General features: G+C 40.5%; 7 protein-coding genes and 1 long non-coding RNA gene across 20 annotated transcripts; 4 read left to right on the top strand and 4 right to left on the bottom strand.

Moving 5' to 3' along the window:
• Positions 1-181591: 181591 nt before the first annotated feature.
• Positions 181592-208027, bottom strand: C5H12orf75 (chromosome 5 C12orf75 homolog). The gene is made up of 6 exons (XM_054632405.2): positions 207871-208027; positions 200778-200802; positions 194504-194539; positions 193403-193482; positions 192585-192620; positions 181592-191222 (listed from the first exon to the last, which is right to left on the bottom strand). The coding sequence occupies exons 1-6, from the start codon at positions 207911-207913 to the stop codon at positions 191215-191217; spliced, it is 228 nt and encodes a 75-aa protein (XP_054488380.1). The 5' UTR covers positions 207914-208027; the 3' UTR covers positions 181592-191214.
• Positions 208028-217754: 9727 nt separating this feature from the next.
• On the top strand, positions 217755-222538 carry LOC143694104 (uncharacterized). The gene is made up of 3 exons (XR_013182334.1): positions 217755-217866; positions 221173-221312; positions 222482-222538. It is a non-coding gene; the product is annotated as an uncharacterized LOC143694104 (long non-coding RNA).
• Positions 222539-223287: 749 nt separating this feature from the next.
• APPL2 (adaptor protein, phosphotyrosine interacting with PH domain and leucine zipper 2) lies at positions 223288-257012 on the top strand. The gene is made up of 21 exons (XM_054631063.2): positions 223288-223519; positions 228250-228348; positions 238635-238694; positions 239185-239256; positions 241108-241195; positions 243296-243337; positions 243453-243511; positions 244471-244617; positions 246736-246818; positions 249347-249505; positions 250503-250691; positions 251009-251051; positions 251128-251184; positions 251296-251384; positions 251824-251976; positions 252101-252153; positions 252950-253124; positions 253765-253801; positions 253911-254051; positions 254714-254761; positions 255555-257012. Exons 1-21 carry the CDS (start codon positions 223466-223468, stop codon positions 255681-255683), a joined length of 1977 nt encoding a protein of 658 aa, XP_054487038.2. The 5' UTR covers positions 223288-223465; the 3' UTR covers positions 255684-257012.
• Positions 236268-295833, bottom strand: WASHC4 (WASH complex subunit 4). Of its 7 annotated transcripts, XR_013182333.1 has the most exons (37): positions 295685-295833; positions 291659-291798; positions 290524-290577; positions 290345-290410; positions 290131-290176; positions 287846-287913; positions 285711-285793; positions 284714-284756; positions 284105-284208; positions 283210-283330; positions 281535-281658; positions 281309-281436; positions 280545-280705; positions 278276-278402; positions 276847-276972; positions 275436-275543; positions 274013-274159; positions 273821-273900; positions 272842-272947; positions 272008-272124; positions 270766-270934; positions 270477-270631; positions 268875-268949; positions 267962-268066; positions 266481-266615; positions 265655-265763; positions 264905-264971; positions 264112-264198; positions 263462-263609; positions 263206-263302; positions 262538-262734; positions 261446-261545; positions 260010-260085; positions 250453-253369; positions 249279-249372; positions 244148-244371; positions 241188-242512 (listed from the first exon to the last, which is right to left on the bottom strand). XR_013182333.1 is itself a non-coding variant. In XM_077178467.1 (34 exons), exons 1-33 carry the CDS (start codon positions 295743-295745, stop codon positions 260018-260020), a joined length of 3522 nt encoding a protein of 1173 aa, XP_077034582.1. In that variant the 5' UTR covers positions 295746-295833; the 3' UTR covers positions 242820-244371; positions 260010-260017. The 7 variants fall into 7 exon arrangements, 3 of the variants coding, with proteins under 3 accessions (XP_077034582.1, XP_077034583.1, XP_077034581.1); XR_013182332.1 differs by lacking the exon at positions 249279-249372; XR_013182331.1 differs by lacking the exons at positions 241188-242512; positions 249279-249372; positions 250453-253369 and adding an exon at positions 236268-238862.
• A 7973-nt stretch (positions 295834-303806) lies between these two features.
• On the top strand, positions 303807-333736 carry ALDH1L2 (aldehyde dehydrogenase 1 family member L2). The gene is given in 25 exon segments (XM_054631421.2): positions 303807-303831; positions 303834-303896; positions 303899-303960; positions 309636-309777; positions 311611-311845; positions 315409-315574; positions 316385-316486; positions 317045-317134; positions 317896-318030; positions 318431-318556; positions 319941-320032; positions 320853-321000; positions 321296-321415; positions 323039-323166; positions 325574-325724; positions 326452-326522; positions 326627-326732; positions 327086-327173; positions 327612-327705; positions 327975-328071; positions 328573-328671; positions 329396-329561; positions 330120-330225; positions 331200-331399; positions 332302-333736. Coding segments are annotated over 25 exon segments (2868 nt in total). The 3' UTR covers positions 332358-333736.
• A 401-nt stretch (positions 333737-334137) lies between these two features.
• Positions 334138-337869, bottom strand: NOPCHAP1 (NOP protein chaperone 1). Of its 2 annotated transcripts, none has more exons than XM_054631423.2 (4): positions 337686-337869; positions 336944-337030; positions 335864-336000; positions 334138-334788 (listed from the first exon to the last, which is right to left on the bottom strand). In XM_054631423.2, the coding sequence occupies exons 1-4, from the start codon at positions 337852-337854 to the stop codon at positions 334603-334605; spliced, it is 579 nt and encodes a 192-aa protein (XP_054487398.2). In that variant the 5' UTR covers positions 337855-337869; the 3' UTR covers positions 334138-334602. The 2 variants fall into 2 exon arrangements, with proteins under 2 accessions (XP_054487398.2, XP_054487397.1); XM_054631422.2 differs by lacking the exon at positions 337686-337869 and adding an exon at positions 337252-337494.
• A 2960-nt stretch (positions 337870-340829) lies between these two features.
• Positions 340830-416713, top strand: SLC41A2 (solute carrier family 41 member 2). 5 transcript variants are annotated; one of them, XR_013182328.1, is made up of 13 exons: positions 340830-340979; positions 347135-347866; positions 349081-349188; positions 353918-353989; positions 354784-354928; positions 356800-356946; positions 361323-361470; positions 361805-361884; positions 371794-371925; positions 372793-372941; positions 404559-404704; positions 411845-412000; positions 415991-416713. XR_013182328.1 is itself a non-coding variant. In XM_054631633.2 (11 exons), the coding sequence occupies exons 2-11, from the start codon at positions 347312-347314 to the stop codon at positions 399096-399098; spliced, it is 1545 nt and encodes a 514-aa protein (XP_054487608.1). In that variant the 5' UTR covers positions 340830-340979; positions 347135-347311; the 3' UTR covers positions 399099-400890. The 5 variants fall into 5 exon arrangements, 3 of the variants coding, with proteins under 3 accessions (XP_054487608.1, XP_077034578.1, XP_077034577.1); XR_013182329.1 differs by lacking the exons at positions 404559-404704; positions 411845-412000; positions 415991-416713 and adding exons at positions 386170-386263; positions 399090-400890; XM_054631633.2 differs by lacking the exons at positions 404559-404704; positions 411845-412000; positions 415991-416713 and adding an exon at positions 399090-400890.
• CHST11 (carbohydrate sulfotransferase 11) lies at positions 390182-558991 on the bottom strand. 2 transcript variants are annotated; one of them, XM_077178464.1, is made up of 3 exons: positions 558709-558991; positions 493518-493603; positions 390182-394957 (listed from the first exon to the last, which is right to left on the bottom strand). In XM_077178464.1, exons 1-3 carry the CDS (start codon positions 558824-558826, stop codon positions 394109-394111), a joined length of 1053 nt encoding a protein of 350 aa, XP_077034579.1. In that variant the 5' UTR covers positions 558827-558991; the 3' UTR covers positions 390182-394108. The 2 variants fall into 2 exon arrangements, with proteins under 2 accessions (XP_077034579.1, XP_054487609.1); XM_054631634.2 differs by having other exon boundaries at positions 558724-558990.
• Positions 558992-571145: the final 12154 nt, after the last annotated feature.

Raw genomic sequence — 571145 nt, 5'->3', positions numbered from 1 at the left:
AGATGGCTTTGAACAGACGGAATAATCAGCTAGTGAGAGGGTAAAAAGGGGAGTCAGTTTTCATTTTTTGGAATCTCTGCGATCACTAGAAGGTTTTAGATTGTTTTTCTTGGAAAACAAGTGAACATCATAAGGGAAGCTGGGTATTAGGTATGCTGTGTGTGCTGGTGACTTGTTAAAATAAAGGAAATGGTTGGCAATGTCTTTGTATTGGCTCTGAGCAAGACACCATTAAGCTTCACCCTTGATGCAGCCAGCCAAGATACCTGTGGTGTATATTCTGCTTTTTTTTTAATTATAGGCAGTTTGGATTAGGATCCAAGGAATGGATATTATGAAAAAAGAAGATGGCTTTAATTGTTCTAATTCATTTTATCTCTCTTGAGCTTTTTAAAACAAGAAGCCATGGCTGTAGCTGCTAGATTACAACCACTTAAAACCCAGTGGGAATAAAGGGAAGAAGCCAATGATACAGAAGGGTAGGCAGATGTTAATAAGTTACAAAAGGAATTATTATCTGCTGTGTCCTAATTGAGTCAGGAATTATGAGGTGTATAGTCAAAGTCAGCCCGCCTGTTCTTGCACCTGAGATGAATAAGGTCTAATTGTGCTAGTGGTGGAAAATATACTGCAAGTCTCTTCTGTAACAGCAATTATGAAACAACTTCTTTTTTCTTTTTAACACACTAGTTAAAAAGTGAAGCTGAGGGCAAACTCTTTGTTTAATTTTAAAAATAATGACTTTTAGAAAGTTCTGGATGGCTGGGCATGATGCATATTTGTGGCAAGCTCTGAGGTGTAATTATGTACATGTTTGTACAGCTCTGAGTGCACAGCTCTAGGGTGGGGTGGGAACTCAGAGTTTTAATTTTCCTATTTATTACAGAAGATAAGTGCAGAGCGATATGCCGTAGCTGAAGTTACATAGTAAATCTGTAGACAGACTTGGTCTTCCTTTATGTTTACTGCATAGGCATTCCAGTGGTTCTCAGAAAATGTTGAGTTTTATGGTTTGGGCAAGGCAGGAGCAAGGAAGCAAGAGAGGAGCATTTTTAGTTACTGCAGACAAATGAATTTGCAGATGAATTTGTTATTGACTCCATAAGCATGTACAGTAAAACTTTGCAACAGCAGAGCCTCAGTTATAGCTACAGGGTAAGTTGTAACCAGCCTAATGAAGGGAGATGTCTGATACTCATGTAAATTTGGTATATATAAGAAGCTTATCAGTTTGATTCGAAATTTATCTCTGTGATTCACAGCTCAATTTTAATGAGCTGCTTCTGGAAATAAATCTGCAGGAATGCTTTTGTGGAAACAGAGTTATAGAAACTCTGATTTTTGCTAGCATCAGCCCAAGGTCTCTGGTACCTGTTCGAGGGTTACTCATTTCAGGGTTTCAACTGAAAGTTTTACCACAGCAGAGAACAAGCTGGGTTTCCATTGCCATTATTGGTATTTAGAATTGAACTGGAGCCTTTTTTTATTGTCTGGTGGAACTGTTTTTTCCTCCCTGTCAAACCAAGACATCTTTCTCATAAAGGACTGAGTAATTTGGCTGGAGAAGCAACTTTTTTGGATAGATGATCTGAGCATTTTTGTTTCTTGCTATCTCCATTCTTTACTCTCTGCCCTATATTTCCTGGAATTTCATCAGTGCAGAAAACCCTTTGATTTGTGTGTCATCTGGCCATACAAAGCCCTGAATTTTTAAGGAAATGATATTTATTTGTACTAATGCTTAACTGTTCCTTGGAAAAGCATTTTACAAGACAATTCTACGAATCTCCAGAAGACTCCTCATATCAGCTCAAGTTCACACTGAGTTTTGCACCAGGCCCAGGGCCACAAAGGAGTTATGTAGGTGACTGCTATCAAAATAAGGAAATCAGCTGTGGGTGCTGGCTATAGGTGCACTTCTGGGTCAGGATATCACCCGACTTTTTCATTCAGCAAAGCATCTTGACTGCTAGTGTGAACTCAGGTTTTTTTGACACTGAGCACCTCTGAAAATCAATACCCAATCTGTCACACAATAAGCGCCCTGCACTGAAGCCTTTACTGTCAGAGACCATGTGGGAATGTTGGCATTGACCTGCCTTGACATTTTCTTTTTTGCCTTTTCCCCTTTCACTTTATCCTATTTACTTAACACAAATAAAGCGTGTCTCTCTCTCACGTAGTCCAAATCCTGCTTGCTGTCCTGTTTAGCTTTGCTCCATAGGCTGCATAAATCTCCTGTCAGGACAATGGGTTGAACTTTGTTCCCAAGGTCTTTCTGCAGCTCTAACCCTAGCTGTGGCATCGTTTGGTCTCGAAGGCCATTGAGATCCATCTCTGCAGTGGTAGCTCCAGCACTGGTCCTTTGCAGCAGGCAGCTTTTCTTCCAGGATGCAGAAACTGTGCATGGAACCCTGACCTAGGAGCAGGAAGCTCTCTGAAACAGGCACCAAGCTGCAGGACAATTACAAAGCTGGGCTGCCAGAACAAACGGGTTAGACTGACCCAATATAAATCCCTGGAAGTTACTGGTGAGATTATACCCTTCCCAGCAGGAATCCACTAAGAAAACTGTTCTCCTTTCATAGGCTGGGGAGATGCTAATGCATTTAGAAATACAAGAAAAAAAACTGTAGAAGGACTGTCTGAAAAGCTGTGGAGGAGGGAGAATATTTCTTGTGGCTCTGCAGTACATATAGTTTATTAAGAAACCCTTCCAAATTTCAGCCTCAGAGATAACAGGACAAGACATACTTTAAATAGAACCTAAGGGAAAACAAATTCATAACAGATGTTAGGAAATATGTAAATATATATTTTTATTTACATATAAAGCCCTAGCCCTCGCTTGCCAGGCAAGAATGCTAGGACCAGAGTGTGTGTCATCATCCCAGCTGCCCTGGGAATTGTAAAAAATATTTCTTTAAATGTTCCTTCAAATTCTGTTGTTCTCTTTAGCTGCACGTCCCACAGTTTGATGATATAATCAGAAGATTTCTTGAGACAAGGGATCTGCTGCCTGAGAAGAGATCTTTACTAAATTCCCATACAACTGTTTGCCACAAGGAGTGTTCAGTTAGCTCCAGCCCTTAGAAACCCCAAGGTAGTTAAGACCCTTGCATTCGCAGGACAAAATTGTGTCAGGGTGGAAAGAGGCAATGGGTAACAATCAAGTATCCCCACATGGTGGAAACTGATGGTGACCCACCGTGGACTGTTGCAGTGTGATGTAATATCCTGTTTCAGCTATCCCAGTCCTTTCCCAGGTGTGCCAATACCCTCTCCCTTCCCCTCCCCTTGCCTCCTGCTGAGAGCTGTCCATCAGTCTCGGCATGCCAGCAAGGGCGTTGTGTGATTGGCACAAGTTCAAAAGATGCCCCTCAGCCCTGGGGTCATTGGGCCATCCAGGTGTCACTTGTCCCCTGAGCCTTCCCCCCCTCCTACTTGGTTGGTGGCACACCTACCCCTTCCCTCCCCCTCTCCCCAGGGTTCAAAGACACAGCAACCACACGGTCCAGTATTCTGTTGGAGCTGTTACAAGATTCAGAGACCTGTGACCCTAGAATAAAGCTCTGGATTAAACCCTCTGGAGAATCCGTCTTTTCTCCTTCACCATCGCCTAAAGCCTTTCCATCAGAGGTAAACTGAGTTCCTGCTTGCCTGGACTTATTCCAAGTGCTAGCTGCCACTTCCAGCCAGCCAGGGGTATCTCTGAGGTGAAATACCTCAGTTGCCACCTCTGGTCCAGCAGCAAGGGTCAGACGAGCCCGGGCATGTTCCACCCGATAATATTGAGATCATATTCCAATAGTGGACAAGCATCCAGCCTTAAAAACCAAATTCCAAGCATTGTGAAACTGTGACTGGATTGAGTGGGAATGGCTTCCAGCCACACGTGCTCATGATTTGATCTCTCCATATGAGGACTTGTACTTTGTACTTTCAAAAGTAGTGTTAGACATACCTGTTTCTGAGAAGCCAATTTCAGCTGCTTACACCTGAATTTTTGAAACTGATGGCCACCATCTACTCTCTGTGAATTCAGCCTGAGCTGTGGTCCCATGTGCTTACAAGGATAAGGCTTACTGGACCTCAGGCTGGACATTTCAAAACAGAGATACTCAGAAATCTTGAGTCTTTCCTTAGCTCTTCGGAGTCTTTCTAAATATTGACACCCCAGGGCATTGTAGACTTTTGGAGAAATTGTACAATTCCTCAGCTGAATAGGAATTTTATCATTAGTGTGATTTTTTTAGGAAATCAAAATGTTCTTAATTTCTCAGGAGTGTATGACTGTGAGTACTGCATAGAAGACAGGAAGCTTCAGCCCCTTGGAAAAACAAGACACTTGCAAAGTTTTCAATATCCCAGAACTTGAGTGTTACAGTTCAATAAACCTGTCCTTTCCTAAGGGAAATGATGCTTTGGTCAAGTTTCTAGTGTGGTCTTATCCCAGGGTATCCCACCAGACTAGTCTGAATGGGCATGGAAATTGTCCTATTTTGACATTAATAGAGAAGTCACAAAAAGCCCAGATGAGTAGCACATGAACAACATCACATGGCCTATGAAGAAGTAACTGCAGTTGCTTTTTACTAGAGCCAGAGTGTTGCTTTCTGAAAAGTTCCAAATTATTATCCTGATCTAGCAATGACTTAGGCAGGTAACTCTGGAACAAACAAAACTATTGACGATTACAGAAAACATGGCAGAGTAAGGGCAACATTTTTTCTTGGTGAGAGAAGAGAGGAACAATCTTCTCTTGCACTGGATACGAGTGAATAAATTAATTTCCTCCTAGTGTTCTAAGTTGAAATTGGGGCAGATTTACTAGACCCTCCTTTATTTCTTTTCCCAGGGCAAGTACAAGTAGTTAGGTTTGCTCACAAGAGATGCAGATTTGTCCCTTGTCACCATTTGCAGTGGGATCACAGTTGCACTGAGAATGGGATCCTGCTGGCTGACATGCTGAGGGAGAGCCCTTAGAGCCCCGCCCAGGAACCCTGGGACAAAGGCTACTTTAGCGTTAGAGAGGGATCAGAGCCCTCAATGCACTTTAATGGGGCTGGCAGGGACAGCTTTTGTTGAAGTTCTGCCATGCAAACAAAGGAAGATTTGCATATTTTCCCCTCTGACATCAACATGCTCCCGAACACCTGCAAAAGCACCCTAGCCACAGAGGGCATCTCTAAAAATATTTCAGAAAATACATGTGTTGAGAGCAGACCTGATTGCTTCAAACAGCACAAAAGCCTTTTTTTGTCAACACACTCAATAAACCTTAATTAAAGCTGTACTGTTCCACCACAAAGTTATTTGGCTTTTCTTCTGCCAAAGCTGGCACTACTGAGACAGGAATTCCTGCCTTCTCACTTCAAACCTTTTCTTCTCAAGAAGCCTTGGTCAAAAACTGAAGCAACATCCTCCAGTTATAGAAGCTAAGCTCAAGTCAGTTTGAGGAATGGAACAAAAGTGACATCAGTTTTGACCAGTCAAAGCTTGTCCACACTGCCTGCATGAACATTCTATGTCTAGTGCCAAATTCCCAAAAATACTGCGAGGCCATACTGACTAACTGCCCACTAAATGAAAGTGTGTTGGAAGCATCAGAAGGCTGTAAATTAATTTAGCCCCCTGCCCTGGTATATACAGTCCTCAGCACACACAAACACTTGGTTGGTTTTTGAGAGGACAGTAGAAAGCCTGCAAAGCTCAAAGGAGAGGTTTGGCTTTTCACTGCTAAACCATCCATACTCTCCTTCACATGCATGTGCATAGAAAGCCTTTGTTCAAATCAAGCCACAAAGAAACAAACTGTTGTTGAAAGGTCATTTCAGCTTGTTTCGAGGGGTGAGGAAGAACTAGAAAAAATAAACAAATGTAGGTCTTCTTACCAGTGATTACAAATATTGTCTTTCATGAGAACAGGCAAGGTTTTGTTAGAAATATCTCTTTTTGTGTTGGACTAATTCATTGTAGCTTCAGGCTAGAGGTTTTATAAAAGCTTTAGCTATCATGGTTCCTGAGTGTCCCACTTGAAGCATCCTGGGAAGGCTTGATTTTTAGAGAATGAGGACACAGCAAGTGTAGGCGCTCTTCTGCCTTGCAGGTCTTGGTGATTGCTTCTTTGAGTGGTGCCTGTCAGCATTCAGGAAACTATGAATTCAGCTAGGTGTTAGCAGAGGAAATAGCCATTAATCTGTTCTCTATTGATATCTCGAGGCTTTGCTTAGATTTCATACTCCATCATAACGTGAATCTACCACCGTGTTGGTAAGCAACCATGTTAAGTCTGTCTTCCCACAAAGTGCTACCACTTTTATTAGGAAGAGTTTTGCTGCAACTAATGAATTCATTTTAAAAGGAAGGTAGGGAGAGGGCCCATGTTACATTTCAAATGTAACTTTGCCAGGATTTCCTTTAGTTTAGCCTTTTTATTAAAATTTTCCCCCTTATCTCTCTCCTATGAACCCTGATTCACTAAATTACTCCTATAAATTAGTTTCACATGTTTAAAGGTAGGTCTGCCTGTACCTTGCTGACTCAGGACCATGGCTTTCTATCTGATAGTGAAATGCTACCCAGAAAAATCCCCAAAGGTTACTTTTCAGTATTATTTTTTAACATGAACTCAAAAAGATTGGCAAAAATGCTTCAGTAGGTTTTCCTGAAAAAACTGAGCAATATTATATATCTGTCTTTCTGCAAATATGAAGCTTTGGTACAAACCACAGCTTACCTGGCTGTGTCCTGTTTTCTTCTTCCATTTTGAGTATTTATTTCTGCAGATAAATGGCTTGCAGTACTCTTGACTTGCAGTCATACAAATGGTCATTAACAAATCAAAGCTGGAATTTTCAAAAACAGTCAGCATAAGCCTAGCTCTACTCTTGTTCAAGTTACTGGCAAAACCCCTAGAGAGGTTATTTTTCTTTTTCTACAGATAGCCTCTCATAAGCCTATCCTATACCCAGAAGAGTATTTCCCCATTTCTGGTAGAATCATTATAGGAGTTATTGCATAAGGAATGAACATTTTTGATCTTCTTTTATATAATTACTGATTCAGAAGGAATTAAATCAGCAAGTTTAGTAATGAAGACAAAAACTGAAGAGGCTGTTTCAGTACATCCAGAGTCACTGTTATATTTGATTTTGTAGCCCATAAAATCTTCCCTGCTGTAGTGGATGCCTAAAATGACTGGCTTTATGTGCTGATTTTTCTTTCCCAAATGGCACAGGTAGGCTCCTTAGGCTATGGTTTAAACTTCTTTAAAAACCCAAGAAAAATAATAAAGCTGACCTTTAACCTGCTTGATTTCTTTTTAAGTACCAGAACAAAGTGAACAGTCTTTGAAGGAAAGAAGATGCAAAGTCAAAGCTCAAAGCAAATGGATATTTTAAGGAGTCTTTCCCCACCTCTTTTTGTACTGGGTTTCCCTGACACCCCATGGGCTGTGTAGCACTTCTAGCACCGGCACAGGCTGGGTACATCAGCAGCAGCCTCCCTGCAAACTCACACTTTGCTCCAAAAGTGCCATCACACCCAGGAAACCTCCAGGATGTTGTGTTGTCCCTTGCAAATATCCTCTGGACCTGGACCACACACACCATGAGCTGAATTACTTCAGGGATCCCCTGAAGGGTGTTTTTGTACCCACTTCCACCACTGTTTTGGTTTTTTTCCCCTTGAAGCATAGCCTGCTGCTGCTCATTGCTACTCAAGGGCTAGGGTGCCTGTACCATGTGTTTCCCTCTAGTTTGTTCAAGCTAATTTGATTTGTGGATTTGCAGAGACAACATCAGAGACTGATTCTTAACTGGTCATCCCAACCCAAAGTTCCTTCCCCTTAGATAAGGCTAATTCACACCTCCTGCTGGCACAGACAATTTACTTTAAAAGTAAATAACCAAGCTCAGGAAGGAAAGATTGGCTGGGGAAACTGGAGCAGTTGGTTTCTGTGCTGGGAATCCCTGTCAGGCTGAACAAAATCTCTCCTGCTTGCTGAGAAAGAAGGGAGAGTCGCTTTGTGTGCCTCAGACCTTCACTAACCTTCAGAGTTTGTAGGTTCTGCCTTGACTACTGCATCCAGGTAGACTTCACCCAGTCGAGCGTCTGCTCCTTGCTGTTCATTCAGCTTTTTTCCAATAAGTAAAAACAAGTAATGTTATTTTTATTTTAAATAATATGAACTAAAAAAATCAAGCTGCAGGCTGCATCTCTCATGCTGTTTGATTGCTGCTGTGTGGGGCACACTGCAATAACTTGCGGGAGTACAACACATACACAGCTATGCCATTTTTATGTGCATGTATCCCACAGTCCTTCGCTGAGCACAACTCTGATCACTGATGTCATAATTACTCATGTCAGATGTCTCATGGTGGCTTTCAGGCCTTTTGTTCCACTTTCATGATGACTGTAGGGAGATCTTGCAAAAGTACCATCATCAGGAAACGAAATGAAAATCAGCAAGGATTTTGGCTTGTCAGTGAGCAAAATCTGCAGTTCAGGAAATTTTGAGCTATTGTTATAACAAAAGCAGCTCCCTGTCTTTTAATTTTCATTTGCTTGGACTTGGATCTTTCTCTCAGCTTTTCCACAATTGAATTCCTTATAAATTTACTGTAAGCTAAACCGGAGAAACTGGAGACCTACATAACACAATCACTGTCTCAGTGATTTTGGATACAGAAACATTTTCATAGGAAAAGTTGTGAAAACACTATAAGATACTGAAAAAAATAATTTTTTCCCCAGCTTCCCTTCAATTTATAATTAGAGCACTTAATATAAATTTCAAAATACCAAAAACTTCAAGCAGCCCTGTGGATCAGTCATTCTGCAATTGTATTTAGAGGAGACTTGAGAATTTGTACATAAGAGGCCTGAAGAACAAAGACATCTGCCTACAGGAAGGATATTAATATTGAAGGAGGCCTACATTTGAGCATGCTTCTATCCCTGCTTCAGGGGATTTTCTTCCAGCAGGAATTTTCCTGCTTCAGTTGCTAATTTCCCTGAAGGCGTTTTGACAAGTAGGATGCCTCTTTACACTTTTTGTCATAGCTATGGTATTTGAGGGAACCGAAGTGAAAATCTATAAATCTGCATGTATACAACAGAGGAAGGAGGTGTTAGTATATGCTTAAGGGCAGACAAAGGATTATATTCTAATCTGCTCATTTTGCTAAACACTTGTACAGATTTACCAGGTATTACCTGTGTCTGTTTAAATTACAACTTATCTTTTAAAAAATAACCAGCCTTGGTACAAGCATTCCAGTGGATGAAGAATTGATCGCATTCCTTGGGGAATTGTTTTAACCATTTATTACTAATACATGAAGTTGAGATTTTCAGAATCACCTTGAGAAGTGAGCAAAAGATCTGGCGGCAGTTCATCTTTAAACTTTCCATATGGTGGAATTTCTTCAGCATTTTGATAGTGTACCTCTGGAGCCTAGCTGAAATTAAAGTGCTATTAAGTCCCTGAAGAATTTTAATCTCAGTTCATATTTGCTGTGTGCATTTAATTCCGTCCCTTTCTTCCCAAAGGTTGCATATATACATACCTACATACCTATACGCATATCTATATGCATATATGCATACACACACACACACACACACACATATACATATAGATGTATAAATAATGACTGAATGAGTAAATAGAAACTGCCAGTGTCCAGAATCAGTAAGTGCAAAATAATGCTCTGGTTAGGCTTCCATAGAGTCCTGTGGTATGCATATGATGGGAAATGCTTCCCTGTTGTTTACATAGATCTGAAAAATGAGGTTTTGGCCTCCTGTAGCAAATGCTTAGGGAATGTGTGCTGGGATATTAGAACACTTGTTTCACTAGTGCCAAACAAACAAAAAACCCCCTCAAAATTCCTGCATATTTTCTAATTGTTTTTGGAAAAAAAAAATTAATTTTTTCCACATCAGTTAACACATTGTCATGACAATTAAATTTATTTTCCAGCAGTGTTCCAAGTCTACCCATAGAATGTGCACAAATTACCTAATTAATCTCTTACAGCAATTTGCTTTTAAAGTACTCTACAGTGTTTGGATTTTGTGAATATTGACTGATAGAAAAATTCAAAGGAAACCCTCAATTATTTGACAGTGGAGTGTGGCCTGTGTTACAAAAACCAAAATAATTGACCTGGACTAGAAACCATCCCTGACCTACTGTCTGATTTTCTGATGCCTCTTCCTTCTGGTATCAGTGATAGCATGTGAAAAGTAACCACAAAATATGTAGCTTCATCATACCAAAAAGACACGTAAGTAGGAGAAGGAGACTGGATTTCAAGAAAGCAAGCTAGATTTATGGAGGAAGATTAAAAAAGCTAATTATGTTTAACTTGGCTGACAGCTAAAAAAGGGGATATGATAACTGCCTACAAATATTTGAAAGATGCATAATACACCAAGGAAAGAGGGAAATAGTTTGAGACAAAATCTGGTAAAGCAAAGTTTAGGCTGGGTAGAATGCTAATGAGACCTGTCAGACTGCAGAAAAATTTCCCAAGGGAATTAGTCAACACCTCATTAAAAAAAAATACCTTGGACAACATGCACTGAGGGGGATTGCAGGGAATAATCCTTCAGCGAGAAAGTCAGGGACCAGGGAGCTTCACAGGCCACATTCTCTCCATTATTGCTACTGTTGTCAATGGCATATGATTGTAAAGATTTTCCCAACAACGTTTTTGAGCCACAAGACTTTTATTTCCTCCCAGCCAAACAGTAGATGGAGGGAAATTCTCTTTGAGGGAAATTACTCTTTTTATGGAAAAAATTGAAACATCAAGAGAAAAGTCACCGTATTTGGAATGGGAGCAGTGGAACACAGAGATGGTGTCGTGCCAACTTCCCTGTCCTCAGGAAAGTTTCAGTGCAGCTGACAGGAGTGCCCTCATTGGAGTACCATGGGATTGGAGACAATCTGGCTTTTGGATCATGTATGTAGCTCCTGTTCAAAATAAGCTCTGTGCTGGACTTGCAGTTTAGCAGCTATCCTGTGTCAAAAGCCAATCTGCCTTGAATCTGGTTTTTTTCTTCTAAATCAGCTAATTTGATTTTGTCTGCCCAGCTCCAGAGCACATTATTTTTTTTTGCAATCTATACCTGCCTTCACTATTAAGGGTTGCATTTCTATGCCAGAAATACCAGCCTATATTTTTCCCCAGGACTGGATCCCCTGCATGATCTACCACAGCTGAGACTTAACATAGCTGAAGTGGAGCAACTGTGAATCTACTTAGCATCAATGTTATGAAAGTCAGTGGAAACAGCTGATCCCTTAAAATGAGAAGGGAACCAGTGTTTCACTGCACATTTATGCCGATGTAACTCCTCTACCTTATACTAGGATAAGCTGAAGCTAGGCAGCAATGAGTCAGACCAAATATGTTTAGTACTTGTATAATAAATTTATGAGGCACCCAGTGACATTTGCCTTATGTATAATGGTAGCACTCCCAGCAGGATGATCTAATCATTCATGAGGAATTATGGTACAATGTTGGAATTTATTTAATGCTTAATGTTCACAACAACCTCCAGCGTTGATTTTAATCTGGTTACTGCTCACATTGTGGAACAGATCTCGGCGGAGCAGCAGCAGCAGTAGAGATCAACCACATCCTGTGCAGCATGGCATATATCAGCAATACAAGGCTGCACTGTTTTTCTGACAGGCAGAGGAAGCAGAGTTGATTCACACACCAGAACAATTCCTCTCACCAAGACACTTAGGAATGCATCAAAGGAAACATTTCTGCAGGCTTCCTGTGAGCAATGGTCTTACTGGAAATCAAAGGCTAAAAAAATAGCACTTTTAAAAAATGGTGCCCTTGACAAATGGAGCAGGAAAACCTGTGAAAATTTGGATGCAGCAGAATGACTTTTCAAGGAGTGCATGCCAAGGTGTTAATTTTGCAGTACTTTCTTGGAGTGGCACATTTTCCTGCTTCTAACATTGTATTCCCTCCAGGAGGAGACCGAGGCCAAGAAAGGTTTGCCACCTCCAGAAGATAGACTGTCCCTTAAAAAGAACCAATAATAGAGGAAAAAAGGAGGAAAGAGAACTTCCACCCAAGTTGGTTTCTCAATTTCTAAGGAAAATGTTCCAAAAAAGTGAATGAGCCTTTTATAACCAAAATCTCCTTCTGGAGTCCCCCCAGCTTGGTTCATGTTCCCTTCAAGTCATTTTAACAGCAAATATTTCCTGAGCAGGAAGGGCAAATTGTTCTGCTAGTGGAATTTAGTCAAAAGGTTTTAGGGAAATAAAATTAATATTCACAGCTGTTGTGTCAGTGCCACGGAGAAGAAGCAGATTCACGAGGATGGCTGGTTTGTATCCTGTCCAGCCTTCATCTAAGACTGGAGAGGTCATTTTGCTAATTTTCCCCTGGAGAGATCACTATTCTATCCCCCCAATGACTTCTTGAACTACTTGCTTAAGAGATGTATTTTAGTGGCATCTGTTTGCGTGATTGATTGTTCTTATGACTTGTTGCTTGTTAGCGGCTTAAATATTACATTAAAAAAAATAAAAAAAAGAAGCATAAAAAATGTCTTCCTAGTAAGTTAAAGTTACATCAAGGAGGTTGTCACATTTAACAGTCCTGCAACCACATGTGACAACATGGTGAGCAACTGAACCCATCCAACTTCTTTGCTTGGGCTGTCAGGGAAACAAATGACTGTGGACTTTTCTTAAAGAAGCTTATAGTAGCATTTTAAATGTCATGGGTCAACAGACAAGGATCTTGTATTCTCCAGAAAAAAACACACCACCTGTGAGTACTACCAACACAGATCCTGCTTTCTGGTTTGGAGGAAAAGCAACAACACCGCACCTCCCACAGCAACAGAAACATCTGGCAGTGCACAGCCTCATATGAATCTTCTTCCCATCTGCCCCACATTTGCAGCACAGTGTCCCTGCTGCCCCCTGCATGTTGCTTTGCTCAGTGAAATGACCCTCAGCATGACACTTCTAGGCAGGTCTCTGTGTGTGCCCAGCCCAAGGATGCTTTGAGGTAGGGGACATGAGCCCTCGGCCCAGCATAGGGTGCTAAATGCCCACCATGAACTCTGCTGAGCAAGAGTCCAGACTGCAGCTGTGTGCTGGGTTTTATCGTGGAGGAATAGGGACATCAGAATGAGACAGAGAACGTAATATGCCCGGTTACATTATAGACCCAGTTAACAAGAGGCGGGGGGGGAAATTCCTACATTGTGAAAAGGACTCTTTTCTCCCTCCCTGTTGTTTAGAACTTTGCCACTGTTTAAATTTAGGCAGATTTGCTATCCCAACATCTGCAGTTTGATTATTTGACTATTGCCTGGCTCAGGGTCAAACCACAGCAGAATACACTAGTCTGTGATTTACAGCCTGGGCTGTGATTATAATGGTTTTATTTTAGTTGGACCACTATTTACAAGCTCATTTGTATTAGTGCACAGTGTTGTAATAACAATGGTAGAATTATTAGGTCTCGAAGAAACAATCGCACATAGTAAATGGCTGCAGCTCAGGGGGTGCTGCTTAAGTGCTCCAGCAGCCTGGTGATGTCTGCAGCACAGAGGCTGCTATTTTAATAGCAAGGTGGGGAGGAGAGTGAGGAGAGGGCCGGAGAGGGGGAAGAAACCAGGGAGAAACATGGTTGTTATTCATTGTTTTCTAAGTAAATAGAAAGGACGTGTGTTTCCTGGATTAGCCACTGAAAGCAAATGCTGAGAGGGGAAAGAGCTGGTGTTTCCCTCAGCAGGGTTAAATAAGGTACCCCGCCTTGGCACTGACGGCCGACAGCTGCTAGGAGCCACTCTGCATGCCATGAGGGACCCCACAAGGCCCTGCCAAGGGGCACTTGTGGCAGTGGGAGGCCCGGGGGCCTTACCTGGCAGCAGGTGGGTGGGAAGACGAGGTGGGCCTGGGGGTTTCGTGGCACCTCTGAGGGGCCTGCTGAGGCTGGCCAAGAAGGACTGGGCTGAAATAGCGTGAGCCATTGTCAGGGCGATCTGTCACCACGCAGGGCTGGCGCTGCTACTCCACAGGCCTTTTCAGGGCTTGCCTTGGGACCCTATGTTGTCTCTTTTTTCTCCTTGTGAAAAGAGGAAGGCTACTCAGGGTTTTTCCTGGTACACCACAGTGCCAACCCAACAAGGCTGGAGCCAACCACTGCTGCAGGCCTCAAATTTGACCTGCCAGTGTGAGGAGCACTGGGAGCTCCTGCTGAAGACTGCAGGTGTCAGGCAGTTCTGAAAATTAGGTTTTTTATGTGATTGGTGGCCCTGGGGGGTCAGTGGCAGGGTGGACATCATGGAGAGGAAGCCAGGTTTCAGGCCCTGCCACTCTCCTGCTCTCCCTGAGGGGAGCAGGGAAAGGACAGCTTATCCATTCTCTGGCAGTGCTGTCCAAGGACTTCCATCTCCTGCCCCACCACTGGCTGAAAAGTAAATATAAAAAAAAGATGATTATCTAGTCTCAGGCAGGAAAAAAGCATCTTCAAAATCAAATAGAAAAAAAATCAAAGGAAGATTAGTATCAAGAGTTTATTATCATTCATTGTGAAGAATGTAAGACAAGGAAACAGCCCTGTCCCGATTCACAGGGCTTAAGTCCTTTCTCTGATGTGACTCCCTCGACCATCACCTGAGTCTGCACATGAAGAGCAGGTGAGCTGAATCACCCTCTCTCCTGACTATGAAAGGATCATAGGCCAAAAAAGCACTTCATATGGATGTTTCAGATAAATTACTCAAGATGCCTGAGATTAAATCAGATTTAAGATATCCTATTTACGATAATGGTTATAAAATTGTGTGTCCTTGAGGCCTGTCCTGTGCTTAGCTGCCCTTCCTCTTACAAATGTTGTTCGGTATTGCTGACCAGCTCTGTTCAAGGGTAAAATTCTTCAAAGCTAAGAGAAAAAGTAGTATTTCTTTCTCTGTCTGACCTCTGTGTGTATACCTCTCTCTGTTTAAAAGCTGCTGGTTTCCTGGGTATTTTGGCCTTTTAGAAAAGAACCTTCTGACTAGAATTCTGTATAGTGAGAATTTTTAGGGATTTCTGCAGTCCTTTTGTACTAATTGATTCCCCAGTGCATTAGCATCACCAAAGCTAGATTAATCTTCTTTTCATTTTGGTGCTGAGATCAGTGATAGTTTATTGAGCCTGGTACAGTTTTACTACTTGCATTTATCTCCTCTAAGATGGCTTTTCTCTTAAGTATGTCCTGAGAAAAGATCCCACTTAAAAACTCTCTCTGGCCAAGCTGCCAAGCAGAACTGGTCTCCTGTGGGGTACAATCCAGTGCCAAAATTCCTCCTGCTTCATCACAGATGCAGAATTTCCCAGCAGCTGGCATGTCATCCTGTAACTTTAGGAATTAAGCTGTATCTTTTTGTCAGAGAGAAATTAGGATGGACTCCTCTGCTAAAGGGAAGGACTAGTAGGAGATTGGTTGACACATAGGCTATGCTGCCTAGGCTCTTCTCATGGATGTAACACAACAGTTCTGCAGTACAAAACTTGCTTTCTGATGGAGTCAGATACCTTCCTTGTATTTTTCAGGAGCCACTGAAAAATCAGGCTGAGAGCTAATTCCCTTCAAACTGTGTTTGCACTGTTTTCTCTTCTCTTGGCTTAAATAAAGATCAGTCCTTGCAAGCTTTCTGTGCATCAACTGCTTCCACCAACTTCAAGGATATATTTGAGAGGATGAAGATTATTTCTTTATATGTGGCTTGCAAGATTAGAGTCAAAGATGCACAAATCTTGCCTAAGAGGGCTGAAACAGAGCTTAGCTTGCTCATCTGCTTCTGTCACATGCAGTGAACCTGACTTGTAGCTCTGCTCTGACTTCAGCATGGTGCTAAATACTTTGCAGCACAGTGCTTCCCAAAAAAGTTGGGAACCCTACATCTGCAGGGAAAATCAAACAGATTGGAGAAATTATTTGTAGAGTTCCCACACACAGCTCTGCATTTAAAGTGAGTGCAAACAAATAGGTCTGATAAGCTGGGCTACTTGAAAAAGAAGTGAGCAGTGCAAACCAGTGAAAAATACATTTGCATTGGTGATATTTTAATCACTTATACTTTCATTAAACAAAATACTTAAGTAGATCTTATGCTTCAATGAAGTTGAAGGGACTTGAGTATACTCTTTAAATCCTGTAAGTGCTTAAAAGTGCTGCCAAGCAAGGATGCAAGTCCTCAAAGTGCTTGGGCTGAGAGTATACTTAAGTGTTTTGCTGAATCAGATCCATGGTGTCACAGAGACTCAAAGTGAGCTCAGAGGTTTCAGCCAAGATGAAGGCTAAAGCCAAACAGCATAACAGGAAACTCTCAGGATTTTCCAGAGTCTAGTACATAATTAGATTAATTGCACAATCTCATTTTAGGATTATTAGTGGGTTTGGGGGTTTTTAGACCATTAAAAAGAGAAGGAGTCTTCCTTTGCAGACATGCACAAAATCTATCAGGTAACTTTTCCTATGCTTTCCTAGTATGTGGCATTTCAAAATTAAACAAATGTCAGTGACACTGCATTTAGTTCTGAGTAATTAAAAACATCCAGCTTGTGAAAACAATTTATTCTCCTGTGTTCAGCTAGGTAGCAATAAATTATTTCCCAAGTTTTCCCTGGGAAACTAAGTGGAATGTAATGGTATTGCAAGTAGAACATAACACTGCCATAGCAATTACATCTAAGCATTGCTAACCATACATTTTAGCAAGAAATTCTTAATTATATACTTTATGGCACACAAGCATGTTTAATATAAATATTTAATTTACAGATTTTAAATGTTTCCTCTACCTCTGATCTGCATTAGCCACTTCTATTGCCTGCAGAAATGCATTAAGCAAAGCAGATAGAACAGTTCTGTCCCACTGCTTCATGTCTTCATTTCCCTTAAAATTCTATCCTATTACTTGGCCACAGCCCGACCATGACCTTCAGCACTACTGAATTTCAAAGAGGTGATAACTGCTTTGAAATTGATGGAAAGAGCCATAAATGAGACTAAAGACATAAAAGGAGTCTGTTACCTTCATGCTGACTTTGTCTGCAACTGCTATGTGATTCCTTTCCATTGTTTGAATTTATTCAGTTATCCCAGAACAAGTCCCGAAACTGTACACTCTGTTGAGCAAAATTTAATTGGTTTCAACAGACAATGCACCTCTGAGGAGCACTGGACAATCTCTTGCACTTATCTATGCTAATCTTATGCTTCATTCATCCTGTTTGCTGATGTTCTGTAACCTCCCCAGTTCAGGGCCAGGGCCCTTGGGGCAGCAATGTCTGCCAACCCCTGTTGGCTGGGCTCGGATAGTCCCAAATGCTGGTAACCTGCCAGGAGCTGAGCTTGAATGACCCAGGCTGATTACTTGCAGTGACATTGGGGTGTCTGCACCACATGTCTTGGGTAGCAGATTTTCCCTTTTCTGGGATATCTCAGCAGTCCCCCATCACCTTCCTCCCTCCCAAGAGCTGGGTGGGGAGTAGTGCCCACCCCAGAACTTAATGTGCCCTGATGTCTAGAGTTGGGATCACAGACCAGACTTGACAGTGCTTTAGCAAAAATGAAAGCAACCCTAAACTGTAAAAACGGCTTCATTTCCCAGATGTTGTTGGCTTCCTTTGCCTTTCATACTCCCTGTATATCTGACTTTAAAGTGGGTTAGCAGCAAGGCTTAGCATCCAGAAGTTATGAAGATATGAGGTTTTGATTCCCCATGGGCTCTCCTTCTCCCACTATGGCTCCTCCAGGATGTCAGAGCAGATCTGTGCAATGTAGCCCAGCCTTAGATTGAGCCCCCTTTATCCAGCATGTGCAACCTGTGTCAAGGTCCCTCCTTGGGGGTTACAAGCTGGTGCTCTGTCCCAGCTCCTGTCTGCTCTGCACACAGTTGTGTAGATACCACACATGTCCTTTCTCTTAGGCTTCAGCTCCACAGTGCAGTAGCCAAGTGCAGAGAAAGCCAAAAGTTACTGTTTTCTCCCCTCAGCAAATTACTACAGAGATGAACCCAAAAGGAGGTGTGGAGGCAGGCACAGAACAGCACTTGCATGGTGCTTGGTTGCTGCTGACTGCTGCTCCAAAGGGGACAAAACCTAGGCATTGACTTCCCATATGTATCTTAAAAGGCTGACTATCATTACTTTTAAAAAATGCCATTATATCACAATGGATAATAATCTGCCACATCAGCTTTAAAATCTACTGAATGCAGGATCAGTCAAGATCTAGACCTCCTGTGAGTGATAGGGTCCTTAGTAATAAGGAAATGAATAGCTGGAGGATAAAGGTGCCAAGGAAAATGTACCAAACAGACTTTTCAAAAGCAGTTGAGAAAATATCATTGAGATTGCTCAATTAAATATGGATATTGTTTAAAATGAATGGGTGGAGGCAGCAACAGGCAAGGAACAGCTGTGCTTGTTGAATCCTATCCCTTTGTTTGAGCAACAGCACAAATCCCCACACATGTGGGATCTTTTTTATTATCTTTGCCCCCACCCCACATATACTTATCATTATTTATAGGATCTCTAACAGCATCTCAGATTGTAACCTTGATTTATAATACTGGAAATGATGGCACCACATTTTGTTTGTGTGGAAGTGAGCTAGGTGGACTGCATAGCTGTGCTGTAATGTTGCTGTGAAGAATAGCAGATATTTAGCTGTTTTCATTTCCACTCCTCAGTGGACAATCAACAAGGTCTGATAACTTTTCTTGCTTGCTTTGGGGTGGCCCAGAAATCTAAGTTGGGGTCTGGCCAGAGAATAACACACTGTTGGATCAGCAGAATACATCCATCAGCATTTACATAGGCAATGACAATAGATAGCTCAGTAACTGGGGCATTGTTTAGAGCTTTTCTTGTACCTCTGATTGCCCTGTGTCGCCAAGCTTTTTGGGGGTTGTTTTGCATATGTGATACTGTCCTCTTTTGGGACTTCCCGCAGGAGGTCAGGCACCTTTCTTATCTCTTTTCAGGAACTGAAAGTACAGATGAGAAACATTTTCCCCCAGTAAATATTTTCACTAAAACAGAGACACCTTTATATAACTGCATTTCCTGTAAACTCTTAATGAGAAACCTCCTGCTTTTTGGAGGAAAACAAACAGGCAAGCAAAATCCTCAGGCCACCCTTGTGCTCAGCAAGTTCCTCCAGGAAAGAATCTAGCCATGTCTGCATAAACTGTGTTGTGTAATGCCAAGGAAATGCAAGAAACCAACAAACACTCTCGTTCATCCCTCAGCCAAGCTTTCTTCCCACTCTTTTCCACTTGGTTTAAACTAATACCGTCTAGTGACTGCAGGGGAGCTTCTATCCAGGGAAGTCATAGACTGCATGATGCAGGGCCTGTGTCACCCAAGCAATGATTTGCACTTGTACAAATAAGCTCAGCTTCTCTCATTACTCTTGATTGATCAGATGCATTGGAGCCTCACTGAATTGTAAACCAGTTGAGTCAATCCAATATCAAAGCTGAATCATGATGAATGAGTGTAGATTGATCTAAAATGACCCAAGAAATGTGGCTACTTGAAAGGGTGTTAACCAATGTCAAGGGAGTTACTCTTGTTTTATGCCACTATAAACAAGAGCACTGCTAAGCTGTGAGTCATAACCCATTTCTCTTTTGCTGCTTCTATTTTCAGAGCAGATCTACTGGCTTTGCTGCTAGATGAGGTTGCAGAGATGCTTTTTGGATTTTCTTACTGGTTAAACAGGGGTACACTTTGTTCTCTGTGGGAGAGCAGAGAGAATCAGGATGTTATGACCTGGGAAAAACTGAAACCCAAAGGTTCACACAGTATTTTTAGTAGTATTATAAAATACCAGTGCCCCAAACCGTATGTTTTATCTCAGCTGGTAACAAGCATTTGAGGGCAGTCATTCTGTGGCCATACGGGGTTCCCAAAAAAAATGCTTGTCCCCAAGCAATTAAAATAGAGGTTCCAGGAGAAAATGATTATGATATTATTTGGACCTGAAGAAAGATGCCTGAGGGGTATAGTTGCTTTGAACCCCTGAACTGTCTTTGCATTGTCATATGATCAGAAGGTCTTTCTTGTAGGGATAGCTATTTTCAAACTCACTCTTCTGACACAGGCATGCACAGGCAGGATGCATCCATTTTCTAAGGCAGGTGATGTAGCAGTCTGTCAGCTGAGAAACATCTGAAAAAGGGTGGCTTTCCTCAAAAGGAAAATGGCTAAAGAAAGCATGTGCTTTCAGAGGAGAAATACTTTATTATTATTATTAAATAATCCAGTCCCCAAAACATTTTTAGTCTGACATTTAGCATTTGAACTGTACCATGTGGTCCAGCACTGTTGTTATTAAAATCACATGTTTGCACCTACCAGCCAGCAAGTAATTCTGTTGCCCAGGTGCTGTGTTCATATCTTCCTTTTCCACCTAAGCTGTCCTTAGCTGTCTGGTCTTGGCTTCCATAAACCACTCATTGCTTTCACCAGGACTGAAAAAAAGATGTGGTAGGAGCCATCATAAATTGACAGATCCTCTTTGCCAAGATGGATACCCTGACCACAGAAGCTAAAGAGAGTCATGTCTTCCATGTTCACATTGCTTTTGAGTACAGTTTGTCCTGAAGAATGCCATGCTGGCAAAGATCTGCAAGCTAGGATGAAACTCTCCCCTGTGTAGGCAGCTAGAATGGGGTACGTGCTTTACCCCAGTATCCTTTGAGCTTTATTTTGACAATGCAGTAATATATAGCCATTCTGTTGGTCCTCTGAAAACAAGTGAATTCCAGTCTCAGAACTTAACTGGTGTCATATTGTTATGAATCACCACTTAAACATTTCAGTGCTCCTTGGAAGAAATAGAAAACTCAAGCAAAAGCAGAAGAGCTAAATAGGAATTTAGTCCTTGCATCAGGAGCCATAAAAATTACTCCTGTTAGAGCCCTGTAAGTCTTGATATAGAATATTCTGACTAGAGTTACCTATTTTTTTCTTTCAGGCTACATTTTCCTTAAGTTTCAATCAAGCTGAGTTGGGCTGATTTGTGTTTCTGTGCTGCAGTCCAGCAATCTAACAAAAGAACATACCATGCTAGCAAATATAAAGAGAGCTTGTGGACTGCAAGCTCCACTCTGGCGTGTGTGCAGGCATCTGTAGATATTCTGCCTCAGAAGAAGCTGGAAGAGATCCTCCTACCACTAGGATGGGTTGTGCTGCTATTGTGCCCAGGCATTTTCTGTGCAAACCTGTTGACCTTGGTGGAGTTATTCCATCCACATGACAAGAATCCCTAAAACAGAACTTGGACTACGGGAAGTCAGTGGGAGCTATGCCACATCCATTGGCTTCAGGAGGAACAGGGATATTATTTGCTTAAAATTAAAATCAAAATCAGCTTTCAATTTTTATTTCTGGCTTAGGAGAGAAGTATCTAAAGAGGAAAATGGATAGAGAGAAACATTGATTTAAAACGTTTGAAAGCAACACCATTATGCTTTCTCAGAATAACAGGAACACAACACATCTCCAGAAAAAAGTAGGCTGAAGTCGAATTGCAGGATTTGTATATTTTTCCTTAGGAAAAATGCTGTAGTGAAAAATGTTAATGATTTTTAAATAATGCTCCATTTTGCAGAGAACAGTTTTCTAAGCAGTCTTTGTCTCCAAAGCAATTGCTGACCATTTCATGGCATAGTAAGTATCTAATACTGGAAGTAAGTCCATGTGGTAAGGACCATATAATCACAAAGTAAGTTCACCAGTATTTTTGCCTTAAAAACCAGCACAAGTGTTAAATGATATTTTTGGGTCTACTGAGTATAATTACCAAGCATTGTACACTTTGGGAATATGTAATTATATGCATACTCCTCACACAAGGAGTATACAATTACTCCCTGGGCATCTCTTGGATGCTATGACTATCCTGCCTGAAGGGCCAAGCATAAGCCCAAATATGGACTCTTAGTGACCTGGACTTTGAGGACTGTCACATAAATAGCCAAGTCAACATCTTACCCTGTTATGGTTTCCTCAAGAATACTTTGTGAGAGGCCAAGACCTGAAACAACTGCTGCAAAGAACTGCAGGCTTGGTTTAGTTACTTTAGCTTTATCACAAAGATGCTTCATTTGCCTGTGTCTTCCTCTTGCCACTGCATTACTGCACTGAACAATGCTGTGCCCACCATCAAAAGGAGCTAGAAAGTTTAAAAAGAGGTGCAGGAAGAAGAATGACACTGTGGCTGGAAAACATGCCTAACATGCAGACTTCAGGCATCAACAGGAAGTTCAAAGGCATGACTGGAGAAAACATTGAGTACAAAGTCAGCTAAAGGCACAACAAAATGGGCACAGGCACATTGTGGCAGGGCGACCCCCAGCCGGGGAATAAAGAGCCTTGACTCTATGATTTCAGAAGGCTGAACAAATGCTTTATTAAGCTATACTATATTATACTACATACTACACTAATACTATATTATACTAAAGAAAAACCGGTGACCCTTACAGACAGTCATGACACAACTTTGACCTAATTGGTGAATCAATCAAAACCACCATCACCAGTGTCCAGTTTAGGAAACTACCTTTTGGTAAACAATCTCCATAACACATTCCACATGTGCCAAACAGCAGATGCAGCAAGTGAAGATAAGAATTGTTTATCATTCCCTTCTCTGAGCTTTCTCACAGCTCCTCAGGAAAATCCTGGAAGAGAATTAAGTCTCTCTCTCTCTCTGTTCAATGGTAGGAGAATATGTTCAAAGAATATGTGAATACCACACAGGCAGATTGTCTTGATGTATCTGCTTGAGGTTTAATTCTCAGACCCTCAACCTGGGCAGATAATCCATTACCTGGAAGGAGAGTGGTAAAACCACCAGTCATGCAATCGCTGGAGTCTTAGAGGGAAGAGACTGAGAGCCAACTCCTGGGCTGAACAACTGAATGAATCCCTCAGGGATGCTGCTTGGTGCTGTGGATGTGATTGCCAGTGTCAGTATTTCACAAGAGAGAGAAAACCAGAGCTATAGCCAGACATGATATCACACCAGGTTTCCAGAGAACGCACAGAATAATTAACTAGAATAAAGTATTTTGCCAGAAAACTACCAGTTCTAGAAAGCAATTTTCTGTTGACTGCAAATCTCTAAAGACCAGTAAATCACCTTGGTGAGGAAGAAGAATCCCTTTTATTTGTAAGAGACAGAACTAGCTGATTTTCATTTGACATCTTTCAGTCCTGGGAGTGTTCACTGAACTTTTTTCCAGCCAAGTTCCCAAAGCACTGAGTGAAAATATTCTATTTTTCTTTCGGGTTCCCGCTTTGAAATGTTTTTCTTCCTGTGGTCAATAGTTGACAAGAGGCCACTTGTCATTTGAGGAAAGGAAGAATATCGCTTGAGCAGGTGAAAGTAACCATAGGACTATAAACCCAAGTCACTAACACTCTGCTATCCCTTCCTGTGACTCAAAGATCCTGGTACATCTGAGGCATGTCCTGGCGCCCTCTTTATCATTGTCTCAACAAGTACTTGATGCCTGAGTTTGAGAAACCTTTATTAGTCAGAGCTGTGTTGTATCGTTGGAGGTAGATAAGGGCTCCAGGTCACTGCAATTCAATGTATGCCAGGCTTGCTTAATCTGAAGCCTGTTATATGAAGGAACAATAATCCTGATTTTCTCTGTCTTCACATTTGTCCTCCCCAGTCTAGGGATCTCAAAGCAAATGCTAATTAGTAAATCTCTCAATTTAAATTTAAAATGTACTATGAGATTTTGAGAGAAAGGTTAAATCGTGCTTCCACAAGTACACTCTCCTTAGTCCTAACCAAATGTTCCCTGTTCATATTTTAAAAGTCTTCCGTATAAATATCACAAACACAAATTATTTTGCCATCAATTGCCAGTGGAAAGCTTCAGTGTAAAGCATTGTGCCATGCATCTAAGTAGGTGATTTAGCAAACCTCAGGTTAATGTCAAAGGTCCAGATGGCTCAAACACTTTCAAGGCTACTGCACTTTGCACTGTCTGACGTCTGCTGTGCCTCAGCTGCAGAGATTTGTTTGGGATAATGCTTGAAAGTATTTCCTTTGATGTTAGATAGCATTAAATGAGTACATGAAAAAGGAAAAAAAAAAAAAAAAAAAAAAAGAAGAAGAAAAGCCAACCCTGAACCTAGAATCCAATCTTTCTGAAATATTCAAGATAATAGTCTGTTTTCACAATCTGTCTTCAAAAGACTGTTAATATCATGTTAGTTTCTTATTCTGATTAGTACTCCAGCACCAACATATATTTTGTAATTTTTGTTTTGTATATATGTTTTGTGCAGAATGTAGGGTACAGTTTCCAACCTGTGCTGAGGCAAGTTTTCTCGTGTCATTCTCCTTGTCAGAGCCTTGAGTCAAGCCTGATGTGAGCAGGAGCAAACTGAAGTCTATAGTCTTTATTTGTGAAGAAATAAAAATAGCTGTGACACAGGAAATACTTGGAGGCAGTATGACAAATAGCCCTTGTCAATTTACAGCTACTCACTTTTGGTCCTATATCACAGCCACTTCGTTTCCTGATGTTTGCACAGATGTAAATGACTTAAGGAGACGCCTGGCAGTGGCAAGTTAAGCCCTACATGAATATTTCAGATCTTGTGAGTAGTGACAGGCAGGCAGTGTTGCCTGAGGTACATGGTGCAATACCCCTCAGTGCAGCTGGATGTTGAGGCATTAGGGAACAAACAGTGCAGGAAAAACTGGATCTGCCTGCAACTACACTGTGCAGGAACAGTGATGGGAGTGCCAGCAGCTGGATGGGAACCATGGATTAGGAAGAACAGAGAAACAGAGTTAAGAAAGACTGTGGGTGTTAGGAGAGCCTCAGAGACAGAGAAGTTGTATTGGCAGAGCAGACGCAGCAGGAGTCTGGACAGTGAATCCAGGTCTACAAGGTCTGGGGAGCAGTAGGAAGCATCCACATGCAATGCAGCCCTTTGCAGCTTTTTTTGCCAACTTTTGTTGTTTTTTCTTCTTTTCTCAAAATAGCTACTTGTTAGAACAAGCTACTTGCCAGAATGTCGCAATTGAGATGTTTGCTCTTGATCCTGGCTGCGATTCCTGTAGCACAGCTATGGTAAATCAACGTCCCCGAGAAGTGGCAGAAAACACAGTCCTGGCTGCACTGAAAATAACAAACTTTGACTCACTTCCTCTTCAGAAACTCTTCAAGCTGCCCCATGATGCAATTCTCTAGTCTCCTGGTACCAAGAGAAAACTAATATCCATGTAATCCTTGAAGAACAAGCTTCTAAAGGGCACTTTTTCCTGCATGGATCCTTAATTTGTTGTCATGTCAAAGTGGTGAAGCCCTGTGCTGACCAAGGAATGCTCTGCTACTATCACCAACTCTTTTGTGTGTTGTGTGTGTGTGTGTGTTTGTGTGTGCACGCATGAGATCCAGACGTCTCCTTGCTATTTATTTCACAGTAGACATGAGGTGCTTGGCATTTTAGTTAGAACACCCCAAACGCGTAGCTTAGACTCCAGCAGTTCAACCTTTCAGCTTTTCAGGGGTATTGCAGTCTCTAGGAATTATCCCAACTCTCTGTCAGCAAACCAGCATCTGACATTAAAAAAATGTAGGTTCTACTTCAGTGAATAGCATGCATTTCTTGGGTGACTACTGGGAGATGAGTTGGGAAAAAGAAATGGAAAATTGCTTGTATATGAAATATGCATGAAGAACATTTTCATGAGCCTAGACTACAATCTTGCTGGGTTTCACATCTGTCTTTAGGTCCTTCAGACTTCTGAGCTGCATCAGTGAATCCTTTTTAATTTTTTTTAATTAATGACATCAAGGCAGCATGGCAATTATTTAGGCAAAAATGTCCTTCACGCACACATAAAGACATATGCCCTTTTGGTGACTGGTAGTTGGAAGAAAAATATTCAATAGATCAAGGACAAATGTGCAAAAGTAAAAATATCTTCTTAGTCATTGATGTGAATGAAGTTTTACTAAATAAATGATGCAGGTGAAAAGAATTACCATGATTTCAGGGGCTGGCTCAGCAGCTCAGTTGTAACAGAACCATTCCTCTGCTGAAAACTCAGGCACATGCGTATGACCAGTACTGTATTGAGGGAAAAATGAGGGGAGTTACAGCATACTTTTTAGCAAAATCACCCCCATTTTACTGGCAATATCCCACTGAGTACAGCAAAATGCAGGACCTATCCCAAGCATGACGAAATGTAGCAACATATTGATTATTATCATGAGGATGAACACTCAATGCTCACCTCTGAATTCAATGCATTGTGTTGTGACATCTTCTGATGTATCGTTGTGGAGTTTTAGCAAAGCAGAAATACCTTTACTAGGGACGGAGGACAGCCCTTTTGTAAAAAACCCATATTTTCACTGACACCCAGAAAGATGCCACAAATCCACCTGTTCACAGGGATCTATTATTAACTCCTAGTAAAACACCTGATTGCTTTTGAAATCTGGACTTCTTTGTTTTATTAGTGCTACCACCACAGACAAAGCCCTATTGCCCCAAGCTCTGTTCACACACCTCTAATCCTCCAGAATTTATAATTTAAATAAGCATATGAGAGATATTAATCTAGATCATCTAAGAGTCTCTTTGGGGGTTTTATTTCAGATTCCAGTCAAAAACATAAAGAGTTGGGATCTGGCGTATTTTCTTCTGTAGTCAGGTGTTTCTTCTAAAACTGCGATAGCATTAGGAAGAATGCCTCTGGCTGACTCTGGGTGTCTGTATCCCCTCTCAGATCGTGTCAGCTCTGCTGCATGATGAATTCTTATTTAGAGGTCACACACAGTTGGGACTAATGAATCAGCTGGCAGTGAGGTGGGCAGCCTCTCCCTTGTGACTCCTCCAAGGTGCTGGTTGTTTGGATGCAGCCAAGCAAGCTGAGTGCTCATGTGGAGATGTGTACATGCATGCAGAAAATGAGCACAATGCTTGCCTTGCTGAAGAGGCCAGCTTGCTGGAAGCATGTGCTCGGTTGGCAGAAGCCTGCTCCTTCCAAATCTGGAGGCAGCTGTGGCCTGGCTGATGCTGTGATAGGCTGCCTACACGGGTTTCCGCTCAGCCTGCAGGGAAGGGCTAAAAAGGCAGGTGAACATGCAAAATGGCCCACCTGCCTGGGCTTGCCTGGAATGACACACCCAGTTCCTGTGCAAAAAACCTGCCTTCATTCTCTCAGAAAGGTAAAACCACCACAGTTGGTGGTTGCCTTTGGAGAACTTGCTTACTGGGCCTGTTCCCATGGAGAAAACACCAGACCTTTCAACATTTAGGAGGCTTCCCATAGATGGACACAACACAAGGTAGAGTGACTGAGCTACAGTGCTGTCCATCCTTCTGCCTCACTCTTTCACAGACCCAGGTGATCCATGAAGGTTCCAATTGAGATGCCCTCCAAGGTTCAGCCAACATCCAAAGCTGGGATCTGCACCATTTCTGGTGCCATCTCTCACTAGCTAGAGAAATGAGACTTTGAAGGGGCAGTTTGGTGGCACAGTCACTGCCAGGTGGAAGGATGCCCTGAAGGGGGAACAGCTGAGGCTGTCCTGACTCCAGCATAGCTCAGTGTCTTCAGCAGTGATGTTGAAGGTTGGTAGTAGTGATGTTGAAGGTTGGTAGTGTTGGTGTTTGCTTGATCTAAGACACAAATCTGGAAAATCTGCAGTGCATTAGGGTGAGAAATGGAATTTAAAATTAGCTCATCACCCTATGAAAACTGACTGGAGAAAGTAGGATGAAATTCAGTAGAGACATGTGCAGGATGTTGTAGTTAGGCTTGACAATACAATTCCTTAAATCTTTCATCTTGAAAGAGTGAAAAGGAGTCCTGTTCTGCTAAACCCTGGAAAAACTTCAGCTGGATTTTCATGCTAAGTTTCATGATCAGATCTCTACAGAGTTTCTTTATGACTTAGTGTAAAACAGAGACTTTGTAAATCAAAAGACAGTAGCTGTTTAAAGATCTGTCATCATTTCCCTCTGGCACAAGTATTTTTGCTCAGCTTCTGGTCTGAGAGCACCAGTATTAAACTTTTAATATCTCCTGGAAGGTGGTGATTAGAAAGTGTGTTGGAGACACCCTTTGAGTGGGAGAAACCATGATGATGTGGTTGTGCTAGGCAATATGTGGGGAATATGCCTTGCTTTCCTCTGGTACTGCTCCATGTCAAAATTGTTATTATTCCAATAACATCAAGCAAGTTAGGCTTGTATGAAACTGGAAATAATGCAGTACTTCATTAGATGGTTTTGATAAGAATAACCTAGGGTAACGTGTAGCTAGAAAAGATTAATTGCAGCTTCATTTTCCAAGGTAATTCCATGTAGGATTGCCTCTGGTCACAACACAGTTTCACTCTAATGGTCCTGCACATTGTTAAAAGTCAGCAGTCATTTATTTTGTGTGAAACAGACTACATTATGAAGGAGATAATCCAGTTTGCTGTCATTTTGGCAGCTTGCTAATGACAGAGGGCAGTGTAATATTGCATGGGTTCAGAATTCAGCTGCTAAGCTTCAAGATTTATGCTTAACACATACTGTCATTCTTCAGAATTAGTTTTTGCTTTATCCCAAAACTGCTTTAAATTTATTGTCACTTTCCGGCTAGAGTCTAAAGGGCAACCAAATGACATTTTTCTCCATGCCTGTTAAATGATCTATAATCGAGTGAGGGCAGGAGGAAAATTCTGGCAATTAACAAGGCCAGAGCCTTTGCAAGAAGCAGACAGAACAGAAAAGGGAACAGATTTGAGCTGACTCATTCACAAGAGGTTTTAATAAATCATTCATTGCTCTAAATCTATGACCTTCATCTAGAAGGAAAGAAAGTCTAGTGGTATGGGTATTAGCCTAGAACCTGTTTAGGGCTAAGAACTGAGTGGGCCATGTTCTTCCCTCCCCCCGTCCTTCCCCTACTCCCTCCCAATCTCCTCATTTCCATGTAATGTGAAGTCAGGCCTGTGGCCCAGCCAGGAGCCTGGCACACACAGCTGGCGGCACCATTGCCTCAGGTTTAAGGCCAGAGAGCAGGGGCAGATGAAGCTTTACAAAGGTGAACTTCCACAACATCCTATGGATATCCTGACCCTCTGCTCTTTGGCACTTGAAGGGGGTTGCCCAGCTCTGCCCTTTGAATATAGCCTGGTGTCCTTCCTAGGGCATGGGGCAGCATGGAGAGTTTGTGCTTGGGCATCTCCAGCTCTTGCTGGTGTGGTGTGGTGTTTGTGGGCACAGTAAAGCTTCTCTTCTGGTTCTGGTTTGCACAAGCTCGTATCTTCTGAATTTTGCTTTGATTTTCAGGAATAAAAAGGGAAAATCTGCTGAGAATGGATAGTTCACTGGCATTTCTGCCATACATCATCAAGATTGCTCCGCACTGTATTGAACTCACTTAGGCCAGTTTTGCCATAGGTTTAGTATTTCAGCGTATTTCATGCTTAGAAATAGTTCACAGGTTCACAGACAGCAATGAACCCTTATGGAAATCCTGCAGTTTGTTTGGTGACCTGTTGGGTTTGATGTTTGGTTTAGTTGGTTAGTTTGACTTGGTTCATTGTTCATTTGGAGGTCCCCAAAGACCAGAGGGCAATGGGTTCTTCTGCTTCCTTCTATTCATAAAGAGTGGGAACTCAAGCACCCTCTGACAGTGCAGGCTTTATAAGGGCAGGTAGGCAGAAAGATCAGCCTGTGGAGAGCTTTCAAACTGCATACAAAAAGCCTGACCTTCATGTCCTGAAGCCAAGGGAGTCTGAAGAGTGAATCAAAGAGGAGAGGAGGAACTGACAGTGGGCAATTGATAGGCAAAGAATATGATCTCAGCAACTGCATTTTAAAGGGAGGCCTTCAGGGAAAAAAAAAAAAAGGGGGGGGTGGGGGGGAAGAAGAAAGAAAATGAGATCAAGCATTAAAGTTTTACCAAAAGAGGTTGACCTTTACTGATGTTAACTGCTATGAATAATATCAATTTGTACCAGCAGAGGAATTGAGCCTGAATTTATTTTTCTTATTGTCATGGTTTGAGAGGAAGTGAGTTTTTTGGGATGCTGTGGTCAAACCAATAGGTGCTCAGATTTGAATATTGGCACCTGGTGTGGCCACTGGGGACATGGATACGCCTCTGAGAACACGGGGGTTAAAAGCAGAGAACTCCCAGGAAAACCTCTCGTGGATTCTGGTAGGGAAAGAACTCGGACCTCTCCCCTGCCCAGCTGCCGGCTGGGCGGGGGAGGAGAAGCCATGTGGCCAGGTGAGGTAGGCCTGGCCCTGAGGATGGAAGGGTGGAGGGGCACCAAGAGACATCGGGCAGCCACCCGACCCCCCCCCCCCCCCCCCGCCAGGAGAGTGAGTGAGAGAGAGACGGTGTCTGTGCTTGTGCCACCTTGAAATTTGATAGCACGGCCGGCTGAGAAGGAGAAGGGGGGGGGTTGCGGTGAGAAAGTGCCTGGCAGGGCAGCCGTGGGAGTTCTGGACAGGCAGAGCATGAGACTTTTAACCCTTTTCTTGGATGATGGAAACCTTAGAAATGCTAATCCTCCTGGAGCTGAATGAGAAGAGAGATAGAGATGAGATAAGATGAAATGGGCCACAAGGGAAGTGGAGAAGAATCTTAGGTGGGAGGAGGTGATGGAGTGGCTTTTGGCTAGACTTTTCTTGTATAGCCATGGACAGAACCATTTTTCCTGTGACACAGAGACTGCATTTGGGGGGAGGCAATGGCTCGGAGCCAAGAGAGTGCAGTGATGTTATGTGAAGGAGTGCGTGAAGAGAGGTGACGGGTGAGGAGGGTGGTTGGTGCCCTCGATGTTCAGTGGAGGAGAAGATCTCTGTTCTTGAGACCCCTCGGCCCCAGGGGGTGAAATCTGGGGGGGACAGGTGTCCCGAAAGTGAGAGACTGTGCTCTTTTTTGGAACTGGACAAAGCACCCTTAAAAGAAGCAGCTCTGGTCCATGCGCAGTGGTGAGAGCACTGTACATGGAAGGAAGAGGTCACGATGGCAGACGTTCTCTGGGTGGTGCCACGAGTGACATGGAAATACACGAGGTTTCAACTGTGTTTCCTGGGGAAGCCTATGGCACAAGAGGGACTCCTCTCCTCTTGATGAACTGAGAATTGATTATCTGAAGGGTGGTGATGGTCTGGGAGTTGGCAATCGGAGGGGTGGCAACTGAATTGAGAGTCCAAAGTTTTGTCTTATTGTGATGTATTGGGAACTTGGTTGGGGGGAGAAGGAATGTTTGGAAGGTTTTCATTCTTTCTGTGTGTTTCTTTTATATATTGTAAGTTAATAAAGGTTTTTTTTTCCTTCTATTCCTAAGCTGAAGCCTGCTTTGCTCTATTTCTGGTCCCATCTCACAGTAGACACCAGGGAGAAGGTATTTTCATGGGGGCATTGGCATTGTGCCAGTGTCAAACCATGACACTTATAGATTTCCCTACTAGGTTATTTCTCTGGTGAATGAGATAAAAGTAGGAGGAAGCTGAATGCTGATATTGCAAACAGCAGAGTTCACCTCTCAGGCCAGACTTTCACACAAAATAGCTGTGATCTCATAGTTTTGTGCCTTATGAAAAAGACTGAAATAAAGTAAAACCTGCTCTGTATTGCACTGAATGGTATTTATAGCAGTGGGAGGCATAGCAGGACCTTAATTCTGTCACCCTTCTCCCCTCTCCCCACCCAGTAAAACACAGCTAGTGGAAAATCTGTAGTATTGGCTGAGAGCTGGGCTAGGTTTTCGTGGACATAAGTGGGTTGCCATGCTGACTTCAAGGGGGTTTGTGGATGGTGTGAGGAGCAGAATCTGAAGTGTTCAAGGCCGGGTTGCATGGGGCTCTGAGCAACTTGATCTGGTGTCCCTGCCCATGGCAGGGGGCTGGAACTAGATGATCTTTAAGGTCCCTTCCAACCCCAACCATTCTATGATTCTGCAATGATTCTGTGATTACAAGGAAAATACTTGAGTGACACCATTAAATACAGCTCAGCAGAGCCAGGCACTCAGCTCAGGACAGATAGCCAACAAGTTAAATCCTGTTGTTTCAAACGTTGCAGTCAAAATGAAGACACCAACTGGTGGTCTTAAAATGGAGAGAGGGAAAGAGAGGAAAAAGGAAGCCTGTTTTTAATGATTGGAAGGTTCTTAGATACAAAGGGTATCCCTGGATAAGATAATACAGAGAAGGCAGAAACAGCAGCATTTCTGAATGGCTCAGGAACAAGGAAGGAAGGAAAGCTGAGCTGAAGATGACTCATTCCAAGGACCTGAATGAGAAAGAGGATGGGGTATTCAGCAGTTTCCTATTAAGAAGTACCTCTTAAAAGAAACCTACCTTTCAAAGAAAAAAACGTAAGGGAAAAAAACCCCAGAAGCCTTTCATTAGATTTTGCATAATTTATATATGTCCTTGAATTTTTCTCATCCTTAGAACATTCCTTAAGAAATCCGTAAATCATTATTGTAGGCAGGAGCTTTCATCACCATATTGAGTGAGCAAAAATGTTCATGTCAATCTCATGCCTTTGGATCACATAAAGGACCGTGTGTGTCATCACAATGGCTGCGTTTGCACAATAGCTCAAGATGCTGCTGATGCCTGTGGAAAATTCTAAGCAGTCCCCAGAGGGCACTGTGCCCCATTGTCCCATACGTCTTTTTTTTCACTTTTTATCAGCTGGTGATAGAGATAAATATTTGTCTTTCTCCTGACATTTTTGGTTCCAGATTTATATAGAGTGTGAGTGAGAAGTATCTCCATCAACACTCTTAGATTTACAAGGTTTTGAATTAATGTGCTGAGAGAGTGTAAGCATTCTGGATTCAGTTTCTATAATCCTTATTTTACAGAATTGTTTTGGTTTTTGTTTGGTTTGCTGCTATTGTTTTTCTTTGGTGTTTTATTTAATCTTTCTCTCTGGAAAAAGCAAATTAACAGTATGACACTGTATCTTTTTGAAAGATACATGCAGAATAAGGAAAGACCATCTTAATCCTTCACCCATTAAGACAAAAAAATCCCTGTTGTTTCATGCAATATGGGATGCATGGGCATATTTTCCTTTCTTTTGCTATCTTCTTAGTCTCCTCTGCCATCTACATATGGAAAGACCTTAAAACTCTACATACTCTGTAGGAAATAGACTCAAAGCATTTCCTATGCTTCTTCACATTACCCTTTCCCCTGCCTCTGTACACCAGCATGCTCTTAATTCTCTATTGCTATTCAAGAGAAAAATGAGGGCATTTCAGGTGAGCATGCAGGACATGGTCCCCCACAGTATATGGGAAAAACCCTGCAAGAGAGAATGCAGTGAGTCTCTGAGGTTTCCAGTGCTGTGGTTTTCCTGGGTGGTCTTTCTGATGAGACGTGATAGGTATATTGGGGAATTTTGAAGCTGCAACTGTTGTTCCCTCTTGAAACTCCTCTTCCTCACTAGGATGTGGTAAAATTTATCCTAATCAAGCCAAACACCATGTTCCAGGAGCAGCTCTTGTTTCTGGTGCCTGTTTTTGCTGAACAACATAGCTGTACATTCCACACTGGGGCACTGCTCTGTATCACATTTACAGGGCTACTTTATCATGCTCATCCTGTTGTTCCTAGATAAGTAATTCCACTCTCCACTAAGTGTTAAGCCCTTGCAAATATTTATGCACGTCTCTCTTCATACCATCACTCAGCCAGTGCCTTCAAACTTTCCTCTGAAGCCCTTCACATTTCTGGTAATTGCTGCTATTTTTTTCCTCTGCTCAGTACTCTTCAGGAAACAGCCTGACCACTATTTACATTTCTCTTAAAACTTCTTATAGACCTACCCCATAGGCTACCCATTTTTCCATAGGCAAAAGCTGTTGTGACCATGATGGTGATGTCCCTGCTCCTCTGTGACCAGAAAAGGTGCAGGTATTCCGAAACTGCACATCTGGGGGTCTTGAGTCCAGGGGTACTCAACTGCTATCGGTAAACCCATAGTCTCCTGCAGCGCTCCTCTGTGTGAAATGATTACCTCCCTGCATCTCCACCATGCATTAAGTTGTAATGAGGGAAAGCAAGTTGCTCACTGTTCTGGTTCATATAATTATGTATTTGGAGTTTTAATTAGAATGCCATGAAAATCAAAGAAGACAAATTAATCTAGCTCTAAGACATTATTTAATCAGATGTATTTTCAAATTAAGACAGAACTCTTGATAGCAGAGCCACTTCAAGCAACCCACATTGGTAATATTATTTACTAAGGGTCCATGCACATGCCACCACCTGTATCCATCAAAACTAAGGGTGCTCTAAGTCATCCAGTGCCAAAATTGATGCAAACAACCAGTAAAAAGATAAAATACAAAGCATATAATATGCCAGTCCTAGGGCTTTTCTCTCTAATCTTTGGAAGAGCCTTAGGGTAGACAGGTCAATTATTTTCCTTGTTCCTCCTTCTGTTCACTTTATGTTTGCATTTATGTTCTATACACTTAATGTTTGCATTACAATTTGGCATAATTATTTAAGAAACTTTGAATTGTGTTGGATGTGGGTGGTGGATTCATGGCCTGGAGACTGTGGTGGTGGTGTTGTTGTATATTACTGTCTAACTCTCAGGAGGCTGAGCTTACTGTACTTCATCTGCAATTAATTTATCACTTTGCATGTGTGTTTTTATACAGTGTACATATTATGTATAATACAGCTATTAAGCAATGCAATTCTATTTTTCCCTCTTATTGCTGTAGAACGTAAATGTCTGCCCAGCCTTGTCCATTTCTGATCACCTAAAACATGATAGAGTGAGTTTTGTGCCATGTGGTTGAGTGAACAGGAATGTCCATTTTCTTATCATGGTTACTGTTCTCAAGCTACAATGGCATAACTACAAAGAGATAGCAAGACACTGCAGGTACACAGCAAGATCTGCAGTTTATAGGTTTACTTGGGAATTCAGGCAGTTCATCCTAGTTTTCCACTGCTAAAGATTTGGTTCAAAAAGCTATCATCGAGAATCTGTGATGTTTCTTCTTAATGAACATGATAGGAGAGACACATTGAATCAATAAAATTGTGCTGGAATAACTAAAAGAAAGATATGATCCATATTAGCTGCAGGCTATACCATTGGCATATCATCCAAGAAAGCTGAAATAGTTGCATTCTTCTAAGATTCAAGTATGCTTTCAGGCAAAAATACCATTTAGCAAGCACATATATCGTTTTGTGTCCCTCTTCCTTGTTACCACAGACCGTAGGCCAAATTTGAGACTGATGTCTGCTCCCTGGCTTCAGTGGGCTTTCATCTGAGCTAACATTTGGTGTCTTCCACTTAAACCAGAACCAAGCTCCTGCAGCAAAAACATGCCAAATATTAAAGGCAATACTGGAATATATGTAGGTAGTGAAATTGCTACTGAGGAAACTTTATGCTCTAAGTGTAACTGGACACTAAACAGGAAGAGAAACTAATCATTGAAAGCATTGGTAATTCTCTCCTGAACTGCCAGGACAATTGATTTGGTAAACTGATCCTTTGGCAGCACAGGATGCAAGCACCGTCACTTTACAGAATAGGTATTGACTGGATTTAGTCTCACCTGTTAAGAAATGCTCTGAGCTGTGCAGCAAATAGAGCAAATGGTAGTTTTTTCAGTGTTGTCTGATTAATAAGGAAATTCTGGGAAAAGCAATTTGTCTGCCCTTCCTAAACTCTTGCACTGGTTTGGTTCTCCATCATAGTCTACTGAGTAGTTGCATGGAGGAGAGCAGAGCTGAACCCTCTCCACTAAACTCCTCAAAACCACAAAACATGGGTTACACAGAATCTGGGAGTCAAAGCAGCCACTCTCTTGGGGCCACCTTCTCCCTTGCAGATGCAGGGATTGATAATAACCTTGGCCTGGAGCAGGCTGCATGGAACGAAGGATCACATAATGCCCAGCTGCAGGAAAACCTGCACATAGTTTCTGCTACTTTGGGGCAGGTAGGGAATGAGTAGACAGCAGATGCCAGGCAAGTTGTGTCATGGTACTAAAGAAACATGAGAGAAAGCTCTGCTGCTTTAGTTTTATCTTCATCCTCTCTGCAAAGCAGATAGTTCTTAATCATACTTATTCCAGAAACTAGACAGAAGACCTACTGATAGAGAATAATGTATTTTATATGAGTTCTTCGATGTGGGAAAGCAAGAAGACTGTTCACAGCATGAGCTGTGAACATTTTCTGTGGTAGTGCTATGGTAATAACATGGTTTTTAAATTCAGAGGTGTAGAGTCAAGCCCTCAATGATGCAATAAAAAAGTAATGTGGCAGCACAATACTTCTAAGGATTATTGTTTGGCCATTTCTGCAGTGTAAGCAGAGCATACAATTCAGCCATGAATGAAATTGTATAAAAGTGTGAAAAGCAAATCCTCTTATTTACAATTAACTAGATAAGCTTAACTCTCACTGAAAATTTTGGGGTAATTTGATCATTATGTCCATGGGTCAAACCACCACACCTTTGCATTTTGTTTACAGGATCCTCTGTATGTTGATGTTTATAAGCATCCCTACACTGAGATGTTCATACTAATCTGGAGGAAAAGGATATTCACAAACTTAAACATCAGATCCATGAGCAATCTTGTTATGTCCATTACTGCATGGAGAAACATGAATCACCATGAATGAAGCTACTTGTCCCTGTGTTAACACTGTAACACTGTTCACACCCCAGGGATTCCTGCTTTGCTTACCTCTGACAGCTCAGATGAGGTCTGGGTGAGTTGGGTCTTAGTCAGGGAGGATGTGATTGCTCTGTTCTTGAGCATCTCTCCCACTGCTGCAGCCGCAGTTGTGCTTCCATTTTGTGTCATACTATCCACCCTTTCTTAGCCTATATTTTCCTTTCTGAAAAAATTCCCAGTCAAAAATATCTAGTCTATAGATTATAACAGAAGTTTCTCTAGTATTGCAAATGAGGATTGGTATCTATATGTGCTGGTTTCAGTGGGGGTTGAGCTGATTTTCTTCACAGTGGCTGTTGTGAGGCTATGTTTTTGAGCAAGTGGCTGTGTGGTGCCTGGTTGCTGGCTGGAGTTAAACCGCAGCTTCTCTTGGGTGATTGACTTCTTTTAAAGAGGCATTACTTTGAATTTCTGTGCTGCTAAAAATGCTCAGCACTTTTGCCATCCATAGCAGCAATGATGCTAAACTCCTAGCACGTGTAGTAGTATTAGAGAAATCTGACATTAAATTCTAATGGATTTTTGCCTTTTTCTTACTTCTCCAAATTTTCCTCTGACATTTCCAGGTCTCTTCTCTTCCCTATTCCTCTGAGATTTTTTCTCAGGGAAAAATGTCACAGGGAAAAATTTCCTCAGGGACTGATGTCATAGTGGATTCATTAGCTATGATACTCTGCTGTTAGCTCTGCTTGTGATTCTGGATTTGCTCAGAAGTTTCTGATTTTAAAGCTTGTAAATTCTTTTCTTCTGGCTTATAAGATCCACTACATGATATCATGGGAATAAAACCTGTAATGGGAGCCATGGGAAGGACAGACCTCTTCTGCCATGTCTCCAGTACTTACTACATCAGTCAGAGTTGGGCACAGGCTCAAATCTTTGTTGCAGTACAGCTCCCAGGAGATGTCAGAACCCACATAGTCAATATGTGTCAGTTATTGAGACAGGCTGTGAAAATTTGGTATTCCCAAACTGGGTAGAAATGCAGAGTCAGGTGAGGTTAATTTTTCAAAAGTCCTTAATAGCAACATTTATGTTTTTATGACTTCAACATGGAAGCCCACAAAAAAAAGTTCTGTCCTGCAGAGGATCCTAAATCTTTTAATGATGACAGTGATGAACATGAACAGATTATCCCTACCCCTAATGCTGAGTGATTTCACCAACCTAGTGGGAAAAATCCTTCTCTTAATTACACAGAACAAGTAAAGAATTGCTGTATTGATGTGAATGGAGTTATTTTGGATAGACACCAATACAGGAGAGAACACAATCTGGCGCCTTGAATGCTGCCAACAAAAGCTCAGTTGTATTATCCTGTGATTTGACTATGGCAGGCAGTCTCACTGAACTGATGTCTGACCTAGCTCCCACGGCAGTCAATGTGAGCCTTTGCACTGATTAAAATGCTTTTCAGGAGACCCTCTCAGCAGCCGGATTGGATTTCAGATCAAGGGCTCCCTCATCAACTTTGATTGAAGCTCACATCCTTGATGGTGCTGACCTAAATGTCATCTTATCTCAAGACTGGCCCAGCTTTGGCTGGGGGTGTTGGATCAGGAAACCTTCTGAAGGCTTCTCAGGTATGAAATATTCTCTGTGGCTTGGTAGTGAAATAGGGCTGTGGAAGACACAGCAGTGCTCTCGTCCATCAGCCCAACCTGCACTTTCAGTGGAAGAAAGACTCCCATGCAAGAGTCCTTGGGAATGTCAGGCATTATTTAACCACTGTATTAGCATACCTCTGCTTATTACCTTACAATGCTCTCATCGTGTTACAACATAGATGAGGACAAGTCACAAACCCTGGAGATTTAGCTTTCCTAGAGGAATGTTTCCAAAACTTTAGCCCAGTAAACACTAGAGTTCAGCTGGGATTTAGAAAGAATGTATTTTCCTATCTGATTTGCAAGGTTTTTGTTTCCTGCCTCACTACAAATTGCCAGAATTTTGAGTGATAGGGTTTCATTTAAATAATTCAAACTCCCAAGAAAAAAATCAGCATTTAATTTTTCACACAGAAAATATCTCAGATGGCACAGTTTTGGACCTATGTGCCAGTGCGACCAGACTGCTAAAAAATTAGTTTCTGCAGGATGCATCCGATCATCGAGGTTTGTGCCCAGAAAAATTTGCTTTAAATATTCACTTTTAGGCTACCTGGACTTTGCAATTTGTTTTCCTATTCCATTCTAATGTGAGTTTTTGCATATTGAAAAAGCTATTTTTTTCCCCTCTGGAACTTTGGACCAAGGAGAGGGATATGGTAGAAAGATTAAATAAGTGTGTGAAAATGCCTATCTATTAAAAATCAGAAGGGAAACAAAACCAGAGTCTCTGTCAGATTCAAACAGAATCTGACCTTTCAGCCAGATTCCTCTGTACATCTTGGATTATGGAAAGACTGATGATCTGACTGACTGACCAGTGAAACATATTCTTCTTCCTTACTGCTTTTTTACCTGAAGAACAACTTATGAATCACTGACAATGTTCCCTCCACTAGAGAGATCACACACTCATAAAAGGCAGGCTTGTCTCTACCCAATCCCTCTCCTTCCTCACAGGATTCAATGTCCCAGTCATAATCAGTTCTCTGATATTGAAGAGATCACATTAGGGTAATTAATCTTCTCCCTTTCCTCTTGAAACTCCAAGCCTGCAAGCTGCACATTTAGAAAGAAAAAAATGGTCCAGACCACTCCAAATTACCTATAGAGTTGACTAAATTAAAAAATGAAGGAGTCATAGCTGTTGTTACATAAGTGGAATGTGAGATATCCGTAATTAATGGTTAATTAGTCCAAAATTTACCATAATTGTCACGTTCTTATTAAAGATGATGTGTGGCCAAAACCACAAACATGTGGGAGCCAGTTTAGTACCACACTAAGAAAAGCATGTATTTTACAGGTCTGATAAGGCTTCATATGATTATGCTTTTAAACTGGCAGTGTTCTGCACCTTAGTCGTAGTAGAAGATCCAGGGTCTGAGATTACTATAATTTCATAGAGTAAAATCTTGGGCAAAGTTGTATTTAATCTGATAGGGCCCACTTCTGAAATACTTACATGGTGAAACAACTCATTGACATCACTGCAGTTTTGCCTGAGTAAGAACTTCAGACTAAGGCCTGGAGGGATTATCTGTGCTCTTCCCTACTTACTCATTGAGTAAATCCCATGTAGACTCTCATGAATGTAAAATGGCCTAAATGGAAACGTGGGTCTTACATAAAGTTAAAAAGGATTTACTGGATATCTTCAGATATTTTAATTTAGGTTACTTTTTTACTCTTTTTCCCTCAGAAGAGGACTCTATAGAAGAACAGAAGCAAAAACACCTGTAAATGGAATGTTACAGAAAATCTCTCAAGAACTGTGATTTTTCAACATTTTGTGGAGATATGGAGAACTCAAGACAACTTCCAAGGGAAGTGCACACCTCCTAAGGTACTGTCAAATGGAAAGATTTTTCTTCATTTTTTTTTAATGAATCTTTTGAAAGTAGCCTACCCACCGACCCTGGATTTAAAATCAGTGGTGTAAGAGGTTGACTTTTTCCAAAGAGGCAACAACTGCAGCTATTTGGGTTGGTCCCAATAAGCAGAGACAAAAACATTTGAGGGGAAAGCATTTGGATCCAGTGCAATCACAAGCCAACTCTGGTGCCTTGTGTGCAACCCTCTTGCTCCATAATTCTCCAGTAGATATTGTCCGGACAAGAATCAGATCTGGTCCTGTCACCTATCCTCCTTCCCAATTGATCTCAAACTGAAGAACATGGACAACAGAAGGAGAACACACTGCTGGGGAAGAGAACTCTCCTGCTTTCCCCTTCAGGACTACAAATAACCTTCCAATTTTCTAGCAGCCAGGAGAGAGTAAGATCTCTAACTTCCCAAGCATGATGGTTTTTTTCAGAGACAGTTTCCAGCCATCCTGAGGGAGATGATGAAAGTGTGAAGTCAAAGGATTACTTTATAGTCTGCACCATGGTATCTGCCCATGCTAGATTCTATCTGGGGTGCTTGACTTCATGAGGGAGTCTGGCCCCACTTGTCCCAGAAAATAGTCTTTTAGTTCCCTAGGTCATGTTCCTAAAATTCCTCTGAGCTGGTAGATGCTCTAGCATTCACCCTAACAGATGTCAGCAGCGCTGACATTGCTTGTCCCCTGACAGCTGTATGGCATTCTAACTTAACAAGACTTTTCTTCACCTTAAAACAGACAAACAAACAAACAAACAGCACCAAAAAGCCATGGAGATACCGGAAGCATAATGGCAACTCAAGCAGCATTAAATTCACTGTCTCTGTTTTCCAGTGCCACAGAACTTCCCATTCCACAGCAAGTCAATGCTGAGGGGCTGCTCGATGCTCCCAAGTGCCTTCACTGCACAGGACACACTCTGATCCTTCTGACTGGCTGTTTCTGCTGCATTCTGATGCACATTGGTCTGTGAAGGTGCTGATCACCTTCTCCTGTTGATGGAATCAAGGGGAACATCTTGGTTACCCAGTCTGGAGATTGGACAGACAGAAGTAGAAGGGACATGGACAATTATCAAACCTGCCCTTCCAAAATTAACACTTTGATGAATTACATTGACATTCAACTAAAAAGGGGATTAATGGGTGTTAGACCAGACCTGTAAAGTACTACACTTTGCTGCTGAATACTTTTTGTATTTCTCATCTTGCTTGGAACAATCCCTTTCCTCATCTTCTCAACCAAACCCATAAATGAGAGACTAATATGAAGTGTTATCCCAGTAAATGGCAAAGTAGGTTTTCACATTCTTCTCTAGTACTAAGGCTCTGTTTTTGAAGGCAGAGAACTTAGCTAACCTTGCTATGTCCCAGCAAATATAGACACTTTGTTTATTGTGTCATGAAAATGAACAACACATTTTCGATGTTAAATAAACATTTATCCAAAGGTTCAGCGTGACTGCTTAAAACTTAAGTAAATCAATCACTGTAAGTTAACCTTTTCTCGTGACACTGTTCTCTCTTTCTGAAAGGACTGTAACTATCAGATCTCACAGTTACATGTTTTTTCAATATGCCACAGTCAGGAGAAATACTTAGTGGAGAAATCTGGCACAGCAAATGCTTTTCCGCCCAGTGCTCTGTGGAGCTCAGCAAGTTTATGGGTTGCAGTGCTGTATCTTAAGGACATTAAAGATACAGTTTCAGCTACAATCCATCTGGAAAAATACCATGCATGTGAAACCATTGAGAGTTTAGAAGATGTTAATGTTCCCTGGTACATGCATATCAGTGCAGTTCAGTTACACATTTACAAGCATGCTTTCTGTCTAAATTGGCTCTGTGGAACAGATCCTTAAGTCACACTAAGGTGTTTGCTTTACAAAGGCTTATTGGGATGGAGTTTAGCTGAAGGAGATGAGAATATGAAGACACAAGAAAACATTTTCCAGGAATTGAGGCTGTGGCAAACACTGGCTGCTCTCTGCTCTGGCAGAGCAAATATTTTTGTACCTGTAGATCTTGGTAAGATGGGCAAGCAGAAAAGTGACCCAGCTTAACTCAAGACCAAAATGGAAATCTGAGAAGAGCAAGGTGTTCTGCTCACTGCAAGGGAGCATTTTTTGTTTGAGTTAATTCCCTCTGCCAGTCAGTACAAATGGCTGTTTCACTCTGCCTGCACATCTGACAGAGGTGACAGCACTGCACAAATTCAAGGCAGGAAAACCACATGGCTTGAGAACAGAAGTGGAGTTCTTTCATTGATGGAAGGCTATTTTTAGAGTAGGGTAGATGATACAGCAGAGGTGGACAAGCTAAGATGCTTTTCACCACATAAGGCTAAGACAGATAATGCTTGTTCCAGAGGGACTCTTAAAGAATCTTCTCACTTCCCTGGAAATTCCTTTTTTTCTCCTCCTGTAAAATGCTAGAGCACTTTTAGTTTGGATGAGAACCAACTGTGACAGGAGCTGGTACTGTGGGGAACATACCTTATGTATCCTGCCTACCTTTTGGAGGTAATTTTCTTTTGACTAAATGTCTCAGTTTTTCATTGTTCTACAGAGATTTTCAGCGTCAGGCAGACAAAATGTCAGCACTGTTTAAGCCATGTACGGCCATGGGATATGCTTTCTGTGTCTCTGCTGAACTGGACTGTAAGCATACTCTGTGGGCTTAAAGTGTCCTCCCTCCTCGATGGCCGAGGACCCAGTGAGCTCTTGCTGCTCTCCTTATATGGCAGCTGTTGTCTTTTCTTACTCTGCCAGACTCAAGAGTCTCTTTCAGAGGTGCTGTTCTCTAACACTGGAGGTTGACCTTCCTTCTGCATGCAGCAGGTATCTGCATCCTTTCTCTTGTGTGTGTCAGGGCTGCTGCAATGGTTTACTTCCTCCTTCAGATTTGCCCTTAAAGGTTTCTAGGGATGATCCAGCCATTTCCTTGCAATATGTAACTAGGCCTGACCAGGCTTAAATATATGTCCTGAAGATGGAGAGATACCTAAGGAATTTATAGGCTCACTAGTGTGTCTTACTCTGTGTTACCAATTGCATGAGGCCCTTCTTTCCACCCTCTGTGTAGAGGGCCAGCCATGTGTGTGAAAATTGTATGGACTCATAAAGGGAGAGGCCACTTTGTCACAGCCTCTCTAAAACACTATCATCAGGCATAAAAAGTGCCATAATCTACTTCCACATTATTTGCAAACCCTGTAATTGGTGGGTTTCCATCCAATGTGGAGCACAATCCATGTTTCCTCACAGATTTATCTGGAAGTTTATTTCCTTTGTGTCTGGAGGCCCTTTGATTTAGGCAACACTCAACTTTTTTTACTAAGTGAAAGCACAGTAAAACCTTTCAAATGCCAAGAAATTCCAGCCTGCTCCTGGAGAACATGCAAGAGGATACATGACGCATGTACAACCTGAAACTCAGGTGATACTAGGGATGTAAATAGGAGCCAGAAAACCCTGTGAAATTAGTTTCCTGAAGTTTAATGACGGAAAAAGGCACACTTTACAGGGAGGTTCAGAGTGAGCACCTAACTTAGCTGCTTTGCATCTCTCCACAGAGAAAACTGTCTCTCTGCTAACTAGAGGAGAAGTAAACTAAATGTGACTCACTGAGACAAAGACATCTGTGGTGAGTCCCATTTCTCCCTAACCTCACATTCCCAAAATCTGCAGTGTGGTGGTGGTCTGCCAGGACTGGTAGGCATCTGCTTATTGCCCAAGTGAGGCTCCCAAGGTGGGAAAAAGGGCAGAGTTTTTGATTTCTACCTGCTGTGTCCTGCAGCCCCTCCACCTTCTGTGAGGGTGTCCAGGGCAATCCTCAGAGCACCAAACCTGACTGATCTCATCCAAATTGCATCTTGGATGGCAGGAATTTTGGATGACAGACAGCTTCAGGCTATAAATAAAGCTGCTGAAAAAACATGTAGGTGGGTAAGATGCTGATTTCCTTGCAGTTGCTACTGGGATGCTCTGGTTGTGGATGTTGGCACCCCACAACCCAGCAACAATTGCTGCCCATGAGTTCTGCCACAGGACTTTCCCTTTTCTCCATCTCTAAGCAATATCCACCAAATCCATGCTGCTGCAAAACCGCTATGACTGTGGTAATCTTCTGGTTAAAGAGCTAAATTATTTCCTCCATTTTTTGAGGTAAACCACTAACCCAAGTCAATTGTGTACAGTGCTACTGGTTTGAGCCTCACCCTAGAAAAGCTTTATCCAGCAATCAGAGAGGTGTTACTATACATTGTGCCTTCCACAAGTAATGGCAAAATGGGCTGTGGTGGGTGACATGGGAGCGCCTGTCACTGCTCCCTGCTCCCTCTGTGGGCATGCAGCTGGCTGCAGCCTAGGGCACAGACACACTCCCTTCAGTGAGTGCCCTGCATGGACAAACCCAGCAATTCCTTTGAAAATTGTCACTGAAAGAAAGGGATTGACCTTGAAGGTACTACTTTGCTTCGGTCAGAGAGGAATATTTTAGACTCATCCCTTTCAAAGGAAAACTGCAAACAAATGATTATTTTCTCCAGCCATGAAGCAAAGTCCTGTTTGAAGCAATTTGCCCTTCTCCTTCTTCCCCCTCATCTGCCTCTCTCCTTGCCCATTTAGTGGTTTTATGCATCTCTGATTCCTCTTGCTTCAGCTGCTCAGATCAAGAATGGTAATATTTTCATTACAGCTAAATACATCTCACCTACTCATTGCCACAACATGCCTTTTAAGTAGCTGGAGCAACAACCCATTCCAACAGGTAAAATATTACTGTAGGCTCAAATGAGCCTTATAACAGTGCAATGCTCTATGAAATTGTATAGGACAGAGTAGATAGTGTCTGCAGCTGAATTAATTAGACTTCTATATAAAAGGTTGGAGGTGAGCCCGTAAAAAATACAAGCCCAGGTTCCACAGCTGCACACTTCTCTGACACCATCTCCCAGTAGTCCAGGGTGCTTCAGATCCCAAGGTGTTTAAAATCCAAACTCAATTTTTCCTGAAGTTCAATGTATCTAAATTCAATGACCAAATAGAGAAAAAACTCACTGGTGCTATTTCTGTTGCTTGGTCCCAAGCCCAGCATGTGGTTCAAAGATATATCTGTGAAAATTTGCTTTTGGTGTGAAAACCTCAGCTCCAGTCAGCAGCAATCCTTCACTCTGCAAGGCACGTTAGTCCTTCTCTCTGCTGCTCAAGTCTGGTTCAGGCCGTCTTCAATCTTAACACAGCGTAAAATATCAGCTAGAAGAGCTACGGAAAGAACAAGAGGAGGTGCAACACCCGGTTCAACAGAGCCTCTCAGAAATAAGCCTTTGACAGCATAATCTGACCATTCAGGTCTATAATCTAAATTGACAACATGGATTGCTGCTACAAAAGAGAAAACGGAAATGATGTTTTCCCAGATTGTGGAGCTTAATCTGGTTGGAGGAGATCCCATTTCCAGAGTGACAGTAGACAGCTCCCCACCTCCCCCCTGCAGCACCTCTCACTTACAGGTCATCAGCTGGGATTTGGGCAAGAGGGACTTGCTCAGCATACAGAGGCTTCCCAAAACTTGAAAGAGCAGTGACCTGAAAGTCAGCCCCCAGCCTGCAGGCTCAGAAGAGGATATGGGGGCAGGATCGCCACAACCTCATGCTGCCTTTGGCAGAGCATCATGTTTGGAGGGGAAAGCTGCAGGGCACAAACCTGTGTGAAGTTCAGGAGGTTCCCCATAACTCCAGCCCAGCCCTCATGCCCTCCTGAAAAGAGCCAGTCATGACAGGTGGCAAACAGTGGTTTCTAAGGACTTTTTGTGGCTGCTACTAACTGATTATTCTATTGTAAAAATGCTCCCTTTGGTTCAGAGCAAAGAACTGAGCCAAAGCAGAGAGACAATGCTCAAGTCTGGGAAGGAAGGATGGGGGAGGTAACCTAAATCCCCACATTTATCAGTAGAGCTGCTCTCAGGTGCTGTTCTCTGCAGTGCTGCTGGTGAGGAGCATCTTTATTTTGTGATCTGCCAGGCAGGCAGCCCTGGTGTCCAAGCTCCCCTGGGCTCGCCTGCACTTTCTGTCTGTTTCTCAGCTCATTGTTCATGCTATAGCTTTTCTGAGGTTCATGGGGAGACTCAGGCCAAGCAACACCAGATGGAATTTATTGTGAGGAAGTTTGTGACTGTCCATCTGATTAAAAATTGAGAGACTTGTGAGTTACTGATGTGAAAAATGTTTTTCCAGGAATGCTTGTGTTGATCCTGTTAATCACACATGTACAGTGATATGTTCAACATAATTGGGTCTCTGCTGTTTTTCCCGATAGCAAAAAGTGAGTATTTTGACACTGGACTATCACATTTTACTCATTAGCATTATAAAACGACAAAAAAAGGTTTGTGTGCCCTCACACTTAAAAGGAAAGAAACCACAACTGTGCCTCAGTTTCTCTTCAGAGTGGAATAAGAAACAATCACAAAGTGATATGGTGGCCAGCTAAAAGCTTCCCAAGTGGTCAATAGAAGATGGTAAACCAAGTCTAGATTTCTTGACTTTCATTCATTTGACTCATTGACCTTTCCATGGGATCTTATTATCTTCACTGACTATATTACTTTTTAAAAAATAACTTTCATATTTAAAGGATATGTGAATTGGATCTTGGTTATTTAAACTGAAAAAAACCTCCAAAAATGAAACCATAAAGGAGGCTAGATATGATAGTGAAATAGCAATGAAGTCAAAAGTAAATGCATGGTTCAAACCATCATATTAGGATGCAAAATGTAAGTGATTTTTTTCAGAAATAAAAAGGAGGGTTGATTAGCATATTCTAAATTATCAGAGGTTGAAAACAAGAAGCATGAATTCCTTTATTATATTTTCTCCTGAGACTGCAAAGAGGAATATTGATATAAATACATCAGTACAAATGAGCCCCAACAAAAGTGGATTGCTTTTTCAAGCAGTTTGTTATTAAACCATTCTGAAAAATTGAAAGGTAAATTGCATCAGTCATTGAACCATATGTTACATCTGAGCTTAAAAAAATGCACAGTGTCATGAAAGTATAAAAACTTTATGAAACTATAATAACTTTAGTTGCAGAGATGACTAATAGGGCCAATCAAATCTGATAGTGCAGGACACAGGAGGATTTAAATAGATAACTCTCAGCACTGGGAAGGTGTGGCAATTTACAAGCAAACAAGAAGAAATCAAACCTGCTCTAAGAGGATTTTGTTACTCTAATAAAATTAATATGCATATGAAGAATTTTGCAAACAGCTTTGCATAGCACTTAATATATGGTAAACACCACATAGATCTTTGTTATCAGGATTATAGGATGGTGTTAGCTCCTTCACAGGAAAAACAAGATCTCAAAAGAGTGACAGACAACCCGCAGCTTTAAATATCAACTCTGGAGAGCAGCTACTTCAGCAGAACAGATGCCTTTCTCCTGTGAAACTCCCTTGCACAGGAGATACTTGGGTCATGTATGCTTAACTGTTAAATCCTTCAGTGCTTCCTTTCCCCAGAGTGATGGAAAGTTGAGGAGGGCTCCACTTTCAGCAAGGATGTAAATGCTGTTTTGAATTACAAAGAGAAAACTGAAGGACTCTCCCTGGGCAGTCTGATGTGTTATAAATGCCTTTATTGTAGGTAAGTGTCTTGTGTCTTCCTCCAATGAATAAGTAAATGAGAAGGTTTAAAATGCTTTAGCAACTCAAAGAACTCAGTTTAACTCCCAAACTTTGTGCAATCTTTTCTTCCACCTCCACTAAAAAACCCCCACAAAAACAACAGTAGGCAACTGTCACTGTCGTATTTTCTGGAAAAATCCCTTCACCAGGATTTCTTCTCCTGGAAAGCTGAGAAGCCTCAGAGAAGAATGAAAACAATAATTATCTGATTGCTTCTCCCTGTTTTGCTGCTTTGGAATGTGGTCTGGAGATTGTTTATCCAACAGATGGTTGTTTGATTGGTTTCATATGAGTTGTTTTGACTTAATGACCAATCGCCATCCAGCTGTGTTGGGACTGAGGTGTCAATAATGAGTTTTAATTAGTATAATTCTTTGTAACCATCTGTCTGTATCCTTTCTCTATTCTTTAGTATAGTTTTAGTATAATTTTAGTATAATGTAATGTAATATAATATAATATATTATAATAGCCTTCTAAGAACATGGAGTCAGATTCTCAATTCCTCCTTTGTCCTGGGGACCCAGCAAATACCACAGGCAACAGCCTCCCAAATGTTTCTACTGTAGTTACACTTCAGTGTAGGAGAGCTCTGGCCACCAGTGGCTTACTTTTTTTAACAGATGAGAAGAAAGCATGAAGGTCTTCGGACAAACCACAACAAACTCAAGCTGAAAGCTGCTGGGAAAGCAGGATGAATTAAACAGAGAATATTTTCTCTGCACCAGCATTTCCAAGCATTTCCATTCTTCCTGATTTAGTCCCATTGCTGCACACAGATATAAGGTTGGCTGTAGGGCTTGGCTGACCCCAAACAGCTTTTTACTCTTTTACCAAGCCAGACTTATAAAAGTTAGAAAAACACCTTTGACATAGTCTACTGCAAGAAGGAAGATATTATCATGATTACTGTCCTTGCATTGTTGAAATATAGGTGGACACATGGAGGAAGATTGTGCCTCACAGTGTAATAATGTACAATGGCTAAGAAATAATAACGAATGCCAAAAAAAAGATGGAGAAAAAATTACAGGACCAAACAATCTTTCAAAACTGGTAGTTAAAGGTCAAGTAATATAGAACCAAAGGGAATTTGAACTGCCCTGCCCAACAACCAGGAATATAAGCCTGACCAGTAATACAGAAATAGCATCTCCTTATAAAATGAAAAATCTGTGCTAAGCCACAAAGCTGCAAAGCATAATTTGGTTTTTCTGTTAAAGTATCATCCCAGTCTGCCAGACACATTCCTGCTTCTGTCCTTTCAAATAGTAAAAGAGAGGGACAAAACTGCCCAAAGCTAATGAAAGAGACTGATTAAAAAATTACAGAACCTATAGCAATTACAGATGCAGATGTGGAAAGGGTTCTTAGAAGGGAGATTTGTAGGGACTTTGGCTCTGGGCTGCTCTTCATAGGAATCTAGTCTTCTTCCTCTTCATACATCAGCACCAGCCTTATATATCAGGCAAATAGAAACATGATGGCTGCAAAACACACTGGATTGTCTGAAGAGACCTTGGTATAATGAAATTTTGCATTAAAAATACGTTTTCACAGCTGTAAATTTTTCTGTGTTACTTATTTTTATAAAATCTGTAACAGATACTTAAAAATACACAGCAAGTCGACAAAAATATTTTGTCTGTATGACTCAGCATTTGGAAAGCCAACCAAAGTCTTGGGCCCAGCACTGAGCCACTAGCAGCTTAGTGCCTATCTTTCCCCCGCCTATTCTCACCCCTCTGCAGTCTCTCTGCACACAATTCATTACCACATCACTTCTAAATCCACTGGAACAGGGTTGTTGATGCTGTGTTTCCTCACAGACCTCAAACTCTCTAAGCATCTCTTGTGTTCTGTGAAGGTCTGTTAAAAGCTTTTTAAAAGTATGACTAGATTAGATCTACCACTTCATTCCTCTTGGCTCTTTGAATGTGCAATATAAGCATCGGAGCTTTGAGTTTGATGGAACTGTGGCAATAAGAAAAGCAATAAGTAAAATTAATGACTGGTCAGTGGTCTACCTAAAGGAATATATTTATTCCTCATGATCTTCATGCAAAACTCTAATACATTTTTTTTTCATTATAAGATCAGTTGATAGTTCAAACACACCAAAATTAGACCTCAGAGAGGAGTACTTCAGCTCCTTACTTCGTGTGACCTGTGAATACATACTTTTCTGAGTCCTAAAGCTACTGTAGTCCTAGCAACAATCTTCCTTGAGGCTTTTTTTCAAGTGCATTTGTGTGTGGAATAGAAAAGGAGACAGCAAAAGGAAAAGTTAAGTATACACCAAGAGAGGGAGAAGATAATAATCCATTAATACAGCTTATGCAATTTCCAGATGTTTATTAATGAAAAAAACACAGAAGGGATGAAATTAAGAGGAAAACTTAAATAAAAATATGAAAAAATCACATTCACATTTGTCTAAAGCTTGCTGCAGCTCAGAAACCCTTTGTGTGAACTTGGACTGATTTATGATTTCACATCAAAACCACTCCAGCCAGGGGATTTTGCATGGTTAGGTTGTGAGACCAGATGATTCTCACTACTTCCAGAGTTTATTCAATTCCCAGAACACAAAAGAAAAGCCAGAGGGTGCAAGCCTGCATGAGCTGACATAAAAGAGAAAACAGCAAATCTCTGAAAAGAACAAGGGCCAAGTTTTACATAGTTCCAGTTGTGAACTAGGAATTTCCACATATTCTTTCCACACTAGTGATTCCTTTGAAATTGCACTGTCTTCCCCTTCCATCCCAGAGAGCCTGAAGTTACATGTCTTGACTCTTTTCTAACTGCATAACTTGGCTCTCTATCCTCATCAGCCATTAAAGTTCCCAGACTTGGGATAGAGGAAGAACTCAGAGGTCTAGTGCATGCCCCAAGTCATGTAAGGCAGAAGTGATCCTGCAGCTGCACAGCTCCCTCCACACTCAGCAGGGCTGTCCTGGCTTGCGCCAGGCTATTTTTAAATCACAGTATACAATTTCCTCATGCTTTTCATTCTTCTATCCCTCTATTGCTTAGAAATGTTATTCTCATTTGTTTAAATGTCTGGAATCCCAAGCAGTTGTGATTTCCTTTCTCATCTCTTTTGACTGCAGACTGCTGTTTCTCAATCATGCTTCCCCTTTTCAACACAGGGAATTTACACTTCCCATAAGAAATATGCACTACCTTCTGACATTGGTTCATCTGCTTCTCAGTTCATTGAAACTGTGTCCAGGCAATGCCAAACTGTCCAGAGAATCCCACAGATACTCCTTCCCAACGTTACTTGGCACATATTTCCCTCATTGTAATTGTTTATTACAGCTTCAAATCTACACAGAGAGGACAGCAGTTACTAAGCTGGATGTACAACATCCTTGCATTTATCATTTCAGGATGTTTCAGGAGTCTGTTTCTGTCCTTTGTGGAAGAGATATAGAGGTTTTACTCAAAAAAGTAGTCCATTTGGGTATCAAATTGACTGACAGTGAAAATAAGAAACCGACAAGTGCCCCTCTGCAACTAAAAGTCCTTAAATAATTCTGATATATGGTCTCGTCTGTACATTTATTTCTCCTTGAGATCTGTACTTGTGTAGCTCATCTTGCAGTGATCTCTGGGAAATACTACAACTAGCACTCTGCCTAGAGGTTTGCAGACTGACACAGAAGCTGCCACTCAGTGGGATGGAAATGGCCAGCAAAAAGAAGGATGTATCCTCTAGTTGTTGCAAACAGCAAGGATCAGAGACCTGAAACTCTTGCTGCCATTGCCACTGTTCGTTTCCAAATCCTTGAGGAAGCTGTCTCCTAGGTGATTACTCCTACTCAGAAATCACCATTATTTGCAATTCTCTCTCAAAGACAGAGAGAAATGGTTCTTGTCTGAATTTGGTCATATAAGTGCCAACAGGAGATTTTTTTTTTGTCTTAGATAATATGCTGGTTAATTAATTCAATTTGATCTTTAAATTAGAAAGATGTGCTCACTTCCACATCTCAGCATTTCAAAGAGTTTGGCCAGTCCTGAGAGATATGTTTGAGCAGGTTTCAGGTTGTGACACTGGGTTTGTGGCCCCAGTGCTGGGATGGTCCCTGCTGATGCTGTAACCAATGAAGTGCAATACCATGCCCTCTGTCAATGGCTTTTGGACCTAGAGGGTCAAAATAATGAGGAGTCATTCTGCAGTGTTTCCCCCCATTTTAGATTTTAAAAACTTATATAATTATGTAAAATCTTCTGCATTTAAGAGTGGCTATTTTCAAAGCAGTCACCATTGTCAATAAAAGAACATGAGAAGGGTAGAAATGACATGACATTTCTTTCATAAGATGTTCTCAAAGCAATCTTTATCTCTGGTAGAAGGCTGAATGATGAATAATCCCCGCAGAACACTAAACATCCCCAGTTGTACACTAATCTATATTTTCAGGATATTAAGAAATCTATGCCAGCTCATCACTTTCTCATCTGGAATGATCTTTAGAATAACTTTTAAATAGCTATAACTCTAGTTATTCCATGTAAAATTGCTGTTGATTCTCTTTCTGAGCTTGCAGAAAACACCACTTTTAAAAGACATTGTGTATAACAAAATATGTATAGTAAAATACATCTGGCATTTCAAGGCCAACTTAATTCCTTTACCACTAACATCTTTAGGTTAAAGACTGCATCTTTTCAAAGTCCAGTGCTTTATCCAAGTGCTCTTGTAGATTATTAATATCTTGCTCATTAAGAGTGACCACCATCAGTACTTAAGAAAAAAAAGAAAATTAGGAGAAAATTAGGAGAAAAACCCAGATAGCTGAATGCCCCATCAAAAATTACACTCTGTCATTCTCAACTTCGTTCACTTTTTCTAAATCAGCAAATATGCCCTTGCAGTAATAACTCCTCCTTGAATGTGATACTAGCGCTAATATCAAACAGGACCAACTGATGACTTTGAGCAGTTGTGAAATACTATTTTGAACTGTTTGTTTTCCTTTCTCAGCTACAAGAAAGGATGTGACTGTTTTCCAGCAGAATATAATGGGTTTGGGTACTCCAAGTCAGAAACCTCACAGATATTGTCCACATCTAGGAAGCACTGAGCCTGGGTAACAGGCTCTCTGTGGGATTCCCAGTTGGCCACAGAGCTGTGCTTCAACAGCACAACACTGATTTCAGTGTAAAGCCTGTCTCTGAAGACCAGGCTGGTTTGCTGCCCTCTTTTCCATTCCCCTACTCTCTGATTCCACGCTGTCAGCTTGCTCAATCACTGAACTTTCACCTGTGTTTTTGCCAAGTTAATAATTTCCCTATAGACTGAAGAGATGGGCATTTCTTCCTTGCTGAGTTCCTTTTCCTTCTTGAGTTTCAGAAATGCACATGACTTTAAGCTACTCTCCAATTACAACTAAATAATTCCCTAAGGCAGTTGAGGTGAAACACTACTTCGGAAGATTTTGCTAATGTTTCGAATTAGCAGCAGCATTTGATACAGTTGTCAGTATTTTTCCATTAACAGCGCTAACCTCCCCACCCTCCCTGTAAACCCATTAAATTGATCTGATTCCCATGGAGCTGATGGAAGAATCCAGGATGCAGTTTCTCCCAGTGAAGCTGAACTAAAACATTTGCAAGTACAGGCGGATTCTCAGATCACCCTGCTTCACTTATTGATCTCTTTCATTCAGTGCATTACAACCCAAAAACTTCTCCCTCCCCCTCACCCTTTAATCAGTGTAGATCATGCTTCAGCAAGGCTTTAATGGACTCTTGAGGATAGTTATAGAGTGCTTTACCCTTATGACTTGGTGGCTGTGTAATCAGTCCACTGGCTTCAAATCCATCTGATTTTCTGGAATTCTTCTGAAGAGAACTGAAAGGAGGCTGACAGTGACAGAATTACACTGCAGGAGGTAAGTCTGCTCACACACATTATTTGCTACTGGTTACTCATTCCTCTCTCCATATGCCTACCAGTGACAATGCACGATATGCAGAGAGAGAACAGCAACGCTCATCCACAGCTTTTCAAAAAGGCCTGGTAATCCATGTCGGCAGAGCTTATTTCCAAGGCTTATTTCCAAGGTACACTGTTCAGTGCAGCATTCCCTTTGCACTATTTATACAGCCCTGAGCTCTCATTCCCTGTTGACAGAGGATAAGGATGATCATTGGGCAACCTAATTCTCTAAGATACAATCAAGGTCCATATGATCTATCATTGCTTGAGTAATGCTGGCACCGAGCTAAGCCCTAACTGAATGAAAAGGTCATTTTTGCTCAGCTAATGTATATTTTTTGAGAATAACTTCATGCATGGTTTTGCATGTAATTATTAACCTGCATATTTTTTTAAGATTTTTTGGTAGATTTTAAAGCATATAAACATTAGGACATTGTGCAATTTTAAGTGTTTTTGCATGAAATCTTTTGAGACAAATGAAGGTATGTGAAACTGTTCTCCATTGATCTGCTTGTGGAGAAGGATATATTAAAATGTCCAAGCTGGCCATTCAAGTACAGTGGCAGCTACTGTGCTTGGGATACTGGGCTCTAGAAGCGTCTGAGGTTGGAAACAACTTAGTCTCACAGCATTCCCCTGATAAAATTTGAAAAAAGCAACACTCTCTGGGTTTTGTATTTATACATAAAACTGTCACAAGCATTGTAAACATTCTGTATGAGGTCAGCAGGTATCCTAAATAAATAATTAGGCATAACAGGACAGCTAGTGCAAGGACAGCTCTGGTGTGCACAGTGGTGTTACCCTGAGCCTCTGGCCAGCACAGCATAGATATGCTGGTAGCTGCTGCTCCTGATGCACCTCACAGTGTGGTTCCTGTTCCTGTCACAGGAATCTGTCTTTAACAATAACTGGTGTCACAGGCAACCAGCACTGTTTGAAACAGGGCTTAATAACACCTGTTGAGAAGTTTTGAGCTAAGGCTACAGATTTTGATAATTTTGTGGCCAAGTTTGTATACCCAATTCAAAAGTCCCATGAGCCCAAATATTCCAAAATACTTGATCTTTTTTCCCTAGTCTTTTCTTCATATTATAGTAGAACTGTCCATGGCTGATAGCATTTTGGCACACAAGTAGCAAGCTCAGTTGTGAAGCACATTGCTACCACATTCTCAAGGAAAACAATCCAACATAGGGTTCTTCCATGTAAAGCACCTTTTGTTCTCCCCAGAAGTCTATGATCTGACCTCATAGCTCAGTTCAGAAGCCATGGAAAAAGATCCATAAGACTTTACACAAACAGACCAAGGCACAGGGCAAAGAACCCATAATAAACTGGGGAAATGAAAAGAGCTGATTGTCTTTCTCATGAAAAATGGAAATGGTTATGTGTACTACAGATAAAACCACTTTGAGGGAAACCATTCTCTGCAGATCTGCTTGTGATTAATTCTGCAGGAATTAATGTCCACATTACAAATATTTTTGTTACCAATAAACATCAAGAAAAATCTACAGACAGCAAAATTACTGCTGTGTATGGGTGCAGAACCTGTCACTGCCATGGCAACCTGCAGATCTAGCACTCCAGGACAAATGTGTCCTGCTGACTTGCCTTGGGCTTCCTGAGTGAAGGTAAGAAGTGCATGAAAGACATAAGAACCAATGCCATGTTGCTGTTTAATTCGAAGCTTGTTGTCTGTCCTGCCTGCTCTCAGCCATGGAATGCTGCTGTACTGCACTGAGGGCCTGATGCTGAATTCACACCAGGTGAAAGACATACAATTCTGCTCCAAATTGTTCTAAAAAACCACTTCTAGGCATGGAATTATAAAGAAATTCATTAGATTGGGTTCTAGGCTTTCTCTTAAAGGCTGTATGAGCTCTGAGAGAAGTCACACTTATGTTTAAAACTAAAATTTGATAGGTATTATTTTCAGTCATCTTTACTTTTTTTAAATAACCAGACAATAGTTGACCCTGCTTTGTGCAGGAGGCTCCTGCTCAGAGACCTCCTGAAGTCCTCTCTGACCTGAATCCTCATGTGATCCTGTAATTAAGAATTACTTGAGAACTGAGAGTTCCTAAATTCAGTTTAATTAGTTTGAATAAGTCTCATAAGTCTACTTTGAAAGCATTCAGGTCTGTCTGTCCTATTCAAAGTGCACAAATGAATCCTCAGCAGTAGGCTGCACCTGTAACAGCTACTGACATAGCAGCACTGAAATAGGTAGCACTCCTTCTTTTGCTGCTTTTGAAGCTGCTAGAGATGATGTTCCTAAATATTCAGATGTTTCATCCATTCTGCAGAACCTCCCTAAGCCCACCTGGTGGCAACATGAAATTCCTCTTGGCACACATTTCCCCTTTCATTTTTGAGCCTTTACGCAATCCTTGCAAATGGCCCTGCTGAATGCTTCCTGTGGACTTAGAGCCACGCAAAACTGCTCTCTCATTCCCCAGGAGAAAGAAAAGCAGAAGTAAAAACAAAACACGACAAAAGAAATGTCCTTCAGAAAATTACCTGTGTTCCTGAATCCGATACCTGGCTTTTAGATTAGTGACTGACATGAGTTTCAAAGATAAAAAACGTTAGGAAATGTAAGCTACTAATTCAAGAACAACCCCCAGCTCCTTGCCAAAGATTTTACTGTCTTGTTCAGAATCACTCTTCCACCAACATGAAGAAGTACAGAGTTCTGAGCAACATGATCTAGTTGAAGATATTCCTGCTCATTGCAGGGTGGAGTTGGACTAGATTACTTATAAAGGTCTCTTTCAATCCTAACAATTCTATGAAATAGACCTCTCCAACTATTAAAACACACCCCCTGAAAGATCATCTTCCTTCTGGTTACAAAGCAGTGAATTTAATAGTTCTCTTTGTTGATTTAGAGCACCCAAAGGAGCCAAGGAATCAGACCTGCAGCTCTACATGGTTGCACATGTGATCTGGGACTCTTCTCCTTCCTGCCTGGGCACCCTGTCAGACTCTTCCAGACAGGGTATCCAGATCAATAGGGCTGCAGTTTGAGGCTGAGCATCTGGGCCACATTGGTTTAACTTTATCAACTAGTTGGATCTGGCTAATATTAGAGACTAATAAAACTCATCTGTTTTGGAAATAAAGGTGAGCCAACAGTTAAATCTGCCATCAGTAAAATTAAAAAAAAATTATTAGAGGAAGCCTGAGAATGATTATTGCTGGGCCCAAACTAATCAGAAAACAAATACTCCTCAAAGTTACCATCAAGAAGAAGAGATCAGAGCCAACATTTTGACGCATGATGATGTAGAAATAAGTCTGACTGAGAAATATAACACTGAAATCAATTTTATCCTATAGTCCAAACAATAAAAATCACAAGCCAAAGTCTACCCTGGATGTACATATGGGTGTCCCACTGGTTTCAGTCCTAGCCACACACATGCATCTGAGGGTGCATTTTGGAACCTCAGGCCTTCAATCCACAACCTCTACTAAGCTCAAATATTTCGTGCACTAAGGATGAGGGTTGCACAGCTGAAACTGAGAACAGAATTTGGCCTGTTTAGTTAAGTACTGTGTCTGAAGTGGGTTTTTCTCCTACTAAAAAGCCTAACTTTTTAGGGTTATGAAAATTTGTAAGTGGCATATTGTAAAAATCTTCCAGTTTTCAATATAAATTACACCCTGGAAAACTACTTAAATGAATAGAATCCATCTTCCAGAGTCAGGAAATGATCCTTTGTAGAATAAAAATGAGGAAAAGCCCTTTCATTTTGACTCTGGACTGGACTTATGTCTCTTCTAGGTTTTTGACTTTCAAATCCTTCACTACCCTTCTATCCAACATGTACTGTCTCTGAAAACATCTGACCCTTTGTTCAAACATAATTTTACTGCATCTGTTTCTCCCCTCTTTGCTTTGGCTCGCAACACTACAAGGACAGATAAATAACCAACGATGTCAGAAACCTACATCATAAATCACTGGGAAATTGAAGTAACTTGAATAGTCTTGCTAAGTTCTGATACATATTAACTATATGTGCAGCTTTTGGGAAGGCTGCATGCAATTGCAAGTCATTAACCTGAAGTGCATCCCACATCTCACATGGAGCTCTGCAGAGCCTGACCCAATGCTGCCGACCTTCAGGGAGTGTTCTCCAGAGTTCATGGCTCACATACTCAATGCTTAAATCCACCTGGAAAATCAAGCAGATTGTGTTTTTCTTAAGAATTCTATGCCAGGATTTGGAAAACGTGAATTATCATGAAAATTGTTAGCAAAACAAAGAGAGGATTTCCAGGGGACCACATAAATGTAGGTCTTTGCACAAGTTCTCCCTTTGCTTAGGGTCATTGGGAAATTCTAGTTTTTATGAGCTGAATTATCCAAAGGAGCAGCTAGGACAAGTATTTCAATTAAAAATCATTGGAAACAAGGTGTCCAACCTCCAGTCCTGCTCTCTAGAATTTTCGTGAGGATTTAGAAATACTATTACTAATAACACTAAGGAGACCCAACTCCCTGGCTGCTGGGACTGTGAGTGCACACTCTTCAGGGGTCAGCTTCTGGTCAGGTCAGCAGGGAACTCTTCCAACCTGTGGTGGTCATGGAGGGTTCTCAGTAGTGTAGGAGAGAGATCACTTTCAGCCAAACCAGGCACTTTGACCCTGCCAGAGCTTCCACCATGCAACTCTACAAGTATCAGCGACTAGAAGTATCCAGAAGGATATAATTATCATAACCTTTTAACAGGCCTAATGACAGGCCAATAGAGAATCCCAAAGGCAAAGCACCCAACTTCTGAGAACATCCCTCCAGACCCCAGCTGGCTCCCATCTTTGCATCCTACATCTTGGCCATGAGTAGACTTGTAGACTTTAAGAAAATCCCACTGGGGCTGGGGGAAGCTTTGCATTTGTTTCAGCACAGTGGCATTTTAAAAAGGGGCCAATTTACTGTTCTGAGCAGTTTTGAATTTATGTGCAGAGAAAGAACAACTCTGGTGCCATAAGACACCATCCACCAAAAAACACAGGATCAATTCCCACCAGCAGTTTGGGAGAAGGCTTTTCCCAACAAATAACTTATCTGCCATGGATGCTGGCTCCACCTTTCTTCCAGATTCAGACACACAAATTTTAACACAAAAATAATATTTTTGATCAAAGGTGCACTTGCTTCAAAACACTGGATGTCTCAGTGACAATCACATCTGACTGTTGAAGCTGTAGCCAATTGTCTTGGAAAGCACTGGTAGATGTGTTGAAGAAAAGTCATGACAAATCTGTCAGCACATCCTGGATTTGCCCATTACAGTATTTCTTTCTTCTTAAAGAGTAAGAGAAAACTCATTTCCAAAGTAGACTGTAGTGAGCATCTGTTTATGGAAGAAGAAAACACATGTTGATAAATGACAGGTCAACTCTTGAGCTGGAAATGCGAGAAGTTTCAAATAATATAACCTTTGATCAAATGACCAGTGTTTGTAAAAGTAAGTATATATACACACTGTTCTTTCTGTCTGAATATCCTGAACTGGGCTGCAAGTGGAATGTCAACTTAGGCAACCGCATGAAACTTTCTGGGGTTAGGAAATCGAGAGACAAGAAATGTAGCAAGTAAAGCAAAGTTAAACACAGCTGAGTCTTTCACTCCTTTCATCCTTACATCCATGTCCATACAGAGGCACCAATTCACAGTAGACTGATTTTACACTGATGAAATTTCAAGCAAACCTGAATGAGGGAATCACCTCTTCTTTGCAAACCAAACCTTTCCATCATTTGACCCTGATGTGCTCCCAACCAAGCCTGAAAAAAATACACAGAGTGCACTAATTCCTTTGCTGAAGGCAAATATTCCTGATAAATTTATCTCACGCTACCCTGCGTAATGGATTGTTCAAGTACTTTGGTGAGGCTTCTGAAAGGACTGACTTTCATCAGTTGATACCACAGGCCTGTGTGCGTACAAGGTTGCCACAGAAGAGGCAAAAAGCTAAAATAGACACCACAGTATCTGATGAAAGATGGCTGTTTCTTATCAGACCCATTAAAATTCCATTCTTGAAGACAGAGTGGGCTCAATTGTCCCCTGGAATTTGCAGTCGTCACTCAGAGTAGTGTGGGATTCGATAAAGTGGTAAATACACTGGGAAGTGCCAGATACATTTTTTATTACAGTGCTGCATGGCTGACTATTCACTGGTTGATGCTGTATGACAACATTTCACTGATAAGAGCACTTGTGAGGGCTGACTTACCTTGGTCGGGTGGATTTGCCTCTGCTTCCTGGAAGAAGGATTTTGAATGGAAAACATGAGTTGCCTTGTTTGACTTACCTGAGTAAGCCGAGACTTGTAAACAGACTTAGGTGAGGCCTTCTGTGGAACGCTTTGTAAATCTTGTAAATCACAAGAGGCTGAAGAATATGCATTCCTGACTCTGATAGAAACTAATAAAAAAGAGAAAATTCACAGCTGGAACTTCAAACCTCTGTTACTTTCATTTTACTCTGTGCAAATTCATTGCACAAATGAGACATGAGCCTCTCTAATTATGTGAGTAGATTGTGGCAAGACAAAAAAAGAGCAGAGGCTGGACATCCAACTTTTTATTTCTTTGACATTGGGAAACTTTTCTCCAGAAGTACTAGAGCTAAATTTGACTCAGTCATATCAGTTGAAGGACCAACTTGGTCCTTATTTTGATTTTTATTTTTCAGACACTGACCAACATAATTTTGTTCAGCAGAACCTTCAACATTAATATACACACATGTGGAAAGGCTCTACTCTTTGGATACTTAGATAAAGACACCATATTTTCACTCCTGGAAAGGTGTTAAAATTTTTTCAAATGCACTTGTCAAATAAGCAGGATTTTAGAAAGAGATTCAAGTGTCTCTGCATACTGGTGAGTGTCAAAAACATACTGCCAAAGCCTTTTAAGATAGCTTTTATCCTTCCAAATCCATTGCCAGCACTATTGCATTAGCATCCAATAGTGTTCTCTGTTTTCTTCCTGCCTACTGTTTTTGTGACTGGACTCAGTTCATTCTGAACTTCTCACCCATTACCAGAAGTTCTCCTTACTATGCTGACCTTCTGGAAGACAGTTTTTCTTTATGAGTTACATTTCTGAAAGGTATGAGATATATCCTTTTGCTGCTCTGGAAATACGTGCCATTGATTTGGCACCAATGACTTGTGACTTGCATTGCTACATGATGAGGGAACGTGTTTTTCAGAATAGATCTTTTCCTGATCATGCTGAGTTTTTTAACATCCAAATTATCAGAACACAGCCAACATACTAAGAAGCAGAATAGTAATAAGAAAACTTTCCTATCTATGTGCTAATATAGTTAAATCAAAATCCTATGAAGGTTTGCCAACATTTCTTGCAGATTTCTACCAATTTTCCTACCAATATACAGCACCTTACCAAAAAATCAGCTATGCCTGTTGCTCTTTAAATGAACTTAGAGATCTTCTGTATGCAAGCTATATCAATATTTTATTTACTTCCATTGTTCTGTGGGACTTCTTCAATCTTAACATCAGGGCTGGTATTAGGCAGGTTTGAAGGAGCATCAACACTGAGCCTTCATATGGTTCCTGTTTACTGGAAGAGCCAGAAGATACATTACATAATGTGTCCCAGATGTCAAGAAGGAGATGCCCACAGATTCAATGCATGCTCTCTGTAAATGCACAGAGGGTTAAACACCAAACCTACTTTGATGTGCATGCGCCAGGTCACAGGTTTTAGAATGGCAATTAAGGTCTCAAATACCACTAACTGCAATACATGTTAGTCACAGTGGAAGAGGGAAAGACTTTCCAGCATAAGCCATATGCTTTGTAAGACACTGAAGGAAAATAGAAGATAGGTTTGGCCTAGGTTGAGGACAATATGCTGCTACTGTGTAGACACTCTTGTACATGGGTGATGTCACCTCTTTGAAATCTGATTTGAGTTGTTCTAAATGAATGACGACTTTAATCACTATGAGCTGGCAGCTAATTCAAACCAGTGGAATATGCATTTAGAGAGAGGCGGGGCAATTACATAGTACAAAGACCCTTGCATGGTACAACATAGTTTATGAACAGCTTGTAGATAATACTTTTTTTAAATAAACAGTCTAAATGCACAACCCAGATGCCATGCAGCTCTTTGAATCTCAGTGGCTGCTGTTTTATTTTCCCTGCCAGTTGCAGCTAGTGGCTCAGCAGGATGGCTACAAATTGACTGCTGGTCACAATTAGAGAAGCCCAGTGAGGCAGCATCTCCATTAGTAGATCACCTCTCTAGCTAGTTCGTTTGCTTTAAATATCTCAGCAGAAAGTGTGAAACCTCCCAGAACATTATCAGGGCTCAGAGAGGTAGGAGGGATTTTTCTCTATGAATTATCTTTCAGGTATGCTTCATCTAAGAGATTGTTGTTGTTGGCTGCAGGGTGATCTTTTGCTCATAAGCCCTGCGACTAAACTTTGTTTTGACATCCCCCCTCTAAGCATTGTTTCTCATAAGCCCTGTGACTAAACTTTGTTTTGACATCCCCCCTCTAAGCATTATTTATCTGAGATGAAGGAATCCATCAGTAGTACAGCTGGTCAGGTGGACTTCTTACATTTGGATGGATGAGAGTTAAGTATCTGAAGCTCAGCCTCTTCTGTAGGTGTCACCAGCTGAGCCCCATAACAGGACCAACATACAGGACCTCACTTTTTTCACTGCAGAGAAGCACAGGGAAGAGGAGAAAATATGCCACATTAAATAAAATGAAATCCCACACCATTCTAGCTGCACAAAATTCAGGCCCTCAAGTTTTTTTTCCAAGTACAGATATTAATAGTAAAGACCAGTATTTTTAATGCAACTCTTTTTATGTAGAACAATATAGAGTCTGCTCTCATAAACACAGTAGGACACAAACCACTGGAGGCAACTTTTCTTCTCACAGCAGCAGATCTTTCCCAGCCAGCTCTCCAGCCTCTCAGACTTCTCCCAGGACAGGCATCCACACAACTTGGCTGTGCTGCAGCTCCACATCACTGCCTGTTTCCCACATGCTCTCTCCTTCCTTCCCACCTGAACTGCCTCTCATCTACCCACACATACTTCTTTCCCAAAATAATACCCAGACAAAGCCAGTCTTCCCACAATATTCAAATTCCTGAGATGCCTTTGTTTTGGGTGGAAACATGTGCTCAGGAGTCTATAACAGTATCTTCAGTGAAGGACAGTTTCCTGCAAGACATAATCCAGCTCACAATACACCACTGGCTGAGATGCTGTATTCAAGCTTCTTCTGAGCTCTCTTATTAACCATACTGCACATATTTATGCAATACTGGAGCTACATGTCCTTAATGACTTATTAATACCAATGAAGTCTACCAAAGTCTTCTGCCATTTTTCTTCGAATTTGGCGTTCATTACATAACAGTTGTATTTGCAGAGATGCTGTTATGGTCCTGCACCTGTGACAAAGAAAAGCAGAAATGCTGCATGAGAAAGAGAAAATGGAAAATTTTCCTGTGAATCAGGGCTGCACACATGCTCTGCCACATGGCAAGTGATTTCTCCTTCACTACCTCCTCCCAGTTATGGCCCAGCATATAGCCACAGTAAAATCCTCTGCACCTCAGGGCAGAGAATGTGAATAAAACCCCTGTTGTTTTGTGTGAGTTTATGTCTATTGGACTCAAGACCAGGGGGCAATGGTCCTGTGCACCTCTGAAAGATAAACATGAATCACAAAGTCACAGCAGATCCCACCTATGTCTCAACAGTGGTAAGACAGCAAGGCCTTATAGCTTTGCTGCTTTGGCTCTGCAGCTGATGAAATCCGTGCTGGCAGTGGAATTGAGTCCTGTAATCCTTAGGCACTTTCTCCTGCCCTTTATAGGCCACCCATTACCCACACATGTCCTGTGAAGGTAAGCAACATATCTTTAAAAAAAAGCAGGGGGAGATGAAAGAGGAAATATTAAAGCAGTCTGCAAAGTTCACAGGTAAAATACTTTATCACAGCAGTTATCAGCAGGAGTGTGGTGGGTCATTTGCTTGGTGCCTGTGACTGCAATGTCCCTGGGGAATCCCACTTTAATGTTATCATCCTGCAGCAGGGCTTCTCCTCAGAGTCCCATAAAAAATGGCAGGAAATTCCTTGCATTCCAGGACCAGGAATGGTTAGGTCACAACAGAGCACTGATGTCCTGGCTAAAGGATATTGGGAACGGGACATGGGCAGAGATCCAGATACTGACTGTGTAGAACTTCACAGACTTCTATCCATTAGGGGACAGAAAAAGCAGTACAGGGATACAAGCTAGGCTTGTAGACTGAAGCCAAAAATTTTCTTGTCCCTTCATCACTGTCAGTGCTAAAGGATGTGGCTAGACAAGCTTACTTGCTCCATTTTCTGAGTGGTCTACCATGAAGTCCAAAACCACCCCTAAAAATGCAATTGAGCCTTAACTGATACTTCTTTATGCTGGGTCAGTCAGTCAGCATGGTTCCACTGCTCAGCTCCTTTCAAGGAGCAGTAGCATCCACAGACAACCTGTGAAAGCAGCCTCAGGAGTCTGGGAAGAGTCATATTTTTTCTGTGAGATATTTGAAATACTGTATTTCCCTGAAAAGTGGTTAGAAAATGCAGCCAAGAAGCGGAAGGAAAGGATAATTTTTTTTCTAAGACATCTGTATCTTTCAAGCTTGGCTGAACATGAAGACTTTGGAAAGGTAGGACTTTTGAAGTAACAATGAGAGCCATTATAGACGTTTAATATCAGTATTTTCTATACCTCAACTTGGGTATAAAGTGTAAGAGAAATGACAGGACAGCTAGGAGAGGCTGGCTTGGTCTCAGCACACTTCAAAGAGAGCACACAAACAGCTTGGGTCTACACATACATCTCTCTAATTCACTTGAGTACTGGAATTCTGCCCCACTCTGCTAAAATACTACTTCAGTGCTCAGGAGTAGACTCTGTACTGCATTTTGGAGCTATAAAAAGACATTAGGACTTGAATTTTGAGAAAGTGTCTCCTTATAAACTCAAGCAAAAGGGCAGAAATGATTTTATCAAGCTAAAGGCTGGGGATGTAAATCTGCTGTGAAAGAGAAAATGGAGAAAATCAAAGTTTTGTCTGAAAATGGGTCTCATTCCAACATAACCAATTCCATTCTGACCCAGCATCAAAAAGTGGTTTAATAAACCACAGCTGAAGTGGGAAGCAGAATTTTTCAGGTTTAAGGACATGCTGTCTCCATTCCATGAGGCTCAGGGAATTTGCATCAAGGTTTCAACCTTTCCCTCAGATCACTTGCTCCAGCCCAGCACAGTTCATGCTACAAGACTAACAGTTAAGAACAGATAACAAAATGTTAGTTGATGTTGCAAGTGAAATAAGTTACGGGGTTATGCTCTTAATTTTACAGTCTAGATCTGCATATATGTCTCTGCATGTTTCCAGAAATATCTATAAATACATAGATGCATCAGACTCCATTTTATTTAGCCTTTCTCTCTCCTTTGGGTAATTTCAGGGGAGGGCCAAAGAAATTTATCCTAAAAACCTAATTTCTATTTTGAGAAACTACACTTTTGATTTAGAAAGGATGTGTTTTGTTCTGGGGTAATCTCTCCTAATTCTGCTGTGACAAAGCAGCATTCTCAGACTCCAGGTCCCGTTGCAGTGTGGTACCTCCTGGCAGGTGTTGTGGATTTGAAAGACAGAAAGCTCTTGTTTACTCTGGATTCCTTTGCCCTTTCAGCCTCTCACAGACTGAGCAAATGGAGGAAAACACAACCTCTGCTGGAACAAAATGTCCTTGTAGAAACAACAGATCTTCGTAACCTTAAGCATTTGCTAATTAGGGCTATGCCAAGGAAACAAGGCCGGTTCTTTCTAATCTCCATAGAAACGCTCAGTCATGCTTCCTTCCTAACCCACTGCAAGCATGTCAGCATGCACCAGCAAGCCTTACTGGCTGGTCAGGCCTTTTTTAGCCAACACTATGTCTGGAATATGCAGGAAGGATTAAAAAAAAAAAAAAGAAAAAAAGTATTAGTTGTTTTATTTACAGGCACAGTTATCAAGAAATTCAATTGATTGTTTTACCTTTCCTGTTTATCACGTATTACAATGGGTAAACTGAGATGCTGAAAGCTCTCTGAAATTCCTGGCAATCCACAGATGTGTACATGCATTCCCAAAATATTTAACTAAAACTAGGACTAAAAGTTTCAAGCATGGAAATGCTCTTTATAGCAGATGTTAGTCTTCTTTTGTTAGAAAACTGGGTTATATAATTATTTGTCACACTGAGATTTTTTCGTCTCAGAGATTCCAGTTAGAAGCTAATTTGAAGTCTTAAATTACATTTGAGGTGCTGCTTGCAGTTTGATGGCTAGAAATATGATGACACCACAAAGTAACTGTAAAGGCTGCTCCATTATCTTTTTTTGGCTCAATCTGGGACCATCTGGGACCTCCCCACCTCTTGTCCCTGCAGCTGTTTGACAGTCTGTCATTTGCATGTGGCAGACTTCTGCAAGTCTCTTTGGATGCGTGTGGCAGGATAAGGAGATGTTGGGTGTGCTCACTCCTGAGACTGCCTGTCCTCCAGAGAGTGCCTTCCTGCAGTGCATCCATGGCAATGCTTGCTCTCAGTACACAGCTAACCTGGCTTTGAGGAGACCTTCAGGTGTGAGGCACACTTACCATTAGGTCCTTTCCTCATAGCCCAAGGAATACCATAGTGTTCAGGGTAGTCAATAATGCTTGGCACTGTGCCTTGGAGCTCCCTGGCTTCCATGTGCCATGGGATTCTATTTCTTTACCTACACCCACAAAGACTCCTGCATGTAGCTCTAGGAGTTATAGTGTGATCACCAGGAGGGAGAGAGATCTCTGCTGCCAGACAGGGCATGTCATTTGCCTTAAGCTCTAATGCAGAGGAGTTCTGCATACACTAGGGACTGCTCTGTGGCCAGTGTGTACTGGATTTTTCTTCCTCCATGCAAGTTCTTGGAAGAAAAACTTGTGTGCCCTCGTTCTGAGTTCATTCATTCCTTACCTCTTTTTTCGTTTTTGGGAATGGCTTTTTAGTTGGCCTGTCTTAAAGTAGCAGTTTACTTAGCATCTGGGAGAAGTTCTAAAGAAAAAAAAAAAACAAAACATTCCAGGAAGCAAGATTGCGTAAGGGATATGAGTTCCATATCTGCTCCTTGACTCGCATTTTAAATCCATCTTAATAACAAAGCAACTGCAGTCTATTTGCAATTTATAAAAACAAAATGGGAAATCCTAGCCTAATGCTTTGAAATCAAATCTAACAGCTCACAAATTCCATGTGTCATGCTAATCTGAATGCTCTGCCTACTATAAACATTTCTGAATCCACAAATGCATTTCATGTTGCCTCTGCCACACTTCGGTGGAAGAAGAGAGGGAGAGAGGAAAATCTCTGCAGCACTGAAAGTAATCAGCCTTACAGTAATCAGTCTTAATTGTAAACAAATCTTAATTGTAAAGATGTTTTTAAAAGGAAAAGGATAGACTAAAACTTTATGACATCAACAACAGGACTATGTGGCCATTAGATTTTTAAATTCTGTTGTCTACTTAAATTAGCCAGTTCTTTCCATCTTTCCAATGACAGATTTAGCCAATTAACACGTCCAATAAACTGTATGATGTGTAGATTAGTGTTTCCAAACTGATTAAACAATGTTTAGGAGGTAAGTGCATTTGGGCTACATCTCAGTCCTGACAGTATTTGTAATTAACTTGGAGCTTCAATTGAAGGACGTAAGTGCAATTAGGCTACATCTCAGTCCTGACGATATTTGTAATTAACTTGGAGCTTCAACCTGAAATACAGAAGGCCAGATGCTTAGTAAAGCACAGCCAGCAGTAAGATAATTAAGTTACATCACATGATGTTGGCTGCAACTTGGGTTTAATCCAGAACCTTAGCTTTATGCTAGGAGAATTACTTTAATTACCCACTGTGAAGGGAGAACACATCTCTCACTGGCTGTAGGTAAATCATGATATGCACCCTTAAGATCTAAATCAACAAAATCCATCCAAAGCAGAGAGAAAGAGCACTGATGCTGAGTCAGATCAGAAATCCAAGTCATCCCCTGCGGTGCCAGGAAAGCACTCAGCGGCCGATGTTTGGGGACATCCCTGCCAGCTGGTTTCAGTGGGACTTAGATTAAGGACAGGCTTTTTTATGTAGGGATCTAGACGCCAAGGAATTTAAGGGCCAGTGAGCTCATGGGCAGAACCAAACAAAAACAGGGAGACTTCTGCTGCTTTGCCCTTTGCCATTTCCTCCAAGGATTTCGGATTAATCTTAATTAAGAAGGTTATGATCTTAGCTTAAAAGGCCATGAAGCTGTAAGAGTGGGTTATTTCCCACTTCCAGAGGTCATTACCCTATGATTCTTGAATGCCTTAAAACCTGTGAGCAACTCTGAGGAGACTAGAAAACTTCATGCACATAGATAAGGCCCCAAACTGACATGAAAAATGGCCACTTATTTCCACAACAACAGAAGTTGTAGCGAATTGTCATTTTTAATGGTTACTTAACAAATCAGGTGCTTGGCTGTGAACTTCATTATTCTTTAGGAGACTATCAGCACTTCTTCCTGTCTCCCACAGGAGTTATTGAGCTGTACAACTTAAGCACCAAAGAGATGAGAAGCCAAGGAAAGGGCAGGAAATTACAGAAATGTATGTATAGCCCAACTGCAATTTTTTTTTTCACTTGATTGTATTAATATATCTGCTTACAAAGTTTGGGAGTAATCTTGTCCAGCTTTGTAAAATCAAGAATCATCCAAGTTTCCTTTATAAGCAGTAGGGAAAAATAAGTATCCCCAGAGGGCATTGTATCCCAGCTATCTCCAGTGGAATGGGGTGACTCACCCTGTACAGATGGATACATCTTTCTACTGAGAGATTTTAAACAGTCTGGGATGACCAAAATTCAGTTAGTGCAACAAACCCCACCCAAAGAGACCAAAAACATGAGTCCTAAGGAAACAGTTAGTGGTTAAAGTGAGTAGGAATCTGCAAAGGAGAACAGAGCCTTGTAGTAAGTGACAGCTTACTTGCATCTATCTTCCCATTCATTTGCTTGTTTGCAGCATTAAACTGCTGTTAAGACATGGTCTGGGTCCTTACCCTGTGTCAGCTGTCAGCTGAGCAAGCTTTTGAGGTGAATGGGAATTTTTTGGAATAAGGGTAAAGATAATACTAAGAATGCACATCTGGATTTCTTCCTGTGAGAAAAATAGGAACGGACAATCTTACTTATCTTTTGCTACAACAGATGAATGTCATTACCCACTAAAACCTACCTACAACAGGACAAGTAAAAAAAATTCACAGTCTTTGAGCCAAGCTTGGACTACTCTGCTTCTGGAAGGAAAAGTTGCTCCTTTTAAAGATTAAAAGTGCATTTTGCACCCTTCAGCTTAACACAGGAAATGGGAAAAAGGTTTTTGGAAAACAGCATCAGCCTTGGGCAATATGTGTGTTTGGAAGGTGCTCTAGCATGTGGCTTTGTGGAGACCCTGCTTCCTTCTTACCCTATTTACTCAAGAGCAGCTTCATGCCTTCCTCTTTATTTTTATCCCAACTCATTTTCACTTCTGCTTTCCCCTGCTGTATTCTTGCAGTGGGTTGTGTTGGAGGTCAGACAATAAAATTGTGATTCTTCCAGCCATGAAACTACTTGGTTATCTGTTCGTTGTATATTCCTTTTCTTCTTCCCTCCTTCTCATGATCTCATGCTCACATGTGACTTTCATCTCCAAATCTTTTTTGGCACCATGAGGTCTGCATTTACCCTTAATCATGCTCCTTATCATGTTGATTTATTTTGAACATGTAATGGTGATGCAAGCTTCCCTTCAGGTCTTTTGCAGAAAGCTCCCTTTGGCCATCCATTCTTGAAAATTACTTTTTTCATGATAGCTCAAATCCATCTGTGGCTCTAAAGAAGATGAAGCTATTCCTATGCAATAAAGCTGGTATTACAAAGCCCCAGTGCAACTTCGCTGATTTCACAGAATCACAGCAGGGAGGAATTTAGATCCCCTGGGTTTATGCTACCCCAGAGCACAGCTTCCTTCAATTTGTTTATTGATGTAATTCGTGAATCTGTACTTTATGTATTTATCTTGAAAGAGTTTGCCCTACCCCAATCTGAGGGTCTAGAAAAGCTCATTGTTTCAAAGGCAAAACTCACTAGTGACATTTTCATCAGAAAATGTCTTTCTAGACTAATTCAATTTTATCATTATCATTTGAATAAGCTGATAGCAACCAAAGCTGGTTTTGGGAAATCCTCTGTTTTAGAAAGCTGTGTGAATGTAGATGACAGATAGGCTGGCTTAATCTTTCTAAAGTATTCATTGCCTCCCTTACTTGTACAGCTAAATTATAGTGTGACTTTCTGCAATAGCAATGGCCTGGTGGTGAGCTCAGAAGCAACATATTACCTGTGTTCTCAGGAATTTCTGTTGTGGAATACTACTTTGTGTGACCACAGAACTATTCTACTACAATGAAATCCTAACGAGAAGTAAGCATGCAGCTAAGAAAAATTTCTTTCTCATACCTGTAGGTCTGAGTTATTTTGCCTGCAAACCTCAAGATTTACATCCATGCTTCTGCTGTTCCCATTTAGGCAGTGCCTAAATTGAAGCACGTGAGATGTAGAACAGCAACTTTCAGGCTGTTATCTATTGACAAGGATTAAGATGGATCCTTCATCTTAGAGTCCCGGATATGCTTAGCAAATATGTATGGATGGGCTCTGATAAGCAGGCAGTGACTAACCTGGGATTTCTCTGTGGTGTGATGGCAACACCACTGTTCAGGATGGAAGGATCCTACCATCCCTGCTCTCCTCAGTCTGCTCTGCTGTAAAGATCTGATGCAATCAGAACTAATGCAAGACAGCCTTTGCAGCAGATCCAAGGCAGAATGTTGTTGGCTCACATTTTGGATAAAAAGCATACAAAGCACAGAAATTTAGCAGACTGATGCTTGTAGAACTGGCCAAAGGTGTCATTGCTCAGAGATATTAAAGGAAAGGGGATTTTTTTGCTGTACTTTATGGATTGGTATGAACCTAACCCCAGGGTCCTGTCAGTGTTGCCCCTGTGGCTGAGAAAGGGGCTGCTGAGTGCAAAACCTCTACCCTGGTGGTCCCCATACCTAGAGCATCACCCACAGCTAAAGACCCAAATCCCAGGGACCTTCCTCAAGCAAAACTCTGACGTGCTGCAGTGGCCATGAAAGTTGGCAATGACTCCTTATTGTTAAATGCTTTGGGACACCTCAAATATGAATGGAGCTATATAAAATTCAATTCTATTGTAAAGAAAACAGCTGTCATGAATTAAGGCTATGTTCAGCTTTTGAGATGTGGACAACTGTCCAGTATGCAATGAACAGAAAACTTAACCCATTTAACTTCAAGACGGAGATTTGTCTTCTCTTTCCCAGAAAACAAAACCCCAGGGATTCTAAATCTATAAACCATGTATAGCATATCACCCAAACAATTTCTTTTGAGGTTTGAAAAACCCCTTGCTGCTAATTATTGGTTATAGATGGTTTGAAAGAAAAATGTAATTTTAATGCTGGGTTTAATTAAAATGCCTTTAATAACAGTCATGGATTTTGCAGCACAAGTGCTAAAAGGCCAAATTCTACTTTTGCAGTGAACTGAGTTCAGAAGAACCAGATGAGCAAGCAATCCCAGACAGATTTGGGTCAAACTTTGCAAAATGTTTTGCTTTTAATGTGACAAAAGTCTACTTTCCCAATAAGAACATTTTTCTGGAAAGGAACAGATTTACTGTTTGAACTTTATCATTTCCTCTTCTACAAAACAATAGGGTAGAAAAAGAAACCTTTCCAATTTTTCATCCCTTTAATTAATAAGACATTCTTTAGTGTATGACAGGAAAAATATGTGATGAATATACTTGATATGTTATGATTAATAGTGGTCTAGGGAGGTTTTAGAGACATGAGACGCCCCATAAACACAGAATTAATACCAAAGTGAACATTTTTATAATGTCCATTTTGGCACTCTCCCTGACCTAAGATGTTAGTAGCTTTATATATTATTTAATTAATGCTTTAAAAAAACAAAATACAAACAGCTCTTTTCAAACCATAACAATTCATTGTATGACCTATGTGGGTTTGAACTGGCACAGTTAGTCAAAACATTCCTAGTGCCACTTTATTTCCATAAACCATTTGTATTGTAAATTTTACTAGAAATTTCTGTGCTAGGTTTGAAGGGTTCAGGCAAAGGGTACTTTGAATATAGGGGCTGAATGTAGCTTGCTTATCAAAATTATTTAACAATGTAATTAGAAATAATTAGAGAAAGAGAGGAAAGCTACGCCAGAGCTATCTCTTACTTACAACTACAGTCTGAAATATCCCTATTCAGGTCCAAAAACAGTGGACCTGACTAACCTCTTACACTGGTGAAAATTACAAATAACTAGTGGTGTAAATAGTACAAAATAGTAGAAAAATAAAGGGATGTTTTGGTCCACTGGCCATCTCTTGCATTGAAGGTTATGTAGGTGGTATCTTCCATTTGGTTGTATCTGGAAAGGTCCTTGACTCAGGGCTGTTTTTGGTACTCTGTGGAGCTGATGGTAGATGCAGTCAACCATTGAAGGAAAGCCAGCTTTTTTCATGATAGCTCAATAAAAACCCAGAAGTATATAAACGTATATAAACCCAGAAGGATGGGATTATACATGGTCAGTGCCTGCCAGCAGAACACAGTAGCAGTGTATCAGTGCAGGATGAAGAGTAAGCCCAGAGGGAATCACTTGTTTGAAACCGTGAGCTGGCCACGGAGCTGAGCTGAGGAGTGCTGATAACAAGGACAAAATGCTGTATGTGCTACAGGCTTATTGTTTCTGAACACCCAAGCCTAAAGACTGTGGTTATAAAAATAGAAAGATACTTCCCCAGCAACCTTCCCCAGCCTCTGAAGGAAAGAATGGAAAGGAGGAAAATTGGGAAGTTCAATCTGAAAGTAATCAGTAACCAGTGCTGCCTGGGTTATACAGAAAGGACAGCTTTTAGCCTGCTTACTAGTCCAGGGAAAATTAAGAGATAACTCAAACATCCAGGTTGTCTCTGAAAAAAAGGAAAACAGAATATGTAGCTGAGAATCTTAAATCACCTTTCACCAAAAATCTAAGATGCTTTGTCAAGGATGAGAGAACAGGGATATTGAAGTGCTTGTGAGGAAAAAATTATATTTTAAGACAAACCTGAGATGGAGTAACATTATATGCTGTACTTTAAGAGACCATAAAGGAGTAATCAATCACTAAGTGTGGATAAAACCATTTCGAATATATGTACTGTCTGTTATGCTATGCCAAAATATAGGATGAAAAATAAATATTAATATTAAAGATAAGGTCCAGGTTTTCCTGAGCATGATAGGAGACAATTTTCTTTATCGACTAAGATAAAGTTCATTGAACAAGAGGGCACTCTTAATTCCACTTTGTTTTTATAAGTGATAAGAAATAAAAATTTGTTTCAAGTTTTTAATGGGTTGATTCTGTTTAAATACAATTTAACTGTAAACAAAGGCAGTTTTGTAGTTATAAGGTTTTATATTTCAAATGGATAAAGGCTCAGAAATAAAGATACCTAATTAGTGAGCTATCAAAAGAAATAAAGGACCTGAGAGCAGAAGAAACATAGTCAAAGGGATGAAGCCTATCTGGACTCTGTATCATAAGCAAAGGAAAAATCTTTGTAAACTTGTGGGGAAGCACTCTGGACAGAAAGTAGTAAATACCCACCTTGAAGAATATATTGAAGGGTTTTAAAAAGTCTACTCAGGATGGAAAATTGAATGATCAGCAAAATGACCTACATTAAATGTCAGGAAATACAAAGGTAAAGTGAGAATCAGTGGAATTCAATCTGAATTACACCTTGGTAAAAAAAAAACTTGAGACAACAAGCAAAAAGCTGTTTAACTATATGTATAATAGTGAAGAAAAAGTAAATCCCCACTGGAGTGAAGATGGTAAAGAAACCAATGGTAATTCGGGTAAAGTTTCAAAACTCTGCCTTTTAAAAAATAAAAACAGTGAAATAGAGTAGGGTGGGTAATGGAAGTGAGAGCCTCAAGCTGAAAATATGCAGAACTGAAGTTGAAGCACAAATCTCCAAACCAGAGAATATCTCTCCTGTAACTGTGAAAGAGCCAGCACAAGAAACTGAAGACTGAACATTAATTTTTGTATTGGTTACATTGAATTGGCATCGTGCATTATAATTGAGCATAGCTAATGCAATCCTCGTGAAAAGATGGAAATAGCCCACTAAAAACTAACCTGACTTCAGCAGAATACAAAATATAGGCAAAAATTTTGAAAGAAAGTGTAAATCGAGAGAAATGAGAATCAATACAAAATGGAGCATGGCTTTAACACAACTGAATCATGCAATAATAAGCGAGTATATTTCTTAGATGACAAAAATACTTAAGTAGACAAAGGAAATGCAGCATTTAATCTGAATTTCAGGTAAACCTTACATATGAAGACATAGGGAAAAAGGTTACAGTATGCGCAGAAGCTGAGAATTAGTATAATAACTATAACTATAAGGTCAACAGGGAACTGCCTAAAGGGTACCTCACAACAGCTTCTGTTGAAAGTGAGATTATTAGGTGGGAGGAAATCTCTTGTTTGATGGATTGACCTTAGGACCTATTCACTTAATAGTTTCATTAGCAACCTTGGCATGTAAAAAAGTAGCAAATGAGAGATATTTACTGATGACATAAAACTGGAAAGCTTTAAAAGAATTGGAAAGAAAGAAACAGATAACCTTGGGGACCGGTGCACTAGAAATGAGATTGTGTGTAACAGAACTGAAAGCAACGCCCTTGCACAGAGGGAGCAAAGACACAGGTCTGCCTCCATCTGTCTGGCTAGTTTGAGCCTTCGGAAAGAGAGAAAATTCTTTTCTTTCCTGCTCACCTATTACCAAGAAAGAAGCACTGAAACTGCAAATAATTAAATGAAGGGTTTCTCAAAGACTGGAGAGACTACTTCCTGAGCAAATGTAACAGGGCTCATATAGGTCATCAAGATGAAGCTTGAGAAGAGGTAGGATTGTTTCCCCTGAGTATGCTGTGGGTGTAGAGAGGAAATCAGAGAATAAGAGCTATTTGAGCTGACGGACAGTTCTGGCAAGAGAGCTGTGTATACTGCTTCCTACACAGAACTGTAAATTTTTGGAGCAGTTTCCCACTAGCTGTATTTGAAAGAAAAAATCTCACTAGCTTATTATGAATCAGTTTATGCAATGAACTCTACTTCCACCAGCTGCCTGATGTATCTGGGCTGAAGGCTCACAGCCTACAGTAGCTCTTCCACTCCTACTCTCTAGAGCTGCAGCCACACACATCTTCACAGCTGAGGTTCACTTGCAGTTTTTTTCTGACAAATTCAATGTAACTCATGAATTTTATGACCCATCACCATAAATATTTGGACACCTTGAAAATGCTGGCTTTGAAAGGAAGGTGGGAGACCTGCAGAGTGCTGTTTCCACACTTTTGACAGTATTAGCCTCACCATAGGGATTTTAAGAGTTAACCAAACTCAGAAACACTGAATTTCAAAAAGGCTCAGGGAGGGTATGGGGCTGGAGAGAGGAATTGTCAAAAGAAGGCAAGTTAGAGTAAGACCTTACTGAGCCCTGTCCTTTCAAATTTCCTGTGCTTGACACATCATCAGGATGATGTCAAAGTGACTTAACCAAGTATGACACTTCATTCCAATGATGTGTGGCCAAGCAGAGGAAATTTGAAAGGATGTGGCTTATGGTACTGAAAACAATCATTTAGAGAAATGCATGCTGGTTTTCAATTTAAATGAATTTTAAGCTCTTTCTCCCCTCTCCTAAACACAAATACTTGGAGTATTTGCATTGCTGCTGAGCTTGCCAAAGGCTGTTAAAATGGCTTTACTGTGATTAAAAAGGGAGCCCCTAGTTCTGAAGTGGGGACTTCATCATACTTGGTGTTATTAGTATAGTATCTATGGCACTGCATGGGCAACAGCTAAAAATACAAATTTGAATTCTTTTGTTATTGTTGTTAATAATTTTGATTCTATTACCTTGTAACAGTAACATCAAGCAAGCAAGCCTTGTGAGCCCAGAAGCCCCCCTTGTGTCCCTGCTCACTCTGCAACCCTCCTCCATGACCCTGGCCAAACATTTGGTGCTGGGGATGATGGGCAATCCCCAAATACTGTGTCAAGGACGTGGGACAGAGGGGACTGGCCCCAGGATGCCCTGGTTTTCTTCTGTGTGTAGGCAACTGAGTGGTGACCACACTCCTCAGCAGCAATTGTTGTGGCCACAGGGAGTGCCTGAAAGGGCAGCTCATCTGTTCTCAGCCTGCAGCAATCCCCACTAAACACAGTGGCTTTTTTGGGGGCACTAAAGGTTTCTTGTGGTGGAGAGATGGTCCTGTCTCCATCTCTCACAGATCCTCCTTGAGAACATTGCATTAAAGCTTCTTCTCTACTTTGAGGGGCAGCATGACAATATGACGCAACATTTCCAAAAGCACTGAATTTCCTCGTAAGCATCATTTTCAAAAGAAAGCTCATTTTCAAAAATGTTTTAGCCATGAATAGTCTTCAATAACATGAGTCACAGTTACAGCAGTGTCTCAGTTCCCAAGCATGTCTGAAAACTCTGGCTGTTCTTTGATGGGTAATAGGAGAGAGAAGTATATCTGCAATTTGGGGATACTTAGCTCAAATCTGGGTGCAGTAAAGGAATTTCTAGGAACAGAGGTACTGTTACATCCAAAAAAGCATCTCAAACAACACCTTATATATCATCAGAAAGAACTGATTAGATTTCATTTGCTTCCGAGAAAAAGGCCAGATAGATTTTAATATGTTAAGAGATAAATTAAAATAAAACAAAGACACTTATTTTTGAAGGTAGAGAAAAAGGAAGAAAGAAACACCCCAAAAAAATCAAATACTTACATGTCTCAGTCACTAAAATACACAGTAACTATAGTTGTTAAAGAGGCCTGAGGACAAACATAGCTTCAGTACCTACACTCTTCTTAGTTAGAAACACATAGTTTTTATTTAAAGAATGTGAGTCCTTTCTTTTCTTTGGCCAGTCTTTGTTACATGCTGGTTTGCAGTTTCAGCATACACTGCTGATTTAACCAAGCCAAACTTTATCCCAAATATGGTACATAATATTTTCTGGCAAGTCTTAAATCCTTGAATTCATCTTATCTCTATGGTGACAAGCCTACACTTGGCATAAAGTATCACGGCTTTTCAGAGTAGAGGCCATTTCAGATAAAAGCTGATGCTTCTGATTTATCACAATTCTCAGCTTCTGTGGTTTGAAAAAGAGGAATGCCTGATTATTGGTTACCAACTGCTTTTCCAGGAATAAGTTTTTTTGAGCAAAAAACCCCAAGTGTAACTCTAAGATCTGACTCAAAGCACTGCTAATTTACGTAAAAAGACAGGTCACTGCTAGAGGCAAATGGACACACACGTGCTGTCTGTGTTTGAAGTAAACCCCTTGTTGAGAGGAAGAGGAAGGAAACAACACAAACCGGTCTAGAACTATGACGAAAAAGATTATTTACATGTAATAACTTTTATAAATATAATTTGGAAATGTCTGCCTCGTGTATGCTCACTCCCACTTAACAATGGCCAAGAAATGTTGGCCCATTTATCTTTCTATCAAAAAAGGGGTGATGTTCAATTCCCATTAACTCTGTTAAAAGAACACAGAAAACCCAACTGCTTAACAGAATGATGTTTCCTTCTGAGAGCACAGCCCTGTTCTGGTGGCAAGACCATTCCATCTCTTCAGCAGCCAGATATCAACAGGCTTGCAATGGTTCCCTGCCATCAGCAAAGCATCACACTGAAATGTTGAAATTTAGATTTTTGCATTCAGGTAACAAGTGAAACTGGCTGCAGGAAGTCTTTGAGCAGGTCTGAGGTAAGGTCTGGGGCTTTGTAGGCACCAGGATGACAGTGACAGTAAGAAGAGTCTTGCTAACATGTTCAGTAGACAACATGAACTTTCTAGTGGAACATACAGTTCTCTTCTTTTTTAGTGAGTGTAATGACATTATTTTGCAGTAATATTTTGCCAGGTAATTCTTTCAAAAACCCACCAACAATTCTTTCATAAAGATGCTATAAGAGATTGTGATGATGACACAATGTCTTTTAAAAAGAATCTATGGGGGCAGATATTAACAGTTTTCCAAGCTTTTTCACTTCTGAACTCAGCTGTGCTGCTAGTGCAGTCATAAAAACACAGTGGAAACTATGTACAACATGTTTGGTTTCAATTGTCTGTTGATTTCTCCCAATTTACACACCAGATCTTTGCCAGAGAGAGAGAGATTTTTTTTTCTTTACTACCAGTTGATGCCTTACTCTAACTCCTCCCGGTTTGTATCAAATTTTAACTCCTGTTGGTTTTAGCCTTGTTAAAAAGAGGAAGAAAAATGTTCCAAAATTAGGTCCCCTAGACCTCCTTGATCTTATCTGACATTTTCATAGTAGTGCCTCTCTAGGTCTCATGATCTCATTATTCATGAACAAAGATTTATAGCATCCAGTTTTTTTGCAAATATGTCAAAGTAGAAACTAGCATTTCAGGCCCCTTAAAACATTACAATGATGTTGGGAAAGAGCTGTAGGAGGAGAGGTAGTAACAGCAGTCATGTAATCCCCTGGTGGAAAACTGTTTCCTTCAAGAAGCAGTATCTTTTGTTTTTGTATGGAACTTGATGTTGAATGAGATACTTTAAAGGAATTCCAAAGTGGTACCTCAAAGGGAACTGACCAGACAGAAACATGTGATTTTGAAATGCTGCTGAGCTGGAAGGAAAGACAAGACCAGCACATCTGTGGATGCTATAGAGACCTTTGGGTGTCTGCCTGCACAGTATCTGCTGGGTAGTCTTGTTTTGTTACTTATTTCAGTCTGAAACAGCCAAGATCCATGGAAGGATGCATGTAGCTACTGGGTGACACAAAACTAAACTTCCAACATAAAACTGCTGCTCTCAATCTTACTTTTTTTAAAGAAACCCAGAAAATAACACTTTTCCACTGAAATAGATTTAGAAACAAACATGTAAAAAATTATTTCCATAGTTTGTCGAAAGTTATATGCCTAAAACTACAGAGCAGAGTGATTGTACTCACCTCAGATAACCCTCCGACCAAAAGGTGATATCCTGCTAAAATAAAGTTTCTTTTGCTGGATGCCTCCTCTAATTCCTCTGCTTTTAGTCTTTGCCCTTTGTTTACTTCCTACTTATCTCTAATCTGATCTCATTTCTAACCTCTAACCTTATTTATAACCTAAATACTGCTGTTATTCAAATGACTATTTTGAATGCTTTTTGGCCTTATTCCTCATGCACATTGGTGTCATAAACAGAGGGATTCTCATGTTTGCACTCAAAGCCACTTTTTGGGCTGCCACTGCATTTTTAAGCCATGAAAATCTTTTACAAACGCTGTGAGAACCATTCTTCATAAAAACACTTTATCAAACCAGAGTTTCTAACGTTGTCTTAGCTTTCCACAGCTGTCATGGGATACATAAATCACTCAGAAAACAGGTTGTAGCAAGATTCACAGTGCCTCCTTTCTTTTCTTTATTGATCTTTGTGCCTCTGGGCTCACCATTATATACTAACCTATTTCAATCCTCACATTTATATTTACAAACTACCCACCCTACAGAAAACAAAAGAAATAATAAACTATTAATAAATACAGTTTTCAGGCAGGGAAAGAAGTCATCAAAGATATACAATGGTTACACCCCTCATTAGAAGCCCAGTGAGGTCAGTAAAAACCTTTCCTTTTGATCCATTGGGGACTGAACAAAACCAGCACTCATGGAGGAATGCTCAAACGGGATTTAAAAACCTGCTTCTAAAACACGTCAATTCTCCATCTCTTTGTGGACCACGAGCTTGCATAGCTCTTCTGCTGCTTCTTCAGCCCCACTAAGCCTATCCCATTCCCTTTCAGACACTGAACTGAGCTGTGTGCCAAAGCTTTATAAATTGTCTCCCGTTCTTCCTGTGCGCAGCAGTTTCCACAAGATACAGTTTTGCTTAGTGTGTTGCATGACTGGGGATGGAACAAATGAGGAATTCTGTGAGCTTTTTTCTATTAAGCCCTAATCCACAAAGATATATCTATAAACTTTATATTATCAGTCTTCTCTTTTTGATAGTAACTTAATGATGATAGGTATTCTTTTTCTGCAGGTCAAATGGCCTAAGTAGTGCTTCAAATGATCTATCCACTAAAAAAGAACACGCTGACAAAAATCATTGCTGCAGGTGAATCATAGGTATAGCGAATTTAATCCAGTCGCTGCTGTATATAATTACTAAAGCAAGGATTTCAGATGCCATGCAGGAGTGCTGTGGTGGTGGTTGGATAGCCATTGTAATGAAGGTAGGAAATGAAATCAGAATAATCTGTTTCACATCAAAAAGTCATATTAGTCGATAGGAAACATCAAGATAATCCCTATTCTGTATGTAATGTCAGCCTTGACACTAGCTGCACAACAAGGAATACTTCAGCTTTTTAAACTCAAATTGTTCCCACGTGCAGAGGGGATGGACATCCTGCCTGGGAGGATGGGCAAAGCTGGACAGATAAACTTTCTACCCTTCTCTCCCTTCTTATCTCATTAAAAAAAGGCCTCAGAGAGTTGACCAGTCTAAATTTACTTGAGGTAGATAAGAGATAGATAAGGTAGAGCTCAGTAAAGACAAGGCAATCTGGTGGGATGCTGTGAGATGGGTGTCCAGTGTTCCATGTGGGAGAGGCACGCACTCAGGATGAAGAGCAGGATTTGGTTGTGCATATGTTTATTCAGAGAAATTTGAGCTGGAAGAGACTTTTTAGACATCATAACGGAGAAAAAGGGATTATGGCATGGTTTGTTATGTTCCCTTCATGCCATTGCCTCTCTTGGGTGAGCCAGTGGAAGAGTGTCTTACTCAGGAGGGTGTGGTGCCAGCAGCATAACTCAGCATGCAAACTTAAACTTGCTTCTCAAAAATCACTGTTTTCTCCCTAGGGTAATGTGGTGGTTTGACAGGAAATGTGTTTTTTGGGATGCTGTGTTTTGGGCCAATGGATATATATTTTGGGCTTTAATATTGGCATTTAACCTGGCCATTTAGGACATGGACACAGGGAGAACACCCTGAGAACACAGGGTTAAAAGCAGAGCTCTCCCCTGGGAGGGTCCTTTTGGGTTTCCGGCGGGAAAGAGTTCGGGTCTCTCCCCCGGCCCAGCTGCTGGCTGGGCAGGGGGAGGGGAAAAGCCATGTGGCCGGGAGAGGTAGGCCTGAGCCCGGGGGTGGAAGGGTGGAAGAGAGAAAGAGAGAGAGACACCGGGAGCCATCAGGCAGCCCCCCCTGAGAGACACAGAGAGAGAGAGAGAGAGAGAGAGAGAGAGAGAGCTGCTGCCTCAGACTGTAACCTTGAAACTGGATAAACATGGGCCTGTGCCGGCAGCACGGCTGGGACGGAGAAGAGGGGGGGGGGGGTTCAGCCGGCCGCTTGTAGGAGCTTTTAACCCCTTTTTGGAGAATGAGAACTTTACAGATCATTGACCTCTCCTGGAAGATAGAGTGGAAGATGAGGAAGGAAATGTGCAAGTGTGAGAGAGGTCTGGGCGAGCGAGAGATAGTGGAAGAGTAGAGAAGAATCCTAGTGGGAAGAGATGATGGAGTGGCTTTTGCTGGACTCTTTTTGTACAGCCATGGGCAGAACCATGTTCCTTGTGACACAGAGACTGCATTCTAGGGGGAGGCAATGGCCACAGAACCAAGAGGGTTCAGTGTTGGTGCCCCTCGGCCCCAGGGGGTGAAAAAATATGGAGGGGACAGGTGTCCCAAAGGAGAGACTGTGCCTTTTTTAGATCAGGACAGTGCATCCTTAAAAAGACAACCCTAGAAGCAGCTCTGGTCTGTGTTCAGTGGTGAGAGCACTGGGCATGAAAAGGAAGAGGTCACGACGGCAGATGTACTCTGGGCAGTGCCACGAGTGACACAGAAACACATGAGGCTTCGACTGTGTTTCCAGGGGAAGCCCATGGTACAAGAAGGACTCCTCTCCTCTTGATGAACTGAGGATTGATTGTTTGAAGAGTGGTGCTGGACTGAGAGTTGGTGATTTGAGGAATAGATGTATTGTGTTGGAAATTTGGTGGGGGGAGGAGGAAATGTATTTGTGAGGTTTTCATTTTCCCTGTGTGTGTTCCTTTTAGGTATAGTTGTAGTGTAGTTAATAAAGTTCTGCTTTCTTTTCTTTCCTAAGTAGGAGCCTGCTTTGCTTATTCCTGGTCACATCTCACAGCAGAAACCAGGGAGAAGGTATCTTCATGGAGTGAAGATGCCAGTGCCAAACCATGACAGGTAAATAGGCACATATACAGGGAAGAACTCTGCACCGAAGAAACCATAATCATCAACTCCATGAGATGCTCCGATAGTTACACTCCTATAGTGTTTTGTTGTGTTATTTGGTTTGTTCCTGATTCTCCCCCAGTTTGTGGTTGTAGCCTAAGTTATCTCCCTTTCCCCAATGTCAATCCTATCTCTGCTCTTCCCATTTCACTAGAAACTTCCCTGTCAGTCCTCAAATCCCCTCCCCAGTGCCTTGTCTGTCACTCAGTTCGCCCCTGTCTCTGGAAACTTCCATGAAGGGCATCGAGTGACTGGTCAAGGATCAAGGATCCCTCCTACTAAGTTTCCCGAAAGGTTGTTCTAGTTGTCGATTATCTCCCAGTTCACTCCCCCTTGATTCCCTATTGGTGGGTAGTTGAACCCCCTCCTTTGGTACCACCCCTGAATAAAAAATACTGCTCCTATTGTCTTGGGGCTTTTTGGAGCTGTAACCCCTGAGGCTAGAAGCTTCTAGTGGCTCCTAATAAAGTTTTGGACTAATTACGCTCGGAATTGCCTACTTCCTTCCTTCACCATCCTCGACCAACTGTCTCCTCCCGAGGAAAGAGCTAACACCCTTAGCCGCCCCTCTGCACTCCCGAGAGCAGAAGAGTGTCCCCTGCAGTCTGCAGCATGGGAGCTGGCAAGGAAGCACCAAGTGGCTGCTTGGTAGATGCTGCGACACTATAGTTATAGCGGAATTATATAGAAAGTGCAGAATTATGATGCCAAGCTCACTTGCCTGTGAGGAACAAAGACCTTGACAAGCAAGCCCTGCTGCCTGTGTTTGTCCAGCTTGAACCAAATCTCAGGGAAGTGCCCATCTTTGCTAATGATTTCTGACTTTGGATCTTTACTTTTAGAAACCACAGCTGCTTTTGTCTTTCAAAAAACAGGCAAAAATCCTGCTTGCTTTTTAACCTTGAGTCTCGCAGATACTTAATCTCTATTCGTGTAGGAAAGAGGTACCGTTCCAGCATCTGCCTGGGGACATAATTTTGCATCCTACCCACCTCCCTGGGTGAACACTCCCATTGTGCAACCATTGTATGTGAGGTTCTGGCCAACCCCTTTTCTCAGACCTGTCTTACTTAAGTATTTCAATGGTGGCTGGTCACAGAACGAGGCTCCCTATGTCCCCATGGTGTTACAGCTTCAGTAAATGAGGAGAAGAGGGATTTCCAATCCCCCACCCAAGTCAATTTGCCAAAAAACACCAAAGCTACATTAGAGAGGAGGAGAGGTTGCCCCTAATCTACTAAACCCTGAACTTCTCTACACAAAGTGGAACTTTATGTCCAACACTGGCTTATATCCATAAGGGACATCGTGATTGTTCCAGGTCAAATGCAGATTAGAGCCTCTGTCCTGGAGATGAGAGGTGCAGAGCCAAACACCATCTGGAAGGACTTGGGTGTACCTTGCAAGGACCTGGTATCTCCAAGCTGTTGATGAACATGGACAGAAATCTGCTTCTCTAAAAAAAGAAGTAAATGTTAGGGTAAGGAAAGCATGGTAAATTCTGTTTTACAACAGCCACAAACTACACTTTATAGCGTATTGGAAAGATAGGTTAATTGTTTTCTGGTATCTTCATGGCAAGATTGAGTGCTTGCATAAACATTCATAAGCATAATACGCCACTGCACAAACACATTTGGAAATTATACTTCCTTCTTGTGCCAAATTTTCCAGATTAACAATTTATACTACAGCAGGCTTCAGAGAGGCTGATAGCATTGATGCCTTGTGGCGAGGACAGCCATCAACTATCTTCTCAAAGCTTATTGGTAAAATATTAACAACATCACATACTGTGTCTATCAAAAGAAAATTAAATTTGACAAATCTACTTAAAAATAAATAAAGGTTCCACTTTTACACATTGCCCCACATAGACTAGAAACTCTTACAGATGTTTGTGCAAGTATATATCAATTATTCAAGAAGATGAGCAAAGTGTGATATTCTCTGGTTCTTCTCTCAGGAAGCTTTAAATATGAAAATTCCTTTGCTTTCTCAGAGCTCAGAGACATTTTCTATCTGTTCTCTCTCTTTTTTTCTTTTTTTTTTTGTGTGTGTGTGTGTGTGAGCCACAGTTCTGGCAAAGAAAAATTATTGCAATGTGTAGGCAGTCTCCAAAATGAACAAGTAATATGAAATGTCTTTGTAGCCTGAAATATCACTACTGGGCAAGGGAGCTTTTTTCCATATGCCACTGCAAATAGCGATTAGTTTAAGTAGAAAAGATTGGACCAGGTGCAGGTTTTGAAGTGACTTTTGGTGGGCAGAGGGAAAGGTCTCTCTTTTGTCAATGGTCTGTGTTAATTCATCAGGCATCTGAGGAATTTAGGGATATTCAAAGTTTTGTGCTTAGCCAACACAATTGACCTTGCTGGCATCCATGGGCTGGACAGAGGTACAGGGCTTATTGATGGTTGTCAGTCCGCTGAAGTGAAAGAGCACATAAGCAAGAAGTACATGATATATTTGTCTTCCACAGCACAGCTATTTTGTAGGGGCTTTGTTGGAGAACTCATTAAAAAAAAAGGCATAATAAGCCCCTCCAGTGTGGAACCCATGGGCAAGCTCAGCTCGAGGGACTGAGGGAGGCAGCTGACAGTTGAGGTGGCTGCAACCGTTCCCCTCCAGCCTTGCAAAGCTAGAGGTGACCTTCAGAAAATGACAAAGGAAGGGGGCTAACACAACAGTGTGTGTCCCTGAGATAAAAGATACTCTCAAAACTTCAAAAACCTCCTTAAAAGATTGGACTAACTTCTTGTAACCCTCTGAATCATGGATAGATATGAGTTCAAAGGATTAATGTAATTTTATTATTACATGTAATCAAATGTTTAAGTTAAGAAATAGGAACTGAGCTAAGGGCAACCTCCCCTTATCAGCTTCCAAAGTCTGAAAGCAGGAATGAATTAATTAGGTAAATGTAACAAGCTTAGGGGTATAACACACAGCAGCAGCTGAGTCAGCTTGACCATCAGCCAGTTATTGGGGTGAGATGTGCAGCTCAAGTACTACCAGATGATTCAATTCACGTATCTTGGCAGAAGCAGATAAGCCTAAAGGGATGCCCAGAGGGAAATAGTGTCATAAATTGGCAAAGCAGCGAGTAATTCACCACCTTTAAACAAAATGTTGTCATCAAGGAAATTGTGCATTTAATTCATGCAGCAGTGGTCTGCCTTACCAGATAAAAGCACATTTTGCAGGTTGGCTTTTTATATAAGGAGAAATTAGTTTAGCCAGGTCTGGGCATATTTTATGCAACTGGCTTACATCAGGTCATGTACTCCAACCTTTCATTTTCAGGAGATTCACCCAAATATTGGTGTCAAATAGGATAACATTGGTCATGATGAGAGAGTTACAAGTACAGAGTGTGTATTCTTGCCCTTTTCCTTAGCTTCCCACAGGCAAGGACTCCTTCACAAGTGGAAAAATAAACTAAAATTCTTTTAAAGACTGAAGATTAGTTTGCATTGTGAATCAGAAACCTGTAATACATAATCAGCTCCACTATTGTAATGGATGTCTAAATGACATATGACTAAAGACTTCTATAAATTAACTATGGGTGAGATGTGACTAATTGCAATAGGTTTCATTTAAGCACAGTCAATTAAATCAGTGGAGTTTAACAAAGGAAATTGTGTTTTAACAGGGCAGGTTTCAGCACAAGCATTTTTCCTTAGATGACATAGAGTGCTTTTCAGAGAAGGACACTTGAGTGCATATAAAAATTATCTTAAAAAACAAGTACATTATTGAATATTTTCAATTGAGTGGGAACCTGAAGAAAGCTTGAAGAAGGGAAAAGTGCAATATAATTTGAATAAATCATTCTGAGGCTGGGGATTTTATCTGTTTGCTAGAAAATTAAGGACACAACATCTAGAGGAGAATAGACAAGAAGCCTTTTTCTGGGCCTAGTTCTGTTGCCTTTCAACTACCTGAATTTGGGAAAAGCACAGAAAAGTCAAACAATGGCAACCTCAAACCAAGACAACCACCAGCTTAATATCCGTGAATACAAGGCACTGGCAGTATGCTGGCTGGAAAAAGTCATGCTGCCCAGGTCCAGCACAAGACCAAGAGCTAGGAATTTAGGACACACACAAAGTAGAATTTTCCTCTGCTTCAAGCACACACCTTAAACACAAAACCCAGATAACTTCTGGATTTCCAGCTTTTGCTTTCTTCAACAGTTCTTTTTTTCTGCATAAATTCGTTTAAGTGCACAGCCCATGAGTGTTAATGCTCCTTCTAATTTCATCCTTTCACATACAAAGTTCCTGCAGAAAACCAGGCTGTTGGCTGCACAGCCCTCAGACATTGCAATGGCAATGGACCATGATGTCAGAGACATGGGATTAGGAGTTTCCTGAGCTGAGGGGGAACCCTGACTGGGAAGGAAAAACCTCCCATCTCAATAGCTTCAACAATAGAAGCAGCAATTTCAAAAGCATCTAGTGAAGAACACTCAATAGTAAACTATGCAGAAATGCCACTGCCTGCCAGAGCCCAGGCTAGCTCTTTGGTGTTCTGGAGCAGTAGTGAGTGTGGGGAACTGCCCTGGCTGGGGTAGTGCCAAGGGCAGAACCTTAGAGCTCACTGCTCTAGAGCAGTGCTCCGAGACACCACGACAGGGACTGGGTGAAGAAGCTGAGGAGACTCTCTTGCAGTGAAGCTCTAACCTGTTTATTGAGGTGGTAGGGATACAGGAAGAACCAAGGTTGAAGGGATCACAGAGAAAGCCCAGAGCACCTCTGTGCGGGGGATTATAGAGCCTCAGGAAACAGGCAGTAGATACAATGGAACCACCAATAAAGTGACACTCGGGGTGTTGTTTTGGAATAACATTGAATCAGGATAAGGGAAGGGGAGAAGGCTTAACAGGGGATGGGTCCATGGGATAACTGGCAGGGAACATTCTGGAACAAAGGGCAGGGTTGCCTTGACGGACAAGGCAGAAGGGGCAGGGTTGCCTTGATAGGCAAGGAAGAGTCTAGAACAAAGGGAGGAGACAACTTGAGGGACAGCTGGAAAGGCAGGCACAACTCAGGGAGGAATCAACTAGGGAAAACATGGGGGATAACAGAATATACCATTGAACATTCAGTTTAACCAAACCCAATGAAATAAACACAGACCGCAACACAGAAACAACCAGAAATTCAGTGTCAAAAATCTGTTGATTGAAGAGAATCGCAAAACAACTGGCATGGCAATAAATAAGTAAAATCAATGGAGTTAACCCAGAGTTGTTTCAGCAGTAACAGTGACACTAGAGTCAAGATAATTTTGCCATTTTACCAAGGAAAGCAAAATGCAATAGCAGAAAATACAGCATCTTTCACTTGATTATACAATTGGTATTTTCAGCTCCACAGGGAAAAAGCTGAGAGCAATTTTAGACAGATTATTCCCTTAGACTAAAAGTTCACAGTAAAAAAGACAATGTAGGACCTGCATGTGTGAATGCCCTTGAAAATAATCAGATACCTTAGCTTCTAAGTGTGGGAACATTACAAAACTGCAAGCAGCAACAGGGGACTTGACATCCAAAGACCACTCCCAGTGATTACTGCAGAAAAGGAACAGATGTCAAGAACTGAGCCAGCTCCCAGCCTTTGGAGGCTGAGGCGGGACCCTCCCCAGCCCTTCAGCACAGCTTACCACAGTGCTGGCAACAGGCACTGCTGCTCTCAGTCATCCCATAGACCTCCTTCTTGAGGTGGGTGTGCTGATGGCCTGGGGAAATCAGAAAATGAAATAAAAATAAAAATGGGGAAACAGCTACAGAGAACAAAAGATTGTAGAGGCCCAGAGCAAAAGTTGAAACTGGGTCATGCTTTATGTGAGGGTGGTTTGCAACAAAATGAGCTGGTCCCTTCTCTAACTTTGAAAAGAGGGAACTGGGAGCAAAATGTCCTGCTTCTCTCCTGCCTGGGTGGCCTTGCTCCTTCTTGGATCTGTTATTGCAATTGCTCACCTGTTTGTGTGCCTACCTGCAAGATCAGGATGCCTGTGAATCAGGAGAGCTCTGTTTGCTTCCTAGACAGGCAGCCTTGATGACTCATTTGTTGGACAGGGACAACGTGATCAGATGAAGGACCTCAAGCAATGTATTTAAATGGAAAATTAAATAAACTGAAGGATACATGTACACACACCCATCATGATTTCAAAGGTAACTTTAAAAAAACAGTGCAAGAGTCAGTGCCTTTTCAGTGCTGTGCTGTGATTTAAGACATGTCTATACCCAGCAGGGAGTATTGAGGCAAAGAGCCTTAAAACACGTATTTTCAGAGCTGAATGCTATATAATTACTAACTGGCCTTGCTTCAAAAAAGGATGAAGCCTTACACAAAGCCATCTATGTTGCAGCTGGGACAGGAGCCAGCATCCTCATGTGTCCCTATGTTGCTCTATGGAGACAGATCAGAGTTTCAGAAGTTGACCAGGTCTCTGTGCCCTGCTTTATCGGGGGGACCTGCCTGATGAAAGACTTCTGAAACCACTGTTAAAAATCTGTGCTTTTGGAATGAAAACTTGATGTTGCTGAACTCAATTCCAAGTAGACCAGCCCATATTATTTTTGGTACGGGTGTTGTAATGATCTCTAAGTGATTTGAATCGCTGCTAGAAATTTTGTGCCTGTTTTACAACCCATAAAGCTTGGGCTGTAAAACGGAAGCTGTGATTCTAGTCGACAATATTTTCCTCAGCATTTCTGCTGCTTCTTTCAGTATCAGTGAACTGTGAAGAAGCCACAGTACAGATTAACCATGAGCCCTCTGCCTTGTTTTCTGCATTGTCTCTTGTGGTAGTTTAAGCACCTGATGTATAGATGACAAATACCCATGTTCCTGGCATGCACCTATGTGTTGCTGCTGATTCTTTGAATTTTACTGCTGCTACTTTATGTTCCCCAGAAAGAGGGAAGGGCAGCCATAGAAAATAATTTCGACATTAGCCCATACTCTTCAACAGCCTGGCTCCTTCTCCATATTTGCTGGATTTTACTTCTGCCATTCCCAGCACAGCATTTTGTAGGAATGCAGTCAATGAAATGATCTGGCTGCACATCTAAATGAAAGCAACAGTGTGCAATGAGAATTAACCCCCAGATCAGTGGGGTGGGAAGGGGACTCTTCAGAAGGAACTTCTGGATTTACTTTCAAGAATGTTGTTCCCTGAAATAGCAGGATGCCTCTAATGCCTTCTGCCTGTAGTAAATGCTCCCACATGGCACAAGTTATGTCAAAATTGTTCTTGAAGTTGTGGTTGCAGAAAAGGCATCTACTCATAATCACAGACCTTTTCAAGTGGTTTTGACCTAGTCACTTATGTTTTTACTGGAGTTCCTTGAATAACTTAGTCTTGCATTGTAACAAATGTCCTCACTTACAAGTTACTGGAGAAAGGCTGTGCCCCTGAAACTTGCACAGAGAAGTGCACTTGACAATCACACTGTGTCTTTGCAGCTGAAATGAGGGAATTGCAGAGATTCTAGCACAGTAAAATTAAAAAAAAAAAAAAAACAAATGTTTAGCCAAAAAAGTAAAAAGTGAGAGAGAAGGAATTTTAATGGCATTGAAATACACATCAGTCAGAGGAAAACCAGTCCATTTTATCAGCAAGGATTTTGTTACTGACAGCTGCCTTCTCTAACACTTTGCCATACTGAGAGCAAAATGAGACATCAAGCAAAAGCAGTTTTAACCTAAAATACTTGCTTGTTTTGAGTCATATTTTCCTTGTGCCTAGTTCACTAAGTAAAATTATTCTGCTTTGGAAGTCATATGAAAAATGATGGGGAAACTACAAACACTCCAGTATCAAGTGCAGACTCATGTCTACATGTTCACACTTGTGCTCTCTTGTGCTTTTTCCTTTTAATTATGCTATTTTTCTAGCAAGTAACAGATTACCTGACATGGATGTCAATTAGTCATCATTTTCCCACTGCAAATCTTACCATCTGTTCAAGATTTCTTAGGATTCCATGGGAGTTTTTAACGACTGTTTACAGGGCCAGACCTTCAAATGTTCAAAACCTGGTATGATCATTCCAGAGTTTAAATTAATGTGGAGCTCCATAGAAGAAAGACAGTCTCATCCAGCTGGAGCTAAGCATTAGTTTCAACTAAATATGTTTGAGGATAGAGACCTGAATTCTCATTAACCCTGGATGCAATAGTTCAGTATCTTTAATTCTTCCTAATGTAGTCATTTTTCTCTTTCTACCTTTATAAGCAACAACAAAAATCAATTTCTTGCAGAGTGATTACCATTTATAAAACACCATGTACTGCACAAAGGTGAGTAATCACAACAACCTTGTGTAGGAAAGTAATCACAACAACCTTGTGTAGGAAAGCTGATGCCATGTGCAGCTGCTTGTTTTGCTCCTCGTCACCCCTGTTCAGGAAAAAGCAATAGGTGTTTTGAGTCCCAGATAATTTCCTGTAATGCTTCTAGGATGTAGTCATGTTCAAGAAACCCCAGAGTTTAATTAAAGTGCAATTAACTTCAAGGAAACCAAAGCAAAGAGATACAAGGTCTGATCATCAATAGTACTGATAAGCTTGTGGTGGTTTGACAGGAAATGTGTTTTTTGGGATGCTGTGTTTTGGGCCAATGGATATTCAGGCTTTAATACTGGCATTTAACCTGGCCATTTAGGACATGGACATGCCTCTGAGAACACAGGGTTAAAAGCAGAGCTCTCCCCTGGGAGGGTCCTTTTGGGTTTCCGGCGGGAAAGAGTTCGGGTCTGTCCTTCTGGCCCAGCTGCTGGCTGGGCAGGGGGAGGGGAAAAGCCATGTGGCCGGGAGAGGTAGGCCTGAGCCCCGGGGTGGAAGGGTGGAAGAGAGAAGGAGAGAGAGAGACACCGGGAGCCATCGGGCAGCCCCCCCTGAGAGACACACAGAGAGAGAGAGAGAGAGAGAGAGAGAGAGAGAGAGCTGCTGCCTCAGACTGTAACCTTGAAACTGGATAAACATGGGCCTGTGCCGGCAGCACGGCTGGGACGGAGAAGAAGGGGGGGGTTCAGCCGGCCGCTTGTAAGAGCTTTTAACCCCTTTTTGGAGAATGAGAACTTTACAGATCATTGACCTCTCCTGGAAGATAGAGTGGAAGATGAGGAAGGAAATGTGCAAGTGTGAGAGAGGTCTGGGCGAGCGAGAGATAGTGGAAGAGTAGAGAAGAATCCTAGTGGGAAGAGATGATGGAGTGGCTTTTGCTGGACTCTTTTTGTACAGCCATGGACAGAACCATGTTCCTTGTGATACAGAGACTGCATTCTAGGGGGAGGCAATGGCCACAGAACCAAGAGGGTTCAGTGTTGGTGCCCCTCGGCCCCAGGGGGTGAAAAAATATGGGGGGAACAGGTGTCCCAAAGGTGAGACTGTGCCTTTTTTAGATCAGGACAGTGCATCCTTAAAAAGACAACCCTAGAAGCAGCTCTGGTCTGTGTTCAGTGGTGAGAGCACTGGGCATGAAAAGGAAGAGGTCACGACGGCAGATGTACTCTGGGCAGTGCCACGAGTGACACAGAAACACATGAGGCTTCGACTGTGTTTCCAGGGGAAGCCCATGGTACAAGAAGGACTCCTCTCCTCTTGATGAACTGAGGGTTGATTGTTTGAAGAGTGGTGCTGGACTGAGAGTTGGTGATTTGAGGAATAGATGTATTGTGTTGGAAATTTGGTGGGGGAGGAGGAAATGCATTTGTGAGGTTTTCATTTTCCCTGTGTGTGTGTTCCTTTTTATTTGTAGTTGTAGAGTAGTTAATAAAGTTCTGTTTTCTTTTCTTTCCTAAGTAGGAGCCTGCTTTGCTTATTCCTGGTCACATCTCACAGCAGCTACCAGGTATCTTCATGGGGGCACTGGCATTGTGCCAGTGTCAAACCATGACAAAGCTCTAAACTTCATTAATTTCAATAATAGATGAAGTGTGCTCAGTCCCTTTAAAGATGTCAACTGTTGTGCAACTTTCTCAGTACTGTTTAAAAAAAGCCTCCTGCTTTGTGCTGTTGATTAGTCTGATTCTTGCAATATTCTACTGTAAAAACAACCAAAAAAAGCAACCAAACAAAAGCTGCGGGTGGTTTTCTTGGCTTTGGCAATTTAACATAATAAAAGTTAAAAATGAAAGTCCAACTTCACTAAATTATTTTAATAGATGAAATAAAATATTTCAAAAGGACTTCTTCCTTTTGAGTAAGATTCTGAAAATGCATCACAAACACCAGAAATTACTAATGCTGATAATCCTGCCACTGTTCCAGCTGACTGAAAATAGAGGTCTGTGACAGCCTAAGAATGAAAACATTCAGCCAGAAGTTTGTAACTGCTAGTCATGGTTTCATCCCTTAAATCAATCTTCAGTGCAAGGAATTATTAACGGTCCTGGAGGAGTAAAAGCTCATTCCCCTGACTGCCCAGGGGGAAGAAAAGGGCTGGCAGCCTGGCAGTGGGTGGTAGGGGGAGGATGTGCAGCTGCTACTACAGGGGCATGGGACACTACCAAAGGACCAGGAGCACAAAGGGAGCAGTGGGAGCTGCACTGAGAAGGGAGAGAGGGTCTTTTTGGGCAGCCCCACCCCACCTGTATCTCAGGGAAGCTGCCAAGGGCCTTGGGCCAGTCACAGCTGGCAGAAGCACAGATTGCTTGAGACTGCTTGTTCTCTTCCAGGGTAGCTGGGGTCAGAGGAGAGATTGTCCTGGCATATGGGACATCCTTCATCTGGAAAACACCACCTCCCTTCACTTTCTCTTCTCTTCTGCTACCTACTATACAATCATCTAAGACCAGCTGCAGCATTTTTATTTGCTAGGAATGGGTTGAAGATTTACTTCTCACAATTCAGGATCATATTCCTTTGGGGTTTGTTCCTCACTTCTTTTCCCAATTGCAACAACTTGCTTTCATTGGGAGTATGTTTTCATCCTGTCATACTTCACAGATCTCACAGTATGATGATGTTCAAGCTCTCTTGAACACAGTTAAAAATTAACCCCCTCTTCAACTTCATTCCTCTCTACGTTTTTTAAAGACAAGAAAGCTCTCTTTTTCTTTTCCTCCCCTAAAATAATTACTCTTTTAAAACCTGGGGTTAAAATTTCCAGGGGTGTAATCTTGTGCAACAGTCAAGGGTGGAGATATAAATATCATAAAGTCCAAATTCATCACTGAATCTGGAGCACATCCACAAATTTAAAGCCAATGGGACACTCAGAGTAGAGATAAACACAGATGGACAAAAACATTGCCAAAGAAAAGGATTAGACAGGACCCACAAATGACATGAGGAAATTATCAGATCAAGTGCATTTTACTCCCACAAACGACCTTGCTTCCCACCTCTTCCAGTAAGACGAGGCAAGAAATTTGTTATCCCCCACTAAGAATTCCTGCAGCAGAGAATCTTTTAAGGGTGCAGTCAATAAGTCTTGCCTGGCTTTGTGCTTCTGACTGACCACTCTGTGACCTTCTGGTGCTCCTTCCAGTTGCTGTCACTCAGCTATGGGCAATACCAGAACTTCCCCTCTGAACTGTGTCCTAATTCCCATGACTACTCTGGTCTGCTATGTGTCCTTTGCTAAAAAAACCTGGCTCATTGAGTTCATGTGCATGAACTCACTTTTTTGCAATAAATCGTTTCACTGCATACACATAGATGACATTCAAAAATTCTGTTTTTCCTCTAATGAAAAGGTTTCTGGTGGTGGGTCTACCTGGCCAGCATCATTTGGGAATTACAAAAAAAAAAAAGGAAGGAGCAGCATGATATTGTTCCCTCTTCTTTTTTACTTTTCCCTGAGGACTTTAACCCTCTGGGTATTGCAAAATATAAAAGGAAATATTTAAATTCTGAGACAGCTCATTCCCTAACCAATTCTCTTGCTTGATCTCAATATCTGCCTAGTTAGAAAGCTACTACCAGCATACCTACTACAAGTGTTCACTGCCCTGAGAGTAGGGAGTGATGCCTCCCAGAGTCAGCACCTAGCAACATGCTGGGTAATGTTCTGCAAAGCTGAAAAGTCTGAATTGGTTTAAGCAACTCTTGCTGCCATTTCTCTCTGGAGCAGGCACTTGCAATGAATGTAGTAACCTAAACAGTACATGTGTGAGTCACAGGAAAAGCTTCAGCAAAAGGTTCTTAATGTTGTGACACACTTTCCTATATTTAGACACAAGGAATAATGCTTCAAAAGTTAGAAAAACTCAAGTAAGCTTGAAAATGAAACCTCCAGTATGATTTTAAAAATTCTGCCTGACTTATCTGGGAAAAGCAGCCAGTGGTCCTTTTCCCAGGAGGTCAGCCATTAGCAAGTGGTGAGGTTAACACAGCAGTCTGCTCATATAGTTCAGATACTCACACCTGAGAGATACTTGTTACTCTGAGCCAGCCAGAGTCCCCAACTTCACCTACTCTTTTTTTTTTTTCTTTAGAGTTTTTAATTTCTGTGGGCTTTTTGGTTGATTTTTGTTTGTTTGCTTGCTTGCTTTTTTAATGTTTTGTATTTGCAGATGCAATGAAATGTTGCAGTTGCTGCTTCCCATTCATTTCTGGGCGTGGTTGATCCGTACTTGCTTGTTTGTCAAAAAGGTGGTTGCATTCCGAAATCCCAACCCTCATTTAAAGTGGGCCCTGCTTCCCTTTCATGCTCCTATAAAGCAGCAATTGAAAAAGACTTTATAGGAAAGCCTTGGCAGAAAGTAGATCTGGGCCCTAAATCAACTGAAAACAGCTATTTGTCAGGTAGCTAATCGAAGATTTTATAGCCATTTATAAAAACTTGTTATTTTTCTGCAGTCATCCAGGAATGTCATTAATAGCTCTTCACAATGGTGCCAAAAGACACTTCTTGAAGGGATTTAATGCCCAGAACATTGCAAATCTGGTCTTTGTTTTCACCTGTTCTCCATCCAGCAGCTATGAACAAAACAGACTTTGAAGCCTGCAGCATTATTAATCTGAGACTTATTACAGTAAGAGAGAGAGAAGGAAATAAATCCCTTTTTCTAGCACTCCTAACACAGTGTAATGGCCCAAGAATGACAAGCTAAACATTACTCTGAAGTTATCGGGCTTTATTTCTCATGACAGATAGCAAGCAGCAGATTGCACTTTATCTTTTTAAGCTAACCTGACTGCAAACCAGGAATGCACAGAATGCCAAGATCCTCCTTTCCCTCTGTGAAGACTCTCTCCCAGGAGAAACAGGGTATCATGGTGCAATATTTAGCACTTAGTTCTTGTAGTGCTTAGGACAAAGATATGTTCAGAGCAAGCTGATTCCTTGGAAAAAAAAAATCCAAAATAAAGCCATTTCCCTTTGCAGACCTGTGACGCATACGCACATATTGATTCTGGAGGCAAATGCAGGGTTTGGTTAGGGAGAAGCACTACAAAAAATCCAGACCATCAGCATGTCTCTGGAGCTGAGCTTTGATCAGTTTCCTTTACTGTCCAGTAAAACAGCTAGTAACCACGAAAACATTTGGAATGACGTCATGAGATACAACAAGGATCAGCCCTGAGTAAGATGTTCAAATGCCTTTACAATGAAGACACTCCTCTCCCTGTCAAAGGCATATCGGGTTAATGACAAGGCCACACTTTATGGGTTCCTGGTCAAAATCACCAGGGATAAAAGCGTATTTTAATTTCTGTCTAACTACTTTTATTTATCATCTTGCTCATAGCTGTATGATGATAAACTGTCAAATTTTTTGGTTTTCCCCCCCCCCCCCATCTATTTCTCTCCCAATAGAAAAGCTGCCTAAAAATAACACCTCTTGTATATTTTCTCATATTTTAATCAGTCTGATACTTCCATTTCTAGAGAAGGAAAACCAGCAGCAAACGGAATTTAACACTGAAATACTGGGGGTGGAATCCATCAATAAATCATAGCAGTCTGCTGTAGCCAGGAAAAGGTGCTTTTGTTCCCCATTGGTTTGGAAGTTGTGACGACTTTTACTCTCCTTCTAATTTTACCTAACCAGGAAGACAGGCTTGTCCTTAGTTAGACATTAATTGTTTCTGAAGAAGATGAGAAATTAATTCATGTGGCATCTGAATACTGTATTCCTTCATTACTGGTATTTTGCAGCAGGACTCAGGGTAAAGGTCCTATCATTTACCAACATTGTCATCATGTCCATCAAAATATGCAAACATCCACATGGCTACTTGCCTCCTGCCATGCTCTGGAATATTTTCTGCTGTTCCAAAGGGAGGCTGCAGGGACAGGGTTGAAGCATCCAAGCTCTGGGCTGGACAACTTCCTCATCATCCCACACTTTCACCTTTCTGCAAAGCTTCCTAGAGCCTAAGATACTTCTCTACAAGCAAAGCACATGCATTTTCTTAATTAATGCATTTAAAAGAACATTATGAACATTATGCAGAATTTAGATACCCATTTCATAACACTGACTCTCATTGTGCTGCAGAAAGAGCTTAATAGGATAGAGCAGAAACAGAGGGTAGAAAAATGGCCCTGCAGCCTTTACTCAGTATATCTGTAATGTTTTGTTATTACAAGAACACTTGGAGTTCATTTTTTCTGTGCTGGACTGATAGATCGTGTTTTAATCTTTTGTAAGATGTTGTTTAGATCCCATTTGGAAGGCTGTGGAGAAAATGCTCTTTTCATGATATAACAATCAATTTTTTCTGTAAATATCTGCTGTCCTATTTATCCTTTTGGAATTAAATTCAAATTTTTAAAAATTAAACTTGCTACCAGAGGAAGCAATAGTTGCAAAAACTGTTTAAATAGGTACCATTTGTGAATATAAACAAATTCTGGATTTCTTTTTTATCCAAAGGCTTAAATGGTTTCATAATTTCTGATGCTGTTTTTGAGTGTTTTACACAGAAATAGACCAAAGCATGTTGAAAATACATGCTCTGAACATAAGGAGTGGAGAAAAGGGGGGGAATGTTTTGAAATAAGGCTGGAGATCAGAATGGGAAGCTGTGAACACAAATTAATTACATGTATGTGAGTAGCAAAAAGGGGAGGGAGGTACTCACTCCACATTTGGTAATTTTAACAAATATCAGGCTGCCCTGTGATCTCACAGTCTGGAACTGTAAATGCAAGGAGAAAAAAAAGATCAGTAGGATCTTTTGGATCAGGATAAGAGCCTTCAAAGAACATGACAAGGTAGATGTCTACTGAGTTCTAGTGGTGGTTCATCAGGCACCATGTCATCTGCATGCCTGCAGATTCTGCTGCTAAAGAGAAACCACTTAAAGATCAATAACTCACAATGGGAAAAAAGGCAAAGAAAGAGGCAGAAACATGAGGAATACTGAAAAATGAGAGACAGCATGGTTGCTAAGTAATGGACTAGACCCTACCTTAAGGTAAAGCACTCCAGTTCTCCTCATTGCATTAAGCATGTGTTCCTGAGCTGAATCCCTCCCTGCCTGCTGCAGCCACAATATCACCTCTCTCATTTGTATCTCCCCCTGTGTCTTGGTAACTCTGCATCAGCAACACAAAACATGGCAAAGACAGGTAAAATAACCTCCATTTCCAGATCCATATGGGTGCTGCAGCTGAGGGTAACACCTGTGGGCACAGCCTGATCTGTCTCCTCTCTGCCCATGGTGCTCTTGCCAGCACAGATGGTTGGTCACCCTCACAACCAAGCAGTGGCATGTCACAGCCCTTCTGCAATGCGCTCTGACATGAAGGGTGATTTGCTCTTAAGGGTTTTGGAGCTGCTAGTGGGAAAATGTCTAAATTATCCCTTCAAACTGCATGAAAGGAAACCAAACCAAAACAGACCCTACTGAGGTTCCATAAGTTTGTGAAACTTCCCTCCAGCACCATTTTGGCTCTCTGCAAGTGTCCCGGTAACCCTGCGCAAACACACACAGGTAAGCTCCTCTATTTTGCACAACTTGTCTGAGCTAGGCTGTCAGGAGGCACCCAACCCACCCCCAGCTTTGAAAAACTGTCTGCAATGATATAACTGTGTCACAAGCCTGCTCCCCAGGGAATTTCCAGCATTTGCTCCCCTGCCTGCAAAACATTTCTTTGTCTTAGCTTAGTTGTCTGGCCCAGCATCATGTCCCCCTCCACCAAGTCCTTAAAAGCTGACTGCTGTTTGAAGAATGACTTCAGTCTCACGAGATCAGAAGCTGTGGGTAGTCACACACAGTTATGCAAAGCCTCTGAGGTAAACGACGACACAGTGGGCAGGGAAATGGGAAATCAGACCCATGTGGCTTTCCAGAGGGCTTTTTTTGTATTTGCTACTTCGTTATGTAGTCCCTCCCAAAAGTTACAAAGGGAAGTAAAAATGTGATCGTACTGCTTCTCAGTAATAAGCCCTGTTTTTATACACATTTCATTTTTGATTCACTCCAGATTTCATTTTTTTATGCCACACAGGATAGCAACTACCAATAAAAATCGTGAGTTTACTGTTTCATTGTTTAAGAAGCAGTGCCTGAGCTGGCCATTTACTGCTTAGCTCTATTGTCCCCAAGCTGATAACAAGTTCACAGGCAGGAGCTCTGGATGTTCATCTCCAGATTCCATTACTAGCATATTTTTTTAAAATTTGGTTGTTTAAACAGGGACATTTCATCTCTCCCTGTTAAACAGCCATAAATCTGCTTCTTCCACACTGCTAACTTATAAGCAACTTCTGATTCGGTCTGCAGTTCCTTTGAGCCAAAGGAACCAAACACTGTGGTTTAAAAAGATTAAAACCAGAGATGAAACCTAATTGTTGTTCCATGCATCTGCTTTAAATTGGTTGTTCTGTTTATTTTAGAGACTTCCACTGGTGAAATGAAAAAGCAAGCAGCCATTCTGCAGAATTAGTCTTGCTACATTGGGCTTTATGCTTGCCTTTTATTTACCCTTCTCTTTTAGGGCGTCAATGAAATGTTGCCTGTGTTGTAAAATCAACATGACTGGCAATTAGCACATGCCATTAATTTAAGTGCTACCTCTAAACTATGTTCTGTAGGTTATAATCAGTTGTGTTTTAGCTATGGATGACTAGTCCAGGGTCCTGCCCATTGAAGGACCATTAATCATCTTATAGTATACCTTTGTCAGAAGGTGCATGCACACAAATGCCATTCCAATACTAGCAGTCCTTTCTTGTCTTCCCAGGGCTCTCCCTGTGTGCCCAGCACCAGCAGAAACACTCTCCCATCCTTTACAGGGAAATAATAACATGATTCAGCTCCTCCAGGATTTAGAAAGAGAGAGCCCCAGAGGTGTTACCTAGTGAAGGAGGGGGACACCTCACTCCCTAGCTTAAGGTGGCACTCAAGGGATTAACTGCAAGGGAGAAATTCAAGTGTGGGCAAGGCAGTTAACATTGACAGGGACCCAGGAACAAATCTACCGTTTATGTCAGCCTCATTTCCTTACACATGCAACCCTTCCTCAAATCAGGGAAGTAAGATAAGCACTGCTGAGAAAGCCTTAGTGTCATTTAATTTCACTTGAATGGTCTTCAAGTCTTGACCAGACCCACAGCAGGTTGAGGTATCCCTGTCATATGTGACTTGGGGAGCTGAAATATTATCTTAGCAGCACAGCTTTTGTGGACCACATGAGCAACCCATAACTGCTACTAAAGAGTCTTAAGAAGACAGTTTAATGTTTTGAAGCTCTATTGAGCAAATCAATAAAATGTGCTTATAATCACCAGGGTGTGTCCCCGTGTCACTGCAAACTCTGTTCTAGGGTTGCGCCCATGCTTTGAAGGGCCAGGGAGCTGATGGGCTCTGGGGAAACTGGCAGGAGCAGAGCAGATGTCCCACAGACACTCTCATGATGCATTTGTGTACTGGGATGTTTGATTGTCAGCACAGAGTCCAGATAGCATGGCTCCTCTACAAGAACCTGAAAGAGGTTTTAGTGAGGTGGGGTTCAGTCTGTTCTGTCAAGTAACAGGCACTAGGACAGGAGAAAATGGCCTCAAGTCACACCATGGGAGATTTCGTTTTGGCATTAGGAGAAATTTCTTCACCAAAAGTTTTGTCAAGCACTGGAACAGGATGTCCAGGAAAGTGGTAAATGTCTCATCCCTAGAAGTGTTCAAGGCCTGGTTGAACGGGATTTTGAGCTACCTGATCTAATGGACAGTGTTCCTGTCCTTGACAGGGAGCTTGGAACTTGATCTTTAAGATCCCTTCCAACCCAGCTTGTTCTGTATTTCTGTTGTACGATTTGCATTGTAAGGGGTGTGGTAAGTTTCACAAAGCAAAGTCCTAGCTTTTCTTTTTAAAGTGAGTAGACAATCCAAGCTTGTGGCAAACTGCAGTAGTCTGCTCAAGTCTGTGTAATGTATGGGGATTTGACATCCAATTGCATCCCAGGCCATTCTAGGGACAGCAATAATGCTTCTGGTGCCAGGCCAGGTTAAATGCATCTGCACAATAGACCCTGCAGATGCTCAGTTGGACAGATGCAGAAATTTGATGTTATCCTATTTTCAGATGATAAACAAGAGCTCATTATGTTCTTACAAAACAAGGACATAAGAGCCATGACAAGGAAGTGGTTTGCTGCAACAATGGCATCCATGGCTTGTAATGCCCTTCCAATTACAAGGAGTAGGCAATTGTTCATCATGAACAATTAGCAAGAGAAAGCTGAAAGAAGAGAAAAAGCAGCCTGCCATGAGCAGGAATAAAAAGGCTGAGTGAAGCTGCACACTCTCATAAGCTGATGCACATCTGGCACGGCTCGGCTCTAATCAGTAGTTGGCCTGTACTTGCACCCGTCTACACAACAGCTGAATCCAGCCCTGAAAGTCTTCCTCTGCAAGTGTGGCAAATACCACTTCACCAAAACCTCCCTTTTGTTCTCCCCAAAACATTGGGCTTCCTTCCTTTCCAAACAAATCTCTGTTTAAAATTCAAAACAATAAAGTTTATGCCCTTTCCCTGCTCATCTGACACAGAGTCTATTTGCCCAGGAACTTCCTGGCAGGGTGGAGGGACCTGAGGATGGATTAAGCATAAATAAGGCCCAAACCCACCATCTCTTAAAGTTTCTTCAGCCAAATAGTATGTACCACTGGGAAAAAAGAAAACAAACACAAACCCCTGAGGTTTCAGTGAGCCTTTTAGGGTCTTCTTCTGAAAGTGATTTTCTACACATGTCCATGGGGTGACCAACAAGACTTGGTTTAAATGGTTGTTCAGTCAGCTTTGGTAGGTGAAACTGATATTCCTAATTTCTCATTTTGATGGTTTTGGCCAAGACATGTGGAGTATGTAAGGTTAGGGAATATACCGCCTTCAAAACACAAATAGAAAAACCTCAGAGAGCTTCCATCTGCCCCAGTCATGTGTGACCATAGCTGTATTACAAAATTGCAATAATAATACTTTTTCCCACATCCTTCCACAAAGCTCTGAGATTGCTGAAAAAAGCATGTGAGCAGTGATGGAGGTGCATCCAAAAGGGAGCAGTAAGTGGCTTGTCACCCAGAAACTGCAACTGCCTTATAGCAACCTTAATAAATAAATAGGTATGCCCCATTCCAAGGAAAAGAACCCATAATAATCACCAGCAACAATGAAAAACAGTTACTTTTAAACTTTTACTTTATGTAAAAATTATAATTTTAAAATAAAGCTATACTAGTGAAACCACTTCTTTTCATATTCTTAGGTTTTTCTGATGAGGAAACTTAGAAGATACATGGGAGACAACTTTCTCTTAGTGCACCACCTGGGGACAACCAAAGCAAAGGAACTGTTGTATTTACCCAGGATCCCAAATCTTCTCAGTAGTACTATATGGAAAAAAGGCAGAGTTGTGGGCACTCAAGGCACTCAATCTCTGCTAGGTACCCCTTCGTACAAGAGAGCAGCTGTAGTGCTGCACTAATCTGTGCAGGGCCTCAGAGAAATAAATCTCACTATTTAAACTCTCACCAGCCACAGGTGGTGTGTCCAGCAAGATGCAAACCAGTAAAGTATCAGTAAGGCACTGGCTGCTACTAAGACACATTCCTGATAAATGAAAATATGAAAATATTTCCTTCTTGAAAATATGGTCAAACCTTTCTAAAAAACTCAATGTTTCTTAGCTGGTTGATAAGAAAGTTGGTGGTTTCAGTCCAAGACAAACACATGAATCAGAAGCCATGAATCAAATGACTATCCACAAGAGATAACTTTGGTATGGTCTTCCCTAGCTCCTAGCTCAGCCATGCCAAAGAACTTCTTAGCTTAATAACACTGCTCGACACTGGCATTGGCCCAGTGGTTCCCAGCACTTCCTTATTAATGTGAATGCTTTTGACTCAGCACTTCCACAGTTCCATAAATATCGAGGCTGACATAATTTAAGCTGCAAAAACCATTTATATACATTAAAACTCAATGGCAAAGCTAACCTGCTGCTTGAACTAAGCTTTGATTTATGCACTGAAGGTTTCTACTAACCAGGCTTACATGATGCCTTCAGCACAAAACTGAAATTTTCATTTTCTTCTTCTTCTGTATTAAAACAATGCCTGGAACCAAGTCATCAACCTCCATGTTTGAGTTGTTTGGTTTGGGTTGATTTCCAGGCAACTTTCACAAGGCAACTCTTCTGTGTTGCTGCTGAAATAACAGTCTCTGAGCAAAGCCTGTTTCCACTCCTGTATGTTTAGGGATGTCAGACAGGACCAGACAAGATGGATTTCGCAGCTAACATCACTCCTGTCACCTAGGATCATGCACACCACCTACTGTGCCCAGAGCATTATACCAGCATTTATTTAAAAGCAATGCCAGATTTATGGCATTGCTGCAACAACTGTGAAGGAAGAGAGTCCCTCAAGATTAACAGTCTAGGTCACCCATGGCGACCTCCCTACTCCATGATCCTGAGTTACAGTGAGTTCACTGTAACCATCTTTCTCTAATGCAAACTGAAAACTCCATCTAGTTCTTCCAGTGAGTGAAAATGGCCCTGCAGTTAAGAAATGTGATATTACAGCTTTTCCTTTTTAAAGTAGCTTCTTCACTGAAGACTCAAAACTGTCCATTTAACTCATCTTACCCAGTGTGACTCAGCAATTTTATTTCTGTATCCTTAGCCATATAAAATAAAAGAACTATTTCTGTGAGAAAAATATCTTCTGACATATTTAAAATAAATGTTCAAAAGGTATGCGTGGTATTGAAAATTCAGTTAAATAGATCAGTATAAGTCATAAGCAAGGATAAGCAAGAAGAATGCATTTAGAAACAGAATAGAGGGAAGGAATAAAGTGGGCAGAAAAAAACCAAAATGAAAGAACTGATGCAGCTTCTATTGCAGATATTTGCTGGTGGACACCTCTGTATGATAAATTTTCCAGCACAGCACTTTTCAGTCTCTGCTATAGGCAAGGTAGAGCTGTGCTGTCAGCACTTTGAATGCCTTTGAACACCTTTGAACATCTTTGGTATTATTCAAAATACAGAGGGACAGGAATAGGCTTGCATCCTTAATGCGGTGTGAAACATGAAAGTTGTAACCTATAATGAAAAGTCCCAAAAGTCAGTGAAGCCGCTGCATAGGATGGTTTGTGTTACTTTGAGAAAGCCTCAAATATCCTGTTTCATCTTTCTGTCAATAAGCTCTCTTTCTTCACTGTGCTAATCCAATATCACTACCTTAAGAGCTGCAATCGTGATGTGAAAACTGCTGCACTGTTGGGTGCTTGCTCAGCATCCCAGTCAGTGGCTTTGAGGCTGGTGCCTCACCTTTGGACTGAGCTGACCTGCATCAGTGCATCAAAGCTGTGAATATGCACCACAGGCCTGGCCTGCCAACACCCATCAATGGGAAGGCTATGTTGCCCTCAAGCTGTTTCTCTTCCACATCTTGTGTCTCTTCCTGCAGCATTGTCCCCCACAATCTATGGAGAGATTCCTAAACCTAGGAGTTCAAAATAGAAAGTGCAGGTTTACCTGTGTCTGAACCAGGTGGTTGGTGCATAATGAAGATACAGAAGAGCTGGATTTGATTTGTGTTTCATTAAACAACCGTCTGTGACATATTCTGATCTATCCTTCAGCAAGAGACCTGGCACAAGGCTGGGAACTTGGAGGTGTGGGAAGTGGACTGGGCTGAAATAACAGGAGCTGTGTTTCCACAACATGACTAAAAGGGATGAATGAAAGAATATACCTCAACCTAAGTATGAGCATAGTCCAAAAAGTCTTTGTCTATTAGGGAGAAGAGCCTGCTGACAAATGGGAAAGGAATGCACAATCAGGTTTTGTCAGGTTTGACTCCATCGATCTTTCTGCTGCAAGTTCTGTCTCTTGGATTTGGTTCTCAGGGTGTGCCATGAAACAAGAATTTTTGTTTCACAATTCTGAGGGAGGAATAAGAAAGAGGGTTTTATTTTAAGATTTAAAATCTGTTTTCATTACATATCAGAACAAAACCACTGTATCTCCAAAACTCTCACATGTAAGGCCCAGAAAGGAAAGAGAATAGAGGCCAAACAACAAATAGGCCAGTGCCTCAGTGATTCCCCTCTGGAGGGGAAAACCTGGCTCCCAGCTCCCAAGCATTGCCAGACAGGAGAAGGATGGCAGCTTGGACTCCCCCATCAGAAGGCGAGGGATAGCCAGGTTTTCTCCCTACCCCCCATACTCTTTTAGTTAACTCTCTCTCTCTCTTCTGCCCCCATCTTGTTGGAACTCCTCCACTCCACGTAAATAATTACAGAGAATGAGAGTATGCAGTCCAGTGGTTAGGAAGCTCCTGGGAGATAAAAGGGAGCTGCAGATTCAAGTTCTTGCTCTGTCTGATTTGAAGCTGATTTCAATTAAGTATTCATTGGAAGAAAGAGGAATGGCCAGTGCAGCTTGGAGGCCAGGGACCCACTCCAAATCAGAGCAAGGACTCAAACCTAGGGATTCACTTGCCAGGGAAACCTCTTAACCACTGGCAGATCAATCAGCTCTCTCACATGATGCAGGCGTGGGAGGGAGGCTGAAGCACTCAGCCAGTTCTGTGGGAACTGCCTCTTCTGGGGCCTTTGCTCTGAAAGGAAACCTATTGGAACGCACATATCCAGCCAGTGTGCTAAAATAATCATGCGAAGTGATGTACAAGTGTGTCTGTTCCTCTCACCCCATCATGGAGGCCCCCACACAGACAGTCTCCCACCAGAATTGGAGAAAGCTGAGAAGTTGACATCAGGCATCTCCAGAGTCAGACTCGTTTTCTCCTTTTCTGCAATTCCTCTACCAAACTAGGAAGGTTTTTCTGCCAATGTTGCTGTTGAAACAGATACATTCTCTCAACAAGTTCCAGAGAAGCATCATTTTCAGGTGGAAAAGTTGATTTTGGATTGTATGGGATTGATCCAATACTAGTAAAGAATAGCAAAATTATCAATCATAATGTGGGAAATGGAGAAGTATTTGACAAATGTTTCTGGTTAGATTCAGAAGGAAGCAGGATGATATATTGAAAGTCTCACTTGATAGTTACTGTTCCACTGGCAATTAGTGATGACGTTAAACAGCAGTCATTAATAACAACATTTGTAAACCTGCAGGACTTGATTGCAGTCTTGGTGAAGATTGACAGCTTGGTTGACAGGAGTAGATGCAATAAGGAAAAATATTTAGATCTTATAAGGTGTTTAACTTGCTCCCGCATAACAATCCATTATTGTTAAATGGCTTAAAAGCTGTCTAATGAATGTATTTCTGGAAGTATTTTAAGCAGAATCACTCTCATTCAGCGAGGTGTTCCATCTGGAGTCTAGAGGGGGTTCTATTCTTCGTGTCAGCTACTCCTGTCACATACCAACAGTGTAGACAAAAACAACACAAATGCGGTAGAAGTTTGAGGCAACACCAAAGGGATGTAGGATGATAAAAGTGATGGGGGAACAACTTTGTTGTTAGGGTTAATTCCTTGTAATTTCTATTACTTGCATTTTCAGAACCAAATGTGAGTCATACATCTTGCAACAAAAGCTTTATGTCGCACTTAAAACTATAACCAGCGATTCAGATAAAATTTGCAAAAACTTCATGGTCACATTAGATAATCAGCTGAACATGATCCTCCAGAGCAATTCTGATCCTTAGATAAATAAGCAGGGGAGTTTGAAAAAGTCAGTGAATAGATCTAGTGAGAATATTGCTGAAATACCACATGCAGTTCTGGCATCCAGACTTTACAAAACACATTCAAAATTTGGAAGGGATTCAGAAAAGAGCTACAAGAATGATCTGTGGTCTGGAAATCAGACTGAGACTAAAGAAGTTTAATCTGATTTATCCCAGAAAAGTTTAAGCAGTAATATGATCACAGCTCACAGGCACCCAGATGGTAGAGTAACTATTACAACTATGAGAAAGATATTGTTAACTGTAGGTGTCATATCTAGTGTAAAAGGCGTAATAAAATCCATTACGTAGAAGGCAAAGCTGGACAAAATTCAGGGCAAGTTTAGAGCAAATATTTTTTCATAACTGTGAAGGGCATAAGGATTGAACACAATGAACTGAATTTTCTGCCTCACAGTCTTTATAGAAAGGCTAAAAGCAGTCCATTATTATGAACAGAAAAATTCATGAGGTGCTGCAGTAAAATTTGTAGGTATATCGTGCAGGAGGTCAGACTAGAGGATGACCATAACCTATCCTGGGTTTAAAAATCTCTGAATATGTGGCTATAATTGCCTCATTTTTCCCTTCTAATGGAAGATGCTCACTGGCTTTACTATATAATTTCCTATGTGTCAGCATCTGTCAGTGTTGGACAGCTTGGGGATATTATTATGTAGGAAGAACCTTGTTAAATATCCACAGCTAAAAATAATATTTAAGGAGCTTTAGTTCTATTACTGTAAGTTAAATAAGGATCCTGCAGCACACTGCAGACATTGCTTATCTTCTTCAAATGACATGGAAATTTTGGTTCTCCAGAATATTCTCTTGAATGGAATATGATGATTTTTGACTTTCTCCTCCAACTAATAAAGAGGTTCTGTGTTTTTCTTTAAACCAAAAGGAGACTACAAGAACTAGCACAGGAAATGACTGTTTTTTATAAAGACCAATATCCCTTCTGAACATTTTATATGGCAAACAGTTGCATCAATAAGTGAGATGAGATTCAAGGAAACTCACAGATACTGTTATTCATTGTTCATTTCATCACTCTTGTAGGTACCATCAAGTGCTGCCTTTACTGCTATCACTGCATGGTAGGAGGAGGTTCCATTTTCTATAGGAGATGGCTACAGAAAGGCTGACCAATAAGAACTTACTTAAATTGGATGTTGGTGCAAAATAACTTCCACAAAAAAAGCAACAAAAGAAAACTTACCTGGGCTCTGGTTTCTCTAGAAATTGTGTTCTGGTTCAGGAGTGCTCAGTTCACAAACACTTCAGGAAATTTTGAATGATTAATGGCTTTCCTTGGCTTCCAAGGAAGGAAGTCTTCCTTTGAGTTTTGGGATTCATTGAAGCCAGAAAAGTATCTAATACAGTAGGGGGGACAGGAGATTTTCTACTGATGTTGTGTGCAAGAACTTTCTCCCTCAGTTCCTCTCCCTATGGGTTAATAGTCAAAGCAGAAGCAAAGGTGTCAATGGTCTAATCCTCCTCTTACAGTAACTTCATGCTTTGATCTCATTAGCAAAAGTCTTCCCCTAACAACAAATGTTATGCTGGCACATCAGTCCCTGGACAGGACACTGACAGCTTGCATCTAGTGTGTCAGTAGCAACCAGCTGAGGCAGCATCTGCCAGTGATCATGGTGCTCCAAAAGGCACCAGTACAACTTATTCCTCTCTTAAACCCTCCTAGCCCCCATATCTAGACTAGGGAAAATCCCAGTATCTCTCACTGTATGATAACCACTACTAAATAGTGACTATTCTATGTAGACTTCTACCTTTCTTCTATATCATATAGGTAGCATATCCTTCTTCTCATGACACTGAAACTCAGGGGTGAGTCTTCAGCTTGCATTTCAGCTGATTTCCAAGGTTAAGCATATAGATCTTCATTTGGTTTCACACATATAAACACCTTCAAGTATGTTTTGCCAAGCTTAAGAACAGCACATTCATATTTTGTTCAGAATTTGTGCCTGGCACTTTCTACTAACACAAGATTATATTTGTCCACGTGCTCTATATAGGACTAAGGTGGACCCAACAGACCTAACTCTCTCTAGTCTAGCAGACTAGACCTCCCTAATATCGAGCAGCACAGCCCAAAGCAAGGAGAGACTGCTATACCATTGACTTAAAAGGCATTGCTCCTGAATGGAGAGAAATCTGGAATTGCTACTGTGTAAAGACTAATGCTATTTTTGCATTGCAGTGGTAATCACACAGAAATTAGTAATTCAGCATACTTGGCATTGTACAGTCTCACACTTGCATTAAGAGTTAAACTACATGATCCTCTTCCCCTCCTTCTACCTCTCAGTAATGATCCAACATAGTACTGTGAAGGGAAAAGATCCGACTTTTCTGTGAAATTTTGAAATACAAAATCATTCTCATGACATCGAATGAAGTGAAAGTTGAAGATTATGTAGGATAAATTCAATGAGCCATAGCAATATTACCTGTCCAGTAATTTTATTGCCTTTCCTTATCATGCTCTTCTGTTTCAGCATGCCCTATTTGCCCACTTGTTAAAAAAAAAAAAAGAAAAAGTAAAAAAAGTCTATGTCTTCTTTGCAGAGCTAAGCAGGGCAAAAGATCAACTGGGCGGGATCAACTTGGATGTTGAAGAGCCAAAATAATAAAACTAGCAGATGCTTAGACAGCAATATCTGTATGGATGTATTGCAAAGGGGGCATTTCTTGCTGTCCTGCCCCCTGGTGCTGCACTGACTTTCAGGGCACCAAGACTACATTGAACCAGCTGTGCAATCCCACCGTCACCAGCAATGGGTGTCAGCAGCTGGGCAAATGTTCTGGACACCTGGAACAGGCCTCCCAGGCAAGCTTGTCTGGAGACACAGTGCCACATGCAGCACAGTGCCATGGCTCTGCTCTAGCCTGGGGCTGCCCTGCAGCTGGCGGAGCCCCACCAGCTGGGAAGCCCACACCGCAGACGGAAGTGGGAGACAGGGTCTGGGAGCCGCCGCCTTGTCCTGACAGCCTTTGACTAGACAGGTCTGGTTACAGCAGATGAAGATCTGATCTGCAACACACAAATCCAATATGAACAATACAAAAATGGAAAGCATCCTGTACTAGGGGAACATCTGTTTAGGCGGTGAAAACCCCATGGAGTGCATCATTCTGGGTGAATCAGCACAGCTGAGACTGCTGTTTGGCTGCTGTTTGAGTGGTTGATTTAATTTTTTCCCAGCTTAGCTTTGTGCCATCACTGAGATTTATTATCTGTGGCACTGCTCAATCCTAGGAGGTGCGGTTATCAGGAGGTACTTGGCTCCCCAGCTCTGTTACTGGGCTTTGCACTGCATAAATTACAAGATGCACACTGCATAGGAGATGAGCAGACCGTCTGTTTTGCCTTGTGTTCTGAATTCCTTACTGCATCTCCATGTTGGTACTGATAGCACTGAACAAGATCAAGATTCTTCACTTGCGTAAATTGACATTGATCCGTCAAAATCTGTGATGCAATGTGGATTTGCCCTCGCTAAGCATCTGACCCATCTTCAGAACCCTCTGGGTGAAAACTGTTGGGTTTCAGGAAGCTGATGGTCTGATATTCTCTGTAATTAGGCTGACACTGTTAGTTTGGATTGTCTTGGCCCTTTTGCGGTCACTGTAAAAGAGAAGAACAAATCTTGTTCTTTAGATGCCTCCTCCAATGAAACAGAACTGTGGCCATTTGACATGAGTATTAACAGCTTTATCAAGCTTATGAAAATGAGTCCAGGAGAAAGAAAAGACCCAGTCCCGGCAGCCTTGAGGTGAGTTCTGGAGGACTCTATTGCACCTGCTGCTGTCCTGAGGCTATGCCATCCCAGGGCTGCTCAGGCGGATTATATAATCGTGATTATATTTTTTTTCTCTGTCTAGGCAAGGCAGTGGTTCCCAAATTAGTTTCTAATTAGTTCCCAAATTAGTTTCTAATTCCCAAATTAGTTTCCCTTCTGATACAAGGCAAACAATTGTGCCAGGTCCATGTACAGGTCACTTGGCTGATACTGCTCTTTGTTATGAATATAGAAAATTTATCAGCAAATTAAAGCAGAAATGGGCTCATAGAAAATAATTCAGAGGGGAAAAAACCCTGGTTTTTGATACAACTCAGAGCACCTGAACACTTCAGTGTATTATCTATGACTGAAAATGTCCATTTCCAGTTTATTTCTGAGCAAAAAAATATTAAAAATACTTCCATATACAGTAGACACTTCAGAGGTACTGAAATATTGCAGAAATTCCAATTTTTTGTCAAAGCTGAAAGTTATGAAGCAAAATTTTGATAAAATTTTGCTTCATAAATTCATTTTACCTGGGTAAACTGAAAAAAGAAACCTGTGCAATTGCTTTTTTACTCATACCTCAGCAGTAGCCATTTTATGACCATGGATACAGAACTCTGATATAAGCCAGGATTCAAAGAAGGCATGAATCTAGTCTAGCACATAAATCCCAACACCCTGAACGACAGTCATGAATAAACATTTTTCTCATTATGGCCTGTCCTGTAGTTATAACCCCAGCTCTTTTTAGAGCAGACTGCTATAAAAGATGGTCCTCGTCTTCTTCAGAAAATCCGACTTTCCAATTCTTTAACTTATTAATTCCAACTAGTACCAGTTTATTGGTGTCCTGAAACATAGAAAACATGGAAATGTGCTGCTCTTGAAGAGACTGGTCTTTGATTGAATAACACTGAATTCTCCAGAAAACAAAACAGTGCATTTTTTTAACAGTCAGGGGGTGATAAAGAAATCAGCTGACTCTAATCTTGACATCCTTTTTCAAGCAGAACTCACTTCTTGGTAATTTTATCTGACATAGTGTTAAACAAATGCTAAGTTTAAATTGATTAAAAAGATCAGGTTGTCAGCTCATAACAATGAGTTGCTAAGTCTTGGCATACAATAAAATCCAGATTAATGGAAAATTATAAAAAGTCCACCGGACAATAATCTATCAAACTGATGCACTGCATTGCAGAGTATAGTTTACGTTATCTGTGCTGCTTAACAGGGTTTGAGTAATGTGACTACTCAGCCTGAGGGACAGATCTACAGACGCTCACATCACCTCCCTCCTAGCACTTTGCTCTGCTATTCCTGATAGCAACATGTAGAAGATGAATACTTGCTTGCATCACTACCTTAAGCTCAGCACTTGAAGTGCAGAAATGGGACAAAGTTTACCACAGTGTTTATTTTCATCTTCTGTAAGGATCTTATCTTCCCCAAGTTTTGCATTGCTGGTCACCACAGCAAAGCAGGACATAACAAGTAACTCTGACAACAGTATGAATGTGTTACTGATACGCCACTCAATTGTTATCTTATTATGCCTTATTTCCAAAATAAAAACTGACTGACTAGTTACAAATCACAAAATCAGTAGAAGATAGCTGAATCATGGTGGGGAGAAATTATTTAGTCTCAGAACTGCAACTTCTAAATGTAACTTTATTAAATCTAGTGTTTAAATATTTTTCCCCTTGGTAAAGACCTTTTATCCATTAATGCTGGAAAACAGCCTTTCATGGGATTCATTCCAAATCAAATTTAGGAGAGAAGCAGGGATAGTGTGTTCACAGACACATATGTGCAATTAAACAAGTACATGCTCTCATAACAAAGAGCCAACTCAATTACCTCCCAAGTATAAAGCTTACAAAGAAGATGTGAACTTTATTCCAGAAACTTTACCCAGCAAACATAAGAGAAAGAATGTGAAAGAAATTTATGTGAAAGCAAATACTTCATACCTTATAAAATCCCCACTGGCTGGTTGCAAAAAACTCTTGGAAATGCCAATTAGTCAGGTGTCTCTTTGTCCTTTTTAATTTTCCTGCCCTTATTAAATCAATATCTCAGACAACTTAATGGCTCCCCAAAGTCTAGGTCAAACAGAGAGGCAAGAAGAGGTGGAATGAAAGGCTGTGCTTAATTTTGTGCCATGATCTAACTGTGGCTGAGGAGAGAAGAAATAATTTAGCTTGATTAAATGACTAAATATACAGTGCCTTGAAAGGAAAATTGGCCTTCACTCACAGAACTATGGAGATAATCCCTGACCAAAAACCATTACCACTGCTGGTTGCAAAGTTGAGACAAATTCCTTTCAGAAGCCTTTCATTTTCTTCTGTCCTGCACAAAGTGACTTTTATCTCCTCTCTGACAGCACCCTGTGAAGGAGAACATCAGGACCGTGTTTTAGCCCTAACTGCACCCAAAGAACCTCCCACCTTCATGGGCCAAACAAGACTCTGCTGCCCCTGAGTTTGGCTTGGCCCTTTACAGCAGGTGAGTGAAATCTAGTTGTGGCACATGGAGGAGAGAAGTCACTACTTTTGTCAGCTGACTTTTGTCAGTTTCAGGGACACTTGGGAATTTGAAATATCATAGTGTGGAATACCATACATGAGAGGGAAAATTGCTTTGGTAGAGCAAAAACACTATGACTGAGGAGAGTAAAAATGAGGAGGACCAATCTCATCCGTAGCAAAGTTTGCAAGGACAGAGCCTGAGTTGCAAAAGATGATAAAATTCCACCAATCTTGAGAGAGATACCCACCATTTGCATAAGCTGGAGACCTGGCTAAGGAGATGTATTCCAAGATACTACTTTTTGAAATGATGGCGTTGAGTCAAGGTAAGAAGTGAACTATCTGTTGAATGTTCTGTTTTCATGCCTCTTGATTTGATAGGACTTTAGAGCAACAAGTCGCTTAAATTAAACACTTCAGCTTGATACCTAAAGAGGGGATGAGATAATTACAACCTAATCCTACTAAATCTCTCTTCCCATCCCCTCAAGACTGCTTACATTCTTGCTAAGAAAGCAGGCCTTCCCAGCTCAAAGATTGGACTTGTAGGAAAGACTATTTCATAAAAATGAAGTGTAAATATGCAAAATTAACCCCATGCATTTCTGGGAACCCAGATTAGATTTAAATGCTTCTCAGTAACATCTCTATGATATGAAAATGTTAGAGGTTCCAGGGAGAACAAGAAGTGGGAGTATGCTAAATAATGAACTTTTAGCCTAACACTTGCTATTGACTGAAAGCATAGAGGGAAAGCAGAGGCTTTCACTGCTGTAAAATGGCAGAGAACAACACAGAGCGGGGCAAAAAATATGTAAAATGTTACCCTTGATTTTGGAGATTAGTCAATAGCTGAGCCAGAACACAGATCAGGGTAGGGCAGGAGGAGAATTAGGACTGCACATGTCTTTGCCTGGATAACAGGAGGGATGACACCACTAGAGACGAGAGAATGTTATTCTCATAATGCTCCTCTACTGCAAACAAGTAGAGTCATCTTCAGCTTGGAAATGAATAAAATAAGATGCAAAGTGATCCTAGCAGGGTTTTCAAAGGTTAATTAAGTTATTTAGAGTGCAATCCACAAAAAGCAGCATCAAGTTTTCAAAGAAGCCCAGGAGCTTTTGCTGTGTTGGTGTATTCACTTCACCTACTGGTAGTAGAAATTGTAAGTATTAAGAAAGAATACTTTAATTTCAAATTGATCAGAAACAGTTCTTCCTTCTCCCTAGCTGCTTCACTTTCACAATGAAAATGGATGTTGAGAAGAGGAATTATTTTATTAGGTTGTCTACAATGGTTTGTTCAGCAGTGGTTTGGACACCTAACTTCTTAAATTATTTAAGTGAAAAATTAGCACTGGAAATCAAACTGAAAAACCCAAATACTTCACTTAGAAAATGGTAAAAATGCAGTTGTTTGAATGACTAGAAATTGCTTTCATGGATTTATACAGTTACCAAAGCAGAGTACTCTGTAATGCAAATCCCGGTTTCTCATTAAGAACATTAAAAAATGGGGAATTTCTTCCATGTTTGAGTGAGCAATCACGTTTTGTTCAAAAGGGAGTACCAAAATAATTGTTGCTGCTGTTTTCATTGCTGTGCCTTAAGTCTGACTTGCTTGTTCTCTGAAAAGCAGTGTAGCAAATGAATTTGATCACCAGTTTTCAATGTCCATGGATGAACGTGGCTGGTTCCATGCACATTGGAATAATATAATTCTCTGACCTGTAGCACTAGATTTGGTCTGCACGCCTCTTGGTACTTCACATGCTGATCACATAGATCTAAGCAAGGTAACACAGATTTTAATGAGAAACCATTAAAAGTGTGTTTATTCCACATTTAGCCAAATCAATTAACATTTAAGATCTCATGAGAGAAACTTCTTTTCTAATATTTTTGCCTATCACAACTTTAATGCATGTGGCATGATGAAAATGATAGTTATTTCAGTGCTTAGGGAGTTTTGGCTGCCAAAATAAAAACCCACACCTGCATAATCCTAAGAACAGAAGGCTCCACACCTTGGGGGGATTCATGTCCATGGCAGAGTTTCCTGGATCAGGACCATTGTTTAATTTATACCCATGGACTGAAAATTCCTGGATTCTTCAGCTTTGCCTTCTATGAGTTGCAGGAGTGGATGAGTCATTTAACATCATACCTAACATGTCATTTCCCATCATCTATTGAGTATGCAACCACAAGAAGATGAAGCAAAACCCCAGCTATTTCTTATCTCACAACTGTGTTTATTTTGAGCTAATCAGTCATACTGACATCTGTTTGGCCCTAATTCTGATTTTGTTAATAAGCCATTTGTGTAAATCTGTTCTGTGCAAGACCATGCCTTAGTGCACCCTGAAGACTGATGAATGCATTCTGGAAGCCAGTAATATTTTAGGATAAGTCCACATAGAAACTGCACTAATCTTCCAATAAATGTTGTATGTGAATGAGCTCATGAACCTCCAGAAGACCAACTTTATCTCTGGGGTCTAAGTCATACAATGGGCAAGTTTCCAAATAGGAAAAAAGCAACCTCCTTACTCCCCACAATCTTCCCCCTCTTCCCCCAATCTCTGCTGTTGCTTAAAAAAATGGTCCACTCTTTTATATGTGCCCTTGAAAATACTGCAGTTATTTAATTATTCTGTTTCTTGTCTCATGGTAATTCTCCTAGATCCTTTCTACAACAATGGTTCATATTTCTGAAGGCCAGAGCCAGCCAGACCAATCGCCTGGTCTGGCCTCTTGCATAACATGCACCACAGCATTTCACTCTCCGATCTCTGAATCAAGCATTGTACCTTGCGGGAATTCCAGGGGATCTTTTTTTGACTCCAAGCTCTTGAGAATTTACCACATCCTTGGTTATTCATTCCAGACATATGTTGTCTTCATGGTTAGGACATTTGCAATTTGAATTTTTCTGATTTTCCACCTTTTAAGTCTTTTGTCCCACTGTGGTCAAGGCACAGTGAGGTCTCTTGAGTATCCTTCATGCCATGCAAAGCTTCAGGCTGAGACCCAGAAGGTCTCTCCATCTCCTACTCAGATAAACACACTACCTGGAGCTGCTCACATCCTCAGCAGTCAAAGTGGATTTAACACCAAATTCTCTCTGATAACTCTTCTCTGAAATCTCTTCAGGTTCTCAGCCTTTGGTCTGAGGGCATAAACCAGTGCAGCAGGCAGTAGAACTGGGCAGGGTGGGACACTTTTATTCCTGAGCAGTTCTTCTTGGACATAGCCCAGCCCTGTCTCACTGCACAGGCCCCACTGCCACATCAGGCCACTTTGATCACTCACCTGCCTAGTTGTACCTTGTCACTGCTGCCCAGAAAACACTGCTTCATCATCCAGTCTGCAGTGTTTATTTCTCATCTGCCTAATCTCTCATTCCTCCTCTTTCTTAAAAAACACGTTTTTTCACCACTGGGCTTCCTGGATAGCACTGGCAATGCCACTCTGACTTTGGCTATGTATTTCCCAGGAAATGACACTTCACCTGGAAGCTTAGCATATTCTCTGTTACAAAAGAAAGCTTATAGTAATGAATTCTTATTTCTATCTACTTCCTTATGTCCATATTTCTGTTAATTCCTTATCGCCCTTTAGTCACTCTAACTGGAAAATGGAGTCCCAAAACAGACTTCTCAAAAAGTCTGCATTTATTGGCTCCACAGGCTCCTGTTGTCTTTGGGATGTGAGATTCACAGCATGTTTCACAGGGGAGGCACAGGGGATGGCTGTGCCAAAGCTATAGCACTTCAGCAGTGACTGTATTCACATCCAGACATTTAATTTTCTTTCATGCTACAGTGTCGTATAACCTGTATTCATAGCAGACTCCTGTGAATGCACAAATAAGCATATTGGTGAAAACTGGGAGCATTAAAGTCTGGTGTTCTGCCATCATGCATGCCTACTGTGGACCCACAGTAATCCCACAAAATGTCACAGGGATTCAGATGGACCTGCACCCTCTCCTCCAGATGAGGAGCACTGGCAGAGTCTTTTGCTCCACAACAGATGTCTGCTTTCCAGATAATCCCAGGACCTTAGCAATGCTGAGGTCTTTATCCTTCAGCTACTTTGGCTGAAATAAGACAACCACTTCAAAAGTTTCTGAGGGGAGGAGGAATGACACACAGGCAGGCAGACACTCATGCAGATGGACAGTCACAGGCTAAAAAGGGAAGGAGATAATTTGTATTATGGGAGTTTGTCCTTAGTCACCTTACCAATCTTTTCTCCTCTACTTTACAATCTCTGCTGTGAAATTTTGGGCTGCTCACTCTTGATGCACACTGAGACAAATGCTACTAGCGTTTTTATCTTTCTGGTAGCCACTTTTCTAGAAAGATTTCTTTTCCTTGTAAATTCATATAACAGGAAACACCAAGAAAGGTGCAAAAAATGACTGCTTAATGTACCCAGGTTCCATCTGTTGCTGTCAACAAGTCCCAGGAAAGTACTTAATTTTGGCCACTTAAAAAAGACCACTGAAATCTGTGAGAGTCTTCTGAAGCAGCTCACAGCCTGTGAGTCTGCAAACCCAGAAAGCATATCAAGAGCTTTATTTGGGACCATGCTACATTAAGCACAGCATAATGAGTGGCTGCATCTGAAAGTCAGTACAGAAATCCCCAGGGTGCCACTGAGGGGACTCCACACAGTGGGAAGGGGACAGCTATATCAGTTTGGGAAGAACTTCACCTTGACTTGCCTGCTCACAGATGGGTGTCTGGACAATGCGTTTTCCAGAGTGTGGATCTGGCCAAACATCTCACAGTCACACCAGTCTGGGCTGGGATCACCCCATCTTTCTTTCTCCCTGTGGCAGAGGTGCTCTGGCAACACCAGGGTAGCCAGACCCTGTAGCAGGAGGCAGAGAAACAACCCCTGTCAGGTGCCAGGTTTGCTTTACAGGGACTGTTAGTACAGTTAAAACACACCAGCAAAAACCAGGCTGCACACCCAGAGTATCACACAAGGCCTCCTCTATCAGCCCAACCAATTTGCTGCTCTCATGGGAAAAATCAAAGGGCCCAGGGTAGCAGACAGTCTGTTAGCAAGCTACAGAAATAGTGAGTGGCTGATGTCTAGACTCAGGAAAGGAAATTCCTGTCCGTGTTCAGAAGAGCCACACACATACACACACAAATAAAAATAACAGGAAGGCATGTGCTGCTGAAGTCTTTGATAGTGGCCTGAGGGAAACATGGTAGTTTGGCAGAAGCAGCAAGCCAGGCACCTACTTAGAGATAACCTGTCAGGCCTACTGAGGATGGTGCCCTGACAGACAAGTCTTAGAGAAACCTGATCCAGTACAGTAGCACAACAAATGTAAGGGGCAAGGCCTGGGGCGAGACCGCAGACACATTGAACAGCTCAGGATCTTCTACAGGAGAAGGTTGCAGGTTGTCGCAATGGCTGAGAGAGAAAAATGTTTGGAGCTGTTACAGCTTCTATCTTTTGGCCTGGGAGCCCATCTGTGTTCAGATGCATTCATCTCTCTCTGAGGAGGGAACTGGATGATATGTGCATACCCATAGGACTCTAGAAAATTCCTGGCCCAAACATATTTATCCCATTATAATGACCTGTAGAAGTTCCCAGGTTTTGGTGAGAATTATGTAATGTGGTTCCAAACACAGACTTAATTTTTCTGCCATTATAATGACCACAATCTCTTACACAAAAAAAAAAAAAAAAAAAAGGAAAAAAGAGGCAGGTCAAGGGTCTGCAAATCATACTGACTTGGTTCTCTAATTAATAGCAATACAAAGAGAAGTTTTCTTTGCAGTTTTTTTTTGCCTTTTTCTTTTCCCCCTAAGATATTTTTCCCCCTAAGATATTTGCTACTGGACCGGAGAGCATCCTGCTCCATTTAGCAAAGACCAGAACAGATTCACAAAGACTAGCCAGGCCTCAGACATTATGTGATCTGAATGCAATTTCTCCACCCAGTCAACGAACACCCTATGTTTACTGATTTCATAAGAGGCTAATGGGGATGCAGGGAGTGAGGGAGGAAGGAAAGGAAGGAAGAAGGAGGGAGAGGAGGAAATGCTCTTTGACCATGCAGAATGCCAGAGTTCAGAGAATTCTTACTAGCACAGTATGCTGAAACTAGAGCTGGGCAGTCTCTTTACTTCACAGCAAAACTTGCCTTAGGACTGGAAAACAAGATTTCTGTTTCACTGGGCTGGCACACAGCATACAACACAGGCAGGAAGTGAAGAAGAATTTACCAATGAGAGGTCAGGGGAATGTAAACAAAAGTGGTTTTCTTTCACAAAATAAGAGAGTTGGGACTATAACTCTGCTCTTTCACATCACTAGGTCATTCTACTGGCAGACTCAAGCCCAGCAAACCCTTCTGGTTGCCTGGACCACTGTGGCAGGCCCCTCCCACAGACAAGCTCCTTTTAGGAGAAGGCAGCTCTGAGCAAAGCTGGTGTCCTGGACACACAAAGTATGGCCAGCATTCTCAGAATGCTATCTCAGCAGTGCCCACAGCTCTTGAGCAGAAGATAAAGACGGCAACCCTTACAGCAATTCATAGTCTCCACATTCTTTTTCTCTACTGGCCTCAAATAAAAGAGTGTTTGTGAGCAGACCAGAGGTTACTGAGCTTGAATCAATGTGTTCTGTGCATCCAAGCAGCATTGCTGTAGGGATTTCTCTTGTACCTGGTGTCTCACCCTCTTCCAAGATCCACAGCTGAGCCTCATTGCAAACTTTTGACAGAAGCTGTGATTCAATGTTTGCTCCTTAAATCTCCTTCCTTGGCCAAAGCATTGCTTATCACAGCTCTCTCTCCTTACCTTGTAGGCTGATTACTGCCTTCTTGGTCCACATTTGAAAACTCCCTAAGGAGCCAGCAGTGTTCCCACCTACACAGAAGAGCCTGTGAAAATGTGGATGCACTTCATCCATCTATACACATGTTAATGCAAGTTGTACTTAGTTCAATCTATCCCACATTTGCTCCCATATAAAAGAGGCTTTATGCTTTTGTTTGAGACAAGTATTTGGTTTAGAATGTGAGTTACTGAGTGAAAACATCATAGCCTACACTGCAGGAGAAGAGGATAATAGATCTATCTAATTCTCTCTTTTCACCTTACATTTGCTAGATCCTGCACATCTGGTTACATCTATGTGGGATAAAGGAGAGAGACTTCATGTAGCTCACCTAGCAAAAAATGCTCAGTAGCTTTTGTTGTGATAAAAACACCATCACATTATATGTTATCTTGGTTTGGAAAGACAGGTGTCTTCTAAGGAAGGCAGGAGCCTCCCCTGAAATGGAAAAATGTAAACCCCCTCCCTCCAAATTGCTATAAATTTTAAATTAAGGGGCTTTCAGGCAAAAATATGGGAGCAGGAATAACAGTTCTTTATTAGGGAAGAAAATAAAAAGATAAAATAAACAATGCAGTAAACCAAAACAACTGACAGAGTCAGAACACAACCTGACACCCTGTTGGTCAGGGTGTTGGTAGCAGTCCAATTGGAATTGTGGCTGCAGTCCTCCTTGAGTGTCAGGTGTGGTTCTGTTGGAGGAGGGATCCTGTAGAAGAGGTGTAGTCTTCCTCTGAAGATCCAGTGGAAGAGGCAGCTCTGGGAAATCCAGTGGAGAAGCCATGCTGGCGTTCCAGAATATCAGGATTATATCTGGGTAGAATGCTTGGTTCCTTCTCTCTGGGCAAAGCATCTCACAATGGGATGCTATCGTTCTTATCAGTCATACAGTGATAATCAATAGCTTATTATCAGCAGGTGTCTCCCCAGACAGAGGATTGGTTGTGGAAGAGATAAGGAAAAGTGCCCTCTTAACAGAAGACAACTGCCTACAGATGGCAAATAGAATACATCTTGCCTTGCAATCTGGGACATATGTGCATTACACAAAAGGTAATCAATTGTCTGTAAATGATAGTTGATACAGGACAGTGCTCCCCTCCAGGCTTTTTTTCAGTGAGATTCCAATTGGAAAGCTAATGCCATAGTTGCACTCTTCATTGATGAAGAGTTACACAAAAGAGACTTCAAATACCATGAACCATAAACCACCTCCTTGAAACCTATTCCTAGAAGCAGATGGCTTACGCTGTTTGCCGAAACTTTTGTCCAGTGTGGAGAGCATTCAGTGGATGCTATAAATTAATACGTGACTTTTTTTTTCTGCACCCAAGGAGTTTGGTATGAATTTATACACTGAATTTATACACTGAACAGCTTTCCTCTCAGTTGTAAGACAGATGAGGGCACCAGAATTACAGTAAATACTGAGCCCAGGAATACTGAATTTTGCATTGGTCCGTCATACTTTTTACTTGTCAATTCTGCTCATGTAGGTGGCAGTGACTATTGAACAATTTCAAGACTGAACAGTCACAGACTAATTAAAAGCTTATAGAAATCTGGCAGAAGCCTCTTCCTGACGCCTTGGGCCCCTATCACACCCTATTTATATGCACACTCTTTTGAAGATTCGAAGTCGGCTAGAAAGGATAAAGTGAGAATGCACCTGGATAAAGAAGCACATAATCTGTTTATTTTCTTCCTTCTGTCCTTCCATCATATTCATTTTTAATGGGTAAAATTTTTTTCAGTCCTTAAATTGCACACTCTGTTTCTTAACTTTTTTTAACTATATGGTGCAGCCAGGTGGTGAACCAATAATATTTTTCACCTCTGTTGACACAATTAAACACTATGATTTTCAACCACGAGGAAAAGTTGGCTGGTTGAGTAAGAGCAGTTTGACAACTGAGATATTTATGTACAGCCAAAATTAGATAGTGCCCTGTATTTTAAACAGTTCAAGTCAGAGGAGAAAAATGTAAAATTGGTTCCTAGATAATAATGCCTAATCTTTGTTTTTATGGCACATTGCTGTGCAATTAAGGTTGGCTCATGAAAGCTGTGCATGAGCACACTCAAATCACTGCATAACCTCATAGATGGCAGGAAGGAAAACAAATACTCTACTGTTTATACTTTCTGAAGTAAAGTCTTCAAGATAAACAGTGTGTCAGGCTGACAGGTGTGACTTCTTTAGCCTTTACCTGATGAATTTTTCATTCACAGCTGAGACTGATAGCCTGAAACTGCTGATGGAAAAACCCTTGTTCAGATTTTAATGGGAATATGAATATCTGGGTTTTAGCAGGGTCTGACTCCTGTGCAAGGCATAGGGGGAGGACATTGCTGCAGCTATGCAGGACTGGTGTCTCATTTAAGGTATGCAGTATAAGAGCATAGAATTGTCTAGTAAGATGATCAGATGCTTCTTCACCATGATACCTAGAAAGCTGAAAGGTTCTTCAGAGGTTTCTTCTTAATTCTTCATAAAAATCCCAAAGAGTCCTACTACCACACCATTCTTGATTTCGGCAGGTTCTTCACTTGCCAGTGTCCAGTTCTTTATGGAACTGTTGCTAGTAAGCACATGACAGGAGTATTAATAGCATCTTCCTGTGGATGGTTGTGCTTGTCCAGCCAATATTAATAGTATATTAATATTAATATACTTGTCCAGAGTATTAATAGCATCTTCCTTGTGGATGGTTGTTTAGCTAAGGTCAGCCTGGGTCCAAGGAGGACTGAAGCATGGATGGAGAGACATGTAATTGTATTGAACACAATTAGGAGAAAGAGATAAGCAGGGATCATCTGTACAAGCAATTTCATATTGTCAAAGAAAGACTACAATCTCCAGGCCAACCAAATACGAAAAAAAGGTTTGCTGAGCCCACGCCAGTACATGGAAATTCCAAGAACAACAAGCTAATCCAATAAGATCCAATAAGACATTGAGATTGAGAAGTAGAGAGACAAATTGTGTTCATACTCCATGAAAATACAGAACAATTGTAAGTCCTATAAACTCTCCAAGATTATTTTTCCTGTCCAAGAAAATCACTTCTGTCTCATATGGCTTGAATTTAAACCAACTAGCTCAAATTCTCACCCTTAACTCAATCACTGAGAAAATAAAGAGAAAGTAAGATCAAAGTTCAAAGAGAAGCGGAGGGGCAGCACATGGAGCTGGGCACAAGGATGGCGTGCCAGGTGGATCCAGACATCTGGCCCCAGCCCCACCACTCCCGCATGGGGCGGGGGCCAGATAGGGTTTGTTACCTTGAAAAGCTCTAACAGCAGGAACCAAAGGGGCACCCCCTTCCCTGCCTGAGATTTCCGAAGGGCTGTCACACTTCAGAGGACTTCTCAGTGGCCAGTGGCCCCATGTGGATGCACGACAGCTCCAAGATGTCACTTCTGTGTTGACAAGCACCTGCAAATGTTTGGGAAGAGGAGAAAAGATATGTGCAATCCTTCACTGCTTCTCTTACACAAAATATTCTACTGCATTAGCAGTCTTTCCAGCTGCTTCAGGCATAGATAATTTCAAGTTTTTCAGAGTAATTATCTGCACAGTCCCTTTCCCCCCCTCTGAAACAGCTGATTTATAAGGTGATGGCAAGACTGTACTCCATCAGGTCATCTAGAAGTGAAGGAGAGATGAAAACTGACTCTAAAATCTTTATTATTTTTTAGGTAGTAAGTTACAAATATTGCTGAGGAAAGGCAAAAAGATTGGAAAGCTCTGAGCATGCCTTAAATGTAGAACAATGGGAAAATCAAGGCTAGGCTATGACTGAATTGCACAGAAGTCTAGACCACACACACACAAAAATGTGTAAGTCAGTTCAGAGCTCAAGACCAAGCATGGTTTTTTTCATCCCCGCAGATGATAACTGGGATGATCAATTCTTCCCCAGAAGTTCATTTTCACTTATAAGAGTGACTTTGTAAAAAAATTTCTTTCCCTGAGTATTCAGTAGCCACCATGCTTACTCCAGCAACCATATGTGCATTAATTTTTGCTATTTTGTTGGCACTGAACAGCCAATGGAGTCACAACAGTAAATTCCAAAATGCAAAAAAAGGGGATTGCAAACAAGAAAAGACTGTGACCAGTAGACTCCTTCCTGTCAGTGGCAACACTCTGCCAACACGACTGGCAGTGACAACAGTGAGCATAGGGAATGAAACAGAAATCCTCTACCCTTCTCCATTTACCATATTTAATCCAGGCTTGGCAATGCCCTGTAAACAAAGAATTCCACATTGCTATTTTTTTTCCAAAAGACCTGCTGTTCTGTCCACAACACAGCACAACTGACATACAGCACTTCTAGAAGGGTAAACATTTTCTATTTTTCCTTTTTTTAAAGCTTTTTAAAGACTGAGCTCTCTGTTCTTCTTGCTACCTGAACTTTTCCTAAAGCTTAAACTGCACAGTATCTCCTTTGATGTGTTTGCTCATTTTCTTAAAAAAAAAAAAAAACAATTAAAATAACCAGGAGGAAAGAGATGGTGTGTCTCTACAAGGCTTGCGTATCAGATATCCTGTGTTATAAATGTACATGAGTGGAATAGTCAAATGAAAAGGCTGAAGTTCAGTTTAGAGGCCTAGTCAAAAGGAAACAGAATCACGGTGATAGTGATTAGGTATAAAGAGATGCAAAGGCAGGAGGAGCAGAACGACATCCTTGTTTTGCTTTGCAGAGCCAGGGAGCACCCAGCTGAGCAGGATGGTGGGAGATGAGCTCCCAGCTGGGTACAAGGCAGAGCAGAGCATGGCTGGCAGCCCTGCAGTTTCCTGCAGCTAGGAGGGTGTTCCTAGAATGTCTGAAAGGCAAACTTGGCAAGTAATATGGGAGCTGGATGAAAAGGGAGAAGGACTGGGGATTAAAAATGATCACTTTCCAGAAATAAAAATCAGCCACCAATTTCTCCCTTGCATAACAGAAGACATGGGGATACCAATATATACCAGCAGTATGATAAACTCACTCACTCACTTCCCCATTCCTGTTAGCTTGCACTGGCTTTTTCACTATTTATCAGAAGGAAATGGCAGGAGTTTTGTTCACAGAGTGATTGAAATAACAAAGCCTGAGGAGCTTGATGCCCCTGAACTGAGGAGCATGATGCCCTAGCTCTGCCCCAATGACAAAAGCAACCGGCTGTGAGGCACACTTCCCTATCCGCTGGCAGCACAGCACTCCAACACCAAGGCTGCAGCCACCCACTGCTGGTGCAGGCACAGAACACGACCTTTTCCTCCATAAATAACAGTACTCCATCCAAGTATCATTATTACATTCTTTCATGTGTGATGCAAGCCATTCCCAGGAATAAATAGTCTGGTGCATGATTATGCAGAGTGGTTTTATTGGGAGACAGTTAAAGAAAACACTGCCCACACCAGATTAGTCGTGGACAAATCAGAGAAAATGATGAAATAGCATACATATTTTTCAAGTGTTGCATTAAACACACTTCAAAACCCCAACATCTGACTATTTGTATTCTTTTATCTGTTGCTGCATAATCCCCAGCCTTAGGTTCCAGCAAATGAAAACACTTAAGACTCAGACAAAATGGTGTCAGTCTCCCCAAAATCCCACCAAGTGCCTAGTTGGAGCTGGTGGGTGAACATGTCCAGTCAATGCTGACTCTAATCTCATTAAGTACAGCCAAGGACTGCTGCCTCATAATACAGAAAAGCAGGAGTTTGCCAAAGAAGTGGTTTGCAATCCAAATCAATACTCAGACAAAAACAATCTCAAAATAGAAACAATGTCCTAATTATATCTCTGCTGAACACTAATAGAATATTACAGTCATTAAAAATAGAACGTTCAAAAAATGAAGGTCTTTCCAAGGGCTTCAGCCACCGGCCTCTCCCTCCCACACATTTGTAGCACTCATTGTCTTTACTCATCTGTTGTCATCCTCGAGCTGTGAGAGGTCACACATTGACCCTGCCAAACCAGAAGAGGTACAGGGAGGTCTCCACCCACACACAGGGATTGGAATGTCAGATTAGATCTCTTATTTGAAGGAGTGGAGGCAGTCAGAGCTTCCTCAGAAAGAGGCTCAAATCACATTGGGATGGCCACCTACGTTTTTCTGCTGAATTCCTGTGCTTTAGGGAAATTTAGGCAGCATTGAGCAACTCTGCTGCTCACCATATAAGGCATCATATGTATGTCACTCTCTCTTTTGTCCATACTGACTTTAGCTGTCGGGGCAGGGAAGGGAATTATTTGTTTACATCAAAAATATTTCAGGATCCTCTACATGTTATTCAAATAGTAAAACCAATTATAAAAATATTTCTGGTTTACCTTCATGTGATGACACTAAGGTAATTCAATTCTCCTTGCTGCCTGTACTAGCACAAAAGGGAAAGAAGAGTAGTATGAAAGAGCAGCCCCACGATAGGGGACAGTTTCCCTTTTACTTTGAGTCCTCTCACTTCCTTTGACACCTTCACTGAACCCATAAGTCTCTTATGGGAGGGAAGGAAAGAGACTAACACTGAGTAACCGATACTGCCACCATTACTGGAAGGTATTTGGATACAGTCACCTATAAAGTGTACACAGGAGAGAATAATGTTATAATTGGAGGGACAGTGGGGGTAAGAGCATACAGAATTCAGAGGCTTCAGACAGACATTCAAAAATCTGTTGCATGGTCTCTCTAGCTCATTGGTTCATAAACTCCAGTGGCCCAGGGGTTATTTTACAGCACTCCTGCCTTCTCCCTGATATGGCTTGAAAGCAGCACAATATTTTGATCTCTAAGCTGTGCCAGCACAAACATCTGCTGAAGAAAAATTAAGAAAAGACCAGCTGTGTGAAGGATAAACAACACAAACTTTATCATGTCTGTTTTTTCCTCTGCTAATATTTTGTTTATTCACAGAACTACTTTATTTTATTGGAAATTCTGGTGTTCAGCTGGTCTCAGTCTGTACAGAGAGTCTTCTCCCAATGGCATGATGCCAGTCTGAATCAGCTATGGATCAAGCCCTACATGTAGGAGACATACTGTATTTCCCGTTTTCCTCCCCTTGATCTCTGGGTTATTATCCATCCTAGGTTTGCCAGAGGTGTCTGCTTGCTGCAGAACAGCTTCAAAGCGAGGCTGGACAACTGCTTGATGGAGGATGCTCAACACATATGTTCCTCTCCCTTGTACTGGCTTTTGTGTGTGCCTTTCACCCTCTCAACCCATCATCACTGTGACCATAAATCTTGCCTAGGACATGCTGTGGAAGTCCACAGAGGCGTCTGAACTCGTTCATGCAGCAGCACAGTGCTGAGAGGGCAGTGGCTGACAAACAAGAAGCACTTCTCCCCTCAGGTGGCCTGCTCTTCCTTGTCAGTCACACTGTGGGGAGAAGTAGCTGAAAACCATCTGTCCTGCCAAAAAGGATAGAAGAGTTTCTTGTGGGCAATGTGACTTCTTTATTTATTTATTTTACTTATTTACCACACTCTAGTCACATGTAAGATTTTCCTAAATTTTACAAATCGCCTGCCAAGGACACGGAGCATCTGGCTTTCTTCAGCAAATAAATCGCTTGCCATGTGTCTGCTGTCCAAAAAGACATGCTGCCCCCAAGTTACAGTCCTGAAAAGGATTCTGTCAACATGTTTTATCAAATAATAATAATAATAATAAAAAATTCCTGTGTTTTTCTTGCAGCTATTTATAAAATGTCTCCAGAAGCCAGACTGTGAATCAACCTCCTTATCCAACTTTTGTTTCAACCCATGCAAATGCTCTTGGGTTTGTTCAAAGGGGGCTGTTCAAAACAAGCTGGGCTGCTTTTTCAAGCAGCCTTTATTTAAAGGGTTTTGTTCTGAGTACAAAGGCCCAGATTCAGAGAACATTCATGGACTTGAAGTCAAGCATATTCTTGATTACTTTGCTGCACTGAGGCCTAAAGCATTTGCATTGAAGCAATATACACACAAGCAGCTTTCCAAACAAGCATACACAAGCATCCATGACAGGCTGGATGCTGGCAGGCCTGGTGCTGTGGTAGCTGAAAAGTGGCTGTAAATTCGCCTCACCCTGTTAAGCTGGTAAGTGAGTCAAAGTAGCTAAATAAATTGGGACAAAGACTGTGTATGCACAGCTTTCACTTGGAAGGTGGCTGTGGCAGAATGTGGAGGGAATCCCGTCCTCAGAGATTTTCCACAGGAGCTGGCTGCACAGCTCACATTCAGGCAAAGAGCACAGGGAAGGAATTTTAGCCTAGTGTGGTTTTCAGCCATGCATGCTGCTCCTGGTGCTAAAAAGCCAGGAGCAAACCACCATGATCATTGTGGTCATCACCACCTGTCCTCTCACCCAGCAGGGCTGCATTGGCCTCATTGGTAAGAGCTCACTCACTCATAAGTGAAGGTCCCCATTGCATTTATCAGGACCATTGCAGGGAACTGCTCATGGGTTTGCTGTGAGCTAACTGGGTGTACTGGAGTGTAGCAAGAACTGTTGCTAAGTCACATTAAATATGAGGATCTGACTCAACCCACACTGAAATCAAGGCAAAGACTCCACAGATTTAAGTAGGTACTAGATCAAAGTCTCAGACTTGTAAAATCTTTGGGTCAGGGACCACAGCTTTGTTACAATCTATAGTGTGCACTTAATTTGCTCTCTAAATAATAAGAATTTGGAGGTAATTTGATGGGTGCTTGGGAAGAAGTTTCCAAAACCTTCCAAAGAGCCTTGTTATCCCAGCATACTAACGTATCCTACCAGAGCTGTGTTCATCTTTTAAAATATCTTTGTACAAAGACTGTAAAATCCTAGTTGGTTACGTGGGTTGCAATTGTTCTGCAAAAGCTATTCATATCAGATCAATAGCTCAACTTGGAAAGAAATAGTAAAATAAAAAGCCCATCTATCTGTTATTAATTCCTTTGCACGTAATCAATGGTTTGCTGCTAATCTCCACTGCACAAAATCTTTGAAATCTTTTCTGCTCCTCTTTGCATGCTTTTCCTCCAACATGAGATGCAACTCAAAAAGTTACCTTCAAGTTCAGAAGTCAGCTATGGATAGTCAAGCTATCCATCTCTTCCAGGGCTTTGCAGAGGAAAGCAAATAAATGCAGGAATGAAGGACAATGGAATCTCTAAAATACATACCATTTCCTTTGACTAACCAATGGATAGTACAGTTCACACTTGAGCAGGATTGTAAAAGCTTTTGACAGTTAAATTATGCAATAGATGAGTAATGTGATGATTGACTCTCACAATAATAGATAAATTATATATATATATGTATTTAAGAAAAGTTTTATAGGTTTATAGTTATGTTTTAACCCCTCACAGAGCTATCAAGAGACAGCCAGAGTTGGGACATCTGGGAGGGCTGGCTTGTCACTACGGCAACATTTGACCTCCAAGCAGGATTTGAGGAAGAGATCTCTGGACAGCGAAGAAGGGGTTGATGGACAGAACTTTGGGAGGGGATAAAGGGTTAAAAGGGGAAAACCTCCATTGTGAGGGAGCTGAGCACATGGCAGGGAAAATCTTTTGTTCCCAGTGTTGTAACCTTTTTTCTTTATTCAGGCTTCTGTTGTATTTTTGATAAGGTTTAATAAACCTTCCTAAACTATGAAAAGTGAGTAGCGATTTCTCACAATGAGGTGGGGTAGGGATTTTTTACATAAAGATACTGATTTAGGACTGTTTCTTCCCAGTGAGTGAGGCATTAGCTCTGCCAGCTTTGAGTGAGACATAGACTGGCTCCTTCAGTCTTACCTGGGAAATGCACAGGGAAGTCTGACTGCTTTGTGTTAGTGGCAGACTTCTCCTTTCCATCTCTGCAAGACCCTCAAATTGCAATTTACTGGCTCAAGAACAAAACCTAGAATTCACCCTGAAATCTTATGTGGCACTTGAGGAAACTAATGGGCAAACCCCTGGCCTGCCATATATCCATTGCTTGCCATCAAGGCGGGGATACATTTTACTGGAACTGCTTATCCCAGGATCTCTGCTGGGATACCACATCTCGTAAGTGCTTCCTCTGAGATACAATATCAGCTTTCCAAGCAGGCTCTTTGAGTGCTCTTATCAGTTGTTGGTACAGATAACTGAAAATTACAAGGAAGGCAAAGCACAACGGATTTTCAGTTGAATGCGAGATGCTGATCTCACTGACAGTCAAAAGAAGTCTGCAGTAACTCAGATGGTCTCTATTTGCCCTCCACAAACATCTATCGGATTTGCAAGGTGCTCCCAACATCTGGGAAGAATGATGTGCAGAACTCCATCATCAGAAGGCTAATTAATGACTTTATTATATTATATTATACTTGCTACAAAGAATCCTAAAAGATACTAAAGAAAACTCGTGGCTATCTGCTGACAGTGCCGAGACAGCTTGGACCTGATAGGCTAATTGACATAAACAATTCCACCAGAATCCAATCAAGTGATCACCTTGGGTGAAAAATCTCCAGAACACATTCCACTCAAGCACAACAACAGGAGCAGCATATGAGATAATTGTTTTGATCATTCTTTTCTCTGCTTCTCTCACAGGTTCTCTCTGTTCAGAGGGCATGTGAATACCACATCTCCCCATTTACTATAATAGAAAGAAAAGGAGTTGTGTTTGCAATTCTTCTGCTGGGCCCTTGCAGAAGAGAGAACAAACACATCTTGAGAGGTTTATCCATTGCCAATAAAAACCTCAATCAAGTGCTGACATGGAATGATCAAGAAGATTCTTTGCCTGTAGAACATCTACTACTATCAAATCACTAAAACAAGGTTTACAATATAAGAAACCCAAACAACAATGCACAGAATGCTCATTGTTTGAAGACCAAACAGCTGAGTTTCAGAAGGTCCATTGGCTGGAGATATTGATCTTTGGTATCCCTGAAGGTCCTTCTTGGTCCTAAAACAGAGAACTGCCAAATCCTGATACAGAGAACTTGCTAAAGAAAGTCACTAATAACTATTATAAATAAGGCCAGAAGCAACAGTGGGACCCTGGGGCAGCAAGTGGGGTGGAAGCCCTGGCCCCGGTGGACGAGCCAAAGCACCCAGACCCGGCCCAGACCCAGCTCGCGGGGCAGGGTCCTTTTTCTCACAGCCCGCCCCCACCATGCTGCCAACATCCCAGCAACTCCTCCGGCATCTCACCCCTCCCCTGCCAGAACGGGAGGAGAGGTTTTCCTGGGAATATGAATTTTCATCCTGAATTTGGGGTTCATGACACCACCCATGCCTGCCCAAGACAAACGGGTGATCCTCACCGTCTCATTTGCCTCCCTCCCCCACGATACAAGCGATTGTTGCCCAGCTCTCTGATTCACGGCGCCACCCCCTTTCTCCCCAAGCATGAGACCAGCGGCAGCGCTCTCGGAAACCACATCTCCCACTCCGCAGACGGGAGCGGGGGGAACGAGGCGCCCCAAGCCCCAGCGGGCACCCCACCAAGCTAGGGGTCGCCCCAGCCAAGCAAGTGTCCGCCCGAGAAAAATGCTGTTCCCCAGAGAACCATAGAGTTTCAGAATTCTCAGCCTGGAGGCACCGGGTATGAGCAATTGAGCCGCGCCTCCCCCCTGGGGGGACAGGCTGACATCTCCTGTCGGCGTCCCAGCCGCCGCCTCAGGAGAGCACGGCTCGGGACAGTCTGACGAACTCAGAGGTGGTGCTGGGTTGGTCACAGGCTCCGACGCAGACGCTAATACAGAGGACGGACCCTCTGAAGGCGACGGGACCGCCGCCGGGGGCGGCGAGGGCGGCATCCCCCGCCGGCGCTGCGGGCACCGATGTCATGAATTTAATTGCCGGCTGCGCGGCACTGGATGCACTCTCCAGTGCAGAGCTGCCAACCGCCGCCGTGGTAATGACGGGCGGCGCAGGAGGCGGGGCCGCCGGAGCGGCGAGGGGCTTCTCCCGGTACCGGGGAGGACAGAGGAGGAGGCAGCGGTCCCTCCTCTGCTGGCTCACACGCTTCACGGGGAAAGGAAGAGGGCGTGGAGATGGCCCCTTCTGCGCATGCTCCAGAGGAACAGAAAAAAGCTGCTTCTGAGCCGTGGGTAAAACCACCTGTGCAGTGCAGGGGGGATGGGAGCCAGCAGTTTCTGTCCTTGAACGGATTTTTCTCCTGCTGGCTGGGGGGGGGGTTGATGTCCACCTGCGCGGGGGGAGACGCCTCCAAGCCGGAGGTGCCAACCGAGTAGAAAACACTTTTCAAAGGGACGTCCTTCCCCCTCACAAATCTGAAAAGCACCACCCAGGTCGGTAGTTGCCGATGGATTTTCCCAGTCGAACTCAGTATCGTCGAACTCCCCCAAACGATAAACACCCAGGGGTCCCAGGCCCGTGGATCATGGGTAGAACCCATGCCCAGGGGGAAGCCATGACCTCTTGCCCATTCGAAAAAGTCATGGAGTGCTTCAGTGGACACAGAAACCCTGTGGTCACAAAGCAGAAGCCTCCACAGTTCCAAAGTGAGTCGTTCTCCCCAAGAAAATCGAGTGCTCAAATCTACAGACATCTCTTCCCAAAGTCAAGGCCACCTCAAGTCGGGGCAGCGCTACTGTCAGAAGAGCTTTCCCCACCCCAGCCTCTAAGGCTACAGGGCCAAAATATGGCCGGAAAATATAGGGTCTCCTCTCTAGGGAGACGTGGGAAAGGTCAGCTGTACCTTTCTGGGGAAAGCAGGCAGCAGTGTCCGGTTGCAAGCGGGCTGCTCGGGGCTCCGCAGGATCCTAGCAAGGGTCCCAGCGGCGTCTTCCGTCCCGCGACTCCACAAAGGGTCTCCGGACGTGCCTTCTGAGAGGATTCAGCAGATCCTCTCGTGTTCAGCCTTGGCTGCGAACTCCACCCAAATAATCAGGGTCCTCGTTCTTCAGCCTAGGGTACAGCCAACATCAGGGGTCACCACTTACTGGATTTGCAAGGTGCTCCCAATGTCTGGGAAGAATGATGTGAAGAACTCCATGATAGAGTCCTTATCAGAGGGCTAATTAATGACTTTATTATATTATATTGCACTTGCTACAAAGAATCCTAAAGAATACTAAAAGATACTAAAGAAAACTCGTGCTGACAGTCCCGAGACAGCTTGAACCTGATAGGTTAATAAACATAAACAATTCCACCAGAATCCAATCAAGTGATCACCTTGGGTGAACAATCTCCAGAACATATTCCACACGAGCACAACAGGACCAGCAAATGAGATAAGAATTGTTTTGATCATTCTTTTCTCTGCTAGACCTTCTCTCTCTTCAGAGGGCATGTGAATACCACAAACATCACCAAGTTCAGGCACCGTCCCGGGAAGAGACAGGGTGCTCGTTTTTGCAGCTTTGTAGGCTCAACTGTAGTTGGGCTGGTACTGTAGTTTCCACTGGTAGTTGTGAGCAAAAGTAGTCACAAGTCATTTTCTCTCTCAGCAGGCCTCTGAGAACCTTGCAGGATTAGAGGACAGGCTGCTGTGTGTAAGCTGTTCTGCTGGAGGAGGCACACAGCCACACTCAGAGGGATGACAGCAGCGTAAATCTGCTTAAAACATCAAAAATTGGGAAGACAGAATAATCTTTACTGAGGTCTCATATATGAGAGGTCCCTATCATAAGATTCATCTGAGTATAATCCTGTTAAGGTTTCAGTGCTTTTCAGACACTTTGTCACAAGGAAAATTTTGCTCAACTGCCTAATTGTTTTTCACTGGAGCAGTTGCTGTCATAAACTCATCTGAAGCTAAAACAAGCTTGTGTGCCCCCCAAATGCCCTCATTAAAGTTCTGCACTTGTCACTTCACCAGAGGCAACCAAAAGTTGTTGTTTTCAGTCCCCATTTCTCCATTTAGTTATTCTAAAAACAAAGATCTTTTGCTCAAATGGAAGGTTTTTAAGAATGTACTGAAAAGCTGTAATCTGACCTCCACTGTAAAACTTAAGTAATTCCACAGGTCACTTCTGCAGCCATCCCACCTCTAAAGCAGCCTCCCAGACAGAAAAGCTGCACCAAGGATGAAGCCCTGTCTGAGGGAATGTTAGAAGAGTTCCACACACTAAAATTGGACAACTCAGTCATGAAAGATCCACCTGAGTCTCTCACATGAATGAAGCACATTCAACCTCCAGTATCACATGAGATGTTCTGCTGGAATTAATTTTAAATACTTCCTGTCCTCATTCTTCTTTATGGACATTTTTCTTCATCCAGTCTAATTCTCCCTTGATCCATTAGGGTTTTCCAATATTTTTACCAAGTTTTCACTAGTAAGCCAATGACTTTGACCATCAAAGTCTCTAAGACTAGAAGAGATTTTTGTATGAGAAGAGATATCATCACACAGATGATTTCTCCTTATCTCCATTCTTATATCATTCCTATCTCAATGCTCAAGACATTACATTTCATCCTCACTGTCTCAACAGTTCATTACCCTGAACTGACAGATCTACTGATAGAGTTGTCCTGATCACTATACCAGAATAAGTTTCAGCTGATGGCTGCATCACCTCATTTTAAATTGTAACATCCTCCTACCCCTGATGGGAATTCTCCTAAATCTCTGCTCCGTTGACTAAGCTTCTGCCTCTCTGTCACCCCTTCAGACTGCAGTCTGCTTCTATCAGTGTCTCAGTTAGAGCTATCCTTTCATGTTTTAATCCCTGTAACATCCCTATTAAGGTCATCCCTGAGTAGCAGACTGTAGCAAGGACAGCAGAACTTTCCACTCTCCTCTCCAAGCAGGGCTGCATAATTGTCCTCAGTGCAACAGAAGACTGTTCTCTGCAAGGAATTCCATTATTTGAGGTTAGTTTGAAGGAGGCCTGTGTGAAGTTATCTGCAAATATTGCCCTTGTGATACCTGCAAGTAGGGTAGGAATCAAAATTTCTTCTCCATAAAATTAAGGACATACAAATGAGAATAGAACATGTTCTTTCTTCTGTCACACTGAGACCTTGAGTGGATGAGGCACTGGAGGTATTTGTGTAGATGTGGTGCTTAGGTTTAGTGGTGGACTTGGCCATCTTAAATTTATCATTGGATTCAATGATCTTAAAGGCCTTTTTCAACTTCAGTGATTCTAGGACTCTGTGAGTGTCTGCAGTCACCAAACGAGGAAGTGGAAGGAGCTTGCAGCACAACCACCTGCCTGTGCCTCCAGTCACATCTCCTCTTTGCCTAAAAACTGTTTTTAGAAGGATGAATGGTGTCAGCTTTATTCCCACAAGAGGTACAGGGGCCATTTGTGTTAAACAGGAGACAGAGCCCAGGAAAGTCCAAGCAAGAGGGAGGTGGATTGAGAAGGGTTGTGCTGGGGTGAAGTGACTTGTTTATTGCCCCATAGCAAGCTACTGCCAGGATGCAGAACAGAATCTCCTCACTTGAACCCCTCCTCACCTTCATTTTCAGTCTATTGCTAGTCACTCTGATATCTGGGGTATTTTCACAATGTGTATAGTTAGACTGAGCTGATTGTCCAGAGAAAAAAAACTTGCATTTGTAGAGCTGAGCTTGACTTTTATCCGCATGTAGAGAAGTTCTTTGCTATTCGTCATTCAGCTGGTTGTGAGAATGTTTCCTTAAAGAAAACAAATATTAACTGTCAGACAAAGATTTGCCCAGTTTGGAATGCTATAAATAACCCTTCCCAAAATGTAAAAGCACTGTGATGCTGAAGTGTTTGGATATGCTAAACAAAAGGTTAAGTACATGACTTTGGAATCAAGAATCTGTCTTTCCAAAGGTATAATGATGGGCCTGGGGGGACAATGTTAAGAGCTGACTCACAAGTAGAATACAGCACTCAGTGATTTATGAGCTTCCCAAAAGACTTCAGATATCCAGTGTTTGTCATGAGGTCCAGTGAGACACAGAAATCAATGTACTGTAATGAGCATATATTCACCAAAGCAAGTATTGTAGTTACCATCTGTATTTTTTAATGGCACCTTAGTGAGTGGGGTGCTGGTCACCAATTTTTTGTCTGCATCTCTCTGGTTTTGGTCCATTTCATATCTGTGTTTAAGATGGTGAACTAAAAAGATAATTTGCAACCAGTCTTCCAGAACCAAGGACAGTTATTACATCTTGAAATACCCTGCAGTTTCAATCGCATAGTCTCTTGTGTGTGCACAAGTTTGACAGAGTAATTGCAACTTTTTTTCTCATACATTGCTGTAACATTTTTCTTCTTAGAGGTTGCAACATAAATACCCGCCCTTGACAAAGCTGTCCAAGCTTGCTAGCAACTGTTGTTGCCAGTCCTTGTTCAGAAAGAGCACTACAAGTACACACAGTCTTGCAGAGCTCTGGTGGAAAAATCCCCTATTGAAAAAGGAGCCCCTGTATAGTAACGCAGGGCAACCCCAATGTCTGTGAATGATTGGCATCTGACTCTAAGGCTTCAGAATGCTGAACACTCGCTTTATAAAAACTATATTATATTACATTATAACTATACTACAAAGAATACTAAAGAATAATTGCTACTAACTACTAACTAACTAGAAAGCCCATGACTCTCTGCCTGACAGTCCTGACACACACACGTGAATCCAATTGGTCAATGAATCTAAACAACCATCACCAGAATCCAATCAAACAATCACCTTGGGTAAACAATTTCCAGAACATTCCTCATGGGCACAACAACAGGAGCAGCAAATGAGATAAGAATTGTTTTGATCATTCTTTTCTCAGCTTTTCTCTGTTCAGAGGGCATGTGAATACCGCACCCCTGTTTCCGTGCAGGATTGTTTATGCCCTGATATAAGAGACATGATACACACAAACAGCCTGGCAGATGGAAGTGCACTTCTTTATTCTGTTTATTAATATATTTTTGTGTACCCTTTTGTACCATGTAAATCAAGCAAGCTTTAAAGCATTTGTGTTTTGGGAGATGGCTTGAGTTTCTGGCCATGGCCCTGGATTTTCAATCAAGAAACTTTTAACAATATATAAAAACCAAAGAAATAGCCAACCTATAGCACCCCTATGATCTTGTAGGTGCTATGATCTTGTAGGTACAAGATCATAGCACCCCTGTGATCTTGTAGGTACACACTGCATCAGAATGACTCACAAAGGTCTCCACTCAGGCTGCAGACTGGTAATGACTCTTGAAAGAGCACAGCTCAGCAAATACAGCATTCCACTAATGGATATTTGGTGTGTATTTAACAGAGCTTTTCAAACATTATCTGAGAAAACAGGCATACCAATGAATGTTTTCCATTCCAGCCAGAACATGAGAGGGATGGTCCAGATAACCTCTCAGGCCTATTACATTTGGAGGTGGAATCACTGTGACCTTTAAGTGAGTCATCAGCAGGGGAGTAGCCAGGCTCCTTGTGCTGTCCCTTGCTGTGAAGAGCAGGGAGCTGCAGGGGTACTTTTCCTTAGGTGAATAATCTTGCAACAGAGAACAAGGCCCCACAGATGCTGACTTTCCTGCTTCTGGTCCATCTAAGCTTGATCTCTTCTTTAATCTGTTCTTTCTCTATCTCACCTCCTGTCCCCATATTGCCTCCACCTCCCTCCTTGCAATATCCCAGTACCCAACACCAGTCACACCCTCCCTTCTCTCTCTTTACCTCTCTAACTGATTTGCCTTTGCCTTCTCTTCCTACTCCTACTTCGTCTGCAAAGGTGAGTTGTTAACCCTCTCTGCAACTGTGTGAATTAACCTTCTTCCTTGATTTAGGCTCCATGAGGCTTTGACAGGGGTGAGACATTTCTGTTGTATCACACCTGTGTAGCCAGCAGCAACTGAGAAGAAGGGCCACTGATCCCAAACTGTGCACTTCTCACCAGCTCCCGAAACAACAGGACAGACTTCTGCATATTCATCCCTGCCCCATGCCTCTCACCTTCCCTCTTCAAGCATAAAAATCAAACTCTGTATGCAGCTGGCAGTGCTGACTGCAGGAGAACAACTCCTTGGCCTCTCCTATCATAAGATTCATCTGAGTATAATCCTGTCAAGGTTTTAGTGGTTTTCAGACATTTTGTCACACAGGCACAGCAGTGTAAGGCAGCCACTAGCATTATTAAGCACTCTCCTTTCTCTCTCTAGGGAACAGAGGCTTCAGACTGGGTCAAACACTGTTGCAGATGCAAAGATAGAGCCCTGCAAGCTCTCATCTTCATTTTTTAAGTCTAATGTAAACAACCCATGGCACCTGGAGGCTGGTGGGATGACCCAGGAGTCAAGAGGAATTTAGGTCAGTTTACAGCTCTTATTTTCTGTTTGTCTTCAAGCCACTGCTTTCAACTTGAATGACTACTGTTTTGTGTCAAACAATAACATGTAAAAGATACAGAAAACCCAACATTTGATTATGCCTGGAGAGTTGAATGTAAGCAAGTTGCTAAGACTCTCCCCTCCTGAAGGATCCCAAACTTGACAATTCAGATAATTAGAAGTAGTGAGGGAAGGGGAGCAAAACCACCACTAATTGAAACTTTCAGTTTTCCTTAAACTTTCAATCTTCCTTAAACTTGACAAAGAGACAGCACAAGAGTGCAAACTCAACTTTAAAATATCCTCTGAAGATTCTGCCACATGTGTGCAGGCTAAAGAAAATCGTGAAGAAGATAGTAAAGGAAACTACAAATCTGAGGAAATGATAGCATGCCTTTTTGCAGATAGCACTCTTGCCTCCACATCATTAATTTAACATCCGGGTAGAAGCTGCCTGGACTGTGTGTTAATGAGGTTTGTCCCTTTCAGACTACATGAAAAAATTACCATGGTCTGACCCCTGGAGGTCACCGATAATCCTGCAGCTCTTTTCAAAACAATACCACGTTAAACCCCATGTCATGGGCAAATTTGCTTTATCTACCAAAATTTAAAATATCAAACAGCAGCCAGCATTTTAAAAAGTTTGCCTCTCCCAGACCTTGATGGTCAGGGCCACTGTTAACAAGTGATCAATTAGCCTGCTTAAAAGCACTGATAACAACATTTTTGTGTCAGGGTGAGGGCTGACTGCCAGTACCTAATCTTCCCCTTCCTCACACAATAAATTCTGAAAACTAAACAGCTTGAAGGCTGTATAACAACAGTGTTAAAACCTCTTGCTGGGTTTCTTTTCAAGCTGCTCTTGGAGAAATTAAATTGAATTTTAAGACAAGTAAGACTGAGGACTGGGGTCAGATGCCCTTGGTGCTGCTGGCCTTGTTCATGAACCAAGTTCTTCCCACCTGTGGCACACATTCCCCTCAAAACTCTGCTGATCACCAACCTAAGTGGGGTTTGGGCTCAGAAAACACAAACCTCACCAACCTTAGTGAGGTTTGGGTTCAGAAAACACAAATGGAAATTAATTACCCTTTGATGCAAAAGACTGAATGAATGGCTAATACTGCTCTGGCAGCTGGGTGTGGTTTGTAGATCCCAGCCTCACTGTGATTACATTATTTATTCTTCCCATTGCTGATCTTCCTGCTCCTATCAGTCACTTCTTTTCTATAAGTCCCAGGGCTTCAATCAACACAGCTTGTGGGTTCACTTTCCTTTACATCATCTTCATCTTGGTCCTCATTTCTGTCTTCTTAAGGCAGAGAACTGAAGCCAAATTTTGTCCTGAGGCAGGTATCCACTCCCTGCCCAGAGCCGGGTCTGGAGCCATTGGGACTCTTGTGAGCTCACAGAGCCACGTGAGTGCTGGAACCCTAGCTACAAGGCTGGGACCTTAGTTTTGCCTTGTACTGTAAAATGCTTTGCACTATTCCTGTCCTTACAATGCAGCAGAAAATTTCTTATCACTCAGAAACATCTGGGACCTATTATTTAAGCTTTTATAGAAGAAAAACTGTTATTCTCTTTAAGCTTTTTTGCCTAAACATGCAAGTGCCATGCAGAAAGACAAAGCACCAGCAGATCTGTAGAAGATGTAGTCTGATATGATTCTTTACCTGTGTGAAGACCTCATGAAAACAAAGGGCAAACTAGCTGGCACAGCTGGGGCTACCATGTGGCTTTGTCTGAAGCCCTGGGCATTGCAGTGTCCAGGGAGAGACTGAGCAGCCAGCAGTGGAGCTGGGTCCCTGCTTTTGCTCTTTGCTTAGAGAGCAATAATCACAGTACCAGACCTGTGCCTGAAAGTGCAAGGGCCACATCTCCTACGGTGCTGCAACCCTCTTACAACACGGGAACAGAAAACAGTTATTTGTCTCTTCTCCATCCCTCTTCTGCCTCTAGCTACAGGAAACTTGGCACCCATGGATGCTGCTGCCTCCTTTTTGTGCATCCCTGCACCTGGAGCAGCTGATGCAGGCAGCAATTGTGCTTCTTGCATATACTCCACTTTGTGGAGTATTGCATATACTCCACAATTGTGCTTCTTGCATATACTTCTGGATTGTGTAGCCCGCCATCTGTCCTAAAAACAAACAAGGCCCTTGAAGTTTCTCAGAACCCTCACTTTTAACAGAAGTTCTTCACTGAAATCAACAAAACAGAATGCTGAGTCTCAGTTTTACTTTCCACTTTATGCCTCCCTTATGCCCTGGAGAAGGGCTGTACGAAATTCAACATATATAGTCTCACCCTCAGGATGTCAGCCTCAGAAACATTGTATTTTCTAATAAAATACAGTTAACCAGGCCAGTTCAGGCAGATACTTACCTGGGGGAGAGGCCTGAATCCATGATGTTGCTGCCAGCTAGAGTACTGGATGGTGCCTTAATGCATCAAAAAATCATTTTGATGAGTGTTTTGTTGCAGTACAGCTGCATCTGGTCTCCACATTTCCACTAATTTCCACCATTTCTGAGTAATTTAAAATAGCTCCTGTTACCTCACTTTCTCACCTCCTGCCCATTGCATTTTTTTAGTCACTGATGTCACCACAACTCTTTTCTTCAGTCACAGCAGAAACAGTCTCTCACTCCCACTTTGGCTTCTCAGTTTCCAGTCTTGTCACCTCATTCTTTCTCTGTTCCTGAAAATTTACACTAGCTTGGGCTAAGCAAGTTTCTTTTGCTCCTATTTCTTACCACCTCTGGTTTTGTAGGTCTGGATTCTACACTGTCCACCTCTCCTTGTCCTTCTTGGTGTGCCTCTGAGGAGGTGCTGTTGTCTTTCTCAAGGTATGGTTATTTATTCTTCAATTTTTATACAAGATATTACCTATTTTGTACTTCAGGAATGTTATTGTGTTATTGGATGCAAAATCAGCTCCTGAACTGTTGGCAAGATTATTTAAGTAATGTTCAGAAATACTTCTAATAGCCATTTCCTACCCCATGTAAATGCTGCCTTTGCCCTTACCTTGAAAGAAAATAGGTGTAAAGTTACAGATGTGTAAGAAACAATCAGGCCTGGAGCCACACAGCTCCAACTTCTGTCCTTTGTCAACTAAAGCTATTCCAGTGGGTGTTCATGGTCCCACTGTCCCGCCACCAAACAAAGGGCTGATGCTGGAGGCTGTTTCCTTTCCAGCCAGGTCTGACTTGTGGGTAGGATTCACAGCAGCCAGCTTCTCACCTGTCTGTGCCCAGGGAGAAGTCAGAGACTCCTCTTCCATGAGATGGGATGAGTCCAGCTCCAGACTGAAGGCCATGGTTTGCCATAGAGCTAAGTAGTAAGAGCTTCACTTCTCTGAGGCCTCAGCAAGACAGCTTGAAGGTGGACATAAGAGCCATCAGGTTGGAATTAGGTCACTGTGAAAGCAGGACTTTCCCATGGACAGCACATATAACTGCCAAACACAACATGAGTTCTGCCTTGATGATCTCATTGCTGAATAATTCAGTGAATCCTTTCAGTTAACATCAAAAGGCTTGAGGAATCTTCAAGGAGGGCACTGTCTCACCACAACCCTGTAATAGAGTTATCACAGGTGTGAGGGCTTGGGGAGCATGGGGAAGACTAAACTGACAATTCTTTCATGTGGGAACATTAGAAATTAATCTGCAGGTCCAAGGTCACCCAGTCATCTCTTTTGAGACCTTCCTCAGAATTGCTCTCCACACTCCATCAGAAAGCACTACAGACAGTTAAGCTGGCCTGTGCAGTCCCTCTGATAAATCACACCAGAAAGTTAGAAAACAAATGTTGGCTTCTCCTTTCTAAATTATTTTTCTCCGTTTTGTTTAAATCTTAGAAGTTATTTGATTGTTTCTTTTAGTTTCCTTTTTGGCAGCCCTTGACAGTCATACAAACAGCTGCACAGAAATTGCAAAATAAAACCTTCCCCTTCTCTTTTATTTTCTGGTAAGTTATGTTGGGAAAATAAATATGAATGGCACAGATGTTCCATTTTTCTCTCTTCATAAAACACTTTATGACATCTTGCAAATGCTGGAAAAATATTTCTTTTAGGAAAGAGATTTCTCCTTCTCAAGCACACTGTGCTTCAGAGAAATTTTAAGGACAGTTACAGAGCAAAGCCCATTTTTTGGATGTATTTTCCTTGTTTATTAATAACATCAGAGAAGTAAACTGAATGTCTTCAAATTAATTTTACTGGTACTTGTTTGGATTAGAAAAACAATTAAAGTTTTCAGTGTCATTGATCAGCTGCTATGAATTTGTACATATCTGTTGCCCCCAGCTAATAGCCTCAAGGAACAGAGTTTAAAAGTAAATGATACATCAGCTGCAGTGGAAGATGTTTAGCATGGAAAGTAAAACATCACCCCCAAACTTACAGAAAAAATAAAGAAGGTGACTTTTTGTTTCTAATTATGGAAACCAAAGAAAACTATGGTGGCTGAATAAAGCACTATAATCAAATGTATAATCATACTGTACCAAAATGCTTGGGAGCAGAGAAAGCAGTAAGGGAACAAGATAATGTACCATTCATCATGCATTTCCTCTGCTGTCAACTCACTCTGTCACTCTCATCACAAGTAATTGGACCTTTCTCTCAATCACAACCCCATGGGCTGGAAAGGACCTTGAGAGGTCAGCTAGCCCATCCCTCTGCCCCAAGGCAGCATCGGCTACGCTTACTGTCACTCCTGACAGAGGCTTGTCCAACAGCTCAAAAATCCTCCAAACAGGATCCCACAACACCCCCATGCAACCTATTCCCCTGTCATGGTCTCTTGGCCTTTGGAGAATTTTGTCTGGTGTCTAATCTGAGTCATGCCTGTCGTGATTAAAATTCTTGGCTGCAAGGGCACAGAGGAGACATGATTCCTGCTCTCTTTCCACCACCCACCAAAAAGTGCTCTTCCAAACAAACTGCGTCCCCAACCCACAAGTTTCCTTGGAAATTCTCTTTCCCCAGAATACTTCCCATCTTCTACAATTGGAAGTAGAATTTTGGCACAGTGAAAGTCAACATCCTGATGTCCACTGTTCTCTCCATAAGGTTATAAATTTAAAAAAGAAAATGAGAAAGCAAATGGATGGTCACTTTATCTCGGGGCAATTCCTGATTAACAGTAATTTCAGAGTGGCCCCCTCCTTTGCACCACAGCTGTGGTGCAACCAATATGCTCATTTTGCTTTTCAGACACACAGTAAACAAGAACTTACCCTCAGGTCGCAGAAAGACTATAAGGATGAAACAACACCTTGTTTGAATTGTGCTGATAATTAGTATTCCCGTAGACTAACTCCATGCTGTGGTTATGTTGTAATCAGGCTTACAATTTTCCATAAAAAAACATTTTGTGAAGGAAAAAAACTCTCTCCAGCTAAATTGTTGAGAAATGTTCCACACTGACCATTTTTTTTCTCTTTGCAATAAGTTCATAGGTTTTATAAAGTAAATAGACAGCCGCCCTTTTACCAAAGAAACCCACAGGATTTTGACAGCAAGAATTCAAGTATTCAAGAATTGAAGTATTCATAGTGTGAAGTATTCACAGTATGAGTATTCCACAGTGTGAGTTCCTATGAGCCTGTACTGCTCATAGGAAGTATTCATAGTGTGAGTTCGTGCCTGTGTGCTTCCATCTTGGTAGTGAGCATTGTTTCTTGTTTAGATCCAATCTGAATCAACTCTGATGCCATCCTGGTACTCACAGGTTATGAAAAACTATTTCTTACCTAGTAATTATATATCAGAGTAATTGTCATTAGTAGTGCTGAATCCATCAGACTGGAAGTTAGAATAGAGTTCACTGTTGCTACACCAATAGCTGAGGAAAAAAGAGACAAATCTTTAAAGGTGATTGTTAAGTGAATGATAATGATTTTAAGGTGAATTGGACAATTCAGTGTTAAAACATTATATGGGCAGAGGACAAGATGTCCATAATTCTGGTTTCCATATGAAAAACTGAGAAAGAAAACAAAGGCAGGAAGAATGATTATGGGGGGGAGGGGGGGGACACCCAAACAAAAAAACAAACAAACAAAATTTTTAAAAAAAACAACCCACTCCCAACTTCTAAAACCAGATTTTACTTTTAGCCAAGCTCAAATTGTAAAACTAGTAGATCCTGATACTCTACACAGAAGTTCCTTATTTTTCAGTTCAAACTCTGTAAAAAGATATTATGAGGTTGAAAAGAAAGGTTCACAAGATCAAGACTTCCATGAGATTTAAATGTTACCATCTGCAGTATGAATTGGGGTCACCCACTATCATGATTCACTAGCAAAGGAAAGAAGAAAAGGAAAATGTAATCAAGCAACCATAGCACAGGCTATGAAGCAGGTCTCATTATTTTGCTCTGCCAAAGGCTTCCTGTGGGAGCACTGCCATACCCCCAGCTTCTTCCATCTGCACAACAGGAGCAATACCTTATGCTATGAGTCTTGATATAAGACATTTGTGAAGCAGTAAGGCTCCCCAGTGCAGCACTGTAAATGGCCATTTACTAATCGTCAGTCCTATTCTAAAATAGAAATAATTAAACGTCTGCTGACATTTGTTCCACCTCCAAATAGATCTTGCCCAATCACAAGCTATATATCCAGAATAATTCTTGCCTTTTGAAAAATAAGCTTCTTTGTGACCCCTGGTATGTAGTACTGCAATTTGTAAGGAACCAAAGGCCTCTGATGAGCCCCATAAAATGAGCACAATAGGAGCAGCTAATTGATTTGCACCCGAATTCTGAGTCATCCACAAGATTATTCTGTTTCTCAGCCTAACTGTACAACCCACAAACTCACTTCTGACTCTTGCAGAACCACTGCTGTTCAAAATACTTATATCAGAAGACGAGATCAGATGAAATTAAACAAGTAAGTTGTTTTGGTAAAGTCTAGTGCTCAAACTAAAACCTAGATCAAAACAGATGAAAACAAAAGATAAGGTTTTCATCAACTCTGAGCAATTAAACCACCAAAGCAATCAGAGCACAAAGTAACTACAAACCTGTGTGAAAAACCCACCAAATTTTAGGTACACTGAAAACAATTTTTAATCAATTTATTTACTTTGACATAAAATTTTTATTACAACTCAATTGGCATTTACACGTAGCAACAAAGGAGGACTTAGGCATGTAAAATGCATCCCTAATACCACAAATCAATCACTGCCTACCAGGAAGGTGGCTAAACTTTAACAGCCCCACAGATTCTGAGCTAAGACTTTCCCAGGATTTCATACATGCACTTGGGTGTCACAATCTTGACAAGACTGAGTTCCACTCCATCTGCTGCACATCTAAAGATCCTGTTGTGTTCTTCTGTTTATTGAAAGAATGAGCTTGAGCTGTTTTGAAACTCCTAACATAAGCAAGATGTCTGAACTCCTCACAAAATGCAATAACAATTTTTTTTTAACAACCAGCGCAGTTTCTCATTCCATCTCACGTGTAAAATTCAATAAAAGCTACAATGTTCCTGAATTGAGGGTTACTTCATCAACACGTCCTGTGAACATTATGATGATATATGTTCCTGCCATTCTTCTTTCCCAAATTACCTACACTAGTCACCATCTGTGAAAGTATGGGCATTCAATTAAGGGACAGAAGAGAAGGGGAAAAGTAAAGAGAAGAGGCAAAGATATGAATCACACATTGCCATGAATGGAAGACTAGTATATACCACAAATTTCAACCCCCAATTCAAATTTTCAGTAGGGCAGTGGTTCTGCTCTTGAGGCTAAAAGCATGGTCTAATGTGGAAATAACTGAACTTCGTATCAAAACAACATTTTTATTGAAAATTCCACTTATGTTTTCACTTTTTAAGTGATATTACACAGGAAATGCCAGTAGCTGCATGGATCTCTGAAAGTGGGGTTAGATGAAACAGGTGAGAGCGTACATTTCAACAGACCAGACTTAAAATAACAGGTATTATGACTTTTATGAAAAGCATGATAATATGTACTTATTTTGCACTGATTTTTTTTTCCCCTTTCATTCTTGGGGCATGTAGTTTTGTCCTACTCTCTCTTTTTTCCCATCCCTCACTTGATGTTGCCAGGCTGGGTCCCACACTACTCCTTACAAGGAGTAAACAGAATGTCCTTTACCTTTTGGGGTGAATTAAACAATATTTACGAAATTATTTCTCATTTGTGTGAGGTTTAGTTTAAAATTCATTGGCTCCCATGTCCCCAAAATCATTGAGTAATTTGAAATTAAAAACTTCAAGTTATTTTTCATGAGTTAGAACAATAGCTTTTATATCTGTTGGCACATATAATTGACAGGGTACTGGCAACAGCCAATTTGCAGCATGAGTTGCCAATGCCTGTGTGCATATTTTTAAGAATAACTCAGTGTCCAAGAATTTGGCCTGTTATATCACAAGCCAGGACTAGCTGACAGCTGTTTTAAATTACAGTGGACTGAATGATATTAGCTTTATTGTAGTTGGACTGATGCTTTGCTTTCTCTTAATCATCCTAATGTTCTGATTTGTCCTTTAGCCAGCGGTTGAACAGCATTTATTTATAACACTCAAGGTTTAAGTCACAAATGACAGATTGGTTGGATTGTCTTGTACACATGGAACATGATCAAAGTAAAGGACTACACAGTCAGGGAAATTTAAGCTTCTTTGCAAGGAACAGCCTATAGATCCAAGGCTAGGATTTTCATTGCAAAGCAGAAAAGACTGGCTCTCAAACAGATCTATTCTAATTTTCCTAGAAGAAAGCCATTTATTCCAAGACCTGCTTTTGTGAGCTACATATTCACATCCCACTTCAAATTCTTCTTGGGGAATAAGACAAAAGGTTAGATATGAGCCTGCAAACTGCTTTGCACTTCAATTAATTACAGAGTTTGGTACTAATTTATTTTATCAAGCTCTAATGTCTACTTGGGGCCAAACCTTGTTCACATCATAGACAATAGTTAATTTTCTAAAGACTTTCTAGGAACAGAGTATGGCTATTAAATTTTCTTGCATGTGAACCCTTAACAGTTCATTAGAAGTTTCCTACTCTTTCAGGATAAAATAAACGGACACAGATTTTGTTTTGTTCAGTTGAAAAAAATAACAAAAGAAATAATTTACAAGCAACATCTAAAAGCTGAATATTCTGATTCAAAATGCAGAATAGAAATTGTCTACTCTGCTTGGCACTGGGAAACCTGAGAAGGGTTCCTATGTCCAGTTTTAGGCACTACCCTTGAAAATGCAGATGAATTTTGGAGTCCACAGGAAGGCCACAAAAGTCATTAGTCCAAATATAATTCATTCAAAAAAAATGAGAACTGTGGGAAGGGAATGGCAGAATAGAATACTGCATGTTAATAGCCTTCAACAATGTGAAAGAGTATGGTATGACAGGAAGGATAAGCCCATTCTCCATTTCCAACAATACTAAACCAAGATGCAGCAGGCTTAAACTGCAACAACAAAATCAGATCAGACTCTTGGCATCTCTCACAGAATGGTAGAAAAGCATTGAACTGCCTACCAGAAAATATGAGGAGTATTTTTCTGCACAGGTTTTTGAGAAGAGCATGGTCGTGCCAGAGGTGGAGAGATGAGTAAAGAGTCCCCCAAGGGCACTCACAACCCTATCTTCTAAGATCATGTGATCTGTATTTTTTATTACTCCTTTAATTTATTTGAATTTAATAGCCTGGATAATAGCCTTCACTATTTGTCATTAATATTTCTACTTGAATATACTTGGAGTCAATGCTGTATGATATTGAAAGTATGCTGTCCAAATGCTGTCTTAGTTCTGCTGAAGCAATGCCATATCCATGGGGTAAGACCCCACTGACATGCAGCAAAAATTTATAATAAGTAGAAAAAACAAAATACCACACTTACAGACTGATCCCAGAGAACTCCATTAACAGGAATTTGTGTCAGAACCTTCTACATCAACAGTTTGAAGGCTAAGACCTTTTTTTTGTTTTACTTTGTATTTCAGCCTACAAAAGAAAAATTAAAGGAAGCACAAGACAGAAACCAATGTCTTAAAATGACAATATCTGTCTCTTTATTTTAAGGATACTGCATTGGTCAAGCATTGGTACAGTGAAGGTAGACTTGAATCTTGCATTTAGCACTAGGGTCTACCCCTCTTGTTATATATAGAGAAGCCCATGTAACATTGTGCCCTATGAAGACTCTACTTATTATACATTCTCAATTTAATTTAGCAAGGTCAACTCTCAGCTAGTTGTAGAACAACTAATCTTTTCTCCTAATCAGCAAAATTGTGAAAGAAGAAGAGAAATGCTTTTTAAAAAAGAATCTGTGTCTCTTTAAGACTCTCTGGATCCTTCATGGTCTTTATGATAAATGTGCATGAGAGAAAGAAAATTTCCATGTTCATGTGATAAAGTTTCCTGAACATTGGTGGCTCTGTGGTCTCTTGCATTACAAACCTAACACTGCACAGAACATATCATATTTTGTAAAGAGCTAAGATATAGTCAGTAGAGCCTGCTAATTTTGTAAAAACAATAATAAATAATGAAAATAAGCAAAGCTGTCATATGCTCCAGTGATAAATAGTAGTGATAGCATCAGTGCTGCAGCTGTGGCCTCCTTCAAAATCACTCTATACACAGGTAAAACAGAAGAGAAACTCTTTCCACCAGAGTTCCTTCTTTCACACCCACACACACACCCCCACAAAACTTTTTTTAAAATTTACTTTTGTAAAAAAAAAATTCTCACTATCTGCTTTATTCTTTTGGCTGAACTCCCACATCCACACACTTAAGTCATTAACGTATTTATTCCTTTGTTCCACTGTCTCATTAGGATCCCCTCTAATTCAGTATGTAGAGATTCAAGGGATTAACAGAACAGACAGTAAAACATCCAAATCTCTCATGATTCCAGAAGTGGATAATTTCTCTTTATCTTTCCAGCTATTCCTCACAGAGTTATTCATTAAATTAACCACACTAAAACATTCTTCCTTCTAAAGTTTGGTAAGCTTTTGGAATGAATTATAGCAAGATAGATGACACCAAACAGCTCATGATCCAGATTTATTTTTAATCAGTGCTAACAATCTCTTATGGTCTATGGAGCATGCTCAGTATGAAAGGGATAAATCTTCAGAGTAAAGCATAAAAATCTGCTAAGCATTACATGAATTTTGAGGGTGTACCTCCAGCTTGCTACTTTGAACACTTGCCCCTTTGCCTGTCTTGAACTGGCTGAGGAATTTCCAGATCTGATGTATCACTAGAAAGAAAGTACTGGATTGCACACTAATGGAAACTGTATGAAATTTAAACATACTGGGCTTTCTCAAGATGAAAAAGGAAGTATTTCCAAGGAATGCTTGGAATGTATTCAGCCAGAAAATATATTTAATTATATTGAAACTGAATCCTAACCTTATTATAGATGACTACTCTTGCTGATAGCTAAGGACAAAGAAGGATTTAAGGAAGGAATTGCAAAAATATGGTCTAGGGGCATAAGCACTAAACAAGGTTAAGGGACAAAGGTGCTAAACTTACCATACTTTAGCCACATTAATCTTTCCATTAGTAAATTAAAAAAATCACAACTTTCCATCTCAAGTCATTATGTTGATGGGGTATCTTTGATCTGAAAAAACAGCAATGATCCCAATGGGAAGCAAGAAGTGTTTTTGATTTTTATCTGTAAAGTCTAAAATTCCTTAGGTGAAATTCAGCATGAAATGCATCCATGCAATGATGAAGGTGAGTGAATATGTCAACATCTGTGCTTTATTAAAGTTGGACTACTTTTACTAGGCACTGAACCAGAGAGACCAAATACCCTGATAAAACCAGAAACTCCAGGAAGGGTTCTTTGAAGGTATTTCTTGCTGTCATGTAACTGAAAAATACATCTTAATGTTATTTTCCTACATGTTTAATAGAACCAGTTTGGCCCACTGCACATGGTGATCTGAAACTGTTATCTTCTAAAAATGTACAGGGAATGAGACAGATTTCTCTTGCTCACCATGGGTATCAAATGCATCATGAAAATGTGTTTTCTGATTCCCTAAGTAATGGCACTTTTAATAAAATACAGCTAAGTGTGGCTAGTTCCAGAAACCTAAAATAAATAATCAGAAGCATATGTCATTGGGACTAATGGCTAGGATCTTGGGCTTCCAGAGATGCGATCTTTCTGATGAACGAATACTGTAAAGTGAATATTTTTAAGTTCAAAATTCAAAGGAACTATACTGATCCTGTCACTTGAGTTCCTGTTTAGCTCAATGTTCTGCCTAGTTAATGAGTTCTGGAGTTAAGCCGACCCAGCAGAAAGGCAATCAGTGCTGCTCTGGAGACACCAACGATGGTGATTTCACCAAGAGAAACTCCAGCATAAGATTAGGAAGGAAATGGAAAGTAGAGGGTGTGGAGATTGCTGGTTTAAACTCTGTGTTAGTGATGGAATCATTCACTAATCTAGGTGAGCTTCAAATTAGGTCACACTCTCACTGCAGATGCTCCATTTCAAGAAAGAATGACTCTAAATGCATCTCTGTGCACAGAGAGTAACCAGAGCTTTTCTTCATGGCTGGGGAAACATGAATAAATGTAAATTTGTGCATTTTTACCTCAGTTCAATTTCTATATATTCATATATGGAAAAATTCAACTTCCATTAAGTCAGCAAGAGGCCAAAAAATGAGGTGCCATACAAAATATAAAATATGATAAAAACTGCTGGAGACATCCTTTCTAAGTTATGCAAAGACGATCCATTGCAAAAAAAAATCATCTGTCTGGTTGACATTAATTCAATTACTATTCAGAGAATACTTCTGTGTATTTCCATAGAATTTCTCATGTCTCTTTGAAACTTGCTTGTTAGCTACGCCTATAACTATGGCAGACTTGCAAATTCTGTGAGACAGAAAATAATTTAAAACAAAGGCATTAGAAACCCAAAAGTAAATTACAAAGTAATTACAGAAGAACTTTAACACATAATTGGATATGGATGTTATTCCGTCAAGAGGTAAAGAGACAGAAGATTATTCAGTCTTTCACAGTTCAAAGAACTTTTGTCCTATTTCTAGCAAATCACTCTGATGATAATACAAAAATATAAGACCAAAACCACAAACTGGTATCAATGTCAGTATAATACTGACTCTGGATGTTCAAAGGAAATTTGTGACACATCAAGCCAGCTTAAGGCCACTGCATTTGATTGTAAGAACCAAAGTTTTCTTCAGCCAGCACAGAGAAAGTGTGATTATCTGTGGGTCTCTGATATGTTTTTCCCCTTGCTTCCCCATTTGAAATACACAGGAATGTAGAAGGTAAAACAAGAAATCGATCCATCATAGTCTTTAGTGCCAAACCTCAACCTCACAAAATTCTCTTCATGTGCTCAGGCTAATTGTTGCTTGGATATATATTCATCCTACAGAGGTTCCATGCAGATTCCAATCCTCCACATCAGTTCAACAAAGATCTGCTGCACTCTCCACTTTCAGCAGTAGGTGGACATGTTTTCACTGAAACCATTGGGTCCCTGCAATTGGAAATTCCCTTGGGCTGCAGAGTTCAAAGCTAGACACAGACAATACCAAAGTTCAGGATTACATATACAACTAAGTAATTGCCATTCTAGAAAACTCTCATGTCTAGTTTGCTATCAGTCCAATCACAGCAGACTTCCCCCCCCCCCCCCCCCCCCCCCCCAGTATTCAAACTGCAGAATATCATGTGTCCTAATATTCTTTCTCCTTGATCTCTGGGCATTCGTCTCCTTATCAAAGAACCTGTTCCAAAGCTCACTCAGGGCAACAGAATTCTTGAAGACAGATTCAAGAACCAAAAGCAGTTACAGTGCATGTAGGTGTCGTATTATCTCTTTTCAGTGTGTTTTCCAGTGTGAGATAATGCTTGCTTTCATTGCTGCCAACATGTAACTATCTTCTATCTCTTCTAACATGCCTACTAAGACCTTGGACATTCCAGCAATATTTTATGCCAGAAGCTCTTGAAGCACAGGTCATGCATGACACATTACCCAAGTGTCATAAGCCTATTCCCCTTCCCTGCCTCTGTTCTCCCTCTAAAACAGACTTGCTTTGTCACTTGCCAGTAGTCCTGGAATCGCAGCAGCACTCTATAAATCACTGTGCCCATTCCTGCATGTTTACTCTGATGCCCTGTGGGAATCAGCTTGGAGGGTTGTGGGACACATCCAAGAAGGTCATGTAGAACACAAGCAACTGTGGAGTGACCAGGGAGGATGGGGACACTTCATCACAGCGATTAGCAAGATAGATGACACCAAACAGCTCATGATCCAGTTCAGTTTTTAAGCGTCCAAGGATCTCTGAAGGACACAGATAGAGGGAGACATATCAAAACTCACTGGTAACAAGCTTCACAAAATCATTTTCTATTTGGATCTGCCCCTTAGTAGCACAAGAACACAAACTTCCTTGAAAGTCTCTAAGAACTGTACTCCCTGGTTATTTTTGTATGTTGTGGACAAAGGAGAACAAAAAGAGGTCTTTGGAAAACTCTGCCTTCCCTTTTGATCCTCAGATTGTCAAGTGACCTAATGATGAAATCCCTTGTATCTGCCTTAACCGTGCAGTTAGCAAGAAATTCCCCTTGCACCAGAGCTGTATGTGTCCAGTTCCTCTGGTGTGCTTAGCTGATGCACAAGCAACTCCTTGAGATGAATCATGGCATCTTAAAAAATGCTCTTGCATTGCACCACACAGGGCTGTGACATGTAGATGCCAACCAAGCAGTAACTTGGATGTCATACGAGTGAGAAATAAAAAGCCTGATTTCTGCTAAAATGAAATAATATGGATGGAGGAAACAAAGCATGTTTTGCTTGAAATTTTGCCCATTTGTGTGCCTGACACCAAAAATAGCTACTTTCACTGGGAAAGTCACTTTCACTTTTCCTTAGGGCTCTAGGTACTTGAATGCAACTTCCTTAATCTTTTGGTACAGACTTATAGCAGAAAAAAGCTAGTTTCAGATAATCCTTTTTAGGGTAGTGTGGAAGACAATATGGTTTAGGACAGAGGGATATTACTACAGTCTTCTGGCTGTGTCACCTAATAGCAGTACACACTTCTTTTTGGCAATGGGTTATGCTTGACGTGCTTATATGGAAACAACTCAGAATTTAAAGCCTTTCAACAGAGCAAAGTCCACAGAGAGAGGCAATAGTCTTATGTCCCTTCCTACAAACTTTACCTTATTTATACCTTTGGATCATCTTGGCTCAAACATTGTTGCTATAACAGCAAAATATTTAAATACTTCAAAATATAGCTGAAACACTGGTGTCCTGGTTTGAATTTTCCTGAAAATGCCTTTTTCTGGAGGTAAGCTTATCTAGCTCATATTTCAAGATATATTAAAGCTATTGAGGACAGTTATACAAAGCCAGATCCTACTTTATGAAATGTGTATCCAGAGCACAACTCCTCTTTTATGGCAAAATTTTCAGAAACATTTTAGATTTAATTCCAAGAAAATCGTGTAAACACTGTTCTAAGGTGATCACTTGGTGCTGCAAAATTATTGGATCTTTATTTAGCTGGATATGTAATTAAATCATAGGATCAATAGCAGGGGTGGATTCACTTGTTCTGGTTGTGAAATGAATGTTTGGAGAAATAATTTCTATTAAGAAAAATATGGTAAACCTGCTACTTTTAATGCCATTAGCAAAGTAGAAGTGGAGCTGGGGATGTGCTAAAAAGGAGGTAAATGTAATGTAATTGTGTTGACTGCCAAGTCGAGGCAAGTCTGATTGCTGACAACAACTCAGCAAGCCAGGAGTTATCTTTATGCCTTTTGGCTTGTCAGGAAAATTACATTTAAATTGTTTCTAGAGCTGAGAAATGTGTAAAAATAGTGTCCCTCTTCAGGAAATCATGCTAAAGAAGAGCAGATGACCTCAGTATACTAAAGAACTTAAAAACTAAGAAGGAGAATTATTTATTTTTCATTGATGATCCTGTATCTGATTGTAAATATGGCAGTCTTCCAGCTTCTATAAATACTAGGTTGTATTTATGTTGTTTTTAATTAGTTTGGACAATTGTTTGAAAAATTTATACAGGATTCATTATATATGTATGCAAAAGGCTTTTATCACTGGGATTTATTTACTGCACTCCATAGGCTTTGATAGATCAACAAAGCAAGAGTAGGGGTATTAAAACACTGGAGAAGAGAAGAGTTGGAGAGGGAAGCATCTTTTGTACAATGAGAAGCTGCCCATTGCTTTCTTATCTTCCCCAATCCCCTTGACTATTCAAGGCACTGTCTTTTCTAAACATCTGGAACATAAGTTAACCCATTATTTTTACCCAGGCAGAAGAGAGAGCTTTCCAAAGCTCACGGGGATTGCAGCTTCAGCTCAGTGTGTACTGGGTACAGCAGGGCATGGCTCACTCCAGGAGTGCTGACCAGAATCCAGCCACGATAACTTTTCCTCTCCCAAGGGATGCCTGGCCTCTGCAGCCCCCTACACCCGGCAGACCCTGCCCAGGAAAGAGCAAACAAAGGGCGGTCTGCAAAGCATGGGACCTGCTCCATGCACATTTACAGCCCATCTCCCCTAAATTCTCAAGTGGGCCGGGATTCCTACATCCCTTCACTGCACAGGCAGCCTGGGCACCAGGAGGCTGTGAGAAAACTGCTGGGGGATTACAGGAGCATCCCCTCAGCTCCAAGTGCCCTGGGCTACTCTGGCCAGTGCTAATGTGCATTGCAGCAGCCTCTCCTGGCCCTGGAGATGACTTTATCCTCCCTTCCTTCAGGATGGAGCCTTACATAAACATGGGCAAGAGAAGAGGACCTCAGAGAGTGAGGGAGGTAAAAACCACCTCAGCATGCCTTGTTTCCTCCTCAACATTCTGATTTTGCCTCAAACACTGTGCAATGAGTCCCAGGCTTTTCTTGTCCCCTTAGAAGGACCTGAGTGCTGGCAAGGGGACAGAGTGACAGCCCCGATACCATGGCAAGAGACACTCCCTGTTTCTGGGACAGGAAGAGAGGATATCCCTAGAATTTGAACACATGTGAAATTTTTACTACATACTAGTGCATGTCCATGGAATGTCCATGGAATCAAATTCCCTCATTTCTGCTGTAACTTCTTGACCTGCTCTCACTTTCCCAGTCCTCACTGGCAAGATAAAGGAGAGTGTTCTCTAAAGACCTGCTATATCAGCTTTCCGAGGCCCCTCATTATTACTGTTATATAAACAGCTGAAAATAGAAATTAATCTCTTTATAGCCACTTACAGTCACTCAGATTTTGACAGAAATGGGAAATCACAGCTAGAAAATCAAGATCCTGCCTTTCTTCCCTAAACTTGAAACTACAGATTAATTTGACAGATGTCTGAGCCTCATTAATATTCTGCTATTGTCTTTCTCTGAATAATGAGCCTGATGATCACTGTGCTCCTTTGGGACGGGCAGGCTTTAATAGTACCCTCATTACTATGAAAATATGAAGACCACAGTAACTGTGGGCTTTTTCACACAATCATGAAAAATGCATTTGAAAGGGAATTTTGCAGTCTTTCCAATTCTGTTAAAATACTGTAGGAAAAAAAAAAGGGAAATACTTAAAATCTGTTGCAAAGGGATTGACATAACTGGTAATGTTTTCAGCTTATTTTACAGGCTCTGTTCATGGCAAAGCTCATTCAACTAGCCAAGGACCCAGTGGCACTGTGCCTATGTCAGAGTAGCTGTAGCGGGAGGAATTCCTGGGGGAATGGGGCCACAGCCAGTGCTCTTCCATCCTCTGGTGGTTATCAGGTTCCTACAATGGCCTTGTAAAATCGGAACCTGCAGCATGTCTGGATCCAGTAGCTCTTTAATCTCCTTTGTACTACTGACACCAGATCATTTCTGCTTTAAAATCTCACAACTGAGGGAGCTCAGAAAATAATTACAAAATGGAGGTCTATCTTTAAGATCAGTTCAGGAATTTACTGAGGGAAATGAGACATGGCTGGGAGAGAAATAGGAGAATTAATGCAAGATCTGTTCAGGGAGTCCGTTTTGGTTTAGGAATAAGGCCAGTTCAATTAGCTCACTTGAAGTTCCCAGAAGATCTCAGGAAGACAAAGAAAAGATGGCTGATGTAAGATTTTCAGGGGTTTCTGGATGTCTAGATCATAAGGCACAGCTCCTGCTTTCCTGGCACTCCCTTCTTCACTTTTGAGTAAGGGGACAAGAATCATTTCAGGAACTGAATGAGCAAATCAGGGGGGAAAAATCGTCTCTCAGACCCAGTTAAATAGGTTTGTCTAATTTTTCATTCCAATCTAATCCCATGGGAATTACTAGGCTAAGATTGCCACTTTTACCACCCAAGTTACTGACTCCTGTTCCCTTTCCCAGATTTGCCAGAATTCTCCCTCTGACAAAGTTTACTCCATTTCTGTCCTGAAGAGGATTCTGTTAATATCTCCCGTCCTTTTGCTGGCAGCCTGTTCCAAAATGCACAATCCTGATTTCCTCAGCAGGGGTAGAATATCTTCTCTTATTAAAAATACCAAAACACAAGCCTAGCCAGAGGTGTGTTTTATTTGACGTGAAGAGATGCAGTAAAAATGCTTCCCTGGGACAGCTTGTGTTTCAGCCATTCTGCAAGGATTTGGCAAAGGTTTCCGATGTTCTGCTGGACTGTTGGCTTGAGACTTTGTTAACCCCTTTAAAAAATGCCAGTTTCCACTCTTTCCGTGTGGAAATGTAGCGCAGATAGATGGAAATTTCCAAGTCTTTTGTCTGGAGCTATGGCAGAGGCAAAGAGAAAGCCAGAGTTTCCTCTGATTAATCACAGGGGAACAGAGTGGAGAAGGATGATTAAAAGCTTCATTTCTAAAATTGGCTCCAGCAGCATTTTTCAAACACGCAGTGAATTTTGCCTCTGAACTAAGTGACCACCACAGTGTTCCTTCCCATCATCAGCTTGTAAGGCTGCAGAGCCTCACTGTGAAGGGGCAGGAGAAACCTGGACCCCCATCTATACAAGGTCAAGGGAACAAGACAGGCGCAGGGAAGGCACAAACGTTCAGTGGAGTGTTGTGAGATTACCCAATGCTCTGGGCTCATCAAGCACACTGTCATGTGCATGGAGGGAGAGAGGAGGAAGCAGATCTTCCACATGGTGTGTGTGATAGATGAGATCTCTGCACCATGGTATGGCTATCCCAAAGAAGACGTGTTAGTGACATGCCAGAGAAGTCTATCCCAAAGCCAAGGTTTTCTGCTGAGAGCTCCAAGCCATGTTTAAGTACTTCAGCCTCCTGCTGTGTCTCAGTGACAACCTTGTGAGTCTTTCCACTGACTTGAATGGAAACTGGGACGAACTGCTAGGCTCTTTCTCTCACTCCTAATTTAGATGTCTCTTCGATGTAGTTCAGCTGGTGTTGAACTTTTCTTCTGAGCAATTTTCCAAGCTAAGAAATTCTGCAAGTGTTGGTCAAAGTGGAGAGATCTTGCTGTGATTGCCTATAGTATGTACAACACAATCTCTGTTTTGCCAAACAGAAAACCTCATTAGAATGGGGATTTAAGCTCCTACCCAATGGCATAATCCCCCAACCCTCAACCATGGCACTTGACTCCTGACCCCAGGCCTGAGTTTTGGTTCTGACCGGTGACCCATGATCCCTGGTACAGACACCTGAGGTCAGGACCTCTGATGCTGACCCCTGGCCACTGATGCTGATTGGTGACTGCTGACCCCAAGCCCTGACCCTTAAACCTCAGTCTGACACCTGACCTCAAACTGTTACCATTGTCCCCAGCCAGCTAGCTTTGCACCTGCCCCCACCTTTGCCATTGATCTATAACCTTAGGCACCAAACCACAACCACTGCCACAGACCCATAATCCTTGACCCCTGACCTTTAACTCCTGACTAGTGAGCAGTGACCCCTCACCCAAACACCAGACCTTTGACCTGACATGTGATTTTGACCTCAATGCAGGGTATCTGTCCCCATAGCACCTGAACCCTGACTCAGCCTTGGCCCTGACCATAAATCCTGAGACCTCATCCTGACCTCTGCCAGTCCCCAGAAGAGAACGCACTCTTGCTATTGATTGGGAAGACAGAAGTGATACTTAAGTGAGAACACCATGAACAGGTGGTTTTTCACACCACTGCACCTGCCTGTTTGCACATGGCTTTCTTGAATTATTATGTTACTAAACCCACATTTATGCCTTGAAGACACCAGTTATTTAAAAGCTTTATAGTCAAAACAACTATTCGTCATAACATATCTCACCTAGGACTCTGCTTTTAGGTGATCAGAGACTTGATCCTGCTTGTGCTGGAAGCCAACAGGAGACAAAAGGCTCCGAGGACGAGTGAACAAAGCCCGCAAGGCAGGCAAGGAGGGTTGCAGTGTTTTTCTCCTGTGTGTGTGCAGATGTAAGAGAGGCAAAACCAGGAGCACACTGGAGCTTGTGAAAGGGTGACTATTTCTACATGGTGAAATCTGATTTTGCTCTCTTCCTGCAGTGGCTGGAAGGGGATTGTCCGTGTCCGTGTGTTTATATGAGTGCTGTGCCCGGTGCCGCTCAGACACAAGCGTTCCTTTGCATGGTAAGGACACCCAGGGTTCACCGCAGCCCGGGCACGCCGTTCTTTCCCCGAAAGCGCAGCAGGCGCAGCGCCGCTGCCCAGCCCCGGCTCCCCAGCAGAGAGCAGCGTTGCTCCACAGCGAGCGGTGCCGGCGCCATCCCGGCTGCTGGAAGCGGCTCCCGCAGCGCCGCGCAGGGCTTGGACACAGGGCCGGCTGCGGGGCAATGGGAGGGAGCAGCGATTTTCCCCGTGCGGCCCGGGAGGACAAGGGGCTACAAAATCACTGTATTGAGAGTATTTAATGGGGAAAAAAACAAACTTGAATGAAAAGCTTCTGGTCTGCGGAGGTCAGAGCTTCTTTTATTCTAGGGTGCTCCTAAGCATGAGAAAAATTTGAGTTCTTTAGATCAGATGCTTTCCATGAGAAGTTTTAAAACTTCTGGTCCTCAAGCTGTGAGAGCTGCCAGGGTCAGTGCCATCAGAGGTGAAGGTCACCTACAAATGGAACTGAGCCCAGCTGGGGTCTGGCCCACAGACACTGGCATTGTCTGCCATCTCCAGCTTGGTCTCTGCCGGCCTTTGGAAGCTTCTGAGACCATGTGGTTTGTCAGGAATGAGTCTGAGCTGGACCTACATGAAGCCAGCTGCTGATCCCACAGGCTGTGAGCTGGCAAAATTCCTTTTCCCAAGGGTCCAGTAGGTATGTTCCATGTACACTCAGTGTTTCCTCGGAGCCCATGATTCCCTCTCCTCCAGGGACTGAACTCCAGCAGAGTTTTGGTTTTGCTGCGGAGAGCAAAGCAAGAGCTGTGTGCTATGGCAGGGCTGGTCCTTTGGAGCAGCCCCCCAGCATCAGAGGGGGTCAGCCCCAAGGCCGTGTGCTTGGTGCTGGAGGTGCTTCTCCACCCTTAGCTACCTTGCAGTGCCAGTTCATTTCTCATGGACAACCACTTCAGGCTTAGTCTTCATTTGGGTTCGGTTAATTTTGCCAGCAGGAGGATTCCACAGTCCAACACAGAAAACGCATTAATGTAATTACTTTTTATTACTATTTTCATAGTAATAAAAAAAGAATTCCAGAGAAGGATTATTTCTACATCAGCACAAACTAAGTGCAGAGTATGTCACTTGTCTTGGTATATTTTACAGCTGTGGAGGGAAGTGGATGATCAGGCTTACAGAGATTCTCTGGGCTTGTTTCAGTGCAGGGAGAACTGTGTCACAGCAAAGCCTTCCCCAGCACTTTAGAGACATTTCTGGATCCTGTGCTGCCAGTCCTAGGCTCTGTTCCAGTTTCTCTTTGGAGTGATTTGTGTATAGTGAGTATGAGACATCCCAGGGCACTTTAGGCCCTTGTCATTACTCACTAACATTACTCCATCTGTCCTCATGTTGTGCAAAGCTTGACTTCAAGGGCTTTTTCAATGCACCAAGAAACCCAGAAGTACAACACAAACAGCCCTGCTAGAGGAAAATGCCATGGCCTTGGTTCTCCTACAGGGCTGAGACAAGGAGAGAAAAACAGGCTTTAGCTGTGCTGCCCAGTAGTGCATTACAAGATGTGTAGATACCTTTGGGGGTTTTTTTTTGTACCTGTGTAGGATGAATAAAATCAGGGAGATGAATAAACATGCCCTTGTTCTGAAGAAGAGACAATGAAATGTAGTAACACATGTCCAAGGCCAAACCTGAGAGAAAAATGAAATTTTCCCATGTGTTGAAATGTGGACACTGCAGAACTTGTTCCATGCAGAGCTACTGGGCTGGCTGGGAACACAGTGAGAGGTGAATTGGTCCTGCATTTGCTATGCACACAAGTGGCTGATTTCTCTGGGGACAGAGCACTGCAGGGAATTCCCAGTGTCCTCTGAGCTTGTGCTTCTGCTATTGTTTGCTGTCTAACCATATGTAAAACCTGCTTGGATGTTTTCCCAGTCATTGGTAATGGCTGTATCCCATGGAGAAGTCTACCTTCTCTTGGAGGAAGGGTTTCTACTATATCTTAATAGGGACAACAGGGAAGGAGGATTAAGAAAATCTTTCCCTCCCAGCTGACATAGGTATGATAGGATCCCCAATGACTCTTAGCCTTAAAAGTCACTTTCAGGGTTTTTTCGGTCAATAGTCATGTGTAAATGTGATTTATTTTTTCTACAGCAGCCTTGAGGGAAATAACAAAGACTGTGTGTGTAGTAACTGAGCCTGTACCATGCAAGCTACTGCACTCTTTAAAATCTTGTTAGATTTTAGAGATAATAGCTCTAGTGCCATGACAGTGATAATTTCTCTGCTGACAAGCTGAACACTCCAGCAGTAGCTCAGCTGTAACTCCTGGAATTAGGAATTCCTGCTGAGATCCAGTGGCCATACCCCAGGCTGTGTCCCTACATCTTCCTGCCATTTGGCTGATGTGCTGTCCTCCTCCTGCCAATGCTCTGACTGTAAGAATGGAGCACGATTACTCCTGAAATAGCTGAGGCCTGTTGCACAACCCAGTAAAGTTGCTGAAGTATTTATTTTGGATTTCAGTAGATTTGGCTCTAGGCATCAGCAGTATTGCTCTTGCTCAACATGAAACTGGAAGAAACCTTTGGTAAATCAGCCAAACTAATATTCTGCAGGGTAATCATAGCTGCTCAAAAACAAGCTAGGTATGAAACAGAAAGTGTGTAAAAGATTATCTACCATTATTTTTAAAAGCTTTATCTGAAATTATCCAAGCTACCTCAGCCTTGTTTTAACTTGGTGAAATAGACATCTCTGTCTTTCTATGTGTATATGGGCTTTATACTAAAATTCAAGAATCATAAAATTTCAGCTTTCATCTTGTGGCATCTCAGCTTGATGCACAGGCAAGGTAGCTGCCAAAAGCAGCTGCCAAAAGCCTTCCTTTGCTAATTTCAAATTCCTGGAGAGGTGAGCCTGATGCTCAGGCAGAGATGGAAGTGACCGTAGGGTAGCACTGCTTGCCTAAGACACAAACATCTTTCATAGCATTGCTCCTGTCAGTCCCTCTGTCTTTCCATGCTGCTGTTTCTTTGCTCCTTGCTGCATTCCTTGTTCCTTGTGTGCCACCTGCCTGGCCCCATCCTTGAGCTGATGGATTCTGTTGCTGCCTACTCTCCTGAAAGGTCCAAAGCTGCTGCACCTGGGCCCAGGCTCAACTTTGATGGCTTCATCAGTTCTGCCTGGCTGTGCTCTTCTCAGAGGTCACTGACACATAGACATCTAAATTAGCTTGAAACTTGTGCTGAATGTCCTTAAAAAAAAGCAAAGCCACTAGAAGCTGTATGCCATTACCTGAAAGCAGCTGGTCCTTGTTTCCTTCAGAGAAAGGATACTGAAGCAGAACTGAGACTTTGCATGGCCATTCATGCATTGGTGTTGTTCTGAAAAATAATATGAGCACATTAGAGTGGAGCTAACTTGCCAAAATCTTCATAAAGGGAGACCACCCTGCATTTCAATCATAACTTGGAATAAAATCTTGGCTTTCTAAAGGTTTCTTGACTGCTGTCTAATGTTGTGCTGTTCTTTCAGTAAAAAAAAATGCTCCTACAGTCTTTCACTCATCACATTTATGTGATATTTTGTACAAAGAGTTCTTTAAAAACCTGCAGTATACTAAATGGGGGAGATTGACAGTCAGGAAAGGCTATGTAGCATAAAACCTCGGGAAATTAATTAATTAGTATGCAAGTGAATAATGTAATTTTGCTGATATTAAATTAATTGATTAAAAGGCCCAGAACTTTTCTGAATCATTGCAATGTGATTTAGTTTAGGGATATTTTTATTTGGAGGGGGGTGATGGAATAATTCTCATGTTTGTGGAGGTCAGTCATGCTTGTAGCACTTACTGCCGGTTTTCCAAATTGGATTGGCTGTCTCTACGACTTTTGTCAATTAAACTACTGCAGTATTGTACAGCCTCAGATCCAGCCCTCATCAAATGAACTGATCCTTTACAGAAGGCAGCAGAGTTGTGCTGAGTCTGATGTTGCTTCTCTGTCCATAGAGGAAATTGTTTTGGAGCCTGTTGTGCTGCTGGGCCAGAGAAATGTAGAGAAACATTCCTTCTCCTCTGTACATGTACTAGATCTGGAGTAGTGGATTGGTAGGAGATCTGCTATAGGAGACACAGGTCTTGCATTTAACCTTTGAAAGGTAAAACATTCTGAAATGTAATAAAGAAAAATCTGATCATTGTCCCTCTCCTTGTGCTTGCAAGAAATTGAAGTCAGGGAAGCAGCTTTAAAAGAGGTGAGAGATGGAGGGAGAGACAGATGAGATATGAAAGACTGACACCAATGTGATCTAGCTGAATGTAGCTTAAGGGGGAAGTGTCTTTATTAGAAATTACTTCCTTTCTCTGGGACTTGATTAGACATTGGTATGTATTCTGTGTGTAAAAGAGCACTTGCTTGTCAGAACCATTCTACCTCTTGGGACCAAGATGTTCCATGCAAGCAAGGGCTGGAGAATCTCTCTCTCTGTCCATTAAATTAGAGTGCACATGAAATAGATGAGCAAACTCTCTAAAAGGCTGAACAGGACTCTTTTCTATAGCCCATGGAAGACAATCGTAGTGGTGTCATTGACTTTTCTGATCTTTGGCTCTTACTGCAAGTTCTAAAAGTACTAAAAGTGTAAACTCCAAGTTCTGTGCTAAAGCTGCTGTATTTTTTCTCTTATTTACTTGTGGTTTTGTTGTACTGTTTCTGTTGAAAGCCACAGTTAGATTTCTGAAAAAGACCACCTGAGCAATTGGAACAGGTGGACCTTTGCTGGGAATAAATTGCCGGTAGAAACAGTGCTTAAGGCACCCAGGAAATGTGGATTAGTAGGCAGTAATTAATGGGCCTAATTTGGTGCCACAAAGGGAACATCACAGCTCTTTGTGCTCTGGCACAAGCTGAATGTTAATGAGTCTCCCCAGAGGTGTTTGCATTTGGGTTTCAGTTACTGTAACCACATGCATGGCTCAGCTATGTGCATTTACCCAAGCAATGCCCAGGGTCTGTGAATCCTCCTGCCTTTCCATGTCTTTGTCTATTTTACCTCTCAAGCCTTTTCTGTTGGCACTTCTTCAGTCATGTTGGCAGGACCTTCTAAACTCCCTGAAGGTCTCTCCATTCAAGCACTGTGTCAACACCCGTGTTCCCCAAACTGACATGACTGACTGACTCCCACAATCTGGCCCAACTTGAAAGAATCCAGCTGTCTAGCGAAAACAAAGCACCCAAAATCTGGTAGATGGCATGGGTCTGTCCAAGCCACAAGAAATGGAACACCTCCTTGGTTCCTCTGCGGACATCAGGTATGTGAGATCTCAGACAAGCACATGTGGTGTGAAGTTTGGCATTGCAGATAGTCCAGTGGCAGCCAAATTTTCCTGCTGTAGTGTGATGTTTCCAGAGGTGGAGCTAAGGGGAAGGAAGAGAGAGCTGGAATAAAACCATACCTTAAAACCTTCTCTAAACTTTTGTTTGCAGGCACATAACTCAGCAATTGCCTCTTTCCTCCTTATAGATCCTCTTTACTTTGAGAGTGGCTGATCTGCTAATTCTTACTGGTAATCCTCTGCTAATCCTCTCTTGGTTTTGGAAAGGCAAATTCGAGCTATGGGGTACCTCAAATTAAGGGAAGGAGCACTGATAAGGCTCTGTTTTTCATCCGTGTTGTTCTGTGTTCACAGGTTTGAGGTTTGGGAATAGGCATAAACCTCAGTGATAGGCCCTAACCTCGAGGGGGGTCAAGATTAAGAAGACTTAAATATTTTTATATTTCCTCGAGATGTAGCTCAGTTAATCAGCCATAGTCATATTTGACTCTTTCCCTGTCTGAGTATTAGAAATACTATAGCCACAATAAAGTCATACCTTTTCTTTCAAATTTTCTTCACATTTTCCAGGCAAGGGTTTTCAAGCAGTAGCTTTTTAGCTGCACCTACAATGTAACTGTCGAACTTCTTTCTTCACTCTATTTTTGGGTTCATGTATGTTCCCTTGCTGGCAAGGCTTGAGAGGTAAAATAGCTCATAAAAAAAAAAAAATAGAAGAAAAAAAGCTTTCAAAATAATTGACCTGATGGGTCTTTCCTTTGTTTTTTTTGTTTTGAAATGGATCCCCTCAAGTTGCCAGACTGGAAGGCTGCCCAAAAGGCTGTTGGAATACCTGGAATTGATCTTTTAACTTTCAGTGCACGTAGCTTTGGAGTCTAGTGCATGATGACTGTGTCTTTCCTGAAGCTGGACACTGGGCAAGCAAATACGTGTCAGTACATTCAATTTGTTCAGATCTCTAGACTGGTCCTTTTGCAGAGAAACTGCAGGCAGGAATTACTGTGATGTTGCTCATCTGCAAGCACAACTGGAATGAAAGAAAATCTGAGAAGCCCTTTCAGAGGCATCATTGACATAGGAAGTGTTTGTTATTCATATGATTTTAATATACACCTTCAGCATTAAAATAAAGATTACTAGCTTACAGATTTTTGAAAATACCAACCTGCAGGACCTTCAATTTAAGAACTGCCTGCATTCATTTTTACTTTTCAGTAAGATGTAGTGAAAGCAGTGCCCTGGTTGGAGCAGGAGAAAGGTAGTTTGTGCATGTCCATGTGCTTATGTGTTTCTGAGATTGCATAACTTAAAACCCAAACCGAACATGAGACACAAGTAGAGTATTTTGAGTAAGGTGGTGACATTGTCATCACTGGAGATACTCATCTGTAGGGTCTGGTCTGAGTTTGACATGGATAAACTTGATTGTCCTGCAAGGGGCAGTTGGGCACTGCCCATGCATCTGCACGCAGGTGCTGCAGCCAGGCAGAGCCCTGGGCCATCTTCCTCATCCCTCCCTGCCTCCCCCAGGCAGTGCCACCCCACCCCTCCTCAGGCAGATGTGGCAGAGCTTGGACTCGGGTGTGCTGTGGCAGATCTCTTACGTGGAATCTAAGAACATTAAAATCCTCCCTGCAGACAGCCACTTATGTCTTTGGTCCTGTGATCTTGTGAATCTGAAGCCAAAAATTCACCCTTCCTCTCCTGGTGGAGCAGGCATGAGCTGCAGTGGGATCGTTGTTCTCGTTCTTTCAGTCTAGTGGGAGTTTGCTTGCTTTGGTACGACACAAGTGCTCTCTGACCTGCAGTGTGTTATGCCTGGCAGGAGTGCAAATGATGGAACTGAGGCTTGGAGCATCTTCTTTCTTCACTGTGGGGGCGATGAATTACTGATAAAAGGACAGCCTTTGTTCATGTAATAGTGAGTTTCTGTCAGCTGTAGCCAACCACAACCTGTTTTCTGAGAGACACTTCCCTTTGGAAATACTGTCTTCTAGATACACTTTCACATAACATGTGTGTAACCCTGCAAAGAGCTCATAACCCAAGGAGGAACTGACTCCTACCTGCCAGAGTGTCTTTAGAATGATATTTGCTGATGTCTGTTTTAATGTAATTTTCCCATTTTTCAAGAATTTTAAATAGAAAAATGATGTGTTCTAGCACTGATAAGCTCAAATTTTGCTCTTTATAATCACTGGGATTTGAGAGACATAACCTGCTTCAGCTGGTTTCTCCTCTGAGTTGAAAGAAATCCCTGGCTTCCAATTCTCTGTGTGTTTGCATTGCACATAATCACTTGGTGAAGGTTTTGATCCCACAGCATTTGAGAACAATTCTTATTTTTGAGTTGATTTACTTGGGAAAGGAAACTGTGCTCTTGCTACAGAAGCCATAAATAACCTATCTTTAATCATATTATCTAATTATTAAGTCTGCTGACTCAAAGTCCTGTGATATGCTCTGAAGGCTGCATGTAAACATGAGTGTAGTGTAAGGTAGCTCATGGCTGGCCCAACCGCTCTAGAAATGAGCAGCAAACTGACCATTATGGTGATGGATGAGTCCTGGGATCAATGTTCCTCACCTTCAGTGAAGACATCCCATTACCTCTACCAGCTGCTGTTTGTGTTTTACAACCCTCATGGTAAAAAACTTCTTCCCTGTTTCTAATCTAAATCTACCTTCATTTAGTTTAAAACTATTCAGCCTTGTCCATGCCAGGACCTGCAAAAAGGTCTATCCCATCTTTCTTACTGGCTCTCTTCAGGGACTGAAATGCCACAAAACGTTCTCTTATGTGGACTGACCAGTCCCAAATATCTCAGCCTGTCCTCATTGGAAAGGTGCTCCAGACCATGGATCATCTCAGTGGTCTTCTCCTGAACAGATCAAGCAGGTCAAACTCCTTCCCATGCATGATGATGGGAAGGAATACTCTGCTGGCCACTGTATTAGGTCACTGCGTGTTTGAAAAATGCTGCTGGAGCCAATTTTAGAAATGAAGCTTTTAATCATCCTTCTCCACTCTGTTCCCCTGTGATTAATCAGAGGAAACTCTGGCTTTCTCTTTGCCTCTGCCATAGCTCCAGACAAAAGACTTGGAAATTTCCATCTATCTGCGCTACATTTCCACACGGAAAGAGTGGAAACTGGCATTTTTTAAAGGGGTTAACAAAGTCTCAAGCCAACAGTCCAGCAGAACATCGGAAACCTTTGCCAAATCCTTGCAGAATGGCTGAAACACAAGCTGTCCCAGGGAAGCATTTTTACTGCATCTCTTCACGTCAAATAAAACACACCTCTGGCTAGGCTTGTGTTTTGGTATTTTTAATAAGAGAAGATATTCTACCCCTGCTGAGGAAATCAGGATTGTGCATTTTGGAACAGGCTGCCAGCAAAAGGACGGGAGATATTAACAGAATCCTCTTCAGGACAGAAATGGAGTAAACTTTGTCAGAGGGAGAATTCTGGCAAATCTGGGAAAGGGAACAGGAGTCAGTAACTTGGGTGGTAAAAGTGGCAATCTTAGCCTAGTAATTCCCATGGGATTAGATTGGAATGAAAAATTAGACAAACCTATTTAACTGGGTCTGAGAGACGATTTTTCCCCCCTGATTTGCTCATTCAGTTCCTGAAATGATTCTTGTCCCCTTACTCAAAAGTGAAGAAGGGAGTGCCAGGAAAGCAGGAGCTGTGCCTTATGATCTAGACATCCAGAAACCCCTGAAAATCTTACATCAGCCATCTTTTCTTTGTCTTCCTGAGATCTTCTGGGAACTTCAAGTGAGCTAATTGAACTGGCCTTATTCCTAAACCAAAACGGACTCCCTGAACAGATCTTGCATTAATTCTCCTATTTCTCTCCCAGCCATGTCTCATTTCCCTCAGTAAATTCCTGAACTGATCTTAAAGATAGACCTCCATTTTGTAATTATTTTCTGAGCTCCCTCAGTTGTGAGATTTTAAAGCAGAAATGATCTGGTGTCAGTAGTACAAAGGAGATTAAAGAGCTACTGGATCCAGACATGCTGCAGGTTCCGATTTTACAAGGCCATTGTAGGAACCTGATAACCACCAGAGGATGGAAGAGCACTGGCTGTGGCCCCATTCCCCCAGGAATTCCTCCCGCTACAGCTACTCTGACATAGGCACAGTGCCACTGGGTCCTTGGCTAGTTGAATGAGCTTTGCCATGAACAGAGCCTGTAAAATAAGCTGAAAACATTACCAGTTATGTCAATCCCTTTGCAACAGATTTTAAGTATTTCCCTTTTTTTTTTCCTACAGTATTTTAACAGAATTGGAAAGACTGCAAAATTCCCTTTCAAATGCATTTTTCATGATTGTGTGAAAAAGCCCACAGTTACTGTGGTCTTCATATTTTCATAGTAATGAGGGTACTATTAAAGCCTGCCCGTCCCAAAGGAGCACAGTGATCATCAGGCTCATTATTCAGAGAAAGACAATAGCAGAATATTAATGAGGCTCAGACATCTGTCAAATTAATCTGTAGTTTCAAGTTTAGGGAAGAAAGGCAGGATCTTGATTTTCTAGCTGTGATTTCCCATTTCTGTCAAAATCTGAGTGACTGTAAGTGGCTATAAAGAGATTAATTTCTATTTTCAGCTGTTTATATAACAGTAATAATGAGGGGCCTCGGAAAGCTGATATAGCAGGTCTTTAGAGAACACTCTCCTTTATCTTGCCAGTGAGGACTGGGAAAGTGAGAGCAGGTCAAGAAGTTACAGCAGAAATGAGGGAATTTGATTCCATGGACATTCCATGGACATGCACTAGTATGTAGTAAAAATTTCACATGTGTTCAAATTCTAGGGATATCCTCTCTTCCTGTCCCAGAAACAGGGAGTGTCTCTTGCCATGGTATCGGGGCTGTCACTCTGTCCCCTTGCCAGCACTCAGGTCCTTCTAAGGGGACAAGAAAAGCCTGGGACTCATTGCACAGTGTTTGAGGCAAAATCAGAATGTTGAGGAGGAAACAAGGCATGCTGAGGTGGTTTTTACCTCCCTCACTCTCTGAGGTCCTCTTCTCTTGCCCATGTTTATGTAAGGCTCCATCCTGAAGGAAGGGAGGATAAAGTCATCTCCAGGGCCAGGAGAGGCTGCTGCAATGCACATTAGCACTGGCCAGAGTAGCCCAGGGCACTGAGGGGATGCTCCTGTAATCCCCCAGCAGTTTTCTCACAGCCTCCTGGTGCCCAGGCTGCCTGTGCAGTGAAGGGATGTAGGAATCCCGGCCCACTTGAGAATTTAGGGGAGATGGGCTGTAAATGTGCATGGAGCAGGTCCCATGCTTTGCAGACCGCCCTTTGTTTGCTCTTTCCTGGGCAGGGTCTGCCGGGTGTAGGGGGCTGCAGAGGCCAGGCATCCCTTGGGAGAGGAAAAGTTATTGTGGCTGGATTCTGGTCAGCACTCCTGGAGTGAGCCATGCCCTGCTGTACCCAGTACACACTGAGCTGAAGCTGCAATCCCCGTGAGCTTTGGAAAGCTCTCTCTTCTGCCTGGGTAAAAATAATGGGTTAACTTATGTTCCAGATGTTTAGAAAAGACAGTGCCTTGAATAGTCAAGGGGATTGGGGAAGATAAGAAAGCAATGGGCAGCTTCTCATTGTACAAAAGATGCTTCCCTCTCCAACTCTTCTCTCCTCCAGTTCTGAGTACCTGAAACAGTAGTATGCAAAAAACCAATGAGCCTTTGAAAACTCTCCTTTTTCTGAGAGAAATCTTTCTGGCAGAGTAGCCACCTCATTTACCTCCACTGAAATGCTTTTGTTTGAGCTTTGCATCCTTTCAGTCTGTTCAATCTACTTACAGATATGGTTTCCTTCATGAAGAACTTTGTTTTGAAGAAATCAGGTTTGTAGTACTGCTCCTAGTTCTGATGTTCCAGCTTCTGGAAAGCAAGATAGTCCTGCTACTTCTCCTGGAATGGGAAAGCTTCTGTGATTGATGAAATTGGATAGAAGTACTCTCAGAGGTTCAGATCTTGCATCAAGTGATCGTGTGGTGTTACTTGATAGTCCTGGTAATGAGCATCTTATTCTGTCTGACATCACTTTAGTGGTGTGAGTTCAAAGAGTTCTGAGGTCCCCCTTAATCTTTATGCTGAACAGCAGTAAGAGAGCTGTCAGAAACGGGTGCTTTCTGCTGCCATCCTCAGCTCAACACTGGTCGCCCAGGGAGGGGATATCTGAGTTCCACTACTCATCAGTTCATTTTATTGGCCTCTTGTGGGGTTTTCAATCCTGTTGTGCAAGTGAAGGAATAATAAAAACTTTTGCCTAGCACTCACAATGCAGAAGTTGGCAGACAAGACTTCTTGAGCTCCAGTCCCTCCCCTCACACCAAGGTCATTTGTGGTTGAGCAAGTCAATCCCTTTCTTTGTGGAAGGATTTCCTCTTCTCTGCAGATCTGTGCACACACTTCCTATGAATGTTGGAGGATTAAAATAATTTAGAGAAAAAAAGGTGAGAAGGGGAAATTGCTTCCTACTGCTAAACTAGAGTAAAAAATTATTATTCTATACATTTTTTGCAATTAGATTTGTACATTAAAAAATAGATAAACTCTTCTTTCTCCAGTCTTTCTAAATTCTGCAGGGAACAGTGTGGTAAAAGCCCCTTTCCTTGCTAAGCTGAACAAGCAAGTGCATCTGCCACAGCACACCCGAGTCCAAGCCCTGCCACATCTGCCTGAGGAGGGGTGGGGTGGCACTGCCTGGGGGAGGCAGGGAGGGATGAGGAAGATGGCCGAGGGCTCTGTGTGCAGATGCACGGGCAGTGCTCTGTGCCCAGCTGCTCCCTGCAGCCTGCAGGAGCCAGCTGTGGCAGAGCACAGCATCCCAGAGGCCACAGGGCAGCTCACAATCTGCCACTGCATTGAAGAGACGTTTGCTGAGCTGCTGACAGAGAGTTGGAGACACCAAGTCTTTCCCTTGTCACAGGATAGATATTCCTTGATGGATGGACCCTCAAGAGCAACGACCAAACTCTGCACCAAGTCAACAGGATCTTTGCACAAGCCTGCAAGATACAGGGTTTGGTCCTACAAGGACTTTCCCCAAATCAGTTTGGAGAGTTACCAGGTGAGGAAAAGAAGAAGAAAAAGAAAAGAAGGAGGAGAAGAAAAAGAAGAACAATAGCAACAACAAGAGGAGAGGACTTAAGGCTACAGCACTGCAGTTATATCCAGGCACTGGGAGTAATGACACGAGCTAATGATGCTCCGCCCACTCCACCATTTTCAAGTTGGTTCTGCAAGGTGCTACACAAGTGAGCCCTGGGCCAACAGATACTTAAACATGTCCTTGGCTTTAAGCATGTGAGTAAATCCTCCTGAGTGCTGAATGTTCTTTCTGCTGTCCTGAACTGGGGCCAAGTGCTCCATCCCTTGCCAGCTCCTGAGGTTAGCATCCAACAGGCCCCCCCAAGAAATACTGAATACAGCCCTACATGCAAGTATGCAAATACTTGCACCAAGTAAATATATATTATCTTGTTTTCCTACATTGACATGAATGGACCAGTTCAGGAGTTTGTGTTTCAAGCTCCCTCTCCTTTATGCCTACATGTCATGACTTGGATCCAAGCCCTTTGTTTCACAGAGAAGAAAGGCATTCAAAATGAGCATCCTGGAGGATTCTTACCCCTGGTAATAGCATTAACCCTGTAGCTGTAGCATATTAACTTTTCCATGATCCCCATTGTGTTCCCTGACTGGCATTTTCTCTGGTATGTTTTATTTTTCAGCCCTCCACCAAGTTTCTCATCCAACTGGAACAGCTTCTCTCATCCAACTGGAAGAGATGCCAAAGTGACTTAGAAAACACAGTTCAGATTCCATGGAACAAAGCAAACCACAGGAATGGTCTATTAACATTCAAATTACAGAATCCTTGAAACACAGAAAGATAAACATGCCATCTTTGTGAGTACGCTCCATCCTCGTGACAGCCCAGGTTCATTCCCTACACAGAAACCTTGGGGTATGCACACCATCCAGCCTGCCACATTGTTATTTATTCAGTGCAGTTCCACTCTCTCTATTCACTTCTCTTGTAGCCCTAAGGATGCACAGCTCATTCCAGAGAGACAAAGCCACGGAAACCTCTAGTCACAGGCTACAAGGAGAAGACCCAGTATGTCTCTGCTGCCATCTACCAGAACAGGAGAGCATTTCATTTATCCTCCAGGCTGGCACCACTGTAATTTCACCAATTAACCAGCCCTGTCTTTTCTTTTAGAGGATGTTCATTTCTAAGTAGAGCAACTTTTATAAAGACATTTAATTCCTTGAGACCAAAGCCATAATTCCATCTTTTTGTAGGTTTCAAAGAGTGTCCAAAAGGAATTGACAACAATCCAGTTGCTGATATTTTCAAGTGCCTTTTATATATCCCAGTGCCATGTTCATGTGCCTAAGATCTGATGAACCCCACCCACTTCCTTTATGTCCTCAAACCAGTGATGTGCCCACAGGTCTAAAATCAGCTTGAGGGATCTATCTCAACAGTATTTCTGTTCACAGGAATAAGATATACTGCCCTAATGAAACTTTTTTTTCTTCATCTCAGTCCATACCAAATGGCCGAGGAAAACATGGCACACAAGACTGAAGGGAACTTCCTGTTTTTTCTCAAAGTGGATAGCTTTTCAAACCAAGAAGTCACAACCCATCTTACTCTTTTTAATAATAACATTTGAAATTTTGAATAATAATAATTCAATTTTAATAACTCACTTTATTTTGAGGATAATTATTCAGAACATCTTCCTAGATGTTTAAGTCCTTTTTCTGCACACAGCATTAGTCCAAGTTTTACCAGAGCCATAGGATTTGCACTTTATTTGACATCTGAGGAGACCAGTGTGGGTCAGGCACCACAGAGTTCCACCTTCTTTTACTGGTGAATGTTTATGGATAGAGAGTTTTATCTCCTGATGGGAGAGACAGCCAGTTAGTAGGTGTCAAATCAACAATGGTTTAAGGAACTTCTTTTTCAGATGAGACCTTACAGATGAGTATCTCCAATGATGGCAATGTCACCTTACTCAACAGAATCTACTCATGTCCAGTGTGGGGTTATGCAATCACAGAAACGTGTGCACAAAAGATGTGTACAAAACTGCTTCTCTCCTGCTCCAGCAGGGCACAGCTTTCACCACATCTTACTGAAATGTAAAAATAAATGCAGGCAATTCTTAAATTCAAGTTCCTTAAGGACAGTGTTTTCAAAAATCTGTATGCTAGTAAGATTTATTTTGATGCTGGAGGTGTATATTAAAATCATGAGTAACAAACACTACCTATGTCAGTGGCTCCTTTGAAAGGGTAGCAGGCAGTTCAGACAGGGCCACATAATTTCCAGGTTCCCCAGTCCTAGAAGATGAATTCAATGAACAGGAAAACACTGCTTAGAAGCCCACCTACATTCACAATATTTGCACTAGGCAGAATAGAAAAAAGCTGAGTATGCAGAGGCATCAGTGGCAATGGAGCCACTTTTTAGCACACGTCCAATTCCAAAAGCAAATCCAGCCTTCTCCTTTGGAAGCTGAATCCTTTGAAAGTTTGCAAAGCCCCCATGAAGAGCAACCTTCAATGCTGGCTGGCCAAGCTACTCCATCCCTTTTGTTTCCCCTCTGCGCTCCTGCGGTGACACACACAAGACCTGTGTGTGTAGGGAGCTACCAGAAAAGAGAGGGAAGCTGTGTGTTCATCACTTCTTTTTCAGTGAACATTGCCTCACTTTCAGCCCTCAGCTCTGTGCTTAGCAAACTGGTGGCTGTGTACCCTTAAGTAAGACGGGTTGCTCTGAGAGACTGACCCAGCACAGGAATTGGTCAGGAGCTTCAGCTCTCCCTATCTAGGGACCCCTTTGCCCCTAACTTTTAAGTTCACAGAGGGATGAGCTTACTTCCTTTATACTTACAGCCTTTTTTTTTCTCTTATTGTCATAACACAAAGTCTCAGGATGCCTCTGTTGCTGTGCATGTTGTTCACAATCAACCAAGTATTTTCAGAGGGATGATGGGACTCTTAGTCCTCTGCTGCACAGGCCTCTAACGCTAAAATGCTTGCACTGACACTTCAGAGCATCAACACTTTGTCACAACAGACAGGGAAAGGCAGGAGGATTCACAGACCCTGGGCATTACTTGGGTAAATGCACATAGCTGAGCCATGCATGTGGTTACAGTAACTGAAACCCAAATGCAAACACCTCTGGGGAGACTCATTAACATTCAGCTTGTGCCAGAGCACAAAGAGCTGTGATGTTCCCTTTGTGGCACCAAATTAGGCCCATTAATTACTGCCTACTAATCCACATTTCCTGGGTGCCTTAAGCACTGTTTCTACCGGCAATTTATTCCCAGCAAAGGTCCACCTGTTCCAATTGCTCAGGTGGTCTTTTTCAGAAATCTAACTGTGGCTTTCAACAGAAACAGTACAACAAAACCACAAGTAAATGAAAGAAAAATACAACAGCTTTAGCACAGAACTTGCAGTAAGAGCCAAAGGTCAGAGAAGTCAGTGACACCACTATGATTGTCTTTCATGCACTATGGAGCAGGCTCCTCAACACCAAATTTTTACTCCAGGTTCAGCCTTTTAGAGAGTTTGCTCAGAGATTTCATGTGCATTCTAATTTAATGGACAGAGACAGATCCATCCAGTTCCAAGAGACTCTCTCAGAGATTAAATTTGGTACTTACATTAAGTTTTACTGTAAAGCACACATACAGAAGATAGCTTGGATAATTTCAGATAAAGCTTTTAAAAATAATGGTTGTTGATTTTTTTACACGTTTTAGATGGATAATGAGATGATGGCTCTCGCAATTAAGGGATAACTATTGTGTGAATATTAGGAAAAGCTTTAGTGATGTATAGTTATGTTATTGTAGTTTGTAGATGTCCTCTGTTTTCCCCATAGTTCCCTTTCCCCCCCCTGTATTGCTGCCATCAGACAGCCTGAGTTGTCTAGGACAGGTACAAAGAAGGCTGCACATGTGTCCCTTGCTGCAGGCAGTTGGGATTGGAAAAGCTTGGTGCTTAGGGGGTGCGGCGTGGCAACACCTGACCTCCAACCAAGTTACAAGAAAGCAGTCTCCACCGATAAATGGCAAAGAAGAGCTGACTGACAGACTTTGGGAGGGGCCAGGGCCCCAGGGATATAAAAGACTGAGCATCCATCTTGAAGATGAACTGGCCATGTGGTATCCATGAGGGGCAGTTCCCAGTGCTGTGAATTTTTCCTTATATAGTCCTTTTGTTGTATTTTTGTCAAGGTTTAATAAACCTTTTTAAATTTTTAAAGTGAGCAGTTGTTTCTCACACACCCTTGCCATTTCCCATCTTATCTTGTTCTTTAGGCAGTTATGATAAGCAACAGAATACAAGATTTCTTCCAGTTTCATGTAGAGCCAAGCCTATTGAAATCCATGAAAATAGCTATAACAATTTCACTGGGTTATGCAACAGGTCTACAGGTCTCAGCTATTTCAGGAGTAATAATGCTCCATTCTTACAGTCAGAGCATTGACAAGAGGAGGACAGCACATCAGCCAAATGGCAGGAAGATGTAGGGACACAGCCTGGGGTATGGCCACTGGATCTCAGCAGGAATTCCTAATTCCAGGAGTTACAGCTGAGCTACTGCTGGAGTGTTCAGCTTGTCAGCAGAGAAATTATCACTGTCATGGCACTAGAGCTATTATCTCAATGAGACTTTAAAGAGTGCTGCAGCTTACATGCTACAGGCTCAGTCACTACACACATAGTCCTTGTTATTTCCCTCAAGGCTGCTGTGCAAAAAATTCATTTGATTTTCACACTTTTTTACTGCAGTGAAAATAAAAAGTGCCTTTTAAGGTTAAGAGTCATTAGGACCAGATCATATCTATGGCAGCTGAGAGGAAAAGATTTTCTTAATCCTCATTCCCTGCTTGTCCCTCTGAAGATGAAAAAATGAAAGGCCTCTGAAAAGGATTTATCACAACTTTGCAGCCAGTAGTGGTAATGGTTTTTGGTCAGGGCAAGAGGGTGTTTTTTTGGGGCTTCTGCAGCACTGCAAGGGCAGACAGTGCCAGGGTCCAGCCAGAAGCAGACAGGGCTGGAGACAGGCCCACCAGTACCCCATGGACAAACAGGCAGGGGCCCTGGGATGGCCTGAAATGAGCTCCCAAGCCCAAGATGTGGGTGGGGTGCCCAGGTGAAGTAAGGCATTGAGACCTCTCGGTGCCCTCAGGTGTTTCCCATTGCTGTTCCGGGTGGAAGTTGTTCCTGGGGCTGTAGTGCCTGTCCCACCACTGGGGACCCCAGGACAGCAGCCACACACACGGCCTTGGGGCTGACCCCCTCTGATGCTGGGGGGCTGCTCCAAAGGACCAGCCCTGCCATAGCACACAGCTCTTGCTTTGCTCTCCGCAGCAAAACCAAAACTCTGCTGGAGTTCAGTCCCTGGAGGAGAGGGAATCATGGGCTCCGAGGAAACACTGAGTGTACACGGAACATACCTACTGGACCCTTGGGAAAAGGAATTTTGCCAGCTCACAGCCTGTGGGATCAGCAGCTGGCTTCATGTAGGTCCAGCTCAGACTCATTCCTGACAAACCACATGGTCTCAGAAGCTTCCAAAGGCCGGCAGAGACCAAGCTGGAGATGGCAGACAATGCCAGTGTCTGTGGGCCAGACCCCAGCTGGGCTCAGTTCCATTTGTAGGTGACCTTCACCTCTGATGGCACTGACCCTGGCAGCTCTCACAGCTTGAGGACCAGAAGTTTTAAAACTTCTCATGGAAAGCATCTGATCTAAAGAACTCAAATTTTTCTCATGCTTAGGAGCACCCTAGAATAAAAGAAGCTCTGACCTCCGCAGACCAGAAGCTTTTCATTCAAGTTTGTTTTTTTCCCCATTAAATACTCTCAATACAGTGATTTTGTAGCCCCTTGTCCTCCCGGGCCGCACGGGGAAAATCGCTGCTCCCTCCCATTGCCCCGCAGCCGGCCCTGTGTCCAAGCCCTGCGCGGCGCTGCGGGAGCCGCTTCCAGCAGCCGGGATGGCGCCGGCACCGCTCGCTGTGGAGCAACGCTGCTCTCTGCTGGGGAGCCGGGGCTGGGCAGCGGCGCTGCGCCTGCTGCGCTTTCGGGGAAAGAACGGCGTGCCCGGGCTGCGGTGAACCCTGGGTGTCCTTACCATGCAAAGGAACGCTTGTGTCTGAGCGGCACCGGGCACAGCACTCATATAAACACACGGACACGGACAATCCCCTTCCAGCCACTGCAGGAAGAGAGCAAAATCAGATTTCACCATGTAGAAATAGTCACCCTTTCACAAGCTCCAGTGTGCTCCTGGTTTTGCCTCTCTTACATCTGCACACACACAGGAGAAAAACACTGCAACCCTTTGTCGCTATTGTGTAAGAAAGTGGCATGGACTCCAAGAAGGCTGATTTGCACAACAGCGCTTTAATGTGAAAAACTCTTCTCTTGTTATAGATAGGTTCGAAATATTCCACTTGATTGGCTAATTAATAAAAACACTTTTTTCACAAACAGTCCTTGAGAAGAACAGAAAAACAGAGTAGGAAAACACCACCTAGAGGTTGTTTATATTAACAAGTTATCATCGATTCTCTACAACTCCCTAAGAAGTCTCACAAGTCCACTCTGAGAAAACTAACCTCGTTTTCTCGCTCTCTGACCAGGCTGTCACATCCACAACCCTCCTTGCCTGCTTTGTGGGCTTTGTTCATTTATCCTCCGAGTATTTGTCTCCTCTTGGCTCCCAGCATGAGCTGACTTCCTCCCAGCTGGATTTCTGCTCCATTGAGCCCACCTCCTCCAACAGCCCCCACTACCTATTTGGGTTTCAATGTTTTAGTACTTCAGAAGTGTTCTGAGGCACGACAGGAGCCCCCAGACCTTTCTCACTGTGCTGATCATATGCCCAGAGCCTCAGGAGTGCTTTCAGGGGGATCAACCAGATACAGCGGAGTCTTGTCACTGAATTACAACTTGTTGCCCTTTCAGGCACCTCAGGCCTTTCATGATTTCTATACATCATGGAAAAACTCTTTAGTTCCCCACTAATTGCTGAGTTAAGGAGATACCCTTGGGATTTCAGTGTTTCTCATTGCTGCCAACCATTCCCTGGATGAGATACCACACAAGCCAAGTCCAGGAGAAGATAAGAATTCCATGTTGTCGTGGAAAGAGTCTTGTGAGTCTTGCTCTTACCCTCACCTCTACTGTTGCTGCACAGGGAACCTGCCTGCAGCCAGTCCCTGTCCACTGAGGGGCTTTGCAAGCACCAGGCCCTGTGTCTGGCTCCCTTTCGCTGGCCAAAAACTCAATTTGCCACTCTGTTCTCAATCAAGATGTCATTCCTTAAATCCCCTGCTCAATGCACCTGAAATGTGTCCCCTGCAGTGAAAGAGTCCAAGATTTTTCTGGAAGGGCAAGGAATGGCAGTGACGAATTTAACACTTGTGCCTGGAGTCAGAAAAGACTTGTGCTAAGGCACATGAATCACTGGGAAGAGCATCTAATATGGGGGGAATGACAGTTTCAAGTGAGACAAAACCCAGCTGTTTACTCAGTCAGATCTTCAGTGGATGAAAAGCTCACTTGGAGTCCTTGTAATGTTTGGATTTTTGCTAAAATCTGTACAAAAAAATTGCAAGCTGCTTCCAGGGCTTTCTGTACAGGTGCACTGGCAGCTGTTCATCCCCGAGAGTGGGCACTGTTAGAATTAATGATTAAAGAAGCACAGACACAAGCCAAAAAAGCATTGACCCACCACCTCAGCACCTCTGCATGTGCAGAGCTTGTGTCACATGGTTTGCTGAGCCTGCTGCTCCATCTCAAATGGAGCAGCAAACATGATTGAGAATTCACAAAAGGACCCATACTGCTTCATTTTAACAGGGAATGAAATCAGGGATTATTTGCTTTTCCTACTTTTTTTTTTTTTTTTAATTCTCATTTCCTGGAAACAGTAACAGGTTCTGAGATTTTAAAGAGAAAAAATGACAGAACAAAAAACTGTTTTGCTAACATGAGTAATGTTTTTTGGCATCTGTAATGAAGTCAAGCTACTCGTTGCTATTCCATCTAGAAAACAGTAATTTCCACTGAAGAAATGCAGGGACCAGCGTTTCAACAATAAGCAGCTCACCCACATCATTAATGTGAAAAATGTGTATTTTATGATTGGCTTTTCACAAATATTAAAATGAATATTATATGTGTTGTGTTACAAAGTTATGCTGTATTAATTCTCTTAAGTAGTGTGCTAAATATAGTTTTAGGTTATAACAAAATGTTAAAATAGAAACTATGCTATGTAGGATACCTTTTTAAAGAAAAGACTCACAGTGAGATAGCAGCCACAGGACACCTAAATATTTCAGAGAAAAAGGATTTATTGCTCTCTTATCAGAAGAAACAAACTTCTTCCCGCCTTGCTCAGGCTTGAAGGCACCGTTAGGATTATGAGGAAGAAGGTGATGATGACCAGACAGAATCCTGTGTTTGAATGGAATTTATGCATCATGTATGAGATGTATGAGTATGCAACAGGCTATTGTTTTTAAGGGTTAATCCTCTGTTAATGGGTGTCCTTTTTCGGGCTTATGCTGCCCAGAAAAAGGTACCCGGACATCCTTAACTCTTTGTTTCTATTGTCTCATATTGTCCTGATTCAAATTGTCCAAAATTTTTATTACTCTAATTATATTGCTATTTTTATAACCATTTCATTACTATTAAACTTTTAAAATTTCAAAACCAAATTATTGGCGTTTTTCACAATTAACACTCTCTTGCTTTTCTGCTCACCTCCAAACCCCCCTCCTTCACCTTTCTTTAGCACATACATTAGAGATGCTGAACTCAGAATAATATTCTCCAGCTGATGTAAAATACATTGGGACTGTGTTTTTCTGGCAGAGAAACTTCTTTGGGGCAGCAGAAAGGAGGGAGAGGGCAGAGAGGGAGACCCAGCCCTTTGCAAGCACTGGGAAAATCCACAAATTCCAGAGGTTTACGTCCAAAAAGGAGACAGGGGAGTCCTGCAACTTTACTTGAATAAAGGGAGAGAGTCCACCGGCGCACACACCCACGGGGTTTGTTTGCTCTCTCGAGGTTTTGGAGGGCGCAGCCTCCTTTTATCCTAAACTTCTGGCTGTGTGTTGCCCTCTTCCTCTCCCCGCTGGCTGAGGCACAGGGAAGGTACAGCCTTCCAGAACTGCCTACCACATATCCCTCCTTGAACCTACTATTTTACCCCAAAGTTCAGAAACTCAGGCTTGTGCAGACCCTTGTCTGTTCCAGGAGCCAAGCTGTCTGGGCTCAGCAGCAAACCTGCCCTAAGTCAGTAGGGACATTAAGCCCCATTTCAAAGATGTGAACACCCATCCCTTCACCCATCAACTTGTTTGTAAGGACATTAGCTTTCCTCTCCAATGCTGCCTGCTGGCCCTGTGTGAACTCCTAGCCTCGATGGTAGTCCCAAGAGCCTCATAGACAACATCATGGGTACAAACTCTGCTCCACTTTCCCTGGAGGAGTATTGAGACATTATTCAAACAAAAGTCCTTTGCTTGAGCATTCAAGTTTAAAAACTGTTTTCGAAGGATTTCACCTAAGTGGTTCAGCCAAGACTAACAAGCCTGTGGCATAAGGAAGGCTGGAGTTTCTGATTCCCAGCTCCTCATGTCTATTTTTAGCTCTAAAATCAGATAAACAATAAAAACCAAAACCAACCAGGCAACCAACGCAGAACCTGCTGGAAAATAGAGTTGTGCACTCTGGGCTTTCTTCCACAGGTAGCTACTTTTAAGTAATAATAGCAACAAAAGGAAAAATAAAATTAAAGACATGGAGAGAATAAATGAGTGATTAACTGTTTTTACAGGCTTGTCATCTGGGTGGTTAGGAAAACTTTACACTTCCACAGCATACTCCCAAAGAGTGACTGTCAACACAAAGGCAGGTGCTGGACTCTCTTTTCAATTCTTTCTTACCTTGCTGTACCTACACTAGTTTTCATGAAGCAGAAAGGGTACCATCCTTCTTTTTCTCCTCAAGTTTATTTTAACCCATTCAGCAGCATGATGGAAGCTTTTGAGTTCCCAGTAAGTTATAGTAATGGCAAAACAAAATAATTTGAGTTACAGCAATTTGAAGAATTGACATTTTCATTCTGCATTTTAGACAGCAACTGACAATTATTGGGAGATGTTGCCCTCATCAATTATCCATCTTTGGTTAATAAAGAACCAGCTTTCAGTAGTCCAAAAATAAGAAAGGACATAAACAATTGCATTTTTATTATCAAACTTGCACACAGGCAAAGAAAGCATAATCCCAGGCAACAAATTGGCCCAAAGCAAGGATAAAACAATTATAAAATGAATAAACAAGCATTTGCAAAATTTCAACAAAAAATATATTTTCCCATAGATTTCTAATTAGGTTAATCTATTGTAGCATAAAAATAATATTGATCACATTGTCAAAAAATGTGTCCTAATAGAAATATTTCAGGAAGCTTAATTTTGGTATTCTTCAAATTTTCTGAGCATGAGAGAGTGAATCTTTTGATCTTATTTATATCATATTTATAGTTTAGTTTTGCCCAAAGTGCATTGAGGGTCAAAAGAACACAGCAGGATACAAACATTTATTTTAAGCTATATTGCTTTCAAGACTTTACAGAGTGCCCAGAAATGGCTGGTTGTCTTTTTTCATTGCAGAATAATAGTAACATCTGTAGAGAGGCTAGACCAGAGCTCTAACGAATCACTGGACAACAGCAAGAATTTCTCTATAGAAAAAACCTCAGAGACATATTTTTTATAGAAAAACCTCAGAGACATATTTTTATGGCTTAGAGGACAATCTGAAGTAGCCCAGATGCATCATTTTTATATACTCTAATCTTTGAAACTTAACCCAAAAGCTTCTTTAGAGACAATTTGATTTTTAAGTTATGTCCACAAACAATAACTTCTTCACCAGCAGTGCCAAAGTGAAAAGTAGTACTGTTAGCATTCTCATTGCTAAATATTTTGTAAAATTTCATAACCCCTCATTTTAAAACCAGCACTTGAGTCTATCTATTAAAATGAAACCATAAAGTGAAAAATAAATGACCACAAGCTTTGAAATGATTGGTTAATTAATTTGGTAAATTTGGGAATCAGGATAGTAGACATAAAGCAACTTTTTCCAAAATTTGAAATAAGTGTTTTGAAAAAAATGTAAATTTTTAGCTGCTAAAATTACATGTATAGATATTATGGAAACAAAACTTCAGATATTGTCTGCTTTTAAGGAACGAGCAATTCAGTGTTACAGAAATGAGAATGCCAGATGTGTATCAAGGTTCATTACAAACAATTCCTTACACATTTTTCGGTGGTTTGTTGTTGTTGTTGTTGTTGTTGTTGTTGTTGTTGTTTTTGTTGTTTTTTTTTTTTTAATAGTAAATCCCCTGCTTTGGGATTCTCTCTCATCAGAACACCTTTTCTGTAAAGTACTGGCAGAGGACCCAAGCTTCAGGGAGCTGTCATTGCCATCTATGTAAAGCTCTTCCCCATTTGAAAGAAAAGTATCACTTTTGACGAAAATTCTTAAGAGCAATAGTGAGAAATATGCTGTCCCTGATTGAAGCTGTTGCTCGAGGCCAGGCATGGTTTGCTGACCTACTTTGGTCAAGGATTTTTTTTTTCAGCCTATGGCCTAGGATGAGACTCTGAGACTGCTGGGAGAGCCTGGCAATGTGCAACTGATGACAGATGATGATTAATTTGATTGTCACCAGCACAGCTCTGAACATGAGGCTTGTCCAGGAGGTACACAAAAGGAAACTCAGTGCAGTTTCTTGGGTTCTGCTGCTAAGAGAGCAAGAGGTTCAGAAAAACAAACACCAGAATTACTTAAGACTTTGGCCAGCCAAAGACCAGCCCAGCCTCTCCAGCACAGTAGTGTTTGTGCTGGCCTGCTGGCCTGGGTGGGGACAGCACCTGGCATGGGGACAATCACCAGCATGTGGTTGCTCCCTTGGTTGGTATGAAGCTACCATACCTCACTGAGAGCAACAAAGAGACAGTGGGATCAACAAAGGGAGTATGTCATGGATGTGTCCTTCTGCCTCAGCAGTCAACCAGCTCTTTCTCCAGGCCAATATGACTATTCACATGGGCAGACAGCATGGAGGTGCACTACAGAAGCGCGTGACAAAACTGGCAGGCTGCAGAGCAGGGGTTCCAGATTATGAAGAGCTACACCTTGTGTACATCAGCTGGACCCCATGACCTAGGCAAGAACACTGATCAGTCACTCTGAGGAATTAATTTTTAGGGTAAAAACTCTACCAGGAGTAATTTCCTTTACTATCTACAGGGGCATGGAAGTGAAATTTTCACAGGACAGGACACAAGATACTGCTAGCATTTGCAATGTTTAATACAGGTATTTGTGATACTGATTCCTTATGTTGCTCCTTTTGTCATCATTTCAAGGCACTCCAAAGAGACTGATGTGTGGCCAAGTCATCTATCCAACTAATTTACCAGTAATGCTTGCTCTTGGTTCTGCACATCACTGCACAAACTGAAATGTAGTGTAGACACTTTTCCACCATTTTGTGCCTTCCAACTTTGTAATACAAAATTTAAAGGAGCTTGCTGCTGTTGGCTGGGTTAAGAATTTATTTTCATCAGAGTAGCTCAGATGTGGCTGTGGTTTTGTGGATTTTTGCTGGAAACAGTGTTAGTAATTCAGGGATGTTTTCATTATTGCTGAGCAGAATCAAGGCCATCTCTGCCTCTCACCATCCCACCAGCAAGTCGACTGAGGGCACACAAGAAGCTGGGTGGGGACACAGCCAGGACAGCTGACCCCCAGTGATCCAAGGGACATTCCATACCTACATATAAAGCTGGGGGAAGAAGAATGAAGGGGAGGACTTTCAGAGTGATGGTGTTTGTCTTCCCAAGTCAGTGTTAGGCATGCCAGAGCCCTGCTTTCCTCAAGATTGCTGAACACCTGCCCGCCCATGGGAAGTGGTAAATGAATTCTTTATTTGCTTGTTTGTTGTGTGTGAAGCTTTTGCTTTATCTCAACCCATGAGTTATCTCACTTTTCCAGTTTTCTCTCCCATCCCACCTGGGAGGAGTGAGAGAGTGGCTGTGTGGGCTTTAATTGCTGGCTGGGGCTAAACCATGTCAAGTAGGTGTCATGCAGGAGCCAAGATGTGGTTTCAATATCCTCATGGTTAATGAAGACTCCTCAAACTGTACCAGTGCAAATCTCAAGATGACACAGTCATACATGCAGTAAATTCTCCTGCAGAACAATCAGGCAACATTGTCCCTGTTTCAACTGAAGCTGAGAAAGACAGCTGAGTAGTGAAGCATTCAGGATAAAATCTCCAGCAGCACCTACTTGGAATGCTCAGCTGAACACAGGTATGAGCATAGCCCTTTGGGAAAATGTAGCCTGTGGCAGAGGGTTTTTATGACAGAAGTTGAACTCTAGATAAAAATAAGAAGTAGTGCAAGAAGTGCTGCAAATTATTAAGAATTACACATTCTTGCAACAAACATGGAAGAAATATTTTTGCTGGGGATTATTTCAACCAACAAGAAAAAAAAAAAAAGAAGTATCATGTTTTAATGATAATACTTGAAAGGAAGAGCGTGAAATCTAATCTAATCTACACCAATTTCTTAAAGATTTGGATTCATTTCAAGTGTATGAACACATACATTACTACTACCAGTTATGTTTTTTCTTGTACCTCTGAATGAGAATTATCTGTGATTGTTTGCAGGCAAGGAGAAGTAGGCTGTTTACTCACTGGCTCCAATGAGAATTTGGCTTCCTTTTGAAATTCAAGGAGAAAAAATATAATGCTGCTCTTGAGAAAATATTATCATAAATCAAAACTTATTTTTCAAGTAGTGATTTTCAGCGTTCTTTTCAATGGAAGTCTTGGGTTTCTCAAGAAGCAATGCTTATATAAGCAATGATGTCTTAAAAAAAGGCTGTTTAACAGTGCTATGTAAATTCTCCAACTAGTATTCATCCTATTAAAATAATTTGGAATTTATAAGCCCTCCGTCTCTCCTGGCTGGCACAGTTTCCTTATTAGAAATTAATTCCCTCCCAGAAATGGTTTGTTTCTATCTGATGATCTGAAGCAGTTCCTTGTAAAGCCAAAAGAATTTATTTTTTTATTTATTTAGGAAACTCACTTTTTGGAAGAGGAAAAAGAAGCAGGCAGCTGATTTCATGTGAGACTTCAAATATGAAGTACATTGTTTTAATAACCAAATACTTGGAGTTTGATCAAGTTGATATTATTTATACATTATGATCTGATTAAATCTTTTAATTTTAGAGAAAGTCTATTGGTTGATTTCCCATAAGCATGTGAGGCTCCTACAAACAACCCAGGTAGTGGGAGTCCTTCCAAGGCTTCCTCACAGCAATATCCTTTGGGGAATGCAAACCTAGCTGTAGGTAAAGTAAATATTCACAGCTCCAGGTTACAGTCAGACTCCAGTAATACATAACCATAAACCTGATATTGGATATAAGCTTGAAAGTGTGTGTTACCTCCCTGATTTTGTTTATTTATGTGTGTGGTTTTATATTTGCATACTGACAAGTCAAGTTTGATAGTGATGCGGTATGGACTCTCCAAAGTTTGAATGCAATGAAGTCTTGCATTTTCTAGCAGTCTGGTATCCCCCACAAAACTATTATCAAATATGACTTGCTTCTAATTAACTGTCATTCTGAATCACAACCTCAGTTTTTATGGAGATGAAGCCATCCTGCAGACAACACTGAGATTCAGACAACACAAGAAGTGGACAACAAAGGTGAAGTGTGGAATTTAGTATTTCACATTACTGCCATCTCCTGTAACATAGGAATCAAAGATCAGAAACAAAATTCTGTGAGTGGACAGATAATTCTAGAGTACTAATAAGGTGCTGTGACCCAAATGAATCACTTGCACGGTGATTCATTAATTATATCAGAAATCTAAAATACATGGCATAACTAAACCAAAGTTTAGGTTTTATCTCTACACTGGTTTTCAGATTAAACATTGGCTTCCTTTTTGCATGTTATCTATTCTTGCAATGTAATCTATTCTTATATTAACCCTGTTAATTGTTTTTACATCTTTGTTTTTACGTCTTTTTCACAGACTGCCTATAGACATAAACTAAAGGAAACAGCAAAAGAAATTTTGAAACAGACAGCAGGATATTTATATATCCTGGTAACACCCAGAAGGACCATTAAGGTGCATGGGCTCATTACACTGGACTTTAAGCAAATAAAAATGAAACAAGTTATTTCCTTAAAGGTTTGCAGTCTCAGACATCTGAGGGTTGGAATGACCTGATAAGCCAACTCACATTTCTCTTCAGTCTTAAAACAATTGGCAGCTGTCTACTTCTTGCTCTAGAGATTAGAATCACAGAGAAACGCAGTGGATACTTAATTAAGGTATTTCCTTTTTTACATAATTTTCTGTTCCTAACCTCTTTCTACATCTCTCTTCACTGCACAATAATCCCCATTCTCCTGTTCTCCTATGTGTTTTCTCCTTTCTGGCACACAAAGCCCACTTTTACCCAGGCTTCAAACTGTGGTACTTTTCTCAGTACAGCTAAGCTAATGAGAGTTTCACTGCACTTCACAGAATGAGCTGGTTCATGAGCTGAGTCCTATCTTCAGCTATACGTATTTTAATAGTGACCAGTACACAGAAGATCCCACAACAAGGGTGACAGATTTCTGCTGTCTAGGAAATTCTTCTGTGTTTGAAAACCCCTAAGTTTCAGCAAAAATTGTTAGATCAGATAAAATGAAATAGCTCCTATTATGATAAACCTAAGTTCTGTGCTTGATTATCTTTAAAACAAGGGTTGAGTCATTTAGCCCAGCCTCAAAACATTTCCTGCAATACTGGACCACCATTGCTCTATGGAAAGTTTACAGAGTTGTTATTTTCTTCATCTTGTTCTAAATACATTGCAAAACAAAAATACTTCCCAAATCCCCCTCCTTCAGCCTGTTCTCTACAAAGCCAATTCACCTGAAGCATTTAAATTGCTGCCAGTAGGAAGCAATGATGATGCACTGCAAAACATCCAGGGACTATAACTAGGTAAGAGCTTCTTTTAGTGGGCACACACAACTGCTAATCTGTAGTAGTAGCCCGTAATAACTGTCACTTCTGATCACCATGGGAACCAAACAGAGGTCTACTTTGCAGAAAACAGATCAGCAGTGACTCACTGACTGCTTGGCAAGCATGATTATTGAGAACTGCTAGACTTGTGTGGGTGACAGGGAATAGTGATGCCACTTCAACCATAGTCCCATATAGCAGAGTCTCCTTTGCCAGACATGCAGGATGAAAACAAGTAAATTAGTACTTTGTGTTCATTAGAGACAAATTTCACCTCTATGATTTTCTTCAGCTTCAGCCTTGTGTGGACTTTGCTAGGAAAATATTTCATTTCTAGTGAATGAAGTCCTAACTCAGCTTACACTGGCCTTTACCAGGTCTTCTGCAACTCTCTTAGTGACAAGATTTAACCCTTGAGCAACATAGAGGCTTAGAGTTGTCACATCATCTGAACTACACCAGGATGTGTATGGCACATAAAAGACAAGCATTATTTCTGTCTGGAACACCCAGAAACAGAGAAGTTGGGCACTTACAACAAAGCACCTGCATTAAGTAGAAAGAAAAATAAATGCACTGTCTCATTAGCATAATTCAAAAGAGAAGCTTTGAGGTGATATAGTTTGTATGAGACCAAAATTTGCAATATAAGATATTTTGTGTTGTTTCAATCTTATGTTTTCCTACTCCGGAATTTTTCAAGATTCACGAATTCAAGCATAATATTTCTGGGCTACCAAAGAATTTTAGATCAGAGACTGTGAGATTATAGAGCCCAAAAACTTTTTTTGCTGAATTATTTCCACTGGCTCCTCAGCTCTGGCTGGAGAAACAGTAATCACTGCAAGGAAAATGGTATTACAGCCCCAACATTTAAATGTTTATTTTTCCCAAATGGTAATTCAAGATGTTTTGACAAAACCAAAGTATATTCCTTAATAATAACTCTGTCATTCAATGGCTCCTTGTGTTCTGTTCTCAGTTCTCCCATTGAATCATCTTTTGAGTGCCTAAATATTCTCCAAGGATGCCGTCACATGCACAGCTGGCAGCTGGCATATAGGGTTTATTTTTTGTTCGTCCTCCTAACAGAAATATCCATAGATTGTAAGTTTTGAAAGAGCAGATACACTCATTTCTCCATTAAATGACACGTGCTTTTCTAAACAAAGGCGGCTCACCATAGAGGACTTTTCATGAGCAGAAAATCAGTTCCCTAAGTGGAATTTGGCCAGGACAGAATACAGCATCCTGTAACACAGTTTCTAGATTCATGGATCTTTGGGAAAACAAAAGACAAGAATCTGCAAATTGAAGACAAGAGTATGGCCATAGCTCTTCAGTTTGATGGCACAGGCCTGCACAGCATAGATTAATGTATGTCTATTTTAGAGGTTCCAGTCTGTGATGCTGCACATTTGTCAGCTGGTCAGTAAACTTTTGAGATTAAACAACGCAGAGGAACAAAAATATTAAGAAACTACTGTACCTCCCACACATTAAGAGGATGAAACATTAAAAGACCAATTCTGCAAAGTGCTCCAAGCTTCTCTGTAGCTCTGCACAGGAAAAACAAGCAATGATGTGAACCAAGGAAAGTACCCCTTGCAACTGGTCCCACCACCAGTTGTGAGGAGCTGTTCATCAGCAATCACCTCTTTCCTCCCTCTGTCCACACATGGAGCTTCAGATGTCACTAGCAGAACAACTGATGTTCGAGTTTAGCCCTGTCCACTTTTTGATAATTCTTCCCAGCAACTGAAGGACAGAACTGGATAAACAACTGGGTTGATTACTGGCACCAGCTGTTGGCTTTTTGAGCACAAGCTGAATGCTGATGTATTCTAGGATGACTGATGCTTTTTCTGCTTTGGGAAGAAAAATCGTGATCAGGTCAGGCATTGCTCTGTACTAAATAAACTTGTGCAAACCATTTTGGTCATTTGTGGAACATGTGAAGTGGAAACTATACCCTCATGCTACGGTAAGCAGGTAGGAGAAAAGCCTGCATGTTTATCACCCAGGGCCACTTGAGTCCTCACCAGTCTGGCTTGCAAGAACAAGACACTGCAGTTACAATCTACAGACTTTCATTCATACTGAGAGATATTTTAACACCACATCTTCAAGCTTATTTCTCTCAAGCTTATTTCATCTCAGTTTGAGGTTGACAGTCAAGAATGAGATACAGGAGCTGGAAGCCTAAAATCATTGATAACCCAAGTAGCAGATTGCTAGAGAATAGCCATAAATAATGTCACAAATAATTAAAAGAGGACAAGCAAGGAATACTTTTAAATATCTCTTTTTGCAAGCCTCACATCAAACTACCACTATATAAAAGTGAAAGCTTCAAGTTCCTGGAAATCATAGTCAATGGTAGTTCACTGGTAGTAATGGGTATCAGTGAAAAGTGCAGGAATGTCACAGTTCACGGTGGCTTATTTCTTCATGCCCAAATTTTATGGTTTGTTGTTTTCTTTTAATTTTAAAAATGGTCATGAATGTACAGTAATATATTAATATGTTGCAGATTGGGTGGGTTTTTTTTGTTGTTTATTTGATTATTTAAAGTGTATGGTGTATCAAGTCCCATTAAAAAGAGTTTGACTAAAGAATAATGCAAAAGGTTTTAGTAGTTTAAATACTTATTCAGCCATCTGTAAATGTACAATCTGTTTTATGTTCTATGTGAAACTTACAATTGCTATTAAGTTAATGAATTTTAAAACCTGAACAATTTGCTAAAGTAGTAATAATGCTAATTCTGTTTCAATTTGCCATACTGGAGATGCTTTCAGATGGGACATGGATACAAAACTCTAATAATGATCAAAAATACTCTACAGGTCAAGAGGATGCAGCACTGGAGTTTAGTCCCACTAGCTCTGAAAATACTATCACTTCATCCTTATGCAAGGACATGTTATTATTATTACATGGAATGGAACACATAATAGTTTATTTTGTTAGTATTTTTTTGCATGTAATGCTTTATAAAAGAGATATAGCTAAAGTAAAATATAAACAGACATGTAAATAATACAATGAAGTATATCCTTCTTATTTGAATCAATTTCCTTGAGCAACATCTTTTTACAAGGTGAAAATTAAACACTAATATTTGTCACATGGTATAAAAGGGATAGAAATAATTATAAAGAACCTTAAGGTCTTAAGCTTGTTTCATCCTATTCCTAGTATTTCACAGCAAAAATATTAAAATTTGCAATATTCCCAAAAAGATGCAAACTTGTCAAATATATTACTCTGAAGTAAAATAACAATTAATTTACAGGAACCTACCATAGAAACTATTGAGTGGACAGTAGTGATGGTTTTCTATACAAAATCTATCAAACTTTTTTGAGGAAATATATGAAGCATAGCTGATAGCTGATGGAATCTGCAATATGGCCACAGAGAAATAAGTTGCAGATCATCAAAGTTAGCTCTTGTGCAGAAACATCCACCATGAGTTCACAAATTTCATCTTTCACTGGAGAACAGCAGGAGGTTTCCATAATGCAACTATCATTGGAAACGAATTCAACGCTGTACTTTAAGCTTTACCCGTTGCTGGAACTTGGAACAGTTTGGATTTTTTGGTGCTCTGATCTCTCCTGCTCTCTGGAAGGCTGTGTAAATATCAAAATCTTCAGCACAAAGACAGCTCTCTCCAAAGCACTGGCAACTGTTCTCAATAGACTGTTCCAAAAAAAAAAGAAAAAAGAAAAAAAAGAACAGATTTAGGATTTAGGTAGAGTGGTAAAACAATAGTGGAAAAGCAACACAGGAATGTTCTATACATAAACCAGAGAACTAGGTTGTGACTAGAAGCTGAGAGATTTGTAGTCCATGAACTTCAGACACACACGCACATAAACTCGTGGAGCTCAGAGGAACCTTTGCAGATTTGAAGCTGCTCTTCTGTGTAAGACTTGAGTCAGCAGCTAAGCTCTGATCTTGCATGAATGAAGGCAAAGCACACTTTCAGCTATTTTAAATAGCAAAAAAAAAAAGTCAAGAGATTGATTATATCCAGCCTCAAGCATTCAACTAAAGCACCTAGACAAAGACCTAAGCAATTCAGACTCTGTTCATAAACCACAGATGGAAAGCTGCAATTTCAAGATGCTGCTTGAGCCTTTACCTGGTCAAGGGTGATGGTGTTTCTAGCTTAGACATCTCAGCCAGGTTACTGAAATTAGCTGTGAAGACCACCTGAATCTCCCTGTTTAGGACTGCTCCTACAAAAGTTCTGGGGCTTTAATCACTCATATAATAAAGGCACTTATTATATGTGTTCTGCTCTACAAGGCCTGCATCCAGCACAGTCAAAACCATTTCTCTAGGAAAGAGCTCTACTTCTTATGGAAATTGTTGGCAGCTTAATAGTTTTCAGCTCCCCACTGGCTAAACATCAAAACAATTCCATATCAAAATTTGTCAATGTTTATTTAGTTCAAGTACTGAATGGAAACTTGCTTTGTTTTTATTTTTTCTGCAGATGTGAACTAATAAAGCTTTTTTTTTAAACTTAGTCGAAACTCTTCACTCAGGAATAGAGCCTATAAATCTTCAATGTTCTATTATAGCTGGTGGAAAATGAAGCCCCCACAGATACTCCCATAGCAAGGGGAAAGCTCCAATACATTACTTAGTGGATGACACACTATGGTCTTCAAGGTCCTTCCAAAAACGGAGATGTTTTCTAACTGCAAAATCCTCATTCCTGGAAAAATCTTCGTCTCTGCAAATGCTGATCTGATGTACCTCACCTCTTATGGGAGGTCTGAGTACCACTAAGGACATTTGATTTTTATTTGCTCCCAAATGAAGTTTCCTTGCTTCTCAATTTTCACCAAGAAGATGACTTTACTACTGTCTAGTTTATATCTTCACCCACTGAGAACTGGTCCCTAGTCCAGCCTTTAGAAGTTACTATGCAGCTGGAGATGTAATTTGGTGGTTCCCAGACCAACTTAGAGCATCAGAGGGAGCATTGCTGCCTTGTTCTGTTCAACAAATGCATGCCAAGCACATAATGTTAATCAAAACATACTGTACCTCGGGCTGTTTGCATCTTGATGTCTTTATTTCCTTCTAATCTTAATTAGAAAATGAAAGACAAAGATGGTTAAAATCTTTAAAAAAACAAAACAAAACACATGTTTTGTTTAGTTAGTACTGTTCCAAAACCAGCTACTTTTATTTTGGTTAAAAGTGTTACTGTTTTTCCTTTTCTTGTTTTGCAGTAAATTTTGAAAGCACCAGTCAGTGACTAAACTCTATGCTGTACATATGTGACAACAGCATTTTTTTGTGTTAAATCAAAAGAATATTAAATTATTTAATAATTACATGTTTATGACTTGTCAATTAAATAGCTATAAATCTAATGCTTTTTCCCACTGCTCAAAAATATAACATGGAAAAGAAACAGTTTCTGCTGGGTTTCATTTAAGAACAGAAATGAACCTGACAGCAAGCACTTACTAACTGTTATTACTGGAATTCACCACAATGCAAGTAAATACCTTCAAAACTAAAAATAGCGCCGGGGCTCTGCAAGTGCATCTATCACAGCCTCTTAGTCCTAACAGGGTTTTGTTTTCTTTTAATTCACAGTGCAGTCAGAGAGTGGAGAAGATGTTCAGAAGACCATGTACCTACACTGTCAGCATCTGCTCTAGGATCCTTCTGCAAAAGCGTGTCAAATTTTAAATAAAAGGGAACAATCCCTTTGACAAGTATAAATAGCCCCACAGCATTAAGAGGCTTCAAGGCTAGCCAGTCTGTCTGAAATAATAATTGATTTTTAAAGGACATATATCCTACTAGATAAAATGATCCCCAGAAAGCAAGAGAAAATAAATCTACAGTACCTTTGGGTGCAGCTTTCGTCTGACTGGGAGCCATGGCAGCCGCATCCGATGGCAGGCCCACGTACACCCCTCCATAGTTCCTGGTGGAGAAATAATTAGAGGCACATCAGAGCCCAGCTGGGACACTTCTCCTTGTGAAAGGAGCTACTTTTTCACACAAATTCCTGATGTTTATCACAGGATCCCAGCTGTCTTGTGAAAGGAGCTACTTTTTCACGCAAATTCCTGATGTTTATCACAGGATCCCAGCTGTCTTGTGACAATAATAAACCCCACCTGCCCAGCTTCTTCTGAGTATATCCAGCTGAGGACAGAACTAATCTGACACTGATGTTTGACACTGGGACCACCAAAGCACCACGCTTCAAACAATGCACACCAATTAAATAGCACTTTTACCTCATTAAGAAATGCAACCTGCCTGCCCCTGCTTAGGGTCACACTTAGAGAAAACTGCTAGTATAAAGGAGCACGAGTGTCTTAGGTACTTTCATGGCCCAACCCTCTCCCTCTCTTCATGGACTTGCAGAGGATTCTTTCTGGCTCCAAAGAGCCTGTATGAAAAGCAGGGACAGATAAACGGGGGGGTAAAAAAATGGGTTCTTAAAGCCTCTACTGTGCCTGGAGTTACCTGCAGAGACTCCCTTTACACTGCTCTGCCCTGTTAGGTGCTGAATTAACACCTCACACCTCCTCCAGGTCCTGGGAGTCTGAGCCAATTTCTAATTTGCTTGATGATAGACTCATACTTCCTTCAACTTCCAGCCCAGCAGAGATCTCCCACAAGCGCTAATGTCACCTTCTGTGGCAGTGATGGTGTGAAGGCAGAGGCCACCAGCCCTTATTGAGCACACCACCTACAGCTGCAAGATAATGTGCTCTTTTTACCACCAAGTTCCCACCTCCTCAGCTCAATAACAAGCTGGGTGGACTCATCAATATCTGACTCTGTGTGAGATTTCCTCCTCTCTTTTTGTTTCTCCTCTGCTTTGTTGGTGCTGCTGGGAGTTAGGAGGAGGGAAGGAAGGATGCAGAACCGGTGGCAGAACTCGCTGCAGCCTATTGCAAATAAAGCTAACCCTGGTTGAGCAGAGCACCTACCTCCTTTTGTCATCATCTGATATGGATTCTTCTGCTCTGCAACATCAAAAGATACAAAGCATGTTAGCAGATTGTTTCTTTCAGGTGCTCCATGTCCATCTGGGTACATTCAGAAGCAAGGGAAGAACTATTACTGACCCCAGTTTAAATTAGGGCATCCACCAATCAACAAAGTACTCATGCAGGTATAAAAAAGGGACAATTTTCCAGTATAAGGTACAGAAGAAATAAAGGATTGAGAAAAGATGTAGCTTACTTTATATGACCCCCACCAGTGAGATCTGAAAGTAGATTTGGGAGCAAAACACGTGAATTAACACTATTCCTGAGTGAGTCCCCACACTACTCCCCACATAAAAGGAACATTAAGACTCCGCATGTAACAGGAACAAGCCTGGACTGCTATTCCCCTAAAAGAGGAAAGAAAGGGACTGGGTGTCTGTGCTGGCATGTGAGTGAGGACGAGGAGAGAGAAATTTTCACAGCAGCTATTACAGAATCCAGAAACTGTTACAAGGCCTCTCTATAAAATGAGGCACTGCAATTCCTGTTGTTTGCAGACCAAATACTGTTAATAATCCCATATAAATGGGCAATTATGTCTCCTTTAACTTTAGGGCAAAATCACAGATCAGCCTGTAGATCAACAGAGTCACTGAGGTTTGATTCCTCCCAGTTATGTACTGTGTAGTACAGTGTAGCTGAATGGGAGCAGGAGTTAAAGTAACCAGCACTGATGTGAAGGCAAAGGTAATACAAAAAATAAAAATAATTTATTCTTACTCCTTCAGTGTGCAATGCCTGTGCTGCAGTCTCAGACTGTGTCCCAACATCAGTCATCACACAAATTACTCACCCACCTTTGATTAAATATTCAGATTCTGAGCTCTACTTCCATGACTGGGTATGGATGGGGCAGCAGCTGCACTTTAGCTGGGTCTCCGACCAATTTATTTACTCTAAAAGGTTGATGTGCCTGCTGTTTAGTTGCTGGGGCTCTATGCTCTTACAGGGCCCTGAAGTCAATGGGATTTTGGCCTGAAGAGCAGAGGGCTCATAGTAAGATGCAGTCTTAAGTGCAAGAAAATGCCCTTAAACCTCCTGGGAGGGGAGCAAATGCCTTAAAATACTGCTACAGCTTGGAAATTTTCTGACATCTACCTTCTTCCTAAGGGACATTACCTACTATCCTTTCTGCATCATCACAGTGAGTAAGGGTACACAGGTCCTTTAATAGTTGAGGCTCGGAGAAAATCTTATTATTCTTCAATTTTGCTAAATTATATTTATGCAGGACATAGCACTCTTCGTCTGCTGTCTTTGTCTATGTCTTACCACTCAAGAAAGACTGATCAATAAACTTCTCATTTCCTGTCCCTCCTGCCATCCCTTCCTGGAGGAACCAGAGACATGTCAGAAGGCATTTCCCATCTCCTGTAACCCTATGTAGTCACCTAAGTCATCTTACAGTCTTCACACACACTGACAGAGAATGCAGAGACATTTTTTCTTGAGGACTGTGAAGCTGCTCTGTCACAGTGTGGGCCAGTTTCTCCTGAAGAAAATGGAAAGTCTGTGTATATCAGTGGGTGGAAATGAGAATGTATTTTTAGGGGGAAAAAAATTCTACTTAAGGAAAGGGACTTTGGATCCCAAAAGATCACAAACAGTCATTTCTGTTGAACCAACCAAATGTGTCACAGGCTTGTTTTTCTCATACTATTTGGAACATTTTCTATAATCCGGATTAACCACTGTCCAGAGAAAAGAGTCATTTAAAGGCACCAAAAACTTCAGGCACAGCTTGAAGCCTCTGAAATGGAATTGTAAGAATAATAATCAATATTGTCCAACATGAAATTAATGTTGTTTTTGTTTTGGTTTTTTTTTTTATGTTTCCTGGTAGGAAACAGGGCCAATTTCTTCTGTTCCAGAAATGTTTTGTAATATGGCATCACAGACTATTACTGTGATTCTCTCACAAAACAAATTATCCAGGTCTATGATTGAGCAGACAAGAGGGTTTTTAAACATTTTGCTTTCTTCCTTTCCTCTTACTAGCTATAAATCAAACTAGTAATTTTGCAATACCTTTTTTCTTCAAATGCATGACAGCAAAACTAATCTGGGATTGTACAGACAACAGCTGTTGGGCTGGGCAATGATTGGGGGCAAACTGTTGTAGCCCTGCCAGAAAAGAGGAAATGAGCAGAGATAGAAGTAACATGGGAGTGTGAGAGGGAAAAGAAAGAAAATTTTAGATGATGGCACTTAAGGAATGAGCCATTTTACACACCTTTCTGGAGGCTCAGGAAGGAATGCTGCCCCTGTTTATTTACTACACATATTCACACACTTCTCACCTTCACAAATGATGGCTCAAGACCCCCTTTTGCAGGGTGCCCACTAATTTTGCATGTTTAGTGTCTGCTGAGCTACTGAGACAGGTGCTGCTTCTGTGCCCAGGCTGAGTGAACACGGGTGGCTCCACGGAGCAAAGCTCCCAGACTTAGCTACACACTGAGTACCACAGGGATTGCATTACTTTCTAGCATATCCTTTACTTCTTCTACAGCAATGCTCAACCATATTGAGTTGGCAGTGAGACTGGAGAGAAGCTCCTTTGGTTTTGGCACTGTTCCCATTGCCACATCTCCTGGGCTCACATGGACACGGGAGTCCAGCAGTCCTCCAGGGACAGCAAGCTAGGATAAGCTTTTCTGCACCAGGAATAGAAAGCAAAAGGAACTAAACAGTTCAAGGAACCTAGTGCTGACTGGCTGCTGTGTCACTGCCTCAGATGCTGTTGACATCAGCAGAGTAGCTGAGAGCATGGTTCTCAGCAGGTAGCATGGGCAGAGTCCTGGAGCCAATGGGCAGATTTAAGAGCAAATCCACAAAATGGCATTCTATTTACAGCTGAGTAAGTGTTTCTTTTGATAAGGTTTTGTCTGTCCCAAGAGTCTTCCTGTCACCGAAAATCTGAAAAACACACTTTGTTCATCTGTCAGCTTTTACATCCATTGTTGTGGTGTGTTTTATGCTTGTTCAGTTTTCCCCCCATTGTTCTCTCAGAAGGTCCTGCCCTGTTACCAGTTTGTGTCAATCCCCAAACCCCTCCCCAGTTGTCTTGGTTACCAAATGTATCTTTCTTGTTCCCCACCCCTGGCAGCCTGCCTGTCACTCGACACCCCTGCCTCTTTTTCTAGAGAGTTCGGGCCAGGGTGTCGAGTGATTGGGTTAGGGGCCAGGGTCCCTCCCGCAACTGTGTTTGATGGGTTCTCTGATTATGCCAATCCTTAATGTATCCCTCTCTGATTTGCTATCTTTCACCCCTCCCACCCTCTGTAAAACCGAGGCTTTCCCTGCCTCGGAGCCCTCAGCTCCTTCTACCTGAACCTGCACGTTTCCCTACCAATAAAACCGCCCCCCCGAAGAAACTGAGGGTCGCCTCTTCATTTCATCCTGCGACTTCGGAGCTCTCTACTGCGGCCACACGTCCGCAAGGCTTGACATCGCCTTAGGCACAAGGCCCTGACTTCGGGTTGGGGAAGTGCTTTACTGGCTGGAGGCTGGCTGGACACTTATCTAGCCTGGGCGTTTCACTTTTCACCGGCCACTGCTCATTGCTATGTCCATTTGATGGTAAAAGAAGCTGCCATTTCTCATATATTTTAAATGTCAGATGACAGGCATTCACACCAATTCTTTTCATCCACATTTTTCTTACCTCAGCTTTTATGGCTCCGTTCGTTTCGATCATTATAGAGACTCTTTCTAGATGGGCTCAGTAGTCCCACCAGTAATGATTCATTGAACTTTGAACAAGTGACAGACAACTACTCCACAGATTCTTGGTGTTTCTTGGGAACAAGTGCCTTTAATTTTTATTTGATGCATTTCTTCTCAATATTTTGAAATGGAATTGAACTGTTGTATCCTTTCCTTCCTACTGTAACTAATCCTCCCCCAGACTTAGCTACACACTGAATACCACAGGCATTGCATTACTTTCTAGCATATCCTTTACTTCTCCTACAGCTAGGCTTTCCCAATTAGCAGTGATGAATGTTTCTTTATTAGTGCGGCCGGAGTATGGGCTGAAGCTGGCTGGCAGATCCTGGGTTGGAGCACAGAGGGCAGACATGTTCTCGGAGCATGTGTCCTTGTCACCACACAGCCCTCAGAGAGGAAGAGCCCTTTCAGAGGAAGATCATATCATCACCCCTATCTAATTGATGGAGAAACTCCAGCCCCACAGGGCAAAGCAGCTTCCTCACAGTCACCTAGGAGGGCTCCGAGCAGGATCCAGCCCTCTTCGCTTCCATCTGGCTGCGCACTCCAGGAGTCATGATGCTTTGGCAATGAGTCACATTCAAGAAATGAGAAACCTCATGTTAGAATAACCAGATTTGGTATCCAAAAGCATGAAAGGATGGACACACCTAAATGTTTGTCTGGATCAAAACTGCTGTGACTGAAATTTGACAGCAAAAGAAAAAGATAAGGGTTATTTAAAGAGAAACTTTAGCTGATGAAAGTAAAAAGGTGTAAAAAAAGTTTTGTGGATCTGTAATATTAGTTAATACAAATCTGATTTTTTCATTTCTATGAAATGAAAATAATTTTTCTGATAGTTTACTTCCTTCATAAAAATCTTCTGTTAAGTATTAGAATGCCTGATCAGGGCTTTTGGGTCATCACTGCCATTCCTCTTTAGTAGGTGTGTGTTTCTAACATCCAATGAGAAGGTTCAACCATGCTATTACTCATATGGGTTGTTTGGCTGGCTCCACTGTCCCTAATCTGAATGAGTAATAGCTCCAGGATAGACCCTTTCACTTTGTTGAAGACTACACATTTTTTCAAAGTTATTTTGATACTATTTTGAAACATGACAGATGAACTCACACTAATAAGTAGGATGTTCCCATTTTAACTCCTGCAGCCAGGCTCTAAAAATGCTTACACACAGTTAAACACAGTTCTATATATACTCACAGTTCTACATATTCCATACCTTTAAGCACAGGAACATGCCTACAACATTCATAATTTAACAGTGCATGAGATTTTGAAATTTAAAACTACCGATGAGCAAAAAGAAAGATGCCGTTCTAAGTCAGTCCTTAAATCATCTAAATTGAACAACAAATAAGGTCCTGCTGTAAATTAAACCAGTGGGTTTGTAAATACAGGAGTACTGAGGGCAGTGATGCTGCAGGCTGCATCAAGAAGAGGTTCCTTATAAGATTCCCTTCTGTAATTTATTGTCTGGCACTGCAAGCCCAGAAAACAGACTACAGAGGTAAGACAGATCTCAAGAGTACCTGTGGCAACAGTGTTGATCAGCCAAGTGACACCTGTTGTTAGTTCTCTTGTCCTTGCTCTGTAATAGCAAGGACAAGCCTGTTGTTAAGCTCTTCCCTCCACTTGTTTATCTGACTTGACTGCCCTCATTTCTACACCAGGATTCCTCCATCTAATTAGAGGAGTTATTCTAAGCGAAGTAAATAAAACCGAAGGATGTTCCTATTGCATAACATAACAATCTTTCCCAGCTAGTGGCAAATACCAGTAACATGAAATAGGAGAAGGCAAGACCTCGGGAGGAGTTCTTTATGGTTTTCTTTGGTAGAAAAATACATTTATGGCTGAATAAAGCTGTTCCTGTGCATTCCTGTGTCAGCAAGTAAGTATAAAACTTGACCTTGCACATTTAGAGAAAAACGGGATGGGTAGGGCTACCTCTGCTACCCCGTGTCAAAAAAATAGATGCTATCTTTAATGCAGAGAATACCTAGAGAAGGTGGGTACTTTGAAAAGGAAGTTGGACAGGTTAGTGGGTCTCATGCAAAAGAGAGGGAATTTGTCTCAGTGGCTTTCTAAATCTCTCACTGGGCCTGGTGGAAATGTATGTGCTGGCTTCATACAATTAGATGGCCTTTGGAAAAAGGTGCACTGGCACATGATGGGGAAAAGCAGTCTGAATTAACATAACCAGCTCTGCTAGAAAACTGTCTCAACAGAAGCAGAGAAAAGAAATTTCTGTTAGAGAAATAACAAGCAAAGAAATCTGTAGAAAAGTAAACAAGACAAGGAGCTGTTTTGTGGAGATGAAAGCTGTCACTAAAGACAGTAAACATCTGGTTGTGTTGATTATATGTTAGAAGCCAGATTAATCATGTATGACTAAATCTAGTATAAGGGTAGTATGACTGAATATATGTCCAGGGTTATATATTTTAAAGAGTAGAGAAGAGTAAGTACTTACACATCTTTAGTAGTCCCTGTAGCACCTAGGACAAAAAAAAAACAAAACATGTTTACTAGATAATGGCATAATCCTCTAAACCAACCAACAGCGTAGTAACTGTTTTTCTGTCTTTCTGTCCTAAACCACACAGAAATAGCAACAAAAATTTCCTACTGTAAGAGAACACAATTCTCACGATTGCTACATTTATCCTTAATTACTATCCACACAATCCCTTAAATCTATCACATCTGGGCCAGACTCAGTGGCCCAGTGTGAAAATGATGCTGCTGTGGACCAGTGCCCAGGTGCAGCCACTCAAGATGGGAGCAACATAAGAAAAAAATACTCTTTCTGAATTTTATATGCTTCCATTTGCTCAGAACTCTGGTGGTTTTGTCTGCCACAAAGTTGGCACAACTAACCAGGCAATTACTCCCAAATGCCTGATTATTCTGCCACTTGATGCAGTTGTAGAGCTGGCACCACATGTGTAAAATGCTGCCTCATTCTTCCTGCCAGATAAACAAAGTTTTATAAAATGACTAGCAGAACTAATATAAACATTGGGACACAACCCTTCCAAAGCCCCAGACACCTAACGAGATCAACCACCCCTTAATTCATCTTGCTATTTAACAAAAAACCAAAGAGACAAAAGCTGCCACCTGGCTGCCTGGTATAAGTGACTGACTTTTTTGTTTTGGTGACTCAGATGTTTCTTGCTGGGAGATAAACATTTACCCAAGTACAAACTCTTTATTGCTCCTCCCAAGTTACTAATGTTATGTTGCTCTTGCTAGTATATAATTCAGCTGAGTAACCAGTAAATTATCCCTTCTATTAATTACAGAAGTTAGAGCAGACATTAGAAAAAACCTTTCACTTCTCCTTTCCTCTTAGTACTCAGCTGGAAAAGGTGATCTGAGCTCATTCTGAAGAAATGGAAGTAGCCAATCCCAGAGATTTTTTGAGTTTGGAGGTAGGTTGTGTTTTTTTCTCCCATGGTACTTCATTTTTTGGAAAACTTTTATTTCTTCTGCTGATTAAAAATATATATATAAAAATAGCAAATACCTCTCATCTCTCTTTGATGTGTAAGAATATGCCTTTTGCATTCTTATTTTTAACAAGAGGAAGTAATAGACCTGCAAGGCTTTCTGATACTGTCTACCTGAATGGATTGCTTGAACGGCAGAAAACATCACCCTTTACAGCTAATTCCTGAACACAATCTCATTCCTATTTCCTATGACGTGACTATCCCTCCTTTTCCCGGCAACAACACAGACTAGGCTCCTATGAAACTGTACACATTTTTTCTGTTAGTCTTGCTTCCAGAGTCAGCAAAATCTCAGTATGGCTACATGTATCAGCAGAAAGCCTTACGTAAGCTGGAGGGAGTAGCTCTAGCCACAATAAGCTTAGGCCCTTGCTTTAAAACCTTACTCCACCAGGCAGCCCTCTGATACTTTTCGGCTTTGCGGGCACATCTATGAAGCACTACCTGTACAATTAATTGTGTCCAGATGGAAGGCTGGCATTGCTGTGCAAGCTCAATCTCTGTCAATGTAGGGAGACATTTTCTGCTACCAAGGCCAGTTCATCCAGTCAGCTCAGCAATGAGCCTTCAGGGCACCCCCTTGTACCCCTAGACAGAGCCCAGACATCGGCAAAACTTCAGACAACATGTGTTTTGAAAAACCTAGCTGGACCTAGCAGGATTTTTAATTTTTTCCAGAAGAAACTATTCCTTTGCTGTGTCTATTCTGCACAAGGGCCATAACTTTCTTATGTTTTAGTCTAAACTCTCTGTGATCAAAATCAGTTTCTCTAAAAAGGTTCATGGCCCTTTCAGAGGCCTTTGCCAAGACTCTTCTGAGTCTAAGCACCTTGGATGCTGATCTGAAAAATTTGTCTTTCTTTCAGGAAGTACAGCAAAAGTACAGTGTTTAATACACAAACTGAAACCTCAAACCAAGGGAGAAAAATTGTGTGCCAACAGCACTGGTACACTCCCCAGAGGCAATAATCAAGTTCCAGTCAATCACTGGGCGCACTTCAGTGCCATGTCCATGTTCAGTGCCACGCCTGTCTTCAATGCATTATGGTACAAATACATCCTCATTCTGGAGTTGGGAGATGTCACTCAAACCCATCAGCCTGGGCTTTGATAAGAGCTATAAAATTCCATGTTTGGAAATATGCCACTAATGTTCACATATAGCAGCACTTGTTTTCTTGGAATATTAGCAAGGGTACACTGCTGAAAAATCACTGCAGTGTTTTGAAATGTATTTCACACAAAAACTTTGAGAACTGAATACGATCAAAACAGATTCACTTTTTAAGAAATCAGTTTTACTTTTACAATAAATTTAAAAATACATGTAAAAAGAAAAACATTGTTTTCTACTTTTTTATAAGCACAGCAAACCAGTCTATCCTCACTTTCATTTATGGAATTCCATTAATTTCAGTGGGGTTATTTCTCATTTTCACTAGCAAAGTGAAACAAGTCTTTGGTTCAAATTCACCCAAGTATCACTAAGGTACCTGACAATAGATCTGAGAGTGTTTCCAGTTACCAAAGGAGTTTTCTTCCTGCAAGAGTTCTGAGCTTGCAAATGAACATAATTTTAGCTAGGTGTACTATAAAAAAATCTCTATGTAAAAAATTTTAAGTTTTTGTTCATTAGGGAGCCTGAACATTTCTTACATATAGATATTATTTCTCAAGGAACCAAAAACATCTCAGTTCATACAGACATGTTTATTTGTGAAGTCCAATCCATTCACCCTCACCCTGTTACTTCACCGACATATTTGTCTAACTCTTGCACATTTAGTGAGCAACACAATTTTATTGCTGCCCAAGTTCCTTCTGCCAGAAGTTCAGCCAAAGAATCTTCTTTACTCCCAATCCACAAACACTCTACAGCTTGCTCCATAGCAGCAAGGCCTACTGCTCTCATAGATATGATGGTTTCCATAAATGACTTGAGAAAAGGCCCACATATATAAAGCTTGTCCATTTTTTCCCATTATAAGAGCCTGGCCTAAGAAAAGGCAGCACTTGACCCCATAAGCCTTGTCTTGATAGGCTCTTGCTTGCTTGGTTTTTCTAACCAAACCTCAGCAAGACATTGAAGAGTAGCTACAAAGCCACATCCATAAAAAATAGGCAATACTGAATTGTCCTGAATGACCTCTCTGCTCACACCATTTACACAGTAGGATCGCAACTGCATTTTGGTATTTTAGAGCTGCAGAAGGAGAAGAAAGAGTACAGCCTGCAAATAATCATGGCCCATTCAGCCACACATTGCTCTGAGCCCCAGTGATTACAGAAGAAAAACATTCTGTCTAGGAGCGTGGAGCTGTGATCCCTCAGAAAAACCCACAGCATTTAAACAGTAACAAGTCAAAAAGAAGATGAATTTATCCCAAAGCATCTTCCACTAGGTGAGTGGGGGTTTTGCTCTTTCAGAACAACAGCAGCTTCTCTTGGCGATACTGCAAGATTTTGGTAAATGCAGGCCTAATGCAAAAGATGGTTGACAGACATTTGTAGCCGCTGAGGATACTCTTCTGTGCTGAGAAATGCATCATGAGTGAAGGTGAGAGGCAAAAGCTTCAGAAAAATATAAAAAGCATGAGATGCAACCCCTCACATAAATAAAATGGATACAAAAAATGCCAGGACCTGACTTTTGAGCAGATTATGAAACATTTTTCTGATATTTTTTAATGAACAATGTCCTATGACATTTTCTTGCACATCAAATTGTTACAAAAAGCAAATAAAACCCCTCCAAATTACACACACATACATGCAATTGTTAAGAATGAGTTTTCTATTGCAGGCTTCTTTCTGATGTGCTCCAACAGTAAGCAGTAAGGAGGCGCATTCTAACATCCATGAATTTATTTTATTTATACCCCCATTATAACTGATGATAGAATATCATCAATTTGTTTCACATTGATTATTTCTTCAGCTCATCAGGTGGGAGTTCAGTGCACAGATTAGACCAAATCAATAGAATGGTACGATGACTTCCTGGGCATTGCACCAAACTTAAAGTTAATAAATCTGTTAAAACTTGGTGTGAAAGATCTCCTTCATCATAACTTGACTGTACTTGAAGCTTTCCACAGACTAAGAGCTTCTCTATATATTTAAATTAAGGCTAGACTGACAGCCTCCAAAGAGTACTATAATTTAAGGTGCTGTCATTGCTACTATACTAGATATGGAAAGGAGGAGGCAGTTAAAAATTTTTAGTGAAGAATCATTAGAATGAAGGGAAATGCCTAACTCAGGAAAAAAAAAAAGGAAATTAATGTATAAGAGCATATTTTTAAAAGACACACACAAAAAAAGAAGAGCTATTGTTGAGCTTCTAAAACTCTAGGAAATAACATGAAAGAAGGATATGTAAAATGAGACAACAAAACATAAGGAAAACAGCAAGTTGAGAAATACATAACTATAATCCATAGTTAATACATAAAATAGCTAGGTAATTTAAGAAGGATGTATATACATCAGTTTACTTGGATAACTGAAATTGTCTTTTCTCAATTGAAGAGATTTTGCCACTGTCTGATACTCTGGAAAGAACATTTGAATGCTGTGAGTTATATTGGTGTTCTGAAGTACTGCACCACAGACAGAAATGTTATTCTACATCATGTCTATTAGTTTAGATCTCACAGACCATAGAGCTGAAAGCTCTGATGTCATTCTAGCCATGCAACAGAAGATAATATCATTAGCTGAACTATCACTATATATACATCTGCTCAGGAAAAATCAAATTAGGTTACAATAGGAATTTTACCAGAGTAAGAAAATGGTGATTGGTGTAACACATTAAATGTGTTCTATGAAATATGCTACAATATACAATACAATAAACTCTTAGTCATATGATATGACAGAGAGTGTTACAGGTTAATTACATGTTATGTACCTGTAGCTTTGACATTATCAACTACAGAACAGTCATAACTTTAGCATTAAAAATGTAGTCATGCTGTGCATGCCACAAAATTTATTTGTATTTACACAGTCTTCACATCTTTTGGTGAAATTATGAATTGCATTTTCCTGAAAAGCTCAAGGATTCCAAACAAAAATGGTAAGTTTTCTCCTTCCCCTTTACAAAATAATTTTATTTTTATTAGACACACTTTGTAAGGAATGTTAAATTAAATAAATAAATAGTAGACATCCGAAATCTTGCTTTTATCACCACCTGTTTGTTATTTTAAGACCATAGACTGCACAGAGTAATTCCTGACTGACAATGGTGAAAGTGAGAAGTGAACTGGACCTTTCAGAGCTGCATTGGATTTGGAGAGGTCTATCAGTGCAACAGTAATAATTCCATTATACTAAAGATGGGGTAAACGTGGCATTGTTGGTTTTTACCTGCACTAAGCCCTTAGAGATCTGTGGAATATTTCTAAAGAGCATTTAAAAGTTTACAAAAAATGCAAGTTCAAATGTATATGTAAAACATATAAGTAAGTTTAACTATCAAAGGGGTCAGACCATCAGTGAAAATACTTAATGTATCTACAAGCCAAAACCTGTTCAAGACAACTACCTCTAATGCAAAGGGACACATTTAAACAAACTTTGAGTTCAAAAAAATACTGCTGCCAGAGTTAGTCTATTTGACATTTACCCATTTGTACCCTGGTACAAGTTCCACAGGGCAGTCAAATCAACATCAACTTAGAAACTACCACAAATGGACTAATAATTGACTCAACAGTCTCGTCTGAATTTCTCTGGTGCTTTTATCCAGCAAACAGAAATTGGATGTGAACAAGCATCACCTCAGTAGTATGAAGCTAGACTGGTCATATACAGAAGGAACGTCCAGTCACAGCAATGTGGGAATCAACTGAAGGGAGAGAATTCATGTATGCAAACAGGACAGCTCCAGTAAGAGCACTGAATGTTCAAGCAAATTCACAGTGTGTTCTTTATGGGTGAGAGAGGCCTCTGATGGACAGACATAGTACCTAAAACCTAAGTTATAATCATTTAACAGAAACTGAGTAAAGAATGGCAGAATCACATTCTCCTCCAAGTGTGGAGTGCAGAGTTGAACAGCATCACACCCACAAGCACACACACGTATGTACACCCTAGAGAAGACAGCGTCACTCACACTCACAGGCAGGACCAAGTTAGGACTAGCACCACCCAAAGCACCACTGAAACTCTGGTTAATTCAAATCAAATCAAAACAGTAAGAGATGGGGACCCAGTAATTCTAAGTTGTCCAACCATTATTTTGCATATTTTGAAGAGCTGAAAGCTCACAAGTGCATCTGAAAGATTTGATAAAGGTACTGGAACAGGTGGCAATGTTTGCCAAGTGCAGCTAGGATGAAAAGTGATTGGGAAATGCTCATATTATAATTACAGGGTGAAGGTCCACTTACCAGTTTCTATGTACTTTCCTATTTGCGGGGGCAGGGGAGAGGAAGAGCACAACAGCACCATCTTCCCAGATCTTATCTCTTTTGAAAATAGCAATGAACAAATAAGGGAGCCAGCTGGACTCACCAGCCAGCAGTAGACATTAACATGCATGAAACCTCAATCATGAAATATCCTCCAACTTCTCCAGCAAGCAAAAGACGAAGATGTCGCACAAATTCATTTCAGAAGTGGCATTCGTGGCCTTATAGGGAAGCGAAGAGGATGGAGCTGATACCCCTGGCGGGATCGCTACGTCCAGCTCCCGGCCTGGGTTCGCCGTGCCTTGGGCAGCTTCTGTCGGAGGTGGTGACTCTAGCGACAAAAGGGCACCAGAAAGCCGCCGGTGCTGCGGCAGGCCACATCACCCTCTCGCCCTGAGCAAGCGGATCAGCCTCGGGAAAGGAAGATGCTCTTGCAAGAGGGCGGGCAGCGATTCCCGCGGCTCGGACGGGCACCCCCCGCGCCGGGGGCTGTATCCCCGCCGCGTGCGGGTGCGTGCCCGCCGCCGCCCCCCGCAGTCCCGCAGAGCTGCCCAGCACGGTGGGAATGCTCGCTCCGCCGCTCGCCCAGCCCGGCCCGGCCCGGCCCGCCCCGCCGCCCTACCTCGCCCGCCCGCGCCGCCGGCCGTGGAGTTGCCGCAGCCCATGGGCGCTGCCCTGGCCGGCGCTGCGCCCGCCGGTGCGCTGCGGTCACGGGAGACAGCCAACGGCGGGCGGAGCCGGGTGGGAGATAAAGCCGCGGGGACCCCTCCTCCTCCTCCTCTTCCTCCTCCTCCTCCTCCTCCTCTCCCTCCTCTCCCCACCCATCGCCCAGGAAACCGGCGGCCCCGAGCGTCGCCGCCCGGCCTCAGCCCCGGCCTCTCGCCTCAACCCCTGTTCCTCCCCAGGGAGAGCCACACCCCGGGCTGTCCCCTCGCCCGGACGGGCTGGAGCTGCTAAGGCGGAGATATGGCTCAGTCCAGGCTCAAGCCTGCAGGACTACGAACGACCCCCACTCTCAGGCAACAAGCCCAGAGCCTCCCCGGGCAGTGGAGATGCTCCTTGGCTCACGCTCCTTGGTTTCACGGGAGCTTTGGGACACCCCTCATTCGCCAAGGGGAACATCGGCGTAACCACAGGAACAGGCTGCAAACTCTGTATCTGCTATCAGTAACATCCTGTTCACTATTTTAAGCAAATCTTTATGATTGGTTTGGGTATTTCTCTACTTATAAGAAACATGATGGTGAAACTGAAGACCCATTGAGTTGAGAAGAGCTTCAGATTCACTTTCCCCAACTAATATCAGCAGCACTGAGAAACGTGAAAGATAAGTTTACAAATTCTTCAAGCAATCATTTTCATTCAACATTTGTGTCATTTACCAAAAGGAATTGACTTTCTGTTAACCCAAACCTGTCTTCCACACAAAGGAGTAAAATACTCTAAAATCTTGATGGCTTGGTTTCTCCTCCTCCATCCTCAAATGAGCAGGAAGCTGAAATCCAATGGATACATCTAGATACAACTGCAAATACTCTAGATAGATGGATAGATAGATAGATAGATAGATAGATAGATAGATAGATAGATAGATACTACTGCTACAACAAATTTGTTTAAGGGCTCAGAAAGATGTTTTAGGGGTGTCACAGATACACCAGTATGATATCACATATGCATCTGACTGATAATTGTCTTCTACAAAAGGACCAGATATAAAGTGCTGCTGCCTGATCTTGCAGTGTGTTCTGAGAAGGGGGAAAAAAAGAAATCACAATTCTCTTACCAGTTTCCCAAGAAGTACACATTAAAACAAAGCAGCTCCATAAGTAGTAGAGGCAATAACATCCAGTCTCCTATGGATTTTTGCCCTAGGGAGAAACACCTACCTGGGCTCACTGATGTCCACCTCATGACAAGGGTGTAAGATCTCCCTCCTCTGACTGGCCACCTATTTTCATGTCAATTGCAGAAAGTCAGTATTTCCAGGGTCTTTGTCTATACCTTCCCAACAAATTGTCTGAACTTGAACAACCAGCTCAAAATTTAATAGGACAGGGCTAATGGGCACATAGGTTTGACCGCACAATTTCTTCACCATCACTGGTCCTACAGCAGACAGACAGTGCAAATGTGTTCATTTTTCTTCAGAAAAAAAAAATCTCACAAAGGTTCAAAACCACCTCTTTTTGATAGTCAGTTTTCTGAAATTCACACATTGAAAAATGAACCCTCAGGCCAAGCTTTCAGCACCAAGCATCAATTCAAAGAGAATTTTTAGTGGCAGAGTTAATAAGGAAGAAAGGGTGCTCTGAAAGCAATGCTGAAAAACATCCTCCTTAAGGCCCCATGGTTTTCTAATGTAAAAACAAACAAAAAAAAACCTCCCAGTAACCCACACTGACCATAGGCTTGGCACATTTTGAAGTATCTATGAGCGTATTTTTAATATGCAGTTTACCTTGGAGGAAGCAGTTGTGGTGAGCACAGAAACCCAGTCATGTCCTCATATATTAGAAAAGGCAGCTGGGAGGCAAAATTCCCCTGGAGATGCCTTGACACTGAGCCACTGCCCTGGCCACAAGGAGAAGACATGAGGCTGTGGTAACCTGCAGTGGTATTAAGGATGACAGAAAAGTGATGTAACTTCTAAATGTTCATACTCCTCTACAAGTTCAGTGTATTGCACACAAGCCAAGCACCCTGTGTGCACGAACTAAGGGCTGCACTATTGTCTACACAATAAGACAAGAAACTTCCAGCACACCCATCCAAAGCTGGAGTTAGTAGCACTTTCAGGGGACTTATGACAGGAAATGTGATGTATTCCTCTATACAGTGTCTGGGATTGTAATGAGTCAGCCCCTATCTTGGCAGCTCTATTGTACTTGCCTCCTACTACAAATGGAAAGACACATTTTAGTTTCAACTTTACTTGTGTTTTACACTAACAGAGCATTTCAGTTCATTACTGAAAATAACTGGTAGCAAAATACAGTCACCTAAGCAAGTTAATTAAATGAACACTTGACATTAAGGGAAAGGAGCGATGTGTTACTTGCATCAGCAAACTCATGCCATCACACACCCTGTGTACATCATCTCCTCTGAGGAAGACTGGGAGATGTATGGATGTAAACTTCTGTAAGTATTTCAGAAGATGTAGTGAAAAAGGATTTTGTTATTCCTTCCCTAAATTAACAGAAAATTTACCCAGCTGAGGAAACAGATTAATTGATGGGATTATCTAAATCTGAAATTCCAGTGATTTTCCCCTTTTGGACATTTTTGCTGGTCTGAGTGGTTAAAATCCAAACAATCTGTCTGTCAAGCTGGTATGCAAGTCTATGGAAAGGATCGATAAAACCCATTACTTCTGGGTCCTAGGGAACATCCCTTATTTGCGCAATAATATATACTTTCCAAAATCCTTTTTTTATTTAAGTATCCACACAGAAACATTATGCATCCATTATTTCTTTCTAACAAAACATTTGCTTACAAAAGGTTAGATCTCAGTTTATGCAAGTATAAGAGCAAGACTTTGATGATCCTTGTGTGTCTCTTCCAACTCAGGATATTCTACGATTTTATATAAAAAAATATAGTGCTAATTAGCATCTTCTGAGTATTTTTTGAACCGTGTCTCATAGACATGGATGTTCTCAAAATTGCAAATAGCCTGAAAAAATTGTCAGTTCTTCATCAGTAGTTAGCACCATGAGATAAATTTTTTCCTAATCAAATCTACAACAGGAATTCAATTTAGACCAAACTTGCCCTGTTTAAGAAGCACAAGTTGCATTGCAAATATGTGGTCAGAGTCTGCCAGTGCAACCACCTTGTTTATGGTTGATTCTCAATTCCATTGCTTTCAAGTTCTACTTCCCATGTTTTCAGGCTACCTTGTATTATGTTTCTCCCTGTTCAGCTTTACAATCTTGCTAGAGCACTGTTATTTTATAGCTGGCAACCTGGGCTTGTAGATTTCACTGACTTCTTCAAATATTATGATACAGGATAGATGGTGCTTGTGAACACTTAGCCAGTAAACGACAGAAAGTTATGACCCAATTTCCCAGTAAGCCTGAAAGGATGATTCTTCTTAAAAAATTCTGTAGTCCAAGCCCCAGTCTAACCAAAAAAAAACCAAACAAACAAACAAACAAAAAAACCTCCAAAACCCCCCCAAACCATCCCCAAAAATAAACCAAACAAAAATCCCACCAAATTATTTACATTAATAGAAAGGGGGGAAAATCAAGAACTCAAGAACTTCTTAGTAAAAGGTATCATGATTCCACAGCCCTTGAAGTTGCTTACTACATTGCAAAGGGAGACATTGAGAAGATCTCTACATTGCTGGGAACATTTCATTCTTAACAAAAAGGGTTGACTAATTTGATTTGGGTTACAGAAGCCAAATGACAGTCATAACAAAACACAGAGGGCAACAAAAGGAAAAAAACCTACAATCCTCCATGTTTTTATACTATTTCCTAATAATGGCTATATTGTGGAAGCACTTGCTCGCACCAAGTGACCCCAACAGTGCAAGGTACTATATGGACACATCAAGAATGTTCATCTGTGCTGGCAGTCAGAAAGACAAGAAATAGTTGATGGATGAGATAATAGAGGAGCCAAAGTAGGAAGCAGTGAGACAGCATTACTATTTATAAAATGGATGTGCCTAACAAGAACAAAAAAAAAAAACTATATCAGGTCAAAGGAAAGATCCACCTTATTCAGGATTCTGTCTCTGACAGCAGCTGAAGAGAACACAGGAAACTCATGTGGTATGTGTTCCCCAAAGTCTCCCATCATCCAGCATTTACAGGTCACCGTCTGCCTGAGGCAGATGTATTTAGCAACCCTTAACACATTCTCTTCTATAAGCTTGTTCCACCAACCCTTGAACACATGTAAGTCCCTGGCACTCACAGCATCCTCTGTTCCACCTCCCAGCCACATTGAATTGAATTGAAGAACCTACTTTTGTGTGCTTTGAGCCTGGTCCCTGCCCACTTCAGCTGTTGGTGGTTTGTTCCTTGTATCAGGATAAACATTGAAGAATCAATTCCCCACCTCACACATTTCTGATATTTTGTTCTTCATAGTAGAATAAACAAAGAATCAATATGCCATATCCCCTACCTTCACCTTTAGTTAGCAGCAGTGATAGCAAGTTGTCATTTTCTGGCAGTTGATCAATAGGTAGTTAAAACACTTTGAAAGAGATTTTCTGTGAAAAGGTTTAGAAACCCCATTCTAGAGACTAGGTTCTGCTAGTAATACCAAATTTATACAACTTGTGCAGGGGAGGGACCCTGCATGGAGGGACCAGCCACATTTCTTTGCCTCTCATAGACTTACTGTAATCTGCAGCGTGTGCCCCCTTGCATTCCTTGTCAACAATGAGAAAATGTGGTAGAGGGCTTTTTACATGCCACTCAGTCCCTTTCCTGGCTGCCTGGCAGCCCTGCACTCACCATGGGAGTTTTTCAGCACCCACCCTACACTCCTCTGAGCTATAAGCTGGTCTTGCTAACCTTCAGCTCACACCACAGTGAGTAGCCCACAGATGGGCCGGCTACCATCTAACCTTAAATGATCCACATGGCATTATTTATCATGCCAGCACAGTGAGGAACAGAATCAAACTGCAAGAATGTAAGAGGAAAAGCAATTTGTCTTTCTCCTTGCAGGGACTGTGGAAAGTTTGTCTTGAATATGTCTTTTAAATTAAAATTATGACTCCTTCTATTAAAAAAACCCTCATAAAATGGTACAACATGGATGTTTATAAGGGTCTGTGGAAGCAGACTTAAAAAATATTATTTAAATATCTCACTTTAAAGCAAAAATAGAGTATATGCCACTACCAAGGATTTTCTTTCCTCTTAAGTCAATATTTTAATTTGTCTATCTGTTCCTGCTCTCATGAAAGTCACTAATAAAATTCTCACTATTGGGCCAAATCAGACATGAATTGAGACAAAATCGATGATTTCACCTAAAAAATCTAGTATGCAATGAACAAGGAAGCCATCGGCCAATCAGTAAGTGCCAAAGAAATGTGAAAATTCTGTTAGTGGATATGCCAGCTTTACTGAAATTTCTGCACCCCCCTCCTCCCCAGTATCTGACAGAATAAATATCAATTAATTTTGCAATAATTCTTTCTGAATATGATTATTGTCCATAGTCATGAAACCCCCTTTGTTTTTAAAAGCTTATGGGGCATATGATTCTTAGCTGATTTACAAGGTAGAAATGGAGCTCAAGACTAAAACATTCAAAGGTATGTTCAGGGAAGAAATAATTCATAATTCAATGCTACTCTGTTCACATCAGTGTTATATCTGTTCCTAAAAAGTCTGGATTTTAGTACACAGACCTGAAGAATTGAGCTCAGCTATTACCCCCTCCCTGCAAAGATTTCTTTTTCAGAGTTATTTTCAGGTGCCCTTGAAAATAAAAAATGGCCAAACACTTAAATCAGATACTAAGAAACAGTTTGGAATCCTTTCTGTGCCCAAAAAGTTGATATATATGATGTATCAGATTCTTCTATTAAAGGTTTCAGAAAAATACAGGTGATAAGTAAGGTTGCTCCTTACCTCTGAGATGCCTCAAGCTTCATTGTACTATCTCAACAAAAAGCCTCCCAAAGCTCTATTCCAGAGGAGAAAAGCATCTTACTCTCTTATTTTAATATACTATGCAGACAGATTAATTTCTTTCCCTGTCTCTCGCTTCATAAATTAATTTGCAAGATGCAGCTAAATCAGCTTTTCCAACGACAGCATTACAAAATAAAAATATGAAAAACTGACAAATGCTAGAGAAAGGACCTTTATACTGCGCTGTCTTGAAGATGTCAGTGCAGCACTGCATCTTCTTGAAACAAAGTGTGTGCATCACTTCAGGCACACGTGTACCTCAAACACACTTGTTCCATTTGAAAAGCCTAAATTAGTACTCGAGTAGTGCAAGACAACTGCATTTGGATCCATGAGAGGAAACTCTCTCTGCCTCAGAACTGTGTATGAGAAAGGCACGTCTCCTGTTTTCGAGTCCCACACTTTTATTTCAAGAGGCCCCTCTCCCCTCTGTACCCACAGCTTTTATTTGTGCAGTTCTGTGGGAAGATGATATCCCTGCTTTATTATGTTTTATTTTCCTGCACTTTTTCAGATGCCAATTCTTCCTCTGTTGTTGATATAAATTTCCATTGCAGTTTTTTACACATAATAATTGCTTTTGCCCTGTATTGGTAATGATGCAAACCAGCACAGTCTCTGCCTTGTTTTTGTATGCAGTGTGCCTGAAGACTATAGAAGCAGCAGACACATCCTCACAACAAAAAATGTCTTCATCAAAGCTGTATCTTTATCTATCTCTGCTTAATTAACACCTTAGCTTTTGAAAACCTAGAGAAAATTTGCTAGTCTTTTTAGAGTAGCTATATATAATTCACATGGACTGTGACTTTCATAACTTGCATGGGCCATTTTATTGAAATAATAGAATTCTGCTCCAGCAAATACCAGCCAGACTAAGAAAAGATAAATGTACATCAAAACAGCACCTCTCTATATAAATATGGGTTTAACACAAGAAGATGCTAACAATTTTGATTAATCAAAACTTCTGTCATACTCAGCATACAGTAAACAGGAGTTCTTACCATTAGCAATATGGAAGCAGTGTGCGTTAGGTCATTATAAAGAAAAAGGCACCCACAAATACCAAGTACATATTGTGCTTTGGTGACTTTTAACACACAGAATGTAGTTCTTGACAGATAAAGTACTAGCAATTTTTAAGCATTTAAGGACGGCTCTTGTATGCATAATTTCAAATATTTGTAAGAGCAGAATATTTGTACCCATGAAATAAAACCAACTGTAAGCAATCAATATGAGGTCCTCACATGATCTTCTCATAGGAGGCATCCTTTCAGTACCTATATAAGGGTGACAAACTCCTCTCATTTATATTAATAAAGATTAAGAAATTCACCCTTGTTAAACACAGACTCAGCTTTTGGATCCACAAATAGAGGCAAATGGTAGAGACAAACAAAGAAATTGACAGTTTGGGAATTTCTGCATTAAATACTTTATCTAGTTTCATTTATTCCAGGTTTAATAGCAAAGTGAAGGCAGCACACCCAAACCATCTGTTCCTTAATATACACCTGGAATTACTCCCAAAATACTAGTATTTTGTTTATTAGTATTTGCACGGCATTTCAAAATACATTACTTGGGGCTCCTAAAATGCACGGAATTGTGTGAAAACAATGAACATAGAATAAAATAATTCCTGTGGAGATTTAATTCTTTGATTTCTGACAGTGAGCACTTAGGATTCAAGGACTTGCTTTTCTCTTTCCTCCAGAATGAGAAAGGCCAGTCACTTTCCAACCAATCCCAAGTCCCTTCCATCTCATAATAAGAAGCACATGTCACTTGGGGAAGGTCTGATGGGGAGCTGACAGCCTGGTAGCCCCTCACAGCAAACCTGCCCTAGAGGGCTGAGATATGGTAAAACCACAAGTGCTGGCAGCAACAGTCCAGATGTACAACAGCAAAAACAAGAAGAGATCTGGACTCAAACCTAACAATGACCAGAGCACTTATTTGAAACAAAGCCACTCTTTTTTCATTTAGTTTCCAAAGTACTGAACATTGCTCCATTTGGCAACACTACAACGCAATGTAAATCAAATCTAATAAAACCTCTGAAATTCTGTATGCACAAGCAGTTCTGGTCAGGGCAGCAATGAAAAACTCTGGCAACTTCTCTTCTGTCACAGATTTCTTTCAAAGCTTTTAAGTTAGTTTAAACACTGATGAGAACATTTTCCATTGCATTATTATTCATGTTCTCCCAGTAACAGATATGATACTGCTCTTTTTGGGGGGCTTTTTTCTTTTTGCTATTTCATAGAAGTGTGATTTGAGAGCGTGAAAAACTAATTAGAAACCACTGGTCCCTTCTAAGAAAAAACTATGCACATTACTAGGTGCTGTTGACTCTAACAGCAGTACATGCTGTCTGCATGCTTCATGCTTCAACTGAGAGATACTCGCTGACCTAGGATCTTGGAAGCACTTACGTTTCAGAGTATTTAAAGATAATGACTGTATGTGACTCTTGAACTAAATGTTCTGGTTTTAAAATGTGAAAGAAAAACAAGGAAAAGCAATATGTTATCATAAATGAACTTGAAAGAACTGGGAAACTATTTACTGATCCAGCCAACATTTATATGCCTGATTAATTTCCAGGAATCTGACAGGCTAAACACAAGTTTCTAAGTTTGCAGGACTGGAGCTGGGCTGTCAAGTGGGCAGGTAACATATGGCATTGCTGCAGGGTTACAAACCGCCTGCCTGCATGGCAAATCACATGATGGAAAGCAAAAGGGTGGGGTAGCTTCTCAGCTGCAAGGCAAATTCTGCACAAGTTCAGGTGTTTGAGTAGTCACATATGGTGGGCAGGTTATAGCCCAAAAAGCAGCCCATAGCCTGGTGAGATTCACCTTGCTTGTACCTTGCTCACAGTGACCTTTATCCTAGGAAAATACTGAGAGAGCTTTGCCAACTGAAGACTTATTTTGCTAACAGCTCTGCTGTCAGCCTCCTAGGGGCTGTGCTCTGTCACCCATGCTGTAAGGGCAACACACCTCTGAAAAGACACTCCAAGAGCTACAAAGCTACAAAAGGCAATGAAAATGTGTGGCTTGCAACCTCTCCTATAATGAGGTTGCAACAACTCTGCTCCCCTCACACTCCTCACTGACCCTGCCTAAAGCAAGTCACCAGCTCGCCACAGCAACAACCCTGCCTCCAGCAGCAATGCTGGATGGAGTGCTCAGTGCACATGCTGCAGAATTCCAGCTGTCTGGCAAGCCCCTCATTTGCAGCTGCAGGTCCAGTCATATGACAGGAAAGGGTTCCCAGTATTTGGCTTTCTCCAGACAGCAGAAGAATTTCTAAGTAGCCGCCACAGGAAGAAAAATTGGAAACATTTGATCTTGTGACAGTGGAAGCATCTGAGCACTGTGGAGGAACACAGAGCTCGGGGGTGAGAGGGTTCCTGCTGAGCTGCACTGGGGGTGCACAGACCTGCTGCCTGGCAGCAATGCAGCGCTGCATTTTCCCTGTACAACTGTACTTGGCTGTGTACTTGTGCTCCTGACATTGTCTCAGCAGCCTGCTGGGAGGAGTCACTGCCCAGCAGGAAACAAACAGATTGTGGTATCTGTGCTATTTGGGTGCTGCCTAGAGTTTCCTTAATGCTTTCTGTATCATCCTCTGGGGTTTTTTGCTGTTTCTCTAAAAATACAAAATGACATCCTATTGCACCACCACATCCTGCTCTGCCTTTTCCCTGGGCAGCACAGACAGGCTCTGCTCGAGGGGGAAGCAGGCAGGAGAGCTGTTTGGGGCTTCTGTGGTCTCCAGCAGCCTCAGTTATGTACCCAGACCCCGTTGTGCTACATGGTGTATGGAGAACAAAAAGAGTCCAAACAGAAAACAGGAAGACCAAAAAGGATATAATTATGCTGGCAAACTTTTGTGGACTTCTAATAGGCCTTAAGGTATGTTCTGCTATATATAAATGTTAAGACATTATCATTCAGCTTTTTTTAGCCTAACCAGCCATAGAAAGATGAACAAAAGTGAATCAAAGGGAGTGATCAGAGTTAAGGCCACATGAATTTTTCAGTTGTGTTCAGAAAGAAACACAAAAGTACAGGGCTTGATTGGTTCATGTGATCTCATGATAAAAAAATTAGACCAGGAGCTGGCTTTAGACACAGTAACATTAAGTGCATTTGCTTCTGATAATTGTATTAATGTTGCAAAGACTAAAAAAGCAGGTTCCCTCTGACACTGAACTGACAGTCTTTTCTGCAGATCCAGCCTGCACTTGAATGTGGTTTTCTGACTTTTGGTAACCTTTATGTCTAACACGCTATTTATTGGCACTTCATAATCATATGTCAGGCATTAGAGGTCTCACATTAATGTACAGAATCATATTGGACATGCATTTCTTTGATGAAGTACCTGTATTATTCTTTCTGTCACTTCTTGTATTTCACCCAAAGATTTTTCACCACTCCTCACACAGCCCTGAACTCTATTGGACCATCACCTGAAGCAGGTTAGGGGAGCAACATATACCACAAAAAGCGCAGCTAGAAGGAGGAAGGAGCCTGTGCATTGAATTTGCACTGCAAAAACATAAAACTTCTAGCTAAAATCTTCCACTAATTCTCCAACGAACTACCCGCTATCTCATGCTCCTGTTTCTTGCAAAGCAAATGCAAATCATTAAATCAGACGCCCTCCATCAGACAGGCCCCCAGACAAAAAGTCGTGGCAACACTATCTGAGGCCACATAGCGCAGGGCAGAGGCAGGTGTGGAGGAAGTGGTGGCAACACCTCTGGCTGGTATTGCCATCAGTGACTCCAGCATTTGAAACCATATTTTTATTCTGGATCTGTGTGGAGTACCTGCTGCTGTGCCTGGTTACAGGAGGGCACTTAATTGTCCTTAAATTACATGAAATTAAAGATGGTAGTTATACCCTTCACCTTCAATGAGGTTTTAATTAGATTCATCCCACCAGCCAGTCTATCTGTGCATGTCCATTTTGGCATATTACTGACATGTTTAATGGAAATAAACAAAACCATGTGTTTTATGTTAAAACAAAGAACACGACCTCTTGGTCACAAAGCAATTCATAATTTCAGTGGAATTTTATTTCAGTCCAGTATTATGTTATGGGTCATACACAAAATCACAAGATACTCGTTTCCTATGTGTCCAAGAGATGTCCAGTACATCAGATGTCCTAGTATTAATTTAACCAGTAATTTATTCAGATACTATTAAAAAAAATGTTTTGGGATGCTTCTAGTAGTGAAAGTACTAAGAGTCCTTTTCACATCTTTCACTTATATTCATTTGAAGCAATTTATTGCTACTATCATATAACATATCCTCTATATTTACATATACATTTATATAAAGTTGCACAACTTATGGTAAATTATTACATGTCTAAAAGTCATCTGTAGTTCAAAGATCTGTTACTGAGCACAAAGAAGAATATGAGCCACTTTGTTAAAAGCATAAATATACTCAGCTGACTTAGCAAATATGTGACTACCACACCACTGATTGGAAATTTCTTGTAAAGTATAAGGTATGAAGCCAAAAAGGAAGCATAATGCAGTAAGTTCTTCAAAGATATAATGGAACATATGAGAAAGAGAGCACAATGCACTATGACTTACTCTGTAACTAGTCTAACCAGAAAAATATAATTACAGTCAGCTCTCCATTAATACTGGGTGGATTATCAAATTTGGAAATAAATTAGGCTAAGGATGCACAATGGCTGCCTTGCTTCCAAACAGTCCAATTAAAGCTGGCAGGGCTTATTAACTCAGGCACAGCACCATCCAGGCTTGGCATTGCTGCTTCCAGCCCTGAGCTGGTGCTGGGCAGTTAGGGGGAAAGCACTTGGGCAAACTGGAAGCATGGCACTGACACCTTCAGTCCTGCAGAAGGCACAGTCCCAGCTGCCACCTCACACTGTGGTCCTTCCTGTCCTGTAACATGGCTAGACTTGACTGGCTGATTACTAAGGGATGTTCCTGACCATCCTCAAACAGGAACAAGACTGTCCTGTGTAAAACCCCAGTTTCAGGTTTGAAGATTCACCAGTTTCTGTGGACCTACAGTAATACTGGAAGATTTTGTATCATTTTGTGAAGAGATTTGTTAAGAAGACAAATCTTGAAATTCCAGATGGATTCAAACTTTCTTCTTCTTTCCTTTAAAATTGATCATTCTCCCAACTATGAGATTTTTTGGCTACTGTCAGGCTTTTGCTGGAAGGAAGCATCATCTTTTCTTAGAAGTAGGATAATTAGTTTATGTAATAAATTACTTCATACTCAACTCTCAATTATTTATTGATTTTGATACTACGATCTCTTGATACTATGATCTCTTGCTAGTTCTGTAAGCAGTATGGATCACTTTAATTGTAGTTTTTCTGAGGTTTTTCCCCTAGTTTTCCCACTCTAGGAGCCATTTTCCTTAACATGATTGAGTCATCTGTAGGTTATGGAATACACACATACAGATTAATTGAGCTGCTTCCTGAAGTGATCTCAAGCTCACTTCACACTTCCATGGCAGGTCTTTTGAGCAGTCAGGTGGCTGATTCTGGGTACTGTGCCTACTGTTTCCCTGTTCTCTTTCCTTATGTTCAATGTTCCCAGAATGGCTGTAAGAGTGCTTTTCAGTCAGCATGACTTTTTGTAGTAGGTGAGTATATTGCATTCAGTACCTGGATACTGAACATGGAAACTCAGGAAAGCCAGAAACTGTGTTTTCTTGTGTCAAAGAATGAAACACCTCTACCCAAAGGACTGCCCGTGGACAAAGTACCTAAATTCTTTTTATAATACTGCTAATGCTGCATAAATGAATTGTTGAAATGTTTGGTGGTAGTACTGTGGGTTATTTTAATTCTTTTAGAAACATTATTTGGAGTTACCAAAACTGAAGAATTTTTTGATTTTTCTTAGACCCAAAAAAAACAAGTGACTGGGAAATTAATTTCAATTACTTATAGGCAACTTTTGAAATTCAAAACCACCTGGACTGAATTGGTAAAGTTCAATACAAACATTTTGTTCACTATAAATAAGCAATCTGCCAAGTTTATAGCTGTGTAGGAAATGATACAACAAAGAATGGCAACTAGTGAAAAACATCACCCTTCAGTAAGTTAATGAAGTGCTTTTTGTTTTATTTAAATAAAACTAGTAGAACCTGTTCTGGAAATAACTATTCTGAACTTTGGAATGACAACAGGTTTCCACTGCTGAACCTCAGACTAAACAAAGACATCAAAAAGAAGAACACAAAACCTTTCAGGTTATTGCAGTGATGTGAAATAATACCACAAACCACCTCAATGCTTTCCTGGTGAAGGAAATACTTCAACTCAATGGGTAAGAGCTGTTGCTGAACTATTTCAAGACAAGAAGGGGAAAGAAAGAGGCAAGAGTTGTAACTAAAACGAAGTATTTGGGAAATATTAAAAAATGCCCTGAAGCTACTTTAACAGACACAGAAAATCTGATGCAGCATGGTTTTCTTGTTCTCCATTAATGTCAAGTAATGCTTTCAAAATCTCTAGTGAAAGAAAAATAAGACTTAACACAGACTAACAAAATTGGCTCAAATGTGATCACAGATTCTTAAGCCTAATGCCTAACTGGTGTCCTATTTCATATTCTGTAGAAAAAAAAATCTCTGGCCTCTTTTCACCACTCTAAAATTCTCTGAAACATTATTATGATAAATATGTATCTATTTTTATTTTCTCTTTGTGTAAATACATACTGTCATCCATGGTATTTTTGGTCTTAGCTAGAGATTTTTATTATGGTTCAGTGTCTTTATTCAGGCAGGAAAAAGAACTGAATGTGAGACCTCTGTTCTTACTCAAAGGCCTGGAACAGGGAGTCCAGCTTCAGGACTGGTGGAGCAGTCCCACTGTAATGGCTTGGCACATTGGGTTAAAGGTCCCATCTCAAGCTTCAGAAGCAATACCAATCAAAGTCAGACACACAGAAATACTGTAGCCGAAATTGCAGGGTTCAATGGTCTTTCTCATACATAATTAAGCAAATAATCATCTAGCCAGTCTGCAAAAAGTCTTTTAATTAGGAAAAAAACCCCTCAATCTTTATTAGTAATCACCTTGTCATATAAAATGTTTCCTATTGCTTAAGAACAGAAGTGGAAAAATCCACTGGGACTTAGATGCAAAAAGCTGGCCAATATTAATGTTTGGAGTTCTTTTACAACACAAGCTGCATTTTTTAGAATTTTCTTCTTTTAATAGAGGCCAGCAATACGAGTTATCTGAAGATTGTGAAATTTCTTCGAAGATGGTATCATCTTATGGTTGTTTGCGTATTGTTTAATTGGCAGGATTCTTCCTGAAGTCTTCAGAAGTGGGTTTTTGTTGTTTGGGTTTTGTTTTGTTTTTTTTTGTTTTTGATGTTGTTGTTGTTATTTTGGGGGTTTTGTATTTTGTTTGTTGGTTGGTTTTTGGGTTTTTTTTCCCCTTAAATGAGATTCTGGATTTGAGTATCTCCATTTTTATCTAAAGGCATACTGGAGCAACAAAAGCTACAGCTGACAAGAATGGAGCAACTTCCCTGCAAGGTCCGTAACCCTGGACTTTTGGAGAAGCTAAGGCACCTAACAGCAATGGACACCCTTCAAAGGCATGTCTATAATCAAATAAATATCAAGCTGTGGTAACTTTGCAAATATTAATTTTGTTTAACAGGCATCCAAACTAATGTCCAAATGCTGAAGTTATCCAACACAATTAAGACAGCATCAAGACTCATAAAAACATAGCTCAGTACATGAAGGACTAGTAACTCAAAATGCATCCCTTCCAACCCCCCAAGTGTTATGGGGTTATGGTGTTATGGGCTATGGCTGTGCTGGAATTTGCCTGTCTCGAGCACAAGGTCCCACAGTTTCACTTGCAGAGCTGTCCATGGACAAGAACAAACGCAGATGCCACAAAGGAGGGTCACTGATAAGCAAGCGGCGGTGCTGATGCCAGAAGTGTCCCTGCCGCGCACCTGAGGAGAGCACAGCAAAGGGCTCACCCACAGCTGGAGGTCCCCAAGCCCCACGAGCTCAGGCTGGAGGAGCTGATCTTCGCCTGGTTTTTATCACACCCACGCGCCCTCACAGCCTCTCTCAGCTGAGGGGGCATCCAGGGCCGCGGCTGCGTCCCTCCTCTCGCCACCCTGCTCTCCCGGAGCGGAGCTGCGGGAAGCCGCCACGAGCCGCCCTCCATCTGCGCCCTCCGTCCCGCTGCCCGTCAAGCTAATGGCGGCAGGAAGCCTCCCCCCACCGGCCCTCCCCGTGACTCGCTTCCTCCGCCGGACGGGAACTGGGCGGAGTGCGCGGCCCTGGCCCCGCCAGCGGAGTCGTCCAGCCGTGCTCGGTGCCTGCAGAGCGCCGCGGCTACCCCGCGGGGACGGACGGACGCAGCTGAGCCCCGCCGCCGGGGCGTGCCTGCGCTGCGCAGCCCTCTCCTGCCAGGGCTTCGCCGCGCCGCCGCGCCAACATGCCCGTCGTCGACAAGCTCCTCCTGGAAGAGGCTCTGCAGGACAGCCCGCAGGTAGCGGCCGCTGCCGGGACAACCCGTCCGTCCGTCCGTGTGACGCACCCGAGTGCTCGGTGCCGGCGGGTCTGGCCGGGCCGGAGTGGGCTGAGAGCGGGCGAGAGCCGGGGAGCGGCGTCCCGTGGCGGAGAGAGGGGTGCCGGGGCCGGTGCGGGGGGATGGCACGGTGGGCGAGGAATTGGTCGGGGCGAGCTGAAGTGGTCGGGGCGAGCTCGGCGGTCGGAGCCGTCGGGGAGCGGGGATGCGCTGAGACGGGCGGACGGCGGCCGTGCGGCTGCGGGGGAAGTCTGGTGTCCTGTGGGGCGTTCGTCGGGGGAAAAGCAGGCAGAGTCTGCTCCTCGGCGTCCTCCAGCGCAGGGGAGGACGTTCTCCTCACCGCCCTTAGTGAAACTGCTGTGGCTTTTTCCTCGTACCGTCCCGTCTGGGTGTGCGCTTGATGGCTATAAAGGTTACCTGGAACAGCCGAGATGTGTCGGGGAAGGACAGGTGGGCAGGGCTCGGTGCGCTGGCTTCCCCCGAAGGGAAAAGGACACCCGAGCGCAGTGAGTCACCTTGCCCCGGTGGCAGAATAGGCTGGAGGAGTGTCACCACCAGCGTGCCTGATCCTTAAGGGCCGCAGTTCCCATACGGGAGCTTCCAGGAGGATAAGTGAGGCGGATACCACCGAAGATGATCTCCTTTGAAGGGCTGTGAGGAACGAAGAGAGGCGGTCGCTGCCCTTCCCTTTCCTTCCCGAGTGCGGGCAGGGGAGGATGTTCCTCCTTTCGCCCCAGTGCAGCGTCCCGTGCCCCGCCGCCGGGAGCCGCGATATGCCGCAGCTGCACAGGGAACCCCCCTGGCACTGTGGAAGCCCCACAGAGAAGAACATGCCGTGTCTTGATGTGTTCAGGGGCTGGTTGAGTGGAAGAGAGAAGTAACAGGAAGGGGAAAGAATGGAAATTCCACTGGGGGATGCGGAAGGTGTTTTGGGGACAAAGCATGGTGTGGAACGAGATACAAAAGTAGTTGGTGAAGCAGGGAATAAACAAATGAGGGCAGGGTGGATCAGTATGGGTGCAGCTCCCAAGTAACCCTGTGTTGTAATCCTAAGTCGTGTGCTGATGGATCAGGAGGAGGAATGACTAGGTAAGCTGTAGAGCAGATTGCTGCAAGGTGTTACAGTCTGTCATGAGACATTTTGGAGGAAAGATTGGAAATGCACTTGTCAGGACTTAGTGAGCCTTAGGTCTTATCTTAATTGCTTTATTTTATCCTGTTTTTTTTGTAATTTCATGAAATCTCATTCTAGTAAGAAGGATTTCATCATCTGTTTGATGTGACGTAATCATCATTAGGAATTTTAAACTCTGGGCTGGAAGAAGTGTTGAGTAATGTGATGTTACACCAAAGTCAGCCCTGCTCGGAGCAGAGCTTTGGATAAGGTGACCTACAGAGTTCCTTACCAGCCTGAGCTTTTCCATGTTCCACAGTTTACCAGAATGTACCAGATTCATTATGGGTAGTTAGTAACATTTTTAGTGTTAAACTACCCACTGTGTCCTAAAGCTGAAGAAATTTATGTGCAGGAGAAATGAACTAATTTACCTCTTCAGTCAACACTTCCCTCAATGATAAAAAATGTAACGCTGACTGAAAGCAGCTGAACAATGCAATGAACGGAATTTGGAGGTCATCATCTTTCCTGTGTCCTGAAATGAAGGATGTCAATGTCTCCTTTGCAATCACTGGAATACCAGGCAATGCATAAACCTGAGTATTGCCAGGTTGTTTTACCCTGATTTGGTCATTGGTTTTTCTTCAAGCTCTACAGCTTTCAGAGGGAGTGACATTTAATTTTTATAATGGCCCAGTGTTGCTAAAAGATATTATTTTTATGCAAGGAAGTAGGAGTGGGTTTTTCAGTCTTTTATATTTTTATTACTTTTTTCACTGGGGAGAGCTTTAGATTCACAAAATCAAGGCAAAAAGTTAGTCTCTGTTCCACAGAAATAAGCAGCATAGCATTTTATAGGATCAGTTACTTCTGCAAGAAGGAGCCTGATTCTCTCCTGCTCTCTGCAGTTACAGGAGTGCAAAGGGATGGCGAAATGAGGATATAACCTCACTTAGCATAATCTGTGGGAAGTATGTGATTTACATGCTAGAGCGAGGAGTATTAGCCAAAGTTATTTCTTCATCAGGTTTCTGGAACTTGATTTATCTCTCCCCATCAGTACAGTACTTTTGTCTTGATTTGTCTCCAGACACTGGCTGAAACAAGCCATAAGAAGTGTCTTAATTTTGATGTGTTTGGCTACAAAATACAGAAAAATTTATGTCAGCAGTCATGCTAAAATCAAGGGAAGTACTTACATGAAACTAGAATTTTTTTTCCTGTCCTTCCAGAAGTTGAGGCAATGTTGTGAATAATGGGGCCTCCTAAATGTTAGTTTAATATTTGGATTACTGGTTTATTTCAGCAGAATTAGCTTCTATTCCAACATTTGTCAAAACAGCAAGAAAGAAAATACATACATGCTGGTATTTTGTTACAGTGATTTCATGTGGTATTCTTAAATGTAAAAGTTTCCAAGAATAACTTCTAAACTGACAGAATAATTTATTGTTTTTATTATTTTTGAACAATGTGGTAATAACAGAGGCCAAGACTTTCAGAAGTTGGTTCCTGGAGCTGTTCTACCTCAAACCATATTTAGACAAATGAAAAATCTGAATCTGCAAAAATTCAGTAAAATTTTACAAATGCAGCTGACATTCCTGTATTTGGGAACCTTTTCCAGCAGGCAGAAGTGTGTGATTTGTGGCCTACTTCAGGCAATTTCTTTATAACCTTTGAATTTTAGCTTGAGATTTGGCTTGGTAAACATTGTGTCAAGTTTTATAATTTTTGCTTTTCCCAGATTTATTTTTTAACCATCTTTGTACCCTGTACTTTTCATGTGCCATTGTAACACAAACCAGGTGCCACTATAACACAAATTGAGTACTGCATAGATACAAAATAGTTTGTTGACATTATTTTGCTTTACATCGTTGAAGATAAAACATTTGAAACCAGATATTTTTAAAAATCAATATGTTTGCAGTTACTGAAATAATATGTTAATGTGGAAAACTCTCAAAATCGTGCCACTGTCCTTACAGGGAAGTTCTGTACAAAGGTGCTTTAAACATTTGGGTTCCTGGTATCAATTTCATTGACTTGGACTTCTCTCCATTCTCTGGTTTTTATGTTCACCTTATTTGAGAACAATACTTCGTAATGAATATTCCCTTACATGCTAGGATCTCAAACTAGCTTCCCAAACTGCCAGCATCTCTCAGGTAGGAGGTGTTGTAGCAGCTCAGCACATCAGCCAAGTGAACTGTTGAGAGCTTTGAAAGCTACTCATAGGAAGAAGGTTCTGAAAAGAACCTAAAGAGTGACTCTCAGGTCATGTATTTTAACCACTGACCAGCACTAGTTTCTGACTTGGATACTTCTCGGCAGAGATGAAATGATAGTTAATCATAGACCAGGATTCTTGAAGGATGCTGATGTTGAGTTTTCCAGGATGAAGAAAGTCTGGGCAGAGAGTTTTGCAGAGAAGAAAAAATGCCTTGGAAAATGCACGTGCCTTCAGTCAAAATAGTGAATTATCTTAAAACTTTGAAAACAAATTTCCCAAATTTGAATCTGGATACTTCAGGTACATTAGAGATTCCTGTAAGAGGGGGATAAATAAAGGCCTTGCTCTTTTACAGGACTGACATGTTTAAGAAAGTATTGGAGTTTATGTGTGCCCCTCATGTAAACAGATGAAGCTCATTAATATCATAGGGGTTAGCTGTACAGATGGAGGGACATTTCCAGTTAGCCTCAAGCAGATTGGATTTATCAAAGGTAAAACTAAGTATGGATTATGAGTTTGTTAAAGGGACAATCTTTTCTGTTTAATTATTGTAAAGATCTAGCAAATTTTAGAGACCAGCATTATTCTGAAATATCTTTTTTATCCTATCTTGGGAGCTGTGTCAGCAACATAATTCTTTATTCCTGACAATTCTACCTGAACAAACCAAGGGAATTTGTGTCTTTTAAGATAACACAAGTTCTTCCTTCCCCTTCCTGCTTGCTGGCTAGGATGAATTAGCAGAGTGAAGAAAGTACAGGGTATCTCTGAGTGGGTATATCCTTGTGTGCCTCTTGGAGATGAACACTCAGTTGTTTGGTCCAGCTTGCTTTGGCCAGGGCCCCTTTAAGAGTTTGCTCAGGACAGTGGGGAGTGAATAACAGAGTGTAAATTATCTATCTCAGTGGAAAGGGGTGCTTTCAATGCAGTCTGACACTGGAGAAGTAAAGTGAGCAAGCAGTGGTGTTTGACCCCCCAGTCCCTAAGAGGGTTTGAATTACTGTAGTCAGCAGGAAGATATTCAGGATTTTTTACATCCCTAATTATGGACTATTGGAAGGACTGTTAGTAGGAGCAAGAGCCTGGGAGTTGGGATGTGGCTGTAGCATTTTATTAGTTTGCATCCTTGTGCCTCAGTTTACCGTCCATAATAAAAGAACCTATTTCCACATGTTTAGAGATTAGAGATTCTGAATAAACAGAATCATGCAAGTCAAGGGCATATTATTTCTGATTGCTTTTTACTTTTTACTACCATCTCTTTGTAGTTGTTTGATTCTTTTTAATATTTCCGCTTAGGACTGAAAGCTTTGTTTTTTTTTTCTTTTGTTGAAGACTCGTTCTTTGCTCAGTGTCTTTGAAGAAGATGCAGGAACCCTTACAGAATACACAAACCAGTTGCTTCAGGCAATGCAACGAGTCTATGGTGCCCAGGTAATTTTTCATTTGTATTTTTTTTGTTCTATCTGGAGTAGAAGATAAATTGCTATTATGATGCTGTTATTTACATTAGAGTTGCTAAGTACATGTTTCTTATGTGGTTTAAGAGGAGTTGTGGGTGTTTTTCATCTGATAGCTCAACCTCTTCCTGCCTTGATGTTCAGAAAAGTAGTATTCATTTAAAAAAAAAAAAAAAGTTGTTTATTTTGTCTGCAAACAATTAATCAGAGTGAAACTGTGCTGTGTCCTTATCTTATGGTACATTGGGAGGCCAGCCTTGGCAAAATTGCTTGCCAAAATGCAGACACGATTCCCAGGTCTGCACACTGACTTTAGGCACCTAACTTAGATGCTGTGACTCACCTCATGGAGGGAACTGCCCATGTCAATTGATTGCAGAGCAGATGTGCACTTTGGGTCATACTAAAGTCAAGTGCCTAGAGTAGTTGTGAAAGAAATGAGCAGGAGCAGAAAAAATAACATTTTCTAGAATGTTTACATGACCTAGATGACTAAATCCCTTTGAAAGTAAAACCTGTAAGAGAAATTGCATGCAGTGCTTTGGAAAATGTAAATCTGAGTGATTTTCAGTGAAGCTGATTCCCATGTGCATAAAATTAGGTGTTTCAAAATTCCATATCTGCATCTTTAAAGACATACCCAGTGTCTCCTGGAAGTTTTGCAAGTATTTACGTAGGTTAAATTCCTGAGTTCACTAGAAACAACTTTTCTATTCTTAAACCAGTAAATCGGAGCCCACAGAGAGATTAAGAGCTATGGGGTATTTTGAATTTCCCTGAAGAGTGCCTGATCTCTACATTATTAGAAATCAGCTCAGCTGTAAGTCTTGCTATAAGCAAGTATATGTCCATTTGATGGGATTGCTCTTTGGATGACTGATAGTTTGACATGGAAGAACAATTTGTTCAGGATCTGGCTGCCTACACCTGGAAGATCCAGCTTTGGAGAGCTTCACAGTCTCCACATCTTGGATGTTGTGCAAATGCAGAGCAGCCAGAGGTTTGCAGCACAGCTTAGGTACATAGGAAATCATGCAGGGTATGGCCAAGGGCTTGAGAGGTGGTGTGATATCAGCACTAAAAGTCAGGGATAGGCGTTTTGGTAGAGTCACTGTGCTTTAAGAGTAACAAAGAGTGTGGGCATGTTGTGTGGTAGGAATCTGACAGCAAAGACTGGGTAGGATTGAAATGGATGAAGAAGGGAATCAGGAGATAAATCTGATTCTTAATGTCCGCCCTGAGGACTTCATGTCCCTTTCCACTGCTGATGACATTTTAGGATGGCATTTCAGGAAGTGATTGCTCTATGTGATTCAAGAAAAAAAGCGCTTTTTCTGCTTTTCTTTGCCTCTTCCTTTTCATCTTGGTTTTTAGCCTTCTCCATTTCTGTTTCACCACAATTACATTTCCTTTCTCTTCTCATTGTCTCAGTACATTTACCCATCACTATTTTGCAGTACTACTGAGTCTACTTCATTTTTCCAGCACTTTTTTGCCACTTCTTTCCTGAACACTACTTTAGTTTGATGTAAGTATTCAGTCGCTTGTAACTATTTGATATAAAATTTGATTCTTTAAAAGAGGTCTTTGGAGTTTGGTGCAGTTTTGAGATGTAGAAATAGAAGGGTAATGCTGAATTGCCTACTAAACATAAAGTTAGTTATTGACAGTTAAGAAAAATGTATGTGGTATTTCTTGGCTGCCTAATCACAACTTGAGAGAAAAAGCAGTTTTGTTGATATGTTATCTGGGCCTCAATACCAGCATATTAGGAGGTGTTACCAACCCTGTAAAAGCTGAGTATTGAGAAGCCACTTTCTGAATTTGCCTTTTTATTTTTGTGACATAAATTTTGACTCTGCAAAGTCAAATTTTCTCTTTGCAAAGTCATTGTCATCTCCTGCTCTGATTTCTGTGTCTGTAAGGTAGGAATTACAGTTACTGACCTACTTTAAAGCAATGGCCATAAAATGACTGGGATCACAGTCAAGGTAGTCAGACAAAGCATCAGTGGGTTATACTAGTCTCCAGTACTGAAAATTCAGGGTTTATGCCTCCTCAAAACACTTATGACAGTTTAAAAAAATGTTAATTTTGTTTTCTTCCATAGTTTTTTCTGAACTTTAACATTTCCCAGATGTTTTAACCGTGTTTTCAACATTTTTTTGGGCTAGCTTACTAGAAATTTGGTGTTTCTTCTGATGAAAACTCAGATTTTCATGTTATTCAAACCACCGTAGCTTGTGATCAAATAACAATAGTTAATGGTTCTGAAGAGATTCAGTGCAGAGTCTCAGGGGAGTAGCAGTTAGTACCAACTGAATGCTGTCTATAGCTGTGTCAAAACACTTCTCTGTGTGGAGAGCCACACTAAATTTGTAAAGTGACAGCTCAAACTGCTTCAAGCACTTTGATCAGTGCATTTGAAAGGAGTGTGAAAAAGAAATACTTGCCCATATTGTAAAAAAAAAAAAAAATAGGAAAATAGGAATCCTTTTAAACATCTTTTCAGACTTACATGTGTTTCAGCAGGACTTTAAAAGTAAGGAGGGATGGGCAGCATCCTGTGCAGCAGTGGCTCTGCTGCCTGGGCTGCAGCTGGGTGATGCATGGATAGCAGATTGCCTTGGCTGCAAGGCCCTCAGTGCTTTACAAGCCTCTGGTTGCCCTGCAGGATGAGGACAGTGTTCTCACCTCCCTGGGCGCCCACACCACATGGGATCAGGTGGTAACTTTTTAGTGCAAAAGAAGCTGTGATGCTACAAGGTAGATGCAGTGTGTGATGCCCTGATTAAGAAGTCACAGGACCCAAAAGTGGCACTAGAGGAGTGAGGTTGCACTGGTGCCCTGATTAAGGAGAAGTCACAGAACCCAAAACTAGCACTGGAGGAGTAAGGCTTGTTGATCTGGCAAACCGATGTGATTAAATACAGTGAAGCATTTTTATATTCATCAAATAAACCACACCCGTGTGAGTACATACTTCCTTCTGTAGATCTCCCAGCTGTGCTGTAGTACTCTGGAATAGTTACCACAGTAGTGGTCTTATACAGGAGATCTTCCTTACAGAATTTATTCTTGTAGTGCTTCCTTCTTGTGTGCAAGCCCTGATGTTGCATCTGGCATTACTGCTGATTTCTGTGAATGTTGTGTTTGTCAGTCTGGATGTTTTATTACCTGAGCAATATTAGAATGCAGCAGCAAGCAAGGACTGTTAGAAAATTTAATTTGCTGAATTTACAATGCTGAGGTTCTTGCAATAGTGTAGGTGCAAAGTGTGCCCAGTTTACCTTCCTGACCACTGTCATAGTAATTGTTTTCAGAGCTATCATTTCCAGTTCTCCATCATGCTCTAGAAATGGCTGAGCAGGGAATCTTCACTTGAAGAAAAATGCCTTTAGGAAACTTAGGAAACTCTTGTGTCTCTGCTGACTATTAGAAGAGATAAATAGTTGAGCAGGTAAGAGGAGAGTAAGATGCAGTATTTTGTCATTGTAAAGATATTTAATCTCACAAATCCTGACAAACCTGTCTAGGGCAGTGATGTCAGAAGAGGAGTAGAAAGAAACAAATGTTGTATTTATCAATATATCTGGAGAGGGAACCGCATGGGAATTGTGAAGCATGATCTTGTTCAGCATCTCTGTCTCTGTGAGCAGTTGTCTTGTGATTCCAGAGGCACACGGGCAAAGCAGCAACAACTGCTGTGGCTCACTGCCTTTTTACATCCAGACTCTTACAGAAACTTTTGACAATTATGGAATAGTCTTGGTTTATAGGTACCACATTATGGGTGCCAGGACAGCTTGAATCTGTCAAGCTATTTTTAAAGTAGTGCTTTATAAATGTTACTTCTCTCTGCAAATTCATGATTCCTCATGTCTGCATTTTTCAACAGTGCTGCTTGTTTGATTTTCCTGTGTATTGCCTTCAGGAGGCTGTAATTCAGTAGTCGAGTGTCAGGCTCTTTAGACTTTGCATGGACTTTCATATTGATTATGTTGCATAGCTAACCCCAAGTGCTGAGAGTTCTTGCTTATTTAGCAAGTAAGCATTGATACAGCTTTTCTTTTAATTGTTTTCTTTTCATGTCTAAGGGAACAATTGTGTTGGCTTTTCAAATTATAAGACCTTTTTTTTCCTAAAACATTTTGATGGAATAAAAATTAAGTTAGCATTTTATAAACTTCTAATTTAACATAGAGAAGCTTCAACAGAGTGTTAGAATGGGACAAACATTTGCAATAAACGACAATTGTCATCGCTGACTTCTGTGAAATACTGTGTGTGTTATTATTCCATACTTGTAAGTTTGCATCATACCTCTTACCTTCCTGAGGCTTATTCACCATATATTGCTGACAGAGATAAGCAGAAGATTACTACATGAGAACTAACGTATTTAATAATATTACAATTATTTGTAATGCCATTACAAAGGCATGGGAGTTGGGTTTAGTGCTGCCTATAAAGTCAGAGTTGTCACCGTGCCTGGAAGCAGGTTAACATTGTGCTAAGGAGGATCTGGGGATCTGAGGCGGCATGAATGTATAGATACCCTGCTGATAGTAATTGTTTTGACAGAAGAGGTTCTTTCTGTACTGGACTAACCATCCTGTAGCTGCTTTTGGTGTTTTTCAGCAGAGCTTTGACTGGTTGCTTCTATTCCTTGGAGCTACTGGATGATTCTTTGCTGAACTGTTCCCATTTGTTAGGATAGGATGCCATGCTGTGAATCACCACAAGGGCAAGCCATATGTTAGCCTGATCTTGTAAAATGCTGTGCAGCCTGAGCACCCTGGTGATGCTTAGCTTCTGCAGCCCTGGATTCATGTTTCCAAGCCATTTAATTTGCAAACCTAAGCCTGTAGGTCTGTGCCATTTACTAGATTGCTGGATAATTCTGTTTTGTAGGAAGATAAGCATATGTAAAGGGAGCTGCATAAAACTGTTGTATCAAGACCCAGTTCTTTCTGTGCTGTGCCTGATTTTGAAGGTAAATGTGTTGCCTTGTTCCGAAGGGGTGGACAGGCTGGAACTACCTCCTGGGTCTTCCACTTAAATCACATACTTGGGTCTTTTTTCTCTTTGATGAGGCATTCAGTTTTTCCAGATGTAAGCCAAAATTTATTATGTGTTATTCTGGACATACAGAGTGCATGGATAAATATGTTTGTTTATATGAAGCAGCCTTTGGCAGTTCTGTGTTATAGTTACTTGTAGTTTAAAAAATGCCAACTGTAGCTGGAATAGGAAAGTTGCTTTGCAGGAAGCTTCTTGGAACTGGGTGTGCTGGAATAGTTCTGTGTCTTTAGAAGTTAATTTATAGCTCGACTTAATCCTTTACATGCCTTCAAATCTGTAGTCTGTTAGACAACTGTCTAGAGAAATATCTTTGGATTTCAGCAGATTAGTCCTCAGAGTTTATTTTGGAAAAATACAGAGATCCTAAAAATGGATGGACTGCCTCACTGGGAAATTGTAAATGGCATGGATATTTTATTACAGAGGTTAGAGAAAAATCAGTCTCTTCTGATGATATGAACAGCTTAGTGAATACAAGTGATAATGAAGAAGGTGGAATCAACCAGATGTCTTTACTCTGGGCACTAGCTAGAAAGTAAGACAGACTTTTTTTCCCACTGGCTTATTTGAAGGCTGGGTCAGGTATTGAAGTAACTTGAAAATTAAACAATATTTTTTAAACCAGCTGTTTTTCGTTTCTGGTAGATTAATGCTAGAATCAAGACCTGCTTCCATTACCTTATCCATTTAAACTGGACTTACAGAAATTTATTCCTAGGGCTATCATGCAAGCCAGGTTTAGAGAAAAGGGGGAAAAAAAGTCAGCACATCTGTAATCACTACTGATTTAATTATACTTACTTATGTATGTTTTTTTATTCCTTCTGCTACACTTTTTTTACATTAATGCTGCAGAGATGTCTTACCTGTTAAGCAAAACCATCTAGCGCAAATGAATTTATTTGCAAGGCCCAGTACTGGTTACGTTTGCCTTCATTTTAGAAGGCTTCAATTTCTGTTCAGGATTTTTTTTTTTTGAGTTTTTGCGTGATATATCATCTCATTGATAGCTGTCCTACTCCATAAATATGGGATGAATTCTGAAAAGTCAAGATAATATGGAAGAGATGTGGAATCAGGAATGTATTGTAGTTTTTCTTTTGCAGGGTGTATTGCATTGCAGTCACTTCAGGACAAAGGAAATCAATGTTGCTGTATCCATGGGAAAATGCCTTGGAAATAGATTAAGACCTGTTAAAATAATTTGCCTGGATTTAGTGGATCTATCAACAGAAGCAATGCAAATAACTTCTAAGTCTTGAAACTGAATGGCAGCAGGGTAGGGGGAGGGGAAAAGGCTGATTAGGAAGAAATGGGAGGAGGATTAAACTTTCCCAGATTAGTGTGCTTAGCAATGCAGTATTACCACTAGGTCAGCAGAGCATTTTGCTTGCTTCTTGTTCCTTATGCAATGGAGTGTGTTTCAGCTTGCTAGCTTAATTTGATTTGTTTACAGTTTTTGGGCATGTGCCTGTTTTGTTTTGATTTTTGTTTGGGTTTTTTTCCCCAAATGATACAATGAGTGATTTTGTACCTCTAATGGGAACTAAGTCTGGCAGGTGTTAGGAGGGAGGATGAAGGACCCAGGATTAATTTTTCCACATGGGTAGGGATTGAGTAACAAGTTTGTGGTCCTCTGACACAAAGAACTGAGCCAATAAATGAAGAATGTGACCAGCTGGCAGCAGTGAGTTGTGAGTAATACATGGAACTGTTTTCCCCAGATCAGCCTAAAATCCCAAAGTAAGTTTTGTGTCAGGCACGCCTCTCAATTTGTTCTGTATCTGGAGTAGTAGGCTATGAATATCTGCATGGGGTCTGCAATTAACTGTTGTCACCTGGTTGTGTACTTGGTAAGGTGTTGTTTATTTACACCCCTTTGAGATCCTCAGAGTTTCTGTGTTCTCCCATTATCCTGTCACATACTGGAGATCACTCCTTGGGAGTGGTGATCCCTGGAAGATGCTTACTCCACACACCTCTTTACACTGCCCATCTTCAAACTGCCCCACACAGATGAGTAGTGATGCCCTTTGAATATTAAGTGAGGAAATTGAGGATTGAGTCTAAAAACCAAACTGGTAGAAGCTTTGTGAATGGTGAACACAAAAGAACAGGATGTCTTTGGCCAGGGTTTTTTGGGGTTGGGGATTTTATTTGTTTGTATCAGCCCATTATTCTGAAGTTTCTGTTAATGTTAGCAAATTTAGGCCAGAAGCATGTCTTTTCCAGATTCAGAGCAGATCACAAAACTGCAGACTTTGCAGGAATAAGTAAATTGAAAGAAATGGCAAAAAGAGGTATGTTTCTGATACTTGGTTTATTTCAAAAGATTTCTCTCACCCTGATCCAGTTGTACAACTTACAGGTGGCATCACAGTTGCCGTGTGAGGACTTAGAGCTGGGTAGGAACTGCAAGAAGACTGTCATTGAGATTATGTTTATGAAAAAGATGCCAGGTCTGCGAACTTCTGATTGTTTTTTGTAATGTGAATTTCCTCCCACATGCACACAAACAAACCCTTTTAATGGCTTCTGTATACTTGCAGGGAGTCCTGTCCTCCCTGTCATAAATTCATTGCTTGCTAGCTCCTACTTGGAAGGTGGCAAAGTCTCTCTGGTATTCTTACTGCTTGGGGACAGATAATTAAGGCTCATTCCTATCCAGGTCTGAGCCCTTAACAGGGTTTGTTTTTTATTATAAGGCAGAACATCCTTTTCCATCCTCTAGCTTGGGAAATACTTAAATACCAAGTGTTTGTATAAAGCTTTTTCATTGTAAAAACTATGTAATCTGTAAAAACTCCCGCAAATCTTAGAGGAACCATTGGCATTATTGTTGTCTGAAAGTGTGCTTATTACTAATTGGGCTGAAAAAAGAAATAAGACTAATCCATCACTGTGAAGTGAGAATAGTCATGGGATGTGCATGACCTGAGCATGGGCCCACATTATCTCTTTGAACTACTGTTGATGTAGGGGGATAGAATATAAGAAAATAAAGATAATGAAGAAAGTAATCTTACCCCTAAGGAGTTGCAGCTGGGCCAATTATCAAAGATTAGGAACAGGCCTGACTTTAACAGGCCACAGCTGTAACCAATGAGAAGAAGAGTGCTATAAAAGAGTGGGGTGGCTGGTTGAGAAGGGAACTAGAGTCAGTTGGCTGCTTTGTGAGGAAGAGTCCCTACTCTGAGGAGCTGTTCACGAGAAACACCAAGAAGGTGTGAAACTTTTGCAATAAGGAGACAGCTGTATGGAACCTCTGCAATAAGATGACAACATGTTGATACCTTGGAAGTCTCTGCTGTGCCATCTTCTCCTGCCTGGGAGTGTTATCACCATGCTGTTTTAAGATGGTCAAAATTACCTCGTTCAGCTTTTCCTGTCCTGTGTTCATATGCAGCTGCTTACCTAGGCTGTGGCTGGTTTGGTTTTGCTTTTTTTATTTTTCCAATGAGCACTTGAGCACACTTTAAGACTGACTGAATGTTGGGCCCTGCTGCCCCGTGAACCCCTGTTCCTGGTGTGCTGAGGTGGAGCAGAAGTACTAGGCTATAATGCAGTATGTCATAGGTGGCAGCAGGCCAAAGCAAAGGGTGTTTCAGGGTCTCTGGCCCAGATAGTTCACTGTGCTGGGCTCTGCTTGCTCAGGATGATAAGGTACAATAAGAGAGCACACAAGTTCTGTCCCAGTTTTAATGGTTTTCTGTATCAGCCCTAGTCAAAAGGGCTCTATTAAAGCAGTTCAGGGATCTGTTCCTAGTTTTACAAACTCTCTATGGCCTTATATATTTCGAGACAGGAATAGTTTGTTAAGGTTTAAAATTAAATTTAGAGTTACTAGTTCTCTGCCTTTCTGAGGACGAGAAGGATCTGATAGGGATTAAGATGGGTGTCAGTTACCCCCTTCCCTTTTTTCTTTTATTCTTGTTTGTAAGTCCTTGTTAACAAATCAGGGACAGAGCACTTGATACGCTAGTGTTAGGAATACATTGATTAAAGATTGACAAATCCAGGTGCTTGTCTGGTTTTTCCAGCTGTCAAGTAAAATTATACAACTTCCCTACAAATCTTACCTGATGTAAGCACATCTTAAGTGTGTGTGTATTTTCAGGAAAAGACATATGTGCTGGTTTGTGCTCTTGTAGCCTCTTAAAGTGCTGTAATTACATTGGTACGTTCCCTGAGTGTGAATGCACTGTGAGGCACACCTTTTGTTTCACTTTATTGATGTAGGTTTTGGGGAGAGATGATTAACCAGTAGGAAACATTCTTATGCTGGTAATGGCAGCCTACGTCTTTGATGTTGTTCTAGTTTTGATATATTCTTGTGATGGGGGAAACCCAAGCCTGAAACCAAACCCCCAAACATTAGCTCTATTCAAAGTAGTTAAACTGTAGATCTGAAGTATGTCCCTCTTACTGCTGGTTCTCTGCTGTCAGGGTTTAAGCCCAGCTGGAAATTCTACCAGTCCATTTGTGGGGCTTGCTCAACCCCATTTCTGTTTGCCTCACCCCAGTGGAATATGGAGGAGAATCAAAGTAAAACTTGTATTTTGAGATAAAGGAAGTTTAATAATTGAAAATAAAGTAAAATACAATAATGATGGTTAATAATAATGATAATAAAAAGGGAAAAAAAAATCATGATGCACATTGCAGCTGTTCACCTCCCACTAACTGATGCCAGAGCTCCCTTCCTGAACCCAGACTGACCTCCCTTTAGGGTACTTGCCCCAGTTTATTTACTGAGCATGATGTTCCATGGTGTGGACTATCCCTTTGGTCCTTTTGGGTTGTCTTGCCCAGCTGTACTTCCTCCCAGTTTCTTTTGCATGCCCTCTCACTGGCCAAGTGTGGGACAAGGAAAAAAAATCCTTTACTTAGGATGAACACAACTTCACAAAAATCCAAAACACCAAGTGTGTTTTCTGCACTATTCTTAATCTGAATCCAAAACACAGCACTGTAACTGCTGCTGACAAGAAATTAACTCTATCCTAACTGAAAGCAGGACATCTGTGCAGGTATTTTGGGACTAGCTGTTTGCACACAGCTGAATGATGGTGTAAGTAGTTTCAGATTCAGTCAAGAAACTCCTAACAAAGTAGTGGTAACAGCAGCACTGGGGACCTTTCATTATTTCTATTAACATGTCATTTTTGTTTGTAGAATGAAATGTGTCTTGCCACACAACAGCTTTCGAAGCAGCTCCTTGCTTATGAAAAGCAGGTATGTTCAGCACATGACTTTGATTTCTTTTCTGCCTCGGCACTTGTGAAGAAGTCTGTAAACTGTGTTTTCTGGAAGCGCTCAGGGCATTTGCTTTACTTGGTATCATGTGAAGGCAGTTGTGAATTTCCCCAGGATGTTCAAGGGAGTTGGGTCGTTTCTGAGAATCTTAAGAAAAGAACTGGATTAGAAAAAACCCAAAAAGGTACAAAATCCAAGTTAATAAATTTATGAAGATACAAGTCAGTTTGTTCCAGTTCTATGAGTTTAAAATGGGTATAATAAGAACTAAGTGTTGTCCAAAATTCATTCATTTAACACAAGAAGAGCAGGGTAAAATGATGTATATTAATGAGCTTCTGTTTTTACATTTATTTTTAGTATTTGTTGCATTTTGTAGAAATATTCATTAGATTTGCAGTAAAACAAGTGGTGTATTTTATATTCATCTTTATTAAGTTATGGACCAAATGTGTTTTTCTATTTCCAGCATTTTGCCTTAGGTAAAGGAGATGAAGAAGTGATATCCACCCTCCATTATTTTTCAAAAGTTGTGGATGAGGTAATTTGATTTGCTAATATTCTCTTTATACAATACAGAATATTAGTGGTTTTTCTTTGGGTCTCTCCTTTTGATTCAGAGCCTTCCCACTGAAGGCTAGATTTAGAGTAGTTTAATTTTGGATAAAGATGTTTGATACTACCCTTCCATAATGGTTAGAGCTGTTTCTGTGGCTTCTTCCCATATTCTATCCTCAGAGCAAGGCTGAATTTCCTAGGGGAACTTAAAGAGAGACTAAAACAGGATGTGCCATATAGGTTAGGGCAATCTTTTATATAATTCCATATTAAAATGACACATTTCTAAGCTTTAAACACTGCAGTTTGAACCAAAACTTGCTAGGTATGGATGCAGGGCAGCTGTGAATTGGTAAAGTTGCAGTTTAGTTGCTATGAGATCATGCAGAATCCAGAGATGTCTGGGGAAGGCTGCAGTACTGTGAGGTGAAGACAGTGAATCTGTGTGCAGTGAATACTCCCATGCCATGGAGGTTTCTGTTAAGTACTGGAAGTGTTTGTAAATGCTTTTGTTAGACCTGCCCATGTAACATTTCAATATGGTCTTGGTATCTAGGTCCTTCTTGCTTTGGTATCTAGGTCCTTCTTGCTTAGGTTTCGTCAAATCACTCTCTCTGCTGTGAGCAGTGCTGTGCCATCAGAAAAGTCTGTTCTTGTTGGTCTACTTCCAACTTTGATTAAGAAGGCAAAAGGCTGTACTGAGGTCTGCTGTTTGGGAGAGGAGAGAAGTTTGTGGGACAAAAAGTAAGTTAAAAATTTTAGAGCCCATGAATAACTGGGGATGTATTGAGAGAAATCCCAAAGGTTTATTTTTTTTAGGCTTTTCTTGTTGCATGTGTGTTCTCAGGATGCTTGAAAGGAGCATTTGTTATCACAAGTCTTGGAATTGCTTATGTGCCTCCAAATAGTTAAAAACAAGAAGTTTCTCCTTCCCAGGTTCAAGAGAATGGTGCCATTTGGGGGCAGAAAGCTGAAAGTTGCTGCTCAGTTCTGTCAGTCACATTTTCCCTCATGAGAACTTGTTCCATTCCTTGGCCTCCTTTTCTGTGTGTTAGCTTCCCCTTGTGCCTGTTTTAGTTGTCTGTTCTATCAGCATTGAATTGTATTGTCTCATGGGAGATCCTCAGTTCATCCTTACCTGCATGAGGCTGCCTGGAGGTATCCAGGACACTGAGCAAACAAGCAGGATGTCACCGCAATGTGCGGTACCCTCCTGGTGCTCCAGCAGCGTGATTGATAGCTGTCCTACCTGCTCCCATCTCATATTCTTAGCAGGCCAGTATTGACATGAGAGCCTTGCTTGCCTTCATCCTAAATGGTGCCACATGGGTGCTTTAAAACAGTTGTTTGCTGAAGTTTAGAAACACAAAAACAGCAATGGGGAACTGCTATGAAGGTAAAATACTTGAATGGGATCTTTCATTGCAGTTGCCCCCTGTTGTGATTGTGTCCTTGTTAGTCCTTGTTCCTGGAAAGACACTGTAGTTGTGGTGGTGGGACTGTAACTCCATGGCATTGAGACTTAACTAAAACAGGTTAATAAAGGATAATTATAGTTTAAATCCTGTTGGGTTAAGCATTAGAATTAATTGTCAAGTGAATTGCCCTAATCCATTACGTGGGAACTGAGAAGTTCTTGGATCCTTGGGAAATACCAGGCAGGAATGAAGCATTTAGGGAGAGCATCCCCATCTGTCTTAGATACCATGAGAAGTGTATTTCAAGCACTGAAGTACATTATATCCACTGGACACAAATGGCTGGTGTGTTTTGATGTTCTCTGTGGTTTGGGTTTTTTATGTACATTGTGTCTCAGAACAAGTCTCTGTTTCAGCTCAATATTCTTCATTCTGAACTGGCAAAACAGCTTGCAGATACAATGGTTCTCCCAATAATACAATTTCGAGAAAAAGATCTCACAGGTAAATTTTATTCTAAGTTTCAATTTCCCTTATATGCTCCTTCTTGTTTATTTCATCACAAACTGAGACATAATGCCATGTATTAATTTGTTTTTTGACTCACAGAAAAGTTTGAGTTTTTTTTCCTGTTGCAGAATTTCATTGGCAGGTGCATGCTTTTACTCAGACAAAACCAGTTCAAGTTCACCACGTAACATTTTATGTACCATATGGTGCAAGTTTAAAAATACACAGCTTTGTTCTTTGTTGGGTCACTGTGTTTTTATACTAGTGTAATTTTACTGAAGTCACTGATGTTGTAATTGCCAGAAGGGAAATTTAGCAGTGAATTGGGCTTGCAAACAGTATTTATTCCACTTCAGAAGTTTGGGGCTGTTTGACAAGCACAAGCAAGAATGTTATTTTAACTTCAGAGGATAGTATATTCCCTCCTTTTTAAGGAATCTGTCCTCTTTAAATTCTTGCCATGCAAGGGTAGTTCCATGCAAGTTACCTGATTTCACAAATTTGGGATTTCATTACTTAAACAGCAAGGCAGTAACACAAACATTTTATGTAATTACAGAAGAAAAAAACTCATATTCAAGGTCAGGGACAGTCTTACTTATGTAACAGAAATGTGACTTTTTGCAGCAGCATGTCGGTTTTTGGGTCAGTCTTTCTGTCCTTAAAGCCACTGCTCATTTCACTTTTGCAGTCCCACTTATGTCCTTCTTGTAGACATCATTTTGGTGTGAGATAAAATGACTACAGCACAACATTGACTGATTTAAGTTCCTTATAGGATCTGATTGGAAATTGTGAGGACATCTAGGTGTCTATGTTAACAATACATTGTTTATCATATACTGTCAAATATAAAGGAGAATTTGGATGGTAAGATGTTGATGGGATAAACACTTCCTCACCTCTTTCATGTGGCCTCAGAGATAGTAATTTTTTTTCCATATTTATGAATTCTTCTCTCTTGTTCATTAAAAAATATATGAAAACACATATGAAGCCTGCAACCACAGCTTCAGCTGCTGCATGACAAAAACCAAAAGTTTCTTCAACTTCTTGGATGTCAATTTTTTTTTTTAATTCTATCCACTTTTTGTGATGCAGTCTGTAGAACAGCATTTTTAGTAGAGACCTGACCGCATTGGAATTTCTTAGAGGGATTAAACAAGGAAGCAAGGAAGAATAACTGTGTTATTGTTTTTACTCTTCATCTTGTTACATCTATATTGAATATTGTAGAAACCTCTAAATACAAGTTAGTTACAAGTGGAGAAATCTTCTGTCTTTTCTTCATCTGAGTCATAATGAAGCATTCTGGGAAAAAAGGTGGAGTGAAACGGATTAATGAGTAGGATGTTAAAAATAAAGGTCAGAGACCATGATGACATCCTACAATTTCCCCTTGGTATTTTCACAGTTGCATAATGTGTGTTCTTGTAAATGTGCTTTCTTTGTAGCTTTTTGAGAGAGTTTTTGCCAGTTGCAGCATATGTTGGTGAGGATACTAAGAGTAGCTTGTGCCTGACACTTGTGAAGTTACATTGCCTGTTCAGTCTGTCTTCTCTCTACCTGTATCAGAATCTTATGGCCAGTATTTGTAATGCAGGCATCACACCAGCAGTCAGGTGTGTTGGATACAGATTTACTTTCACAGAGCAGCTTAGCAAAAATGTTCCACACTGAGGGAGATTCATGTACAGGAAAAAGGCTTTAGTTCATACATCTGTAGGTCTTAAATTTCTCAGTATCGCATAAGCACTGTCAAGTTGTTCAGAACTGCTGATCTTGCGTGATAGTGGTGGGCCTATAGTCAGAATAAACATACTGAAATGGTGCTTCTTTGGACAAAAGACACTGGCAGATAAGGCAGCTTTCTTGGAGTGACAACTTGCTCAATAAAATAAACTTACTCCACCCTTAATTATTCATTTCTCTAGCAGCTGATCTGGTTTAGCATTTTCAAGACGGGCACAATGTATACATCTCTGCTGTGGAAGGGCTGGAGTGACTTGGGCAGTAAATATGGCATAAATGGTCTCAGTTGAACAAAGTGTTCACAGCTGGTTTTACTTTGAATATTTCATTTCTCTTTTCCAGAAGTAAGCACACTGAAGGATCTCTTTGGCCTTGCTAGCAATGGTATGTGTCCCTGTTTTTTTCCTACTCATGTGCAGCTGCTAGAGCAAAGAAGACATGTTGAATCTGTACACATACACATCACATTTCTAAAAAAAATAATATTCCTTGTCTACAGAACATGACGTGTCCATGGCAAAATATAGCAGGTTACCGAAAAGGAAAGAAAATGAAAAGGTAACAAATGTGAAAGGGAAAAAATAAAATGTTTTCATCAGCCATTCTGTCTGCATCCTTGTTCATTGTGAACTTCAGAGAGTTCATTGCTTAAATTCACAGTAGCTCAAGAATACTTGTGATTTTGTTTCCAAGCAGACACAAAGCTTTTAAACATCAACTCAGCACTTACACCTGTTTTCTCCAAGTTAGGCAAGTGGTGAAATATTGTGCTCAATTAGAGCCCTTCAGATCCATGGGAGCTTTTCAGATAGAGGCAATCCAAGTGACTATAAATAGCTTTCTATAGGCCTAGAGTTGTACAGCTGAGGTGGTGATGCAGTATCACTGAGCACAATTCATTGTGAACTGCCATGAAGCCTTGTGTCTGCTGGTCCTAAAGCATTGCATTTCTTTGCATGTACCTTCCTGTTTAATTACTCTGTCATTCCACTTAACAGTGCGCATAACTCTCTTGGTAGGACTGTTCTACATTCCTCCTTCTTTGCCCACTGAACCGCTATTCTAAAATATGTCCCTTTGTCAAAAAGTGTATGGCTGGTCGTGTCCTGAGAGTGAATCTGTTCTACAGGATGGTTCTTGAAAGGAAATGCCTTACAGATCACAGTGTGATATAGCATACTGTGAATTACTTACCTCTGAATTCTGCACTTGCAGACTTGTGTTGTGGTCTCAGCTGCAAATAAATTTCTTGCACAGAGATCTGATCCAGATTTTTAGTGGCGGTAGTTACATAGTTTGTAGTCACAGGGGCTCCCCACATGCTTTAGTTTCATGACAGATAAAGGCTTGAAGTACTTGCTTTGAGTTTTTGATTTGCTTTCTTTGTTTCTCATCCTTCATTTTAACCTGGAGTAGTTCTGTAAAGACAGTGATTTAAAAATAACTTGAAGATGATCAGCAAATATATCCATATACACAGTAACACTTTGTCAACCTCTTTATCATTTTTTGTTCAGCTTAAGGCAGAAGTAGCAAAAGAAGTGGCAAATGCAAGAAGAAAGCAGCATCTTTCATCCTTGCAATATTACTGTGCCTTGAATGCTCTGCAGTACAGGAAGAGAGTGGCTATGATGGAACCTATGCTAGGATATACACGAGGACAGGTATTGACAGCAAAGTGTCTGTATCACTTAGACATGTTCCTGGGAAAGGTAAAACATTGTAGTTCTGGATTTATTTTGAGACCTGACAAATTATAACAAGAGTGGTGCGGAAACAATTTGCATTCAGCTTGCCTAGATTCTAACAACAGATTTTGTTTGTGGCAGATAGCTGAATGTTTAGATATTCAGGAAAGACACTAATGGAAAGAAAATACAATATACTTCTACGCAAAATCAGCCTAGGGTTAGTTTTTTCACAGCTGAGCTAAATGCAGTAGCATTTACTTCCACTGTTTACTCAGTCTGCACAAACTCTCCTATGTAGCAGTTCCCTTCCTGGCACATAATGTTCAGCATACTAATGAGGAGTGTGCATGATGAGGAACAGAGCATGCTCTGGAGAGCTGGAAGGACAGAATAGTAGAGAGGATTGAGCATAAGAGTGGCAAATCCTTTTTCTAATTTTTATTTTAACAGCCATTTGATAGAGCATTTCTCAACTCTGACAGTCTGACCCTCCAGAATATCAGGGGGATCAACAAACCAGTATTATCACAGCACTTGATTCTCACTATCACCCATTTTAAGGGTCTTTGATTTTGATGAAAGGAAGTGTTTGGAAAATGAGAACTGGGCTATGAAAAGAGGAAAAATGGATGTGGTGCTCTGTTTGACATTGTAGTGTAGCTCATCATTATCTACATCATCCTGTCTTTTGCAGCCCATGTGCCTCATTTAAAATAGGTAGTGAATGAGGATTCAGTCACTTTCCCCACCATGGGAGTTCACACCACTTCTCTGCGGTAATTATCCTAAGTGAAAGAACTGCATTGATTTCCTTTACTGGAAACCAAACAGAACTTTCCCCATACTTCATCTGGCAAAACCGCTTTATCTCAGTGCTTTATACGGGGAAGTCTCGGGTTGTCATGGGAATGACTGAATAACCAGAAGCCAGTTGATGCTTAAATTTTGTGATCTGCCTTTCAGTACAAATATGTATTTTCTTAAATAATTACTCAAACATGTGTCTCCAGTTTCACATTTCCAACAAATGAGTAGGTGAAATGGAAATTTTGGAAGAAGCAGTGGCTAATAGAGGGTTCATTTTGACTGAAAACTGGCATCAGCATTTATCATCAGTGGATTTTAGAGCTCTTTCCTCTTGAAGCAGGCTTCAGAAATAGAATAGGTAAATCATTCTTTAGGAGGCCATTCTTTCTCTCCTTTGTAAAGGGAGGCTGTGGTCTATAACATGGTTGCAGAAATCTGAATCTTGGGAATCCTAGGTCCCAAGGTGAAATCACAAGTAAAAGTGGATGAAATAGCTAATAAATTGCTTAACATCCAAGAATTTGCTTTTACATCTCTTCCCAGAGTAGATCACTGATTTTTGTGTTTATCCTAATTAATTGCACACACATCCTATCTGTATCCATGTTTCATGCAGTTGCCAGTAGGCTCTAATGATGATTGATAATACAAGGTCAAGTCTACACCAAGTGCTTTGCTTTATTGTGTGCCTGCTGAGCAATACCAGCTAATAGAATTAATCTTCTGTCACATCATGTGCACTTTGGCCCTAGTAGCTTTTTTTTTTTAGCTCCTTCAGTAGAACAAAACCAATGGTAAAACTGTAGTTGATAAAACCAATTGCCCTGGAGGCTTCTACAAGTACAGCTACGCTTTCCTGACTGACTTTATTACAGCACTTTGAAAACTTTCATCGTGGAGTTGGTAGTTCAGGTTGGACTGCAAAATCTAATGGATGATTACCCTTCGATAGGGTGGCATTGCACACAGCAGTTCCTAACACCATGAGCCCCAGCCCTGCCCAGTGCTAGTGTGGGAGAAGCTACCTGTTCCCTTATTTGAGTCATTTAGCAAGTTCTTTGGAAATGTACTTGTCAGCAGCCAGCAGCTTACCTGTGTGTGAAAGGGTGTAGAGTTGCAAAAGTGGGAAGTAGCAAGAAAGGCAATGCAGCTGTTTTGCCCATGTGTTTGATCACCTGCCAGAAGTTCAGTCATAATGGGAGCATTGTTAACACTCCCACAATCTGCTCCTTGTCTGCCAAAGCCAAGAGAACCTTCAGTGCCCTTTTTCTTGGTATTTTTCAGATCACCTTCTTTAAGAAAGGAGCAGAGATGTTTTCCAAGAGGATGGACAGCTTTTTGTCATCTGTTTCAGACATGGTTCAGAGGTAACCTAGTGCTTTTGTTTGCTTTTGTCATTCCATTGGAGTCCGAGTCATAGCGCTCTAACCTTCAGCACATACGAGAGAGTGCCTCTTTTTCTTTCTAATGAGATTCCTTCTATGCTTACATGGCATTGTTGGGCATATTTTGTTGAAGTAACGGGTAGAAAGGAAATGTTTGTACATGGAAAAGAAAATCCTGTCTGTACACTGAAGAGAGTATTTTTACAGTATAGTCAGAAACTATATACTGTAAAGTGTTGACATGCTTTCTTACATCCCTGTGTCTCTTCATGAACAGAAAAGCATGGAATTTGGGCTAGAAACAGGTTAACAGTATTAATAAAATAACTTAAAGTGCTCTTTGAATTATAGGTATTTATATTTCCTGGGTATTCTGTAGTAATACAGCAACAATAACCCATTAACCTCTGAAATTTAGAACCTAAAGTGTTTGATGGTGTAGCTACACAAGGCAAACAAAACTCCTCACCATAGGGAACATATTCATTGCATCCAATGTAGGCTGTATTAGTCCAGTGAGTTCAACCTACTTTGACTAAGTTTTAAATTTCAGTAAATTGCTTTTGTACTCCTACTTTTGTGATCATCTTTCTTACACCTCCCTCCACATCTTGTACTTGTAGTGAAGAGTTTATTTATAATTAAGTCCCTGTAAATGTAAACTTTACACTTGAAATGTAATTGTAATAGAGAGAATATTCTTCATGGAATGATAAAATGTTAAGGGGTTGGAATGGACCATAAAGATAATATTGTCCCAACTAAGTCCTTGACTTTAATCCTTCATTCCTCTCATACCAAGCTGTAGCCAAATCATTATTTATTCTCATTCTGGTGGCACTTTAAATAATGCATATCTGTTAATTTGAGAACCATGCTACAAACAAGTGCTCTGTACAATGGATTATTTCACTAAATGATTCTTTACTTTTTGTACTTCTATAATTATACATCTTTTCACACTCAGTTGTGAAATAAATCCCTCTACACAACATTTGTACTGACTGGAGGACAGATTTTAAATGCCATTGAAATTGTGAGTTTTGTTTAAAAAGTGTAGGGCATCTTACTTCTGTCTTACAGGCGCAGGGAGGATCTTGCTCTTGGATCCTCACCATAGAATAAGCCCTTGTTTTCCACAGTCAGATGAATTTGAGTGCTGGACAGTGTACAGTAGTAAATGGAAACAAAAATAGGCTGCTCAGTTATTTTCCTGAGTCTGGTTTTTGTGTTTAGAGTCTGTCACACAGTAAAGCTTGAAAGTACAACTCAAATGTAACTAGTAAAGGGAGTGTGATGTCTGTGGAAAAACGAAAAGAGAAGCTTGTAAAATTCTGAATGGCACTGTGCAGCACAGAATTACTGACACAGGACGGAGTTTCATGACTTCAGTTTGCACGGCCACAGAAAACTGCGCTGCCCACTCTTCTCCTTCCTTAGTGCTGGGAATCACAAGGCCTCAGTGAGTCAGATCTGCTTGCTAGTCAAGCTAAAAGCTTTTTACTTGTCATATTTGTTCTTTTGGAACAACAAGCTGATGTGACCCATTGTGCAGCTACAGAATTTCAGTGGTATTTACTGTATAAATTTCATTTATACAGTAAATATTGTTAATGGTGTAAAAACACAGGAGATATATACACTAACACATTCTCAGTGACCATTTGGCCTAATTGCCACAAATGCATATAACTTCAGAATTGTCAGCACTTTTCTTCCTGCCTTGGAGATGGGAGCAGCACATCTTAGAAAGAGGAATATAGCCTCAGAAGCCATGAAGGTGCCAGGGAGGTTTTGTCAAAAGCATTTTGTGGTGCAACACAAATGACAGATAAAAGATTGATTGAAATAACACTGAAGTAAAAACTGACAGCATAGTTCCATTGTATTTAAAAATGGAATTTAAATAATTCTTATTCTGACATTCAGTGATGGAGTGAAAAGGCATTAGTTTGCAAAATATGGTCTAATTTAATTCAGATCTGATGTTTTCTGCATCACACCAAAGCAGAACACAGTATTATAAACAAAGAATTAAAGGGAGACTTGAGCTATAGGTCTTTTTACTGCATTGTTCTGAATTCATTAAAATCCATTACCAGTTAATAGGTGGTGTCAAGGCAGGAATTCCTGTGTGTTACAGCCTTGGAGGCATTAGACAGTTCTGAGAAAGTCAAGAGATCCTCTAGTACAGCCTGCTTTGAACTATGCTGTTATAGTAGGGCAATGTCTGTATGTGTTCAGCAGTGTAAATTCATAGAAGCATTACTTTTAGAAGCTGTCTCTCAAAAAATAAACTTTACTCTTTTTTCTCAACACATCTCAACATTTCTCACATGCTCATTTTAGTATCACAGAACAGTATTTCCCATAAAGTCTATTTGAAAAATAAATTTCATCTTTGCACTATCCTCCAAGGTTCATTTTGGCTATAGATGTTACCTGTATCCTGGGATAAATGGCTAATGATGGCTTGGGTTTCTTTTTGTGTTGTTGGTGGTTTTTTTCAGCATACAAGGAGAGCTGGATGCCGAAGCTGAAAAAATGAGAATATCCCAGCAGGACTTAATTGCAGTTAATGAATCTGTTTACACCCCAGATTCTGATGTAATTTCACCTGCCATCAATAGAAATCTCATCCAGAAGGCTGGCTACCTTAATCTTAGAAAGTAAGAAGATTCTTGTTATCTGTTTATTTGTTTAGTGGCTACATTTTTTGGGGGAGGGTCATAAGGACTCGTCAGGTATTGATGTTTGAGGGTCCTAAATCAGTTTGGTAGCTCTATTTTTCAGCCTCTGAGTACCTCTGTCATCTTTGGTAATGTATTTTTGAAGCTTTAACCAAATTAGGGACATTTGAGACTGTTTTTCTGAAAAGAGAATTTTGCTTCTGATTGAATGTACCTACAGGAAAAATTTCCTGTATTCAAGTGGCTAAAAATTAGAAGCTTATGAGACTGGGTTCACATTGTTCCCAGATCTTAAAGGAGACATGGGGTTTACAAAAACAGCTGTATTTTGTAGTTAACATGTGTTTTCATAAATGACCTTTTTTACATAAATAAAAGGTTTATGCACAATGCAAGTTTCTAACTTTGAATGCATATCATATGTAGAATTACCTCTGCAGATTTTACATATAAAATTTTCCATAAACTTCCACAGAAGTTAGGTATATTGGTGGCATATAATAACCCTATTTCTGTGATTGATTAAATACCAGTTTATTATTTTGTTTATCTAGTAATTTTTTTCTTTGTGAGTATACATCTAGTTTCTCTTGGTAGTCCAAAAGCTGGATTACGCTATAATAGGACTCTATAGCTAAGCAAGAGATTGACTCTGAGATAGTACTGCAGTAGATACTTTTTTATATTATGATTCTTTGTGCTAAAACTGCTCATAGTATTTCATGTCAGTTACTCAATACTCTTTTATTCCTTAGCTAGAAGATACGATTTTTAACTTGGAATTAACTTAATTTTTCAGTTTTCATTACGGATTAGTTTCTGCTAGGAACAGGTGCTGCTTTTTCTTCTTAAAAGAAACCATTAAAAAAATGCCTGGGTGAACATGAAGTTCTGATTAGTATCAGGATGTGTTTGCAGTTTCATACCTGTTAGTTCTAAACAGTAATGAGTCTTTATCACTGCATCTTCTCATCAGTAAAACAGGTCTGGTGACTACAACTTGGGAAAGACTCTATTTCTTCACTCAAGGTGGCAACTTGATGTGTCAGCCAAGGGGAGCAGTAGCTGGAGGATTGATTCAGGACCTGGATAACTGCTCTGTTATGGCTGTGGACTGTGAAGACAGAAGATACTGCTTTCAGATCACTACTCCTACAGGCAAAGCGTATGAGAAAGATTTTGTTTGAGGACAGCCAGTCACACCTACCCCTTCAGATGCTCTTTCCTGTAAAACTTGCTTGGTGTAGTAGTAAGCTTTTCTGGGTTTCCAGAAGGATGTTTCCAAATTAAAAGCATATTCCTTCCAATCCTCCCCCACAAGTGCCTGAATGAAACATGTGGTGTCTTTTAGCTGCAGCTTATTCACGATTCTTGTTCTTTTGGCAGTTAATAGATATAAAGCTTGGTATATTACTGTAAGCACTGCAGTCAAACAGTCCTGGTGTCCACTGTTAGCACTTATACACTGTGTTTATATTTTAGGGGTATAACTCTTCAAGCAGAAAGCAAGAAAGAATACGAGGAGGTAAAAATATTTTCTTAATGTTATTATTCTTGCATATAAGTAAGCTTGAAGACTTCAATTTCATTTTCCCTTCCAGTGGATATGTGCCATCAACAACATCTCCAGACAGATCTATCTCACTGATAATCCAGAGGTGGGAGCTTGTTTTCATCTTTCAATCCATTCCTTCAACTTGCTCTCCCATTATTCAACATGGTAAGGTAATCTACATGTCTAAAAAAACTGTTCTGTCTTGTTTTCATAGGCAGCTGCAATAAAATTAAATCAGACAGCCCTGCAAGCAGTGACTCCCATTACCAGCTTGGGAAAAAAACACAAAGTTCAGCACCCCAGGTAATGTTCTCCCTTGTGTGGAGCAGGAACCATGTGCAGTTGTATTGATCCTGGGGCTGAGGGGTCTTAAGAAGATGTTGGGGTTGTCACTGAGAAGTGTAGACACAAGTCCAGGTCTTTGCTGGTAATGCAGCTGTGATATGGACAGGGCACGGAGACACATGGCCACCTATTGCTGAAAGTCAGCCCATGCTCAGAGTTGATCTGTATTCAGGTTTAATATACCAGTGTTTATTTTTGTCCTAAATAATGCTAGATTAAAAAAAGGATTTTATTGGAGTCCTCAGTAACAGGTAAATAGGAAAATACCTTACATATCTGCAGAGTGGTTCAATCCCACTTTGGATTTTTGAATAATCTTATCTCTCTTCCAGAGCAAAGGTAGGATGTCACTGATGGATAGAAACATAATTTTTTTTTCTTTACATTTGCACTTCAGCCAGACTGTAAAGAATATGGAAAATGACGAAGTAATTCCCAGTGGATCAGCTGGCATTCAAGATTCCACACAACTCATTGCTCCCGGAACACCAATTCAATTTGATATCGTACTGCCTGCTATGGAATTTCTGGACCAGAACAGAGGTGGCAGGTATGGCCAGAGACAGTGATCCATCACTGTAACAGTGTGATTTCAGGCAAGATGAAGTATTGCAGCAATCTGTTAGAAGGGATGACCAGAATCTGTAATTCAAGTTTTAATTCTTATTTCACAGACGTGCAAACCCATTTGGGGAATCTGAAGACAGCAGCAAAGATGAGGAGGAAGGTCAGTGCTTCTTCATCCAGATAAAATCAGTCATGATTTTAGCTACCCAGTGTCTCTTAAGAAAAGCACCTGACATCATGGAGCAGAAGTAACAGATCCATAGTAAAGTGGCCTTCCTGTACTAGCTCATGTAGGGCGTGGCCCTGGCTGTTCTCCTCTGTGCCTGGAACCCACGGCCCTGTCAGAAAAGTGCTCTCAGAACCAAAGCAGTACCTACTGCTCTGAACATTCACCCTGCTTTCCCTTGCTCACCACCAGCCATAAAGGGAGCCTGATCAAGTGTGATGGCTTTGCTGCATAATGGCTGCTTAGTTGTCATTAAATCTTCTAGTGACAGTCAAGGAGCAAGGAAGGATTTGGTGAAAACCTCACTGTGCCCAGCTGCATGGAAGGTCAGAAGGACATAGAAGAAAGGGAAGAATGTACGAGGCTTAATGGAAGCCAAGGCTTCTGCCCAGTCATAAATTCATCACAGTTTATGTGCACCCAATAGCAAAATAGGCAAGGGAATTTTACTAGCTGATCAAATGAAGCATAAAGGACCAGTCATACTTTTAAAACTTGCAGGCAACTGCAGTAACTTCCTTCCCCATCTCCACACTGCTGCCTGTTCACAGAGTTTGAAACTGGGTCAGGGCACTGTGTGACTCATGGCAGAAAGCCACCACTCATGATGGCCACCAACCACAGGCTTACTGTTGAATTTCTAAAGTGAATAAAAGAATTCCATTGATACTTTGAGCTACTGGAAAATTGAAATAGCATAGTGAAGGAAGTTGTGGCTTTTCTCTTGCAGATTCCCTGCTGCAGCAGATGTTCGTGGTTCGGTTTTTAGGGTCCATGGCTGTTCAGTCCGATGAGACGTGCGAGGTGATTTATGAAGCCATGAGACAAGTGCTGGCTGCTCGGGCCATTCACAACATCTTCCGCATGACTGAATCCCACCTCATGGTCACCAGCAAGAACCTGAGGTATTGTAAAAGCTTTAACTTGTCAATGTTCTGTTCTCATCCTACAATTTGTGATTTATAATGTATTGTTGGTTTTGTTTTTCTAAGACACAAAACCTTTGAGGAAGCAAGATCCCAAGAGTCTTTACCTAGAAAGAAATGCCTCTTTTCTTATTCTGTGGTACCTAGAAATGATCCTCCAGACCAAGTTGTAAGAATGTCCTCTCAAAATCTAAGGGACAATCTTATAGTGGGGCTGTAAGACCCTGCAAAGATACAAAAAAAGAGATGCAAAACGATGATTGTTTTAATGCAAAAATCTTTCCGAACAATGTCCTTTGACAGCAGTGTCACTGTAGAATATGCTGATGTCAGACGTTCCCTTTAGGTGGGGTATGTTTATGTCCCTCTGCATTTGTGTTAGTTCAGGCACTCAGGATCCTTTCCAAGTGACTCAGAAAGGTGCTCTGACCTGTACCTGTCATGCAGTTGAGAGTCAAAAGCCTAGATTCGAACCTTGCCAATCAAAGCTAAAGCAGCTGATTCTATGCATGTTTCCTCATCTGTAAATCTGCTGGAGTTACTGCTTTTATATTATAAAGGCCCTTGAAATTACCAGGAATCACTCTAAAATAGTTTTCTTTTTTTCCCTACATTGCAGGTTAATAGACCCTCAAACTCAAGTTACACGAGCAAGCGTAAGTAACTTTTTCTATCACAGCAGTGACTACTCAGTTACATGAACCTGAGCTAACCTGCTAACTTGAGCTGAATAAAACAAATAAATAATTTATTTGACTTTTCCAGTTTGAACTCACCACTGTGACACAGTTTGCTGCCCATCAGGAGAACAGGAGACTGATTGGCTTTGTGATCCACCTCAGTGAGACTCTGGGAGAAGAATCCATGAGTGCGTATGTTTTTGAGAGCAACACAGAAGGGGAAAAGGTTTGTGTAACATTTAATAAAATTCTTTATTTAGAAAATAGGTCTGCGGCTTCTTGACTTACACATCTGGGAAACAGTGCTATAGAAACGAGCAGCTCAATATCTGGTCAAGAAAACATGTGTTAATGTGCAAGCCTTTACTGGCTTATGTCTAAAAGGGACCAAACGAACAGATAATGAAGCAGCATGTATAAGGAGGAAAGGATGGGATTGCTAATCCCAGCATTAAGAGAGATGGGAAAGTGCTGTCCAGCAGCAGCACTAACAAAAGGAATGTCAGCTATGTTGAGACATGGACAGCTGTGAAGCTTTCACAGACAACGGTGTATGACTGTTTGCTGCCTGCTGCAACAGAAATAAGGAGTGGGATGGAGAACTTTTGTCCCTACAAACACTTACATGCACTCCCCCGAATGTGGAAATAAAGTCTGGTGACTAAAACTGACAAAGATTTACCAGCCCCTGTGAGCTTTGAAGCTGAACCCAAGATAGTTTTCTTTACCAGTAGTTAGCATAGCAAATTGGTATTCCACCTCTGCTTTTAAGAGAGGCCTGGTTTTAAGACTAAGTCTGCACTGACAGTTGTGTGGTGTATTCTTAATCAAGGAACAAAAAGCCAAAACAGAACTGAATGGAACTTTACATGTATTTCTTTTTTGTAGATTTGCTATGCCATTAGCTTGGGAAAAGAAATTACTGAGGCACAGAGGGTAAGTTTGTTTCGTTCCCCACATCTGTATGATGCATCTTGTTCTGGTTTTCACCTGCACTGTCCAGGTACCTCTGGTGTGCATAAGAAAAATGAACTGCTACTCCTCCTAAGGACAGTTTTGCAGGCATTATTTAACACAGCAAAAATAAACTGTTTGATTTCTCAGTAATGTGATTTCAGAGGAAATGTGCCACCCCAATCCAAATTCAAAATGACAGAAATCCAAATGTTCATGTCTGAAAGAAAGCTGTGAGCAAAGTTTTCAAAAAACCAAACACACTCTTTGGGATGATGTGTAAATCACACACACTGCTGTTTCACTTTTAGAAACTTACATTCTTTCCTCACCTAGGCATGAAAATCAGTGTTTTCCAATTAATATGAATGGCAGAATTACCCTGTCCCTTGTAGATATATTTTATCTATATAGATGTGATGTTATTATTTGCTGTAGATTTTTGCTGCTAAGGTTTCAGAACCAGTTGGGGAATGAGCTTTTAGTCACAACCACTAAGCACATGTATAATAAATTCTTCAGACAGTTACTCTTCTCCTTGCTTTTCAATAACTAAAGAAAAATAAAGGCTCAAAATGAATTACTTTTTTTTCTTAAATACTCAAGCTGTACTTGAGTCTTTACTTACCCAAAAAGGTATTACTTATGTTTCAAATCTTTATTCTAAAGCTTGTTAAAAAAAGCCAAAGTTGCAAAAGCTTAGCAAGAAGTACTGGGAAATGTGTGTTCCTCAAAGGCTGCTGCAGCTTGCTGAACCTCTCTTCTTTTTCTTCAGGATCCAGAAGCATTAGCTCAGCTCATGAAGTCTGTGCCATTAACAAATGATGGGAAGTTCATGCTTCTGAATGACTTGTCAGAAGAGGATGGAACCATGCATGAAGGAGGGGAGGAATCAGAAGCATAAGCAGCTCCTGTAACTTCCTGCAGCCTGTGTGGGAGCAGAAAAGCAGGGAGTCTTTTTGCAAGAATCTCTGGTTTTCAGTCACCTGCACATACCTGAGGCCAGCTGCCCTTTCCTGCTGGAGAGCAGTGGTGTCTCTGCAGTGGAGTCCCTCTGGATTTACAGTGGAAGCACAGCAGGACTTGAGGCATTTAGCATTCGTGAATGTGTAGGGTGGAACTGTGTCTGGGGAGCTGACAGTCCTGAGCAGGACTCTAGTGCTGCTGGTGGGCAAGAGAGCACAGCTGTCAGCAACTGAGGGTTAATGGCATTTCTTACATTTACAGGGCCAGCAGCCTCTCATTCCACTGAAATTCGTGTGAGCTGCCAGCTCCTCTGACAAATATCAGGCCTCAAATTTCCTACCATAGTCAGTGTTCATAGTTTGCATAATCATGTGCATCTGATTGAAGGTTAAAAATGCACGATCTACTTTATTTCAGATGAAGTTACTTTTAGTCAAGTTTATGTGTAACAAGATTTACCTTTTGTGTTAGCCTATTTACAAAACAATTTGTTAAACTCTGAATTTTTCCTATTAATATAATCTATTTTTATACTGCATCTAGAAAAAGCTTAGAAAACAAATTTAAGTGCCTACTCTTACCTTCCAGGGGCCTGTACTCTCACATTCTGTAATTAATAGACAAATTGTACCTCCTTGATTTATTATTTTAAATACCACTGACATGCAAACCCCAGAAGCAGGCAACAATTGTGGCATGTTAGCTGTGTGCACTTTTTCTATGGTTAGGTTTCTTGCCACTTCTTACTATATGAATAAGTAAGAATTCTTACATAACATGCAACAGCTGAGTCTGTCAGCAACCTTTGGTTTTAAGAAACTGAGCAATAAAATGTTAGAGTACAAGTCTACAAGGTATTGACAAGTCTCACAGTACATTCCTGAGATTAGACACTAGAGATGTTTGGCTAATAAGTTTACATTTTTCCATCCTGAAGACATCAGAAACATCACTTTGCAAGAACAAACACAATAGAAAAATAAAGAGCTGTTAGTGGGGGAGGGGTGTAATCTGTAGTATAGTTTATATTAATCAAGATAAGGTACCTAGAAAATATGCCTGAAATTCCTCAAACTTAATTTAACTCTTCTCAGTCACCAAGAAACTAGATTTTCCATAAGCAGAATCTGTGCAACAGTATCTGAAAGATCCCAGATTGGAAGTGTTTGATGTGGAATAAGGCTAACTGGTTACTGAATGTTTAAAAGTACCATGGAAAAAACTTCATCGTAAATAAAAGCTGAAGCTCTCTTATTAAAAAAATTAACACCTACTGCACTGGTGTTACTGAAAACACTGGGAATGAGGTTCTCAAAATTGCATTTATTAACACAGTTTTATATACATAATGTTCTCTACTCACAAACCAAAGAGACTGGAATAACAAAATACCCTTTTTTACAATGAGTTAGGAAACATTAAGTATTACATTTGGTCCTTTGTACCTGAGAAGCTGAAAACAGCTGTTGATGGACGTCTGTTGCAACTCGAATGTTTTTCTGGTTCGAGGCTGCAGGAGTTTGCAGCCGCTGGGGCCATGCAAACCCTTGGTGGCAGGGCTGACAGAGAGCTGGGGGTCCACAACCCCTCAGAGAGCAGCTGCTGCACTTCCAGCAGCCTTGGCACAAGGCTGAACACCTGAGGGCAGTGGTGACAGCTGCCTGCTGGGGGTGAGAGCCTGGCCTTTAGCCTGTTCCAACCCTGCCCTAAAGGAAAAAAACCCTAGACATGTTTTATGTCCCTGCAGAAAATTCATCATCACTTCTATCACCCCCTGGCAATTTCTGAGTTAGCATGTTTGGTTTAGTTTAGGGGATTTTTTGTTTTAGCTCCATTGTCTCCTCTCCAGACAACAAGTTAGGGTCCATTTGGTTCCTGTAATTGTGACAGGAGGTCAAAAGCAACAGAAAGAGTAGTAGCACCACAGCATGAATTTTGCCCCCCTTCCATATTCTTGTGGGGAGAAAAAAGACTTAATGCAACTCAGTCACGTGACATCCAAACCCAGGACCCACCTTGGATTTCAGATGAGAAAAATCTTTCTGCATGTCTATGCTGCTACATGACAAAGAGAAAGAAGGAAATACAAACTACAGTCCTGTATTAGCAAGAATAGCTCTATTATCACTGTACATGTTTGTGTATGTATATATTTTTGCCACATAGAGTATACATTCAATTCTCCCAGATTAAACAGGCATCTATAAAAATAGGCTATGTCTTTCCTCTAGAATTTCCATCACCAGAACCACATGAATTTGTTAACTACTGCACATGAAGGCAATGCTCAGTTCACGTTATGTTCGACTGCAAAGCCTTACCTTAGCAAGATAATGTTTTTCCAAAAGAAAAAGAAAATGGAGAAGGGACAATACAAGTGCAGACTAGAGTGTGAGCTGTGTATTGACTGCACACAGCTCCCTAGCAAGGCCATCCTGGGGAAAAGAACATCATGTGTGGGTGATTCTGCCGTTGCTGTGGAAGAAGGAAGTGCAGCACTTAGCCATTCCACTCCACGAACTTGGGTGACTTCAGCAGAGATGGGAATGCGGAAGGACATGCACAGCAACTGCAGCAGGATGGGAAGCAGCAGCAAGAATGCTGATCTCAGCAATGCTACTGAGCATTCAGTGTGGGCCCAATTTGGTCAAAAAAGTGTACACAAATTAAAAAAAAATCCTGCATCAAAGTAAAAAAGCAAAAATATAAATCAAGTAATGCAGCATTCTTTAGGGCAGTTATAATGAACTAAAAATAAAAACTTTAATGAGCCCAGCTGATTTTAACAGTCCATGAAACTTGTGTGTCATGTTCTCAGAACCAACAAATGGAACGTTCATATCAGTCTGGTCTTTCCAGTTGCGACAAAACATTCATCCTTGCTGTCTGAATGTTGAAGTGACTGGCAGGAAAGGGCGAATCAGAAGTACGTCAGGAATTGTTTGAACCAGTGACCCAAGAGTGGGTGGAACAATTTGAACCATTAAAACAAACATTAAAGAAAGTTTGGTCTAAAAATACAGTTGAAGAGTGCCAGAAAACCCCCCACCAAGGGTAGTTCTCTCAGCTGGACTGACTGGAGTAGTGTATTCTGGTTGGTAAGAACTAGAAGGATGTTAATGTTCTGGGAGATTAAAACACACCTGTATATTTTAATAAAGGTGGTGTTTTCTTTTAAGTTAACTCTAGCTACTTAAGTTAGGAATCAGAGTAATTCTTGCGCAATTTAGAACATCTACTTGCAGGCATGGACAGATGTCAAATAAGAGTTCTCACAGTGTTCAGCAGCTTCTGAGCCTGCAGTGCAATTATTGTTAATAATCAGGCATGTAAGACTATATGAACAACACACAGTACAACAGACCTACAAAGGCTAGGAAATACAGAATTGAGGCTGAAACTTGCAATTAGGCGCAACATGTTCATGAACTGTAAGATCACTTAATAGTTACAGACACTCATCACAGTGTCTGGTCATGAAAGAAAGAGCTGATTGTGGTTCTGTCTTGGCTCTGGATTTCCTTACTTCTGTGGATGCAAATCAGACCTTCGGTATGAAATGAGAATTTGTTAACATTCACTTTTCTTGTTTTCCCATTCTTTGATAAGGGGGCAAAAACAGGGGGAAATAAATGTTTGATGGGATCCTAAGTTCCCACAGTACAAATACTGTCTATAGTCATAACAAGGGGGTTTGGAATAAAACAGTAATAAGCACTTCCATTTTGTGTAACAGATTTAACATATATTCACAACATACAGTTACACCCACAGTGTAATCTGTGACTGCATTAAATGCAACAGGACTGCACAATGACATGTCTCAATTATTTTTTTGGAATAGATACAGCCAATATCTGGATTCAGGTTTTTTTTCTGGTTGAAGAGATGCCAGTTCAAACCTTGGACCAAGAGCCTAAGAGTTTGGGTTTTTTTTAAATGCTATGATAGAGATGCGAGAATGCATCTAGAAATTAATAAGGATTTTTTTATCTGCACATCTGTACTTTAAAATACCTCCAAGGTCAACATTTTATAAATTATTTTCAATCTAAAGAAAGTGCTGTAAATAATGCAAACTCCTGAAAAATAGGAGTTTCTACAGGAAATACAGACAAACACAGACATAGCCCCAGTGGATGCTAGTATGCTTCTCTTGGATTTAACAGAGCAAGTCAGTCAAATCTAGAGCTTTAACCCCTACAGAGTGTTACTGATGAAGACAAGGACATGAGTTATTTGAGTAAGTAATCATCACTCATACCAGCCATGTCATTTCACAACAGGCTCTGCAGGTGTAGAGTTGGAAAGATCTCCATTGCTTGCTTTACCAGATTCTTCTACAAAGACAAAAAAAAAAAGCACGGATCATGTTTAACACTCTATTTGAAACAAAACCCCTCAAATTCTAGCATATATATATATATGATACTGATGTCCACAGGAAAACCTCATGCAGTATTTCACGCTCAGCATATGCAACCTGATCTCGCAGCACAAGAACTTTGAAGAAATTCATATCTGGGCTGAAAGGTTCTTCAATCAGCAATACTTGTCTAAAAATTACATATACAATGCTCACACATTTTTCAGAGTCCAAGTCCAAAGATCATGGTAGAGGGCATAGATATTATTACCATGTTCAAAACTCTCCACCCTGGTATGCATTTCCAGTTTTTCTCCCTGCAAAATACATTGCCTGGGGAACTGAACCGGTATCATAACAGAGACTATTTAGCCTAAAATATAATTAGCTGATGTTCTCCAGAATGGTCTCCTACAAACTCCAGAGCAGCATGTCTATTTTTTTCTTGCACTGAATATTTATCTGAGCAATTTCACTGAATATGATCGAATATAAATTAATGCTAAAAGAATTTTTCTTTACAAACTGTTTTTCTAGTGCAGAAGAAAACTAATCTTTTTCTCCAGTGACTATAATCTCACAGGTCACTTGTGCCTTTGTCAGAAGTACAGTGGAGAATTATTTACCAATTCCGTTTTTAATATACTACTGTTCCTTGAGTTTCTAAGTGACTTGTGACCGAACTGCATTTCTGTATCTTAATCCTTAGGAGCCTTCTCATTTCTTTGGAAAGAATTTTCCGAAGAGAATCTTTCAGAATTCATGAGGGAGAATATACAACCAGGAATAGAAATGCAAAATACCAGTGTTACCTAGTCAAGAGACCACACCACAAATTAAGATCTTATCCTTTGAATATAGAATTCAATGGGAGAACAAGCATATCAAACATCTAAATAGCTATAGTAACTGCATCATCTGCTATGTAAGTTGAAAGCCAGCTAGTACAAAAGGTGAAAATCACTTTATTTAACACCACCTAAGGCTGTCATTGTCAACACTGGTAACTGAAGAGGTAAGGATGCTGAAGTTACTGAATTTAATATTACTGCAAGTATGCAATTCTCCCTGTACCAGGCTTTACAGCCCATTTTTTTTTGTCAGCTGGTTCTTCTGTGGTGTTGTGCTTTTTTTCTCACACCCCAGAAACCCAGCTTGGAATTCACCTATTCCAAAGAAGGACTTCTTGAGCTGTTCTAGCTGAGTCTAAATCACCCATGACCACATCAACCTCTCTCATCAACCTATGAGCAAGAAAGCAGGTATAAAAAAACCCCTCTATTAAGGCACACAATTTCATTAGCCAAAATGATCTACATATAGGATTCACTCACCTTCTTTTTCTTTCTTTTCCTGGCTTTCTTCTGCTGCAGTTTTATCTGCTCTGAAAAAAATTCTTGCACTACTTAGCGAGAAATATAGGAGTTCAAATTCCTAAGGGAAAAGATAAAGAGGAGCATCAGTGTATCACAAATATGTAGACAAATATCAATGGGATCTTTCATGAGCATCTTAGGCTCCTAGATCTCAGTATCTAAATCACTTAAATGCTCTTGAAAATCTTCCTCCTTTCATTCCTTATTCACACGCATTTTACAAAGCAAATGTCAAATTACATTAAAGGGTAACCTAAGCAAAGCAGCATCACTGCAATAAATCTGTCACTGATCTACTGAGGCTGAAAATGAGGTTTGTAGCAGCACTGAGAACAGAGCAACTTGCCCATGGAAACTCATGCAGCCAATAGTTTAAACAACCACAAGCCTGATCAGTGTATGAACAAGGCTCAGTGATGTGTTTTTTTAACAGAGGACCAAACAGTGCACACTACTGGGAACCATGAGGGCATACAGGGCCTTATCTATTCCAACAAGACATTACAGAATGTAATCATGGGCTGCAAAAATAGCCATTGACAGATTTGTCCCATAGGCTTCTCCAATCAAGAGAGAGAAAGCACCACACCACAGATGAAACCTGAGCTGCTGTGCTCCAAAATTCAAATGCACCTTTCCTCTATTTGATAGCTAATGCATCATTCATTATGCATCATGCAGCTCAGAATTAACACACAGGCAGCTCTGAGGGTTCACAGAGTTATGTGCAATCCTTGTTATAAGAAGTTTAACCAAAAGATATTCTCTCCTATTTAAGCATTTATGGTTTAGTTGCATTAGCCTTCAAATTCCATGGGACAAAGAATTCCAATGAAACAGGTCTTCAAATATCACAAAAACCAATGGTATTCCCTCCAGGTCATACACCAAGTCTTTATGCTCTTTTTGCACTGTTGCTGTAGTCAGTGTTCAGGATTTTACTCTCAATTTGTTCCATTAGAACAGTTACATGATTTGTAATGAGTAAGTGCTGAACTCAATACAGAACAGAAATTGTTACCAGAACATGTAACGAGGCCCATGCTGTACCTGTAAACAAACTTCCAGTCGCTTGTGGGTAAGGTTCATAGTCTGTAGTAGTTTTTCATCTTGATTAGTGGACTGTACGTTCTGTTGCTTAGCTACTGCTCTTATTTCCTTCACATACTTCTCTCTAACAGACTGGAACCAGTGCAGAGAATCAAACTCCTGGTACTGATCCAAAAGCTTCAGAATGTAAGCCACACCTAGTCATTAACAAACCATGTACTGAAGTCAACATGCAATTAGCAAAACATTTTGTGAATGTCTTCAGTGGATGAACCTAAATTAATAATTCCATGCAAATATAATTTAAATTGCTATTAACTTACAATTAATCTATCAGGAAAAATTACAATAAAGAACAAGCTTAAATTTTTTAAAAACATCACTTCTCCAAATACTTGCATTCCTTCTCATATGGATGAGAACCACAAGCTTGGAAAGAAATTTGGAAACACCAATGTGTTAAAACTGTCTGCTCCCATACACACCTATTCCATGTTTAGGAAATTCTGAACACAACCATAACCCTCAAATGCCTTGTGCTGAAGCAAAGATAAATCCAAATAAATTATGAAATTTTTAATTATGGGAACAAAGTATAAACAAAACTTTTGTTGCAAATGTCCATTATGTTGGCTTACCCAAAGGTTAGTGAGAATGCTGAAACTTACCCATGGCAAACCCATCATCAGTGAAAGCTGCTCCACTTTTGTTCTTCTTATTCAACTTCTCCTTACAACTGATTGAATGCTCCACAAAATTGAGGGTCTGAAAGAATGAAAGGCTGTCTTGGAATCACAAAGAAACTCACAAATGTCACAAAGCATTGTCATACATGCTACTACAGTCTAACACAAAACATTTAAACACAGCCCTGATCTGACAAGACCTTTTTGAAGCAAGCCCTGGTGCAATGCAGACACTCACCAGGGGGGGAACAATGATGTAGAAGTTCCGCAAGTGCATGTTCTTTGTGCTGCGGAACTCGGGGGCAAACACATCCACCAGCATTTTGAAGTACTCTGTTCCCTCTGCAAAGTTCCGGGTCAGGTCACTCAGCACAGAGTCCAGCTGCCTGCAAGGGAAGAGCAATGCGTTACCTAGTTCTGCTGAAAATCCCGTTGCTTACCCACCTCTTGGAAAACAACCCTCTCTTTGCCCTTTGCCAATGTCCACAATCCAGGATTTGGGAGAGTACCCTCCCTCTACAGCCCATTTGAATAGTGGTTTTTGATTTCATTGTCTCAAAAAAAGGCCTGTGAATAGAACACTTGCATCTTTTTTACCTAAGACCCTGAAAATTTTTAAAAGTAGACCTCAGGCACATAGTGAGGAGAGCTTGTTAGCTTTTGAACAAGGATTTCTTCATGAAATCAGGTTCTAGGTCTATTACTATCAATGCTACTTCACATTTTCAAAACAACTGCTTCTATTTGCTTTGCTTAGAAACAAATATTTTTGCATAAAGACAGCAGAACTTTTAACACATACACACAACTAATACCTGCATTTAGAAACATAAAATGTCAATTTTCTCATCCCACCCCTGCCCCAGACCTCAAATTATGTTAGTGTACCTTGCTGCTTTTTGTGTTTCTTCTGAGAGTTCTTCTTCTTTCACCAGCTCTTCAAAGTTAACAATATCTTCCAGATCAGGAACAAACCTGAAAATTTACTGTTTGTTAGGATTATGCTCACTGAAGTATCTACCCTAATTTATAATTTACTTAATTTAACCTTCTGGGCTTGAACTACTTAGGTCAAGTTATGTCATATCTGTCACACATTCTCATCCAAGCATTATTAACCTCATTTCTAAACACAGACACATCATCAGTTGTACTTCTGTTTTTACTGGGCTATCATCTCCTCCCTCTAGCACTGGATACTCTTGGTAACTATGTTTCCTACTATTTGCAAGAAAACTAACTATTCCTTACTATTCCAAAAGTTACTATGTTTTAATGACCTTTCATAAACACAGACAAAATCTGTACAGAAAAAGGTATGAAAGGAATGTGTTTTCCAAGTTCCTCAGGGTTTGTATTATTTTTCCTTAACGCATCCTTGAAATTATTTAACATCACAAATTACTGGCTTATGGACTAATATCTTACTAATGTGTACATTCTATTAACTCTTTTGCCATGTTTTTGCATAGAATTTGTTTTATTTTTAGTGATTTATGTCCATGACTGTACAGTGCTGAATCTCAGCACTGTCTTCAATAATTACACTTAAATGAAAGCATATAAATGGAGCTTTTCAAAATTGATGGGGAATAGCTAAGGGTTTAGGGAATATCAGCAAGAATAGAGAGCAAGGGGAAGAGAAGGAGCTAAGAGAAAAATGAACTATTTGTAGAAATACCTAATAGCACTACTGCAGCAGTGAAGTCCACCAGATCTTATCATTCGTACATAACCCAAAGCGTTGCCTTTAAAAACAAGAAAAAATAAAGAAGCAATTTATAATTACTTAAACACACACACACTCTACATAGCTCCTATAGGCTCTGAATTGTAAATTAAAGTTGCCATGTAGTTCTGGCACAGAACTTGGCTCTGAAAGCTATGTTATAGAAGTTAAATTGAACCCTGCTATCAAAAGTCTATGTAAAGAAATAAAAAAAAAAAAGCAAGGTTTTGTCCACTTCAGTACAAACTCTTTGCACTGGGCACATTAAACAGTTGTAAGTTCAGATCGGTTCTGCATATTTACAGCATCAGTGGCTGAAAATAGCATTGTCACATCATGCATCACTCAAGGGTACTTCAGCTGGATATATGGCCCATTTTTGAAATACACGAACTAAGCACTAATAGGTTTTTACTAGGAAATACATTCAACATGGGTAAAAGTCAGTTCCATAACAAAGAAAAGAACTAAAAAGGGAACAGGAATCTATGCAAGCTATAACTGTATTTTAGATTAAGACATGTAAAGGCCATTTCTGTGTAATTAGGTGAGAGCATGTTCTTAGCATGGGATACAAGTCAACTTCTTTCCATCTGAGTGGAAATAAATCTAGCTTTAGCCTCAGCTAAAAGGTCAGTTACTAGGTGATGAAGATCTCTTCCATTTAATAATACTTATAACATGTTAGATAGCATTTCATACCAATTTGACTTATGAGTTGTCTGAACTGGTCAAGATAGCTCTGGCCATCTGGAGTTATTCCAAGTTTTCTGATGCCACGGTTGAATTTATCTGCTCTTTCAAAGGGATACTAGAAAAAAAATTTAAAATAATTTGTAATAATTACCTACCCTTAGAAAAAAACTTTTCATCACATCAATAAAGTTCTATTTGGAATGTAGTTCTACATCACATTTACAGCTTTTTTTTTTTTATAAATTATAGACCTGCTTGTCTGTATTAGTTCCCAGGAGTCATTTTACTAAGTCACTTCTGCAAGTTGAGAAGTTAAATAGTTTTACTTTGAAAAAGAAAGTATTCCTAAAACAAATAAGCACTGGACATGTAAAGAAGCTAGCAGTCTATTTTATGAAATACATTGTCTCTCTCATTTTTAAGACAGTTTTCTAGGATGGAAAATTAGACCCTCATTCCCAAATCCTGACATACTAGAGTGAGTGCTACATGATCATCATTTTGGATTCCATTCAAGTAAGCTTATTATTCAAAACTGAAAACTGTAATGCATGAGTTGAACAAAAAGTTTAGAACCTTCAACAGACTACAACTCCATCAAATCATCCTTAAGTCACTGAGAGAATGATTTTAGCCAACTCCAGATTTACATAGCAGACAGAATGAAACAAAGCCCTCCTGAATACAGACATTGGTAACACTGCATTTTGCTAGGAGAAAAGCTGTCCCTTAGTCAAATACACATTTGAATAATAGCAGGGTAATGGTTTGGTCACATGACAGTAACACTTTTTTTAGAAAATTACTCTTAAGCCTTCAAAAACTACTATACCTTGTGATCATTTTGATCTTTGACTTCCCTGAAGAATCTAATGTCTTTGATAAGTCTGGATTTGATATGTTCATCATACATGAACTGGCTAAAAATGTAAAACTTTTTCCTCAAGAACTGGTAAGTGAAATTTACCTATAAGGCAAAAAGAAAAAAAATGTCAAATCAAGAAAGTTAACAAAGTAAAACAAAGACATCTAACACCCTGTTTTCACCACATGCCTGAGTAACTTCTAATGCAAGTTCTCAACTTACTTTAATTTCACTGTTTTAAAAGAATAAGGAAAAATGAATAAACATCTCCTGGAAGGCCTACTCTCTTCCAGGAAAGGACCAAGGAACAAGGTCAGTATTTCAGTTGATCACCTGCCCTACACAGCCATTAGTTTATCTGGAATATCCTGTAACTGTCCTTTTGAAACAATACAAAGATCAAGTGGAAACAGGCAGATATGATCAACTTCTTCAGTCTGTAGAATCTGCATAACCTTCTGACACAACTTTTTTTCTTCCTCAAAAAGTTTTCTAAAGTACTTTCTTATCTCAATACTTCTCATGTCTGCCAAAACAACTCACCATCACAAGTGAGTAAATCTGCATCACCAAAAATAATGTGTGTAGCAGCATTTATTGAGACTGTCCCACTCTCAGACGAAAAGTGAAAGAAATCATCAAAACTTTTAGTAATTTCCACTTCTGAAATAATGACTTGAGAGTGGGTTCAATATTTCAACAAATTCATTTTCTTTTTTTTTTTTTTTCTTTATTTGATAGAGCCAGAAGAATAGAAAAAAGGAAACAGCAACAAGGTAGAACTTAAGCAGCAGACTGGAAAGCACTGACCTGAAAACACCTTTGTCACTGTATCCAAACTTGAGAATCCCAATGATAAATTCCAACTGTAGCAGACACAATGCACCTCTTTGCATTTACCTTGCAAAGAGGCAAATACCTTTGGCTGGTTAAAATGGCCACCTACACCTCAGACATCATTAAAAGCTTTGTAATAGGAACTCATTTTTCCAACAAGTGATCAGAGCTCTGTAGCTTTATTTTGCAAATTGAAAAGCTGGTATTTCTTAAGCATAACAATTACAAGAAGAACTTAAAAAATCAACATTGCATTTTTTCAAGATTTGCTTTAACTGCAGCAAAAGTATCTCTCTATTAAGTGTCAATAAGGAGAAAATCAGGCCATACTGTCCAGAACAGTCCAACCAGAACATCTATTTCTCCTTTGATGTGGTTTTAGATTGCTTCCTTAACATTTAGGTAACTGGAAGTAATAACACTCTCAAAACATTGTGATATTGATTTGTGCCACGTCCAAGAACTCCTTTGTTTTATTAATTCATGCAGAACATTATTACTGCATTATTAAAACTGCATAACCAAATAAACTATAAGGAGATGCAAGGAGGAGGTTTTTGTGCACAATCAAAAACAAATAACCCAACAGCAGCAGTGCAAAAGATACTCACTGTTGTGTTCATGATTCCTGTTCCATGAGTTCGAATTGAGTTAGCAATGTGTCGGATATTGATGGTGTTCAAGTGTTTGTTATTACTAGTTCTTTCAATGAAGATCTGGGAGGCAGGGAGGGAAAATAAAGTTAAGTACTCAAAACTGCTTCTGTGATAAATTATTGATCAAAATAGCCCATATCCTGAGAGCAGCTGATAACTGGTGATTATGGAAAGAACCAAAAAAATCCAGCATGGATACAATGAACTTTATCTAGTAAATTCTTCCAATTTCTACACAGCAGTGATTCAACAATTCTAAGGCAGATGTTGCACTAAAGACTCCCATATTTGAGATTATATCCTACATTAAGTGGTATAAATTCTTTTGGCACCTGTTTGCACTTTTGACCCCACATATACCACAGCAATGAGTTCCACTACTGAATTATAAACTATGAAAAAAAGTACTTATTTTCTTTCAGGAAGCTGCTCATTTTTGTAATGGGCACCTCATTCTCACATTGTGAGAAACCCCAAAGGTTTGTTCCCTGTCCATGTTCTCCATGTCATTCACCGCTTCATCTCTCCAATAACCCATTTTCAGATACACATTTTTCAAGCTCAAAAATCATAACATACTTAGTATGCTCTTATAGAGCAGCCAATTATCCTTGCTGTCATCTGGCTTCCCTGGAAAACTGACATGCAATGATCCTACTGGCAACACATTTCTAAAATATGCTACACAACATTCTCCAAAACCAAGCCATAGCATCCCCCAAGATGTTTTTCTAGAGCACCAATACTATTTTATAGCCTTTCACTATGCACGTTCAGCCTGGGCTTTCTTTACACGTACTACACTCTGCATTTTGCAATCCCTTCAAATTGGAGCCAAATGCCAGGAAAAGTATGGGATATACCTTACCTGATTATTCAAATTGTAGAGGTAGCGGGATACAAAAACATGAATATTTCTCATGATTTCCAAAACATCCAGACCCTGAAACAATATTATTTATTGAGAATTACTATGACAAGACTTCTCAAGACCTCCTGACACACCTAACCACTAAGGTGCAGAAATACTATTTATACAGTCATTTGAAGGTATTTTAGAAAGCAGTGTTTTTCTTTGCAAAATGAAGAACCTCTTAACAATTTTTGTTTGGTGTCTGAAAGATAACACTTAGAGGAGAAAAAAGCAGCTCAGCCCATGTTTTAATATTTGCACTCCTGCCTGGTTTTTTCCAGCTTCCCCTGAAAGTAAGGAATTCTCCAGCCTATTCCACAAGGTGTAATTAAACGATAAAAAATAAAAAATTGAGATGTATCTGTTTTCACATTCTAAAATATAGAATCTTGCCTTAGAGATTCCTACAGACATATAGATGTTTACAGAGAAATAAGCAACTAGCTAATTATCAGTACTGTTGACCCAACCTGTATAAAATACTGAAGTTTGCTATTTAACAGTATAAATTTTACAACTATTTACACTATTTCCCCTAAGGAGTCCTTTAATTATCATTGTGCCTAGAGATGATGCTATTTAATTTATATACCTTATTTCCAGTTCTGCCAGGGATTTCATCAGGCTTTTGAGGCTGGGGGTTTTTGAAGTGTGAGGTGTCTTTGTTTTGAAGTAAAGTTCATACCAGAATCAATGTTATGAAACCAATTTGTTAAATTCTTTAATTCTTTGTAACAATGTGCTTATCAAATATGGCCAAGAGAAAACCAAGGCTGGAAACAGAAACTGATCTACAGCACTTCTGTGCCAAAAAAACAGCTGAAGTTCTTAGTTCTATGCAGTCTTTCAACTTAGGAAGACACAGCCATTATGAACATTAGAAAAAAAGGGGCTGTATTTCTAAGAGCCTTCACCAATGTGCTAACCTAAATGAGAGAGAGAAGCAAACTGCCAAAAATATCCAAGATATTATAACTCCAGAAGGAAAGTCTCCAGAACTATGCAATCTGTAGACCCTGTAACAGTGAATATCTTCACCATTAACTTGATGACTCCACAACTTTATTCTGAATGTCACCATGTTTAGCAGCTTTTAGGAGGCTATAAATCACTCTCCTAGAATCTAATTCACAGGTGTCCCAAAGTCTTCCATCTCCAGCCTGTGAAATAGTTTCTCTTGATGATCACTAAGCAAAAGCTAGCAATAAACCAGGGAGAATGATCCACCTCTCAAAGGTCATTCCAGACTTGTAAGAGTTGTCTTGGCAGCTTGCCAAACTGCTGACACTGAATTTTCAAGAACACTGTCTCTGGCTTTGCATACTCAATTCATTTCATTATATTAAAAAAATGAAAAATTCAAGTCCAACATAACATTAATGAATATCAGTGTGATCTCCAAAGGCAGATACAGATCCTGCCTCACAATTCAACCAGAAATTAAAGGTCACTTTTTCCAAACAGTTCTCTGCTCTTGGATACTTTCATTTCAGTGATTCAGTCCTATGACAGTGGAATGGTGGTTTAAATTCTATGCTTGCCCTGTGGGCACTGTACCTGCTCCAGAGTTTGGCTGGGGAGGTGAGCTTCAGTCATACTTAAACCATAGCGCTGGGTTGCCAAATTTCTCATCTCGCTGTAGGTGGCCCAGTCGTGAAGTGCTACAGTTGTTAAGTTGTAGAAGGTCTTGTCCAAATAATGAGTTACATAAGCTGTGAACACGAAGGATGAACTAAAATAATGCTACCTATTTAGTTAGGAAAGTGTGGAAAGAAGTGAAAAGATATACAAAGCCAAAGTGTAAGAGATGAAAATAATAGAACCAAGCAAATGCGTAACTCCTCACCTTTTATGTCAATGAACCGATTGAAAAAACGTATTGGGTTCAGAAAGAAGAAGTGAGCCAAGTCCTTCATGCCAGCTCTGAAGGGGTTTCTGTCATCTAACTTCAGGTGAGTGTGAACTGATAAGCGCAGGTCCTTTTCTATCTCTTTACACAATTTGTCCAGCAAGTGCTATTCAAAAAAGTTAAAAAAACAAAAATAAAAGGAAAACCCACCAAAACACCAAACAAACACACCAACAAATAACACACACAAAAAAAAAATCATGTTCAGTATCCACTTACAATGCTCTGTTAGAAGAATCAACATTTCTCTCCACAGATATGTGTAAGACTGTTAAAAGAATCAACATTTCTCTCCACAGATATGTGTAAGACTGATTAAACTAGTGAAGAAAGCTTTGCTTTGGTAAAGGCCACACCAGTCAAAGTGAATAAATACTTGGGAACCATAAAAATATTGTTTTCCTGTGTTCTTGTTCTAGTACAAATAGCAAGAAAAAACTACCCAGCTCAGAAAACATAAAGGTTTACCTACCTAATGTCATTTTTTACATGCTTAAAACTTCCATATGCGAGTTTAACACAACTCAAGTATTCTCACTTCTCATTTTAAGGGGAACTAAGCTTAGGGCTATCTATCTAAATAGTAAGAACAAATTCAGTGAGGAAGAGTCTTGCAATAAGAAATTTGGTCTGATTTTCTGAATAATATGTAATGTTTTGTCTTGAACTAGTCAAATAAAAAGCATATTTCAAAGGTTAAAAACTAAGACTTGGGAAATCCAAATTTACATTTTCTTTGTCAAATCTCCTTCATAATTCTAGATAATAATTCAGTCAAGAGGGCATCTGTATTTGCAGACCCTTCACTACTAAAAGCCATGCATGGAAACTAAGAACAGTAGCATTTATTTTAGGCATTCATCCAAACAGAAGCTAATCTGAAAAAAAGCACTCCTCTGTCTGCACAGTCAAATCTACAACTGAGGTTTTGTAAATTTACATTATTTAGAGTGCAGTATTTTCATGTTCCCAGCCAACACAGATCCCATTAAACATGAGTCTTAAATAACCAAAATTGTCAGTCAAACCAAACACCTTCCCATTTATTAAAATACTTCACACCAAAGTTCTCCGTGCTATTTTTACAGATCATATCAGATTTGCTACAATAGATGCTAATCTGAGCTATAGATATTTTAAGCACAGTGGTGTGTTTAATTCCCAACCACAAAAAATTACCTCATTGAGCACTTCCATGATTTCTTTGTCATAGCATTCCAGAAGCACCTCATAAGATTCCAAGTGTCTTGCATACATCATAGCAGGTACACAGTCCCGTAGTGCACTAAACATATACTTATTAAAAAACACATATTATTAACAGACAGATATATCACCAGCACCTCAAACAGTGCTCAAAGCTATCAAAAATCAGAACCACTAGTCTTCCCATTTTCATTAAAAACTGACTTCATAAACCCTACTGAAGTGTTCTGTACTTAATCTGAGGTATTATTTGCTACTGACTGGAAGATCCTAATTATTAGCTATTTCGTCAGAAATTATTTGCACTTTATTAATTTCAGTACTATACAACCCTGGAACAGACATTTGATTTTTATCAGGATTATCATGCCAAAGCCTGATTCACATCTGCAGAAAGCACACATTACTTCAACATGAGGTGAAGAGATGAGGGGTGGAAAAAACTACAGGACAACTATCTAACACAGAACCTTTGAACACAGTGATAAATGCTTTAGAAATATGTAACCACAAAGAGGAACAAAGACTTTTAATGTTCAAGTCTAGCTGGTGTTCATTTCAAATTAGAATGAAGAGAGAAACAAAGAGACAGACACAGAGTTAACAAGAGCAACCCGAGATTTTTTTTAAAGAAATCTAATAGATTTAGAACAAATATTGCTTTTATATCCTCCAGAATGAGAAGAAATGTCTGACTCAGTAGTAGTCAGGGATTTGCTTTTTGAGCTTTTCCTTTAGGAGCTTCAGTCTGAGGTTTATCATTTATTCATCTGAATCTGTCACAACAGTTGTAACATTATTACTTACATGTAGTCTAGCAGAATCCACTGCATTTTCATAGACATCATCTAAATAGATTGGAAAGACAGCTCGATGCCAGTATAAGAAACAACAGTCACATTGTGCTCGAACTCTGGAATAAAAGTTTAATTGTTAGACACGGGTTTGGAAGAAACCATTCTTCTAACACAGTGAGTGTATTTAAACTAAAGACAAGTGCATTTCAAGCCTAAGTTTTACACCATTACTTTAATGTTCCAGATGCACTGACCATCAGAAGAAAGTTCTTTATTAAAGAACTTTTTTTTCCACTAGCCTATTTATAAATAAAACGTACTTGGTTTTGAGAAAAAGTTAACTCAGTCTCTGAAAGACTTAAATCTTACATTACAGCAAATTCCTAAATAACTGTTTTCTTACTACATGCAATTAATAGCCTAGAGATCAAACATATTTTATAAATATCTCCTGTAAGTCAAAGGGGAAACAGTCCTCTCCTGATAAATTCCTGGGATAAATGCAGACAGGTTGTATCTCATGAGTCAACCACTAAAGGTGTTTGTCTCTCCCCTAAAAACTGCATGGAACCCAGATATTCACCTGGCTTACAAATGGCCAGCATGATGTAACTTGAGTGTGCACAGAAACTACAGCAGCAGTAAAACACGGTTCACATGTAAACTAGCAGCCCAATCTCCCAAACAGACTGATGCTAACTCAGAAACTTTGAGGTTGGGTTAAGGGGAACACTTCAGATTACCATAAAACCAAGTCATCCAAGAAAGTCACAGAATTCTAAACAATCAACAACCAGGTGAAATGTGACTTGTGCAAAGACAAGTGAGCTTCTGGCTTAATTCTGTAATTCTTTCTGTCCATTTCTGGTCTAAAAAACATGCAAAAATCACCACCAGCATGCAGAGACCAGATTTTGCCATTCACACAGTGAGGATCCAGCTCCCACAAGACACCAGGCTACCTTCTATATACTGCTGTCCCTGCTTACCTCTCTGTAAGTTCACTGATCAAGTCCAGTTTTTTCAGAACTAACTGAAGGGGAATAAGTTCTTCATCTTTAAATGTTTTCTGTAGAAATGAAGAAAAAAACCCCACATGAGATCACAAGCTGATACTTTTTCATAAGACACTCCACCAAAAAAATGAAGGGCTCCACCAAAAAATGAATGATGGCACTTACCATCTGTGTTCCCACACTCAGTGCAAGGGAAACAATCAGTCGCCTCTGTTTTGTGCTTGGCCCATTGAGGGTGTTCTCAGCCAACACCAAAGCAGAGAGGACATCCAGGCGCTGCTCACTGTACTTCCTATCAGAAATCACCCTTTTCTTGATGACAAAAAGACACAGAAATTCAGAGAAAAGTTACCTAAGCCTAAAGCCAATAGCTTACTACTTCTTCCCAAAGCTTGTGGACTTGTCATAAATTGAGTATTTCTGCAAATACGTTTTGTGAACAGAGTTAACTGAATCCAAATTCATTTACTCTGCCAATTCAGTGATATTACCTGTCTATACTCTTGGAATACATGCAGCCAACATGAACATAGGTTAAGTCATGCTAATGGATCCTTCTATTTACCAACATTTCCCTTTTAACATATTTTCTGATAAGCAGTCAAAATAACAAGACCTGTTCACACAAGTGTTTAATATCCTTCAGTGCAAAAGTTTTAACATATTTTTCTTAATTTAAAAATAATTGCAATGTAATTACAGCTATAATTTGAAACATTTATGAAATTGTATATCTTCAAACACTTTGTGTGTATATATATATATATATATATATATACACACATGAAGTGTTTGAAGATATACAATTTTTCTTAGTGACTTTGAAGTTTGGAAACTCCTCAGTTCAATTTATATATCTGTATACAAATTTTTATAGATACAACTATTTTTTTGCTTACCCTAGAAAATATAGAGATGCCAGATACATAAATTGAGATTACAGTCAAATAAAAAGGAAATTTCATAGCTGCACCAGTAACAACAGCACACATCCTTTGTAACTCTGCTACTGAATGTGATGAAAGAATAAAACCAATGAGTAATACATCAGAAAAGGCATACTAAAGTCTCATTTTTCCCTTCGTCCTGAATTCTGAAATTCAAGGTTTGACAAGCAAAAGAAACTATTTTATTCCACAGTGAAACAGAGAATTTATGCCCACAGTAGGCTCCTGTAAACCATCACATACTACTATTTTGCCAAAAAGACAAAGATTTAAGTAACAGCCTGTTTGCTTAGACCAGCAACAGATTGCTTTATCAATGTGCATCAGAAAAGATGTAAGCAAAGGTCAGCTTGTGAAAATTCACAAGAAACAAAATCTAAAAAGAACACAAGAAGAAGATAACAAGAGATGCAGCAGCTTAGAGGAAGAAGGGAACCATTTTTAGTCAAAAAACAGGTAATCATCTATCCTGTACAGTTTTCTAGGAAAAAGCTTGGAATGACTGGAAAGCTTATATATCTCTGGATTATGATAGAGCATTACACTACACATGTAGAAAAAATACAAAAACCACTTTAAATTAAACTTAATAGTTTTAAAAATACTTAGGGAGATTGATTATTAGAACTTTGATTACATACCTTGGCCACAGAGATAGAGAGAAGAGCCTGATACTGCAGATGCTGAGTGATGTGCGTCACAGAGTCTGCCACAACCATGCTTCTTCGGTAAAACATATATTCTATTGCCTGAAGTCAATTCCAAAACACATTAGGCTCATGTAGCTACCAAAATTGCTGCCTTAGGAATCTGGATTTATGCTGTGTGACTCATCCACACTGCAAATACAGACTCTTTCAATTTTGTAATGTGCTGTTACTAGCAGTTACAATTAACCCTTAGAAACCAAGAAAATAAAACTATTTAGGAGCATAAAAAAGTTTCAGGACTGATTTAAGTTTTGTTTTTTGGTTTTGGATTTTTTTTCAGTTTTGTTCACCACTGCTTTCTGAAGTTACCATGAAAAAGAGTATCTTCTTTTTGGAAAAACTACCAGGAGAAATGTGAAGTGCCACATCTGGGGAGGAACAATCTCCCATACATGAGTATATACCAGGAATCACCCAACTGGAAAGCAGCTTGGAAGGAAAGAACCTGAGGGGTCCTTGTGAACAGCAGGTGGAGTGCAAGGCAGCAATGTGCCCTTGTCCCAAAGAAGGCCAACGGTAGCTTTGGCTCCACTGGACAACACTTTGCTGGCAGCTCGAAGGAGGTGACCCTTCCCCCTGTTCAGCACTGGTGAGGCCACATCTGGAGTCCTGGGTCCAGTTCTGGGTTCCTCAGTACAATAGAGACATGGACACACTGGAGAGAGTCGAGCCAAAGGCCATGAAGGTAATTAACAGACTGGAGCACCTCAAAGGTGAGGAAAGGCTGGGAGAGCTGGGACTGTTCAGTCAGAGAAGAAAAGACTTGGAAGGGGATCTTGTCATTGTACATTAATACCTGGAGGGAGGGTGCAAAGAAGATGGAGCCAGGCTCTTGTCAGATGTGCCCAGTGACAGAACAAGGGGCAATGAGCACAAACTGAAACATAGGAGTTTCCCTCTGAACATAAGAAAACACTTTCTTACTATGAGGATAACCAAGCACTGTCACAGTCTGATTGGCCAGAAAGGTTGTGGAGTCTCCACCTTTGCAGATATTCAAAAGTCATCTGGACACAGTTCTGGACAACTGGCACTACATGTCTCTGCTTGAGAAGGGATAGGCTGGACCAATGATCTCCAGAGATACCCTTCAACCTCAAACTTTCTGTGACATCAACTAAGGAAGCCAGTTAGAAGCCAAAAAATAAAAGAAAAAACCAAACGAACAAAACAACTCAGTTCTAGCCTCCCTAATCTATTCTCTAACCAAACCACTCTCAAACAAGAGGTCATGCATGCAAAAACACTTCCCATCACAGTTTCTTTTTTTTAATATGGGATATTTGGTCAATGTTCTCTGTAATTCCTACATGAAAGAAATAATTTTCATCCAGTGACCTACCTTCAGAAGCTCCACAAGTCTGCACAAGGCTTTTACTGAGGTTTTGGTCATAGGTTTTTGCATTGACATGTAAAGATTCATTGTTGTTTTAATGATGTTGCTAAGACTGTATGCATAAAGAAAACCCTAAAAATAAAATGAATACAAGGGGAAGAAAAATTAAAAATCAGTTTTTCCACACGTCAGTAAAGTAAGTGCTCTCTGTTCCATTTCATACATGACAGCTAATCTTTGCCTTTGCACAACAGAGAGCCTACCAGTCCACTAATCAAGCCTGGGATACCAAAGCTGAATGAGACCCTTTTATTAGCAGACACCATGAAACTGCCTATGACTCATTAGATCATCTGATTAACATCTTCTAAAGCCATTCCAATTAAACACAGTTTAGTGAGTCAAATAATCACAGAGACTCAAAGATCTAATAGCTTCAGTCTATTGTAAACCAATCCATCAAACAATTTCCATCTCCCTAAGAAATATCACATCACAAAAACAATCTAAACCTTCCAGATTCTGTGGAACAAATACACTGACAGTATTTAGACAGTTTTACACTTTCTAAATAGAGATGTCCATCCCACAATAAAGATACCAATCATTTCTACATCAATATATGCTAAGCTTTAAAATGTTGATTATATACAACATGACAAACAATTATTAAACTTACTTCAAAGAAGAAGTAGTAACAAAAAAAAAAACGAAAAAGGGACTAGGAAAATACAGTAAGTGGTGTGGCAAACTCAGTTCAGTATGGAGCAAATTTTTAAGTCCACTGCAACTAATTCAAATGTAAAAAAAACACAGATCCTGGTACATGCCTATCTTTAGCTAAAGGAGACTCAAGATCATGCCACTTTCACACACCTATTCTCATCAATTTTCTGTCAGAGAGATAGATACTTATAAAAACTAGCAAAAAATAAATTAAGAAATAATTAAGATTACATGTTGTTTGTAGGCAAAAATACCCCAGCTGTCTTGGAAGGTAGTAAGATTCTTACAAAGTATCATCACTAGGCAAAGCACAATGAAACAACACAAAATCTTTACTGGGAGTATGTACTGTCCTAGATAAAACTAAATAGACACTGGTTCAGTCCACTGTAAGTACCTCATGACTCAAAAGGAAAGAAACCCAAAACCTTTACTACAGAGAAGATTAAGTTTCTTGATTTCCTGTGTCGAGAAAAATCCAAAATTCTAGCTACTGAATATTTAGTCAGATTCCCTCTCCCCACATTCTTTAGCAAAAGACCTTTTACAGATTTTCTTGGAAGAGTACTGGGCATTAAAAGCTTTATAAGAATTCCAAAACCATGAAATGACACACCAGTGATCACAGAGCTCCTGTGGCTTTTTTTATGTTCAACAACTTGCACCAAAACATCAGTTTGCTGCATCACCACATTAAAAGATTGCACACCTGGATGAAGACATTGCAGCGGTTAGAAAGATCTTCAGAAAACTTTGTTGTGCGCTGCTCCTTGGACAAGATAGATTCCATTTTTGTCATCCACGAGCTCACAAAAACATAATATGACTGCATATCTCTGGGGAAGGAAACAGAGAATGTTGCTCACTTCAAGTAAGAAGATTATGAAGATTTTCTTATTTCTTTCCAAACCTTTCCCTTGCAAGGGAAATATTTTAAACCTTCAGTCCCCAAAATAACTCACCTTCCCTAAAGTATCAGAACCCTATACTCATTTACATTTAAATTCTCAGCAGGTAAGGACTAGTTAGTATGCCAATTATGTCTATACAATGAGTCAAAAATCATCTACTTTTCAAGAGAACACATGGCCCTGTTAGCAGTGCATATACCACATTTCCTTAAATTAAAAGGCTACATAAAACTGTTAGAAAATGCTTTTAAACACTAGACAGAAAAGTCCAACACTGGTGCTACTTTTTTTCACCCCAGTTTGAATTTTTCTTGCTTACACACACACACACAAACAAATACAACTTAAGTGTTCTTAAGTAACAGAAGTTCATCTGTGTGAATTCCACTAGTTTTAATAATTGGTTAAGTAGAGTTAAATAGAGAATTGTGACACTGTAATATAACTTCTTCCAGCAGTTGTAGCAGAAAAGTATTTAGGTCATTGATGCTGTTACCAAAAATGACACTTTTAAAAAGAGTCCTCATATTTAGGGAACAGTCCAATTATCACAGGCAGTGCAAGGATTTGTAAACAAGCAAGAAAAAGTTATTTGCACAATTCAAATCAGCAGATGCAAAACCTGGATTTTATTAAAATATCCTCAAAATTGTGTGTAAAAAGTAAGGCAACAAAACTGGGGAAGGAGCATAATGCCTGTAAGGGAGCTGAGGGTGTTCAGCCTGGAAAAAAGGAGAGCCAGGGAGACCGCACTGCTCTCTACAACTCCCTGAAAGCAGATTTTTGTGAGGTGGGGTCTGGTCTCTTCTCCCAAATAACAAATGACAGGCCAAGAGAAAACTGCACAAGAGGAGGTTTAGATTGAAGATTAGGAAAATTTCTTCACCAAACTGTCCAGGGAAGGGGGGCTGTCCAGGGAAGGGGTTGGGTCACCATTGCTGGAAGTATCTAAAAGATGTGCAGATGTGGGCCTTGGGGACATGGTTTAGTGGTGAACTTGGCACTGCTGAGGTATAACTGGTGATCCTTCAGGCCTTCTCCAAGTTAAATGATTCTATGTTTCTATGAAATGTATATGAATACCAAGATGTTTTTCTGAACTTCTTAATCTTAAGACTTGTACCACTGCCCAAGACCAGAAGCAAAGCAGCAGTGCAATTATGCCCTACCTAGGAATTAAAGCCCAGGAAAGAATCAGGGCTAGGAAAAAGTGGGTTGAAAAAGAAAGCAGAGCAGAATTGAAAATAATCTGTCAGAGAATCAGGCACAGAGCTGCTTTTTCCCCCTTCCCTCCTCCACCTCCAACTCAGTTCTGCCAGCTTATTTATCGGAAGACAAAATGCAAAACCTAAGTTTTTATTGCCATTACACAGACCCCAGTTTCCACTTTCTTGTTTTGTTCTCAAACATACAAACCTTAGCCCTGCTATCTTCCTATGCAGGACACTTGTTCTTAAGACTAACAGCTAAAAATATTCCATCTTATCTTTAAGCATATTTTAGAAGACAATGAAGTGAGCTGCACACTACATGCAGAACACAAAACAAGGGAGGCTTTCTTCAAAAATAGATAATTTCAAAGACCATTAAACAAACAATAAAAAAGTCACAAAGAAAGAAAACCTTGCAACGAAAGTATCATCACCAAGCAGAGGAAAGCTCCACTACCAGCCTACTAGCAACTTACCTCCATAAACATATAGAAAGCAGAGAGCCCTAATAGAAAACAAAGCAGCCCAGGTTACTAGAAACTAGTTTAAAAAACAAAAGGTAATTCGAAAATATGGAAACAGAAGTAACTGAAACAAATATTTAGAACTGCTAGGAACATTGCTATTTTGGTGTAATAGTACATATTTTTCTGAAAGCATGACATGAAAAGCAGCTTAATTTTGACCAAAATTTTTGCAGCAACCCTAACACACACACACTGCTGCAATGAAGTGGAACAAGTGACTAACACCACTGACAGACACCACAGAACATGCTACTACACTGAATGAAAAAGCCCACATGCTTAAAAACTATTTGCCAAATAGCATCATTAGGCAGTATTAGGATGCATACTTGGTAAGTGACTGTGCCCTCTGCTGTAGAAAGTTCTCCCTTTGTGTTTTAACTGTATGAATACTTTTCTTGTCCAGTAGTTTGGCAGCAGCTGGAATCTTCTGAATCAGAAAATTGTCAGCAAACCAGATAATGTTAGCTGTTAATGTAATGGCTGGTACCTGGGAAGAAAAAAAAAAAAGGAGGGGGAAATACTACCAAGTAGCAATAAACACAATTAACACAGTTCAGTTTATTTCTGTGTAACTGTTTTCTACAGAGTATTGCATTGATATTAAAAAAGTTTTCCTAGATGTTCACTAAGGACACCATGGGCAAAATTATAACCACTCTCAGTGATTCTAAACAATATTAGAGAATTTAATAATTTCTTCATACCATCCAATATGAAAACATCCCACTCAACTTTGCACTTAGAGGTCTTCCAAAACAAACGTTTCTAGTCACAGTCAAAACCCAAAGCATTTATTCAGCACCAGAGTAATCATAACTCAAAGAGATTTTTTTCTTCAGTGCCATATTAATCTTGAGAAGAAAGATTGTAATAGAAATGGTAAGTTTATTTTACCTTGCTGTTATGTGAGTGCACCAATTTTAGACCATCTTTAAAAGAAAACAGCAGGGGAGTGTTATAAAAAGTGGAAAATTTTTAACTCTGTTTTCAGACTTTTTTGTGTCCTTTCTTTTCCCAACACTGCGCTACACTATGTAACTCAGGAAATTATCTACTTCATTACTGAAAGAGAAAAGAATAAAGCACTTACCTTCTTACAGACATCCAACAATGACTTATAAAATTTCTTGTCTACAGTCCGAAAAATCTGAAAATGCAATACAAAGAGGCCACAGATGCCCACATATTTATCTCTCTGGTCAATTTCTGAAGGTTCACCTGAAAAAATACACCCTTGTGAATTTTACTCCCACACAAACAATATAAACAATTTGAGAAACAGTGAAGCTGTCTGGAAAAGCATGAGCTTGCCTTACCAAGTTTGGCTTCGACATTTGAGAAAGATGTACGAAGAATATGAGCAAATTCTTCAGCAAATGTGCTGTTCTTTGACACAGTCACGCCACCATTTAAAGAATCAAATTGTTGCTCTATACAGGCCTGAAAAAAAGGGAGGGGAAAATATCAATATATCAAGATAATGCCATGAGTTTTGGACCTTGATAGAGTACTGGTTTTCAAGAGAATACTGGAAGAGCACACTGATTTAAGACTGACCTAAAGTAGGCCTTTTACATATTACATATTCTGAATTATGACATATTCTGAATTCTATGACATATTCTGAAATTCTACATATTCTGAATTATGACATACATATTCTTAACTAGGCTTACATTTTTAAGTATAAAACCAGAAAATATTAAAACACTCTTACACTTGACATTCCAAACCCCATTTTATTTATTTTCCCATTTCCTTTAAGGAGCATTTTTAAAGAAGCCATTTGATGAGCTAGTGCTAAGAAACTAGTTGCATATTTTTATTATCACATTATAACCTGTTACTAACTGTCCTTTAATCAATATTATCATACAAGTCGCTTATAGGAGGTGGCTCATGACCTTGCAGCATAAAACCACACACTACTGCTGGCAGTTTAAAAAAGCTCCCAAAACCTCATGACAGTCAAAAAATAGAGACACATTGCATAATTTACAAAGAGACTAGAAAAGTCTTTATTAGAACTGCATCTAATATTTTTAATGAATTATTGTTAGGAAGAGGCATTTGCAGGACAGGAGAGGAAACTTCCTGAATAAATTCCACTCAAATCCTATTCATGTCTCAAACCTATAATTAAGTCTTTGTACTTATACAGCATTAGGGAAACATAACATGAAAAGTGGATAGCTGGTAGCATTGTCCTCTGAAAGAATAAGCCAAACTATGCTTAATTATTTACCTACAATTTCCTTTTGAAGGCTTTTAAAGAACAAACAATTTTTTCCTAATGCCATTTAAGATGTAATGGCATGACCCAAGCAACTGAACTCTGCTTTGAACAGGTTCAACAACATTATCATCTGCCCACTATGCCACAACATCCCATTTCAATGTCTGTAATATACACTTTTCTAAAGAAATGGCTTCTTGTATGAATTGAATAAAGTTTAATTTCACTACACAGAAAATGTAACGAAATCCTTCTCATCCACTAGTGCCGCTGAATGATCCAGGGATATGTCCCACCACAGTGGTCTCTAATGACAGCAACCTGTCTTGTACACAAGGAATGACAGGTCACACTCAACATATTTTAAATTTTAAAGATTATTGAGGAAACTAATTAATTTGCAGCTAAAATAAAGACCTGTGCTATGTAAACCTGCTCACTATTATGCGGACAAAGCAGAATTCTGATAATACACAGTCCTAATGCCAAGCTGTCTGTGTTTCTCTAGTTCAGCAAAACAGTCAGCATTTACTGCCATCATTCAAAGCTTGGCACAGTTCAAGCACAAGAGAAGTGCAAGAAAGGCTCTGTTGTAAGATCCTTTTTTCTCCCAGGCACAGATGCAAGAGCCAAATTCACACATCACTGTGACTGGAACAAAACCAAAATACAAACAAACAAACCAACCATTCTGAAAAGAGTCATGCTTTCATGTAAGCTTCCTCTATCATACAGGGGAATATGAAGTTCATTACCTGAAATATCATTCCATCAAGTAACTGGCATTCCAGTTTTAACAGCAGTTTTTCAAATGGCTTTAGTTTATCTTCTTGAATCCCAAACTTAGAAGGGTTGTGATGGACAGATTTTAGCAGCCTGTAAGGGGTAGATGTGGAACACACACATGCAACACACTTAAAACATAGTCACAGTTTTATCATATCCTGCACTACTCTGATAAGACATTTTAATTCCCCTCTCCTGCCTTTAGCAGCAATCCCCCCCCAAAAAAAAACCAAAACCAAAAACAAACAAAAACCAACCAAACAACAATTAAAAAAAACCAAACCAAACCAAAACAAAAAGCCACACAAAAATCATACCAACAAATAAAAAAAGTAACCAATCAACCAAACAAACAAAAAAAACCACCCCAAAAAACCCAAAAATATACTCAGACTGTAAGACTGTATAAACAATCTGCATTTGAGTAACTATTTGGGTTTTCAAGGATAGACTTAATATTCCACTAATTCAGCTACCTTTATAATTGTTGACTCTTCAGCTTTTACTTAAGATACCATCCCTTTTTAAAGCTCATCCATTCCCATGATCAATATGGACAGGGATAGTCTTAGCTCAGTTCTTTATACAACTAAATTTCTTACTGAATATTCTTTAAATCCCACCAACTATTACATTATTTGCCAAGATGCCTACCCTGCACTGAAAATGCAACATTTGTACTCAAACAGACAAAATATTTACTGGTGCCTTTAGAAGGACACTGTGGTAGCTTAGCCCTGCTCTTCACTGAAATTTCTGGAGAGTCTACCAAAATCCATGTCCCCACACTTTCTTGGAACACAGACAGATGCATATGCTTTTATGTCTTAATTTGTGGGAGTATTTTACACATCAGAGACACACCTCTTATACATGGTCCAGTGATCTTTCAGTGTGGCATGATTGTCAATTATTTCATCCAGAGTTATCAAGATTGTGAGCAACTCTCCTAGATGCTCATACATTGCCTGTTTGTGAAGGGAAAAAGAAGAAAGAAAAGGACTGTAATTATTAGAAAGTTTACTGCAGTCATATGAGGCACATAAAATTTCAGTTCCTTTCAATACATTTTCAGCCAACAAGATATCAGCTAGACAGTTAGAGGAGAAATTGTGGTTTAGCAGCTTAAAGATTTGACTTGTAGTGACACAAGAAATATTAAAGGGATGTCTGTACACAAATTAAATTCCTTGATCTATCTTGACACTGAAGACCCAATTTTTTAAATAGTCTATATGATGAGGCATACATTGCAATAAAGAAGCGTGCAAACACTTTGTTGCTAAGACATCTAGAATATGACAGACATGGAGACACCAGGCCTTCCCATATAAAGGTCAGAAAAAGCTGATTAATAAAATAAAACCTTTAAATTGAAAGCTGTTCTTAAAGTCACTTTCATGCTGTCTTCCTCAGGATTAATCAAGACCTATATATATTCACATAAGCAAAAGGGTTCCAAATCGTTCCCACCTGAAAATGAACTCCAGATGTCTCTATAATTTTAGGTGCATTCCTGTAAATAAAATCAATATTTTAATGCCTTTTTAATCCTTAGAACAGATCATATTTATCAGTTCTGTATCATGGTGTGTTCTCTGTTTTCTGGGTACATTTTTCTTCATTAACATAGTAATTTCAGGAAACAAAAGAACATCAAAACCTGATGAAAAGTATATACTGTTTGAAATCTGTATACTCTGATCAAATTTAAAACTGTATTTTTAAAGAGACAGCATGTGACTGGTTGAAACCACCAAGTGTATTCAGTGCACAGGTGTGTCAGCAATTCCCACTTTAGTTATGCAAATAGCCTTGACACTAGAGAATAAAACCACTTTGTATTTACTCAAGCCATGTCCAAGCTACACATCCAGCACCACACAGGAAGTCTGCCTTGTGCTGTGGTATAAGCCAAAAATAAAAGAAGAATCATGCTATCCTACTGGGGGATGGGGAAACAATTGAGAGTCCTGCAGAGGTATTTAAAGCAAACTCCAACAATCCTGTTCAGAACTAAACCTTCCTTACAGTTTTCAAAGGAGCTAAACCAAACATCTCTTACCAAGCTAAACTTCAGATGTTAAAACCATGGCTGTTCTGTGAAAAATATATGCCAAGATTTACATTTTCAAATTAAACTGTAGAAGTGATTTGATTTTTTAGCTATGTATCAAGAAACAGGAGGAGCGCATCAAACAGAGCAAGGATAAAAAAAATCAGCAATATTTCTCAAACATAAAGACTAAAAATGACAAACACTAACATCCTTGCATCTCACTATATACAAGCACTATCTTTTCTGAAAACAAAACGAAACCATTTCCATAACTGTTTATGAAACTTACACAGCAAAGCACTCTATCTCTAGACAACAATATTCCAAAAAGGACCATGCCTTAAATAGAACATTCATGTTTTATACATTTAACTCTACTAGTAACAATACAGTATTTTAGGCAATAATTACTTGTTGCTGGTATACAGAACAGCCAGCTGATGCACTACATTCACCACCACTTCATAACATCGGGTAACAAAGCAGGACAGCTCCTGAAATACAAGAAAACAAAATGCATATAAATGTATAGATCCTCCTCATAGACAAGTTGTCATTACACAAAAAAAGACCCTGAACATAAACTACAGAATATGCAGCTGAAGATCCAACTACATCCCTAACCCAAGTCAATGGACAGATTTACAGCAGGATGGAAAATATCCTACTAACAGCTCTGAAAAAGGATCTGGGACTAAGCTAAGAAACTACCAAACACAAGCTTCCAGTACAACTCTGACCATTTATAGTATTGTTTCAATTTAGCAAAGACAGCAAGAAGTGACTTGACAACAGATCCCAAGTACTTTCAGGGACAAAATTGTGCTTTTTCCCCACTAGATTCAAGAGTCACACTCTGGATGCTGGTAATAGCCAAATTCAAATTAGAAATTACCACAGGAGCTCTAACTGTAAGAGTGATAAGCCACAGAATACTGCTTTAAAACAAAGAAAGTCAATGTCTTTGAAAGGTTTGCCTGACGAAGGCAGAACTTAGGCTTGGTTATGTACCACAAAATGAGTAAGAACATGTCAACTCTGACTATGTAAAGTATCTTAATTTCTATAATGGATTTTAACATGGCATTCCTTGAACAACAGGATAAATTAATATAAGTTTCCCTTAACTGCAGTAATATCTGCTCCTTAATTTACCTTACAAATCCCATCAGGGAAATGTCAGTGTGTGATGAGCCTAGCCAGTCTGCACGCAGATGGCTTTATAGCAGACAGCCCACACTGGATGAACAGTCAGCCAGCCAGGAGATTGGGCAGCAGCTGAATTCTGTCTTCCTCTCCATCAAAAATAGATCCTATTTGGGCTTCTGCCTTCTATTAGTCACCAGTTTTCACAAAACATTACTTTTTAAAATTGTACTGCTCTAACAAATGCAGCTGAAATAAGCCAACAGATTCCAGAAGAATGGATTAATAGACAGATGAGATCATGCTTCCTGGGAAGGCAGCACCAGCTGCCATTTTAAAATTTCTGGAAAGAAGTCCAATTCAACAGAACACACATATTAGCAGCTACATAATACAGACAAGACTGTAATAAACTAATATTTCAGAGCATTATTTTGATAACACTTTAAAAAAACTTTCTGACCTAGCAAATTTGAGGCTTCTGCATCTAGCTAATCCAGAAAGCCCAGAAGAGCCAAGAAACCAATACATGGTGATTAGCTCTACAAACACCTACAAAGCTGGTAAGACAAAGAGGTTGGAAAATGAGAAAGAAAACACGAGTGATCCTAACAATTCACTGCACTTCACCATGGTAAAGGAAGTTGAGAAATTACTTCCTACAAAGCATTTGTCTTGTCACGACAATGATTAGTGTCCCGCTGCAGAATCAGAACATAAATTTTAACCCCTGTTCAACCAGAATTTATTTAAATATTCTGGAAGCTTCCTCTATATTCTCTACTTCACCACAGCTACTCCTTACAAGCAATATTGCATAAAAATAGAAACATTTTTGGGAATGAGACAGTTGCTTAAGTTATACTAAGGACAAAAAACTCCACAATAGACTGAATTCCAAGAGCACAGGAAATCCTCAGAATAAAAACAGATCCTGTTTTCATTGAAAGGAGTATTCTTCCAAAAATGTTTGAAGGAAACATAAGCAATTTTTTTCAGGTACATACTTTGATTTTGTTTTCTTCAACCAGCTAAAAAAAACCCAAACATATAAAACAATTAATCCATTTCCAATGTTCAATAAACACCAGAACTTGCTAACTAAACTCAGTTATCTTTAACTACGGATGAAAGCAGAGCAACCTCAATTTATCTTCTCCAACTGAAATATTTTAAAGTAATTTCTAATTCCTTCTCTCATTAGACTTCCAGAGAGAAGTATAAAAAATCCCCAAACAATGTGTGATGCATCAGCTGGTCTGCAGGCAAAACATAGTAACATATCAGATGACTGCTATGCCTTTCAGCAAAATGCAAACGGGATATGGCAGACTGTTAAATCCATTTTGCAAGTAAAATTAAGATTATAATTGCTGTCAAACAATCAAAACATACTCTACCTGCAAGAAAGAAACAAATCTTCCCATCTGTATTTGGCAATCTCCCTCCACCATGCTGGAATCTGTGGCTTAAAAGAGAAACATTTGTCAACAGTTTCTAAAGCCTGCGTTGTCCCTGTTAAACTAACACTGAATCTTGCCCTCCAAGCCATTTATTTGTCATACTAGTAGAGTGCACTATTATAAGTGTATTGATGGAGCCTCAAAACCTTGTAATTTTGCTTTCCTAAGGACTTATTTTTGGAGTTTCTTTTTCATTAAAAACTACATGGTTTATAAATTAGATACAAAGCTGGGAAAAGTCTTCTTCATCTAAAAGAAAAAAAAATAAACCCCGTAATTCTTGAGGGGAAATATATTATGTAACTTCATATAAATGTTTCTATTTTTAAGAAATTTGCATGAAAATACTAGGTATTTTTCTTGCAAGAAACATCCAAATGTTTTTTATGAAGAGAATATACTACATGATTAACTAGAAAGAATTAATTTTTTTTTCCCTATATATCCTTCTGCACAAAAGAACAGGCTTACCACCATAGCTTCACAACATTATCTGTATAACACAGAACACAGAAATACAATAATTACATCAGCCATGCCGAAGTGTTTCAGTCATCTGGAGCAGTTTGAACATCACCTGACAAAATACTGTCTTTTTTAATGCGACAACAGATAGATGCTCTAGACTTGAGATTTTTCTTCTGGGTCACTCCGAGCAAGAAGAGCTCACTTAAAATTACAAGTTTACCTGCCTAAGAAATGCAGGTCTTCTTGCTACATAAAATATATTCTTTTACAGCTGTCAGAGATTAAAGGAGTCTCCATTTTTCTCTAATATGGAGCTCTGGGACAGGATACTAAACATTGCTTTGCTTCCCATTTCCACATTTTATGCAACTTTTAATCTCTTCAGTGTATGTTCCAAAAAACTCTACCCCACTACCTGAAGTTCCTAGACTAGTCCTAGCCACTGCAAAGACAAGATGGGGAAAAAAGTTCTCTTTACATAGATGGAAAAAGCCAGCATAGTATTGGTTTAAATTTCTACCATCCTTGAGCAAGTAACTTTGCCAGTTGTTTAAAGTAAGCAAGCTTGCTGTTATCAAAGAAAATGCTACAAGTAGGGATATAGAAATAAAGAACATAATTATTGCATTCCTACCTAACCCTCAAAAGGCTGACCTCTCAGTTCCTGACATTTCCAAGCATTCTCTGCACAACACCCATCAGGAACAAATTGCTGCTGTAATGTAATAATCTGCTATACTCTGGCTTTTCACACTAGAGACATGGAAAATTCTGAAGGATCTCCTAGTACCATTTTGGAAGCATATGACTTTAAAATATTTAAAACCACATCGGACAAGACACGTAAGTCTACTAACAAAAAAAGGGAAAAAAACCCAAACCCACACACCCCCCAAAAAACCTCCCACATAACAAGCTAACAAATCCCCCACTTTTCCATGCTCCTTAAGCACAACAGTTATCTTACATAGCACTTAAAAGAATTATAAACAGCCCCGAGCTCAAAGATTTCACATTCCCTGATATTTCTGACATCTCTTATGACCAAGATCTGTGCTTATTCCCACACTAGTATCCCCAGTCATTCAGGAGTTACCAGTTTAACTCCAAGGCAAAAAGCTGTCACCTACAGCAGCGTCTCACCATTTGTGACCTGACTTACAATGACTTGGGCCCCTCTTATGCCATGGTCTGAACATGTACTGTGAGTTACCTACACTGAAAGGGGAGGTGATATCAACACACTCCAACTTGTCTTGGAATACCAATTGCATAAGTGAAGAGGCCAGGACTTGGGCCAAGTTATTTATTAATGGTTTTATTGTTTTACTGCAGTTAAATCACAGATTTACTGTTTAACTACAACCGATGTGAAATGTAGCTCCAAAAGGAAGTAAGTTGGTTTAGGATGTGTTTACATGTGAAAAACATGTTTTCAGTGCCATACCTTGCAAAATAGCTGCTACAGTAGACGAGCTGTATGTAGGGAGCTCACACTCCCTACTTCCCATGTAAACAAGGCTACAACAAAATTTCCTGTTCGTGTAACAACTCATAGTGCAGGGCTTTACAGATAAACCTTATCTTAAGCTAACTCAGGATAGCTACAAGACACTAACATATATCCCTATAGGCTCAAAGTTCTCTATTTGGTGTGCATCACAGATAATAAAATTACAGTAATTGTAGCATTTAGTATAACCTGAAGCAATAATATAAAACTACATATGTTTACAGTAAAAGAAGCTACTTACCTCCTTCTCCATAAAACAGGAGGCCATTATAAAATTTAGTTTCTGCCTAACAACAAAAGCAGAAATTTGGTTTTTAATAAATAGGATATACGTAATCAAGCTACAAAATTATTTAGACATGTCTTGTTTCTTTATTGATAAAAATAAATGTATATATCAGCATGCCAAACTGCAAAACTTTTCATATACAATAATAAAAGTCACCTGAATTTACCTCATATTTTAACTTCTTGATTTCACAGCAAAGAGCAGCATACACTGTTATAACTTTGTTTAGAACCTAGACTCAAAGTGAGGGAAAAAAATCACACAGATTACAAACAAGTTCACATTTAGAGGGCTTGGATTGAGGTTGAATAACTTTTTTTTTCCCTTTAAGCATAAAGTGCTTACCTTGTTTTCTGTCTTTATGAGCTCCAGTAGGGAGGACTGTTCATATGGCAAAAGCTAAAATTAAAATAAAAAGCAAACAAAAAACCACAAAACAACCAAACAGAAACAACAAATCAGCAACTTTAAATAAACGTTAGTCAAAAATACATTCATCCAACTAAGCAAGTATTCCCTCCAGTTTAATCTCAAATAGGGTCAGTAATAAGAGAGCCACAATTGCACATTACTGGCAGCTTGCACTGGAGAAGCCCTTCACTCTTCACGTTCATAAGGAAATACTTTCACTTTAGGCAGACAGACAAATAACCAGGTATATTATATAGCATTTTCAACAATTTACTTACAAAACTTGTAAAGCAAAAGCACGACCATTATGGCATATGTAGGAGAAAAACAGCTCAGGAAAACCAAAACATTATTTAATAATTCCAAATGCTGGAAACAGGAAGCAAGTACTTTGGAAGAAAGTACACCTGTATGCAGGCACTGGCAATTTGTACTTAAGTCAGCCTGATTTTGACTAGTCCATAAACATGCAGTACTGTGGTGGCCCTACACATAATTTATTCAAATTATTCAGACAGACGACTGCTTGAGAGTGCATCTTCAGCACAGACAAGTTTCATATGGCAACAAAAGTGCTTTTAAATTATGTCTGCAAATTCAGTGAAGAGGAAAAGCTAATGCTCCACAGAGGATAGAGAATTTGTGACCAAGAAAACAGCCAATACTGTACCAAGGCCATTAGGTCAAAACACAACCTATAAATATACACACAGTTCACTGTGCAGTTTTACAACTATTAGTGAGCTCTCCTGGAACACCAGCCCCCAGATAAAATCACAGGGAAGACGTCTGCTGAAACCAGCCTTCCCAACACATGAAGAATTAGAAATTCATTCAACTTCAGCTAGTAACCATAAGACTAGAAACTAATAATGTGAAAGCTTTTTCTCATATGATATGCACCAATTTATTAATTATTTGATAATTAAAATAGTATTAGATAGTTTTCTCAAAGACACAAGTCAAAATTTTAAGAGCACAAATGCATCAAGCTTTTACTTAGGAGGTTTTGAAGGAAAGGACAAACTAGGAAAGTAACAGATGCAATGTATATTAAATATATGAAGACCTTTAAAGCAATGGGATCAAGACTGAAGTCCCAAACATCTCCAACAGAGTCATCCAAAGCATCTTCAATTCTTTTCAGCTGAGATGTATATTCCTCAAGGAATTTTCCATAGCTCTTCAACTGCACTTCAGCATGAATTTCTGAGAATTGATAACATCGTACTGTTTTACAGACAATTCAATAAACTGCAATATCAAAAAATGTTATTAAAAACATTCAATATCTTGCTATTTAACTTTAGTCCTGTATTCCTCTTTTTGCTGTGGCATTTTTCTTTAATAAAATGCAAATTTAATACAAAGTTCTTATTTGTTTAAAAACAATCCTATAACTTAGTGTTGGTTTAAAAGAAATTCAAATACTACTTGAAGAGTATCGAACATCTAAGCAGTATGCAGAATTTTTTTTTTTAAAGGTACGCGTATTGTTAAACTAAGACCTTAATAATCACATAAGGTGCTGAGCAAAGAAATTACTGTGGAAATTGCAGCACAGCAGGTGACCCTACCCATCAGCTGAACCAGTACAAATGCATTTATATAAGAACTTTGAGGCAATGGGTCTAATCATTTCAGCCTGAGTAGCAGTTGAATTTCCAGCAATCCACTTTCCACTTCTCCCTGGTATCTCTCAGTGAGTTATTTGAGCATTACATGGAAAGCTTATGGCTTTTAGTCATTTCCTCCTACTTTCAAATTCACTCTTCTCAGGCAGAATTTTTCTTCTGCTGGGCATTGAAATGCACAGCTATCCTGTTAGTGTCAGGGCAAGTAGGTTCAAAGGGACAAACAGGTTCAAAGGCTAACATTCAGCTGGTCAAACAAAAGCAACAGTGGTCTTAAGTAGCAAAGTAAATCTAAAGGCAATTGGTGCAGAACAGTTTCATGCTCTCTATCCTGATCTTTTTTATTTCCCATATTAAGATGCTCCCCACTCCTCCCCAAATTATACACAATTGCTGACTTAGCTGCACAATCTGAATGACAGAGTAAATGTTCAAGGCACCTACACTCAGGAAGTACAATTCTTTTTCATGTGAAAACTAAAGCGTCTTTCCCATAATTAGATAACAAATCTAACAGCTTGTGATCATCTGCTATTCGTTGAAAATAGGATTATTTAAAAAAAGTTAGAGAATGAAGGTCAACTGGACAACTGAATTTTCTTACACAAGAATTCAGCTGTCACATAGCTTTATATGTGCCCTTTTTGCATTTCAGCAAGTAGACTTGCCTAGAAAGTTAAAAATAATATATTCTTTTATTCTGCATGTTCAACCTCTTAGTCATTGTCTTTGCAAACAACTGAGCCAAATGGTAGCTGATGCCTACTTCAGTGGGAGAGCACTGCTGAATCAATCATCATTGAAACATTTTTTGCAGAAAGAAAATATCTGACTGAGAAACTGCAGCAGCCAGAAAAGGAAGAATGAATAAAGACAAATTGATAAGGAACAGATGAAAAGGACTATGTGCAGGGAAGTTGAGACTGAGAAGGAGAAATGACTACAGTGAAGACTGAATTAATTTTAAGATAGTACTTTGAAAGTAGCAGCAATGCCAGCCATAAAGGCATGCAGACTGCAAAGCCTACCGAAGGAGCACAGCACACTCTCCCACAATAATGGCATTAGTGCCGTTGAGTTCTAGCAGTACCTGCAGCCTAGACAGAGTACAGGCATTGTCAAGATCAGGAGACTGAATTTCAGATAGGAGAAGAAGTGAGTAAAACGCTCTCCATCAGCAGCACTCCAAACACTGATGTGTAGCCCTTAAGCTGTATCATTGTACTACTCTATTCCATCAAGTTCATCTCATCCTTCAGGTTCTTTCCAGTGCATCGTCTGCAAGCTCTTCTGCAGCAAACCAGTAAAACACTGATAGATCCATAGCCCTGTTGAATGGATTTTAACCAGCCATCATGTCAGCTTCAGTGCTTTACTGCTACAAAATCCAGAGTAGGGGAGACATTTAAGAGGTATGCTCTGGTACTTCCCCCATCACATCTCCTCCCTTCACACAAAAGACAAACTGAGAACAGAAAAACAGACATGCACTGAGGCTTTAAAGGAAGAACAGAAAAAAATTCAAAGTCATACAAGAGTAGGAAATTGGCATTGCTGTTCAAATCAGTTCTATGAAACAAAAACATTGAGCATTTCTCAAACAAAATCTCACAACAGCACTCTGCTGGAAATTCACTGACTGTCTCCTTTCCAGCAGACAAATGATGGATTTGAGCAACAGTACAGCTCATTAAATACTTTCAAATACTTAATTATTGACAGCCATCAATTTGCTACCTATAAAACAAGAGACAGGAATAATTTCTCACTTTCTTAGTGAGACAAGAGAGTGGAAGCTCTTAGCTAGGCAGAGATAGACAGAGTTCCACAGGTAAAAAATTACTTGGGAGATGAGAGAAGCTTTCTAAGATGCAGAACATTTTTCCTAAACAAACTGACTCACACGAGGAAGACAATGAAATCATAGAAAGCAAATATCCTTTTCTTCAGAGCAGTATACATGCTTGATAAGGTCTAATGTGTTTACAAGAAAGTTTGATTTAGTTTCCCCTCAGGTGATAAAACTAAAGCATTATAGTTGGAACAGTGCAAGAGATCAACTCAGCAGCAGATGCCTCAATCTTAACTTCTTCCATAAAATCAGCAATATCAATATTCAATGAAGTCATTGGCAGTAAGATTTGCTAGCGCCATAGCCGTACATATCTAGGACAGAGATCTTACAAACTAGACTTATGTCCTCAGTTGAGAAAGTTGTAATTGCTAAATGTTAGCGATGCAAAGCAAAAGTAGACAACAAGAACAAAAAATGCCTTTCAAGTCACACGATTATTCTTTGGCTTTTCTCTAGAACATTGTGTGCTGTGTTGGATGGAAGATCAGTTTCTTCACCCTTGAGATGGTGATAACAGGGCATATTAAGTAACATAAATTTTTTGGAGTTTCATTTCATGTCCTGGTCAAACTAACGGAGAGCTGGCATTTTGAGTAAAAGCTACATTTTCCTTTCCACAGCTACAGAATTGATAAAAAGCTCTGCTCAGGACAGCCTCAGTTTCCACTGAAACCAGACTATCCGAACATGGCATAAACAGTATCATCCCCTGGGATAACATTATATGTGAAACAGTTGGTCCATGAGTGACATATTTCCACAGCAACACCTGGTATAATTAACTTGACACAGTTCAATTTACAGCGTGTATTACAGTGTGACAACGATATAAGTTCCCTGTTTAGAAACTAGGTCACCTCCACAGGCTGAGCAAAACGTGTATTTTGACGGGCACACGAATCCACCGTGAAAGACTTCAGCATCACTGAAGATCTTATTCAATTCTATTTTAAAGGTGAAACTGCAAATGACCGCCCACCTCCCGTGACAGAGAGCCTTTTCCAATGAAAGCTGAGTACAACTAACTGCTCACAACATATCTTGATGTGACTTCTTTGGATAACCAAGGAAGCCACTGCAAAAATTTGTGAGCGACGAGAAAAGACCGGGAAGAAAAGAAACACCGTTCCCACGACAAGCCCCGTCAGTGCGAGAAAAGACAGGGCGGCACAAGCAGCCTAACCCTCCCCGCCGCACGGGGAGCACCGCAAACGACGCCCCCGAGGGAGCAAAGGACGAAGGGCTGTAAAAGCTACTCCCCCCCACCCTAAAACAACCCTGACAGCTACGGAGAAGGTGGTGAGAGCAAAGAAGGTCACGGCGGCCGCCCACTACTGCGGGCCGGGCCGCAGGGGGACCAGCGCTGGGCTGGCGGCGGGGGTGCGGGGCAGAGTCCGCGGGGCGGGGGAGCGACCCCGCTCAGCTCCCGCGACTGTTTCCTCCTCCCTCCCTCCCTTCCGTTCCCGGCGGAGATGCAGCGGGGCGGTTCAGGGGGAGCAGGGTCTGCTCAGCCCGCGCCTCCCCCGGCTCCGAGGTGGCTCCGAGGCGGCTCCCACCGCACCCCAACGGCCCGGCCCCGCCCGGCCCGCCCTCCACGGGTGCTCACTCTGCGAGCCGTCGTCGAGGCGGTCGAACTCCCAGTCCGGGGACAGGGTCTCCAGCGCCATCGCCGCCGATCCGGGCAGCGGCCGCCCGGCCGCCCCTGACTCAGGCGCACGGGACTTCCTGCCCCGCGCCCGCGCCGCACGCCGGGAAATGGAGGCGGAGGGGAGCCTGGGCTCCGCGGGAGGAGGCGGGACAGCGCTGGCGCCGCTCCGCCGCCCCTCCCTGCTTCCATCCATCCGCCCGCAGCGCCCTGGGGTCGGGCGCTGGGGTCGGTGCCGGGCAGCGCTGCTGCGGCTGAGAGAGAGCGCAGGGGGGGCCCCGCGGGGCGGGGCGCGATGCCCCGATGCCCGCGGTGGGGCAGGGAGTTCGCTCCCCCCTTTCCTCCGACCCCCGGCAGCTTGAGCCGGTCGTGCTGGGTGAGGCAGGGCTGGCCTCGGAGTCACCGGGGCTTTGGGAGCTTTCCTGATTTTCGGCTGGGGCTCGGCACCCCAGCCCAGTCCCTGTGACACCGACTCCGCAGCTCTGCCAGGCTGCTGGCAGGAGGGAAAGCTCTGCCGCCTAAAGCGTGACAGACCCGCAGCCGCCCCAGCGCTTCCCCTTTCTGGTGCTGGAGGAAGGAAGCGGTACGAGGAATTGTCCCTGCTCTGGGACGGTCTGGAGCTCAGGGAGAGTTGCAAAGCTCCCGCTAATCATCCCCCTTGTCGTTTGTGTCACGGCCTCACAATGGCCGTGAGGTACTTACCCGCGTACCACTTTTTTTTCCCAGGACCCCAGGGGGTGTAAAATCAGAATAAGAATATAAATACTTGGGAAAGGAAAAAAACTAACCTTTCAGGGCCATTAGCAGCGACCACAGCAATTTCATTAGCTCAGCAGAATCTGTAGCATCAGCAGAAAAGGAAATGGCTTTCAAAAGCAATATCATGAGGAGCATCAGCAATGTCAGTGGGGAAAATGCAATAAAAATAGCAACCCGGATGAGAGATGTATCAGGACCATCCATAAAACCAAATTTTGTAGTGCAACAATTCTGAAATGAGTGCAGGACCATCCTTAAAAGCTAACTTTGTAGTGCAACAATTCTGAAAATTGCACCTACCTTCTGGTTACTTCCAAAGGAAGCCATCCTTTGGAATCTTGATTTTACAGTTTCTAGGGATAAAAGATGTGGTTGGTTTAATTATCACATTTATTGATGAATTTTTCTTACCTAAAGTGCATTCTAAGAGGCCACCCTGGGAAAGAAGAAATCAAATTCAGCTTTGTGTGAAATGAAATAAAGACTGTTTAGAATAAGATGTTTGTTTTGTTGGGTTCTTTTTTACTGGAGAGAACTCTGATTTGGAGCATGTTGTCAAATAATCATGATGTAATATGTCAATACATCTCCTCCACTCTTTGGCTCTTACGCAAACTGTTCACACTGGGTTTTAATTGAACCAGAAGTTTAATTGTGCAGGACATTGACAGCTGGCAGCGAACACAAGTGCTTCTAAGGAAATGATGATTATCACACAAAATGCAAATACAACTTCTGCTAGATTTTAAGGATCTTGTTCTGTCCATGCAGCTTTAATTGAAGTCAGTATAGCTGCTGTACATTTATTCAAAGTCAACATATGTCTTCCAATTCTGAAAAATGAAATTAAAAAATAGAGTTTTCTTCACAAACCTTCTTTGAAACAAGCACTGTTTCTTTCAGCTGTGTAAGACTGCACATGAACAAAGGCTTTCAGACTGCTTAAAAGGTAGTTATCAGGCCTTTTGCTCTCTGTCCCAGAAAAAGGCGTCCTTCAATTCTGCAGGATGGTACAAGGGAGGAACCTGCAGAACTGGCACTCACTTCCCACATCTAAACTGAATTTGTAAAGTAAATATTGCAGGGTTGCTTATTGCAAGGTTGGGAGATCATCAAAACTGGATGCAAGGTAATCCAGCTGGGTGGCCTGTGCAGTGGCCACACCAAAGGGTGCACTGTGATCCCCACAGCATAAGTGATGTAGCCCTTATTTTAAATATGGAAAAAGAAAATTATTTCAGAAGAAAATACATTGAAATAGAATGGGTTTTTTTAAAAATGAAGCAGAAGGCTCCTTAACTGAAAAAATTTTCACAATTATACTCAATTAAGTACACCAGTTAAATTTATGCTGCCATTCATGGTTGGTTTATTTAAATGACTGATGATTGTCTTTTCCTTTGGCTCCCTAGGTGGAGACTGTACAAAACTGTATTTTGTTGCTCACACTGAAATTATTTAGGTCATTTGGAGATTCTGCTAGAATTTCTGTTTTCTCTGAAAATCTGATTTAGACTTTGTCTTGAAACTCACTGGCAGTGAGACTGGCTTGGATTTGATTGATAAGTTTGCTGGGCTGTCTTATCAGTGAATGGCTTTATGCTGTTCACTCATGTGAAATTACTGACATTTTATAAACAGAATTTCAGCAAGTTGGGTGACACAGCTTCCATTTTACCAGGAAGCTTTTATGTGGTACAAACTTATAGGAATTGCTAAGATTGCTCAAATATCTGTTAGAATCTTCAGGAAATAGAGTAGTAAGAAAATTCTTTAGACTTTGTTTGATAGACAGTGATTTCTAAGCTGACCATTACTGAACACAGACATAATCGATAAAACAATCATTTCTTTTGGTCAGGCCAAATTGGTCATGAAATGAAATTTCATAATGAACTTTCACAGGAACTGAGTAAAATGTGAACACAAATATGTTCCAGCTGAAATTACTTGTTGCACTTGAGTACTAGAAAAAGTAGATGAGAGAATAAAGTCCAATATATGATAGAATTAATATGATGCTATGACTGTTTAATTTATGAAGTGGTTAGGTTTCTATGGATTCATAAATCAACAAGAGCCTGATTCCATGAGGTATTAAAAACCCTTTTTCCTTGAAATATTCCCAATTGGAAATATCATACTACAATGGACAATTCAGTTGCCTGGTATTTTAAACAGCATTTTTCTGATATTTGAAACCATCCATCAGATATTTTAACCATCCAAACAGAAACCATTTTCTAAAAAAAAAAAAGGGGGGGGGGGGGCAGAAAAGCACCCAGATCAGATATTGCTTCTTGTGTATACAGGCAAAGCTCCACCAAGATTATTGACAGTCACTAATTACTAGAATTGTAATTACTTACAGGAGAAAGAATTTGACTTGCTGTATCTGCAAAAACCCAACTATTCTCTATGTTCCTTGTCTGTGGAATGTTTGATGCTTAGCTCTGAACATTTTAAATAAAATAAAGATCTTGCTCAAAGTTTTTGTGGCAGAATTCCCAGAAAGGATTTACTATCTGAGATCTGCTCTTTGCAGCTCCACTCCACTAAGATAGCAACAACTTTTGCAGATGTAGTTCCTAATCTGTCATATGCAATCTGAGAGAATTCCATTTATCCATATGAGTAAGGCATCTGCACATGATAGTTTTTGCTACTTGTTACATTGGTGAAATAATCTCCTTTTCTCATGAAATATATACCTCCTTTTGGTTAGTCTGGAAAAATCAAATGTCAAGTGTAAGGTTTTAAATGGTTAATGTCTAATTAAGATCTTCTGGGGGAAAAAATTAATAAAAGTTTTAAATATAAATGTTGCAGAGATAACAGACAAAGTAACTTTCCCATAAAATTTTGCTTCAGCAAGTGGAAAAACATGAAATGTTTTTATTGTGTAAAATTTTAGTTGAAACTTGTCATGCAATTAACATACTTAGCCATTAATTAACAATTAACAACCATACAAAGCCTTATTTTATTTTTTATAATTAGTCAGTCTTTAAAACCGGGTAAACTCTAAAGTACTCCTGAGGAATTTGAGTCTGAACTATGACCAAATCTTTAATCATCATGAAAAGCCCCATCAGGGCTGATTTCCAACAACAAAAAGCCTATGCAGAGGTAATTTAGTTGATTACTGAGTCCCAGGGCATGATTTTCTAAAGAAAGCAAATCCTGGAAGATTCCAAGCAGTTTCTCAAGCACTTCAGTATGTGCACGCTGTGCAGAACAGTCTTTCCTAATGATCTTGCCAAGTCTTGATGATGTCTTCAAAGACACTGAGTAGCTTCTGCTTCACAGAAATCAACAAGGATTTAAAATATTCAGCTACATTAGGTCTTATATTTGTTCTGTACATTTCTGCACATGCAAACACATTTTGCACATTTTTGCTATGATACAAGCACGTTAAACTCCTGAATAGCTTTGGTGAACATACCCCCTATCAGTTTTTGCCATTTGCTGACATACAGCTCCTCAAAATTTGGTGACACAAAGGAAAAATCCTATGCTGAAAAGCTTACTATAGGTAATTGCAGATTTTTTCCCAAAACTAAACTTCGGCTTTATGAAAAGGGATCAGAAGTGAAAGGGGGGAAAAGAAATCAGAAAATGAAACTTAATGTATAAAATGTGCTCCAAACAAAGTAAGCACTAGTGCTAGGATATTTTTCCCCAAACGAACAAGAAATTAATATTTTGCAAGGTACTTCTCTGACTGGGGTACAAAAATTAATGGGTAATACTTTGTGTCACTTTTGCCAATAACATAAAGCCCAGAAGAATGCACTGTGTTACGATATTTAACATTTATGTTGGATTTACTAGGTCATACTAGACCTATCTCAAAGAGGTCAGCCTAATAATTTTCTGGATACCAAAAATATTGATTGTAAGTATTTGCACTTGAAATTCTACATAGGAAATTTGTTAAGTGGTTATTAAAACTCATTTGTATGAATTCATAACTCTGATAATAATGTGAAGCTGATGGTATGAAGATGTCATCTTTGTGTTTTAGTAGACATTCATGGCCATTCATGTCCCTGCCCCTCTTATTGTTATTAAATCTAAAATAAATCCCACCTCTTCCTTCCCAGCTCTTATTTATATAGCTCTTCTTATATGGTGACAACAAACACCTCCTCTTGTGATTTTTCCCTTTTGTTACCTAACATTTTAGTAGTCTGTGAAGTAAATGGAGGTCTATTATTTTCTCACTAGGTTAAGAATTGTGTTTGGAGATGAAGGTGTACCAACTAAATAAATTTTGGTGCTTTACACTTGCATTGTTGAACTGTCTATGTTATGTGTGTACAGGGAATAGAGCCACAGGTTATTACAAATTGCTTGCCCAGGAAAACCAGGCATTTTGCCGTAAGCTTGTGTGTCAGTGTACTGTTGCCAAGTGTACTGTTCAAGTTGGAGAGGATTTTGGATCATGAACCAAGATTTGAAGTTCCATGAACTTCAGCAATGCTTTAATCCAGTTCCAAACTTTGCATTATAGGACCATATTGATGCCAGCTGTTATAGTAGGAGTTGATTGCATCCTATTTATTGTATGGAATTTGTGCAGCTTCCATCAAGTCATGGGAATACTACCCACACATTCATTTCTCCTACTGTCAGAGGTAGTGTTATAGTTCCTTTAGTGAGGATTGTCAATACTTGTTTGTGGGTTTGCTCAGCTGCAAACTGAGCTGCACATGAACTTGTAAAATCCTTGAATTGCTACATGACCCATCAGACTGGGCAGTTAATCTTTCTGAAAGAAACTGCCAATTCAAAAAGGAAAACCAGATATTAACAACAGGCATGTCAGAACAAAAGCTCCTGCGGTAGTTAAATGATGCATTTTAGTCCAACAAAATTATGAGGCTTAATTGTTTCATTGTACAATTTAAAGAAGGAATATTTTAAAGAAATGTAGCAATGAAATTTTGTAGATTTTCTGTGAGATCATTGGAAGATATGAAGCTGCATACCCATGAAAGTAGGCAATAACAGTATTTTAAGAAAAAACCACAAATCAAAATCTTTTAGCTTTCTTAATGAAATCTGGAATTATTGTACACCATTCTTTTTAAACCCACAGTACCACAGATATTAGAGAAGGAACTTCTTCCATAAACATATTGTCCCACTTTGTTAATAGAACTTTTTGATGAATTTAGCTTTTAATACTTCAGAGCAAAGAAAGTCACTAACTCCCTTGGCTGATTATTCCATGATCTAATAAACCACCACACACTCCACATGATAAGAAGAATTTTCACTGAAGCAGACAAGTACTCCTGTTGTAGCTTTTTCACCCAACAGAAAAGAATTATAGGAACTGACTAGTGATTTTTCTTTGTGGAACTTTCTTTGCAAAACAGAAGTGCAGTGGTTTATAATAATTTAAATGTTTTGGTTTTAATTCCTGTTTATTCCACTCAGTGCCACCTACACTTATGACCCTTGAATAAAGGACAGGATATAATTGTGCTACACAGGACTAAATCAGGGAATGAATAATGGTATGAGAGTCATAATGCAAGCCCTTGTGTAACTTTACTTTGTGGGGGGATTGTGTTGTGCCAACCCAACTTCCTTGGGGACTGGCACAATCTACCTCTTGCAGCACCTCTTCTTCCTATGCCCCCTGAACAGGGATGGAACAGCAGGACTTCAGCAGTTCTTGTCCTTAAGGTACTTCTCAGCATTTGAAATACCCTGAGGAAGATATTGGGGGCCTGGGAGTAAAACCCTGCTGATCACTGCTGCAGTTCTTTTGCAGGAAAGCATAAAAAAGAGATGTGATATCTCACTGAGATATGGATATTTGCATGTCTACTGTATTTGTAACTGTAGCAAGGTGACTGCAGGTCATAACTTTTGCTTAATCATTGCCTCTGACATTGTTCACAACTTGGCTTTAAGAAATATTTTTCCATTTTTGTCTTCCTTGTTCTCCTGACAGGAACATCATGTATTTCAGTTTATTACACACCCATGTTCTTTGTATTGCTGGGGTTTAAACCTGACCTAATTTGCAATGATGCAAATTATTACTGTCATGCTATCTACTCTTGCTTTTGCTATTCCTGTCCTTTTTGGGGTCATTTTCACTTCCTTTCTGGTCTTTTTAGCACCTTGAATTTGTGTTTTTAAGACCTTCTCCATACCTCTCACAAGAAGATTTTGTTGTAGCTTCCAAATAATATTGAAATTGAAACACTTTTAGTAGTAGAACTCAAGAGCAAGATTTTTAAGAAATAGCTAAATAGAGTGAGCTGCTTTAATAATACTTGGCAAAGGAGGTGATACAGATTTCCAGTAAGTCATTAATGTTTTTTAACCCCATTACTAGTATGAAATAAACTAAAAATTAATGCTAATAATCCACATGATCTTTTACTGCACAGCAGAGACAAGGGATGTCTTGCCAACAGTCTTGGTAGAGAGAGCAAAAGTGAAGCTGAGGGGCTCTGTCCCCTCAAGCTGTAAATGGCTGGAGCACTGCTGGGGACACTGCACACATGTCAGGCTGCAAAATGCCACCCGAGTGGTATTGGTAGTCATGACTACACAAAAGACAAGGAGTGACTGGAGAGGGTGCAGTGGAGAGCCACAAAGATGATGAGGGGTCTGGAGCAAGAGCTGTGGGAGCTTGGTCTGTTTCAGTCTAGAGAAGGCTGAGAGGAGATCTCATTAACGCCTACAAATACCTCAAAGACGGGTGCTTACAGGATGGTGCCGGACTCTTTTCAGTGGTGCCCAGCAACGAGGAGCAATGGCCATAAACTAAAACACGAGAAGTTTCACCTCAACATGAGAAAGAACTGTACATTGAGGGTGGCAGAGCACTCGAACAGGCTGTCCGGGGAGTCTCTCTCCATGGAGATATTCAAAACTCACCTGGACGCGCTCCTGTGTGACCTGCTCTAGGTGACCCTGCCTTGGCAGGGGGGCTGGACTGGATGATCTCCAGAGAACCCTTCCAAACCTAACGAGTTTGTGATTCTATGACTCCCGTGTTCGCGGGCCGGGAGCCCGCCACGCCACCCCGCTGGTCCCTGCCCTGGTGCCCTGCGGCATCAGCGGGAGACCTCGACCGCCACGCTGGGATCGGGGAACAGGGGCGGTCCCCTCCCCTCCCCTCCCCTCCCCTCCCCTCCCCTCCCCTCCCCTCCCCTCCCCTCCCCTCCCCTCCCCTCCCCTCCCCTCCCCTCCCCTCCCCTCCCCTCCCCTCCCCTCTGGGCGCGGCAGGTGCGGGGCGGCCCCGCTCCCTCCGGTGGCCGCGGGCCCGGGCGGGGTTGCGCCGCCGCGGATGCAGGCGCTGGCCCGGCGCCAGCGGATCGGCGCGGGTTGCATCAGACGAGGCGCTCCGCCGCGGCCGCGGATCTGGCTCGGTGTTGGCCGGGGGCCGCAAGATGCTGCGGACATCACCCCGGGTGCTGCGGACCATCTGCACCACGGCTGCGGTGAGTAGCGCGGGGCGGGCGGCCGCGGACCTGGGTCCTCCCGTGCTGTGCCGTGCCGTGCCGAGCCCGCGAATGAACCGGTCGGGGGACAACCGCAAGGAGGGGGATGGCGGGAGCGAGTATTTTCCAGGATGTGATGCCTATTGTCTCTGCCGAGGATTTAGCAAAGCGCGTTGTGGCACGGCAGGGTCGGGAAAGGGCGCGGTGTGGGTGCAAAGGCTGCATCCTGCCCTTTTCGGCGAGCCTGATCGCAGCCATCATCTGGGCGCTGCATCTTGCAAGGATGTGCCTGGAAGCTGCGGGGAACAGGCACCAGCGATGCTGTGATAGTGCCCCGTAATCCTGTGTCACGAACAATATGATGCAGCCGTTCTCTGCCTCCCTTAGGCTGGATTTGCCCTGCGAGAAGCTGAAGGCTGTCTTCTCAATTAGAAGGGACCATGCTCGTTCCCAGCGCCACAGTAAAGCCCGCGGCTCTGGCCTGTTTCGTTTGTGACCTTCTCATAGCCGGTTCATTGCTCTGGCATGGTGGGCTGCTCAGGGTTGAAGTTGATGGCCTAAATTCCTCTGCACCCCATAGTTTAGTCTTTTACAGCTCTGAGCATTTGTTTCAAGCCATTTTCTTTGTGTCTGGTTACATATATAAACTGCAGGACTCCTGCAAGGAACCTCTCCCTGAAAGCCATGTCCAGTCCGAATTGTCCAGATGTGTACGTCTGGCTAGTTGAATGAGGCTCGGGGGATTTTTTTCTTCCCTAGAGATTGTTCACTGTTTTGTGTTTGGCTGCTCAGTTTTCTTTGAGGACAGCAATCCTCCAAAGGTATCTGCATGGAAGGCATTAGAATAAGGAGATTTAACACAAGCCTTTTGGAAATGCAACCAGCAGTGCCAAAAAAAAAAGAATGAATGAACGATGGGAACACATTGCCCTGGATGTGTACGTAGATGGGGGCGGGGCTCTAGTATAGACTTCGATTTGCAGGCACTGGAATTCAGTACATGTATGGGGATCTCAGTAGAAATAAAGTTGCAGTACTGCTTTTCAAAAGAAGCATCTCTCTGTAATAATTTTAAAAAGATGTAACGTTCAATTTTTTTAGCTTTACTAAATTCTTATGCAAACTAAGTAAAATATTATAATCTTTTTGATTAAAAGGTTTGTACCCAGAGTAGCAGTTACTAAATCTTCATTTTCAGGAAATTTATTTAGAAGCGATAACTAATTGAAGTTTAGATGCACATACAAAAGAGGCAGTAATAGAAAATTATTTTTATTTAAAAAAAAATTCTCCTCTGAAGAGATTTTTTAAGTTTAGACTCTTCTTAGAGAAGAAAATGTAGGTGTTGGATTTATCTCCCATTTCTAGAAAGTAGAACTTGACAAGATAGTTACCAGTATTTGTCAGGCTGTCATTTAGGCAATACTTAATTCTATTTGTTAGTTTTATTTCTGTTTAAGTGTTTTGGAAGAAAAAGAGAACCAGAATGGAGTCAAACATTAAAATACTGTATAACTTTTAATGAGCTATTTTAAAATATATTCCAGTATGGTATCAAGAGATCATATGGACAGAATTTTTGATTACAGAAGATAAACCTAAATCTGTGCTTTTGTATTGAGGTGGTCAAACACATGTGAACTTTGAGACATGTTGAGCATTTAAGATAAGACTGCTTGTACAAACACTTATTGGATTTTATGCTTCTACCTCCTTTATCTTACTGTCTTCATTCAAATCATGAGTACTTGAGTCAAGGAAACATAATCACTGTTAATCTGTGTTATCCTATAAAAAAAATATAAAGTTAAAGAAGAAAGTATAGGTTCAGACAGTGAAAACAACAGAATTACAGTAGAGTGAAAACTGATTTCCTAAAATCTTTTATTTGGCAGCTCTGTCATAATAACTATATTACTCCATGATTAGTCATAAAAGAAGGGCCAGATCTCCCCAATTCCCCTGAACTGCATTGTTTACTATAAATAGGAATTGGGTAATCTTACAAAAGTGCAGCAAAACATCCACTCTGATGCTACATGACCATTAACCTTCACAGGCATGGTTCATGCACATTACACGTTCATGGTCAACCAGCCAGCTGCAAAAGGAGTCTAGTATATCTCTTAACATCACTGTCAAAAACAATAGAAAGTTTAATCTCTGTGTATGTTAGTGATAATGATGGAGTATCTGTCTAGCACATTATTCAAAACCGAGATTGTTTTGGTGTTCTTTAACAGAATTTCTAAAGTTTCATGATGAATGCTAGCAGTGGCACTCTAGCCAAAATGTGCCATTTCTGTAAAACAGAAAACACCAAACTCTTTTTCTTCTCTGTGTCATCTTATAGAAATTTCCATTTTAATTGAGTGCTATGTCCACATTAAATTCTTCTACAGAATTTTCCCACTTCCACAGGTCTGACCCATTTTAGGTAAAAATGCTTAAGGAGAGTTTCCAAGAGAAGATATGAATGGCTATAACAGCTCATGCACTTGTTCCACTGTAATTTTTCAAATAAAACAAAAAACAAAGGACTGAACTTGTGGTCTGAGCATGCAAGTCCTTCCACACAGATATTTTTTTTTGCACACAGTTATCCACACAGATAACTTTTTTTTTAACTCAGTAGAAATCCTGTTCGTGGCTGACTTGTGGGTACCGTTCAGTGGAGAGAGAACTCAAGAATCACTGGTCACAGTTACCAGAACCATCTTGCGATTGAAACCAGTCAATTTGAGCTATCTTCTGGAAGTGTGAGGCAGCAAAGCTGATTTACTGCCAGAGTAATGTTTTTGTGCTCTACAGAATTTTCCACACTGCAATCTTCTCAGTCTTGCCAGTTTCAGTTTGGATATGGTGGGGTTTTTTATTTGTTATTCATCTGGGGACTACATTCTCTCTTTGTTTCTCACCATTTGTTGATTCAGTTCCACAACTAGCACAAATTAAATGTGTGGCTTCACTGAAAGTATGTTGATTTACAGCAGCTCATGATTTGGTACCGGAACTGCTATGCCATTCCATGTAATATGAGAATCAGATTTATTCACAGGGCAACATGAACTGAATGTGTAGGAATAGAAGGTGCATACGTTATTAACACTTCATGAATAAACTCTTTGTGAAAAAGTAACTCTTAAAGTGGTGATAAATTTGGACTTAAAATTACAAGAAGATTGTCCAAGTATCAGAAAAGCAGCAGCGTACAGAAGTGAATACTTTAACAGTGCTTTGAAAAGGTGTTTGCGTAGATTTACAGAGGCAATTATATGACATGATTTTTTGTGATGGCAGAGGAGAAGATTCATTAGCTAAGAAGATCTCTTCCAGTCCTGTTCTTACTAAGAAATGTTAACAAAAGGGCAGAAGTAGAATAAGCAATTCTCATCTGGACTATTTTTAACATTTATTCAACATACTAGTTGGGCACTAGTTAGCACAGTACAGAAATCAGAGGATTTCATACCGTGTTAAACATGGTTAGTGATCCAGCAGGTTAATCTTTCTCCAATTTGCCTGGCTATAGTTAAAATACTTGGGAAAATCTAATAAGTGTTTTTTTTTAGTGCAGCAACATTTCTGCTGTAACGACATCCGTTATAAAACATTGATAATGAGCACCACCTGCATCAGTTTGGCCTTGCTGGATAAGGATTGCAAGGATAAGTTGTAATTCAGAACAAGGTCTTGTCTTTGTTAAGAACGAAATAGTGGAATATTTGAGCTATAGCTGCCAGCAATGCAATGTTGGTTAGTAATAGTATCAGCAGTGTCACAGACATTTTTTGCCAGCCAGTTATAACAGTCTGATTTTGCAAGGGCCTGAGTTGTGTCCATCTTTGCATCTTACTGCTTGTTTCTGCTGCAGTGGCACTTTACTATGCAGTTTCATTCTCAGGGAAAATATTGTTTCCAGTACAAATAATTATTTCCTATTGTTTTATATTAAAAAAACCCCTCACTTCAATATTCCTGTAATAGAACCTACCAATTTATAACTCCCTTTTCTAAAGCCAACTGCACAACAAAAATGTAACCTGAAACCAGTAAAATACATCCATGATATGTCAGCTGTGAAATGAATTTCAGTGAATTGTGGTTTTAAGTAACCTGTTTTTCAGGACATTTCTCTTTGTCATATGATCTGATGGGCAGTGCAGACCATTTGTTATCCAATCAATAACCCACTCAGTCAAAGTATACTCATGTCCCAGCACCCTAAGGAAGAGGAGGGAGGAGATAAACATACAGGTGCCAACTTACAAGGAAAACAAATGTCAGTGGTTAAGACATTCATAGAGCGCTTTGATTCCTCTAATGGGTCATAAGGAAAAAAAGAAGGCAAAGTCCAGTAGTGAAAAATGAAGTTAAGAACAAAGGCGGGGAGTGTGTGGGTTTATTTCCTACCTTTCTATCAGGCCTCCTAAGAGGAGGGATCTGTATGGCTTGAGTCTAGGAACAGTTTGTGCCAGATTCAGCTTTGAGGAAGGTTAGTTTTCTGTTTATTCTGTGCGGACCTTTCCTTTTTAACCAGGTGTCATAGTCCATTTCTTTTTCAAAGGTTTCCAGTTTTTATTTTCCAAAAGCTGACTAAAAATGCAGTGCATATAGAGGCAGTTCCACCCTTCTGCCATATTTCCATGCTCATTCCTGCTCCCCTGCTGGCCCTATGTTAGGACTCATGGCCATGCTATAAATTAGACCAGTGGAGAGATCCAGTTATAAAAAAGCCGCATTTTTCATGTCGGTGCCTGCTCATTTCAGTAACCTAATGCAGTTCTTGCAGCTACAGCAGTACCAGTTCTGGGATAAATGAGGTGTTGGAGATGAGGGACTGGAGGTAGGGTGGGAGAGGAGAACAACTGCCACATAAATCTAAAAGGACTCAGAAGGAAAAAGTAGTTTTTTCAGGAAGCCATCACTTGAAAAACATAGCAATATCTGATATTCTGATATAATTGTAGTGTTGTGATTCTATCATAAATTTCATAAATTATAATAAATTTAACTATCATAAATTTAAAAAAAAAGTGGAGGTGGTTTCTTGCTCTGTGTGAAGAAGCTTAAATCCCAGTCCAGTGTACTGGGATCCAAATGCAGCAGGCAGTAGAAGTCCAGCAAGGGAACCTCACCTTTAGCACCTTTTTTTGCTTGTAGGCGTATCAAATGGATGATCATCACCTTTAACTTGGCAGGAACAGTGCAAGTTTGTCTTCTTTAGCCTATACATGTTAACCACAAATAATATACCTCTGTTTAATTACAGGGATTCAGAGGGCATGTTCCAGCCACATAAATTATGCCTACAAAAAGTGTTTTATGTATGTTTCAAAAAATGTATTTTCATTTCTGGCTATGGATAAGATCATGGAGCCTCTCATAAGAAGCAGTGGCTGGTCTGTCTAATGAAAATTCTAAAAAAGCCATATAAACACCAGTGACAGTATCAGATGATACTTTCATGTGAAGTAGATCTCTCTGAATTCTATGTTACCTGTCATTAATCTCAAAAATTTGATTATTGTTCCTTCAAAGGTGATTAGGTTAGAAAAACGATTCCATTTTAAATCAAACTGAAAATTGACAAAGAAAGAGCAAGACAGAAATGTAAGCAACAACATATTTTCTTTGCATTCTACAACATGTTTTGTTATAATTCTTTTTACCAGGCTTATCAACATAAGCTAAAGCTAGCCCTTATAGGTCAAAGTATTTTTGGACAAGAAGTTTATAACAAGCTGAGAAAAGAGGGACATAAGGTTGTGGGTGTATTCACCGTGCCTGACAAGAATGGACAAGCTGATCCTTTGGGTAAGTGTAACCTGAATCCAAAAGTAAAAATTACAGGTGTACATAATTTTCCTTTTCATTAGAAGGTTATAGCTATATGGGAATGACTTGCATATATTGCCTTTGATCCACTAAATCCAGTACAAGACCTATCCTTTAACAAACACCAGTCCCAGAACCAGTTTAACCTTGTCCATTGTCAGTACTTTAGAAAAGCAACTTTTAAAGTAGTTTCTAAATATGCAGGGCTGTATATTAAGGTATTGGAAAACCAAAATTAATTTGGATATCTTATTTGAATGTACACCCTAGAAGTAATCATTCTGAACTAGAGCTGTATCTTACAGCAAATAGCTGCTGAGCCTATATTCAAGTGCAAATGTCTGTCACCTGCCTCTTTGTGCTGGCTGGGACACTCAAGGCAGTGAGCCAAGATTGTTTATCCCAGGCTTTCTGCCCTTTTTGACAAGCTTGTGTGTGGCAGTGTACCTGCAGAGGCCATTTCTCTTCCATCTGGACTACTCTTCCATCTGGAAAACATATTCAAATGGTTGGAGGAGGCTTTGCTCTCCCTTTTTCCATTGTTGAGGTGCATAAGGATTTTCTAGGCTTACTAAAGAAAGTTTTGCTTATTCAGTTTGGTACTCATTTTACGTAGAACCCAGCATGGCAAAGAAGCTAATTTAGAACCATCTGAATTGTCACTTTTCTTTGATTTTTGTTTCAGTGACACAAGTTCAAAGATAGCGAGTTAATATGATTAGCAAATAAAAGTGCCAGAATGGAATGTACCTTTATGGAGAATCTGAAATCAAAACTGCATTCCATGAGCTGTTTCAATTCTCTCTTGGTTTGGTGGAGGGCTTTTTTGGTGGTTTTTGTTTTGTTTTGGTTTTTGTTTAGGGTTTTGGTTTTTTTGTTGTTTTTTTTTTTTTTTTTTTAATTGTCCTGACATGTTTTTACAGAACTCTCATGAGGGAAGAATCAAACGTAAGTTTTGCTTACTGGTGCTGTGGTGTTCACAGACTAGCATGTAATTCTCAACTCTACCTCATTAAAAGATTTAATCACACTTTGGAAGAATTAGAGAAGGCAACTACTAGCTTAGAAAACGAAAAATTGACTATCCAAGTCTGGTTGGATTACATTGTATAAAAAGTTTATGTACAATATAGCATAACTTGTTTACATTATATAAATTATTCTTGTACAGTTGTTACACTAACAAATGCAACTAAGTAAATCTTCCAATCTTGCAATAATGTATTTATTTTTAACTAAAACCACAGGATTAATTTAGTCCAATCTTTCCTGATTGGGGGAAAAAATGAAATTAAATTGCTAAATAACTTCACTTCTTTTTACTTCCAGATGACTCAAAAGCTTAAGTTTCAAGTGTTTCCTGAAGCTTTCTGTGCCCTCAGACAGCTACAGTCTTTGTTTTCTTAAAGTAACTTCAGTACACACTAACTTGCATGGAATAATATTTAAATAAGAATTTACCTAAGATTTTATCAACAGGCTAAAGATGCTTCAGGTCAAGCTCAAGATCCAATTTCACAGACAAAAAAGAGAAAGTAAAGTTTGAGTATCTGTCTTTTCTGCTTCATTGGTACTTACTAGCCAAGTCATAAGAGTGAACAGAAAGTTGAGATTTATGTAAGATGTAGGAAAGATAATCAAAGACAGAATTAATAAAATGTATCCAAGCACAAATGTTTTTAAACAGCATACAGAAGAGCACTCTGTGGTCACACAATTGATGATTCACTTCAGTTGTCATGTCATATGTCTCTGACTTGAATTTTTAACACAAAATGAAAAAAAAAAAATAATACTGTTCTTGTCTCTCAGCACTGGCAGCAGAGAAGGACGGTACTCCTGTTTTTAAGTTCCCCAAATGGAGAGCTAAAGGCAAGCCTATCCAGGAAGTAGTTGCAGCCTACAAATCAGTTGGAGCAGAGTTAAATGTCCTTCCATTCTGTACACAGTTTATCCCCATGGATGTTATTGACTGCCCAAAACATGGCTCTATTATTTACCATCCATCCATCCTACCACGCCACCGAGGAGCTTCTGCAATCAACTGGTGAGTTCTGTGCATCAAAACCACGTGTTTGTCATGTTAGGGTGCTGGTCTGCACCTGTTAACTCTTGTAAATGCTGCAGTTCTCTTGACTTGCAAGCGCTCTGAAGGAACTTCTCTAGAGCAGCTGACTATTTGGTACATGAACTGCACTTCATACCTGGCATTCATTATTATTTCCAATGTGAGCTTAGCTGTTATTCCGGGAGGATCAGTGGTGTGAGCTGTACAATCATATATTTTACTCACATGCATGAATCGACAGTCCGGAGTTTCCATAAGCAGAACACTGCTCTAGTGACTCATCCCCACAAACACTCGATAACTATCACAGGAATGTCTGATACAGACCCTAAGATTTCACAGAGTGGAAAGGAGAAGAGAGAGCCCACAAGAAAAAAACTTTATCTCACAAGATAGGCTCAAATCATCACCCTAAAAGAACTACACTGCAAAAATGGCCTCAATAGACTCAAATCTGGCACTCTTGTGAAAACAGAAATGACATTATCACAGTTTCTAAATTCAGTAAGAAATTATCTAAATATGGAGAAACAATTTTAAAAGAATCTTACAGGCATCATGATGATTATCTGAATCCACAGTGTTGTGGATTCAAAGCAACAGCATACTTAGTTTTGTTTAATTTTAATCCTCCCCGAAAAAGTACTAAACTGAAATACTTAAACAGAGGTGTTGAGGAGACTATTAGAGAGGTAAAGACTTCAAAAACTGTCAGTTGTGTCCAAGTGTGTAAAGTAACATAGCATAAAATCAGCAGAAAATAAGATTGAGATAGTCCAGAAAATTAATAAAGAACCAGCTTTTTAAGGACACAAAATGTAATACCAACAATTCCTCCAAATATGTTAAAGGTGGAAGGTATGTAAGTGGTAGAGATGTGGGATTTAACAAAGGTATTTTGTTAAATATAGGAAATCTGTATTGGTATTCAGGATGGAGGAGCTTAAGATGTTACTATCCTACAGTCCTTCTTTGTGTGGAATAAATCAAAACAATTCTTTTGAGCTGAACTGTGAGCAGATGACATTTTCGTGAACTGATGAAGGAATAAGAAACTCTTTGTCAGGACCACAGGACTTCAGCAAATTGGAAGTTGCAGATTTGCGATGATCGGCAACATTTCATTTTCTTAAGGTTATGTTGATGCAGGTGACTGGGAAATAGCAAAAGCAATACCAGTTTTAAAAAGGCTGAAAGAGAAAGCCAGGAAACTTTAGATCAATGACTCTGATTTAAATCTGTAATAAGGAATACACTTTCTATGCAAATGAGTAAATGTGATAATATGAGAGTAAGAAAATGAGAGGTCAAATTCAAAGTTAAGAAACATTACACAATGCACACAAGGGAGAAACCCCCATGACTATGTATAAGCAATGTTAAAGTTAATTGTTATTACTCAGAAAAGGATTATTGTTACTCACCATGTAAGGATCCATTCATTCAAGAGTTGGACTCAATGGTCCTTGTGGGTCCCTTCCAACTCAAAATATTCTGTGATTCTGTGGTCTTAAATACTGTCTGCATCTCAGTTGGAACATGAACTACCTAAGTTCAGAAAAGGCTAAGAAAGATGGTCAAGGTTATAGGACAGTTTTCACATGACTGGAGTCTTCAGACTGGAAAAGAGGTCATCGGGAAGGACATACACTAGCTGAGCCATGGAAGACATGGAAAGATGAAAAAGGAATGATGGCTTATTCTAATCAAAAGTCAGGGAGCAGCCAGCAAAGACATCAAGTAGTAGAATTTTTCCAAATAAATGAGGTCCTTTTACTCCATGCAGTTTGTTATTAAATTGTGCAACCTCCTATCTAGAGAGCTCTAAAAGGATGCTCTTATAGAGGAGAAGTTCATCAAGATGTATTTCACAGGAAGGTGTAGACACAAACTCTCTTTCAGGAAGTTCTTTCAGCAAGTGCAAAGATTTGCAGAAATGGAATGTATTACAGTGTTGTATCACTGTGTCTTGCTCTATTTTGCATATTCCTTCTGCAAAAGGAATATATCTTCTCCTGCCCTTCTCAAGTAAAGGACAGTGTCCCAAGGCCTTTAAACTAAACTAGGATTTGTCCTTGACTGACACTTCTTGTGTTTCACCCTCTCACCCCTTGCTCTAATCACCACTTTCACATATTGTGGCTACAGCCCTGGTGCTGATCAGACCCTTTATCCCCACAGTATAACCAAGAAAACCTTTGAGAATTAGGCATGGCTAAACATAACTAGGTACAAACAAGGGCCCTGGGGTGCAGAGGGTTCCTCACTCACTTCCTTTACAGTCTCTTCCAGCTGCTGCCACTCCGTTATCAGCAGCCCTTTGTGGAGGGAGTTGGTGGACAGACGAGGGGACACACAATAGTTCTTACCTTGTCACCTATTCAGCATCAGAGACATTTCCTTATGAAACCTTCTTTTCCATGCTGAGGACATCCATTTCTCACTAGAGTACTCTTTTGGAATTTTTACGTAATAAAAACCAGAAGAAAAGCAGCTAAATATGTGAAAGATCTGATAAGGCTAGCCAAACTTCTATAAGCTTTCACTTCTGTTATACCTGCCAACTTCCCCAGTTGTCTTTGGAGTTTGTCCCTTGTTCATCCCATATGTACTTTTGTGTACTTCACTCATTTTAGTAATGCAGCTTTCACTGCTTATAATTAATAATGAATTTTCCTGTGTATAAGCCAGATCTCAGACAATCCTGTTACAACATGGGCTGCTGAGGGAATACTTACATGAGATATGTATTACTTAAAATAGCATTGAAGTTTGCATGCATACAAATGGCTGAAAACATGCAGGAAATATTTTTCTCACCATTTCTGGCTGCTCCCTTAAACACACTTCAGTCTGATTTTCCATTATTCTGAGACATGTGCCAAAGGACAGCTGTAAAATTTTAGGTGGCTGAAGCTCCCTATGGATGCAGAAGCAGACTCTGAGCTGAGGTAAATCAGCACAGGTCTAATGTAAGCATTGCTATGTTCATGCACAGCAGCTCAGAATCTGGCTGGAAAGCCTTAATTCCGTTAATAACTTTTCCTTGAACAGTTGCATATTTATCATTTTCAACTCTGAGTTTAACTCCTTTTCAGCTGTGTGACAAATGTACTTTCCTTGTTGACCTACAGATGAGCCATGAGGCTTAGCTAATTACAGTAACCAATCATGAATTATTAAGATAATATTCTGTTTGATGCTTCCATCTTTCAAATTCTGTTATAACTGTTGCATAGCTTTTGCTCTGTGTCTTACCATTAATAATACTTTAAAAGTAGTTATCACAGTGAACTATGTGAGACAGCCTGGGTTCACTTGCAGCATTTCCTATGTCACTTTGTGGGAACCATACATCAACAGTGTCAAAACTGTGGGTTCCTGGCTGTGAAGTGAGCAGTGAAAATATAGCAAAGATTGTTAGGATTTTCTTTTCTATCTTCCTGAAGAAAATGAATGTAAACATGAATGTAACATGCGAGTTGATATTCCTAACTACTTTAATTTTTTCTGTATTTACTGTAAGTATTTTTTATGCCTAGGACTTTAATTCAAGGAGATAAGAAAGCAGGATTTACTATTTTTTGGGCTGATGATGGTTTGGACACTGGACCAATACTTCTACAGCGAGAATGTGATGTTGGCCAAAATGATACTGTGGATGACCTGTATAACCGGTTTCTCTTCCCAGAAGGAATAAAGGCTATGGTATGTTTAACTGTACTAAATACCAGCTTTTTAAGAGGAAAAGGGCTTGAAAGTAAAGGAAAAATAGACAAAATATTGGGAAGGCAGAGGTTGTGATACTCAGCCAAATCCTAGACTTCACTGGAGCTGTGCGGCTGCCCAACAGCTGAGGATATGACCTCAGAATATTTGTTGCTGACAGCAGGCAGACCATATTCTGTTTCCACAGATGGCATGAAGTTGAATTTGTTTGGAATGTGGCTCTTTCCATACAAGACAAAATCTTTTAAAGGCTCAGCAACAGAAAAAAAATTAAGTGTGAGTTTTTTAGGAAAAAAGGGCAGTGTGGTGTTTGGGGCTCAGAGTTCCGGTGGATTGGCTTTGGGTTTTCTATGTTTGTCATTTTTTGTATGTTTTTTAAGTGAATAAAAGAAAAGGCACAAAAAATACTCAGCATTGCTCCTTAGAGATTTTTTTTTTCTCCCTTCATTTAAATGCAGAAAAATAACTTTTTGGAGAGAGAAAAAGGAAAAAGTTGAATGCATTCATACTGAGGCACATTTGTTCTGGAGAATTCAGACAGTGGCTCTGAGTTTGGTGTCTAGGTACTCCCATGAAATTCTGGAGGCTATTTCTTTTGTCAAAGAGACTCAAGGAAAAAACACACATGTTTGTTCAGGGCAGCACTGATCCCTTGGAGTTTGGAACTACTAGGTTTAAAAAATTCGAAACCAATTCACCTTGTGGCAGAAAGTCTAATGCTGTCATTCTGAAGTATGACTGAAGGAAAAAGGTGAACCAAGCTAACATTAAATCTACTTTTTCATGTAGGTGGAAGCTGTACATCTAATTGCTAATGGTAAGGCCCCTCGTATACCTCAGCCTGAAGAAGGGGCGACATATGAAGGGATCCAGAAAAAGGAAAATGCAGAGGTAGTGTGAAGTAACACCGTTTTTTTGTGCATAGTACTAGAAAAGTTATTAATTCAGATTACAGTAGCAGCAATATGAAGTTAATGTGAATTTTAACTGAGTTGTTTCCTTACCTCTTTTTCCTGGAATACCTCTTAGGATGCATATAATGGAGCCCTAGGTTAAGTTCCATTTTCCTTTCAGCAGTTACATGTATTTAGAAACTTGGTGTCCTATTTGGGATCATGTACAGGCAGCTAAGAGGCAGCTGCAATTTCAGTGCATTCTTAGTAAGCCACCACACTTGTGAATACAAAAGCGAATCAAGATCACTCTCTTTGTTTGCCAACAGGCCATATGAAATTCTCTACCAGAAATACATTTGATTTTAGGAAAAAAGTTTTGGCACCTTTCCTTCTAGTGCCAAAAAATAACACCGGCCATATAAACAACAGATAAAAATATTAATTGAATTCCCATATGAGAATTATTTTATCTAAGCATCCCTACTGCATTAGATAATCTTATTTGTGTTTGGGAAGGTGTGGTGGTGCATCCTGGCATGTCTTGATTTCCTAGATCTCCTGGGACCAACCGGCAGCAGCTTTGCACAATTGGATTCGAGGACATGATAAAGTTCCTGGAGCATGGACAACAATAAATGGACAGGTATGCTCTGAAAACCAGAAGAATATTCTTATCTATACTCCCTTTTTGACTCCTTTTTCTTATAAAATTAAAGATATCTGCATACCGGTGAATATAAATGTCTGTTACACTGGAGTAGCTCTAGTCTGATGACTTTATGTTTTGTGTGTATCTAGAACAGGGACCTAAAGAATACGCAGAACACAGTAGTTAAGAGTTTTTTAAAGCAGAATTAATTTAATTTGAAGAAAGATAAGTACAATATATGAAAAAAAAAGAGACATGGTACAAAGGTATGAAGAGTAGAACAAACTGTGCCAGTCATTTTGGGAAGCAGGTATGCATTACAGTATAATACAGCCCATGTAGAGTGGCCAACATTACAGTATGGACAGCAAAATGAAACACTGTGGGCTGCTGAAATAACAGGGTTTCATTTTAAGGAGATGTGGGCCTAGATAGTTTGCAAAAATAAATCTATGAAATTTTATAGAGTGAAGTGGTCCCTCATTCTGGGCATGCACTGTCAAAAGCTGCTCCCTTTCCTGCACTGGTTGCAGTATGCACATTGCTACAGCTCAGCTGCTTTGCAGGTTTAGGCAATTTGCAAAGTTTTACTTGTTCTGAGTTGTAAAGATCTAGAAATGTTGTAATATGTTTTCCATGTGTAGGTAATTATATTTTATTTCCATTATATTAAAGCTTCAAAACAGTATAATAAAGTTGTTAAAACTTTACAGCACACCTCTAACCTGTGAACTTTTAATTACATTTCTTTTTAGGTGGTTACTTTTTATGGGTCATCATTACTTGATGCTTCAGTGCCTGCTGGACAAGAGCTGACAATAAAAGGTGCTTCAAGACCAGGACTTGTGACAAAGAATGGTCTAGTTGTTTTTGGAAACGATGGGAAGATGGTAAGTGCTCAGTCTGGCAAACATAAACATGGATGGAATAGTTTTAGCAAGAAGGGCAAGTAGTATGGAACTGTCAAGCTAAATAAATCCAGGTGCTAACGACTGACAGCTCATTCACTTGGAGTTTTATCAATCCTCTAACATCCTATAGAGAAGACATTCATGTTGTGCTTTTCACTCAATCCATAGTAATTTCCTATATGGAGTAAAATCTGTTTTTACTAGGAGAGAATTTAAAAGACAGGTACGAGTGGCCTGTGCTAAATTGCCTGCGTCATATCAGATTTCCTGGAAGCAATTTATTTCACTTTTTCAATCACTCTATTAATGCCTAAAAACTCTTCACCCAAGGATGTGCTACCTCCCAAACGATTTAAAATCATATCCTCTCATTTTTCAGGTACTAGTGAGAAATCTGCAGCTGGAGGATGGAAAAATGATCCCTGCATCTAAATACTTCTCTGCTGATGACACAACTGCCCTGGAACTTACAGAAGAGGAGAAAAAGATTGCAGAAGATATCAGAGTAATCCCCTAAACTGCTTCAGTGGGATAGTATTCAGACAAAAGCATAACATACTTATTTTTGGCAAGGCATATCTTTTGTTTAGTCATGCAAGTAAATTTTTAATAAAATGTACTCAAAGTATATTGGGGTGAAGGTTTAGTTATTGATATTAATTTAAGTGGGGATTCACTGGTGTATTTGTCTCACTTTACAAAGTTTTCTTTCAGATACAGGTGATACAAAAACAGTCAGTGCAGGTAGTGGTAAATATCTACAAGTTATAAAGGTGGGATGAGGAAAAACAGACTGCGCTTCACCTCATAGAAGTGAGGTTTTCAACACTGGCAGACTCGGACAGTTCTTGGAATCTTTTTTTCACTGTGGTGTTCATCACTAGGATGTGCTCACATCCTAGAATGGGCCTGTTGGACAAGCTCCAGGGAGTCTCAAAACAGCCTTCTAAAAGCAAAAGGCAGCAGTTTTCTCACTGTACCTGTCTGCACTTCTTCTGCCACAACCACACACAAGGGGCTGGCTGCCAGAGGGATGGGAACAGCTGGAGCAGAGAACTCTCATAGCCAGAGAGGAACTTTCCTACCCTCTCCTGAAATCCATCCCTCTGTAATGTCAGGGGCTTAGCTGAAAGCCACATTTATCATTAAAGTTTTGTGCCGGAGCAAATGAATCATAGATGTCTTCCCTTGTGCTGATTCTGCAGCAGGGTTATTAACTTTTGGCACAAGTCAGGCAGCTTCATGTACTAATATTTTAAACCTCTGATTCAAGATTACCTTGAACCTGCTTGCCAGCAACCTAAATGCTGCCTGAAGCTATTGAAAGACTGAGAAAATTATGAAAAGAAGTATGAACTGATCAGTTGATGACACTGCCTGCTAACTGTGAAACTCAGTTATAATTTATTGAAATATTACATTACCAGTTATTGAACTGTTTATTTCTCCATCTCATGCATGCAGCTTAAACTACTTCTCAGGCTTGGCCAGGTGCCTGAAATACCATCAATCCATTCATAAAGTGCCCCAGGCTGTCCTTGCCTATACTCATGACACATTCTGTAATGCAATAGGAACTTATTATTTGGAGGATAAAGCATCTTTTAAAAATGGGCCTGAAAAGTTTTAGCATTACACCATTCAGGTTTCTTGCCTGACTGGGTAAAATTACCATGGACAAAATACTATATTTTGATCATCTAATTGTACTGAAAAATTTCTTGTCTGACATCATGTCTCTAGACTGTTTTAGACCCTCTTAAAATAACTTCATGTTTTAGAAACCTTTGAAATAATATATGTTGTAAGTACTAATACTGTGGAAAATACAGTTGGATAAATACTTTCTGCTATTAGATGATTATTCATTATTGCCTCTGTATTATTAGGCTATTTGGAAGAGAATTTTAAGCAATGTTGCTGTGATTGAGGACTCCACAGACTTCTTCAAATCTGGTGCATCGTCTATGCATGTTGTCAGGTAGGAATATTCAAAATAAGAAAATTGCAAAGCCAAAGTTAATGAAAAAAGTTGTCATGGTGCATTTAAATCAGTGGTGTTAAAAAACCTAATCCCTCTATGTTTTCCAATAACCTTAATATTCCCTTTCTTACCTTGGAAGCATGTGCAGTTCTTCTCCCTAAGTTATGAGATATTGCTGTAATCCTGCTCTTTCTACTGAAGGAAAATTCCCCTAAACTTCAGGAACATCACGCCCAGGGGAGCATGGTGATGCTCAAACCTGTCTGTGTGCAGCCACAGGTATCTCCAGACCAGGGGACTGACTGGGAACCTGAGCAAAGACCTCCCCAGAGGGAAAGAGAAACCTTTCACAGAAAGAATTGAGCCCATGCTTAAAGATGCACTGAGTTTGTCATGGCTTGGGTCACCTTGTTTGCCTTCTTTTTGCAGCACAGACCATAACATAAAACCAGCATTTTTAAACAAACTGATTATTGTGCTGGTTACCTACCAAGCTCAAAGTCCTCCATATTTTGGTTGGAGTAGTCCCAAATATTATTTTCCAATGGCATATCAATATTTTCTAGTAACTGATTTTCACAAGTTTTATTGAGAGTATTCCAGAAATGACATTTTCTTTTTCATAGCATCCACAATTAAACCAACAGATTTCAGGAAAGTGCACCATTTCTGTGCCCTTGTCAGAGAAACACACACACATATTCACATGTATGCAAACTGAGGCCCAGTTTTGATCCCTTTTGCCCTTCTAATGATTCAATTATCTGGAGAATTCTTTAATTTTTAATTAAACTTACTCCTTCTTCAAAATCTTTAGAATGCTAGAAGAGATCAAACAGAAACATTGTGGACTGCAGCTACAGAATGAAGATGTGTATATGGCCACTAAGTTTGCAGACTTTATTCAGATGGCTGTCAGAAGACTCAGAGGAGAAGACAAAGAAGAAGAGTTAGTCATTGATTATGTAAGGCCTTTAATTTTGCATCATTGCTTAATCTTTCCTGGGTTTTAGGGGAGGGCAGACAATGCATTTTATTAGACTGCTTGATGCAGTAGGAAAGCAAACTACTTGGTTATACAAACTTCTATATTTGTATATATATATTTGTATCTGGTTTCCATTACATTTTACTTCTAACAGCCACATATATAGGCTAAAACGTGTCTGGATATTGGCTGCAGATATCAAAAGCTTGTTAAGCTACATTAAAATTTTAGTTATTACAATTTTTAAATAATTTGGTTTTTATTTCACCCAGGTTTCAAAAAATATGAACAACATGACTGTGAATATGCCATACCAATGTTTCATAAATGGGAAATTTATAGATGCTGATGATGGAAAAACATATGACACTATAAATCCAGCAGATGGATCAGTAAGTAATTTCTAAATATGATTAATACCAGTTTATTTTATTGGTATTGCCTATTAAAAAGCTGAAGCATCACCTGAATATTGCTAATTCTAAAACTTAAATTTTAAAACTTTAAATTTAAAGTATAATAAATTAAACAACCCCCTGAAATAATTTCAAATTTCAGTTTACTTTACATTTTGCGTATTCTTCAATTTTTCCCATTTGAGTCAAGCTGCAAAGCAAAAATAACCTACTTCTACTTCAATTATTACATCACTTTTCACACCCAGCTGAATATTTTACCTTGATTTCATTCTTGTTTAGCTTTGCAAACAGAAATTGATGGAGTTTATTTGCTGAAGAAGTGTTTCTATTAGGATGTTTTTAGGATATTTGGTATATTTCTGTTGGCAATCAACTTCTTTCTTTTTTCACTTTTTTAATAAATCTGATACCTTAGGGTAATTTTGACACTAAAATGTCAAAATTTAAATTCCTTTAAATTCCCAGTAAGAAAAATAACTTTTCAATAGGAAAATACATACTTTTGCTCTTTAGTCCTGAACTACCCAATATTGGTTGAGCAAATCATAACAGTGAATTATATATAAGAGAAGTGATTCTGATGTGCATGTAGTTGCCATTTAATTCTGAAATAAATGAAGTCTCCTGAAATCAATGACAAAAATTTCACTATTATTAGAGGTCAGACTCTGATACTTTTCCTGAAACTCATTATAGAATGGAATGAAAGTCAAAACCATTCTGTGTTAGGATTTAAAATGTGTGTATTTAGAACACAATCATCATAAACTACTGTGTGTTTATGGTGGTTTATGATAACAGAAGCTCCATTCCTTAGAAATGGAACATGTGGGAGTTGTTTTAGCATGTTGAGATATTAGATTGTGATACCACACAAAAAGACTTTCAGCTTTTGTTGGAAGTGTAAAATCAATACCACATTGGTTTTATATATGGAAAGAGAGGGTGAGATCCAGTGGGACAATATAGTATAAGCAGGGCAACCCTGATGAAGGGAAGAAATGACAAGGAGGACTCCATTGATATCAGAAGGCTAATTAATTACTTTATTATACTATATTACATCTAAACTGAATCTGCACCAGCACTCAACTCAACTGAACAGAATCTTGTCCCTGTCTGCTGACTGACAGTCTGGACATGCACTTGGCCCTGATAGGCCAATGAAACAAAACACCATCACTTTGAGTAAATAATCTCCATATTGCATTCTACTTTTGCACAAATACAGGCGCAGCAAATGAGATAAGAGTTGTTTCTTCTTTCTCTGAGGTTCCTCGCTACAATTCCCAGAAAATATCCTTGGGAAGGTGTGTCTTGCTTTTCTCTGTGAGGAGAAACGTGGCTACAGGACAATGCACCTTACTTTGAAGAAAAAGAAAGATTAAGGAATCTGTCTCCCTGCAGTGTCCTCCAAATTCTGCCACCTCAATTGTGTCTAAACCTTTTGCAGCCCACGTGGCTTGCCCATGACAACTGCCACAGATGAGGATATTAAGTATTTTCTTATACCCAGTGTAGAAGTTTGGGAGGAAGGAGTAACATTCTGTATCCCAATATTTCTTTTTGAGCTAACACAATGCTACCTTTGCACAGGTAATAGCCAGTGTATCTTCTGCCTCTGTGGCTGATGTTGACAAGGCAGTGGCAGCAGCGAAGGAGGCTTTTGAAAATGGTGAATGGGGGAGGATGAATGCGAGGGAAAGAGGGCGACTCATGTACAGGTATGTACAAGACAGCTTGCATTTGTTTCATTTCCTCAAATCTTGTTTTGTTTCTCTGAAGAATTGTTGTATACATTTTCTGAAGGTGATGGATGTTCATAACTCCACTGTCAGAGGATCCAGACTAGCCATCTTTTCACCCCCTGATTGATTTCAGTGCAGCAGCCTCAGCTCTTAGCCTGCCAACCTTTCTTGTGTCAGAGAAGAACTTGTGGTCTCTCACTGCTGCCAACCTTTCATTATTATTTATGAATGGAAGCAAAGAATTTGAGCAAAATATATTTTAAATACTTGATGTCTTCATTTCATCTACATGAGTTTCATTGCAAAGATTGAGAATTCCCTTGTAAACCCCCATCCTTCCATATAAGTGAGGCTAAGCTTTAAAAACCGTCTGTGTGAGTTAGGTAGGCAGAGATTTGACCTTGCTAAGCCTGCCTGCATGTGCACTCCATACAGTAAATATACACCTTCATTGCCACTAATTTTGAAGTAGACTGTAACTGATGCTAGATTTTTCCAGGATCACATGCCAGCAGCTGGCTAAAGAGCCACTGTAGGAGATGTGTTATGGTCTGCAGAGAAAGAACTGTCCTGTGCAGGAATTTTCTAAGCTAATTCAAACATTTACCTGAGATACTTCTATCTCTTTTTTGTATCTGTCTCACTGTGTCTAGTTAATGCCTGGTTCTTATTTTTGGCCGTGTTGCTGTTGGTTCAGAAGATAAGCAGAGGTTTTGTTGAATTAATGCTATTTTAATGGTGAGCTTTGATTCTTGAAGGGGTAGAGGTGATCTTAGAAAGATGGCAATGCTGATTAGATAGTGTGAGCATGACACAGGAGGCAGCTAATAAAACCCCAAGTATTATAGATTCTCCATATGCAGTACGATGCTTCTCCCAAAGCAGAGGGAGAACACTGTCTTGCAAACTTCAGGTGACTAGAAGCATCAGAGCTTCCCTATAAAGAAAACCTCTTTTGTGGGCTATATAAAAAGCTTTCAATGCTTTTTCAGGTCTAAACATGCAAATGAATGAGCAGATATGAGTAAAGAAGCTACTTTTTCAGGTTGCTTCTCCTGAAAAAATGCCACATGTTTTATAAGACATTGCAGGAATCTTAGCAAAAAAGAATGAAAGCAAAGCAAAACATTATTATTAACTATGTGACCAGGCCATGGAAAAATGCCTGCAGGACTCTTGCAAAGTTAGTAGTCATCACAAGAGAAAATGGGCAAGTCAGAGCTGAACATTAAATACTTATGTTTTTCATAAGTGTACACATATTCAAGGCATGCATAAACTTGTGTTTAATTTGTATCAGGAATGTAGAGTACTTGAGAGACAAAGTTAACTCTGACCTAAAGAGAAAATTTTAAGGTGTGAAAACTCCTGCTCTGTTTTAGACTTGGAAGATTTGCAAGAATAGCTATATTAGGTATAGAAAAATACAGTTCCCTTACACTGGGCTGGTTATCCCTGGATTAAAAGCTTTGCTTAGGGAACTCATTCTTTAGGATAAAACACCAGAGTGTTTATGTTGCAAACCATTCCCAGTGGATAAAAGCTATCTCTGGACCACCTTAATTGAAATAAGGCCCCTTGTTCTCAGGCCTCTGTTCAAACTGGAGATTTTGAGTGCTGAACCAAAGAGAATGTGTGTGCCATTAAAGCTCCTAGCTCTGCTGCTTTGTCTTAAGGAATCATTAATAGAAAATATTAAGCACACTTTATATGGAACCTTCTCCTTTGTCCCTCACATGCCCAAATCCATTCTCTTACACAACACTGCCAACGCCGTGACCTGTATCTGGGTCTCCAAGATACACTTAAAAGAGGTACTAAAAGAACATTTTCCCACATCTATGCAAATGCTTTAAATGGTCAGAATTTACATAATGGAAAAATTTCACAAGTTTCACACCCAGTTTTGCATACTCTTTACAGGATCAAAAATGCACTTTTCTTAAGCTCTTAAAATTATGTGGGAGCACTGGTTATATATCTGAGTACCAAATCACAGAGGGAAGTTGAAGAAAAACATTAATGCATGTGAGACAGGGGACACTAAACTAACAGTAGTGCCTCATAAGTACAGGTATCAATCTGTGCAGATGTATTTTTGAGACACTGATAGTTATTATCAATTTAGTAATACTTACTATGGTCTTACTTACACCTTAAGTGAGTTTGCACAGTTCATGTTTTCATTCAGTCTCTACTACAGCCAATGTGAAGACATTTGCAGAGTAATGGGCAATTGTTCAATCCTTCACTGATATTAAGGAGCTGTGCCTCCACCTCCAAATTTAGTGGCAATGCTATTTTGATTATGCTTCTCTGCCACACCTAATATAATTTTAGATGTCATTTCCTATAATGCAGATTTTTAACATTTTTATTAAAGACTTGCAGATCTGATGGAAGAACATCAAGAGGAGTTAGCGACAATAGAGTCTATTGACTCAGGAGCTGTCTACACTTTAGCTCTGAAGACTCATATTGGAATGTCTGTGCAAACATTCAGATACTTTGCTGGATGGTGTGACAAAATTCAGGCAAGTGAATATATACAGGAAATGATCAATGGCAGTGCTTCTCTACACTTCTTTTTTGTTGTTATTCTTCTGAAACAGTGCCAAAAATTAGTAAAAGGAAAAATTTACTGAGGAATCAAAAACTAAAGCAAAATTAGAATTTTACCTAGAATGGGTCTCTCTGTCAATACAAAAGGAAAGTCCACCTCCATCTGGAGAATATGGATTTAGACTGTGGCTCTAAATAGTGAAGAAATCAGCTGAGGTGTCACAGTGGATATACTTGCTTGGTCAGCTCTTGGTTATTCATGAAGCAGAATGTCACTGTGCTTATTAAGCAGGTAAGTGCAGAGACTTGAGCTTTGCTGCAGTCTGACCAAGGCTGGTGAGTTTGCTTGATGGCAGAACGTGTGGCACACGTTCAAGAACATTTCTTCCAGTATCTTTGAGACCAATCAAGAATATCATCCAGCTTTTTTTTTTTGTTCATCAGACCCTTGATTTATGTTCTCCCATACTTTTTTTTAATCTGTGCTGTTATTTCACCCAGCTGACAATCAGGACTTGATTACAATATCTACAATAGGAAATCATACAGTAGAAGCATCTGTGCCCCTTTCCCTCATGCAAAAATGCTTGTGGTTTTGAAGCTTACTCTGTAGCTTTCTGAAACATACTTACATGGCAAATATATTTGTAATAAAAGTTATAAATCAATATGAAGATTTGTCCCTCCTTCGTCTTTTAGGGTGCTACAATTCCAATTAACCAGGCCCGGCCAAACCATAATCTAACATTCACCAAGAAAGAACCAATCGGGTGAGTGTCACTTTTTCTTCTTAGTGACAGATTTGACATGAAGAAAAGCCATTGAAAAGCTGCCATCAAATATGTAATCTTTCCCTGTTTTTCTCTACCTGAAGTGTCTGTGCAATTATTATCCCCTGGAATTACCCACTGATGATGCTTGCATGGAAGAGCGCAGCATGCTTGGCTGCAGGTAACACCCTTGTACTCAAACCAGCTCAGGTAAGAACAAAAAGAAATATACAGATGGCCCAGATGCCCCTGTTCAGGCAGAATGATTTAGGCAATATAGCAGATTTCACTCACAGATTGATCTGTCATATGTTGACTGTGTCATATATTTGAAAGTGCATTTGTAATAATACAAACTGCCATGGTGATAAAAAGTATTGATTGACTCCAATTCTGCTCTGGTGCTAATCTCATTTTCAAGAATTAATTATTTTCCGTAAACCATCACTTCTAATATGCCAATACAGGTGAATATTGTATCAAAACTAAGATGCATTGAATGTAAAAGGTATCATCATGCATTTGATTAAGACAGGAGACCTAATCTAAATGTTTCTACTTAGGTCACACCTCTGACTTCCTTGAAGTTTGCAGAACTCTCAGCTAAAGCTGGATTTCCTAAGGGCGTTATAAATATTCTGCCTGGTTCAGGTAAAACTTGAACTCTTTATTTTTCTGGGAGAGGTCATGCTAAAACTGGTGAAATTCTTCACCTTTTTGAAGCTCTATTACATAGGTCTTTTCACAGGTACTAGGCTTGCATCTTTTCATGCAGTGATTTCATATGTTTCCAGAAGAGAATTGGAAAAATCTGGCTTTAGTTAGTGGTAGGAGCTGTCAGCCTACACCCTTTAAAATTTCACACAATTGACATAAACACTCTGGAAAAGAATGTATTACAGAGAAACATGTTCACTTAATTGTGAAGCTTATTCATAGTCATAGGAATAAAGTTGCAAATATAAATAGAAATGTGATACTATATTTGATTGTGGTGTAAGCTCCTTCTCAGCAGCTCCAGTGCTGCTGCTGGAATAGTAAAAATTGTCCATGTACCATCCAGTTACACTGCTTTCCTCACTCTGATAGGTGGCTTAGTGGGACAGCACCTCTCTGAACATCCAGATGTTCGCAAAGTCGGATTCACTGGTTCAACACCAACTGGTAAACAGATCATGAAGAGGTACTCTCAGCAAATGAATCATAAATAAACCCTACTTAGTCTGGTTCTGAAGTACCTTACTAGATATGCTGTGCATGTAGCAGTAATGAAAAAGCATAACTGTATATGGTTGTTTACCCCTATGTAGAATTCTGTTAAGTCACTACTGGACAGTAGAGGTTTATACATTTTCACTAGTTATGATTCAAAGGAAATAATTGAAAAATATATTAAAAATTGGGTTTATATTACTATTTTGGGTTTATATTACTATTTTTATTTTTTTACAGTGCAGCTGCTAACCTGAAGAAAGTTTCTCTGGAACTTGGTGGCAAATCACCATTGATCATATTCAGTGACTGTGAACTTGACAGAGCTGTAAAAATGGTAATGTTACTTTGAAGTAAAATTTATTCAAAGTCTTTGTGTACATCCTCACAGTACTGCCATATTCTTCTTGACTTGACAAAAAAAATACCAGGGATCCTTTACATGAAAAACCTTGAGGTCTGTTAGAAAACAGTCATATTTCTTTATGCTAGCACAATTTAACTGTCCATGCTGCCCCAAAAAGGCAATACTACAAGAAATATACATTATCAATTACAACAAAACAAAGAATTGAGCTCTGTATTGCCATATAGTTTTTAGTTCATCAATCGATCAATCAATCAATCAATCAATCATGCATCAATTATCAATCATAATAATTCACCTTCCCTACCAGCCATATTGTGTTCAAAGTTCATAAATAAGATGTTGCATTGGTAATATCCTTTAACATAAAGCATTAAACCTATGGGGTCACAAACACTGCGTACAACCTAAGGGAACAGAATGGAGACTGAACAAAATGCATATAAATATTTATGGTTTTTTCCTGATCAGGGTATGGGAGCAGTGTATTTCAACAAAGGAGAAAACTGCATTGCAGCTGGCAGGCTGTTTGTGGAAGAATCAATTCATGATGAGTTTGTTAGAAAAGTGGTAAGATATTCAAGGACTAAAGTTTAAGCATATGTTTTACTGTGGCAGAAGGATCCACTAGTTTTATACACACTTGTGTTTCTTATTTTCAATGACCCATTTTCTCATTATTGCTTATGATAGACAGTGATGCTTCTCAGGGACCTCTTACATGGTTAAAAGGAAGCATTGAAGGGAGATATTTGTACCAGTAATACACAGATAAGTGGCAGTTAAATAGATATTGTACCTTCAGTGAAAATTCATATTTGACTAGGAAAATAAGATTACAAATAATTACTGAACTCAGGTCAATGTGATTGAAGAAGGCTTCTGTAAAGTCAAAAAAAGGAATATAGGAAGCATAGCTAGAATAATACAAAGGTCGCTATTAAAAAATGCAAAAGTCCCCATGTTGTGGCACTGGAGAATTCATTTATTTTGCTTAAGAACAGGAAATGTCTGTCCTAAGTCATTTACCACTGGTAAAAGTTAACATTTTACATGCCTATCTTAATAGCAGAAGATAATACACACATGAACAAAGCATCAAAAACTTTAGGAAGTTATTAGAGATTATGAAACAAAAGACAAAGCCTAATTATAAAAAGGGAAAAGCATTATATCTAGGAATCCAGTATTTTCTTAGATTCCATCTTCCTAGCACCAAAGACAGCATTCCTAATTTCTGGTCACTTTAATATTGCTGTGTTATGTAACTTCATTTTAATTGGGTAACCCATAGGTTGAAGAAATAAAAAAGATGAAAATTGGCGACCCACTTGACAGATCTACAGATCATGGTCCACAAAATCACAAGGCACATTTGGAAAAGCTGCTGCAATACTGTGAAACTGGAGTAAAAGAAGGAGCCACTCTAGTGTATGGAGGAAGACAAGTACGTAGACCAGGTAAAAGGCTTTCCAGAGATATTTAGAACTTTTACACTTTAAACAAGAGCGGTCACGATTGTCTCAGCTGTATTTTGTGGAGTTGCAGTATTGTGGGAACAGTACCAGGTAAGCCCATGATACTACAGAGCTTTCAAATCTCATATTATGAGAAGCTGTGCAAATAAAGTATGAGATCTTTATTTAGATCTTACAATCCATCTTCTTGTCGGGTAGCAAGAAAAACAGTGGCCTCTGTGATTTGCTGTAACCTTGTCTTCCTGCTGTCAGATAACAGGGTCTTCCCCCAAGAAGTCACCTGGGCTGTGGCACGCAGACCTCCCAGCCTGGCAGGGAACAGCACACGTTATCACTGATGTAGAGGCTGTTCTTTTACCCTTTTGTCTGCTATTTCTCTTGAAGTGCATGCATTTCCATTCATACTTCATTCGTAATTATTTTCTGTTTCAAGTTGCAAGTTATTTACGACCTCAAAGCATGGGACAGAAATGGCCTGGACAACAGCAAACCCTTAAGCACTTTTACCATGCTCAAAACCATGCTCTATCCTCTCTTTAGGTTTCTTCATGGAACCCACTGTATTCACAGATGTTGAAGACCATATGTATATTGCCCAGGAAGAATCCTTTGGTCCTGTGATGGTCATCTCTAAATTTAAAAATGGGTATGTTCTCGTCTGGTTACTGTATTTTCACCCAAAGTGAAGAAGTAATAGCATACACAGTAGTTTGTAAAATCTTGTTAGACCAATCTGAATACCTAGTATTTAGTGAAACGTTTTAGTGAAGTTTGAGTGGTAATTGCAACAGCTTGATAAAATTACAAAATGTGTATTTTTCCCAGTGGAATTACTTATTTTTCCTGTTATAGAAGACTGCAGTGTTGTGTATTGTGTAACACTGGCACATTACTGTTGCAAATGAAAATTCCTCTATATATTTTGTAAACTGTATTTTCTAATCTCTTTAATTCTGGATCATAAGAATTATTTAGCATACAAATGAGATTAAAACACTACATAGAAACTTCACATAAATATTTCCATCAGGTTTCATCTTCTGCAGTTTGATAATAAAGTTAAGAATCGGCCATGTAGATAACCTTTCACATCCATAAATTCTGTAGTCTTAAGGAACTGCATTGAATTTTTTAAAGTTTTAAACTACTATTGATTTTTGAAGCTGTATGGAGATGAGATGCAGATAGAAAATAGCACTCTGGAAATAGTCTGAAAAGTTATGTCTTGATAGCAGCTTAAATTCCAGCTTTTATTCTGCATTAACTTGTAAAGCTGGACACAATTTTAGCAAACTGATTCATCATCTGCTTTACCAGGCATTTTTGTATTGCTCTAATTCCCAAGTTGTACAGTAGCAACATTTCCCAAGGCATTTCTCAGTGTAGATACTAACCTTTGAAAAGTGAAGTTACGAGCTTCATGACCTTGAAACAAGGGTGTGAACTGCCATGGATCTGTCAGATTGACACACAGATCTGTCCTTAATAAGTCATCTTTTAAAAAGCTCGCTGGAGAAGAAAGGCCATGGGAAAAGTTGCTTCAATGACACTGAAGGTAGAAGGCTGCTAACACTTGTTTATTTTACCTAGTTGCAATTAAATAATTTATTTCCCCCACAGGGATGTCGATGGAGTATTGCAACGGGCAAATGCCACAGAATATGGCTTAGCTTCAGGAGTTTTCACAAAAGACATAAACAAAGCTCTCTACATCAGTGAAAAGCTAGAAGCTGGGACAGTTTTTATTAACACTTACAACAAAACTGATGTGGCAGCGCCATTTGGTGGATTTAAACTGTCTGGCTTTGGGAAAGATTTAGGTAAGTTGTCCCCTTCCCTCATTTATTGTCTCAAGAGTCCTAATCAATGAAAGAATTACAATCCCAATTCCTCTCCCTCCCTAAATATTCCCACTTCAATACCTCCCATTCATCATTTCCTGTACATTTGTTAAATAACACAGAATATTCCTCTCCAACTGCTCTGAGAGCAAACAAATAAATTACAGCTTTTAGAGCTCTGTACAGGCTACAAAAGGCTGTCAAGTAACAATGGTATTGGCCAAAATATTAGTTCCTTCAGAGAGAATGCTAATTTAGGTTTCTCCTCTAGGTAAGAGCATGGGAAACTTTTTGTAGCTTAAAATGTCACCAAAATTTGTCAACAGACTCAGAAAAAGATGCATTAAAAAACACTCTCTTTTCAAAATAACTTTCTAGAAAAGTGAAGTCCACTCTGTCAAAGAAGCTTTGCAAGTCTGGACAGATCAAGCTTCAGGGCAGAAAAAAAAGGAAAATCAAATTTCATTCACACAACAGATTTTTGCTTTTGGAATCTTCAAAGACATTTCCTGAAAACAAAATGAGTGATGATGTCAGGGAAAAAAAGATTACTGATTTTCACACAGCTTCTCTATCTCTGACCTTTAATAGAGGAGAACCAAATTCATAAATACAGCTATGAGTCCCCAGTGGCCATCTAAAGACTGCTGCTGCTTGGGGAGCTGCTTGTAAAGTCCAGTTCCTTTTTCTTCCACATCTGTTGGGTCTAGCCCCTTGTCAAACCAGGCTTGTAAATCACAGTGGGAAGGTAATTAGTTTTCACTGTTCCTTAAGGACTCAAATATTGGCTACAGTGTTTCAAATTTTTCCATAATAAAAATTACAGTCTGACACAATTCATTTAGCTGCTGTTCTAACAGGTGAATATTGTGCTTGTACAGGTGAAGAGGCTCTTCATGAATATCTCAGAACCAAAGCCATCACTGTAGAATATTAAAGTAACAACTTCACTTGGGAAGCAGTTTGAATCTTGATTACCACATGAAGCGCTTGATACCACACCTAGGATATGCTGTCTGCAGTGCTACAACCAAAAAAACAAATACTCATTCCACGGATAAGTTTCTACAAATTAGGTCCAGATTTTAGTCTGACAGACAATGGCTTTTGGAAGTCACCCTGAAGTTATTTAAATTATGTAGCAGCAACAGCTGGTAGCACAATTTCCCCCCATCCTCCCCCCACCAAAGCCCCCCCCAAGAATATGGTTCAGTTTCTGTTTTTTAAATAGAACTGAAGAATAAGTTCTCGCACACCTACTTCATATTTCTGTGACATAATGTTTACATGATCATTTTAAATCCTTAGTCATTAGGCTTCCAAAGTTGAACTAGAATATACTGATTATGCCATTTTTGCTATAAACCAGTTCAGGTTTTATGGTAGCAATGAAACGCTCTGCTCTGGTGACTTTTCAGCAGTACAGAAAATCTTTGTGCCATAAGAAGTAAATCAATGCAAGGAAGTGCACTTACTATGATCTTTGTATAGTACATACAGAGTTCAATATTGGTGTTAAACTATGCATATCAAGCTAAAGTTACTGAAAATATTTTCTACCTTTTTGTTGATACAGAATGTGTGATCTGCCTGCAGTTTGAAAGGTGGTTACATTAATGGATTAAAATCACATTTTGTGTCTGCACATGGACTGTAAACACTGTTTCATACTGTATGATTATTACTTTGTATTTCACACTTTTGAGTTCTTTTTAATCTCTGGGAAAATGCCTTGTTAAATGACCAAGATCAGATGTTGGTTTTCAAACTTTTTTCAGTTTGGAAGAAATTTTCTATAGATTGAGACCTTATTTAACTAAGCCTTTTAAGACTCCTTGCTCTTAGAATGCAAAAACACCCGAAGTTCATTTATCTGTGGGCTGCTATTAAAGGTAGCAGTCTGATTCTTTGATCCCCATCCTTCCCCTTCACTAAAATATTCCGTGGTTTAATCAGTAAAACATCTTATATTTAAGCCACATTGTAAAAGAAAGACTAGAATCTCTGTTATTTCTTACCACAAATACTACAGAAACAGGTATTAAAACTAGAACTTTAAGTACAGGATTCAAAATAAATTCTATAGATAACTGCAGATTTCAAGTCATGACATTAAGTTTAATATTTGAGCAAATACAGTATAGAAAACTTTACTTTAATGGTGTAGAAAATACAATGTTCCTTTAAGAAACAATGACATCCAGGAGCATGACAGATTCTTCTGAAATGCAGACTGATCTATGAAGTAAATGTAATAGCCCAAACCATTGTATTTGATCAATCTGAGGTAAATAAAATGGGACACATTTTCACTGATTCTGGTTTCACAATTGTGTCAAACCAACTTAAGTACAGGCCAAAAGAAAATTCACCTTTTCATCCTTCTGTCAGTAACAAAATGGAGATTGGAAACATGGCAGGGAAATCGGGGGATGAGAAGTGTAGCTTAAAGCCATCTTAACACCCCAGAGGCAGCCTTGATCCTTTGAGTATGGAGGGTGTTTGCACCACAGCTACAAAGGTTTCCCTGAGGAGCCTCTAAGCTCCCTGTGCTGGTGTGGAGCCCAGTGCAGGCACACAGGGTAAGTACTAAGTAATCCTTTGCTGAACTCTCTGCTCATGGCTGTCCTTACCCCGGCTGGCTCAGCTGGAAATGAGCTCAGCCACGGCTCCAGTGTTGAGCAGTCACTGCCATTAATGCAATGGAGACATACCTCTAGGGTACTTAAAGATCATGTTTAATAGTGAAGAGAGTGTACATAACACTTCACAGTACATAGAATATGAAAACAAAGCTTTTTTCCTAGTTAACTCTTTCTTGTCCCTGAAGCAAAAACTTCTATCTTCCTATAAAAAAAATCTTTATTCAACAAAGAACAAAGTGACAGAACAAGAATTTTCAACTTTCAAGTGCCCCTTTACTCTAGCTGCTTTCTTGGTGTAATCTACTATGAAGTGCATTTCCCTGTTATTTGATGAATAAAACTGCACTTCATTCTTCAGAAACCCAGCCTTCCCCAGCCATGAGCGGATCCTGAATTCTCCACCATGTAAACTATAGCATTTCATGGGATCCTGAGAGATGCTACACTGGGAAACAAAGTGGTTTAAAGGACAACTCTTTGAAGTGAAAAAACATGATTTGGTTGGTTTGGGGTTTTTAAAAGTAAAATAAAATGGATTTACTCATTTGCTTTGCTGTCCAAAATTTCTATTTTGCCCTTTTCTCCCTTTTGTTTAGGAAACTTAATGTTGTCTACTGTCACTTCATCAGTTACAGAGTCATCTTCATCAGATTCTGAGTCATCTTCTGAAGTCAGCGACTCCTCATCTGTATCAGAATCACTCAGTTCAACTACAGCCACATTCTGAAAAAAAAAATCTTGGTTTACATGTTATATATACTACATACATACACATATATATACACACACACTACAGCACTTCTATCACTGGAATAAAACAAGGTAAACACACTAAACAGCCTGCTACCATAAGAAAATCACAACCACCATAAAAAAGACTTTTGGGTTTTCCTAGGGTTTTACAAATATCATGAAGAGATTCATCAATATTACTGGCCTATAGGAAATCTAAGGCCATATTTATATCACTATCAAAGAAAGAACTTAGTCAATAGCTGAACTCAGATTTTCTAAATCAGGTATTTAAACTAACAAGCAGCAGGCAACAAAACTACTTTTCAGTAAAAAATTCAAATTAAAACATTTAGTGTATAAGGTGTCTTTACAAAAATACAAACACATGTAGATATAGATATTAATATAGTTTATATCTTATAACGTAGTAGTATTCAGGGCACTACAACTACGCTAAAATAACAAGCAGTTTAAGCCACCAGAATATCTTTTGAAGAGATCTCCTATATCCATATAGAGAGCCATAATTTTGAGGTCTCCTTGGCCAGAAGGCATTTGGCTGAGTCATGCACATATATCACCTTCAAAATAAAGTTTTCTTATATAAGCATGTGGCTGCAGCACTTCAGTTAAAACAGAAATAAAATATTTATGTGACTGTAAATAAACAGACAAATAGCAGCAACAAAGGATCACAACAACACTAACAACTTTTCTAAACCCAAGATCTAGTCATTCCTAAAAATGCCAACAAAGCAGAGCTGAAAGCCAGTTATTACTCTTATACTAAAGCCTTCTGTTATGCCTTACTAGGCTTTATATTGTCCAGTTTCTAAACATAATGACCTAGATGATATTTAAAATACAATTTTTTACTTTTGATTCAGAGTTGTAGATTCAAAAGCATGTCTTATTCCAGTCTTAAACTACTTAATCCCCTGTGATTAAATTCCTCAAGTATGATGGTAAAGACTTCACTTTATCTATCATATTACTCATTCTAAGATCAGAGAGTTATTTTAATCCCATCTAGATTGATGTTAAAATAGGAAAATATATTTACCATTTCTATAACTTCTTCTGTTTCACTGTCTAGATGTTCAATATCAAACTGATGAGTAGGTGCTGTTACCATTTTTCTTTTGAGCTCATCATTTGCCTGGGCCATCTGTGGTAAAAAGCTCTGTACTCGGTCCAAAACTGAAAAGATACATACATATCATACATAAAGTCAAAGAGATGCTCGTTAGTCTTCACATTTATACCTCAGATATGAGCTTTTATAACAGATTCCATTTCAACTGTAATTTCCAGCTGTCTACAATAACTAAGTATAGACTGAAGGTCTTAAAGAAGACGGAACAATTAGCTGCAGCAGATGCCATGATAGACTAATGAAAGGTCAACATAATTACCAAAAGAAACTCTGAAATTAAGATGGTGGAAGAGAGATGGAAGCTCCAGGTTGAAGTATAAAGCACTTATCCTATACAGCTCCAGTGGGACTTCACAAGAATTTTAATGTAATCAATGGAATTAGGAGAATCACACTCATAACCCTTCCTTGGAGGAAGACAATATTTTCACCTCCACAATTTCTTCAAATAAACTGCTCCACACATGCAGATGAGCCAAACACTAGTTTTCTTTCTTTAAGAAGAGGTACTATTTCAGGTGAGCTCCACAAAGATCTAACAGGTATAATCTATCTTTGAAACACTGTCATTTTTGAAGAGACTTTTATCGAACAAAGAATTTGATGTAACAATCTTTTTAAATTTCAGATCAATCACAAAACATAAAATAATTTGACAGGAGCCCTTTTTAAATTAAATGCTTTAACACAACAAATATACTGAGAAATTACTTCTAAAAAAGAGCCCCAAAACCAAAATCTTCTAAAAAATATACTGGGAAAGAACAATCTTTAGAGCTGTAACACCAGCATTGCAAAATCTAGTTTTGCAGCAGTTATGTGACTCACCAGTGGGACATGGAACTGTAATGGGAGGAGGATCTACCACCTCTAGAAACTGAACACCAAAGCTTCTCCCTTTTCAAGGAAAGCACCAAAGCAAAAGTTGTGTCACAAATGTTATCTATCACTTGACACAGTACCAGGGACAAGCTCCTCCGTACTTACCATTGCTCCTTGGCACCTTAACCGTCTGTAAAGTTGTGGCCTTCTTGCTGCTTAATTTTGAATTAATCAGCAAAATGTCTTCCAGCCCTGCAAACAAACAAATGAGTATTGAAATGCTTAAGCTTACAAGTTCTCCATAATTGCCATCAGCTTTTTCTGCTCTTGGAAGAAATACTGGGCTACACAGGCCAGGGGTCTCAGCCTGCAGGTCACCTTTCATACATTCCTTGAGTTTAAGCTAAAGTTCCTTAAGCTGTTTTTGAGACAAATTTTGATTAAGCTAGAGTTATAGCAATTAGAAAAACAACCTCTAATTCCCCTCTGCAAGGCACGGTGAGATGGGAGCTGAGGCGTGCCGTCGCACTGGTTTAAATCCGGGTGCCAATGACCTCTGTTAACCGTGGGCAGCAGCAGCGCCGGAAAACCCAAACGGGTGCCAGGGAATTCCGCATTATTTATTCTTATTATCCTTATGACCACCAACGAAGCCATCCGCCCGGTATCATTAATTAAAGCGCAGCGTTCTGTCTTTTTAACTTTTTTCTTTGTTCTCATAAAAACGTCGTTACGACTTCCCGTAGCTTAACGTGGATTTCCCCGCATTACCCCTCCCCGCGAGAGCAGCTCTTCAACACACGCAGGATGCAATCACCAGTGGGTCACCGGCGGCCCGACGAGCCCCTCCCTCGGGCTACCGGGCCGAGCCAAGCCCCCGCTGGCTGCAGGCCGGTGCCGGACTCACCTGGCCGGGGCCTCACGTCCAGCAGCTCCCGGGCCGCGGCCGGCCCCGCCGCGCCGCCGGGCCCCGCCATGCGCCCGCCCACACGGAAGTGGAGCGGCCCGCGCGCTCGGCGACGGGTCGCCCCCTGCCGGGCGGGAGGAGCAGCGGCGCTGCCGCCCGTGCGCGACATCGGGGCAGCGCTCCGCTGGGAGATCGTCGTGACATGGACTGAACCTCCTGAAACACAACAAGGGCAAAGGCACGGGGGCGTGCATTTAGAAGGGCATTGCCAGCAGGTCAAGGTTGGTGGTCCTGCTCCTCTGCTTAGCCCTGGTGAGGCACAGTTGGAGGGCTGTGTCCAGTTCTGAGCTCCTCAGGACAAGACGGATATGGAGCTCCTGGAGCGGGTCCAGCGAAGGCAACAACCGTGATTAAGGAACTGAATCATCTCTTTAAGAGGAAGGGCTGAGGCAGCTGGAGGCCTGTTTAGCTTTGAGAAGAGATGACTGAGAGGAGATTTCATCAGTGGCAAGAATGACAAGAGGATGGAGCCAGGCTCTTCTTGGTGCTACCAAGCAACAGGACAAGAGGCAAGAGGTAGAAACTGATGCACAGGAAGTTCCACCTGAACATGAGGAGGACCTTCTTTACTGTGCAGGTGACCACACACTAGAACAGTTGCCCAGACATATTGTGGAGTCTCCCATACTGGAGATATTCAAGAACTGTTTGGACACAATTTTGTGCAAACCCTACTTAAGCAGGGAGGTTGGACCAGATGATTCACCGTGGTCCCTTCCAAACTGATTGATTCTGTGATTTGGGACAAAAAGTCCATCCCAACACCATGAAGAGCCTGTGGAACCAATCTACCAGCAGGTAACATCACCTGAACACCTGCCAGTAGCTGCTTGTCTCTCAAAACTCTCCCATTTTCACTTTCAAAATTTGATAAATGAACCTAAAATTAAATATCAGAGCCTGAGGGAGTTTTAATCATCCTTAGGAAAAGAAACTTACAAAACCACCAAGTTCAGCTGACACTGATACTAACAGCCTGTTAGTCAGGATTTCTTCTGCAATCTCTGTCCTTATCTGTCCTTATCGGTTCTGCAGTTTCTGTCCTTTCACATCTAGACAATGTGAAAACTGCAAAAAGAAAACTGAATGGTTCATAAGAAACAAGATAGGAAGTCCAAGATGAAAATGAGAATAAATAGTAATCAGGTAAGTGGTGTTTATAGGCCCTCATTGCAAAGGACAGAGGAAAATGACAAAGGAAAAAAAACCCAACCACACAACCACCCAGATCCCAGTATCTTGGAATTAACATGAATAAGAAGCAAACTTCTGCAAGGCCTCAAGCAAGAGACCACCATGCTGTTTTCCTGACAGACTGTCCCAAACAAGTGTCCTCTGCCACTTCCCCAGCCCAATCCACAGTGCCAGGTGCATTCCACCGAATTTGCTACCTGCACCTTTTCTTCCTCAGCTGCACTCCAGAATTTCTATTTCCCAGAAAAATCCCATTGCTAGCTTTAATAACTGGAAAATCTAGAGGGCTGAGTATTTTGCCCAGGGCCTCAAAAGTGAGTCTTTCTGAATTTGTACACAACCCAAAATAATAATGTGTGAACCTCAAACAATATATTTCATCCATGGGTATGATGTGATTTCCATGGAGGGCGGGGCATAATGCTGCCAAGGAACCTGTAGTAGCGAGTGATGAAGTGATTGCCCAAGATAACCAGACAAGCAATTAGAAAAACCAGAAACAGCACCCTCAGGTGCTATTGCCAAACCTCAGGTTTGCAGTCTCACTTGTTGGCAACATAGGCAGATGTGATCTTTATCTGATTTGTAGGGTAGCCCAGCTAAGTATCCAAGCTGTGTAACACCTGAGCTCACACAGGCCATGGATGTATAGATTTGGTACTAGGGTAGGGAAGCTACAGTATCTGCAGCCCAAATCCCCCATAAATACAGGCTTGAGACAGCTGAATTATTAGTTCTGAAGTTTGGGCTGCTTCATCCATTTAAGGTGGTATTGATGTGAATGTTCAAGGTGATCCTGTATGTTTCACTCTCGTAGTGCAGAATGTTTTGGCCCCAGTCCTGCAAATACATTTTACCATCACAACTAGCTCCAGTTTATGGAAGACACTTGGTGACTTGCTAGTGCTTTTTTTCCTCTCTGTAGACAGGAAAAGAGATGCTGTGGGCTTGGCTGTTGTCACCATCATTAAATCTTCTCTTTTCATCCTCTTTCTTCCCTTTCACCTTCCAGTTAAGGCATCCTCACCACTTCAAAGTGTTGAGCAACAATTGAGGAATAATACTAGTACTGATAATAAATGCACAAATTTAGCTGGCTTGACCGTTTCAATGCATTAATGTAAAGTGTTAATATTAAGTGTTTTGCAAAACAGGAGTCCAGCAAGGCCTTGGCTTCATACTTAGTTAAATAGAGGCAGCTGATGTCAAGGGAGGAACTTGTAGACTTACATGCTGTTTGCAAGGTGTACAGTCCAGTTGGGCAAGAACAAGGATATTCCAACTGACCCAAACACTTTACAAAATTGGATTCTTGGGGAAGCTGCTTTTTGTCAACTGGCAGGAAAGAGCGACAATGTCCTGGTAACTGGCAGTCAGGAGTCAGTACAAAACGGCGACTCCTATGCTACGGCCAAGAAAGCTTCTGCGAGTGGAAGCAAAGGCACTGCCGCCGCCGCCGCTGCCCGGGGAGCGGTCTGGCGCCCCACTCCCCAGCGCTTTGTTTTCCTGGCTGCGGGGCACCAGCCGGGCCCTTGCGGGGGCAGAGAGGCGAGGGTGCAGCTTCGTCCCCCGCTACAGCCGAGAGGCCGGCAGGACGCAGTGACAAGGGGACGCAGGCGGGCTCGCAGCGCGGGCAGCGGGCGTCAGGCAGCGGGGATTCGCCCCGGGGGCCAGGCTGGGAGCGACCACGGCCACGGCGCCCCATCCCATCCCATCCCATCCCATCCCATCCCATCCCATCCCATCCCAACCCATCCCTTCCCATCCCATCCCGTCCTGTCCCATCCCACGGGCGACGCGGGGCGGCGGCGCTCGGCTCCTCCCTCCGCCGCCCAGCGGCGGCTCGGAGCGGCTGGTGGCGGCGGCGGCGGAGGCTCTGCGCATCACGGGCCACATCATCGCGGGGGCCGCCCTCTTCCGCGCCTGCTCAGTGGCGGCGGCGCTCACCTAGCGCGGAGCTGTCACCGTCGACAGCTGCTCCCGCTCCGCCGCAGCGATGGAGCGCAACCCCGCCACGCTGCCGGCACCGTTCTCGCCCAGGTGAGGGGAGGGGGCGGCGCGGGGAGCGAGGGCAGCGGGGCTGGGCGGGCCGGGAACCTGCCGCCCCGAGCCGGGGGAGGTGGCGGGGGCCGCGGGTGAGAAAGTTTCCTGGCCAGTGGCGGGCCCCCGAGAGCCACGCTGGCCCGCCCCGATGCCAGGGTGCCCAGAGCGCCCAGGGCTGGGGGGCACTCGTTGCCGGCTGCCTCCCGCCCCGGCCGGCGTTCCCGGGTGCCGTGGGGCTCGGTCTCCCCGTGCTGCGGGCCCCGACGCTCCCGCCCGCCCTTCTCCTGCACCCCGCAGCTGCCCCCCGGCGCCGGGCGGGCTCCGCTGCTCGCCGGGCGGACCGGTGTCCTGCCGCCCGCGCCCCGGTACCCTGCTCTTCTCAAAGCCCCGCAGCGCGTTTCATCATGTGCGCGTAATTATTCACTGCTCCAGGTAGCCGGGACAATGAGCCTTTTCTTCGGTTTCTCTGTGCCTGCATAAGACCTGCCCAACATTCCCAGTAGCCCCTATTCCTTGGCACTCTTTACATCCGTATGTACAGACAGTTCTGGTCCCACCTTTGCACCCATAAAAATGTGCCAGATGGTCACTGCATATGCATCGCTAGACAAGCATGGAACCTCTACCTGAACAGCACGCATGTAGACTTCAACGACCATCTATTTTTTGTTTACCATCGTTATTTAATGTGTACACTAATGTGTACACGTAATTATCGTGTGATAGCACGTTTATTCTCTTTCCATACTTTTCTGCCAAAACATAGAAGCTTTTTGTGATTTATTCTACTTTACTTTCTATGATCTCAGTAATTCTCAGTTAACTTCAGGTTGTAGCTGTCTATTTCTGTAGTTTCACTGAATGTTATTATTTCTGCTTCCCCTGGCCCACTGTCCAGGATATAGTTGACTGTCTTCTTCACTCACATTTGAATCTAGGTTATAGACCACACTACAGTATGTGGATCATATAAAATAAAATAATTGTTTAGTCTTTAGGGAGAGTCCTAGCAATGTTTAGAATACATGCCTAGTTATCCTCACTTTACCAGTTTAGTAAGGTGGGTAAAAAGATGAGAGCAGATAGGATGACCCGTTTTGGCAGCAGTCCCTACATCTACTGCCCTAAAGAGATTGTGAAACTGGATCCGTAAATACTGTAGTATGCCTGGTAGATACTTCAGGAGGAAAAATAACAGTGTATAATTTTCTTTTCAAATATCTGTACTATATATCCACAAAAGCAATAGGAAGTCTGTATCCTAGTGCCTGAGTTAATAAGTAATTAATCTCTCCTTGGTGATGATGGTAGAGACCTGTAATCAGGATCCCAAAGTGTAGTTAGGATTCATCCTGGTAAGTACTTATTGGTTACTTAATCTAGAGGACTGCATTAACTCTTACATTTCATACTTACCCACCTGCTTTTGATGGGCTGAAGGATGTGATTTGCCTGGTATTTTTCATGCTGGTATTCCATTTGGGTCATTTTACAACCAACCACATTTCACAGCCTTGCTGTTGTGTTTTGACTCTGTTTTGATCTTTTCTAGATGACTTGCCTTAAAAGTGCAGAGTCAAACCAAGTCTTTTTCTCTCAGTTGCTTTTCTCTTACTCAGCGCCAAAATTGAAAGCTGCCATGTTCAGGAAGTGGAATGCAGTTTTTGTCTGAAAACTGAACCTGAGGGTGGCAGATCATTTAGTGCCTAACTGTCAAGAAGGCATCTGGCAGTTCTTTAGTCTGTTTTTTTCCTCTTGTTATTTGTTTCTTTTGCTGTTAATTTAACCAGCAACTGCCATACAATAAACACAGTATTGGCCAGTTTACTGCATAGTATATAAAATGGTATGTAATGGTCTTATATCTGTCTTGCATGCAACATTTGTTGATTTTCAGCATGTTTTGAAGCCTTTTACACGCTATCCTCAATATCTGATGTAAGTAGTCTTAGCCCAGTATACCACATTGGTTTCCGGATTCTGTGGAATGGTTGATGATAATACAGCCTGTTTACTCTCTGTAATGCTGAGGTGATATGATGTAGCATTCCCTTTCTACTGATATGCCCACTACCCTAATATAAATGATTAGTAATGGCTGTGATAAGGGTGTCAGTGTGATACTGACACTTGTATTTATACATATAACAATAGTGGACCATGCAGATCCCTGTATCACCTGTTTCCTGAACTTAAAGAATGCCCCCAAACCCTCATATTTCCAGCTTTATAGAATCTCAGAATTGCTGAGGTCAGAAGGAATCTCAGCAAATTTTCTATTCAGCCACGTCTGCTCAGTGTAGGGTCAAGAAGAGCAGGTTTCTGGGGGCCATGTCCACTTTGGTTTCAAATATCACCAAGGATGGAGTCTTCAAAACTTTTTTGAACCTGTGTTCAGCCACTGTCATGGTAAAAACTCCCAGCTTTTTCTTATATTCAAATGCTGTTTCCAATGTTTCCATTGGTGCCTGCTACCTCTCATCCTTTCAGTGAGAAGAGTCTGGTTTCATCTCTAAAGACACAAAAAGAATCTTTCATGCCAAGGAATAATCCAGCTTCATCTTTGCTTATTATGGCAAAATATTAAAGTTCAGTGTTTTGTTAGCATTTCATATTACTTTCCTGAATCTTTTTCCAAGGCTTGTTTTTGTCCTGAGAGGCATTTCTCATACAGGTATGTTTACAGAATTGTATTTTATTGTGGACTGCCTAGAAGTGCAGTCTAGAGATTATTAATGCTGTAAAAAAATGTTGGCAACTTTTAGGAAAAACAGGTTTCAACTGTGGTGTGATTAGCTTTGGGTCCCAGGAAAGCCCTCAGAATTATTTAGATAGATGTTATCTTTTGGTTTTGTTAGCCAAGCTCTGAAGGAGATCAGAGATTTCCCTAAACCTAAACTTTGGTAAGTATTTGTTTTAGCCTGTCAAAATGTTTACTCTACAGAAAATTCATACTTGATTCTTCCTTCTTCCCCTTTTTTTGAAGGTTCTTAAAAGGTCACCATGATTTATTGTGTTCATGCTTTAAATGAATTGTTGGCGGTCTAATATTTATCTGATCAAATTTAGCTGTAGAATCTGGTCCCTTAATCCTGCTAATGCTAGATGTTCTTTAAACCAAGGGGAAGTAAAGAAGAAGCATTTTTTTCCCCATGCTCTTGAGAACAGCATTATAGGTCTGTCTGGAACAATGTGGACAATTCTTTGGGCAATAGTGATGAGAGTTCTTTGAGCTTCTTCCTGAACAGTTGAATTTTTTTGGTCATTTGGTCTTTCTCAGATGAACCAAGCCAACCAAAGGTGAAGGATGGAAAAATGTCATAATTATCAGGTGTTCAGTTTCATAGCTCAAGTACCTGAGATCTTTCTAAAGCAGCTTTGCATTTGCAAAAGTCAGCATCTCTCCCATTTTGTGGTCCTGTTTTCTACAGCATTTATTTCTTCCTGTCCATCAGGTATACTGTCTCCATGTGTATTTTTTAAATTGCTGCATGCATTGTATTAACTCTTATGGATAAAATTGGCTTGCTCTCTTTTGGATTGCCAAGTATTTAATTTTTCAGGAACACATTTTCAATGAGTGGCAGGGTATGGCTGCATTTTTCATTTGTTTATGTTTACAGAACTATTTGTTTTTGTTTGTGTATGCTTGCAGGACTGAGAGAAAGAGGTGGGTAGTACATAGCAAAATGTTATTTGCTATGAAATATATGAAGGAAAAGAAGAAACTATTGAAAGCAGATACTTAGTAAACAATATGGAAGAGGGAATAATTATTTTCATAGTTTGGGCATAACTCATTATTTTGCCTGTAAGGGACACAGACAAGGTGTCCTTTTCATTTCATATGTAATATGCCGCCTATGATAAATCTGAGGCTAATTCCTGGCTTCTCAAAGGATCTTTGTCTCTCTCTTTTTTTTTTAATTTTCAGTACTTCATCTTTTTCTGTAACATCCAGATTATATGTCAAGAAACCAGAACCACTTGTCTCCTTTTCCTACAGAGACCAGAAAAGAGATTTTTTGAGATTTTAACTGCCTTTTCTTCATATGAATTACTCAAGCAGAGCTTGCTTTTTTAGCTGCCATATCTTTTCTAGACTACACAACAACATAGGCATTGTTCTTGTCAATGATAAAGCTTCTCAGGAAGTTCTTGTTCTTCCTTAGTAAAACACGAACAAAAAGGTTTCCTGCATCTTGTGGGTACAAAATACCTCTGAAAATACAGCAATTATTAGCATCTTGTAACTTAGGATGAAAATATTGCACCAGATGACATTTAAAAAATCATTTTTGTTGGAACACATGTTTAGAAATTAGTTACATTTAGTTACATTTAGAAGGGTTTGTAGTTATCTTCTCTCTGTATACTCTGAAGGAACTATTACTCTTTCCTGTATATTGTACTATACAATACTTTTCCAACCTAAACAATTTTATGGTTCTATGGTTTTCAGTTTATCTTCTTAAATTCTCATTTTCCAGCTTTTATCACTAAGTTCCCATATCGTCATTCTAAGTCTTTGTGGTAGGAAAAACATAAAAGGCTGTCATCCAAAATGCTTTGTGCTATTCAATTGCTAGCCATCCATGCTAGCCCTTCCTCCATTTGGAACTTGACCAAATAATGTTTCTGTTCCCTTTTTTTTCCCCTTTTAAGTATGATTTCTATTTCTTAATACTTTCTTATATTCAATGAAACCACAATCTTATCAAAGGATTTGTTTCTTAAAAAAACCCTAATAAAATATAAAAATTTTAAAGGAGAGCAATCTATATGTTAAAAAAGATATGGATAATTAACCCAAATATTTTTGGCCAGAGTTCCAGAGCAGTGAATAATTTCCATGAGTCACTGGTCTAGCACTTTGGTGATGCGAATGGCAGACATATGGGAGAAACTGCAATGAGCCAGACTCTGCATTGCTAAAGCTATCAGAAAATTTTCTTAATGCATTTTCCTGGGAGTGAAGTGAAATCCTTCAATTTCTTCTTGTTCTGGGATTCTGTAGCACTTAACAGAGCACCATTTTGACCTGTGGTTAGAGCTGCTCCAGGATAGCAGTTAAAGTTGTTTTGTTATTCCTAATTAAAGTGTATGGAAACCAGAATTGAGGCCTAGGAGTTTTTCATGCACTGAAATGGAAAGATTCAACAAAGCACAATCTGCTAGAGTGGCAAAAATTGCAGGAATCTTGGTTACTTAAATTCCTCTGTTGGCCTTGTGGAAAAAAGATTGCTGTTTCTTGCAAAACTTGGCTTCTTTCTAGATCAAGCCATACATTTCATTGTCATTTTTAAAATATTTGTTTCCTGGTCAAAGCTCCCTTGGATAAAGCAAATGGTAGAGGGAAAAATCATGTTGCTTCTGAGTCTTTTCACTCAGAAACCCCAAATCTAGTAGTTCTGTGAGCAACAGGAATTCTGAAGTGGACTTGCTCTGGCCATATTGGAATGAGTTATCCCAGCTAATGTTTGACGACGCTTGGCAGCAAAGCTTTGACATCTCCACTTCCTGTAAAGTCTACCTGAAATTGCTCTAAAAATACTGGATGACTTAAAAGTTTTGAAATAGAGGGAAGTATAGGAGTAATAACATAAAAGGTATGATCATAGGAAGCTGAATTTCTTAGGAAATGCAGACTAAAAGTCCTCCAGCTCTAAAATATTTTCATTTCCTGCAGTCTGTAAAATGTTTTCACAGCTTTGCATAGATACAAAGCCATGTGTTATCTTACATCATGCTGGTGCAGTCTCCCTGACTATTGTTTCTCTGTTTATGCCAATAATTTATTTGTATTTATGAAGCTTAGTAATAAATACAAAAATCAGCAAAGCTTTGAGTCACATTAGAACAGTTCTTTTAGTAAATTGCTACAATTATTACCACAACATGAAGATTGAAGAAAAGGAAGGTAAAGTGGCTTCTGATGGAGCAAATGTGAAATGACTTTAGACTGTCAGTAGTATATCATTGTTTATTTTCTTACCATGATGGAAATGTCGAAGTAGAAGCAACATCACTTTAAATCATGGTAAACAGAAAAGAGAAAAGATTATGATCTGAAAAATTAAACTAATGTCTCATGTATTCTGTAGAGTTAAAATATTTTAGAAGTGAATATATACTTTCTACTTTTTTTGCAGATCCAGTCTTGCTTATGGAAATGTTGAAGATTTAAGAGCAGTGAAAAAACACTTTTGCTTGCAAAAAAGGAACATTTTGGTCCACTTGTAAGTGTGGCACTTGGTGACTCACCTGCAAGATTTCTTGGCTGACATTTGAAGAACAAAGTGCTTTTCAACCTGTACTTCTGTAGCACTATGACTAACTGTAAAGGCAGATCTACCATCTCCAAAACAAATGGCAAAGTCCATGACAGAGAAGGCTTTGTAAACTGGACCATAAATCTTAATACAATTCAGTCTGATAAATTTTTGAGGCTACTTTTAAGTATGGTTCCTGTTGTTTACCAAATAAACCAAGAGGAAAGACACAAAAAGGTGAATGGTGTCTGGCAAGATGGATTGCAACCAGTAGGACACAATTTTAATGTCAGGTCCGAACAACACACAGACTACCATCACTTCTCAGAAGCAAGCTTTCATGGTAGCAATGGACACAGCCCATCCAGCTGTAGCCCTAAATATGATGATTTTACCAGTTACAATTACTGTGATGGAATGGACACTTCAGAAACAGATGCCATGTTGCAGGATGGCACTCTTTCTAGTGACAGTAATGAGGATATCATTGTGGAAGGACGTAGAAAACAACCCAAAGAATCGAGTAGTATTATGGCACTGCAGATACTTGTACCTTTTTTGCTGGCAGGGTTTGGAACTGTTTCTGCTGGCATGGTTTTGGATATTGTACAGGTTGGTATTTGCTTTGTAAGGCTTTTTTAACAGGTAGTCTCTTAGGTCTGTAGTTCTAACATGTGACATTGTAGATGTCTGCAATATTGAGATGTAATTAGGTCTGTGTGTGGTTCTGCTACTATGAACTTATTAAAAAAGTTTGAAATAAGCACAGTGTTTAAACAGAACTACAATACAGAAATTAATCTTTGTGGATTTCCCCACTTTGGTTTTGCTTCGTTCAGATGTAGGAATTTCTTTATCTACACTTAAAGAGTTTACAATGTTAATTAAAATAGGAGGAAGAGGTGGCAATCTTTGTCACTCAAAATCTTAAGAAAGTAAAAGAAGCTTGGACTTCAATTAGTTGCAATGGAAAGGGACTTTGTTACCTCAAAAAAAAGGTAAATAAAATTTCACATACAAACTTTACTGCTTCCTTGGGCTGTTTGACATCAGCCTGGTGCTTTGTTCATTTACATCTTACAAATTTATTCTTTATACAGATGCGTTAATTGAATCCTTTTATTTTCATTAAAATAATAATTTAAATTATTGCAAATCCCTGAATAAAAAGACAATTTACAGTTTTGTTAGTTTAGTTAGAGTTGGTAAATGATGACAAATTAAATAAGATGGGTTGACAAGACATATAAAGTAGCATAGCGCTTCAGTGCTGAGAACTTGGTGCACAAAAAAGGAAAATAATTTTCTTTAAAAAATCTGGGTTTTGGAAAGCTGTGCTCTTGTAAATTTCACACTTAGAGATAAAAGAATAAAGACAAGCTTTTTTTACTTACAGGCTCTCTTCATATGACAATTAATTCCTTGCTGGTTTTATGTAAGGTTTCTACACAGCTTGAAAGGAAAAGATGAAAATATTAAAAAATTAAGAGCAGAATTCAAGAGCAGTCATAGTATGTGGGACTGTTTTAAATAATGAAAAACAAATACTTCTGATTGATGACATATTTTTTAAACTATGCTTGTTTGAAGGCCAAGTTTTGTATCTCTTGCTTATAGTCTTCTTATCTTTGAAGTAGTAATATGCAGTCATAAATCTGTTTTATCTAAATAGGTAACAGTTCTGACTTCAGACTTTTAGGTCTAATACAAAAATATAACATTTTCTTAGAGAGTTCAGTTATGATTTACATCATTTTTTTAATAGTTTATGTATGGTCTAAAGATAATCTTTCAATTAAATGTTTCCCACTGTATCCTTTGTATAGCACTGGGATGTGTTCAAGAATGTTACTGAAGTCTTTATCTTGGTTCCTGCGCTGCTTGGTCTCAAAGGAAATTTGGAAATGACCTTGGCATCCCGGCTGTCAACTGCTGTAAGTAACTTTCTCTTCCTCTTCACTTTTCAGATACATGTTTAAACATTTCAAAAAGGAAACAAATCTTTAAGACGTGAGTGTTTCATGTTTATGAATTAATCTGGCTGTTATGGGGCAGTTTAAATCTGTTATTAAGTTGGCAAAATTAAAAAGGTGACCCTTGTTTCCACACATCAAAACTTCACTTTTAAAGTGTCTTCCAACTCATCATTCAGAACAGATAGAGCAGATTTTTGAGATTTATAGGTATATTGAGAGATCTCTTTGACCTTGAGGGATTTCGAATAGGCCAAAAAAAGTTTGTGTTTTAAGCGCATTTTTTAAAAGACCATTAGTGTGGCAGCAAAATAAAGCATTGGTAACATTGCTATTCCAGACCTCTGTTGATTAAACTGCAAGAGTTTTTTTTTTTTTTAAGCTTTCTGGCTAAACAAATTTGTTTATTTTTGTTGTGGTGAGGTTGTTTTGGGTTTTTTTTTGTGCTGCTTATTTTTTGTGTGTGCCAACGCTGTAATGTAGTACTGCTAGGGTTTTTTCTGTGTGTTCTTTATCATGTATTTTTTATAGCTGTTTTTTACATTTCAGGGGATATCTCTTCGTTTTTCTAGTCTAAGTAAGCCAGATTGCCCTCCTGTATATCTTGTGTGTGTGTGTGAATAACTAGTGATTAGATCAGTCTAATAATGTAGCTAGGCTATTTCTGATGGCTGCACTGGGTATCTCTCTAAGACTGCCTAATGCAGTGCTTCTGTTCTCCAGCAAGGCCCCACTCTCTGCCTCTTCCTACTTGAATGAATTTTTCTAGTACATGTCTGGTCAAAGGTGTACATAACTCTAGATGATATTTTACTATGTCTTTGTAGAATATTGCTCTCGAAACTTTCTAGGGTACTATGTGCTTGCTTGCCTAGAAGGGTCAGGTTTAAACCTCTCAGTCACTTTGTGATCAATGGCTGTGCCCTATTATTTATGCTTTTGTTCATTTCCAGATGTCACTCCTATCTTCTGTCAGAAATACTATTAGTCCATAAGTGCATGAGCTTGCATTTCTACTTTTGAATATCATCAGCAGTTTTTGCTGCTGTAACCCTCAAGGACATTCAGTTTTTCTATTGTGTTACAAATGCTTTGTATTGACAAGGTCTCCCAGTGTTCTGTCATTAATAAATGCCATTCCCACATTCTATTGAGTTGTTGCCTGAATGCACAGCCTTGGCAGTCCTGTGAGGGGTTGCTTGTTCATGCCCATTACAGAAATTGATTACTTTCATACATAAGGATTGACATTTCTATTGCATCTTTATCAACATCATCCTTAGTCATTCAATCTTGTTTTCTGTTTGATTTTATTGTTCTTACTTTTCTGAGAATTCTTACTGTTTCTCAACAGTATTTTGTGTTTAAAGCTTACTACCTTTATTGTCAGGCATGAATGCTTTTGTCTATTACTTTACCTTTTGGTTTTTGTTGACATGTTGCTAAATTGGTTTCTGACTGGTACAGTTTGTGACCTGAGGATTAAAAATGCTTGTATTGCATAGTGAAAAATACACCAAGTCCAAGATCTACCAGGGCCTTACTGAAGGCTTAAAATAAAGAAGGTCAGAATACACTTCACCACTTCGGCTTAGGTTAATATGATCTTTGATTCTTTGTCTCAGTTGAGCTTATGACCTCTGCCAGATCACAAATCCAGAACTTCTCTGGCTCAATCAGTGACTGAATTCCCCATCCTCACCAGTGCCATCACATTTGTGAGCATCACAACTCTCAGGGGATGTTTGGAAAAGGGTCACACAGACTCTTTCTCTGCACTGTGACTCCTGACCTAGGTCCTTATTATCCACAGCTGTTACCAAGACAGGAGCTGATCCCCCTCTGACACACAGATGAAGAGTACTGGAGTTTCCACAACACAGGCTGCATGTCCAGTGGATAAACTAAGAGAACAATCCTGTACAAGATAAGAACAGTATACATCATTCATTATCAAGGGTATGCTAACAAGATTATATTTAAGTTCTTATGTTAAAAAAAAGCCTAAAAAACCCAAACAAATAAATAAAACCCCAAGCCAAAGCTGTGGAAACCTGTTACAGGTGATGCCTTGCTGCTAGACCTGCAATTTACATGCCAGTTCTCTCAGAAAGAGGTCATTCTGACTTTTGCATTCTTCCCATTGATTTAATTGACCCCTACTCTCTTTAGCCACTCAGCCTTTGGTCCTGTCATCTCATCCTAGGAGAACAGGAGAACATTAATTCAGAGTATATCTAAACAGTTATTTGGAACCCACTTGTCTGAATAATCTTCCCCTCTCTGGCCTACATTTGCCCTTTCTGGCTCCCCAGCAGACACCTGTCTTTAAGTAAAAGCTAGATTGTGCCCCTGTGACCAGCTTTACCTTTTGAGGATGAAATTTCTGACATGACTTCAGCATTGGAGTTAATTCATGTCCTGCTCACTCACTTAGCTTATTATTGCTTCTGAATTTGCAGACATGTCTGTGCTCCTGGGGCTGTAAACTAATTGTATTTACTTCATTGTTAATTATGTGGTCAGCCAAAAAGTAGTGTCTTCTTAGCAAGTATCTTATCCATAGTACATCAGTTTCAAGCATTGTCTGGTCACTTTCCTTCATCTTGTTACCCAAATTTCTCTTTTAGCTGGGTCTTACTGATCACTCACAATTTCCCATACACTTTAGAATCAGTTATTTCACTAAATCTGTCTCAAGACTGTGTTTTTCATCTGTCTCAGGACAGATGTACTTCCCTTGGTGTTAGTTAGTGTCAGCATTCCATACCCTGGCAATCTTACGGCCTACTGTTTTTAAAACATTATTTTTATCTCACCAGAAGTTACTTCATATGTAGAATACAGAGAGAAAAGAGCAAGAAGGTCCTTCTGGAGTTCTGTCTCTGTAAGCCCTTCTCCCTCTGTCCATTACTGTGCTGGCATAACTGTGGGAGGTGCACTTAGGTCAACTGCCCATTCAAGCCCAATATTTATATTGGGTTGTGTGTCCTTCAGTTCTTCAGCATTGTTCTGTTCTTTGGGTCATTGTCATTGTCTCAATTCACACTGCTGTCTCTTCTCTCTATTCTCTTTTCATTTTTAAAGAGCAACAATAACAAAAAAAACCTCAAAGAAATGACACACCACCAACACCAAAACACCTCTTATTCATTCATTCCTGGAAATTTGTGCAGACTCTTGTTCAGACCGTGTGTTCTCATTGTTAAGCATTAGCAGTATGACTTTACAAACCTTTTGTTTAGATCCATCTATTTCATAGTATCACACTAAACTTGATCTCAGGTTGTAGAAATTTGCAGCTGCAAGGAGTAGTCTTGCACTTTCTCCCTTCCAAACCCTGAGAGCAAGGTTACATGAGTGGATGTGATGGACCAGATCATTTTATAGGATATCATTTTATATTTTACCCCTTTTCACTCCCTGAATAAAAATGTTTTCCATCAAATCAGCAAATTTTTGGTGCCATGAACTCACTCATGGAGCTGATTCAAGAAAAAAAATGTGAATATGTAGATGACAGTAGGAGAAAGAAGAGCTGTGGCATTTGGCAGGAGCTCACCTTTAGGATTAAGCATTTTGCAAGACTACTTTTTTTACCAGGGATTTTTGGGATACTTTTCTAAAACTTTTTCAAAGGAGAGAAGGAGTGAAACTCTCCACAGCTTGCCATTTTGTTCATTTGGCATATATATATTTAAGAAGGATGTAATGGAGATTCTTATCAGCAGTTCCTGAAACAATGGCTGTACTATCTAAACTTACTGGATGTATTTGCAGAGCTTTCACTGTAATTTGAACATTACAAAATATTTATAGTTTGATTGAGATAAAGTGCCTCATTATATTTATGGTTTTAAATTAGCATTTCTTTTAATACTTTGTTCCTTTCAAGTTGCTACTACACAAAATGGAAAAGAAATTGAATTGGAATCTACTGAAAAGGAATTACCAAAAGATGAAAAATATATGAATGAAGTTTTTTTATTTTTGAGAAGTATGTTACCTGATAAATTAGTATTGTATAGGAAAAACCACTAAAATTTATGCTCAACACATAAAAAATGTTCTGTTATCTCAAAAATGAAGTTATTTTAAACACAGTCATACTGCAGAGGTTTGTATTGTTTATCAGATCTTGTCGTGTACCTCAAAAAAAAAAGCAAAAGTAGGAAATACATTATATAAGGGGGTGTATGTACTTTTAAATTGCTTGGAATAATTTATTTGCTATCTTTCAGCTACTACCTTAATACTGGACTTACATCATTTTTAGCATCAGAAATCTCTAGCTGTACTCTATAAATGAAAAGTTAGAATGCTAAACAGTATTAGATTCTAGCATTTTTTATTTTCAGAATTTAAGCACCATAGGAACAAGCTTAGTGTAAAGGGATCTTCCAGCCACTGACCCAATCACTGGTGGTTCTCCAGGAATTTAAGGTGGCTCTTATATCTTGCAGAGCAAGCTAATGGTAAATAAGTTACTATGTAAAACTCCATCAAATTTAGCTGCTTTTGGAAGGATAATGTAAGTATGATGTAAAATCAAAAGCAATGTTTGACTTTTTAAAGACATATCTTGTTTTTAATCAAAGTGTCTTATTTTATTAGGTGAATTATTCTTGGGTATTTTCAAATAATACCATTTTAACTGCAAATGTCTGAATTTCTCTTCTGATTTTGATAGGTAAATATTGGAAAAATGGATTCTCCCATTGAGAAATGGAACCTCATAATTGGCAATTTGGCCTTAAAACAGGTAAATATAATGGGTTTATTGGATTAATTCTTGTAAGAGAGTGATGTTATTGAAAAAGTTAAATCACAAACACTGCTAAGTATGGAGATGAACAATGTTAATGGGAGAGTAGGTCTACTACACTGGCTCTTCTCTAAAACAATATGAGCTTTTATTTATTAGAAAAAGAACTAAAGTATTGCTTAGGACTGTACCAAGGGTATTTCCTTTATAATTTTTCCTGAGAAAGAATCTGAGGGTGATTAGAGAAAAATTTCAGATTTGGCAAAGCCCTTTAAATTTGACCTTTCAAATGTTTCTAGTACCATATTTGCATTGGATTTGATGTTTAAAGGAAGTGTGGGATAGAGCTTTTGGATAATAAACAATATTTTAGATAACTGGGTCATTTGAGGAAAGGAGCACATGCTCTCCAAAGCAGCTGTTTCTTGAGAACTATTTCTGATTCATAAGTTATAATGTAACATTCCTAAAACACAGGTGAAATATTTATGTTGTGACTTCCCTACTTTAAGTGGTTTAGAAGCTTCTTTATGCATTGGCTTCTTGTAATTTCTGAGCTCCTCTTCCTGATTTTACTTTTGCTATTCTGGAGTCTGTAAAATGCTGGTATAGCCTTTTCTGCTGGCCTAAGACTTTTATTCTTCATCATCCAAGTTTGTCATCCTCTCTACAAAATAGATGAACATGCTCCTGTTATACCTGGCATGTTAATGTAGATGGGAGGAAAGGCTAGCAGAAAATGATTCCTCCTAAGTCTGTCAATTATTTTATTAATTCACTTTCTTTTCCAGGTTCAGGCAACAGTAGTTGGTTTTCTAGCAGCAGTGGCAGCAGTAATATTGGGCTGGATTCCAGAGGGCAAATACCGCTTTGATCATTCAGTCCTTTTGTGTTCTAGCAGTGTAGCAACTGCCTTCATAGCTTCTCTTTTGCAAGGTAAAGGGGGTACATGTACTACTTTGTGGTATTTATTTTTCTGTGGATGCAGAATGTGTCTTATGTTGCTATTCCTTTAGAATTTCAATCCGGTAAGGTACATTACACCTGAAAAAGCAGCTGAGGATAAGATGTCCGTTTGCAATTTCCATATAGGTGGGCATGTTGCATTCCTCTCCTCTCATAGTCTTTGAAAAGCTTTTGATTTTCATGACCTCCTGAGCATATCTAAACAAAAAAGTGTGGTCTTGAGACTTTACCTACTATGATGTACAACTTCTCCCCCGCCTTCATTTATGTACAAAATATATTCTTACTACTAAGCAGATAAAACTTGTTTATAATTACACTCAAGTGATCCTGGATGTTAGCTTAACTGAATTCAGAGTTCCAGGTTGCCCATGCTGCTTGTGTGTTAGTTTGTGCTCTGCTTTGTGGCTGAGTGAACAATTTGGCTTGAAAGGTTTGGACCAAGTTCAAGTCCAGCTCTACAAACAGTGCCAGTGTCTGTCTGGAGCAATATGGCATGATGAATTCAATTCTCTTCCTAATTGTCAGGAAACATTTAACCATAAAACGTTGTACTTAATGGACAGGAAGGGGAGGAGGAAAGTACCTCTACTTGTGACATGTTCTTAATGAAAATACATGGTCAGTAGTCTTAAGAATAGTAAGTCAAGTAAAATGGGTAACTTCCTTGTTTTGCTGCTTTGCTATGCTTACTTATGTGAAAATTACAAAATAGTTAAAGTTTTGCATGGAATTAAGAGTACACATGTTTTTTAGAGACTAGAAAGCCACTGAGTTTGATCATGTGCAGAATTAAGGGCAGCAAGAAAACTGTGGAACATGAGTGCATGTTTTACACTTCTCATGGATGATTTGGACATGAAGAGAAACTTTGTTTTTTGTCCTGGTGATGTGTCAGTACAGGAAATTACTTTCTAAGCTTTATCCTCCTACATATGAAATAGGTGCTTTTGAAATATATTTTTACCCTACAGGATTATGCCAGTTCTTTAGAGAATTTCCTGGTGTCTATAATTCCTTAGGCTACAATTCCTTATAAATTCTTAAACTCCTTAAACTCTTTAGTTTCTTTGAAAGTGAACTCCTAATGTAGCATACCATTATAATATAACATAAAGGATAGCATGTACAATTGAAGTTCTTATATATAATATCTGATGAGAGGGAAGTTACTCAGGTTGTGCCAAAGACTGTAACAGTGCGAATTTTATTTTTTTGTAGCCACTTACATTTTGTAAGGAGATTACTCTTCAAAAGTTAGTGTTGGTATTTATAGGAAAAAATACAAATTAACACCTCGAATTTTTTCATGTGTGTAACAAGTAATATTTTTTATATGTTGTCTTGGTTTAATTTATTATGTAGCTTCTTGGTGTTTGATGCTAACTCCATGATAGTCTTGTGCAATATCAGATGTCAAAGTATTTCAAAGTATTTAATCTTATGTTGTTTTCAGCCTAGGTTGATTAAAGTTTCAGTCAGGTGAAGTTACCAGGATTGGAAAAGGATACACTTCATTTTTTTTTTTTTCAGGAAATAGCTGCCTGACAATAGTGCTAATTCTAGTAAAGCAAAGTAGCTTATTATTCTAATAAGCAAAGTAGTTTATTGTACAGATTGTTCTTGGGGTTTTTTGTGTTTTTCTAAAATGTATATGTTCATTTTTTAAAATGGTTAAAACTTAAAAACGCAGTCATCAATCAGGTAGGAAGACCAATAATCCTAGGAAAAAAAGCACTGACTTCTTATTTATTAAGTTTGAAATTGTCATAGTCTTGGGATTTTCTGGGGAATTGCAACAGTGGATGCAGTTACTGTACTGTCTTCTTTGTTGAATTTAGGAGTAATAATGGTTGGAGTTATTGTTGGATCCAAGAAGACTGGTATTAATCCTGACAATGTTGCCACTCCTATTGCAGCGAGTTTTGGCGATCTCATCACCCTTGCCATATTAGCATGGATAAGTCAGGGTCTGTACACTTGCCTTGGTAAGTGTGCTTTTAAATGTGTATGACTCCCTAGGAACCTTTTTTGGTTTAGGAGGGTGGGGAAAAGGCTGGGAGGGAGAACTTCAGCAAACCTTTTAGTCTGACTTACTTTTTTGTTGACATTTATACCATTAAATGGTAAATCCTAGAGTACCATGATTTTTTTTCCCTTTATTTTAATGAATCATAGAAGTCACTAACCTGAACTTCAGCACAATCTAGAAATATTTGAAAGACTTTGACAATATCACAGGCAACCTACGTGTGAAATACAAACCATAATAATGAAGAAACAAATAATGTGAAAACATTTTCTCACAGTGGGAAAAGAATGTTAAGAGCCTTATTAAAAATGAAATAATTGCTGCAACTAACTCATTCCATAGAAACTATTAAAAGTTTATTGTAGGCAATTATACTATAATATACCACAGATAAAAAATTGTGTTGTCCATAACTTACCAGAGATGCTGATATCATCACATATAGTCTTTACAGCTCATTGTCCAAAATTTTTCATATTTACAACAATTTTCTGTATTACAACATCAGCCAGAAAAAGTATCTAATAAGACTCAAGCTACCATAGTGTGACTTGCAGGGTTTTTTTCAGTGTTTGGTTTTTCATGTTTACAAAGTGTTGTCATGATGTCAACTTAAATGTATCAGTGTGCAAAAGAAGCATTTTAAAATATTTTCTGTATTTTTGTTAAAATTTAAATAGTATTTTTTGTTTCATAACTATATTTAAATCCTTCCTATTATATTCTAATAACTGCATTTCTCAAATATTTCTTTTAAATGCTTCTTTTAAGGAAGTTTGTAAATTCACAATGAAAATTGATGAAGATATTTTTTAGCATCTCTTCTTTCTTTTCTTCTGATGAGAAAAAGTCCAATAACGTGCTATTCCTGTTAATCCATCAAGCTAAACAAAAAAACACTCAGACCCCCCAAAAGAGATGGATAAAGAAACTTGGACTTCTTTGACACATTTCCAGAAATTTACCTTTCTAGATACAGGTGTTCTAATGTATCTCAGAGGAATAAAAAAAGAAGTGGGTACAGTTTGAACTGATCCTTTGCTGCTTTAATAGCTGTCATGACCACTCACATTTTGCTCTCCCACTGCAGCTGGAAAGCAGATCCTACATGTGTAGGGGTAAGAATCAGTATGCTTCCAAGAGTTACTCCCAATTTTCTACCTATAATGTCTTCTGGAAATACTTCTCTTTTGGTGAAGTATGTAATTATCTAGTTGCTCATTCTGCTCTTCATATTTTTTTCAATGTCTTTGTATTCTTTGGTTTTGGAAACAAGAAAGTCTTTCTAAAGAAAGGACATGCCATGAAGCCCTTGGAAAGAGGTGTTGGAAAGATGAATGTGTTTGAACTATGAAACAGTAGCAAGGAATAAAAGTATGGGGCACCCTCTGCTCAGGGGAAGTAGATCAAGTTGTGAAGGGCAGGCAAGAGACATTCAGAGAATGATTAGGCAACAGGTTAAAAAAGTTAAAGAAATTTTTTTACACAATACATGAGTGGGATGTGAAATTTACTGTTGTGATCTATTAAGAAGACCAGAGTGATTTTAGAAAGCTTTGGATAAACCAGTCAGAAAGAAATCCTTTGAGAAGTATTAACGAGACAGATGTAGAGACTTGAGAGATGGAATCCCTGATGCAAACCACAGCAAAAGCTGGCAGAGCATGCTGAAAGAACCATCACTCTAAACCTGTCATTTTTATTTTCTTCTCCCCATAATTGAACTGTAGACCATAGTCTGACAAAGGATACTAGACTAGATGAGAACTGTGCCTCATCCAGCACAGATATTCTTATGTTCTTTCTATTGTTTCATGCTTTCTCAATGCTAAAATAAGAAGCACAATGGGAATGTTGAAAAGAAATCTTCAGTTTATAGAGTAGCAATGAAACTGGTGGGATTCACTTCTGGACTGTGTTCAGAATTAACCATTTTCCCCTGTGATTTATTAGCCTAACTAATGAAATGGTCTGAAACAAAATAACTTTCTGGCTGCTCTCTGCAAGGTATGAGTTGTTTTCAGACAACAAGACTGGAAGGATGGAAATGATTTGTGTACAAGCTTTATGTTTGTCTGTAACAGAGGCGTACAGCCTTTGGGTTGATACAGTACTTTATGGCATACCCTGAATAGACAGGGGAAAGCCTTTTTACCCAGGCCAGGGCCAAATGAAACACCCTGTTTGGCCACCATCATATATATAATTTTTTAAAGGTTCATCTAAGTTCTTCAAAAATAGTGACAAAGTTATCAAACACGGGGATTCAAATAGTGAAAAGTTAACAGCTCTTAACAACTCCCGGAAAAGAGCTGTGAATCCTTGTCAAATAGCTGGGGAAAAGCACTAGAGGGCTCCCCAGGACTGTTGCTGGAACCTGCCACATTCCCTCCAACAGAGCACAAGAAGTGCTCTGGAATAGGAACACTCAGTAAATTAAACGTGGAGGTCTGTGTTGCCTGTTATTTGTCAGTAATGATTTGGAAACTTCTTTAAAGCTTTCCATTTTTCTCACAGAATATGCATTTAGCTCTCGTATATATTTGATCCGGTTGAGAAGACAAACTGTGTGATTCACATTATTGTTTTCAGGTTCTTAGCAGTTGTTTTGAAGCAGTACATTTCCAGTTTACCTCTGATTTCTAACAGAGGCTGCATTATTTGAGCAAGATGTCTTTTCCCATTTAAGCTGCCTGCTATAAATCTAAGACAAATGGAGTAAAATGAGCTCTAAAAGAGAATGAATTTATTTTCTCTTCCCATTCTTCTGCTATTGTAAAATACATTTGTTTCTTCTGTGAATTAAATATGAAGAGGAAGATGTCTATTCTTTTCTTTAAAGATGCATCTCAAGGTTAATATTTTTAGATTTTTGTAGTAAGATGTTCTACCAGTAGTCTGCCATAGATTTAAAAAAAAAAGTCCCTCACTGTTCCCAAGAATTAGACTGGAGCTGAGTATTCTCTTAGGTCACAAAAAGAGGTGAAAGGACGAAAAAAAGGCCCCACAAAGGAAGATGGAGATAATACACTGTAGAATAATTAGATAAGGACAGGAAAAAATTACTTCTCTCTTGGTCTTTGTCTTGTTCTCACTCTAAAAGCTTTCTACTTTTAGTTTGCCCAGGGAAACATAACTTACTATGTTATGTAAGTTACCTTACAACCTCTGGCTCTGCTGCAGAGGTTGTTTCTCAATGCAGAAGGGTAGTAATTTCTAAAACTTCTATAGCAATTCTTTCAGGAGATCTACTAAGGTAATATCAAAGTAGTAATTGCTTGGATTTGCAGCGATTGTAATAAGCCATAACACATGGGTGAGGATATTTTTTACATACCAACTACTCCTCTTTGGTAGTGTTTGTGTGATCTATATTAATTATTTCAACCTGTTAATTGAAAATATATTTTGCTGTAAGACTTGTCTAAATTTTGAAGGTTTTATCAAAATGTGTTTTAGCATTAGATACATGACCACACTTCTCATAAAACAAATATTTAAAAATGGAATATTTGCACAGTTTATACATATATATTTGCCATTAGGATAAATTTTCCATTATTTACCTCACTGTTGAACTAGGAAGTTTTGGATCACTGTAGTAGCTTCTGTGAGGATGGGATTATAAAACCAAGTAATCAGAAAAAAGTAGTGTTCTTTCTGTGGAAGCAGCTGTTTACTTTACAGTCTCAGCTTTATGGTGGTACTTACCAGTGTTTGCAGTTGTATTCCTATGAATTAGGATGGAATTGTCATGGGTAGGGGCAGGCAGCAGAATTGCCTGTTAATTCTCAGACTCAGACTGGCTATGAAACAACTGAGCTACTGATTTAAATGTCTCAATTTTGCACATTGTGCTTGAATCTTTTTAGATGTGCTATTTCTGGAAAGATTACCATTTCACCTGCTTTGGGAAAAAGGGAGTGTACAAATGCTAAGAATTTGGATATAAACAAAATACATTTTCATTATATTCAGTTTCTTTCAAACATTTTTCTTCAGTTACAAAGTAATGTTTTGTATTCTACATCCTTCCTGTATTTTTTATCATAAAGCATTATACAAAAATCCTTTTCAAAATTCATTCTTTGTACTGATGGTTCTGTCCTTGAGAAGATGAGAGACAATGATCACAGATGGCAGATATTAACCATGTTGCTTAGTGCAGTAGTTGAAACTTCAGGTGTAATGGTAATGAAGACTATTAAAATTTCTCAATTGTATGGCATAGATCATAATTTATTTTAGATATAAATAATTTCTAAATTAAGAAAAACATGTAGGAATATTTGGAGAGTAAAAGAAGGTTTTTTTTCTTTATTATTATTTTAGAGACATATTACTATGTATCTCCTTTGGTTGGTGCCTTTTTTTTGGCTCTGACTCCAATGGGGATTGTTATAGCTGCCAAACACCCAGCTACCAGAACTGTCCTCCACTCAGGATGGGAGCCTGTTATAACTGCCATGATTATAAGCAGGTAGGTCTCTTTGTCTTGCTGCATGGAAGCATCTTGATAGTCCTCCTGTATCTCTGTGTATCTTACTTGATTGTGCTTGGGAGACACAATTAAGACCCTCTAGAATTTAGACTTTGGAATTTTTGCACTGATCTAAGAGATTATTTAATCCAATGAAAGTTATGAATCTTAAAAGTAGAGGAATTGGCTAATACTCTGTGGTATTTGTTATACAAGAGCCAGTTTTAATAAGTGAATAGCTATTGTGATGTTAGTCTGTAGCTCAGAATGAGGTAATGATCTTATATTTAATGATCTTGCTTGCCTTATTTTAAATACTGTACTTTCTTTTCAGTATTGGTGGCCTTATTCTGGACACAACAGTATCTGATCCTAACTTGGTTGGAATTGTTGTTTATACCCCAGTAATTAATGGTAAGACTCTGACAGGATTAATTGCTACTATGTATCAATTGATATACCTTGTTTTGAAAATTGTCTATTACAGTAAATTTCTCTTGTGCTAATTAATATCTGGAATATTAATTTCAAGTTTTGATTTTGATGTCAACAGCTGTTTATTTGAACACCTGAAAAGTGCTTCCTGTTTTCACTACAACCAATGAAGCATAATAGAGAATGTGAGAAGTAGAAACCTCAAGTATGCATTAAGAAACTGAAAGTGAAACTATTGAAAGAGTATATTCAAATATTAAATTATCAAATATTATATTGAAGCAGTTATGTCTGGGAAAATGTAGATATTTTTTTATTTCAAAGGGGTTTTTGTCTGAACATCCAAGACAAATTTTCAAACATTAATTTACTATACACCTGTAATGTATATAGATGTAAGAACTAAGAAGCATAGTTACAGGCAAGTAAATACATTTCTCAAGGTAAATGTGTGCTGTTTCTGGTGATTGGTATGCACTTTTCAGATGTGTAAAGAATGAATTTGTGGAAATTTCATTGTGAAGTGTTCTACCTCCTAAGGATAAGAACAAGCCAAATTTCAGAAGAAATAGTTGATATCTTGTTAGGCTGGTGCAGTTTGAAAATTTCTTTCTTAGTACAGTACCACAGGGTTGATACCTATTTGGTTTGCAACAACTATAATCACCAGCTCTGTTCCCACTGTATTGCTGTCTAGCTGTTCTTTCTCCTTTTTGTATTTTTCCATTTCATTTCTTACACTAATTTGGACTTTTATGTATTGTTATTAAAACCATTTCTCTAGTTACCCACTTAACTTTGCCCTTGCAAGTTTCATATGAATGAATATGTTCTATTCTGTTTCCTAAGCTATAAATGAAATTAATTATGACCACTTATTTTCCACCTTGATAATAAGATGTTAATATGGTCGCTGTATTTTAGTTTTGAACCACATTGCCTTGATATAATTAATTTTCCAGACGTTGTTAATGGAAATGTAACACTGGACAGTACCTAAACATTTTATAAGCTTTACTGTGGTTGAGAGTTAGTAGATCCATTGCTACAAACATTAAACAAGCTGTTCAGTTAGAGGCTTTGGCAGAAGCATGTTATTGGCAAATTCATGTTAGCCCTTGTTTTACAGCTTTCGTGTCTTCTGGATGCTTATAAATTGTCTTTTTAATAATTCACTCTAATTCTTATGCAGGAATATAAATTCACTGATATACAGATTCTCTGCATCATCCTTTTTGACCCACTTTAATGATATATTTTCTGTTTTCTCCACTACAGCCCTCAGGTATTCTCTAACCTCCAAAATAATCAGTTTGCAAAAATGATCACTATTTCTTCATGGATTGTTCATTTAGCTCTCTAGATGCAGTAAATCTAGCATAACTCCCAGGCTCTAGTATTTATTTACTTGTGATCAGGTATCACCATTTTTATGGAGGCAATAGACAAAAGAAATGGACTATTTAAGTCATCAGCAGAGCATGTTGCTTGCTCTTCTTTCTCACTAAGGCCCTCTATTTCCTTTCTTCTCACTTTTAATGTGAAACATTTCCATGTTGCAACTTGAGTTCCTTGCTAACTGTAAATGAAATTTTACGCTGCAGCCATTAGGTTTCCGTATCTGTTCCTTGCCTTTCTATTAATTCAAAATTGGAAATACTTGCATCTAACTTTTGCGTGTTTCCATTTTGATTTCCAGATACCTAAAAGGCAAGGGAGATGTGTTGATCTCCAGATTTTTTTCTGCTTTACACCTGTAACTTTTCTTATAGTAGTCCTTTTTTGGTTAACCCCCTGGATTTGCTTCCTAAGAGAAGAGGATTGTTCTTTTTTCTTTTTAGGCAGGTCTACCCAAACCAGTATTAATAGTATCTATATAAATGTATATAACCAGTATATATACATGCTTTTGAACTGTCTTTATGGGAAAAGAACTAGCCAAAACCTAGAGCCCTGGAGGTTTAGCTGACAGGTCAAAACGTCTTTGAAGAGTTAGGCAGGAGTAAGAGAGGGGAAACTGAGACTGCTTGAGCAGACAGGGAAGGAAAGAGTCTGTCCAGGAGGCTGGCATAGCAAGAGGCATGCTTGACTCAGAATTCTAAAGGTAGAGGCATTTCTACTGGAAAATACAGAGAAGATATGTTCTGTGTAGAGGATGCAGGGGTTTATGGTACACCTCCTGGAAAAGGAAACTATAGGTAGGTAATTTTTTGGGTTGCTGTTAGATTAGCCTCTCCTGGGTTTCATAATTCTACTGACACCTTTTGATATTGCAGGTCAGTACAGTGTAGTAAACTGGGGGTAAGGCAGTTCTTCAGTTAAAAAAGCACATCTGTTGACACTCATTTACTGACATGAAAGGTGTGTTAGGTCACTTAACAGATGGCTTTTAAAATATTAGTGTTGCAGAAAGTTTTCTCTACCTTTCTTGACCTTGAAATTCTCATTGTAAGCCTAAGTAGCGAAAGAAATTGAGGGTTTCCCCCTTCTATTTTATTTTACCTTAAAGTTTGTTGCTCCTATGGCACAGAAAACCTGGGGGAAAAAACATCAGGGAAACCTGAAAGAAATATTCTTTTCTATTGGGAATTTGTCCAGCCAAAATTTGAGGACATTGTAAATTTGTCCAGAATTTCAAGCTGTCACTGTTTTTTCAGGGCCATTTGATGTATCTTGAACACCTGAACAATATTGACTGCAAAACACTCAGGTGTTAGTTAGGTTTCCTGTGCACCATTAAGTAGGTTTCATTCAAGTCCTGCCTAAATAGTTTGCTTATTCTTAGATGTGAGACAAGCGACTTTAATAATGTCTTACACTGTGGAGCCATAAGTATTTTAGAATATTGAAGTTATTCAATATTGTAAAGATACTCTGGTCTGGAACTTGAGCAACCTCAAAGTTTCCCAGCCCTATTAACAATAACTACAAATACTTGCCCAAAATATTAAAATAGTTTTTAAGCAGAAAGGCATTTATAGTCAGCTTTACAGCCAGTGGCCAGACATATTTCACAACTGTATTTTCTATTTTCTCACTGTTAAACACGTGTTTAATTCTCTGGTTGGATGGGTTAAATTGCATCTCTGCTTTTTGAAAATAAACAAATGATTTTGTTATTTCAGGCAACTTGCAGACTATTTGAGATTTAAATGTCTCTTTTATGTACTGAAGTTCTGAATGAAATCTAAGCCCAAGTGTGGCTATGTTTCATTCTAGAGTTGATTTTGAGTTGTGTTTTTTCATGAATTAAAATTTGCAAATCCTCTTATGGCATCACAGCATGTTGAATTTGGCTCAGGATTTGCAATTTGCAAGTAACTGAGTTCCTTTTGTGCAGAAAAAAAAGATAATATTACATGCTTCTGAATATGCAACAGAAATGAGCTAAGGTGCAGTTACCAGATAAAGCCACTTTCCTCTCCATTTTTGTGTATTTATACAAAATATTGTGAGATATCTTCTAAGTATTTGCATTTCAGAAGTTACTGGGTAATAACCAACATGTCAGTAGACTTTACCCCATTTTTATGCACCTTAAAGAATGACAGTTCTGCAAATTAATTCTTAAAACACCTGAAATTTGGAAATGCTTCGTATCAAAAAACTTTCCTTTGCAAGTGGTTTGAAGCAGTACTCTTTAAAGGTAACACAAACCTGTTCTAATATTTTTTACTCTTTGGCTGTTCATCCTTTAAAATTATTTGCTATCTGGGGGGAATACATAGCTATTGAGGAATATGAGAAACACATATGGGAAAATTTAATACAAGACTTAGTGAATGCCAGTTGTCTGGGAGATGAAAATTAAGCTTATACAGTACATTCCCCCAAACATCCCTTTTTTATCTATTAGTAAGGTAAATCGAATGACAGACTTTCAGGTTTTTCAGAGAGCTTTTACTGTAAATTGTTTTGGAGAATATGGAAAAAAAAAAACCAAGAAAACATTCTTCCTCCTCAAAAAACCCCCAGCTTTTAATAGCTATTTATTTATATTTCTTTTAGTATAATTGTACTTCGATTTTTCCCACAACTGAGTGATGTTTTGATTAGAATATAACCATTGTCTCAGAGAGTTGTGCATCTGAAATTGCCTCTGTAAATCACAAGGGAAAACATTAGTGTACCTGGATGGGAGTAGAGCAATTTGGCTGGGTAGCAAATTAATTTTTCAGCATCCTGAGTTGGAAAGAATGTGTTAGTCTCAGAAGGCACCTCTACTGTATGAGAACTGTATAATTCAGTCTTTATTTTGGCATGAATAAGGAGGAGGGTTTTGATTTTTATTATTTTCTTCTGATGCATTATTGGGTGATTGATTTACTATTTTTTAGTTGCTAACTTGTGCATGTAAATCTGCATATACTTTCAGTGTGTGATCTTTCTTTTAACTCTTACTTGTAATTGTAAATTTTTTAGAAGATTTCAGTAATCACTGTGTTGTTTTCACAACACAGTTATATCCAGAGCATTTTCATTTCTTGACATTTTTTTATTAGTCATATGAAAGAAATTATTTATGAGTCAAATCAAACTTGGAATGTAATAGTTGCATATATAATAAAGCTTTCTCCTAAAAAAATGTCCATCTAGGTAAAGCTAATATTTTCCATCTGCTTTCCCCCAAACATTTGAAAGTACTAAAAGACATGCTTCAAAATAAAATGGAAGATGAATGAAAAAAAGCCCATATAAAGAGGTAGCTAGTTAGGTTTCTAATCTAAGTATTTCACTTGCATAAAACAGGATTTTTAAAAGTTAATGGTAGAAAGGTCGGGTCAAAAATTCATCTTGCATTTTCTGAAAGATAAGATGATTATTGCAAAATTTAGTTTTCGGTCACCATTGCAACTGAGATTCTTTTTCAGCCTTTTAATTTCATTTTTGTGATGCAAATGTTGAACTTCAAAAAAACCTGTTTGGCAAAACTGACTATTTTGAACTGTGGATTGTGCTCAGGAGTATGCAAAAGTGAGAATCTTCTAGCCTTCTCTCTCTTAGATAGATTTACAAGAAAGATCAATTTGGGAATTATGTTGGCCTAATTCTCCCCTTATGTAAATATTAATTGATTTTAGGCCCATTGCACAACCTGTATTATATCTGCTTGGGAACAACACATTATTCTGTGGCTGATTAATCCCTGTCCATAAAACTGGATTTCTAAAAGTCTTTAATCTCAGGTTTGCTTTGCCTGTTCTTACACCATTTTTTTTTGCCTCATCATGCAACTATTTATATTTTCATGAACTGTCATAGCAGTGGTCATTAAAGCTGAGTATGTTCACTTTATCTGGTGCTCTCAATACTTTAATTTGAGGCAGTTTCCTACAGGAATAATTCTTCAATTATATGTATCTAAGGAATGAACAAAAAAGAAGAATGAAATGGGAACTGACAGGGTTCATATATATAGGTAGTTGAATACTGCTCTGACCATTTTATGTTGCCTGTTGTACAGTTGTCCCCTTGTACTAAACAAGTACTTAAATCACAATTTTTTACTGGTTAATAATAACATGATGCATGGGGTTATTCCTACTCAGATGGAGGACTTTGCACTTCCTTTTGTTGAATTTCAGGAGGTTTCTCTTGACCCAGCTCTCCATCCTATCTAGTTCCCTCTGAATGGCAGCACAACCCTCTGGTTTATCAACTACTTCTTCCAGTATTCCCTGAAAAACCTTACTCTATTTATCAAAAAGTTCAGTGTAAAATCAGAGGGAAAAACCAGCCCAGTGCATTACCCAGAGGAAGGGATCATCTCAGACTGAGATCAGCAATATCCAGCTTCCCTTGACTTCTCGGTTTTTTACCCGCACTGAGTTATGAGACACAGATTTGCTTTGAAGGATTAAGAGTCATTGATGTAAAGTGCTTTAATGTGGTTTTCTGAATAGCATGATTAGTTCTGTTGTTAGAAAAATTTCTTTTTACCAGATGATGATTCATAGAATTGTGCCCATAGGCCTGTTTGGAAATACATGGTATGGTTTTGGCTCTACTTTCAATATGGTTTCCTGTGCTTGTTAGACAAAAGACCTGTAATAACAATTTTTACAAGAAATATTCTTGCTTAGCCCTTAACTGCCTTGATAAAATGGTAAGGTTTTAAATTTCCTTTAAAGTTTGAAGTCAGTGTGACATCCTTTGCACTTTAGCAGACATGTCTTTGCTTATTGACAAAGCAGCACTCTCGTATTGAAGTAAAACACATTTGCTCTTCTGAGAGGAATGAAGTAATAATTGCTGGATTTTACTCTTAAAATAAATTGTTTCCCCCTATGTTGTAGTTCTTGCAAAAATGAAAGGAAACGAAAGAAGTAAGTCTTCACAAATTTAGTATTTGCTACGATAAATAGCAGTAGTGTTTTCCAGGAGAAAAATTTCTGGATTAATCAAATGTTCATGTAAACAGTCCTCATATACATCCACAGAGCTTTTAATAATATGAGCAGCTACTGAGCATGTGACCATTTTATGCATTCAGAAGATGCTGAGAAGTTATCAGTTTTGCATATCAACACCTTGCCGACCTATGCAGTTTTATCTGTTTTCTGTTTCTTGCAGGGATCTGATTAATCTGGTGTAGCTGAGATGGTTATTGCACATGCACAGTAGCTGCTGTTACCAAACAAACTGAATATCTCTGTACATATGAAGTGATTAATTCAGCCTTATACGAGTCATTGGGTGACCAGCAGAATAGTGAGACCTGACTCTATCCTCATTTGTATCCTACGGTTTTTAGACAGTCTTTTCAACCTGTGGTACTCCCTATTGTCTCATGTTCCTACTATACCTACTGCTCTCAACATCATCTCCATTTTCTCTCTGCTTTCCACAGCATTGCCATTTGTCTTCTGCCTCAATGAGCTGCTGGCTGAGCAAGAGGCATCATGCCTCTCTCCAAGCTGAGTGCTAACTTGCCAGCTGGCCTACTTACGCTTATGCCATGAACTGTATAACTCATATTACTGTCTTTGTCTCACTGAGGACATGGCTTTGGATCTTTTCTTTTATTTGTCTAGTCGCTGTTTTGCTTTTGGTAGATTGTTTAAATATGCCTGGAAGTAGTTACCATGTCTGTCCTTGTGTCAGATGTGGTTGAAATTGGCCCAAAAGTTCAAAAACAGTTTTTTAGGAATTGATAGTGAATAGGCAGAACTAAAATACAGTTTCACTGCTGCTGTGACCACCATACATGACCACCATACAGGCTGGCTGAGACTGAGTAGGATGTATGGATTCTAGAAGCATTTACACTTCACTATGCCTGACTATCTTCTGTGAGTTCAAATTATATCACTAATATTAGTGATATAATTTAAAATAATTTTGCTAAACATACAAATATTTCATTTTCATTTAGCTAAAATAGAGTGTTCAACTCAGCTGTAGTTTGTTACACCTCTTGAAATCACACTTCGCACTGGCTGTTCTGGTTAGCTTGTCAGCTTCCTTTGCAGAGCAGCTATCCCCTCCTTTACCTCTATTCCATGGCTGGTCAGTTTGTTTTAGCATCATTTTTGATACGTGTCAGTAATTTCTTGCTATCTAAATGAGCAATAGGGCTTGGGGAATACTTTCTCTAAATGATGGTTATAAAGGTGAAAAGGTTTGTCATTAATAGCTTTCCATCAAAGGATTGACAACCAATCTTACACCTTCTTTCATAGACTTGTCAATGTCTGTTGTCCAGACAGATTTTTTAATCACCATTTCAAGTGAATTTATTTCTATCTTCCTTAATTCTTTTATCTCATTCAGTTTCCTGTATTGTTGACTAGGGAAAAAAAGTCCAGATCACCTGTTATATTTCCATGTCTGAATTTGTTGAAGCAAATAATTACCAGTCACAAAAGAAGACTACATACATCCTAGAAAATATTTAAAATCTACAGAGTTGTGGCAAAGTGGTTTGTAGGTGCATTGCTAAAAAACTGAAACCAGCCCTATGTACTTCTGTCTTTTATTTCTTTTTGTAGTGCTATAACAGTAGCAGATAGTGACAGAATATTTTACTTATTTTTTTCTCTTAATATTGTTGTGCATAAATCAATTATTGCAGTTGTTAGCCTGATTGTAATTACCCAGATTGCCTTTATGGCCTCACTTCTAGCAGAAACTTTCATATTTTCCAGTCATATGGCACTATCCCCACTTTGTAGCTCTATTAAGAAGAGGTTTTACATAGCAGCTTTTTCATAATTCAGTCATTGAAATTATCTGATCCCCTTCCAAATGTAGTACATTGATCCTTAATTTTACTTCTGCCTCTCTTTCTGTATCTTATTCTTCCTAGTCAAAAATATCTAATTTATTATTCTCAATGGAAGGACAGATTTTGAGTCCTATTTAGATTGGTTTTAATAATTTTAAACCTATCCTTGTTTAGGTAAATTCCTTTCTTTGGTACTTTTCTTGTAGTTCATCTGAAGAAAGATCTACTACTATTTTAATTTTCTTTGCAAACTCTCACTCAGCCTTTTGGTAGTTCATCTTTTATCCCTGTTTCTCCTGACTGGGAACATGCATTTCCTGATTTGTATCTGACATTTTTGCTTAAAAGGCCTTTCTTGTTAGCTTCAGCCATTTACTATCTTTAACTAGCAGTGAGGCAGGACATCTTTCAGATCTCAGTATTAGATCTCTGTGCTAACCACTCCGTAATCACCAAAAGAATTTGGGAAACAGTGCCTTCTGGTCACCATAAATACTTGTTCTGCAACCAGACAAAGCCCTAAGCATCAGATAAACAAATTAATTCAACTACAATAAACAAAGCCTTTCTCCTTCTGATGTGGGGACAAGATCTGCATTACTTCTGCCTCTTCTCAGACCAACCCATTGCTATGTAAAGCATCCAAATCAGGGAAAGAAAAAGCATGTGCTTGATATGCAAGTAGACAGCAACAGAGTATAATAATAGGAGGGTTTCATGTTACTGCACTCTGCAGTGTGGATATAACAAGTTGTTTTAGTTTTGTGTTCGTTGAAGTAAAAATTCATAGAACGTGAAACAGCCTAGAGTAGAAGGAACCTTGAAATATCATCTGGCTCAACCTTATGTGAGAAAGGCAGCCTGGATGAGATTTTCTAGCACCTGCTTCAGTCACATCTAGAAAACTTGAAGTGGACTCCACCATGTCCCTGGGGTGGTTGTTCCACTGAATTTTTCTCATCCTAACATATTTCTTTTTTATATTGAGGTGAATACTCTGCCAGTACAACTTGTACTTGTTGCCCCTTTTCAGAAAGAAACTAGAATCTCTACCACTACCATTCTTTTAACAATCAGCTGTTCAGACACTCATCTTGCTCTTTCAGCCTGAGTTATAAGTGGCAGAAGGCTATAGTTACTCATGCTTTGTCTCAGAGGGGAATAAATATATTAACTCTTGAAACCTTCTCTGGCCCTGTGGTTGTGTGTGTGAAACCTGCATTTATGTTTGTGGTAGTGAGCTTTCATTACTTACCCTGGCCAGAAATACTCTTCTGGGAGGTAATCCAGCAGTGGCACAACTATGTCAGAATCTGGTGATCCAAGAGGAGTTTCCAAAGAAGAGGCAGTGATAAAAAAGAGTTTCACCTATGAGAAAGTGTAGGATTGAACCTTTTGGACTTTTTGCACTTGCCATGTTTCAAAACTGATCGCCAAATACCCAGTGATACATTAAACTGTTGCCCACATTTTTTGGACTGATTTTAATGACTTGCAGCCTGTCTACAACTAATATACATTCTAAAGATATTTTTCATTTTGGCTTTTGTTTGCAAGGTACTGTGATAAACATAGAGGAAGTTGGTAAATGTGCAAAAATATTGCCCGCTAGAGGAAAAAAATAGTTGAACATTTTTCATTGGTTTCCCTTTGCATTTCAGGTATTGGTGGCAATCTAGTAGCTATTCAAGCTAGCAGAATTTCTACCTACCTCCATTTACACAGCATTCCTGGAGAGCTGCCAGAGGAGGCCAAGGGTTGCTATTACCCATGTAGAACATACTGTGGTACAGGTATGTCTGATTAAAAAATCCTGTCTCACATCTCTTTACCCCTGTGTGCCAAACTGTATCACTAGTGAGAAATGGCAATGAACTGAACTTGCTGTGTGCATTTCAAAGGCTGAGTGAGGCTTGGCAGTTTCATTTACCTGCAGCTGTTTTTGCCTGTGAGAATCACAAAAAACTCCCTGAGGGTTGGATTAGCACTCAGAAAGGTTTCGGCCTTCAACTTTCCTTAGCTTCTCTACCTGCTCCCAACTTCTGTCTGCCTTCAGAACTTCAAACCAATTTCCTGTTAGGGCCAAACTTGTATCAGACATAATTACTAAGCCAAATCCCTGCTTTTCATTTCCAGTTTGCCATTTTCTCTCTAGGTTATTTCTTCACAGGTTATTCCTCCCCTGTATTTCCCACTTTCCTAATGATGTAGTAACTGTTGTGCAATGTGATGTGTCACCACCATGTATTACACTTCCATATTTATTAAATGAATTGAAACAGATGTGAAAATGGTAAATGTGGGATTACTTTTTAGAAATATAAAGTATTTTTGAGGATGTCTTGAATATGGAGTCCAAAAGATCCTCTTTACTAGTAAGACTTCAGGAAGTCCAAAAATGTAGATGGTATTACAGGAGCACAGAATGAAGGCAGTTTGCACCCTTTTCCAGAGGGGCTCTGCTTACCTTTTCTGGACGACAGTGGAATTCCTCAAGGAATCTTTTAGTAGAAAATAATGCCTCCTGTTTCACAGTAGCCAATGCTGTGGAATTCCAAAAATGGGAGTTTTGATACTGAAATGAATAAAAATCTAATATAGGAATTGAAGAGCTTAACCAAATGTTGTATTTTTCTTTTATTTTTTTTTTTTTAATGTAGGAGTAAATAATAAATCAGCCCAAGTTCTACTTCTCTTGGTGATTCCTGGACACTTGATTTTCTTGTACACTATCCACTTAATGAAAAGCGGACATACTTCCTTAACCCCCATCTTTATAGCAGTCTATTTGTTTGCAGCCCTGCTACAGGTAAGAATAAGTACAACTGGCAAATGCTTGTATAAAATCAAGTTCTTGAAGAAAATAAATTTTTTTCTGGTATCTGAAATCTCATGAAGGGTACAAGAAGGTGTGGTTTAATAGAGACTTTCAGCACAGCTCTGGATTAGCTGATTATCTGCACAAATATACAGCTTACACAGGTGTACTGTTGTTGTGAGTGCTTTGCAGAACACACTTGACTGCATTATCTCCTTGTCATGTATTTTTCACCTGCTTTTGGAACCATTGCATCTAAACCCCCATCATTTTAATCAACTAGAGGGGAAATGGAAAGAAGGTAAGGGAAATGGAAAGAAGGAAAGGTAGCATTTATGAATAATGAAAGTCGAGGAAAACTAATAAAAAAAATCTCCTAAAGTGGTTCACGTTACTATTTTAGTTAACATAGTCCAGTAGATGAAAATATTACAGCTTCCTTGGTGTGTTCTTAATATTTATTAGTTTAAATTAATATGACAGCAAACACTGTACAAGAAATTGTAATTGCATTAATTGTCAAACTTCGTTACCTTATTTGGCTGTTTTACATAATGGTCTGTTCATACCCAGCAAGGGCAGTTTTTGAAAGATGCCTTTTGAAATAGCAGTGTCTTAAAGTGAAATGATTTCATTTTGAGAAATCACTAATAAATATTTTATTTAAGTCACACCTAATTTTTAGGTATAACTTGCCTGAATTAACTATAATGTTTCATTACACCTTAAAACCAAAAAGTGACTGTTTCTGTTACACAGTAGAAGTGTAATTGCAATAGCCATAATTTAAATATATATGCTGCTTAAAAAAATGTGACCAATTAAGTTTTAGAATACAAACAACGACATTATCAACAGGTCAATACTTAATCAAATTAGAATTTTTAATGTTCTGAATTGTCCCATTTTTTTCACACTGCTATCTCAATAAGGACAGGTTTCAAAACCTGTTACAATTTTATATGGGAATTTTATACCTTTCTGGTAGAGCATGACTGGTAATGTTTCAACCTTTGCAAGTGAGAGTGTCATACTAAAAGACATAAATTAGTTTTCATTTCCTTCTTAGAAAATATTCCTAGTTTCCAGCCTTATCACTTGCTTTATCATGTGTTTTCCTGAGGAAATGATGCTATTCCTTTATCTGTTCTGTCTGGGTTGGGGCAATAGCCCCTGGTAATGGGAGATCGCAGAGTGATTCCTGTCAGTATTAAACTTCCAAGATTTCCTGTGGGACTCAACCTGAGTTCATAAATCCAGTTCACCTGCTCACAGAACTGCAATCACAGCATGCTTAGGGACAATTTCTTCATCAGGAAGACTTGACAAATGCAGAAATCTCAGGTTTTCACCTGAAAACCTGAGGCATTATGGCAGAACTCTCAAATGACATAGTAATTTAAACCCAGCAGCAGCATGTATACAGGTGTAAAGTTGAATTTTCATTAATTCAGGATCTGATTGGAGTATTCAGATTTTAGTCATGGATCTCTGTTGCAGTACATCAGACCACACCTGATTTTCTTGATTTTTCACCAATAAAGCAGACATAGAGCTTTTTTCTTCTTTTTCCCTGCTCCCTTTTAAGGATTATTTTTTTCCTCTCTATCTTCTGTCTTTAGTCATAAAAGGTAATTTGAGATGTATTTGCTTGGAATCTGAGTACCAGTATTGCAAACTATAACTTCTCATAGGTCTTGACATATTTACAATTTGAAACCCTTTGGTTTTAAAGACCCAGAAATATTTAATAGATTCCTTTCCCCATTTGGATTATTCTGGCATTTCTCTAGTAGTGATTATTTAGTGTTGCATACCTCTAATTAGAGCAGATTTAGTTTTCTGAGAGATGATGCTTGCTTTAACCCTTAAATCTTCATCACGTGTTACTTACCTGTTGGTCTGAAGTACTTCCATACTGCATTTTCATGCTTTTAAGTTTCTCCTCTCTCAAGGAAAGCACTTAAATATTTGTACTCATTCCTCTTCCCTTTTTCAGTGACAACATCTATGCACCTGCAAACAGCAAAAAACAGTTTTCAATCTGCCATTTATTTTGGCATAACCTAACAGCTACTGATCTTATTTTTCTGGAATTCTTTTATATTTTTGCCCTCTCAGTGAGAGCTTTACCAGTTCCACCGTAAAACTGAAAAGCCTCACAGCTAAGTGTTATTATTTCAATTAACAACAAACTAAATGCATTAACAGTCTTTTGAGCAGTGAGAGATCTGCATTCTGGGCCTTTTTTATAATATATTGGACTTTGATTTATTTTCACTTTGCATGGAAGACACATGAAAATTGATGTCAAAAATTAAAATCCTGCTTGCAGGCTGGATATTTTGTGTTTGAGGTGGTAGATGATAATTTAGCAGAATGCAGTGTTGATATCACTGCTTTGACCTTTGCCATTCCTTACTTGTATTGAGCTGGCGGCCAGACAGGGTTGCTGAAAATGATTATGGCAATATACCACCTATGTCGGTTTTTCCTCACTATGTTAAAAAATAATGCTAAATTAAAAAATAACAACAGCAATTAAATTAATTTTCTGTCTTTAAAATTCAAGTGACTATTGTAAGGTGTTAAATTATTTAATGACATATTTCACAGTGGACTGCAATAGATTGTTAATTGACTTTGATTCTGTTTATTATTTCTAACAGTCCAGCTCTGTTTATTTAAAATGGAGAGGAAAGGGTTAGAGAAATGGCAAATGTAGAACTCTAAATGGAATGTTGGAGTAAATGGAAAAAAAATCAAGAAAATGTTAATGCAAAGATATTGATTATTCCTTTTATATTTCTCTCTGTCTCTATCAGTTTATGCTATCCCACATTATCTCTATAATAAAACTGTAACATATATATGAATTCTATTTTACATTTCAACAAGACTTTCAAATTGCCTGTAAACTACACTATCCATCCCAAAGTGATAAAAATGGAATTTATTGGCATTGAAAGCTCTACGCAGTATCACTGAAGTTCCAGTCAGATAGTTTAATTTTCATCCAAATCTGACACTTCCATTGTTCGATTGTTTTTTCACCACCCAGGCCTACCAGCTTCTTTCATCTCATCTCCCTACCTGTTCTGAGGTATTCTTAGATATTTTCTCCACAGCATTTCATTTAAATAAGCTATTTATGGGAACTAAATAATTAACATGCCATGATGTATTATCAATAATATAATTCACTTTTTATTGGTTGAAAATATGCTGTGTAATAAAACGAAGTGCAGTTTCCCTGAATAAGTAGTATTTTTCTAAAAATCATTACATTAAGATATTTTAAGTAATATGAGTAGTCAGAGCTATGATTTGCATTCTTTTTGATTCTCTGTGAATGAAACTGTTCTGTGTTTCCAGGCTTAAGAAAAAACAGAAAATATTTAATTTCATTTTCATTTTCCTATCGTTAATAATACAGCTGTTTCTATTCTTTAAATAAATATACATTCTTGAAATGTTCTTCAATTAAATTTATAAATTGATTGTCTTCACATCCAAGGCTGTACTCACTTTATCTTGAGAGGGGCTGGGATTTCACAATTATTTTTCTATAAAGGGGGAAAAACTGCACAATTATTTATATTAATCTGCATTCAGGTAAAACTTTGAGGCTGAAGTCTAAAAGGTTTAGCTCTGTAGTGAAGAGACTTTTCTGTGTTTATGAATGGCAGCACCAGAGGAAAATGCAATAAAAAGCACTGTGGGGATTGTACACCCTGTAAGTATGCAGGGTGCTTCACACAATGCACTGTACAGTATCAGGACAAGCCAATGTGCCTAATCAAAGCTAGTATAATATTTTACAGTGCCTTTGGATTTGGTGAGTGTTTAAGAAGAAAGTTCTTTCCTTGAAAAATCTTACAAGAGCAAGCCACAAACATTCACCAGCACACTGCATACAGTTATAATATGGCGTTTGACCAATGAAGGTTCTATTAACTGGGAAACAGTCCTCCTCTTATTTCTCACAAAGGCACAAGTATTTTTTTTCTGTATGAGGCCGTGCATCAAGCAGAGTTTCATCCCCTGTCTTGTCAGGCTGCAGCAGAAGGAGAGCAGCACTGGAATTGCCAAGCTGTTAGTCTTGGTGCACGGCTCGGGGCGCTCAAAGGCAGCCTCTATTCTGTGTGTTCTCACGGAGCCAGTAAAATGCTATGTCAGGAATTTTCACACCTACTGACCAAATCTGACCACACAGTTATGTTAAAGTCTTGGGGAATAAACAAACAATAGGAGATTGCCAGAGCTATTACCAAGCAAATATGTAATTCCAAAATTATTCTTATCCAGTGAAGGTCAGATGTGCACAGCTGTGAAGTCACTTTTGCAGTGCTTCAGGGCTGTTTGGGGCAATAGAAAACCAAGAATTCAGCAGTGCTCATAACAATTTCCTGCTTACATCAAAAATGTCTAGGATTTCTCACCAATGTGGGGATTCTAATGATGGTATGGGCCTCTTTAATGTGGAAACATAGCTTGTGGGATACACTGTACGTTACAGAGAAAAAAGGAAATTTGTGTTTATAGACAAAATATTGATGCATTTCAAATATTGCTTTTTCTAACAGGAAAGGTTACTTCCAAACGATGAAGTGTATAACTGCTAAAGAGACTATATTTCAAGGAAATACGGAAAGCCCAGCCCAGATCTGGACAGTTCTGTATGTTCAGTGCTTTCTCCTTGCAGCATGACAAGCAGACTTGCTAGACTCATTGGGGTCTGACCATGGGTACCAACAGCTCCTTCCTTTCCAGCCATGTTGCTGTCTGGGGTAGAAGCCCAGATCCTACCAAGTCATAGCAGGGATTTGTCATTTTTGCCTCCAGAAGGCTGGGCTCAAAGTGCTTGTGTATGAGCATACCAGAGCACTTACTGGTCTGGGTTACGCATCCTAGCAGATAGCTGAGAAACAGCCTGAAATTAGGACTATTTTGGTGAAACCAGGGTGTCTGGCAAAGCTACAAAGAAATCAAGATTGCAATATGAAAAACTTGATTCAAACTGAAATCCAAAAGAAAAAAAAAGAGTTCCTTCCCACAAAATTAGGTCAATATAATGAAATTGACTCAGAAACAACTTCAGTTAAAGAGGTATTCTTTTTTTTTACTTCAAAGAGGTCTTAGGCTGACATCAGTGTATGCTGTGCTGTCTGGGTACTTGGATACCTTAGAGGAGCTGATGCCACTTACCTACAACACAAACAACAGCAATAAGAAAAGATTTGCTGTTCAGTGCTTTCTTTGCAGCCCGGCAATAAAGGAAATCTCTGCATGTTTAGAGGAAACAGTGACTTGTCCCCTCTGGACATGACACATGCCAGATACTCTACCAGAGAAAATCGTGCAGAAAAATGTCTTCTGAAAAATGTGAGTAGTCCCTAGTCTGAGAGTTCACTGACTATATATTTCTGGCTGTAGAACTGGAAACTCAGAGAGTTCGGTGTAGATCTACTACAAGCACTTTACAGTTACTACTTCATCAAAAGCCATTTAAAATTGGAGACATGTCATGCATAATTTGAAAATTAACTTCATGAAGGGTCAAAGCCACTGGAAGACCTAAATCATAACTCTGGTGAGAACGACAGTCAGAACACAGTAGTCTTTAGAGATTCTTAAATGGGATTTTTTAGTCATAATTAAAAAAACAAACAAATAAACTTACATTTGAATTTCATAGATTTGTAAGAGTTCTTATCCAGTAAATGTCAGATATTTTCATAGTGAAGTTATGGGTAAATTTTGATTCAGTATAATTTTTAAAGTAAAGGAGACTTAAAACACATTTGAAAAAGATTATCTCAGTTTATTTACATCTGTGTTTCCTGTCTAAAGTAATAGAATGCAACTATTTTGTAATGCATCTTCAGATGTAAAAAATTTAAGTTGGAATCATCAGTAATAGCAACAGGCAGTTTAACAGTTTAATTTTCCAGCTTGGTGTTGCAATTAACTTATCACAGCAAATAATAAAAGTGAACAATTCTATGCTGTTTTACAAATATTCTTCATTTGAATATTACATTTTTATCACTGTGAATTTGACATGCATCCACATGCATCCAATTTGACATGTCCACATGACATATTGACATTCCAGATGAAAGAAACAATAAAAATATTGTAGCATCCTGCAACTTATTAATTAGGCTATAGGAAGCCTAGACAGTATTAGGAACGTTTGGAAGGAGTTATGTATTTTTATTTTAAATAATAGAATTTCAGTCTTTTCCCATTTTAAGAATCATAAGAAATTATTTCCATGAGAAAATACAGATGTACTACATGCAAAAGATTAAAAATAACTTTTCTTCACCTAACTTTCCTTGTTATTTGTATCTAAAGACCTTGAAAGAATGAAAGTAAATTTAGTACACAATAACAAAGGAAAAAAAACTGCTTAGTAGTGTGTTATGTTCCCATTTCTAGTCTTGCAGTCATAAGATTTGAACTTTCAAAATAGTTAAGCTCACTTATATTTAAGTATTCATGTTCAGTTTTACTTCCAATCTGAAATTCATAATTTGAGTCAGAAAGTTCAGTATCAAGAATTACTCTCAATTTCCGTCCTTTGTTGTACCAAATAATGTGAGTACTTATATTCCTTATTTTTAGATTCTTCATCATTAGAATTTTTCAAGATTTTCCCCTCCCTCCTACTCTAATTACTGTATTCTGCTGCTTCTGAGGACTTTTTTTGACAGTGAGACCAAAGGGTGATTTTTAGAAATGCAGTCTAAGTCTGATCATGCCTTTAGTTTAATTTTCCTCTCTTTTGATTGTGATTTTTTCCCCTGTAATGACGATAATAATATAGCAAGATTTTCCTTTTAAAACATCTGGAATTTTACTAGTATTTTTGCAATCCTGTCTCTGGGGCCCTTTTTTTCTTGATCAGTGACTATTGAGTGTCTTTTCATTTCTTAGCCAGATCTTTTTATATAGATAGATATTTGATTATTTCTTCCCTTTCTTAAAGCCTGCAGTTATTTCATCCTTCAGAGTGGAAGAATTCCTAGAGCTTTTATTCATAATTCTACTACTACTCATCTCCTTTTTGCAGAAAACTATATTAAATAATTTCTATACTAAATAATTTCAGCTCATATCTTGAACAGTGCTGCATGTATTTACAAGTTTTCCTAGTAATTTTCTACAGCATTTCATTCTAAACATCTAATTTTTGTACTGTATTATTAGGCTTTTCTGTGATGTTCATCCCTTTATTTTTTTCCCTCAAAACCAGCTGGTTTACCATTGGGAGAAGTAAGGCTTTCTTCTTCATAGCATGACTGCAGGGCAGAAATGCACAGTGTTTCTACTGCTGTGCCATCTGCATCAATTTACTGACAGAAGTATCTGTCACTGATAAATAAAAAAATCTCACAAAATGTGAAGTGTCATCTTGCAATGTCTCTTTTACAACTTTTTTTTAATCTGTCAGATCTTTTTGAGTCACTTATCACTTTGAATTCAAGACTCTTTCAAAAATTCAGCAAACTCATAGTAGGGTGCTTATTTTATTTTTTTTCCCTTTTCTTTATTTTATTTTTTCCCCCAAAATAATAATTTGATTGATGACTTTGATTGCCTTAACAGTGATGAGAAGCAAAATCTTCTTGAAGTCTTAGTCACGTCGATTCAGTCTTGCATTAAATACTGATGTGAACAAATAAGTAACCATTTCCAAAGACTGAGCCAAATAATTCTTAAATGTATGTGAGTTTCTAGCCATGCAAATGCATGATGGATGATCTCATCATTCCTTCACCAAAATAAGTGAAGGCTGGAACTGCAGTCTCATAACTTAATCTGTGAGCACTAAGTCCTGATTGCCATCACATACTGTTACAAGCACCAGTTAATATAATCAGCTATAATTTTTTCTTATGACTTACAAAAAGCAGACATTATAATTTGCATTATTTGTTGCGCACCTGTACATTAATACAGCAAAAAAAATTATTTGGGAAGGTTCACAAAAGCTTAGTTTCCAAACTGCCCACTTAACACTGTAGTCTAATTTCAGGATGGAAAACAGCCAACTGAAAGGTTTTCATGCTGTGATTTTTGAGTCAAAAGTGAACACTGTCATCTAAAATGGAGTGTGTGTGTTATGTCTAATTGGTTGTGTTATATAAAGACAGTGTATATTTTTCTTGGAATGAATGCCCCTATCTTCCAATGGAACATGCGTAACCATTGTGGATGTGGGGCACTGCAGCGTCCTCTGAGCACATCCTGCAGGAGATGGGAATGTGCAGGATCTTTTATAAACAGGCCTCTTTTTGTCTCTGTAAGAAGAAGGAGCTGACTCAAGGAATCTGATCATCTTCCAAAGAAAACATCTGTTTTAAATATATTTGTTTGGATTCCAGTCAGCGCACCTAGGACTTGCATAATTAGCTTAGACTACAGAGTTCCCTTTTCAAAATATACATTTATATAAATAAGCCATGCATTTTCATTAAGCAAATACTCCTCCTTTCTATCTTTTTTTCTTTTTTTTTTTTAATTATAAATTCAGGCTTGTATTTTAACATACAGTTTTGCAAAGCAAGGATTAATTGAGAAACTTTTTCAACACAATTATTTGTATGATATTCATTTTGCTGTACTTACAGTGGAGAAGTGTCTTTCAACTATATGATCAATATTTCAGTGAATGAGTGTATGCATTTATAAGCATGCTTTTGATGCTGATAATTGATTATTTAGTAAATAAAATATTGTTGTACTTTTTACTACTTTTGATACCTACATTATTTTAAATGTAGATAGTAGAGTTTTGAAAAATTAATTATGGTAGTACATGTCTTAAGTTTACCCTTCTTAAAGATCTGATTAACTAAAAATACCTAAAATATGGAATTTATTTCAACTTTAGCATCTTCTTAGAGGCTACAAGAAGAAATGAAACTCAGTTAGTGGCCCTTTCTCCATTCATCTTGTGCCATTCTGCACCACATGATTCCACTGAACCAGAATCCCCTATCATACAGCTGTGCAACATTAAAAGGATTATTTTCTAAAATTGGGTTAATAATTATGCATATCTTTCATATGAAGATCAAGCCTCTCAAATGTTCAGACATTCACAGATGGGAATTAAATCTTTTACTTTGGGAAAAATTCAGCCCGGAGTGACAATTTCATAATATATATTGCAGGTGTGCCTTATTGCAGGAGGGCTGAAGGTGTTTTTTCAGCCATAAAAGTAGATTCTAGGCCATTTTTTTGCAGTTCACACAACCCAGGTGAAACTGTTGTTAATTTGACCTGTTATTCTTTATATCACGTCTGATTTCAGTACTAAACCTGTCCAAACAGGAATTATGCCTGGGTTGAGTGTGTTCATGTGGGGCAACATGATTTGATTCTGAATTATCTCAAATCCCTACTTATTTTCTCTCTGTACAGAGTGATGTGTTGTAAGAGAAGTGCAGTTGTGTGTTTGGTGGAACTTTTTTGGTTTTTCCTGCCATTTTCAGAAGTCCTCAAGCATAGTCTGGGTGAAAAATGCTTTCAGTAGTTCTATATGTTCCTTCCAGCAATGCCTGTGATTGAGAGAAATTGTCTAAGCGTCCTTCTCTCTGGCTTTAAAGTGCGGCACTTTAATTGTCTAGAATTAATTAATATTAATTATTTGTATTTTTCAAAAGCAATGGTATGCAACACTTTGGTCTAGTATGGAGACAATAATGATGGCTGTTGACTTCCTTTTGATGTAACTTACAGGATAATAATACAGATTTTGTTTGTTTGATGTTGTGTAGGTGTTTACTTTGTTGTGGATTGCTGACTGGATGGTGCACCACTTCTGGAAAAAAGGAAAAGACCCTGATAGTTTTTCTATCCCTTATCTTACTGCACTGGGAGATCTGCTTGGAACTGCCTTATTAGCTATAGGTTTTCATTTTCTGTGGCTCATAGGTGACAGAGATGGTGATGTTGGTGACTAATTATTCCGATGGATGCAATGACTTTTCCTGGAATATTGACAAGACTGCCCACTCCACTTGAGGGTCCTCAAAGTGTTTGTTCCTTTTGGTCTAAGTAAATCCAGTTGACACAGACATGAAACAGCCTTAATGATTATAGTTTGGTTTGCTTTTAAAAACTTGGATGGAACTACAGTACGTGAGAGCTTTTTTCTGAAACCAAGGTGGGTTGGAGGTAGCTGAAGATATCTGAGTAGACACAATAAAGGGCAGATGAATCCTTCATCAAGTTTTAAATTGCCTAAAGAGTTGATGATATGTTCTTACCTTGCAATTTCAGTGCTGCAGCTCTCTGACCATTGTAGACTTGACACCAATAATGACTGTTATGGTCCACACATTTTGTCACAGGCTTTATTTTCTGTAGAAGAATATGACCATCAGTGTTTATAAAATTAGACACTTGAAAAGTGTCTGCAGGACTCAGCCCGTTTTCTTTGCGCTAAAATGAGCAACCTAATTATTTTCCTGTTGGGATTTATTAGAACAAAAGTAGAAAAGGCAAATAATAATGTGACACTGATCTGGTCACTATTAATGGGTGAATGGTTAAAACTCCTTGTGTTGAAAAGTGTATGTTCATGTAGCAACTGAAAAGATGTTTAACTAACTGATATTAATGGTGTTGTGATGGCCAGTATCCTGATTTTAATGAAGTATTTAGAGGTGTTGATTTAACTGTATATACTGATCCCTGCTTAAACTTGCAGTATAAAAGATGAAGTTTCTTTTATAGGCCCTTAGGCAGTTACGTAAACTTCTCAAATTCCAGACCTATGTCATCAATTTCTAAGTAGAAATCTCTGCTTTCAAGCCATGCAAATAATATGGTCAATAAGAAAATGTATGGCTTCTCAATTATTTCTCTTATTTGTAGACCTGAATATTTCAAATAATACATTGATCAGGAGGACTCTGGTTGCCATTTTGGAAAAAAAGGTACTAATTGCTCTATTTTAAAATCTACTGGGAGTTCCTCACAGCATAAATTTTAGAAGACTACTGCACACATCCAAAATGCATAATGAAATAAACAAATTGTATTTTAACTGTTGTGATTGAAAGTTTTAAATTTTGAGATTTAAATAAGACAACTGAATCCATATATCAGCATATAGTTTAATCTTGTAAACATTGGTCATCTGCTTTATGTATACAAATGCTTTTTAATTTGATGGACCTACTCAGATGAGTAGATTACGTGGATAAATGCTAATGTGACTTCTATATGTGTTGGTCATCTTCAACTCTTTGGAAGTTCAAAGTGTTTGCAATCTTAAAAATTAAACCAGCTATTCAGTGCCTACACATGGCTTTAGATGCCTGAACTTTAGCTCCCTCATTTAAATCTTTTTATTTAAGCATTTTCTTGCTGTTATTATAATATAGTTGTTTGAATGAATCATATGTATTATGTCTTTTATTATGTGAGAGAAAGATGAAATCTTTCTACAACTTCAGGTTCTCTGACTTTTTTTAATTTGTATTAATGTTATTTAAAATAGCTTCTTGTATGTAGCATTTCAGGAAATATTATTAAAATGTTTAAAATGGAATAGAAGAAACTCAATTTTTTCCAACAATGGTTATTTATTTTTGATACAGCTGTAGATGCAAATTTTTGTATTTGTTAAAATTGCCATCTGAATCAACTCAACTGACATTTCATGCACTTATTATAGTTATTGGACTTTAGGGTAATTTTAAAATTAATTGTAGGATTCTTAAAAATTAAAATTTCTTGAGATACATGTGATCTTGTCTGATCCAATGCATGAGGGAGTTGTAGTATGGCAGTATCCTTAGTGATTAGTATCCTAAATATTTCCCCAGTAAATAAGCAACTGTTGGTACAGTGTGACTGTTTAGATTACCAAAGAGGGGAAGAAATGTTACATGAGTAAAATTAAGTAAAATTTGAAAAAGGGAAGTGTATTGCCAGACTGAAATTATCTGGGCTTGAAAACAATAAGTGATGGGAAATTATAATGGAAAAATTTGTTAGTTGAAAAAGGGGACAGTCCATTTCATGGTTGAGAGAGCAAAACCCATTTTGTGGGACAGAAAAAGGTGCAGACTTTCACAAAGCATTCATTATCAGAGGCAAGAGCAAACAGAAGGAAGTTATTTGGAGAAAAGAATCAAAAGGCACAGCCAAACGTGTTTCTCAGGAAGGGAAGAAAAATATAACTTGTGTTGAAAGGATTTAGGGAAGAGGTGTAAAAAGAGATACTTTAGGGAGGGGTGGAAGTGAGGGAGAAAAAAAGAATGCTCTTACATACGATTAAAGAAGAACTTTAGTGAGGAAAGAAGTGCGACACTGATAAAACAGGAAAAACCTTGACATCCGGAAAACCAAGGAATAAATAATCTATGATGTCAAAGGGGTTTGATTCCTATATGAAAGGAGCATTTTAGGGACTTACATGCTTTAGAAAGTCTGCTACCTCGTGTTAAGAAGGCAAACAACTCTTACCACATTTCATGTATTCCAGCTGTGAGGATAATATGGGAGGTGGCACAAAAGAGTGCTTGGATACCAGAGAATTTTTTCAAGTACTCAAAAGCTGAACACCCTTAACCAATTTTAATTTTAGTCAAGTCAGTCTCTTCACAGCATTCCACCTACTTGATTTTTTAAAAAAGCCCAGTAATAGTGAATTACTTCACTTCATGTGTGGGTGAGAAATGTTAGCAGAAATTCTGTCAGAGACAAATTGTGTGCTTTTTGTACTGCTTAAAACATAGAATTGAAAGGGACATCCTGAGATGTTATTGTCTCTTTTTATCAAAATAGCCATATTTTATAATCTTGCAGATAAAATGATGACTCTTGGTTTTAAAATTCATTAAGTCCTTTCCTCCTCTCAGGCTGCCAGAAGATTCTTTCAAACCTTCCTTTCTAATCTGCCTAATTAGGGCTATGGCTGGTTCACATCTCTTTGCTTTTGAGTCAGCATGGAGCACTTCCTTTGATTCTTGCTTTTATTAGCTCATTCACCTCTTTTAAGTTGTGGGTCGTCCTAAAGCTCCTCTTGGAACTTCTTGTTCCATTTTTATTCTGCTGATGAGCTAGACCAGCCAGAAGCTGCAGGTGGTTTGCCTTACAAGTTACTGTCTGTAACCTGGTGCTGAGTGACTCTTGGGGTGGTCTTGTTTGGCCTTTCTAATTGTCTGCTATTTTTTTTCCTCTACTTCAGAAATATCTCTAAGGGGAGTAGAACTACAGGCAGGTTATTTGAAGTGTGTGTTATTTTCCATTCTGAAGGACTCTGTGACCATCTCAATGGCTCTGTGAGTATGCATGAAAAGGGATAATCTTATTTGTAAAGTACAGCCAGGTGCAGCTTTAAAATGTGGAGTTAGTAGTGTTTCATACCATAGGTGTTTTCTTTTCCTGTGTAATGCTTTGAAAATAATCATTCTAGTGTGTTACTGAATGACTCCAGCTCCTTTTTAGAGTAATTATATAGCCAGGATTGTTCCTCTGCTTTATTATGCTGTTTGACATAGGGGAAGATTCTTCTTTTAACATATATAGATCAATATTTTGATTTTTATAGCATTACTGTAGATCTTAATCTGTAATGTTTTAATTGGCAAAATTATATCCCACTCCCATGTTTAATATATTAATTTCACTGGGATTTTTAGGATGTTGATGAGAAACTGGTGAGCAGCAAATGAATTTCACTCCTTTTTACAATTTGCAAACAAAATTAGACTTTCCTCATACAAAGATTAGAACAGCATGAGGATTTTACAAATGCGGTACAGTTTGCAGAATCAGGATTCAAAATGAGACCTATCATCTTTTTAATGTATTTGCTATTTCACTTCAGTTGTGAGTGTCACAAAAAGCTCTCTTAAGTGCAAGAATAGCCTCAGAATACATGTCATGAAACAGTAGCATAAGTGCTCTGTGAAATGAAATGTTTGAAATTCCTTATTATTATTGTAATGGTAAAATTGCTATTGCAAATGAGAGTCTCTTCAGAGGTGCAGAAAATGGCAACAGAATATGATAATTGAATTATAATCTTCTTTGGAAAAAGTAAGGTAATGTTCACAAACAGTACTAAAAGGACTAGAAGTGCTGTGAAGTCTCTTAGTAGGATTTTTCTTTTCTTTCTGACTGGATTTGTTGTGATACCATACACTGTTTTGTGTTCTCTAATCCATTCCTAATCACTTCAGTCTGTTGTTTAGTAATCTTTCGGATTATCATTTACTCATATATATTTGAAGTTAAATAAACAGTGTTTTTTATATATAGGTCAGTAAAGAACTAGGAAAAAAAAGTGTGTTTTGTCATTTCCTAAAGGAAAGTCTTTCGGTTAAGTTTAATGAAAATTTGATCATCCTGCATGCTGTGCATGAATACTCTGGGGAATCCAATATTATCAAGACATGAATAATTCACAGTTAAAGCTAAGAACCAGTATGTTAACTAAATATACAAGATTGCCATATTCCAGGTGGGTACTCAAGAGCAGGAGTCATTCAGCATTGGCTGGGCTGGATGGGCTTTACCTTCTCTGCAGCTAAAAAAGCTGGTTTCAAGTCCTGCTAGTTATTTATTTAATATGCAGGCTAGTTCATCATATCCTCTGTTTATGCTTTTATTTCTCAGTCCAAACTATACTTGAAATATGCTTCTTCCTTACTTAGCATTCTTCAACTTGCTCTTTTGGGAGATTGTTTCCTCTTCAACAGTTGCTTAAAGTCTTAAAAGGTAGAGGAAGTGCTTTCCTTGAATAATTCTAAATCTGAATTTCCTTGAATAATTCTAATTCTAAATTCACTTTTTGCAAGTGAAATGGGGTGCAAGTGAAATCCTGAATTAATTATATGGTAGACACCTTCTGAACAGATCCTCAGGATTTAATAATGCTAAGTTCTCAGATTTACATTTGAAGTTACCTGGACACAGTGGTTGTCTCTCCACAGCGTGGCTGCTTGCTCTGATTTGACCTTTCTATCTAAATTAATTTACTTGAAGTTTAAAAAATAGTAAAAAATGCAGTGATTGATGTCATTCATAGAGCAATCACTTAAAAAAAAACAAACCCTCTATTTCAGACATAAAACTAAATCAGTTTTAGCTAGAATAGTTATTTGCTAAAGGAAGTCTGAATAAATTAAGCTTAAGAAAGGCTTAGATAAAGGTTAAACCCTGACTTTGCCCAAGCTTTTATGGAAAATTTGGGCTGCTGTGGGTTGCAGATTTTGACTTGATGTAGGGCTGCAAATACCTGCTGACAGCACAGAGATCTCGTTCTGCTAAAAAGGCATGAATTGCTACAGTAAAATTCTAGTTTTTAGAACAAGCCAAAGCCTAATGGGTAAACTGTTATCACCCAGCTGTATGTTACCCTGACAGCTTTATGTATTAGTGAAAAAAAGAGAAACCAAGGAATAAACTTTGATTTTTTTTTTTCTCTGACTGAGGAAAACAGCTTTGCTGGTTGCTTGTTTTTTAATTAAAAACTCTGATTGAAATGAGATTTTCAAACCCACATAATTTTACTACAAATGCTATGTCTCATTTTCCAAAATGATCTGTCCATTTGTTGCATAGTGCTAGGATGTGTGCTCCTAAAGGAATGTTAGCTCAGGTTGCTTTTACTCAAAAAATAGGGACAGTCAATGTCAAAATCAGTAATCTTATTAAAATATTGGCAAAATATATTTTAAATAATGTATAAAGGAATAATAATATTTTCTATATGTTTTCCTCCATGAATAAGTCACTACTCTAGGTCCTTAATGCCTCTGACTTAGCCAGCAGAAGGTTTTTATTGACAGTGAGTTGAATCTCAGAGTCTAGAGGCTCGAGCACATCAGTAGAGTGACATTTCAAGTAATAGGGGAAACAGGTGGCTTCTTGTCATGCCAATAGAGAAGATGAAGTTGATTTTACTCTTTTAACATAGATTTCTTTATAAAATTGATTAGCATGCAATCTGGGGAGGTGGCATTTGGATACTTCTTTCAGTGCACTGAGGAATAAACCAGACTAATATTTCAAAAATTTCAATCTTTGGTAAAGTTGTACGTGCAACTGGAAAAGCAAGATATTTTATTTTTGTGTGGCATCAGGAGTCTGGTACGTGATGATGTGTAACATAGCTAGTGAGAAAGGCATGGTGCTGCTGGTTGGCAAGCATATGCCCTGATTGCTGCTCTGCTGCTGGCTGCACGTGCTTGATTTATTTCTCTTTTCCTTCCCATTCTCCACATTTTAAATTCTTTCGTAATTATGATGGAATTGAATGATACATGTTTTTATCCAAACAAAGTTTGGAAGTATTGGAGTTCATGCCTGCACAGGGAGCAGGTTATGACCACAGGAACAGTCTTTCTTCAAACTTTGCATCATCTCTACTGGACTTAATCTCTTATTTGGGCCAGAGGACACTTCAGTTGTGCAGGATCCTGTCACTTTGTCACACCCTGCAGTGCTCCCCATCCATCTCCCAGTGCCAGGGTGCTGCCCACAGCCCTGCTGCTGCCAGCTCTCCTGTCCTACAGCAGCTTCCTGAGGCCAGTACCACGGGGCAGCTGGTGGATATAAATAGGAAGGGATTTTGTAAATTTGCAGTTATTTAATGGAAAAATTGAGGCTTGCCAAAACGACAGATCCTCAAGTTTCCTTCACTAGTGCAAATCCAATTTTTTCAGTCTCTGTGGCAGTATGAGAGACTGGTCTTTTCTTTCCACTATCTTACAAGCAATGAAGGAAACCACACAAAAGCTGTGCACCCAAGGCTGTGCAGAGAGGCCATTTCTTACTCCATTACCCCCAGAATGGAAGTTTCTGGGTTTGTGTGCAAGTGATTTCAATTTTGTAAAGCCCCCAGCTCCCTCCCTCCATCCATGTTTGAGTTCTGCAGCTGTTGCTTCCCCTTTTCCTGGGCTCGGTTCCCTGGTTGCTCTGCCCACTGAACCCCACCAAGGGATTTCTCCTGCTCCACAGGAGTAGATAATTTTGAGTTTTCAGTGTGTCCTGCCTATAATATACAATAAGGCAGGTAAGAAAGCAAAGCTGTGTGGACAAAAATCCCACCCTGAAAAATCCACCCTGAAAGCATGAGCCATAAATAAAGCACACAGAGAGGAATTTTCTTTCTTCAATTTAATTGAAGTTACTTAGAAAAATAATCAGGCTTGAATGGCTTTTTTAAGGAAAGACTCATGAGCAGGTCACGCTTGTGTTGGCAATGTATAATTTATCTTTTTTGCTTTATTAACAGTATATTTAAGTATAAGGAGATACTTCTCTACAACAAGCCTTCTACTGCATACAAATAGGTTAAAAAAAAATCCAACCCCACATTGATGTTAAATTATTCGTACACATTGTATTGTGCATGCATGTAAGAAAATAACACTCTCTGTAACAAGAGTAATAGTAAGGACAGTCCCTTTTTGTACCTGAAAAGTGCAGCAGACTACAGTGAAACCCTAAAACATCTGGGGTCAACTTACTTCTAAAAGCACTTCTGCTTGTGGATTATTTATTTCACTCTTATACAGCGCATGGTTCAGGCAGTTTGCATGTTTCTGTCATAATGGACATGATTTATGAAGAGGCTGAAGAATGGACTGAGCCAGGTTTGGGGGAACATCCCACCACCCAACAGTCTCCACCATGTTCATATGGGCCAAATTCAGCCTGCACTCCAAGTTAAGGTGCTTGATGCCTTTGGGGGGAACGACCCCTCAGCTGTGGGTATCATGCCAAGTACAGAGCCACCAGCACTGCTGGGCTCAGGGCTGGCCCTGCCAAATGACAAGGAGGCAACAGCTGCTCAGAGATGAGGATCACTGCTCCAGCAGCTTTGAGGTGGCTGGGGACAGAGGTGGGGAGCAGGAATTCCCCTACTGATGTTCTCTATGTGCTCATCATTACTAGACATAATTAATGCACGCCCTTCTACAACAGCAGCTTCCCAGGTGGCCCTTTCCAGCCCCATGGGCATGTCTGTGTTTCACATTTTGATGTGGCTCTGTGCTGCCCATTTGTCTCCCAGGACCAGCTGTGGCCACAGCAGAAATAGAGCTGGGAGAGAGGCAGAACTCAGGAGCAGACCAGCTCCTCTTCTCCTCCAGCTGGGAAAACCAGGGAAGAGTTAGAGGATAAAACCAACCCAGTTCTCTGGCTGCCCCCCCATGGCAGGTGGTGGCTGCAACCCTGAATGTCCTTCTGTGTAGCTGCAGTGGAAAGACAGATTTTTTGGCTCAGTCAAAACAGCATGCCAAATAGGCCAAAGAAATGGCTATTCTTTAGCATTTGCAATCCTGCTCTGAGCTGGTGAGGGCTTGCTGCTCACTACACAGGACATGATCATATCCAGCATGTCAGCTGTTCATTTTAAACACAGATCTACAACCCATTCACAGCACCTCAAAACAGATATAATGCACTAAATAGCCAGGTTGTAGTAGTTTGGGATCAAGGTTTTTCAAAAGCAAGGGATTTCATGCACCCACTGAAGTCCACATAAAAGCATACTCAGTGCTGAGCATCCACCCATAGAAGCTACCCTCTGTGGGGAGCCAGAATTTAGGTAATCCAACCCAAAGCTGTTGCTAAAAATCCTGGCTGGAGGAACGGTCAGCCCTCAGATCTCCTGAACACATTTTTCACTTAAAGCTTTTCTATCACAGCTACCATATAGAGGTTTGGTGTCTCCAAAGCTGTGAAACTACAGAGAATATTTCAGAATGCATAAAAATGTGGTGATGGTGCCAGAGAAAAGTACAAAAGGAAAGGGGGAAGCACACCCTGTTCTTTAAATATTTACTTTCTGAAGAAACTTTTGTCTTAAATGAAAAAAATCACATCACATTCTGCTGGATGGATTAAGAGCTGACTGAGAAGAAAATTGGACCAGAATATGAGCACTGTGGATGCAAGACCAAACTAACACACAAATAGCTTGTAGGAAGTATTGTGAGGAGGAAGAGGGCAACCTGCCTCAGACAGTTGTTTTCTTAACAAACATACAACCATTGAACTAGGAACATAAGAGGGCCAGGGCACTGTGAGAGGTACAGCTCCACACACTCTAAATGAGACTAAACTGCTTTAAAGTAAAACAACAACCAGTAATTAGCAATGGACCAGGAATTCAGAGGGGTGAGCCAGCCAGCCTGACCCTTGTCAGCCACTGGTCCAGTGCTCCAGGTTATAAATAGGGGGTGGGTTATGAAAACTGTGGCTGTTCCAGAATGGATAAGAGATTTATTTGTATGGTATGATAGAGAAAATAATGACCTGAATCCTGCCTAAGACCAAATCCAATTGCGAAAGGCCTTCAGTTGCTGTTTGTTATGTTAGTTTTTCAATGAGATTTATTCAGCAACTTATTTTTATCAAATAAAATGCAAACTATTTTCTTCTTTAATCACATCTGTGTCCTGGAAACAAATACAATTCAGTGGATATTACTGGCTACTGTACAATTTGACATTTTTCACGATCTGGCTCTGATACTGTTGAAACAGCTCTGCCTTGAGCTGAGTTTATTTAAATCATCAGTCTTTTTTGAAAGGGTTTGTTTTGATCAAAAGATTGACATGCAGGCAAGTTAAACCCCCCATTTTTAACCATCTATCAACTTTAAAACAAATCTGATATTTTTACAAGTGTCAGTTTAGCCTCTGCCTCCTTTTGCCCATCAGCTGCCTGTGGATGCTGAGGTGGCTACAGAGCATTCCCTCACCTGCATCCAACTGAAGCAAACATCTGGAGAAGCCTGATTTTCTGCTCCCACTAGCTGGCTAACAGAACCACACTGAAATACCATTTTTCATTGTTTATCTGCTGTGTATAGATTACTATCTGCTTACCCAAAACAATCTGCCATCCCAAAAAGCAGTTAAACACAAAACAACTGCTGCTGAGACATTCCCCTTAAGAAAAAAGGTTATGGTCTTACATTAGAGATGACTTGGATGAATTTCTAACACATCAGAACTTAGAAAAATTCCTGTCAATGGCATTTAGGCATCAGCTAAAAAAGAAGGTTTCTTCTCCTCCCTAGGAAAAAGCCATGGATCCATCATGTAGGAAGATGAGACCTTTTTTATTGCCTTGCATGCTTAATCAACATGAAGATGACTTTTTGAATTTTCAAATTACATGCCCAGATTGTTTACAGCAACGTATCATTACCAGTTGGTTGCCCATCTTAGGATCAATTAAGGAGGCATGACTTGAAGAGGATGGATGTCCCCACAGCTCCATCCTGGATATGAATTAAGTCAATGCCAATTGCTTTGGGCATTCAAAAAATCTCTTACAGCCACTTTCCAAATGCTGATTCTTTTCTGATGGACCATCCCCAATTCATTTGGGCTGGGAGGCTTCAAATTAAGAGCCAGTGAGAGTGGTCATATTCTCCAAAAAATCATTAAGACTTATAAAAGGTTCATGGTTTCTCTTCCTAAGGAATACACCTAAGAACACCTAAGGAATGTTTCTTTCAGTCATGGGTATTAGATACCCATGAATCTACCCAAATCTGGGTTACTTTTCTTTTTCAGGCCTAGAAAGATAGATTTTGTACTAGTATGGAGTGCAACATTACTTTCTAAAGAACTTATTTTCACCAATCTTCTCAAAGCGTGTGGTTCCAGAACCCACGCTTCCATATTCCCATATTTACCTGCATCATTGCCTAATGGAAGAATATTATTACCCAGAGCAAGCTGGAAATTGAGGAAAGCCCAAAACCAGACTCCTTTGTTAACAGTCCACATGTTATCCTATCTCTGCTGCTGAAGTGAAACCTACCAAGAGACAATGTTTTAAATAAGTATAAATAACATTAATTAGAACTGGAGGAATGCAAGATCAATGAAATTCACCAGAACACAATTACCATTGGTTTAAACAGTGTAGCAGTATTATTCATTTCTACAGCTAGATCATCACAATCCCGTTACTCTGCAAAGAGAGCTGTCCTTTCTTACAGTTGATTTAAATAATTTTGACTGTGCTGCTTGCAGCATCATTCAAAAAAAGAAAATATTAATTTACAAAATAACCCATTCTCCATATTTATTATGACAAATAAAAATCTTAAATAAAACAGGCTTTTTCTCCCCTCTTTCCCCACAACCCATCCCTCATTCCAATTTCAGGTAGCTTGGCACTGAGTAATTAAACATTAAAAAATCAAGTTTGTAGACTTCATACAGCTGTGTTTGGTGCAAGGAGCTGATGTTCTGGAAGAACTCTGTGGTCATTTCATCAGTAGTTCTCGTAGACTTTGCATAGGTGGGGAATTTCAGGTAGTTGCCTACTCCCGCCAGCTGGAGAATGTAATTTGAATCCTCTTCGAGTGTTTCGTACTTTCCTATGAGGTCGTAGTGGATGTGGCAAGGGTGGCAGAGGGAGTACACAGTCTGCCAGTGCTCGTTGAAGGGCTCTTCTCTTTGGGTGTGTGGGTCGATGAGATATGCTACGAACTCTTCAAATTTCACATCATCACCTTTCCGCAGAGCCTCCTGGGTTGCGTTTTTCCTCTGGCGCCTCACGATTTTGGTGCCATATCGTTTGTGGAAGGAAGTGTTGTACTTCTGGGTGAACTTGTTCCTGTAGGCTGACACCAGTCTTTCAAAAGGCTCGCGAACAAAGAGGAACTTCATGTAGTTTTTCAAGCGGTGGTTGATCTCTGGGATGCTGTACTGGTTGAGAGTCTTCAGGTTTGAAGACACGTGGGCTTCATTGGCCGGGATTTCCATTGGATCGCTGTATTTCCCTCTTCCCGTCAGAACCATCATGACTCTCTTCCAGTTTGTGCAGGCCACTTTGGGAACATAGCAATAGATCATTTCATGATCCTCATCCACGACCAGGTGCTTGAGATCGTTGGGTGTCAGCACACGGCGCTTCCTGCTGGACACGCTGTTTGCTCGGCACGTGTCTGTCACTTGGTCTCGTCTGATCTGATGAAGAATTGCTGTGTTGGACAACTGCAAAGGAAGCACAGGCACCAGAAGTAAAGGGCTGGGAAACGCTCAATGCCCTTTTTGCTTATTATACAAATTCATAGAAAAGCAGATCTTTCCCTGCATGGAATAATTCATTATGTGGCTGGGTACAACTGACACTATTCTAGAAGACAAACTGTTTTTGTCTCAAAACTTCTTGATACACACTGATTAAATGCTGTTCACAGAGTATCCAGAGCTTTGCTTGGAAGAAAATATTAAGGAGCAAAAGTGCTTACACAGCATGGTGGCACATGTATTTACAGAACCCTTATCTTGAGATGTGGTCACTGCTTCTCTTAGGCCTGGAAAACAAATTTTGCCTCCACTCTGCAGTTAAACCCACAGCTACAGCAGTGCTGGACCTTTTGCTGCCAAGATGGGGTAGGAAGATACTGGAAAATTTGACAAAGTGAAAATACTGTGTGTTCTTGTTATTGGTGTCTTTTTGGTTAGAAAATTTAATAGTCATGGCTTGTTTCTTGACTATGACTATATGGCTTATACAGCTATGGCCAGAATAAATGAAGTCCATGGATATTCCTGCAACTTCCCAAGAGGAAGATTCATTCAGACCATGCCAGTGCAGGGCTTCTGTGTTTGGTTATTCAGAGGTGTCTCTGCATGGCACGGGGATTTTCTGTGCAGCCCTATCCTCACTGCTATAAATACCTTATTACTTATTGAGAATAAACTGCATCAAAGCAACAGTGAAAAGATGTTAGTAATGTCATTTACATTTATTTAACACCATTTACCTGTGAATTTTGAAGAACCTTATGCTCAATAACTAATTTAGCCTCAAAGACAAGAATTAAGGCAAGTATTGACTTTCCTATTTGATAGGCAAGGAGGTCTGAGATTCCTTCTTGTATGCTGAATCTTTCAAAAGTATTTATCTTGTACCTTCTTGTTGAATTAACATGAATCACAGGACACTGAAAAGAAGTATTTGAGGCAGTGCAGACTCTATGCACCTGCTATATGTGTTCCTTTGGTTATAGGGGTCTTTCTCCCTGCCAGTATACCAGAAAAAAATAGTACATACCAGGCAAAACCTTGGGAAATGGTTTTGCACCCGCTTGGGAGTTCTGAACCTCCAGTTCCTGCAGTCACGGGTCAAATCTCTGCTTTCAATTGCAGTACTTAGACATGATTCCTATTTTAAAAACCCACCAAAACTCAAAGAACAGAATCCAAATGAACTTAGAGTCAAAACTCAAATGAAAATCCAAAATGGGACCAAGCCAGTTGTAGGATTTCTGAGCTTTTCAGAGAAAAGAAATAGAAATTGCTTTGTTACAGACTAGTAGTGCTAAGAGCCCAAGTTTCACCCACCCAAAGGGCAGCAAAAGCTTTTGCAGCACGTGAGCAACAGAGACTCTCCCTCTGCCTGGGCTGTGGTGGGTTGCAGAGAAATGTCTCCATAGTATGAGCAACACCAAGGGGCTGATGTAGCTCAACTCAGGGCAGGAGGACTTTTTCTTCAAGAGAGTGTATATGTGCCAAGCCTGGGACCTCTGTATTTTGCACAGTGCCACCTACCACTTCTCCTCTGAATTCCATGATACTTTCCTCATCTCTTTTGCTCCTCTGTTCAGTAAAATGATGGCTAGAGGTTAAAATGTGCACTAGCCCAGTGCAGTTCTTTTAGACAACTTGGCTTGTCTTTTATGCGTGTGTGGTATCCCCCTGGATATTTCCCAAGTGCACTTCAAGGGCAGTTTTATGTCACAGTCAAAGTGATGAGAAGCCAGATGTGAAATGTGCTTCGTGCTTCCTAGGAAAACGGACTGGCAGGGAGTTTCCAAATTAGATGTTAGAAAGCAGTTCTGAAGGACCACACAGATTTTTCAAGAAAATTAGTTTTTCTGTTAAAAAAAAAAATCCCTTTTTCAATTTATGATGTCCTCAGAGAAAAACAGAAGAAATGGATCTCAACCAGCTCTATACTCATTAGTTACCAGTCAATAATTTTCAAAGCACTAAAGAAAACCCTATGCAAACACACAGACATACAAATTCCCTTTTGCAAATAAAAAGCTGAAATCTCTCCTCCTGCAGATTTTCATCAAAAATCATATAGCACAGGAATGCTGTTTGCTCCAGGTTGGAGAGGAGAGGAAAAGGGGAAAGGAAAGAAGGAAGTGTTGGAAGGAAGGAAGTATCAGAAGGAGGGAGGGAGGGAGGGAGGGAGGGAGGGAGGGAGGAAGGAAGGAAGGAAGGAAGGAAGGAAGGAAGGAAGGAAGGAAGGAAGGAAGGAAGGAAGGAAGGAAGGAAGGAAGGAAGGAAGGAAGGAAGGAAGGAAGGAAGGAAGGAAGGAAGGAAGGAAGGAAGGAAGGAAGGAAGGAAGGAAGGAAGGAAGGAAGGAAGGAAGGAAGGAAGGAAGGAAGGAAGGAAGGAAGGAAGGAAGGAAAATATTGCTACATTATGTTAATGCACTGTATCTGATTTTCTGGTGCTGTTCTTAGGATAAATACAGAATTAAGTGGATGAGATTCTATGGTCTGTATTAGATAGAAGGTCAGATTTGATAATGTAATGGTTGCTTCAGACCCTAATCTGCAGATGAATCTTTGTAGAGCTCTGCTTTGCTCCTGATTTGATTCCTCCATCAATAGGCTAAGCACTTCCCCATACATTAACATTAATGAGCTTTTCAGACATTTAGAGTAAGGGGAAAACTGCAGCCTTAGTATTTGCAATTACCAATGAGCTTGTACTACTTAAATTGATTTAGAAGATTACACTTGTGCATTTTCAAGTGGTACTTTCCTCTCATTCTTTTTAACATGGAAAAAAATATGAAGAAATGGGATAAAAGCCACATTTACTAAGTACACAGCAACACCCCAGGCTGAGCTGTGCATGTGCTCTGACCTGCCTGGGGGCACACAGAATGCATATTAAATAGCAGTAAAACAGTAAAAAAGATTGTCTAGTTCTCATCAATGACAGCGCCTTTTGGAATAGCTGATCGACGAAGGACCACATAGGAAATAGAAAGCTTGACTTCCTTTTTATTCTATCCTACTGACTTCAGTTTACTAAAACAAACAAACAAAAAAGATAAAAGGCCAATCTAGTGACTGTCTTAGAACAATGCCAAGTGTATCAAAGCCCATTTCTTCTGCAGCTGACTAACACACATGATGCACCCTAGAAATGCTGACCTACCTGCTTCCCCCAGAGACACACAGTCCTGCTGGCTCTCCTCAAGGTTTGATGGCAACAGCCCCCTTGCTGAAGGAGTGGCTGATAGGAAAGCCACATTGGTCCTGCTCTAGTGAAAGGCCAGGTAAGGCACCTGAGAGCCTTTAATGGAACCCTGAAAGAACCACCAAACTCTCCTTTGCACAAAGGACACTCTCTGTGGCCCCTAGAGTCTACACAGCACCATGGCAGGTAATCATAAGAGCATTTTCAATTTAGTATTTTGAAACTGTATATTAACAGTGGGTGAGCTGATGGTAATATGGTTCCTCTTCTTTTAAAGTTACAGGCAGGGCTTTTAAGCCACATAACAATTTCACTCCTGAAGCTGGTAAGGGGACCTGGAGAAATGGTTAAGTTTAAATGAGACTGGAAACACATTTGTTTAAACTAGAGACCCACCTGGCCAGGGAAAAAGTGCAAATGTGCTCACGGCTAATTAGGAAAATATACCCCACAAATTTAAGCAGCCAGAGAGAAGATCCAAGGAATGGATATCTTTAAACCCATGGATGGTAAAGGACAAGACAAACAATTGGGGTCATGAACTTTTCTTCCTCCAAAGCTGTAACAGATGTGGCTACAGCAGAGTTGTGAGTATGCAGCTGCTGCCTGGACACTGATGGCTGTGCCCATGCTCATTACCAGAGGTCCCTGCTGACCCCTCAGTTTTAGAAACCGCAATAAATAATGGTCTAAATCCACTTTGGCTGAGGACACTTTCAAGCCTGAGAGCAGCGTGGGGATGGTGATAAAGTCGTGCTCAGGTGTGTCCTCTGACAGTTCAATTTGGACTTCATCAGGCCATTAAAGGTTTTGGGAAGACATCTGATAAAAGCAGCTGTTCTCCCCTGAAAGGATTGACACCAGAGATGCACTTAATGTTTTTGTTTTCCTGCAGAAGCTGTAAAGGGGGACAGAGAAGAAGCGCATGTCAAGATCAAAGTTTTCCTTCCTTTTCTGATGCAGTAACTGAGTTGAACAGTGAAGCAACATGACCAGCAGGAGACTTCTAAGCTCAGTGGCATTAAAAGAAGAAAAAGAAAAAAGTAGTCTGGGGACACTCTGATCGCAGAAGCTTCTCATCTCTATCAGTCCCAAAGTAACAACAAGGGAGGAAAGCCCAGTACACTCTGTCCTCTGTTCAGTGGAAGGTGGGGGTGTGTGTGCAGGGAGGGCAGGAGGGTGTTTTGGGGAGAGCACTAGAGATTATGCTGACCAGAAATGCATATGCTGACCAACTGGCAGTCATCAACTCATTACAGGCAAAGGTTATTCAAGGTAAACCAGAGAAATGAGATGGGAGGTATTTCCTTCTGGTTACTTAGGCACAGCAGGATAAAGTAATCTTTGAAGACCTTTCCAAGCTTGATGGCCAAGCAGCAAGTACAGATTTAAACACAGGGAATTTTTAAAAAAAATTTTTCTGAATATAGTAGTCTACTGAAAACTAGGTGCAGACATCAAGTAAATTCTTAGGTACCTGCACTGAAAGCAGTTTTTTAATAGAAGTATGGAAATACTGAAATGTAACTCAAAAAGCCCATTATTTAAGTTCTGTCTCACTATGAAAATTATGGTGGAAACCCTCCACATTTACCAGGCAGGATTTAGTTTATTTCTATTGCATTGCCTGCAGCTAGTTCTGTATTACTGTAACCAGGCTCACAACCAGCCTATGCTGGGCCTGCTAACAAGACACTTGATCATGGCAGACTGAAGGGCAAAATTATCCAAATTAATTTAGCATGGAATAAAGAGGATAAATGGCATTTGCACGCCCATTCCTTGCTAAATTGGTTTTTCTCTTCAATTTTGCCTTAACGAAGACTTTGCATCTGCCTTTAATTCTTAAGTTACCTTTATATTTGGAGGTTTGGTTTGTGTCCTATGCTAGAACTGTACTAGTTGCTGCAGAGCTCCCCTCATCTGTGGTCCATCAACTAAAAAACAGCTGACACCCAGTTGGGTCTATCCAGAACTGATAAAACCAGAGCTCATATCCACCAAATTCTTCTTAACAGTATTTGTTCAGAAGGGGTATGTATAGCAGCCTCAGAATCCACAGAAAGAAAGGTCTTCAAGTGAGAACTGTCAGACAGATGAACTATAGGTGGCACTAATGGTCCTGGTTGTGTGATATCAAGAGATTCAGTTGTCTGAAATCTCAATTATTATCAGCTTTCCTTCCCCCAGCCCATCAATTACACCATCTCAGTTCTAGGAGGTGTTTATTCAAGATACAAAATGGTTTTTAGTATTACTTTTGTTTTCCCAGATTCTAAAAGGGTGGGGGATTTTTGAGCATGAGGTTACATGCAAGCATGTTTTCAATCCTGGTTTCACATGAAAGGTGTGAATAAGTTTCTTGAAACCTTGATGGAGAGCCTTGAAGTTACAAACATGGTTTAGACTATTTTAAGACTTGGCTTTTACAATTTGCATCCATAACTACCCTACTTATTGTATATATGTGCTATACACCAAGTTCTAGATTGTATTCTTCAAAATGTTCAGCATTAGACAATAATGGGGACCAACAATTTTTCATACTTGACAGTCCAAGCATTTCTCAAATCATCACAAATAATTATTACTCTGTGCAGATTTCTACAGATGACAGACAATTGTAGCTGTGCAAATCAAAACACTGTATATAAAAGAACAATTGCATTTTCAATAAAGGGATTTTATTAAACTGACCTGAACTGCAACATTTTTTTAAAGTAATAGCTTTGCAACTTCTCATACTTTGATTTACTTCACATTTCACGGCATACTAATTTTGACTTTACTTTTTCAAAATGTTTGAGCACTCAAATGAGGAGCATACTAAAAATTAATATTCAGAGAAAGTATATTGTGTGTCCTGAAGATGGAAATGCTTAACATCTTCCCTGAAAACCTGTGGACAGACAAACTGGAATATGAGTTTTGCTATGAAAATGTCTCTACAGAGTGACTGGATAAAGGAAGATAAAACTAATATTAACTTAGGAGCATTTTTACCAAATGAGAACATTTTAGAAGCAAATTATATCCTCTGAAGGAAACTCTTGAAATATTACAAAGCTTTATTATTTTCTCCATTTCATGCATTGAACCTAGTGCCCTACAGAGAAGATTAGGCTGAATACGCTTTTTTTTTTTTTTTCAATTCTTTGTATTGCAAACCAAGATAACCACAGTTGCCATTGCAGAGAATGCACCAGGGCTATGAAAAGAAGGATCAAAACTCTTGAAAAGAAAACAGTCATACACAGTATGACTGTATTGCCAAAAATCGCAAATTGCTTCATACATTCCCTCCTTCTTCCTATGCACATCTCCAATTTTGTCCCTGTGTGTCTGGGTGCACTCAAAGAAGGGCAATTGTGAGACAATTCAGCATTACTGTGGGGACTACAATGATTTAATTAAACCCCAAACCCACATCAGCTTTGGCCTTCACTCTTCTTTGACCAGCTGCTAGACAAGTACTAATTGGGTGCTAGAAAAAAAACAGTACTGAACCAGGCAAAATCTGGAAACAGACACACATGCAGGCACAGATGCTGATCCTATGCTGGGAAAACTTCACAACTAGGTCATTAAATATTGGCCTTTTCATCTTGGATAGAAAGTTAAGTAGCACAGAGGGGCTAAATGATGCAAAGTCTTGAAAAATCAGAGATTGACAACAAATGGCACAGCTGTATAGAAAACCAGCTTTTTAATCAGGCTAAAACTGTCACACAAGATACTGATCCAGGAAAAAAAGAACCAGCTCCCTTCCAATGCCACCTTCTCTTGTATAATCCCATACATCTTCGGAAGCCTGTCCATTCCCATTCTCCCTAATAGGAACTATTTGGTATCAGGACTCATACCATACATAGGGTTTGGGGCTAATAAGATAAATGTATACATCTTGTGAAGTGTCCCCTCTGAACAAGGAGAGGGAAAAGTTGCAAGTCCCAAGGAAGATCATGCATAAAGACCTATGGCCTGGCCATATTGAGGGTGAAGGATGTGCTGACATGCACGTTGCTGTTCTGAAGCTCTGGGGAAATATTCTAAACACAGGGCAGGAAAAAACTGAAGTGACTGAGTTTAAGTGCAATACATGTAAGATGTAAGAAATCTTCACGGAGGGCTGGAGAAGTCTTGAGCTGGAACACTTAAAACAAGCAATCTTCAAGCTGGTGGGCTTATTGGGATTTAATTTATGGAAGATGAGTTTGGAGCTTTGTGTTGCTTGTACAAAGAGCACTTTGCACTGTCTTTCCAGCAGCCAAACAAAAGGAGGGGGAGAAGGCGAATAGATGATCAATCCTTTTTTTTTTGTTCTCTCACAACAAGAAGAAATGGATGAAACCCCAGGCTGGGACCTCAGCTGCCATGGTGGGGTGAGGGTGATGGAGCTGTGCTGCTTTCCCATGGCAGAGGCTTTGTGGTGGGACCTGACCTCTCTGCACCACTGCCACAGCCGCTCGCTGCTGCTCTGGCATGAAATGGTGGCGCGTGATGAATCTGTTTGCTCCTGGCTCGTTCTGTAATGCAGCAATAAATCACTTTTTGCATGAAAAAACTGAAAGGTCTGGTTATTGTATGAATTTAATTTTAAAATGAAAATTCTCTATCCTTACCCCTCCAACACAAGCACACGGACAGATGTGCACACTTCTGATGGCTGGGGCTGAGCTCATGCTCTCCAGACCTGTGTGTGGAACCTGTAACACACAGGGACACAACCACTGTCCTTCTAGCCCTCCTTTCCCAAGGATAAACTACTGTTGTCCACAGGTGCTTGGGAAAGGGCCAGGCTTGCAGAACTGTCTCCAAGTCAGCAGGGACAGCAGACAGGGTCAAAAAGGCTTCCACTTTTTATCTCACAACTGCCAGGTTACTGTTGGGGCATAGATGAAACATTAACTGGCACAACCCAAACTCAGGGACAAGCACATGGGTTGGGAAGCTCAAAGCCAAGTGAGTGACCTATAGCTGCTGCACTCTGCTGCTACATCTTTACTGTGGGAGCTGTAGATATGATTTTCAAGGAAAGGCTTGAGAATTGGTTAGGAAAAGGCATGCCATGGACATCAGCAAATGATGCACAAGGAGGAGCACTGGGCTCGGCATACATGGAGTCAGCCAGGGTGGAGCTGGGAGTAGCCCTTAAAAAACAGAGTGAGAAACAACATTTTAACATAGCTGGCATCTAGGAGACAATGGAAAAACTGACATTTGTTTCTGTGTTGCAAGGAGTTGTGGTGACAGGGGTGAGATAAACTGGGTAGAGTGAGGAAACAGGATAGAGTAGATACGTAAATACAAAAATACCTAAGAAATTCCACAAGGAGGAAAGGAATAATTTGTACTCAGTCTGGTTAGGACAAGTAATAACAGAGCTAAACAAGAGCGACTCAGATACAGGATAGATGCTAACAGAAAGGTAAGATACATCTGTGCTGAAACAGAATGAGGAATGTCCAGCATTGGGAACATCCATCTGCCCAAAAAGGGAAAAGGACTCAAATTATCCCACCACACAGGCAAGTGTTGTCTTGCAGGTCCTTCACGCTTTGCAAATGTGGGATGGTGGCTTCTGTAAGCTAAGCTCACTATCACAAATCTCAGTATTCCACACACTCCAGGAGCAAGGCTTTTGGCAAACATTGCAGACCCATACAGGCAGGAGCCAGTCAATGCTGTGAATGAAACCCCCCTGAGGAAAAGGCAACACCATCCACCTCCAGGATGGGCCGAGACCAGACAGGAGCTCAGACAGAAATTGTGTGAAAGCCTGCACAGGACGTGGGGAGGAGATACAGGAGGTCTGAATGCCTGGAGTTGCCTGGGACATATGTGCCCTGCTCCTCTCAGCAGCTCTGACCTGGCAGCCAACATTTATGGCTTTCTCAGTAATACAAATCCTCTTTCTTTACCTCTGGGTTGCAGTTCAGGTGTCACACAGTCAAGTAGAAATACTTATTTTTTTTCTCAGCAGGATATTTGCTATTTTAAGTGAATACAATTTACTCAGTCCCATGCTAAATCGGGGTAATATGTTTCCAATTTTTAACTCCAAGTACAGCACACCCAGAGCTTTTGAAACCAAAATAGGAGAAACAGGAGAGAATTGCTGCATAGCTGGTTTCCTTACATAGAATTCATGGGCTTTAGTAACTCCCTCGAGAAGAGGGGAACCCTCCAATTACATGTTTAGTGTGTTTAGTTCCCCAATCCAAGCAGGCCTTTGGTTGGGACAATGGGACACCGTGGGATGTCCCTTCCAATATCTCTGAGCAGGTCAGGTGAATGCTACTCCTGTGGGTCAGGGATGCAGGTTCAGGCCTTCACCAAGAAATGCTGTGTTGTTATTTTTAAGGTAAGAGGCTGGAAGTAGAAGTGCTGATGCCTGCCATGTGTAACTCTGCTGAAGGTCTGCCCTGTGAACCCTGCTTCTGTCTAAATGGATGGTGCCAAGGTCCAGAGAAGACGGGGAAGAGAGAGATAATCTCACCCTCCCAGAAGGTCAGTGTCAGAAACAAGAACAGATTGCATCTCCTATCTCAATATGGCTCTCTTTTCTTGTAATGATCTGGATGAATTCATCCTGGCACAGACTGGCAAAACAACTAAATCCTTTGGGTAATGATTTTCTTCTCCTTGATTAAACTATCACAAATTAAGTTTATTTGACTTCCTCTTAGTAAGGTTATATTGTGCTCAGACTACACCTTGCTAAGGTAACTTTTTCTGGCATGTTTGACTGTGCTGCTCAGTAATGCTCATAGAAGGTGACTAACCAGAGTTGCTCATTCTCCATGGCCTTAATTACAGTTAACTGGAAACTTTTCACCTTTCTGCTGCTGTTCAAAAAGAATTAGATGACCTCCTGCTTGAAAAAATAAAAGACCTCTTATACTAAAATGCTAGCATTCATTTATAATCTTATTTACAACAGGCTTCCCAGGAAACTTTCCTGCTGCAGAATGTAGCACAGAAATTACAGGTTAGCACAAAAAGCCTGTTTCATCAATGGCTTCCTAGGTCTGATTTATTCTTTATTGAGATAAACACCAGTGACTCCAATCCTGAGGGATGCTCAGTCCCAAACAAGCCAGCCAGCAGTCCTTTAGCCCAACTATAATTCTGTCACGATTGGGCCCAAAGAAGGATCAAGACAAAAGTCAGGAAATGAACCATGACACAGAAGAGGAAATAATTTGCCTTTTCAATGTTTTCTGTTTCTGTTGAAACCCTCAGCTGTTTCAGTCTTTGTACACCAAAACAAACCCACTCCCATAGCCAACCACAAGTTATTCTACCACAGGTTGGCTGGGAGGCAAAAAGCACATCCATAAGTCTGCTTTCCCTGTTGGCCACTGACACCTATTCGCAAACACCAACATGCTCCACCCACTGTGTCTACTCCACACAGACAACATCCAACATTCTCTGGATCCAACCACCAGGACCTTGCTGGAAACTTCCAGTCTTCCTGGTTCCTCAGCACAAAAATAAAAGAACAGAAAATGCACCTAGGTAATCTTCCTTAAATCCTGACAAGCCTAGGGTGGCTTGGTTGCATTTTTGCTACATTAATTCTTCTTATGTCAGAGCATGAGGATAATGTTAAAAGTCCCTTTTGTCAGCCATTCAAGACAACTGGAAGGTACGAATAATAGTATGATGCCTTATTCATTTTCCTCACCTCTACAGCCGTGTTTACTGTGATTTCTAAGGGTTCTCTGTCTCATCTAATAACAGATCTATTTATGGACTGCGTACTAAATGTTGTTTTACAATAAAAGAACAAATTCTTAACGTTTCTTTAAATGGCAGCTATTTTTTTCAAACTGTTACCTCAACTCCAGTCTGAAAGAAATTGCACATCATCTTTTCCTTTTTTAAAATGCTCATTCTTTTAAAACTCCCCAAAGAAAATGAGCAGAAAAGGCCCCTCTGAGCTCAGGCTTCTGGGATCCTTCTCTGGCTGCAGCCAAGTGCTGTCTCCTTGCCCTCTGCTCCTTTCACAGATCCTGAAGGCATGCCAGCCTCTCATCAGTTCCCTCTCTATCTAGTGAAAGGGCTGACTCCCTCTTCCTTGCTCTTATACCCTTGCCATCTGCCTTATCCCACCTGCAGCTAAAGCATGCCAGCAAAGATGGGAAGAAAACAGAGCTCCAAGACTGAGTTTTCAGCCAGCTCTCGCTCTGCATGCAAAGCCCCCTGGAGCAGGTCCCTGCTGTCCCTTGAGCTAACAAGCCTGCAGCACCAGGCAGGGACCTTGGCGAGTGCAGAGGGCATGGAAAGATCGGGAAGCTCTCCCCTGTCCCTGAGCAGTGAGGCAACACAGAGAGTTGCCAGCCCGCAGCCCGAAGAGATGTGGTCCGACAGCCAGCAGTGAGTCGAGGCATTCAGCTGCAGGGTGAGCGGAGCCAAGAGTGTGTGCTCCGTGAGGCTCTGTGGCAAAGTGCCCATGTGCTCCATGGAACCATGCCTGCTGCTGCTGTGGGGAACAGGGAGGCTCTGTCCCACACACAGCCTGGCCTGTTCTGCTTCCGCAGGCTCCTCGGTGGCACAGGGTGAGGTTGGCCTGCAGCTGCTCACAGCGGCATCAGCTCCATCTCAGCTCAGGTAGGACACAGAGCCTGGCAGTTCACACTCACTGTGCAGCTTGTTGTTGTTGTCAGCTACCCCTGACTTCTACTTGCTCACCCTTTCCAGTCTGTTATGGCTCCCAGGACTTTTGCTTTCATAAGCTGCTTATTTTCTCTTTGATGAACAATAATGCCAAGAAGTTAGGCAGGAATGCATGCATCTCCCTCTGCACATACCTATGGATACTAGTATCTGCATCCCTACCCACATCCGAGCAGTAAGCACCCAGATGGCACATTAGCAGTGGGTCACAGACCAGGGCTAATGAGTGCTCCCAGGCTGTCCTGAAGCACTGAAACACATTCTGATGTATAAATAGGTAAGACTGAAAAAATTCAGCGGCAAAGTGGAGGGAAAAAACACACTTGTCACTGATTTTTCTTAGTAGGGTGGTGTGAGAAGCATCCATGGTGCCTACTCAGTCAGTACCTGGAACTGCTGCCACCTCCCTGATGATTTCAGTCAAGACAGCAGAGATGTCTGATGGCTCCTGAGAAATACTGGCAGTAGATGACATTCTGGTGTACTGAATAGAGGTTGTCCTTCTCCAGAGCTGCCAGGTGACATAGACTTCGGAGCAGGGGAAAGTGACAAGTTCACATAATGTAGGAAGAACTGATATTCTTGACAGAAGTAGTACACCTAAATTACAGTTTCTTGCTAAGAGAGCTGTCATTTTAGACATGCACAGGAGCTTTCACCCACTGGATCCATGAATGAAAAGCTCAAGGTTTCTCCTCCAACCCGCAGCATTGCCTGCTGCAGGACCTGTCTTCTCAAGGCAGGGAGAGCTGCCAATGCTCCGTGCCCTTCAGCTGATGGGGATGCTTCCATGGCACAAATGTGTCCACAAACACTCTGATAATGAACCGTGGATTTTGCTTTTTGAACGTATCCTGTCTTTTATGAGATATATCAGCACAGCTGATATATCTCATAGGGAGATTAACAATGACATCCAAACTGCTTTCAACCATCTTAGTTTTGCATTTCAAATATAAAACTGATTTCATGAAAGTCTGTTTATCCTATTGTTTCTAAATTCCTTCTGATGGTTGATCCTAGCTGGAGCACATCACTGCACAAAGGCCCACTTGTAAGGACCATACTTAAACACTTTTGATCTGGTGTTTGCAACTCTGTGTCCAATCCTGCAATCTATCCCATGCGTATCTTCCATTGATGTGTATCCCAGCCAGCACGAGCAGGGAAGTCTCACAAAGCCTCTTCCCAACTTCTCCTGTTTTTAGTGATACTCACTTCCTGCTTCATGACCTAACTTTATCTCTGGCTTTGTTTGTTTTAAAAAAAAACTTTGCTCACAGGGGAAAGCAGTTCATGGGATTCACTGCTTCTAGGAACAAACTGCAATTTCATTCAATTTATTCTGCTTTCCCAGGCACTGTCTTACTCCAACTCTCCCATCACCTCTCTTTATGCACCTGCAAGTCTAAGACCACAACTTCAGTCCTTCTTCCCAGTCCCCTTCAGAAGTGGTTATGGCCCCTTAACTCACCTTATCAACACCACCATGTCCACTCTGCCCCTGGTTAATGTGACAGAGAGTCTAAGGTAATCCCAGTTATTTTAAAGTTAGCATTAACTCTTCCTTCCACCTGAGCTTTTTTTCCACTTCTGCTTCTCACTGCTCTTCCTTCTCTTTCTTGACTGTTCTCCATTTAACAACCCCTTTTGCAAGCTGCCCTCAACATCACTGGTGCTCAAGTTAATCTTTCAAACCCATGGAAAGGCTGGGAGAAGAGTGGGGGTGATGCAAACATTTTCAAAGGAAGACATGGATGTTAAAGATGTTAAACAGGATGAGTAGAAGGCTGCCCCAAAACACAGGTATTCTTCGGAGACTGAGATAAAGCAACGACTATACACTGCTACTTTAAACCTGATGCAGAACATCTGCTCCTGTTTTGCTTTTCATGATTCATGTCCTCTTGTCTGCAACTCTGGAGAGAGAAGGACCACCTAAGCAGAGACAAACTGCTGGTTCAGTCGACTGTTTCCAGGAGGAGAAAACACTTGCCAAGATGAACTGAGAAAACCTGAACTTCTCAACAGACAGCTAAGCTATGAAGAGCCTGCACATCAGTGTAACAATATTTTTTGTTCCATTGTAGACAGGATTGTGCCCTCCCATCCTCTGGACCCCGCTTAGTTTTTGCGGATCAACTGAGATCAGTAAATCTCAGGGCCACAACTGCTGCCTCAAAGTGCAGCTTATTAGAAGTACTGTGAGATCTCTCAGCTTCCTGTGGTGAGTAGTGGAGCAGATGTGAGTCCACAAAAATATGGGCATATTTTAGCTATGACCAGCCTCTTTAGGGACTGAAGGCAACAGATGTATGTCCAATGGGAATAAATGCTTATTCCCAAATAAAGCTCAGATAAACTGCAGAGGGATCTATCTGCAGGTGCTGGCAGGATGGATAACTTCTCCTGAGGCTGCACCTGGAGCCACTATTGCAGATCAAGGTCTGGGATAAAAATAACACTCAGGTATTTTTTCAATCTTCAAACTTTAAAGCATCATCCCCACTTTCCAGATGTGAAAAGCCAGCCACAAAGAACCAGTTCAGTGTTGCTGCATTCTTCTACCATCTTCTGAACCTTGTCCTCTTCCAACACCACTTCTCTGTCCAAGTGCAACTGACAGGCTCAAGACACAGCAACCGAATGCTATCAGCACTTTCAATTTTTTGTCATCTTGTCTTTTTCTTAAGCAGGGAAATGGGATTTATTTTTCAGCACTGGTTCCTGGTACTGCTCTGGGAAAATTTCAGAACAAGATATATCTCCAAATATTTGTCCTCCCTGAGGTTTCTAGTTCTTTCTGCTACAGACAGGCTAAGTAAATGGACTAAAGTGGAGACTCAAGATACAGATTGAGAAACTGTGGCAGTAAAGAATGCTGGAATCAGTAGATTACAGATATTCAAAGCATTCAGTATAGGCTTACACCTTTCCCTCCTAGTCGTTTCTTCTCTGAACAACATTGGGGAGATTCACTTTTGGATGTAACTTCCATAGCAGCTCGGTGTCTACAAGAAATCAGTAACAGACATTTGGCACTGCCCATTGCAAAAATTTAGCATGTTCTGCAGTTATGCATTTAGCTTTCTGTTTATCAAAACAACTATCTTAAATACCACTGAGATCTCACAGAAAATCAGAGTTAAGTACAGTCAGAGTACTCCAACATGTACCAGAATTTTAAAAAATCAGTTGAAGTACAAAATAGAAGAGTTGCATGTGTTGGTCTCGTTTTTGATTTAATAGTATGAGTTTTCTACAGCCCCAAAAATCAATCTGTATGTTACTGAAAGGAAAAACCAAACCATAAATTTCACTGTTCTATAAAGCCCACAGCAAAAAAAAAAAGAAGTTAGTTGTTTTTTTTTTTTTTAATACTGGTTCAGTGCAGACAAGAGAAAGGTGAGAAGCAAACAGTTTATCTGGAATAGGTGGACAATATTAAGCCAACCAGTCCAATTTGGAGAAGTAGCATCAAGAAGCTGGTTAGTGGGTAGAGCTTAAATGAAGTACTACAAATCTGCCTACCTGTTTCAACCTACCACAACTTACTCATTAGCACTAAAAATAACTAGAAACACAGCAGAGAAGGTGAAGGAAAATGTGAAGGAAAGTAAGCAGTCTGAGCAATTCCATTAAAAAACTTCCTAACAGTAACAAAACCACAGCCTGCCTGGGAACAGCCCTCTGGGTATGAATGGCATCTGCTAAAGCAGCCTGGTATGTCCACATCAGTGCAAAGACAAATGAATGGTCTAAAATGTCTATCCATGGATGACAAGAGAAGGAAGCAAGTGAAATCAGAGCCTGGCACTGGTGTTAGACAGTGAAGGGGAAGGAATACAGAGAAGGAAACAAAAATGATACTTAGCAAAAATACTGCTCCTACATCTCTGGGCTGAAGAGCTTCCTTGGAGAAGGAAGAAAACTTGCTTTTGGTGGCAGAGGATGATATGTCTCTGGGACAAGAGAGGAAAGGAAAACAGAAAAGTCTGTGATAGATAAAAACTACTAAACAAAAGAAACCACTTGGGGAATTAATCTTTATGAAATGCAAAAAAGATTGTAGTAAAATAAGAGATAACACAAATCTAGTAAAAGGAGAGTTGTTCTGAATTTAAAAAAAAAAAAAAAACAAACAACAAAACACAGATGCAGAGCCTGCAATCTGGTGTTGTACTATCAAAAAACCAATTCCCCCCTGTCTTAGGCAATGTCAAAACAAAACCCCCCACATATAGGCCTGGTTCAAAAACTATTGAAGTTAATAAAAATTTCCTCTTGATTTCCAAATGCTTTGAAAATGTGACTCCTTGGGAATTTCTGATGTTATTAAGAGACGTTTACCAACACTATCACCCCTGAAAGAAATCCCACAGCTCACACCATGTCACACAGAGATTTTATAGGACAGAAGGGTTACTGCCAGAAGTTACCCAGCTTCTCTGCTCAGTAGAGGATGATGGCTCATCCCAAATCCTGGTGTGAGGCATTAGGGAGGGTTACCTGCAGTGTTATGGAGATGATTATTGTTGAAACTGCATATGGGAGTTACTGCACCAGTGGCTTCTTAAAACCTTTGAAAATTTCCCCCCATCAAAGCTGTGAGCTAGAAAAGATGTTTTCACTTCCTGCTGTGGAATATCATAGTGTGTCATATTCAATGCATCACCTAGTCTTGTTTTTGAAGGACATTTGCTTTAGGTGAGGGAAGTATTCTATAATCCTCATGCACTTCTCTGTTGAGAAAGACTTCTTTTGATATTCTGCTAAAGTTAGTTTCCTTTCCCAACCCATCCCCCCTTAAATATACCCAGAAGATCATGAATGTGGAAATGTGTCAGTTAGAAAAGGCTGAATGAAAACCACTGTGACAATGTAAATTCTGAGTCTGTTGCTCTGTATGTGCATTTCTTGGAGGATGAGGCTTTCATTTTCGGTAGGGTTGTTTTTCATTTCCAGGCCATGGTTTGTTCTGGTTGATGCCCAAGAACTTGCACTAACAAAGCCCGATGGTTCTGTGAAAGGAGTATAAACACAAATGCTGATCACCTGAAAAGTCAAATCTGAAAAGGCAACTGCTCTTGGAAATACTGGCTTCTTCCTGGGCAAGAAAGGGTAAGCATCCAGAGGGAAATGACAAGTCACAAGGGACTTCAGACCTATTAATATAATTTAGAAAGAAAAAGAAAGTCCACACTGGGCTATTAGCACAATCAGGTGTTAGAGTGCAGGGAAGAGGCATAAAACACTGTATTAAACTACGACAGTTTTGCTCTACCTCAGAACATAAAGTTTATTGAATGGCTCCCAGAAGAAGGAAAAATGGATTTGGCACTCAGCAATAAAGTCTATAATTACTTTTTTTATAGAAAATCCATGGACTGTGTCCAAATCCTGGCAATTTTTTATGGTGTTGACTTGTGAATGCTCTTGTCCAGTGCCACCATCAGCGGGAGTAAGATGTGCAGCTGGAGAAGGGTCCTGAGCTAACCCTTGCCAGGAGCAAAGGCAATCAAAAAGCCCACAGAGGAGCCCAGTTCTCCCTGTCATGCCATTGGAAAGGAATAGTGATGGGTCTTGTCACCTGCCCAAGGTCACCCAGCTACCTGGAGAGCACAGCGGCGACCGGCTCAGCCATGCTGGAAGAGCCAAACTGATGGATGTGTCTGTGGAAAACCTGTTGTTTGGTGACTCATGGACCCTTGAGCATTTCTAACCATCTGGTTTCCCAGAACTGGCCAATCTGATAGGTTTGCTGCCAAATTAACAAAGTTAACAGAATGTGTGGATATGTGAAATCGTGAGGATGCAGTTAGGGATGTAACATATCACTTCACAGAGATGTAAAAAGCTCTGCATCTCTGAATCAGACAGGTTGGGCAGAGGTGGGATGACTAAAAAGGTTCTCTTGCACCATAAGAAAACACTTTTGGATGTTACTTACACAACAAAAATTTATGTTCAAGGTTGCCTGAGTAATTTGATAGGTAGCTCACAGCAACACAGCTACTGAGAAGAATAACAATTACAATTTTGGATGAGAAATTTATAGATGTATTTTTTAAATGCACATGCTGACACCCTTGTTTTACTTTTTCTAATAGCCCTGCCTTCTGTTCATTCATGACCTTCCTGAACCTTGTGTGAAGTTTACAAGGACTTGTAAATCAGTGCCTCTTCTAGACATTTAAATAGCAAGTGATTAAAACTAAAAAAGAAACTGCTTGACTAGTTCTGGTTGTGGTCATCAGGCATTGCTCCCTCTGCAGCTCAACAAAGCAGAGAAAATACAGATTATTCCCAGGCTCAGCTGCTGTAAGTCTGAGTCTAGATAATGTACAATTTCTCACAACAACAACCTATCTTTTATATTTAACTTAGCAAGACCTGCAGATAGAGAAAACACATGCTTTACTTAAGAGATTAAGGAAGAGCACTCAGCAGTGCTCTCACTGCTGCACACTGAAGAGGTGAACCCCCATAAAAACATGATTAGCCCAAGCCCATCTGTCATGCAGTCATAAAGCAGCAGCCTTTCACTGGGGACACTTGTGAACAAGCAGACAGTCTAAGTCTATGTAGGAGCATGGGCAGTCTCCAGAATTACAAACTCTCAGGCCCACTGTGAAGCATGCAAACATTATCACTGCCCAATAAATGTGAAACTTGGCCATGCTGAGTCTGTGGCAAGGCCAAGTCACATACACTCAACAGTGTCCTGGTCTCCTGTCATCAGCTTTATTGCAAGCAGTAAATATACCAAAATAAAACAAGACAGTCAAAGTAAAGCTTTCCCAGTTTCTTGTCCAACATTTCCCTTTCTGTATCACACTTTTCAGTTTTCTTATTGAGTTCAGTGCTCAGTGAAAAATGTGCCATCAACAAGGCTGGAATTAAGCACAGCATAAATTTCTACCATGTCCACATTTCACTGCAAGAAGACTGTGGACTGAATCATGTGCCTTATGAAAATAATTTCAAGCTTGTCAGTGACTTCAAGGAATTAATAATTTCCTCTACTGTGCTTGTGCTGTGTCCAGAACCATGAAAGGCTGATTACTAGCTGAGACCAGTAAGTGCTGTTCCAATAAATAGTAAAAATAATGGAGAAACTAAGCAGACCCAAATTAAAAGGCAAAGAAAATGAGAAACAGTGAGAACATAGACAAATAGCATTAACATACTTTGCCGCTTTATGGCAATGTTCTTGTCATTACAAAGCCAGTTGTAAGAGGTTTTCTTTCTAATGCCTTAGGCTAGAGCATCAACAGCAGTTTCAGAAGAAAGCACTACTTTGTATAATGAGGGAATGTACAAAAATTTTTTGTAAAAAACAAAACCACAAAGCAGAAAATCTACAAGTGTTTCCAGACTCTATGCCTCTACAGGGCTGCTCTGTTTCATCAGTCTCAAATGATGGAAACTGTCCAGCAGTTATGAAAATATCTACCTGAGAAAATTATGAGAATTCTTGCAGGATGCAATACACCCTGCTGAGGGCTCAGTGAATGGCCCACTGACACAAGGGAGATTTATATTATGACGACAGCTGCCCATGGGTTTTATTATTAAGCTTCACAGCCAAGTTTTCACACAGAAGGAATTAAAAAAAAAAAAAGAAAAAAAGACAAAAAAGACAAAAGGAAGTATTTTGATATCCTAAGCATGAGTTAAGTCCTCAAAGTTTACACAGTGATGTGACTGAGAACTGCAAACAGATGAGAAGAATCTGATGTCTAGATCAACACACTGACAGTACTCTGCAGGTGCCTTCTCTGGTGCTGGGGTTTGTTTTAAGATCTCTCGCTTCGAAGAACATAAGAGAGACATTGAGGGTTGGTAAGTTCTGACCTGAAGACATTTTCCCAACCTTACAGGTCATTTTTTCCTGCCTCTGCAGACACCAGAAGCCAATGGGACATTTATGCCAAGGCAGTTATTTCATGCTCTAAGTAACATTCCAATTTCTGTAACCAGATTTTTGGAACACCAAGTTCTTATTTTGGGCAAATCCCATGTGAAGAGCATGCTTCAGTAGACAGATGGATATCCTCAGCTTATTGATATAGCATAACTATTCTTAGATGCACAAACAGCTACTGTCTTATGTTTCATATGTTTAAACTAGTATTGCAGAATCCGGTTAATGCAATAGAGCAATACAGATATTGTAAGGGAAAGAGGAATGCTCTTATCTCAATATTCTAATTTTGATCAAAAAGATTAGCTGCTTTACACTTCATGGTTCAGATGAACTGCAGTGTGTCTGTAAGTGCCTGGGGAGACTTTATCATAGGTAAGAGGAACAGGTGCCTCCACTGGAAATTTCTGTATTACACAATCACATCAATTTCTATATTGTACACAATGGCTACAAGACAGAATATTGTCTGGGGGTGCATGCAAAGGTGTGGGAATGCCCAGCCAGAAGCTTATTGGCTGATCTATGGAGAATCAGAACAAAAACCTTCCTGTTTCTACCAGTGATTTATATAGGGCTGCAGCAGGCTGACATTTTTTTGTATGCATAGACTCTGGGAACCTGACCACAAAATTTCTGCTTTCAGATCCATAATGACCAGAGGATCAGGTAATGTCAGTGAAATTCCCTCTTGGGGACCAAATAAAACATGAGAGAGAAAGATGGGTACAGAGACCTGAGAGAGAAATTCTCACCCTGCAGTTGGAAAGGCTGTTTTCTGGATGGTGCTCAGGAAAATGCCTGGCTCATGCCACTGTCAGCCACTGCACAGCAGAGGCACTGGGTTTCCACTACCTTGGACCTTTTTCCAGCCATATCTATGAAGAGGATCAGATTAAAATTTCCAGCCTTTCAGGCAGGCAGCCGAGCACACAACTAGGACGTGCACCAGAGACAGGGTTACACCCTATTTTCAAGCCGCAGTTGGGTGTGACATTGAGCAATCAGGGAAAGGTGTCCCTGCTCATGGTAGGGGGGTGGAACTAGGTAATCTGCAAGGTCTTGTCCAACCAAAACCATTCTGTGATTCTGTGAATAGTGACCTGCATTACAGCAGGCCGCATGGACATATTCCATGTTCATCTCTCAGACATGATGTGTTTGTTTGTTTGTTTGTTTGTCAGGCCCACCAGATGGAGAATCACATAACAAAACTATTCTGCAATACGATAGCAGCATTTCCCTTCCTGTTGAGAACCACAGAATAGACAGGGGAAACAGCAGGATCTGGATGATGCAAAACAAGGTTTCTTGACCCCTGGGCATCCCCACCTTGACCCTGGATTGACTGTGCATGAGCAAGAGAAGAGCCCATAGTTGCTACCTCATCATCATCATCTACATCATCAGACCCAGCTGGGCATGCTGAGGTTGGTCACATCTTTTAAACCCCTTTAGGGGTGGCAACTCGACCGCTTTTCCAAGCAGACTGTTCCAACGCTTGACAACGCTTTCAGTAAAGACATTTCTCCCAATATCTTATCTAAAACTCACTTGACACAACTTGAGGCCATTTCCTCTTGTCCTGTGACTGGGAGAAGAGACTCACTTCCCACCTGGCTACTACCTCTTGTCAGGTACTTGTGGAGAACAAGAAGGTTCCCTGTCTGCCTCCTTTTCTCCAAGCTAAACAACCACTGCTCCCTCAGATGCTCCCCACAGGACTTGTGCTCTAAAAAGTACACATATTTCCCCAAATATGTATGAAAACCAAAAGTAACAAAATTCACCAGGCTTTTTTTCCTAAGCAAAATTCACTTTATGAAAATTCTATGAGTGATTTCAGTTGAAAATAACAGGCCTAGTCCAAAGCCCCTTTAAGATTTTACCCTGCTGCAATTCCCACAGCCTGGACATACTGTCAAGCTGTGCAAATGTTACCACGCATCACTGCTCTGTGGGTTAATAGTGCTGAGCGTTGGCCTGAGCTCTGCTCCCACCAAAGTCATGCCAATGAGATTAACTCCCCACTTCAGTGGGGAATTAATTATTATAATGGTGAGTGCTGGTTGAAAAATCTCACTTCTTTTGCATTGTAGGCTGCTTTTTTTTTTCTTAATTATCATATTTCAATTGAGAAAGGCAAAGTTGGTAGAATTATAGAAAAAATAGCAAAGAAATAATGGAGTCATGCCGCAATACCTGAATAACTGGCAAGGCTCATCTAACCATTTACTCCCCATCTAAATGGGGTCTGTAAATAGGCATTGAACAACTATATAACCCATGTGCTGAATTTTATTTTTGCTATAATAATAAAAGCCATGGAGAGAGATTCAGGATAACATAGCTCCTCACTTGATTGCACACAAACAGCATTTCTTACATTCTGATGATGCATTTAGCCCTCAGAGTACAAAGAGAGTTTTACCTTTTTTTTCCTTTTTCTTTCTGCATCAATTTGCATCAGAAGTACAGAGCATTTAGTCTTTGAATTAATCAAAATATCTCTGCCTTCACTGAATAAATATATTTGAATACACGAATAAATAATATATTGAGTAAAATAATGAAACTCATTTAAAATTAAGCCGAGAATGAGGTCACAGTTTTTATTAAATGTGACATTTTCCAGTGTTTACACTGCAAGAGATAATGGTCTATATATTTTAAAGTGGGTACTAACCATCAAAAATCAACTTTAGATAAAATAAAGCAGCTAATTTTTCAGCTGGCTCTGGGCTTTTAACCTGATTTTCTGAAAGTTAGGTTAACATGATTCAAGATGAAACTTGAGCTTATGTGTCTAGGATGAAAATCTTCATTTAAAATAAAAGGAACCACTTAATTGCCAGGCAGTCCTAAGGAATAAAAGTCCAACTGAAAGGTAAATCTGGCTAAAGCTGTCAGACACCTACTCTCAGATAAAAATATTTCATCTAGTACTTGCATTTCAGCAACAGACATACCATAAGCACAGTATACTGATTATAAAGAAAAATGTTAAGCTCATACAAAATCCTGTTCCTGGAAGCGAGCAGAGAGCAAACAGGAACTGAACTTGTAAAGCTCTCATGAAAACCCACCAATCCACACACAAAATCTATTCACCAACAGCTGACATGAAGACAAGTCTATTTTACTTGGCTGCTTAAAGCCATTGCTTGCCCATAAAAGTAACAGCAAACAAAAATGTGAGTGAAGCAGGTATAAGAAATTAGCTCCATTAATTTGGAAATAGAAGAGGAAGAAAGGAAGACGACAAGAGACACCTTAAATACTGAAATCCATGGAACAGGCCCTGTTACTGCCATCACCTCACTCACATCCCAGCAGCCTGCAGTGAGGAAGGGCTGGACACAACCAATGCATGGTAGCAGCCAGTTGCCAGGTTGTTTTCATTTGCTGCAGTCTGCTCAGGGTTCATGTCAATTAGTACAGGCTAATCAGTATTTCATTAAAAACATAATGAAAACCCTAACTCTAACACAGACTTATACAGTTGCCTATTACCACCATATTTGAGTGCTGTAATTAAACAGACCTTCATTATGCTTCACCTCTTGTACCTGTAACCCCAAAGACTTCATAATATTCAGCAGCTACATCAAACACCCCTTCATGATCTCTTTGTTATCACCCCCATGCTCTCAGATGGCTGACAGGATGGAGTTTCTCAGATCAAAATGATCCAACAGCATAGCAATATTTGGGGTAATTGGAAACGTTTGCCCTGCCCTGCTTTTTCTTCCAAGGTAGTGGGGGGAAAGGTTACTTGACCACTGATATGTCATATACTGTGCAGTCACAGTAAAATGGATTAAATACTGAGACCACTTAATGAAGGTACCTGACTAAGGGGATTAATATGCCAGCCTTTTTCAGCTGAAAGTGTTCCAAGTCCAAAGCTACTCTATATACTGACCAGGTTGGCCAAACTCATCCCTGCACCTGAGCACTGGTGTGCCATGTCCACCCCTGTGGCCAATGCCATGCAGTCCCTGGGTGTGGTTTGCCCACCCTGGACCATCTGGATGGTCTGGATATGGCAGTCCTGATCAGGAGGTGACGCAGCTGAGCTGCAGGAAAGCAATCTGTGCCCTGGCAGCTCATCTCTGGGCCAGAGAGCAGACTGGCTCTCTTTGCCTGCAGTTAAATTTCAAGCTTTTTGTTCTCTCTGCTCTAAAAAGTAAAATGTTTTGATTTATACTCTGATATGCTTTTGAGTTTAAAAGCCTTTTTGGTCTTTTGGTTTGTAGTAAGTAGAATACTTGATGTTGCCCATCAATTTAACCTTTTCATTGAAACTTTTATAAATCTAATGCATCCCAATGCACTTGATTTTCCTGTATGGTGGAGTTATTTGGCTAAACCAAAACTCATAAAGCACAATGCAAGCAGTGATCTTGGGAAGTCATTAGGATTAGTGATGGAACGATCTGCAATGTGGCTGGCCCACAGAACATGCAGAGAAAGAGCTCAAAGTCTTTATCTGGCTATACATAAATCTTCTTCATCAACAAGAAATTATTCATTTAGTCCCACAATAACTCAAGTTGAAGGCTGCCTTTAGGTTGTGGAAACCCCTCTCCATCTAGAAGTCCTGAGGCCCAGCAAGCCCTCCCTTCCCAGCAGGCCTGAGAGGAGCTTCCAGTGGTAGGAATGCACAAGTGGTTTCCACTGCTCTGCTCAGGTATTTCAGCAGCTGAGGAAGTAGGTGGAAGAGGAGTTTGGGAGACATTCTTTGCAAACTGGTGAGGCACTGAAGACAGGAACAGCGTGATTTATGGACCCATGTGAGCATTCCAGGCTGAAAGTCAGTGCCAATCACACTGCTATGAATGGTGACAAAGAAGTCACAGAAGCAGGACAGAAGTGCTTTCTCAGTTCCAGCCAGTTAACCCTGGCACACCACAGATGGCAAATCTTGATGGTTTATCCAAAGTCATTTTATTAAACCCCTGCCTTTAGGAATAATTAGATAAATGAGTTGAATGAAGTACGACCTCCAATGGAAAAATCAATGCTTTCTAGTTATGGCCACCAGATACATTTCACATATCTGGCATTAGGTAAAATAGCATTGCTTTAGGGCATCCCTCCACCCCAATTCTTCCTTTTCAGTCTGAAAAATTAGTACCTTATATCCCCTTTAATTAACTCTTGTTTAGCCAATAATGCCACTAAGTGGCATGTCATAGCTCTTGTTTTTGCCATTAGAATGATGATTTATGCTTGATACAAGCACAGAAGTCCAAAAATACATGTGCAAAACCCTTCCAACAAGCATCCCTGCTCAGAGGGGACCAGGTAACTGAGACCCCAATGATGTCATTAGTATTATTAAATAATGCCCAGTTTGCTAAATGCCATCCTCTGTTACCTGACATCCCCCTCAGATCTCTGAGCACAAAGTGTTCACTACCCCCTTTAGTCTCACATGGAAGTATCCTCACTCCAGGAGTGCTTCTGACAAGAATACAAATTCAATCCTGAATTTTTGTGAGGCTGAGGTTGGGATTGGACACTGTTGGACAGTTAGACCCCAGACATTCTGGGATTAGGTTTGAGAGTCAGCGTTAAGCCCTCTCTGCACTGACATGATGAGCTTCATAAATTCTCATGAAGCTTCTTGACAGGGGTCCTCAGGCAACACTGCCTGGAATGCAGGTCTGTCCCTCAGGCTAAGGGTGCCTGGAGCATGTGACTCAGTGCGAAGTTAAACAAATGAAATTAGATTTGTTGGTTTGGGGTTTTTTGGTTTTTTTTCTCCCCACTGTTTTCTGGAACAGCTGGAGCATGAAGATCTTCCAGGATAGGGTTTGCCAGCAGAAGATGCCACTTGGGATGTTGCCCAGGACTGGGTGGCAGAAGTCACCATAATATAGACAGTTAAAGGCAAATAAATGAAACAAAAGCAATGGAAACTATGCAAGTACAAAGATAAAAAATTGAGCAGAACTGACAACCTAGAGGCACAATCCCTGCTTACAACCAGGCACCAAGACAGAGTGCACCCCGGTGGTGTTGGCAGAAAAGGAAAGTTTCCCATCCTGGCTGCCTCCTACCAAGGTCAGAATGGGCAGATGCTATGTACATTTAATGAGAAATTTAATGGGCAGATGCTATGTACATTTAATGAGAATTTTAATTTTTTTTAAAAAGAGTACCTGAGAATAATGCCTCTTATGACCAAGAGCTTTTGCAGCTCTGGTTAAGGAGCATTAATCCTCAGTCCGAGTTTTCTCCTCCTACAAGATGTTGGCAATTCCTGCTGCTACATCAATTGGAGAATAGTATGCATTTTCCCATCATTTACAAAATTAAATACACCATGCTGCTTGATTTATTCCTGTTATTCTTGATACAAATCACACTAAGCTGTGATTCATGTTTTAATATTGATCCTGTAATTAGTTGAGTGTAGGTAAGCCTTCATGGTAGCTGTAGTCCTACATTTACTCACTTGGATGACATTGTAATATTGTGTTTAGATGCTAAACCTTTACAAAGAACCCTTTTTCACACTGTGGTAACAGCCTGAGGTAATGATACCTTACCTGAACTAGACTTCTCATACAACTGGCTTCACCCCCCTCACACAGATCCAGATGGGACATGAACAGTACCATCCTTGTCACATAACCTCTTTCCATTCCCTGGGGATGGATCACTCATCCTTCCACTGAAGATCATCATGGGATTTGGAGAGTGTGGAACCCTGGATCCCATGAAGAGCCATCCTACTGAGCACTGCCAAGAAGCCTCCACCTCTAACCACAAGGCTGCCAGGCTGCTATGGCCAATCCTGCTGGCTACAGTGCCAGCAGCCTCTGTCAGCGCCATGGGTGGCTGTTGGAGACATGGGGAGCGCAAGCAGCTCCTTCTGCTAGCTCTGGAGCAGCTCAGTTATGGCCACCAAACCCAGCAGCATTCCTCCACCCCTTCAAAGCCTCCTGCCAGGAGCCTCAAGGGGCTGAGCTCTGTATCAGATGGTGCAAACCTCCTACCCCTCCATCTGAGCTTCCCTGGCCCATCATCGCATTACACCTGCACAGGGGGCCTCTTCTTCCTACAGAGACAGGAGCAGAATTTTCTCTGCAGTAAAGGAGCTCTTCAGCTTCAGAGAAATTCTTCTCACTTTAGATATCAAGAGAATTAGAAATCCATTAGATAAAGCTTAAAAAGAAAAAAGTATGTAACTGTAATCAGTCTGGTACGGTAGTGTATGTATAAAGTTCTGGATCAAACTGGATTTCTGACAACAAATACTATTATAGAAACAACAACAAATCCTGCCAAATTTTGCTACTTGCTGGGAAATTATCATTTAGCAGATTAAACCAAGTCTATACATCCAGCTCTTTCACCACTACCAGCATATGTCCCCAGACAAAATACTAAACACCCATTTTATCCATTACACTGAGTCCTTGGTTATTTTGGGCTTCATTTTCAATCGCACTCACAAAGCACAACTGCATGTTTTCATATGGTCTTTTTAACAAAGGTAAATTCTTTTCATGACAACTGATTGAGAAGCAAACCAGAAACACAGCCAGTAACACAGACCCATTTCAGACATTCACCACTTCTACTGGCATCACTCTCTAAGTTGGAATAAGCTTTGCCTTTCATTTAGGAAAGAGAAGGGAGCTGTTTGTATGGATGAACATTACAGGCACTGTCTGCTTCAGAGTACACATGCCTGAACTGGCACTCAGCTGATTTAGTTAGTGGCCTGCAGAAATCACATATTACAGATCTAATTTACATATATTTTGGAGAAAATGTCAGACTCCAACTTAGCTCATCATCTTGACAGAGCTGTGCACTTAAGCATGCATTTAGCATTAAGCCTGTGCTTAGTCGTTGTGAAAATCAAGCAGCTGTTCTGTCACTTTGAAGAACTGTGCCTTCTGCTTTTTTAAGAAATAGCTACAAAAAGTAATAAAAAAAGTTACTCCATCCCCTGTTACGTGCTAAGAATCTTGGAGGCCCTTACAAAATCATCACCATCAGTATGTCTTTCCATGACTGCTATGGTTTCTCAACACACGAGAGTGCAATTATCCTCACATTTTGAGGGCAAATGTGTGATTCCAGAGAATCTTGCCATGTGGTATGTGCCACTTGATTTCTCATAACAAGTATTAGCTGCCAGACAAACACCATCCTCTATTAATACTCCCTTTAAAAGGTTAAGAAGTACATGAGGAAGGCTTTGTGATCCAAAGTGTTGCTACAAAACTTGAGATGGAAACCAAGAAATAGTGCTGCACTGAATACAAATTTGTAATTCCCATCTTCCCAAACTAGGCTGTGGGAATGGAGAATTACATATCTTGGAAGCATGTGCCTTCCTTGAAGAAGTTTTCTTGAAACTGGTTGCTCATGTGTTTGAGAAGGACAATAAATATTCTAGATCAGGACAATAAATGTTCTAATTTGGTCGGACTGATTGAGGCTTCAGCTCCAGACTCTGGTTCAGGGGACCAGATTTTCCTACACTGATGTCTACAACCACATTTGCTCCCATAAGCAAGCAGAGAACAGTATCCCCTGCAGCAATAATATACTTGGGCAGTAGACTATGAATTCTACTGAGTATTTTTTGACATTTTATGAGATAAAGGAGAGCCAGCACCATTTGACCAATTCTTCTCCTGTGTCAAACAATCCTTGCTAGCCATGGACACTGCCTGTCCCCTGCAGTGGATCTACTGTGAGGCACAGCTGAGAGCTGCCACACTGCTCACATCTTCCCCACACAAGCACGGCACAGCAAAACCACATGTTCACCAAGCATCTCTATTCCTAACACAAAAGCACTAGAATCCAACAAAAGGACATTTCAGAGGGACATAAAGCTAGACTCCTTGAGCTTTTGCAAAGAAAACCTGTTTCTAGGCCCTACAAAATAATGCTAGGGATGGGTAAATGCAGAGTTGTCTTTCAGTTACTGGGACTGGAAGCTACAGCTCTCCCAAAATGTTAGGTTTGCAATGTGATTTAATTACTGGCCATATTGTTTACATGGTAGACAGAAAAGGAATTATAATGTCATATGTTGCTTTCTGTCCTTCACAGAACCATGGAATCATTTGCTTGGAAAAGATCTTTAAGACCATCAGGTCCGACCCTCAATTTGCTTTCTAATGTTTATGAAAGTGCACCCTGAGAGAAAACCTCCTCTTACAAGCTACTGGTAACACCACTGGCAAGGTCTAGAATGGTTCCACACGTAGAACAGTAGCCAAAAGGCCTCACATCTCTTGTGCAAACAAAGGATGTTGGGTGCCCAGGGAAGGAAAGCTGAAGCACATGCCAACACTGGCTCCTGTTCTGAGCCATGCATTAGTTTGGCTCAAGTTAGAAAGGCCCATGGGCCACATAAAACTACACAATCAAAGTCTATTCTATAACACCCAGAGGGACTGTGTTAAGGTTACCAGGCATCTCTAATCCTGCTCTTTCTTAAGTTCTCAAAGACTGACTTTTTTCCTTGCATTCTTGCATACAGCCCTGTTTAACCTGAAGTTAGTGATGACTGTGACTTTTATTAGCAACGGAACAAAGATGAGTCAAGGGAATATTTGTGTTATGGCAACAGGAGGGGCTCCAAAGAGAAAACAGACATCCTCAGATGTGCTAAGAAAATTGTTCAAAATTATACTATTTTGTGAAAAAATTTGAGAAGTGTCAATGTAGGGAAAATTACACAGATTAAGGGGAATTATTTCCTTTAGCCAGCTATCCATGATAGATAATCTTTTGCTAATCCCTTTAAGAACTCTACAAAATGAATGCATACAAATGCACCTACAGAATACAAAGAGGTTTTCTCTCTGCAAGAACAACAATGTAGGTCCAAAAATGCATGATCCTCAGGATGCTGACTATTGTGGTCAATTACTGGAATGAGAACAGCAGGTCATGAGCGACAACAGAGCTCTTATTCTTGGAACTAAATACAGTTATTTCCAAAGCTGAACTCGCAAAACTGACTAACAGACCTGTCAGTCGAATCACGATCAACATGTTCCCAGATATAGCTGAACTGTAGGAAATAAGAACAAGTTACTGCTCACGGGACTCTTTTCAGATGAAGTTCACCTCTGGCAGACCATTGTATCTCCTGGAACTTCAGGGAGGGACATAAAGCCAACTGAAGACAACATCTTGAGAGATCAGGGTTTACTCACTGTCACTTCTGCACAGTGATCAGGTATTTAACAGTACTGCTTCTTCCCTAGGGCTCTGGTCTGTGGATCTGTGGGCTTCAAAACCTCAAGACAAGGTCAGCCTTACTGAGCTAGAATAACAAAAAGCCAAAACAAACCAAGACCAAACAAACAAAAACGGCTCTGGGCAAAGCCGTTTTTTCACTTGTGGAATAGACATTCTCAAGGCTGAAGGCAGTGATAGTGGGATGGCGCCAAACTCAGAGCTAAAGCCTAACCCAAGAGAGCAGATGTGTCGTTGGTATGATCAGCTAGAAAAAGACATATATACACCAAAGAAGTATCAGAGCAAAACTGTTCTGTGTTGTCCATGAGGATAAGTGCTCGTAGCCTTATGGAATTGTCAGGAACTCAGCCAGGAACTTAGCATAACATTTACGAGATATACACTGAATTACAAAGCCACAGCTGAAAACCTGAGCAATAGATCTACTCCTATTGACTGTTTTTATTAAGCAAAAGTCACATTCAAGACAACAGAACAGTCTGTGATGACTTTAATCCCTACAATTAAGTCTCTGTTGCTAAGTTAGCTCAGGTCACTGGCTGCCTTGCTCAGCTGAGGCTGATTTTGAGTGGACATCCTGCAAAACTTTACTAGAGACAGTACATCCTCATGTGTACATCACACAGAGCACCAGACACAGCAATGCCTTGTTGAGGAAAATCACCCAGTCTCCTGGGCTTCCACAAGTAGCTGTTTGGCAGTCAACAGAGCAAGGTCCTGTTTGCATTTCCTGTTTGCTACTGAATAGCAAAAGGTCCTGAAGCAAAATGAGGAGAATATCCTTGCTTGAGAGCAGGATGGTCCTTTCAGGACCCTTGCTACAGAGAGGGCCAGTCAGCATCTGGAAGCAAAGGTGTACCTGAGTATATTTCCAGGTGGGCCTGCTGCCCCTACTCCTACTCGCCACTACACCCAGAAGGGCAGGTTTTGTGTGTGGCCAAGGACTCAAGAATCATTTGAACTGATGCTGCAGAGAAGATAAAATCTCAGCCTGTAGCCCATGGAAGTTCTCTGTTACACGAATTCAGTTGCTGAAACACGAGACAAATGGATGATATTTCACACACCTGGGACTTATCTAGTGCAGCAGCCAGTGATGTTAAAAGATCAGCAATTAACATATCCACATCTCACTCTGGAAGAGGTCACTGTTTTTCAGGCCAAGGCTGAGATCACTCCCAAGGACATCTGTTTACCCATTCCTCAATCTCCACCAACCGCAGTGTAAGCACTGCACATCACGTGAATATACGGCAGACCAGTGCTTTCATGGTCACTGTTTTATAAAGAGGCTCCAGCAACTTTTAAATAACCTCTACTAAATGATGTTGTAATGTATGAAAGGGTTCCTCTTACTTTCTGAGTTCTCAGCATAACACAACAGATTAGCTTAATCCCAGTGGATATAAAATGCAATGATTCTGCCACTGCAGAATTTATGCACTGGATATTACAAGCCCTTAACATCAGCCATAACAATTACTGCAGGAAGTGAATCAGAAACACAGGGCTGGGAAGGGTCTTTCAAGGAAAGAAACACATCAGCCTCAGGGTGATGGGGGGCTAGCTCATGCCTCAGTGTCCCTCACATGCCCTCAGCCTGCCATTACTTGAAAGAGCTAAAGAGGGTAGATGATAATGGAGATGCACAAATGGAGGCAGGCACGTGAGCTGAGAGCCATTGTTTAAGGCATTCCACTCTCACCTGCTTTGCTTCTGTTATCCTGTCCACACCAGGGCTGCCCCATGCACATGCTCAAAAGTGGGTGGAAGAGCTCAGGCTGCCTCTCAAGCCAGCCTGGGACGTGTTTTGGTAGAGCCTGTACTGACACAACTCACTGCAGGCAATGGGGTCTTTGTTGTCTGTTCTAAAAACACCAAGACTTCAGGGTGAGCACACAGCTCTGTGTCAGGCACATCTTATACATATTTGCAGGCGCTTCTCCACAGGCTGCTACCTCTGCAGAAGAGGGAAAAGCTCTCAAAAGCGGCAAAATTAGCAAAAAGGTCTTCTCTGGGTCTTAAAAGAGGACGCAGATTATGCGCTAGCCTTCCACAGAGGAATGATTTTCATATGCCATTTCCTATCTTCTTGTCAAGTATCTGATCCTGGTTTTAGCCTCTATTGTTATTTAGAAAAATACTCCTCCTGTACTCCTGTGAAAGCCCAGGGTTAACTCTTTGGTGGTTTGGATTCACAGAGGGTCTTTCTTGCCTGTTTCCTGGAGGAAATCACAGATCATGCCCTCTGAGTTATTTTTCCTTCACACATATTCATCCAAGGACAGGCGAAGTTTTAAAGCTTCAAGCTAACACCACAATACCTTTTACAAATTTTTGAACAAATGTTTAGTTTTAAAGCCCAGAAAGGAGAACTGAGAGGCCATCATTTGCTAAACAAACTCACTTATCATCAGAAGAGAAGAGAAAGGAATGATATACTTTCATAAAAGTTAGTGAGTCATTAAGGAAAGGAGGAGAAATACGTAGATAGTGTTTAACATATTTCGAAGGATTCCCAAGGGATCTAGCACTACACAGCATGTATTCATACCAACTGCTCTGCCAGAGGTAAAATAAGCAGATCCTACATAACTACTCTTCATTAAGCCTGTGCTTCTTCCAGAACAGAGATGCCAGATGATTTCTTTGTAGAATCTCTTTGTATTTTTATACAGATGCGAAGTATTCAGCAGTTGTAACCCGTATTAAGATGATTCCAGGAGATGACAATGGTGGCCTCTGTGTAAAATAACATACCATCTTATACTACCTGTACACTAAAGACAGACCCTGTAAATGAGAAGGAATGGTTAACCCCCACGTAAGACTGGAATCTTACTTTACCAGCATGTAAATGTTACCTCCCACCAGCAAGAACTCCAACAGGAGCTAAGCTTCTGGTTAAGAAAAACATTTCCACTGTGACCTTCCTTTTGATGTACAGTCAGCGAACCTGTAATTTCATAATCTTGTTTGGACATGGAGGACATAGTTTGGTCCCTCAAGGTAGACACCTATGCATGTTTGTGTAAGTATTCAGCTCTTCAAGAATTAACATCACTTTGAAATGCTGTTTTTCAGTTCTCAAGACTATTGATCCAATTCCATTTCAGAATTACAAAGAGGGCTGTAATGTAAGCAGGTGCAGCATGAGAGAAGAAGGGATGTACTTCCTCCCTTCCCCAACCAGGGGCTGCACAGACCAGCAGGACCTGGGAGAAGCTGCCTCCTACAGAGGCATTGTGACACCAGGCAGCTGCCCACAAGTATCCTACCTCTGGGCAAGGCTCCCACTGAATTTCAGACCCTTTTGGACTGGACACAATGCCTCTCACCTTCTGAAAGTCATCTTGGTGGCTGTGCCAAATTCTGCTGTTACCTGGCATACCTATTTCCCTCTGTGTATTTGCAGGCAGCAAAACAGGTCTGCATTAAATGACTTTCAGAAGTGCAAATTCTGCTCTCTATGTCAGAGCTATCAGCTAGAGCAATCTGTGTTAGAGCTTTAGGATGCATGAGGGAGGTCTCATTTCTGAGCCCCCTGCCTTGTAACCCCAAACTGAAGCTTGATTAAATCAGAGAAAGTCTTTCATTATTTTCAGTGAGTGTGGATCACCATCACTTTAAACCTGAATCACAATACCTTCTAAACACAGCCTTTCATACCTGAACTCTGTGCAAAGCTGAACGAAAGGAATATGCTATATATAAACATGTGGAGGAAAGCATTGTGAAATTCTTTATGTTTCTATAATGCTCTGCCTGAATTGAATCTTTTCATTCAGTGCCACGTCGGGATAAGAGTCCATCATTATCTTCCCACATGCAGTATGAAAAACTAAACGCAGACTCACTTTCCTGCACATTCTTATTCTTCCTCACCACTGGAATACCAGCTACAAAGGAGAGCACCAAACCTTCCAGCTAGCAAAGCCAGAGTTTGAGTCACTGTTTAAAAATATTATGTAACATTACAAAGTCTCAGATGCCTCCATCTCCTCTGAATTCAATGCAGCTTGGCCCAATAATTATCCTGAAGCAAAAGCAGAGAAAGACAGTTAATAAAACCCTCCTCTTTTGCTATCTAATGTTCCATCCTCCCACGCTGCCAGTCAACCACCCTTAAAATTACCCTTCATAAAATTCAATTCCTAGCTTTAGAGGGCTACAAATCCCCTAAAAGTCTAATTATATAATTTCTTGAGCCCATGAAACTGACGCTGTATCTTCTTTAGGTAAGGCCAGGTGGCACATAGAAGCAGTTGTCTGCATACTGATGGCTCTAGCCCAAAATCAACATGGAGAAGTCAGAGACTCTATATGCAGCTAGAAATTAAACTTAATTTTATGAACACATGGATATATTTTTTTTCATGTTCATACAACATTATCTACAGTAACTGGCATACTCCAGGCTCCTCAAGGAAGGCAGGAAGTACCACACAGTACCTGCTGTGTGATTTAATATTGGTTCTATTGTCTAAGGAAAGCCTCGTAAATTACAGATAGCATTTGATGGAGAAATTAAAATATCATCTACATTGCAACTGGTCCACTGCCAGCTGTATGGATTGCATTTGAGATGCAGCTGCTGTATAAACAGAGCCATTTACCAGCTTCACATAAGACAGACGGTTAAGTAGGTTTCAGCTGCCACACAAAAGATTGTGAAGCTCTACTTGCCTGCAAATACAGTCTCTGCAGAGCCATAAATGTTTTGAAGTCATGTTGCATTTAAAATCCCCCAAACTGGGCCTTAATGGGCTGAGTATATCAAAACGGTATTACCCAGCTCTTCTGTTGTTGGTAAGAATGCAAGAATGCTAAAAGAAACACTGTTGCCAAACTATGTTTTCTTAAAAGAAATTTGGAGTTTCAACTTCCTCATTTCTCATAATCCTCACAAAGCAGGATACCATGTACCCTGGGAGGTGTACATGAAACCTGTTGAAACAAAAGGCTCTGGATTTCATCAGTATTATGTCTTTTACTTGCTGCAGGCTGGAAAAAAAAATCCGTGAACAGTCCCATCAAGCTATTACCTTTGGATCTTGCTCTGACTACTGCCTCCCTGCTCTTGGAGCAAGCTGCTCTGACAAAAGAAAGGGCATGGTTGCAATTGAGATAATACATAAATAGATCACACTGAGCTGACCAGTAAACTTTATTTCAATGCCTTCCCCTGATGGTGTTTCATTTGTCTGTGGGACATGCACTAGAACAGAGAAGCATTCAGACAAGGAAAAGAACTGAAATGTAACACAAAATTTGTCTGTGATTTTAATACTAGCAGTTGATTCATGGCATGGGAGGGCGGGGGAGCAGTTCTGTGGCTGTATAATAACGATCATTTTTTTCCAGCATCACCATAGCAACACTGTAGTTATTGTCAATGAAGCATTTTCATTCTAAGGTGCTATTTTTAGATAATTTTACCTTTCCAGAAGAATTACCCTCTGGGCTGCAATTTATCATGTTTGTTTCTTGGCCCATGGGTGAATTTTAGTGGGACCTTTATTTTATTATTAAAGCAAAACCAACCAGCTCTCTTTTTTTCCCCACAGACATGTATGCACTCAGCTTAAAGTGTCTCTGCTACAGTTCAGACCTGGCAAGTATCAATGAGGGCTGAGCTTCTGGAAGAACTAAAAACAAAATACCAGTCTCCCTCCCTCCCCCAGCAACCACTGGTAAAGACAAGAGGCAGACCAAATAATACATTTTCAGCACATGAAAAAACCGGGCTGAGGTTGGGAAAGGGGGAGAAGTGAGAACAGCTGGAGGGACGCTGAAGACCCAGCCTTCTCCAAGGCTGGAGCTAATGGCTGCAGCAGCCTCTTTAGTCTGGGCCTTATCCTTCTCCTAGCAGCTTTCCAAATCTCAGCCTTCTCCCCATCACTCCATGCCGCACAGCAGTATCCCAGGATGCTTCTGCTTAGGTGTCCCAACAGCACAACCACAGGACAACCAGCCTGTCTCAGTGGCTACCCTGTGCCACTGTAGATGGAGAGGAACATTGGGAAAGCCATGTGTGGATCAAGTGCCACTGAGTGTCCCCAGCACACCACATTCTACATTTGCAGAGGTTAAATATATATTTGTACAGTGCATACATAGGACTGAGATTGTTGCACGTGTCTACAGAGCTTTGTGGACACAAAGTCCACAGTCATTTCAGAAGGACTAAATTGACATAGTAATGCTTTGAGATCTTGCCTTATCAGGCAGCCTGCAAGCAGAAGCTGATTACACATATCCAGTTACAAGACCCAAGTGAGCTCTCTGATCCTGTTGCTGTAAAGTTAAATCGATCCTGCATCTACAGTGTGTAACCACATTCATGAGATGTTGAACTGATACAACTATTTCAGTATAAACCTATGTTCCCACACGAAATGCAGATAAAATCTCCACATTACATAAATTCTCAGGTTTCTGAGGGGTTGAGGAGTGGTTTAGGAGGTTTGTGATCATACAGCCAGGGTGACAGCCTCAAAGTAATGCCACAAGACAATAGAGATACCCAGGCACACAAGACACCTGCTCACATGCAACCAGGGCTGCTGAGGAAAATGTCTGTGTGACTCTGGGCCAGGCACATCATTGTGCTTAGCAGTGCTAAAACCTCTGAGAAGGCATGGTGCAAGCCCCACACAACAGTGACAGGCTGCTGGTGGCACCCTGAGGGTCTTTCATGTGTTTTTTACATCCAAACAACACTTTAGCCTCAGAACCATGACATCTCTGCAGCACTGCAGGGTTGTCAGGAAATGAACCTAGAAGCACACAGGTTGGGTATAGGGCCCAACATCAAACATGCACACCACGTGCAGTTTGCATGCAGTGATGGCATGGATCTGTAGAAAAGCAGGAACAATTTCCTATTCACACTGCTGAATAACGTTTATTGTCCGAAACCACGGTCTGCTTTTGGGGTCTGAAAACAGTTCCAAAGTCCGATGGTTTCCTTAACTCTATCTCCTGTTCCACCCCTCTGAAATGTGTTGAGCACAATCCCTTGGCATAAATGACATGCTTGTGCATCCTCCATCCCAGCAGCCATCCTTGAGCAGGATTTGGGAGCACCCCTTGCCCTGTTTCAGCCCCACAGCTCTCATCAAACCCTTGTAAACATGTCATCCTTTGCTCAGAGCTGTGGTCTCAAGACACCAGACACCTACCTCATAGAAATGGGAGTTTGGAAAAGACTAGTTTGGCTCTCAAATTTAAAACACCAGTAAATAGTCCACCTATTACCTTGGCACAGGTTTTGTACGCAACTGCATAAGGGTTATTGTTCTTAAATAACTCCAGTCACAAGTCAAGGAGAACTTAAACAGATTACAGAGCACTATTAAGAAATCAAGGAATAAAGTATCTACTTCCTGTGGCTTCCTGTGTAGCCACAATATTTCTATGAAGCACATACTATACGATATCACACATTCTTCAAACCTAAACTTAGTTTTTTGTTACTTCATGAGCCTCTTAGTTTATTGACTAAGAGGCTCATGAAGTAACAAAAGTCTCTGTCTCACACATAACAAAAAACCTACATTGGACCAATGCTGGAAACAGGACAACACTTCTCACAAAAATTCTGCCTTCCTCTTCTGTTAGACATTTTATACTCCAGAGGAAGAAAAGCAACCTTAATTTTTTTTTTTTGATTTTCAACCTTAATTATGTCTAGGCAAGCTGTAGTAAAGCAAGAAATTAGGATAATGTCACTGCTCCCAAACAGTTCTCTCACCTGCCACACTTTCATACAAGGAGCACCTCTTGTTAAGTTTGGTTTTCATTATCAATTGAATGCCCTTATTCTGCTCTCATGTTGTGGATGCATTAACAAATAATCATTATTGGAAATTATCTTTTCTGAAAGCTGCTATTATGTATCTGCACATACTGCCACCTTCTTCGTTTGTAGCCTGTACCTATGAGAATAACTCCTTGAAGCACCAGCTTCTGTTTGTGGTGATTATGGGGATGTGCTGCCATATTAAAGTTTCTAATCTAAATAAAGGAGTGCTAAAGTATTGCAGCTTCATCATAAGAGAGCACAGGCTGGAAATCTCAGCAATCCTAAGTTGATCTGAGCAAAACTTGGCCTGATTTTATAGATGGTTGGTCCAAAAGCCAGTGCCAGTGCCCAGCTGGGCCAGCAATATACATGAGAATATAAGTACCCAAAGAAAGCAACACACCAAATCCTTCTGCTCACTGTGTAAAACTGTAATTACTGCATTAAAAAATACTTGAATAACACCATCTTCTCCCTAAAGAACACAAATCGAAGTGGAAATATGTAACTAGTATCCAGGGAAGCAGAAAGGACCATAGAAGTGCTAGATAGTAGAGCAAATTTCCTTTGCAATGATTCTTTTTCCTTCAAAATACACCTCAGGCCAAACAAATCTGGCCACAAATTCCACAAACTATTTCAATCAAAAAGGGCATGTTTGTAGTGGGCAAGAATTTGAAATGTTTATTCAAAAAAAACATTTTAAAGTCACTGGCAGGAGAAGAAAACCTAGCCTGCAGGAAAATATTTTTCTATACCACAAAAAATCATTCAGCTTGGGCTGAGAACAAAAAACATAATTTATAAACCCTTAATTTTGGATTTCATTTTAATTGGGAAATCCCTTTCTTTTGTTCACCTCAGATACATTTTCTGTTATTTGTTGGATGGCCAACTGAAGAAATCAAGTATTCAGCTCAACTACTACCAAGCCTGTTATAATTCTAATTTAAGGTCCCTGTATGGCAATTGCTTGGTGCTGACTTGTGCTGGGTTTTGCAATAGCACAACCTATATCTTCTGCATACTTGCCAATATTTCAAAAACTATAAATGGGAATCTTCTTCAGAGAGGAAAGTAAGGGCATACCCAAGGAAATACACTGGTCTTTTAAAGATTTATTTTAAAAGTCAAAGAGGAATGCACGTCAAAACTTCCAAAGAATTGTAACCTGTACCTACCAATTATAAGGGTTGCTAATTACTTGCTTGGAGGCAGAACCTTAGCCTAATTTTTATGCACATCTATTGCACAGTTCTGACTCCATTTAGGGCAGAAAACTTTCTAGGTTTCTTTTTATAAATTGGCAGCAGGCATACCTACCTTTGAGATCTCTTCTAGCTCTATCTGGATGACAATGCACTAAGCCCCAGAGTGAGCTGCCCTCATGACAACAGCTCAGCTGAAATCAGTATTACTGTTTACATGCCTAAACCCAGTTTACTGGGTTTCAGTCTTTGGTCTGCTGTTCCATTCTCCAGCCCTCACTGTGGCTTTTCTTCTTTTTAGCATACAATTCTGATTATTTAAAGAAATTCTTTAAAGCTACTTAAATTGAAAGTCAAATTGCTGGTTCAAACAGTTCATCACTAGGCTTAAAAATTTTAAAAAGAGTACAAGAAAACACTCCTGGTGATCCAGTGGCCAGCTTGGCAAGCATAGAAATAACAAACCGCAAAGCAGCCAGGCTCTTCTGGCACTTCTTCCTTGGTCCTCACATCTCTTCTCTGAACTGCTACAGTAGTTCATGGATGTTACCATCCATGTTTGTTATTTTGCTGTGGTCACCATGCTTTTGGCTTCTGCTGTTCCCTTATAGAACTGAGGTGCTTTGTGCAACCTCCTGTGCACCAGCAGAAACTCTCATAGGGAACCAGGCAGACCCTAAGATTCACAAGTTCAAGATTCCCAGTGCCGAAGAGACAATTGAGGATATCCAAATCCAGTTTTAGAAAGGCCATATCCCAATGGCATTCCTCAATCTCCACGATCTCTAGAGACATTATAGTCACTATATAATCCAGCTCAGTAGCATGAAGAGATGCCTGTGCTGGCACCCTGGATATGGGAAAAAAGGGAAACCCATGCAAAAAGCTCATCCCAAATATGTTGCACATCTCAACATGACTCCTAGACTCCATTCATATATTTCGGAGCTAGCCTGGGTGTCTCAAGATCCCTGTAACCTGTGAAAATCTTGAGAGAAGCTAAGCCACATGGTTTGGCTATTTGCTACTGTGCAGGACAGAAAGGAGCCAATGGTACTGATGGGCTTAGGGTTCCCACTCTCTTGCATGTCACTCAGTTCAGTCTCCTATCATGCAATCCCCAATGGAGAAGAAATTTTGGGCTAAAGAATATCTCCCAACCCTAAAATCTGTGAAACACTGAAACCAACTGTTACAATAAGGTCTATGTAAACATTTTAATTAAAGGAAATTAATCACATGTACTTTTGTTGTACATCACTCTGGAAAGTCTACAGTTTCCCTTTGCAAGTCAGAAACAATTAATGTATTTTAAAAAATAAAGCTTTTTAGGTAATTGTTTTTTTTCCCTGCATCTACAGGAGAGGGCACATCCAGACAGAAAGGCTGTGTCCTGCAAATCTTCAACCTTCCCATAACCACTGCTAGTTGTTGTGGAAGTTTAGCTACAGCACCCAGGAGTCAGCTGGTAGTGTCACCCTGGGCCGTGCTGGGTACCTGGGAATTGCTCCCATCTCCGTCCCACACCTCCCAGAGGCTGCTCTGACTCTGAGCAGCCTCTGGCAGACACAATTCATGGGAGAGGTGGCGCCTCACCCTGAAGGCGTCCCGTGTATGTCCTCACCTTCAACTGAGCACACTAATACACAAACTAAACAGTCATATTAGCAACACCATTGCTATGATTTTCATGTAACATTTAAAGCTGTCTTTTAAGCTTTAAAAATCATTACATCCCTGTGTCCTGGGCTGCTGTGCATTGGCATAGATCTGTGTGCAGATGGTGGGTTTACCTCTCCTCCATAAAGCACTAGCACTGTTAAGTATCATTTTAGAGTGCTGCTTTGGACTGCAAATATCCACTAAACTATTGCTTGTTACATGTCTGCCTGCTTCTGCATTATAACACCCCACAAAGTTTTATATTTAATTCCTAATGGAAACACTACATTACCTGTGAAAGTCTGATCAAACACTGCTGCTCTTTATGTTCTGTCACTGCTGATAGGCACAGCAATATATCCTGCCTTTTCCAGCATAAACTCCCTTCCATGCAACAGGCTTAAGTGGGGTATTTAAAATGAAATGTTCTTCACAGGGTCCTGCATCCCTTGACCCCTTTACAGGAGTCTATCACTTGATCAGTTGAATAACTCTTTGTTTCCTGCTGTCTCAGGGTGTTTTTTTTGTTGCTGGTGGCTTTTTTTTGTTGTTGTTGGGGGTCTTTTTCTTTGTTTGTTTGTTTTTGGGTTTTTGTTTTGTTTTGGTTTTGTTTTTGGGTTTTTTTTTGTTTGCTTTTGTTTGTTTTCTTCCTAAAACAGTTCTGTATGCTTTCTGATCTGCTTTCTGTAACCACTATATTGACTCTTTCAGCTAAGGACTGATCATTTGTTTAACCTAACTCTTCTTGAAATAAAAGCTTTATTTGTTGTCCCTTGTTTCATTTACTTTTTAATGGTGGCTAATAAAGACTAAAACACATACATGCTATATATTTAAAAAAACAACAAGAAATCAACACAGAGGTGTAATTTTCAATCATTGCTCTGGAAGGGCACAGGAGGGAACAGGGCTATTGTTAGGAAAGCTTGGGGTGCTTTGGCAAGGTGAAGGAAATGCCTTGGCACTTGCCAGCATCGTTTCAGGCTGTTTTCAGTCCTGCCGGGTATTGGATTTTCATAAGCACTGAAATACCTTTCTCTTTTCAAATACATGAATAAACAAAACAAAACAAAACAAAACAAAACAAAACAAAAAAGCAGCACTGCCTGCTTGCAGGAGCAGGAAGGGGTAATCTCAATGTGTCATTTGTTTCAATCCAAATGATCAGCCAAATGCTGCTCTGAGGAGTTTGGCTCTGAGCCCTGTTGCAGAACAGTCATGCTCCAATGTCCCACTGCAAAACAGTTTCCAGTTTGCTAAGGGGCTGATAGAGTTACCCAGACTGTGCGTCTGCACATCCTAAATCTGTAGAGGATGTTTTTCTGTTTTCACTGCTAAGATTGTATGATGGAGGGCTGGACAAGTAAACCTGTTGTAGACTTTCTTGCACATTGGGCATAATTTGTGCTGCTTTATCAATTTAATTGATGTCTGCAGATCCATTCATCCATTCCAAACTCATCACTCTTTCCTGAAGCTAATCCAGACAAAAATAAGAACAGAGGAAAAAAACCATAACTAGCCTTTAAGAATGTACTGGTTTGTAAAATTAGACTGTGCATGAGAGACACACTGGTTATCATTCAGCTGCTGAAGCAGGGAATCTCCAAGAATTCCATTTACAAAGGATTGACTGTTCTGTCAGGAGCCCGTTCATATGTGCTCTCAAAGTTCTGGAAGTTTTGTTTTGAATTAATTTTGGTTTTCGTAATACAGACTGCATTTTGAAGACCCAGGATCTGAGAGCGTCTTGCTGTCAGCTACTTTGATTATAAAGCAAGTCTCACAATCCCAGCATGTTCTGGGAGAAGGGATGAGGCTACCTGTCGTAACGGCGGGAGAGATGCGACACACCTTATGCGATGAATAGCAAATCTCGAAGTTTATTGAAAGCTTACACATTTTTATAATAGTGTTAATGAAGCTTATGCATATTGCAAAATCTGAGCTCATTATTGGTTAAAGCACACTATAATCAAACACACCTACTTCTATCTCTTAACAATTATTTTGCTTCTATGTGTACATTCTTCTAATTTCTCTACCTTGGGATAACTACATTTTCTGGCAAGCAATTTTCTCCCCCGTCTTCCCGTTTTAGAGAAGGTCACTGTGACCTTCATCAGTAATTGGGCATCGGTTGCTCAGTTCCCAGCTTGTTTCTCTTACCCTTATCCATTGGTATCACATCGGAATGTCCTTTCTCAGCTAACCAATTATCCAAAAAGCTCTCTACATCTCCCCTGTTTTTCTGTTGAACAAGCATAGTTTGATTAAATGCAGTAGTTATCATCTTTCTCACCATATTCTGCAAGCATATACAAAAACAAGGCAAGACTAATACTAACAGCAAAACTACAATAGCTACTACAATGCTAACCTTAATAAGTGAACGTAACCACGACCCTAAGTTTAAAGATTTGAGCCATCCATCAATACCAAGGCCTGATTCCACCTGTAAGTTCCCAGTTAACCTCCGTAACTCAGAGAGCTGTGAGTGTACAGATCGTGCATGATCAGAGAGGTTCATGCAACACATGCCCTCAAATTCATCACAACCATGGCCTTGTGCAAGTAAGAGAAAATCAATTGCAGCTCTATTTTGAAGCGTTGCATGGCGAATAGAATCTACATCAAGCAAAAGACTAGAAATTGCTAAAGAAGTTGCATTTGTTTGTTTAGCAAGCCAACATCCTAACTTATTTAAAATAGCATGAGCACCTGCTGCTGATACCCCTGGAGTTAAGAAAGATGCTGCAACTATGGCCGCTGGGGACCAAAACTTTACATCATCCCGGCAGTCGGCTGCAAAAGCATGAGCCATTCGCTTGCTTCTACGATAGCGACGGCTCATGTTCAGTATCATGGACATGTTAGGTGTAAGTAGAGACAGCCGTCCAAGTGTACATGGTCCCCCGTGCAGCATTGATGGGATACCGGCCCAAGCACGGTCTCCACATATCAGGAAATATCCTGCTGGCAATTGAATAGGGTCATTTGATGAGACTGACACTCTCTTTGTTGTATAACTGCACCAGGCCGATGCATTTCGGTAGACAGCCATGCTGGAAGTTACAACATTAGAGTGGTTCTTGATTGACAGCTGGCTTCTATGGTTAAAGTGAATGCATGCATCTGCCATCACTGACCCTAACAATTCTAACTCTTGGGGTTCCTGTGGTGCTAGAGGAAAGCGGGAAATCCATTGGTCCCAATTGTCCACACTCACCCTAGCATTGCTGACCTTACAAGTTGGCACATGTAAAGGGCACGGCCAGGGATCTGCTGGCAATCCAACCAAGCAAGTTGTGAAAGGATTGCCAGGGGAAGACAACGACAGGCAAATAGTCTCCTGTTTAGTTAGGTTTGCCAGGGTGACCCATATGTTGGTTTTGGGCTGAGGTGGGGCCCATGCTGGATGGTCTACACTGTCCCCAAAGGAAACAAAAATTAATAAAGCGACAACATAAAGTCTCCATCCCATCCTGATTTCCTCAGGCACCCTTTTGGGCCACCCGGCCATCAAGCCTGTCATAAACTCTTAAGAACGTCTCTTTCTCCTTAGCTTCAGCCCCTTTAAGCTTCTCAGACAATCGTCCCACACTTGATTGGGATCCTGACCCACCAAAATAGGACCTATCACGTTTGCTTGTGCCAGAGGAATATTTCTACCACACTTAGTCTGCAAGATACAGGACCGGGATATCCCCAGAATACGTCTGACTAAATGTTGTATTTCCCACCTAAACCATGCAAGGATCTTCTGTTCTGGGGACTCATACAATTGTAACCCCTGGAAACCGGGCAGCCCTGTGAATGATGTAAGATCCCTCTGCCAAGAGTTAAACCGCCAATAGAACTTACAGTGTTCACACCACAACTCAGGTAAACGAGTTTGGTGTACCCACTTAGTCTCCTGACAACCTCCACAGAAAAGCAGCACCCATGCAGTACAGCGTCTATCTTGACACTTAATACAAGCTAAATTTCTAGGCCCCTTAAATTCCAACTCAGTAAGCATCGAATACAAACTTAATATGTTATCAAGAGACTTGCACCGATCAATTGCTCGATCGATGGCAACATCACAGTGTCCTTTCAGTTTGAGAAGTATCGGTCGAAGGATGATCAGCAGCTTCGTCCCCACCCGCTGACGATCCTCTTCGCTCAGCCGGTCGAGCTGTTCCATCAAGCACAGCTGCTCGGGTCCATTTAGCAGGTACCCACAAAGGTCCTGTAGGAGTAGAAACACAAAGATATCCGCGGCCCCAATATAACACCTTAGCAGGACTTTGCCACTGTCCTGACTTGGGATCCCTGTATCTCACCCACACATCTTTCTTTACACCATCTGCTTCACGTACATAGTGACGAATCACAGCAGGAACCTTGTTTTCCCCAAAAACACACAGGTGGTTCAAAACAAACAAGCACTTTAACAATCTCTCTTGTGGCTCTCTGGTATCCTTATATTTACTCAGATATCTTTTTAAGGTACCATTTGCTCTCTCAACAATCGCTTGTCCTGTAGGAGAATTGGGGATGCCGGTTATGTGCTCTATTCCCCACATTTGCAGAAATTGCTTTATTCTTTTGCTACTGTAAGCAGGCCCATTGTCTGTCTTGATACGCTGTGGTACTCCCATTACTGCAAAACAACTGCTGAGATGTCTCTCTACCTGCCCTGCTTTCTCACCAGTCTGCGCTGTGGCCCATATAAAGTGACTGTAAGTGTCTATGGTAACATGTACATACTTCAACCTCCCAAACTCTGCCACATGTGTGACATCCATTTGCCAGGTCTCATTTGTGCTCAGCCCTCTTGGGTTAACTCCCAGACCTAAACCACAGCCTCCATTATGATGACTGCATATAGGACAGGCTTTGACTATTGCCCGTGCCTCCTCCATAGATATTTGAAATTCTCTATGAAGGCCTTTTGCATTCTGATGGAACATGGAGTGTGCCTCTCTGGCTATGGTCTGTTTGGGAATCGGAGTTGCTTGTGTGACTGAGACTAATTTATCTGCTCGCATGTTACCTTCTCCCAGGCCAATATTCCATTTGTGACTTCTGATATGGATAACACAAAAGGAATGCTTTCTTAGCCTAATTGCTCTCTGCAGTTGCATAAACAACTCGTGTAACCTCCTGTTTTGAACCTCTTTTATGGAGGCATCCTCTATTCTCTCACACACTCCTGCAACATACAAAGAATCTGTTACAATGTTAAGAGGTCCAGGGAAATGCATCATGGCCCATACAACAGCCAAAAGCTCCATCGTTTGTAAAGTGTCCACCTCAGTAGCTCGGAGTATGTGATGATGCCATTGTCCCTTTTCTCGCCAGGTCACTGCAGCAGTTTTAGATTTTCTTCCTGCATCAGTGTAGGCAGTTGTAGCATCCGACAAGGGCTTCAGTGATCTTTTTGGGCATTGAATCCAACCCCATTGTCCTACCCAATTCAATGGTACATTGGGAATATCATCAGTGGCAGTCACACTACCGGCTCCCAACAGAGCCTCTTGTAACTCCATACTGTTTGCCAGATACCATGTCAATGTATCCTTTTTCATTGGTATCTGTATCTGATCAGGTTCCTTTCCCATAATCTGTATTGTCCGTTCACGACCCTTTTTAAGGAGATCAGCTAGACTTTCAATTTTCTGAAGAAGGGTTTTCTGTTGTTGAAGTGGAGGCGATATCCATTCCAAGGCCCATGTCTCCCCCGTTTTTCTGTTGTGCTGAGTAAGTGCACCCAGTAAAAATTTTTGTCCACACCAAACTGTCAGCTGTATAGGAAGATCGAGATCACGTCTCCGAACACTGCCTTGCGTAACACAGTCCAATATCCGCTGCAGTGTCTCAGCCTGTTCAGGGGCTATACGAACAGGCTGTGCCGGATCAGTCCCCTTCAGTAAAGGTCGAAGCTCGTCCAAGAGGTCATTAGGGATACCAACAATGGGGCGTAGCCACTGTAGATCCCCCAGTAACTTCTGAACATCATGCAACGTATGCAATTTGATGTTTAATTGCAATTTCTGAGGGGTAACAATTTGATCAGTAAGTGTCCACCCCAAGTATTTCCACGGTGCAGACAACTGAATTTTTTCAGGAGCTACAGTCAGTCCATGGAGCTTCAGAGCATCATGTATTGCCTGAATTTGTTGACGCGCAAAAGGTTCTGGTTGCGCAAATAGAATGTCATCCATATAATGATAAATAATCGTGTCAGGCCAGGCATGTCGCAAGGGCTGTAGAGCTGCCGCGACATAAAGTTGACACAAGGTGGCGCTGTTCCGCATTCCCTGGGGAAGAGAAACCCATTCGAATCTCTTGTCCGGCTCTGCTCTGTTTAAAGACGGCAAAGTGAATGCAAACCTGCGAGTATCTCGAGGATGCAGAGCAATAGTAAAAAAGCAGTCCTTCAGATCAATAATCAGAAGTGGCCAGTCCCTTGGTAGCATAGCCGGGTTAGGTAAACCAGGTTGTAGGGCCCCCATTGGCTCCATCTGTTCATTCACAGCTCGCAAATCATGTATCAAGCGATACTTTCCCGACTTCTTCTTAATCACAAAGATCGGCGTGTTCCATGGACTTGTTGACAGCTGTAAATGTCCATGTGTATATTGTTCGTATACCAGCATGTGAACCTGCTCGAGACTTTCCCTTTTTAAAGGCCACTGCTTAACCCATACCGGTGTGTTCGTGGTCCAGGTCAATGGGATTGGGAAAGTCCATGCAATGGCCCTTAGCCTAAAGGGTGCTCATTTGTCAAAACCACACCCATCTGAGCCAAAATGTCCCGACCGATTAGACACTGCACAGTAGGAGGCAAAGGTACAACTGACAAAACACCCCGTACAGCTTTATCCTCAATAGTCACAGTTAACATGGGTGTCTTCCTTGCAAATGTCAGGCCTCCAACTCCGGTTACTGGCATAGTAGTTGACTGCAATGGCCAAGCGTGGGGCCAAAAATCCGGACTCACAATGCTGGAGTCTGCGCCAGTGTCTAACAGTCCTTCCAAGGTTCGCCTTTCGCCCTGATAGTCCAAAATGACAGTGCGCTTTGGCCGTTCATTTAAGTTCATTGTCAAAAGGGCAAGGCCCCCCGTGGATCCGAATCCATGTTCTCCTCTGGACTGTGCCTGACGAGGGGGTACAGTCTTAGCCAACTGCTGCAAAGGAATTAATTGAGCTATCCTCTGTCCCTTTTCGATCCTTATCGGTGGAAAAAGAGTATGCACCATAATAGAAATCTCTCCCGTGTAATCAGCATCTATTACTCCAGGTAAAACAAATAATCCCATCATCGTAGCCGAGGAACGGCCTAAAAGCAGAGCTCCCATAGGTAATCCATCAATAATGAGTGGTCCTTTTACCCCAGTTGGAACCTTCTCTGGGTGGGTAGTCATCAACGTCACGGCTGCTGCTGCTTCGAGATCTAGTCCAAGGCTCCCGGCAGTTGCGGGCTGGGGGCAGGTTGAGTCGAAGTTGTGACAGCTGCTATTTGTGTCTGGGCGCGGCGGCTGGCGGGCGCGCTGGCTCTGCCGTTTCCCGAGCGGCGTCTGCAGACTCCGGTATTGTGGGTGTCCAGGCGGCAACGGCTACACCAAACACTGACGGCGGGACAGTCCCGTCGCGTATGTCCCGTTCCTCCACATCGGTAGCACCTGCATCGGCTAGTGGATGGAGCTCGTGGAGCATTTATTGCAGCTGCTTGGAGCGGGGCGAGGGCTGCCAGTACTTGGTTTTGAGAGGACTCTGCCTGCCTCTGCAACCCGACCCCTAGCTCTTTAATAGCATCTACTAACATTGCCTGTGATCCCAACGGGACATTAGCTAATCGCTCTAAAGCTTCCTCTATAGACCAATTAGCCCCCAGGGTATTTATCACATTCTTGGTAAGCTGATTGCCGTTTTGAAGTGCGCATTGTTTAAGCATGGACCCTTTCATGAATTCAGGGACTCCTGCTCGTTCAATAGCGCTGGCTACCCTGTCTATAAAAGCTCCGAAAGACTCTTCAGTACCCTGCTTCATTCCCATGTAAGAAGGAATTCCTCCTGGATCCTTAATTCTATCGATAGCTAAACGTGCTAAGCGCATAGCCTCTCTGCACTTTTCGGGCCCAATCAATGCTTGTGCCTCTGTTCTAAGAAACGGCCCGAACCCCATTAACTCCTCCAGGGTCACCCCATATAACGGGTCTCCTGGCTGCCGTACCACTGCGACATATTGCTGACAAATCGCCTGCCAATGGGCATTAAATAAAAGCTGTTGGTGTTGAGTAAAAATGAGCCGCGTTACCGTCCTGCAATCTGCCGGCAGCAAAACCTGAGTGCCCCAGATGTAATCCAGCATTTGTTTTGTGGGCTCACTAGTTACCCCAAATTGACTAACTGTGGACCGTAACTGCGACAAGAGTTTCCAGTCCAGGGCAGTTATCGTGGCCTGAAACCCTCCGCCCGGCTGGGGAGAATAGATCACCGGGCAGGCCATTTCCATAGCAGCCGATCTTGCCTCCTCATCCCCCGTGTCCATAAATTCTTTAGCTACCGCCGCCCATGCCTCCCTTCGCTGCTGAGCAACGGCCCTTGCAAGGTCACCGTCCGACCCGGGGACGGTCGAACCGCTAAGCGGAGGAGGTGTAGGGCTTAACACCGGGACAGGCGGCGCGGACGGCACGGCTGGAGGACACGCAGGGGGGGGGCTGCTGCCCGAAAGAGGAACTGGTAGCGGCGGGGAGCCGTTGTCTGGAGCGGGGGCTGGGGTTGGCGGGGAGCCGCCGCTTATTGCAGACGCCGGTGCCGGCGGCAGACCGCCACCCGAGGCAGGAACCGAAATCGATGAGGGGGTGCCCGTCAAAACCGGTGCCGAAGCTGGCGGGGCCGTGCTGCTTAAAGGAGGCACCGATGGGGGTGGGGAACTGCCGTTTAAGGTAGAAGGCGATGCCGGCGGCAGATTGACTGTGGACGTAACAGGAGGCAGCGGGGAACCAAACCAGTCCCCATAACTCCTGTTCCTTTCATGAGCTGCACTGGCCTGCCGGGCAGCTCTTTCCTCTGCCTGGTATTTTAGCAATTCATCATGAACGACTCGCCATAACTTCCCCCACTTTTTCGCGGTCTTATCGTCATCTATGACTGCGTGCCACAGCTTATCCCCGAATATACGCCACTCTGACAATTCATGCACTGTATGTGGATTACGAAAAAGCCCCTGTGCACACCCATAAGCTAACAACCCAGGAAGTTCTTTCTGTAAATCTATCCCTCTAATCTGACGCCCTCTTAAAAAGTCAGTAAATAAATCATATGCTGCTTGCCTGTCTTTATCCATTTCAACGACGATTGCGCGCTTCTTGCGGCTCTATTCAGGTCCGGCAGCACGTAGCAGCCGGGCCCTGCTATCAGGTCGCCCGGGGCCGAACACCTTCCTTTTTCAGCGGTGTTTTTCGCCGTCCCCAGCCGCGAAAGGACCTGCACTTGACTTTTACGCCTCCGACCGTGGCTAGTCCCGAAGGTACACGTCCGGGGTCACCATTTGTCGTAACGGCGGGAGAGATGCGACACACCTTATGCGATGAATAGCAAATCTCGAAGTTTATTGAAAGCTTACACATTTTTATAATAGTGTTAATGAAGCTTATGCATATTGCAAAATCTGAGCTCATTATTGGTTAAAGCACACTATAATCAAACACACCTACTTCTATCTCTTAACAATTATTTTGCTTCTATGTGTACATTCTTCTAATTTCTCTACCTTGGGATAACTACATTTTCTGGCAAGCAATTTTCTCCCCCGTCTTCCCGTTTTAGAGAAGGTCACTGTGACCTTCATCAGTAATTGGGCATCGGTTGCTCAGTTCCCAGCTTGTTTCTCTTACCCTTATCCATTGGTATCACATCGGAATGTCCTTTCTCAGCTAACCAATTATCCAAAAAGCTCTCTACAGCTACCTAGATGACATTCCAATCTAGATGACCTAACTACGTGAGACCCACCAGGTGGGGGAAAGCAGGACAATTCCCTGATGCTTACAGTCACACAGATAGGTAAACCATAAAAACTTAAGAAGAAATAAAAGGAAACATATATTTAGAAGTTTTGTTTCAAAAATATGCAACTCATTAATTTTTTTTATTATTAGGGAGCCAATGATGGTTGGGAAACGTGGCCCTTGGGGACTGCACTAAGAGTTCAAGAGAGTGATTGCCAATCTGTGTATTTTCAGTAAGTGCCAGAGAGCCTCAGCAGTGGCAAAATTACTCTCTTGTTACCACCCTTTGAAATTTTGTACCCAGCACACAAGATATGACAGTGAATAAAGCAAGAATACATCCCACCCTTCATCATACCAGCACCTGAGGATGGGGATGGACTGAGAATAAATCTGGGGGTAGAAAATCCTTCCCTGCTGGCATGCCTCTGGATGGCAGTAGAGACAGAAGCCCCATCTGCCAACAGTTTGCTCTGGAAAAACAGGAGATGATCTCGACCTTCAGATTCCATCAATGGAGAAGAGAGATGTTCCAGCACATATGAGCAAAATAACCCTCTGCAGCTGCTGGCAGCAAAAACATTGCAGCAGCATGGGTTTGGGAAGAGGTGCAAGGGTTTGCCGGTTTGCCACCAGGTCTCCAGGGTGGAGCTGCTTGGCTGTTTGGATAAATGGGAGCAGACCTGACAATATGGAAGAAGAATGAGGCTAATGTGTGTCGCCACTAAATGGTTAACTACAGAAATGACAAAAATTAAAATTTCCTTGAAAGAACAGAAGCTGCTTTTCTGTAGGGACAGAGAGGTAATTCCTTGGAAAAAAGCGTTGACTGAACTGCTGCTCCCCTGTTAAGAGCTATCTAGGTGCAAGTGACTCACAAAAAATAGTAACACAGGGTTTTCTGTTTGTAATATACTGAAAGCTATAGGGCTTGATTCATAAACACTGACAAATCCATGGGACTCCATGTGATTCACTCAAATGGGCTTTAGACCAGATCAAGAGCATGTTTTATTTTATAGAGGGTCTCAGAAAACCATAAATTTATTACTCAGATATAAGAGCACCAACTTCCTGCAGTGGGTATTAAAAAGAAAGAAGAGTTCTCAGGCAAGGAGCAAGGCTTCACTGTTGCAACAGCCAGCCTCACACTCAACAAGGAATTTAATTCCTGCTTGTATTGTGTTTTTTGAGAGCTGCTAGGGTAAGGAGGCAAGGACAGAGGCATGGCAATGTGCCTCCATGCTCTCTCCCACCACTACCAGGAGATACGAACCCCAGCAAGCTCTCTCCTGGCCAAGCTGGCAAATGAGCCAGCTCGCACCTAACATGGCTGTGATAACTGGCACCCAAACTCACTTCATGAATATCACCATATCTCTGCTGGTGACAGTTCCAGAGAATTAGTCAGTCCAGCCAACACAATCCTTGGTTAACATCCCACCACCAAGTGAAGCTGGAAGAGCCCCAGGATGACCTTTCCTAGATTTGCTTACTCTGGTACTTTGAGGAATTACCCACAGTTTCCACACCTCATGGAACATAGGCATACTGACTAGATTCAGCTGAGGTTTTTTGAGGTCCAAGCACCAGCCCAACAGGCCTGGGATGTACCAGGACATCTCACCCCATTCCCATCCAGGCACACGGAGGGTCTGGCACATGAGGATCTCAGCCCTCCATTTCTGATGTGGACACCACAAGTTATTGCTTGGTCACTCTGGCCTTGAACTGGCTTGTGCTGAGCACCTCTTTGCCCATCTTACCCCTGCAGAGCCTGATATTGATACTTAGAGTTGGTATTACATAATTCTCTCTCAAGAGCAGCCTGCACCTTACAGCCATGGTGCCTTCAGCTGCTGCACACCTTCTCTTTAATTCAGGGGAGAGTTTTCCTTTTGTGACAATTCTCCTTTGCAAAGAGGAAAAAGAAAGTAAAGAAATGCCATACAGCTCCACCCTTCAGTGGCAGTGTCTGCCTGGCACAAGACATCAGTGTTTTTATTCTGTATTTTTACACGTCCTGAACTTTAGGAACCACATGTTCAAGTGTGGCAAACACACCCATTAATCAACAACAGTCCTGTGTTTGTCCTTGTCATATCCCGAAAGTGAGGTTAGCCTGCATGCCAGAGCAAATGCATAAAAGCAAATAAACTCAGAAATTGGTTTACACTGCCTTTAACTATCTGCAAATAAACATTAAAAACATATTTTCATACCTTATCAAACTGTTTGATATTCCAAAAGTATGCATCCAAGTTTTTCAGACTTGTATTAATCCAAACCAGAAGCATCTCTTTCTGAGATCAAGTGTTTGTCATGTAAAAATAACCTCAAAGTTAAAAAGACTGTACTTGAATAACTAAAATGGCGGAAGAAAGGATTCATAAACAAATAAACACAACTTCGCAAAACAAAAAAAATTACCCGGTTAATTTTACAGATCACACAGAGAACTTTTCCTTACATAAAAACAAGCTCCTGATTGTTGAGGCTTAATACAAAGCCCATTAAAAAATGGAAAATGCACTAGAGGCATGGGAACTTTCAGCACAGCTGATCTAATGTAAAAACAAAGTATGTAATTGTTGGCAATTAACAAAATTGTGCCTTGAAGAGTTACTAATTTATCCAAAGCTCAACTCTGAGCAAGGACTGACTACCTAATGATTTTCATTTTTCCAAAGACTGTCACACCACAAAGAAGTTGCTAGGAATTTGGCTTCAGCACTGGATTTCTCCCTGTGATACAATAAAAGTGGACTTCTTGATCATCTCTCCTACTTCTCTGCTTCCTTCAAGGACTCTGCACCTTCAAAGGAGCAGTGACAGAAAGAAGAGTGGCACTGAAATTTTGGTAACTAGGACAGCATAAACTTCAGTTAAACTTCAGATGAAGTTCCACCTTCACCTTCAGTGAAAGCTGCTGTGTAAGAAGCCAGAAGGGAATCTCTACTGATTTGTTATGGGAGACCACCAGAGAGAGTCCAATCCCTTGGGGAGCAGGCATCTGGGACATGGTCTGCAAGAGAAGGACAGGACCAAGGGAAATATTTAATGGCAAGTGTCTCCTCCCACAGAGGAGGGTGAAGGCCACTGCACTTCCAAGAGGCAATGACATTCATGGAAAGCCTGCAGTACGTGTCAATCACACCGCACCCAAGAGCAAATGTGGTTGCCAGCAGCAAATTACCAGGGCCTCTAATTTGTTGCTTTTTCAGTATCAAACTCTTTTTCATTGCCAGAGTGCTTATAAACCCAGAATAAACTTGTTTTCATCTAACTCATTGCATGTTACTGTGCACCTCACTTCATTTCCAAGGCACCTATGGATGACCTGCTTCCTATGGATTTCCTACAGAAGCATCCTGAGTGGGAGGAGGGCTCACACATTAACCCTTTCAATTACTTTTATATTTAGCAACCAAAATCAGAGTCCAAACTAGAGGATTATGTTAGCCCACACAACATAGAAATGAATTACTTCCCCCCCCCCCCCCCCCCCCCCCCCCCCGCCTCAGGCTGAGTTTCAGCAGAATGCCTGCCAAGGAAGATGATGGTCACAGATACGCCTTTCAGGAGACATCCACACCAACGCCAGTGGGAGGGAAATCATTCCCTTAAGATTAAGAAAATGAGAAATCCAAACCGGAGCAAGTGCCCTCCTCCCATCTCCTGCAGATTCACAGGATTGTGGAAGATTACCAGGAGCATCGAGCCCAAGCTACTGCCTCAGCTGGTGTGCAGAGTTTCACAGACAGGCTCCAAATTGAGTAACTTGTCTATGTGAATTTTTAATGACTTTTTGATTGTGAACATATGCTGTGGCTGGGCTTGCTCCAGCTCCCAGCTGAAATCAGCTGGCACCTGTCAGGGTGCAGCTCTGTGTCATGTTTTGTTCAGTTCAGTGGGGGACTCCAGCCAAAGCAGGTAGTCCTGGTTTCCTTGTCCTGTCCAGCATTTCATGGATCAGATCTGCTCCTAGACCAGACACTGGGGAGAGTCTGTGTTCAGTTACCCGCAAAGCTCCACAAAACACTACCACAAATACAGTTACCAGGGCTTCCTCTTCACTGTGCAGGGGCTTAACCCTGCAGGAGCATCCCCCACCCACCTCAGGAACTATTGCTCCAGTAGGAAGAATATCAGGAGCTTGAAAATCTAAGGAATTGAGAAACAAGCCAAGGGCAACAATCAATGCTCCTTGTTCATCTTTTGCACTGTTTGACCATTCCATTTCCAACACAGGCATCCTGCACTTATCTCAGTGCTTTTCCTTCTAAAGAACCAACATTTCAAAACATTTTAAGACATCAAGGAAAAAAAGCAACCTGACCTAACACAAGAAGCATTATCAGCAGAAGCATTTTGTTAAAACAAATGTCTTCTGCATTCACCCAGGAATGCACCCATTACTTCTTACTCTGATAATTGTTAACTGTTTGGAATTTAGGCTCAAAATACAGACAGTATAAAAACCGTTTCTGCCAGGTACCTGAGCCTCCCAAATTTTCTGTTATTCTGTAAGAACAGCAGAAGCAGTGAGAAAGCTCACAAGCCTGAAACAGAAATCCTTGCTTGCTATTTCAAAGAACTTAAGAGGAAAAAATAACAACTCCCATTGAAATGTCACAGAAATTAGGTGTCTAACTGCTTTAGATGCCTGTGAAAACCCTGCCTACTACCTTTATTTTTCTTATTCTCTTTTGTGGTTATGATATTTCAGAAATAAACACCCTGAGACATTAAAATGGAAAGCTAGACCGCAAGAGAACACACCACACTTCTGATGAGCAAGAAAACCACCCCACTCTTACTGTTTTTATGTTTTTTAATCTCTTCCCAGTGAACAGTTGTGAAATCTTTAGCTGCAGCTTGTAGCAGCTGTGTAGTATGCCTCACATTAAATACACTGGTGGGTCCTGCACAGTCATTCTGGCACCACTTCTATTTCATACAATGCCTTCAGTTTTTCTACATAACCTCAATCATTTATCAATCATTCACCAATGCCAATAAATCAAGGGGTCTGGAGACTCTTAAACATAAAAATAAGGAGCTGTAAAAAAATATTACTACAGCAATTAAAGCCTCAAATAGTAATAAACTCCACTTGCATTACACTTTTAGAAAGCCCCACTGAAATTAAACAAACATCCAGCATCAACAATATGAAAGGGGCTTTTTCTTCTGGTTTATAATAGCTATGGGTTTATCCAGAGGAGAGGAAAATTAGGGTTATTTTTATAGATCATGGAGACTATAATGTAAAAAATGGGGAAGGGGAAACAAAGCAGAGAAAAGCAAAATAAATTAGTGAGTTTTCTTACAGAAGACTAGAACAACATGTACGAGAATTTACAAAATAAAAGTGAATCTTTATTCACAAATTTCAATCTTTGGTTTGGATCAAGACTGTATGGTTAACAAATCTATTCTGAGTCAACCTCACAGCTGGGTCTTTTAAAGTAGGTTTTCTATTTTAATACATAAACTTCTTTTTTCTTGTTTTCCTCAAAAGGCTTTTTTATTTTCCAGAAAAGCCTTTTTTTTCTGCCACCCAAGACGAGGGAAAAAAGATTTGCATCACTGAAGAAAAGAAAATTATAAGCCAGATTGGGTGAAAACACAATCATGAACAGACCTAGAGGTCACCTTTATTAAGATTGCTGCTCAAACCCCTGATGAGAAAGGGGCATTCCTTTTCAGAAGGGGTGATGTGCTCTAATTGCTGGGACAGTCTAGCACTGCATTTACTGTAAGAGACTGACCATTAATTTCCACTAAAAGCCAAACAGCAATGTCAGTGTGTCCCACAGAGAGAAGAGGCTTGGGTTTCACCCATGCCAAAATCCTGAGGTTTTGTCAAAGTATTCCCATCTCCCCTCTCAGGGAGATGGGAGCTTGTGACTACATACAGTTTTTGCACTGGGAAGCTTTTGGAAGTGTGCCATGAAGTGGGCCTGGCTCACGCTGCTGGGGCAGGGCTCTCACTGGGCTTCTATGTTCCACTCATTAGGTGAGGGCAAACACTTGTGAAGAGGAGCTTTTTATGACAGTAAAAATTCTGCAGGGGATCCAAGTGCTTTGATTAATGTCTTTATTAAAAATTACCAGTCCCACAGTGCTGTTGGTTTGGGTTGGGTTTTGTTACTTGCCCATCACAACTACTGCCAACCCAAAAGGACTAATGCATCGAACAAAACAATAAATGCTTTGACACTTTTTTCTTTTCCCCAGCTCTTTTTGCTGGAGCTTTTTTGATGGGATCAGGAGTGACATCCCACCTTTAAGGGGGCACACCCTTCCCTGAGTCTCTGCACTAAGGCTACAAGAGTTAGAGGGGGCTGCACCAGCAGCCAGACCTGAGGAGACATGGAGAGCCCTATCTGGGAGCCTCCCTAATGGACCCAGGTCGGGGCTGTCATGGAACCACAGAATGCAGATCATGGACTGGAAGGGACCTTGAAAGATCATCTAGTTCCAAACCCTGTGCCATGGACAGAGATACCTTATGGGAGACCAGGTCGTTCAAAGCCCCATCCAACCCTGCCTTGAGCACTTACAGATGTGCTTGTTAAACATTTTTCTGGCCCAAAGTAATGCACTTACGATTTCTTACATTTATCAGTCACCTCCAAAATGTGCTAACTGAAAAAAAAATCATAAATATTGATTTCATCTGGAAGAATAGCACTGGAGACTGAGGGAGGTTTGGTCTGGAGGCTGTAGCTAGCTGGGTTTCTGGGATCAGTGGAAATTTCCTTCTTTTTTTTTTTTTTGCAACAGTATTCTCTTTCAGTAGTTTCCTCTCGGCTACAAAGTGTGCTTTTATTATATCTGTGTTGAGTCGTTTCCAATGATGCACCTAAAATAGATGAAACTACCCCAGTGTGCTTTCCTGTGTCTGAATACCAAGCTGTGCTGTCTGTAGCAGCGCTGGCACCAAGACCAAGCATTCAGCAAAGCCATGAACTGTGCCAAGCACAGGTACTGCCAATATCACCACCAAGACAGGGCCAATAAATCCAAACACACTGTGCATCTCTTATCTATACTCCCTCTGTGCTCAGAAATTCAGGGGCTTCTTTTCCCAGAGAGGTTACTACCCATCTCCATGCATCTCCCTTTCAAAGCCCAGGCACGCTGCAAATCTACAGCAGGAGGACTAACAGACTTAGCACAAAGCTTTATAGAAGCTGCAAAATGAAAGGAGTTCTTGGAAAATAAGCTGTAGGCTTGGAAGATGGCTGCAAGGAAGCCTGGCAGAAGTGGGCATGATTACCTGCACCCAAGCCACTCCAGCTGGAGATCTGGCTGAGGAGGCTGCGCCGGGCATGCAGAGGGGGGCAACTGCCGGCCAGCTCCTCACATTTAATAAATTAGCATGGATAAGGAAGGTAAGATTGGGCTAACAGACACTGAATATATACAAAACCTCTATATAAAGGTGCATAAACACCACTGTTTGAGTCTGACTCATCGTGTCCTTATTATATTGCTGGTTGCTTGGAGACTGACTGAATGCACACAGCAGCAAAGATGCTGGCTTTGGAGTCACCACCCTGCCTTATTTTCTCTTTCTCTGTGCACATAATTTTCCTTTAAAGACTTGCCTTGCCTCTGCAGATTGCTTGACTCCCTCTGCCACTGTGGAAAACTACAGCAGGGGAGGCAGCCAGGTGTCCAGGAACACTGTTGGTGTTGTTCTACACTCACCTCCCAGCCCTGGCTCCATGCACTGCAGGGGGAAAGAAAGCACGTCTTTATTCCTCTACAGGCTCGCCTGGATGCTAAATTTTACCTTAAGCCAGAGCAGTCACAGATTGCTTATTGAGAGACATTCCCACACATTTCCAACAGGTTACCCTGAAATCCTCAAACTTCCTTAGCTGGGAATAAATACCTACAAATCCAGGAAAGTGGTGGAAATGCAATGGGAAACTTGAGCATGTTCCACTTTTTGACAGGCATGGCACAACTGAGCTGAGATGGTTAATGTGAAAATCTTGCTTGGTTCATTCCTTACACAAAACTGAGCAGAGTGGAGACAATTATTCGTAATTTAACAAGTACTGAAATTTAATGCCTGTCATATCCTGAGTGCTAGTATCACACTTCAGAGCCTGAGCCTGTAAAATATAAGCTGACTTCTAGGACACTGTTAAATTACATGGGCCAGAGTCTACCTTAGGATAAAAGTAAGGATTGTGTGTCCACTTCCAACAGCCCAGAATCTCATGTATTCTTAATGGCTGGAAACCAAGCAATATGAGGTGGTACAGGGTAATAAATGACCTCTTACTTCTGTTTTAAGAGGTCTTTATTCCCCCTATCAATCTAATCTTTCACACCAGGGGAACCAGCTAAAAGCTCTTTAAAAATACATAGGTGTGCTCAGGGCACATCCTGCAGATTTTTCTGAAGAGACAATTTCTGTAAATAAATTATTAGAAAGAAAGCAGAAGAAAAGAGCCTTTGGTGGGAATTTCAAAAGAGTAAATGTTCCCTCTCTGGAGGCCAGAGGACAAAGGGAGGCAGGCCAGCCTCCAAGCCTTGGACTTCTCTGACCTCAGAGCTGCTCTCTCTACCTAAAGAGGATGCCAACTGATTTTTGCTGCAAGTAAGAAAAAAGTGGCAATGAGTTAATTGGAATTTCAGGAAGGAAAAAAATTGTAGCAACAGTGAAGGAAGAAGCTTTACAGAGTTTACTTACAGTGCACTAACAGGGAATGAAATGCCCTGTACTAAATCAACCTCAGAACTGCAGGGGCACATTGTACTTGCATGCTGGACTACGTGGGCAGCAAGACGAGGGGTTTTGGGAACACTGGTCTGAGTTTTGGGCCCTGTTCTGAAGGCTGGGATTCAGCAGCACATCTCTCTGCCACCTGAGCCACCTTGTGTCCCCAAGGCACTGAGCTGGCACAGCTGGGCACCATACTGCACAAATGAGGCATGACAAGTCTGAATTAATCCATTGAGACAAACTGTTCCTTGATTTTCTCTCCTTGCCCTACCGGTGTTCCCAGCAATTCAGCCTGGGAAGGCAGACATATGCTTAGTCAGTAGTCAACTAATCTGAGCACAGCAGGATGCAAAGGCTGCCGTAAACTGTGCTAGTCCCTGGGGCTGGGGCTGTGGTGCTTCGATGGCAACAGGCAGGATCCTAATGGTCCACAAGTGGTGCTGTGCCTAGCAGGATCTGCTCCCCCTCTCTCTGCAGAGACATAACATCTCTGTTATGCCAAAACCCGTTCCAGAAGTGGTTTTTAACTCACTGTCTTAATTGTCAGCAGTGAAAACCAAAGGTTTCTGCAAGAATAAATAGCTAGTAACAAAAAAACAGGAGGGGAACTCTTAACCAAGACATTGATTTTCCAGAAAAAACTGTATAAAGGTGTACAAGTTAGTTGTATGCTGTGTGGCAGGGTGGCCACAGAAAACCTTTGCTGCAAGTAAGGTGGGCTGCAAAGTGAAATGTGCAAAAATCAAGTGAACTTAACACTGATGCTGATCATTCAGGCCTTTTTCTTCTCAAGTAATCCAGATACAGTTTAGCTCAGGGACAAGACAAAACGAAGAATGAAGTGGCTCTTTAATACCCACATTTGTCCTCCATATTCACTCACAGTGAAGTTCTCCATCTCTGCTCTGAAGAAAACTATAAAATCAGACCAAAAATGTGTGTAATTGTCCAAAATTTCATCAGAGGTATGCCAGAGAAAGAAAAGGAGTACAGAAGGGTAATCTGGGCCGGTTCCCTGTGCAGGCTGCTCCCCGCAACTAATGCTGGTTTTGAATAGGGTCTCTCATTGCATTTCTCCATGGCAGTGGAAGCCAGACAGCCAGCTAGTGTATTCTATAATAAATAAACAAACATCCCACTTACCCCCAAACACATGTAAAAGATGGGTTTTAAATCATTACGATTTACTTAGCTCTGAAAGGGAGTAATTTTTCAGCAGACTGTAGAAAACCCACTGCAATAGAGGGACTAAGGCTGAGATTTTCAGAAGAAATTGAGGGAGTTCAAGTACTCCCATTTCTACAGTTCATGTACTCCAATTTCTACAGAATTTTAAGGTAATTTGGCCGTCGTGCACCCTTGAGAACATTTCCCTGAAAACCTTGTTCATACTCAAAGTTAGATTTTTGATAACTTGAAAACAAGCAACTGAGTAATAAGGTTACAAGTTGCTCTTGAAATAGCAGTTTACAGAGGACTTGCTTTTTCCTCCCCATGACTGTACAGTTACAGGCTTAAGCAGCCCTCTGGACATAATATGGGATGGGGTTTGGCGGGGGGGGGGGGGGGGGGAAGGGTAAAATTCCTTATTCTACTGCTAGCTTTTTGTACACACTTGGGCAGACAGTTGGAAATTTGTAAGGATTTCTGTGTCCAGCAAGGCATTTTCAAAAGTGCATAGATTCTCTGGATTTCAAACAAGGACAAGGTAATTTTAAACTACCCTAAATTAAAAGTTTGACAGGATTTGCAAACACTCTGTTGATAAGAGCAGGGATTGCTCTTTACAGCTGGAACTTTCCATCCAAATAATACCAAAGCCCTTTATACACAAGAATGATTAAGGATGAGAAGTATGCCTGTTACATAGGTTCATTATTTGCTTATAGCTCAAATTTGGAAAAGCATGTAAACACTCCAGGAGCAGGGCCAACGTAATATTTCATCATAGCAAGACTGAGAGGACTCCCAGGACCTCCTCAGGCTTCCTCTGCTCTATCCAAGGGCTACAAATAGGGTAGACCCCCCTCAGCAGCTGGACTGCTAGCTCATTTTGCCAGAATCTCATCCAAGTCCCAGACAAACTGCTCCGCCTGCATTCATGCCGGGAAGCATGGGTGGTTTCTTCTTGCCTAGTGCAGCACTGAAGCCACATGTAAGGTCAGGAAGGCTGACCTCATGTGCTGTCTCTTGCCTAACTGGACCTTGATGAAATTACCCTAGGCCTCAGTAAAAAACTGAGTAGCCCATGTAAATTCAAAGAGGAAAGCCTAGAAGCAATTCCAACTTCATGCAAATTTCCTACCTCCCTTTCCTGCCTCAAGGCAAACCATCAAATGCAACAAAAGGAAATATAAAAGTCCCGAAAGAAGCTTCAAACAGCCCTGACTTTCTTCATGCAACTATCTCTATCTTCTCTGTTTCATTATTCCTGATTTCTGACATAAATGTCATACAAATGAGGGGGAGAAACAGAGAAAAGACAACACCATCAAGCATCCAGGAGCAGTCAGACTGGACTTAAAACAACCAAACTCACATTTAAGACTCCAGCTCAGAAGAAGCTTCACAAAGTATTTAATGCCAGATGCTTATGCCCTGGGCACACACACATGCAACATGGAGGAGGCTAAAATTTCCATGACATTTTACAGAACCATATTGTGTTAGCCTTGAACCATATATAGGCGGTGCAAGATGCAGCATGCAAAGCTGCCCTCCCACACCTTATGGCAGATCCCAGCTCTGTTAGGCTTCACGGCATGTCCTGGTGGCATCCCCACACTTATAGAGGGTTTCACACAACTGGAGGGCAAGATCAACAAGGCACCTGCTGGGGAGGGCTCCGGCCAATTTCTAAATTGAGTAGTTGCTGCTAATTTCTAAATTGGCAGGAGGCTTCAACTGACTAAAAAAGCAACTTCTTTTTGTTAGAACCAACCTCAGCTTCCAGAAACCTTAGCAGCTCCTTCACAGAGCTGTGCTATACTCTTAGTGAATTGGCCCCTGAGGATTTGATCCTAAATGTAGCACAGCCTTTCAATCAAATTCCCCTTATGTGCCGAACCAGAAGCTTGCCAAGCAGTAGGAACATTGAAGCATTAAATAAAGAACATTTTCAGCAGTCAAGAGCAAAGTTAAAAGCATAAGGAATGTGAAGAGTTGTTTTGTCAGCAAATTTATTGTATAGGCAAACTAATAGATCATTTGTATTTGAAGGATCTATAGCATAATTATGTAGATTAGTAGTGCTTCTGTTGATTTTTTTTAATATCTATTTTTTTAACACAGGGAAACTCACTGTTGTCTTCTACAGGGCTTTGCTCATAATCTTTCAGCCATTGTGGCATTTGGGTGAAGGCAGTCATATGCTTGCAGTGGTTGGCCCAGAGCAAGCCCTTTTTTCCCAAACTCCCAGCATTCCTTAAGGAAGGATGTCAGTTGACTGTCTTTTTACACTAATATTTCTGAAGTATAAATTCTCTAACAAACTACTTTAAAAAAAAAAAAAAAAGGCATTGAATTTTTAGACCAGACTGGAAAAGGCTTATCTTTTTTTCTGGACACAAGCACACACAGGCTCTGGTACAGTCACTCAGAAGAAGAAGGCCCTATCTAGAGATGTCTGCGTACCTGGGGTTCCACCAGCAACTACTCAGGCTTGCAAATTAAAAACCTGTCTAAAAACCTGAGACTATTCATGTACTCAAATGCTTTTAAGAACATGGGTTTGATCCAAAAATCCATTAAGGCAAATGGAAAGACGAATTGATTTTCCACTGACTTTATATTAGATGCTAAACTTGCAGCCAGGTCTAAAGACCATCTCATTCCTTCAGTGTTTAAGCCAAACCTATTCAAAGCTTCAATTTACAAATCCTGGCATTATAATGGGGCATTCAAATGCTGCTAGCAGTTTCCCAAAATTAGCTCTTTGGTCTGTAAAATATGCATTAAACATACTTCCTGCCAATATAAACATCCAGCTGCAGGGATTTCTAAAAAAATCTCACTATAATTGGGCTCAACAAAAATAGGTTACCACTTGTGACTATTAAAGTGTGAGGGAACTAGAGGAATGAATGAGAAGGCAAAGCTGAGTTACCTCACTCAAGTTCCTCTCTATCTGCTGCTTTTTGCTTGCAAAGCCTGCCTGGCAAGGTGACAATGTTTGACAGCTTTCCAGAAGACAAGGCACAACAATATGAGAATTCATTGGTTGTTAAGGTATGCAACAGGTGATCAAGAATCTGGTACTCTGAAACCAGGAAAAGATTAAAAGATGCTTTGCAAGATGACAAATGGTACTAAGAGATATGGAAGTGTCTGTATTTAAAATTAGAGCACTTCAGCAGAGCAGCTACTAAGTTGCTTGTGGCTTACAAAGCTGCTAAGTCCCAAAGGCTTCCTCCCACACCAGGACTAACTCAAAGGCCAGTCAGTCAAGCATCACTGTGGCAGTCCCTGTCCAGGCCAGGGGTTGCAACTAGATCTTGAACATCCCTTCCAGCCCTGGCCATTGTATGATTCTGAGTCAAACCCAAAATGTTTATCTGCTCCCCAAAACTGCAGAGTGAGTTTGAGCCCTCTGCCCATTTGCAATGTTGAGGCACGTGCTCTTTGAGACAAAAGCCACTTCAATGGGAACAACCTGAAAAGTTGTGGAAAGCAAAAGACTTGGAGGCAAAGAAAAGCCACTAAGTTTTCCTACCTTACAAAAACCAAAAAGCACACGTTAAAATTTACAGTTAATAAACAGCATGAAAACTCTCTACCAAAACTGCTTTGGTAAACCCAAAACTACTCTACCTCTTCCTGTAGCCTGGTCTATATACACAAAAAATCAAAATTTAATTAAAGCCCTTGGAGGCTGTCAAGTTTCCAAACTTGTGCAAACAATACCAAGTCAAGAGACAATCCAATCCCAAACACTCCTATTCCTCCTCTCCCTGAGACGTCCTGTGTAACAAAAAACTCCTTTTAATTTAAGAATGCCAGGGATAGCTCTCCTCCATCAGCACATCACTAAGGACTTTCATGAGATACGTCCTTATCAGCTCTTTGATTACCACCAGCCACTGCTGTCCCAAGGAGTTCAGCATGTGCTGTGAGCTGCAGCAAGAAAGTCAGTGCTGGAGCGCTGAGTGGAGCCTTTAAAACACTGCTGATGGCAGCAGAGGTGGAGACAGACTCCCTGGTTATGGAGTTCATTCCCTGAGAATGCACAATACACTGTCTGTGCTGAGAGCTGTGCCTTGCCTCACTGGTGTTAGACCCCTCTCAGTAGGAGAAAAGAGGGACTCATCTTCAGCTGGTGTTTTGTGATACACTTGGATCCCAGCTCTAGTTTTCTGCAATGTATTGCGAACCAGGTACTGAAAAAAATCCTTAAAAAAAGTCATTGATATAAGACAGCAAAGCAAAGAAGCCAGAATTCCTCTGTGCTGGAATTATGGGACCTGGCAGGCAGAGCTCTGAAGAAGAAAAATGCTGTAATGACATCTTTACTACTGTTTCATATCAAACATTCCCCCAGCTGATGGTGTTTTTCAATTTACTAATGGAGATGGGGGGGGAAAAAAAAACCTCAGTTCTGAGTAAAACAGAAATCTCAGTCTCTTTTCACTCTCTTGCATCCTCTGTATTCCCTTTGGAACAAATTATATGGAAATATTCAAATACTTGTTGTATTGATACTGGGAAGTGAGAAGATATGTCAGAGAGGGCCTCTGCCAGGCAGAAATCCCAAAAGACATATGACTAGCAAATGCTTACATCCTGCTGACAAACCCCTGTGATAATTTTTACAGTGTGTTGCTGAATGTGTGATGGGGATACAATGCCTGCTATTATGCCTAGCTCTCCCTGTTAACACATCCACACCAGAGCTGCACTTCATCATGCACTGGGTGACTGAAAACTTCCAAGGACAGTAGGACCTGAATGGACTAATGCTACTAATTTCCACAGCATCCAACAGCTTAACCACAAACTACCCTCACAATATTTTCCATTTTTTTTAACAGACCCTTTCTCACATGTCAAAAAGCTTTGCATGAGTGATTTGGACACCCAGCAACCCACTGTAGAAGGTGCCTGGTATACCCTGTTGAAATTTGTTTTGTCATAATATAGTTTTCTCTTCCCCATATATATTACAGCTGTTCTGAATGATCTAAGTCATGGGTATATCTACAACACATTCTCTGCTACCAAGCAGAATAAATTGATCAGCTCTGTGATTCACTATTATCATCACCCAAATGTGAAGCTGCTGCACGGATCATGGTGCTGTGCTTTACTTGGTGTATATATTTTCCCTTCCAGGGCTGAAAACATGAAGGCTTACAAACTTGCAGCTCTGTCTTTCACTGTCTGACTGCTGTGTTGGGCTGAGGATTTTTAGTTGGCTCTTTGTTTTTAACAAAACCCCAAACGTTACTGATGAAAACTGAAATACCTTTTCAAAAAATTACTTTCAGTCAGAAAGCCATTTTTCCCTGAATGTAGAGTGGCCTGAGTGATAATAGTATAATAAACAACCAAGTAGGGATATAAATGCCAGACCTGCTTCAGTGCATAAATCACCATTAAACTGTGCTGGTTCTGGGGAAATTGGTTTTAGCAGCACATTTCAGCACAGACATAATAAAAAAGGATATTTTTCCACCCCTGTTAGGCTGTGCAGGTTGAAGAGGGATTTGGAGTTTCATCCAGGAGATTTTGTTTTCTCGTTTAGGCTGTAGGATGAACAAGCAGCCACTCATTTAAGTGCTGTCATGTATGGTGTGGGGTGGTCTTGCAATTATCATAAAACCTCTAACTTTGACTCTTGTGGGTCCCAGTGTACTTTAGGTACAAACAATAGATACAATAGAAGGAGAATCACTTAATGATTCCAAATCTAGGCTTAGGACTGAGGTCTGAACTTCCCAGCTGCTTTGTATGCAGGTATTCACCCTGCAGTCAGACAAGCCAGACACAGGAGATAGAGTTACAGGGCACAGGCCCAATTTCGACTCATTTGCAGACACCCTTGTCTTTTTCCTTTGCCTCCTGAGGTATCCCACAGAGAATGAGACCATGAGAGTTGGTTTTACCCCTTGCAGAGCTCTACTCAGATGTCAAAGTAGGAAGGAAAATAATTAAAATATTTTTAGTGAGATTCACACAAAATTCATTTTTGTTTGCTTAGGAGATTCCCAGCTATGACACATTAAACATATCTGTGGGTTTTTAAAGAATATTTCAACAATGTAAGCATTTGAAAAAACTGGATTTTTAAAATCAAATTTTGTCATTTTTATGGGGGCTTAATGACATGAGCAGTTTTCGTATGCCTACTGCAGTATAGTCTCCTAAGATGCAGGAATATATTATCAATATTAAGTTTGTATAGGTCAGGCAAGAAAAAAACCATATCAAAACAATACATCTGTATGTTCATTTCCCAACATTATTTCCTGAAAAACAAACAGTCCAGGAAGTTAGGCAGTACAAACTAGAGAGACATTTTTGAATTCTTTGAGAGCTTTCAGAGAAAATAAAATTTCACCTCCAGACCTTCAGCTTGCATCCATCATTCTCTCAAATAACTGAGATATTCTCCCAGTGAACCTCCAGCACTTTCACTGTCAGCAGTAGACAATCCATGTGTAGGACTGTCCAGTCTGGGTACTTCAAATACATGCACTGTCTGACATTGGGATCTAAAGCCCACCCCTGAAGTTAACAAGAACTAGTTCTATTGACATTAATGGGGTTTTAAATCAAGCCCTATTTCTTATCATCAGTTGCGTATTAATTGTTTAATCCTTTAAGTATCTCATTTTGCAGAGTGCCAGTAATCTCTAGAGAGGTGTGGGCCAGCTCATAGCTTGTCTCTATTCTTTAACAATGGTATCATATAAAAAAGTATGTCTTAAAGAAATAATAGATTAATAACAGAACTCGTGTGCCTTATCAGTCTCCCAAGCTTTTTTTTTATGTTCCAAGAAACATTCAGCTAAACCCAGTGGGCTTAATACTGAAGGCTTTAAACAAGCCCAACTCCCTCTCAAATCCATGGCTAAGTAGCACCCAGCCCATAGTGAACAGATAATGAATTAAAGATTATTCTTGAGGAAAGCAACAGATGAGCCAACTCTCCTAGTAAGTTAGGGTGTTCCTTCAGAGAAGGCTGCTGTCATGTATGGAAATGACACTGAATGGGAAAATGGCTTTCAGAGAACTCTCAGGAAATTGCTATTGAAAATCCTCAGACGACTGCACCAAAGTCAATGTCTACATGCAGCTAGGAAAGGGCTCATCTCTGCATAGAAATCCAGACAGACTGTTTCTCCAGATTTCATTGAGCAGAGCTACAACACAGCTCCACTGAAAGATGGAAAAGTGAAGGCCAGCCCTGGTGGGTACTGAGCTCAGCCTTGTTACTGTGGTGTAGTCCTTATGGCTGGATTTACTAGGGACATGGCAAGAGACAGGTTAAAGACAGGCTAGCTACCACTGACCACATTTCAGTGTGCCCTTCAGATCAGCTGGACAGGTCTGTCACTTTCATCACAGCTTCAACCACCATTAATAATATATAAAATATTAAGACAGATATTGAATCTACCAAAATCGTTATCATGTTATTGTTATCATGCCATACAGACACATCAAAAAGCCATCAGCTGGTCTCTCTCAGCTTTTAAGGGATGATCTTTACAAAATTCAGAATGCCAAATAATGCTGCCAGTTAAGAGCTGCAGTCAGGCAGTCCCCTCTGGAGGGTTAACAGAAAGAGACTCTATTCAGATACTTATTACATTCAGAAGAACAGGTGTTGGTCCAAGTTTTTACCAGTCTCCTTACCAGAAGCTACAGGTTCCATAAAAGTTCTTTACTTTTTAATTAATTTATTTTTTTACCTCAAAAGGGTGAGATGAGCATGGCCCTGGGGACAGACACCACCTACACCTCTGCACAGCAAAGCCAGAGTCACACAGCTCCGCTTCTGCCTCAACACAGCAACAAGAGGTGCTACATTCTTCTTCACTGCCAGATGTGGCATTTGTTGCCAGTGAATCTAATTATGTTTCCAGACACAGAAAACCACTTAGAGATTTGTTAAGAAGTTAGTAGGGATATTCACACTATAATTTAATAAGAAGATAACTACTGCATTTTCTCACTGCATGGAGTACACCTTGCCTTTCCATACCACGTATCTACTGAGCTACCTTCAAATAAATTTCATTTATTATGCCTTCATACAAATCCTATTACTTGCTCAACAAACAGTTTTGTTTTCCTGTCTGGGCAACCCTCCAAACACAGGCTGCTGTATATGCTTTTGTAATTACTGATACACTGTATAAGAAACTATGTCATGTTTCTGACAGACTAATTAAAGGCAAAGAACAGCCTTCCCAAGACCTTGATTCAACTGTTATTCTCTCCTTGGCTTCCCCTGTGATCTCCACCAAGCCAAGTCATCTCTCTACATTTCATTTCCCCACCTATAAAACAGGGATGGGAACCTCTCATCTGCCTCACCTACTTATGACGTGAGATCTTCACACAAGGGGCCACATTTCCAACTAACTCCTGTAATACACGTGTGGTTTAACAAAGACACGGGCAAGCCCAAGCCTTCCACATTTGGGTCCCACTTAAGTCCCTAAATGGAATCCCAATGGCTGTCAGGCCCCAGGGGCTGCTGCCACTCCCCTGCCCAGGAGGGTGCCAGCAGCCAGGGAATGAGGCAAACCTCAGCTTTGGAGGCTCCTAAACAAATGTTTAAGTGCATGACTGGAAACCTAAGAACAACCTCTTCTTCAGGTCCATGTTTTAGGCTAAATCAAAAATTTTCTACAGCTTAGCTGTCATCTCATTTTTTTGCGCAGTAACACTGAGAGGCAATAACTCTTAACCTCACTGGGAGATTCAGGAGGGAAAAGAGGAGGGATTTGAAAACCTCATTACAGAAATTCCTCTGGGTTTTGAAATATCTTTGTGCAAATTAAAAGGAAACTGCTGTCATTTGAAACCAAACATCACGTGGACTTGCATTAAATATTTCATGCAAATATAAAGTTTGGAGAAACAGTTAGTTGAAATATCAAAACTGCCTCCAACACTACTTGTCTCAGTCTACTAGAGTTTTACCACTAATCAAGTAGAGCAACACAGCTTTTCTTGACTAAACACAATTTTTATCCAATTTGTACCTTTTAAGCCCTATTGTACATGCATAATATTAACAATAATAATTATTATTATAATTGGGTGGACAGATAATGCTCTTCAATTTCAGAACTAGAAGAAAGAACTTCTCAGAAGCAGCAGGAGATAGGCAAATATTAACAAAAGCAGAGGTCAAATTCTGTATCAAGTGTCACATGGAGAAACATTCAGTACTGTTATGTCTGTTTAATCGGCTAGGCTAAGTATATGACCTTTTGTTCTTAATACTTCTATCATCCATCTGAATAAGCTCTCAATGTTTGCCAAATATAATTTCCTTTATTTTACATGGATTGATTGTGCTAAAGGTTTAATGCATACAGGTAGGCTGGGAGGTCTAACTTTCCCTGTTTTCTCTTCAGGTAGAGGAAATTAAGGTTGCTGCTGATAGAGAGTAGAAATTGAAATAGGGTGAGGCAAAAGAGAGCAGTGACATTTGTCATGGTTTGAGAGGAAGTAAGTTTTCTGGGATGCTGTGGTCACACAAATGGGTGCTTAGATTTGAATATTGGCACCTGGTGTGGCCACTGGGGACATTGGATACGCCTCTGAGAACACAGGGGTTAAAAGCAGAGCATTCCGAGGAAACCCTCTCTTGGGTTCCGGCAAGGGAAGGGAGTCAGACCTCCCCTGGCCCAGCTACTGGCTAGGCGGGGGAGGGGAAACCATGCGGCTGGGTGAGGTAGGCCTGGCCCTGAGGACGGAAGGGTGGAAGAGAGAGAGCACGGAGAGGCATCGGACAGCCCCCCCCCTCCCCCAGAGACAGAGAGCCTGTGGCACCTGAAAATTTGATATGATGTCCTGGCAGCACAGCCCGGCCGGCAGAGAAGGGGGGGGGGGGGGGGCGGTGGAGAAGGTGTCCCTCCGCTTGCGGGAGTTTTGGGCGGGCAGAGCCCGAGCTTTTAACCCTTTTTTGGACCATGAAAACTTTGCAGAACATTAACCTTCCTACAAGAGAGATAGAGATGAAATAGAGGAAGAAATGGGCAAGTATGATGAAGGTTCGTGCAAGTGAAAGATGCGGGAGGAAGAGTAGAGAAGAATCTTAGGTGGGAAGAGATGATGGAGTGGCCTTAGCTGGACTCTTCTTGTTATAGCCATGGACAGAACCATGTTTCCTGTTACACGGAGACTGCATCCAGGGGGAGGCAATGGCTCAGAGCCAAGAGGGTTCAGTGTTGAGACCCCTCAGCCCCAGGGGGTGAAATTTGGGAAGGACAGGTGTCCCAAAGGTGAGACTGTGCTCTTTTTGGAACGGGACAAAGCATCCTTAAAGGATGACCCTAGAAGCAGCTCTGGCCCATGTGCAGTGGTGAGAGCACTGGACGTGGAAGGAAGAGGTCACGATGGCAGATGTTCTCTGGGCGGTGCCATGAGTGACATGGAAACACAAGGTTTCAACGGTGTTTCCTGGGGAAGCCTATGGCACAAGAAGGATTCCTCTCCTCTTGATGAACTGAGAATTGATTATCTAAAGGGTGGTGATGGACCGAGAGTTAGTGATTTGGGGGATGGATGTATTGGAAATTTGGTGGGGGGAGGAGGAGAGGTTTTTGGAAGGTTTTCATTTTCCCTGTGTGTTTTCTTTTTACTTAGAGTCGTAGTTTAGTTAATAAAGTTTTCTTTTCTTTATTTCTAAGTGGGGGCCTGCTTTGCTTATTCCTGGTCACATCTCACAGCAGACACCAGGAAGAGTGTATTCTCATAGGGGCACTGGCATTGCGCCAGCCTCAAACCATGACAACATTATACAGACTAAATGCTGTCTCGAGCTCTGTATGTTAATCTAAGTGTTATTAAGAGGTAGACTAAGTGAAACCCCACAAAATGGGATCCTGACGTTTTTCTGAAATAGATTAAGACACCAAAATAAAAAATATTTATTTTCCCAACACAATACCAGTATTTTTTATAATTTTTATAACAATTCGGCAAATGTAAATAACAATTTGGCAAATGTAACTATGTAGTATGCTATTTGGACAGCACAAAGACCAAACAAATTTGAGACTATGTGGAGAGCACATTTGGAAGAGCTTTTGGAGCTCCTAATAAGCCAAAGGGGAAGTACATTCAGTAATGGTGTTTCCAAACAGGATATCCATAATCCTGACAAATGGGGAATTGGGAGTCCCCTGAAACAACCCAGAGACCATAGCTGAAGCAGGTAAAGCACTCCAGGCATAATGAGCTGCTACACTGAGCCTTGCCTAAGAAGATCGGGTTTTTTCTTGCTCAAGCTGTCTTTTTTTCCCCTGACACTTCCAGCCTGAACAATACCAACTTACTCTGCAATTCTTCAGCCAGGTGCAGCTTCACTGTCTTCAGCTACAGCCTGAGTGAGGAACCTTCAGCTCCAACAGCCTCTCCATGTAACCTGCCTGCTTCAGAGCTATGCCTGGGCTAATAACTGAAAGCATTACCATGCTTCAGATAAACCCAGTCTCCAAAAATATTTCTTTATCCTTTCCTAGCAGGCTTTTTTCCCTCACCAACCTGAACAGAGCAGGAAAATATGGCAGGCTGTAAATTATGCCAAAGGTGAGCATGGAAGGAGTGCCTGTGCCCCCCTAGCCTGGCAGACAGGTCTCCCCTTTTTGCTATTTAAACTGCTGGAGACAATAACAAGGTGAACAGGACACAAATACAGTAGCAAGAAATTTACTTTGTAATCAAAGGTTTCCACCTCCTTAAATATCCAGGCTGCCATGTGCTGATGACAGATAATACAATACCAAACCTTGCAGATGTCACCAACACAGTCTATATTTAATGTCCTGTTTCTGGAAAAATTGGTGCCTTTAATACTTGCCTCTGAACAAATCAGACTAAGCATTAGTCTAATCAGACTAAACATTAGTCTAATTTCTACAGAAGCAGAAAACACAAGAGGTCCAATTCTACTTTCCCAGAAATGTGTCCACTGACTTTAAGAAGCCTACAGAGCCCATGCAAAGGAGGACTAGCACTGTTTCCATTAAAATAAAAAATCAGTGTTCTAAAGAGAAATAATGTGTATGTACAATGGGAAGAACTATATTTCTCCAGGCACTGTCTGCTTTTGTTGTAAAAATCAACCTTTGGAGTTTCTACTACCATGTTATTCCACCTGCATGTTTCTCTTGGTAAAAGATTTATGTAAAGCTGATGATTTGAAAGGAGGACTCCAGTGAACAAGTAGAATTTACATCAAGGTTTGTCAATTAATGTTATTGCTGTTTCCTTCAGAACACTGTATAGGTTACAAATACATTTTGCTTCAGCTGTTGCACTTACAAATGAATGTTCCTTTTACACAAATAACTGCTTACAAGGCAGCAAAGCATGATGTGCAGCATCTGCACTGAAATTGCTCCATGAGCTGATTCCTGCCGGTAAACACTATAGTTTTGAGGCAGAGGGTACCAGCTGAACCCCTTGGCAAATTTAGCACATATCACTACAAAAGAGATTTCGACCTCAACAGCCCCATTCTTCCACCGCTTTGTAAACAGAAACACTGTTGACTCAGTAGCATCAAGTGCTCTGCTGCACTGACAGAGGAAAGAGGGAACAAGAGACAGAGGAGAGACAGAACATTCTGTGACACTCTAATTTCTAGGGTGGAAACAGCAGACTTACAGCTAACACTGTAAAACAGCTACAACTTACAGCTACCATTACAAGTTTTTTATATTATGAAAGCTGAGTAGGAAGAAAGTGAAAAAGCTGAAACACAATAGCTGTACAGAAGCATGCTGATAAGAAAATGACTGGCATTTCTGGGGAAGATTACTGACATTTTCACCATGCCTATTTTGTCAATCTTGAAAAGGCCTAGTGCGTATCAGGCATTTAATGAATCATGCAACACATCACCTTGTAAACTGAATGCAATCAAGATCAGGTAAATGGGGATAGAATTCAATGAACATGTCATCAGAAACAGAAAACAATGAAAGCATGCGTAGGTTCCTGTCAGACCAGTGTTGAAACTATCCCACTAAAGGGCACTGTGCAAAGGCTGATGAAGAAAATCAAATGTGAGGGAGAAGTCAAAGTCCTCTAAAGATGAAGTTGAAAATCAAACCTTTATACTGTCAAAACTGTTCCTGTAGCTCCTCTCTAAGCAATGATCCTCATTTGCAGACTACACTTTTCAGTGTTTAATACTGTGACCACTTCAAATCCTGCCAACTCCAAGTCTGCTCAGTGCTACAGAAACATACCCACTTAGTTGGAGAGATTTCTAATGGTTTAAGCTTTCTCCTTCTTAGCTGCAAATCTTGAAACTTAGGCATTGCCAAATAAGCCCAGAAAGCTTATTAGATAAGACATAACTTCATTAGGAAGGTTGCTAGCATACTGATCAAATCAGGAGACCAGAGGCAAATTCAGATGAAGGTTTCCATGAATTTAGGAATACTCAGTTGGCCTATTTTTTAAATTTTCTCTTAAGTAGGACTCCATTTATTTCAGTCTCTTACATTAAAACCTTTCTTCTCTGTGTGCTACAAACACCCCTTGCTATTTATAACACTACATTAATAGCAAACACCCAGAGCTGTTGAAACACATCTGTAGAAATATTCAAATTATTACCCAGTGCAAAATGTCACCTTTTCAACCAAACCAGATATTTTATTTCCCCAGCACAGAATTGGAACAATTCTGACCACATGAAAAGAATATCAAAACAGTCAGAAAAATGAAGTGCCCTTTTACCCCAAAGGGCAATGAGCAGTATGTGGGACAATTGGTGGTACTGTCTCTCTCTCACACTCACTCACTGCTCAGTCTTTGGTCTCTGTGGTGTAATTTCATACAAATAATCAACATCTATTCAAGTGGAAGTTAGCTCTAAAATGCCTTAATTCCAAAAGATAGTATCCTAGTGCTGGAGAGGGACTTTTGATAAGGGCATGGAGGGATTTAGCAAGGGGAGAATGATTTAAACTGAAAGAGGGTAGATTTAGACTAAGAGTTATTTTTTTTTACAATGAGGGTGTTGAAACAGTGGAACAGGTTGCCCAGAGAGGCTGAAGAGGCCTCATCTCTGGAAGTATTCAAGGCCAGGTTGTACTGGGCTCTGAGCAACCTGACCTAGTTCAAGATGTCTCTGCCCATGGCTGGGAGGGTGGACTAGGTGACTTTAAAAAGTCTCTTCCAACCCAAACTACTGTATGATTCTAAGTCACAGACCTGACATTATGTCCTTCAGGTTGAGAAACGTTAGCTACACGCACCAAACTAACAAGTAAGGGAAACCCACCAGTAACTCCCCTTCTTCCAGTATTGTAAATCCAACCCTGAAAAACAAGTGCTGTTGGTAGATACACCTGTTCTAGTGGAAGGTGTCCCTGCCTGTGGCAGGGGGTTGAAACTAGATGATCTTTAATGTCCCTTCCAACCCAAACCAATCTTTGATTCTACAAAGGTTAGATGGCTGCTTTTAGTACATTGGAGTAATGATCTTAAAAAATTAAAGCTCAGTGCTCCAAGGGCAGCACAGAGCACACTTGCACACTGGGCAAGACACTGAACCAGGATTAAAAATGCCCACAGAGGACGCAGTGAGAGGACACTGATTCATTGATGTTCACACAGTACTAGAGAGAACCTCTGATTGAAGGCTGTACAGAAGCATAGAGAACTATTAACTACAGAGACACTAACTGTGAATTTATGAATAATGAAGAGAGCAGAGGAAGAACAACCACACAGTTCAGTTTCCCTAATCACTGCCTCTCCAAAATTCACCCACTCTGTCAGATTGGCAGTTGGCAACTGCAGCTAATATCTTATGTAAAAAGAACAGAGATTTAGTAATACAGCGTTCCCCATACAAGCCTCAATGTGGCAATTTATTCAAGTTCACTCTTGAAGCTCACACTTGACTATGAACTCTGCTGAATGAAGGTCTCAGCACCCAGCAGTGCATGAAGCCAGGGCAACACACAAGGCAGCAGAGCCAAGGAATTATGGTGAGGAGTGCAATAATCCTTAAAATACTGACTCAGAGCCTCACTCAATACAGCTTGAAGAGTCTCACAGCTGAACAGCACCCTGGCGATGCCCAGCTATTTGATGTATTCAAGAATACATTCAAATGTGCTCTATGTTGTTAAAAGGTAGAAGGGCTTTCACCGTTGGTTTTCATTTGAGTCTTCTTTATATTACAATATTTACCTGGTGCATGCACCTTACCAGCTCGTGACATGTCACAAAGGCTCCTAACCTGGGAATGTGAGCATGGGAATTTTAAACAGCAGTAATGAAGAGGTGTCTCACAAGCAGTCAACTCATCAAAAAAGGGTCAAAAGAGAGGGTTCAGGAAGCAGGCAGCAGGAACAACACCTGGTAAATGTAATTCTATCCTATATAAGACTGAAAATTACTTAACTGAAAATTATTACAAAAGTACCAGAGGTTCCTTACCATTTGTGGGGGGAGACAGAACTATAAACCTTATTTATGATTGCAGTGTCTATAATAGACTTCTCTTCTTAGTCCCATGTTAACAGGCAGGAATCTCATCTCTGTTCCATTTTGAACTGATTTAGAATACATGACTTACTGCACACTGCTTGAATGTAGGGGTATAGCTTAGAAGTTATTACTTACAGAAGCAGCTGCCAATGATAAAACAACTAGTGTACTGCTGTGACATAGGTTGACAGCATAATGCAATTTTTAGGAATTCCATTTTGGGTTCACTGGGATGTCTGCAATAACAAGGAAAAACAACCAAGCAAAAGAAATGGTATTCTGCTAGTGTTTTTTCACGGCTTTTATCAAAAGATACAGAATTATCTATGAAGGACACGTTTTCCATATGAGCTTAGATATTAATTTATATGGCTATCTAAAGAGATCACTGCTTATCAGATAAGTGTCTCAACTGGCAATTAAATATTCGAAATTCAGGGAAATCCTGTGTTGTTCTGGGTTTGGCTATAAACTGGTAGTAAATGTTCAATTGTTTAATGGTGATCACTGTATGTCAAATAATGAAACCACTATGAGGCTTTCACAGAAGATAAAAATGACAATTTTATTCCTTTGAAACATGCCTTAGTTCTGAAAAGCATTCATGCAAATACAGTACCACTCTACTTCATAAACCTGCTTATTTATACACAATGCCAAGTGATTAAAAATACAGTCCAAGCTCCACCATCTGACTACCTGTAGGATTTTACTGTTTACAACCCTTTAGAATCAGTCCTGTTAAAAAATGCACAGCTTACACCCCATTTCTCCTTTTCCACCATGAAACAATCCTGTCGAGAGTATTTCAGACTCTGACAATTTTTGGCACACCAAAGACAAGGAGTTGAGCCAAGCTGTTACACTCCACCTCTGAGAAACTGGGAACAAGGGCAAAAATAGACCAAACTGGAAATTTTGGAGCCTGCACCAGCCTCCCTGTGGATTTTATTTGGGCCACTGAACCTTTTTCTTTCTCATAACATTTTGGAGCAGGGGGAGGGGGCAGGAGAAAAGGAAGAGGTGAAAATTTGTCCAGTTTTCAGATTCCAAATGGAGCTTCAAAATGAGAAACTCAAGCAGCCCTTCCCAGCATCAGCTGAGAGCACAGGACCAGTGTATGTAACGATTTGTGCAGCAGCTATTTTATAGAATAGAATTGCACTTTGAAATTCTCCATGCTGATGGCTGCCTGAAGCATTTACAGTAGTCCTGGAAAGCACGCCTTCACCTCTGTCCTGCACCACAGCTTCAAAAATGAGCACATGGGTGAAGCACAGGCTCCTCTCACCACATCCACAGTATCCCATCCAAACACCATTTAATTGGATGGCCCTCTTACCTTATCAGTGGCAAGCAAAGGGTGGGCTTGGCTACATGAGTATAGTTAGTAACATCAGCACCACCAAAACATGGGGCTGAACAAGGACAAGTGCTGGCTTTCAAATTTAAGATGTGCAGATCTTAAATGGGTCTTTGATGATAAAGTGGTCCATCCCAGTCCTAAGATCAAAAATCTAGATCTTATGTAAATCCCTGCAGCTCTCTATGTAAGTACAAATGATACATAGATGAAGTAGGAATGTGATATACAAAGGACCTCACGCAATGCTCCAGTCAAAGCTTTAGTGCCGAGTGGCTGGCAAATGAGGGAAAGGACACAGAAAGCAGATCAAGACCCAGTCAGATGATTCAGTCTGGTTGAAGATCGATAAGCTCAGTAACAAGAAAAACACATTAGCATTTCCTCATCAACCCTGACCCCTCAAAGCCTGCAAGAGGTCAGGATCAAACACTATCACAGTGAGCCATAGCAGTGGGCTGCCCACAGCCATGGTCCTGGGAGCCACTGAGGAACAAAAGCAAAACCAGGAGACATCACTTTCTAAAACACCAATTAGAAGAATTTAAACATTGCTTGATGGAATGATGCACTGTTCTGTGTAATTGCTTGTTTGATAAAGAGCAGGCAGTTGCAGCTCACATTTTTAGCCTTGAATTATTGCCAAACTGAGTTATTTTGTGAGGTAGAACTGAATCAGCAGTTCACATACAAAAATTAAGCCCTGGAGAATGTGAAACAATGAAATACTTCTACTCATTAAAGAAGCTATTGGTGCTGATAGTCAGCATACAGACACAGCCCAGAAAGGTGGAATATTTATGTGTCCAAATCTGATATGCAAATTGGCTACTACTTGATAGCATCTCTTAAATTTACCTCCCCTACAGATTTATAGCCATGTCCTAATCACTGCTTTCCACCACAGGGCCACGGTGCTCATATAACAGTACCTGACTAGGGTTCTCTGCATCACTTCTGTGAACCTCACTCTAAAATCAAGCAGTAAAGACAGAGGTTGTTTCTGCACCAGATACAGTGTTAAAATTTAGGAGTCATTCAGTGGTGCATAGAAGCAAACATGGTTGCAGCCCCACTTGCAACGGACACACGTTCTCATCCTCCAGAGACAGCATTACTTCAGTCACAGAAAATTAATGCAAGGAACTAATGGCTGGATACTGTTCTTGCCTGTTTGCCTGTCCCAAGGGAACAGCAATAGATACTGTAATATATCTGATTTGTGGTTAAATTCACATCTGACAGTTCTGCATCCTTCAGAAAATAAAAAATTCATGTCCATATGTACAAATAAATTCTTTTTGGAAGATACAGAATAAAATAATTTGGGACACTTAACAAAGAGTAATTAGCAAGAGTAATTTACACTTGGCAAGAGTAATTTACTTCCCAAATAAAAAATGTGTGTATTTCCCTCTATAGTGCAAATTCATTCCCCACTGGACAATATTAGTCTCATTTTGAATATATGCAAATTTTAGCTCCAAGACAATTACATGTTTTGGAGTTGATATTTCACAACTCAACAAAAGCACAGACCAAAGCTTTTGATGCTTTAAAAGGCAGCATTTCATCCTTCCAAAAAGAATTACAATATCCCTTTCTAACTTTCAGAGATACTGAACCATCAAACTTCATTTTCAATTTTGTCACAGTTGAAAAAAACTGTGCAAAGTAATTTGTAAGAGTTTCTAAAGTTTATTTTAATTTCCTCCCTGACTCCTTGGAGCCTCTGTGACTACTGGAGAGTAGTTTTAGAAGTGGAACATTACTGATGTAAGTTGAGAATGATGCAAATTTGGGAGTAATCTTAAATCCATCCTAACAAGCCTTTATATCACACCTCAAGTGTGTACCTCTTTCTCTATCTGTTAAATGCTTGGGATCTTGGGAAGGATACATTTTCACATGTATGCCCAACCATGCTATTATTACATTTAGAAATCAGAATCCTTGAGTTTAAAACAGATAGTAATGAAAAAAAAAACCAGATAAAAAGAAAAAAAGTGTAAAATGACAGAAGCATATTATCCTAGGGAAAAATTTATGAGCATAAGTAAGATCCAACATATTTATTCTTGTAACTCTTCCATGATGACTGATTGTCAGGACCCCAGCTTCATCCAGCCCTCAAGTGAACAATGTGCCAGAAAAGGGAGTCCTGCCCAGAAGTGACTCGAGTCCAGAGCAGGACCTGCAGGGTCATGGACAGTTCCTTCCTCTCTCCCACCTCTGGGACCCCAGTGGTCCCAGTCTGGTTGTGCTTCAAAGGTCACAGCTGAACAGGATCACAGGAGCAGATGCATATCCCAGAATGGAACACACCAGATTGGAACAAAGCATTTGCTATTGTGGAAATTCCTTTCCAGTGCTATTTTTAATACCCAGTATTAAACATGCTTATAGGTATTTCCATTTCCAGCACAGTTATTACTATTCAATTGCCATTAATGTAAATGGCCAGGGTTGGTTAATGCCAAGCCATGTGATGAAATTATTTCCTTTCCCATCTGGGTTCCTGTAGTCTTAAATAAACAAAAAAGACACCATTGAGATCACAGCTGAAATGTTCATCCTGATCCCCACCAACCACACACAAATTTGGAAGAAATCTCTGTTTTTAGGATAAAGTACATCACAGGCATTATGCTCTCTATCCTACCTAATGCGTAGTGGATAATACTACAGTTAAAAACATTAATGAAAAATAACTAATGGTAACTAAATGGTTCACTTAACTTGGCTCCCTCTGTAATGTATTCTTCATATGACAGGCATTTATTAGCTCTCACTGATGACTCCACAGACACCCTGCTATGCACAGAGTGCCTGTCTACACATTAAAACTTAATGAACAGAGCAAGAATTATTGATGTTAGCTCCATTCTAAAAGGGCATATCAGCAGGACTTTTTTTTCTCCTTGCCATGTCTTTATGTTCCTTACCTACTGAATAATCATGGATTTTAAATTTTCCTAGATGCTAGTGCTCAAAAAACCAAAATCTTATTTTTCCCCCAGCTGCTGGCTTTTTGTGTGACTGGCTTTTTGTTTTTGTTTTTTGGGTTTTTTTACAGACATACTTAAATAAGTACACATGTGATGTTTCAAGACTAAAAAAAAAACCCAGCTTGGGCATCCTGGTGCTTGCACATTGTGTGCTCTCTGTATGCCCGGGGAAGCAGCAAGTCTTAATGGACCTTACATTTTCCTTGGGATTTCAGCACTTGCAAGAACAGTCAAAGGCTGATAATTCATGGAGGCAAACACTGCATGAAGTTGAATACTGCCTTTAACATGAACATACACTTGTCTTCACTTAATTGAACGTACTTATAGGCTCTGACTAAGCAGGATCTGAGTGCTTTGCTTCTGCACTGATCTGACCAAGCATCTCACATGCCAATGTAACAACTCGCTGCATACAGGCCTTCTCTACCCCAGATGCTGCTGACTGCCCTAAATCGCAGGCCTAGCTTTTAACACTGCTGGGTGCCCACCAAGACTGCTGTTAATGAATGGTTTAACTGCCTTCTAGAGTCCCTGAGTGAGATTTTCAAGTGCCCACATCCTAGGCACTTGGGAATCTCAGAAAACCCATGGTATCGGTATCTCAGTCTTTTGGGAAAACCAACACCAAGTGACTCTCTCTAATTATCTAATTATTCTAAAACCAATAGATGTTCCCCTTCTTCCTGAGCTAAACAGATCTCAGGCATGATAAAGACCTTTTTAAAGATGCCTGGCCATCACTGAAGGAGATGTTCTGGTCCCCTGGGACTGTTTAGCTCTCTTTGGTGCAGCACAGCAGCAGCTCCTTGAGTGCCAGCACACACAGGATCATGATGGAGGTCTGGAGAGCCCATGTTTGCTGCAGGGTAAGGTGGGTGGTCACCATTTCTCTTCATACTTTAGACAGCTGGACCACAGAGCAGCACTTCCTGCAGATGGACAGATCTTGCCTGGAAGGATGTGGCTAGAATCAGTCCAAAAGCAAACCTCAGTCAGACACGTCTGGATATTGCTGCTGCCTTGTAAGGACCTACAAGAAGGCACCCAAATGTGGCTCCTTCCAGCCAACCCTCCTGCGGTGGCTGGACAGGAAATATGTTTTCTGGGATGCTGTGGTCAGGCCAATTGGTGCTCAGATTTTAATATTGGCACCTAATGTGGCCATTGGGACATTGGATTCACCTCTGAGAACACGGGTTTAAAAAGCCAGGCTCTTGCCCTGGGAGGTTCTGTTGGGTTTCTGGGGGCAAAGAGTTCGGGTCTCTCCCCCGGCCCAGCTGCTGGCTGGGCGGGGGGAGGGGAAAGCCATGTGGCCGGGAGAGGTAGGCCTGAGCCCGGGGGTGGAAGGGTGGAAGAGAGAAAGAGAGAGAGACACCGGGAGCCATCGGGCAGCCCCCCCCCCCCCCCCCCCCCACGCCCCTTCCCCCCCGGGAGACAGAGAGAGAGCCGGTGCCTGGGACTGTTACCTTGAAACTTGATAAACATGGGCCTGTACCGGCAGCACGGCTGAGAAGGAGAAGAAGGGGGGGGGGGGGGAGGGGGGGGGCGCGGGTGTAGCCAGCCGCTTGTAGGAGCTTTTAACCCTATTTCGGACAATGAAAACTTTACAGAACATTAACCTTTCCTAGAAGAGAGATAGAGTGGAAGATGAAGAAGGAAATGGGCAAGTGTGAGAGAGGTCTGGGCAAGTGAGAGATGTTGGAAGAACAGAGAAGAATCATAGTGAGAAGAGATGATGGAGTGGCTTTTGCTGGACTCTTTTTGTATAGCCATGGACAGAACCATGTTTCTTGTGATACAGAGACTGCATCTAGGGGGAGGCAATACCTCAGAACCACGAGGGTTCAATGTTGGTACCCGTCGGCCCCAGGGGGTGAAATATGGGGGGGACAGATGTCCCAAAGTTGAGACTGCGCCTTTTTGGAGTGGGATGAAGCATTCTTAAAAGTCGACCCTAGAAGCAGCTCTGGTCAGTGTTCAGTGGTGAGAGCACTGGACATGAAAGGAAGAGGTCACCATTGGCACAAGAAGGACTCCTTCTCCTCTTGATGAACTGAGGATTGAGTATTCTGAAGGGTGGTGCCGGACTGAGAGTCGATGATTTGGGGGATGTATTGTATTGGGAATTGGTGGGGAGGAGGAGGAGATGTATTTGTGAAGTTTTCATTTTCCTTGTGTGTTTCCTTTTTTTTCCTTTCCCTTGTAGTTTAGTTAATATTTTTTTTTTCCTAAGTGGGAGCCTGCTTTGCTTATTCCTGGTCACATATCACAGCAGAAACCAGGGAGAGGGTATTCTCATGGGGGCGCTGGCATTGTGCCAGTGTCAAACTATGACACCTCCTCTACCCTGAACCTGGTGTAAGCCTCATGCCAGTGGAAAGTGGGCAGAGTGGATGCAGAATGATGCTGCCTGGATTTGGCAGACTAAGGCACCTGGGCAGCAGTCCTTCCCTACTCAAGGAACTTCATAAAGCCTCCACAGCCACTGGAAGAAAAAACTAAGCCTCCAAGTCAAGCAGCTGAAGTGCTCCCTCCATTTCCTTTCCTCTAAGTGGAGACAGAAAAGGAAGCACTTTCTAAACTGCTTGAGTCCCTGTTCCCAATACTTAACAACCAGAAACCTGGATGAATCACACACTTTTCTAACTGCAGTAACCAGGCTGGAAACTGACTTCAACCTAAGGCACAAAAGTTTTTACCCTAAGCCTAAATATAATTCCCATTAACAATCTGTGCCACACTGCCTTAATATAAATGGCAGCTTAGACCAGATTAGTAAGGGCCTATCATTTTTTTGCTATGTTTCAACAAAAGAGAGGTCAATAGGTTATTTACCATAATCTATTTTTAGGTTTTGTGAAACTACAAGAATAAGAATGAAATCAAGCTTGGCCTTTATGATCAAGAAAGAATGCCTTTCTGTGCATTTTTCTTTTAAAAATAGCTGAATATGGAAGGAAATTGAATTATTTGTTAAATGGATATGTTTGATAAAGGAATATTAATGCATTTCCCAATAATAAAAGTGAAGAATGCTGTTCCAGATAGACATTCCTTTTCATTTTTATTGCACAGACAGTGCTTGATTACAGTTTAGGGAAATGAACTGAAATAATAGATGTACTATTTTTTTGATAAGTAGTCAGAAGGGTATTTTACGGAATCTAAGAAGAGTTGGAAGGCAGATGATTCAAAGGATAATTGAAGAATGATATTTGAACAGGTTACATTTGTGCCCTCAGACATTAAACATTAGAGACTTTTTTATTCTAAACATGGGAATTCACACGCTGAAAAGTAAATGAACACAAGGAATAATTTTTTTTTCAGAGACATGCAGTAACTGCTGGTTAGCAAGAAGAGAATTTTCCACAACACTGGGAAATAGCAACATTTAATCTGAAGTTATTTAGAATATGCCACATGTTATTCAGCTTAATATTCATCAACATTCATTAGGTTATAGTATAATATTTTCAGTAGTTTCAGAACAGAGATCAAAAACATTTCAGGGTAACATAGGCAATAGCAAGAATGTGCAGAAACAGGCCCAGGTGCAGGACTCTGACTCTCTGGCGTTGGGACTCAGATGCAGAGGTCCTCTGCAGCCAGTTTTCACACAGATTACAGCTGGCCCTTGCCTCTGGGGGCTGAGGTTTCTGGTGAAAGCTGTCAGGCGGGTGGCAATGCCCCCCTCCCCCCCCCCCCACCAGATCAGGTCCTCAAAAAGCATGAGCACCTCTATCCCCTACTACTGCTGCAAGCAGGGACTCCCTTGTCAGGGCATAAGGGATACTCAAGATAGGGACAGCAGTTTATTCAAGTTACAACTTTGGTGTCAATTTTAATATCAGATTTCAGGGAAAAAAAAAAAGTACCTTTCTAAGTGTTTCAGCCCTCAGTAATGGGTGCCCTGAACAGCAGGGCAGTCTCTTTAAAACCCCTGCAGGTCTCACACTCCCATATCCTGCTTAACAACAGAGCCCACATTAATACTTTTCAATAAAAAACAGATATATCATTTAGCGAATTTCAGTGGAGAACACACCCTACATCCACATCATCAACATGTTAGTGCATCATGATTAATGCTGTGCATTTCATGCCAATTGAATTCTTAATGATTAGCCACTTAATTCTGAGCTGAAACAATTACTCTTCCCATTGAGAAATACTTGTTTCAGCTCAAAGCTCAGCAGGTGGAGTACAGAAAACCATCTATAGCCAGTCATGCAAGTACATCTTGTGGAATCAAAACACAGGTTTACTAATGCGTATTTTGGATGCATAATGAAGCACTGGGCCTACAAAACCATCCCTTTTCAAGACTGGTACAAAAGCTTTGGCAGGACTGAGCTCATCCCTAATTCATAGATTTCAGCAGCAGCTGGGGCATGCACACACTCATGCTCATATATTTGTGCATGAGAAAGCAGTTTGCCCTTGGTCCATAAAGGTCTTGACAAACACTGGTTCTCCCTGAAGTCATTTAGATGAACACTTCTGACTCAGTATATATTGGTGGAGGCTGCACTGACAAAGATATATGTCAGAAAAATCAAATGGGTACATCTTAGATAATCATAGAAAGGAGCAAATACTTGGCTTGCCTTCAAGTAAGGGAGGCATTTCAGAGGTATATCACATGGCAGCTGTATAGTTTTGGTAGATGCTCAATTTACCTTGTAACCAGTAATTACATTTGTTATTTTTTATGATCAAAACACTATGCAGACAATAATTATACCACCAATGTGTTCCTGAGAAATAGATAAACAGGCAGAACTGCTACAGGCATTACAAGTGTATCAGAGAGACAACAACCTGATGACAAAAAGCACTAATGGCAGAACCAGTATTAGGATGCATGGTGTGCTGATGGTGCAAACCAGCTCAGGCAGTGGCTGAACATCCTGCAGCACGGCAGGAACAAGAACCATGCCTTGCCAAGCCACTACTGCAGTGACCCTGATGTGGTGCTGATTACTGTATCATCATTTAGATGGTGATTCAAGGAAAGTTTTAGTGCTGCCACACTCAGACACAGGCTGCAGTACGCAGGGTTGAGTATCACTGAACAGACGGGAGTTCTCCAGGAACTCAGTATGGTATTTATAACACAATCAGAGCTGCTAACAGTGTGAGTGGAGCATTTCCCTAAGTCTGAAACTAAGGGACTGTCCCTAAGGCAGCCTAAGCCACACGAGAGTCTGTGAGTCTTTCTACTGACTTCAGTAGCCACCGAATGAGACTCCTCTTATGTGTGATACAAAGAACTGCTCTGACATCTGGAAAAAGATCTCTGTTGACTTTCAAAATGCGTCAGGCTATGTCATCACCTACATGCTGACCCACCATACAGTACAGTATTTAGATTTCTTATTCCATGTGGACTTGCGGCTTTGCAGTGAAACACACTCTAGCACTTCACTGTGTGAGAGATCCGAGGCTGATGTGTATGACAGTGAAGATTCACAAGGGAGTGAGTTATTCCAGGAGATCACTGTGGTGTCCAGGAAATGTTACTTGGAGGAAAGTCAAAAACTGCTTCTCAGAGTTAATTTTACAAAATAAAGCAACAGTGGCTGACAAGTGTAATAGATATATAACTCCCAATTTCTAAATCAATGCACTTTCAGTGTCTGCGACTGCAGACTGAGTCCTTGCCTTTAGTTTTATCCTTGTTTGGCCACTACAATCACCCTCCATGCCCCATTTCTCCAAGACAGAACACATGTGAAGAAACCACAGTCCCATATAAGCATGTTTTCTAAAGCCACACTGGCCAAGCTGAATTGCATTCAGACTATTTTCCTATCCCCTGTTCTTATTCCTCAGGCCTGATTTGTCAACATGCTTTTAACAGAGCAAAAGAAATCACAACAGCAATGACCTGGTGCAGCCTGGTGAATGACCCAAGTTAGAGACCACCCATAGTTCTGTGACAGATCAACTGGAAACACACACCAATATGGACATAGCCTGCACAAAGCCATCTGCACAAAGCAAGAATCATTTCAATGTACAGCTTCCAAAGTAGGAGCAGCTTTAGCAGGAAAGGAAGCTTATTTAGGTTATTTTTGGATGCAGATATCAGATTGAATACATGGATTTTTATCATGTTGGTACTTACACAAGAACAACTTGTTAGTGACACGACAGATTTTGAACCCACACAACTGCAGGAGAGCCTTTAATAACAGATGAGAGTACTTTGCCAGTGGTGGGATAAAGAGATTCAGTGTCTTAGCAGATGATACCTTCTGTCTTACTTCTTTAGCTGCAGATTTAATTACACTGATGTCATGAGAAGCAAAAATAAATTATTCATTAAACCTGCCTAAGAAATCATTCTTTTATCCCACGTATTTTGTTTCAAGATCATTTACACTTGGGTAAAAAGGCAGTTTTCTTCCCTCCGTGTCAATATTTTATATAGTAACTCACTTTACAGCCCAAGTGAAAATTGAAGTGGGTCTCTTAAAGAGGACCAGCACATGATACTCCATGCAAGGCATGAAGGTGATGCTTGAAGATTCCACCAATCTTCCTGTGACAGATCAGTGGCTGTGTGATTGAAGGATCGTAAGCAGGATCAGGGAGAGATCTGTTACATCCCTTTTGAAAACAAACCCCTTCAATGCATTTACATGTCAGTGTCCCATGACTTCTTTAGTGGTTGTTGGAGGTGAAACCATAGGTCTTGCACTACTTGTTTTCTAGCTCCTTCCATTTTCATAAACACCTGGCCTGTCATTACTTTGGTGATACACTTTCACGTTACTTCTACCAGCAAACAGATAAAATTTTTCTTTTACCTGGTTTGCTTTTGCACTAGTCGCCTAAAATAAACAAATAAGCAATAGCGCAATTTTCGGAGGTAAAAGTATCTCCAAGTCATTCTTTCACTGTATGGCTCCTCCACTTTCTGACAGTCAAGATCATAAATTGGCACAGTAAATTAATTTTAAAAATATACTCATTTTTGTAAGATAAAAAATACGAACGGGAGAGGGAGACTGAGCAGAGCTGAAGTCTGAGAAGGATTGAAGCTGAGAAGGAGACTTCAAAGCTGGAGGAAATGGCAGAAAGGAATGGAAAGAACAAAGAAGTAGGTCTTGGCAAGAAGACAACCTTACCCCCCTGCAGACAGCTGCAAATTCAGCAACAGTTTATTACCCCAAGTTTACAGGAAATAAAGAAGATAAAGCAGCTGCAGAGAAAGCAGCAGGATCATTCCTATCCCTCCAGTGAGGCACCCTGCCCAGAGTAACTGAGCCCCATGAGGCTGTTTAGGAGCTGGACATGCTCGTTGTGTGTGCTGCGCTCCTCATCACTCTGTCAGTGCAAAGCTGTCTGTACTGTGACATTTCCTACCAAATACACACAACCACACATCTGTACATGCATATTACATTCATTTTTAGCATTACCCCAGAACCCCTGAGTTCCTGCCAGAGTCCAAGCCCTACCTGAGCTTGAAACTGTGCAGGGACAGAGACAAAAGCATCTCTGCATCAGGTGGGGAGCTGAGCAGAGTGCCCATGTTCTTCAGATAAAGACCCAGATTAGCAGAAAATCATGCACAAATGAGAGTGTCATAGAAGAGGTGAGAAAAGCCTACAGATCCAGGACTTACTCCCATAGTGACAGTGTGCTCCTGCCTGGAAAATGCAGTGTGAAAGGATTTGTTTCCAGGCTGTAAATACATGGCATTTAAGAATAAGGAAGTGCATGGATATGCTTTTTTAGGTCCAAAGTTATGGAAATTAAAGAACGAAAAACCTCTCCTGTGCTCAGAATAGTGATTTTTGGCTATTACTTTATAGAGAGATGTCACTGGCACAACAATCTCTTACATAAAGAAAACGGTGCCTAATATTGCATATCTCACCTTCCCCACAGAAGCCTTTATTCAGTTTACATTAGGTAAGATGTTACACTTTTGTAGAAGTACCAGTGATTTCAGCTTTTCCTTACTGGTTCAACTAAACATTCCTTTTCTCCTTCAGACAAGCCCTTTTTGAATATTTAATGTATCAAAATCAATGGAAGGCTAGCACTATGCATCTGCTCTCCAGATCTTTCATTCATGTATTGTCAGCCAGGCTCAGTTCACAAAATATGACACTAACTATATTGCTATGTAAATACAACTCCTTCAACCACTATTTCATAAGCAAAATACATGCTTTTGCAAAGCAAAAGCCAAGTCTGACTTGAACAGATGAAACTGTTCTCTCCTAGCTATAGAGATGTGTTTGTTACTTGGACTCCCAATGTCAGTTCCCCATGCCAGCTTGTATGTTCATCTTCTGTCCTCTAATTGAATTAATATTCACTTCCTCTTACTAATCCCCAGATGCTTGTCTGAAATTATCTAAGACACAGCTCACATTTACATGGAGAAAAGATTTATATTAAGGCATGAATTTGATAGCTACAGAGGTTGCTAATCTGCTGTGCAGTCAGGTGATCTAACTGTGGGGATGTTCTGATTTTTTACTGTTCCTTTAAAATTTGGATGTAATGTTTTGCTTTCAACCCTCTGCTGGACAACACTCGGAATACTGTTCAGATGTGATTTAAGGTTGAAAAGAAAGGAACACTCCTTCCTGGATTTTCCGGGCACCAGAAATACACATCAATTTCAGTGCACTGTAAATTTTCCAACTCTCTTTGGTTTGGATGTATTTATTATGTCACTACCAGAAAAAAAAAAAAAAGGGAAATCTTTTTGGCATAAGACCTTCAGTATTCTATAGTGCAATAGAATGTGTGGAATGATGAAAAGACAGATAAAAAATTGCTCACAAATATAGCTCCTTTCTGATCCCCTGGATGAGATCTTTTAACTTGAATTTTGGCCTCTTTAGACCTTAGGAATTTTGCCATCAATTTTCAATAGATCGAGTATCACTTTTATCCCAAGGTAATAAATTAATAGAAACATCTACACTGATAGCATGCTGGAAAACCTGGAATAAAAATCTATTCTTCCTTCCAAAGCAACTGCACAAAAGAATCACTGTGAAGGAAATAAAATTTTGCTTTCATTCTGCCCCCCACATTTTGCCATTGCCTCATGAACATAGGGATGGTTCAAATACAAGATCCCATCCACACTAGAATATACAACTGCAACAGGTAAAAAACCAAGAATTACCTCCTTGAATGGCCTCAGTATGATAGATACTATGTTATTTATAGAGGAAGAGGAGACATACACAATACAAACACTTTTTTGTTGCGTTCAAATGCTGTATAGGTATTGCCTTGTAAAAATACTTTTTTCTTACTTTTCTTTCCACACCTGCTCCATGTGAGTAAGAAGCAAGGTCTGAAAACTAGTGAATAAAAGCAGTTTAAGTGTGGCTGCCCAGATGATGATTACTGAAACAACAAATCTCTCAGTCTAATAATTAAACAAACAAATGTAAGGACAACTCCAACAACCAGCAGCTGGGTGTTTCCCATACATGGGGCACACGTCCTCTGTTTGCAGGGATTCAGACCCCAGTTCTGTGAGAGCACCCTGATCACTGGCAAGAATAGCCCAGGACCCTTCAGTTTGTACTCTGGATTCAGTGAATTGTTAATTACTGCTGTCACAAGGGTTTGATGTCACCAAACAAGACTGTCAGGGCAAGGCAGAATTTCCTCCTTGTTTTACTAGATCAATAGACGAGCACACAAGGTCTTAAATCAGCCGTGGCTGTTATTCTATTATATCCTCAGATCATCCTGACAGAGGCTTAATGCAGAGCCTACCAGCCTGAAATCCTGCTCCTTTCTTCTGTTTAGTTTCAGAACGCATGACAGCATAAACCGGAGAGACTGAAGATACTCTCTGCACTGTGTCACCTGGATACATGACCTGCCCAGTCTGGGATGCACAATTGCATCATCTCAAATCTATCACTGCCCACATGCACACACCCCTGTGAGATTAACTCCAAGCCAACCCAAGTGTTCACCACCTACCACAACTGGAGGAGCGCAGCCCAAACTCACAACTGCTTTTAGCCATCCACAAACTCTGTATTTTCCAGCTGACCTTTCTGCTCAGCCCTGTCCATAACACCATGGAGAGCAGACTCACTCCAGGGGAAGCCACTTCTTGTAGTGCACTAAGTATGGATTGGACTGTAGCACCTGGCTTGACCCACCGTACACTTCCCCACAAACTTCACCTAAACAAAAACTTCCTTAGAAAGTGCCCTTAAATAATCTGTCCTTGATTTGATGATTTACACACTTGTAGAAAAACTCTACAGCCTGTCTCCCCACAGTACCATGAATTTCCTTAGTGTAGGAATCCCAAAAGGCACACTGGCTCCTGCAGCCACATCTTTCAAAAGGCATGTTATGTTAATCTTGCTGTGTCTGTGGCATTCACAGAGAAACATTCCTGAATTCTCTGCATAAACAGTCAAGAAGATCATTGTACTTTTACTGAAGAAACCTTTGTTAAGGTGCAGCTCATTACATCGTTGAGGTTAATTAATATTGTACAAAGTGAAAAAGTGAATGAATAGTACATATCGACATTACATACAATATCAATGGATATTATAGACCATTTTGTACAACTTGAGGTTCTGCATCAGATACAGTAAAGTCTGCAAAAATGGAACTTGTGGAATCTAATCTCTTGAAACTAATTGCAAATTTACCAACTTCTTCTGTCCCACCTTAAAATTAAAGTAAATAAGAATTACAAGTGCCAGTAGACAGATTGTATGTCTGTATTCTCTGATTTTCATAGTTACATCTATTGGGATACCCTACAATCCCCCAGGGGAGAGAGAGGTTACAGCTGGGCTCTCAGGATGTAAAGAGATCATCTTGCCCTGTCACAAGTGGGCAACAACTCTGCTGCAGTTAAGAAACTTCTTCTACTAAAATAATAAAAATACCCAACACAGGGGAAAGAAGGCAGATGTTTAACCAAACACAGCTGCCTTCCTTCACACAACTGAGAAAGCTGTCCCAAAACTACTAGCACTAGAAACAAGCAAGAGAGGCTACAGTTTACAAGGACTAGTCTGTAAACACTGGGATACAGCAACTTAGCCACTGATACTGGAGCACTTGGATGGCTTCAGATGCTTGGAGCACAGACAGAAAGGAGACACTGCTCTGCAGGGACCAGGAGCAGAAATCTGTGATCATTACAGACATACTCCCACTGCCCTTTGCTTCCTCCAAACTGCCATATCCCCCTGCATTCTGAAGTATGATTACCCAGTTTTTCAGGTCCAAAACTTAGAACTGGGGAGGAAAAATGAGGAATTTCGTGCAGAGAAAGAGGCAGGCAAGGTGTCCCATCTGAATATTACTGAGGTCAGAGCAAGCATTTGACTGAACCAACATGGTTCAGATCTTCAGAGGTCTGATTTGGAGACAATTAAACACAAAAAGCCACTGAATGGCACCAGGCTGGAGTGCTGAGTCCAGGTGTTCTCTCCACCCATCTGTCTAAGTGCTTGTCTAACAGAGAGCCCACACATTGCATACAGATAATTTTGAAAAGCTGTGCTATGCTCTTTCACCTCCACCACATAAAATCCTTTTGGTTTTGGCCACGTCTCTTGTATTATTAAACCTTTCCTCTCATACTTTTATGCCTCCAGAAATCTTTTATAGTAAAACTCACATGCTCTCAAAAGAATGAAATACAAATCAAGGACTGGAGAAATTAATTTTTTTTTCTATCTGGGAAATCTGAGCTACTTTGAGTAACATTATTTTCTTTCATTTCATGCAGGTAATGAGTCTTTTATTAAACACAGGTGCCCAAAAATTCATCTCAATGCACTGCAGGAACTTGAATGAGCATGTCCTGTGGAAAATTCTAGCCTTGAATGCTGGTAGTTACTGTACATACTTGGCTGATTAATTCCTCTTGACTTACAAAGGTATCCATCATGTCACAGTGAATGATCTATGAAGCACACCATACCTGAAACCTTCCCCTCTCCAAGTCATCTCCTCAGCATCTAAAACCAGCTCTTATCATTTGTAATCAGTAATTAACAACAAAGTATTCTCACTAGTGCAATTTTTCTACTAAGGTTAATGTAATATTTCATTCCAGGCCAGCTGCTGTTTTATGACTTCCAAGCATGACAGTAAGTAATGTCTCTCCATAAGAAGTCATCCATGGAGTAAATCAATTATCTCCTCTTTCATCAGCAGTCATTTTGCTGCAGCAAATGAGGCTAATTACATATGAAATTGTTGTTTATCAACAGGAGTAGGTACCTAAAGTTTGACATTGCACATCAACTGTTCTTCCTTATGTCTCCATGCTGTACCTTTCCCATTAAGGAGTTTTTAATTTATGATCAATCAAATACTGTGATTATGAGCCATACTTACCATCCTGTTATCATCTGCACAGATTTGCCTACAAAGATCAGCATCAACCAAACAACATATGTTTTCAGTACTGGTAGAACTTTTGGGCCACTTCTTGCCCTCGATAAAGAGGGCATACATATTTATTACACACATACATATTTATTACTCGGTTGCAAAGCATCAATAACTTCTAACATACTGTTCTTTAGATAAACTGTACTATTTCTCATATTCAAAAGTTCACTTCCCAGGACAGCTATATGGCTGTCTCAAGGAAGAAATCTGAAACCCAGAACATATCTACACAAAAACTGGAGAAAAAATAATGGATAGCACTGGTGCACAGTGCTGGTGTAATTTTCTTGTCTTACTGGAATTGGCAAGTGACTCTAGAGATCTATTTTTTTTTCTCCCCTTTCTGACTGATATAGTAACTGTCAGTCATCTCAGGCTTTTCTTGCATGATATAGCTGACAAAAACACAAGTCTGGCTCAGGATGCTCATGACCCACAGGTTGTGCTCTGGAAGAGTATCATGAGTTTTTTATCTTTCTTGTAATCTGGTCACTTGCTGCTGAAAAGAAACCACTAGGTGAACTGGACCTCTCATCCTATTCAATGACCTGCTCTTTGGCTGCTCTGTTCCTGAGAATGAGGATCCAGAGCACACTGAAACAAAGTGCACAGTGCTCAGAGCCTCAGATACACCAAGAACAGAAATACCAGGTCCTTAGCACTGGAACCTCTGATACAAAGTGCTGTGGATGACGTGCACACGGAGCTCAGACCACAAAGCTCACCATAAATCTCTGTCCAGGAATGGGTACAGCCCCCAGAGTCATCCTAGGGAGTGGAAATCAATTGAAGACAGCAAACTACAACCCAGATGGGTGATGTGGGCTGAACTAGGCTGGGATTTGCTGATGCTACCCAGGCAGTCTAAGGCACAGATAATCACAGGGCAGCTCCCAAAATGCAGCATTTGTGGCCTGAAGAGACTGAGAATGTATAAACACTGTCTGCAAGGTAACAGTTCACTTACTTCCCTTCTCCTGGTGGGAAGGAGAGAAGGGGGGAAAAAATAGAACAAAAAAATGGGTCATTTTGGAATGACCAGTTCATACAATTTCATAATGCCAAGGCAACAAACAGTTGGTCTGCAGTTCTGACTCACCAGTTTTAGCAAATTACTAGACCTGGCTCCAGCTACACCAAAAGCAGACACCTAGAAATACCTCTCCTCGACAAAAAGAAATTGGCAAACAGCGTGACCTTTAGCAAAACAGTCGATTCATGAATTAAAGTTAGACAATGTCAATGTCAAATTAGAAAGTGAAACAAACTTATCCTTGGATTTGGATCCTGATGGATACAGAGCTTTATCTCTTCTGTGTTCCTCTCAGAGGTCTAGACAGTTAGACTAAGCAATGGTGCTACTTGCATTTAATGAAAATTAAATGTCAATCTTGACAACTAGAAGACAAAAATCTAACCTTAAAGATGCAATTATTTCCCATTCCTCCAACATTTCTGTTTTGGTTTGAAACTTCTTGTAATTCAGTAGCACACCCTCTGTTACCAAACAGATCAATGTTAACCATGAAAGTGTGAGCAGTGTTACCCAGTTCTGAACTTCTGGTGACTCCAGCTCATGGACTGACCCACAATTATCTGTTTTTCTTGGAGCAGTGGGGTTGCACAAAGCCATGTAAATTACAAGAGAAAGTTGTATATGCTGTCTTCTAAGAATATGTCTTGCAAGTATTTGTTTCCCCACATCCTTAAATTCCTGGGGTTTCATATGCAATAAAAACCCCACAAAATCTACCCAAGATAAAATGCGAGCTTGTGTCACATTCCTGCAGGGCCCTTCATCTGTGTTCAGTTACATCTAGATTCTCTCCTTTGCCATTTGTTGTATGATCGAATCCTCTTTCTCTTTCCATTTATAATGATGTGGCTTTTTAATAAACTCATTAAATAAACAATCCATTTCAGCCCTCAAAATTTGCCACTGGTATCTCTGCAGCTTAGTACTAAACCTCCACCTAAAAACAAAAGGCAAAACAACAGATAGTAAGGTCTGAGACGTGCTGCACATCGCCTGCTGTGTATGAGGAGACCACAGCCTGGAAATCCACTTACTCAGTGTAAATCCAGTTTGGTTATATTGACTTTTCTTTCCCTCATGGTATATTAGTGCTCATGAAAAATCTTTCAGTGAAAGCCCTAGAGAAGAAATCTTTTGTCCACAGACAAATGCACTTCCCATTTTCTGCTTTATTACCACAAGCAAAAGAGCAAATGTGTTATACTTTTACAATAATCACAAGGCCAGACACCCAGCTAAGGCATAAATCCCACATGGGCTTTGTAATGGACACTTTCTCAAGTCCTAATTCAAGTGCTATCTCCACCCACTTGTCCTCTCTTTCTCCACTCAACATAGGAACAATTATGATTAACCCTCTGAAAATCTGACTACAATCCTAACATTCAGCTCCTACAAACCACCCAATGACCCATTCAGTCACCTTCAGATCATTGCTACATTTGAATTTTCTGAAGACCAATCTTTTTTACTGCCTTTTTTTTACTGTTATTATTTTTTATTTTTTCCTTCTCTTCTTTTTCCCTTTCCTTTCTCTTTCCTTTTCACAATCATTCACAAGGCCAAAAAAGATTTAAGAGACAAATGATGGCATCTGCAAACAACTCAAGTAACTCCATAGAAGGAAAAACCAGGCCAGGATCAGAGAGGCTGTTATATGTTAACATATTAAATAACCACAGCCAAACTCTCAGCTGGTGGAAATCAACCTGTATCCATCTGGTTTTATGAGGGCAGTGCAAATTGATATCAAACATGAGTAGAAAAAACTGAGTCATGTTAAACTACAGCAACCGAAATCCAAGTGGGTATTGACCCTATCTGACACCTATTTCAATCAATGACCAAACTCATCTCCCAGGCAGGGAACAGGCAGGAGCACACAGAACAGAAGGCAGAATGGGCCCTTAAACATCTCAAATTTAAAGTTTCCTACCCTTTAAAAAAAATCACAGCTACACCTAGCTTGTAGTAATCCAAAACCATAGCTTTAAGGCATCTTTCAGTGGCCTAAGTTTGGTGTTTAAATTACACATATTACTTTGAACTATGAATATCTGCTCAATCAGCTCTGCTGCTGCTCTAAGGCAGCTAAGCTGAGTGCCAGAGAGTTTCTGTGATGGCACACACAGCCACTGGCACCCAGGAGAGAAACATGGATTCACAACATCAGGAGTCCAAAAGGTTCTGATAGTCAGAGGTTAAAGATCTAACTGCTTTCATCACTTAGATTAGTAAGAGAGATTTTGGCCAAAAATGTCTTTGTAGAATCAAAGATTGGTTTAGGCTGGAAGGAACCTCAACGATCATCTTGTTCCAACTGCCATGAGCAGGGACACCTTCCACTAGAGCTTCCATCCAGCCTGGACTTGTCTTCTTGCATATTTATTATATATTTGACTTCTGAGCTGGCTACAAAAGGCTGATTGCAACTGCTTCAGCAAGGAAACAAACATGGGAGATCTGCCCTCCATCCCCCCCATCCTTGCAAGTACAGGTGAACTCTTGAGGAACAAGCACCCTCCTGCCAAAATATACAACAGTCTCTAATCTGCCTCCCTAAGAAAGGTGAGACAGAACGCTCTTTGGGCACAAATGGAAAAAAAAAAAAAAGATTAACCATATATCTGATGAAGCATTCTAGGTGTCATCTCCAACCTCTTGTTTCCTCTGGCAGCCTCTACTCACTGCCTTTTCGTGTTACTGTTTTCCCAGATTGCATATGCTCATTTGTCTGTCCCTCTGGTACTGAGGGCAGCATGCAAAGCCCCTTCCGAAAAAATCAAGCACCAACTAAAAACAAAGAAAGAAACAAAAATTAAAAGCTTCATAAAAATGGGTATCAGCAAGCTGATGGAAACACTTCTGCATAAAAAACTTCAATAACAATAAACATCTTTAGTTCAACATCAGCTGCCAGAACTACTGCACTCCCTCAAACATTGACATTGGCTGGCTCAGAGGTGAGCCCAGAAAGGGATGCTAACAGTTCACTTGGTCAGGGTACACAGAAAGGAAGGAGCTGCCAGTTATGTCCCCTGCTTCAGGAAGCTCAGGAAATCTTTTCAGTTGTCCAGGTTTGCAAGGGCTCTGGGATTATGGCCCTTCACTGGATGGAGATGTTTCTTTCCTACAGCTTGGCCTTTAATAATGTTAAAGGGCAAAAGGTCTTGACTGACACACAGCAGACCCCAGAGAGACCAATTACTCAGCTCGTCTCATCTCCCTTACCTGCTCCTCTTGAACATCTGCAAAGAGTCTTTAAATTTGACCTGCAAATACTAATAGTTTTCCTTTGTAGCACTGGACTGCTCCTCTTCAGGACTTCTGCATGTGCTTCCCATTTATGCAATGCTGACTCCCATAATGGTCAATAAAGGGCGGTATAACAGTATGACAAACTTATGTTCCCAGCCATGCCCAGAATTCGAATTGAATTAGAAAGTCAGCCTGTTCATAAAAATATTAACAAGCAAATGGAGCTTTACTGTGCTTCATAACCGATATCACATGTCTTTGGATTGCTGTCAATTCTTTATGTAAATACTTTAAATCCCTCAGACTTTGTTTTGCACACGATATAGTGAGTCTCTTCATAATCAAATAGTATTTAAAACATTTATTGCCTTGTTAAATATAACAAGTTAGATTTACTGGGATAGTCACTTTCCCTAATAGCCAATTTAATAAAACTCAATCTATTCATTCATGGATAAATATATAATAGGCGGTTGTTAAACTTTAATAAATATGTTTAATAGTCAGCTGGCATTTTTTCTCAATGGCAGCACTTCCTCTCAGCTGCCAACAGGAAATGCTTCTCCTGAATGTGCCAATTCAGCCCACATGTAGGGAATAAATTGATCTAGAGGAGCAAAGAGGAGCATGAATTTCAGGTAGTTTTCTTATGCTACTTGTCACAAGAAGAGCAATAACTGAGGTCCTAGCTCTCATCAAGACAGTCAGGTATTGAATAGCACCTAGTGTAAGAAAGAACATGAGCTACAGTGTTTGTCTAGACTCCATACAAGCCACAGACCAGGACAAGAAAGGCAGCTGGCTATCTGAAAGTCATATAAATTATATTCATGTAATATTATGGCAATTTACAGTCTTACTGCACTCCTTGTCTCATGTAGATCACGTCACACCACCCTGCCAGTCCACGTCAACACATTTCTCACACCACCCTGCCAGTCCATGTCAACACATTTCCTCAGCTTCTATCTAGGTATCCTTTTAAGGCTTTTGGGTACCTAAGAAAAGATTTTGTAGGAGTTTGCATCATTAAAACTAAAAGCCTTTAAAAATCAGGCTTTTAATTCAAACTGTAGAATGTTATAGTAAACCCTGCAGTACCCAGGATCAGTTCTCTCAAATGAAGGCAGCCGTTGCATGCAAATAAGAAAACACCAAAATATCATCAAAAGAGACTGCATTTGTATGCTGCATTGGGAAGCTTAACAAGACACTCACCTGGGTGGGATTATACAGCTCCTGGAGTGGGCTCCTGGATCCTTTCCGACAGCAAATGTCCATCCCAAATGGATTTCTACGCATTACTGCAAAGGGAAATTGAAATTAGTACAGGTTAGCAACGCTGGCTAGCAGAAAGCAATTGCAATACTTACAGCAAGAAAAGATTTTCTGACCATAGATCATAGGATTCTAGACAGTGTTGTCACTTAACTCCTGATTTTCCTTTCCTTTCTAGAAATTGTCCAAGAGCTAAATCCCTTATCTATTGTGGAAGTTATTGAAAATAAAAACTCCCTTATAAAAGTTGTTATGCAACAACTCTCAGTTTGGGTGCACAAAAATTCAAGCATGGGGACCAATGCAACACTATTTTCAGCAGTGCCAGACACCTGCTTGTCTGATCATCAGGAAGGAGTCAGATGGATTCCTATAACCAGCACCTCTGAGAGGCAATGTCTGAGCCTCTCTCTGCCTAAGACAGATGTATACAGGAACCTCATATTAAATTGCATGATTTTAAAGCTTTTGGCCTAGTTCTTCTGTTTCTCCTAGAACAGATACTAATCAGTACATAACACACATACAATCAAACACCGCTGCCCTTCTTGCCACAATTTTGCTTTACATATTACAACTGGAAATTTTGACTGATCCACAGAACAACATGCACTCTGTTATACCATTAAAGACAAGCTGGCTTTCAAACCAAAGGCTTTGTCAAAGATCTGATCAAGGAGCATTTTGGATGACAAATTTTTCAGGAGAGCTGTTGGCCTGAGTCCCAGCAGGGATGCAGACCATCAGCTTCAAGTTAGACCTCTGTGGCCATAAAACTCTGTAAGAAGACATTCAGCTCCACCTTCTATAGTCAAGAGGAAAACAAGAGCTTGCTGTGCTTCTTATCGCACATGGCCCATATCATCCTCTGCTAACACTCTCCTGCCCCCAGCTTGCCCTGGGAAATACAGAAGGAGCATCAGGCTGTCAAACACCCACATTCAGCATCACAGCAAGAGATTTGTCTCATCAACATTTGATTAAGACATAACCAAAAAAAAGGGGAAAAGAGATGTTCCTGCTGGGAACATCATGTTAAGCCAAGTCAGGCATGCTTTTATCATCTCGCCACATTTTGTAACCAGAAACTATTGAAGCATCCTAGAACAATGAGCTGCACCACTTGCACACATGCTATCATGGGCTTCAAGCCAAGTCAGAGAATACAGTCCAGTAATGTTTTAATACTGAGACCTAATATCATAATTGATACATCAAGTAATATAAACCGCAGAAAACTGTATATGGTCCAATCTGGAAACATAATTGATTCCTTCACTCACTATTTTCAATAGAAGGTAATTATCTAATAACATGCTGGGTTGCTTTTTTTCCTAAGCAAACAGACTCACAGGTCTTGTGGCAGGAGGCAGACATATTCAGTAAACAAACTGGCTTCAATTTTCTTCACAATTAGGACAGTAATGTTAGTAGAGGCAATAATTTTATTTTACACATTTAAACACCTGATTAAATTCTGAGCATTTTAGTGATGCAGACAAGTACTGCAATTCCTCCATTGCTGTGCTAATGTGTCTTTTTAAAAGATAACTTACAATGTGTTTTAGAAAATTAAAACTTAAAAAATGTTTTACAGTAACATCAGCTTCCAAAGCCTGGAAGTGGTTTTAGGAAGAAAATTTTGAAATGAGAATGTGAGACATCCAACAGCCATTGTAACTACAGAGCTCCTGTCCACCTTATCCCCCCCTCCATGCTCTTGTACCAGAACTGTGTCCAGAGAAGCTTTCAAAATCATTTTGTAGTCCCTTCCTCAATAAAGAAACCTTTCCAAAATGAAGCCTTCTACTCAAGGGCAAAGCACATTAAAACACCAGAGCAGGGGGAAAGGGAGAGGGGAACATTTTAGTGTATCCACCTCATTAGACTGTGATAAGGTCCTGCAACACTGATGTTCTAAAATGAAGAATAACATGAATTCTAGTGTGGTGTTCCTTAACTTGTTATTTCACTTTTAACTTCCATTAAATACAGTAAATAGTACAATGCATAAGTGTATCCATCGCTTCCTGCTTCACTTAGCCAGCAGGTATCAACACATTATATTCAGCAGTAACAGTAATAAAGATAAAATTACTTATGCAACATGAAAGATTTGTTTCCAGATGTAAATAGACAGTAGAAAAAGCTATCTCCCCAGCAAAAGCTAAATGCTAATGTAGAGCCTTAATCATAGAGGTGATTCAACCTATGTTATCATTTCCAGTACTACTTAATTTGTTTTGTTTTTTCAATAAATCTTTTAGAATCAGACTGTGGGGTTAGCATAGCAATACTGCACTTGGTTTCCTCTTTATTGATGCCAGGAACAGCACTCTCTGGTACAACTGTACACAGCACATCTGTGCACACCTGGAAAGTACTTGTGCCTGGAATTTTACTGCAGCATCAAGATAAAGGTGAATACTCCCCATTCCTCAGCAGAAATCCCATTTGCACTGTTTGTACAACTGTCCTCAAGTGAATAACTACCAGGAATGTTTTTATATAATTCAAAACACTTTCTAGCATGTCTGTGGGCACACTTACCTCTCAGGGCTCCTACAACATGTTTTCTACTGTCTCAGCTTCTCTGAGGCAGTGCTTCATTATGCCAATGACAAAACCTTTTGGGCCTGAACCTCACCTATAGCAATCTGCAGTAAGAAGAACTGTAGTATGGAGGGTAAGCAGCTCTACTAATTTTAACAACACTTTTGCTAAGGATCCATCACACCATTGTGGAAGTGAAAATTAAAAAATCAAGCCCTTTATCCTCACCAAATCTTATTAGTATAGTAAATATATCAATCTATATTTTATGGCTTGGGCTGATCTCCATACATAATTATGGTTAATTATAATCTAATGATAAGTACAGCATATGCATGGCTCCAAGAATCATTCAAAAGATCACATTCAGACACACCAACAGTGTGAAGCAGCTGACAAAGGATTTTAGAATTGTCTAGATTGTAAAAGACCTATAAGATCAATAGCATTCAGTGCCTTTAATGATTCAAGAGTAGTGCTAATACTGCAAGTGCAGCAAGAACATGAATCCTCTGAATTTAGCCAGGAGTGTGAGCAACTGGATGTATCGTGAGTTAGTTACTTAAATACAAGAGCTGTAAAAACAAGACCTTTGTTCCATCCCCAGGAATGATTTGTCAAAAATGCAGCCTTGGCCCATCTTGCTAAAATATGTGTGGAACCACTAGTTATGAATCTAATAAGGAAGTTTGTAGAGCATGCTATCTAGACACCAAATTTCAATTTCTCAAAAGAGGAAGATAAACAGCCCTGCTTAATCAACACAACAATCAGCTGTGTATGCTCTGTATACATACAGAGGAGTGTGTAGGCCTTAAATCATCTCAGAACAGGAGCATCTGCACACAGCTCCAGCTTCCAGAAAACTCTATTTAGATCCACCAGTACCAACAGCAGGAATTTGACCAGTGAGTTACAGGGCACTTAAGGACAAGAACACTGAAGATCATTCACATGGAAACATGTGAGCCAGGATTAATCTGTTACCTCTCCTTGGCAAGAAGGCATTACTAATGCACTAGGTAATCCTTCAAAGACCCTATCCTAGAATTGGAGACCTCTGGAGAAAATACTGAATATAAGGAGCTGCATATATACAATTTCTGCCTCTCCCTAACAGGAGCTACAAAAACCTGAGACAAGAGGACATGGTAGCACTTCTATTGGGAGATTACTGGCCTAAAATGAATGTGAGCACTGCGATTACCTAGACAAAGTGAAAGGGGGTCAGGAAGAAATCATGGGATTCAAGATTTTTGAAGACTGAAAGCCATAAAAGGTCACCTTCTCACAAAGTGTCAGAGGGGCAAATCAAATATTTCTCCCAAGTCTGTGTGGGATTAAGTCCCAGAGGAGACTTTGCTGGAAGAGACATGCAAAATAACTGCCCTTCTTCAGCACTGAGAGAGACAAACAAGTGGCATTCAAGGATGGGTGTCTGCATTCAGCAGCCATCTCTTTCACTACCAATCTACTATCTCATAGATGTCTGAAGCTCCAGTTTCCAAGACTTCTGTATATTAAAAGGTACCCAGCTGCTATCTAGCAACTGCCTCCCTACTTTGCAACATTTAATTTACATTGCTTGGACTACTTTAATTACTGGCATGATAACAAAAGCCAAATGTAAAAAATTTACCTCTGTTCACTGCCTCTTAAATTAAGTCTCATATTACCAATATTTGAGAAAAGTTCTGAGGACATATTAATATTTAACTTTTCGTTACATTGGTTTAAAGCACAAATAACAAAATTCCCTAATACAGCATTGCTTAAAGCTGACCTACATAATTCATTCCTCCTATTGGGATACAAGTTTTCTCTTGTAACTGATACTGAGCAGGAAACAGTGTGCACTGGCAGCAGCATGGTGAGACTCCAGTCGAGGATCAGATCCTGTTCTTTTTTAAAAGAAACAAATCCAATATATTCCTCTTTTTGGTCTGATTGATCTTCATTTTTGGTCTGATTTCTGCATGAGGCTGAAAATGGTTGCTTCTTTTGGCTGAAATACACTGCTCTCCAGCTAATCCATTGCTCTCCTCCTGCCCAACCACCCCTAATTTCAGGCCAGAGTAAATGCTTTTCATGGAGCATCTTCTTGACAGCAAAGACCATAGTAGATTTTGCTTGACCCACTGGGTTAGGGCCAACCATTCACCTAAACATTCCCTACCCAACCTAGACAAAAAATCAGTGCCACTTGGTCATAGCAAGATAGCAGCACCAAAATGGTTACTTATGCCATCTCTACCCATGTTTACACAAGCTACTGCCTTTAAACTTCCTGAATTTTTAAGTCAAAGCAAAAATATATAATTATACCCATACTGAAAGTTCAGAGAGATTCTCTTCAGCTAAAGACCTGGACATGGTTTTTCTTGCATAGATTTCTGCTACAATCCCAAAGCAGCACAGAAAATTACTTCTAGTTGGTATAAAGGATGAAGCATTGGAATACATATTTCAATACTACACCAAACAACTTAACTACAGTGAGACATCCACAGCCCAATTGTAAACATTCTTCTGTAAATGGTATTATGAAACAATGCTCTGTCAGTACTGGCAAGAATTATGCTCAAGGCAAGCTGGTCATATCTGAGTACAATCAAGCAAGGTTCAATCCAACAACATTTTGCACATCCAATGTTCTTGAAGCATGATAACACTCAGTGCAGAGTTGAAGTAAGTGACCCAAAGAAGTAGACCTTTCCCAGAGTTCTTCAGAGGTTTGGGACTGATTTTGGTTTTTTATTGTTCAATTTGGAATATCTTGTCTTGGAACATACCTTTCTGACAGTTAGCTAAAATCACGCTGAACAAGCTTGTGATTAGTAAACAGCTTGTTCTGCTGCAGGAAAACAAGTCTTGCATAATGATTTACAACAGTTTGCTCTGCAAGACTTCAGCCAAGTTTAAACCACAGGCAAAACAGGAAACTCAGCAAAAGAAGTCTAACTCATTTCAAATGTCATTAAAATTCCTGGGCTCCCTTCTACAGAGTAATCAGGCTAAGCATACTGAATGATATGAAAGGGTTAATTTTTAATCAGCAACCAGGAACATGAGGAGTGAATGCAAAAGCTTGAGTAAGAAGACTTTGAGATAGCTCTCCAGGCAATGATTTATGAACACATGAACACTAATCCTTCAGCAGAGATTCACAAAGATCAATGGATTGATAGCAATGTCTTGTGACATCTGAGGCCTTGTGCTTTGCTGCATTCAGCTCAGGATTTTAGACTAAATTATTGGTCCTTCATCTGAATACCAGAGGTACAAGGATTTATGACTAAATTCTTGTCTGGCCTCCTTTGATTTCTTAAGGCAACACTGCAGCTTTCTTCCCTGGAGCTTGAGAGATCTATTTTTAGAAAGTCAAAATCAGATTAGGCATTCTATATAAGTACGCCAAAGTCTTAAACCCAGAGAATGCGACAATTCTTCTGTTTATCATTGGAGAACAGATTTTACCTTACATCAGACAGTAACTACAGAAACAAGGGTTTACTTAGCTTGAGAAACAAACAAAAATAAATACAATAAAAGCAAAGGATAAAAAAATAAAGAGATCACACCTTAGTGAAATTATCATAGCTAAAAAGAGCAGGAAAGCTGCCAGATACAGGGCCAGGGACCAGCAAAGTAACAATCATCACTTCCCAGGTCAGAAAAGTAGAGGCAAAGACCCTAAAAACTCCCACTAAACCTATTAGTTGCTACATTCTGAATTCGTATTAGGAAGTGAGATTTCTATAAGCTACTCATTTAAGCTCCTACAATTACAGAGAGCCACAACTGCATAGGTGGGCCACCCCAGGGGGCCCTGGAGGTGGCTCCTCTCCTTTCCACTGAGGAGCAATCCTAAATGGTTGAGGTTACGTGAAATAAATCCTGGCACAAGTAAGGAAATTCATCTCAACATTTGTTTCTTGGCTCTAATCACTAATTACAAAAGTTGTAAATGCCCTCCAAAGAATCAAGAGATATTTAATTCCTTTTTGCTTAAGACAGTTTTCCAGAAACAAATTTGTATTCTATCCTGTTTGTTCTCAGATTAGCATGAGGATGAATTTAATTGGGCACAGTGGGGAAGTTAATATCTTTGGGTGAAATTATGTAGACTTAGATTCTTGGTCACTCTACAGGCATTGCATGTGGCATAAAATAGCAAAACATCTTCCCGGTTAACGAACAATGAGAAACTTTTTTCCAGTAATTAAAAAAAATGTGAATATATACAGCATTTCTTTAGAAGTCTCAAGAACTTATCCACAAACCTAAATCAAGAGACTTTTCCACAGGCTTTATTACTCCCATGAGGAGAGCTCTAATTTGTTTATCTCAAACACACAGGCTTTTTTAAACACTGCAAGTTTCTGTGGGTGCAAGCCACAAATTGTATTAGACTTGGTCAAAACTTTTTTGATACAACCTTGTTTTCTCTGGCATGAAATGCAGATCTGGGAGCATCACAGTATTTCACAGGTCCATTCTAGATGGATCACTGACCATCTCAGCTGTCTACTCACCTCTGAGAATGCTGTAATTTAGGTCATCAATTAGCAAAGCCAGATGTCACAAAATATTCATCAAAATAGTGTATTTCTTTTCTCGCTGAAGTACTTCTACGTGTTCAGAAATAAATTTTAAAAATTTTGCCATCTACATCAACTTAAGAATTTCTTTGTTTCCTTTTATTTTTCCATCTCAAATGCAGTTAGAAGCTTAGGAATTATGACTCGAAATATATGTATTTCACAAACAAACACGTACATTATGAATTTGCATGAAGGGACACTGCAGATCCAGTACATCAAATGCAAAGAAAAACTCTAACTCTTTCTGGACATTACACTTTTTCCTACTTTTCCATTATAAGTCAGGCATATGTTTTGCCAAATGAGACTGCAACAATCTGGAAAAGCAGGAAGATTTCTAATGAGGCTTATAGGTTTCTAAATACGCCTTCTTCCAGTTTCTAGATACTCACTGTAACAACATCAGCAGGCACATCTGCTGCTGGTTGTCTTCATAGCAAAGAGCTAAATTTTCTACTCTGGTCTTCTTATCAGCCTAGTTTTCAAGCTTGTAGATAGTTGGTTATATCCCATCTCTCTGATGTAAGTTCAAAAGAAAACTATGTAAATGTAGGTCCAGGGAAAAAAAAGCAGATTGTCCTAAAAAAATAAGAAGCTGGATTTCTTTTTCTAAATTTCCCACTACTTTCATCATGCCGTTAGTACCAGTCTACTTAACAAAAATGATGTATGAGTTCACAAAAAAAGAGGGAGAGAAAAACCTTTAAAGGAGGAAGGTTTCTTTAGAAAGCTGTAATTTTAAAAGCATTTATCTTGAATCACAGTCAAAATGAAAACGACAGCTGCTGCAGCCTATTTGAGCTACTGCTTCTTTGCTATTCCTCAATAGATGTACATAGAAGATGAAATACAAAATCATATTTGCAATGGATATACTGAAATGCACAGCAAGTCTTCTCACAAGCCAAGCAGAATAGAAAATAGAGCTGCAGCAGTCTTTTTAACCTGGAGCAATGAAAGGCTCAAACTTGTGGTATCTGAACTTGAGGCAGAAGCATTCCTGTCCTAGCAACATGTTCAGATAGACCAAGATTTACCACCTCTGAAGCAGTGCCTCTGGTATTTTACTGCAGTCACAGCCCCCTGATACTTTACTGTGATTTATGAGCAACAATTTTCTTTACAAAAAAGAAGCACTAAAGAATTCAATAAGCAGAAAAGACAGTATGAAATCCTGCAGTAATCGCTTCCAGAGCAGTCATTCATTATGGCAAAGAGGATTATGACTGCAGCTTGTTGGATAAGCAGATGAGCTCTCACAAATTAAAGATGCATCTTGCTTGGCAATGTGAAGGCCAAATGCTGGTATTAAAAGGAAGAAAGTATCACAGACAACAGAGGCCAGATTCTGCAATCTGAAAGTTATCCGAATTAATAATTAATACACAGCTGAGCTTACTGCCTTATTCCAAGAGTTTATTCTGTTTAATACTTCTAAACTCCAAGTAATCCCAAGGCACAGAGATGCAATGGGGTTCTTTGCAAGATCTTTTACTTTCCCGGCAGCTGTTTATTGCCTAGCTGACCGAGATCAGCACAGCTCCAGGTCTGTAGAGCAGTGCTGGCCCCACATCCTGCCCCACTGGACCACAGAAGTTCTCCACCACTCCTGCTTCTTCCAGCAGGATCCACACATCTGTACAGGGAGGCTGGGAAGCTGCTTTCACACGGTCCTCTCTCCATTAGCAATGAGTGTACACGGATAATATTGCTTTCAGATGTACGAATCCCCTCATGTGGCATTTTTGAAATACCCCAAACCACAGATCCTTCACAACATTTTACATATGAATAGGACGTTTTCAGCTCCCTCAGACTCAGACTGCATTTCACCACACAGAAGAGTAAAATACACATTAGCACTATAAAACTTCATCTCAATTAGCATAATCTGTATTTCCATTATAGAGCCCAGCCAACTCTGGGTGAGGCACTGAGCAGTCTGGATCTGTCTTTCTCTGAGGAGAATTTTTTCAAAACACAAGAAAACTATTCAGCATGGCAAATGCACGAGGTCTTAATGCCTGCTTATCTTTATGTGGTCGTACTCTCTTCGTCTGTCTCCTTCCACTGTGCTCATCATTTCAATGCCTTTAATTAAAACCTTTTGATGGACTTCTGTCTACAGTGAGGAAATGCAGCCATGCCTCACACATAGACAAGTGGATGAGCCAAGCATATCAACTCCACCTCCTGAAGGCACACCCCAGAGAAAATAGGAGTGAACAAGGAATGATTTTTCTGTGATTTATATCCAATGAGAGCATTCAAAGGGGAACCAGAACAGGCAGCAGTTGTAAAAGATACATATTCTGGTATCACTAACAAATAGGACAGACTAAACATTTTAAATTGACTGGGACTCTTCCTCCAAATAATACAGATATGCTATATGCAAATAAAAGCAACATGCAGAAATAGCATGAAGCCACTATGCAAGTGGTTTTCCTCTCCATTAGATGGGAATGAAGGAATCACACAGCACTTCAACATGTAGTTTCTAAGGCTCCAGAATACTGGATACCTATGTGACCTCTACTGGTAATAACACTATTTAATAATTAGCGTGCAAAATACTAAGCTTTGCTTTCAGTAAAATAGCTTGTCAACTGCATTGAGAAACTCTGTTAGCATTGCAGCTGGTGACCAGTAGGTAGCTAAAATCCAGGATCTCTCTGACAATATCATTCTGATGGAGACAGGCAACAAAACTGCTTGACAAAGCCATAGACTCAAAAAGTTCTTCTCTAGGCAACAAATGTTATTCTTGCCGTTGTGCTGTCTCATGCAGAGAAGGATAGAAAGAGCAGGAGAGGAAACAAAGGAAAGCACCCTTTTCAGAAGATTTTCCTGAAATAATTCCCAACTAAGCAATAGTTCACCTTCCAGAAAGACAACTCATCTTGTTTCTAAATTTGCCAGGAACAGAAAATACACCTTGAGAAACTGATTTGATGTCAAATTTTCCTTCCCAACCATACCCTTTTGCTAAGCTGATGTGACCTGTCTGCACCTCTCAGCCACTTGATCTTGTGGTACATCTGTCTCCTCACCTCTGTGCATGTAACTTACGATCAAGGCACCTTCTAATTTCCTTTTATTCTGTGACAAATTTTCTGGGCATCTCATCATTCCTTCCTTCTTCTGAACACACTCAAAGCTAACACTGCAGATTGCTGACACCAGGGTGCCCCACATCACAAAGTACAAGCTGTGGCAGGACTCACAGGATAAGCAAATGCCACCTCCCCTTGCTGGCCCTGTCCTCCACCCTCCTGTGCTCCCCTGTGTGCCAGGCAGCAGGCAGGCCAGCTGATCAATCATCACCCTCAAGCCCTTCCCAGACCTCACTTCCAACAAAAAAGGGTCCTCTACTAAATAGGCATCACCTAAATTTTATTCCTCTATGCATTTAGTGCTGCAAGATGACTAAAACAAGGGTGCCACCCAAGTCACTGGGTATTTACAATTCTGCATTACTGATCTGCAGTTCTCTTCCTCTCCATTTACCACTGCCCTAACTTTTGCATCTTCTGTAAATTTGATCAATAAAAGAGTATGTTTTGTTCTGGTTGATAAATTAGAATATTTAACAAGCATCAGCCCAAAATCTGGTCCCCCAGGGATCCCATGGGAAATGTATCTCCTTAGGGATGATTTTCCAGTTACAGCTATTTTTAAAAACTGTTCCAAATTTTTAAAATCAGTAATATGTGTGCCAAATTGACACACATTCACTTGCCAATTTAGCTTTTGGGTTGTTCATTCCCATATCACTTGTATAGGAGTAATTCTGATACTCAAATATTCTATCATTAAAACAAAGAGGGTCATCAGCATGGACAGCTAATTTTAAAACAGTCATTTCCAAAAAGACATTTAGTCTCCTTGCCTGTCTTTAACCTTCCAAGGCTGCAGAGAAGGCTTTTGTGATGTATTCCCATCTTGCTTTGCTCTCAACTATATACGGGTTAATTTTATCACAAGTTCTTGAAAACTGACACATCAAAATTGCATTTTACTTGAAAGTACTTTATACTTTCAGCTTAAAAATATAGAGCAGAATAAAAATTACAGTCTAAGTGATGTTTTCTCCAGCCACAGAGCTGAATGGCAGATTGTTCCCTCCTGATCATTCTTATCTCAGAGCCTGGCTACTGCTTTTGGGGCAATTCTTACACTTTATTCTGAAAACTCCCTTTGTCTTCATTAAATATTAATCAGCCTTAACCAAGGAGTATATGTAAAAGCTGTGTCAAATAACAGAACACAACAATTAAAAAAAAAGGCTGATTTGATTTCAAATTTACAATAAGGGGTTGTCACATATTACCCCTTTCCAAGCTGAGATAAATCATCTCAGCTCCACGAACTCAAACAGATCTCTGTTCTTCTGCATGGTTGGGAATTGCACCTGAACTGTGAAAGGAAGATTTACTGAGATTGACTGCTTGAGTCCTCAGCAGGCAAAGCAGTGTAATCATTTTATTCAGCTGGGAAGGACACCATTTGTGTGCTTACATGGAGTTACTCATGCAGGTATGATATGAGTGAGTAGATTACACCCATACATGAGTGAGTATGTACTCGCATTATTGATGTTGAAACAGCAAACCAGTGTTTAGCCCACTGCCAGATGCTGGTTTGTTTATTTTTATTTTTTTAAACAATTTTCAAAAATTGTAACATGCTACATTATGTTCTACTATTCAAATCCAACAATGAAATACCAGCTTATTTTGGTCTCTCCTTTCCATTCTCTGTATTTTGCTTCTCTCTGTTTCATTACAGGACTCTCAGAATGAAAGCTTAAGTAAAATTCAGAGAAAATGGCAATGTGAATTCTTCATTTAATAGTAGTCTCTTATTTAATAACCTTTTTTTTTCCAGAACACACGACTTTTCAGCTACTCTATTTAATCAAGCTCTTGACATAATATTTTCCTGTCAAAATCTATTCTATTTTTCTGGAATCTTTATCCTCTCTTTATTCCTCTCTGACCTTTTCTTTTCTCCCCTCACCAAATTACTCCCTTTGCTGCTCTGCTGCTGCTGCCCTTACATGCCTCTACCAATCTTTTATACTGTTTCCCAGCTAACCATTTCTCTTCCCTCATCTTTCCTAGTCTTTCCACCACAATCCAGCTCCCTTCTTCCACCCTCTAAAGACACAAACCAAGAAATACCCAACTTACTCCCTAACCTGGCCACCACACCGGAACCTGTGTCCTGCCCCTGCCCTGTGTCCCCTAGGGGTGGTGAGGACAAGGGGTGCTGAAGGCATGGGAGACAGCCTCAGTTGCTCAAGAGGAAACAGAAACCAGCCCTCTCCCATGTGTCCCCCTAGGTTTTCAGGTTTTACCCCCATTCCTGAGACTGGCAGTCTTCTTCCATTATCTCCGCACTCCATTCCCAGCTCAGTGCTGTCACTCCACACATTCACCTCCTCTACTCCCAAGAGACCCCATCTACCCAGGGCCCTGCATCAGCTGAAACCAAAAATAATGAACAAGAGGCTTGAGAGCCAAGCAAATTACAAGGCCAGGAGCTACAGTGCAGAAAGGTGAGGAGGCATGATTGGTCTTATTTATAGTTTTAACTCGAGGCTTTGTTTTTCCTGCAGTTAAAACATTCAAGGAAGATGACAGAGTTGAAGGCAAGGAGCATTATCACCAAATCGTTTGGCGGCAACATTGCCAAGTGCTTTCCCATTTCTCAACAAATAAAAGGCAGTTTTTCCTTTCCTTTTTATATATTCACTTTCAGTTCTCAATCCCAAATGTTTAAGTAAGTAGCAGTGATCCGTCAGACCATTAAAAGCTGTGAGTATGGAAAATAGTCCAAGACTTTATATGCTACTTTCTGATATCATACTTGAGAATTTTACTCTTCCCCCATCAAGGCCGCACTCCAGCTAAAATCAGTGTTGGAAAAAAAATTCAGGTAAATACAAACACCCTTCAAAATTAACACTGCCTACTGCCTCTACCTCAGCTCTGAATGTTTCTTTGTAATGGGAACCCCAAATAGAAAAGAAAAGGAGAACACCACAAGTTGGTAACCCCACTGTCACTAACCCTGCAGAAACTGCATTTGTGTTTGTGGCTACCGCAAAATGTGTGCTAATTTCAAAGGACAGCTGAATATGCGTACTTAAAAAAATCAAATTTAAACCACTAGCACCAACTAATTTTGCTCAAGAACTTTGCTATCTCTTTTTCTTGTTACTGTTTTACACTGCCCACAAAATAATGAGGGATACAAAGGCTGTAGAAGAGGATATGAGTGAAACTGAAAAATAAGTGCTTTGGATGACCCCAAGATAATTGCAATATAAATGAAGTATGTGAAGGTAACAAGTGATTTAATTTAGATCCTCCCTACATGAACAGGATTAATTCCACACCCTGTACATGTTCATTTGTGCCCTACTTATCCTATGAAGAAATTAAAACACAGAGTGGTTTACTGTGTACTCTGTTCATAGTCTGTTCACCATGGTAAGACAATGTCAGTGTTTCTCTCACAACTATGCTACTTCCCTTCTCAGAGTGGGCAACAGCCCTAAAGCCTGCACCCTCCATCAGCCCAGCCCCAGCACCAAGGACCTCATGCGTCACTGTGGAACATCCCTTTAAGCAGGAGGCTCTCCCTACCTATGTCATCTTGCCATACCAGTAATTACAGAATCATGGGATGGTTTGGGTTGGAAGTGACCTTAAAGATCATCTAGTTCCAACCTCCTCACCATGGGAAAGGATAGTTTCCACTAGGCCAGGTTGCTTAAAGCTCCATTCAACCTGGCTTTGAATACATCATGGGTGGGATGCCCAAAGCTTCTCTGGGCAACCTGTTCCAGCTCCTCATCACCTTCACAGTGAAGTATTTCTTCCTTATATTTAATCTGAATCTATTCTTTTTCACTTTAGAGCCATTACCCCTTGTCTTGTCACTCCATGCACTTGTAAACAGTAATGCTAGCAAGTACTGAAATTCAAATAAACTGTCTTAGGCTAAAGTTCAAGGTCTTAGAAATAACACGTGCTTCGGGATTTGGTGTGAACTCTTCCACAAGCTTCCACTTGTGGTTTTCTTTAAAACATCTGACAGCATCATCCAACTTTCCAAATGTGTACCCCATCACAGCTACAGCTAAACACCAGTTTCCATTCGGACAATGCAACAGCAACTATCTCTTTCCAAACCTGTTTTGCCTCACCAACTCCCTGTTGGAGGCAGTTTTTTGCATCAATGCTTCTTTGTGTGGAAAAGGGTGGAAATGCTCCAGTTATATTCCCACCATTTTCCATGCAAAGAAGCTTCAGAGAAGCTTCTTCATGGCCATGTGGGAGCTGAATCTTCAGCACACCCTTTAGATGGTGCTCACGGTTGGTGGCAGGTTCAAGCCCATCCCAGCTTGCTCTCCACAAAAAACAGCTGGCAGTCAAGTCATCCCTATCCTTAAGTCAATCCCTAATAAAACTCACAGTGGAGGGGGAGAAAAGGGGAAGTGAAATACAAGCATAGCGAGCCCCAACCAAATATTTAGGGTTTCTCTCATTCACTTGTTACCTCTTTGTACAGCCAAAAGACAAAGTTAAGCTAGGCACATGAGTAAGGGTTTCCAGCACAGGAGTTTCCCTATGCTATTTGTCTAATCAAAAAGTCAACAAGCTCCATCACGGATTTTTATCTGTAGGACAACACTACTGAAAGAAACCACAAGACTTCATTTCCTTTCTAACATGTTTTTCAAACAGCATCTGTTTGCTCACTGCAGACAAAATAAAACACAGGCTTCTTCCCTCCCTTTAAACTCAAGATTAAGATACTCAGATAGTCTTTATTATTGAGAAACAAGTGACCAAAACATTTCTTCCAAACCCATGCAGCATTCTTCTTCCCCAGCATCCAGACAAAACATAGTCACACGAGTCACAGGGCTCTGCAATCTCCTTCCCAGAATCTCCCTCCCAGCAATGCCATTTATCCTCCTCATAATAAAGCTTAGGTCAGGATTAAAGGAAGGGAGGGAATGTCTGAAATACAACAGGCCTTTTACTGGCCACATCAACTACAGTATGTGAGACAGAAACGATAAAAGCCAAAGGAAGATTTTCAGTGCTACTTCCCAGCAAAAAGCAGCCATTAAAAGCAGCCATCAAGTCCGGGTGCCAAGCTAAACACACACAGGGTGACAGACAGCCAGCCCTACCACTTCTCGCTTGGTAAAATCACTTTCTCTGGGCTAATACCTCAACAAGCACATAGAGACATCTTGCTCCCAAAGCACACTGAGAGGAGATGAGCAGGGATGAACTGCAGGCCACCCCCAATAGTCAAAAATGATGCAATCTATTTCTAACAGATATAGCATCAGAGCAATCAGCATTACTGCTTGACTTGAGAAGTGTAGAACACAGCAAGATCAAAAACTTCTTCCTCCCTAAATCACCCCTTTCCTCTTCCCATGGCCTTTCTCCTGAAAAAGCGTGAAAAAATTGATAAAGTGAAAATAAGACTAATAAAAAGCTGTGCCTATTTGTCACAAATAAGAAGAAATGAAAAAGTTTCCAAAAAACCCCCCAATTTTCTTAAAAACCTATCGGTATTCTACTATCTTTCTCTTTGCAATGACAGCCACTACAGGAAAGATTTGTACACTTTCTTACCCAATTCTATAATTTGACTGCTGTCACTGCACAGGCACCACTGGTACTGAATTTACACGGAGTCACAGCCAGAAGGTTATTAAAAATACAAATTACACAATCCAGTGCTGAATACAACAGCTTTCCTGAATTATGGCCATTTCCTAAAATATGAGCTGGTACCACATTGCCAACTGGAGCCAAAAGCATGACCAATCCATGTCTATCCAAACTGCTTCAAAATAGAGCAGCAGCAAGAAGTGACTGCAAAGCAGGGACATTCAGCCTGAATTTTGAATGCAAGCACAGGTTTATTATTAGGTTGTTCTTTTGAGTTACACAACCAATGCCTTGGCTACACTGGATAAAAATAAAAGCACAGTTACAGATCACCTGCCTCTCTTGTTGCGAGCTGCTGCCCCTGCTCCGCAGTGCGAAGGAGCACCCAGCTGAAGGGAAGCACACAGAGAAGCTGTGTGGCTCCCTGCCAGGGGTCCCAACCACAGCCCTGGGTGAGTGGGAGCAGAGACTAGGTCACACAAACACCCAGCTGGCTCCCACTGCCACTACCCACACTGCAGAGCCCTTCCAGAGGAAAGCAGAGAATGATGGAGAGGTCCAAGGCAGAAAGAGCATGGCCACAAGCCAAGCTTGACCCCTCTGTTGACAGCAATGGGGAGAAAAATACTTCCCTTACTGCAACAGTGTGGGGCTGGGCCAAAAGAACATGGGAGAAGCTAACAATGCCACTAAGGCAAAAGATGATATTAAGGATTATATCTATTTGGAAAATATTAGCAAACTAGTCCTTGGTAGACAGGATTAATTTTCAATGTATAAAACCTGAACTTCACTATGAAGGAAAGAGAAAAACTACGACTCTTTTCAGGAATCACCAAGAGCAGCAAATCTGTTGTCTTAGATTTATACACCAACAGCTACTCACACCACTCAGAACTGGATGCCTCTCACCTTCTTTCCCTCCACTATGAGTGACTTCAATGATTCTTCTCTAGGCCCAGAGATTTTTTGAGTTACTAAACTGCAAAATAGCAGGTATTGAAAAGCAAAAGAACACAGCTGATGATAAAACATGCCATGCCTGAAATTCAAGAACAGATTCAGCAAAACCACTCAGACTTCAGATTCCCTACTGGAAAGTAACCAATCTTTACATACCAACTCAAGGATACTCTGACTCTATGATCATTATTTGTCTCCATTTAACATTTCTAAAGAACAGCTCTTATTTATTTAGCAAGAGTTAACCAATCCAAATTGAGAAGTGCCTAATCCCATCATAATTTTCTTTCACACCATCATCATATACTTTGTGTCCTGTTCTTAAATGTACATATGCACTTCTCAAAGTCCATGGGCGAGACTCAAGTCTTGGGCCAAAATTCTTTCCCAGGAAGCAAAGGTGTCCCCCAGCTGACACCTCCCACTGGACCTTACTTCTAGCTTTTACTCTTACTCCCTCACAATGTTCTTGTGTAAACTTGGGGGTACCATTTCAGCCCAAATTCATCAGTATACTGAAGCCCTTGCTTCACATCATGCTATGAGTTCAAAGTCAATGTAAGTATAGTGATACAGTCATGACTTGCTGAAGGTCAGAAAAAACCTGGTGACAGAGCTGGAAATAAAGAAGAGACCTCCTGATTTCAAGATCAATTACTTTAACCTCCAGGCCACATTTGCGTGAATTAACAAGGGAAACAATTCTGCACGTGGTCTGAGTCATTTTAGTGATCAGGTAATGCGTCCCAGTTCTGTCATCATTACATTTGATGGCTCTGGGCTCCAATTCCCACCCCCATGTCACTTGCCCAACAATTTCTGTCCTTGGGAAAAAGTAATCAAGTACGATAAGAGTGACAATCATAATTAGCTTAAAATACAGGCCTGTTGGCATGTATTGAAAACACATTTTTATATAAAGAGCTCACGCAAAGGGAGCAAAACTAAAGCAATAGAAATTTTAGATTAATTGCCTATGGATATCCAAACCCAAATTATGAGAAATCATCATTTTAGGAAATGGCAGGAATTCCCTTTACATAAATTACTCCTTTAAATATTTAAAATCCCACTTCAGCCTCACTAGAAATTAATGTCTAATAGCTGCTCTTCTGTAACCTGACAGAAGTATTTGTAAAATGCATTTAGTCTGGTCAGCTCCCTCCTGCTCTCAAAAAGAAGAGGGACAAAGACCAAACAAGGTAAGACAATCTGATTCACTAAACTACCTGTCACAACGTAAATCACTTCCCAGAGAAGAAAGAAGAATGGGCTTGAACATTTGAAGCTGACTCTTTGTAACAGCAACCAGTTATGAATCATATCACATTAGCACCACTTCTGTGTTGTAGAGATTTTCTTTCTAATATATTTGTCCATCTTCTGCCATTTTTCACAGCTAAGCAACTACTGGTCTGTTGGAAGGATGCCAGCTGTCAGTAATTTGAGTAATTCTGTCAAACTGATACTTCACAAATCTGTAATAGTCTGCATTTCTGATGATGATTTCCTCACTGTGTGTGTGACAGGATAAATTACTGCCAGCAATACCTACACAATGACTCCACGGGTCAGTGGGCTTGTTGGAAAGAAAGACAGGAAAAGTGAAAAGCACAGCCACGGGATGACAACTGCCACACTGAGGGATTTAAAGAGAAAGTTGTGTTTGTTTTCTGACCTTCACTGAAACTCCAGCCATCAAAATGCTGTGGGCATATGACCATGTCCATTACATCAATAAGATAGAAGGTATGATAAGAAATAAGCAGAGACACAGGATATATCTTTATCAAGGAAGCTTGAATAGCAACACTAGGTTCTTTTTCAGCCACATGGATAGAACTCCTCAGAGGACCAGTTTTAAAACATTAAGCCTGGGTAAAACAACTCTTTCCAAGAGTTTCAATTAAACATCCACTGACTGTTAATCCTCTTGTCCACCCCACAGACTCATGTATCAGAGATACAGATAAAGAGATTGATATCACACTGATAAAACACAGATATCAAAGCATTATCACAATGAGCAGTATTTATCAGGGTAGTGTTGGTTACATTATCCACTGCATAAGCCTGCCATGGAAATTACCACTAAACTTGCCCTAATTCATGTCTTTTCCAGCCCCCACCAACACATAAGCTTCGCACAAGTAGTAAGTCCTGGTGGGTTTCCACTCCTTTGCCCTTCCCACTGAATTTCAGTCTAAGTTACACATGGTCCCATGAGCTTAGGAGAAAAAAACTGGGATCAGCAAGCTGATGGATAAAAAAGGTTTATGTAATTAACCCTTATTGAGCAGAGCTTGAGCAATTAATCTGTGCAAGTGCTCCACTCTTCCACCATCTCCTTTGCTGAGTCTCTCCTGAACAACTCATTAAACAGAGCAAGGAACTATCACCCTGGCAGGATGATTAAAGTCTCTGCATGAGGAAGCGAGGAATCCTCTGAGATCACTCAACGTGCACATAATAGGACTCAGAGCCAACAGAGGTTTCTTTCAAATTGAGGAAAAAAAAATGGTGACTGTGATTAAAAAAGAAAAAAAAAGGACAAAGATATTCCCTTATTCTTTTAATGATTTACAGTGCTATCAAAAGACATAGAGGCACAAGTACGTCTGATACAAATCTCAGCAAATTCAGTGACTTTGACAACACTACACAAATCTAAAGCAGTTGAGATTTTGGACCCAAAGTCTTAACAATTACAAATAAAAGAGTAACACCCTAAATTTTGGTTCCCATTTGAAAACCCAGTGACTGCTACTAACAAAACTGAAAATACTGACTTAGGTTTCTACTCGCCCAGGCAAAAATGTGCTCAAACCTAACAGAAAGAACTACATGCTGCTTAAAATAACTGCCTGCTGCGCCTCCACTCCTACAGTTATCTTTCATTACTGGAAGCAAGCAGTCATTGCGCTTAAGTTTTCTGGACAAAGCAAAACCAGAAAAAAAACAATAGTCATCACATAAGAACAAAATATTTAAAACAAAACAAAAAATATTGAGCTATTTGAAGTTAAATGTTAATCACACAGATTCCATCAAAATTGTTACTGACTCATTATTTGTGTACTACAGACAGCACACAAAATATGTCCTTTTCTAAAAACATAACTTAATAAGTCCATATATAATTTATTTGAAAGACTACAAAACCACAATTGCAGGGAAGAAGTACGATACAAGAAAAGATAATACTATTTTTTTAAATCCCACAAACTGCTGAAACATCTGGTTATTTCCAAAACAGGATCCCCACAGTAAATGAGAAGCCACTGAAAATAGCACAAAGATGCCCAAATAGCACTGAAAACCTGACAGAATTAAAGCCTCATAGGAATGTGTTGTAAAATGTCCAACTACAGCTTCCCTAAATAACTCAGCCACACATGGATGATATAAATCATATTTTTAAAAGGACAGAGCATCACAAGCAAGTATAAATCAATAGGGCTGCACATGTACAAGCGAACGCTGAAAGCAAACGCAAAACCCTCTGTGCTGACGGAGACCTTGCAGCTGCTCCAGGAAAACACCAGAGCAAGCAAATCCATGGAGCAAGGAGTGGAGTGTGGTGGAACAGTATTTGGACAGCACAGGGAAGCTGCCAGCACAGAAACCCCTGCAGAAACATCCTGACTTGTGTTTTTAGGGTGAACAGGGAAGGATCTGGAGCCAGCAATCCACATCACAGCCAGCTCTGGCCATCAAACTGGAGACTGAGCCACAAGGTAGCTGCACCTCCATCACAACAGGGCAGGGTTTGGGCTTTTTCCCACATGGACTCTTGATCCAAGTCTCAAAAAAAAGGGAGTGATGTCCCTCTGGTTGTATTTAATATAGGCCACCTTGACCACTTGTACTGTCAAAACCAAACTAGACAGAGGCCATACCAAACAAGCATATTTATGTAGAAATTATTAAAGGCGTCCTTACAGTTCAAAAGCAAATCTGAATCTTGGACTAATTCCTCCCTAATTTAGGCTAAAAAAAGTGAAAACTATTAATTAAATTTTTTTAGCATCATACTCTCCTGTAGCCTAAGCAACTCAGCTGGGACATGCAGAAGGTCTAAACTGGAACTGACTACAGTTTTAAACTAGGATATAGTTAAAACGTGTTCAATGGGTGGAGCTCTGTCTCCTCTCCCAATTCAGGACAACACTAGACAGATACTGTCATTTCTTTCTCTATGTAATAAAAAATAAATGACAGCACAAAAAACTGGAACTTTACAACTACATACCATCTTCTAAACATACACAAAAAAACCTACCTGGATTAAAATATTTTATTTTTTTCTGATTTACTTTTCCTTGTTAAAACCTGACACTGAAATAGCAGAAGCTGTGAAATGGAAAGATACAGCACTCTGCCCTTAGCACATGAACTGAATATAAGAAGTAGAAGTAACATCAAAAACTGCATCACAAAAGATGCGGAGTACTAACAGAAGAAATAGTTGCTACAGTAGTTTTATTTTTAAAAAAATCAACAATTGTGACATTTAAAATACTGCAGTTTGCAAATCTGGACTCCAACTACTATGACAGAAATCTGTGATAAAGACAGAGGAGACATAAGAGATCCCTTTCTTGACTTACACTGCCAAAACTAAGGAAGGTCAAAGGTAAGCAGGGAAAAGAGGAGAGAGGAAACCCAGCTAGCTGATGCATCAAGCTACAGCTACAGCTGGGAGCTAAGACTGTGGTAACTGGTGAAGAAGCTTTTAGGCAGCAAAATGAAGGACATGACTTGAGACCCCTCACACCAAAGGTAGGGAAGGACACTTCCCGGGAACACACATGGATCAAAGAAAGGGCAAATGGTCTCAGATTGGTTGGATCAGAAGCACTGAATGGAGCCAGAAGTAAAAAGAAACATGAAAAAAAGCAGCTGTCATTAAAGAAGAATGACAAGACACGTTGGGACAAAACTCTGGAGGAAGCACAGGCTGGATTCACTGATGAAAAGAAGACAGGCAGCAGTTACAGGCAGAGCAATGCTGCCAGAGTACAAAGCAAGAAGCAATCTGGGAAATCTGACAGCACAGAGCAGGGCAGAGGCTAAAAAGGATACATAAAGGAGAAAGCTATAGCAATTGAAATTACCTTTGGAAAAAAAAAAAAAAAAAACAACAACTTTCTGAGAAGGAAAAAATCAAGTGGAAGATGCAGTCTCACATCATCTCCACACCATAATTCAGGGTTGGAAACCTACACAAGAATACATAGCAGGGGCAAAGCTTGGAATAGGAATAATAAATTTGCCATAGAAGGTAATTAATCCATCTAAGCATCTCACAGCTTGCTGTGGCCCCATTTATGTTTCTACAGAAAGTATCCAATTAAACATCTGGTGCTTGGCTGAATACAAAAGAGAAAACTATGTCCTAACACCAACCACGGTCTTCCAGCGGTGAATGCACCATTACCAAAACCAACCTAAGCTTTACATACTTGACAAGGGAAGTCACTGTGAGGAGCAATAGTAGACCATTTCTCTTGCACTTTAACTTCAAACAATTTCTTTTAGACAATTTAATTTCACTTTGACAAAACGAAGACCTTACCCGGTCAGACCAAAGAATGGAATTTTTTCTCCTTTTAATCAAGAGATCTTTTCTATTTCTAGGATAAAAAAACCTTGCACACACTAATTCATTACACATTCTTGCTCATACATTCATTTATTCAAGTCTCTTTCAAAGAGATCTGCCCAGATCTCTCTCAAATAAGGCTGTGCCAGCCCTGGTCCCAGACTGCCCACCTCCAATAATGTTACTTAACAATTCAAGAACTCACTCTGTGCTCACATTGATTCTCTACTTTGCTTATCACAATTCTACTTCCTAGTTTCTAGCTAAATTGCCTCTTTCCTCTTATTTTGTAGAGCTTCATTTTATATGACTACTTATTTTCCAGAACAGCTGCTTTTAAAGGGAAGGCTTCAATTTTGAAAATTCAAGTTAGTTATAGCCTCCAGGTCAGTTTTACTTACCATTATGTTAACCTTCTCAGGTTATTCTTTGCAGATGAAAGGAACCCTTGCAGAACCTGAGCACAGCTTAGACATTAGCACATGGCTGGGGTGCAGCCTTGCTCTGACCAGCATGCTCGAAGAAACCTTATTTTGAAAATATGACAGTATTTTACCAATGAGAAACAACATGATAAGTAAGGAAACAGCTTCATTTTCTCATGCTTGGACACTCACTAAAATGGAAATTGCTTTTCCAGCCTCAATGGCAGAATTACAGTGAAAACTCCTGTTTTCTTTCCCTCAACTGCCAATGATAATAGATGCAGACTCTTAATAATAAATCCTATCTAGCCACACCCAGAATTAGGCCACATCAAGACTATTTCTGATGTAGTTTTCATAAGAAAATCACAATAACAGGTTTTCAAGCTCCACTGGACACAGAGCATTCCCTCTCCCTCATCACACTTGAGAAGCTGAGCTGCCTTTCCTTTACAGCTTCCATAGCTGGCACCATTGTTCAGTTCTTTCCCTCTTTTCATCTTCCTCCAATGAAGCTGTTTTGTACTTCTGACCTTTCCAACACAAACCTCATCCAACATGAACAACACATGGAAGGGAGGCAAAGGGCTTCTGTATGGAAACCAAAAATCTCCAACTGGTGTGGTTCAGCACTTCTGCCTTGCCCCATAGTTTTTGGGAACCCTCTTTCCATATACATGAAGCTTGTCAGCCAAAAAGCAGAAAGCACGTATCTGGAGGCCTTGCACTGTACCTATGACAGGACCAGCTTTTCCCCCCTGTAGGCCCTGGCGATTCAGTGCAGAGGAAAGGGAGCACTGCCAGTCCCTGCCTGATCTCTGCAGGTGCTCAGCATGATGCTTCCATCAAGAGAGAGCAGGGTAAACACGGGTGGTCAGCTCATCTGCTGGAATTACAGCAAGGGACTCTATTAACAGATTAAATCCCGTCCCGAATGCCACCACGGCATAGCCTCTCTGTTCCACTTAAATTAATAATTGACATTGTTGTGCTTTTGGGTTGAGCTCTTTGAAATACCCATCAAGCATTTCCACACACAGAGGAAGAGGAGGGGAGGTGGTATACATCCTCGGGAAAAATCACCATTTTCAGAACACACAACGCATCCATTTAAAAAATACACACCTTACAATGATAAATAATAACAAATGAAAAATTCCACTTGGTTTCCTGTGCTTATGTTTTAAAGGACTGTTAACCATGTCCCTCCATCTTAAAGAGCTGCTTAAACTGCAGCAAACTGTTAGAAACCAATCAGTTCCACAAGATACCAATTCATTACACTGGCTAAAATACAAACACTAATCCCCTGACAGCTATCTGGCAAGGATGTAAACTTCATTAACTTCATGTTTTGCTTATGTCTTACATAAAATGAAATATTGTCTCGCAACTTAACACAATGTAAAGATGGTATGAGTGTATTGGAGAAAAACATAAGTATTTATTACAGAACTAATCAAATGACAAGTAAAGACAGACTAATCACTTTTTAGGTTGCTTTTGTGTGGATTTGTTTTTTCTAAAAGAATTAAAGCAGCACAGAGGGCCTGCTAAATGGGAGGATTAACATAGGTGTTAATGTGCACACACTCAACTACTTTTATTTCAAATTTGCTTTGCTCTCAAAATAAGGGATACTCCAGCTTTGAGGAAATAGTTAACACCAAGCTACAGACATGATTTGAAAGTACAGCTGCAGGACACACAGCCACTGTTTGCTCACAGAAAATGAAGATATTACACAGGATTTAATTTCTCAAAAAAGATTTTCTCATCACTTTGTACATGCTTCTGCAATTTAACCTTCACCATCTGGTTCAAGCAATTTCCCAGGTTCTGTTAACCTTACTTTTGGGGTGAAAGGAAGCAGGAGTCATTATTGTTTACTGTGCTTAGTGTGTTTCTGCAGCAGAGATTTTAATATGGGGGTTTAAGGAAAAGTGTAAGGAAATAAATTGCTGTGTGGTCCATGAAACAGAGTCAATCTTAGCAAGCTTTCCCAATGAGACTCTGAGTCTGACTATCTTCTGGGTGAAATACTGAAAACTACTTCATTCCCACATGCTTGCCAATTTGGATACTGCACTTGCTGACACAAATGCATAAAAAGAATATGCTAGTTAATTAGATGAATTATAATGATTTTGAAAAAATCACTTAGCAAGGAGGTTGAACATACTTTCACTTGAGGGATTTGCTACTTCTCTGCAAAAATCGGCAATTTCCAAACTTTCCAAACACAGCTCTTTGCAGCTGTGAAGTGCTGCAACAGAGGCTCCAGGGATATGAGGACAACACAGATAACTAGAATACTCTCCTTTCTGTGACTTTGATATTTTTTCTACAACATGAGGGCTGGACTACTACAGTCATTTTGTTCTGGCCTTTTACTGTGGTTTGATACTGGATGAATAAAATTTTAAGAGTCAATAACTCCAGATAGTTCAAATAAAAGAAAAATAAGATTTTTCTTCCCCTTAGCTAAAGTACTTGTTTGAGGTGAAAGATGAGACATAAAACAAGATATCCTGAAACTATTAGTTAGAAAAGGCAGAAAAGTCAATGGTTGGTTTTCTATAACTGAACTACTTTGCCTTACTAAACTATGTACATGTAGTAGGGCTACAGTTTCCATTTACAAAGGTACTTGAGGGTACCTTTTGCCAAAGTGCCTGGTGCCTTTTGCTCTTACTGCTTGTTTTGGGAGAGAGGGTCATTTTTGACAGATCAAAGCAGTTATAAAAAATCCAGTCTGTGAAGATGACAATTGCCAGGTGATTTTTTTTTTCCAAAAAAAGAGAAGGAAGTCACCTTCACCTGGCCTTTCAAATGTCTTCTATGGACAGTGTCAGGAAAAGACTGCTTAACACATTGTGGATGCCACTTTACACTGCAACACCCCCAGAGCAAGAAAGCCTCCTTTTACATCATTTATCACATACAGTGCCTTTCTATGATGTTGAATGATGGCAACTGGTGGCATGTTTGCACTGCATAGCTGACAGATACATAATGCTCTTTTCCTCAAATATAAATAAAACGTCTCCGTCCTCGCCAGCTATTGCTGCCCTGGCAAAGCACCCCCCTGGATAAGAAAGCTTCCCTGTATGTGCTCACCTGATTGCTTCAGCTCTGTCTCTCAGACAATGGGTGGTGCTGCTCAGGCTTTTATTTAGTCATTCATCTGTCAGGCATTTTGTGGCTTCGCAAGTATGACTGGTCTCTCAGGTAGGTTCAGAGCCATGATTTCATAAAATGCAGCAGAGGCATATAGCGCGTGTGCTATATGCTATATAAAGAATTATCTTGCCAAACACAGATCGCAAAAGAGATTTAGATTCCCCCAAAAATTCCTTCACAGTTACCTTGCAGCTTAGCATGAGGTCAGCAAATCTCCAACAACTGGCACACTTCTGCTTTCTCAAGTACAAACTACTTTTTTTCTAGAAAGAAAAGACACTTCTTAAAATTTATAATTAATCTGTACTCTTGAAAGAAGTTTGTTCTGCTGCTGCCTTTGTCAGGGAGCAAAGTTACCCAGCAGCTGTCTAAAAAGAGGCTTCTTATAGCTCCTAACTGGGGCACAGAGCAGGATTTTTTACAGCTAAAAAGGATTGGTAAATCTACAAAGGATGTTTCCATAGGACATCACAGAATTAGTTACATGAATCAAAAGATTTGGTTTATGGATTTCCTCAACACCACAAAAATAAGGAAGCTGATAACATTCACAAGACCCACTCCAGATAATTGAGTGCTTATTCAACATATTCCAGTAGTGTTCTGTTGTGTGTTGTCTTGGTTTTGTTCAAAATGTACATGTTTTATGGTCTTAAATATGCCCTTTTTTTTTTACATTAGGAGTACTATGTAAACAAACATAACATTAAACAAAATTGTGAATAGATTCTTCTCTTTCTTCTTCCAATAATAACAAGAGTCTTTATTATTGCAGCCATTTTTCTGTGACAAGTCTTTCTAGTTTCTCTGCATTAGTTTCTTCAGAAGTTTTCCATCCCTCTTTCTAGAAATGCAGGAATTATTAAAAAATGTTCACATCACTTTTCTCTGTGCTTTTCTCTCCTATATTTCTATTAAGAATTGTTTTGAATCTTATACCTGAGTTATTCACTCCTTTCCTTAGCCACTCCCCCCTGCAGTACCTTGGGTGAAAGACAGTAGCAGTGGATAAATGTCCAATATAAGGGTGACAGAGGACACCCTAAGCACTATGGCATTTACAATGTCTTACCGGAGTGTTCAACAAGAAAAGAAAGGACCATAGGACAGCACCAGGAAGGAAAACCAACTAGTTTGAAGGAAAATGCTTATCTCCCACTAATCTCTGAGAAACAAGGAAAGGAAGACTCACATCAGCAAGGAGCCCCAAGGAATTCTGCTCTCAAGATCATGGTGAGTAAACAACCTATAAAAAGATACCTGAACTGTTACCTACAAGGGATCAGGCACTACAGAAAACTGTAGTTTTCTCCACTAGACTGACATGAACTATATACACAGAGACAGATCTCTAGTATGTATGCCTTTGATCCAATTTATCCTCACTGGCTTTCTGAGACCATTCTCTCTTTACAACCTCCCAAACAGCTCCTTTGGTTCCACCAGCATCTCACTAGAACATTTGAAAGAAAAACTGTAATTTCCAGAGAAAGCAGATTAAAGGCAATAAACCCTGCACCTATCTTTGCACTTACAGGGCCCAGTGACACTTGGACTTGTTCACTCAGACAAGCAGTAAAACACAAAGCATTAAACTCTTGAGTGGCTGTCAAAGATGATGCCTCCCTGGCATTTCTTTAAATTTATGCTGTGGTTTTATACAAGCCCTACAACTACTGAAAGGATTCTATGCTAAGAGGCCTCAATAACATAAATGTTCATAAAAATTCTGAGTTTTAATGCACCTGTATCTGCGCTCAACAGCATGTCAACACAAAAGGGAGATAAAATGTCAGATTTTTTAGTAAAAGCAAGTTAAAGCAATTTTAGAGGATTTCATCACCAGCAAAACTTCGTGGATAGTCCTTTCTGAATGGTCTACATCTGGAACGAAAGCACAAATCTGTCGAGGCTGACCCACGAGCTGCTCCAATTGGGGTAGAGCAGCTGCAACAAGGCAGGCAACACCAGCACTGAGCCAGGCCATGTCCTTCACACCCATGCTTGGCTCAGACTGCATCCCCAGCCACACTGCACTGGTTTCCACTAGAACAGTTTATTTTCTTCACAGTGGCTATGTTTTGGATTTTATTGAAAACACTGTTAAGTAACACTGGGATGTTTTCCTCACTGATGAGCAGTGCTTATAGAGAGTCAAGGCCTTTCCTGTCTCTCATCCCACTCTGCCAGTGAGTAGGCTGAGCTTCACCAGAAAGCTGGGAGGGGTCACAGCCAGGATAGACACCCTGTTGGAGCCCTGCTTCATTTGGTGGGCTTTAAATCCAAGATGCTTTGTGGCTATGTGACTTTACCATGCAGGGGGTGAAATCAAAAGGAAAAGGTTTTTCACTCAGAGGCTGGTATAGGCTTCTCAGAGAAGTGGTCACATTACCAAGCCTGTCTGAGTTCAAGAGGCATTTTGACAACACTCTCAGGCACATAGTGTGACTTGTGGGGTGGGTGTCCTGTGCAGGGTCTGGAGGATCATTGGACTCAATGATCCTGATGGGTCCCTTCTAACTCAACATTTCCCTTGATCAAACACTTTTAAGAGGTATAATCTGAACAGGGTACCAGACTATAAAAGAGAACAGGGTTATGAAGTATCGGACTTTCAACGCTGATGTAATCTGGATCCTTAAAAACAGTACCTTGGCTTTGTTTTCAAAGAACAGAAAACTTACAGTAGAAAGAAGAGCAAAACAGTTTTAACTGCAAACATTGCCATTGAACATTGTGGAACATCATCCAGCCCAAGCTCCCACTTGGTGTCTTCCCCATGTGAGCCCTGGCAGGCTGGCAAGAAAGGGGCAGCCACAAGGAGAGGTGCCAATGGCAAGGCCATTGCCCTCCATGGCTGCTCCTGCCACACTGCAGCTCCCTACTGCAGACGTGGGATGTGCAGCCCCAGATCAGACTTGAGCCATGCAGGGGCCTTCCTTCTGTGGTTTTGGCCTCTGTTCTCCATCTGTACACCTGTAATTAGCCAGCAGATAAAGCTGCTAGCAGGCAGCACTCAAGAATCTGTTACGCACTTCCTGGGACCTCCAAATCCAACAAAGCCGATGGCAGATTGCACAGGACTCCATTGGAAAAGCTCTACCTTGCCAGTTAATGGAGAACATATGTACAACTCCATATGCAATTTTTGGAAATTTAATACTCAGAAACCACCCTGTCAACATAAGATTGAAGAAAAACAAAATCACAGTTTTTACAATTCAGTTTTCATCCCCGCCAATTTACCCTCCAAGCCTCCTGTTCTCCAGGCAGTATTTTATTACACAGCGCACAAAGAGAAGGAAAAAAATGTAAACAAAAAAAATGACCTCTTAGGTTGCAAATTCATTCCACATTTCTCTGACTCTACAAAATGACTGCTCTTTCAACACATCCCTCAGCCAAAATTCTGCACACCCATTGCCCCTAAGAGCTGAAGTGCAGTAGGGAAAAGAAAAAAGGAAGATTTCTATTGCAGCTGCTGCTGCCAGAAATTGAGCTATGAATGCATCAGGAAAACTAGAGGACACAGAAGAACAGGGTGAAGTATGTTACATAGATTCTGCTTTTGGTTCAGCAGCCCAGAAATGCCTCCTGCACACAGCAATAATCAAACTTGTCTTTCTGGACTGAAAATATTACATAATGGAACAACAAAGTGCAGATTTTGGTTAAAACCACAGAAAAACTCCATAGGGTGAACTTGATTTCAAAATTATTCTCCCTAAGATCTGGCTACTGCACCAGAATAAATATTCTCAAGGGGACCTTTTCTTCTGAGCAGCTCTGCAGTCTCTGTGAACATGGGAGCTACTCCAATACACCATGTCTGTTTATGAAATTTATAATAATTTGGCTGAGTTTTGAAAAGGTCTAGAGGGCTCAGAAGAATATCTCCAATATTTTTCAAGAGGGCTCACATACTGAAGTCACTAAAGACCCACCTTTATGAAAAAGCTAATAGATATATTATGAAGAGGTGTCTGAGGTTAATTATTTTAAATAAAGTGGATGCAATATGAACCATAAGTCAGTTGCATGATCTTAATTTAGACTAATTAAAAGCTAAAACATCAACACATGGAAGAAACATACAATGGAATTAAACTGACAAAAGCTTCTGAACCTGAAGTTCACTGGCTGTAATTCTGCAGATCCTACACATCAATAAGCCTAAGATACTAGACGTACTAAACTTTTAAGTACGTGAATGATCAGGAACACGTACCTTTGTTACAAAAGAATGTATTTAAAGGCTGTCATTTTTTATTTTTTCCTCCATCTTCATGGCACTATTGTCCAAAAAAATTCAACCATTTAAACAATTAAATTCAAAATTTCAGGCACATATTTTTTTGTTTTGGTTTTGTTTATTTTATAAATAGTAGATTCAAAAGGTGAGACCAAAGTACTATTAAATGTCAGGACAGACATAGTACATTATCCTGAGAAAGGCTACTTGAAAGTGTTCGCAGTGGAATAGATTTTGCTGCTGTAAAGTTCACACACATTTTTTCTAATAGCTTCCACTGGAATAAGATAGGGTCATTTTGGTAACTGCTCTGCAACAGCAAAATGGATAGAACTGTGCACTGAATAAACAGTAAAGCCTAAGAACAGTTGGGTATATTTATCTAATTGGGCTATCATTTTGTGTATACACTCATATCATGCATTTACACAGCTAGCAAATTATACCCGTAATGGTTACAAAGCTACAAGGATTAGTCACCAAAATCAATTCTATCACTATCAATCCCAATAAATATTAATGTCCCACACAAAAATACTTTATCTGCCACAGGGAATCAAAATCATTCCAACTTCACAGAACACTTGTTTATACCTAAAATTTCCATGACTATTACCTTACCCTGTTTATAAGAAGAATTATTGCAGTTCTATAAAACTGATAGTGTAAATCATCCAAGCAGCATCAAAGGACAGCGCACTTCCCTCTCTGATTTTATAGTGTCCTTGTTTTGATGGGTAGCACAACATCACAGTTTAATCTTGCAAAGGCAAATTCTGCACTGGTTGTGGCAGCACAGGAGACTGATTTCCAGATAATTTTGTATATAGTAACTTCACCCAGAAACTCCAGTACAGAACCAGGGACCTGCTTTTGCTGCAGAACATCCCCCAGTGAGGCAGGACCTCTCAGGAAAGCACCCCAGCACACACCCTCTGTGTCCTGCAGGGCAGTTCTGATGCATGTCTCATCTGCCACTCCACAGAAAGCAGCTGATGGAGGGAGAGATGAAAGTGGAGCCTTTCCAAGGCAGAGTAGCAGCTGTCACTCACTGATTTTGAGGAATGGGTGCTCAACTTTGAGGACCTGGGCAACCCAGCTCTCATTAAGAACACACAGCAGAACTGCAGTTCCCCTTCACATCGAAACCACAGTGACAAGGTCACTCGTCTTCCAGCCTTGTGATACAAGCCTCCCAAGACACTTGCTAATTAATACTGAGACTCCTGGAAACGGAACAGAAATTAAAAAGATGTGGTACAAATGAATTCTCCATATCTGACTCTGACCACAACCCACCCCACAGATGCTGCAAGTTTTTCCATGTGATTTTAATGAATAATAACCTGGTTGCTCTCAGCTTTACATTAATCTCATAGCTGAAAACATTTCAAACAGACAATTCAGAGTATTTCTCCTTTAATGTCAAATATAACAGAAGTAGCCAGAAACCCACACGATTTGCAAACCCATGAAATCGCATTTGGCTCTCAGCTATGGAACAAAAATAGAACAAAATCACAGAGGTCTTACATAGTCCCTGGAAGCTTCAATCAAGAAACAAACATAGGCTGCAGCCTTTGCCCAGTTTTTGACAGATCTCTGTTTCCAGCAAAAGTAAAATGGTTATTGGATTTGATCTTCTGCATAAAACAAGCCTCCACTTTCACTACAGCTCTTTGTTCAACAACCTTCATCTATCATGGATCACATTATATAGAATCCCATCCAATTTAAGTAAACACTGTGGGCAACTGAGGATTTATCACACTGATGATAATCAGTCCCGCTGCTTCACTGCATTCACTGTTAAAAATATCCTTTTTCCCCTCTTGATTGAGTTTTGGTGACTAACATGGAACCACAGGAAGCAAAGAATCCCCCCAGGAACAGAGATATTCCCCTTGTGGAAGCAGTTATATACCCTACAATCCAATGCTTTCTTTTTTATTAAGAAGCAAATATGTTTAGTTTAAGTTCTCATTATAAAAACATGTTTTCCTAAATTCTCTGCAGTTAATTCCCCATACAGAGTGGTCTGAAAATCTTGTTCTTAATTAAACAATGCTTCTCTTGTACTTTGCATGCTTTCCTAATTATCTTTTTCCTTTTTTTTTTTTACGATGAATTGCTTTGATGTGTGAAGCAAAGCCAATGATAGAACATTTCATATAAGCTCTCCACTTTCCCATGCTTTGAGCATCAATACTGCTATCTAGTTTTGAAAATTTTACTCCAGACAAGAAAGAATTTTTTGTTTTGTTTAAAAAGACAGTGTCAGGATGAAAGTAACACAGTTAATCAATAAGTATGAAATTTAATTGCTTAATTAGTTAACTAGTAAAATATGTAAGAGTAGATTACTTTTTTGTGACCAGTTTTCTGATAATGACAGTTACAACAAAGTAGTCATTTCATCACCAGCAGCTTTTTATTACCTATATGAAGCAACAAAGGAACTCACTCTCCTTCAAGCACAGGTGGCTCCCAAAATAAAAGAAGCATAAACTTCAGCTGGCTACAGCCAGTAAGCGGGGACATGCCAGGGTCTTTCTGATGGCAGTGTACATGCCTTGAGTAGCATTGTTAGAAGCTTTCCCAGTGACTGACAGCTCCTACAAATAAGACATAACCTGGGACATGGACCACAGTGACCATCTAACCTGCCTGCCCATACAGCACTGGCCCCACACAGGGATCCTCCCCCGAGTTCATTAACTTGGGGCCAATCTCTGTCAGATGGTAAAACGTCTAAAACGCCCACAAGACAGGAAGTTTCACGCACTGTCTGCATTTCTTCCCAACTGCCTCCTTCAAAGGATCTTCTAATGGTCTGATATCTTTCCAGGGAAGGCTGCCCATCCCTTGACTCTGTATGACCAGGAGATTCCACAATCTCTGCATAATCCACAGAGCAGCAAATGTTCTAAGTGGATTTTTCCATCTTCCTTCATTGAGCACAAGTACTCTTGCAGCTTCACATTAAACTGTTTAGTTTCCTTCTGCTGTCCAAGTTAGGACATGTCCATGCCCAGCCTTTGATCAGTGGCTGTGAAATACCTCCCTGGCCAACGAATCTGGCCCACAAAACTTGGAAACAAAACAAATGTTTGCACAGGAACAGAAGTATTTCATCGCTACTAAAATCAGTAAAAGAGCCTAAGTGGACAGTTCTCAAGTGTCACATCATAAAATGGTTTGGGGCTTGGAAGGGACTTTTAAAGGTTACATAATCCAACTTCTCTACCGTGAAAAAGGACATCTTCAACCAGATCAGGATTCTCAGAGCTCTGTCCAATCTGACTTGAATGTTTCCAGGGATGGGGTATCCAGGATCTGTCTTGGCAACCTTTCCCAGTGTTTCATCATCCACATTGCAAAAAAACTCTTCCTTGTATCTAATCTAAAGCAAACTTCTTTGAGTTTAAAACCATAATCCCTTATCCAATCACTACAGACCCTGCTAAAAAGTTTGTCCTCATCTTTCTTACCAGTCCTTACCCATCCATTACAGGCTCAGGTACAGATCCAGTAAAAGCTCATGCAGAAATACTAGCAGTAACTGCAGCAGGAAAAAATCCTCTCCAGCTCTGCTCTGTATGGTGACAGCAACAACAGTAAAAACCATGTGAATGCTTTAAAAGCCTGTCAAATCACTGCAGTGCAATACATACAAATATCCACTGTACACGGCAGAACTTCAGTACTAGCTAGCACTTCAGCATATATTTTTTTACTTTGTAAAGTAAAATCAGCCTAATTTTGAAGACCATTGGGCCCCTGCTGCTCCTACTGATAATGACAGCAATAACTCCCCAGCAGCGATGGGGAGGGAAGCCCTATCACCAGCACACACTGAACTACTTCCCAGCAGGTACCTAACTTAATATGATTTTATGTGGATCTGGGCCTGAACAATTTGGAACAACTTTCTGAATTAAAAAAAAAATAATAGCAGTGTGGTCGGGGAATTTTTCAAGAAAGGTTTTCATAATGTTCATGGAAACTGAATGAACAAAAAGACACTGTAAAACCTTATATAGACTAACCTTTCATCTTTAAACTATCTTTGGAACTTCAATTCTATGCATATTAGACAGGATGGGGCAGAGCTTTTTGGCTTTTTTTTCCTTTTTTTTTAATGCCTGACACTGAAGAGTGTTCAAAAATGATTAATTGTTCAGGACAAAGACAGGCCCTATCTTGCAGTCCTTGCTGCAAATTGCAATACAGAGAACATAGGCTGGGAAGACAAGGAGTCAAATTTTACTTCACATTCTTGTTTTCTGAGGGCTGCATCCTTTTCTAGGTACCAATTCTGCAAGTACTTAAATTGATGCTTATTTTCAGTCATACCAACCATCTCACTACAAGCAATAAAAAGTATATAAGGCTAACAGGCAAAGAATTTTATTTGCCTGGGGGTTTCTTGTGAGAGTGATGTGTTGATGTTTTTAAACTCAATTTCCATGTTTTCATTCTTAGCTTTGCTAAGGATTAAGACATACCATTACTGAAATTGAGACAGGCATTCTTTATCCCACACCTGCTCTTGGACAGGCACCTCTAAACCAGTTTCAGTGTTAGGGCAATTGGGACTACTGGAGATTTAGACAGGAACTCATGAGATGAGAATTAATAAACACATACCTATCAAATTATCTCCTCCTGTTCCCCTACATTTAGTCCACAGGGCAATTCTTTTCCTCTTTGGCACCCACATTACCAGGGAGAAAAAGAGCCTTTTCGTTTCAGTCCTATATTAAAGTGAAGGTGAGCACTCAATGAAAAGCCATTTGTTCAAATGTGGCTGGAAGTTTTTTTTAATGATCTCAAAAGAATGTTAAAATTTTGGGGCTAAATGGTCTAGACCAGATTTGAGTTGTAAAATATTCCATTTACTACGGAAAATGCACTCAGAAGCAAGTCCACTTTCAAACAGGATACTCTCCCAAACTGCAGGCACAAGAAAATAATTGCCAGTTAATCTTTGTTTTCACTTCTTCTATTTGTCCATTCCCTTAGACCATTTGTACAGCATCTTGCCTGTTCTTGCCAGATTTGTTATTGAAAGCCTGATCACAAATGACATCAGTTCAAATGAACTGAAGTTTCATCCTTATTTCTGGCTCTTTCCCCAAATGCCTTGCTCCTAAACAAGAATATACTCAGATATGGTGTTTTCCAGGGACCTCACCATTCTCTAGAAAAGACTCCAGGCATGGTAGTCCTATTGCCTCTTAGTGCTGGGTATGTTATCACATGACTTTCCTTCTCCAAAAACCCAATAAAATCTGCTGTGCAGGGAATTAGAAAATCACAGATACCAGGTGTCAAATAACACATGGTTCTTTCCTCCCTGTGCACACCTAGCCTGGACTCAAAGCCCCAGGTCTTAGACCCTCCAGACACACAGAGGATACTTGCAAAGAAATCAGCAGCATCAGGGAAAAAGTATTCAACGCTCCAAGTCTCTGAGTTGTTGTTTGCATTGATGCAGTCTCAAGTTTTTCCTCTCAAAGATCAAAGTTTCCTATGGGACAGAAATTGCCAGTTCTTACCAGCTCTGAAGATAGGCATTGGAATAAAACCCAAACTTCTAAGCTATAAGCTTCTTCTGCATAAGACATTATTTCTGTGCAGACATAGCCCTAGCTGTGCATGCTTCAACTCCTGTTAACTTTAGAGCAACTCTGAAATGAACATGACATAGGAATCTCAAAGTCATCTAGTTCCCGGAACTCTTGGGAACATAAGCAGCAGAGGAGAGAGACTACCAATGTTCCCCACAAGGAAAGGCCACATGTCTTTAGCATTCATTATAAAGCAGAAATTCAACACTGCATGGGGGGAATGCTGACGGGGAAGATGAAAGGAGGAGGTTAAGAGACAGTGCTCCAAGCACAAAATACACAGCTGCATGAGCAAGCTTCCCCGTGACGCTGCTTGTGTCAGGTGAGTGCATTCCGCTGTTCCAAGAGGCTTTTATTCATCTGAACAGAAGGGACAAAGAACTTATCTCTCCAATGGTGCATCAGAATTTGACTACAAACATAGTAGTCCTGAGCTAGAAACTGTACAAGTTATGGTCTTGGACTCTATATGACAGACAACTAAAGTACACACCTGCTTGCACACATCAGCATAACTGCTATTGAGTGGAGACCTTCCACTGGATGCTGTTGACTATAAAAATCTGCCAAATAACATGTCTATTGTTCAGTGCCTTGCAGGGCTGCTCAGATAACAGATGTCTTGCTATAAGTAGCAGCAATCTCTTTGAAACAGAAAATACCCTCACAGAGATCAGCAGCTTCCCAAGTTCCTTAAATTACTTCTAAATGTACACAGTACAGGAGATTTTTTTTTTTTATTAAGATACCCATCTGAGCCTTGCAGGAGATCTCAGTGCTGTGTGGTAGCACTGAGAAGCATGACAAATAATTGTCATTAAAGCATAAAGGTCAGGGCAGTCCTAAGCACAAATGTAGGCTGGCTGGAAAATGGATCAAGAGCAGCCCTGAGAAGGACTTGGGGGTGATGGTGGATGAGAAGCTCAACATGAGCTGCAATGGGCACTTACAGGCAGAAAGCCAAATGTGTCCTGGGGTGCACCAAAAGCAGTGTGGGCAGCAGAGTGAGAGAGGGGACTCTGCCATTCTGCTCTGCTCTGGTGAGACCACACCTGCAGTGCTGCATCCAGCCCTGGGGCCCCCAGAATAAGGAGGATGTGGACCTGCTGGAACAAATCCAGAGGGCCACAAAGGTGATCAGAGGGCTGGAGCACCTCTGCTATGAGGTGCTCCAGAGGTGCACCTCATAGGCTGAGAAAGCTGAGTTGTTCATCCTGGAGAACAGAAGGGTCTAGAGAGAACTTACAGCACTTTCCAATACCTAAAGGGGACCTGCAAGCAACCTTATCCTTTTACAAGGACATGTAGTGATGGGACAAGGGTCAATGGCTTTAAACTGAAGGAGAGTGATTTTAGGTCAGATTTTAGGAAGAAATTCTGCCCTTTAATTTGTCTCGCCTCCAGCTTCCTCCTCTTACACACCTGTGGCTGGGTAAACTAAATACAGTCCTTCCCCCTTCCTCTTCCTCCCAGCAATCAGGGATTCAGACAGCAGCAGCATCAGATAAATTTTGCAGCTGCCTCATTGGCAGATGACTGAATCCTGACTCCACCTCCAGCTTCCCTCCTCCCCAAGGCAGCTGCTCTCAGTGACAGGCCTGCTGCCACCACCCTGGGGCTGCAGATGAGCTCAGGTGAGTGGCAGGAGCCCCTGCAGAGCCCAGATGCTCCTCATGCCACATCTGCCAGGGAGCCATAGGAACCAGCCATGCAGAGCCAGAAATTCGGAAGGCAACTTAGGCTTCCTGCCCCATGGACCATGAAAAAGTGCCACAAGCCTCACTCCGGTGAAAGAAATGATGCAACATGGTTTGGTCTTAAATGTAACATTGTTTTCCCCCTTCCTCCATCTACACCATAAGCAGAAAAAAAAAAAATTAAATTGTGGATCAGCATCTCAAGACACCTCTGTCAGTTGTCATCATGGGATTGCTTGCACTGGAGGCAGAATAAAGGACACAGAACAGCAGGGACACACTTTGGCCTCCTTTTGGGCTAAGTAGCAATTGAAGAACAAAACCCAATATACACACACAAAAAACAGGTAACATGCAAATCCTAGATTTAGCCTTAACTAGGATTTAGTCTTCTGCTTCTACCCTACATGTTCATGTGGATTCTCATGGGGCTGACTGAAAAGGATTGCCCAAAACAAATATGCCAACACTTTCATACTCTGAGGGTCGTCAAGAGAGATGCAGTGATTAGAATTATTTTTTTTTTAATTTCAGTATCTGGTGAACATATCCTTTTCCTCAATAGTTACAACATACACCCATAAGCCAGGATGTCTAAGGATCATCCTCAACTTTTTATCACTGATGCTATCTGAAAGGACCATGCTGCTTTGCTACTCTTCAGCTCTCCCAGCTCATTGCAAGAAGACAGTAGGCTTGTAGCAGTAGCAGTAATACTACTTATAGAGATCAGAATATGTCCAAATGTTCTGAAATCCCCTAGGCTCATTTAGAAGGAAAGTGTCAAGAAGCAGAATTTGGAGTAGTTGCTTAAGGAACACAGATTTACAAAAGAACCTCATCCATGAATAATGGACTTTTTCAATGACCTAGTCCCTGTTTAGCCACCAGGATGAAATCTGAACATTTGGAAGAGAGAAGGAAGAGAAAAAGAAGAGGAGGAGCTCCTGGGGCTGAAATCCTGCAATAAAGAATGAATGCCTGAACCCTTCTTAAAAAATGTTTCCTTCATATGTCACATTTCCATACTTGCTACATTGGAAAGGTTCCTTAGATGAACTCTAAGCAATCTCTGACAATCATTCTCTAGAAAAGAGATGAGTGTCTTGAATTGTCTTTTTGCAAGTTGAAGAGAGTCTCTTGTCTTATGTTTCTGAACAACATTTTAAACCAAATTTACAAGAGCTGTCTTAGAAACAAGTAACATCTCACACTAATGTAGGTTTAACAAATTCAGAGGCAATAAAAACTTCTTTATATAGATTTTGTGGGCTGAAGGCTGTTAGCAACTTTCTAAAAAGTTTTGGAAAAGAAAGGAAGTTTTAATGCAAGAAAATTCAAAACTTAAACCAGCAGATTCTGTGAGGACTAATCTAATGTTTAATAAACTGTGCATTTAGAAAAGTGTCAGTAAGTCAACAACACAGAGTGAACCTCAAATAAATCAGCTATTGATTTAAAGACAATTCAATTTAGGAAAAGCAAACAAAAAAGCTATTGCAAATGAAAGTCATCTATCTTTATTCTACATACACTTGGACTTCTGAAAGTCATGCGTGTGTGGAGAAGTGCTGTTCGGGTAACAAAGGAGCTGAAGAACAGTTTCAGGCAGTTCAGTCTAAATGCTAAAGCCCTGTAATGCAATGCCAGGTCAGGAAAAGTGTCTTGACAAAATACTGTTAAGGTTCAGACAGACTTGTGTTTCAGTTCCTGATCACATCATTCTTCACAACCTGAATCCAACCCTCATACAATTCCTCACAGAAAAGTCTGGATCTGCTGTATTGACTAGCTAAAGGGAGCCTAGACAGCACCTTTATTATTTATCCCTGTTTAAAGTACGCTCTATTTTTCTGTAAAGTATTTAGGGTATGTTGTTCTGACTCACAAAACGCCTCCCCAGACAGATGCAACATGAGGTTTCCCTCACACTCCTTTTGCTCAGATGTGGAACTACCCTGATGATTTCATGAGTGGCCATGAAAAACAAGACTCAGCATAAAACAACTGAGTGGAAAAGAGCTGCCCACACCATTACTCCTTCCCTGTGACACAAGCTGGGAAACCAGATGCGGCTGCATCTTCCCTGAGCCCCAGCCAGACCTACACTGCAGCCCTGCCCATGGTAATTGTAGTATGAAACAGTATCCAGTAGTTTAAAAAGAAGATCAGCAATAGCAACGCCATTCCAGAGTCACAAGGAAAAACATGAATTACAGCAACAGCAAGCAAGCAAGCAGAAGCCTAAGAAATTATGTTTACATCCATCATCACACACACAACCCACAAACGCCAGTGATGCACACAGAGCCTAGGGCACAGACCTACCAAGCTGCTATCAACATGCCAGGCACCAGTCAATGTGACCTTTTCCCCATTTAAGCATACACATACTTAGAATTTCAGTGGAGTAAGTTTCTGTCATTCACTGTTGCCTCAATGTAAGTATTAAATAAAAAAGAATTTAGTAAACTGTAAGTGGGAGGGGCTAATATATGCAGACCTGACTGCAGAGTCAGCAGGAATAGCAGATTTTATTTTAGAGCTATCTGAAAGAAACAGATTTATTGTGAAAGAACTGAACACTTAAGTACCCTCCTCCTACAGAATTATTCATCTATTTCTGCTCAAAAGCTAAACTACTTTAACTGGCCTGTGTAATTGTAGTGGCTTCTGTCAGCAGCCTGCTTCCATCCCACCCTCTCAGATCCCAAGCCGGGCTATGGACTCAGCAGCTGCAATGGGCTCATGAGGCCTTTCCAGGAGAGAGGGTGGCCACCTAAGTGCCCACAGGAGCACACCTGTGCACAGGAGCCAGGGAGCTCATGTTAGAGGGAAATGCAAAAGCACTACAGCAGCTCTTTCAGAGAGAGCCAGTTGTGGTACAGTTCTGAAAGTTTCCTTTAATAGACAAAAATACACATGAAAATTGAACTTAATATCAGGAGAGAAAACTTCTATGAAGACACAGGACAGCATTACTTGGTTTGACACAAAACTGGACTTCATAAACCCTACTAGAGTCTCCCGTGTAAATGCACAGTAAGACACTGGGGAATCAGCTCCTTGGTGCACATGTTACATGAGAATACATTTGAGCACGGAGGAGAGGAGGTTGCAGCTGCAATGTTACACTGAAGAACCAGTGGAGACAGATCTAGATAAATGAAGTAGAGGACTAGTATAAGAGCTCCTATGAGAAAAGTCTTGTCCTTTAACAAAAACAACTAAGTTAACAGAAAATAACTGACACAGGAAGAGGCTCTTCTGACCATCAGAGATACAGAAAAAGAAATCCACTTCTACTGACATACTGCAAAGGAGAAACAACAAACTTGATTGAAATACCCCGAGAGGTGTAATGGCTGATGGTATACAGGACCAGAGATGAATCAAGGGAGATGTATTCACTCTCTGGCTCTGCACTAAACCCAATACAATCATGAACAATCTACTCAGTTTCTGTGCTAGTGCATCCTTCCCAGTCCCAACAGCTGAAACAATTCACATTTCGACTCAGCCCTCACCTCAAGCCATATGAGCATGCATTTCCTAGGATACCAAGGCTCCTGTAATGAAAATATTTCTAAATGTGTATCTGATACAAAGTGGTATCTATGGTCTGACTGTCACTTTGCATTCCTATTAGAAACAAAGGAGTTATTTTTCCACTCAGGAAAGAGAAGACAAAGTGAGTCACAAGCAAGGGGATGAGTCAGTCTACTTAGATGCTCTAGCTTTGTGTTGATAAATGACAACCCCACTGCAGTCTGGAGTCTCCTCTAGCCACAGAGCCTGCAGCAAAAGAAGGCCAGATCCTACCACCACCTCTCACTCCAGCCTGTAGGCCCATAACAGCTCCCAGCTTCCAGAGCCCACAAGTGAGATTACAGAGGAATCAAGTTAAATATGAAAAGCAATTGTGAATTTGAAATCTCGATGGAAGAAATCTAAGTTTTCAGTGGAAGGGACAAAATACTTGCAGTGGAGTTGCTAAGTTAGGAAAATAGGAAAAGACATCTTGCTAGTTCCCAATAAGAAACAAGTGGCACCTACCACTGCAACCTAGAAAAACAAAAAACAAACAAAAAAAGCCCCAAACAAACAACAACAACAAAAACCAAAAAAAAAAACCCCAACAAAACAAAAAAAAAAAAAGAAAAATAATTAGGCTGCCTGTATCTTATACAGAGCAACTCTTCACCTGGAGTTTTTAAAATTAATTTACTTTGGTAAAGTAAAAAGCCTAAATGGTTTCAAAGCCATGCACTCCCACAACCAATAGTAACCAGCAGTGCTTTGTTTAAAACACAAGCAATTTGCAGTACCATGCGTAAAAGCACACCTGGTCTAAATTACTAGCAAAAAAATAAAGAGAAGAACAACAACTATGGAAAAACAATAAACCACAACAAGCTTTATCTAGTATTTGCCATGGTTTCACAAGTCTGGCCTTTCCCAAGTTCTGTCATTCTAGCCTGGCCTTATTTTGGCACAACAGTGACACTAATCAGTTTTCTGTTACTGCTACATACAGATAGAGAGAACTGCCACCAACTTTAGAGAACAAGTTTTTGTTCTACTACATAGTCTGTGATCAGAGAGACAGCTTCAAGGTCAAGGTAACACAGAGACACACACTCAAAAGGTAATTATCTGTTTGTAGAAGTCCCAGCCACCAGGCAGAGAAGCTTTGATTTCAGTAGCCTCAAGGCAGGAAGAGATGGTGGTTCCTGCTCCAAAACACTTTCACAGAAGTAGGATCTATCAAATAGTAGTGTCTTCTTTTAGCTCAGGTCTCTTCAATTAGATTCAACAAAAACACTGAATCAATGGCTTTTTTAGACTTTCCCCACTTCTGGAAAAAGTGGTTAATGTTACAGCTTACTTTGTTCAACTCAACAACCTATTTTAACAGAATAATGCTTTTACACAGCAGCTAATGTCTCATGGGCACATCCTAGTGGGAAAAACAATGCACTGTTATTACAGTGATGGCCCTTGGATCAGGCTGCTGGATAAGGAGAACTGGGATCAATTTTAACTGGACCAGGCCACAAGAAAGAGCTCAGCACAGCATTGGAATCCTCAACCACACCCAATAGCTTGAACTGGGTTTAGCCACAGATGTAGCCAAATGTTCATTTAACTGATTTATTAGGGAATGAGGGTGGTTTGACATCATAGGAGAGATTCAGAGTGAAAATCTGCTATCAGAACCTTAACAAGATTTTTTTAATATATTTTTCCACATTTTCAGGATGTGCTTTAGTCCGTGCCCACATTCTCCCTTGCAGTCCACATGATCCCCAAGAGGATCTGTGATTTGGCCTAAGAAAGTCATTAGCAACTCAGGTTAGTTATTCTAGGGAGTCAAGTTCAGGATAGATCATTGCTTCTTACTACTGCAGGTAGCCATATTTTAAGACATTTTTTATAAAGTATTTAAAGGTTGAACACTCATTTATTTTATTTTTCTTCCTTCTTTGCAAAAACTCTTCTGGTGGCTAATTTATTCATGCACAAAGTATGTATATTTGTCCATCATTTTTAAAACTAATCAGGTCTCCCTCATCTTGTGTCATTCTTGTAAATACATCTGCAAGCAGCAGTCTCCCCTCACCAGAGTGAAGCACCTACAGCTAACACTGAAGAAAAGACCCAGGGACTTTATAGCAAGGAGCTCTGTGTATTTCAAACAAGGATATTGTGGAAGCAGCTGTCATCATTCTTGTGATGATCTAAGCTTGGGAGCCTACAGGGGAGTCCTGGCACAGCTGCTTTACTGAGTGCTTTTGACCTAGAAAGTTGGTGCAGAAAGTTCCTGTTGAAGCCAGATGCCAAGCTTTGGAAAAAATCCTCCCCTCTAAACTGTGGAAAGTCCAAAAGTTTATGGTGTCAATACAGAAGGTGTGGTATTTTGGGACTCCACTTCCAGTCAGTGCAAACAATACATGCAGGTTTTAAATGAAGTGAAGAACCCACTTTGCTTGAGCCATGGCTAAGTACTTGACTTCTACAAACAATTCCCTGGCACTAACTGGAAACTGGACACAAAGCCAGGTGACCTCCCACCCCATTCAATATACTCAGCAACTTGCAGGTATGCAACTCGAATTCCTTCTTTGTTTCCCTCCATCCAATAGAAGAGATGAGCTGGGAACTGTTAGGGAAGTCTTTAATAATTAACTAAGGGGAGGGGAAAAACCTCACCTCTTTTGTTATGCTTCACTAAATTTTGTTCTTTATTCAAATACTGGTCAATTATTTCTAAAAATGAGAATTAAAACCACTTTCACACACTATTATCAGGGCATTGATTCCCCTACACATGTGGTATCTACTTACCAGGAGTACACAGCATATCTGTAAGAATGAACCTTTGCTTGACAAACAGGGGTTTCTCTTAGGCATTCCCTCAAGCACTCATTCATTTTAATAGTGTATGCTTCACATTGAAATTCAGTCTTTAAGATGTTAATTATTACTGGTGTTTCATTGTCCTTCTAGTGTTCTACAGCAAACCCTGATGAAATATGTCATGTGCTTTATTTCACACTGCAAAGCCTACCATGAGCAGAGCTGGTTTGGTTTTTTTTAACCATTCAATGTTTTCAGGGTGCATACCTGATTGATACACCTTTGAAGTCACCTTGCTCTTCATCTACAGGACTTTATCTCAGCCACTTAATTTGCCCAACTCACACAGCCAAAGACTCTGCTTTTCACAAGTCTCCAAAGGTTCTGTGGTGAATCAGCTTTTTAACACACAGCTTTTCCCTGTGATAGGAGACATTACAGGCTGTAGATCCCACGTTGTATTGACACATTTGCCGACAAATGAACTCAGATATTGCCAAATTACACCAAAATTTAAAAAAAAAAAAAGTCACATAATTACTAAGAAACTTGAGGGATAAAAAGGATGACTTAAAATTTGTTGCTGTGATCACATACCCAGGAACAGAAGTAGAGTCAGGACAGAAGCGGAAATTCCCAAATACAACAGGGACAATATGAATTAAGCTTGCAGCCCATTAGCACTAAGCTGTATTCAAATAACTGCCTAAACATCATTGCATGAAGCATGAGATGCAGCAGGAAAAGCACAGCATGTTGGAAAAATATGTTTATAAAGGGAACTCCCTCATTTGCCAACCAGTGCTTCATACCCATTGTCACCAATTAGCATTAAAGCCATGCATCCCCTCAGCCAACATAAAGCACATGCCAAATGTTTTTAGTGTTGTTCCATTATATTAGATATAGAATTCGCATGCACAATTCACTGATAAAATGAACATGGATTACATTCTAGTTCTTCATCTCAACATCATTTAGTACCATTTATTTCACATCAAATTAGAAGATGTTTCAAGTCACTTAGCCACAAACTCAACCAAATATACAGGGTGGCACTGCATAGAAGTGTAAAATATACTGATACACGCAAATATCTCCAGTATGAGGCCCTCACCAGTAATCCTGAGAGTATTCAGCCATTTAATCCACTCTTTGTACAGCCTCCTGGGCCTACCATCAGACAGTGCTGAGAAGGTTCAGACACCAGGACAAATGCTACTCTACTAGTTCATGCACAACTTCTGTCCCATCTGCAACAAAGCATGGAGGAAGGAAGCATCTTGCACTTAAGTGGTTGTCTTACAGGAGACTTCTGAATTCAGGTTTGCATGCTTTCTTCAGATATTGGATTCAAATTAGGTCTCACTTTGCTCACAGATTTCCCACTGTATCGAGATCCTAACATAACCACAGCCATACCAAGTGTCAGAACTTACAAGCAAAGTATGGAAATAAGTGAAAAGTGCTCAGCATGGACCAGGATGACTCAGCAGGTGATCTTTCATATATATACATTATATATATACATATATATATATATATAGCTAGATGAGTATATATATATATATGAGTATGTATATATATATATATATATATATATATATATATATATATATATAGCTAGATGGGTAAACAGAGGTCCCTGGGGAGGAGGGCTGGTTGTCACTTCAGAAGGCTAGATTTTGAATTAAATAAATAATACACATTAGCAGTCTAAGAACTCATTAGTATTTTGTAAGTATTTTACATATTAAATTCTCTGAATTCTAATGACAAATGGGAAAGCTGAAGGCAGAGCGCAAAAACCAAGCTACCAAGCACTTTAAACTTTCCCATGGAGAACTGGCAATTTCAGATGCTGTAGGTCAGCCAGCTGATAGTGATCCTACAAAACCATGCTATAAAAAGACTGCTGTAGCTCAGTCACAAAATAAGAAATGAGAAACTTTTCTTTTGATTTCTTCTTAAATAGCTTTTCCACAATCTTACACACACACACACAAAAAGAGCTTTTAAGTTTTCTCCTTTCTCATTTCGCTGAATTTCTCTAACACAAAGTAGCTATGAAAGCAAGAAACTATTAAACTGTTCATCGAGGACAGCAATTAAATGTGCTGGAAGGAGAGGGCATAACCACCAGGATATGAAGTCCCTTTGGCTGACCCCCTTGGCCAAGTAGAACAGCTTCACAAGGCAGAGGGAACACCAATCCTCACAGCTCAATACCATGGGCTCCCTTCTGAAAAATGGGGAGCCACAAAGTTTATTTTCCCTATTTCACTGGGAGCCAATTTCATCTCAATTGGGTAAAGCAGACAGAACTCAAGAATTTCAACTTCCTTAGGCAAGTAAGCTTTGAAAACAAGCAACTTGCAGCAGGAGATAGGAAAAAGGAAAGGAAGGAATAGGTCACTGAAAAGTTAAATAAAAACAGAAAAAGGTCAGTTAAAATAATTTTTAATGAAATACTAAACAAAGGAAGTCAGATGAGTGCTGCAGTGTTCTACACAGAGAAATAGTCTAGTGATTAAATAAAACACCAATGGCATGACTCCTTACTGTGGAGTCATGCCTGATCAAAAATGTTTAATTAAGACTCTGGGGCTTGTTCAAAGACACGAGAAACAGTTTGAAACAAAATAAAGTTTTCGTAGCACCACCAAAAACTAAGTGTTAGGAGCATATTGGAGGTCAGAGAGCTTACACTGAGCTTGGAATAAAAAAATAAAAGAAAAATAAAAGAAAAAAACCCTTTCTCATCTCATCTGTGTCCACATCACAGAGCATTCCCAGGAAGTCTTCACTTGAAAGCAGACCCTGAAGCAGCTTAGACTGACACATATCCTCTTGGCTTTCAGTGCTCTCTGTGCCCAAGGGAGATGTAGAGGTGACCTAGAACCAGAACATTTTCAGCACCCAATCTACATTTAAAGCTTCATAAGTTCTTCTTAAAAAAATAGGAAATCTTGGATTTATGTAATTACATAATTTCATCCTTGTTGAGAATGCTTCCAAAACACAGGAGTGATCATAAAATCTGGATCATTAATGAAGAGAAAGTGCTTTATGAGCTCTTCGGATCCTGCCAAAAAAGATACAGCCGTTACCCCCAAATGTTGCATTCTTTGCAATTTCTAAACAGACATGCCTCTTCCCCGCACCAGTCTTTAATTGGGTCTATTACAGTCCCCTCCATATTCACTTACTGGAAAGGGAAAATAGAAGGAATAAACTTAGAGACAACAGTAAATCTGCTTCTTGCTGAAACTCTGATGCTGAAACTCCAGCTCAGATGGAGCCAAGGTAGGGCCATCCTGACAGCTCACCTGGCTGTGACTGTGCATGGTGTCACCTGCCCCCACCTCGCTGCCTGTTTGCACCTGCAGCTCCCCAGCAGCTCTCACACCACACTGACCTCCTGGGCCAAGGCATCACACTTCCTAAAAACTGCCTGAGGCACACACATCCCTCCAAAAAACGATTCTGATGAACTGCCTGATCAAACAGGCAAGTGCTAGAGATGCCAGAGCAGTGGGGCTAGAGCAGATAGAGCACGACAAAGACAACTGTATGCAGGTGACACACATCAGGTGACATACAGAAAACTAACATAAGAAATACAAAATGGGTTCAAAAAATGAACACACTCCTGCTCCAAATGGACATCCAATTGTATTACCCTTGATTTTTTTTACAGCATTTCCCTAAGAATTCCCACCCACCTGGGACCTCCTGGCACCCCCATGCTGTTCAACCTCCCCTCCCAGCTGTCACCATATCACCTCACATAGGTGAGGAAAGGCAGGAAGATGATTCTATGGGATGAGTGTTTTCCTCCACTTCAGCTATGCCAATGACTTGATTTTGAAAGCTGTGCCTGTAAGGGTGATTTAAAGGTATAACTTACAGCTACAGGCACATCTATAAGCATGTTTCTGAAAACATTCTCTGGACTTGCTTTTCATCACTGTTAGCCATAAGCACATTAGTTCTACACAATGATGCAGCAGCAGCTACAAGTGACTATCCCCCACCAAAGCTGCTGTCCTCTGAAGGCTACCCAATCCTCCCCAGCCTCCCTCCCTGAGGGAGGGCAGCACATCCTTACTCATAAATGCTACAACTTCAAACACAGCCAAAGCCACTGCCTTCAAACATTCATCTTTTAACTTCCTAGCAACAATTCTCTTTCACCAGAATTCTCCATGCCACTTGCACTTTATTTTTACTGAGGTCTCTTCTTATAATGCTTACAAGTACACAGTCTCACCTTCATCTTCAATAAGTCTTTTAAGCCTCAAAGTGTGAAAATTTTCAGTACAATGGTGAATTTTTCACTTGAAGTTTAAGTATGGAACAAAATCCCACTTTAAAGCAAGAAGCCTCAGTGTGACACTCAAGCTTGAAACAAAGTGACATTTAGGCTTTGATCCTCAATCTCATTCGCAAGTCAGCTTTGGAAACAGATCCAAAGTTATCAAGGACCAGTCTCTGAATCAATTTCAAACATGACCCAAATTGTTGGTCTTGTAATTAAGATCCCCTCTGCAGAGATTAACATTGTATAAATTGACATAAGTTTAAATTCTCCTTCCACAAGTGTAAATTTTTACAGCCAGATCAGTTAACAAACTTTCCATTCATAGTTTGGCTTTACCAGAAGTCCAACCCCAAGACTGAGCTCTTGGATGCCATGAAATCTGTCTCTTTCAGACTAATGTAAATCAAAAGGGTTTTTTTTTCCCCAGACAATATATGAAGCTAAAACAAGATTTATTCGTTTTTCATGTCAGTGTTGTATCTGCTTTGTCTTCTTGCCTTCCTTCAAGAAGAACTGGCAATGCCCATACTTCCAGCACTGTAGTAGGCCCTGGGAAAGCCAAGCAGCACAACTGCTTCTGGCACTGCAGTTCTACAGCAAGCATGGAAAGATGAAAATAAAAATATCAAACAAATCCATTGCCAGTCTTGCTAGAAAAGTCCTAACAAACTCTCCTATGGCTTCTAAACCTTCTTGGTCATGCTGTCAACTAATTACTTGTGCTTGCCAGTCAGTCCTGTGCACAGGTGGAAATACCGTCCTCCTCCAGAGGTATTGCCTCTGAATATGGTATTTCAGGAACAGCAACAGCAGTCAAGTACAAGACAGAAATCACAGCTAAGAATAACCAGTAGTGAAACACAAACCCTAACAATATTAATCAATAATGCATCATAAAAATGCAAGCCTTAGCAGTAGAAAGTGGCATACTAAATTGCTCATAAGAAAGGATTAATATATTCCTGTCATAAAGGAATTGAGTGACACATGATTGATAATTAGGAGAACTTGTCCTTACTGCTGAAGATAAATTGCTCTCACTGTTACCTCCCAATTTAATTTGAAGTATGTGTTAGCACTGATAACCCAGCCCTAAGCTGGTGACTGTCAGAATGAAAAGCATGGCAACACTGCAAAAGAATATTAATTTGCAAATTAACTAGGATACATGGCAAAATGATAAAAATGTAAGTTAATAATGAAAATTTTAGTTATCAGTTTATTATTCCAACACAAACTGCAGAATCTGTTGCTAGTTAGGTTGACACTTCAGTTGAATCCACATGTTTCTTCTGCTCAGTCCTTCAGAAGTACAATGCCCTCCTTCCAGAAGAACCTTCTACAGAGCAAAAAATGTGCAGCAGCTCCCTTTTTCCATACCTACAAAAAAGTTTCTCTTGCCTTAACATCAAGCTGCAGGCAATGGCTCAGCACACTTCCTACGTGCACCCAGAGGTTCCAGTGGTGTTCTCTATTTCATGAGAGCATTTCTTTTAACAATATTAATTTCAGTAATCTCTTTTTAATTATACTGAAATTCTGACTCAAAAAAACCCTACCTGGTGACATGTTTCTCCTCAGTACTAACGCTCACTAATGGGAGTATTTGAAAATCCCACATTTTCAAGATCTAAAAATTCAATTAGATGTGTGCTTTGACCAGCTTTTGCCTGCTTCACCACCAGTTCCAGCTCGAGAGGCACCATGAACTGTAAGGAATGGCCCAGCATGGAATAGCAGGGTGTAGTTTGCATGCCAGCACCACCAGAGCAAGACAAAAGGGCCAGCAGGCAGAAGAGGAGGGCCAGCAGAGGAAGCGGAAGCAACAAAAGCCATGACCTTCAATGTTCTTGCATGTCGCCAGCCATCTCTGCCAGAGATCAAACACTTGGAAAGCCAGTCCTGCCCCTCTGTGAACACGTGCTAGGCTATGTGTATCCATTTAGCAGGAAGTTACTGGCTTTCCTTTGAATAAATATTCCTGATTAAATAGATTCCCCTAGGAGGGATTGCTCCTCCTAAATTATGCCTTTGCTTTCTGTCCTGAAGGTATACTCATATTTAGCATCCAAAACTGAGAAAGTCTAAGAGCCAAGGTTAACTGTAACTCACCACACAAAACATGAAACCCTTACAACCATGGTGGTGGATCAACTGGCACAGCAAATTCTTCTCACCGCCTACCACTTGTCTCTGGGTTCCTCTGCAGCACAAGGCCATCTGTGAGGGCTGTCAGAAGAGCTTCTTCAGGAGTTGGTAAGTTAGTAAATCAAAAATGAGCTAGCAAGCCTACTGCCAGAACCCTGAGGGAACCAAGAGATCTCAATTGACTCAACCAACCTTCCTAGAGTCGCACCTCTGTCACCAGGACCATCGCTTCCTTCCCACCATGCTTGTCCTTGTTCCACTGACATTGTCCAAAGACATGATCATTCAGTAGTAAGCCTGAAGCTTACTAGGTTGAACTCCCAGCTCCTCCAACCATTTCCTGAAGTTATGGGCATATGCTAGGAAGGAGGTTAGTTTTACTGATCTGGCCAGTTTACTACAACCTGGTCTCCCAACATAGCAGATGACCCACACAAGAACATTGCAAGGGCACAACGCATCCCAACACAGATGTCATGAGAGGCACGCTGCTCACAGAGACAGCTCAGCCCAATGCCCCACAAAGCAGGACACTGCCTGTGCCGGAAAGGAGGCCACAGGACCAACTTACAGAGCACAAGCTCACAGTATTGTTAGAGGGCATTTCAAGGTATGCAGGGAAGAACACAAGTGCGAAGCTACAAACAACTGTTGTGCTTGGCTTACAATGCTGCAGACATGGGTGTACATATGCCTACTCCAGCAGTAATGAAAGGATGAATGTTTTCTCCATCCATACCTTGGAGCTCCCATGTAGCCTGTAGCTGACACAAACCCATTTCAAAGAAATTGCAGAAGTGAGGTGATAATTTGGGTCACAGGCTAACACTGGAGTTTGAATAAATCTGTCAGAATTATCAGTTTTGGTAGCCAGCAATTGTTTTCAGCAGTAATTTGCTTTTCTGTTGTGCTGGTGATATCCCCTACCTATGCTGAACTGTACAGGTTCAGAGAAGTTCTGTAACATACACCACTGTTGCCGCTCTGTGTCAGGCCCATCAGACTCCTTGCCCTTAACATCTGGTCTTTGTGCCCACCACAGGACCATGCTTCAGCTGAGCCACAGAGGTGGAGTGTGCCCTGGCACTGCAGAAGAGCAAGAACAGAGATAAAAGCAAGGCAGGAACCAACCCCTCCTTCCTGATAGCCAATTGCTTTGGTCCACTTGAATGGGAACTCATCTTTGCACCCTTTGCTCTGGATCAACGCCCTTCACAAGAAGTCCCAGTCACACTTTAGCCATGAGTGCAGAAACAGGGGGTTCTCAGATCACATTCATTTACAGCACAATTCCCTTGCAGCTGCCTTGCTTGCATATGAGAAAGTGAGATGCATTTGGGGCATAAGTGCTCAACTTGCAACATTGACCTCTCAACCTTGAGTTGTACTCACAGATTATTGGCAGCCTGGGAAGACAAAGCTTCCCTGCTTCCTGGGATCAACCTCTTCTCCCCAAGGACCAAATTACAACAAAGAAAGAAGCAATTAAATAAAATCCGAGTTTTGTCCCCTGAACTTGACAACACTTTCACATGTCAGAAAACTGCAAATCCATTTGCCAAAGGGCACAGGAACAGATGGGAACTGAAAGGGCTATTACATAAATTAAGCAGGCAAACACTGGTTGTCTGCTCAAAGCCCAGCCCCTGTAATTTCCACATGTGCAGTACTTGATGTGGCCATAGCACTATTCCCACATGCCCTCACTTGAGGAAGATGGGTGCACGTTTTTCCAGCTTGCTACATAACTACATTGTGCTTAAAACTGCCTGCAGCTAGAAAACATGACAAACATGACAGAACCCTGCTATTTCCAGCAAGGGAATCAAATGTGAAAAAAAGACACCACATGTATTTTCAGGCTATAATTAAAATTTTAAAGCGGTCCCTCCCCTGAACATTTGAACAGATGTAGTGCAAAAGCAATCTACTACCAGCCACAACTTGTGACAGAGCAACATTTTTCATAATTCAATGCAAAATTAATCTGACAGATGAGCAAGAAGCAAACAAGCACCAGAACTCCAGACACAGATATATCTTTTATTATGCTTGTTTGACTGTGAGGGGGACACAGAAACTTAGAGGTAAGCAGGGGAGAGAAAAGGTAGGAAGAAAAGCATTCCTAGATGCCTTGTAGTGATGACAAGAAGTCCATCTCTTCAAAATGCCTCACTGCAGTTCTTTGTCCTGTGCACTTGTGGCAAACAATCACATGTTCAGCAAGACAGATGGGAAATGTTTGGTTTCCAAGACCAAGGTAAAAAATACCCTTTCAAACACATCAGGTAGCTTCCATTTCCCCACCTTGCACTGCATGAAGCATTGCTTCTAATGCCCCAGAACTTCATAGGAACTGAAAAAGATCCTAGATTGAGATCGGAGGCTACTCTGAGCAAACACATTCATGAAATGTGTTTGCTCAGAGTAGCAAGGTTTTCTTTTTCAAGGAATGAACATCAACCATGTCCCATAGGCACCACAGAAACATGGAGCTCTAAAAGGGAAGGATCTGGGAGAGCATCAGCCAGCAGCTGCAGCCCCTCACAGAGACAGCTGATGATATCTTCCTGACTTTGACTTTAAAACTGCAATAAGAGAAGAATAAGCAAAGTGCAGGGACAACATACTTTACAGAGAGGCGCTATTTTAATTTACAGCTATGTTAAACATTGGTGCATGAATAAAAACCCAGGATGCATCATGCACATCAGCCTTGATCAACATGTAAAAGCTCTGCTGACATAGCAAGACCACAGAAAGGATACAGTTTCATTGTATGTGGGGTTTTTTTTTTTCCTTATCTTAGTAAACTTAGATTTGCTGGCAAAACCTCTAGCAGACCTGGACACAGAAGTAAAAGAAAATGAAAAGAGAAGAGGCAGGCCTTTTTCCCACTTATATTGATCCAGTAAAACTTTCAGTGGTAAAAGCTGTCCAAGCACAACACTATCTACATTAAGTCAGGCTTGCTATTCCAGAAAACAGACTTCTAGGCACAGGTGTGGCCTCCAGTCTGGTCTCATGAGGGCAACACTTTGTACAGGAGCTTTCAAAAGGAGCTCTCAGAGCCCTGTGTATCTGCACCAGAAGCATTTTCCTGTCAGGAGCACTCCAAAGGACACAAGACTGTCCACAACTGTCATTCTCACAAGCAGAGAGCACACTTGAAGGGGGCTGCAGAAGTGTTACTTGGGCTGAGTGCTGGGAATCGGGTTGCGCCTCATATCTAGCTTGCATATCGTTTATTCCAAGCCTATAAGGGATTGCAAACCTCAGATCATATAAGCTCAAGAAATCCACCCTACCCCTCCGGTTTTATTCTTAAATGTGCCACTAGCCTAGTGGGAAACCATTAAAAAAATCCCAGCACAGATGCCCTTCCTGACCATGCCTCAGTGTTCCTAGCTATAGAGTGAAAAAGAAAGCATGGACCTACTTTGTGGACCATTTTGAAACCTTCTGATTAAAGTATTAACTGTCCCAGAAGTAGATTTGGACCCAAATTCTCAAAGATTTCCAAAAACACTGCTCATAACTTGCTCCCAATGAAAGCTTCAACTGCAACAGACAGCATGAAAGCACAGACTTGCCATTTACCAACATACAACACACATGGCTTGACACTCAGCAGTGTTTCTGGGCTCCCAAAATGCTGAACAAGTACACTAGGCATAAACCATTCTGGCAAAGTAGGAGTGGCTGAGGTACAATCTGATGACAAGAGATCCCCTCACAGCTGGAATGGGAGCCTGAAATAAATCTCTTGGTCACATCCCAATGAATGTGGAAACAAGCAAAAGATCTGAAGAGTACAAAAAAAAAAAAAAAAAAAAAACAAACAAAAAAAAAAAAAAACAAAAAAAAAAACACAACAAAACTAAAAGGAAGGGGGGAAATGCCTCTGTAAAGACTGTCAGTGGTAAAAAAACCTAGTTAGTTTGGACAAACAAGAATTATGGCCTGTTTCCCTTGGTGCCCAGGCACCACGACACTGGGGGAATGAGACATCTCCAGCTGCACAAAGAGTTCTCACAGTACTGTGTTAACACGCTGGCTATAGCATTCTGGAGATGGATGAGGCTGTAAGGCACTGACATTATACTGATGTATGGACTTCAGGTATTACTAATCATTTAGACACAATAGCCCCGTGTGTATTTTTGCTTTGCATCCTCTGCAAATATTCTCCTCTCTCTGCTCTGGAAGTTTTTTCTTTAAAAGTGTTCAGGAAACAGGCACAGAATGGGGAAAGACTCACCAGCAACACTGTTGTGCTCTGGGGAGGAGAGAAAGAAAAAAAGGAAACAAAAACAAACAACAACAAAAAAAAACCTGGATCAGGACAGCCAAATATGAAGACAATTTTAATTAAATCATGTCTATCTTATATCATCTATTTCAGCTAATTTAGCATCTCAAACGAGTTTTATCTCAAAAGAGTTAATAGCTCTAGAAGCCCCAACTTTTTCACAGTTTTTTTCTTTAATGCAATTACATTTTTGCTGCTGCACCAGAAATATTAATAGCCTTTTCTGCATGAGACAGAGAAGCTCTACAGCAAGACAAGAAAGCTTCAATCCTACTGAAGATCTGCATGCTAATGGTTACATACAGCTTGTCTGTCAATGTAATCTCTACTGAAGCTATTGAAAATAGGCAGCACCTCTCTCAATACTTCAAGCATGCATCTCTTCAGGAAAAAAAAATTCCATTCTCTTGACTGTAGAAAGGGCAAGTAACTGGGAAAACAGACAAGCAAAGCTGTTGTTGTTCTACTGTATATTGGTCTGTAGGAAGACAGAGGGACAAATTCTGCTCTTCATTACAGTACCTATGACCCAGAATTGATCTAACCTACTCAATGGAACTGACCCAGATTTACAGGGAAGAAAGAGTCCAGGGCTCCACCCAAGCCTGCAATCGTATACTTCTGCATCCAAGGGGAAAGTATGCCCTTTGTGCAATCCAAAATCCTCTGCTCTAGCACAGTAGATCTGACCTAGTACTCACCAAAATCAACTGAAAAGCAACCAGTGTCTCCTCCAGTCATTATGCAGACCTTGTGCCATCCACCCACCAGCAAATTCAAACCACTCAGTGTACACCTTTCAGAAAAAAAATTAAAAAAATCTTATGTCTTGCCCAGAACAAAACCCCAAACCCAACACTCTAGTAGGGAGCCATGTTCACTCTATCTGAGCTTCCCTAATCTTGCCACAAGGACAAGTAAGACTGATTTGGGAAGAGAAGGAATGTGGAGAGGCAGAGATTACCTGGCACAGTCCACAGGATTGCCAGTGCCATGGTGGCAGGAACTCTGCACAATGTCCAGCTGACTGATCCTGTAACAATTAATAAATCCAGCAAGTGGGACAGAGCAATGTCTAGAAGCACACGTGTCCACAGTCATGCTTTTAGTCCATCACACTCTGGTGAATTGGCCCAGTGATTAGCAGTTACTTCAACTTCATAATTATGTGCACACATACACGTGTCTTATTCTAAAGATAAAACTTATCACCATCTGGAAACTCAAATGTATTTTAGAAGTTAATGAAGACCAAAATACACAATCAAGACAGGCTTTATCATTTTATATTTATGACACCAACTGACACATTATATTAATCACCAAGTGTTTAAAAAGTGTTAAGGCCCTCCTCCTCAGTTACTATAAATTTTCTGCTACCACTTCCAACACAGACTGTAAAAATACAGATTACTAGAAGGACATATTCAGCTCCTGGTACCCACCAGCATGGGTGCAGAATGTGCTATTCTGCATCAGGTCACTTCAGATAATACAGACATTTTTGTTCTGCCACATACCAATCAGCTTTAAAGCGCTATAAAGCAAATAGTCTTTAAAAGGATTTTAACTATCTTAAGCTCTTTGTTTTAAGACAAGGTATTACAGTAAAGATCATCCATGAGATCCAATTACAGTCACCTTAATAATTATATGTCTACCTTGACTAATTCAAAAATCCCTACAAGTTATACAATTTGAAGTTTGATTCCTTTATACAATAATTATCAGCCAAAAAAGCATGAAAATTACTAGCTACAATGTCATTTATTAAATGAATCCAGAAGGCATTACTCTAAGGGTCTTGAAGCCCACCTTTTTATCATCTAGAAAATGTATCTTGAGTGTCCATGTCTTAAAAATGAATAAAAGACAAAAAAAAAAAAAGAATCCCACAGTTTCCTGCTTTTTACAGAGTACAGTGTGTTCAAGAAGTGGATTGAAACCCAACAAAGCCTTTTATTCCTTGTGGATTATATACGCGCACTCTGCAATTAAAATCTATGTCTCCTACCACTCAGCCAAATAACATAAAAAGAGACAATCTTTTGATATTAAGATGACTAAGGAGGGCATCTTTTAGCCTGAGACAATGCTCAAAGCAGCAGCAGCAGTTCCTCTGCAGATTGAGCACAGCTGAGGATGAGATCCTGCTCTTTTACCTCCTGGAGAAGAGAGAGAAAGAGGGGCCTGATCCTGCAAAACCACACATTGATCACTTTACTCACAAAGGCATGTTGTCTGCCCTTCCTTTGGCAGGGGGAGGCAGAAACCAAGGCTGCCTCCCCCTGCCAAAGGAAGGGCAGACAACATTTAAGGATGTGAGCATTTCACACCTGTTTTTACACAGTGCAGGCAACTTACCTCCATGACATGTGTTGGATAGAGCTACCATCTCCCAAACCCCCAGAATCACAGTGCTGTGAGAAATTCTGCTTGACTGCATTGTTTGTATTTTCCATTTCCCCCAACACCTTCTTTTACATTTTTTCATAGGAGTGTGAAGCCATTGCAGCAGTGATTGATAGTAATGGAGCAAAGTCATCTCTCAGTGTCTACAGCCTGGCACAAACAAGACAAAGGCTACCTTGAAGAGGCATTCTTACTGTTTAAATTGATACCCTGACAAACTATAAAAATCCTTGCTCTTCTACAGCCTACAAAGAATTAATAAAATCATTCCTCTCTCAACCTGGATATTTCCAAGTGTGTAAGTTGAGAAAGACTAGCAGAAATGAGAAACCACACTTATCACTCATTTCACATAGTAAAATAACAAAGGCACCTATGTGGAGCACGTGGCACTTTTGGGATTTCTTTTAATATCCAAGAACTTCAGCAGCCTTGTTAGAAGAAAAAGGTTTGCACTTCAGAAATCAGTGCATTTGGATTACCCGAGCCACCAACTACAGATTTTGTAGAGGGTGGGAAGATGAGTGAGTGCATGTGCACATTCACACACATTTGTGCACATAGCCCTCTTTTTTTTCCAGTCAGCATTTTATAAGTGCTCATACTCGGCTTTTTTAATTTACAGATTCAAATTTGTCAGGGGAAAAGACATGAAATACTCAGTTTCCAAATCTAGCCTCAATTTCAGTCAGTGTGTTCTAATGAACATTTTCCTTCAAATGTTCCAATGGCAGCCATCTAATTTGATTCTTTTAAATAGCATCCCCTTCTGATGCCTGTAACCTAAATGTTAATGCCTTATTCAGGACCTCATCTCTAATGTGTAAAATTAATATGACCAAAAGGAAAGCTGTCATCTGCTTTCATTGCCAACACCGGGCACAGTGTAAAAGGCAACCCCAAAAAAATATTACTATTTTAAAATAACTCCAAAAACCCTGGATAATTAAATGTTAAATGCATAAGGCAGTGATTTTTTTTTTTTACACAAGGAAGCCTTCCTTGACTCCCATGGACACAAAGCTTCCTTGCTGCAAATTAAAAAATACTTGCGCTGCACCTACTTATACCATGCTGTTATCCAAAGTACTGTTAGCATATCACAGAATTGAGAGTCCTGTCCTCCACTGTGGCTTTCTGAGGCTTCCTGCCACAGAGCTTTTCAGTCTCTGAGTTCCTAGAGTGGAACCAGTAAAACCAGCTCCCACAGACATGCCTGCAGTTTCCATGTTCTGCCAGAGGGGCTCCCCACCAGCCTGCAGGGATCTCCAGAAAGGGCAGAGCAGAGGTTGCACACTGCCACAGGATAGTCCTTGCGGATAAGTGCTCCTAATCTGTGCACAGGTTGCCTTCCATTAGGTAGTTCCTAGTGATGTTGCGACAGCCCCAGAGGACACAGGGGAGGGAGCTGAAATCTAACATGGGCCATTCATGTGGAAACTTAGAATTTCAGTTCCACAGAAGGGAAGGGAGCTACTCCAGACAATTCCCCAACAGCTAGCTCCTTATGAAGGAGCATGTGGGGAGGGCAAGAAAACAAACCATATACATTGATCAGCATTAAATGAAAAGTGGAGGATGAAAACATTACACAAAAGAAGCAACACAGAGTCCAAGCGTATATGCAGTAAAATTTTGGTTTATCCATGAAACCTTAGTTTCAGGTGCCAAACAATTACATCAAAGGGGGAACATACTGCACCCACTGCTGATTACAGTCACAAAATTGAAATCCAAGAAAATCCTGTGGCATGAACCGGAGATAATTAGGAACTGAATTCTTTCACTGGTTCACAGTAGCCTCTGGTGGTCTCATCTTCTAGTTAAGAGCACGAGGCTTGTGCCAGAAACACCACTTTGTCACATGCAAGCATTCTGACCATAACAAAAGGACAATATCTATAACCTGGGTACTGAAACACAAATAATGAGGAATTAACTGAACCAGTCAGAATTCTGACTGTAAGGACAAATACCTTGTCCACAGAGATCCTATATAAATGAGCTACAGGGAACAAGAACATCCAACAAAGCACAAACATGCTTTGAAATGTTATTCTTGTAAGATAGTAGGTGGCTGCTGAATCTAAGTAACCCACCACAGACATGTCTTCATCTTTATCCTGGACATGCCAGGCCTACGCAACTATATCATTCCTGATCCTAATTTCATTCCTTTAATGTGAAGGAGAAAACTCTTTTCATTGATTTCAAATGGACCCTTCATCCATGCATCTTATGCTTCATGTTATGCATGTTGACACTTCAAGTCACACACAGAACTCAAACATTTGCTTTGAACAGCACAAACAATCAGAAAGAAAAACCATCAGATTCAAATCATTGTGTCCCCCATCCCAGTCCTTAACTCCCTCAGGATTAACTTAGAGTTGATACATAATACATATGCACCAGCCCAAAAGGCTTGAGAGGAAAAAAACTGTGCTAGAATGACATTCACACAAGGACAACTGCAGAAGCTTTGTCAGGCAGGATTTGATATAGTACATCTAGCAACAGAGTCAAACAAAATATAGTAGCGCTGGCTTTGAAAAAAGTAACATGAATCTAATTTCTTTCAATTGTCTGAACCATTTTTAGAGTTAATTACATGGTACAGTACAAGATAAACTACCTGCCACTTCTGAAGCATAATGGAAGCAATTTAAGAATTCAGAAAGATGCTCATATTTCTGAATATGAAATAAAAATGAGATTCTAGTTGCAACGATTCAATTATATCAATTTGTTCATAAAAAGCACTGGGCATTTCTGCTCTATATGCCGTTTTGCTGAGTTCAAGACAAAGCTTCCGTGCACACTGACTTTATCTCTGAAAAAGTTACTTAAGCTAAGTCATGACACTTCACATCTGTGAATAGAGCATCAGTGCTTTAAAAGTTAGGACAGTTACTTTCCCAATATTGATACACAGTAATAATTTTAAAAAAAAACCTTATAAAAACCTACATAGTAGAAAATGTAACAGTGGAGTAAAAAATATCCTGATGTAATAAGACATGACTGCAACATAATTACCCAGGTAATTTTTGCTTGAACACATTCAGAGATATTTTTATTTCTTCAGATCAACAAGCAGTTGTTGCAAAAACCTACACTCATTTGCACTGCAACGGAAAAAGCTGCTCTTCTAATAAGATTAATATTCACTAACCAGGAAGATTTTCACAAGATACAAAGAGCAGCTTAACTCTCAACTCAAAGCAATTCCAGACTACCAGTCTCTCTGAGCAGAGTGACCAGAGTAGGTTTGCTCACACTGATGACAGTTCCACGGAAATCTATGAAAAGCTTTTATAGGGACACCAACAAACAGATACAGCACACGGCAGGGTTTCTGGGGGATGGATTTCATTGCATGCAATTAAATGAGGGCCAGTTTCTTGTGGCTGTCAAATTTCTCTGTATCCCAAACAGAATTATTTAAAATCAGTATACAGGGTCCATCAAAGGAATGCCCCACACCCAACTGCCTTGCAGATCTCATTCTCCTTTGTAAGCAAGAGAGAAAGCAAGGATCAGTTGCAAGATGGGAGACTGCTGCATTGATTTTCAAACAGAATCTACCATCAAAACCAATGGTAAGCTTGTCTTCAAACCTAAGGAAAAAAAGTCTCCTGTGGTCTGAGTTGTTCTGATATTTGAGCAAAGGCAGACATCAGCTATCAGCCATACCATTCTGCAAATGTCACTGACATGATCATGGAGATGAGGCAAGTCTGACTTGTGAGATCTAGCCTTCATCAGCATCCAGAGGAGAGCAGTACAAGTCTAAAACAGGAGCTGGAAAATGGAGCAAAAAAAATGCAAGTGGGAGAGATGGGAAGGGAATCAGGTTTAGAATAAGTCAGTTTCATAAACCGATCTGAGGTAAGATAAAAACAGTATTAATTATCCTGCCTCAATTTTACACCTTGGGGGATCCTAACACACCATTAGTGTGACCCCCAGCCCAGCAGAGCAGCTCCTGCCTCCACGGGGTGACTCACAGTCCCTTGCCTTCTGCAGCTGGGAAGAAACAGAACAAAGCAAACACATCTGTGAAAGTGTAGGCAGGCTAAAGACCAGTGAGAAAACTGATTTCATAGGAAACACAGCAGATAAAACTATGATGGGCTGTCACATAAAACTCCAAGACTGACCTATTTCACACAGACTGAAGTTCCAGGAGCATGGAGCAATAATAAGCTTGCAACCAGTTATCTAGATAGCACATGGCAGGAGAGTGAAAGGGGAAAATATTTGAGCAAAAGAGACAGGGAAAATCAGCTATATATTGCTATATCTCCAGCTATAGCAAACACTGCAGCATGTTTTTTTTTCAGTAAAGGCTAGACAGGCAATGGGAAAACACATTGAAGTCTCCACTACCACTTCTTCCCCCAGGAACAAACATAGCTTCAGATAAGCCACAACAGCCAGGATCATCTCCAGCATTTTCTTTACAGTGGTCCTGAGCACTGGAGAACTGCATAATTCACCTTCCCTTAACAACTACTGGTTGGGGAACCTAACTTGGGAGGGTGGGTTTCCAGCTCTTCAGCAATCACTGACAAAACTCAGATCACACAATGGTGCAATAACCAAACAGCACATTTACAGCTGGCTTCCCAACAAAGAATGGGAACACAGCCAAAAAGAGAAGAAACAGTAAAAACCACCTGATTTCCTTCCAGCATGAACGTGTTGGTATTTAAGATAGGGAACAAGGGATACATTATATTCTTTTGCAAAGATAAGGCAAAGCTCATCTTCTCAGCTTCAGGCATTAATTGTGTTTGTGTTGTTTGGGGTTTTTGCCTTTTTTTTTAAAGGTTTCTGTTAACTATGTAATTTTCTTTTCTTTTTTACCCCAAAGAAAAAAAAGCTACCAGCAGAAATTTAGGTCTCACACTTCTAGCAAGAATTCCATATTCAGATCTCCTAAAATGGAAAATCCCCTCTAATAGATAAAGATTTATCTTAATCCAGAAGGGGTTGGACTCATTATCTGGTGGTCTTCTAGCATCTTTCACCTTCACTTTCTCTCATCTGAAACTGATGAGAAAGCCCTGTAAGCAGTCTCCCAAAATTCACTGAGAGAACTCTGGGGCTTAAGAAGGACCTGACACTTCTCGCTGAGGAATTATCTGAAAATCTCATTTTCTCTCCAAAAGGTTTGGGTGGGAGTTTTTCATCTAATTCTGATTGCAAAGTGCCTCTGCCAGAGACTATGGTAAGCTACCAACAACAGTGACACTGGCAAGCCAGAGATGAGAGAGCTCCCTCCTGCAGCCATCCAAAGACATGCTTCAGAGGAGACCAGCTAGAATTTAGAACACCCTTCAACAACAAGATTTTGAAAGCTCTTAATACCTCCAGTCCCAGCATACACTCTGCCCAGGATCTGGGTCCAGTGAATTCTGCCACACAATAAAGGTTACAAGCACATGTTACAAAAAAATACTTAAGTCCTAAAAATGATCCACTACCCAATGTATATCACATTCACAGGTCTACCACCTCCCTACTGACCCTTCAGGAACTCTACATTCATCTATCAGTTGTGTTATCACGGTGGTAACACATACAATGGCCTAACAGATATCTGGGAGGGCAGCTGTCTGAGCCTTACAAACTGTGTGTAACTGTGTAGGAACTAGGCACTAAAGTAGAAATTGAGAGCTTCCCAGCAGTTCCTGCCATGGAAACAGCCCACCAAAAAAACCCAAAACCTCAGAATAAGTTATGATGAAAAAGGGACAATAAAGGTTGTGCTCTATTTATTTCCAGATCTACTCCACTCATGCTAACAACCTATGTGTCACACAGAAAATGGGTGCACATTATCCTCCCAGTGATTTCACAGCATCGCATTCCCTCCTCGGAGCTTATGCTAAATCCTTTGAACTGTACTAAAATATCAGCCTATTTATAGCCTCACAATGCAATGAACATAAAGCCATAATCTCCAATAGTTAACTATAGAGCATATTGAGAATTCTTAAATGATTTTTCTACATTCAAAAATTCACAGAAGAATATTTAGCCTAATCTCTCACCTACTGCATGCAAAGTTTGTGTTCCAGCAGTATAATTCATCTGAAACAAGGGGAAATAATAAGTCTTGGCCAAATTTTCTGAATATGTGTGCAAACTATATTATCTGTGGAACTCCACCAATTAAATATCACATTTCTATTCAATTGGTGAAGCTATGTTACAACCCATAATTCTGCATGATACCTTGAGGACCAGAAATAAAGCCTTCTCCAGGTCTGCTAAGGACTGAGCAATCCTTGTGAAACCAGTAAGCATGGGACAGACACAGCAGGAAAGAGAATAAATACGCTAATTTTTCCAAGAAGTTGGCAGGTATTAACACAGAAGGGCACCATACAAGAACACATTCATCAAGCAAATTATACCAACTCTGGAAGAGCAGACAGCTGATAGAAAAACACCAAACAGGACTTGGCTTCACCACAGAACAGCAGATCTACTGATTCCTAATTCTCTCAGTGCATCAAGCCTCTACCATTTGACGAAAAATTCTCCAAAAACTTTCAGGAAAAATCAATTCTCATAGAATCATTTAGGTTGGAAAAGACCTCTGAGACTGAGTCCAACCACTAACTCAGCACTGCCAAGTCCACCACTAAACTATGCCTCTAAGTACCACATACACATATGGCAACTATGGGAGCCACAAACAGGGAAAGAAAAATTCGACCTGAATAGGTCCTTTTTCCTTTCACTAGACTGCAATTCCCTTATCAGCTACAGGTACATGCCTGTAGGCAGGACACTTGAGAGCAGACAGTAGACAATAACAGGTATGGCTGGGAAGACTCGCCTGCTGAGTCTTCCCAGTGTGGCCAGCCTGCCAGCTACAGCTGCTAGCCCACTACGAGGTATCGCTCCCTCTCACCAACGTCGCTCCTCTGCTCAGCTGTCAGATCCCTCCAGAAAGACACTGCAAGTGCAATTCCCACGTCATTTCTCAAGCAGAAGGGGGGAAAGTGAGACAGACAGACAGATCAAAATGATTTTTTTTTTGCCATGCTGGACAAATTTCACCAAGCTGCACAAAGCATCCACGAGGGGTCTGTGCACACAGCTGACACCTCATTAAGTTTCAACAGCCCAAGCCCACCTTTGTGTGAATTAGTAGCTGATCGACGTGGGACTTCCCTGGGAGCCAGCATCCGCTGCCCCCGATACAGGTCCGTCCCTAGGATGAGGGAAACCGAAAAGCTGAAGTCGCTTTAGGTACCCGGGAGTGTGGATCCAAGGTGATCCCTGCACAGCATTCCTCAGCCTGCGTCCCTGCGGACACCCGCGCCCAGCCAGCGGCTCGACTCGGAGCTCCACGGCCGCCCGAACACGGCAGGACCGGGCCAGGAAGCCGCTCCCGCCGCTCCAGACAACTCGGGCGAGCAGAAGCGGAGCTGCTGCCGGCGATAGCGGGTGCCCTTGCTCGGCCGCGGTGTCCCTGACCCTTCCAAAAACGAAAAGATGGGAAGACGAAGGCCCGCGACCCCTGACAGGAGAGGGGAGCTGAGGTCGCGCTCCCGGCGAGGGGGACCCGCGGGGACAGGGCAGCTCCCGTCTCCCCTCAGCCATGAAGCGCTCGCCAGCCGTTGTCGTCTCCCTTCCCCCCTCACCAAATGCACGATATAAAGCGGAAAATAACAAAATTCTTAAACAAACCAACTTTCCTCCCTCCCGAGGGAAGTTTCCTGCGGGGGGCGAGGCGACCTTCCCGCGGCCACTGCGGGCGCTGTGCTCGCCGTCGCCGAGCCCCGCGCCTGCCGCAGCGGCGCCGGGAGCCGAAAGCTGGAGCCGGGGGCAGCCGGCGAGGGCTCCCGGGGCGGCCGCCACCTGCGCCGGCGGGGAGCGAGGAGGGCGCTACCCTCGGCGGGGTCGGTGCGGTTGCAGTGCCCTACCTGGGTGCAACATACTTTGGAAATAGAAGATGACGAGGATGAAGGAGCCCACGGAAGTGACCAGGACCATCCTGCACACCCGGTTCATCCTCATTACTTCCAGCACCGCTGGCTTCATGGCGTTGTCCGGCGGCGCAGAGAGGATGGCGGAGCGCGCAGGTCTAGCGCTGGGAACCGCTCCGCGCCCGCCCCGCACCAAGGCGCCACCGCCGGAGGATGCCCGGGCGCCCGCGCCCCGCGCCGGGGGGCGTTAATGCCGCGCTGGGCGTGACCACGCGGCGCGCCAGGCGGAGGGGCGCTCTGCACGCGCGGGGGGGGGGGGGGGGGGAAGGCGGGCCAGGCGGCGAGCCGGGGCGGAGCGCGGCCCCCCCTCGCCAAGGGCAGAGATGGTCCCGCCCGGCGGCGGCGGGCGGGGACGAGGCGGGCGGCTCCGCTGCCCGTGAATTTGACCACCTCTGGGTCGCTCTCGCCCTCTTCAGGGGGGCGGGGTCCGGCAGCCGCCGGCGGGCAGGAGCATCTGTTCCTGCCTGGATCTGCCCGACGCCCTGTTCGTGAAGAGAAATTCTCGCACTCTTAGTGGTGCCCGTTGCTCCGCTAACCCTAAATGCCTCCTTGCAGGTCTCCCCTCGCTCCGCAGGTTATGTTACAGCCGGTCCCTGCCGTCGTGTTTTGCCGGTGCCGCGCTGTCCCCGTCCGGGAGCTGTTCATTTTATCAGCGACGCAAACACCAACTTCAGGCGCACGGAACCAGCCGGGGGCAAACAGTGCCACCTGGCCTGACGGAAATGAAAGGGGCTTATTTTGTTTTCAAACCCGAGACTTCTAAGTTTTCTGCATTAACTAACACTGTTCATTTGTCGGTGGAATCAAAACGTCCTTGCGCCGCGGTCGGCCCGCCGAAGGTGGATCTACCTTTCCGTAGTCGAGAGCAGCACCAGGCGATGAGATACGAGCCGGTACGTGGGAGGAATGCAGAGAAGCTGCGAGCTACAGAACAAAAGGCCTCTGCCGTGCCCAAGCGAGTATCGGGTTTGGGACAGCTGGGGCTGCTGGGGAGCCGGGGACTGTGAGCGAGTGCGGCTCGGCGGAGCCCCGAGCGAGGTTTCCCAGCGGCGAACCACACGGCATAGCTCTCTAACTGGAACTATCCTCTTGCTCTGACCTACACAGGTGTTGAAGTACAGTGCTGAATGGAAATGTCTTCTTAGCAATATACCATTCCTCTTTGTGCGGTGGTGACAGTTCTGTTTGTTCCCCTGACGCACCCAAATACCACTTTGCTATTAGTTTTGTTTTTTGCTAAACTGAAGATCATTATACTGATGCTGATACCATCTTTTCGCATAAAGGGATTCTTTTTGTTCCCCTGCTTCTTTCTGCTCTTCCGATGAGTTGGGGGGAGAGGTCTTTAAAATGAAAATAGCCCTGAACAGTCTGAATCCAAAGCTGGGAAGCAAGTGGAGTAAAACATACTTTAAGCTAAAAAAAATCCCTCCCACTTCCATCCCCTCCCACCACTGCCCCCTGCCCCCTCAAAAGAGGCAAACCCCACAAACAGACAACCCCAAACAAAACAAACAAGCAAACAAACCCAGAAGGTATGTGTTTATTCTCAGTTAATCGTGACAGAAACATGCAAAGTCATCAGAGTCATCTTCCACTTTCCAAAAGCCAAAGATTTTACCTCAAGGATAAACCAGTAATAGTTAGGCATTTGCAATGGAGTAGATTATTTAGTTTTGGCCTGGAGCTCCTTTTATCAGAAACAAATTCCATTGTTCATTAACGAAGGTTTGACACTATTTTTCTTACTTTCTCTAGATTTTCTCCATTTTTTTCTTTTAGCAGTTTTAATATGCAGTGACCATTTTCTAGTCTTCCTAATGTAAAGTAAGCTTTAAATTTATTTTTCTCTTTTAAGTCCAAACTGCAAACATGACAAAAAGTCATTCTATGAAAAGCACTAGACAAAGAGAAGCATTTCTATGTAATGCATCAAAGTGGTGGATAGTTAAGGCAGTCAGCAAAAGTCAACCAGAAGCAGAGCCTGGCATTTCAGCATCCCCTGGCAATACATGTGCTGCAGCACAACAGTGCAGCAGTATTTTAACAGAAAGAACTGGACTGTCTCCAGGAGCCTGGATAAGATATTGAGGACTGAGGGGAAAAAGCCTAGAACTCAATACTCAGCCAAGTTACGCAAGATAAATGCTTTATGCTGTTAGAGAAGGCGGACAGTTTTTCAGTGTGGCTTAACAATAGTTACAATAGTTACTTTTCTTCTTTTTTTTTATTTTTTTATTGTGAGCATCATCCTCTAATGGAATGATGGAGAGTTTTAAAGCATTGAGAAGAAAATCACCAGCTGTGTTGCCATTTACTTTTAAAAGAACATTATAAAGCAAAAGCATCATTATGGACATTGTCAATTATAAACTCAATATCCACCCAAATGCTTACAGCATCTCTGCAAATTTCCAACTATGAAAACCTTCCTGGTGAGTCAGGACAATGAAATGCAGCAGCCTATTTTTGAGATAGCCAGTTTTTTGTTTTCCCACAAAAAAGAGCATAACTGAGGTAACACAAGGAAACACAGTTGTCTTTCCAGGTGGGTGCCAAGTTATAGAATAAGCACATGAACAGCTCAGGCACTTCTTCTAAAGTATGCCTCTCTCTGAGTGGAAACTTCAGCAGCTCCAGAGCAGCAGGGAGTCTGGATAGTACTGTAGGTGTGATCACCTACCATTCCCATGACAATAACCAGCATTCAGTATCTCTGAATAAAAATAGTCCCATCATCCAAGAGATGTCTGGAAAGAAAAACTTAAGAGATTAAGAACTAGATGCCAGTGACATCAAAAGTACAGACAGTATTTTATGGATTATTTTGTATAACAAAAGAGCTTCACAAAAAAAACCAACAAACTGCCAAATACAACCGCCCACATCACTATTTGTTGATAAAACTCAAAAAATAGCAAAACTACAATTGAAGAACAGCACAGATGTTAATACAGGATGTAGTAAATTCAGGGTGCAATTTATCAAAAAAATTACAAGCAGGCTAACATCAAAGAGTGTGTTGAAAGGTTAAACAGAATGTCATTAGAAAACAGAGGTATCTGTGAGAGACATATAGGTTCTCTGCAACTTTTTCTCACTAATGAAAGAATCCCAGAAAAAAAAGTTGTTTTGTTTTATACTGATAAGCTTCATCTTTTAAAAACAGAGGGTGAAATTTTTACAGAATGTCTAATATTGTTGAAGAAATACACACAAGCTCTAGGAACGAAAGCTGCCTTCAGATCTGAAACAGAAACTACAAATTTCAGACTCTGTCTAACCTGAGACCATTGTGACTCCAATCCCATCACACCATAGGATAAAGTCAGGTGGATGAAAAAATCTTCTGGATGTATCTTCTGATTATTTTCTCGTGGGGATAGTTTTTAACTTCTGTGGTGGGAACAGCAATATCATAAAGGGACTGGGTCTTAGGCTTTATCCCCCAAGGAATATGGACATTGCTTTAATGATTCCAGCCAGTCAGTGGACCTTTCATTTGACAAGCTGCCCTAAAATGTGCTGTCTGAAGGCAGGTAGACAAATAAATAACTATTTTAATAGTCAGACACTCTCCCTACCTCAGCCTGAGATTGCCTGTCAGTCCAAAAGTGTTTGGCAATGTTATTCCATTAACATATGGTACCGTATTTTAAGATACTGAGCTCATTAAAAAAATATATGTGAGAATCTCCCTTACCCAGCTGATTCCAGTAGAATTAGGACAAAGCTAATTTCCCTACACAGATTTCTCAGTCAGCAACTCACTGTCTGCATGAATGAAAGGCCACCCATCTCCAGGAAGCCATCTTTGTAGAGAACTGAAAGACAATCCTTTCTGGAGATGAGCAGATGTCTTGCCCCCTTCTTCTTCCCTCCAAATAAGTCCCCCCATGTACCTGTGAAGCAACCAGGAGCAGCAATATATGATGTATTTCAAGATTAAAATAGAACCTTAAAGCAAAATTTATAATTGATGTAAGAACACTGCGGTATTAATTGTAAAGTTCTTAGTAACAAGACTTGGAGGTGACAGGCATAGAAGCAATTTTTAAGCTTTGCTTTGAATGATGCAATTTCTAGAGGTGATGGATGTTTACACCTCTGCCCACTGCAATAAATAGCTGTAGGGGATCAAACCCAGTGGTCCAGCACTGTCCAGGACAATGTCATTGGCTTCAGAGGAAACATCAGTTTTCCCTGCAGTAGGTATCAGTGGTCAAGTCTGCCAAAAAATTGATGTTTGCTTGTGACATTTTTTAGGTAGAGCTTAGCTTTTGTCCTGCAATGCAAATTGTTTCACTTGGGGAACACCCTCCTGAAAGTCAAATCCAAGAAAAATTTCAATGCATCCTGTCACCACAGTTACAAACAGAGCAGCCATCACAAATTCCTGGGCAAAGCAGACATTAAAATGTTTGCCAAGTTCCATTGAAGTTCAGCTCTCTTTTTTTTTTTTACTGTGTGTATACTCCCTTTGCAGTTTTCCCCATTGCTAGTGAAGGGCACTTTTTATGAAGTGAAATATTGGAGTAAAACTTAACAATTGTAAGGGCCAAAGCAGCTGCAAGACAATCAGAACCCCCTTGTTGAGTTTGTTGCCTGTGTTGAAAGGAGATTTTTAAATGGACAAGCATTTTCCCCAGCAATGACAGTGCACCCTTAAGTTGCACTGAAATTCAGATCTCTTTGTCAGCTGACCTTGGGGCATCATCTTCAGTGTGACTCAGAGCACAGAGAGGCTGAAATAAGAGGAATCACCAGCTTTTTTTAGGGTTGCTCACACCAATTCTATTCTCAGACACCAGGGATTACTCATGCTCTTCAGAACATATTGCTGGCATCCTGCTCTACTGCTCATTAGACACAAGGGCATCAGGATGAAGCCTGGTGGCCAGGAAGGCAAGATGTAGTGAGCAGAAGCCATACAGCACCAGAACAGCATAAACTGCATACAGTTTACAAAACACAAGCAGCTCACTCCATTCACCAGGTAGCACTTTCCCAGCTAAAGTTCAAGCAAGATGCTTTCGGGAGCAAATTGATTTGTCTCCAAGAGTTGGAGTGGCTTATGTGTTGCTTGGGGGGAAAAATCCAGCTGAATAGGAATGAACACACAGACTTAAAAAAAACCCCAAAAACATCTTTGCAGAAGACATGAAGAGGATTGTAGAATAAATTATTATTGGAGGGATTTGGAACAAGGAAAGATCTGCCCCACCCAAAAAGAAAAAGGAAGCTGGAAAATCAGTTACTCATATTGTCAAGATTTTAATTTTTGTGAAATAAAAATCCATAATCATCTCCTGTGTTTGGGATTTTATAAGAACTTTTACATTATTTTTTGGCTCTTCTGAAACAGTCTCTAATTATTTCTGATTATGTAAGTGAATTGCTGGTATTTTCTGTAAAGTGTTTCTTTCCAAACCATTACTATTGTCTCTCCTAGGGTAGATCCATTGCCCCAACTCTCATATTTCATCCATCTGGTCTCCAACTGGTAAAATGTCGATACATGGTTAGTCAACAGAAAACACATTTACATGACACAATTAATTTGCCCTGTTTTAGACATCCAAAGTGCAATAAGGTGAACCATGCCCTGAAAGTGCCCATTGACTGAAAAGCTCCTGGATGTCTGGCTCTGCTACAGGCACCTATATTGTACAGCTAGGTGAAACAAATCCCAGCAGAGCCTTCTAAATCTTCTGTTTTTGAAGGAAATGCTGTCAAAGCTCATGTTTTCTGTGCTCTAATGTTCATCTGGTATCCTTTTATTTTTCACCTACATTACAGTCAAAAACGAGACCCTGATTTTTTGTTGAATTTGACCATGTTATTCTCAGTAGAGGTTGTTTTAGGTCAATAATATGTCCTCTCTATTCCTAGATTTTTCTCTACCAAAAAAAAATTAAACTACATACAAATATAAACATTTTTATTTATGAAATGTTTTCCAATAAAAGCATTAACCAATTTTCTGGCAATCATAAGGAACTGAAATCTTGTATGAAAGTATGGAATTTTGAGATAGAGTTTTCTCTTTTCTTTTCCTTTTATGCCAAAACTGAAAACAAGCACATACCCTCTTTGGATAACTCAAACATCTTCAGAAGACCATTTTAAGTCAACCGATGCTGGAAAATTTCTTAGCTATTTTTCAGTACTGAAATGAGTTCTATGCAATTTTTCGTTCTCATTTACATGTATAACTACTACATCTTCAAGTTACACACGTATTTTATTTAATTGTGTGCTTAAATGTGTTGAATAATTTCCAAAACCAACAGCAAGTCAACAACATTAAGTGGAAATTTAAATACCTCTTATGTTGCTATGCTTTTCCTGTCTCATTCCTTTGACATTTGCACTAGGAGAAAAAAATCCACTGAAGCCAGTAGAAGTATGGATGTTAAAAGGAGATCCAAGGTTGAAAACAAGGTGGGTTTTGTGCCCAAAGGACAACTGCACAACTAAAAATCAACATACTGAAGAGGAGAGGCAGAAATTTGTACATACAAGTAGGATTTTTCTCAGTCTACTCTACAGTGACCTTAGGCTTGGGAAGTGCTATGAGGTGCTTAACTGAAAAGCACTATGGGATTATAAGCAGCAGTTTAGGAACACATTTAAAAGAAAAGCATTTTCTAGAGCTAATTAAATGCTAGCCTTTTTCTCTTTCACCATCCCTTCTCAATTAAAAGGTGGGACTTCAGGGACTCTTTCTATTTAAAGGATGTCTAGGTGATTTTACAGGAGAGGGAACAGAGATAATAAATCACACAGCAGCTGTTGAAATAATATTGTCCAACCTGAAAAGACATTTTTCCAAATCATTTCACACACCCAACACTCCATGAGTGTCACATCTGTGTAATGATTTGCTCCTTACCTTTTGCCCTCTGGTTTGGCTCCCTATTCTTATGAACTGCCCACGCTGGAGTTACAATTCCAACTGTGCTTTGAAGTGATTGCGAAGGAGAACATGACTTAGCTGCAGCAAAGAGAATCTATAAACCCTGTTGAGAGGTGACTATGGAAAGCCATAGCTGAAACAGTGAAGTATACCTTGGCCTATGTGAGAGGAAAAGTTTGAGTTTACCACTAGTTCAATTATATTAAGAAAAATTAACTTAATTAGAAAGGTTACCCAGTTCTGGTAATTTGATACATCTTCTTTCTACAGTCTGGAAGGCAAAAAGGGATATTTATGTCACCTTTCTTCAGAACAGAAAGTTAACAATGTCTTCCAGAGTAACAGCAGCAGCTACAGTACATTTTCTTGATCCATTCTGGTATGGTTTCAGATCTGATTTATGAAACATGAGCCATAATTCTATCACAGCTTATCTCTTCCTGGAGATGAGCTAGGATAACATATCCATATTGACTCTATAACATCTGTCAAAGGCTGATGAGGAACAAATACCATAAAGCTGTCTGCCGGGACCTGTACAGGAAGAAGAATGACCATTTGCTACATGTGATTCATGCACATTTTCTGTATGTGATTCATCATCATAAAAAACCCCAAAACCCAAAAAAACAAACGAAAAACAGACCAAAAAACCAACCAACCAAACAAAAACCAAAACAAAAACAAAAACCACCACAAAACAGAGTTGTTTTCTGGAGGCTTCATGCTGCCTTGTTATTCTCTTCTTGTCAGTATTTAGGTAAAGCAAATAGAGAATGCATATGCATAGTGCGGTCTGCAGAAGATTATGACTGACAACTTTCAAATCTGCATTAGTTCCCTTTTCACTGGTCTCAAAATTAAATAATGTTGCAAATGCATCCTGAAAGGTATATTGTTTTTCCCCAAAAAACATATAGCTAACCCTAAGAAGAAAGTTTTCTGTCAGTACAACTGCAAACCCATCTTCTTTCAATGACACAAAACAGACTTGAAATCACTTTATAAATAACAACTACTGGTAGAGATTCTATTTGAATGACAGCGCTTCAAGCTCATGCTATTGAAAAGCAAACTGATCTACTGAGAGAGTGCTCTTTCTGCAAATGATGCCATGCAATTAAACTGTTGGCATTACTAGGGAGAGTGAGATTTTCTTAGAGGACATCAACCTCTGCCAATTCACTTATAGCCAATAAGAAATAAACAAATATGGTGAGAAACAAAAACAGAACTAAAAAGCAAACAAAAAATCCCCACAAAACCAACCAAACAAAAACCCCAAACCCCAATAAAATCCAGAAAAACAACCTCACCTTCACCCCAAATCCCATTCCTCCCAGCTCAGCCTCCTGACTCTTCTGCCTCCCTCTCCCCCAAGCAGCACAGGGGGATGGAGGAATGGGGTTTGTGTATACATATACACAGTTCCTCTCTGGCTGTCCTTCCTCCTCACACTCTTCCTCTGCTTCAGCATGGGGTCTTGTGCAGTGGATATCTGCTCTGATATGATCCTCCATGGGCTGCAGGAGGACAACCTGCCTCAGCACAGCCTTCTCCATGGGCTGTAGGGTGACCTCTGCTCCAGTGACTGGAGCACCTTCTCCCTCTCTTTTTTCCTTGACCTTGGTGCCTGCAGGGCTGTTATTTTGTTGGGGGTTTTTGCTTCATTCCTCTCTCACACAACTTCTACACAGCATGTTTTACCCTTTCTTAAACACTTTTCCATCAAAGGTGCACCAGCCTCACTGATAGACTCAGATTTGGACAGCAGTGGGACTGTTTTAGAGCCAGCTATAACCGACATGGGGTCAGCTCCAGATCTCTTCTCACAGCCTTCCTGCTGCCAAGACCTGGACACATAAGTTCAACACACTGAGGAAGTAGATATGATCTTTCTTTTTGTGTTTGGACTATAAACCTTTCTTCCCCTCCTTTTCCCCTATTACTACCAGTTTGCGAAGTAAAAAATTAAACAGACCTAGTTCAAACCACAGAGTGCTCAAACCACAGCGTGCTCACCCACCATGTAAGTGATGGGATTAAGGGAAAAAAAAACCCCAAACAACAAAACATCTGTGATTCATTCTAAGGAGAATATAAACCATGATCAGAAAGCACTTTAGAGAAGTGGATTTTAGCAGTGTGTGCACAGCTTGGATACACATTAACACAACTTTTACTGAAATGAGATTTGAGACTTTACAGAACTGAACAGTAGCATTCTGTGCCACTGGCACAAATCCCAGGCTAGAGGCTGGAGAATGACACCATCCCTTCCTGCAGAAGTTCTCAGCAGTAGCAGTAGTGCTTCTGGTGCTCCTCAGGCTGGTTGCTTCCTGCAGAGCTCCTCCCTCTGAAGGCCAACTCCAGGTTTCTTCTAGCACTGAAGGCAGAGTCCTCCTTAAGGCATACAAGCCATTATGGTAAAATGCACTGACAGGTCCTCAGTGCAGGCAGCCACTACTGTGTTTCTGAGTGCTGCTGATCTCAGAGTCTTTCATCCTCATGGAGGAGGAAAAGTCCTGTAGTGTGCTAGGAGATTGCCTTTCCTCTTCGGGCAGCAAGCAAAGGCTTGTGACAATATTTCACTGCACTTTTGGGGACACAGAGAAGCTCCCTTGTAAGAGTCTCCTCTCCATTCCACACAAGAGATTTCCCTAAAATACCTGCAACTTTGTTGCTTTGATTTGATGTTATGTAACTCAGTGTTTCGGACTGTCCAGAAGGTACAGAGGTGAAGGAAGAACAGAAAAAAAGGCCATTTCTTTAATCACTATGTTCAGTGGCAGGGCCCACCTTTAGCTTTATCTTTGCAGTTGTGCTTTTCATTACTTCATTTATAAATTTATGCTAATTTTTGTAACTATCTCTATCTGTCACAATGCTAGCTGCAGGTGCCAAATTAAAGCAAATATCAAGTAGCTTTGCAGTTAGGGCAGGCAAAAATAAATTGAAATGAAATTCTCTCTCAAGGGACCCAATCATCCTGCCAGTTAACACACACCTGATGAAATGATTGTGCCTCAAATTAAGCCTTCTAATTTGTGTATAAAATTTGGTCACAAAGCTTATTTCCTCTTTCCTTCACAGCTCCTATATATGTTGGTGCATTATATTACACAGAGAAAAAAATATGCTGAAGGGTAGAGCTTTGTAGATGGCTCTCCAGCATATCTACATCATGTGTTAAAAGTACAGCTTGCAGCCAACATGAAAACCAAACCAAAATAGAGATGCTCTTTGAATCTGTTACTGTTACACTGGTCACTAACCATAACACTATCAATGTGATAATATTACCTCCTCCTTTTTTTTTTAAATTTAATTTTCCCACTCATATCACCAGCATCCAAAAAATCTTCAGGGCTATTTTTTCAAATGTTTCTCAGCCCTTTGAGTCACGCAGGCAGTTTCCAGACTGGAACTTGTAAGCTAAATTAATTGCTGCCTCCACTAGATTGCAAAATGGCCATTACAATATACAGTAGCCACAGAAAATTTCTGTTTTCTTCCCCCCAGGATAAAAAAAAAAAAAAGGATTAAAAATTTTTAAAATATCTAAACTAATCTGTATTTATTTAAAAGAATTCTACTATAAACTGGGAGTTGATAAAACATTTGTCACACGGGCTGACAAAGCCCCTCAACCAAAGTCTCTTATCACTCAAACATCCAGACAAACAACTGATGGTTTTATTTCCCAACAGATGTTCCAGCTGCTCAGGTTAGCAGAATACACACTTGCATCACTGCCCAACAGCAGCATACTTCAGCTCTTGAAAGTCCCCATCTGACACCAGGAGCAAAAGGTCAAACCATAGTCTAGACATAAGCAGTAAACTGGGATGTTCAAAAGCCACTAGTCTGACAGACTGAAATAAGAGCCAATCAGGGCCTTTCTCAGCAGATTAAGTGCATAATAGGTATCTTATCAAACATACCTTGCTCAGATTTTGGCTCAAACTACAGTCTACATAACTTAATAGTTGTTTATGCATCCTAGCTTATCCATAAAGTAACACAGTTTTCTCTATTTCAGGGAGGTACTCAATCATCTAATGTCAGAAAAGCAGATGCAAAAACACAAGTCAAACACCCTATAGACGTATCTTTATGGAGACGGGATCGATTCAACTGAAGTTACTAGAAGAGTTCCAGAGATTCATTTAGCTCTAGGATTAAATTTACTCTTCTGTCTGGAAACATCACATTGAAAAGCCATGGCAAAACAGAGAACTAAACTATACAACTGTTGTGCTTCCATTCTTTTTCTTTCCCAACCCATCACAATACTGCTAGTGTTATCTCAACATCAGGTAGTACAAGCTCCCCAGTCAGATCCTTGGTACTTTTATTTGACTTCCTCAGAGCCCAGATTCCACACCACCTGTTTTATAGCTCCCTCATAGAATAGTAATCTAGGTGATGCATGAAAAAATGCAGCAAAACATTTTCATGCAGGATTTACACTCAGCTTGTGCCTTATTATGTTTCCAGCTCTGTAAGTTCTGCTGTCGTGTCATGGAGCACAGTTGAACATTTTGCTACACAGCTCTAATATGCATGCAGCTGCTGTGCCTCCTGCCTACCCTGATTTCCCCTGATTTTGGCAATTAACACCAGGAGATTAGCAATTGGCTCCAGGACAAGTTACTCTGGAGGCAATAAGCTTCTTACGGGCACCTCACTAGCTGCCGATTTCATAGAGGTGAGAGGGGCTATTAATGAAATGCATCAGGAAGAAATAACTGAGCTGTCAGTTAGTCTTGGGCCTCATCCATAATTCTGCTCAAGAACAAATGCTGTAATTGCACATCCTGTGTGAATCACAGGAGGCTAAAGTGAAGTCACCTTGGATGGACAACTTTATTTTGCCCTAAACTATGGATTCATTAGATTCTCCCATTATGGTAACATCCATTTAAAATTTTCCCTATTTTATACAAATTAAGTGGTAGTGAAGTGAAATTACAAAGATATGGCCGTGCCAGCTGGAGTCATACCATTCCTGTCTGATTTCTAAAATACTGATTAAACACATCTCTCTTGCCAGTCTCATGTTGTGTATAAAAACAGATATCTCCACAGATCAGTGCTGTTTGCAATGCTTGGTCAGTTTGTAACCAAATCCAAAAATACATGAGCAGTTCCAGAAGAAGAAATAAATGAGCTGTTTCAGAAGCAGATGGTCTACTTGAGTCATTTAAACAGCAGCAAAATATAAGGTTTTGGTTTTTTTTTTTTTTACTATTTGTAGTATGCTATAAGCTCAGTTCAGCAATCCTTAACTATGTTAAACCTTATTTATATTGGTAAGAGTTTTGGGGGTTTATATCCTTTGAGAATAAAGATGGCTTCCAGGTTTTTACTGTTCAAAGAGCATGGAAATACACTGCATTCAGCAAATCCTCATGTTAGAATAACAGGTAATATACAAGTAACACAAAGCTGC

Source organism: Agelaius phoeniceus, chromosome 5 (genome assembly GCF_051311805.1).
Source record: "Agelaius phoeniceus isolate bAgePho1 chromosome 5, bAgePho1.hap1, whole genome shotgun sequence".
Lineage (NCBI taxonomy): Eukaryota > Metazoa > Chordata > Aves > Passeriformes > Icteridae > Agelaius > Agelaius phoeniceus.
Note: the sequence above shows the minus strand (reverse complement) of the source record. Positions and strands in the feature narration are given on the sequence as shown.

Excerpts from the sequence above, each read along its gene's own strand:
- C5H12orf75 (XM_054632405.2), bottom strand. The coding sequence starts at position 207,913 with ATGGGCTGCGGCAACTCCACGGCCGGCGGCGCGGGCGGGCGAG. Across the intron at positions 200,803-207,870 it reads CGGCGGCGCGGGCGGGCGAG|GTGCTACAGGGACTACTAAA; the intron begins GTAGGGCGGCGG and ends TTTTTGTCCTAG. Across the intron at positions 192,621-193,402 it reads GACGAAAGCTGCACCCAAAG|AAGGAAATAAAGACATCAAG; the intron begins GTACTGTAGATT and ends AATTAAGATTAG.
- APPL2 (XM_054631063.2), top strand. The coding sequence starts at position 223,466 with ATGCCCGTCGTCGACAAGCTCCTCCTGGAAGAGGCTCTGCAGGACAGC. Across the intron at positions 244,618-246,735 it reads TAGGATATACACGAGGACAG|ATCACCTTCTTTAAGAAAGG; the intron begins GTATTGACAGCA and ends GGTATTTTTCAG. Across the intron at positions 251,185-251,295 it reads ATCTCACTGATAATCCAGAG|GCAGCTGCAATAAAATTAAA; the intron begins GTGGGAGCTTGT and ends TTGTTTTCATAG.
- WASHC4 (XM_077178467.1), bottom strand. The coding sequence starts at position 295,745 with ATGGCGCTGGAGACCCTGTCCCCGGACTGGGAGTTCGACCGCCTCGAC. Across the intron at positions 290,578-291,658 it reads TTGATCCCATTGCTTTAAAG|CTTTTGCCATATGAACAGTC; the intron begins GTCTTCATATAT and ends TTTTAATTTTAG. Across the intron at positions 270,935-272,007 it reads TCATGGAAGTGCTCAATGAG|CACTTGCTGGACAAATTGTG; the intron begins GTAATTTTTTGT and ends TTTTTTGAATAG.
- NOPCHAP1 (XM_054631422.2), bottom strand. The coding sequence starts at position 337,435 with ATGGCTTCGTTGGTGGTCATAAGGATAATAAGAATAAATAATGCGGAA. Across the intron at positions 337,031-337,251 it reads CTTGCAGAGGGGAATTAGAG|GGCTGGAAGACATTTTGCTG; the intron begins GTTGTTTTTCTA and ends GTTTGTTTGCAG. Across the intron at positions 334,789-335,863 it reads CAGAAGAAGTTATAGAAATG|AATGTGGCTGTAGTTGAACT; the intron begins GTAAATATATTT and ends TTTTTTTTTCAG.
- SLC41A2 (XM_077178462.1), top strand. The coding sequence starts at position 347,312 with ATGACTAACTGTAAAGGCAGATCTACCATCTCCAAAACAAATGGCAAA. Across the intron at positions 356,947-361,322 it reads GGGTCTGTACACTTGCCTTG|AGACATATTACTATGTATCT; the intron begins GTAAGTGTGCTT and ends TTATTATTTTAG. Across the intron at positions 361,471-361,804 it reads ACTGCCATGATTATAAGCAG|TATTGGTGGCCTTATTCTGG; the intron begins GTAGGTCTCTTT and ends CTTTCTTTTCAG.
- CHST11 (XM_077178464.1), bottom strand. The coding sequence starts at position 558,826 with ATGAAGCCAGCGGTGCTGGAAGTAATGAGGATGAACCGGGTGTGCAGG. Across the intron at positions 493,604-558,708 it reads CCAAAGTATGTTGCACCCAG|TAATGCGTAGAAATCCATTT; the intron begins GTAGGGCACTGC and ends TTCCCTTTGCAG. Across the intron at positions 394,958-493,517 it reads AGCTGTATAATCCCACCCAG|TTGTCCAACACAGCAATTCT; the intron begins GTGAGTGTCTTG and ends CTTCCTTTGCAG.